At 41.8% G+C, this 576716-nt stretch overlaps 4 protein-coding genes and 2 long non-coding RNA genes across 25 annotated transcripts; 4 read left to right on the forward strand and 2 right to left on the reverse strand.

Annotated features, from left to right (window-relative positions):
* The first annotated feature begins 5344 nt into the window (after nt 1-5344).
* On the forward strand, nt 5345-47023 carry BPGM (bisphosphoglycerate mutase). 3 transcript variants are annotated; one of them, XR_012675210.1, is made up of 6 exons: nt 5841-5956; nt 6985-7077; nt 12089-12744; nt 22980-23194; nt 29685-33058; nt 38222-47023. XR_012675210.1 is itself a non-coding variant. In XM_075159938.1 (4 exons), the coding sequence occupies exons 3-4, from the start codon at nt 12144-12146 to the stop codon at nt 23171-23173; spliced, it is 795 nt and encodes a 264-aa protein (XP_075016039.1). In that variant the 5' UTR covers nt 5345-5421; nt 6985-7077; nt 12089-12143; the 3' UTR covers nt 23174-26283. The 3 variants fall into 3 exon arrangements, 2 of the variants coding, with proteins under 2 accessions (XP_075016039.1, XP_075016031.1); XM_075159938.1 differs by lacking the exons at nt 5841-5956; nt 29685-33058; nt 38222-47023 and adding an exon at nt 5345-5421 and having other exon boundaries at nt 22980-26283; XM_075159930.1 differs by lacking the exons at nt 29685-33058; nt 38222-47023 and having other exon boundaries at nt 5787-5956; nt 22980-26283.
* Nucleotides 47024-122848: 75825 nt separating this feature from the next.
* Nucleotides 122849-322333, forward strand: CALD1 (caldesmon 1). 11 transcript variants are annotated; one of them, XM_075159782.1, is made up of 16 exons: nt 122849-122988; nt 200703-200795; nt 225188-225299; nt 289542-289688; nt 291265-292285; nt 292915-292998; nt 298020-298168; nt 302981-303236; nt 304858-304998; nt 312205-312248; nt 312340-312418; nt 314692-314829; nt 315811-315906; nt 318530-318613; nt 318941-318974; nt 320648-322333. In XM_075159782.1, the coding sequence occupies exons 3-16, from the start codon at nt 225229-225231 to the stop codon at nt 320677-320679; spliced, it is 2376 nt and encodes a 791-aa protein (XP_075015883.1). In that variant the 5' UTR covers nt 122849-122988; nt 200703-200795; nt 225188-225228; the 3' UTR covers nt 320680-322333. The 11 variants fall into 11 exon arrangements, with proteins under 11 accessions (XP_075015883.1, XP_075015900.1, XP_075015917.1 ...); XM_075159799.1 differs by having other exon boundaries at nt 320651-322333; XM_075159816.1 differs by lacking the exon at nt 292915-292998.
* A 1572-nt stretch (nt 322334-323905) lies between these two features.
* Nucleotides 323906-334019, reverse strand: LOC142086634 (aldo-keto reductase family 1 member B10-like). Of its 5 annotated transcripts, none has more exons than XM_075159891.1 (10): nt 333711-334019; nt 332914-333081; nt 331727-331843; nt 330912-330989; nt 329897-330019; nt 327799-327905; nt 327516-327597; nt 325764-325847; nt 324776-324858; nt 323914-324427 (listed from the first exon to the last, which is right to left on the reverse strand). In XM_075159891.1, exons 1-10 carry the CDS (start codon nt 333813-333815, stop codon nt 324385-324387), a joined length of 990 nt encoding a protein of 329 aa, XP_075015992.1. In that variant the 5' UTR covers nt 333816-334019; the 3' UTR covers nt 323914-324384. The 5 variants fall into 5 exon arrangements, with proteins under 5 accessions (XP_075016017.1, XP_075015982.1, XP_075016000.1 ...); XM_075159908.1 differs by having other exon boundaries at nt 323917-324427; nt 333862-334018; XM_075159881.1 differs by lacking the exon at nt 324776-324858 and having other exon boundaries at nt 323911-324427.
* An 8686-nt stretch (nt 334020-342705) lies between these two features.
* Nucleotides 342706-369049, forward strand: LOC142086689 (uncharacterized). The gene is made up of 3 exons (XR_012675220.1): nt 342706-343047; nt 358455-358584; nt 367471-369049. It is a non-coding gene; the product is annotated as an uncharacterized LOC142086689 (long non-coding RNA).
* Nucleotides 369050-370847: 1798 nt separating this feature from the next.
* LOC142086682 (uncharacterized) lies at nt 370848-427062 on the forward strand. 3 transcript variants are annotated; one of them, XR_012675219.1, is made up of 8 exons: nt 370848-371091; nt 371805-371961; nt 385327-385494; nt 386150-386289; nt 388104-388415; nt 404051-404161; nt 426106-426152; nt 427000-427062. It is a non-coding gene; the product is annotated as an uncharacterized LOC142086682 (long non-coding RNA). The 3 variants fall into 3 exon arrangements; XR_012675213.1 differs by lacking the exon at nt 371805-371961 and having other exon boundaries at nt 427000-427058; XR_012675214.1 differs by lacking the exons at nt 371805-371961; nt 404051-404161; nt 426106-426152; nt 427000-427062 and adding an exon at nt 390684-391811.
* A 36772-nt stretch (nt 427063-463834) lies between these two features.
* On the reverse strand, nt 463835-572805 carry RERG (RAS like estrogen regulated growth inhibitor). Of its 2 annotated transcripts, XM_075159963.1 has the most exons (6): nt 572697-572805; nt 570833-571007; nt 482561-482617; nt 468476-468549; nt 467591-467779; nt 463835-465555 (listed from the first exon to the last, which is right to left on the reverse strand). In XM_075159963.1, exons 2-6 carry the CDS (start codon nt 570891-570893, stop codon nt 465508-465510), a joined length of 429 nt encoding a protein of 142 aa, XP_075016064.1. In that variant the 5' UTR covers nt 570894-571007; nt 572697-572805; the 3' UTR covers nt 463835-465507. The 2 variants fall into 2 exon arrangements, with proteins under 2 accessions (XP_075016064.1, XP_075016055.1); XM_075159954.1 differs by having other exon boundaries at nt 463835-467779; nt 572697-572779.
* Nucleotides 572806-576716: the final 3911 nt, after the last annotated feature.

A 576716-nucleotide genomic window follows, 5' to 3' on the forward strand; every position in this document is an offset into this window, starting at 1 on the left:
TGCTCCATTCAAAACCAAACTAAATATCTGTCAGACTTGTTTTGTAAACTGGTATGCTGCGAGAAAGCCACATACCATGGAAAGAAATGTAAGAAGCACAAGACAAATCTTTGTGATTCGTAGAGTGTTTGTGAGAAAACAAACATAATAAATGCAGACAGAGATAGCTCTGCACACACACATCACCAAGTTCTTTAGTTAACCCAGGGTTCATTGTAACATGGAAGTGAAAAACTTTAGAGCAGCTTTTTTGAGGTGAACCATTAATTTTTCATAGAAAGACATTAGTACAAGCGAACTTGAATATGTCTTGTGTGTTTGTTGTTCTCCTCATTCTCTGCAATGACATTGGAGTTCCCATTTTACCCTTTTGGTTATATTTGCCCAGATTCTTATGTGCGGTTACCACGCTCTAGTATCAGCACTATCCAGTCTGTTTTCTAACTAACTTATCATGCCTTGACTAGACACCACCCTGCTGTGTTCTTTTTTTCAGAGGCCCTTTTAAATTATCTCTTCCCAGACAGTTTCTTACTGACGTCTGATGTCTGCAGCACTTTGTTTATCATGGGGAAAAAAAAAGGCAGATTCATCACGGGATTTTCTTTGCTTTTGGTACTGCTACAACAAGTTAATTTGTACAGTATTGTGACTAGAAAACAGTGAAATGCCCCAAACCAAAACCTGCAATGTAAACCTTCTCCAAAAAAGTGAACCTGTAGATCTTCAAATTGCTCTAGAAATGGGAAAACTTTTGGTTGTGAGAAAGAATTTCATTTTCCCAGCTGTTGACACTCTGTACAGCTTCTTTTAGAGCTGTTTTTGGGGGCTAGAACTGTATCCGTGAGGGCTCCTTCAGAACATTGTGTTCCACACACTTTCCTGTAGCATCTAGGCACCTGTTGTGGTAAGATGTTTATTTGAAGATGTCCATGTAATGGTTTTGAGGGCATAGAGAATGTAAGGTTTTTCCCATGTGTATGTTTTCAGCTTGGGATATGCAGAAATAAAATAATTTTTTGAGTTAAGATTTCAGAGGAACAGACAGAAGTCACATGTTTTATTTCAGAATAACATTACCAGTACCTAGCCATAGGGATTACATAAGAAATTCAGTTCCCACTTTGGGTTTGGAATACGATGCCTCACATAGCAGCTTCCCTCTGCCTGTTTTGCATATAATGAAGGCTTTTATGTATTTTCTTCCTCTTTCTCAGTCATTTATTTGCTACTTAATGATTCAGAAAAACTTCTGCATTTACTTAAAGACTAAAGTTATGATTCTGGTGACAAAAGCAGGGTTAGTTTAAGTGCTTACACACTCACTCCTCTTTTTTTTTTAACAGATTTTCCCCCCAAGCAATGGAGTTAGAGTAAAAAAAAAGTAGAATACTTTATTTGCCCTCCATATGGACTTACGCTTCTGGTTTTGACATAAAGAGAATCCACTCAGGTGCGTGAAGTTATATATTGCCTCCATACCCAAACAGGATGAAAGCTCCACTGTATTTACATATGAAAGCAGCATTGTATTAGGCACTAGTAACACAAGAGGTGAAAAAGGCCTTTTGCTGAGGAGCTTAAATTGTAATTGGGTGACTAACTGGTGTGCAAGGTACGCCTCACTGCTCTGTCAGGTGCACCCCCAAGTTTTAGGTAATAATAGGCTTGGTTTAAGTGGTGGTGTGATATATTGGCAAATAGGGGTAGGTGTGTGATGAAAAATTACCCACGCATAGGTATGCTTGAGCCAAGAAAATGTTGAGAACCACTTGTCTGGTTAATGCAAGATGCAGTGAGTGGCTGTAACAAAAAGACAGAAGTAGGATTGGCGCGTCCTTGCCTGCTACGTGCTCTCTGAGGTCTGATGGAGAAGGCTTTATTTTCCTTGTATTATAGACCAAGGTCTGGTGTATAGAGATGTATGAAGGACTTCAGGCCAACAGGACTGTGCAGCACTTCACATGAGCTGTGGCTGTGGTCTCAGGAACAAGGAAAACAGCTTCCAGTCCATGAAGACACTTAAGTTTGCTTGGGATTCAGCTGAATAAGTGGTTTTAGAGACTAGGCTTGGGTGAAAACATGATATTGATAGCTTGTGGTCTTGCAGTCTTCCTGGGATGGAAAAAATGAAGCTGATTGAAAGAGTAGTGAATAAACTGGTCTTTTAAACTGGAAAAACTGAGTAAGCAGAGGTGTAAAAAGAATAGGTAAGGAGACCGAAGGCATGGATGGGTAAGATGGCTGTGGTGTTACAAGGAAAGGTATCCCTGCTGGGTAGCACTGTCCTGCTAACAGGAAGGGTAGTACACAGTGCGGGCTTCCCAGGCCCCTGTCCACATTGCAGTTGATTTCTTGCAAGAAATAAGGCTTGTGTTTAGTTTACAAGAGAAGAGATAACAAGTGTATTGGGGGGTGATGGGCGGGGAGATGGATGTAGCCAGAGTGATTTTACGATGTAACAGTTTTGAGTCCTCTTGGGGAAATAAGGATGTGTTTTTTTCTCTGCATAGTGTGTTGTACTCCCAGACCTTTCTTAATACAAATTTGGCCTCGAATGAAAGCAGACCGTCAGAAAAGTTGCAGAGGAATGTGAGACAACAATAGCATGGATAGCAGACAGAGAAAAGACAGGATCTAGGACTTTTGTAGAGGAAGACCTGTCAGGTATTGAAAATGGCCTGAATGAGCCTGCATCCAAGAAAAAGGTGAGGATTCTTTGGGCACACATCTGGGTGGCAGAGAGAATGGGCATGCTGCTGGCAGCAACCAAAGGTGGAAAGGAGCAGGGAGAGTCTAGGAGGGAAGGCACAAATTCATGCAGTAGAAAAACACCCGGGAGGAAGTTTTAGAGAGAAGGTTTCAGAGTTATTAAAGTGTGTGAGGATTTGATTGAGAAGTTGAGAAGATGAAATTATTAATGAAGACAGATCATATATCAAATAGTTCTAAACAGAGAGCTCAGGGTCTTCTAGAAATTACATGGGTATGTCTGCAGTGCTCTATGGCAAATACTTGATCTAGCCTTGAACAAAGTAACTATGCTAAGAAAAAGTACCAAGGGCATAATCAGTGAAGAACACTCCTGTTTGCCACAGTTTTCATCAATCATTAATAGGCCTTTCTTCTTCCCAGTTCTGTTTTCTTCTGTTTCTGCCTTGCTCAACTGCAGGCCTTTCTTCGGTGCGGTGCAGTTGCACTGGTGCCCCAGCGGAAGTTTATGTGTTGAAGAAAGGAGTTTCCTGAACTGCTTCTACCATAAACATTCCAGCTAAACGCTACAGCCTGGAAGGGCTCCAGAGCAGAGACCCTGAAAAACACAGCCCAGCTGGTCTGAGAGATAATAGCTGCCAAATGAGTGTAGCTGTCTGCAAGAAGTCATGCACAGGGATATGGCTTTGACCCTTCTGTGGGTGTGTAGTTTGAAATATGAATCAAAGTCATTAGGCTGTTTTTGCCATGCTAATGAAATGATCTTGTTCAAAGACTAATGGAGATAAGAAATCTGTATCTAATGGCCATGGAGGTCCTGGCTTGTGGCATGGGTTGCTGTCTATTCACTTGTAGTTATGACTGCATATTGGCATATAATGTTTCTTTCTGTTAATTGTATTCTTAATGATTGAAGTACAGCCGATACATAGTGCTGATACTCAAGAATAGATAATTTTCTTTCTATCTCTAGGACCTTTGGTTCTTTTCCTTGCAAAGTCAGTCAACCAGTTTGCCTATGATGCACCCATATTCAGAGCTGTACCACTAGTACGTTCGTACCAGAGGAGACAGGTTTGATCTGACTTGAGGCAGGGTGACTGCAGGTGTGTGATCATGCAGTGTGATGTGGGAGCGTTTCTCTTTACCAGTTTGAGCTGATGGGTGGCAAATCAAACTCTTCTGGTACAGTGAACTTAAGAGTACTACTTTGATTACGTAGGCTGGACTGGCTTTATACTGTAGGTTCTGGCTTAGACAAAGTTGATAGAAACAAAAGGTAATTGTTAATGTTAAAGTTAGTGGGTGAGATGAAAAGATGTGTGTAACTGTAAGTGCAATTCACATCCAGTGGAAATACTTTGCAGAAGCAGCAGATTTTATTTTGGTTCTGTATTGAGGTCAGGCATAACTCTTTTTATCAGAAAAAGGATCGAAAATGTTCTCCCTGAGATGCAGAATGCTTTCCAGAGCTTCCCAAATACATGAGGAACAGTGCAGTAACCACGAAAGAGACATGGGGTGCTGCTCACTGACAGCGTGGCCACTCTTACCACTTAGCAGACTTGGTGCTGTGCTGTGCTGAGAGCCTAGTGAAGCAGTGTTTCATCTGGACGGTCCTTCTTTCCCACTGACAGGTTAGGAAAACAAAACACCCTTTCTCCTCACAGCACTTTAGAGACATTATTTTAACACCTCTGCCCCAAATTTTCTTAAATTTCCTTCTGTTGCTTTTTCCTGTCAGAATCTGAATCCCCCATCTTTCATTTTCATACACTACCATTTTAACCTATTAAAAATGAAAGATCACCTCTGTCTCTCCCTTGTAGAGAGGGTGATAAAGCACATTCACTATACATTCAGTTTGTGGCCCTTTAAACTTTACATTGTGGCTGTTCTAGGGTAAGCATTTAGAGAAGAAAATGTGAATCTGATTGTGTGTAAAAGATGTGCTCTGCTATTTTTGTAAAATAAAAGCAGACCTATGGCAATAGAAGCAGTAAAGGACACCACCTTCCCACACCCCTTCGCTCCATTTCTAGCCGGAACTGCTCCGTCCACTTGGCTTTGATTGCTTTGAATGGGAACTACAGCCTGTGGGTATGAGGGTAGCTAGCATGATCGTTAGGAAGACTCAGGTCTATTTTTTTTCTGCTGATTTCATTATGACTAATGTCCAAAATGGACCTTTGGTTTTTACCAAAACCAAAAGGTCCTAAAGCCAGCAGAAAAAGTGAGCCCTGCCTGCGAAAAACCCCATCTGATGACGCTGTGCCCGTTTCCTCACCTCCTGGCAACGGGCGAGGGGGCTGGGTGGGCGCCCGGGGCCTTGGTGCTACGCTCCTTCCTTCGTGCGGGGGAGGCTCCGGGCAGGGCAACGGGAAGGATCCAGCGGCTGCGGGCAGCACAGCTCGGGCCTTCGCCTCTTCCCTGGGGCGGCAAAGGAGTGATCGGGCGCCCTCCCTCCCGAGTGCTGCCGCAGCGCCCGGCCCGGGCGGTGGGTGAGGAGGCGGAGGGGCTGGCGGGGCGGAGACGGAGAGGGGCCGGGGCAGCCGTGGCTCCGGCGGAGCAGAGCCCATCTGCTGCTGACGCGGAGTTACCCGCACCGGGGGTGGTTTCGGGAGAAGCCGGAGGCTTGGCTGCCCCCGGTCGTGTTCTGCACAGGCTGGCGTGACCCCGTGTCTCCGCTTGGGTGGCGCCGACAGAGCGGTAAGCGTCGCCCACGCCGATGCCGCCTGCGTTTGCGTGTCCAGAACCACGGGGGAAACCAACATCTCTGCTGTCATCCCTCGCGGAAAAACCTCCCCTCTCGGAGGAGGGGATTTTCGCGGCGGGGCGACGGCGCCAGCATCCCCGCAGGCTCCGCTGGACATCGAGCCCCGCGCAGAGCCGCGGGCCGCCAGCGCACGGGGGGAGCCCGGCCGGCTGGGCTCGGTCGGGCTCGGCTTGGCTCGGTTCCTGGCGCGCCGTAGGCACCACGCCGCTCTCTGGCGTCACCGCCCACAGGCTCGGCCTCATTGGCTGAGGGCGGTGCTCATCCTCTGGGACAGCCAATCAGGCTCCCCGAGCTTCACGGGCGCGGGGACGCCGAGGCCTCGTTAAGACGCGGGGTCCACCCCTCTCCCGGTGCGGCGGCCGGCAGCGACCGCGGAACGGCGGACGGCGTTCGCTCCGGCCTGGGGGGTGGGCTGCGGAGCACGGCTGTGGCGTTGCGGGCGGGCTGCAACCTGCTGCAGTGGTCCCTGTAAGGCAGCGCGGATTTAGTCTGTTAATTCTCTGAAGTCGAGGGACAAGCGTGGGGGGAGGGCGGTTAACGGTCGTGCGGGGGGGGGGGGGGGGGGGCGGAGGGGCCCTGGGCTTGGGAGGGGGGGAGGAGGGCGCCGGAGCCTGGGGCGGCTGGGGGTGCTCCTTCGGAGGGGTTGTGCTGGCGCTTCGGGCGGGCCCTACGGAGAGAGGTTGTGGGGGCCCGCAGGAGACTCCCTGAGGCGGGGGGGGTGCAGGCGGGCTCCCTTGGCGGGTGTCGGGATCCGCAGCCGGCCGGGTGTGTGTGCCTTCCTTGTGGGGAAGGGTGGTGGTGGTGGGGCCGGGGGCAGTAGCTGCGAGGCACCTCGCGTGTGTGTTTGTGTGTGTGTATGGGAGTTGTTGCCCCGCTCCTGGGCAGCCTTGTGTGTTTGGCATGGGAGTTGCTGCCCCGCTCGTGGGTAAGCCTCTCCGTTCTTAGGGAAGGCTAAGAGGCGTAGGTGCATCGCACAGGGACGTTTTATAAAAGGGCTGAGCAGGTGAGCTTGCGCTGGTTGGAGCGAGGAGTCCTGGAAATGACCACCTCTGGCAGTTAGACTTTAAAACTGTGCGTGGCTAAAAACTCTCCTGATGTAAGACGTTATCCTAACCACCTTGCTCTGTTCTACTGTTCTGAGCAGGAGCCTGTATTGTTTCTGTTTTATGCTGGGTCCAAGTCTGCTGTCTGTATTGTCCATGGTGTCCCAGAAGTTTTGGTAGATTTCTGTTAACTAGAGCTATGGTAATTGCAGTCTAAACAAATCTTGGGGAGCAAATGATATCCTGGGGCATCTGGGAGACAAGAAACTTTCCCTTGTTGGAAATGTGCATTTACATCTTTTTGGGATAAGGAAATTGGTAGCTTTCCCAGCTCATACAAGGGGTGTGTGCTCAATTTTCTTACAGCTCTGAGAGCAAATGATGGTTGGCATAAGCATTTGCACTTGTGGTTTCTTTCTGTGTGAGCACTTGGTGTTTATTCTCTTCCTGCAGGTAACTAGCCAAGAGTGTGTGGTGGCCTCTGTATAAAGCAGCTCTTGAGTCTGTGCTGGGATTTGTGTAGGTTGTTCCTTTGCCATAGGAAAGGTGAGTAGGATTATTTCCATGTGTTGCTCTAAGGTTTTCTAGCTTAAATGCTTCCATAAGTGGACTGATTTAAACAATGCTGTGACTGCCAGTCCTTTCTAAATTTATTTGAGAATGGTGATTCTGCCTAATCTTTTATATAACTGAACTGGAGTTGAGTTTTTAATTGGTTTTGGCCAAAAGTACCCAACTAAGAACATGTGTGAACAGGTGCATCTCCTCTATTGTTGGGTCTTGGTTTTTTTGTATTGGGTCTGTTGTGGTCATCAACATTATTCTCATACTAAATCCAAAACACAGCACTACACCAGCTACTAGGAAGAAATTTAACTCTATCCCAGCTGAAACCAGGACAGTGTCCACCTCTTATTCTATATGATCTATGTCATGCCCAGGTCCTACACTTTCCAATACATTCCAATTAATCACCACCACTTTTCCTGTCTTTTGGTATATATGCACAGATATCATTTCCTTAGGCTATGGGCCATCCCTCTAAAATGTCCATTGGGTTCGTTTAGTTGATGACTTTGGGCTCCATCTGTCATAACAGTCTTTCAGCGCAGGAGAGATGGTGTGTGGTATTGGATTGCTGCATGCTGAAGCCAGTTCTGGTTCCATCACCGCTGCACTTTGCTCGGTTTCATCAAAGTTCCTTCTTCATTAATCTGGGTGATTCTTTCTGTTAAACCATTGATATGGCATATAGCAACCGTAGAAGTGATGATACACAGTATTATATAGCAGTTAACATAATACAATTTAATTCACTGGCTATTCTCACCCAAAATCAAATCCCCTTCAGGTACATACCGGACTTCCCTATCCTTCTGCATCACCCACCAAGTGCACCCAGGTCCTTGAGCAAAAGCAATCCCACGACTGCGTTTGCCTCTGCCCAAGGCACGAATAACCCAGACTGTCTTTCCCAGCATATTCCTTATGTACACGGCAGGGACTTTATCCCCTTCTACAGTATGTGAAAGTTTTGACTGGGCAGGGCCAGCTTGATTGGCAGATCCCCTAGTGTTGACTAACCAGGTGGCTCTTGCTACGTGTGTATCCCAATGCTTGAATGTCCCATCACCCATTGCTCTCAGCGTAGTCTTTAGCAGCCCGTTGTATCTTCGATTTTCCCAGAGGCTGATGCATGACAGGAGATGTGATTTACCCACTCAATGCCATGCTCCTTGGCCCAGGTGTTTAGGAGGTTGTTTCAGAAATTAGTCCCCATGTCTGACTCAGTTCTTTCTGGGGTGCCATGTTGCCATAGCACTTGCTTTTCAAGGACCAGAATAGTGTTCCGGGCAGTGGCATGGGGCACAGGATATGTTTCCAGCCATCTGGTGGTTGCTTTCACCATGGTGAGCACATAGCGCTTGCCAAGGTGGGTTTGTGGGAGTGTGATATAATCAATCTGCCAGGCCTCCCCATATTTATACTTCAACCATTGTCCTCCATACCAGAGAGGCTTTACTCGCTTGGCTTGCTTGATTGCAGCGCATGTTTCATATTCATGAATGTTTCACATTCATGGATAACCTGTGCAATAGCATCCATGGTCAAGTCCACCCCTCGATCATGAGCCCATCTATATGTTGCATCTCTTCCTTGATGGCCTGAGGTGTCATGGGCCCACTGAGCTATAAATAATTCACCCTTATGTTCCCAGTCCAGATCCACCTGAGCCACTTCAATCTTAGCAGCCTGATCCACCTGCTCATTGTTTCAGTGTTCTTCAGTGGCATGACTCTTGGGTATGTGAGCATCTACGTGATGTACTTTGGCTCGATTCACCTTCTCCTTCAGCAGTTTCTGCGACTTGGAGTCGTGCCTCTTTGGAGTAACCATGGCATTTTTTTTTTCCAAGCATTCTATCACTTCATCAGGATCCTGTAGTTGTTTGGGAGTGAAGTTCCAGACCATTGGATGTGAGAAGTTCTTTAAGTACCTGCTTGTATTCTCCCACATGCCGTGCCACCCATGACCATCCAGCCTTGGGGCAGATCTCTGGATGATTTTTTTTCAATAGTTGTTTAACCCTAAACAAGACCTGAAACATGTTCAGGAGACAGCAATAGGAGCATGCTGGCTTGAACATCCCAAGGATATTAAAGATTTTCAAAAGCTGGTGTGACTAGCCTGAAGGAGAAAGGGAAGGTGAAAGAACAGGGGAAAGCATCCCCCTCTGTCTTCCCATAGATAGGTTCTCCGGGGAGAAAAGGTGAAGAGTGTCATTATTGATAATTTCCAAGAGATGGCACCCGAGGTACAGAGAGGACAGCAATGCCAAATACAGATACCAAATTAGTTTTTTTACCAATAATATTATCGTATCAGAAGCTGATGTTATACAGTACAGGAAAGTGATAATCCTGACCCATGTCCCAGAAGTGATAAACAGCACCACAGTGAATACATACTGTGAGTAAGAATTTACATAACACAACCATGTGAACAAATAAAACAACATTGTGACCCAGCGACTATTAAATGCTTATAACAAATTTATTTTAACACGCTCTGGTCATGTCTGTTATTATCTCAACCCTTCGAGCCCCATGTTGGGTGCCAAAAAGGACTGTTGCGGTTTAACTGCAGTTGGCAACTAAGCACCACGCAGCTGCTTGCTTACCCTCACTCCCAGTAGGATAGGGGAGTGAATTGGAAGGGCAAAAGTAAGAAAACTCATGGGTTGAGACAAGAACAGTTTAATACTTGAAATAAAATAATAACAGCAACAATAATAAATTGTAATGAAGAGAAAAACAATGAGAGAGAAGAACAAAATCCAGGAAAAACAAGTGATGCAACTGCTCACCACCCACTGACTGATGCCCAGCCAGTCCCCAAGCAGCAATCGCCTATCCCTGGCCAACTCCTCCCAGTTTATATTCTGAGCATGACATCATATGCTATGGAATATCCCTTTGGTCAGTTTGGGTCAGCTGTCATGGCTGTGCCCCCTCCCAGCTTCTCGTGCACCTGGCAGAGCATGGGAAGCTGAAAAGTCCTTGGCTAGCGGAAGCACCACTTAGCAACAACTAAAACATCAGTGTGTCATCAACATTGTTCTCACACTAAATCCAAAACACAGCACTATACCAGCTACTAGGAAGAAAATTAACTCTATCCCAGCTGAAACCAGGACAGGGTCTTAATTTAGTTTTGTAAATTGTATTATCCACAGGAACAGATTACATAATCAATTAAACTGAACAAGGAGGTATCTGCAGAGATAGAGCTTTTTATGGGACTATGCTTTGTGTAGTCGTTCATGCTGTGAACACACCGCAATTTTTAATTGTGTCTTTGGGATGTTGGAGAAAGATAACTTTGGCTTTAGATGGAAATGCTGTCTGATACTCCTTTTTGTTATATACCTGGTATCTTAAAGGGTGTAGTTTAGTATCATCTCTGATGTGACATGACACCTGAATCCTAACAATAGCTGATTTCTTTGATTAATGTGCAACTGATTATTGTGAGTGGAAAAAGTGGAACATGCAAGGGATTTTAACTGAGACGCTCCTTGTCATACACAAAATGCAGGCCTCCTTTGCGTGAAATCACAGAAGACTTTCCCTTGTAGTTACCAACTGTCTATTGTGTGTCAGACAATACCTCCTGATACTCTGTAAAAATCTGTCAGTCCTCAAAGGCTTTTTAATCCTGAGCTGTACCAGTAGTCAGAAGTTAGAGCTGGGGAGGTATTCCATAGTGTCCTTGTGTGATGTAGTGTGTATCTTCTGTGGGAGTAAAGGAGAACTAAGCTGCTGTGTGTGCAGAAATCAGACCTCAGTCTCCCACTGTCCATGGTTTTGAGAGCACTTAATGTTCATTTGAGTATACAGCAGTCCTCCCAGTGCAGAGTGTTGTATTTTTATATTTTTTCCCCTGCTGTGTCCATCGCTATCTAGTCTGTGACATCTCAGGTCAAAGTGATCAGGTGGGGCTTTCAGAGTTGCAGTACTGTGTTAGATGGATGTTTCGGGCATCACACAGTCTGCTAGAAGATCCTTGGCCACATAGCAAAAGTTTGGGTGAGTGCTCAAAATCCATCTCCCATTGAAGAGAATCCAGAGGTGGTGTTGCTTTGTCAACAGGAGCAGAGAAAGGTGCTGTTTGACCTTATGAATGTGTAGCTGTCTGTTATTTAATGAGGACAGAAAATATGCCATTTGTGCCCACTGCAAAAGTAAAAACATAATCCTGAAGCCTGACAACCTGGCATTGCAATTCATAGACATAAGAGGGAAAAATATACTTGAAAGTCAGGAAGGGGATGGAATAATCTGTGAAATCACTTCCGGATTCAATGAAATAAGGACTTACTAGTTGTGCATTGCATCCCAGAGAGGCTGTGTTGTGCCACTTGAGTGTGGAGGAATGATGGAGGAGGTGGCCTGGGGAAAAAATCAAGCAGAGACTGGCATAATTAGCAGGAAAAAATGGGGATGCGAGGAAACAAGTTATGCAGAGCATGATTATGGTGACATCTCCTTTGAGGAAAGCTAATAAGGTTCTGTGTATTGCTAGTTCCAATTCTGTGGTCCTCCTCTCCAATTGCTCTGGCCGAGGATCACAGTTGCTATCTGTGCCTGCATTCCCTTGGGTCTGGGCAGCCCTTACGAGCTTGGGCTCCATGTCTCACCTCTAAAAAGTTCACCAGTGAGAGTGAGATCTGCTTCCCTGGTTGGGAGCTTCTGATGTTGAGTGAGGCTCTGTGTAAGCACTTGAGGGAAATCTGTAGGCAGGAACAGCTTGTATAAATCTGCTACTAATCAATTGGTTAAGTGGGCTAGTTGCAACAAGCTGGGTGGAGGATCGTGCTTTTCCTCCCACATGAGGGTGGGAAGGAATTCAAAGCCAGGAGACCTCAAAGATAAAAACACACTCAGCAGACACTTGATTCTTTGGTTGTTTTGATTCTGATAGTTGCTGCCATATTACTATTTGTAATGCATTATCTGTGGGATGTTTGATGTATCTGTCTCGTATCTCTGTCCAGATGCATCATTATTAAATGCCAGACCAGTTGTCATCTGTGCTAAGCTGCAACCAAAATGGCTAAGTACAGGCTTGTTCTCTTAAGACATGGGGAAGGAGCCTGGAACAAGGAGAATCGCTTCTGCAGCTGGGTGGACCAGAAGCTGAGCAGTGATGGGATAAAGGAAGCTCAGAACTGTGGCAAACACCTTAAAGCACTGGGCTTTGAGTTTGACCTCGTCTTCACCTCTGTACTCAGTCGCTCCATTCAGACTGCGTGGCTTATCCTGGAAGAGATGGGCCAAGAGTGGGTTCCCATTCAGAGTTCCTGGCGACTGAATGAACGTCACTATGGGGCACTGATTGGTCTCAACAGAGCAGAAATGGCTCTGAATCATGGGGAGGAGCAAGTGAAAATATGGAGGAGAAGCTATGATGTTACCCCACCTCCCATAACTGAATCTCATCCTTACTATGAAGAGATATACAATGATCGCCGGTATAAATGCAGTGATGTCTCTCAGGATAATCTCCCAAAGGCTGAAAGTCTAAAAGATGTGCTTGATAGACTCCTTCCTTATTGGAATGAAAAGATAGTGCCAGAACTGAAAAGTGGCAAAATGATCCTTATATCTGCTCATGGTAACAGCAGCAGGGCATTGCTGAAGCATGTGGAAGGTAAGTGTCTTCTTTTAGCCTTCCTCTCTTCCCCTTACTCAACTGCTTAGAGCTTTACATCTTGTTCTGTAGTGTATATTACTTATCTGGGCAATGTAACACTTAATGTCTGTGGTCTCCAAGGAGAAAGTAAAAAGTTGGCCTATTGGAACAGGAATCAAACTGGGGGATGTGGAAGGGGGAGAGAATTAGTTAGGTTAATGTAGTTAAGAAAAGAGCCAGATGCTTTCCCCTTGTTTCTCACTGCTCATTTTAAACTACTGTATTCAAACTAACTTTGCGGTTGGTCTAGGTAGACACTCTTCAGGCTCTAACTATTTTTGGATTCATTCAGTTGCTTTGTCAGAAGGGTTTAAGTCATAATCTGTTCATTAAACAAGCATTGCTATAACACAGCAGAATAAAGTGCTTGTCTTGGGTTGTGGAAGACATTCTTGACTGTTCCTGTGGTGGGTCACTTTTGAGGCTTCATTCCTGATAATTCTTTACTTAAAAAAGCTGCGGTGACAGGGAGTTCTGCAGAGAGTAGGTACTTTCTAAAGCTTATGCAAATACTGTATTATTTCCCAATATAGAAAATGCCTACCAATAAACAAGTAAGTTGGTAGCTTAGCATAAGGTTGCTTATTTATTTGGGACTTGAAAAGGATATGATTTATCTTTAAGTCATTGCTAGATTCTTTCCCCCCCACACCTCTTCTTTAATGACATGGCTTCTAGTTTAGGTCATCCTAAACGGGAAGATGGACTGTATTAATTTCTTTGTCTGTGGGTAGAGTAGAATTTAGTGATTATACGTGTATGAATGCAGCCTACTAGAGGTGTAGTTGCAAGTATGCACAGACTGGATTGTGTCCACTCATTTTTTTAGGTATAAAAACCTCTGGTGTGTGCCTCTACAGCTCTGACTCTGCTGAGTACTCTTTGCATTGCTGGAACAGTCAGGACAGCTGATGCTTTAGCAGGAGTCAGAAGCCCAGGGAATAAGCATGTACAGGTGGCTTCTGGAACCACAGAATTCTGGGGTACAGATCACTGCTTGGATGAAGGAGGAAGGCTGGTTCAGCCAATTCCACTGATGTGGTCAGAGTGGTTGTCCACACTATGTGAAATAATAAAGAATTACAAAGGAAAAAGGGGCAGGGGGATCTGCAACCAGGTGTCTCCCCTGCCTGCTTCCCCCTCCTCCCCAAGAACTGAACGAGTTCCATGAAACCATGCTGGCCAAGCCCTTTAGGGGAGAAATGCTGCAAGCTGACCACAGGTTCAGCAGAAACCGTGGGCCACTTCCTCTGCAGGCATGCACTAGGGCTAGAGCTGACAGCATCAGTGACTGGTAAAGGTTACTTCAAAGTGAGTACGGCTGGATTCCTTGCTGCATTGAGATCAGAGAGAACAGTGTAAGTTGGAGCAGCTGTAAAGGTTTTCCTTGGGACAATCTGTTAGGTATAACTCTTCAAGGGCTGCCCACACTCAACCAAAGTAGAATAGAGCTCTGTCTCTTGTCTGTCCTACGCTATATCTTGTCCTTCCCAGCATGTGCTTACATAGGGAAATGTGAGGAATCCTTGGCAGAGGATCTAGTTCTGTTGACTGAGGACTTGTCCATCAGCTACCTCAGCTCCCACACGAGCAATTGCCAGATACATGCTGGCTCTTCTGCCCTTTATGCAGCGGAGATTTGGATTGCTGCAGAACTAGCGTGAAGGGTGGCATGAACTGAGCTTTAAGACCCCTGATACTGCAACCTGCTCCTTTTTTTTTTTTTTTCTTTTTTTTTCTTCAGAGCTCCAACCTATATCTAGCTGGATCTAAGAGGTTCCTTGTCTACATTGCTGACTGTCTCTCTCTTTCTCTTCTGAAAGGTTGTGAGTTGTGAGCTGCTCTGGAGCCTTGCTGGAGTTGGACCTGTTTAGGCAAACTTTAAGCACTGTTTAAAGTATACTGTATTTACAGCACCCACTGTGAGGTGGGCTTTGTTTTTGTGGACTTCTTTGGACAAGCTTAGTGTGTCCTGCACTTGAGTGGAAGTTTCTAGGCCCCTCTATCTTAGCTGGAGCCATGTTTTTTGGCATTTAGAAAATTGGGCTCCAAATGTGTCAAGCAGCAATCCTATATGACTGCTTGGATGTCTTAGTGGTAGTGATAACTTAGTCCTGGAAGCTGTAGCTCAGAAACTTTAAATGGCAGTAAATATGAATGTTTTAATTCAGTTTGATCTGATGAAACAATTCTAATTGTTTCAGTGTGAAATTTAATGTCTTTTCTGAAAGACTCCAAAGTATTCTTGAAGTTACTATTTCAAGGGGGTATTTTTTTGAAACAGGCCTGCAGTTCTCTGAATCTGAATTTTTTCCTTGTTAGGAGTAATTGGTAAAGAGCTTGAAATGTGGATCTGCTTTCCACTTGAACACAAAAATCATCAGAGCAACAGAATGTCAGGCTTTGATTGTGGGTTTGGATTTCTTGTTTTCTCAGTGCTCAGAGTGGACCTCATTAAGGTATATGAAATGTCTGTAGGATCTGTCATGGTTTGCATGTGGGGACTTAAAAAGTGAAATCCCAGTAGTCTTTCTGAAAACAGTATTTAACACGAACTGGACCATACTCTTGTATGCACTTGCAGATCAGAAACAGCAGCTTCTCAGAGAGCTTGCTTTTCTGTCCCGGTGGGCTAAGTGACATTTCTCCTAGAGGGTGCTGCTGAAGATCTCAGTGCTGTGAGCTGTTGGTGTCCAGTGGGGATGCTGGGCTGTGTTCTTTCTAGGTAATCCCAATGAATTTGATAAATGCCACCAAGGACAAGTGTGGCTGTTTTTTGCAATCCTGTCAAAGATACAATGTTGGCATCAAGTTTTTAAGTCTTTGTAACTGAGCTTGTCCAGTCCTTTCAGAGCACTTATTCTTTGCATCATCTTCAGGTGATGTATGTGATGCTGCTAGGAATCATTGGCACAACTAAAAGTTGTCAGAGCAAGAGGACAGTTTTTGGTATATGTTGTTAGCACTGGAAAGGCTCTCTAAAAGTAACATTTTCTTCTTCAGGCAGCAGTCTTGTGCTTGCTGATGGAAATGTCTTGTCATAACTTAGCAACTGTTTTGTTCTGACACACCTATTGGTATGGACCATGACCTGTAACTCAGGTCTTTAGGTCATATTTTTTCTTTCATGGTATACCATCTCTGATGCATTGAAAAAGCAACAGCAACAAGATGTTAATGAGGAGGGTATCTAAAGTAACTGTAGCAGACTTGTTCGGTAGATTTTACTTTGGATGCTGAAACATCATATTGATTATGAAAGCATCAGTTGCTAAAATTTGCTAAATAAGCATCCTAGATGCACAGGATCTATTTACAGGTGATTTCCTCAATTCTTTGAAGGAGGAATAGTTTGCTCTCTTGTCTAATAACTGATACTTAAGATTGAGACGCTCTTAGCAGTGTCCCATCGTAAAGACAACATTAGTGTAATAGTTGTGACCAGCTTGCCCTGTTTCTGTTGAAGTACTAATTGGAGACCAAGTCTAATGGACTAATTTTCCAGATGACTGGCAGAAGGACTGATGGACTGTCTCGACTTCTTTTTTGCCTCCTGACCATTTAACCTGAGGACTGGCGTTAAATACCTCAAGACAGGGTCTTGTGGAAGACCTGGTTCTAGAACTTCCTCCTTGTGGAAAGGTTGCAATCTCTTGGATATGGTGTGGTGGTCACTGAGCGTGATAAGCTCAGGGTAAAAAATGGAGGGGAGGAGTTACTTAGACTCTTGAAGAAAGATGCAGATGTTGCACCCATTGCACTTGTCTGGTTGTGGTCACAGAGCTGGGACAGAGCTCTGGAACTGGGCTCGCAGACAGAACATGGTGAGGGGGAAGGCCTGATGCTGATCTCACCAGTTGGTGAGCAGGGAGAGCAGTGCCCTCAAGGATTTTACTTTTTTGCACTGCTGTAACTTGTGCAGTTACAGTATTCTAGTAGTTTACATGCTGGAGCACAATCCACATTAGTGAGTCCTGGTGCGGATTGTGTGTTGAGGACTACCTAATAAGATTATTTTACTGATTTTGCTACTCGACCTTCTTAAGGAAATACTACTTATGTGACTGTGGTGTCTGAGGGCAGTTACAGAAACCAGCTTGAGATCTAACAACTCACTGCTGCTGAAATGAAATGGTCTTGCGCTCCCCATCATTCCTGGGACCTTGTTGGGCCTTTTTGCAAGTTAACTTTGCCTGTAAACTGGCAAGAAACAGCAAAGAGTGGGTAGTTTTCTGTCATGTTGGTGGTTTGAATCAGCTCAGGGAAGGGGGTGGTAAGTGCCTGATGATAGTGCAAAAGGGCTGGAACAGCCTGACCAGGACCTGCAGCTGAGACAGAAAGGTTTCAGACATGAGTTGTTAGCGACTGGTTTCTACAAACTTGGGCTTGAGGGACTCTCAATAGTGCTTCAGCCAGGGATGGAAACCTCTTGCCAGAGCTCTGTCCAAGGGCAATAGGTATCCTGGTAGGCTCCAGAGTTGTATGCTCAGAGAACTCTATTGTCACAGTGAGAGTTGAGTTCCTGGTGGTGGTAGTGCAGCCTGGGTCTCTACTCAAGACTTCTGGGACTTTCTCACCTAATGCCATAGTTGACAGCTAGTGCTGGTAGAAGCAAATCTCATGCCTCTTTCAGCCTATTTAATCTTGGACTGCTTGAGGAGTTTAAGGCAGGCTGGATTTCTCTATTGCATGGGAATATGATAGATTCATGGTTTGCTTTCCTATACTGTCATATTGGGATGGCCTCAGTAATGACTACAGTCAAAGTCAGGCCGTGATCAGGAGCTGTTTATGTAATGTCATTGTATTGGGTCTGGCTGAGATGGAGTTAATTTGGCATATTGGGTGCCAAAAAGGACTGTGGTGAGTTGACCTTGGCTGGATGCCAGGTGCCCACCAAGCTGCTCTATCACTCCCCTCCTCAGCAGGACAACGGGAAGAAAATAAGATGGAAAAAACTCATGGGTCAAGATAAAGGTAGTTTAATAAAGCACAAGCAAAGGCCGCGTGTGAAAGCAAAAGAAAACAAAAGATTTATTCTCTACTTTGCATCAGTAGGTGATGTCCAGCTACTTCCTGGGAAATAGGGCTTCAGTATGCATAGTGTTGACAAACGTCATAATAACGAATGCCCCCCCCCCCCCCTTTATTGCTGAGCAGATGTCGTCTGATATGGAATATCCCAATATCCCTTTGGTCAGTTTGGGTCAGCTGTCCTGGCTATGTCCCCTCACAAGATCTTGCCCACCCCTAGCCTGCTGGGTGAGGGGGGGGAAATGTTGGAGAGACAACTTTGATGCTGTGCAAGCACTGCTCAGCAGTAGCCAAAACACTGGTGTATTATCAACACCTTTCTAGCTACCACTACAAAGCACAGCACTATGAGGGCTGCTATGGGGAAAATTAACTCCCCTCTCAGCCAGACCCAATACAATGTCAGGACAGGGGGAGAAAAAATATGACAAAAGGCTTGTGGGTTCAGATAAGGACAGGGAAGAGATCACTCACCAATTACTGTCATGGGCAAAACATACTTGCCTCAGGGAAATTAATTTTAGTTTTTTGCCAATCAAATGAGCGTTCAGTAATGAGATATAAGCCCAAATCTTAAAAACACCTTCCCCCCACCCATCCCTTCTTTCTGGGCTCAACTTCACTCTTGATTTCTCTACCTCCTCCCTCCCCCCAAGTGGTGCAGGGGGAAGGGGAATGGGGGCTGTGGTCAGTTCATCACACGTTGTCTCTGCGGTTCCTTCCTCCTCACACTCTTCCCCTGCTCCAGCGTGGAGTCCCTCTCACGGGAGTCTTCCATGAACTTCTCCAACGTGGGTCCTTCCCAGGGGCTGCCATTCTTCACGAACTGCTCCAGCGTGGGTCTCTTCCACAGGGTGCATTCCTTCAGGAACAGACTGCTCCAGCATGGGTCCCCCATGGGGTCACAAGTCCTGCCAGTAAACCCGCTCCAGCGTGGACTCCTCTCTTTACAGGTCCACAGGTCCTGTCAGGAGCACGGGCTTCCCATGGGGTCACAGCCTCCTTTGGGTGCATCCACCTGCTCCGGCATGGGGTCCTCCACGGGCTGCAGGTGGATATCTGCTCCACCGTTAACCTCCATGGGCTGCAGGGGGACAGCCTGCCTCACCATGGTCTTCACCACAGGCTGCAGGGGAATCTTTGCTCCAGTGCCTGGAGCACCTCCTCCCCCTCCTTCTTCCCTGACCTTGGTGTCTGCAGGGCTGTTTCTCTCACATATTCTCACTCCTCTCTTTGGCTGCAATTGCGCAGGGGTTTTTTTGCCCCTTCTTAACTATGTTATCCCAGAGGCGCTACCACTGTTGTTGATGGGCTCGGCCTTGGCCAGTGGCAGGTCTGTCTTGGAGCTGGCTGGCATTGGCTCTGTTGCATATAGGGAAAGCTTCTAGCAGCTTCTCACAGAAGCCACCCCTGTAGCCCCTGCACTACCAAAGCCTTGCCAGGCAAACCCAATATGGGCATAGGAAATCTTGGCAGACATAAGGGTGAAACAGATGTAGATAATACGCTGCAGCCATGGTTGTAGACCACCCATCTTCTTCCTTTTTTTCTTAAAATCTGCACAGTGAGCTAACGTTCTGTAAAGATTAATAGCCAGATTCTAACACTGTGCCCACTTCCCTCCTCTACCCTACTGAAGCTAGGTTCTCTGCCAGCCTGCGGGGGGGGCAGAATCTGGCCCTGAATATTTAACTTATTAGGCTAAAGCTTCAGTATTTTCATTAGGCTTGTGGGAAGGATGCTATGACCTGATTTGGATCTCAATTACAAAGCACCAGTTCTAGAACAAGCCCATTGTGGCTGAATTTATGCATATGATCTTGTGTGTTTTGTTGGATGAATCATCTGGCCTCAGATGTAGTTGACATGCAGGGGAGGAGGGGTGTAGCTATTCTCAATAGCTGTTGTGGTTATTGTGTTGCTCTGACCATAAGAATAGAAGGAAGGAACTTGGTAAGAACCATGGTAAAGTGAGAGGGAGGGAGAAGCTGAGCCAGCCCTTGTAGAAGTTGGCTGTAGGTGCTCAAAATCGAGCCCAATGGGGTTTGCCTCTGTAGGACTCTTCAGGGTGCAAGTATTTCAAAGCACTTCATGGACTACCAGGTAAAGGTGAATTCTTAAGCTTGCACAGAGATATTGCTGGTCTCTGTGTGTTTGATCACTCAGTTCAGTTAAATGGAGCTGGGGAAGAATTCTGAATGTGATTTGGAAAGATCTTTTTTGTAATAAGTGCTGTACCAAATTCTTACAATGTTCACGTACCTAACTGCTTCCTGCTGTACAGCTGCTATTAAGGAACAATGTTTAACAGATGCTTATGAGAGAGAACATGGGAGATGTCCACTTGAGGAATGTAGTTGCCCATTTTTATCTGGGGTCCTGAGGAAGACATCCTGAGTACTTCAGTAATGTCTGTGGGTTCTCATGGCTCTAAGTAGGTAAGACCTTAGTTTTAAACGTTCTCGGGGAAAGACTGCTTCCAGTAACACAGTACCCTTCAGCAGCGCTGAGACCCAGGCTTTAGTACTATACTGGAGGGAGGAGTGTTGCTTCTTCAGTGGTCTAATTTCCCATTGCACCTTGTAGTCTGCGGTTGAGTCCTTGCCCTGATTTCACCCTTCTTCCCTGTGAGATAGGGTGGGGTTGTGACACAGGCCAGCTCAGATGAAGTGCAAGAAAAGGTCACTTGGCTATAGTTACAGCACATGAAGTAACTGGATAGCAGTTAGCTCGGCTTGTAATGGCCGGAGCGTAAGATGTGATCTCATTACTGTTCTCCTAGCCTGCAACTGAAGGGGGGAGTGCATTTTGCCTGCAACTGAAGAGCTTATGTGACAAACCTGATCAGCATCTTGCTTCCTGAAGAACAGAAATACTATACAAATACAGTAACAGTGCTGAAATAAAACAACGGGACACAATTGTTTCTTTAGGATTTTCATCTGACTTCAACTTGCAGTTCCAGCCTTCTGGCTGTGAGGCAACATTTCCGTATGAGGAAAAATCTCGAGGAGAAAGCCAACATGCTTGCTGCAGCTTGTTTATCCTAGACTGCACTGTTTTGCTTTGTAAATCAATAGTAGTTGACATTGGTGTGGTCACTTTGTGTTCTGTAAAAACAGTAAAATGCATTTCTGAATCCATGTAGCTACAGCTATTTTGTTTAGTCCATCTTTAGAGGAAACCTTTAAATATCCTGGCTGCTGACCACATTATGTGGTTTGCCTAAATTCTCCTGCATGACTTCATCTGCTCTGTGTATATCTGAATGGTTTAGTCTGGGAGACTGAATTTGAGAGGTGGGCAGAACAGTTCCTAGGGCCAGATTCTCTGTGGATACATGGTGACGTGAATGTTGTTAAAATTTAATAAGTTTAAGAATCCTTGAAATAAGAGCTCAGGCAGCTTGGCTGCTTGTTTTGCAAACCAAAGTCCTTGAGAATAGTGCTTCTGCCTGGTAAATAGACTCAGTATTTTTCCCATTGATTTCTGTGCAGTTTTAAAATTTTAGATGCTCCTTGAGTGGTATTTTGTAGGTCTCTGATTCTGCTGCCTGCAACAGGTGAATTATTTATCCCTTGTATACAGGGATTGCTTAAACTGGCAGAGTATGCCTTTTATTTTAATGGACTGATGGCTCGGGATGTGACAAGGTGTAAGCCTCTTGCAAGGGTTTGTCTGTTTCTCTTGCTCCATGCTCCATGCTCTTCTGAAACTTAGGGCTAATCTACAGCTGAACTACTTGGCCTAATCAAAACAAGAATAGGTCACTGCAAAAATTGCATGCTTGTGTCATCTCCGAGCAGGGGCATAAAATGATTCTCACCTCATGATTAGTTCTGTGTTTTCTGACCTGTTGTCATCCCACTGTTGCTGAATGGCTTGACTTTGTGGGTTTTCCTGTTAATATGTTGGCTCTGCTTTTCTACTTAATGTGAAAATCACTGGTAAATTTGCACTCATATGTTCTGAGAACCATCTGTTTTGTCAGCTGCTCAAGAGGATGTTTTCTTCATGCACCTTGGTCTAGTTTATATGGTGTCATCATTTTAGAAGCTTGATTGTGTGCATTTTCTAAGCACGAATGACTCGAAGCTGTTCTGCTTTACAACAGTAGGCTGTTGCTGTGACCTCAGTGCTTCTAAAAAGGGGAGAAGAAAGAAATATTGACATTCCCAATGACACTAGCTTTCTTTTGCCTGAAATTTCTGAGGAATCATGTCTTTGCAGTCACTGCTTCTTAATGCAACTACTTAGACCTTGTGTGGAAACTTTACTAGGAGGTTTGGTCTCAAAATTCACTTGGATGCTTTGGACGCTTGTGCATATGATGTAAAAATAACCGCAATTTCATTGAGATTAGAGCCCCAGAATATTTTAATTAAGCACAGCTAGGTAAAATAAATTTTCTTCCCAGGTACATGTTATTTTTCTGAAGTGGAAAAATACAGGAAAATGCTCCAAGTTGTATAAGTTGACTTTTTTCCTTCTTTTCTTCCCCTCTCCCTCATTTGAAAGTGGAAATGAATATTCTATATCTAGTAATTCTGAGAATAGCACTGTAGGGAAGACGCTATAAACTTGCTTTTGAGAAGTAGGATGTGGGCAAATATTCGTCCTTACACTGGACGAATTAAATACTGATTTTTAAGACAGCTTGTGTGAGAAGCTTTGCATAGAGAATTTAAGAGAAAAATTAACCTTGATATCCTGCCTTTTTAAAGAGGCTGTTTCTATTGGTTGCTTAGCAGAGGTTGTTTCATGTTGCACTTGTGGATTCTAATCCTCTTCTGTGATGCATGAGTTGGGAAGATACGGAGGAGAACCTATTGTCCTCAATGTCCTGTATTAAAGGAAAGGTATAGTCTCCAGGGTAATCTCTTCCTGTTTATTTCACATGTGTAGACTGAAAAACAAAGAAACTGTCTTCATCTTGATGGGAATTCCCTCCTCTAGCTGTTCCTAAAGTGCTAACCAAACTGTGTTCTAGCTGGGAATTGACCCTTGAGTAGCTGGTGTTGTTGACGGAGGCTGGAATATGTCTTTGACTGTTTTAAGACTAGATAATCTCAGAAATAAGGCTGAGCTAGACAGACAATTAGGAAGCTGTGCACTGGGTGTAAATCTGTGTGTTGTGTTTTTTTTTTTTCCTTTGGTAGGCATCTCCGATGAGGACATCATCAACGTTACTCTCCCCACTGGTGTGCCCATACTTCTTGAACTTGATGAGAATCTGCACCCTCTGGGCCCTCACCAGTTTCTGGGTGATCAAGAAGCTATCCAAGCTGCCATCAAAAAAGTGGAAGATCAAGGGAAAGTAAAATCTGCTGAGAAGTCAAATCCAACTGACTAACACAGCTGTTTTCAAAGTGTGGTAATAAGTGATGATTTATGTATGACTGCTAGGTTGCACTGTGTGAAAGTCTCAATTTCAAGCACTAAATAATTGGAAGGGACAGTTGTTGAGTCTTGGGTTGGTAGATTGACCCTCTGCCTTTCAAAAACTGGAATTTAAATCTCAGCATGAGGTTATGGATACTGAAAAAAAAAATCAGGAGATCATTCAGGTAATAGAAACTTGCAGGGCAGTCTGCCCCAGATCTAGGATTGAGGGTGGCCCAGTACAGAAATAAAGGGATATGTTATTGGTGTATACCAATAATTAGTCCTGATCTGTTAAGGGGAGAAGCACCAGCTTACTGGACTAATTAAGTCCAGGTTGTTACAGGCACTAAAACTTTCTCACTGATAAAATGGCACCAGATAACAGAGTTACCCAGTATCATTCTTCTGTGTCAATGGCCATGACAATTTGTTCTGGATGGAGTTCCTTCAGTCTTTCACAACACTTTCAGCTGTACAACTCTTCGCCTTTGTTATTTTGACTCTTCCAAGGCCAGTTCATGGTCCAGAGGAGAATTTAGTAGAGATGTTCACACTGTTACAGTTTCTGTGGTTGTCTTTTGTTACACTAGACTCCAGTTTTTAAGGAATCTAGAAGGAATCCCTTTTCCTCCACCATCTTTGCAAAGCCTAGCACGACTGCATTTTGCTGGCTTGCAATAATAGGATTTAACTCAGACTTTAGTCCACAAACTAAGTACAAAGGTTTCCTGCTCAATGTTTAAATTATCACTTAGCTCTTAGTGAGTGACCTGAATAGCTTTGGAACACTTAAGTAACATATACTAGAGGTTTGATCATCTCTTAGCCAAGTCGTTAGAATAATTCCTGTTTACCTCAGTAAAACTGGATATAGGAAAATCCCCCTCCAAGCTTTCCTGAGTTGCAAAGATCTCTTGATAAGTATGTTCCACAGTAATATTACTGTGGCATTCTCTGTATCAATTTCTCTAAAGGGGGCTGGAAGAGATGCGTAAGGCATGTAAGATGTGTTACTGGGTGCAGCTCATTCAGCCATCACGCTGGTAGGGAAGGATATTCTGCCATGCCTGGAAGCGTTCTCCTATAAAACTCTCCTCACAATCATAGCTTGATTCCTGCTGAGTGTGGCCTTGCTATTGTGTTTGGCACTAAATTCGAACAGTTCACACTGTGGTTGGGTGTCGTGTAGCATGTATGGCAGTTTGATGTTCTCTTTATGTACACAAGCATTAGGATAATTCCACTTTTGAAGACTTGCTCTAATCTTACTTGCAAATATGAAACTGTTACTTAAATTTAGATCTGACCCAGTGTCTCAACATCTGAGCATCTGGATTCTGACCTCAGTTACCAACATGGGTTGCACTTGTGTATGTACTGTTTGAGCTGAATGTGTTCTCAGCATGGCCCAGCTACTAATCTCAGAGAAGTTGATGAGAATTCCCTTGGTATGATGATAGTATAAACTTTTAAAATCCTGGAGTGGCTGCTGCTTTGCAGTGAGCAGCTCTGTAGCTCATTTCATAAGTGTGAGAGGATGTGTTTTTCCTTTGAGGAGAGCAGTGTGACAGCGTGGTGTGCCTCTAACAGTCTCCCTGTTATATGGAGGTAGACTTTCCAGGTCTGATGCTGGCTCGCATTAGTGTAGTACATACTCTATAAAAAGACCTCTTGCTAGATGGTAGTTTCTCTTGTGTGAATGATGCTTGGGCTTCTCTTTGGTTTTGTTTTTGTAGCCCTTGCAGTAGGAACAAAGTTATATGTTTCTCTTTTAAACATAAAGCTGGTAGGCTTCCTCTTGCTTTGTACAAGTAAGGATATTTCAGTGTTTTTTCTCTGAAATACTATTAGCAGCTTCCCTGCTACTCTATTTGACACTGACTTATTCCTTTCTGGGTTTTTAGTTTTCTATGCATAGAGTAACTCTGAATCTTAGTTGATACTTTACAAGTCCGTGTTATGGAATTAGGTTGTTGATCAGCAAATGTTCACTTGTCAATGCCCTGAGGAGGGTCACTGGCGCTCAAGTGATTAGATCCTTCCCTGAATATTCAATAATGTGTGAAGTTCAGGATCAAGTAAAAATTACCGTAGGCTTATTAACAAGGCAAGCAGAGCCACCTGTTGTCAGTGGGAACTGCATGCATCCAGATGTGTGGGCTTACAGGCCTTGGCTAACAGTGTCTGTATCCCTTTGGTATTGTGGTATTGTAATGTAGAACTTCTTCAGGACTTGAGATGCAGCTGGAATATACATGGAAACGAACCCAGTTGAGCTGGGAGATACGTTCTTTCCTCCCCTTCTCTTAAAGAATTCATGATCTCTTCTGGGGATGGAGTGGGGAATGGAAGGGTGGATGACTGAATGTAGAGAGCATTAATATTTCTTCTTGCAGCTGAATGGATGAAATTGCCTGAAAACACTCTTTCAAAGAGTCATGGACAGTAAGAAAAGAACAGCAGTGTGATGTTTGCAAGTGGCATTGTTTCTACAGTGCTGCTTGAGACATAAATAGTGACAGTGCCCTGGGAAGTTTGACTTTATTTGCTTTGGTTGTGACTCCAAAGTGATGACGGGATTTTACATGCATGTCTGGCAGCAATACTACCTCGTAAAAGTATCAGATGGAACCAACTGGGGATTTCATTGTGCTCTTTAAGATTATTTTAACACCTTGCAATGCTTGCTTCTGAAGAGCCTTCTAATTAAATTCCTGATTCATAAAACGTGTATATTGAAGATCAGAAACCAACTTCCATCAACAGTGGCATAAAGATGCCTGATCTTCAGGCATAGCCATATTAGAGGGAGAAATGAGAATCTTGCTGGTGGCTTTAGAAATTAGTGGTTGGAAAACATTTTCCCCATGTTTAATTGAGTACACCTCAAAGTCCTATAAGGTAACTGGTGTTTCTACAGTTGACATTATGGATGTGGTTGATTTGGTTTGTTTATGCATTTTTAACTTGTGGTTCAGTAGCAGTAATAGCTCTAGAATCCTCTTGAAAACCTTTGTAAATATGGTGGAGCTGGCAGGTTCTTTGTAACTCAATAAATTCACCTGAAATAGAGTTTAACTCGGCTTCAGTCTTTCTTCCTTCTACTCCCTTCCCCTTTGTCTCATTTCCAGGGCTGGTAGGTAAATAAAACTGTGACCTTCAGGGTCCCAGAACTCATCAAGCAGTTGTTGATCACATAACATGCAGTCAATTGGGTAAAAAATAATGTTAGAGTAAACACTGCGTCATGTTTACATGTAAAGAAGTTGGGCTGGAGGAGAATACATACCTGTTTGAAACTATGGGGGCATTTGCATAGGAACAACAAATTAAACAGTTCCAGAACTATGAAGCTAAACAAATGTTCACTGTTTCCCATGCTTGCTTTTCTTTTTAATCAGAGGCATTACTTCTTGATGGTGTTTTTAAAATTGTAGCGTCTGGAGACAAAGCCAACCCCTTCACTCTCCAAAGTACTCTGGTGTCAAGCAGAGTTGGGACTCGAATGACAAGAGCAAGGAACTGCAAGCCTGCTGAGGACTGTTTCTTGTTATTGACCTTCACACAAAAGGCCTTGGATACTGGGATAAAGGTCCTAAAAAAGTTGAACATTCAGGTAGAAATGGGGAAGACAAAACTGTAGGCTTAAAACAAAAGCATACTGAAGAAACTGACTTTTTTAAAGTTGGTCTTATGATTGTGTTGAGAGTGAGTGGGGAATGGAGCAGATCTGTCTGAGCCATTTGTGTACCAATTCAAAGTTGTATCGATGTTTTAAGGTGTATTCTGCCCCCTCCTTCCCCCAGTCACCTTTTGTACTTTGCTCTGCCTTGGCTAAATTCTGCCTTAGTTACACCTCAAGATTCCTCCTGAGTCATGTCCACTGTTTCCTGTGTTGGGAAAAGACCATCTAAAGACTGGCTTGGTTGAGTCCTCTGTACCTTTTTGTTTAGGAAAAGGTTAGGGTGCAAGGGAGTTTGCTATGGTCAATTTGGTCTGCACGGCCTGAGGAGAGACTGATTGTCTCTACCCAGTCACATTTTCAAAATTTACACTTTGTTTTTTTGTTTTCTTAGGAAACTTTTTAGTCTATGGTATTGATGGAAAGTGTCTAAGTGCCAGTTGAATACCAAACCAATCCAGCTCTGCCTCCGCAGGTTTGCAGTCACTCTGTTTCAGAGCTGCCAGTTCTCAAAGTTCATAATAAATGGCACTTCTCAATTGCCTTGTCTGTCTTCTGTGCTGGCCACAACCTCTCCTCAGCCTTAAATTCCCATGGGCAGGAAAGAAAGCAGATATAATGACAAGAAAGTTCGGAGCTATAGTAGGAACGGACTCTAGCGATTCAAATGGAGGCTGCAGAAGGGTTTGGAGAGAAGCAAACTCCCCTTTGAGAGCTGTGCCAAACAGGTGTTGCTGCCTCTTGTGTTATGGTGGCCAAAGGTTCTGGGGGTGGGTGAATACAAAAGAGAACTTGACTTTAGCATCACACAGAGGGCAGGCTGGCTATGACAGGGCACTCCTCCCTCCTACTACCTTGTTAGCCAGCTCCCAGGCCTCCTTGGGGCTACTCTAGCCGAATTTAGCAGCCATGTTGTATCCATACTCTACAGAAGGAAGGGGGAGAGAGGAGAGAGGCTCCCTGTTCTTGCTCTTCATGTTATGCTGACAGAGCAGGGGAGGGCAGCAGATACCAGACTATGGATGTTGCTATGCTGTGAAGTCAAGCTTAGTGCAATGAAGTGGCCTGAAGATAACTTTTGATTGCTGTTTTTGAAAGGAGGGGGCATTGACTCACAGCTCAGTCAGAGATGGCAACACAGATGCTGCAATTACTCTATCATGCTCCAGAAAGCAGTTGTGGCTCTAATGGGACCCCTGGCATTAGAAGTGCTGTGTCTGCAAGCATATGCTTCATTAATACGGTTGTGTTTTTCCTCAGGTCTCTTCCAGCTCCCCCTCAGCATGGCATGTAATCTTGAGCCATGTCCCCACCTTCCGTCTGGCACTTGCATGAAAGAAAAGTACTAGTACATATTAATTAGGTAAGAGAAATTCTCTTTTCTAGAAGAGCAGTGTGAGCCTAGTGACAGCAAATGCTCAAGTTTTGGTTGCTGTTGGCCTTGGAGGAGCCAAGCAGTACTTTGCTGCCAGGTTGGTCATTTCTAGCCATTAGGAACAAGCAGCACAACTAAGTATCATGGAGGACCCTGATGCTGCCAGAGCTGTTTAGTGGAAGTGTCTGTCTCTTTCAATTAAAGACATATTTCCTCCTTGTTCCTGGTGCTAACTTAGCAGAAGTGCTGGGAAGGAGGAATGTGCATTTGCTATTAATCCCATAATCTAAATTGGGGATGCTTTGCTGAGGAGTTAACTACCTAGTGAATCCTACTTTCCTGACAGATGCTTGTCAGGCTCTCAGTATCTCTAGTGTACTATGGTTGAAGCTGAACTAGTTCTCTGGTTCGGATCTGTGGCTCTCCAGCTGTTCCTAAACTCTGCTGATTGTGCTTTCCAGGATCTGTACAGAAGGCCAACCTGTACTGGCTAAGCTAGGAGTGAGCAAGCAGGCATAAAGATCCATAACTATCCCTAAAGACAAAGCAATTGCTTTTAGACAGATTGCAACTGTAGATGGACTTGCAGAAATGCAAGTGGACAACAGGTGGAGCAAGTGCATTGTGGTAAGTATGTGTGGGGAAAACGGGAACAATTTTACACTCCTGTGTGCAAATAGGCATAGCAAGGCCTAGTCAACCTCTCCTGAAAGGCAGCATGTTTTATCTCCGCCAGCTCTGCTCTATAGTTTAACAAATGGTGAAGGCGATTTAGTTCTGGTGTGGAATAAATTGCAATCATCATCTAGGTCACTTGTACAGACTGGTGATTAGTCCTATTTTTGACGGCTTCTCTAGGCTAGATAAATTCAATAGGACAAGATTGGCTATTTGCAGACAGATATTTAGTCTGCAAAAAAAACCCCAAAAAGCCCACAATCCTGGTCAGTACATTAATAACTCTGTGTGTCGGGAAAGGTGGGGGGGAAGTCAGTGTTGCATGGAAAAGGAGCTCACCAATGAGCAGATGCCAAATAAATTTTAAAAAATAATAAAAATTGGAGGGGGCCTTGGGTTTCAGGGATCTGATTTCAGTTACTCTTGTACTAATTTTTCCAAAAGTCTGTATATTCTTCTCCCTCCCCTGTCAGAAGTTGTGGAAATTTATAAGCCTTTTACATGCTTTCAAATCGAGCTTTAAGGTAGGCAGTCCAGATGCTCCCTTACACATATCTTGAAAAATGTTGACTGATGTGACTTATCCAAGCAGAGTGAGTCTGTAGGAGTAGCTGATAGAAAAAGACCCCAGCAAAGCAAATTCCCAGATGAAAGCCTTAGGAGACCTACTGAAATGAAAAGTACTTTCTTTCAATACTGGAAATCTTATGTTCTTTGTTTTCTCTTCCATGTGGTTGGCTCAAGTGATTTCTGCAGCCAGCAGCTAGGAATACCTTCCATGAAGCTGTAAATCCTTCACACGGGCTGCCGATAAGAGATTTCTGAGAAGATCTGTAAACTATTATTTCATGACCTCATCTCAGTATTGGGGATAACTGAGGTACCTACACAGTGATTATTAGTAATGTAACGTCAAATATTCCTTGTCATTTTAAATCTGCATGCCTTCTCTTATTTACAGGTAAACTTTATTTGTTTCTCAGAGTCCCTGCTACATTTCGTAATTTTAATTCTCCCTGATGCCAGACTGGGCTTGATCTGATCCCAATCATGTGCTGGCTTATATAGTAGATGAACTACGTTTTAATATTAAGTAACATACACTGGCAATATCGGATGCAGGCAGAAGCTATGCAAATAATGACTGCAAATACACATGGTTATTTTTATGCATATATAAATGGATAAATTGTTTTTTATTTTTCTTTTCTCTAACTTTTCTAAAAAAATTGTAACTATTTTATATTCTTATCAGTCCTATGCTCTGAATGTCCTTGTTCATGTTGCAGTGTTAAGTAGGTTTCATATTAGTATTTAAGTCTGAATTCCCTATTCTAAAGTGCAGTATGTAAAGTAGAAAGTGAGATTACCACATCAGCACTTCTGATTTATAAGCTTGGTTCATTTTGCTCAAGTTTGGAATTTGCCTATAAAACGCTAACATGTTTTGGTGGCAAAGTTTGTATTTTAGCTGAAGAAAAGTACAAATACATTTTGCACTTGAGGTTGGGCAGAGTTTCTGTTTAATAGATCTTAGAACTGGAATTTCAGGCACATCAAGTATCCTCTTAATTTTTTACCTTCCCAAAAGTATCAGAATGTATGATTGTGAGGGTTTGATTTGTTAAGAAAGATGATTGAAAAATAATTTTGAGGTTTCCCTCGGGAATTAACTAGAATATGTGATTTATCAATGCGATTTTTCTGCAGCACAGGAATTCTGCATTTTGATTTTTCTTAAACTATGGACTCAGTAAGCTATGGCTCTAAGTGTAACAAGTTAATTAAATTCTGTAAGCAAATGGTTATTCATTAGGAGGATAGACTAGGGATTTCGGTACTTCATTCAAAGTTAGGAGTTGTGGATTCAGTTTTGCCATAGGCACCTCATCACAGGCAGGTCACTTATTTTTCCCACCTGTGAAATGGGGACCTCAGAACTTCGTGGCCTCATATGGCTGTGCCACTTTCATTAGGAGCTGAGATGCTCCAATATGACAAGAGGACTTGTTCAATAGGATGTGGAAGTTCCAGCACAGGGTTTGCTTCAACAATGTGGCTCTTGTTTCAGTGCCTAAATGTGAGTGAAGATCCTTTTGAAAATCTTTGTGCACTTTTGAGAGCACTTGCCTACAAGTGTTTAGTAATGTCAGTGTTAAGATTAAAAAAAAAGCCTGAGAACTTAACAGTTTGGGGCAGAAGTCTTCTGTCATTTCCATGACTAAATAGATGGGCCTGCCAGCATCTCTCTTCTTTATGATGGTTCACAAAGGTGTTGGTAAAATCAAAACTTTGTTAACATTTAGTATAATAGAGGGGTTTTTAGGCATATGCTTGAACTGCCAATATGAACAGGGTTCTCCCTGATGGGAGGAGTATTGTTGCCCTTCTTTTGGCTTTCAGTTCTCCTGGCAATGCTCTTGCAGTGATTATTGATGTGGAAGAAATCTCAGTGATTCACTCCCACTTCTGCAAAGGGCAGCCTTGCAGTTGTGTTGTCAGCAGTCTTACTTGAGCAGACAGTGTACTAAGCAGTGATAGCTGTATTGCAAATACGTAGTAGGGCAGATTCCCCTAGCTGTGTACCATCTTTGTACTGTCTTCACACCTCAGGCTGGGCTATTAGTAAAGATGCTCATGAAAAAATAAGTATTTGTGGTGTATAAAGAAAATATATTACTCTGGGGAAAAATGTAAATACAGTTATTTCTGAAAATGAAGCGTATGGCCTTCAATATCAATGTTTTAATAAAATTGTTACAAGTATAACTATAACAATGTTTAAGATTTTTCTGGGTGTCCAAGTGTTTAATTTAGTGCCACTGTAACTTGCAGTATCTCTTATGGGCATGATTTTCATTTCTTGTACAAAGGACAGTAAGAAACTGGTGCCTGCAATTATTCTTTTCTCTCTTCCCAATTCCAATTTAACAGGAAAAAAAAAAAGTGTTCCGCTAAGCTTAATACTTAATTGTCTTCAGAAATACACATAATTCAATTTGACTTCAAGAGCCGTAAGATCATAGAATTGTAGAACAGCCCAGGTTGGAAGGGACCTCAAAAGATCATCTGGTCCAACTTTTCGTGGGAAAGGGAGCCTACATGAGACTATCTAGCACCCTGTGCAATTGCATCTTGAAAACCTCCCGCGATAGGGACTCCACATGTCCCTGGGAATATTGTTCCAGTGATTGAGATGAAACTACTCCTGGTGCAACTTGCACCCATTGCCCCTTGTCCTGTCGACGTGGCTCCTCGTGAAGTCGGAGCCTCAGTCGTCTTTGTAGCTGCCCTTTTAAGTACTGTGGAATACTGTGATGAAGTTCCCCCTGAGCCTTCCCTTCTTCAGGGAGAAAAGACCCAACTCCTTCAGTCTTTACTAATATGGGAGATTCTCCAGCCCTTTGATCACCTTCGTGGCCCCCCTTTTGGACCCTCTCCAGTCTGTCTGCATCTTTCTTGAATTGTGAGGACTAGACAGACACAGCACTCCAGATCAGGCCTGACAAGCGCTGAGTAGAGTGTGGTGATTGAATCTCTATCTCTGCTAGTAATGCCCTTGTGGATGCAGTCCAGAATCCGATTGGCCTTTCTTGCTGCAGCAGCACACTGCTGACTCATGTTCGGCTTATTGCCCACCAGTACCTTCAGGTCCCTTTCGACGAGGCTGCTGCCCAGCCGCAGAGATCCTAGCCTGTACTGGGCTCTTCGGTTATGTCGTACCAGGTGCAGGACTTTGCACTTGTCTTTGTTAAACTTCATACAGTTCTTGCTAGTCCACTCTTCCAGCCTGTCCAGGTCTCTCTGTGAGATGGCTCTCCCTTCTGACGTGTCTACCTGTTTGATGACATCAGCAAACTTGGTGAGGGTGCTTTCAGTTGCATTGTCCAGATCATTTATGAAGATGTTGAACAGCGTGGGGCCCAGTATCAATCCCTGGGGGACTCTACTTGTGACAGGCTGCCAGTCTGAGCAAAAACCATTGATCATCACCCTCTGAGTGTGGCCTGTGAGCCAATTTCCTACCTATCTTGCAGACCACCTATCCAAGCTGTATCTTGCCAGGTTGTCCAGGAGAAGGCGGTGGGAACCGTGTTGAATGCTTTGCTGAAGACCAGGTAAACCACGGCCACTGCTCAAGATCTAAGTCCAGATTCTAACCTGGCTTTAAGTATTCCAGAAAGCGCCACTGATTCTTTTAATAGATACATCAAGCTGCTTTGAAATGACAAAGTCTTATGCCTCAAGAAAGACTTAGAACAAAAAGAACAACTAATTATCCTGTAAAGCTATTTTATATACATCCTCAGTACCTCCTGTTACAGCTAGTCTTCTGCTATTGACTAATTTTAATCTGAAATTGTATGCGCTGGAATTAGGCCTACAACATGCAAGTTCTCCCTGTGGTGCAAATCTACAGGAGGGGGCAAGCCAGGTAGCAGTGGAAATTACTGTATAAGTTCCATCCCAGGTTTAAGTGGACCATTTTGCTTGTTAGCATAGTAGCAAAAGGTAAATACCACCATTTTATGCTTGATAATGCGTGTCATTTGCCATATTCAATAAATCGGCAGTGGAGTGAAGTTGTTAGGGTTTTCCAGATGAGGAGGTACCCCCGAAGTACTTTATCTCCTGTCTTCCTCTAGTTCCTTATTTAGCTTCTCCGCCCTTCCCTTCTGCCACCTTAGAACTTAAATTCCAGAGGAGCTTGGATTTTGACGTTGATTTCTCAGCTTGGAAAGCATTAATCAGATTTGGTCAGAATCACCTGAAATACTGACATCTTTGTTCAGAGCAGGACATAAATGAAAAAACAACACCAGCAAGTGCCAAAACCATTTCCACAGAAGCTGCTGTCTATGCAATAAAGAAACAAATACCAGTTTGCTGAAAACTCCCACGGTTCTCCACGTTTATTTGAGGAGAAGAGTTACCACCTGGCTCTCGGTGATCTCTTTGGCTACTGTGTTTCTCGCATCTTCGCAGGCTTGTGGTTCTGCCCCATCCCCTCATGTGGCCCTGCCCTGAACTTCTACATCCAGCCACACAGTACCTTCTCCATCAGGTCCCATGCAGCATACCTCCACGACACCTTCCTCAACAGTGTGCCCCACTAGTTTCAGAGCTGCTTATAAGAGGTGCTTAGATGGGAGGGGACAAGGTGGAGTGTGGAATGGGTCTGAGAGGGAGATGTATCCAAAAAAGCCTGAGAAATGCTGTGCTGAGGTATGGATTTCCAGCTGGATCACGTTTTATATTTTACAGTCCTGTCTGCATTCCTGTGATGCACAGGGGAAAATGAGGATTTTTATATTTTAACTAGAAAAAGCCACACACATGAAACATTAAGTGACCCATTTTCCTCATAATAATTTTTCTCTGCTTGTTTTGTTCTTCTGTTACTGCAGTGAAACTCTCCCCCCCACAAGCGGCCGCTCATGCACAGCAGTTTTTCGTAGCTGACGGTGGAACTACTTGCATAGCGAGACCAATTGGATGCAGTAGGAGGGTGCTATGACCTTGCAGTGCGTTTCTGTTGTGCGTGGGCTCAGCAGTGCTACATGACAAACGATTTTTTACTGCTATGCCTTGCCAAACACTTTGTGCCTCCACCACCGCTGGTGAGATTTGTGGTTGTTCATCACCTCATGGATCAGGTCTTTTGTTAATGATGTCCCTAAAAAAAGTGTCATACTTACTTACAGGCACCACTTGATGTTAATTCCTTCAGGGTCCAAGGGTAGTGTGCCAGGAATGAAGAAGAATTGGTTAACGAAGGGAAAAATCGATTACAGAAATATTAGTGGTGCTATATTAGATATGCCTGTACTCCCAAAAGGGTAAGCTAAGGGCTGTCAAAACACTGTGCAATCTATTTTCCAGTTTTGTGTAGCTTTGCATTTGGTTTTCATGGAGTTGAGAACAAAGGCTTCACAAACCCTGGTTGGTTGGTCTTGGTTCAAAAGGTGCTTAATAGGTTTGCCTCCAGTGTCCCTATTTTTAAGCGTTGCACACAACGATTTCCACTGTACTCAGCATTTCTGAAAAACCAGGTCACTTGAAGAGTTGTCTAACTGGATGCAGAGAGTGTGACTACGTGATCTTGTGCAGCTCTCCGAGACAGCGTGGGGGAGAAGGATGAGGCGAGGAGGCAGGTCCAGTTGCTAGACAAGTGCTTAGCCCTCATGTGTTGAATGTGTCCACTGATGACAACAGAACTCCTGATTGAAAACACAATAGTGGATTTAGCTCTTTGCACTCCCGTTCTGCTGTGTTCATCTCTGTTATTATAGCTTGGGATCCTGATCCTTGTTTTCCTTTGCAGTAAATGGTGGAAGTCCCGCTGACTGCAGAGGGACTGCCTCTCCACACTCTTTTTCCCCTGGATGCAGAAATAAAGCAGCAGACTTTGAAATGCAACCTTCATTATCTTGTCAGGATGTTTCTTTCTGGATTCCTGGGAGGGCTCTTAAAGACAGCAGGCCCCGATGGACAGACAGGAAGAGGGCTAGACATTGCAAAGCATGAATAATCCTAAATTCTAGCCTGCTAGTTCACCTAATGGAGCTCTGAGTAATAAAATGAGGTTTCTGAGAAAGCTTGAGATTTCTACTCCACCTTCTGTTTACAACAGTTTTGTGCATTTTGCTTTTGTGTGTGCTTCAAAGATTCATTTGTTTTTAAAATGGAGTTCCCTGTCCCTTCACCCACATGCATGTGGCCCCAGCACCCAAATTGCCACCGTAGCCTTTGCTTGCTTTGTGAGAGCTGCCCCATCATCATGTCAACAGCTATCCAGTCTGCAGTCGTACTGCTACTCAGAGTGAGCAAAAAGAGGTTTTGTATGGGCCCCTGTAAATGAGTGGATAGCACAAAGAATCATAGAATCATAGAATCATACAGGTTGGAAAAGACCTCTAAGATCATCGTGTCCAACCGTCAACCCAACACCACCATGCCCACTACACCATGTCCCTAAGGGCCTCATCTGCACGTCTTTTAAATACCTCCAGGGATGGTGACTCCACCACTTCCCTGGGCAGCCTGTTCCAAGGCCTGACCACTCTTTCAGTAAAGAAATTTTTCCTAATGTTCGATCTAAACCTCCCTTGGTGCAACTTGAGGCCATTTCCTCTTGTCCTATCACTAGTTACTTGGCAGAAGAGACCAACCCCCACCTCGCTACAACCTCCTTTCAGGTAGTTGTAGAGCGCGATGAGGTCTCCCCTCAGCCTCCTCTTCTCCAGGCTAAACAACCCCAGTTCCCTCAGCCGCTCCTCATAAGACTTGTGCTCCAGGCCCTTCACCAGCTTCGTTGCCCTCCTCTGGACACGCTCCAGCACCTCCATGTCCTTCTTGTAGTGAGGGGCCCAAAACTGAACACAGTATTCGAGGTGCGGCCTCACCAGTGCCGAGTACAGGGGCACGATCACCTCCCTGCTCCTGCTGGCCACACTATTTCTGATACAGGCCAGGACGCCATTGGCCTTCTTGGCCACCTGGGCACACTGACGGCTCGTGTTCAGCCGGCTGTCAATCAGCACCCCCAGGTCCTTTTCCTCTGGGCAGCTTTCCAGCCACTCTTCCCCAAGCCTGTAACGTTGCCTGGGGTTGTTGTGGCCGAAGTGCAGGACCTGGCACTTGGCCTTGTTGAACCTCATACAGTTGGCCTCGGCCCATGGATCCAGCCTGTCCAGGTCCCTCTGCAGAGCCTTCCTACCCTCGAGCAGATCAACACTCCCGCCCAACTTGGTGTCGTCTGCAAACTTACTGAGGGAGCACTCGATCCCCTCGTCCAGATCATTGATGAAGATATTGAACAGGACCGGCCCCAGTACTGAGCCCTGGGGAACACCGCTCGTGACCGGCCGCCAACTGGATTTAACTCCGTTCACCACAACTCTCTGGGCTCGGCCGTCCAGCCAGTTTTTTACCCAGCGAAGAGTGCACCTGTCTAGGCCGTGAGCCGCCAGCTTCTCTAGGAGAATGCTGTGGGAGACAGTGTCAAAGGCTTTACTGAAGTCCAAGTAGACCACATCCACTGCCTTTCCCTCATCCACTAGGCGGGTCAAGAAACAGCTTTGTGGTGTACTGAGCAGGATGGGAGAGTGGAGGGAGCCAATGTCCACCTTTCCCACCTCTGCTACCAAAATCACAGTCTCCCCGCTGCAGCAGCGTGGGCCCCAGTTCTGGCAGTAGAGATCCCTGTGGACAGACCCCTCCCATTGCTTGCAGCACTCTGGCGTGGAGCACTGTTTGTTTGTTTGCATAGTTATAATCTGTGGGCAGTGATCCTTTCCAGGAGGACTTCTTCTGAGGCAGGATTTGCAGGGGGCAACACAAACTGCCCCTAGGAAAAAACAGGAGCTGTGACGAAGAAATCCATATATATTTACTGTATTTGTGCCCCTTCTTGTTCTTACTACAAGAACTATTATAAGCATTTACAATGTAAAAATCGTAGAGAGAGTAAAGCTCAGAATTTGAGCAATTTATGTTGTATTTGGTAGAATCATGCCGTAGGTGCCAGCCAGTGTCTCTTCAAGAGTTCATTCGTACAAGTAAATGAATGTCCGAAAACAGCCTGCAATAGGCCAGTCTGACCACTTCCAGCTCTGCCACAGGCATTAAGATCATTCTCACAGGTCTTCGTAATGCTGTTGCAAATGGCCAGGGACTTTTTCAAGTTAGATTTAAACAACCATGATACAAAGTTAGATCTGGAGGAAGAATTCCTGCCTGTTGTGATGCAGCACTTCAGGAGCGTGTTCCTGATAACGCTGTTTTCTTTACCAAGGGGGACTGATGGGACAGGCTTTACCTCACCTCCTTGTACATGTCTGCAGTATAAATATCCCCACTTGAGCAAGGATTTCCCTTGGCTTCTTGGTTTGACAAGAGAGAGTAACAGCCTTTTTAGGATGTGAGTCATCGGACTTATTTTAGACATTTCATTTCGGTGAGATTAATGGTGGCTTCCCACTATTTGCTTCTCTCCAGTGACTCGGGGAGCTCCAGTGTGACTAGATCAGATTTAGCATGTGTTTTACAGAAGCCTGTATCTGCACAGAGGCATCACCCTGCCTGATTAGACCTAGTTTCTTAGCTGCAGAGTTGATTTTGATAGGTGATACACATAACTTGCAAATAAAACCATGGATGGGTACATTTACGCCCTATTTTGTCATCTGCGCCAAAGTTGGATTTTGCTGTCCATAAAGATGATGACCCAGCAAACTTGGTCCCATGTATGGCTAGAGCTTCTCGTCCACCCTATCCAGCGCCATGGGGCCGGCTTCCAGCAAGCCTTGCAGGTTCATACACTGCCCAAAAACACCCTGAGGAGATGTCTGCAGACTGCCGTTCTGCACTTGCTCCTCAGCTGCAGCGCAGGCAAACCCACGGTGTCAAAAGTCATCTTGAGGACGTGATACTCCTCGTGGTGTCAGGCCATGATTGCACAAGTCGGAAGAATTACATTAGGGTAAGTACAGTGTGACTCAGGAGAGAAACAGATCCACATTTTTTCTTAGAAAGTCAAATGCTTTACAGCAGGACTTCAGTTTTCATCTGCTGCAGTCTCCAGCAGGTCCTGCTGGGGAGACGGGTCAAGGCGGAGGGAAGTGGGCTCTTTTCTCTTATTATTGGAGTGTTAAATATTTTACAGAATCCTGGTGTTGAAAGCTGCAATCTGAATGGTTGAGAAAAAGTTCAGACCTGCATACTTAGCTTCCAGAAAATGCCCACATGAATTTCTCTGATTAAAGTGGAGCAACCACAAGGGAAATTCTCAGGACAGACAATTTCAAATTCTAAATAGAAATGTAACAGGAAATTAAAGTAAAAAGGAAAGACCTATGACCAATATCCATAAAGAATCATTTGACCAGTGTCTAGATTTCAGCTGCATAACAAATGTAGGCAAACCACCAAGAAATATGTATTTGTTATGCTTTTTCAGTTATGTTTCTCAAGCTCAAACCACTTGAAGTAAATAAAACTGACTCAGGAAATTAGTGCATTAAGGTTTTCATTGATGTAATTGTAACTGTAAAACATATTTTACAGTATCAACGTCAGCATCCAATCATTGTTTTGCAGTCAGTATAATTGGATGCATCTGATAATTAAAGGCTCAATCCTGATCCCATTGATCCTTTTAGAACTGCTTCCTTTACGCTGCTGAGCCTGTCAGCGGCTGTTTGTATTTGGTGCGTATGTACAGGTAAGAGAGATTTCAAATGATGAAAGCTCCAGTCTTTCTGACAGCAATGTCTCAGTTGTCTCTTCAGTGATTTTGTTTTTGGTAGACGGTGGATACCTACCTGACATTAACGAACAACTGTTCACAAACTGTCCTGTGTCAATCCGTGACATGATTTTATGAGTAACTTCTTACAAGTTGGAGGTGAGTCTTCAGCTTTGGGCCTCTAATACTCTGGATCTTTTGAGTTCACAAAACCTGTATGGCAATGCTGCCACATGCACAGCATCACTAAATGGGACATCCAGTGACCTAAAAATACGATGGAAGGAGAAAATTATACTTAGCTCTATTTGTAAGACGAGAGAACAAATAATACAATTGCAAGCCTACATTCTATTAGGCTTTCTTCTCAGATTAATATTTCCAGACATTCAGTGCTAGAAGATTTTTGAAATGAAAATTCTCGTCTATAGTGAGTGAACACATATATAAATATACACTCTGTCTTATATATGACAGTATAACAGTAATTGTAATGGAAAATCATACATCCTGAGTACACTATTGTTACTCCATTAAAATTGCCTGTTTTGGTGTGTTTGCACATAGTAGCTTGATGTTCTTTTAAGTAAAAAAGACTTAACTTTCTTTAAAAAAAAAAAGCAAAGCTTTTTAACACTTTCCATCTCCCTACCCCAACAACCAGAGATGAATTGGATTTCTTAAAACTCAAAGGATTCTTTTTTTTTTCCCTCTAGACTAAGAGCAAACATGAAAAATGTCAAAGGAGGTAACAGATAATTATCTATTTATATGCATATATGTAACAGCGTACACATTATTACATTTTATATATAAGAAACTTCCAGTTAGGTAGCGCCGGTTTTCTAAGGGGCTGTACCTTGCCAGCCGTAGCAGTAATACCAGTTGCTTCCCCTCCTTGAGCATTATTCCATCACTTTTGGGGTGGAGAAGCAGGGAGCAGAGCTGGAGCTCTGCTGTTGTGAGAAACAGCTGGCAGAAGCCCCTTGAGCATTAGCACTTGCTTGCTTTGCCCTTGAGCTCAAATAACTGTCTTACTGGTCTTCCACGCAAGCTGAGAGTCCCATTTGTTTCTCCAACGTGGAGGGAGAGAGAAGACCCTTAAAAATTCTTGCATGCATTTTTTGCTGCTGCTGGTTACGGAGCTGTTGCTGTGCGCTTGAAGGGGCTGGGATGCTTCCAGGAGTGGTGGGTCCTGCATGTACATGGGAACAAGCTGAAGAGCACCTGCAGCAAGGTGGGAGGATTTATTTCTCGGTAGTTTTTCAATATAGCTAGATAAATATAAATAAAAAGCCACTGAGCATGTTGTTCTCTAAGTACCTCCTGGCCAGGAGGAGTGAGCTACATAAACACTTCTTTGAGCAGCAGAACAGAAGACGGACCGTTCTATAGGGAGTCAGTCGAATCTTGCTTGCTTAACGTCTTTTGCTAAGATTTGCTAAGATTTTCTCTGCTTTCTAAATATGTTGTAAGAATTCCTCTCCTGACTTAGTCTCTTTTCCGTTCTCCTCCCATGGAGTATTTACACAGGGGCTTGGGGGCTGCTTCATTCAAAGTTAGAGATTAAGATCACAGGTAATTAGGCCCAAATTGTGAATCCTTCACCCTTGCAGAAACTTAAGGGGGTTCAAAATGTATCAGAGACACAGGCACGGTGCATGACTGACAATCCTGTTTTCCACATAAAACAAGGCAAAAAATGAGTATGTGGAGATAAAAAGCATTTCTTCAAAGACCTAAGATATTGAATATATGTACCTCTTCCCCATATATGACCCTAAAGGCGTTATAAAGTTTGCCAGTGAGAATCCAAGCAAACATGAGTCAGAAACCTTGTCTCATTATGTGTACAGATACTTATTGAGATAAAAGAGATTGTAAAGCAGTTTGAGGTCTGCAAGCTGCCTGCTGCTGAAGAAAGAGCAATCCTCCTACCCTCTCCTGTGTGACTTGGAAGTCTCCCATCTAACCCCGCAACAAGCCTAGCAGTGCTTAGCTCTATAAAAAGCAGGCAGCAGCAAGCATATTTCAAAAAACCAGCATGTGCTACTATTGTGAAGAGTTGGTTAAGTTTTTTCCCCTTAGAGCGTTTCAGAAGACAAAAGTGTTTTTTCATGGATAAAAAAAACCGAAATGAGAAACCACAGCTTTGGGGTACAAATATTTTGTTTATAAAAACTGGAAATGATTTTGGGAAGTGGTTTTTAAAAATTCTTTTTTAATAGAAAATGGTTTTAAGAAAACAGGAGAAAACTCAGTTTTAAGTCTGGGCTTCTTTGTCCAAAAGGAAAACATTTTGTGAGGGGAAAAAAAGCGGGGGAAAAAAGCTTTTGTCATCTCCTACAAAAATACTTGGCATTTTTTTAACATTTCTGTGTCTTTGTTTGCATCTCACTCTGCCTTTTAATTGTCATAATTTAGCCTTCCCAAGATGCAATATTATTTATCAAGGAATTTTGTTAAATACGTCATACTCTCAAAGGAAGGTGGCAAAGAGGAAGGTTCTTGTTGCAAGACAGCATTCCTGGGGGCAAGTCACTCTGCTAAAGCTCTCTGCAAGGCAGATAAATATGTTATAGGAAGAGTTTAATCCCACAAAGAATGTTTGCAGTGAGTTGTCTTTTCCTTTCTTAAAAGTAGACATATACGTCATCTTGCCAAATCATTGTTCTCACGTCAACCGCTTTCCATGTTGAGAAACTGCATATCTCTCTGTAAAATTGCAGCTCCCCAAAGACAGCTGAAAGTTCAGGATGGCTCTGGGTTATGGGGTGGAATAAGTTGCTGCTTCTACACATGGATATGGTTGGGGAGGAAGGTGACTTTTTCTCCTTATGTTTCACCAAAGAGTCACTCTAATTCTGGGTTGTCAAATACTGGGGAGAAACGATCCTCAGTGTATGATTTATTTTTAACATGAGACAGTCTCTGTAGGCATTTATAGCTTTCTGTGCTAGTAGATTTGATTACTCTTTGTCCTGTCATTTCTTTTAGTGGCAGACACAGGCAGCAGAAGTTGGCAACAGGGCCAATAATTAAGGTTGCCTAACATTTAAAAAAAATCATCAGGCTTCATCTAGATCCTATTTTCACTTGCTAATATTTTTGTTAAACTTCAGCCCTGCAGAATGATATTTTCCGCACCAGACTTTTTCCTCATCATGGAGTGTCAAAAGCCAAATCACAAAGGGTTTGCTGAGTCTCCAGTTAAGAAATAAACTATTTTTGCCGCTGTGAAGTCTCAGGAAGAAGGAGGAGAGGATGCAGTTTGCCCTGAAAGTGGGGGGACTGGGAGGGAGGTGGCAGCAGGGACAGCAGACCGGCGACAATTAATGGCGGAGAGGGAGGTGACAACTGAACTGCAACTGAGGCAGAGAAAGTGGGGCTAGAGGAGCTGGCACAGATCCTGAGGCTCGGCATTTCTTTTCTGTTGGCCAACAAATGCCTCCAAAGTGGGTTTTGTCCTTCCCTTGGATGTGATCCATGTTGCCTGCCTTCTGTTGGCGCAGAGCCTAGCAGTCCCAGGTGTGCCACAACACTGAGGGCTTTCGCAAGACATGGCCTATGGTGTCTGTGTTGGGTCTTATGGGCAGCTTGAATGGAGATGCCTGTAAATCCCATGCATCCCTGTGACAGGTGATATTGGGGCCTGCAGCAGTCATTTATCAGCTCTCCATGGGCACAGGAAGCTGATACGGGAGGTATGTGATCATGAGCGAGCTCTGAAGCCCGGTGTCTTCTTGTAGATATCCATGCATATAAAACACAGGGCACATGCCTCCCCTTGCAGAGCAGACAGGTTGCTTCAGAGCCAGCGCTCTGACGGTGTCTTTGACAGTAGGTGACATGGGCAAGCAATTTGTTCTTGGATGTAGCCTTGGGACTGCTCTCATGCAGCAGTGTAGATGCATCTTCAGAGGATAAGGGGCAGCTACTTTGTTAGCTTGTGTGGTGTGTGTCTTTGTGTGTTGGTTTTGGCTGGGATAGAGTTAATTTTCTTCACAGTAGCTGGTAAGGGGCTATGTTTTGGATTTGCGCTGGAAACAGTGTTGATAACACAGGGGTATTTTAGTTATTGTTGAGCAGGGCTTACACAGAGTCAAGGCCTTTTCTGCTCCTCACACAGCCCTGCCAGCAAGTAGGCTGGGGGTGCACAAGAGGTTGGGAGAGGACACAGCTGGGACAGCTGACCCCAACTGACCAAAGGGATATTCCATACCATATGACATCATGCTCAGCAATAAAGCTGAGGAGGAGGTTGGCAGGGGGGGCAGCTACTCAGGGACTGGCTGGGCATCGGTTGGTTGGTGGTGAGCAATTGTTTTCATTTGCATCACTTGTCTTTCTTGGGTTTTAGTTCTCTCTTTTTTTTTTTGTATTTTTCTTTTCATTACAATTTTTAAAAATTATTATTATTATTATTTTATTATATTTCAATTATTAAACTGTTTTTATCTCAACCCACGAGTTTTCTCACTTTTACCCTTCTGATTCTCTCCCCCCATCCCGCTGACGGGGCAGTAAGTGAGTGGCTGTGTGGTGTTTAGTTGCTGGCTGGGGTTAAACCACGACAGTCCTTTTTGGTGCCCAATGTGGGGCTCAAAGGGTAATAACAGATTGACCAGAGCATATTAGAGGGGATTTACATCTGTTAACAGTTGTGGGTCATGGTATTGATTCATCTGTTCTCGATATTAGTTTATCTGATCTGTGCCATGCTTTTTCTTTGCTATACATGTTAAAGACTGGTGTTGGCTTTTGCAGTTTGCTGTGCTCTGTAGTGATTAGTGATGTTTTGCCTGGGAGATCTGCTACTAAAACACTGACCTTGAGCTTAATCTGGTATTTGTGCTCTGTACTGAAACCAATGCAGTACTTCGTGTACCATCTCATGGAGACAATTAACAAATGTACTTCTTCCTCTGAGAGGTTTTTTGTGGAGGAAGTACAGAATGGCACCTTCACCACCTTCTTCTGTGATGTTTTCTCCCTCGTTACAATAACTTTTCAGTATCTTGAAGATCCTTGGGTAGTTAAAATACTTCCATTGGTATTTCTCAGGAATATCACTTTGGTTTTGTCTAAGGTTAACAAGCAATTTAGGAATATGACCCAGGCTCTGTGACAGTATGGTCATGGCAGGCAAGGCATGTGGAAGAATACAGGCAGGTATCTAGAGAACTTCTCACCTCCAACGGTCTGGCACTTCATTCCTGAACAACTGCAGGATCCCGATGAAGTGATAGAATGTTTGAAAAAAAATGCCGTGGCTATTCCAAAGAGGCACAATTTACTGTGCTGGGCCCTGGCCAGCACCTACCAAATCTGCTCGATATTATGCAGCACCCTCAAGGAGAAGAGTGGGTCTCTGGATCTGAACACATACCAACAGACACACTATGGCTAAACCAGACACCCTATCAGTTGCCCCTATAACTAAAAAGAAACAATGGAAGCAGAAGTATAAGGAAAAACATATAATGAAGAAATTCTTCACTATGAGGGTGGTGAGGCACTGGAACAGGTTGCCCAGAGAAGTTGTGGATGCCCCATCCCTAGAAGTGTTCAAGGCCAGGTTGGATGGGGCTTTGAGCAACCTGGTCTAGTGGAAGGTGTCCCTGCCCATAGCAGGGGGTTGGAACTACATGATCTTTAAGGTCCCTTCCAACCCAAACCATTCTACGATTCTATGATAAGTCAACTTGTTTAGTAAGAGATGAAGAAGCTTCTCCTAAGAGGAAGCAGGAGAAAGAATCAGAAGAGGCAGCCTGTTCTGCAGCAGAGCAGTCACAAGAACAGGAGGAGGAAGAGACTGAAATCATAAATGAGACAGAAACCACCCGATCCCTATCCCTAAGTGAGCTGCGAGATATGCAAGAAGATTTTAGCCATCAACCAGGTGAGCTAATTCTCAGCTGGTTACTGCGATGCTGGGATATTGGGGCCAGTAGTCAGGAATTAGAGGGTAAGGAAGACTGGCAGCTGGGATATCCTTGCTAAGGACAAGGCCATTGACAAAGGGATTGGAAAAAGGGTAGGAGTCCCTCAGTCTTTGGCGGCGACTCCTCTCAAGTGTGAAGGACAAATATCCCTTCAAGGAAGAACTTGCAAATTCCTGAAGCAAATGGACCACCATTGAGGAAGTTATCCATTATCTGAGGGAATTAGCCATGGTGGAGGTGATCTATAACAACTTGGATGATGACCATGTATCCAAAGACCCAGATGAAATCCGGTGCATGCGGTCCATGTGGCAAAAGTTTATACGAAATGGACTGACGTCATACGCCAACGCCCTGGCGATAATGAGCTGGACAGACACAGAGGCACCAACTATAGATGGACTGGCCAGACAACTCCAAGAATATGAAGATAGTCTTGCTTCCTCCATGCAGGCCTGTGTCTCGGCTGTGAAGGAACTGACCCAAAAATTGTCCGAGCAATCCAAGAAGGATAGGTCTTCCTCACACACTCCAACCAACGTCTCAGCTATTAAGAGTCAGCCTTCTTCTGTTCAAGGGAGAGGGTACCAGTGGCACACACCACATGCAACCTGTGATTCTTCCTGTGTGACCAGGGGGAGGACATGAGGAAGTGGGATGGTGAACCTACCTGGAGACTAGAAGCTTGGGTACAGGAACTGCAAGGAAAAACAACATCCAAAAAGCATCCATCCAGGAAAATTACTGCTCCAGTGTCTGTTGGGCAGAGTAGGAGGGCTGATTGTACCTTTGACCCTGATGAAGGGACTTCTGTTTTGCAGTTACAAAAATCAAGTAATGAAGACTCCGACCAGGAATAGAGGGGCTCTGCCTTCAGCCAGGCAGAGGAAAGGGACAACCAGCTTTACTGAACTATGTGGGTTCGATGGCCTGACCCATCAGCCCCACGGGAGTATAAAGCTCTAGTGGACACTGGTGCACAGTGTACTCTAATACCATCAGATTACAAAGGGGCAGAATCCATCTGTATTTCTGGAGTGATGGGAGGATCCCAAGAACTGTCTGTGTTGGAGACTGAGGTAAGCCTAACTGGGAATGAGTGGCAAAAGCATCCTATTACTGGTCCAGAGGCTCCATGTATCCTTGGCATAGACTACCTCAGGAGAGGGTACTTCAAAGACCCAAAAGAGTACCGGTGGGCTTTTGGTACAGCTGCCTTGAATATGGAGAAGACTAAACAGCTGTCTAGCTTACTGGTCTCTCAGAGGATCCACCTGCAGTGGGGTTGCTGCGGGTTAAAGAACAGCAGGTGCCAATTGCTACCATGACAGAGCACTGGCGACAATATCACACCAATCGAGATGCTCCCTGGTTCCCATCCATAAGCTGATCCGGTGACTGGAGAACCAAGGAGTGATCACTAAGACTCATTCACCCTTTAATAGTCCCATATGGCCAGTGCAAAAGTCTAACGGAGAGTGGAGGCTAACAGTGCACTATGGTGGCCTGAACGAAGTCACACCGCCGCTGAGTGCTGCCGTACCAGACATGCTAGAACTTCAATATGAACTGGAGTCAAAGGCTGCCAAGTGGCACGCCACAACTGATATCACTAATGCATTCTCCTCAATCCTTTTGGCAGCAGAATGCAAGCCACAGTTTGCTTTCACGTGGAGGGGTATCCAGTACCCTTGGAATCGACTGTCCCAGGGGTGGAAACACAGCCCTACCATTTGCCATGGACTGATCCAGACTGCACTGGAACAGGGTGAGGCTCTGGAACACCTGCAATACATTGATGACATCGTTGTATGGGACAGCACAGCAGAAGTTTTTGAGAAAGGGAAGAAAATAGTTCAAATCCTTCTGAAGGCCAGTTTTGCCATAAAACAAAGGTCAAGGGACCTGCACAGGAGATCCAGTTTTTAGGAATAAAATGGCAAGACTGGCGTCATATCCCAGTGGATGTGATCAGTAAAATAACAGCCATGTCTCCACCAACTAACAAAAAGGAAACACAAGCTTTCTTGGGTGTCGTGGGTTTTTGGAGAATGCATATTCCAGGTTATAGTCTGATTGTAAGCCCTCTCTATCGAGTGACCTGGAAGAAGAATGACTTTGAATGGGGCCCTGAGCAGCAGCAAGCCTTTGAACAAATTAAACGGGAGATAGTGCATGCAGTAGCCCTTGGGCCAGTCTGGACAGGACAAGATGTGAAAAACGTGCTTTACACCTCAGCCAGGGATAACGGCCCTACCTGGAGCCTCTGGCAGAAAGCGCCTGGAGAGACTCGAGGTCGACCCTAGGGTTTTGGAGCTGGAGATATATAGGATCTGAAGCCCGTTACACTCCAACTGAAAAAGAGATATTAGCAGTATATGAAGGATTTTCAGCCTATTTAGAAGTAGTTGGAACTGAAGCACCGCTGCTTTTGGCACCTTGATTGCCTGTGCTGGGCTGGATGTTCAAAGGGAGGGTCCCCTCTACGCATCATGCAACCGATGCTACATGGAGTAAGTGCGTTGGACTGCTAACGCAATGGGCTCAAATGGGAAACCCCGACCGCTCAGGAATTCTGGAAGTGATCATGGACTGGCCAGAGGGCTGAAATTTTGGAGTGCCACCAGAGGAGGCGACTCGTGCTGTATAATAAATTACCAGAAAATGAGAAGCAATATGCCCTGGTCACAGATGGATCCTGTCACATTGTGGGAAAAGATTGCAGGTGGAAAGCTGCTGTGTGGAGCCTTACATGACAAGTCGCAGAAACTGCTGAAGGAGAAGGTGAATCGAGTCAGTTTGCAGAGGTGAAAGCCATCCAGTTGGCTTTGGATATTGCTGAAAGAGGAAAATGGCCAGTACTTTATCTCTATGCTGACTCATGGATGGTGGCAAATGCCCTGTGGGGGTGGTTACAGCAATGGAAGCAGATCTGGCAGGGCAGAGGTAAACCCATCTGGGCTGCTGCAAGATACTGCTGCCCAGGTAGAGAACCTGGTTGTAAAAGTACGTCATGTAGATGCTTGCGTATCCAAGAGTTGGGCCACTGAAGAACATCGAAACAATGAGCAGGTGGACCAGGCTGCTAAGATTGAAGTGGCTCAGGTGGACCTGGACTGGGAACATAAGGGTGAGCTATTTATAGCTCGGTGGGCCCATGACATATCAGGCCATCAAGGAAGAGATGCAACATATAGATGGGCTCGTGATAGAGGGGTGGACTTAACTATTGATGTCATTGCACAGGTTATCCATGAATGTAAAAGATGTGCCATAATCAAACAAGCCAAGCAGCTAAAGCCTTTTTGGTATAGAGGACGATGGTTGAAATATCAATATGGGGAGGCCTGGCAGATTGATTATATCACACTACCACGAACCCGCCATGGCAAGCGCCATGTGCTTACAATGGTGGAAGCGACTACTGGATGGTTGGAAACATACCCTGTGACCCATGCCACCACCCAGAACACTATCCTGGGCCTTGGAAAGCAAATTTTATGGTGACACGGCACTCCAGAAAGAATTGAGTCAGACAACGGGACTCATTTCCGAAACAACTTCGTAAACATCTGGGCCAAGGAGCATGGCATTGAGTGGGTAAATCACATCTCCTGTCATGCACCAGCCTCTGGGAAAATTGAACGATACAACGGACTGTTAAAAACTACACTGAGAACAACGGGTGCTGGGACATTCAAGTATTGGGATACACACTTAGCAGAAGCCACCTGGCTAGTTAACACTAGAGGATCTGCCAGTTGACTTGGCCCTGCCCAATCAAAACCTCTGCGCACTGTGGAAGGAGGTAAGATCCCTGTAGCGCATATAAGGAGCTGGTTGGGAAAAAGAGTCTGGGTTATTCCTTGCTCAGGAAAGGGTAAACCTATTCATGGGATTGTTTTTGCTCAAGGGTCTGGGTTCACTTGGTGGGTAATGCAGAAGGATGGGGGAGTTCAGTGTGTACCTCAAGGTGATTTAATCCTGGGTGAAAATAATGCATTATTTGAGTTGTATGATGGCAGTATTACATGATGCTGTATGTCACCACTGCTGTGACTGCCGTATATCAAAGGTATTATAGCAGGAACCTCTTGCAGCTAGCCAAGCTAGAAGCAAGAGGAGAAATTCATTGCAATGTTAAAACTTAAAGCTTAGTCCAAAGGGATCAGGAGTGGGGAATGTAATGGCTATACCTTTAAATTGTTGTAACCCATGATTTGAGTTGCATGTTATAGGAATTACTATAGCAGGAACCACCTGAACTGATGGAGGACAAGCCTTACAAGAAGCAGTGCACGTGCAGCAGTGACCTGACCTGAGCTGGCTTTGCTGCCCAATAACTCCACACAACACACCACCTCTCCTGTCCCAAGTGACCACCATAACAGATGGAGCCCAAAGTCGTGGACGAAATGAACTCAGTGGACGTTTGTGGACATTTTACAGAGGTGGTCCATAGACCAGGGGAATGATATCTGTATTATATCAAAGGGTGGGAAGGGGGGTGGTGGTTAATGAGGATGTGTTGGATAGTGTGGGACCTGAGCATGACGTAAATGGTATGGAATAAGAGGTGGAGAACATGCTGATTTTGGCTGGGATAGAGTTAATTTTCTTCACAGTAGCTGGTAAGGGACTATGTTTTGCATTTGTGCTGGAAACAGGGTTGATAACACAGGGATGTTTTAGTTCCTGCTGAGCAGTGCTTACACAGGGTCAAGGCCTTTTCTGCTCTGCACACAGCCCTCCCACTGAGTAGGCTGGGGGTGCACAAGAAGCTGGGAGGGGACACAGCTGGGACAGCTGACCCCAACTGACCAGAGGGTTATTCCATATCATATGACGTCATGCTCAGCAAAAAAACTAGGGAGGAGGTTGGTGGGGGGGGCGCTGCTTGGGGACTGGCTGGGCATCAGCTGGTTGGTGGTGAGCAATTGTTTTCATTTGCATCACTTGTCTTTCTTGGGTTTTGTTTCTCTCTCTTTGCTATTTTTTAAAATTATTTTATTATTTTTATTATTTTTATTATTTTCCTTTTCAATTCATCATCATCATCATCATTATTATTATTATTATTATTATTATTATTATTATTATTATTATTATTATATTTCAATTATTAAACTGTTTTTATCTCAACCCACGAGTTTTCTCACTTTTACCCTTCCGATTCTCTCCCTGCATCCTGCTGAGGGAGGAGTGAGCGAGCGGCTGTGTGGTGTTTAGTTGCTGGCCGGGGTTAAACCACGACACTTTGCCATAGATCTAACACTGTGGAAAAACAGGAATAAACCCCAGCAGTGGCTTTAACTGCCTACGCTGACCTGCAGCTGCCAGACAGCCTGCAGAAAATTTCACTCCAGCATCAGTAGCTCCTATCCCAAGGGACACTGCGGTCCTCCAGCTTTCTTACCTAGCGCTCTCTGAACTGATGTTACTCCATGCTAGACCCTCTGTGCTGGTAATATCCAGGAGGACTTTTATTAATGACGGAAAATGGCAATTATTCCTGCAAGAGAAAACCCGCAATGGCTACACAGAGGTGCCTTTCATGCTTTCATGCCAAAAACCAAGGCAGCTCCCTGTCATGGGGTTGCAGTACGTGAGGTGTCCCTGTACCACCAATAACTTAAAGGCAGAAAGCCCTGCACAGCAGGGCTGCTCTGAAGAAAGGTGCTTTCATGACTGAAAATTACTGTTCCTCGGGAAACAAAGCCAGTAGGAGCGTGGTTTGTAAAGGTCACTTAAAACTCCCAATAAGAGCATCCTTGAGAGTGGCAACTAAAAAAGAAATGGGTGGCAGGAGCCCCTCTCAATCTGAAGAGCTTCACCATATCAGTATTACCCAGGGAGTTCCCCCTAATTTTCAAGCATTGCTCAGCTACTTAAGCATGACACTGACATTGCTGGAATAAGCCTAAAATACAAGAAGTCTGTCTGTGGTTTTCTGAGGCTTGCAAATGAAGTTGCGCTGTCCCAGTTCTGAGACTCACATTATAGTACTTTGGCATACCTTCTACTATCTAGATACTCTTGCTCCATCTAGTGAGTAAATTTATTGCTCATCCTGGCTTAGTTTTGGCTGTGGAGAGGGCCTGGGGAAAAGTAACATAATTTATGAATTTGACCTATGCAAAGATGGGAATTACTCAGGAAGATTCTAGGTTTGATTTTGTTGGAAGAGTAAGAATGGCAGTGATTTTAGCTTACAGCTGCTCATTGACGTGTCTTTTGAATTCTTTTTAAAAGTCTTGAGTTTTTTTTAATGAACTTTCCCATGAAAATCTATTTGTGTTTATATTCAGTGGGTGGATTTACTTGTTATGTGAATTAAATGGGGGGAAGAGATAAAATGAAAAAAGTTGATTTAAGTACTTTTAACTGTATCTGTTACAGCCCATCTTTACTGTTCTTGTTCAGCAGCCAAAACGCATTCCTCTTTTATAAGAGAAGGAACACGAGGGCACCAGCTCACAGATCTTTAGTGCAATAAAGCCGTCTCTGAAGCCTATGTGAGGGGCCGCATCCTGCTGGGCACTGATGAGAGAGGAGCAGAGGCAGGGCATGCCAGCATAGAGATGCTCAGGACCCTCTCTGGTGCCTGCTGAACCCCTGTTAAGCTCTGAGAGGTCAGGATTTGCCCCTTCCTTCTTCCATCCTGCCTTGTCTTTCTACTTCTGAGACCATCTTGCCCAACCCTTGCCAGACACATCTCGTGCCATATTCCCACTTTTCTTTTTCCCTTTCTCTTTCAAAAAGACATTCATTAAAACTGTGAGTGGAAAGCAGAAAGAAGCGGGGAAAAAAGAGACCATGGCATTTTTTCTGAGAGTTTGTTTTTGGGGTCCCGTTTGATAATCATGGAAGAAAACTGCTCTTTCCGACTGGTGCTGGATGAGACCCAGGGGTCCAACAGGCCCCCTTGGAGCACCCCACAGCCTGACCTGCACCGGGCATCATCCTCACCTTGCTGCTTTCTCTGCAGCCCGGCTTGTGCCTCACAGTCCTGCCAGGCGTCGCAGCCTTCTCTCTCTGTCCCTGTCGTCCTGGCTGTGGCTGGTGGCCATGGCCAGTGAGGTGACCCTGCTGGCAGGGTGCCCAAAACTGCTGCCGGGCTCACCCTCCACCACCTCTTGCCCGAGCCCCCTGGCCATGCATGACCAGGCTGGAAGCAGCACGACCGAGACGCGTTTGCTCTGTCTGAGCATGCATGTGGTTTATGGAGTGGTGACAATGTGATGTGCATATTTCAACCAGATGTGATGGCTATGTAGCATGGTAGCAGCAGGGACACTTGACTGCACAGTAAGTGCCATTTTCTTTGGGTAGAAGTTTCCTAATTTTATTTGAAAACTTCTGTTACTACTTCTGAGTTCGGTTAAGCTCATGTAATAGATATATATACACCATATATTAAAAAAAAAAAATTCTGAAAACATACAAGCTAAAGAATAGGGCTTCCATGGCTAACAGGATTTTCTGCTTTTAAATGAAAAGAGTTTTTTATTTCGAAAAAAGATTTAATAAGGAAAGTTCCCTTCCCCCACCAAAAACCCCATAAAAAGATGTCAGTACTATTTTGTGCCTGTTAAGGCCAAAGTTATACAGGACTTATACAGGACATCTCAATGCTTTTGCATGACCTTGGCTGCCTTGTTTATTGGTCCAGCATTAAATGCCAGAGTAACAGTGAGCAACTCATATAGCCGTCTTCAGAGGGCCTGGTCCAGTTGTTCCCTCTATACAGTGCTCTGGGCTATTAAATATCCTTGGTGTAATTCTTTTGCACAGTACCATTCTCATGTTTTCTTGAACAATTAGATTTTATTTTTATAAATTCTGGGGTGCAAGGGTTGGAAGCAATGGTAAAGGAAGTCTGTTCCCGTATATACCTTCCCCCTTCCCCAGCACACAGTGTGGCACTGGGAGCCTGCCTGGTATAAGTCTGATGGTCTTGTGGTCCACTGGTCCACTGACAGCCTGAAGGACTCTCAGGACCACGCTGAAGAAAATATATCGGTCCGGTACATTGTTCTGTGTGTCTATCCTGTCTATCAGTATCGACTGTAACTGAGTGCTAAAATCCTGCTTTTCCAGAGAGATAAAAAGCCAAGATCTTGACAGCGAATGCTGAGTAATGCCCAGGTGACATTTGCTGCAGTGTTTGTCCTGAAGTCCTATCTTAGCCAAATTTCAGGTCAGGCATCTGTTTTGTCTTACCAAGCAGCTTTAGACTGACAGTGCTTCTTGGCTTCTTCCATTTTAAATAGTTTTTTTTATTATTACTAGTGATTAGATAGCTTCACTGCTCTATCTGTGAGCTGGCTTAGTTCATTTGTGAGTGATACAGTCCCTATGGACATCACAGTGGAGGTAAAGGAGGTCATTACTTATTATTTCTAAGGATCATAGCTTTTTCACTTACTTCTGGGGTTTGGAGGCCTTGAGTGACCTCCACAACTCACAGTGAAAATGTCATGTTCTCATCCTACGTGTCCCCAGGTTATATGAGCCTGATGCAGGGATTTCCGCATTCTTACCTATGGACTGTCATGAGCCCTGTCGTCTGTAATGCTGTCATCAAAAATTTCAGATTTGCACGTCTGACCTAGTGAGCAGAATAACATTTGCAGGTGAAAAGGTAGCAAAAATCAGAAATCTGCTAAGGGAAATCAGAAAACCTGCTCAAGGTCTGCCTTCCTGAGCTAAGGAATCAATACAGAAAGGCAGAGGGAAGGAATGCAGATGGGGAAAACTTTTGGATTAATTAGAAATTGTAGAAATCTGACAATCAAGCATTACTTTTCCTATGAGGCAATGCTAAATGCATTCAGAGGGCAAAGGACAGGCAGCATAAACAAAGTGACTGACTGCTGATTTTTTGACCCCCTGGAAGAGAAATCGATAGACTTTGTGAAAAACAGCAAGGAGAAGCCTTCAAAGTATCTGACTGCCAGAGCCTTCTGCTGAAGTACAGGAGTTGGTGGGAACCATGTGAAGATCTGTGGCATTCTCAACTACTGCTGCACCCAGTAGGGTCTTTAATCGTTGCCATGGGGTTCAGACAAAGGTCAAAGATGCTCTGATTGTATTAAGGAAACGGGACAACAGGACTGGACTGAGAACTGCTTTTAAAAGACCGAAAACTGTCCTGGAAGCTTTTGGTATTTACTTCATCCGTTTACCGAGCAGATAACCAGGCGTTTCCTGTCTTGAACACAACCAAAGGCTTTTAGCTGTGCCTGGGAAAATGTGGGTGAATTAAAGAAACTCAAGTGGTTCCTTGACAGAAGTAATGAAAAAGATGGATTACAAGAAAAGGATAGTGAATTTACAGAGTTCCTGTAGAGGAGAAAGCAAGATGTTACAGTGGGGTGGCAGCTACTGAGCAGACGTTTGGGATGGCTAATGTACAAGAGAGCAAGTAATTTATCAAAGGCAAAAGAGACTGTCTGTTGAGCTTTTTAAAACATACCATAGTTTCCTGAGTAAAAACGAACCAGTCATCTGATCAGTTTTTTGAATCTCTTGTCCTTTGAAGGTTTTATCTTGGAGGACATTCACTTCCCTTGAACTGTTTTGTATGTGAATGTGATCGGATGAACCTGGAATCCAGCCTACCCTGTAAACCACTCGAGACCATTTTAGCTGGTATTTTGACCTGGAGATGGAAGTGCCAAGACAGCACCTGAGGAGACTGTTCATATGGTATCTTCAGTGTGGTCTAAGCTGGATGTATCATATATATAGGGCAAACACCAAAAAGAATTTAGGAAGAGAGAATAGGCCAGATGCTCTGAAATGCAAGTCCCACTGAAAATCAAGCAGCAGCTTGGGAGCTCTGCGTCTCTTGTGCTGACTGGAGTCCTGCCGTGGGGGAATGGGAATCGGGGCAAAGATTCCTCTTGTCACAAAATGTCTAAGGGGATCTTTTCATGGACCACAAGCTCCATCTTTAATCTCATGTGGAAGACCCAATCTCTTAGCCATAAGAAGCTCTTTGGATTTCTGATCCAGATTGTCTGGGGAATCACTGCCACCGGGTCTGCCAGTGCTCGGGTTTCCTCTGGGAGACCTCTCAGCAGGGCTCTGTCCTGCTCTCTCTGACCTTGGCTGATCTGATAGAGTCACAGCCTAAATTGTCTACAGCAAATCGGTAGTTGGCAGGACCCAGTTTAGTTCAGATTGTGCTTTAAAAAAGAAGAAGAAAAAATGCCGGGTACTTTGCTTTTCTTTTTTAGGATCCTTAACATCCATTTTAGAAAAAAAAAAAACACCTAAAGACATTTCCATACAAGTTCAAAGGCACGTTATGGAGTTCAATACACTCAGTAGCCGAAAGGCCAAAAGATGCATTAAATTAAGATGGTATATGAATTCGCACCTGAGACCCCTACCTTGTACCCTTTGCTTGTGGGCTCAGGGGCTCCATTTTAGATCCAGCCTGGGCACCAGGTCTAGTCTGAGCCTGAGCCGTGCCGTAGGCGTGCAGGTCTTCAGCCCTGCCTCTGCCCCGTTTCCTGGCTGGATCTTGGCCCGACGTTGCAGGTGGCCTCATCGCTAGCCTCGCGTCTGGCCCCTTTCCTCCTGACGGGACCAGGAGGAACCTGGGACCCCCTGCACGGACCCGGACTTGGTTGATCTCTCGCCCTGCCTGGGGCCGTCAGTGGACCTGGTTAGCAGCCCCCAGACCTGCCTGTTGTGGGCAGCCCCCTGGGACTGTTCCCGTGGGAGAGGGCACAGCCTGTGTTGGGGCTGCTCCCGGCTCCCGACTCGTCCCCACTTCTGGAGGAGCCCCAATCCTGCCACTCCCCAAGATCGAATACCATGGTGATAATTTAAAACATCAAGAGCTAGTACAGTTGGTACTTGGCTTTTAAGCTTAAGAACATACAGCGGACGGTTTTATTCCTGTGCACTATTTCTAAAGTCTTAAACTTGATTATGCATTTTTATTCAAATGTTCTACTCTTTCAAAGGACTAAGCAGTGCAATTCTGCCCAGGGTATTTGGAAGCAGGATAAAAGTACAAATAATATTGGCAACCCATTGCTGTTATTTTTGCAGTTTATTTTAATTAGTAACCAAACTTAAATATAATTTTTCAACTCTGTATTTTTTTATTCCAAATCTTTAATGTCTTCCAGATCCACTCCAGGTTCACTGGACTGGGTGGTAACTAAGTCTTAATTTTGATCCAGAGCAAACTGCCATGCCCATTTTGAGCATTCCTTATTTGCTTACTTTTGCTCTTTTATTTTTAGCTATATTTTGTATTGCATTTCTCTCTCTCTGTGTATTTTAAAATTATTTTTGACTTTTCATTTTTATATGGCATTGATTCTTGGCACTGAGGTTAAAGTCTGGAATTGAGCAAACTATGAAATTACTGCATCAGCACAACCACTTGAAAGTCTCTGTTATGTACTCGGCCCTGTGTTTGTCAAACCTCTGCTCAACCACTGTGCAGGATCCTACATAATATATTCCTCAGCTGGGGAAGAGAGAGAGGGAGAGAGGGCTGAGAATACCAGTCATTCATCATTTACCTGGTTAGCTGTGATCCACAATTTGCCTACTGAGCCCTGAAATGCAAAGCGGTCAAAGCTTTTCCTTGTAAGAAACATTAAAAGCAACCCCCCCCTTCTTTTTAGTATGTTCTACATCAAAGGTTCTGTCCGCAAGAAATCCGTTTTACCAAGCGGAGTGCAGCAGTAGTGATTGCTGCTGCTTCGTTCAGGTGTGGGTTTCCCTCGCCGATGCCCAGGCAAAGTTCTGGGCCGGTGGCTGATACTCTGTGCCTGGAAATGTCCTGACTTTGAAATCTGGCGCTTTGCATCTTCTTGGGAAGCTGGAAACATGAAAGGAAATTCTATATGCTTAGGAAAGAGAGGTTCTTCAATTTCCCAGTGAGACTCTGTGTCAAAAAGAAGGTCTAACTCTAGCTCTGACAAGCCCTGGATGACACAGGCACGGCATGGGACAGAGGCCTGAGATCGGTGGGTGGCTACCGCCTGGCTAGCAAAGCTGAGGAGCCCCTCAGCAGGCAGGCGCAGCCGTCTCGGGCTGTTTGCAGCTGGGGGTGCATGGGATGCAGCTTCACAGCCAACGCAGACCCCGGGGGAGGTCACTGCCGTGTCCTCCCTTCCCAAAGGCTGCATCCTCCTCGCCCTTCCCTTCTTCCTAACTCTCCCCCACATTTGGTGGCACCGCCACCTCTCCTCTTTCTCCTCTCTGCTAGCTCAAGCAGCAGAGACCTGCACTTCTGGCGGGGGAAATGCCAAGGTAATGATTTAGCGGGTAAAACTAGAAATCTTTATACCGCAAGCGCTATCTACACAAACCCCCTTTCTGAGTCATCGCAGACTGCCTCCAGCAGTCCCGGGGGTTAAAGCAAAGGAGCGTCTCTCTGGGCGCGAGGAGTCACCGGTTGCCGACTGGGCGATCGTCTCAACCGAATTGCCGAGCGCACACTGAAAACAGGTGCCACCTGGCACAAGACGGGTGCCGATGGCCCACCACTGCTCTCTGCTTTTGCTCTTTGCAGTCCTTCCCCTGCGTGCATCGTGCACGCGTGTGTGAAACGACCGGAGCACTGAACGTGTGAATGCGTGACGCGCCCGCCTTGCACTGCTGGATCCCGCGCTGTGCTGGCGGTGTGTTGCCCCCTGCGGCCACGGGGACCGTTTCGCAAACTGAAAACCTGCAACCGGTGTCATGGAGTTGTGACTCCAGCCCCTCGCTGGAGACGGGGTGTCCCGCCCCCAGCTGTCACGTTTCCTTCCCCCAGGGAAGAACGTTGGCTTCTCCCTTCTCAAAGGCCTCCTGGCGCAGCAAGCTCCAGCCCCCAGACCTCACTGACCCTCTTCTGAAAGCCCACTTGACCAGGAGGAGGGTGAGCAGCCATGCTGGCACAGCAGGCAGCTGGCAGCAAGGGGGCATCACGTTCCCAGAGTGCTACTTTTTTTTCTTGATGTTAAATTAATATACAATGGAGTATTATAGATGTCCTTCTACATCTTAGCCACAGTTAGAGGACTTGTGTTATTAATGCCAAGTATAATAAAAATGTTTTCTAATCTTGATTGAGTTTCTGGTTCTCCCTGCCATCTTTTGTTTCACTGCCTTTTCTTCCTTCCAGCACTTCTCTTTCTATCATGATTCTTGTGTGTCTCGGTTTCCATAGACCCTGTCCCTTTCTAGGGCTTTCTTTAGTGGTTGCAAAGTGCATTTTGAATTTTTGCTCTTCCTTTATTAACATGTTTGTTTATTTACAGTGGAGCAGTGAGGGAGTGCTTGGGAAGAATCTTTGCTTCTTCCTTTTGCTTTAATATTCTGTCCGTCATCTCATATCACCTCCTCCTTTCTGCATTGTGGAAACCTGTGAGAATCGCTGGACTGATGACAGCACCATCAGGCTCATGCCAGATTGTCCTGTCCTGTGTCCTTTGCCTTTGGTTCCTTGCAAAGCAGGAGAATAACCTGAACCTTGCAGGTTATTGGATGTGAAACACCCTCAAATGCAGCTGGTGAATCCATGCAAAATGGAGGTATTATCCTAAAATCCAAACCAGCGCTGTGCCTACACTTGCTTCTGCTAAGAGCACCAAAGAAGCAAAGTCAGAGAATTAGAAAGGGGACGTCTGTAAAGTGTGGGGTCTCCACATCTTTGTGGGGAGTGAAGGAGGTTTGAAAAAATACTGTGATGAAAAATGGCTTATAAAAATTCTGTGTCCTGTTACAGACCCAAATTGGTCCAAATCCTTGTCTTTTTTTACTGTTTTCTTCTCTAGTGCATAATTTGAGGGAGGGTTCAAATATTTCAAATATTTTCAAAAGATCGGAAAATCTGAAAACATTTTAACTGAAATTTTTATGGGAAATCTTTCTGGTAATTTTTTCTTTTCATTGCTACCAGCTACAGAAGCTTTACCCATGTAATAATAACGTGTGCCAGTGTAGGACCGTGCCCGTACTTCACGCAAGTTCCCAAGTCACTTGTCAGACCATATATAGGGATCATTCCCTTACCTCCTGGGCAGGAGGCAGGGTGCCGCTTTGCAGTGCCAGCTGCACTGCTCTGCAGGCCTGCAGAGGGGAAGTGAAGAGGCATTTTTCCTACCGGATGGCAATGGAAATTCTTACGCAGGCAGAAATGTGGTTACCTCAGCCATAATTTACAGGGACACCCAGGACTCGGTCTCGCAAAAGAAATGTGCTAGAGGGTGTTTAATAACCAGAAATGTTCAGGGCGTCTGTATAACTTGTTGACTATAGGACAACAGTCTCCCCCTTCCCTGAGAAGTCATCAGGGGATTGATTTAAAGTAGTGATAAGCATATTGGGAGGCAGCAGAAAGATCAAAGGACAGTAAGTATTACAGCTGTTTTCCAAAGTATTTTATTCACAGGGTGAGCATATCTGATCCTCTGCTTGATGGAGCTGATGGTCGCATAAAACGCTGCTTCATGGGTCACCAGGGCCAAGATGCTGGAGGTAACTTTGATATTAGTCTTTCTCTCTAACCATCTGTCTGTCATCATCAATAACCTTCCCAATGATTTACCATCCAGGTTCTTGCTTGATCTCTGTCCAAAATTGATTGTTTGAAATGTTAAAGTAATTCATCAGCCATTCCTGAAGCCTGGTTTGGGGGCAAAATAAATAATACCAAATAAAAAAAAAGCTTAATGGTTTTCTCCGTAAGAAAGAGGCTGATGAGACAGAAGGGACTGCCTGAGAGTGTCCAGAGCCAGCCAACACTGCTTTAATTTGTGTCTGATTAGAAAAATGGACCCTGAGGAAGAGACCTCATGTGAGCCCTAGGAGACATCAGCAGCCTGTGTGCAGTGACGAGCACCGGTGGGTGCCTGGGTCCTGGGCCTGGAGGGGGAAACTGAGGCAGCAGGCGAAAACAGAGGAGAAGGAAGGAGCATTTGCAGAAGCAAATAGGTATCTAAAGGGTTTGTTCAGCTCAACCTCTGCCTGTTTCTTTTTTCACTTCTTCTTCTTTTCTCATAGACAAGAAGCACTGCTCACTCCTTCCCCCTTCAGCTGTGATACTCTTCCATATCATGGCTTGTTCCCTGCCCAGCAAACCTCAGTAGGGCAAAACATTTTCAGGGAAGAGGGGGGCTACTTTTGTGCCTACTTTACCCGAGGGTCATTTATCAAAAGGGCTGCCCATTTGGACAAGAGGCTTCCTGAGGAGGCCGGTAATACTCCATCTGACATGGAGTGCCATAAATGAAGAGAGACGGTTCCCAGGTCAGAGTGGAAATAACTTGCACTGCAGTCAAATATTTGAATTACCTCTGCTAATCCTGAGCTACCGCAGTGCTTGGTTTAAACTAATTATAATTTCCCAGCATTATGTAGCAGCACAGAGCATGGGGCAGACCCTGAATAACTGGTGTTCAGACAGACTGCCTGAGTCTGGTGATGGCACAGCTGAGGAATGGCCAATGGTGCGGTGAGCTCACGTCTAAGCAAGCAACGGTGACCGTTTTGACTGCAGTCCAGAGGCACTCAGAGACTCAAAGGTGAGACAAATGTCCACTCAATGGGAGCATCACGCAAATGTAAGTGAAGAAGGGACAAGAGCCCAGGGACTGGAGGAAGGACTGGATTCAAAGACCAGGTGCCTGAAGGGGAATAAGGGAGGTGGGATGATAAAAATATCTGAATTTTGCTCCTGTTAACTTTCCACAGGAGGGAGGGCAGAGTACACGCAGGATGTGGATGAAATGCAGCCTTGGAGATAAAGCGGTAATTGAAACCCACGACAGGAGCAAGAACCTCTCTGCATCCAGCAGCAGCACGTGGTAGAGTGCTGCCCGAAACGTCTTGTCAAAATCTTGCGTATTGCCAGGCACTGGCCGGCGAAGATGAGAGGCTGAGGGCCCCTTGTGACCAGGGACACAGGCCATGTCCCCATGAAGAGAGGCTTGGGTACAGCCCCAGCTGCCCTGAGCACTGTGCAGCATCTCTGCCAGGTGTTGAGCGAGTGTCAGTACCTAATGATCTGGGTGGAAATGGGGCATTTCAGTCCTTTCTGTTGCCTTGCTGAATCCACCGCTGGGTGGGTGATCTTCCAAAAAGAGAAGTATAACTGATGATATGTTCCTTAGAGGTCCAAGGAGCTGCCAGTCCTGCTTCATCATCAAACCCAGCTGAGGTGCTACAGAGAGGAGATGTTTCCTAGAAAGGGCTGAGAGCGCCTCAGTGAGAAGGTGGTTTTTGTGGGGTAAGAGAGCGTTAAGCAGTGAAGTGAGGACAGGACAGGGAGAAGCAGCACGTAAAAGCTTTCTGTTGTCTGTTTGGGTCAGGAAAATAGTTTTGTGTTTGGAAGATAAACCAAGCCCTGAGGAGAAGGAGCTGATCCAGGCTCCGTGGGTGGTGTCAGCCCTTCCCCGGTTGCAGAGATGGGCCAACACTGTACAATGGAGTGCATTTTTGTGTGTGTTTGGACTGCTTCAAAATGCTTTTTCTTTTAAACCTTGACGTGTGCCTTACCCCAAGGGATTAATGTTGTTTGAACTGTTTTGGTCAGCTCAAAATAGAAAGCCGACCACAAGTGAGCTTGTGTGTAAAATTCACTGGTGTGCGTGGGCTGCGCGGCACTGGCTTTGCCATGCACGACGGGCAGAGTGGGGCGGTGAATCTGGTCCAGTTTGTTGCTGTAATTGCGGGTTTGGTGGAAGAGGAACATTTGGGGTTGTGTGCAGTCGCACACAGGCTGTGTAACTGTTTCCTCATGGGTAAATGATGTTGCAGGTAAGGGGAGTTTTAGGGGAGAGAAACACCCACTGAGTACCCACACAGCAACGCAGGTCCTCACGCGCTGTATTTATCTGCCAGCAGCCTAATTCCACAGAAATTATGTGTATTAGCAGCAGTCCGCCCATATGTGTGTTGCCTAAATGAACGGCCGAGAGAGGGCTCTGTAGCAGGTGGGGGCCTCAGGATGCTTTAGAGATAACCCCATCCTCTTGAACACCACAGCTGCTGTACAAAAGTTTGGTTGATTGAAAGGGGCCTTTAAATGGGGAAACCTGGTCCACGAGGCTTCGCATTTTCTCCCACGATGACTCAATTTTTCTGCTTATAGTATGATGAATAGCAGTTTGTGAATTTGCCAGCCCTGGTGTAATGCATCCTCGGGTGAATGTTATGGGGGTTCCTTTTTTTTTTGTGCGTTTGTTTTTTAACTGCTGTTGGCAGGGTGGTAACTGGTTACTTCAAGTCAGTAGACTCAATGGTACGCAGCCTGAATTTCTCCCTGTTTTCTTAAAGTGGTCTTGGATAGCTATGTGAAACCGCACTTTCAAAATGCCTACTGCCCTACGCTTCCCTGTGACAGCAACTTCTGCTATTAGAAACTTTGTTGTGTGTGTACTATAGCTACATAACTTAATTAAAAAGATGATGAGCAATTTCATTCATCCTCCATAACCAGGAGATGATGGTGATCAGCAGTTATATTAAAAAGATGGGTTGGACTCTGACTCCTTTTGCTGCAGGTTGTAGACTTGCCAACCCACTTACTTTCTGGAAATAGCTTATTGTTTTTCTTGGCAATTTAGTGACCTAGTCAGTTCTAGACATCTGGCTGCTGTATAATACCAGATCAATTTGTGCACCTATGATAGACTGGCATGCTTAGTTTCAAAAGTGGCTGCTCCACATTCATGAGGATCCCAGCACGGGCGCATTTGGCTTGCTGTGTGTGAACAGGCTGGTTCTGCATGCTGGTAGCTACCTCCTTGATGCTGACAGGCCTGAATTCTGCTACACTGTGTGGCAAGACTGTTTCTGCACCATGCACAGTGCTCCGGGTTCCAGCTGATGGAGCAGGAATTCAAGATACTGCTTTAGTACAGGTAATACTGGATGATGCTCAACCAACACTACGGGTCTTTGTCATTCAGCTGCAGCTTTGTGCATAGGTGAAAGGTGATCCAGAGCTTGCTTATCCTCCATACACACTAAACGAAAATTGAGCAAACGTTGTCTTTCATAAGGATGTCAGATGTGTTTCCTAATGAGATCTCGCAGGACAGGATAAACACACTTATTTTGCATGTACGTGACAAAGTCAAGTGATATGAATCTTTTTAGTGACTATGCTGCTCAAGTTCAAACGCAAACGCTAGTCCCCAGAGTGTGATGTGTTGCCATTTTAAAGCTGTGAGTTAGTATTTCCATCCATTGAGTCGAAAACCTGTTGCACTGTGGGGACAAAAAACACAACCCATTGTGCTCAGAAGAACAATACTTGAACAAAGACATGGCTTTTTTTTCTTCTGTCCTTAAGTAAGCCAAACCCACCATCTAGAACATATTTAAGAAATCCAGCTGAATAGAGAGCATAATGGGTGTTCACGTTGCGTTCTGTCACTTTAAGGTGCCTAATAGCCTTGGCAGTCTTATTTTAGGTCATGTCGCTAGGGAGAAGCTGACATACAAGTAAGGAGGACCCAGCGCGTAGTCTGACGTGGTGCGGGATGGATAAAGCAAACAATCACGAGTCCCCCTGTAGCAGTCCTGCTTTATGGAGTTGGCAAAGAAATACGCTCTCTACGAGTACCAGCGAAAAGAGCTCAGTGCTGCTGTGGGAATTTCTCTCTCGTTTTATATTCCCCAAATCCACTTTTGGCACCTCCAGCAACTATAGAGTTGAAGGGATAAAGGCAGCTCATTAGGGGCCTAATCCAAACCCCATGGATGTCGCTGAGAGTTTGTGCCAGCAATGGGACTTGAGTTGAGTTTAGTTATGAGCCTTTCTCTTTTCTCCACGTGTATGCATATCTGTGATTTAACTTCTAGTGAGTACCGGTGAGTCCCACTACCTGCCCCTTCTCTAAGGGCCGTCTGCAGGGTTCAAAGGAGTGAGTTTCACCTCCCCCTCTCTCATAAAGACTCATCCTTTGTTTTTCTCTGCATCTAATAGCCAAAAAGACATTATCTAAAGTGAAAACACATTCCATTATTGTAGTTTTGCTCCTTGGAATGTTATGACACATCCCACAGATATCGGCTTTGTTAACTGTCGACAAATTAGTGTCCTTTCACTCCCAGCAAGTGCGCTCATGGGTCCTCTTGGCCCCTGCCATTACAGCAGCAGCGCTGTGCATCCAGCCGGGGCTGCAGTCCAGGGGACACTCCCTTTCCCGACCTTCTGCCCCAACATCCACTTTCTCGGTGGCTGAACGGCAGGACAGCAAGTCAGCATCCCCGCAGCGAGGAAGGCTTCCTCTCCTTCTGTAGCATCAGGAGAAAATGGCTGGCACCAAATTTACTCACTGTTGCCAGCAGAAATTGAGGCAAAAAATATTGGGCCCAGTCCTGAACCGACTTGGTTATCCTTCCCATCCAGATTTATTTTATATGCTTTATGAAAGCAGATGAAGGTCTTGAACAATATCACTTGGATTGTGCTTGAAGCAAAAAGCCTGTCTGAAAGCCTGACCCAGCAGTGCTATACACCATGCTGAGAAACCGGTGCTCGTGGGGGAAACCACAGCCTACAAAGGCAGGAGAAGGAAAAAAAAACCCTGACTTATCTCTGTTTATCTCTTATCTCTAGCTCTGTCCAGTTAGAGAACTGGAGCAGAGGGAAAGTCTGAGTGAATTTTCTGCACAATCCTACAGCCTTAAGTTACGGCTTGACAAGGGTCTGAGCCTGTTTTGCTTCAGCAGATTAGCCACAGGACCATCCTTTCGCTCCTTCAGCCACCTGCGAGGTCCCCTTGGAAACCTGATGCCACCCCAGGCTGAGCAGTTGGGCTGGAAAAGGCCAAGGGCGGCTGTGCTCTGCCCTGTGGCTGGCAGCAAGAGCTGGTCTGCGGTGCGGGCAGTAAATCCTCATGGAAGTAGGCCTGCTCTCAGGATTTAAATCGCTGTGAGAGATACCAGGATCTGGGTCCTTGCGATTTGGGGATTATAAACCAGTTATTTTAATCACATGATTAAAATTTAGATAAACAGTCGGTGAGTAACCAAGGCATGTCCCCCAAGTACAGTGAGTCAGACACGCCATTTAAGGGAAACGAGAGGGGAATAGCTTCATTCCAGCTCAAGGCTTATCCCAGCCCTCGGCTCCAGGCACTGGCAGGAGGAAGCTCAGTCTTGCAAGCTTCTTCACTCACTTTTGGCTGCAAAATAATTATGCAACTTCACTGCTGTGCCATAGTCTGCCAGCAGTATGTTACCTTTACGATATGCTAACATAGTTTTCTTATGTATGCCCAAGGTCAATAAATGTTCGCATTAATTGTGCACGGAAGCCCTACCTTCCGCTTTCTGCTGAAGAGTGTAAGCAGCTGAATCAGACTTTGAAAGAAACCTTCTGACTTTTCCCGCTTAGAGATCTAAATTTTAGAAACAGATGTACCGTATCTGATTTTTTGTGGTCCCCAAGCAATCAGGCTGACCATGACAGTACAAAAGAGCAAGCGAAGGGGAACTTCGCATGCTTGTTAGTCAACTCTGCTTTCATGCTTCACCCTCACTCTGATTATGCATCCTGACTTTCCTTCTCTTGTTCTCGGTTTTGAGGGACAAAAGGTAAATTCAGGGTGAATTTAGGCATGGAGAGAATGGATTTTTGGTATTTTAATGCCAGCCTTGTCTTTTAATGCATGGAAATTGCTGCCTGGTCTCCTGTGAAGTCAGTTTACACTAAGGTCAAAGTCTTGCAAATATTCAATTAGGAGACCAGTCAAGTATGTGGGATTAAGTTGTTTATATAAATGTTTGCAGAACCAGAGTGTGAGTTCACAGGCAGGCATGGGAGCTTTGGTTTCCCAGCTGATCCGTAAAAAGGGTCAAACACAGTATACTGATAAACGTAGCATACTGACAAAAAGCCGGCTAGCCTCAATCCGGTCCTGACTGGAGCTTCCAGTACCGATTCCCTGTTGTTTATCAAGGTTAAGTTGGAGGCTGATGAGATTGCAGGATGTATCATTTAAAAACAAATTCAGTCTCTTTGCTGGGCACCACTGCACGGCTCTACACATATATGGGCAGTTGGGAGCGTGAAAGCAGATTCTGCTTTCAGTAAACCGGGAGCTCCCACTCACCACCAAGATGCAGCTCTGGTGTGAGCTGCGGGAGCAAGTGAGAGTGGAAGAGGCCCCGTGGAATAGGATCTGAAGATATGGGGTAGCATCACTCCCCGCCGTTTTCTGCAATTGGTCCTCTTTGTTTCTGCTTCTGGTGCCAAACTGCTGAGAGAAGCTAGAGAAAGCGCCTGGTTTGCAAACCAGGGGAAGATGGAGGAGAAAATGAACTCCTCTTATGGAGAGAAGCAAATGCTTTCTCAACTCCAGCTTACATTTTGGTGAGCCATGGCAGGACTGATGGAGATCCAGTGGAAGACAAAGCTAGGCAAGGGAATAAAAGGTGAAAAGAGGAGCATTTAATGCATTTATGTTTCTACAGTGTAATTTTGGGGTGGTGTCATTTTTATAATAAATTTTTACAGTCCCTCAGGAAAAGAGAAAAAGCAAGGACTCCAATGTGCTGAAAGCATTTGGTGCCTGATTCCCTGCTTTCTGTGCTGGTCAGGGCAGGGAGAGAAGAAGCCATCAGTGAACAAATGGGACTTTACCCAACCCCAGTGTGCCAGAAGGAGGATTATGCTTGTTTTTTCCTCTGTGGGTAGCTGGCATGAGACGATAGAGAAGTCCGTCATGCCCTTGTAATTTTTTAGGGTAGTTTCTTTGGACAGCTTGTGCTTATGCTGTTGAGAGTATGCAACTGGTATCTTTTGAGATGAAAAGTGCTGTGTCAATGCAATATGTTGCTTTTGTTGCTTGAATTTGCTTTTAAGCCCTGGTATCTATACTGGAGTTATTGGTAGACTGAATTGTCCAAGCAGGGATTCTTCACCCCTCCTGCTGCAAAATACATAACTGTATTCCTGTTGCTACAGCATATACAGCTATGTTACAGCTAGTACAGTCTGTTTTTCACTAAGTGCATCAGTGAACAATGTTTAAACAAAGTTTAAAAAAAAAAGAAAAGTACTGGCAACAAAGAGATGACTTATCATTTGCAACTTTAAAAAGGAGCCTGCAGCTATACGAATCTGGAAATAATATAAACTTAACCCACAGGACTGTTGCATTGGTTTTAGAAGAGCTTACTTTAAAGCTGGTATGTGGGCTCACTAAGAGACTGAGTGGTTGGCAAGGATGCTAACGATTTATGGAATGTGTCTTTGGAAAGGATTAAAGCAAAAAACATGTTGCTTCTTACCAGCTCTGAGCTAGGAATATAGCTCTAAGGGGCGAGCGTTAAATTTTAAGCATCCAGTATGTAAAGCTTTTAAAGAATAAACTTTTTTCTTTCCTTGCCCTGGTGCTTGGGATCAAATTCAGTCCAGACCGGATAGACTAAAAATCATTCCCATCTGACGTCCAGGGAAAGGTCAGGAGTTAAAGGAGTACTGGCAGCGGTGAAGCAGTTCCCAGCTTGCGTAAGTACTATTTGTGAACTGCCCAAGATAACAGTCAGCATTTTAGCTCTAAATGTCCCAAGCCTCATATAACTGTGCCTCTTCATTTTCTCCCTCTAAGCTGATTTTAAAAACTGCTTTGCACCAACTAAAAGCCCAATTAAAACTGAAGCTTGACAACTCGGTTAAAATGCAAAATCCCTATGATTTGCTTGGGAAATCTTTCATTTCCTATGTTCATTGACCCTGTAATGACTCTTTCTGCCTTAGGTACTCTTGGCCCAGCCCCTTGCTCTGTCGTCCTCTTCCCGTGGCATCCCCCGTCCTAGGCTCTGTTTGAAAAGACAGTGACAAATCTCTCTAATTGGCACCATCTTTCTCTAATGGAGATTCCTTATTACTAATGAAAACAACTCCATATTTTCCCTCTGTGCGTGTGAGTGGATGTGTTGTTGCATCTGTGTGTGTTTGCAGAAGGCACTAAGACAGGACTTGCTGCCAAACCCAAGTTTCTACCCAGTGTGGAGGAGAGGAGAGGAGAGGCATGGTGCTGTTCTCAGCTCTAACGTCGGTGCTAGCTGCCCCAGTGCTGCCTCCCCTTGGGGAGCCACCATTTCACTACTCTAGTGGGGTGTGTACAGGGAGAAGTTGCCCCCAGCAGCAGAGTTCATCCCATGAAAGGCTTCAGACATCAGATGGATGCTGTAGTTTGGGTTTGGTGCAAATGGCAGAGCTTTTCCCCAACAACGTGTGCTGCAAGGGGCTGTGCTCACCTATTGCGTCATTCTGAAGTGCAGGGTAGATCCAGAAAGTTGCAAGGCAGAAGTGCGCTCTGTGTCAGGGAGCATCATCAAGGCAGCTGCCACTAGCAATATGACAGCCATGGTTATTGGGTATCCCACAGTACCGGTAGTCCAAAATGTTTGCAAAACTACAGCCACTTGCACAATGTGAAGGTACATGCTGTTGGAAATGGGACATAGAGGTCTAAAGACAAAAGCTGTTAGAAATAACTTCCAAAAGGGACGGTGTCTCTTTTCCTGCAAGCATGTCTGCCATCCCCTAGACATCTGCTCTTTCTGCACATGCTCATTTGGTTATGCAAAAAGAGACCTGGTTCATGGTGGCAGTGCAGTGTGATGCGAAGGCATGTTATCTGCTACTTGTCATCTTTCCTGGAAGTCTTGGTGACTTAGGGGTGAAATCACAGGTAGGAGTCTGAGCCTGAGGTGCAGAGCTGGGGGCTCTGGATGTGGATCACAATCATTTTGGAGGGCTTCCACCGACTGTGGCAGTTTCTTAACAGGATCCATCCCCTAAGAGACTTGTTTCCGACCATTCATGAAATCCAGAATTCAGCCCCGTGGAGATAGTGCGAAGACACGAGACAGGATGGGCTCAGTTTAGAGGTGATCCACGTTAAAGCCTTCCTCCAGAATTTGCACTAAATGGCCAGACTGTCTTTGTGGTCTCACTTTGAAATCCTTGATGGCTTACTATAGAAACTGGCTGCGATAGGATTTGTGTGTGACTTAATTTTCAGCGTTTAGGAAATATTCTGACGTGCTTGCTTTGACAATGAATGTGTACATCAGTGCCATAAGAGCACGACATCTCGTACTTATTGTGAGGCTCTGAGAAGGAATAACTTGATTAAAATGTGGAGGTGAGCACCTCTTTCTTCTTTAAAGTGAAAATCCTAAAGCTGTGCCTTCATTCTTTAGAATAAGTGTATTTGCTTCCAGTCGAATGACATTGTATTGAAAGCTCACCTTTTTTTCTTACACTGATTAAGTCCCAGAAAAGGTGGTAACAGGTGCTCATTGAGTGGGCCCTGAGGGCACTAGCAGGCTGTAATGTCCCTGACCAGCTTCACCTGAGGCCTCCATCCACACCCGTGGGCCCAGGAGCCCCATTTCAGCTCAGCCCCAGACCACCAGTCCCTCCTTAGGCTATGTTGTAGGAGTGCTGGTCTCCAGCCTTGCCTTTGGCTCTGCCTCCTGAATGGGCATCAGCCCTGTGCTGTTGGTAGCTCTCTCCAGCATGCCTTGTTGTATGTCTCCAGTCCTCCGTCTGACTCTGTCCCCTGCTGCTCCTGAGGGGACTCCCGGGATGGACCCTGGGCTTGGTTTGCTGCTTGCTGTGCCTGGAGCTGTTGATGGACCCTGTTAGCAGCGCCCTGCGGGACCGCCTGAGCTGTGGGCTGCCTCTGGTGCATCGCCCTCCGCTCCTGGCTTGCCTGCGCTTGGGAAATTTTGTGCTTAAGCACTTCGTTTGGCTCCTCTGTGTTTTGCTAAGGTAAGATGAGAATGTGTGGCTATTAACAAAGTTAAAAAAATGAACTTGAAATTAATCTGGTAATGATAGAATTAGTAAAGCCTGAATTTTTTTTTTTTCTTCCCCTAGGTTTTATGATTATGGTGTTTTAAAGGTATTTCCCATTTCCTTCTCCCACACAGAATATCTGTGCAGCTGTCTCTGTGCATCCCCCAGTTACTGGCTGAGGGAAAGAAAATCGTGTAATATGGCTGGTTTTAAGTTGCAAGTGTGCTGCTCAGCTGCCTGAAAGGTCAAACAGCACAGATAACCTCCGAACAGCCTTGCTGTCAGTACAGGTGCCAATTTGTATCCCTGTCCTTAGAACAAGCTTATGATTTTTTTTTTCTTTTCACAAAACCTGAAAGAATTCAATAGCTTTTGAGCAATTCTTTCAAATTGATTTGAAATTGGCTATTTGTGAAATTTAAAATTCCCTGCAGGGAAGGGATGAAAGGAATTATGGATGGGCAGAAGCCAGGCAGCCTATTTCCACAGGTGACTATGATGAAAGGGCATCATGCTTTTAGTGAGAAAAGGGTTGGGATGAATTCATATGGAATTAGTAGAAAGTTTTCTTTTTAGATATGAGAAGTAAGGAGTGTGACTTGCTGAGTCTGGGCCAAGATGGCGTTATCAAATATAGAGAAAGAAGTAGAGTGAAGAAGCAGGGGACCTGGTGAGAGAAGGAAAAGACCTGCCTTGGCTCAAAACAGGGTGAAATGTGAGTGAAGAAAATACAATTTGAGAGAGGTTAATGTGGGCAAAGTTATTGCAAGGGGCATGGGCTGGGAACATGCCTGTGCTATCAACTCCACCCTTCCCTGAGGTGGTGAACCCCCTGCGTGTGTGTGATGCTGTGTGTGCATGCTGGGGGGCTGGGCTTTCCAGGCATGAGGTAGCCTTTGAAGGTTTGATGTTAAGCACATACCCAGTGTTATCAGGACTTCTCATGAAGGCGGCTGTCCTCTGGCTGGCAGTAATTCCCCAGTGTCTGCCCAGAAGAGATTTTCACAAAGCAAAAGAAACTCAGTTGAGTAGAGTGGAGATGACATTCCTGCTGAAAGTGGTATGATGTTCCTGCTAAAAAACCTCCTAATAAAGCCTGGAATGGTTTGGGAGTGAAGCATAGAAATAGCCCAGAAAAAGAAGTACTCATCTTCTGGTAGAAGTGTTTCCCTGGGGAAGCAGACTCTCTTCAAGGGCCTTGAATACTCTTGGTCTCTTTTGGTACTGAAGATCTTGCAAAGATGTGTTACACTGTGGCAGGAAGAGACTCAGGGATACCTTTGTGTTTGGAGGTGCTTTGTGTCTGCGGGGTGGTTGGCTGCAAAAGACCGACCTTGGGGACTCCATCAAGGAGGGTGATGAGCTGAGAGATCTGGTCAGAATCAGTAACACTGAAAGCGTATGGGTTTAGTGATGGATGTACAAGACCAAAGCAAGCAATGCTGCTGCCAGAGGCTGCAGACAGCTTGCTCTGAATTGTGGAGCTTCACTGGTTACTGTCAGCCACCTCACTTGGAGGTCCAGTGGAGAGGAAGGTTGGATAAACATTGGTGGATATTTGCACCGGTGAATGATGAACTGAGTAAATTGTTGGCTACTAAAGATACTAATGGATATTTCATGTTGTCTGGGACTGCTGGTGTGGGACTGCAAGGAGACTTGTGTTGGAAGAACTTTAACCAGCTGTGGTGGTCAAGAATTCAATGAGAGGAACAGTGTCGAGTGCCAGAAAAAAATATTGGATGTAGGATGGTGGCAAGGAAAGGTGCTCTTAAGGAGCAAACACCTTGCCTGCACCAAAAGGCAGATGGAGCAATGTATTCATGATACCTGGAGCGTTAATGTCCAGGTGCACCCTAACGCCTTTTGTGCTAGTGGTCCTGGACTCATTAGAGATGTGGACTATTGCAGAGGAGTTGCACAAGTCACCCTGGGTGTGCAGTCAACGCAAGTTTATCTTTGTGACCTTGTTCAGACCTTTTTGAAAAGGGCAATGTAGGAAGGCTGGGCTAGTTCATGTGAAGTTACGGGTTCAAGAACCGAGCTGTCCTTACACTTTTTCTTCTGTGGGCTTTACTGCTCTTATGACCCCTAGTAAACCCTCTGGAAAAGAACCTGAAGCTAATTAAGAGGGTCATTTTTGTGGCATTGGCTAAATGGGAAATGGAATCGCTTTGCATTTGCATAAACTGAGGTCTGGCAGCAGCCGCAGCTCACTGCGCCTCGTTAGAAAACAAAAGGGACAAGGTCTGAAATATGTTTCACAGGAAACCCGTTTGTTTAAAATGAAGGTTTACAGATCTGCTTGCCTAGATAAGAAATATGTGCCTTAATGCGATCCTGTTCTAACCCTTAGTTCTGAGGGAGGTCTTCAGACGTCCGATCCAGGACTGAATTTTCAAAGCTGTGTAAGGACATGTACATTTAATACCCTGATACCCTGCCTCTCCTATTGCTGCACAACTAATAATGTGAAATTAAATTGATTAGATGACATCATTACCTCAGGAAAGGGATACTTAGGTTGCCTTTTGTGTTATGATGTAATTATGTGTATTCTGGTTTATTTTGGCAACTGTTTGGGCTTGAAACAATTATGTTTAATTTTAAATGAAAACAGTTGGATCTTTTATACTATTTATAGCTGATTTTGCAGTAGATTGCTCACCTGTGAAGGGGTTTTCATTGTTCATTGAATATGGTTCATAACTGCATGGTAGACCTGAGTAAATGTCATCATTACTGGACTTCTGAGTTCAAAATCCAAATCTAGATCTGAGCTTAGTTCTGCTGTTCAGGGTGAAATGTAGAAAGGGTAGGTGTGACAGTGAGCTTATCCAATATTGACAACACTGAACATTCCAGTATCATGAGTCAGGCTCCTCCCAAATTCTGTACTTGGCTGAAGTTAATGAGACTTAGAAAAATATTGAGTTATCAATTTTTTTTCTGTTCACTTGCGAACGTTTAGGGCTATGCTTAGGTTATATTTACATTTCCACCCGCCACCCCACCCCTGCAATAGTAAGGCCATAGTGTCCAAGGAAGCCTGTAATTCTCACATGAGCTTTTGTCTCCAGGTGCTCTCAAAATATTGCCAATTATTGGAAAACTTGAAATAAAATGTTATTAGGCCTTCTGACTTTAAGTTAGAACAATGGACCTGTTAAAATATTTACAGTTGATGTTAGGGTAGCCTGTGGGAATTGGGTTTGAGGGTTTCATTCAGATACTTTTATTTCATACACGCATTTATGTTCTTACTGAGTAAGCAATGGTTGCTGCAAAACTGGGAGGGAGGCTTAGGTCTGATAACTCTGCATAGTATCGTCTTAATTTTAAGCTGTGGTTTTGGACAATAAAGAATACTTCATTTCTCTGTATAGTATAGTGTACATCTGATGGTCTGGTGAATGTTTCCCTGGCGGCTGGTCCTAGCAGTCTTTATGCCGTGGTGCTTTCTGCCCTCCTCAGTTTTGCACTCTTTGCCCCTGTCCCACGATATCTGAAAGCATTGACAAATCCCCATTGCTCAGTATCCTGTGAGGACAGGAGGTGCTGATTTCATTTAAAGTGGGAACGTAGGAGCCTCAGGTGGACAGGATGCTTGCCCAGATCATGCAGTAAAGTGTTTTCAATGGCAGGAGCAAATTGTGGGAATCCTGACTTCCAAGGCTCGTTTACACTGGGAACATTTTCCAACCAGTTGTAGAAGTACTATGGAACTCGGTGAAGGCTTCCCTAAACCGCTTGCATTTATAGCATGATTTTTACCCCAAGCACACACAGATGTAACTGGATCTTCTCCCAAGAATTAGCCAAAATTAAGCGAGGTCTAATCAGATAATAAATAGTTCTACCTGAACCAATTCTAACTTCTGTGAAACCACACTTACAAAACAAAGTGTTTCTGTTTCTCCTGCTCTAACCACAAGAGAATGTGTCCTCACAGGAGAGGACTCTGTTGTTTTCAGTTTATCACTAGAGCGTGTTCAGAGCCTGGTATTTTTTTAACACGTGTGTTTTATTGCAGAGTACTTTGTTAATTCTTCAGTCTCTCTTTCTTTTCGAACTAGACAAACCCATGTAATCAATCTCAGATCCAGTGTTCTGCTTACCTGCTGTTGCCCAAACCCATAGACTCTGTTTGCCCTCAAGCTTTTTCGTCTTTTGGCAGCTGCTCTCATTCCGATTACAAAATATCCTTGGAAATTCAATACCTCATTTTTCTATTATTTAAATTATGGCTCACATTGTAGTTCAATGAATTTAATTAAAGCATTTCCTCACACACATGGTGTCCATGTGGACAGGGAATAAGAACTTTTAATCTTAAAACTAGGCATATGTAATAATTACAACACAAAAGATTGTTCCTTCTTATTACATCCTTCAGGTAAGATGAATGTTCATATTGCCTGGAGGAAGACATAATCTGTATGAGCTGGCTTTAAATCCTTAGGTAGCAGAGGGAATAATCTGTTTTAAATAACGAACGACCATATTGTGAGGAAGTTGTGACCTAGATTGAAAGTCTAGGAGTAAAAAAACAACGGGGATAACCAAATGTTTAGGCTGTTGTGTAGAAACACTGCCAAACAGTGCTGAAACCTGGGATGTGGGCATCCTCTTCTAGAACCAGCGGTGATGGTTGGGTGGAGATCACCACCTCTGTGCCTGTTGGCTAGGATGCACGTGTGACCTCTTTCAGTCCAGTGAGCCAGGTTAGTTTTAACAGTGGAAACAGCTGTCCTTTGGTAATGTGAATCTGTTGAATGGTAGGGGCTAGGGAGTAGTGTTAGCAAAGGTGGAGAGAGCCATCCTGCGTGGATGGAGCTGGACCCAAAAGTTAATTCACAGCCTTGAACTACCCGCCCTTAGCCAGGCTATCTTACAAAGTAAAAACTGAACGCATGGATTGTAGCTATCAAGGACCTTCCACTGAAGTAGGACGCAGTGTGAACCGCAGCCAGGTGCGAGTCAGCTGTGAAGCCAGAGAGCCCCGTGCTGCTCCGTGCACCAGCAGTCCCTGAGCTGCTGTCACACCTTTCCTCGACTCGCGTTTGCTGCCCGTGGTTGTCTTGGTCACTGTGTTTCCAGGACTTGGCTGCTAACCCACTTGGTTAGGGAACTCGGACCTTCGTGGGATATTGGAGGGGTGGACCAGGACTGTGGCCTCCCCCTGCAGATCTGGGGGCTCCTCCAGTGGGGTTGGGGCATGCTTGCTCAGCCCCGGGGCCCTCACCAGAGTTACAGACTGCTGAAAGGGGGTTGCGATGAAAAGAAGTCTCACTAAGGTTAGCAGATCTTAGTGTTAATTTTGTGGTAGGAATTCATGAGTCTCTAGAAGATTCAAAGCTGATGTGTAAGCTTTCTTTTTGAAGAAGGCATGATTTTTTTTAACTTCACTTTCTAATGTGCTGAGGAGGATGCTCAGCTGATAGCAGTCCCTCTCTCCCTCTCTCCGTCTTCCTGCAAGCCTGTTGGTTAAATTTGATCGAAGCTGGCCAAAGATGGAAAGTTCAATAGCCCTTGTTTTAAAAAAAAAAAAAAAAGGAAACAAAACAAAAAAACCCTCAGCATCTGTATATAAGACAAATGAAGGCAACAGACGCAGCGTGAATTTGATGTGTATTTGCTTGGTTTGTCCCACCAGCTGTCTGGTCAGCCAAGGACTGAGGTGGTTCCTCAGCCCACGTGCTGTCCTGTGGCTGGGGACCACATCAGGAGATGAAGGAGATGTTTGTTCCCCAGGCAAGCGGAAGTGAATTTGCAAGTGGAGTAAGAAGTAAGGGCTGACATTATTATGGAGCTGGGGCTGAAAAAGCTGCAAATATTTTGGTGGTGCTGGGAAGGGAAGTTTAGGGATGCGGGCTATAACCCATAAATAGTTGGCCTTCAGTAGGCAAGCTCTTGCTTATGCGATGGCTTGTTTTGTTTCCATTGGAGTGTACAAGTTGTCATTATGGATCAGGCTAGTGGTCTGTCTAGTCTGCTCACATCTCTGTGAATGGACAGCATCAGATGCATCAAGAGAAAATTGTAGCTGACAGATGTGGAATAACTACTTAGGACTAAGCAATGGCTGCTGTAAGTCAGTCCTCCCTTCCCATCCTTGGATACAGCTTCTTGTTTATTGCTGCTGCCTTCAGGAATAGAAGATACTATGCTTTCAGGGGTATGTGAACATTTGGGATGGCTGAAGCTTCTCTTGTCCCAAACAGAAGTTGACCCTGTGACTCTACAGTAGAGTCTCTTTGCCCTCTTGTCAAGCCTGAAATGTTTAAGTTTTTTCCTTTGCTCCCCATTCCCTGTGCTTTCTTAGAAAAATTACAAAGTAAATGCAGAACCAGCTAGTACATATTTAAGATAACACAAGTAAACACTTGCAACAAATTCATTGGGAAAGTTGTAGTTACATTTGATATACAATCAAGCCTTCAAAAGACAGGAAACTAGAAAATTGTGAAATATGCAAATTCAATTCTGTTTATGCCCTTTCTGAGCCACGTAGTTGACTTTACTGGGTTTTGATGGTTTTGCAAAGCAGTTTTCTCAACCCCCTTCTTAATGTAAGTGATTCTATTTCACCATGATCATGCCACTGTATGGAGCTGACATAACAATTTAGCGTTCTAGCAAGATGATTCATCCCAAATGTCAACAACTGCTTGCATGAAAAAAAAATGTAGTTCACTAGGTTCTTCCTTTCCCTTGTTCATAGCTCCAGTTGTGGATATGGAGCTTGCCTCTTCTACTTTCAATACTGGAGATTGGTTTGCATAACTTTGAGTAGTCTAGAGCTTCCCTTGGGCAGGTACTGCTACATGAAAGAAAACACTTTCATATTTCAAGTTCTCGGTAATTGTGGGCAATTCTGATGTATTAATGTCACGTTGGTCACATGCCTTCCTGAATGCAGAGTAGTAAGAGGAATGTTCAGGGCACAAATTGAGTATGTTACTAGTGAAGCATTTTCTTGAACAAGAGGTGGAGTACGCTGTGCAGCAGATACTGTTTTAACACCTTAAAGGCAGGGTAGTCTAACTCAGTGGGATCATCTACGCTTTACAGCTTGTGATAACTTTGAGTTAAACCATGGCTGTAGTTGTATGTACTAAGGAAAAATAACTGTTAATAATAAATTAGTTATGTACACAACTACAGGACCTCTCAACTTTAAAAACACGAGTTAATTATAACATTCTTCTTTGCTGAAATATCCTAACAAGGAAGCTACGTTAAGCTAAATATAATCAGTAGCTAGCTTATAATCAATAGCTTGTTTTCCTAAAATGTGAGGTTTTGTAGCCCTTCCACCCACAATGATTTTAAAGTATATCTCAACATAGTAACTGCTTTCTCAGCTACCAAAATACTTTCATCTCTGCTTGAAGTGTGGTGCCAGTCTGACTTTGTTATTTTTTAATTTCTCCTTTGCCTTTCCATGATATCAGTGAAAACAAATGTGTTACCAGCTGCACTGGGCACCAACAGATCCCAGTTGCATCTGGCAAGAATTTTGGGGGAATCTACTGTGAAGCAAAATTTGGAAGAACTTGTTCTACTTTAATAGCGATAAACTTCCAAAACTCAGGTTTCCTGAACCCTTTGGACATAAAAAAAAAAAAATCACTAATGAATGCTTAAAAAGGGGCCTCTTCAGTCAGTCTGCCTTTCCTTAGAGGATGTTGTCCTAAGCAATGAAAGCATGTACAGCGTGCTCTATTTATAACTTGGAAAACATATGTAGTACCAATGTCTTTGGCCACATTACTTTTATTGTGTTTGCAGAGCAGTTACTAAGCTGTTGGAAGTGCAAAAAAAAGATTATATGGGCTGTGCAACCTCCTCCCAAGCTCCTATATGTCAACAAGTAAAGACTGAAAGGATGCATCACACGTGTCCAACCACGATGGCCTTTATTCAGAATCTGCTGTATGTTGTGGGAGTCTTCCTTTTGGCTTCAATATATGCTGGATGGGGGCCTTTGGCAGTATCACCATTAGCAGTGTCTCTTACTCAGCGCATGTAGTCAATTAAAGTGAAAATGTGTCAAAGAAATGCTCTGTTTGCATGTTGCTCTTGAAAACTGGTGGACGTTCCCCTTGTTCCTCAACAAGCTGGAAGAAAACTCTGGCTAAATAACTTACCACTCATCCTGAACAAGCATGTTCTGTTAAACAGATTTAGTTTGGATTTAGCAAGGGAACAACATATACGTCTAGAAAATTATATTCCAGCTCTATTAGAGGGCTCTCCTGATGACCAAGTAAAATTTTTAAAAACACTGTATAGGTGCTACCTCCTTTGCCCCATTTTCCTGTGTTTTTGTTTCAGGCTGTGTTTTGGGTGGTTATAGATTAAAACAGGTGAATTTTTCTTATTGACCTTCCTTTCCTGACAAATTATGGATGCTATTATGGTTGCTCTACAGTGGTAGAGCCCAAGGTCTTTAACAGGTCTGGCTTCAGAAATTGAGTAACACTAATGAAACACCATTCCCTTTTGCAGTTGTTAAAATACTTTTTGTACTTATTTGACAGATATGCCACTGAGGCAGCATGGTGAATTGCATCTCTGCTCCACAAACTAATGATAGAGCCAAAAAGGGAATCCTGGGTCTTTGGGACACCTATCAACTTATGTCACAATTTTCTGCCAGAGCATTAATTCTCATACAGAACCACAAAGAATTTTAAGGTTGTTTTCTGATAAGCAAATCCATTAAGCTACACCTTCCTATCACATGGATTAGTCTCCTGTATGTGTCTAGCATTTCTTCACTTTAAAACCAGTAAACATGGATTTTTTTTTCACCCTAGTAATCTCTGCTAACTCCGCAGAAGCCAGTGGATGGAGTGGGAAGGAACCTTTTTCTTGCTCATTAATGGTGATGGCATTGATGCACTTCCATATGGCTACCACCATGGCCCCACCATGGAAGTCATTGAGGCTGAAGGCCTTGCCTGGCTCGCAGAACCTGTGTGGATGCCTGAGATGGAGGGATCTTAACTTGACCATTGGCTCACAAGCTGGGTTTGCAGGCCTGATGGTTGGTGTTGTCTATGTTGCTCCTTCCTAGTGCAAACAGTCTGCAACTAATTTGGAAACCTATGAGCAGGACCTTCCTAGGATGCCATTTTGACAAAGTTATTTTAAGAGGAGAGCTTTCTATGTACAGTTAAAATCATAGCTCTGAATGGTTGTGGGGTTTAGAGTAATCTCTACAAGTTTGGGATAAAGATGGCACAGCTTTTTCCACTATTTCTCTGCTGAAGCTGTCAGGAGCCCGATCATTTTCCTGATGGATCATTAGGATTAATTGTCTAGGTCCTAGCCTGCTTCGGGTGAGTGAGCTTTGTCACCTTCCAGCTGAAGGGTGAAACTCTTCCTCTACTCCTCCCCAACACTTCTTATCTACATTTACAATGCAATTAGCTATGCCACACTACTAGTTCCCAGTACATATTGGCAGAGGGCAACATGCTTGTGTTGTATCTTCTGCCAACGCTGCCTTCTGTGCTTGGACTCTCATCTGACTACGTAGGCAATCTGTCAGCTTGTGGACTTGGAGTAAACTGTGTGTAAAAAATCACTCCTGCACAGCTGATTCATTTTAAGGGAAAACAGATCCTGGGAACAGCAATTTCCCAGTTCCCTTATATAGAAGAAATGGCTTGGGCCTGGCATCTCTTAATGAAGAAATGCACAGCAACTAGCCAAAAGAAAAAAAAAATCGTTTAAGTTGCTTATTAGTATACAGAATGCCAAAATTGCCATTTATTTCTTCATCTACACAGGGCTGGTAAACTCTAACTTATGGCTTCTCCAAGTCATAGACATATGGCAAGAAACTCTAAAATTTGCTTGGAAAAATTAATTTGATTTTTTAAAAAAAATCTGCCCTGTAGGACCACTTGCTATATGCAGTTTGAGATCCTCAGTGACAAGTATGTGCACAATGAGGGTTAAGAAAGATGCATGAATTAAACCTTTATGTAAATATAAATCAGAGGGAGACCACGTACGGTTTACATCACTGCATGTTTTAAAATTGGTCCAGTATCTCATATTTCTGATTTTAGTCAGAATGAAAGGCTTTTTTGAACCCCCAATTAAACCACTTAGTACAGGGATTACCTCATGCTACTTTCATGCCTAAATACCTAGACTGAGGCATGGCCCAACAGATACCTTTGCCCAAAAATGATGGAAACGGCTTCTGTCCAGTATTTTTATGTATGTGTTTTCCTCACAGTCAGATGCTTGGATTTTTGTTGGAGGATTGGAAGGCAAAAAACTTCTCGGAGTAGTCTGGACAAGAACGTAGGCGTGTGAATTAATGTTACTAAGTGCCTTGTTTAGTGCAAGGGCAAGTACCTGAGTTAACTGTTTTGATTTGGTGGAGCGTTGCATGGGCTTTGCACGTTCGCAAATTAGCACGCGAGGTGAAGAGCCACAGAAAGGTGAGACCCTTTGGAAAAGGTTGCGTTAGTCTTGGGGGAGATCTTCTGAAAGCATTTGTGATCATACTCAAGTTCCCTGTGGTAATCTGTGTAATCCCTGCAACACCGTACAACAGAATTGCCACTAACTCAGGTAAGGGAGGAAATGCTCCACGTACTAACCTGTTTCCTCTTCCTGGTCTTCCCTTCGAAGCTGCTTGCCCTTTACACAGAGAGATGCTCAGGCTCCCTTCGAGGATCTTGCCTGTGCCGTGCCACCTGCTCAGGCAGTGATTCCACTTTGAGGAGTGCCTCTGTGAAAACACTTCAGATCTTTTAAATGGCAACTCTTTTTACCAGTGGCTCTAACTATAGAAATAAAATGCTCTACTGAGCTTATACGCCAAACAAATTTAACCTGGAAACCAAACACTACATGATTTTTTGTTTGTTTGTTTTGTGGATCTGCAGCAGTAAAGATTTTGCAGTACTTCTTTTTCTTAAAATCACTCTTTTATGATCCCCAAATAGAATCCACCGCATGCTTTTTCCTTCCCCATGTCCCTGGTTGGTCCCAGCAGGCAGTGTGGGTATCACCCAAAGTCATCTGTTCTGGAAATCAGCCTATGTGTGACCCATTGCCTTTTTGTACATATGAGAGGGTTTTTTAGTTTCTCGATCTATTGCCTTTGAGTAACAATTCCTGCTATTCCAGATCATTTGCTTCCAGCTTTGCAATGACTATTTTTTTCCCATTATTTTACAAAAAGTAATTCAAATACTTTTTTAAGAGAAGCAATACATAAAATAGTCAAAGTCGGGACAAATCCCTGTATTACTGATTTTAGTCTTTATAGCAACTTGTATATTTTAAAGTGAACAGAGCTCTACTGAGATTTCTAGTCGCCAGTAGTTGCCACTTTTAGAGTTGAAACTAGTATATTATTACAGAGAAAATGATCACATTTATTAAATGTTTATTTTTAAAAATAAGTTTTTATATTTCAATAAACTTTGTTCAAAGCTGTTGCTACACAAATTTAATCTGATCCCTCTTTCATGCTGAGCCTTTTCATCTTTCTCTGCCATCCTACCTGAACACATTTTATTATGAAGAGATTAATAGAAAGATCTATTTTGTGGATTTTGCCTTGGCACCAGTTTGCTGCTGGACTGTAACCGTATGTACAGTCATTTAAATTGGCACGTGTTTGTGAAATACCGTACTTCAATAGTACATTTGCCGTCCAAATGGCCATTGCGTGATCAGTTATGTGTTTTGTAGGGTTAGTTCAGTTTGTGGAGGTGGTGGTGTCTGTCAGACATCAATGAGCTCTGAACAGAAGTCATGGTGATGGTGACTGGGTAATGGAAGTTGTTTGCTTAGAAAAGCACAGCCAAAGTCTGTTCTATATATATGGGTATTTTTTGATGGAGTTGCCTAGTAAGGCTGTGAGCATTGGTATCTTTAAGGTTGCTGACCCTGTGGAATTTACTTGATGTTCTGTGACTGCTGTATCCTTAGGAGACCAAACATAGTTGAAGCTATCTGGTACTTGCGATAGTATGAACCAAAAGTTCCCTTTTTATCCTGGAGCTGCTGTGTTGCAGCAAACTGCCAAGTCCCAAAGGGAGAATTCGACCTGTGTTTTCTGTGTATGTATTGAACCACGGTAACTGACCACGCTGGGGAGACCCAAGGAACTTCTCTGTATATCGTCCTGGTCTCTCTCAGGGGATGTGATGGTGGGGATTCCCAGGGAGGCTGGGATGGCTGAACTCTCATGGCCTTGCTAGCGATTTGCCCCAAGTAATCATTTCACCTTTTTGGAAGGGAACCTCTGAAAACTGATGATTTCTGAATACTTGCCATTATAACGAGCTTTTGAAAACTTATAGAGAGAAGATATTGGTGTTATTGCCAAACATTCCCACCTTGGGTGACAACTAAAACTGGTTCAGCTAGCCCAAACTTCATGAAAAGCAGAATAACAATTGCCAATATTTTCCAAAGTCAGTATTGAAAGTTGTCCTGATGTTCAGAGGTGTCGAGTGACCCCAGGTCCAGTATTTTCCACCTTTCAGACTCAGGTCTCACAGGTGTGTACCACATTTTCTAAGATAGTGGTGGCTGTACTTATATTTGGTTGGATCCTTCCTAGAGTGACTAGATTACTGGAGATGTATGTGATCCCCTGAGGGGCCATGGTTGCATAAAGTGCTCATATATCTTACGTAACCCAGTCTGGATTCCAGTCACCTTGATGGTACTAAATACCTTTTTTTTTTTTTTAACTTGGCACCACTGAAATGAATGTGATTTATTTGTGGACTGAGGTAAGCATGAAATCTGGTATCAGAGATCTGGCTTTTTCAGTAGTGGTGAGGAATGGAAAGAAATAAACATTGCCACTTTCTCATTAATGCAATTACCATACCCCATCAAACAAGTGCTGATAAATTTGAGAGGCTTATACTATTCATTAGGCATATGCATTCATTAGTGTAGCCATCATAAAATAAACAGGGGAGTGTCCAGCATGGGGAAAATTTCAGAGAACAAGAGCTCACATTATACAAAGCTATGATGATAAATGTCTCCTGTGGCATAATTTTAACTCTTACCATCTGTGATTCCCTGTTGCTATAGCAACTTAAAATAAATATTAAAAATAGTCTGAAACCAGGAAAAGCACAGCAGGGAATGTCTGTTCCGAAAGAAAACAAGCCCTCAATGTGACCAGGCAATGGCAGGAAAAAGGACTGATGAGAAGAACTTCAGGAGTTTTAGCTCGGAGAATTTTCAGTGTGCAGGGGTGGGTGAGACAAGGATCCCAAAACAGTTTATAAGCAGTTTTAGCTGTGCTACCAAAACATTATCAGATGCTCAGTGCTGTACTTGTCATCTGTTTTCAACTTTGAGCTTGAGAAGTAATTTTACTTTAACTGTTAGGAGATTTGTGTGTGTGTGTGTGTGTGTGTATATATATAAAAATAAATATGATTTTACATTTTTGACAGATGTGTTTTTGATTTTTGTTGAGCTAGGGAGGGATGAAGAATCCTTCTGATGCAGTTTTTAAAAGCTATGAGCACTGCAGTGGTGTTCATCAAATGATGCCGTTCAAATAGTATTACAACTGAGTGTTTAGGCCAAAGACAAGGCTTAAAAGGAGAGCTGCACTTTCATGCCAGGCCAGAACAGGAGCTGCTTCCAGTGGCTCCTTTCTGGAAAATACAGGAGCTGAGCCCCACGCAGCAGGAAAAACTGACCAGGGAAAGAAGGAAAGAAAGGGTGAAAGACTGCATTTAGTGGAAGGGGCATGAAGAATTGTTTAAATAATTGAAAGTGGTGTGAAATGGCAGAGTGCTTCAAGAACCTAGGAACTTCACTATTGGGGGGGGGGGGGGCGGGGGGAGTAAATTAACTGGGGATGCCCTATCTAAAGAAATCCTTGGCTGAAGAAAAAGCTTTCCATGGAAAGAAAAGCTCTGCTTGAGGGAATTGCTAACTGTTCTGGGTGTGTTCTTGCTTTAGTCTAATTGCAATGAAGATGGTTAGCTTCCTTGGTGAGTGTTCCTGGTTTTTAGTGTTCCCTTTCATTCATTTGGCAGTCACTTCAAGAGTGATTTATGGTAAGAGATGAGAAAACAAACTCAGATTTTATATTAGGCAGTAGCCAGGGAACTTAGATGTAATCGCTGCTGCATGACATCCTGCGCAGTTCTGTGTGCGATGCCTGCACCATGGTGGACTTAATGCATAAGATCTCATTTGAGCTTGCAAGCCAACACAGCCTGGATATACAAAACAGCCTGTGCCATCAGCACAAATTAAGGGTCTGTGGCTGGGCTCAAGGTGCATGAGACCAGAGGAACATAAATCAGAAATTTTGTTTGGCCCTATTATCGCTGACAACGTGATAGGCAGGCTTTTATCTGCAGCCTTGTGGTTTGCTCTTTGACAAAGATAATGAATGCAAATTCTGAAAGGCAGCCAAATGCAGATGCTTTGATTTGTATGAAAGCTCTGACCCACCAGAACTGTAACTTTCAGGGAGAAAAAAAGTCATGTGAATTCCAGTTACAGCTACTGTATGTCTGAGTTTTCCTAGATGTGTCTTTTCTTCTCCTCTTTCATTCTCTGCCTTCTCAGAAACCTCGGTGTAATCTGAGAGTTTTCTATATTTGGCCAGAGTTGCTGATCAGTGCTGCCCTTAGCCTGCTGTATATCTGGAAATTGTGGACGCTTCCATGGCACAAAACCAGACTGACTGCACAGCTTCTGTGCAATGAGTCAGCTGCTCTGGAAGTATTGAGAGCTATTGACTATGTTCAAAACAGCTGCTGTATGTATGCAATAAGCCTGATGCACCTCAAAAGCCTTAGGCTCACCCCCAAACCCACTTGAGGTAGGTACAAGGTTTCTCACAAGGCTGCATATTCTTTCTGCCAAGTTAATCAGGACAGAAATGGGGCATCTTGTGTGGTGGTGTGATCTGGAAAAATCTTGCTGTGATCTGGGAGAGGCCTATACCACTTTCTTCTCACTGATACAGCTTTTCCCTGGCTTGCTGTCCTAGTCCCAGGTGACCAGGGAGAGCCCCCAGAAGGCTTTCCCTGAGACATCTGTTTTGAGAGGTGATAAAGGGAGCCAATGCATTGACCTATTAGGATATGTCATAAGATACAGTTTCACTCTTTACGTTGGCACTCTTGTGTGTCCATGGTGGATTCCCACACCCATGAGAAACCAAAAATTCCCCCAACCCCATCTGATTCTACTTCAGCCAATCCAAAGCTTCACCCACTTCATCTGGGCTGCACGTATTCATTGTGCAAAAGGGAGCCTTTATAAGAATATTATGCAGTCCTGTAAGCCTCACTCTTAGCATTTTTTTTTTCTTATACTCCATTTCTGTCTGCTTAGTATGTGGGGAATCCATGCTCATATCAAAGTGCTTTCTGGCATGCTACAGGAAGGAAGGGTTTTCCAGGAGTTCTGGGAACAAGCCAATTGCTTGGAAGTCCTGCCGGAAACACTGCTTGGAAGTTGCATGGAAAATAATAAAACTTTCAAGTATCTGCTCAAAATAGGCCATTATTCAATAGTATATCTAGTTGGATGTGGTGGAGATGCATACATACGCGTGCTTTTTGTGACTGTGCTCAGTGTGTGTATTACTTAACACAGACCGTGTGCTTGGCGGTCTCTTCTTACTACTGAAGATAAAATGTTTCCTGCTTTGAGGAATTTACAGCCTAGATGGACACTTCAGGAAGACAGAAAATCCAACAGCAGCTCAAGATGGAAGAGTTCATTTGAGGAAGTTTATCTCTATTTCATGATGGTGATGACATAATTTTTACTTGGAGGAGTAGGATTTATGCTGATATACTTTCAGCTTTTATGCCAATCTCCTTATGTATTGCATTAGACGGTCCCTGCTGCAAAGGTTTGAAATCTCAACTAGATTAAGATATCTGATCTCAGTTTCCCAAAAATTCCACCGTGTTGTCAAAGGAAAGCAGAAGGCTGATGGAAGACACAGAAGTGGGCAAAAGGCCTGCCATGTTTCACCAGGATTTACTCTGACATCTGTATGTAGCTAGTTGATTTTTCTTTTTTTTCTTTTGACCCGAATAGCAACATAACTGAGATCACCAGTCAGCAGCGCACATTCTTTAATGCATCTAGAGAATTCCAATTATTGTTTTATGGGGGAAGTGATAGCCATGCAATTAGGATTTTCATCTGTGCGATCCTCTACATTGGTATGGTGGCAAACATGTAGCATTAAATAAGCTTATTGCAGCTGCGAGAGGAGAGCTAAGGGCAAACTTACTCTGTTTATGGTTTTGCTGTAAAATTTTACTTCTTTGGAAACTTTGCAGATGTTTACAAAACTTCCATATAGCTGCTTCCTGAAGCTATACCTTGTTTTTAATCTGAGCTGAATGTTTAGGTGATCCAGAAGTTACCTAACTCCCTATTTGCACAGAAAGCTTGCTCCAGTTAGCTCTGAACTTGTGCTGTCCCCTTAATGAAAAGCCCTTACTGTCTTGTAGACCAGGGTTTTACAGCATAGATCTGTGTATGTTTTCAAGCAAACCTGAGCCTTGTTTTGCATGAATTGAAGTTTAGTTTGGAGCCAATTTAAACCTTTATGTAGTTTTGCATTTGGACTGTAAGGAATATGTGGTTTCGTGTGTATTTGAGAAACTTGTACAAAATTTAGGTTTTTTTGACTGAATTTTGTTTTGCAGTCAGAAGCCATGCTATGCTGTCTGTCTTCTGTGCTGTAGATGTATTATTAAATTGTAAAAAAAACCTTCCAAGTTCCAAAAGGCATTTCCTTCCTTATTCCATCCCCATAACTTTCCATTTTGTACAGGCTGCAGTAGTTTCCATGCTCACTGTTCGAGATCCCATGGATCTGGAGAGCTCATGGCGACTATCATTTTATTCTGCTGAGTACTTTAAAAGTTGTAATGAGACTGTGTGGTAAAGTTAATAGAGCCTCCTGGTTATTCTCACAGTACTTGTAAAAAATTTCTTGGTGTCATGACTTCATATCCAGATGACTGTATAAAATTAGGAATACTCTTAACGCCTGTTCTGAGATATATTTTTTTAATTTATTGGTGCCATGAAAATGCAATCATTTTATCAGGGAGATAACCCAGAACTTTGCAAATGCTGGTGAATAGCATGCCAAGTCTTTTCTGTGTTCAATAATAAAGTTCAAGGCATAACGCACTGGACACATGGGAAAAGTTCCTTTTTGCTTGCAGATGATTGATGTGTCAATCTTTCATTCTGCTTCCAACATGCTTGTGCTTGGAGATGCAGATTTTTTTTTTTTTTAAGAAAAAGGTTACAGGCCTTTCAAAAATTTTGACTCACTTAAACTATTTAGATTCTCAATGTTTTATTAATTAAAGATCATGAAAATTAAGTTTCATATCCTCTCTTGCAGGATATACTTAAGGGCCTTGTGGAATAAACTTTTCTGCTCAGAAGATGCTGACCACCTAACTTCTTCTGGTCTGTAATAATTAGTGTTGTATGTAAGTAGCTTTCCTGTTGTATTGTATTTTTTTATTAATCAAGAGAGGGGAGGAAATGAAATGCTAGCATGGTTTTCATCAAGAATGGCTCTTTGTTTTTGCAGATGTTTACTGCTTGCAGAACTTAATACCATTATACTGTCTTACCAATCTGTTTCAGGTAACTTGTTATGATTAAAAAAAGTGATTGGAGAGGTATATTCCAATTATTAATGAATGACAGCACTGAGGCATGCACACATAGTAAACAGCCTCTTCCTAGCTTACGGTATTTCTTTCCTGTAAGGCCTCTCTAGCCCTCCTTTCACCATCAGCCTTCATCCCTTTTTTTGCCTGAGAAACAAAAAAGAAAAAACACAATGAATGTGACCTACTGCGCTGAAATAATCACGCTGCAAAGGTCAGCCTTGCCCTGGAGTTGGCTTAATATTCCCATGCTAAGGATAATATAGTCTGTCCTTATAGAACAGTAATAACTGCATGATCTTGGATACCCTTGTGTGCCGACAGGGGAAGGGATGCCTCTTGTGCCTAATCTCCACGACACGCGGCTGTAACCCTTTAGAAACCCAGATTCTCTGGACCCTGTCAATGATTTGTTGGGTAATACTAGGGAAACCAATTCCTCTTTTAACGTGTTGGTCATTAACTCCTTTGGCAAATGAGAAGGCTGATTCTTTCAAGTGCTTGAATGATACTGGTGAAGTATGTGGCACGAAAGCCAGGTACCACATTTTCTCAGTGTTAAAAAGCAGTTCTTCGTAGAGATGTCCATTGGTGATGATCTGGGGTTGGGCAGTTTGTGTAGGTAGGGTTCCAGGAAATTTAGGTGCTTTAACAAATAGACTTACTGGGCCTGATAATCCCTGATATTTCAAAGTCTATCTGTGGAACAAAGCAAGTATAATATACAAAATCATGCATATATGTATGATATGCAATCACATGTAATCAGAAGCAAGTGTAGTATATGGTCTACATTACTCTACTTGTAGAGTAATACGCTGCTCTAGTTTAGCTCAGTTGTAAGAGGTTACTGAAGTTGATAGGAATTTGTTGTAAATTTGGGGTTCTTCCCAGGGTGGCTGCCTGGCACTGTGGCATCATTAGAGGCCTCGTGATATGCGTTTGCCACCATTAGAATAACGTCTATGTGTTTATTCCTCATGAAAGATATGTGTTTACAAACAATAGGTCTGTACATGTACAATGTGGATTCCTCACAGGCTGGCAGATCCTTAGTAGATGCTTGGTGGGAATGTGGTTGCCAGCATTGTCAGACCCAGACGTAATGGGATTGAGTGTCCAGGAACAGACCTATCGGGGGTGGGCATTTTGACTTTACATCACACATGCCACTGAGTCACCCAGAGCATGCACAGCAATCTTTTGCCTAGACACACAATGCATCACTAATCAGTGTGAGGACAACCCATCATCTCTCACAAAGTCGAGAGATTCTAATAACTGATAACTGGGACTCGTTTTTACTGTGAACAGGAGAAACAGCTGGGTTTTTTTGGATGGTAATTCCTATCCCTTAAGGATGCTTTGTACCTCTTTGTGTTCCTCCATGGTTGGGTTGCCATACTGGCCCAGAGGAAACTGGTACTCTCTTGGCAGTCTCTGGGCAGCACTAGCTGCTTCAGGGGGAAGTGGTATGTGTTCTGGTCATAATAGCAGCTGCAGAGTTACTCAGCATCTTGACTGTCTAGAGACAGCCCGGGTGTTTGGTGTCTTTTTTTTTTTTTTTTCCCCAAGAGGAATAATTTTACAGTAAATGGGATAGGCTTAGCACTTCCACAATTAATAAATTGCCAAATGAATAAGCTCTTAAGAAAAAAACCCGAAGTTTTTAGATGTCAGCAACATACAATCATGTAACTGAGGCTAAGTACTTCTGCAAAAGGTCATAACAGCGCTCTGCTAAAAATTAGTAGTCATATTTCACTATAATCTTTGGCTGATGCTAATGGTACCAAAGAATTACTGAGCAAAAATAAATGCCTTGGAAAAAAAAATCCTTAACAAGGCAAAGAATACAAATGGCATCTATAAATGTCTGACGTTTCTTCTTTATCTGAAAACCCAGACAGGGTACTTAATAACAACGTTCTCTTCCAGAGGTACAAAACCGTGTAGCTTCTGGCCCATCTATTTAAAATACAGGCAAGGGAGAAAGCTATTTTGTAAGGTCAAGGTTTCTGCTAATTGATAATTTGGCAAGCTGGTGATGATTATCAACAATGTGAGAAAAGTGACAAGGTGACACCTTCCACCTACACCAACTGCCTAAGCTCTTAAGAATTTTGCAAGTATTCTGAAGCTACTCCCTCAAAATACCTCCATTATTATTTTGAATTTAAATTCAGCCCTCAAAGGTACGTGAGAGCTGCAGAGTATATTACTACTGATATGATGTGCCTGTAAGTTGTATTCTATGCCAAATTATGCAGCAATACTTCTGTATAGCATATACAGTAATTAGATATGGAACCCAAGTCTAACATTTGGCCTTAGGGAGTTTAATTCCATTGATCGTAGTGTTGGTGGGAAAACGAATTCCATAGTTGAGGCTGAGATCTGATGTCCCCCACAGTATTTGAGTATTCAAATACAAGGTTTTGGGAGAAGTCCATTTCTAATACTCACACTAATTTATCATTTTAACTGACATACTTGGAGCCCAGTACAATTGTAGGTTAAACAAAAGGAAAACAGGATATTAAAGGATCCGATGGGTCGCATCCAAGTTTTGTGTGAGTTTCTCTCTATACTGGCTTTCATGGAATGTGGCCCACTCTGTAGAAATACTTCTTGAATTCTTTTCATTGGAAACACTGACAAAAATTAATATGCCCCTAAAGTGAAACAGACCTGGGAAAGAAAACAAAACTCAGCCTCTTATAATTGTCCAAGCCAAAGGAAGTGCAGAAGCTAAACAAATACCATGAGAATGTAAGAGAAGATTTATGCTTTCAGTTTTAATACTTTAAAGTATGAATAACAAAGATAAGGTAATGGTGGTCTATCTGCTAATTACAATAGTGCTGGAGACATACTGGAAATGGAAATTTTAAATCTTCAGAGCCTTACTGGAATTTAGACAATGCGTATTTGAAAGGTGATTTTTAGAATGGTCCTGGAATGGTCCAGGTTGCATTTGGACCATGGTGCTGGAGTCTGTCTAGTTGCAGCAGTTCACCCCTAAAAGCTGGCTTCTTCAGAGCTGCAGAGGGTTAATGAGTAGCAGAAATAAGGCCTTTAGGGATTGAGTCCCTATAGAAAAATCTGGTGGGGTACACGTCTGGTGGGGTAAAGTCACCTTAAAATGGATGTAACTATTCTTAAGGCCCATTTATGGATCCATTAATACCCCTTTAAATACGTTTTCTAGCTGGTTTGGTAACTTGTCACACTTGAACAAGTGCGTCACATTCTACAGAGGGAGGAAAAGTAAATTGGGAGATTACTGAGGTGTATCTCTTGTTGAAGTAACAGCCCTAAATAAAACAGAAATGTGAAAAATTCACTGTGAAATGTTTTTTTGAAAGCTCAGCACATCCACCTTTTTCATTGGGAAGGAACTGCTCCTTAGTGAATGGCACCTTCCTTTGCTATTTTAATTTGTGTGGAATTGTTTCCACTGTGAAAGTATGGGGTGATGTGATTTTTGTAGTAATGTTGCTGGTTTTGCAGTGTCATGCAAATGGCAATTGTCAGGATACGAAAATGGGGTCCTCGAAGTCATCCTGAAGAGCATCGTGAAAAGTATTTTGTCTTTTTGTATGCATTAACTGCAGTGATTCAATTGATGCTGGATCCCTGCTTACAGGCTGATTTTTTTTTTTTTCTTCTTTTCTCCTCTTTCTTTAGAGTTGAAGTTATTCTGGGTACAAAGCTATTGCGGGAAAATCTCCATTCTTCAGTTTTGCTGCTGACTTAAATGGTGCCAGTCAATTTATCTTTAAATGTAATGGGCTTAATCCTGCAGGAAGGCAGCACTTTGCATGAAAGAGGACATCAAAAATCAGTTTTTTCTATGGAAGAAAGTACTGTTTTAGGGGGACCATGATAATAAGTATTGAAAGAATATATTTATCTATTTGGAGAGCAAAACAGCTTCTAGAAACCAGCTTTTCAGAATGCAACAATAGGCATTTACGTAGATTTTTTAATTTTTTGTTTTTTGAAGTGGAATTTTGGCCTCCGGTTTCCACTTCTTAGCAAAGAAGGCCTGAAAATGTTTGTTCTGAATTCCTCTCCAGCTGTGATTTGCAGCATAAGGTACGAAGTCCAGAACTTTTCCTTGAACAGGTGGAGGCCCTATGTGCATGCTTGCCCCTGGTAAGTAATGAGCACTCAGACTTCTGAGTACACGGTACTATTGAAATTCTGCTGAAAATAGTTTCTGGACAAACACCAAAAATCCTGAGGGTTTAAGTCAAGGAAAATCCCTCTTACCTTGCAAGTAACTTGCAGGAATAAATGTAAAATGAAGTCTGCATTAGATCACTCTAGCTACTTATTGCAGTACAGTGTGGTTAGGAAGAGGAACATATGATCTATTTCTCCACGGTATACATTCCAGAAAAATGTATTTGTTGAGTTTATTTATAGGCACTTCTGTGGTGCTCACCATCGCAGCATCATTTCATTGCTCTTCGGGCATTCATGCCTTTAATGGAAAAGGGCAGATGTTTTCCTCACTGGAGTTTTGCAAGTGAGGGCACAACACTGAAATTCAGCTCAGGCCTAAATTGTTACTCTAACTAAAATAATTCTTTTTTTTTCCCTAAAGAATACCACTGTTTTGCAGCAGTTTTTGGCAGGTTTCTTAACAGAAATGAAACAATGAATGTACTCTTCACATTTCTTTAAATGCATTGAGTATTAATTGTGAAATTAAATTGCCATAAAACTCTGCTATGCATAGTTTTCCTGACTTGTAGCAGTGTTTGTTTATCTACACATTTGCTTATTCTGGCTGAGGGCACATGTGATGGGGAGCTGCTTGCAAAATATTAATCCCTGTAGTGGCCTGCTCCTCTTCCAGTCCCCAAAATGCTGATGACAATGAAAAGAATTTCACTTTTAACAAGGAAATTCTTTTGAAAGTTCAATTCGGGGCAAAAAAAAAAGAATCTTAACCATAATTTTTCAAGTGAATTAATAAAAAAATTGTGCCAAGTAAAGTTCTCACTTAAAATTTGATCACTGCCATCACTGTCCCTGCAGTCCCTTGCGACCCTAGGATGTAGTACAGGCTTTTTGTTAGCTGGGCCACCGTGCAGCGCATCATGAGAAGGCCCAGGTCAGCTGAAAAACTTGGCCTCAAAACAGTGGTATTTTGGGGCATTTGTCTCAGAAACCTTGAGAGGCAATGTCTTAGCATTTCTGAAGGGAAGTTTTTCAGATGAAACAATAAGACTGTTTTGATTTTGTGATTGTTTTGGTCCAAAAAGTTAGCAGTTCTCAAAGGAAAATGTGTTTTTCATGGGAGGAAAAAAAAGTCTTGCTGAATGTCCTATTTTCTATATCGATTTTTCTAACCGGTATTTTTGGTTAGCGCAAGAAAAAAATTAAGCAGCTTGAAGTCCTAATCCCACTGCTGCTGTTGATTTTACTTAAAATCAATTTAATTTATTTTATTTTAGATAATACCATTGAACCACTGACTGGAGAGAAAAAGTGGTATAAAGATTTAACTCTTGATAGAACTTTGCATACTTGAAACTCTACACATAATTTTTAATGTTATTATCTCTGCTAATCCTTTGGACCAAAATTATCTCTGCAATATGATCCAAAATGAGAACAGGAAGATCACTTAAAAAAAAAGTTGTAACTGTCAAGTCTTTCATCTACATTATTAGTACACCATGTGTGGTCTCTCTGGAAATTTAAATGCAAGCTGAAAGCTTTGACTCTCATAACTCATATGTACAATGAGTACGTCTTCTCATATATGTTTTATAAAGTTCTTGCCAGTCTTGAAAATGTTGCAACTTGCAAAAGAGCCTGAAGCTAGAAAGAATGTGCTAAGTAAAGAATACAATGAAAATTCAGAGAAACTCGCAGGAAGAGAAGAAATCTGATCCTGGAGAGCTTTCTGGTACTCCAGTCTGAGGAGGTGGTGTATGACTTCTCAAAGCCATAGTTGATGGAAATCGACTATTCAAAGTGAAATTCCACTGAGCAAAAAGAACAGGAAGAGAACTGATATGAGGGGAGAAGGAACATTTTTGGATGAAGAGGTGAGGGAGAAAGCTTGTGCTGGCTCTGCTGAGCCATTGTGAGGACACTGTCTTTGACCAAGCAAGAGAAAAGCTGCAGGGGTAGGTGGCCCTCCAAGAGCAAGGGTTGGGAGAAGAACTGATTGCCGCGTTGAAAGGTAGCTGAGATGAAACTGCCAAGGAGGAGCTTTTTCCGTAAGTTTGCTCTAAAGTAGAATATTTTTTTTCTTATCCTTTTGTTGTAGTGTTTTGTAATAAGGATGCTAAATTTTACTCTTTTTTTTTTTTTAAAGTGAGAACCTCTCTAAAACTAAACTTGGCTTATTTTTGTCCCCCCTCTATTGCTGTAAGAGAGGTTTCAGGGGAACCTGGACTGTCTTGTTGTGGGCAGGCAGACTTTGGAGTCCTGAGAGCTCAAAGTGCCAAGTGTGGGGAAAGACTTCCTTGACACTGTAGGCCTGTGCCCTTTTGGCTAGCAGGACACAGTGGGAAGATTGCTTACGATTGTCAAGTAGACCTCACCAGTGTACCATGCACACTATGGGCTCACACCAGGAACAAACTTTGTTTATCCCTAATGAAAATATTCTGTCTCTAACCCTGGGCAACTAAAAGATAGCAACTATCATTTAGCCTAAGCTTTGGAATTTTGATGTATTTAAATACAAAATGGGTATCACAGATGTAATGAAAGTTATCTTCCCTTCCTCATGCTCCTTGTGATGCTATACTAGGAAGAAATCCCTTCTGAAGGCAGAAGGGTTTCTGTGTCTGGATGTTATGAGGAGTTTATGCGCATCGTTTAGTCATAGGAGGAAAAAAAATCTGCTCATTGATAGTATCTCATAAGCCGACTCTTTTGTGTAGCAGTGTTGTAAGCACAAGAAGACAAGTATGTTAGAATTACAAAGTATAGCCTCTGTAAAATTGGTGATGTTGCTTATAAAGCTTGGACTTAAGAGCCAGATGTTATTGATGCTCTGTCATTCCAGCTGGGAGGGGTGACTCTAGAAGTCTTGATTGAGTCTGATGCATTGGCCATTGAATTCAAGCTTCAGTGGAGCAGAAGTTTCTTACTTGCTGTATGAGAAACTTTTTTGGCATCCTAAGAATTACTTCATTTCTAGCATACTGGATGCCCCCCACAAAAAAGAAACCCGCTGCCTGACACTGACTGCATTCTTTCTCTATGGAAATAGAAGAGCAAGACAATGTTCATGGCTAGAGTGGTATGTCCTGATTATTGAAGGTTTTCATGCATTCATCTACCTATCTGCCATTACAATTCTCAGCCCATTTCTGGTGAGTTTCTGAAGACCTATCTGAAACTGCTTGGATGGGAGACAATCTTGGTCAGTGGATGATACTCTGGTTTTCAACTTGGAAATAAATGTCTCAGTACATTGTTGGGGGACAGACCAAATCAGACTGTTGTTAGGGGATATGGTGCTGGGGGAGAAACAGTCTGTTGGATGAGTTGTACAACTGAGCTTATAACATTTTTCTCTTGCATAGCAGCATAATGTCTCTACGAAGAAAATTCCAGTTCACTCACTTATGCTCTTCCTAGCTAAAACTATTCTTGTATCTTCCTCCTCCGTATGCCCTTTGTACCCAGTGGTTTGGTGCTGTCTTGCGAAGCAATTCCTTTCTTTTGCTCTGCATTGCATCTGTTTCAGTGGTAACTGAGGCTATTCCTATATGTGTCTGTGAAACTCACTACAATGAGAGGTACTGTGTAATATAAGATCTGATTAGAACAGGGGTTTATGCATGTTTTCAGTTCAACAGGTAACCTTTCCCTCCTTATTGCAAAAAATCCGTCAATTCAAGCTTCTATTCTGTTCAGCGGTTTTTATTTCTTGTCCTCCAAATTAATCCTCTCTGCTAAGAAACAGTAATGTGCCCCATTATGTACATTACAGTTACATTTCAGTGATTATTTCCTTTTGGAATATTTGCAGAGACCTCAAACAAGAAAGTCAACTGTAACATAGACACGTGCCTAGGAGGAGTTTTACTGAGACCACCAGCTCATTTCACATAGGTCATCAAATGGCTTTCAAAGCACCCGCTGCCTTGGACTGGTTTTGAACCATTGGCTTAGGGTGGAAATACTTCATATCCATTACTAATCCCCTGAGCCAGCTGGCCTCCCACCCACATGGTCATTATTTTTAAGGAAAATCAATTAAGTGCAGAAATTCAGCTTTGTGTTCTTTCACTTAGGTCTCCAGCGTTCTGTGCTATGTCAGGGAACCTTTATGAAGTCTGGGAAAAATGTAGAATAATCAGGAGACTGCAAAGGGGTGAAGCTTGCTTTTCTGTCTAAACTGCAGAAAAAAAACCCCCATATACTTAACTAGCAAAAATGACTCATAACGTTTCATGCTAATTACAACTTTCTCTCAGTGCTGCTTGAATTCTGTTGTTCCTCTCCAGACTTGCTGGGCTATTTGGTTTCAAGGGTTTTCCTGGTTTTGGTTTTTTCATTTTTGCTGAAGTTTAGAAAGAATTGTGCTCTGCAGCTGAGTGTGTATAAAGTGACATATTAGCTCCCTTTGAATCTCATAGGGAGCATTTTAATCTGATGAGTCAGAGGAGCAATAAAAACTTGTCAAAGGATGTGGATGTCTAATCATTGCAAAGTGTAGACTTCAGTAAGAGATTGACAGTCAGGGTATTTTTGATGAAAATAAAATTGGTGAAGAATGATTTAATGGTTAGGATAAGATTCCTAGTGCTGACAAGTTTTTGCTGTGTTCAGTAGTACTCAGCGTTGACATGACTCTTCTTCAGCCCGGAGTGTTACCATGTACTTGCAGAAATGCCAGTGGTGATTTCACTTCAGAGGATTATGTATTTGTGGCAGTTGCAATCTTTCCAGAGACGAGCAGACCTGACAAACAATGCGTAGATGTGCACCTTGAGTCTCCTTGCCACTACTTCCACATTTTCTTCCCAATAAAGGTCATGAAGCTGGCGCTTCAAGTTACCTCAGCATTTCAGGTAGCTACATCCTTGAATATGAAGGTATAAAAGGAACTGCAAAAGTGAGTAGAACAATATTATGGGAACTTGACATACTGTCTGGAAAATATGTCTGGAAAGCTGTGGGTTTCCTTTTTACTCATATGCCTCTAAATGGATTTGCTTTATTGCCATGCCAATAAATAATTTAAGCCATTTATATTAGACAGCTTGTGATCCCATCCATTAGGCTAGTTTTTTTCTGTTATGATGGTAGAAATTTGGGTTTTTTTCATCTGGCAATTCTGTCATGGATAGCATTATCTTAATTGGATGGATGTCTCATGCCTTACCGGTGCTCTTGTAACCTCTGCTGAGTAGAGCACCCATAAGAGTCTGTTACCATTTATAATGGAAGAGATGAGTAGTCTTATTGCCATGGTACACAAGTTAGGGAAGCAGTAGCTTGTTCCCAGTTCTGCTAAATACTTCAGGAATAGTCTTCAAGCTCTTTCTGTATCTGAAGCTCTTTATTTGCAAAATGGGCATAGGATCTTTACTTTCTAGAGACATTAGAAAACCTTTCCGGAGAGAGGTTAGGAAACTGCTGAAAAATGCTTGCTCTTGAGAATCTCTTCTGGAAATTGCTCTATTGTTGCAAAATAAAAGTTATTTTTCAGAATTGGTATTGCTATATATTGACCTTCCAGCGTTTTATGTTGACTGTATTTTTTTGCCTTTTTTCCCCCACTTGGTAACCTGTTAAAGATCAAGTGATAGCAGTATCATCCCCAGCATCCTTTTTTATTTTTTTTTTTGGTTGCTTGTTGTGTCTGTTTTGTAACAGTTCAAAATCAGTGTTTCTCCACCACCATCCTTCTTCAGCAGTGAATAAATGATTGGGTTGTTCTGATTGTTTCTTCACCTCACCTAAAGCATAAACTTCACTCACATCTAAAGCAGGATCTTTCACCATCTAACAAATGGTCTAATTTGTTATGACAGATTTTATATTTCTATCCAAACCACAAATTCACCATTTTCCCCTCCCTCTTCACACACCCAGAGCAATGCACGCGGTTCTCATTTGCCTGTCTATATATATCTGTCAGGTTCATTTCTACTATATTTGTCATAGTTGTCGTGTCTGGAAATGCTGGAATAATCTATTCTGGTTCTGGGATGGTGAGGAAAGAGGCGCTTTATTAGCTCTTTTGAGTGAGAGACAATGCATCAAAGTTGTGTTGTGACAACAAAAATGTGCTAGAATTCCCAGTGGCTCTAGCTATGTCTAAATATAGCTTAAAGCCTATGCAAGATTTGTGGTGAGCTAATTAAAGACAGGATGGTAGAAAGCGCTAAGAAGCTGCCAGTCCTAAGGGAAAGAAAGTTATCTCAGTGTTTGCAGTGTTCTTTGGTACTCTCATTTACCCTGTAACTCTTAATTACTGCAATTAGGGAATTGTTTGAATTCTGAAGACTTACTTTAGGGCCTGACCTCTCAGTGAGCTTTGTGTAAGTGGATGGATCCTGCTACTTCATATGGCTCCCCTGAAGTCCACAGGCTGATTGACAACTCAACATAGGTTCATTGCCAGTTCAACACTTCTGTTAGACCAGCAAGTTCTGAAAGGCTGTTGCTGTGCTATCCTGATTTAAAAGCTGTTTTGTATCTGTTACTGTCTTGGAGAATCTTTTGTCTATTTTACCTTCTAGAGGAGGCACAAATGTGTGCTCTTACCTCCAGTAAACTCCTGTCAGGAATATTTTCCTTGTTGTTTATGTTGATAAGTGTTGTTTAGATCTATTCTTTGACTTTTAGCTGAGAAGGAGAGAGTATCTAAAGTGTGATCAGATCTCTGACTTGATAAATTCAGTATGTTGCTGTGCATTTGGATTTGAAGGGAGGGATATGAACGCAGTTGTGATCCCACAGAGTCTGTTCCAAAGCTCAGTGAAGACAAAGATTTTGAATCTTTAGTTGGCTTCTGATGTGATAAGTGAGAAAAAATTAAATCTACTTCTTCTGTAAGAGCAAGACTATATTTCTAAGTGTTTGGTTTTTTTTTTTCCCTGACTTTCATGGCTAAATGCAGTAAGATACCCTTAAGGTACCTACAGTTTTTTTTAGATTTTGGATAGCTGCTGAAATAATAAAAAGCCAAAATACCTGAGGATAGCCATTCTCTACACAGGGCAATATGTGAATAAAAGAATAAACAAAGTAGGAAGGAAAGGTCGTATACCCATATAGAGCTGCTTTGGTCACCACAATGGATTTCAGCGTCTTCTCGCCCATTGCACAGTTTCAGGTTTGCCTCACATGTGACCAGAGTAAGTGTGAGCCACTTCCAGCTATCTCTGCTGCAAGGAGGCAGTGGGAAAAGCTCCAGCCTGGCTTTAAGAAAGCATGTTGTAGATATGTCAGTAGTCAGCAGCTTCCTTTCCTCTGATACCCTACCCCTCTCAGTCCTAGAAAGCCCTTTCCTGAATATGTAATAGTGTCTGTTCTCTCTCAAGCAAATGCAAATGTTGTCAGAAGCCCTGGAAGGGAGAGGATCCTGTCTGTTGCCCTGATGGGCTGTTGGGAGGGAGTTCTTCTGAAGACACTGTGGCTTTGCTGATTTACATGCAAATAATTTGTTGACATATTTTCATAGACTATTTCCATGTTGTGTCTGGAAATGAGAATGATTAATATGTGTCTCATATTTCCTGCTGATACTTGCTGACTTGACCTCTTCTGTTCTAGTTACGCTAATCTTCTCCCTGCAAGGCTAAGCTGTTGTAACAATTTCCCTTTCCTCTTGATTTTTCTGAGTTAAAATGATCACCCACAATAAGGGCATTTTTGTTAGGACTACAAGATGTTTCATCCCCAGTCTTTTCTCTCTTCCAGAAGCTGCTGATTTGTGTTGTTGCTTACCCTGTTCCTTTTCTCCTTTTGGTTTATGCCTGCTAAATCCCACTTTGCACTACGGTCATGAAACAGCAGAAGCCATGCCCGTTCTCAATCACCAGTGTCATCCTCTTTTATTGTATCTTCCAGAATACTGAAACAAATGATGCAAACTTTTTTGGTTGATGTTTCACTTCACTGGGTAGCATAGGGTCCATTACTTACTCTGATGTTCATCTTGCTGAACTTCAAGGCCCAAATAACTATCGAGACTGACTCTCCTGTTCCAGGATTCCTCTACAGTCAGTAGTACTTCCAGAGGAAGCCTTTATCCCAAAGGAGGATGAATAAACCTCAGGAGGTGCCCATCTTTCTCTTAAACTAAAACTAGGACAGCTCTCATCCTATGGGAGTGGGGAGAGAAGAAGGGCACATGTCTGGGATTTCACAGGATAGGAAAATCCTGTGAGAGCTGTTGCTATAAGAAGTGAGTGAAAGGCCACAGGATGCACAGAACCATTTCGGCCACTTTCCAGCATTGGAGTACCAAGGTGAGGCACTTCATTATTTTGGGGAAGGTGCTTATAAGGTTTCCCTGAATGTAAGAGTTTATATTGCTCTGCCTGTAGTCTTGCTTATAATAAAGATAAAAATACAGGGAAAGTCACTGATTGTATACTCCAGAGTTATGGCATACTATGAGTGCTGAGCACTTGGGTCGTCTTGGCCTGCTCCATGTGAGACAGAAGCATTGCTGGCTCTCATGGCCAAAGGGTGTTACTGTGTTTGAACAGAGCATGCAGTGTGAATAATAGCGGGAAATTAGGAACAAAGAGCATTTAAACTTCTGATAAGCAGTTCAGCTATGCACCAAAATGTAAACATTTGGCAAAACTGTCTGGTGCACGTTTCATATTTCCAAAGATGAGTTACAATTTCTAAAAGCTTAAGGGCTTTGATGTTCTCCAGTTCCTTCAAGATGAGTTCCTCCCAAATGAATCCGTGAGGAATGGATTCTCTTTTCTAAGAACTTGTAAAAATTCAAAAACATTTCATTTTTGTCTTTAGTAAAGCAAAGTATTGGGATGTATGAAATAAAAAAAAAAAAAGAGAAATATACAGAGAGTATCTAGGTCAAGGCTTACCAAAAGTTCCAGAGTTTTGGTTGAAGACAGTTTCCATACAAACAAAAGAAATAAAAATTAAAAAAGAGAATATTAACAGTACGGGATCACTGGTCCTTGTTCAAGTAAAACCACATGTACAACAATTTTGCTGAATAAGTTACGTATACATCAAGTCCTTGCTGTCCTTCATAGGAGGAATTGGAAAAAGGTCTACCCAATGTTCATGGAAAAACAACCACAAGAATATTTCATATCAGTTATTTTCTCCATGAGCAAGCACTTTAAGACTAAAACAAAAACACAACGCCTGACTCTAGTGCTAAGCAATTAGGAAAGACCTTATATCCAGTAAAGATGTGGCATGTAGAAGTGTAGGCAGCATCTGCTCTGCCAGCACAGGGATCTGCCATCTTCTGTGGGGCAGTCAAACTCACTAACTTTGGGCTGGGCTCCTTTCTCTGCCCATCAACTTGAACCTCAAGGAATAGCCCTGAGAAGGAAGTTTTCAGTACAGTCTGCTAGTACTGACTCTTCCCTTCAATGTATTTCCAAAGGATAAGGGAAATCAGTTTGACTTTGGGCCTGGGATACTGATAGTTTCCCTGAATCCCCAAAGTTGAATAGATATGGAGGGAAGTCTAGGTGGACAGCATCTTGCTGCATTTTTTTGGTGATAACTGTGCAGTGGAATTCAGGGTAAATCTATCGTTATCAATGTATTACAGTAAAGACAGTAAAAATATATTGCAACCTTATATTTTACCCCTGATCTGGAGACAACACGGTATGAGAGACACACTCTGAGGGCTGCGGTCCAAATCTTCAGTGCAGGTAAGCTGATAGACTGGGGTGTGGAAGAGTAGGCATGCCTGAAACTTCAACCCCAGCTAAGATGTGTATCTTCCTTTGGCAGAAACGACTAGGATCCTCTTGTGCCACAGATCATCTGCTACAGACTTACTTAACTATTCTAGTGCTTTTAATCATTACTTGAAAATAACTGATAAAAAATACTCTGCCTACCTCCGTAGCTTGGAAATGATACTAGTTCTGTGTTTAATGACAGTGAAAGGTTCAGGCTTTCCGTGGAGAGGAGCCACAAAGGATTGTCTGTGGTCACACAAAAAAAATGTGTCTGAGGTCACTCAAAGACCCCTGAGGACTCCCAGCCAGAAGAACCATCCTGCCTGGCATCATGTGGTAAAGTGAGAATTGTGGTTCAGGATCGAAATGGGTTTTTGACTTGTACTGGTGCTGAAGTCTATGGAGAATCTGCCCAGAGTAAAGGAGATATGGAAGGGGATATCCACAAATATGTCCAGGAAAAAATGCTTTTTCCCCTTTTTTTTCTAATAGGTATGTTTTTTTTGCCACAGAGTTTCAGTTTTATATGTAGGGGAAACTCAGAAGAATAGCATAGAGCTGCTTTTGTACAGCTCATTATGTACAATAAAAAAAAGTACCTCTTCTCCTCTAACTTAAATTGCTCTTTTGCTTGGGAAGTAAGTATTCGTAAGCAGAATCCCTAATATTTAGTCAGTCTCAACTCATCAGCGCAGCAGGAGTGTCCTCTGACCGCAGCCCAGGCTCGCTTTGCAGGCCTGGCGACAGAAGCAGATTCCAGAAAATTAGTTTAGCATGTCAGTCCAGCACGGACCTCCAGGCTTTGGGGGGAGGAATGAATGGAGGCACAGTTCTTGTGCAGACCATGTGGATTCAAGACTGCCCTCTGATTTACACACAGGCTGAGCTCAGGGGAGCTGCACAGGTGTATGTGAAGGCAGAAACAGGCATGTTTGTGTTTGTTTTAAAAGCAGTGCAGATCTGGACTACGCAGCCAGATCTGTACTGCTCAGACGCATGCTTTATGTCCAACCAGTAGCTAACTTCATACCTGAGGCTAGATTACAGAGTATGTTGTTAGTTCAGAGTGACTTTGTACTGTTGCCAAACAAGGAACAGGCTCATTGCTTATTCTCCAAATCAAAAATATATTGTAAAAAGCAACATAATGCAGAATTAAGGTTGCATGGTTTAAAGATTAAACAGTCAGCAGAAGCAAAAGGAAAGACTTCTGCAGCAGCGTTAGCCCTAAGCCAGGCTATTTCTATTACTGTTTTTCCAGCTAGACATGCAGCTTACTACCTGTACTTGCTCTTGATGAAATCAGCAGTGACATTTTTGTGTGATGGGAGGCAAATGGAGCCTTAAAATGGGCTGGTATGAAGCAGTGCCAACTCGTGACTGTAAACCTTACCAGTGCATCTGGTTTAAATTGCAGCTTGAACTGACCTAAAACCATTTCACAGAATGAGGGGTGTCTCTAGAGATGGAGTTTACTCTCTATGGCTGGACAGAGAGGCTGTGGCTTGGTTTCCTTAGGAAGATAATGCTTGTAATGTCTGAATGACTGAGCCCAAAGTACGTGTGCAGGTCTGTCTGGAAGCTACAGAAACTCTTTTTTTTTTCTGTTTAAGCAGAGAGATATAATTTGGAGGTATCGAAACACAGTAAGTATGGCTCCCTGGTAATGACAGCTGCATCTTGAGCCCATCCCTACTCTTGCTTTTCCAGCCAGATAGCTGAGCTGACTCTGGCAACAGGTTTGATTTGAGCCTAGCAAAAGCCAGGCTGGCTGGAAGAATTAAAAACTGACTGATCTTCTTGTTCACGCCCAAGAAAGGTCATAACTGAACTTCAGGGCCTTCAGCGAATTGAAATGCGCTTACATATGTTAACACAACTTGAGACACTGACAGTTCTTAAGTATTTCAGGTTTTTATCAGCGAATAGCTGGCCTTGCCATGAGTTATTTAACATGTTTCTGAGACATATGCTCTGTAAATTGGTTTAAGAAGTGTCAGCCCACAGATTGTAGATCTCTTTTCCCATTCACTGTAAACACTGGTTTAAGTGTGCAATCCTATAGATTTGCAGTCCTGGAGTTGCAGCTGAAATGGTCTTGACAGGTGGTCAAGAAGAGCAAGAGCAAATGCCTACATTTGGCAAACAGAGCCAAAGGCTCCACTTCACTGTTATTTGCAGATCTTATCCCAGGCTCTATGGGTTTGACAAACTCATAATTTAAGATTCCTGATTAACGGTCCAAGAAATAAAGTCTGTGTTTTTTCCTCTTCCTGTTCTGTTCCATGCTGCTTAATTTTCATTTGGAGCAGATCTTTGTCTTGTGGGAGAAAAGCGGGGGGGGGAAATCCCTAGAAGAGTGATGGCTGCTAAGCTTGCACAGTAGCTCATGGATAGGGGCTGGTGCTGCAAGACTCCAATGTGGGCAACGTAAATGCCTTCAGGAAGCCAGCAGGCATATGTTGGGCTGTACCGCTGCCCAGAGCAGCCTGTGGTAGGAGATCAGGAAGGGACAGAGATGGGAAAGTGGCAGCTTCAACACTTTGAAATCTCTGAAGATAGAATTTATTAAAACCCCTTTTGATTATCAGCCTGAAGAGATGGACCTTGAGGATGAGTATTGGGGTAGAGGATATTACTGTTAATCATAGCTTAAGCACATCAGTTTAGGAGCAGTAGGCTTTTTCTGAGACTGATTTGATGAGTTACCATTTATTTGCTTTTTCTGTGCTCGGTGAAGCTCAGGCCAGGTTGTCAGAAGCCATGCTTTGTGCCTCATGAAAGTGGTCATGAATGGTTTCTTTCTCTCATCTTTCACTGAGACAATTGGAAGGAACTGCTCTGTCTAGTCAGAATTCTTGTTAGCACCGTGGTCTGATAGTCAACCTCTCACTTGCAAGACTTTGAGTGAATTAAATTGGGGCAATTTCCCGTGTGATGGGAAAAGCCCTGATGCAGAGTCTGACTTTCTATCAACTGTGAAACTCTGAAGCCTGGAGCTTCTCCCTGAAACAGCTATAACATTTTTCATGTGGTCCAAACATTTGTTGTGGTCCAATGTTTTCCTCTAACTTTTGGAAATAACACAATTTTTTTTTTAATTAAAAAACCAAAAAAACCAACCAAACAAAAAAACCCCCAAAACTGTCATCAGATAGCATGACAAAAATGCATAGCATGGAAACTTCTACTCAAACAGTCAACACTGAGCAAAGTTATAACCTACTGAAAGGAGGGTGTCCTGTAATGGAAAATGTTATGCAGGATGAACTAGACGTGAAGCTGCAACTGGTATGTAGAACTGTAAAGCCATGGGTGGCTTGTTTTTCCTTTACCTTCCCATCTAAGTTGTACAAGCAGCATTTGCCACCAAGGTTATTTTTGCATGAAATTTCAAACTAAAAGCAGAATTTACAAGCTAGTTTTTGTTGTGTTTTTCTAAAAATTATAAATATATATACTTTCAAGAAGGACCTTCCAAATTTAATGCCAGGGGAAATAATTCATACCCAGATTCTGCAAAAGGATCTTTCTTTTTTTTTTTTTTTCTGAAGCCGTATGTAAAATGTCAGCTCTGATTCCCTGACTTTGCTCAATCACTGGAATTGCTCTCAAAGGGTGGTCTCATCCTTTCTACCTCCAGGAAGATGATGAGTGAGAGACAGACAGACTTTACATGGCCTATTGTTCTGGGCTACCAGACTGCAGTTTCGAACTCTTTAGCTTTTGCCTGTGAATCCTGAGAAAGAGAGGGGGAGAAAAAGAAACAGTCCAGTGCTTAGGAACCCCTCAGACCCTTTCTGCCTGCCCCTCAGCAGCTCCCCATGCCACCAGACAATATATGTGGGGAGATGGTGGCAGAGGAGCAGCCGTTAGAGAGGGAGAGGAGGTCCTGAGGTAGAGTGGAGGGGCTGAGTATTTTATTTGCCAGGGAATCCAAACAGGCTTTCAGCTGCCCTGCTTCTCCCCTCTTCTTTCTTTCCCCTCGCCACCACGGAAGATGACATAATTTCTCTGCAAAGTGCCACAGTGGCCATTTCTCCAGCACGGTTCCTTCTGGGAATTTTTAGACTTTGTTTGAAGACTCCTAAAGGTTCCATTACTCTTCTAATTAGGAAATAAAGAAGGCTTGTTATTTTGTAAGGGGCAAAAGACTTAAACCTTTTAAGCAATTATTTCCATGGTGCAATACTACCCATAATTGTGAAACGAAAATTGAAGCTAAAGAGATTAAGATGCCAACAATTGATTTGACATGAAAAAGAAGGGAAAAAGTCCACAAGATTTATAGTTGCCGCTTTTGTAGTAGTCCTTGCCAGAATACAAAACCTCCCAAACATCTGGGAGAATTAGGTTAGCAAGAGTGAATGAAGGAATTTAGACACACATGAAGGGTTACAACAACAAGCAGAAGATTATTCATAGAAACTGGATGTGCAAAATCCCCTGTGCATATGAACTGGGAAGGAGAGGAGTAAGAAAACAATGACCCAGTTTTGCCAAAATCTTCAAATTATAGGAATGAGGAGTATATGTATTGCTTAATATCAGAGCTTTCCTAGCTTTTTTCCTACCATTGCACTAGGTAAGTGTGGCTTTCTTCCTCTGCTGCTTCTGAGCATAGTGAGTTACTTGCGTAGGAATACAGTGACTCTCCCTTACTTTAGGGGCACAGGAGAACGTAGGAAGAGGTAAAAATCTGTAGGATGTCTTCAAGCCTAGATGAAAGCTTGTTTTTTGACTTTATCTTTTTTTTTTCTTTGTACAACTTCCAGTTTCAAAAGGAGCCGATTTAAAATTGGTCGTAATAAATTGATATATCACCAACAGACTGATTCAGGAACTAGCCTTCCCATTTTACTACATGATAAAGAAGAGTTTGGGGGTAAAAAAGGTCTTCCTGGCCAGCCGGTAAAAGCTGTGCCTCCACTTAAGAGAATATGGTGTAACCATGCAGAAACTGCTGCCCACCAAAATCTGTAGCTCTTTAAGCTTAGAAAGACTTCCATTTGTCTCTCTTGAGTACGGCTCGTCCCCCGAGTTCAGCAGAGCTCAAAATTCCTGTGGGGGTTTCACGTCCCTGTTAGTATGCCTCCTCTCTTTTAGACGGCTATACTTCTCAGCACTGTATGTCCAAGATAGTAAAATAAGTTGGTCCAGTAGTTGATTCTGTGATGCACTAAATTGGTGTGAAAGAGCTAACAATGTTGTTGGCATTGAGCAGAAGAAATAATATGCAGTTTTATTAATAGAATACATTTACAATAATTAAAATAATTGGTCCAGGCTCCGCAGACTCAGATGGAAGCTGCATTTGGTTTATCTTTTCTTTGCAATCTCAAAGTATAGACACTTGCTTTTTTTTCCTGTTTAAAGAGAGACTTGCTGAGTCTAGAGGATGGTGCTTAGTAAGGCCTGGAGAAATTTAAATTCATGGTGAAGTCCTACCTCTGTGGTATGTAACTCCAGTCCCCTCCATGCACTGTGGGGAGTCTTGTTGGGGCTTGCACTGAATATAAACAGGTCTGGATGTTACAGAGGAGGAAGAAGTGCAGTGAGGATGAAAAATGGTGGATGGGACATAATAAAATTGAAGGTGTTTAGAGACCTGATCTTTGCCTGGGCAGGATGCACCTTCTCCTAAAAGCCAAATGAGGTTTCAGTGTGGCTAATGTCTGGATGGGAGACCACCTGAAAAGTCCTATAAATCACAGATGCTTATGAAGGTGACTTTCGAAATTAGAGCCAGCTTGAAAATCTGCATTTGCTGTTGATTTAACAGCAGGAGGAGAAGGAGGATATTGTGTCTTGAGAATTAGAGTCTGTGTTCTCAGCAGTTGTCATGTTTGTGTGCATGTTTTATAAGGAAGGAGTTAAAGCTGAAAATAATCTCAGGAGACTCCATGCATGGGGAAGGCAAAAATCCAGCTTTCCCTTCACTTAGGAATATCCTACATCTTCAGAAGAGGGAATATAAATGTCTTGAAACAATAGGGAAAGAGTTCAGCCAGTTCCTCAGAGTTATAAAATCCTTCATCACTCACTACTGTCCCACTTGATTTACACTGCCTAAGGTGGGCCAGCCACACTTGAGCACTACGATAGCCAAATACATAACAATAAAAAGCTAAAATAGTCATAAAACTTTTACACAGAGGATGTGACCAGCATAAACAGCTCACAACATGTGTCTAACTCGCAGAATAGGTGTCTGGGGCTGAGCAATCAGCGTCTGTGGAGCAAGAAAATAGCCATTGTTTTAAAAAAATAAATCATATGCTACACTACACAATCTAAATGCATAATAATTCTGACCCTGGTGCCCCCCTCTGGTTATGTACTGGGCTCTAGCTCCACAAAACAATTTTGCACCAAAATTTTGGAGCATTTCCATTTTGGCAAAAAGTGCTGTTTGGGGGAGACAAGCTGGGTTGCTAAGGTACGGGGATGTGGGAGAGACTGGTTCAAGTCTTTGCTCCTCTCCTTCAGGTCACAGTTTTTCTTCCCAGATTTCTCCAAACTAATTAGAGCAGGGACTGGACTCTGCTCATCTACACTGCAGGTCAGGTTTAGAGGTTTACTTCTGTTGTAGCGGGGGAAACCCAACAACATTAAATGGAAATATAAGTTTAAACTTCACTGAGTGAAGTGATGATTCATCTGAGAATTGCCCTTTTGTGCACATTCCCACTGAAATATATTATACTAGCAACCCTTCACCCCTTCCCTTGGACACCCTTTGTTGTAGATGAACTTACTGTTAGTATGTCTGGGGAGCATAAAAGCCTTTATGGGGGGAATTAACCCCACTTTCCAATGTTATCTGTTTACTTGACTGAGCAAAGCTTGCCGGCTGTAGGATCTGCTGCTGTTCTCTAGGCAGAAAATATTCACTGGGTAGAATTGGTTTATGAGCAAGTGGGCTTTGGCTAGGCATCAGGTCTGAAGTACCTGACACCTCATTAAGGACTGTGGTGATCTGAGGCACAGTGCCTTCTACATGTCTTCATTTATAGTGCTGTATATAGAATATCCTTGGTCTGGTTTGGGCTGCAAGGATCTCTCAGGTGTTTGTTGTGTCCAGAGGAAGCCTGCAACAGAGAAGAAGCAGAGCTATGCGCTTCTAAAGGGTTTAGGTGAAGGCTTTGCACCTCCGAGGGAAGAGAAAGAGACATGGTGGCTTAGGAACGATGACAGCAGGAACAAAATACTGCATTTTTATGTACTTTAACAAGTAGAGTGCTACTGTGTTAAAAAGGAAAGGGTTTGGAAATTGCCTGACTTGATTGATTTATTCCTATCGTATATGAGGTCTAAGGCTATATTTGGAAACACTTTCTTATATCCACTGGAGACACTGTACAACACTACACTATATAGCTAGTTAGTTCTCAGTAATTGACCTACAGTCTTACTGGACCTCTTCCATTGAATGGGATGCACATTTAGCTGCTATGTTGGGCTTCAGCAGCCCATTGACCTTTAAACTTGTGGATCCTGGGTGATGTTCAGATTTGTTGGATCATAGGTATACATACGGCCCTTCAGCAAGTTTCTGGGGTTTGGGATCCGTCTCCAGTTCCCTTCTGGGGAGCTATGGCTCTGAAATGTAGTTTCCTCTGATTTTGTACAAACTCCTTTATCTTCTTTGCGCTATCTCCAGATTTCTACTCTTGTTCTTTTTTTTTTTTTTTGGATTATTGTTTTTTTCCTGTGGAGACTTCATGACGAATGGTGAAAGCAAGAAACATGGGTATTTTCCAAGGCACTTTCAAACCACATATATGCTGTATGCATGGGCACAGTTCATGGTAGATGCACAACTATAGAAAAAAGCAAATACTGCTTTGCAAACCTGGGTTCATTTTCCTCCTGCCACTTGACAGGCCCCCCTGTGGCTGCCTCTTTTCTCTTCCTTCTCTATCCTGATTTCTGTTAGTTTCTGGTCTTTCATGTAATGGTTTCTCTTAACAGCCATAATAAGACCTTTTTTTTTCTCATGGCCCCTGGGGATTGATCATGCTTAGCCGGCTCCTCTTCCTTGGAGCCTTGTCATTACTGAGCCAAGGGCTGCAGGCCAGCGATTCTTTGGGGCTGAGACAGGAGGACAACAGCTCTTGACAACTACTGTTGCTCTCTAGAGACTTAATGACTGGGCATCTGCACCTGTCATCTACCTTTCTACAAATCTTGGGGCCCAGATTAACCCCTGGGCCCATGCTGCGCATATCACGACAGTAATGTAATGGACAGGATGTCATTTAGTATCAGCAGTCTAGATGTCTTCTGCAGTCTTAGCAGGTGCTAAGGTTTTGTAAATGCCTTTTTCCATCCATGCATCCCTGGTCATATCATATGTAAACTTAATATCCCTGATTGCCATACAAGCTCAACAAAGATTAGGAATGATTTATGTCGGTGGGAACCCTGATGATCCTGTCTCCAGAGAGGGTGGTTGGTTGGGAATATTTACAAGCTATAAAGCCAGGAAAGGTAACAAAGATAGATGAATGAAAACACAGTTTAGAAAGTGTATCTGTGGACATGCGGATGGATACAACTGTAGTATACAGTTTGGGCAAGTTTTTTCCAGGAAAAAAAAGGAAACATCTGTAATGATGTTTGGAAAGCAGCATTGTGCATAAATTATCAGCACTGTTTAGAAATAATCAGGAATGGGTAAATCCGTGCTTCAGAACAGATAGCTATGGGTAAGGCATTGCTTATGGCATGTGGTCATGTACCAAAGTCATTACTCTGAGTCAAATGCCATCTCCTTCTAAGGCCACATTACAGGCCTTCCAGCCGTGTACATACATAAGGACTGCCCAGGGTTTGGATCTGAGCCTCTAGCAGTGTGGCAGAAAAAGATGCTTGTGAAGATATGTGACTTTAAACAGGGAGGATGCACAGAAGCTGAGTGGAAACCGAGGAAGCAAATGGCATTGGAAGTCAGAATGGTTATTATTAGGCAATATCGTGAAAAAGGGTAGACTCTTTTTCAGTACTTTTCTTGATGCTTATAGTTTTGCTTTACGAATGAATCGGAGGGAATAAAATATAGCTAAAATGAGCAGCCCTATAATAACAGGAAAATCAGTATAACAAGACAATAAAATTAACGATACCAGAAAATTCAGAAATGGGTTGATGATTGAACTATTCAAATACTTGGACTCAACAAATTATGTACTTTCTGCGTTTGCACATTCCTGCATCTGATATTTATATCTCAGAGAAAAACAGGAAAAAGAGGCTGGAGAGAGATCTTGTGAGGTTGGGATTGTTTGGGTTGGTTTTTTTTTGAGATTTTTCTATAGAATTCACATAATTTGCTTACAGAAAATGTGAGGAATACATAATTTTTGGTAAAAGTAGAATCAATGCAAGGACTTTTTGAAAGGTGGAGATTTAAAAAATATCTGACCTTTTGAAAATTAAAATGCTTCTATGTGAGCAAAGGCCTCTCTTATGGCATTGCCTTGTAACTGAGGGAAGCACAACCATCTGGGTTGTTTTTGTTTTGTTTGTCTGTTTTCACCAGTCTCTCATGTGATATATTCTAAAAGCTGCCAAATCCTCTCAAATCTTGGGTGGCCTGGGCCTGAAACAATAAGCAGTCCAATTTCCCATACTGTTGCAGTATGTAGCCACCAATATATTTTTTTCCTGATTGAATTTGGACAGAGAGATTATAAAAAAAAAAATGCTCTTCCTTTGAAAAAATGAATCAAAATGTCTTCTGCTAATCCTTCTGAGCATATGAAGTCCATGTTCATAAGCCAGAACTTGTACCGTATGATTTTTATAATCAATCACAACTAATCTGGAAGATAAGTTGAAAAAGCAATGGGGAAATCGGTCACTGTACCAGAAAGCCTAAGTTAAACACTTTTCTGGGTATTTCTCTGTTTGTGCTTCTTCACATATCTTCGGTGGCTTCAAATAGAGACTGTGGTAGTAAACAATGAATAATATTACTGCAGAAGCTAAAATTTCTTTCATTGCAGTCTTTTTTTTACAGATTCTCTGAATTTCATTGGAATGTATTTCACAGGAGTTAATTTTTGTCTCTTTTTGATTAAACATTATTGAAGAAATTTTGAAAGCAGTTGAAGCATGTTTTTCTAACATTCATCTCTATTTCTGATACTTTTACTTCGATAAAAAGTTCAGTGGGGAATTAGAAAGGATGTCCTTTGACATTGTCAAGAGAAGGTACATCTGAAATTTCATTTAATTAGAAATTTTTTCCTTCTTCCAATTAAATAATGAATTCAAGGATAGTCCTGAAATGTTGGAATTTCCCATAAAACAGATGCTTGGGACTTTGACCAGCCCAGAGAAGTGTTTGAATAGAATTTTGCCCAATCATAGCATTGTGTAAATATTATTTAAGGCTCAGTGTGCCTCTGGCGCAGGTAGGGGATGGAACAGTTCACATACACTGCAAGGGAGAGTATGGTTTCTTTGCATTACTTACATTTCACAACAGCTCTTTGTGGCTTCAGGCGGGCGCTGAGCACAACAAATGCTGGTGGGATTCTGCAGCTGAGTGCAGCGCAAACTGAGGAGTAAGCTCCGCTTATGTGGGCTGAGGAGAATGAGCAAATCCTCTCGCTGTGATTTTTATGAGTTCCTGACATATGCTGGAGGCAGGATGACAATAGTTTGAAATATAGGGCTATACATTCTGGTGTGTATAGTTATCCTACTGCCTAGTTATGCAATCAGCAGCTTAATTGTTTTATAGCCTGGTTCAGGGTCCGTCAGAAATGGGTCTGGTACCTTACTGAAGGCTGGTGAATTTATCTGAGATCTGCTTAGAAGTGGGAAGTGTTGCCAATCAGACTGTGCAGGGACTTGGGCAAGCTCTTTGTTTCTTTGATATTTTCATCTCAAGCATCTGTGTAAGGGAACCCCTTGCGATTCTGAGGAAGCATTCAATTGTATATAACTGCTCAGAAACCAAGTTAAATAAGCCAAGAGTCAGTTTTTTCAGTCAAATGTGGAGTATTTGAAACTTGGTTTGAATGCTAAAAGATGGCAACCAAATGCAGAAACATGTTTCTGACTCATAATCAATTTAAAATCTCTTTAAAAACTAAGGCCACTTATTAGAACACCTATCACTATCACCATCAACTATGATGATTTTTTTTTTTTTTTTGCTTGTGGTGTTATAGTGTGTTCTGGAAAAAGTCAAACTTGTGATATTTCTTTTAATGAATCCAAACAATAGCTATTAGTTAGGAATTCACGCATGCATTCTGACACTCAGAAGCAGCTCTGACTCGAGGCGTATGGATGTTTATCTTGATGGTTAGAATATCATATGTGGTAGATTCTGGCAAGGACATCCCTTTCCTTTACCCCAAAACATTTAACAGTGATGAAAAGACTTTTGTAAAGGCAAGCATAATTCTTCCCATATTTGTGCTTAGAAAAAGTTCATTGATTATTTTTTGTTTATGGAAGCTGTCTTTGTGGCTGCAAATAATAAAGTTATTAACCATAAGCCGCTGGTGACTGGTTTATGTCATCAGTATCTAAACTTGCAGCACTGGGAATTGCTCTTAATGGCTTGTGAGACTGAGTATTAGAAATGAGAAGAATGTGGTAATGGTACTGCCTTAATCAAGGGTAGCACATGATAACCTAGAGAGTTTCATGGAAGAATAAATTATTTTCTTTACAGAAAAATGTAATGAATGCTCAGCCAATGTTCTCAAAGATGTGTCTTTTCAGTCTCTAATATAAAAAAGTGCGACCTTTCAAAGACTGCTTTTTTTTTTTTAGAGCTTTTTATCCTGAGACCCTTATTTTATTAAGCCACCTGTGAAACCTACTTTGAAAGGGATACTCTGAACGTGTATTGCATAGGCATCCCCGTGCTAATTTTTTTGTGGTAAAACGTAAACTAGGAATACAGTGCTACAGAGCCTGCGTGATGGCAAAGAACATGCTTTATACCTGCAGAAATCTGTGACCTGCTTGGGTTACTAGGTTCCCATTGATCTTGCTAAAGAAGATAAGCAGTGCTTCCTTACAGCAGTTATTCAAGATGTCTGGAAGCAATTCTTGTGTCCACTGTTACCACTGCAAAAAGACACAGGAGCATTGCAGTCTTCCCTGACATTGTATGGCTTGTCTGAAGAAGTGGTATCTAAGGACATACCATGACTTACAAAAGAAGAATTCCAGAAACCCTGTAGGAACATTAGTATCACATTTCCATTCCTCCTGAATCAGAATTGGAGGAAGATCATTATAAGCACTTAAAGCACTTCAAATATAAATTCAAAGGACTGAATGGGGAAAAGATGGAGTTTTTAATTAGTACCAGTGCACTTCATACAGCTGGCACTCGGTACTCAATTGCTGTGAATTATTCTTGAAGGAACAAATGAGAGAAAATTTGACTTTCTGTGATTTTCATCTGTCTTAAAGAATAGGAAAAAAGATACGCTCTTGGTAACCTCAATATGCTGGAGGTTACACTAAAGTTGAGGAGTTCAGAGCTTGCCACAGAAGGTGAACATGGGTCATTCTGGAAAGGGAAGGGACAAAAAGAAATTGGAGCCACTCAGGAGATCAGATATTTTAGTGAGTATTTGATGAATGCTGATCATGGGAGAGCCAGAAGGTCACAAAGTAATTTTTTCAGTTAAGCATGACCCTTGCCTAGAGAATTAAACCTAGCACTTTTGATTTCACCTTCTGACCAAATAGCAAGCCAAAGCAGATTTGATAGAATGTACTCAAAGCAGAAAGCTACATTCTACATCAACCTCAATTTTGCCATAAACTGTGGCTACATCACTTGCATAGCAAAGCACAGGGATTTCAACTCTTGGAAGCAAAGTCATTCTGAAGTGCAGAGGAACTGGAGACTGGAACTGTGAGAAACATATGAGCTGTTACTCCTCTGTCCTGTATACTTTTGTAGTTACCTCATCATGTGTTATGCCAGTGATTTAGCTTATATAGACAAATAGCGTAGCTGTCTGCAGTTCAAAGCCCCAGCTGCCCCCTGATAGCTTCCCCTTGAGAAATTCTGTCATGCTACTTTGTCAATACAAATGATCGAGACATACTGGGAATACTAGAGGATAGGAAATATAGAATGAAATGTAATTTCAAAATACGTAGCATGGAGGCTTCCATACTGGTCCTATTTTAAAATTCATATTTAATTTCTTTTATTTAAATGAAGCTGCCACAGGAAATTGCCTGTCAGAGGACATTACCCAGAGCTCTTAAGAGGAAGCTGGGTGTGTCTAGATTTGGAGAGGAGCAAATGTCATGCTGGATGGTTAGCAAAAAGGCCGCTATCCCTCTCTTTCCATATGAGAGGGGGCAGGGAAAGACATTCCACTATGTCCGCTATTGCACTAAATGCTGTATCCTTCAGAGAAACTGGTGCGGGGGTTCATACTTTCCTAGGATTGTTGGTGTGGAGTCCTGCCTGTGCACGAATGATTGTTGGGTACGTGGAGATCCCACTGGCACGAGTGTCTCCTACAACCTGCTGCTGGGGTGTAAGGGACCACCTCACGGGAACTTGAATCCCCGCTAAGATTATTAGGCAACGTTGCGATAGGAATAGTCATAATTTCAGTGACGCCTCTCTCAGCTCTGGAACAAGGTGGTTTGGCAGTGCATGCTGCTAGATGAACATTAGGGACTCAGTGCACTCCTATATCTGGTTCTCAAATTTGGTCCACGGTATTACATAAGCCATATTGCTAATGTTTCTTCATTTGCTTCCTCTTCTCTTCTAACTCTTTCATTTCTTCTGAGGCAGATGTTGCAGTTACCCTTCCCTCCACTGGATAAACCCAAGGGCAGACAGAGGTTTTGGCTTAGCAAAATGTCTGGGACTGCTGATGAGGCTCTGTCTGCTGTGCCTGCTCCTCTTTCCTATAGATTCCTTGACCATGGCAATGACAGAAATTTGGCTTTTCCAAGGAAGTGGCAAAGGCTTGTTCTATCCAGAAGGATTGCATGGCTGGAAGATTGAGGGAGGGATGTACTCTGACTGATGCGTAGCTCCTTCCACAGAACCACCATGTTACTTTGGCACAGCCACAGTCTGCTCTAGTGGGCTTTTAGCTCTGGCTCTGCTATTGCACAAGCTGACAGGGTGTGATGCAGGGCACTAGAGATCTTATTTTAAATGACTTTGTTCACTAGCGCTAGTAGCACTTGCACAGCACCTGTGTGCTCAGAGCATGACACAAAGCCGCAAGTGGTTTATTTGTTCTGAGCTGGGACGGCGCAGCTCTGCCACTCTGCGTGTAATAGCAATAGGAAGGTGAAAATGGGGAATGGGTGCTCTTGTCCCCGCAGTCTTCACCCTCTCGTTCTGCTTAGTGCTGGGTTTGGTGAGGTGTCCAACAAGTCTTGTGTTCCAGTCTTTTGCTATGCACCCTGCAATAATTCTGGGTTCTCACATTGCTGTAACAATAGGATATGCCAGAGAATATTGATTTGATTAGGCTGACACTTGGTTTACCCTAGTCTGAGTGAGAGGAGAATTAAGGCCAAGGAATATGCCTCACCCTCAAAATGCCCATACCAGCAGCTGTGCAATTTGTAACTCGGTTGCAAAAGTAAATGATGGCACCATCTTTTCTGTCTGGAAAACAATACTCAGAATAAAGCCAAATTTACAAAGAAGGAGCGTGTACAGTGCAATTGTTTTGAGCAAATGCACTGATTTTTCTCAAACCAAGGCAAATCGAGAATGTACACAAATTTTCTGAGCACTGCTAATTTCATTGTGCGTAATTTTTCATGGCTGGCAATGGAAAACAGGGGTGTTTGGAAAAAGATACACATCTGCTGTTCATAGTTTGTACTCTGTGCAAGAGAAGTGGGCATGCCCTTCAGGAAAACGGGTGTCCCTGAGGGCAGAGTTCCCTTACCATATGTTAGCCTGCAGAAAAAGTATATAAAAGTCTTACTTTCCGAAGCAATCCAGAAGAGCTCTTTTTTTCCTTTTCTACTAATGAGTAGAGGTGCTGTGAAGTTTCTGTTCTTTGGGGGGCACTGTGTACTTGTAGCTAGGCTTAGTTTTGTAGTGGAAAAGTGCAGGTATTCTGTTTTCTTTGGAATATGGGCCACTATGTTGTTTGTTTTGCTTTCACTAAGGTAAAGTCACTGTGTCCATGATTGATTCTTTCTTATTGTGGGTAAAGTGTCTCTTTCCAGCAGGTTTTGGGATCCCTTTTTTGTTTTGATTATTCTTTTTAGTATATAAATGTGCTTTGCGTATATTTAGCTGGCTAAACCAAGAGAAATAAAATACCACACCTAGCAGAAATAGGCAGATACGCCACACCAAAATTAATGGTAACGATACATAATTATATGCCCACTTTTTCATTTCTTTAATCCAAGGTGAGGGAGTGCTGCTCCAGGAAACATTGGACTGCTCCCTACTCTCGGGGTGCTAGGTAAGTCTCTGTTCCCCACAGCAGGAGGGGTCTCTTCTTTCCCAATACCTTTATGCAAGCTGAAACTGGTACCATCTTCTGCCCTGCATTTCTTGGTTGGTTCTCGTGGTGTAGACTGATGCATGGCATGCTTCTTGATTCCTGCACCTTAAACAGGATCCATTGTTTTTTTCGTTTATTGCTTTTGTTAGCACCCAGAAGACTCATAATGCTTTTCAGGAGGGAAAGAGAACACAGTCCTAGCCACTCATGGGGGATTTGTGGCACTTTGAGTGGGAGGCTTGGTGCCTTGGGTTTCCTATTTGTCAGTGCAGCTCTTCTGGATGTGCTAAACATCCATGATGTGAACAGCCCGTTGGAGGGCTCTGTCTCTTCCACTGGATATATACGAGTCTTAGGGAGACTGAGGCTGGCATCTGAGTTAAGACAGACGTGCATCCCTCTTGGTATCTACATTCTAGTCCTTGTTACTGTGTCTAAGCAGCACTAGCTTTTTATTTCCAGCTGACTGACGTCGTACTGCACACAGCCCTGCATTTGAAGAGATGCTTGTATTCCTCTGCTCTCTTTTGTGGTAGCTTTTACGCCCTCTTTGAGTGCACTGGTGGCTTTGAAGTCCTATGGATTGTGCTGTTCCAGGCCAAAAGATATGGCCTGAAGCAGCATGTGTAAAATTTTCCTAAAAAGTTACCTCTGCCTCTCTAACATAGAAGAAGCTTGTCTGTGCCCAGGAGGTAATCATAAGGATGACCAAATCTGCTCACGGTGTGTGGGCTTCTCCCTCATGCACTTTGAAGCAATCCCCCAGACAGACCTGCCAGCTGGGTGGCTTGCTCACAAATCTAAGCTTACTCACCTTCATGTCAGATGTGCACAGCTGTGAGCACCGCCATCTGGGCTGTATCCTCTGTATATAAGATTAGGTTGATTTCAGATGAGCTGTGGAAATGGCATAGCCATAGCATCATTTAGAAATCGTCTGCTGGGGTGGGGGGAACCCACACTGTGCTCTCTTTATGTTATGAGGGGGCATGAGAAAATGTGCAGAGCCAAACCATGCTTTCCACTCTGGCCTGGAGCAAGAGAGGAGGTGTGAGCTACTCCAGGGTGCACGGCATATTTCCTGCCCGCTGCTCTATTGTACCAAGGGAGGAAGAAAGCAAAGTCTGCTGGAGTGGGTGCCCCTACCTATTGTCCTGTGTCTGACCGGGGTACAGAGGGCAGACTGCATAAGTGTAAGTTGGTGTCCTATCTCCTCAACTGCTCCTGGTGCTGACTTTTCTCTGGGTTTGCTTCTCATCCGACCCAGTTCCTAGGGCAGTTGTGTCCTTTAGGGGTCAATGGAGGCTTAGTCCTCCTTGTTCCTGTTCACGCAAGCAACACAGGTCTCGCCTACCCTGGTATATATAACAGGACTTCCTGCAAGATCTTGTTAGCCTGGGCATCTTGTGTAATCTCGCAACAGTCCCCTTCATCTTTGACCATGACGTTCCACTTAGAGAGCACTTAGGTTCTGGAGGGGCTGAAAGTGAAGAATGATGGAGTTGTGACTGGTATTTCAGGGTGCTTGGAGATACTCAACACTATGTTGAATGCTCCAATATACAGTGAGGAGCAGGAGAGGTTTGTTTAATGTTGCCGGGGCAGAGAGTCCTACCTCTCTTCTTGAGACATAGTCTTTTGATACCCCCTTTATCTCTCTAGAGGGTTGACAGGGTAGGACCAAGGCTCTGCCCCTGCCATATGCAGCCATGTGCCCCTCCAGAGATAAATTTTGTCATTGGAAGTAGTAAAACTCCCTTCCCTCCCTGTCCTGCTCAGAGACAAAGAATGGCAGACTTTTATTTACAATAAACAGTTGCCCTGCTTAGCTGTGAAGAGCGCTGTGAAGGGAACCCAAACGTGACAGTTAAAAGCGCTGCTGGTTGGGTCCGAGGGTGTTTGCTAGAGCAAGAGCCATGTTCAGCTGTAGCCGTGGTTGCCAGGACTCAATGGATGCTGACTCTTGCTGCTGACAGGATTATAACCTTTTGTATCTGTGACCCATGCCAGCACTCCAGCATGTCACACCTTTGTTACTGGTACCAGGATTGGAAATAAAGACCACTTTTTTGTCAGCAGGGCTGAGTGATACATCTTCATTATCCTGGTGCAGAAGGAAGCCTGCTTCTCTGTGTCCGTCTCTCCACTTGGGAGTAGAGTCGGTCACTCCTAGCACAGACCTCGCTACTGTGATTCTCCTAAGCAGAGCTTTGGCCTCCCCACCTAAACACAAAGCATCCGTGCTAGTTACAGGACGGAAGCTCCTTTCTAAAGATTTCTAACTTGATGTTGTGAGCCCTAGGACAGTTTGACCCACTGTTAGCTGCACAGACCACCAAAAAATTAGATGCCGGGGATGTGAGGCAGTGGCCAAATTGGTTGGGTACGGATGGGAAGAATGGCCTTCCCCATCGTGTATTTGATGCTCTGTATGCATCTTGCTGTACTGTGGGAATGTGTAGGGGTGGGGAACATACTTCCTCTTTGTTTCTGAAATGGCAGCTGAAGACATTGCAGTGACAGGGGTGGGAGACTCTGTGCTACTCAGTAATGGCCACGTGTACCATGTCAAATAAAGAGAAGAAAAATAATTTCGGAAAGCTCAATAATAAAAAGCGACTTCATTTTGAAAAGTAAAAGATTCCCTCCCCAAATACCCCAAAGACTTTTTCCAGGCAGGGAGCACAGCTCTGCTGTCACAGCTGCTTTGGGAAGAAGGCGTGGAGAAGGAGTGGAACAGGAATAATCCAAGTGGCCCCTTCGGCCACTGCTGCCTGCTGAGTCTTGGGGGCTTTGCGGTACCAAAATGCAAGTTCTTCAGAGCGGCGGTATGCAGCAACCAGACCTGCCTCCCAGGGGATGATTTATAGTGTACTTTCTAGACCACAGACTTACCTCAGCTTTAGATTGTAAATTTTGTAGGAAAAATTGATAAACCTGCGAGAGCCACAGTCTCGACAGAGATTTCCAGGTACTTCTAACATGATTCTTCTGAGGGAGTGACTGCAGGCTTAGGTCTTCAAGAATGCTCCAACAGCCCAGCACGTACAAGCGATTTGGCTCTTATCGCAAACAGTCCCACCCTTACCCTGAGTTATCGAGCTCAAGAGCTTAGCAATGAGCACTTGCAGGGCCCTTACCATGATAAGGTATCGATACTAAAATTGTGCTTGGTTTGGGGGTTTAATTTCTGCATATACTATTTTTTCTATGTCTTATATGTGCAGTCATAAACCAGGAGTTGGGTTATTCAGCCCCCAAAAATGTTTTTAGCTCTGTGCTATGACACAAAGAATCTCTGATTGTCAAAGCAGAGGGGGTAGGAAGCTGTGGCGAGAGTGGCAACCCTGGTGATGAGGGCAAGGACTATCATGATAGTTCCCCAAATTCCTACTATTCTGGATTTAGGCGTATTGTAACTATGTATTTGCAGCAGGCATTTACGGGTGGCTCCTAGTCATAGGATGCAGAGGGACACCCACTAGAAATTTAACTCTGCATTCTTCATAGCTCAAGTTTCCAGTAATATCTCCAGGAAAATTATGGTACCTGTGCCAGTTCATTGGCTTCAAAGCTTCAAGTCATGGAATTCAAAAGTTTCTCTAGGTGAAATTCAGCTCACCAAGAAGGATGCAAACTTTACTTTTCATGACATCATTTCCCCAAAGCAAAATTGGTCTTTTTGCAGAATGTTAATGGAAAAGTGACTTAGAATACAAAGAATTTGGGATGTTTTGACAAGGGAGCATCAAACTCATGGTAAGTCTCTTTCAAAAAAAACAAACCAAAACAAAAAAACCCCAACAAACCCTGAAATAAAAAACCACAAACAAACAAACAAAACCCCAGTTGCTTTCAACTTTAGGTAATGTATAGCTGCTAGTTCCCTGTTGCAGTGGACCCTGAGATTGCAGGGGTTGATGGCTATGCTGGAATGAGAACCTCAGGTTACTTCTAACATTCAGTTTTCTGCTCTCACCATTAGCATCCTTTAATCCTGTTTACTCCTCAGCCTGGATTCTTCAATGTTTTGTGTTCTCAAAATCTAGGGTATGGTAGGATCCAGTAGCAATTTGTCATTTCTTCCTAAATAATGTCACTGCCTCTTTATATTTGGTTGTTGATACGTAGGCTAATAATTTCTACAGTTAATGGAATGACTGAGAACAAGGATTTTGTTCTCTGTGGTTTAGTAAATCCTAAAAACCAAAGTTATATATATGCTGTATGTCTTAGTTTTAATATTTAAAACCAGCACAGCCACGTCATGGGAGGTGTCTACCATTAGATGAAATTTCCAAAAGGTTGTTAAAGTAAAGAAAAAAAAGGTGCCTTCCAAAAACAAATACCACTTTTTTACTTCGTCTAAGTAAGTTGTGAAATTTAAAATGACACTAGAATAATTATGATTGCTTGCTGGAAATCTGCATAGATTTGGCTCTCTGATTTTTTTTTTTTAAATGTTATAAAGATTAGTTTACTGTCTATGGATTGAATCCTTCTTGCATTACACATGTGACTAAATCCGTGGGGCCCTGTGACCAGAAAAAAAGACCCAGAAAGGCATTAAAATAGTTTAGCCCATTCAGCTGCAAAGTCATCTTACACATATTTTCCCCCTAACTGGTTTTGTGTATGTTATTGTCAAATATGAATCTGCAGAATATCTCCTGGTCTGGAATCCTGTCCCCTTAGAGCAGTCAGCAGTTCTCCTGCAGCTTTGCTTAGCGGCTGGTACATGCGTGTGTCAGGGTCTATGTACTGCGTTGTTTTCCTAAGCAATAATTTTCATATTTATTTTCACACCTTCTTAATTATTTTATGTAGCTCATTTGTTTCCAGCATCAGTCTGCATCTGTTCTTTCATTTTTTAAGCTGTCTGCATAATTTGGAAAGTTATCAATAGTGAACAATCACTAAAGCAAAACAAACAAAGATAAAAAGTTAATCTAAGCTTACTTTATCTATGGTATTGAAAGACAGTGAAAAGTATTGGTCATAATATGTAGATGTAGGGCTATCCTCATAGTAAATGAACCGGTTTTAATGTCTAGATAAATAGCTATATACCTATAAGCGAAACTTGTTTATCCAACTAGTCCAACTTGCTAAGGATCACCGTCAAAATTTTGAATGCCTTTAAAAGTTATTTTTCAGAACACGGATATTCTGTATATAACTTCTGTTGTGCTATTTGAAATGGAAACGGGCTGCGAAGCCTGCCAACTCATCTTTCATGTGCCTTTCCCACTGGTGTCTCTCTCTTTCTGCAGAATCAAGCTTGCACAGCAGAGCGTTTCTGTGTTCCCTTTTACATGTGGTCCTCGTTAAGAAAAATACAATGAAGTTTAGCTGTGGTGAAATTATTTATTTGATTTTTTTTTTAACTGGTGCAAAAAGTAAATATGTTTACTGTGTCCCTTTCCATTCAGTGTATTTCCTTTTTTAAGCTCCATTTGTGTTCAACAAGACAGCCTCTTTCTCCAAGATTAACATTTCTTATGATTGTTCCTGACAGAGGATTTACTTTCAGAGGCCCTGCTAAGGATAACCAAAAAAGGGCATGTAGCAAGACAGTTTTGGCAGCTTGCACGAATTTTCGGAGCTTTTTAGGTCTTGGTTTTCTGATGAGTGGCTTCCTGAGCATGCCTAGGGAATGACAGGCATCTCTGCAGGCAGGCTGAACCCACCTTGGCTTGTGCGTAGTCATTGGCTGCCTATTAGAATAAATTGAGGACAATGCATACCGCTGCCTGCCAATTGTAAACATAAGGGATATGTATTCACTTAGCATTGACTTTTGGGAGGGGCCAAGGAAAAGCTGTAGTTTTATTGAATAGGGCTGTGTGTGAGGCTGCTGGTGTGCCTTTCTTGCTGTGCTCCTGCCCGAGCAGCCAGTTATTCATTTCCTTCCTACTAGTTGAAAACTTTTCAGCCACAGAGGTAAGGGCTTAAGATATGTATTTGTTTGGGAGAGAGCTGGTCTGACTGCCTTTGCGTTATGATAGAGATTAAGCAGCATGCGAAATCTAACGAGCCGTGGAAATAGTGCGAAAGGGTCGGATACTATTTTTCCTCCCCTCCTCTCTCCGAGCCCCCCCTCTTTCCAGATGTTCGCGGTGAACTAAGGGAGATATCTGTGCTGGGCGGGTGGAGGGGGTGCACTCTCGCCCACCCCAGCAGACCCTAATGTTGAGGTGTGGGGGCAAGGTTCTGTACGCACGGCAGGATCTGTGCCGGTCCCACTCCGTGTGAGATCCTGCAGCGGGCTTTTTAGTGGAGAAATAACCTGTCTGTCCTTTCTTTAATTTTTTTTTTTTTTTTTTTTTTTTTTAAGAAAAAGGAATTGCAATGAAAACGTTTTTAGCATGGTAATGGCTGGTGAGTTGCTTTTAATTGTGCAACTTAAGACCTGGGCTTTCAGGGCTGCCTGACTGTAAAGGCAGTCTCCTGGCGTAACTGATACAGATACAGTAAAGCTCTGGTTAACGTAACTGATCTGATACTTGCTGAAGCAGATGTCCGTCATGGCAGCCTTTCACAGAAGTATTGTTGACAATAGATGGCATCCGTTTTTGTCTTCAGCCTTCAACATGCGCAGCAGAGTATTGCCAGGATGTTTCTTGTGAAGTTGTCTTTCCTGTTAAAAGGGGGAGAAAAAAGGCACTTGGGTGGGACCGGAGCTCTTAAAAGTCTGGGTCTGTGTTTGTGTCAGTCAGAGCGCTGCTGGGGAGAGCCGGCGAGCAGGCTCTCCTTCCCAGCTCCTTTGACACGCTCGGGCAGTTTGAAAGCGTTGTGCAAGGCTGGCTGCTGATAGCACGATATTCTGCATAGCGGGGAATTTCCTCAGAGAAAGAGCTGGGAAAATGAAGGGAGGGACGAAGTTAGCTGCAGATGGATACTTGGGAGCAGCAGACGTTGACCGAACTAGTAACCTCTGGCCAGACCTGCAGCGATAGAATTGATTTTTCTCATGTATTGTTTGGAAGAATGGGCAAGATAACTGTTTTAAAATGACTTTTTGTGGAGTATTTGTTTTCAGAGGAGTACTTATTTTCAGAGTATGCCGTTTTTATGCAATTTTGCCTAGCTGAGGAGGCTTCTCTTGCTAAAAGGCGTAAAGGAGAATAATTTGTGAAAATAACACATTCCTTCCTTGGCAGCAGCTCAAGGAAAATAAGGAGGCAGTGTGTTTCTTTTGTGAGAACTGTGTTTTTACTATAATTTGTCTATTTTAGGTACCATACTGTGAATGATTGTGCTTGTATGGTTTGCCATCAAAGAACCCTGGGACCCTGCATCCATTCTTTCTCTGTCTCATTAACTGTAGCAGTAGGTTCTGTGTGAGCGTGCGCATCTGCAAACAAGTTTCATACCTTTTTCTTCTGTCATGGAGAGACAGGATGGGGTCCTAAAATTACATACGCCCAAACCAATGAAATGGACTGTTTTAACATAAATTACAAATGGAGCGATGCCTCAAGGAAGTAAGTAGTCCATTTGGTTAATTAAATTGCCTTTAAGGTAAAGTGGGTCTGAACTATTCTCAACATATTTGAAAAAAGTACAGGTCTGCCTTTCTTTGGGAGGCTTTCTGATAGGCAGGTATCTCAGTCAATAAAACCTGCACACATTAATGTAATACCTAAATCACGATGGCAGGGGAGAAACACCAGATAAGACGCTTGTGAACAAGAGACTAAATTGAAATAACTTGTGTTTCCTGAAAACTCCTCTTTGTTGCAGCATGCAACGACAAGAGGATCAATTCCCCAGCCTTTATTCATAGGATTAGTCTTGGTGAAATCAATACCATCATTAACGGATGCAGGATCTGATGCAAGGGGAGTCCTGTGTACTCTGAATATGCTTTGACAGTGAGTGATGTAAGCACGTATTAGGAGAATAAGGGATTTTCCACAATTGCTACTTCATACGCTCGCAGCATTATCCTGACACGGAGCAGCCTGAGAAAGGGGTAACTTCCCTTGTGCTTTTATTTCTTGTCCACCACTGATACACAATGCAATAGTGACGCTGAAAGCTAGGTGATTTAAAGAAAAGAGGGGCTGTAAGTTCCTCTGGCTGACATTAGAGGGAAAATTACGGTGCATTAAGATGGGAGGATTTCTTATTCCTCGAAGTCTCTTTGGGGCCACACACAGCACGGAGGCATGCTGGTCGGCATCCACCCAGACCCGCACGGGGTTAGGGCGCAGTGCTACTGATTCCAGGTGGTGAGACTAGAAAGACAGAGCAAGGCTTTTTTTGCTGGCTGCCTGCTGGGAGGTAGCTTCTGTCATATGAAGAGAAAGATGACAAGGCAGGTCTATCAAGAAGTCCTCCTTGTTTCACCCTTCCCTGCGTGCAGCTGGAGTGGCCCTGCCTATGGGGGTGATCTTTTCATTGCAGAAAAGTGAGAGCCTGCAGGTCTTCCTTCCTGCAGGACAAATAGCATTTGAATGCCCTGGGACTGTTTAAAATACTCTGATTTCTCAGTTGCTGACATGAGACCTATTCTGTGGCTGTCCGAGTTATAATTTGTATTAAAGATCAGTGGAGTCTTTAACCCCTATCTGCCAAGGGTACAACTTGGTACATTTGATTGCTGCGTGTGAACAAAGCAGGACAAGAAACGATACGTGCATAAGAAAGAGAGGGCCAAGAGTGCAGCTGTCCATCTGCAGTGCTTGTCTGGACTCTCCTGGGTATCAGAGAAAGCACCAAAAAAGGTAACAGGGCAGAATGGGAAGTGCAATCCTGTGAACCTTTCGCTGCCTTTGAGAGAAGCTTTATGGGGAGTTTGCAGGATTGGGCTCCAGGTGTACAAAGCCTGAGGCAGACAGGCCTGTGACTGCAAAGAGTGGGAGTCTATCTTCAAAGCAAATTTTCATTCTTTAAAAATTGTCTCTTCTTAGTAACTACCCCCTGGCAGCTTGTAACAAGAAAGCTGCTTCCTTGCTAGAGCTCTCACCTTGAGAAATGTGCATGTGCAGAGGCCGGTTTGCTGGTTTTGTTCATAGCTCCTGGGTGGTTTAAAGCCCCATGACCCGGTGAGAATGGGTTTTGGGGGCATCTTTACTGGAAACAAGGCACCTACCTACATGCTGGCACTTACTTTTTTGGCGCTGGTGTTGGCTGGGAAGCTGTAGCTATTGCATGCCTCCAAATGGTTTGTCAAGGATTTGGCTAAGGCTGAAATTTGACTCAAAGGCATTTGAAGATCAGATTAGATCTGACCTTTCTGGATGAAACACTGAGGTCATAGGACAGTTGAACTATGTAACAATTTCTTTTTGCCTTTCCTGATGTTTTGGTACAGCTCAGCTAGCCCAGCGGGGAAGGACACTCAGTATGTTGTAATTTGGGATCCCTCCCACCCCCAGGCGAGCTTGCTCCTACTTTTCTTGAAACGGATTCGATTAACCGAAAAGGTTAGGGCATATAACACCGTTACTTAGCTGCTAGCCCTGGTATGTTAGCTGTATGATTTACATCTTGCGTAAGAAAGCGCTTCTTTTTATGTGTTTTTTCTTTGGAACTGTGCTTAGTGCTGATAAATGGTGCAGGGCTGGCAGCCTGGCTGCCAAGTAGATACCAGCATTAGCAGCGTGGTCTCTACCACATCCCTCTCCCCGAGCATCACCTCCTGGCCCTGTGGGGAGTGCAGCCTTCTGGACTTTCTCACTTGCAAACCTCCTGGCTTCTGCTTCCGTCTTGCAGCAACTGCTGTGTGGCCAGCTACAGCAGCGCCCAGGCTTGCTGGGCTCCCCGGCGGTGAGGCAGGTGGGCTCGGAGCTGGGGCACCCACCTCCTCCACCTATGGTCAGGAACCGCCACTGCTGACTGATGCCTCTTTCCCCCTCCCTGCCCCTCGCGTCCGCCCTTTGAGAGGGGAAAACTCTGTCCATGGAGCAGAGGGCACCTCCTGATCAGAAGATCCTGGCTATAGCAGTGTTTATGGGACTTTGGGTCGCAGCCAGGCAGAAGTGCTTGCGGGGACTGTCCTGCTGGCTTGCGGCGGGACAGGAGCAAATAACTGAGGAAGAAGAGGGAAGAGAGAAAGGAAAAAGGCGGCTATATCTGAAGCCACTGGAGTAATTTCTCCTTTGAATTTTTTCCTGTGGTCGTAAATACCTGGTGAGTCATTTAATGACTGTGTGTCTGTTTCAGTATCTTCAAGTAAAGGATAACCTATGCCTTTTTGTATTTAGCCCATAGGGCTGCTGGGGCTTAATTCGTTAGTGTTTATAAAGAATTTGTAATACCAGAATGCCAAGTTTAAGCACTGGCTAAAACCTTATTTTTGACTGATTTCCCAGCAAGAACATATGCTTTTTTTGTTTATTCACACAGATATGTATTCTACTAGAAAGTAACTTTTTCTAGATTGTGGGTGTAAAATCGCTGAAGCCCAGGGAATGAGGTGGAAGATGGGCCAGGCTCAGTAGTGACACTGAACTGACATGTCTGGAGGGAATTTCTTGGGTGCTTGCAGATTTGACTGTGCTTGCTGCATCTGAGATAGAGCCTTCCTGTGAAGTTGTCATGCACATACCAGAAACGTGGGATGACAGCTTTTACTTACAGTCCTGCCATAGTGTCAGAAGCTTGGAAGAGAAACGACTAAGCAAGCTGCTGAATCTTATCTGCTTGTCCAGTTTCATGTTGATGAGAGCATTTGAAATTGTAACTCCTGAAGCCAGGCCAGGCTGCAGTGGGGAAAATATTAGGGAAAGATTTCAGGCAATGGAAACAACATTACATGTTTCCACACCCTCTTGCGTACAGAATACAAATAAAGAGCATTTCCCTTGAGACTTGCTGTGGAGGGTGTGAAGCAAAGTGGAACCCACCCGTTTGCACATTTTCTGGTTTATGTCCTTAAATGGCAAAAAAAATCTTTGGAATTTAGCTCATAGAAGTGTTATAAATAGATTTGTGGAGATAAAGTTTTGCTGTAAATGCTCTGGTTTTGGATCTATTCAGAAGAGTAACTCTGTAGGCCAACAAATATCAAAAGGGTGGGTATTGCTAAATGCAGGAAGACTATTGCATCGCACACAGATGAGCGTGTACGTGCATGGGTGTGCGAGCACCCCCTCTCCACCTGCACTGACCCTCCCATTCTTCCTTCAAGTATGTGGAGATCTAAGGCGCACGGAAATCGCTGTGTGCACTTTTAGAAGTTAACTAACTTGGGGTGAGGGAGAACTAGCATTCATGATTCATCAGATTGCTAAGGGAGCCTGAACCTATGACAGCTCTGTAAACAACGGTCCTGAGATTTGTTGGCAGCTTGTTTTATGTCCTTCTCTGAAGCAGCTGGCTCTGGCTAGGAAGAAGCTGTGCGGGGCTGGATGAACCTTCGCCCAGCGAGCTCCGGAGCAGCGGTTCCTGTGCTCCTTCAGAAGTCAAGGTTCGGTCCTCCAGACTCATGCCAGTTGGATTCCAGTCATCTTCAAAGGGAGCTCTGCCCAAGTGAAGGAGTCTGAGATCAGGCCCTTGTTCGTTTCTTATTTGCAAGGCTTTGATGTTCCTGTTGTCTTTCTGTGACTGCCACAGGGCATGTTACTACCCTTTTCCCACTTCATTCTTTTCTTTGACAGTGAGCTCCCTAATGGTGAAATGGTCCTCCTCCCTTCCCCCCCCCCCTTTTTTTTTTTTTTAGCCACAGTGCTCACCCTGGTGAAATCTCTCTCTCATCCCAGAAGCAAAGGCAGGACCTTTTTTAATTCCTCACCTTTTCAGAGGACCTAGCAGTGCTTGTTTGATAGTCCAGATCGTTACCTTCTAATACCAGGATTTGTTCTGAGGAAATCTCTCTCTCATCCCAGAAGCAAAGGCAGGACCTTTTTTAATTCCTCACCTTTTCAGAGGACCTAGCAGTGCTTGTTTGATAGTCCAGATCGTTACCTTCTAATACCAGGATTTGTTCTGCGGACAATTTCTGCTCAGCCTTCTGGGATCAGCTGCAGATGGAGCAAAAGCTAAGGGCTTTCTGTCTGCATCGTCCTAATGACCTAGTGATAACCTGCTTTCTCTCAGCAATTTCAAAAGCCATTGAGCCAGGGGAGAATTTGGCTTTACTCTGGCCTAGTTAAAGCTCGTAGGTTTGGAAAAGAAATTCCTAGAGTTCAGCTGTAACGTGTAGAAACGGGGAGCGGGTTTGGTTAGCTCTGAGATCCAGGGAAGAGTTTGGTCGGCTCTCATTTACCTGCATAGCTAAACCTGCGGATGCCGCAGGATGTCTCTAGTCAGGATCCTTCATGGGAGGCTGGGGAGCGCTGCACCCCTGGGTCCTCAGAGAGGAGAGAGTTTGCTTTGGTTTATGGCTTTGGGAACAGCTTAGCCCCATACACAGAGCCACACCCCTGCTATGAAAATGAGGGGTTTCATTCAGATGTCTGATAAGCCACAGCTGTTGCTTTGCCACTTCAAACAAAACTTGGATTATAAAGACTGAAGTGCAGCATTTTAATTGCTGTAAATATGAATAAGAGTGTTTAGGCAATCCAGATGATACTGAGCCAAGCATTTCTGTGGCTAATGTATATTACACTGACAAAAGCAGGCCAGCTGAGAATTTCCCTACTGCTATCCCCATAACTTAAAACATCAATTGTTTTCTGCTGCACTGGTGAAAATGAGGGAGAATTTTTAACCTGGGCATCAGTTGGCCTGAATTTGATCTTGCTCTCAGCAGTGGTAGAGTGATGTAAACCGTATTGTTAGTTTAAAAAAAAAAAAAAAATTGGTCTGATCTCAGTTATCTTAGTGCAAATCTGTTTGATTTCCTTGAGTTACTCAGAATTCACAGTGGGCTGCTTGCTATCAGAAGCTGGCCCTTTTTGTTTGGCTTTCTACACATGCCCTAAAGGACGACAGCAGCAGGAAATTGGGTCAAAATCCCAGTAACAAGCATTCACTGGGAAATGATATTTCATACAAGAGAGGGCACTGCAAACCCAGAAAGCCAGTAAAATTCCACTGCTCGTTTGCTCCCTGGTGATTAAAAGGCCCTGCCATATATGGGAAAGGTCTGAGCTTCATTCACTCCAACCACAATAGTAAATGGCTTATTCACTGGACACAGTATGCGATCAAGGAGCAATGCCTTATGACAATAAAAAGGAAAAGCAGCAACTTTTGCTTGCAGTTTGTTTGCAGTTTTTTTCTGCTGTGTGTTATTAAAAGCTCTGTAACTATTTTTTTTTGTTCCTTTATTTAGATCCCTGTAAACTGCAGTCAGTTTGGTTTGCCACTTAACCCTCCCCCCATAAAACCAGACACACCAGCCTATTTCCTCTCCTTCCCCCTATACAACCCAAACAAGAAAGACATTTCCTCTACCAGTATATATAAATGTAGCTCCTCTGTTTTCAGTAAATCTATTGTAGATTTATAGGACTAAAGACTGGGATTAGTAGACAAAAATCTTATTCTCACCAGGTATAAAACATTAACAAAAGCAATGATTAAATGCCAGTGTTTCAGAGACAGTGATGGGACCACAGGAGTGAAGCAAATAGAAAATGTGTGTGTGTGTATGAATAGGGATGAGTTGTGGGGTAGGAAGGGAGCAATGTGCTTTGGATGGAAGTTGCAGAAGGGGTCCCCAGTGCTCCACACACCCTTCAGGGATTTTCCTTCCACCACAAAAGTTTCTGCAGTGAAACCCTACACAGATGACATTAAGATGCAAAGTCATTGGAGCACAGTTGTGTTTACATTCTTGCTTTTCAGCTTATTTTGTTTAGGGATCAGTCCTCTCTCTGCCCTCCAAATCACGGGGATAAAGTAGTTAATCTATTTGCATTTTGTTTCATAAGGAGAAAGACAGTTAAGCAACTGCAGCAATGGAGCTACATAGGGTTCTCTCCTTGCTGGAGATTTTCTGGAGTTTTTATTGGTTTTGTGTTATGTTAGAAATATGATGTTTGTGTCATATTGGTAGATTTAGAGATTATGTCTGGGATCCTACCCCTATGTAATTTTGATGAAAACCCACCTCTTTGTGGCCAGAAGGGCTGCTTGAGCAGTCCGATCTCCCAGACTACATGCCTCATTGCACACCACCCAGTTACTCATGTTTTGAGGCCACTTAAGCTGACACGGTTAAAATGGATGTTGTTGTCAGCCACAGGACAGGTTGGCTGGATTTGAAGCCAGTCTTCTGCTCCTCCAAAACGTTGTTGTGTCTCCCAGGAAGGTTCACAGCTCTGTGACAGAGGTGTGGTTCAGCTTCTATTTTCATATACATCTGGGCGCCTCTACGATTTTCAGCAAGTGTACTGTTGAATGTAACTGTAATATGAATTTTTGTCCATGTCAAGAAAGCAGAGTTTTTTGCAGGTGACCTGCCAAAGGGTGATAACAGATTTACCTGGCAGTTTAGGTTATCTAATGACTGGCAGCCTTCAGGTGGTTTGGCTTCTCAGTACCAGAAAATTGCTTTTTGACACATGGCACTGCTTCTGTTTCTTCTGTTAAGGAAAACTGGCATTTTGTTTGGTAGTCCTTTATTATCCTCTGATATCTCTCCTCCATGAGAAGAAGTGGGGTTTGGGTTTTTTAACTATTATTTTGCTAAAGGTGAAACCGGCCTCCTTAACTGTATCTGAAAGGTCAAGATCTTTTAAGTCAAAGAGAGGGAGGATGTAAATTAGGCCTGCATTGAGATGTTGCTGCTTTTCATCTCTGGATGGCAGTACTTCTGAGGAGATGTCATTTGACCATTATCATGGAGTCATGCTAAGACGTGCTCACTGAGGAACCCTAATGTGGCCAAAAGAAGCACTGTCAGGTTGTGACAGCTGGGTAATGCAAGAGTAACACATGTGAATACTTCTGTTTTCCAGCTTTTAGAAGGATCAGGGATAGCCAATTTGCAGGACCAAAATAACTAGCTATCTAATCTTCTTCATATTTCTTCATTCAGGATTTGGATTGTGAGAAACCTTGCATTATATCAGCTTCTTAAATGGCATCTGGACCCTCTGGGAAAAGTCCTTGAATAATAAGCACATTGAATGCAATAAGTATTATTGCATGGTTGAAAAAACTTTTTATTTCTTCTAATTTTATCATCTTTGGTCTTTCTGAGCCCAAATGGAAGATGTGAGACTGCTTTGTTTTTCTTTTTCCTCTTAAGAGGAAAGTGTAAATGATGCATGCTTTGGAGTAATTTTCCCCCCGCTTCCCCTCCTCTAAGTGATTTGTGGCCAAGCTCGGTGTTTGTGCAGTCTCGTTCTGGCTACCTGTAGAGAAGCTCTGCAGAAATTCGTGGTGTTCAACTCTGCTGCTCTGCACTGTCCATGACTGGGAGTTCCCCTTCCCTTGTTGAGGTCCTTCAGTAAAGGCTGTCAAAGTCATCATTTTACAAGACAAGTTTTTTGATTTGTGTTAATGTTTTCTAGAACAACACCCTTCCCTGTTGTGCTGCTTGTGAACTGCCTTAAAGCTTCAGTCCATTGTCTAACAAAGGACTTCCATGGTCAGTAAAGATGTTTATTGCTTCATCTGTCAAACCACAAAGTTAGTGTGTCATTCTTGGGCCACCTGCTCTAACAACCCAATTGTTTTTCCAAAATAGGCAGCATTTTTGTTTTTTTTTTTTCTGTTCACTACCTTCTGTAATAGATGTGAGCTCCTTTCTTGGAGTCGATATATAGCAAACTTAATATTAACAAGAGGGGAGGGAGTAATCGTGTATCTGCCTTTGTTATCAGAGCATCTGATAAAGACCAGTTCACCTTAGTAAAAAATGAAAGGAATTTACTATATATGTAGGAAATATCTTTTGTTATAAAAAACCAGATTGAAGTGGTGACAGACTATGAATTTGACTTATGACAAAATACAGTTATACAGTTCTGAAAGCCTGGAGACTGGTGTGATGAACTGGAAAAAACATTATAATCTGAGTACATTATTTCTGTCTCTCCTGTGACCCTTCAAGGCAATGGAAAGGTACTGATGGAAAGGCTGTTGGCATTAGCAGGCATAGAACTGGTTTCATTGATCTTGGTTCAGTGCTTACAGGTCACTGAGGCTGAATTTAAATATTTACATTCGAAGCTTTTCCCTGATTTAGAATTAAATACAAGAAGCTATAGACATTAAAACAGAACAAAACAAAAACCAAAAAACAAAACCCCAAAACAAAAACACAAACAAACAAAACCCCCAACCCCCCCCAACAACACCAACACAAAACAAAACAAACCCCCCCCCCCAACCACAAAAACCCAAAAACTCCTCCACAAAACCAAACACAAAACTAAAAATGAAAACTTGGAAAAGACATATTAGGTCATCTTGTCCCTTTCCTCTAGGCGGTGCAGGGTGATTCCCTGTAGTATATTCACACGTGTTTTGTCCATAAACACCTCTGTTTATTAACAAAATACAATAAGCTGTAGTTTTTCAGTAAGGATTGGGATAGTTTGCTGCACTTTCTAGTTTTTAGCAAGGGGAAATAGCTATCATTCTAAAATGTGTTTCTTGGCCCACGGATATTGCTCATGTGAATTCAAGCAAAAAAACCCTAATGAATGGAAACTTGTGGAAGAGTTAACGGCAGCTGGTTTTATTATGGACCATGGCTCTGACATGATCTCACACACGAGTTTAATACAAGTGTTACCTCACTGACTTCAATGGAACTGCTTTTCATTTGCAAGGGAGTAAATGAGGCCAAAATCAGACAGAGACCTAGGGAGACTCTCTGGGAGAGGGTTTTAGTTTGGGGAATGTGCTTCACATACATATAAAATATATGGGCATATCTGCACATTGCAGTAAATGTGTCAGGCCACCTGGGAGAAAGGGGCCAAATTCTGCTTTGAATAGCACCTGTGTAAATCCAAAATGAACCGTAGGGGTAGTGTGCCAGGGAGGGCCAAAGCAGTATCTAATTTTTCTGAGTACTGGGCTGAGTTTCTTTCTCATTGGATTTCTGATGTTTTCCTTGATGAGATGGTTAGGAAATACTGCAGGGTAAGACTGTTCTGCAGGGAGCTTCAGGTTTTTTGCTGCCTAATTTCAACCATCAAATTAAAAGAGAAATTGTGTTGACTATTATGAAGCCAGCTCAGACAAAAGCATCATACGTGCAGTTATTCCGCCTTGAAACTATCAAAGGAAGCAGTATATTTCTTGCTCTATTGAAAGTGTAGCTTTGGTCTCAAAAAGGGAGAAGAGCTTTGAAACTTCTTGAAGTCCAACAGATGTGTTATTTAAAAGCAGGATGCGTGGGTGCTACAGCAACAGTCTGCAACTGAGGTGGGCTTTGCTGTCTCTCTGGGTGTGAGGAAACGCAGTTGAAGATGTGATAGGTATTGATTAAGAGTGAAGAAAGGCCAGGGAGAGAGGTTTTGTCATCTTGGTTTCTTGCTTCGTGTGTTTTGGTGGTCCTGCTTGCTGCTCTCCTCTACAGCAGCACCTGAGGTACAGGCACACCTGGAACCAGAGTCTGCAGCCTCTTCAGTGTGAGCTTTGAAATGTTGTGTTTTAGGGCTAGTGTTTAACACAGTTCCCTTGATTTTAGCAGGATTTCCCACCAGTCTGAACGCTGTTTCAGATGCTTTTTGCTTTGCTCAGTCTTTGAAATGGTGATGTTTACAGGTGCGTGGTGTAAAGGTTCATTGTGATGTGCTTTGCAGTGTGATGCTGTGCACTCCCAGTGACAGAGGGAAAACATTTTAAGACTATGGAGTTATGTATTATTAACTTTCATTTTTACTTTACTTGAGGTCTTGAAGGAAAGCAGAATGATGGTACGCCAAAATTGAGGGGGAGAAGGCAGTAAAGTATGGGGAACGTTTTAAATAGCCCTATCTGCTTGTTTAAAAGGGAGCTTTTATGGAGTGGGGTTACAAGTCTCTTCCCAGTCTATTATAGGTTTCTTGCTGTTCACTGTCTGAGCCAAAGCTAATTACATTGTCCACAGAAAAAGTGCAGCAGAAGCTAGTGTCCCTGTGGTTCATACAACTGCTAATTATTCCCAGTGGTGATGCAGAAACGTATTCTTACAGAATTGGTCTGAGATCACCAACTTGTTTCACGTAGGATGCTGTTCTGCCATCAAACAGAAATGACTTCTGTTAGCTGCAATGCTTTGCCAGATTCACAGTGGTGAGCATGAAGTAGAGGCCCTATTGCTCAGAGGATTCGTGATGAGATTTTTAGTCTTCTCTGGATCTTCCTCCTAAGCAAATTAAGTGCTGCTGAGAGAGAGAAACGCCAGTGGGAGAGCTCTTGTTTGAATACAGCACAGAAAAGTTTTCTCCTGCTTGCTTCCAGCGTGCTTCTGTCCTAAAAAAACCCCCATATTCCTATTTGAATACTGTCTTTAGCTGAACAGAGCTTGCCAAATTCAACCTGACCTGTATATGCTAAATAATATTGTGCATGTTGTAGGTCCCTTCACTGAGACGAAAAAGGCTGAGGTCGTCTGGGATGTCAGTGAAAGAGGTAGGGGCAGAGACCATGACTTCTGTCTGCTACAGCAAGACGTACAGGTCTAAACTATGCTGGGCATAATATTCACAGGCCTACTATTTACTTACCTTTTTTCACATAGCTCCTGGGACTACCATATTGACCACAAAGGGAGAAATAAGCAAGCAGGGGAATTTTTGCTTGTGAAGAATGATTAAAATTTAAGAGCAGTTTAAACACATTTAGAGGTGTTAGAGGAGGGAGAAAAAAAAAAAGCCCAAGATATTGAATACAGGGTTATCTGCTGAACATTCTTCAATGTGAATAGGACCTGAATAGATGTTGTCTAGTGACTTGGATGTCATGAGATGTGATGCCTTTTAATATATGCTGAATTTCCCCTTTGCTATTTAGTTAAGTACAATGTTATTAGGGAGTGTTGTGGTATTATGTCCAAAGTAGCCTGGCCACCCTTGATCAGTTTTATTTTTGATCAGTAAAAGTGCAGGGTAAGAGATGCTGAACCAGATCTCTGCCGCTGGATACTTGTTGCTGCTGGGAATACTAAGCTGGCCTACATCCATGGAGTTGTATTAGTATCACACTTATTGTATTGGAATGCTTTTAAGAAACTCTTTTCTTCATAATTTCCTGGAGGTATTCTCAGCAAATGGGCAATAGACTCTGTAGGCAGTGCATCTGTCACGATGGTTTCAGAAAGCAGAGGTGGCGCAAAGTTCTCTGGCACTAGAACCAGACTTCAGTGCAGGAATGAAAACTGTGGGATGGAGAGATAGCAGAAGCTCAGACAGACGGTGTTGCATCCATTTTTGCCATGTCTAAAAGTGTCGCAGTAGTTGAAATGAGTGTGTCAGAAATGCACAACTGCTATTTTATGCTGAAACATGTCTATAACAGAGGACAGGAGGCTACATAGAAATAGCTGTGTTCCTCATGCAACTTTGGTGCTGCCTGCTGCACAAGGAGCATGAAAGTATCTCTCTGAAATACCAGAAAGAAAAGCTTTATGTACCACATGTGACTTTGCATTTATACAGGTGCAACTGGCTTCAACTGAAGGGCCATTTTGATGAGAGATGGAATGTCTCATTTATGTCATCGATATAAATTACATTTTGACAGTTACACGAGTGGTAGAAAACAAACACACTCCACTTGTGTTGGCGTTCTTGTTGTGTGCATAAAAGACGACCTGTCCTCCATACCCATATGCATTTTCTGTAAGGACATAATGCCTCTATTCAGTATTCATAAAGATGGTAGTGGCTACCCAACTTGGCTGCTTCATGAAGAGAGGCATTTGCAGAATTCCACCCAGCTGAAATCACTGATTTTTGCAAATGGAAATTGTTTATACATTTTTTCTTCATTAAAGAAGAAATGCAATTAGTGGTTTACAATGTTTATATGGATAGCATCAGCTGAATCTTGTTCCAGTCCATTGCATGCTGTTTTAATGTGACCTACAATACGCATTATGCAAAAAATCTGTCTGGGATGCCCAATGTTAAGTGCAAAATCCCAACACGAATATGAAGCTTTGTCAAGCTGAATTAAGCTCCTTAAGTGATATCAGGAAGGGTTTTGTTGGTTTGTTTATTTTTTTGCAAGGGATAGGGATGGAGGAGACTGAATAGAAGTAAGATGGTATGCTGTAACTCTGAAGGATTAGATCTTGAATTACTGCTGTATTAAATCTAAAAACTTAAGTCAAATCACGGCCGAATGTTCACCTTTTCAATTCAGTGATCCCTAGAAACTCTTTTGGGAAGCCAGCTGTGCTCTCAGCAAGTTTCTTGCTAACAAGGCAAGGGTGTCAATTCAAAACTTTTGGGTGTGCCAGCAGCGCTAAGAGGGCATCAAGTCTCAAACATGCTGGTTTGTACGAAACTGAGTCACAATGCTCCTCCAGATTGCTGCTTCTTTTACCTGATTGCTTTATTTTGTATATGTTTTTCTTCACTTCAGCTTTATTGATCAGATATTACTTCTGGTTTAATAATATCACAGCAATATAAAGCTTCCGGACAATTTATTTACGTACCTCTTGGGCAATTATACTGTAGTGTTTTACTGCTTATTGCATTTGAAACCCGAGCAACCTTCAACAGGTTTACCTCTGTTGAAGCTCATTTCACTTCTAACCACGTCATACTACAGAGTACATCTCTGGAAGTGATGCAAAAAAAGTAATTTTTTCCCCTCTCCCTCGAGATTAAAACAACGTATTGTGTTCACTAGAGTACTAAAAGAAAGAGTGTACTAGAGAAGAATGCCTGTTCTGAAAATCCCCACCACGATGATCCATACAGACAGTGAAATACCTTATTAGAGGTGTTGCACATCAGAAGTGGTAGGTAGTCTCCTATTTATACTCTGAGGCATGGTATTTCCAACAGCTTTTGGAAGCAATCATTCCAATTTTGGGGTGTCCCATGACACATGCATAATAAAATCTGAATTACCTAATTATCTGAATTAATCTGAATTACCCTAATACAGCGCTTTTAGAAACTTTTAATTGTTATAGTTTGGATTGGGAGTTACTCTCCTAAAAGAGCAGTTCTTTGGCTGTTGTGGGGGTTTTTGTCAATGCCTGTTCAATTCTGTTTCAGCATTTCTTCTACTAATAGCTGACGCAGACTGCGCAAAGAAACATGGGCCTGGCTTTGACTTTACAGTGTCTTTACAGTTCCTAGTTTGTGCTCACCACTGGTGACTGAGAGGAATGGGACCTGAAATTTCATTTTGAACGCTACTTTGCCATCAAGATGTTCAGTCACTGCTCTATTGCCAGAAGTACCAGATTTTGATAGGAACCTCAGGTGTTGACTCAGAATAATGTCATTGCTTGTGCATAAAATTATGTGGATTGAAAAAAGCTTTATTTAAAGGAGACCAAAGATTTAGACATTTAGGTAATTGCTGTCTAATTATCATAGCCTTATTAATGTGACGAGGAAAGAGAGAAAGGAATATAAGGTACTTTGAGCTAGCAGGTAAGAAATATAGATCCTGTAGTACATGCTAGCTCCAGTTTTTCATTTTTTAAAATGTGTGTATGGTTAGCAGCTTTAAGCACTGGATGCTGTCTTTGATTATAACAGTGCTGAACTTTATCTGCAAAATTGAAACCTCTGATTTTCTAGTACATCAGTAAGTGAAACCTAAGCACATGTAATCTGTAAAAATAAATGTAATTACTTTAGCAAATGTATTACAGCTGGCCAGGTTTAACATTAAGATACCTGTTTCTTATAGCTGACTAGTGTCAGAAGACAGAGGTGATGGCTTGAGCTGTGCTGTGCAGACAGAACGGAGGAGAAAAATTATTGCCTTGCATTCTTCTGTGTGTACATTAAAGTGAATTAAACTGAGTTGCAGTTCTGACCTTTGACATTTCTTCCCACTATTTTCTTCTGTTTAAAGCATCTTGGTGAAAGTAGCTTTTTTAATTTCAAAAGCTCTGGTAAAATTGTAGCTAAGTGGACTGCTTCAAAATTGAACACTTGATAAAATCTTCAAGAACACCTAAGGCATCTGAAAGCTGTCACTGATCTCTTTCAAAGTGGTGGTGTGCTAGAGCAGGAGATGGGACTCTGTTGCACTCCATGTCTGGTGCTGCTTTTGTTTTGCTTTAGCAGAGTTTTTGGCCTTGTCTTGTTTACTTGTCTATAAAACACATATTTCAGATTTCTGTAGTAGCACAGGGGTAAAGGGCTGACCTGCAGCAAAAGGGCTGACCAGTGTCGGTCCGTGATTGCTATGGTGATAACGATAAGCTCACGAAAGGCTGTGGAAGATCTCTGTCTGGTCAGACCACAGGCACAAAACACTGCTTGCATGGGTGTAGCTCTCTTCATTATTCTCCAGATTCTCCCCAATAAATGTTGGTGTCATTTCCTATTGGGGGTAGGACCTTATTAATCTGCTACAAAAGTATACTTATTTCCTCATCTTTTGGAAATTTCAACAGTTAGAAATCCTGTTTCTTACAGGAATGTTGTGACTTGAGACTTAATTAGTGTCTACAAAGTGCTTAGAGACCTTTTAATGAAAGGTGCCCTGAAAGTGATAAGTGCATTGTGATATTGTTAACTAAAGTGATGCCCACAACAACTAGTGGCTAGATAAGGCTATCATCAACTGCTAAGCTTTTTCTGTGCCTGCTCTTTGATCTTGCAGGTTTCTAATTCCTCCTTTTCAGCAGTTTTAAATTCCCCTTTGCAAAGAATGCGTGTTGCTGAAGTAATGTGGACCAACTGATTTTGGGTCACTAATCTAAACAATTGGTGCAAATTATTAGGTTTACAATCTCAGTCTTAACTTAGAGCACTGGGGTTTTTAGAACTGCGCTCTGGGAGGCGTAACAACATTTAGAAATTACTGCCTTGAGTAGCCAGTGTAGGGTACAGGACAAGACTACTAATAAAATAACTAAGTTACTCCATTGACCAATTAAAGTCCTCCCCCCCACTTAGAAAAACAATGTCAGATTTAAAACAGTCAAGGATCGTGGTATTACAGCCAGGTCCAGCTAAGGTGTGATGGCTGTAGGAAGAGAGGACTCAGAGGGACTTCCTATGCATTTCAGACCACTGCAAGAAGCAGCTGTAATCTTAGCTGTGGACAGATATGTAATCATCCCTCAGCATTACACCGGGAGGGGGACGCATCACTCCTAGTGTGTGGTCCATACTGAGGCACGGGTGCAAGGAGTTGCAGCCAGTTCATCTCCTACCCCTACAGTAATTCTGTTCCCTGAGAAGGCTTTTGTGGCAGTAAAATAAGCAGTAACAGTTCTTAGGGATCCTCTGTCTCCACCTCAGGGGTACATAAGTTGCTACCTTTCCTCCAGCTCTAAGACCAGGAGGAACTTGGCCTCTGGTGCATTAGAGTTGAGGCGTGTGTGGCTCATTCCTCTTGGGGCTACTCTGTGGGGAGTTAGCAGAGAGAGAGTACACATGGGACCTTGCTGAGAGGTGGCCTCATTCTTGTGCTCACATATTCTGGTCTTTCCAAGAGTCGTTTTCCTCCTGTGAGATGTTACTGGGAGTGTTTTGTGGCATTAGTAGAAACTCTGTATCTTGGTCTTAACCCCCCTGCCTCTCATGCAGCATCTGGAGAGAAAAGCTGCAGTGGAGGCCTAAACTTTGTGGGTGTATTTTTTTTATTTTGCTTTGGGTTGCCTTTTTTTTTAAGAAGGAAAATTGCAGTTTTTGAATGACCTGCAGACATTACGTGGGCAAAATTCCTGCTTCAAATAGTTCCCAGGGTACTCTGCATTGTATATGGCCCCTAACGCCAAGCAACTTGTAGCTGAGATTCGTTTTGTTTGCTTGCAAAAGAAAATTAATATATCATGATGGGCAATGCATGGCACATAAGTCAAACTACACAAACAACTGAGGATTTTTGTGTTCTTATATCTGTCCATGGATAATGTTTAGAAAACAAAGTCCTTTGAAAACCTTAAGGAATTTTGGCTGCTTTTCAGAAATGGTAGAGTTAAGTCAATAAAATGCTCAGTAGAGATTGTATGTCCCCAAACATATTTCATCTTGACAGGTTATATACTATTGAGAACTGCAACCATGACTTGAAGCCAAGCTAGGAAAAGAACACTTCTGTTACAGGGCTGCATTTGATGGGAATCTGAGGAGGAGAAGGGAGAGAATAGTGTGTGCTCTGAGAACGCCAAATGCAGAAAGCTTCTCCAAGCTGAAATCCTGGGTTGTATAAATCATTGTAACTCTGCTGGCATCAGTAGGTCTTTACTGATTTACATCTCTTGGGCATCTGGTTTGTTTTTTATTTTACACAAACCTAATTGCTCTGGATGCATGAAAGCATGGGTTTTAATAGAATTTATATTGATGGGTAGTAGCTTGGAGTCTAAGTGTTAAACTTTCTAATCGGTATCGTTTGCCTTAAAAAAAAAAAAAAAATGGGCAAATGGGGTAATGTCTAGCCTCCAAGACCTCTGCCTGAACCAAATCCATACACTTTGTTTCTCTGCACTGATGTGGCTTTATTGAAGTTTGCTCATCAAAGAGCTTGCTTTTATGCAAGAGTATGACTGGAAAGAATAGGCTTTCTGGGTAGCAGACAGGGAGTTACTAGTTATGTGACATTAGAACAGATACTTTATTGCTCTTTGGGTCCTCCCATCTGAAAGGAACATGAATAATTCATTCTAATAGCAGGAAGGATAAAATCTGGGTCTTGGTGATAGCTGTTGAATGAAGCTCAATACATCTAGTCGCACTATTGCATGATTATAACTCTTTGGGTGTATAGAGACAGAAAAGTGGTTTCTGTGTAGCAACAAATTGCCTGATCTCTGTTTTATTATATCTAGCCTGCAAATTAGTAATGTGAAGGTCTGCTCTTTTTTCCCAATGAGAGATTTAATATAAAGGTTGTAGTCTGACATTGGGTGTTGCATCTATTGGTAGGAAGGTGTTTACTCATCTATTTTTTAGGAAGATGGAATTAACTTTGCAGGTACTATAGGAAAATTATATGCAGGCAGCACAGAATGCGTATGGGCTACAACAGCTTACCGTCGAGGGTAGGGAAGAGTAACTCTGAAGTGAATTTGGATGGTACCTTTGACCCACTTAATTAGCAGAAAATGGAATGGTTTGGGGTTAAAGTAGTGAAAGAATTACAGAGGATTTAAGTCCACTTCTCAGTCATCCTATACGAGCATTGGCAAGACTTTTAAGAAGGGAGTTTAAAAAGTCTGATTTTAAGAGAGACTGTGCTCCTGAAACCCTTTGGTGCTTTGGGAAATCTTTAGTATTTTAGATCTTGTAAGAAGACATAGTGGACCACTGGTGGTTGGTGACTTCTCCTTTTGCCTGTCCCCTCAGAAGCCTGACTTCTAAAAGACCCCAGGCACTCTTAATGTGTAAGGAGGAGCTACGATGTGAACGTTTATCAGGCTGAGTGTCTTAAAAACAAGTATGACCATAAGTCACACAGCAGTATGTACTGCCTTATAGGGTTATGTGGAAAAGTTTGTATTAAAAAATTAATCAAATGATATTTACATGTGTAGGCTGAATTGATTTTCCTTCATAGAAATACCTTGAGACGATGTGTTTTTGTGTTGCTACTATTAAAATAAATATTTTTGACTGTTATACTTCATTTGATTTAAAAAAAAAAGTTGGAGGAATGTTTATTTTTTCCTCCTTAGATGTTCTGTCCTTGAGGCAATGAACAGTGGTTTGAAACTGATAAGAGATGCAGTTGAAAACGCAGCTGTTGGCTGCAGTGTAGAGGCAGCTGTTCAGAATTAAAAACCTTTGAGGGCCAGCACTACAGCTGGTATAAGATGGCAATAGATTTTGGTGGCTTTGCAATGGAAGTCCAGTGCTCGGTAGAAATCCCTGTATTTTCAGTTCTCTCACATTTTCATTTAAAGTTATCTTACGATTTATATAACTGGAGGAACTTGGTCTCTTTGGAAATCTGCTGGGCAGAAAGGCTGTAAGTTAGAAGTGCCTTTGTCTGCTGCAAGTTTCCCAGCAAGTGACCTGAACAATTGCTAAAGTGTGTGTCGTGGGTGGTTTTCCACCCCCTCACCCCCCGCACCCTTCCCCACCATGGCTATGCGTGTTGGGCTGATAGGTTTCATCTTTCCCTAGAAGTCTTCCTTTATCCACTTAGGTTCAGTTATATAAATTATATTGAGGGGGGAAGTTTGCACATAAAGTGAGATTGACCACTGTGAATTATTTCTCCCCTATGCAAGAGGAGAAAGCAACATATATGACTTGGAAATGTATCTGAATTAAATACAACACATACGCATTCATATTTTTTTTGGGTGGGGGGCATCCAAAGCTAGTGGTGACGTTACTTACAGGGAGGTTTTAACAGGATGCAAAGGGTAGCTTTCTCCACCTTCCCTAAACTCAGTTAGTGCTGCGTGGTGTGGTGCGTGCTCTCTGTGTCACGAGGTAAGTACCAGACAACCTTCTCCTCTTCTTCTCAATCTTTAGACAGTGGAGGCAAAACTGGGCTATGCTGAAGCCATTCCACAAGGGCTGGAGCGTTTGTCTTGCACTGTATTGTATTGACTTCGGCTAAGGCAGGATCAATTCCTTAAGGTCCAGGAGTAGCAATTATAAAGCATAGCATGTTCAATAAAGCGGAAGCTTTTTTTTTTTTGCTTCATGGAGAGGTCCTACGTTTGAATTAAGAACTCTCACTAGCCAAAGACTTTATTGAATCTTCACTGTTTTTTTTTTCTTCTGATGACTCTAAATCTTGAAAAATATTTAATTGAATTGGGTAACTGAAAGATATTAAAACATACCAGGAGCTTGTAATTAGATACTCCTTTTGAATTGTATTCTTGACCTCTACTTGGATGGCTCATTTTTAGAGAGATATCTGCTGAATGAGACTACATGATCTGAAGTTCTGGGGACTGAATGGCACAGTGTGATGCAGAATTGTAAGGTCAGATCCAGCTGATGTCAGCGAAATTACCAAAAGTTGTTGCTGTCTGACAGCTCCACAGTGATTTAAGGCATGCGAAGCAATATATTCCAGCAATGTTCAGGAAATGCTTTTCAATTGAGTTCTTAAGACATATTCTTCCACTAGACCCATTTATAGTCATTCTAATCATTAGTAGATTATAGCTCAGGATTTAGTTTTGTCTTTAGGGAAGCATAATGAAATCTGCATTGCTTAGCCTCTGCCATAACTTTTTCTAAATAGAGGACTTCACCTCCAGGTCCGTCTATCCAGCATCTTTCATCAGCACTGGATTCACTCAGTTTGTCATGCTGCAGTAACCTCTGAAGCATGCATGTTCAATGAGGTTGGTCAACATTGTGCTGGAAGAGTGAAATCTGTAGTGCTGTGAAATAGCGATATAAAGTCAGACAGGTTCCCCAGAGAGAAAAGAGTTTATTATAATGCATATACTTAAACAGACATGGCTATGGTTGCATAGGACATGACTGGCTGCTTTTCTTTTGAAGCAACTTACTGATTTTTTGTTTTCACAGTGCCAATTGGACTAATTCCTCTAAATGCAGAACCTTCCATTGTTGGGCTAATTTTGCACTCAGCTAAAAGTGTACGAATATTATCTGAGGCTTTCATTCCTTCACATTTTTTCTTCTCTCTAGTTGTTGAGAAATTGCACGATGGTGACTGGCAGGTAAAGAAAATCAAAAGCAAAAAGTGAATGATTGAGATATGATTGGTACAGATTTTTAAATGTGAAAATTGCCACTATGAGCCAGCTGAAGGTAATGATGTTATTCCTGAATGTATCACTAAAATCATGAACCAGTTTAAGTGAAGTGGCATTTTGGATGTGGAGTCAGGGTTTTTCAGAAGTCACACTTCACCAAAAGCAGGCATTCTTTTTTTGCTTTCACTGGCGGAAATCCAGATGCATGTTTTAAAACTCAGTTTACTCTGGATCTGTACTGAAATAAGCAAAGACAGAATATTGGTCCAGATGAGGATGCTTAAATCACAGCCCATATCTTCATTTCTCTTCTTTTCCTTCAGTTTATCCTCCCTTTGAAATCTTGGCCACCCAATAAAGTTTCTGAATGCTGTGATCTGGAACATTCTCTTAAAACAATACCTGCAAAGTTATTTTAGATTGCTGATTCATTGCCATCCTTCCTAGGGTTTTTAGCTTTTCAATTCTTTCTGCAATGATTCTTGATGTTGGCAAGCCCAAGGCAGTAATAAAAAGAAGCAGCTAGTCTTTTGCTCAGTACTTGGTTGTCCTATATCCTCTGATTTCCCTCATGGCAGAACAAGCTACTGGTAAGGTACTCTGGTGCTCAGCGTGATCATTCATATCATGTTTCTTTAAATACAATTTCATGGAAGCTTGCTTATAAGAAGTGCTGGATGCGCTGTGTTGAAATGAAATTAATTTTCTTTCTAGAAGAAGATCGCCTAAACAGAAGCTTTTATCAGACTTCCCTCCTGAAAGAGCCCAGCTGTTAGCAAGAAGGAAGGGATGTATGCAGACTTCATACTCATGCAATGCTTGGCCTTTTTTATGCAGACTGTTAGTAGGGCTGCTCATTTATAACAACTATAGTTGTTTTTCTGGTCAAGTAAAAAACTCAGGGTCATGTCTAAGGAAATCGTGTTCCACTGGCGCAAAGCATCATCAGGTGTCATGAGGTAGATTAGAAAAAATAAATTTGCAAATCTTTCCAGCCATTTAGCCCTTGACTGTTATTGTAAAAAGACTAAAGATACTCAAAATACACATTCCATTGGGTTCTCTTTCCAAATCTGAAAAAACAAATAGTCTATCTAAAGCCTCTTTAATGGAAAATGATTCCAAAGGGAATAGAGAGCTTCTGGTTCTTTTCCAGTAACTAAAAAGTTAGCATTGAAACAAGAAGTGCATATAAATATCTATTCAGCAAATACACTACACATTTATATAGTTAAGAGTGTAGAGGTTAAGAGTGTCCAGTTGGCACTGGGAATGCTCCAAGTTCTCCAGGCTTACAGTTTCATTATTGTGTTTGAAACCTTAGGGACAAATATAAGTGCTTATCAAATATTTGCATTTATCCACCCTCTTGCAAATCACTTGCAAGAATGATATTTTAAAGATTTCCTTGAGCTTACTTGGTGGTTGTGGAAATTCTGTGGTCTGCCCTGCCCCATACCTACAAGTTTGGGGGTTTGCTTAGTTGTTACTTTTTAAATTTTCAAAATAATGCATTAGAAAAAGAAAAATAGTTAACACACCGGAACTAGGAGAGAAGCAATCTCCTTACCACGTCCCCTACTGAGAAAGGTTTTTACAGGGTGGGGGTGGGGGGAGAAGTGGGCCTTGGAAGCTTTGTACATAAAATCAATGGTGGGATATATTCCAAGGTCAACAAAATATACTGTGGATCTACTTCTGTAACCCGTAACTCCCATAAACACTCCTTTCCGATATGAAAAGTACCACAGCTCCGGTGGGATTATTCGAATGAAATGGGTTAGCAGGGGAGGCTTGGCTCTTTCTGACAGTAGTTCTGTTCGGTAATCTTAAAGCAGATGGTCCCCCTGGAATTCAGACGTGATTTTGGGAAACATGTATCAGACACGCTAGTCTTTCTTGAACAGTTATTATGATAACACACCAGAACTGGAAACCTCAGGAAAAAGTGAAATGAGGAGCAAAAGTTAAGGAGAGCTACTACTGGGAGATACTACAGCTGCTACTACTTATAATTCAGATAAAAAGCACAGATGATACCAGGATCAGGATGGTGGGGGGATAGTGAGCAGTGATGAAGATAAGGCAGCTGTACAGTGCAATCTGTATCACTCAATAAAGTGAGTCTATTCAGATAAATTGTTGTAATGCAGCCAAAAGCAAAATCATATATCCAGGAACAAGAAAAACAGAATGAGGGATTGTATCTTCTGTGTATGAACAATATAGAAGACTCTAATAAAAATCAAATCTCGATACCTCCTTGGGGAGAGATATTGGCTACTAACAGGCTCTATGATTCTAGCAGAGAAAATCCTATCTAATAACTGGAATTTGAAGCCAGACAAGTAAATTAGACACACATTTTTACACTCAGGGTGATGAACCACTGGAAGAATAAGGTTTGGTTGATTCTTCATCTCTTGGTGCCATTAACAAAATGTGGCATCTGCTTTATGTTGCAGTGTCCCACAGATTTTTTTTCTTTCTTTCAGTTCAGTAGAACCCTTACGTGTGCTATGTAAAAACTGATTTTGGGGCTACATGTGCATTACGATCATAAGTCCTGCCAGACAAGTGAGAATCTTTCTGATCATGCCTGGAGCGTAAGTGTGCTGTAACAAGAGTGTTGAGCTTGTTTAATTAAAACCCCAATAGGAATACTTTCTTATAGTGGTTAATAAACTGCCATAGAGTCTGTCTGGAGGAGTTCTCACAGAAAAGTTGTCTAGAGACATCTGGAAAGACAAGAAACACACAAAATACAGTGCACGGAAGATAATGAGTTCTTACAGAAGAAACATGAGGGCTGATACTGGCCTACTGCAAAATGGGCTGGACGCCCTATGCATTAGGGAACCAGAGACTGGGAGCTATCAGCAAGGCACGCACTAGAGGCATCCACTGAATGGGTGCTTTCGTGGAAGTTTTTGGACTGGAATTTATCGTAGGTTTAACTATCACATTCATGACTCGCTAACGTAAATTAGAGAAAGATAACATGAAATAAGTGAGATGTGCTGCTCTGCTGCATCTCCAGAATGAAAGCAAACCATTTTAATAACTAATAATGATATAATCTCTAATTACAAAATGCTTCAGTAGACAGTACGTACCTCAGTGACATAATAGAACAAGAAAATGTTATTTAATGCTCACATTAATATCTACAGCTTATACAGAATTGAATGAATTCACTTTGAGCTATCTGTGCCTTTCATATTAATTTTGCTTTTCGAGTTTTAGGAATAAAGTATTACTATCTTGCACTGTGTATTTATTACTAGCCTCAATTAGTGACTGCTGATTAACAGCTCTATAGCACAATGTGGGCATGACTTAAAAACCAGAAAAACAAAACCCATTCCTTTTAGGATCTTTATATACAGCCTAACTTTTCTGCAGAAATCAGGGTGGATGCATTTTTTGTAGGTTTTTTCATGTATGATATGGTGAGGAGATGGGGGGTAGATGGAAGGAAGACTAATTCTTCTGTGGCATTTATAATCCCAAATAATTGGGAAGGTTGCAAAGAAAAGCAGCTATTAAGGAGAATGAGCAAAGTTTGTGGGGTTTTGTGGGTTTTTTAAAGTTTACATTCATACTCCTGAGGAGGACTAAGAGAAAAGAAAAGTAAGAAATGGCAGTGGAATTTAGCAAAAGACTGTTGAATTTGGGAGGAAAGGTGACGAAAAAATGAAGGTAGCATTGGAGCTGCAAGTTTGGGGAAAGAGGAAGGAAGGCAAAGCTGCCAGCAGTGATAGAGAAGACAGAAACAAGAAAGATGGGTGCAGTTTTTAACGAATCAGTCTGAAATAATGCTGTGTAAAAGAGGATAGAAAGGAACAAACAGAAGATGAACAGGTGATTGGAATGACAGAGTCATGGAGCTGAGATCAGTGCCAGCTCTGGGCACTACTGGAGGTGACAAACTGTAACACAGCTTTTGAAGGCTGTTGTATTTCCATTTAGGTGTGACTTTATTTAGTATGTTGTAGCTTATTAGTGGCAATTTTGTTAATTGCGGCACTGTTCCGTCTGGTGGAAAATATATTTTTTATGTTTAGCAACGGACATTTCACATATCTGATGGTAAAAAGTGATTCTAAGTGGAAAAAACCACATATTTTAATGGACCAAAAGCAAGTAATAACACTTTCTAATCCTGGAAAAAAAAATAGTGCAAGACACTTTTATGATGTAGATGTGTGTTTTTATATAAATTCCCTGCCCTCTACTCCAAAAGTTTTTGATGATTATACACGCTATCTTCCTATTCATCATCAGTCTTTCAGGTTTGTGTACTGTACTTTTCTGCAAACTCCAGTCGATTGCCATTGCATTATACCCGCATGCTTTGCAGGAGTGGAGGCAATCACTTTTTTTTTAAGTCCAGAACAGCCTTTGCCCAGTGGAGCGAGTCAATACTTGAATGTCAGAATTTCCTTTGGTATCAGCTATCTGGTTATAACTTGGGTGTGGCATAGTGGGCTTGCATTGCAATATCATCTCCAGTTCCTACTTGATGATAGCTTGCATGCACGAGAAGTTGGAACAGATAGGCTTTCAAATGAGAGGAGCTGGATATCATCAGTTTTGTCCTTATATGTCCTTAGCAAACAGAGCTGATCCTCTGTTCAGTGTTATCTGTTACTGCATGCTTGGTGGATGTAGGCGGCATTAAGACTTGCTGTTTTCTGTGACAGGTCTGGTTGTAGTTCCAGTGTTTTGTGCAAGCTCAGAAAAAATTTGTTGGTGATAACACTCTCTCTACAAAATGTTAGGGCTTCCAGTTTTTTCTTTCCTTGAAAAGCACTAAAAGGTGTACAGGCTAAAATACTTAATTGATCTCTGTGAATCTGGCCCAGGTCAGAAGGTGGATCTGCCATCACATGAGACTTCAGAAGTAAGTTTTCATCAAAGTGGTTTTTTGTTAGCTTGAGGCAGACGATCCCATGTGTAATGCAGAATTTGTCATCTTTGTATCTTTGGAATTTTTGCTTCCATTCTTTGCCCAAGAATTTGATGAGACTTGACTTCTCGATAGGACTCCGCAATCTATTTTTAAATTGTTCTCTTGTGACTTGAAGCTATATTTTTAAATGAGTGCTTGTGTAGGCTTCTCTGTTGCATCTTTCATCACCTTTTCTTGATGTCTCTCTGTAAATGTCAGGCACTTCATTAGTTCTATGACTTCATGTACCTTCACGCAGGGCTGGTGACCCGGGATGTTCTACGAGTCTGCATATATCTTGTCAACACCAGTTGTGCTTTGGACCGGGCCTGCTCCTATATAATGCAGACAGATGGCTGGGAGTGATTTCAACAGGGCCCTTGTTCCATGGCATCCCTCTGCCTAAACATGCCTTGTTTGTTTTGCCTGCTCTTGGATCTGACAGTGCCAGTGTCCCAGGAAGAAGGACAAGGGGAATACTAGCCCTCTGTGACCATTAGTTGGGGAACACATTTCCAGAGAAGTTTCTGGCTGCTTCAAGTATGGTATGGTCTTGACATCTTTGCAAGACCCGTCACGCTGTTGAAACTTGCAATGTGTTCAGGCTTCTGTTTGGCCATCTTGCTGTAAAATGGCTGTTTATGAGGATTTTTACCAAGATGATTCATCTTGAATTCATTGTGTTTGTCCTCCTCTGTGTGGTTTCAGTACGCCATTGCACAATGATTGGCAGGACTACCTGAGCAGTAACAGTGTGATAAGATCCATCTGATCAGCACTGCTTGGGTTTATGTGGTCACCCTCAGCATTTCACACAAAGCTTTGATGTCTCTGTGCTCTTTTTGAATCTTAGGTAGCTGCACGACTTTAACCAGTTATTACTCAGTGGTACTCTGTCAAATTCTCCTCGTTCTCTTCATGTACTGCCAAGCAATACGTATAATTTTGTTGCCATCTTCCAGTTTATGTAGTGTGTCTGGGTCTATGTATTATATTGCGTTGTAGCATATATTACAGATATATCATATTATATATCTTTCCAAGCTTTGTAGTCTGGAGGAAACAGTATCGCGATGTGGATTGGTTGGTAGTTTGTTAGGTTGGATGTAATGAGTGGAGATAGATCATGTGAGGCAGTGTTCTTCCCTATAGATTGTCAGTCAGGTTTGGCAGTGTTGCCTTCAAGTTGAAGTAGTGGGCAAATATTTGCTGAACCTGGAGTGAGTGAGTGACACTGTGATATCTCCCATTTTTAATGTACATTTAACTGTAAGGGGTGAAATGGAGAAAGTAGTACATGTAAAAGATATGATTTCCCTCTGCTGTGGTGGTTTTCCATTCACATAGAAACTGTACTTGATGCAGACTGGAATTAAGCCTGGATTAAAATTTGGACACTAACTGCAGTCCACATGCTTGGAAAAAAATAGAGAAATAAATTCCTTCTTGATAGCTGATTTTTGCAGAAATGCCTTTTGGTTGAAGTACTACATGCATTTTACAAAGTTCATGTACCTCTGCAGTTTATTTTAAGAGATCTGAATTTATTTGGTGTAGATTTATTTCAATTATCTAATCAGAAGCAGACACATAACTACTTAGGCTGTCAAAGGTATTCAGGAATGTATGACAAACTTCAAAGGAATGCATAAGATCTTGCTACACATCTTACCATACATTTTTATAGAAAAGAGTTAATTAAATTTTCTTTCTGCCCAGAAATTACTTTTAGGCTAAATTAAGTATGTGGGGTTATAAGGCTTTTGAGTGTTCTCTTTTTCTGCTTCAGCTTTGTGTCTGATTAAACAGCCAAATGCTTATCTGGATCAAAGAAATAATAAGCAAAGGGGCATCCTTAGGCCAGTTATCTGTTGAAAACAATCTTAACTGTCATGTATCCAAGTTTTAAAGCACATAATCAACTGAATGGATTAAGCAATGGGGACTATGTGTAATACTGTTTACTTGCAATGAAGAAACTTCCAGGGGGAAGAAGTGCTGTTTCCTAGTGCATGTTTCTGCAGGCATGGGTTTGCTGGGGAACAAAAGGACTGTACCCTCCTTGTGAGTCCTGCTTAGTGTGGCATGTGGTCCCAGTCAGATGAGAGATGAGTTTCCTTGTTACAGTACAGGCTTCTTCCCTGCCTCCAAATTGGGAATGCAGGTTATTCTTGGGTTAATTCCTGTGGAGACTTAATTTATGTTCACTTGCTGGGAGGGAAGAAAAAAAAGAGCTCTGGTTATCTGAATATACAGCATTCAAGTGTGTTTGCAGGGACAATATTTCAAGTTATTAGTCTCAGCAATTTAGATAAGAACATGTACTTTCCTATGAAAGACAAGGCATAGTGTCTTAATATTAATACCTGACACAAAGTAACCCTCTGTGATAAAGTACCTAGATAGCTCAACAAGGGGTGAATTAGAAATGCCTGGGAAAGATATATGATACCATTAGTAAAACATACAGATTTATGTGTGACATTAACATCTCTAAGGCGGCAGAAGCAGAATTGTACTACTAAAGCTGCATAAATGTTTTGCTTCCCCCAGATGCAACAACAAAGAGATCTCAGAGAAAGTGTTATCTAATGGGTAAAGTACTGCCTACGATTTGGCAGACCTACCATTCCCTTCAAGTTTTCCTGTGTATCCTCTGGCAAATGACTAGGATTCAATTTTTTGAAATCTATGGCTGATGGCCATAATGATAGCGGCATTTTGGGTGTGATTGAACACAAGAGTTGGGTTGCCCTTTCTTGATGTTTAGGTATCTCGGTACCTGATGGGAATGCCTATGTACATCATGGGGGAGAGTTAAGCAGAAAGGATGGTCCCAGAGGAACAGGGCTGGCCAACAGCAAGCACTAAGCATAGAGGTCTTCTGAAGTCCACTTCTTCCTCAGCTCTTCCACACCAGTGCCAGGAAACAGATGAATGTTAACTCTGCTAGTTGGCTTAGTGGCACACTTCATCTCCAATAGCTGCAGGATCAGGGGGATGAGAGAGTTTTGCATCCTCTCTGGCTGAGCCCTTTGTTGTTTTATGTTGACTACTGCTGCTGTGAGTTACTCATGTTCTTTTTGTCATGCCTGGTTAGGCTCTGTTTTGCATGCACATGGAGTGGGTCAGCAGTGACGCATCCTCATTCAGCCATGGGGCAATCCTGTACCTCCTGCCAAGAGGGAGGTTTCATTGTCTCATATTCGTTATAACACAAAGAGATGTAGCCACCATTATTATCCTCCCACAGCTCTGGAGTTTGAAAATGTTCTCTTTCCTGTTGGGAATTTCTTGCTGTACAAAGTGAATTCAGTTGAGCAACAACTTATTTTTGAAAAGATAGCCTTTCTACAATGCAGAGGAGGAGTTAGTGATGTAGGATTGTCGTTCTCACTTGTTGAGAGCCAGTGTGGAAGTTAGCAGACAATCTGTGTTGTCTTAAAAGCAGAGAAGTAAGAAAAACTGTTATGGTTCCTTGAGTATGGAAAATTTGAGGAATAGCTCAGTTTCCAAGTAGAGAAAGCAGGTTTTTCTTGAGCAGACCATCAGTGTGTAGTAAACTGAGGCATAATTATCTATCGAAATTGTTTTTTCCTCCTCTTTGAATCAACTGTTAGCATTTATATATAAATAGAAGCTCTGCTGTTTTTGAGGTAAGGCACTTTAGTTTCCATACAAGGTATTGGTCATTTGGGGAAAATAGGTGCTACGGTAGGTGTGCAGCATATTGAAGTGTTTTGTTCAAACAGTTGGTAAATGTCCCCAGAAATCTGGGGATCAGAAGTTAAAGCTGACCACACCCTTTCAAGCAGATGGTTAGTTTGCTGAAGGTAAAAAAAAAAAAAAAAAAAAAATTCTGCTTATAATATGTAAGAATAATCCTCTGGCATTAAAATAAGGAGTCCTTTTACATTTGGTGAAATATCATTAATAATACATTACATGTAAAAGCACTTTTCATCTAAAAGGTCTCAAACATCTTTACAAAAGTGAACTTTGTGCCAAACCTCATTGAAAGTATCATTCAGATCACACAGAAGAGGCTGAGGCATAGTGAGCCTGAGGATTTTGTCTTAATTTACACATGAAATGGAAAAGGGAAAACTAGAAACCTGATTGAGGACTATTAGGCTAGCTACATGACAATCTTCCGGGTTTTTTTTTTCTGTCAGCTGGAAAACAACCCTAATATATGTAATTGTTGCATACAGAAAGGGTACAGAGAAGTTGACAAATATTTGAAATGCTGACTTTGCACATTTCTGATGCATTTTTTATTTTTTTTATGAGGAAAGTTGACCAGAAACACCTCCATGGTGCATAACTCTCAATTGTTTGGGGGTTTGTAAGTTCCATTTTATTGTTCATGGCATAATTTTTTTTAATCTTGTAGTCTAAAATGGAACAAAACCTCACTTTTATGATGTGTAAGCATATATTTTACATTTATTTTCATAACTTTCCATGTAAAGAATCCCTCTAAGGAGCTGTAGTCGGGTTAATAGAGCTGGAGTCTGAGGCTCCATGGAGCAGGGAAGTCCTTTAGCTCCATTCCATAGCATGGATGATCCTGGCTGCTTTACAGAAACAAAGATGTAAGGGTGTAATTTGGCAGCACTTGTTCTCAGTAGTTGCAGGATGAAGGGCCTGATGGAAGGTCTTCAGTGAGTTTTGGATCAGATTGTGAAATAGTTTGCCTATGAAACATCACAGAATTTAGATTTAAAAATAGATTTTATTGGAGACCAAACTTTTTATATATATAAAAAAACCCCTTCAAAAATATGGTTGGAATAAGTGTTCATGATTCCTTTAAAATCAAGAAATGAAACTATTTTAGTGATTTCTAAGAAAAGTGAAAGTTAGCATGTAAGAAACAGATGCTGAGTTTTTGGCCCTGTTAAAATTGATGACGAAGCTTCTCTCCTATCCAGTTGTTAGTCCATTCTCAGATTTGGCAGTCTCACTGATTTTTGGCTGTTGACTGTTTTTAGCAATAATCTCTGGCTGTAATACACCAGCTTTCTGGATGTCTAGCACCTTAGGCTACTAGATGTCTGTAAATCCTGTATGAATGTTTAGTGCATAAATGCAGAGCATTTCCATTTCACATCCTAGTATGCCTGATGCTTCAGACTAATTCCAATTGAATGCAGTGTCAATCAGTGCAGTAGACTGTAGTTCTAATACAGAAACATTTCAGACTTACTTATTTTGACTCGTCATTGTTGACAGATTTGAGAACTCCGCACAGAAATTGCAATGGTTTAATCAAAAGTCACCATTCTTCTAGAGTAAAACGGACCAGTCGAACAAAAACCCCATAAAAATCTTGACCCCAGCAGAATGAGTGTGTGTGCAAAATTTAAAGATCCCAAACAGTCTTGTTAAATTCACATTTTATACTGTCACAGACAGTCATGGGATGTAAAACAATAGTCTGGCTCTTGCGATAGGTCAAAGGTCTGTTTGCTCTTTCATATTTCTCCTTACTTAATTTGGCAAGTGGACACTCTTTCTGTCAAAGAGAAGAGGCCAAAACAAAGGGCAGTTTTTTTCCAAGTTATTTTTGAAATGCCTTGATTCTTGGATGTCCGATTAAGATATTTTAGACCTGGCTGTCATTACCCTAGAAATCAAATGCCATTACAGCAGCTTAACACAGGCAGCCAAAATCATTAAAAGCTTTTGAAAAAATTCATCTAAACATATTCAGGTTTTGTTCAACTGCCTACAAAACAGCAAGGCACTAATTAGAAGTTTAACAGAGGATTCATATCTTCTCTTACATATCAGTTTTTAACCAAAATTAAAAAGTTTGTCCTTTAAAGAGCTAAAGATGGGGTCTACTGTGTTCTCCTTTCTATTGTCCTCACGCACATCCATACACCTTTTTCTATATCAGAAATCTGTTTCTGTGCTTGGGTTATTTCCTCTTTTATGTGTATATATAATAAGCCAAATAGTGAAGAGCTGTGTGCTATGCTTATCTGACATTCACACAAGACAGGAATTGAATTCTGGAGAGCTTGAGCTGGGCTGCGTGCTTCCCCCACCACCCAGTGACGAGGAATACTTCCGCTGGGTGGAAGCACCTTATTTGGTGTAAATCTCATTAGCATTGTCAGGACCCTATGGAAGAAGCTGCTGTGAGCTCAGGTCTGTCTGATGCTTGCAACATGGATCACTGGGTGACCCACGAGCAACATCGTAGTATTCAGAGGAGGAGACTTTCCACAGCTCATGCACTTCTTTTTTTTTATGCTGGTCCTCAAATATCAGCCTGGGATTATTCATGGTTTGTCACAGACCTGACAACATAGTCCCTTCCTGTGTTTTAAAGCAAAGGTTGTTCTTTGAATGCATTGTTCGACAGACTTTTTTTTCCCCTCGGTATTTCTACAATGTTTTGCTTTCTTTATCTGCACTTGGCATAAAAACATGAAACTAAACAACTCTAATCAGAATTATTTGTTGGGGAACTGGCAAAGCAACAATTTATTTGAGATATTATATCAAACTCTCTTTTAGTCTCAAAGCAAGTCTTGTTACAGTGAATGTCTTTGGGTTTAGAAAATTTCCTATACACTGATGCCAGTTTATCTCACTTCAGACTCTGGTAGGTCATCTTTCCCGGACTCAGGTTATCTACCTGCAGAGAATGGATGGTTATTCTCAATAACTTTCAACCCTATGTAGCCGTAAGATGTTAAATAGCTTTCTTATTATTTATTTTTAAAGAAATCTTTAAAAGGTACCTTCCTTCTATAGTGTAAAATGGCATTAAGTTCAAGCTATCAGGCATTGCTTTTTCTGTGTTGATCTCAAAGTTCTTTACAAAGGAGCTTGGCATCGTTTTCCTTTTTGTCAGTCTGAGGAATTGCAGCACAAAAAAGAAAAATGACTCCTGCGACAGCACCAGGCTGGAGTTGATGCCAGCCAAGTGCTTTGTGCACTATGTCACGCTGTGCTTTGAAGGGCACTAATCTCACAGTCCAACTAGTATCAAACATGCTACTAAAACCGTTGTAATATTATTAATCAAGGAGATAGACGGGATATGAAAACAGAAAAATACTTTTTACAACAGTCCATGGCGTCATAGAGCCATAGCAAATGACAAATCCTTTCGAAAAATTCCGCAAAGGGCAGAATTAGATTAACTTTTTAAAAGAGATTCAAGTAATAGCATAACTTGTGCTCTGTCACACGACATTTTAGCATGCAAAAGTGAGCCAGACACTCTGTTATTTTAACCCACATTCAACATTCCTATCAGTAAATCTGCACAAAGGGCCCCGTATCCATATCTTGTGCGGTACTATCATTAAATCTCTTTTTTTGCTACTGCCTGGAATTTCATTATGAACCATTAGTGATGTAATACTAAACCTACGGAATCTTAAACATGTCTTAAAATCTGTGGAATAAATTAGACTCCTACCAAATAACAAATGGAGTACCAACAAAAAATATTGCATCTTTTTCAAATGGCTCATTCCAATTTTTTCCCAAACATGTCTGAACTCAAATGTCTCAAAATAAACTTGCTTCAGTAGATCTGTTTTCCAATAAATGTTGTTTCTTTTTTCTTCTCTCCCTTGTTCCCAAGACACTATTTGCTCGTTCATTTAAATACAAAATGTCTGTTATATGCTGCCCTCTTTTGCATGAAGAGTGTTTGAGTTGCTTCTGGTTGCTGTAGGAGCCTGCCTTTGGATTTTTCCTGCAATTGTGGGATTCTGTGAGAGTCTTTCTCACTTTTATATTCTGAGATCTCCCAATGTTTCATGAATTAGTTATATGCACCATACCAGTCTGAAGCGAACAGAGTGAAATTTGTGTCTTTGAGAAGCTCCTCAGCTCATAAAGGAGGGTATGATTTACACTGTAGCCACTGGTAAAAAGAAAAAAAAGCTTTAAAAATGTTCCTTTAATTATATGGGGAGTGATTCAGGGATGTTCCGGATCCTCTGTAAAATGTTTAGCTGGCACAGAATCATGCTTCTATCAGAAACAGGAGTAAAAATGGAAGGGTGTGCTTTAAAAGCAGCAGAACTTCAGCAGCCAAACAAGGAAAGAACTGCCTGCTTCTGATTTTTAGTCTATAGAAAGGCATGTGCATGTGTTTTTTCTGGAAGTGCTACAGAAGCTGTTCTTCTGGAGCTGGTATTTAGCGTTGAACCAGTGCTGGCTAGAGGTTGGAAAGCGGGATGGGGGGTACTGGCAGGAGCGCAGCGTGCTCGGGGGTGTCACGGCCCTGCCGACTGTGGGGAGATGCTGCCCCATAGGCCTTGCTTGCACTGTGCAAGGATGTGACAAAGGACGGACCCGTGGGCAAGGGAGTGTGTCCTGCAAGCTCATGTATATGCTTGGCTGCTAGGATGGATCGGGAGCTATGCTTAGGAAAAATGACTCACTGCTGGCTCCCTTACTGCAAGGCGTGGGAATGAGCTGAGGTCCAGAGCGGTCTCGGCCAGAGTGTGAACATCCATTAATACTCCGTCTTCAGTGCGCTCGCTGCCATATTTGCTTGTCTAGCTGTCCTCCTCGCTCTGGAGCAACAAGTTGTAAGGCTTTGCCATCAGTTCGCTGCCTTATCTTGGGGTGTGCTTTTATCTCTAAATGCATGACTTTGACACCTTGGTGATAGTGTTATGCCTTCGTATTGCTGACACACAACCTTCAGACCCATCCAACTCTTGGCCTGTCCTGAAGCTATGCTGGGTGCCTGCTGCCAACACAGCATTTGTTAAAAGTGAGTATTTGATGCTCAGTGCATTCCCCACTTGTAGAACTATAATTGTCCTACTGATTTGTCCTCCTGATGCCTGTAAGATGACCTTTGCTTCAAAAGCCTTATGTTTTTATGAACAAAGGCTAAATTTCAGCACTGTAGCAAAGTCGCAGACTAGGCAAAATGTTGTTTGGCTTGTATTTTATTCCTTACGTTAGCACAGATTGAAACTCCAGAGAATTAAGTTAAGAAAATGAGGGGTGAAGTAAAAATTATGTGTTTTATAATATAGACTACCAATGGTCAGTTTAAATGTGCAGGTGGCACTCAACTAGGTCTGCCAGTGTGTACCAAAGTAGGAATAACCCCAGGGGCAGGAGCTGGAGCATTGGTTGAGGCGTTCAGCATGGTGTGACTGGGTGCTAGAGAACCTTCAGAGCAGATGATGCTTTAAATTGCACTCTTCCTTTGTGAGCCTGATGACAAACTTGTCAAAAACAGCTTTGCAGATTTAAACAACAAAACCAAACAACACTTCCCTCCCACAAACCCCTGTCTCTTCAGAGTTTTCTTTTCTTTGAGCTATAAATTCACTGCTGATATTGGCTTAGGAATTGGGTGGCTGCCCAATACAGTTGTCCCACAAAAATGTACAGAATCTCTATCTTTCAGTCTCCTATAAAGAAAAACATGGAACAAAAATGTCAGGGGAAAAATGTGTAAAATAGATCATGACCTTCTTCAGAGTAAATATATGCAAGACTTAAAGGATCCTCAAAAAAGCCATTCTTTTCTAAAATGCAATGTTTCTGTTGATGATTGATACCAGAATTGACAGAGGCAGTAGGATAGATGGGTGGGTGGTGGGAGTTTTAAACATCTGATCAGAGATTCTGCCCACACGCGTCGCATTCATGCATATGCTGTGTTTTTGTAGGCTGACACGGAAGCAACAGATAACCTGCATTGCTTTTTTTCCTGTTATATATTGGATATCACATGTTGAGTTGTCATCAAATTATTGTTAACACAAATTGTCAGAAATTCAGCTTCATGTTTGAATTATGAAAGGGACTACAAGCTGTACTTTGAGCAAGGTTATTGATAATTGTGCTTTTTCACATCAGTGGTGAAAAATACTGTGAAAAAGTAAGTGCTACTCTAGTTCAAGTAACAGGTCTCTTTTAAATGCTGCTAGAGGAGAAATTAAAGGACTTCTTTTAATAGGTAAGATAAAAGTGTAACACGTTACCTTGCTGTAGCAGGCAGAATTCTTGTTTTGCCATTTTTACTATGTCCCTTTAACCAGTCATATCTATACATATATGTGTGTGTATATATATATACAAATATACATATATTTGTATAAAGCTTGTGAAAAATGACATCTTAAGTGAGATTTCTGAAAGCACCTGAGAAGTCTATAAGCTGCAACCTATTACCCCCTTCTGTCACATTTCTGTCTTCAGCCTTGGTCGGCTGTAGGAGTTGGGAATTTGCATCGGAGGATAACTACCCTATCAAGCATTTCAGATGTGGTTGTGTATATGTGTGACTCTGCACTGTGGGTTGCTTGCTATTAGGACATCAAAGAGGAGCTGCTGTCTGTGATGGGTGGTGGTTTTCATGTTGTCTCTTCAGGTGATCGTAAGTGTTGCTGCTTGCACTGAAAGATATTTTTGCCATTTGTCTCTTTTAAAACGTCTGCAGCCCAGATCCACTTGGGTTGTGATGTCTTTTGATCTTGGGAGCTGAATAAAACCAGGCCAAGTAATCCCTGGGAACTTCTGCAGCCAGAATTGCTGGAAAGCAGGGTAATTCAGCACATATAATGCTTTCCTCTGAATCAGCACCACACCTGATATGGTTTCAATGAGTTGCTTGGCTGCTTTCATGAGTTCATGCCTCCTGCTTTAATAGCTCTGAGCCAGGGCTCCAAAGATGTTCAGAAATCAAAGTTTGATTTCTATAGGTATTTAAATGTTTGTGCCATAATGGGGGGGAACTGTCCTCAGCATTTTTGCCAAACAAAACTTCAAAGGGTATGGCATTTCATGGGTGTGGCATGAAGTAAGACATTGTGTTTCCTTATTTAGGTTATAGAAAAGAGGATCAAGCCCCTTCCAGGAGAATGGAAGTAGGTAGCCCTCGGTGCCATCACTTTTGTTTGCTAATGCAGGCTCTACCATCTAAGTGTTCCCACATTTAATACCACGGAACAGGCCCATCAGGATTGCCCTGCTGTGACAGACTACGGTGCCTCAATCCAATTTCCAATCGGCATGTAATATCCTGACACTATTACTTGATGATGTGGGAAAGGACCAGTCTGCAGGCATCCATCTTTGTGAAACGGGGTGTGTGTGAAGCCCTGCAGCTCATCTTCCTCAGAGCTCAGGCCTGATTCTACAGCTCCTGTGCTCACATCGCCTGGGTTGACCTGATATCAAATAAGCAGCAGTGTAAGAGTGAATGAGATCTCGTGTTCATTCATGTCGCCAAAATGGCCTAAACCATTAAGAAGTTGTGCTCTGAGCTGATCTGGACAACTTACAGGCACTCCAGGTTTTAAGGACTAGCTCAGAAAACTTACAAATATTTTTGTAGTGTACCATTAAGTTTTATTTTGAGGAAGGGGAGAGATAGACAATGTATACTTGGTTGTTTTGTTTGACCTACAAAGAATTATGATGCTATCTCATGTTTACATAAAGCTTGCTCCAGTATGCAAAAGTAACCCACAGAAGCCAGCTTGCTTATTGTAGTGGTCAAGTTAAATTGAAGGGAAGGAATTTCTCAAAAATATTAGACTAATGCCTTGTGATCTAAGCTATAATGACTTTATTTTCTGAAAATGATCATTTCCCCCTTCCTACAGAGAACAGAATTTCACCTTGAAAAAGAGCAATGGAAAAACATGCTTTAGTTTGCTTATAAAAATGTAAATGGTCTGAATCTCTGTTTAGAATTAGCTATCTCTAGCTATAAAATTATGAAAGAAAGATAGTACCGACAACTTGAAGAGGAAGTTTATATTTCCACAACTGTTTGGGTTTGGTACCCATACCTCCACTTCCCCAACCTGGTAATTAGTTGATCAATATGTAAGTAAATATAAGGATGAGAGGATCTACAGGAAAGATTAAAGAAATAATAAGGTAAATCCATTTGTATCACACTTTGGCCTCCTTTAGGAAAGAAGTGCAAGATAATTAAGTCTCAGCTTGTCTTTAGGTATGGCATCCAAAGACTGCTTGAGTATGAACCAAAAAGATCAGTTTTATACAATCTTTTTAGTTGTTGGTGTCCCTTGACTTTGATATTTTGCAGGCTATGTAGTATAAAACAGTGTAAAAGTGTATCAACAAGTGGATAAACACTCCTCTGGCTCAAATCCTGCCTAGTCATTAGTGTTCACTCATTCATAGTTTTTCATTTCATAGATGTTTCATTGTTGTTTCCTTTTAGGAGAGAATTGAGGTTTTGATAGCTTTGAGGGCACAAATACAGACTTTATGCATGGAAAATGTCATTGCAATTAGGAAATAAACGGTGTAAAATATATTCATTAATTTTGTTTCACTGAGGAATTCTTGAAGAGATGTGGCATAATGGATTTTTTTGGTGTGTTTTTTTTTTTTTTTGGTACTGTGCTTCAGACTACAAAATAAAATGAGCCCATGAAAGAAAAACATGTCCTTGGTCAGGTATATGTGTGTGCATGTATGTTTTGGCTCTGCCTCAACAAGTGTGTGCCTAACTTCAAGTAGGTGAGTAATCTTGTTTGGCTGGTGAGGAGCATGCTTAAGTACCTTGTGAATGTGAGCGCTTAAGAATGAGGTGATGTTAAGGTATCACAGGAAACAAGGCTAAGTGAAAGTCTTAGAACGGAAATGAGATGTTCTTCTGATTAAGACTAATGTCCACCTTTGATGGAACTTTCTCTGAAATATCTCAGCAGTCAGGAAGTTCCAGAATTTAATGCTGTTTAACTCTACTATATTGCACCTTTGAATTTTTGTTTTCCTCGTCATATGTAAATGGTAGTGTATTTCTTTTTTTCATGGCTACAGTAAGCTATGTAGGGTGAGCAGTGTGAAAGTTGAATTCCTACTTGAAAGAACTGGATCACGTCATGTAGCTACATGACTCCTGAATGGCATGTCAGTCATTGGATTTTATTAATGACTGGAGCAGTTTTGCATTTTATTGATGCAATGATGGATCTAGATTTTTCTCTGAATTAGAACATTCAACTACTATTGACTTTAATGGGAGTTTTATTGAGGCTGAGATGGTCCAGAAACCTGGACCTCTGCAATGCTCAGAGGGAATCTGTATTCCTTTCACCAGGTCTCCTGGATTTGGCAAACCTCAAAAAAAGTGAATCTCTTCAGCACTTACTGCGATGCAGTCTTAGGAAGGTCCAACTGCGATGCAGTCTGTAGGAACTGCCGCCTCAGCTGGACACAGCTGATTTTCCATCTGGTAATTCTTGGGCCAACAAAGGTGTTTCTTGTTTTTGTAAAACAACAGGGTACAAGTTGTGTTTAGCCATGGTGGAGCACAGTACTGTATGTGTTGTCAGACTTTGACTCCCCCCATCATCCCATCACGCACTGTCTTCATAAGACCTCATTTGGCGGGCAGTATAAAATTTAAAACAAACCCCTCAAAATTCCCTAAGATAAGCAACCGCCCCCGACACTACTGCTTAGGGATTTAGAAGAAATGGCAAAAAATGCAGTGTCACTTGCAAAAACATGATACATTTTTCCAGAGCTTTGTCAAATCTCCTGCTCGAGCCAGTTAGTCTAATGAATACTCTTAAACACATCTGCTGATGGTGTTGATTAGGTGGAGAGCAGGGAAGGTATACTGTGTATTTGTCTAATTAAAGGCTGATTGTGAAGTCAGCTCATTTTTGAGAGATCTTTCTGCACCTAGTTTAACAGATAAATGAAGTTAATCTGGACCTTGTGATACCAGCCTTTTGTCTTTTGAGTATATAGACTTTTGGAAGTTTTGTCTTTTCACTGCCTCTGTAGATGAAAGGGGATGGGAGCCATCAGGGCCCCTGAGCAGCTTCCCAGTTGGCTTATGTTACTCCAAGTGGGATATCTGAGTCTGTTCTCCCGGGAACTCCCTCCAGTTCTCCTGCTGAGGCATTGCTCAGAGGCAATTTCCAGTCTCACCACACACTGCCCAAGCTGCTATCATTTATCCTGGCTATTACTCGGAGGTGGCTGTTCTATCACTGTAACAATCACAAAGTGGCCAAGTACATGTAAAGGCAGACAAACAGTCTGTCACTGAAAACTGTGCAAATGCACTCCAGCAGCTATGCAGAAATAGCCAAATGTTTTTGCATCTTTGACTGGAGGCAGCCAGCAATCAAGGAATTGTCCTGGTCTACAGCCAAAACAAATAGGGAATTCCCTCAGATATTTTTTGTGAAGAGAATCATGGGGGCATAATCAGGTTTGGCTCCATATTAATCAGTGCAGTTTGGCTATTAAAATTCTCAGTTCTGCGGCTGATGCTTCCCAGACTGTTCTCAGGATTGCATTACACTGTGATTGGGTTACGGTCATGGCAGCAGGATCAGGTTAAATGGAGCAGTTTTCCCTGCAAGTGGAAGCAACTCTTTTCCCTTAATGGGACTTCGGATGCATAGTGCAGTCTGCCCTTTCTTGCTCGGCATTTTCTTCTTTCTCACGGAGGAGTCACTGGAAAAAGAAAAGCAGCTGCAAGTCAGCTTAGTCAGTGGTGCAATAGTATCTAGCAACTGCAGCAAGGATCGAGATCTGGTCTGCTTTCTAGATCATCCTTACTGTAAAGTTCTTCTGCCTCTTCATTCCCACCCACAAACACTTCTGTGTTTCAGTGGCTGTGATAACCATTTGGTTACTCAAAGAATCCCTTGGGAACTGAAGAGGCAGCATCTTCCAGGCTCAGGGGCATCATAACTGGTGAGATATGCTATTAATGCTTATATATATATATGTATAAAATTCCCTGGAGGTATTTTCTGTCCAGTTGAGACAATTGCTATCATGAGCAGCACTTTAGTGTTAGCTTAGTTTCCTTTGAAACTCAAGGTCTGGTGTGGAAAGAAGCCATTCTGGGTGGTTAGTATTAGCTTAATTTAACACATTGGGAAGATACTTTATGGAAGTCTTTAATTGAACTGACTGTCAGAAATTGCTTGGGTATTTGGAAGTCTTCCACCTTGATGTTTCCTTTTGTTAGTGTTTTGTGTGCTAAGGACTATGACTAAGTATGTGCACAGTAATCTAGCTCTCTGAAATGCTGGAGAAATTCTTCCCCGTTGTGGCTCCTGCGGTCCCTGGACATTACCTGAATGGGAAGGGAGCATTTCTTCCCTTGAGAAGGCCTAACTCTTATTTGTCTTTGTCATTAAACTTGCACGCGTCATCTTTGCACACACACGTCAGTTATACACGCAGGGTACAGACTGTGGTAGTTATTTCAGCTCAACAGCCATACTAGTCTTTCTCCTAGTGAATATGGAGACTATTATATGTCATTAAGATAATAATGTTGCTGAATATGTTAGCAAAGTCAATGACTCTATATTCCCTAGGTGTTCTGGTTTTAGTTTGATAGGGATGTGTAAAACAATTCTGCTTGCCAGGTGGGAGGAAATTTGCCTTTTAAAAGATTGTTGCTTCAGCACTTGATAGGATTCTTGTTAAGCAATGATAATAATAATAAATGTTCCCAGGCTATACTTGTTTTATAATTGCTGTTTAGCACAAATTGCTCCAAGTGAGGGAACTCCATCATTCTGACTACACAGGTGGGGTTATGGTGTCACGCGTAGCAAATTCACTGATCCAAAAGGATGGGACATTTATATAAAATAATAATACAATACAGAGTTACAGTCATGAAGACTAAGAAAAACAATTAAAAGGGATTTGAAACTTAAGCGAAGAAGTCAACCTTGATGAGGAGGTGAGGAAGGGACTTGCCTTGAATGGTTACCCTGTTTGTTGAACACCTCTCTGAAATGACTGGCTGCTATCAAGGGCTGTGTCTTGGATGAGGGATATCACAGATCTGATCTTGACTTTTCCCATGAAGGTAATGTTTTGTAAGTGTCCCAAGAAGTCACGATCATATACATGGCAGCACTGATGGCTATTGTGTCTGCATTAACTCTTAGGGAGTGAATAGCAGATAAAGGCTTGCCTTTGAGTTGTGTTGCCTGTCTCATACCATTTTTATAGTCCACCTTTTATGATGACTGGTGTTCATCAGGCAGATCCAAGAGTGCCAAGCAGGGCAGAGCCCTAAGCGCATACTGAGTTTGTGTGGTCAGCCGTAGCTTGCCTGCTCTTCTAGGCTCTGGTTATCACAGCTTATGTCAGGAGATGAGGGAAAGGAGAGCCAGGGTGAGCTGGACTAAAGCTAGGAGTAATAGGAACCTAAAAGTGATAGGTTGTTGGACAATATTGGCTCCCAAACCTTTTTTTTTTTATTTGCACATAGAAGTGTAAAGGCTCCAGTTTCAGTCCTTGGGAATAATTATTCCTTAAGCAGTGGAAAACAATGCAAATGCAATTGGTGAGCTGTCCTGACAAAGGCATGTCAGAGTAAAATTTTTTTTTGAGGCTGTTAACTATGCTGACTAACAGAGAGTTGGTTAATTCTGTAAGGATAATGTTTTGGGCAAATTCCCAGCCTCCAAATGCCTGCAGGCAGACTTGTCCATATTTGTGGTATATTTGAGGTCTAGTGTTCCTCCTTTGGGCCATATATTTTAAGAGGAAATTTTAATGGAAGGAAACATTGTTGCACAGTCACAGCCTTCTCTGAAGCACTTTCCAAAGAAATGTTAAGGCCAAAGGTCTTGTTTTTACAGGGCAAAAGATGTGAACCCTCTAATATTTACTCAGTTATAAATAGCGATGGGCAAGGCTCTAAGGATGGATTCCTGGGAGATTATATCAGGGGTGGTTATTCCCCAAACTGAGCAAAGGCAACGGTTGTCTTTAATTGTTGCATCCTCTTTGGCACAGAGAACGGCATTATCATTAAACAGATAGCAAATAACTGTAATAAATTTATGAGTTTTTCATTCCTCTGCTCAGATGCCTCTTTTCTCTCTTCAGTACAAACAAGAACAAAAATGTGTCTTATTTCTAATAAGAGATGGCAGTTTGACACTGGGGGAATCTTCATTCCAAATGTTTTTGTTCTCCAGCCATGGCAGCAGTGATGCAGATTGTATTAGTATTAGTATTAGGACTGTGCAGATGGTAGGAGAAAGTGCAACCCGGTGGGGGGAAGCACTTAACTGGGATGCAGGAGGCGCTGCTGTTGAACGACCAACGGGGCTTGGGAAGGTAACTGCGTTTATCCATGCCTCTCCTCCCCCATCTGTAAACAGAAAGGAAGATGATTACTTTTCTTTGAGAGCTGCTGTTTGAAAATGTTGTGTTACTGTCAGCTGAAAACAAAATCTGCTAATATCATTGCTGATAAATAGATGAATGTTAGCTAATTCAATTAACAGATTAGTTCGCCTCCCACAGTGAAATTCAGCCTCTTACAGTGCAGGTCTTATAAAGCTCAGCATGCAATTTGTGCATTGCCAAAAAGTTAACATGAAACCCAAGTGATGCATAAGCCTTGCTAAAAAGGCTGAAGGCCAGAGCCTTCATAATGCCTCGACACTTCCAAACAGAGTTATAGCATTTGAGGTGTGTTTGTAGACTCATGGGTCTGCCTGGAACCACAGGGCAGTCCTGGTGCATATGAGGCATCTGTCTTGTTCATATGCATCGCCAGGAAAATAATACCTAGATGTAAAATTTTAAAAAATAAGAAAATGCACAGCATTAATTCTTAGAAAAGGAGTGCAGTTGCTGGTTTGCTTTCTAATTTTCTATATCAAGAATGAATGTATGGTAACTAAACTGACTGGGAAATGTGTTTGGTAGTAAATGCATTAGCTAAGACCTCAAATAGCAAAAAGAAAAAAAAAATTTAGTATTTTTCAAGCACTGATGTGGTTTTGTGTAGATGTATGTTTTTCTGTTAGTACTTACTGGAGAAGAAAAATCAAAATTGGCTTCTAATAGTTATTAGGTATCATTGCAAAATCTTACAATGTAGCATTTTTTTTTCTACCTGAGTAAGACGGGTATTTAACTTTTTACAAAGTTGGAGCTAAACTCTGTAGGATACTTTAAAGTTTAGGGAACCTAACACATATCCCATTGTAACCTGTTGTGTGCTATCCACACCCAAAAAATTACAATTAATACCCAGTACTCAAAAAAAAAAAAAAAAAAAGTTACAGGGATGAAATGCCAGAATTGCTGCTTTTTTGGTGGTTGTTGGTACTATCATATATGCTAATGGCATTCCAACCAAGGGCATGTGACTGTAATGGAATTTGATGTACAATCAGTTTTAGGGAACAGCCTGTGCCTTGTTAATATAATCCATAAAAGGCTTCCAAACGTCCTGAAACCAGTCCCTTCTGTTTCCAAGTCTGCATATGATCTCACAGGAAATGATTTGGGAGAGGCTGGCTAAGCCTTTTGCATAATCAAGGTAGCATTGTTCTTTTAATGCCTAAAGTGACTTGTTTCACTGATATAAGCACAACGATCCACTTTTCCTCTGTAGCCAAATCCCTGTTATCAGACTTCACAATGATTTCAGTGGCATTAGATTGAAGGGTAAGTGAGAAGACTGAAGTGTGACTTAAAGACTGGCCTTGATAAGGTAATTCATTTGCTTTGTCACCCTTTTTTGTCTTAACAATTTTAAAAATTCTAAACCACTTGCTGCCCAGCGAAATTTGAAAGACGAAAATGCAAATACATAACACGAGTGGGCAAGGTTTATTTTGCAGTGGGCTCGGAGGCAGGTAAGCAATCTGTGCCTTGCCAAATTTCATAAATGGCAGTAGTAGCAAGACGGATAGTGAGGAAAACACCTGCCCTGCATTTAGATTTGATATTGTAAAACCTCTCGTATGTACATTAGCAGTAGATATAGAAAATGTGTTCTTGTATTGGAGCCCTTTAAAATCTCCACTTTCTGGGATGTTTACACAAACGCAGAGTGCCTCATACAGTGCATGTTCTTTTATATCCTCGGGATACCCAGGATTTCCTTAATATGTGTAGCCCAAGAAGGGAAACACTCCAATGAGCTTCTGTCTCTGAAAGCCTTGTACGGCAGCTAGTGTTAATCTTCATTGGCAGGGGAGAGAGAACAAAAGTATCTGGGTTTTGTAACTGTGCAGAAGTACAATTATGGTCTAGTCCATGTGAATAGGTAGTAACTGCACCAAACTGAAATTACAGTGAGCCTAAGCAGAGGGCTCTGTGGCACTCTGCTTACTGCAGAGTTGTTAAGTTTGGCACCCTGCTCTGGGCTCCAGTCGAACATTTTCTTAACCATATTAGGTTATATGGAAATTGGCCAACCAGCAATAGGCTTTTGATGTACTTATTGTTTGTGCTCATATTTCATGTAGTAGACAGACACTGCTTTTCTTAAGAACTAGCAGGTTTAATAAAATATGACAAATAGAACTCTTTAAACGTTGTCATTAAAGTTTGGTAGCAAAAAAAGAACATTTCCCAAGACAAAGGAACCCAAAGTTGACATTGTTATAACACAAGTTTATGGTTCCCTTGTGCTTTTCATCCATATATCTTGACCACTCTGTAAACCAGAACCCAGTAAAAGCCCAGTAGTTAAAGATTATGCTGTTATTCAGGTGAAAAACAGGAGTGCAGTGAACCTGACTGGCTAAGGCAGAAGCATACCCATTCCCTTTGGCAAACTCATCCAAGACATCGTAGCCCCAGCAGAGGGGCAGGGTGAACGAGTGGATCTGTGACACTCTAAACGGTTGCAACAAGGTTTGCTTGAGTTTGGCAGATGGAGCCTTTTGTGTCCTGATGTCAACAAGGTCGACGTATGTGCCTGTCCTGTTTCCTGGAGCAAAGAGGAGAAACAGAAAATACTAAATATTGAGTTGTTTAGTTCCCTCATCACTGCAAATTATCCCAAAGCCAAATAGAACAGGATCTGGCATTTATTTTCGTGATTGTTCTTCAGGATGGTTAGATGAGAGACAGGAGCCACTGGCGAATGTCCCATTTGGGACATTGTTCATCAACACATGCAGGCTGGTCTACTTGTGTCAGGGAGTTCCTAGTCAGAGCTGTAGCTTATACCTGGGGTAGGGCAAAAGCAATGGGCCTGACATGTCTGGGTTGCTTCAGGGTTAAGGATGTCTGAAATTTCCCCAATCAGGGACAGAATATTCCAGTGGGGAAATTTCAAAATTTGTTTTCAACCTAAAATTTCAAAATAGAGTGTTTTGAGGTTTTAGCTGACAATTTTTGTGTTCTTAAAGGACGCAAAGTTGAGAAGCAATAATGTTAGTTAAGCGTATTATCAGGTCTACCCCATACTCTAGTAGATTTTGCTAGTAAAATGACTTTTCTGATCAATACATGTTTTCATAATTTTTAATTTACTACTACTCCCTGTAGCTGTAAACTCTTGTTTCACTAAAATGATTCTTTGCCCTTGCTAATGCTTTTCTAATGCTTGCAGACAGTTGTCACGTCCCCTTCTTAGGATTTAGTCAGTCGATGCATCCTTAGCTCTTTTAATCTCTTTTTGTAAGTCAGTCCCTCTCTGCTTGCTTAACATTTTTATGGCTCTCTTGTGATCTTCCTCTGGGTTGTTATTGTCATTCAGGAAATGAGTTCTCCAGAGCTGAATGAAGTATTCCAGGTGTGATCACCACAGAGCTGTGTTAGTGATATTACCTTTCTGCCCTGTGAGATTGCCTTTGTATTTCATTTAATATTGCTTGGACTCTTTCTGCTACCACATCATGCATTGTTTGATGTGTACTCCTAAGAAACGGGATTAAACAAGGCCAACTTTAAACCCTTTGAGCCTTTTGATTGCGAATTTTGGTAACATCTTTCAAAGACGCAAAAATGGCTGAAGCCATGCCTGTGTTTTGTAGCTAAAGACAGCACGGTGCTGCCAGGAGGCTGGAATCATCTCGTGAGTTCTGACCCTGCTTTCTGCTGATGATGCGTATGATCTTATACAAGACATTTGACTTCTTGACCCCTGTGTCTGTATATGTTAGAGTATGATAACACTATAGTAGCTGCATTTGGTAAGGCTGCTGTGCGGGTCAGTTCAAGTTTGTACATGATCTGGAAAATATAAAGAAATGGAAATGTAAAATATTTGGGCAAAAGGCTGCAGCAAGCCACATTACAGGACCTGTAAGCTTATGTTGTCCAGGCTTGTGGAAATTGAGGAGGACCATCATTAAAAATTCTGCTTGTGCATAATCATTTGTCACCTTGTTTGCTAAAAGAAGAGGGGAGCTAAATCAAACGAAAAAGGTGAACTTTATATTGAGTGTAACCTCTGCAAAGTTCACTAGAGACCCATTGAGAATATGGTTTTAACATGTCCAAATTTGCTTTGTTGTTTTGCCCAGCTGTTGATTTTTATTTTGAGACCTGCACAAGCAAGTATACAATCAGCCAAAAATCTTGGAAAAGGAAGTGAGCTTGTCTTTTGTTTAGGTGTGTTTATATCAGCGCAAAATGAATGCAATATCATCAAAAAATGTAGCAGAGCTAGGAGTGGAGCATGGAGAGAATAAAATGTTATTTTTACATGTACTCTGAACTCATGTAAATGATGACATGTCACAAATGCTGCTTCTGAACCCAGGCTGATAATCCACTCACTGGCACAGCATATGGATTTACTGGATTAAAGAAAACTGCGTCATACCCTGCTGCATGAAGCAGATGCAGCTGAAGGCAGATTTGTCCAATTCTCCTCTGCCCATCATCTTTGCGAGATACAAAGCTGGTGAAGTTTTCACTGCAGAAACATCCAGTTGATGTTAATTTGTGAGGAAACGGTGTTTATTGGTGGTACATACCTAGTGAGGGGTTCTCTGAATATTCTAACATATCTGAGAGCCAGGCTGAGTCATGGGCAGTCTTTTTAATCAGCTCCAGCATTGCTTATATGAGTTGAGAAATTTGCAGTAATGGTCCCTGAGGTTTACAAATACATCCATGATTTATAGTTTTAGTAAGCTAAGTTTATATTTGGAATGCTCTGAGGTGGCTGAGGATAAACACAGTTGAAAAAAAGTTTTCTTAGTGTTAGTTGAATTTTTCACTGTATATAGCTGCTTATAGAGTTTGGTGATTGAAATATTACAAAACCGTATGTGTGAAGGCTTTTGCCATAGACTGGAGCCATGGATGTGGACTGAAAGGTGTGCGAAAGGTTTGAAAAGTGCGAGGAGGATGTGCAAAGGTGCATGAGCTCTTGGGGCAGGAGGGAGGAGGTTCTAAGTGACTATTTGTGTTCTGCATTCCCACAACACATCAGACTTAGACAAAATAGATGGAAATGCAGCCTCAGTGCTGAATTCACTCAAGGGAAATGGGGAGGGGGTAGAGAGAGAAACACTTCTGTTGGTTCCCATTTTAGGTCCAGTACAGAAAGGAGCTCTGCTGTAGGGCTGTATTCAGTTCTTGCAAGAAGCATTTCTATGGAATTTTGGCCTTAGGCGAACGCCCCAAGAACAGCTACTGTCCAGAAGATATTCCAGCTAAAATCTTCTGAGAGCAGTTTGAAAATGTTGGCACTGTTCCATCTGAACTCTGATCCAACTTTAACTATGAGAGGAACATGAGAGGTTCTGATTTGGATCTAAATGCCTCCTCTCTACACTGTCCAGCTTGCACATAAAATGTGCAAACAGAAGAACACCCCAACCAAGCAACCCCCCAAATGACCACTTATAAAGAATATGAAAGTAAAAAAGTTGTACAGAATTTATATTTGACTACACTAAGGCATAGTTTTAACCACAAATCATTACGAGCAGAGGACACCATCTCCTCAGCAGTGAGAGGGGAGATTGTGGCAGGGTAACATGGCACAGAAACCAAAGTGACCCACACTGCACTTGCTGAAAGCGTAGCCGGTGTTTTGGCTGGCTTTGAGCAGCCTTAGCAGAAATCTTTCCTGCCCTAGTATTGTTGTCAGCACCACAACTAATTCCGTTGTTACTGGCATCTGCATGTGGACCTTTACTTGGCTTGAACCATCAGGACTGGGCTAGTGGATTGAGCTGTGTGAGCAGAGACAGGAATTCAGCAAGATGCCTTGTTCTTCTGTACCTCAGTTTTCCTATTGGGAATAACCTGACATGGCAGAACCAGATTAGGCAACATATGCTTGATCAGGAGGAGTATTTGAATGTCAGTGATACCATACAGCTCTGTTCATGTGAATATTTAGTGAGACGCCATTCCTGCCTGAAGTGTTTCCAACTTAAAATACACAAAAATAGGCATGTGCAGAGAGGGAGCAGAGATGCGGACTGACTTGTCTAGGGGTCAGAGAGTCTGTTTAAAAGAGGACTGGGTTTGGAGCCTAGTCCCCAGAACTCGGTAAACCTAAATGTTAACTATCCTGATACAGGCAAAAGACAGTTTTGATTTGAGGTAAGGGGGTCTTGGACCCTCAGAGCTGTTCCCTTTTAGGGCGAGGTGACTTTGCTAAAGGATTCATCTGTATGAAATGTATATGCCCGTGACAGCAGGAAAGCTGGGGTGGCTGGGCTCACAGAGAATTCGGGTCTTTCCCAAGCCTGAGCATGAGTCTGGATGAGCTGGCTATAGCCTGGACCCAAAATTCAAAGTCTTCAAATAACTGAACTTCTGAACTTCTAAATAACCCCGTAGGAGATTTTTGGGTTTAATCTGTTTTCCTAGAGGTGAGCCAGCAGTATGAAGCTGACATCCCGATGTGTTCTGGATCCAGCCTCCTATTTTATGTGTATAAAAGGCAGCTATTTTGCAGCACTGATTATTATGGCCCACCTGTGTTCTTCTTGGGACAGGAAGATGGTGTTGCTTTTTTTTCTGTATGCCTCCTTCCATATGCCTGTGGCATGTAACAGAGTCCGTTAAAGAGTTACTACTACATTTACTTGTGTTTTGGGGAGAAAAGACTTCCTATTGCTGTTTTTCCTCCCGCCTATCTGTTCCAGAATTTTAGTTAATCATCTTGCCAAGAATTTGATTAAGTAGCTTGGATATAAAAGAAGATTTTGTTTTATAACTCTTAATAAAATATGTAGATGTGCCTGTGAAGTTAAAGGTAAGCAGATCTCATGCTCCAGAGTGTAAGCTGAATGCTGAGGGATTCAGAAAAAGAATTCACCTGTTTTATCCTGCTTGTTATTGCATGATTGGATAGGCAAATTGTGGATTTGCTTCATCTTCCTCTGAATATCTCAACCACTGTTGGAGGCAGAATGCTGATGTTGGTAGAGTAGCAGCTACAGCTGGTATCACTGATGTTATGCTTATGATCCAAACAAAAATAACAGATCAGAGCTCTATAATAATAGGGAAAGGAATTTTATAAACAAATTAAATATGTGGGGAAATTCAAGTGAAAATAGTAGTGGTTAGGGGGAGAGTTTCAAGGACAGGAAATAGGCACGCAGTGAAAGTCAAAGCCAGTAACTGTCCGTTGTATCTCTTTAAAATCTCTCTTTAAATTTTCAGGTTCAGATCTTTTTGCTTTAAGGAAAAGAAATTGAATTAATGGACTTTAAAACCGTGTGCTTGGCAAAAAAAATTCTGCATCTTGAGTTCATTATACTTATACAGCTATCCCAATCTGGCTTTAGATTGGGGTTTTGTATGTTGATTTGATTGTTATCTATGGTTAACAGAATGTCCATAGTCAAAGTATGTTGGGTTCTGGTTTTGTTACATCTGTCATCGATTTTTGATACCTTTTGGCTATGAGGATATGCTGACTTGCCAGTTGAATCCTTAGGAATCTTTCTCTGCAAGTGCTTCTGTGAAGAAGGTAATGACTGTGCACTTCCTCCTCCTTCGTGTGGTCTTTTGATGAGCTCCAGCTTACTGCTGTTCCCGTTGAAGACACACATATAGCACTCATGCTGAAACTGGCAGGTGGTATTACAAAATATAGAAGGAAGGCTAGAAAAAATGTTGGCAAGTAATCCAGTTCATTCTATTGGCCCAAACCAGGGTTTACTACTTAAATAATTTTTGAGTGGCGTATTCTGTTCTGGAAGTGTCCCATGCAGAGCTTTGTAGTTTGCCCCAGTTGACCTGTAACAGTGCTTAATTATCCTTCTCTTTACACAGTTTCCCCAAGTGTCTTAATTGGTAGGCAAATCGCTCGCATCAGGGAAGAAAATCAGTTTCCGTTGCTCCGTCTTAAGCACATGATGTCTTGTCCTGCCCTCAGTGGATATGAAGAGTTTGTCATTCTCTTCTTTAATATATGTGAGGAGAATTACCATGGCTTTTAGGCTTAGCAAACCTGACCCAACTTCTCCATGGAGACCATGTTTCCCAGATCTCTGAAAACTTTTGTTGCCCTCTTCTGGACCCTCTTCCAATTGGTCCACATCTTTCCCGAAGTGATGTATATCTGCAGATGGACTCAAGACTCCAGGCAGGAACTGACCAGTACTCAAGAGGAAGGAAGTGCTGTTTGTAATTGCTGTGTTTCCAACCATATGACATAGTGAATCGCACTGTAGGAACAATTAGCTCTGGGTGTTGGGTTTTTTTCCCTTTTTATGTTTAAGAACTGAGAATTACTGCTTCATTTAGTAAATCACTACCTAGTGTTTGTGAAAGCAATTACCAAACCACTGTCATCATTTTTGGAGAGATTTAGCCTGCAAGTTTAGAATGCTCAAAGCTGAAAATTGCCTCGTTTTGCATGTTCTGATACTAGTCAAAGGTGCCTTCACTTGAAATTCCCAGCTTTTATATTTTTTTAAGCTATTAATAGCAAAATACATGTCAATAAAGATTCTTGATCTTTTTGATCAATGTCTTGGGCTGCCTAATATATTCAGCCACATCATGACCAAGTGGCTTCACAGGATAGGTCAGGCTGAAAAACAAAATAGGCTGAAATAAGGAGGCAAACCCTAGAGCAATGAGGGAAATGGAAATGCATGCATGAAATGCTTCAATAAGTTTTTGCAAGTGATTAGAACAGCAATTAGAGAAACATTTTAGGAGAGCAGGATGGATCTGGAGCCAAGTTTCTTCAACACCTATGGGCGTGCTTCATATTAATTTTTAATATCTACTTTTAGAAATCTTGAGAAAGAAGAGGCAATGTTATGACAGAAGAGCAAACATATTTTGTTGAAAGTGGAGTGAGTCCTGTGGAAGATGTCATGTTATTAGAGTGGAAGCGACGCTCCTTCCATATAAGATGAACAGCTTAGGGCGGGGTGCTTCTTCCTCTAATCCTCCTTGCTACTCCATGACTGAAACACTTAGCAGTCTTTGAAGTGAATTTACTATAGCAGTGGGAGAATCATCCAGATCTCTTCAAGCTTGGCCTCCTGGAGGTTTCCTAGACACTCAGATGATCGTTAATGAAGAGGACAGCTCTTATCACATATACCCCCTAAAGAAGTAAATTGAGAACGTCTACATTGGTGGCAAAGAGATTGTCAGTTCCTAACATTCGTTTGCCATGGTTCGAATGAGTTGAATTCGGAATAGCAGCCTTGCAGGGAAAGGTCCATATAGATTCTTTAACGCTACTGAGCCGTTCATTCAATTCAAGCCAGCTTTTTCTCCTTTGTAAAATAGAGGGGGAATGAAAAAGAGTGTCCATTGGTATAACTATGCAGTAGAGAAAAAAGCTTTGGAAATACAAGGCTAAGGAAATATAAAATTGGACTTGTGATTGTAATGGAGCATAATGGTAAGAGTTCACAATGGGTCTGTCGCTATAATCAAGCAGAGAAAAGGCTCTAATCCTTTGAAGAATACAAGTTTTTTACATTATTTGCCCAGGTGTAAGTGTGATGGGGCCAGATGTCCATGGTGCAACTCTGTGGGCTCTGTGTGGGTCAAGCTGAATCTGGCCAATATTCTCAGAAGAGACTTACTAAAGGGATAAGCTTTCTTGCATTGGTGACTGCGTAGCTACAGTATTCACCTTTAGAAATACCAAAATTTACCTCTTAGGGATAAGTGGTACACTGTAGATATTCATTGTGCTAGGAATAGGAAATAACTGCTGTTTCAAACTTTCCCATGCACTGAATGTATAAGGACATATGTTTTTAAGCTTAGCGCCTTGTCTTTCTTTTTGAAACTGTGCTGAAAGTTTTCTGTCTGAACCTAGGAATATCTTGTGCACATTACTGTGGTACATACGTAGACCTTAACTAAGTGCTAGGTATTGTTAATAAAATTCCATTTGTGTATTATGCACGTTTACAAAATGTTAATTGAAATCCATGGAAACATGAAATAGGCTTTCAAGTAGGTTTCGAGCCAGGCTCTGAATTAGAATAAACATATTGGTAACAGTCAGTTGTGCAAAGGTAAATACTTGTTTTCCTCTTCACAGTGTAACAGAAGTATAAGCACATTGAACATTTACTTAGTAATGTAATATCTTATTTGTGTAGACTTATGAAGAAAAATCAAGTGTTTTCCTTTTCCCTCCCCACCCTTTCCTCTGGGGCATTGTTAGAGTGTGTGTGTATTTGATCTGATCCAAACCTCGGGAACTGAAACAATTTTTTTGACTTGATAGGTTTTGGTCATTTCCCCAAGGCTCAGGCATGTTAGTCGTGTCACTTTTATTTCCTCCGAGCTGCCTTTAAGAGTTCGTCTCTGTTACAAAGGCCATAATGGATATTCAAGAAACTTTTAAATAAAACTGTGGAAGCTGAGATCCCCATCTCACCAGTAGGTCATGGTTCAGTGATAATGTAAATTGTGCATTAGGGCTCCTAGTAATCGATAAGAAACATTGTAGCTGGATGTGTAATGCAACCGTGATACAAATTCTCTCTGCTAATTCCTGTTACTAGCAAGCAAACTGAAAGGTTAACTTCATACTGGCAGGGTTTTTGGTGGATGAGGTATTGCCTTTGCTTGCAAAGCGGTCACAGAACTGGTACAAAGGTGTAATGCTAGTGTAAACTCCATAAGCTAATAGGACAAAAATGTGACCACAGATGATCAGGTTTTCAGGCTTTGGTGGTACGTTTGTGCACAAACCTAGTGATTGTGAAACCTCAGTCTAACTGGTCAGCCAGTTATGAATTCAAACTACCTTAGTTATCCTTAGAATTACAGGTGAACTAGTGCACTTTCAAGAAAGTGTGTGAATGAAAGAAACTAACTGCTCGCAGTTCATTTTGTAGGAAGGCCACTTCCATCTCTGCCCTTCAAGCACCGTAAACACCCATTAAAGTCTAGCTGTATGGCATCAATAGTATATTTTTAATGTTTTTTTCATTATATAGCATATGTCTACTCTGGAGATCTGGTTCAGGTGAATAAAATACACATGTAAAAATGGAAAAAAGGAGAATAATTTTAGATATCTTGTGAATGATAACAATGAGACCTCAGATATTAGTGTCCCTGTTTTGTAACTTATGATCTTGACATTTCTAGGTGTATCTGTTAGATCAGGACCTTACAGTGTTAACATAAGTGATTGCTTTTGTCATACTGGAAGTGTTGTCTGTGCTCTGCAATAATAATGGTGCTAGGAAAAACAAGATGAGTTGTTTAATGATATTTAGGTAAGGTTGACATTAGACTTGAATGTCATGGCTCCTGTAGATGTGCCTTGGCCAAAGGATTTTCCTGTCTCTAAATACAAATAAAGTGAAGTCAGCTAAAACACATGGCTGGTTAAAAAACCTCCATGATGGAGTACAGCTTGGCAAATAGAGAGCTGGGTTGCATCTTAGAGGACCAAGGTTATCCTCTCACTGTTTCGAACCTTTTCTATCTCTCGTATGGGAGGGCTTGAATAGCTTGAGTTCATTCGCTGGGATTTGATCCCGTAATGTGTCTCGGTGAGAAGCAGCTTGAAGCAAGTTTCAGCATGTCATGTTACCAAGCTCTTCATTTCTAGGTGGATTATACAGTGCTGGAGTGATTAATCCTGAAGTTTTGTCACAGTCAGGCAACCTTTTGGTTAGTACGTTGGATGCTGCATATTTCATGGTTGATTTAGCTGGGTTCACAGGGCTTTCTGTAAACCATGCAGTTCTAGAAAGAAATTTATGGGTTTGAATCAGTAACCAGTTACATAGGGCAAATGGCACTGTCTCCGATTACCTTATGAAAGGAAGTTTGGGTTTACCACTAATTGCAGATAAAAATTAATATTTGCAAAGGAGACACGTATGATTTATTTATAAGTGTGTTCTGTTTCCATAATGAAATTTCCTTCGGGTTTAAGTACAGTCATTTGGAGAAAAAGTGGAGGTCTGTGGCTCATTAGTTTCTGGTGGTTGTCAGAAGCCATTAATCAATTGCCCCTTTTACCAACATAGGTTCTAATTCAGCAAAGCATTTAGGCACATGCTTAACTGTAAGCATGTGTTTCAAAGCACTTTGCTAAATCAGGGCTTTAATGTGGTTCAAGCTTGCCGCATTTCTTTCCAAGTCCTAAGGTTACACTGAAATGACAGGAGTAGCTAATACATCAGCTAAGGTGCCATATACCTTCCTCACCCGTCTTTCTAAAAAGTCATATGCAAGGGGAAAAAATGGGTCAATTTTTCCCTCTGCTCCCTTTTCCTCATCCTCTTCAAATCCTACCTCAAATGGAGGCTTCTGTACTGAATAGTAGGGCATGTGAAATGGTAGCAAGTCAGGAGAAGGAGAGTAAAATGAGGGAAAGCAGTTTCCACTTGATTGTTTTGAACTCTTCGATCTCTGTTTTTGCTAAAGCCCACTTGACTATGTGGAGGAAAGGGGAAGGCAGCAGAGCTATGTTCTGATACGGCCAGATGAATCCTGGTATGCAGGATCTCGTAAGTCTAGGTAGGGTACGCATACGTCTTAATCTACAGAGGAGATGTAGAGTGAGGGGAACTTGAGTTTAATTCTCCCAAGCACTTCTACTCTTGTGAAAATTACAGTGGGACTTTCAGTGGTGATGAAAGGTCAAGATTGAGGGTTATGTTCACAGTCCCAGTCTTGTCCACTTTGTCTGGTGCAAAAAGGATGCAATCCAACCACAGCTATCCTGCAGAGAAATTCCCTGGCAGAAGCAGCATCCCAACTGGCCCAATGCCAGCGTAACCGGCCCCTGCGTCCACCCTTCCCATTTTTACTGCAGTAAGAGAATCCAAGTGACTTGAGGTGGTTTTTTTTCCTTATGTTTATACATACATGATTCATAATCTAGTTGAGATGATTGAGAGCTGTCAGAAATTACAGCAGTTACTAGACCAATATGATTTTTATGTATCAGCAGGAAGTTGGATGCCTTGAGAGTAAAGGGAACCAGTCTTACAGTCCTTTCAGGATTTGTTTGGCATGGGAGAGAGTATAGCCTTTATGCACTTTTTCCCCTTTCTACGCAAGTCAAAACTCCCCAGCAGTGACGACCACATATCACACAGAGACCTCGATTCATTACGGACTTTGCAGTAGGGATGCTGCCTGTTGAATCATCAGCACCACTTTTTGATGAACATAGATTTCCTTTGGATTCCCTCCTCTCAAATGTTGCTGCCACTCAAACTTGTTTTGCTTGTGAAATCTGACATCATCTCAGCCTGAGGTTGTATGTGGGAAGGAAAATGACTTCATTGATTCATGTTTCCATTTTCTTCCCTTTCCGATTTTGACAGCAACAAGAACACATGATGGAACATTGCACGTAAACCTTGCTATGTACATTACACAGATGGAAATGACAAGTGAGCTTTGCCTTCCAGACTGAAGCAAAGCCTCCATTGCTCATAATGGACCTTGACTCTGCAACATGCAGTCAATAGATTAGTGTGGAAAATTTTGCGTGCTTCCTTTGACTTTCTATTGGTACTTTCTCTGTCCCAGAGAAAAGAAACCAAAACACTTTCTATTATCTGTATTAATAGTTTTATACCACACTTGTGAGGAGCTCAAGCACTGTTCATGTTGAAAAGCATTCCAAGACCTCAAAGACTTAAAATCTGACCAGATGAGAATCAAAGGGCAGCAGGGGAAGAAAAAGCACTGAGGCAAACCCCTGCCCCCAATCTCACCCCAAACCCTTTTCCCAAATCACGTGGCAGAGTTGGGCGGGTAAGTCTCATCTTGAGCCTCAGGTCACAGTTTTCTCTTTTGCTAGTGAAAGGTGTCTTTCAAAGGCTCAAACTGTTTTCTGTAGCTTGACTGATAATGGTGGCAGTGGCTGTCTCCTTAGCATGCTTTTCCTCTGGGACCCTAAATAGAATTGTCACCCATGCCAGTGGTGGAATCTTTTTGATAAAGATTATTTTGCCACTCTAGCATGAGTTACTGAGGCAGGTAAAAGCAGAGACTCTTTCTGTGGTGTTTTTTTTTCGATTTGGAACATGTTCCTTTAAATGATTTTGGTTTTGGAAAGTCAAAGCAACACTTATGGAAGTTTTAAGATAGTTTTCCTTCATGCTTTGATCCTGTGGTTGCTTAGAATTCTTAGTTACCTTGTGCTTTTTTAATGTGCAAGAGATTTAGGGGGCTTCACATCTGATACCTCTGCTCTATGGTTTGCTGAGCACTGTTTGGGTATTGTAGATCCATCAGGAGCAGAAGCTGTGGGCTCTGTGCAAAACTGCACAAGGCAAGTCAGTCCTTCAGCCTATATATAGACAACTTTGAAGCAGTCACTTGTTGCTACTCGAGAATCCTTGCTCTAGAGGAAGCGGCACATCTGAGGAAAGGGATCATTAATAGTAAATTGATTAATTATTTGTCAAGATAAACCATCCAGTCCTGACAGATGCTGAGCAACTATAGCTGGCCCTGGAAAGTGTGAATCCTGAGCCATCCATAGAAGACACTCAGCAACAGTAGAGATGTCATCTTGAATAATTAAATAAAATGCCTGTATTTGTTTCTAGGCCATGAAGCCTAACAAAAAAAAGAAAAGTGAAAGTATGGACAGGGAACAAAAGGAGAAATGGTGGCATATGTGTGATTAATACAGATTTAACTTTACTGTCTGTGATGACGATATGCAGTGATGAAGTGGATGTGTTCTGTGATTTATTTTCTTCTACTTTAAAGTAGAGGAGCTCTAAAAATGACTAATGAACCTCCTTTCAAGGTTCATATCTATGACCTAATTCATATGTGTAGGAATCTTGTCTTCCCCTTAACTGCAGCAGAAAGTTGAGGGTTGCTCATCCAAAGAGCGTTAGAGGCCAAAGCAGAGACCCTGGACAAGATCCAGCACAAATAGCTGCATTCCAGTGAAAACAGGAATCAGATGTACAGTGCACATGATAGTCTAATTGACGGATGCTATTTACCATATGTTAATTGCAAGTTCTATTGTAAGTTATGATGTTGATTAAGGCAATAATTAGAGCAGTTCCATGTAAGATGCTGAGTTGTTAAAAGTAATTGTTCTGATAGAAGCATTTTTATCTGGGTGCCATTGGAACTTATTCTTTAGAACAAGACCTTGTTCATGTGCATTGTTCATAACCTCAACAGATGCAAATTGGAATACATAGGACTAGTTTCCACAGAGCAGTTATTACCTAAGGAACTGTTGTACTTTTATACTGTGGAAGGTAGTATGGTTGGTGTGTTTGCACACTGTATTTTTGTGCTATATATATTGCAGAATGTGTCAGTGTATAGTCATCACAACTCTATTGTAATTGCAGAATCACAGAACAGCTGAGGTTGCAAGGGACCTCTGGAGATTTTGTAGTCCACCTCCGCCATGCTCAAAGCAGGGTCAGGTAGAGTAGGCTGCCCATGCTTGTGTCCAGTTGGGTTTTGAATACCTCTAAGGATGGAGACCCCCTGACCTCTCTTTGTTGAACTTCGTAAGGTTCCCCTTGGACCATTTCTTCAGCTTGTCAAGGTCCTTCTGAATAGCAGCACAACCATCTGGTGTATCAACCACTCCTTCCAATTTCATATTGTCTGCAAACTTGCTGAGGGTGGACTCTTCCATCATCCAGGTAATGAAGATGTTACAAAGTATTGGTCCCAGCGTTGACTCTGGGGTACACCACTAGTGACTGGCCTCCCACTGGGTTTCATAACACTGATCGCGACCCTCTGGCCCTGACAGTTCTTCTAGTTTTCAATCCATCTCTTTGTCTATGCAGATGTTATGCTATGAGACAAGTGTCAAAAGCCTTACTAAAGTTGCGATAAACAACATTCACTGCTCTCCTGATCTCAGAATAATCTAAAAAAAAAAAGACTACTTTGTCCATGCTTGGAGTGTTATGTCGTCTTTAAATGTAAATGAGTGTAACTAGGTTATCTAAATCTGATTTTTTTCAGTCTTTATTGAAGGCGATAGGCTTTTTTCAAAGAAATTTTCAAAGGTACAAGGTGCATAAATCCTATTAAAACTTATGAGGCTTGGGGACTTAACTCTTATTTATGCCTTCAGAAATCTATATTTTGCATCTCCCTAGAAATGTGCATGCTGGCCAAGCCAAGTACTTGTCTGTCAGAACTCATTTTGGAGCTTGAGAGCAGGGCAAGTGTGGGCTGCAATCTTGAAGAACCTCTTCCAGGGTTCTGTGATCAAAGCTTCTCCATTAAGACCACTTTAGTACTTTATTTCCAAGTTTGTTTTATAAAGGACTGGTGAGTGATCACAGGAAGTTACAGTGAAGTTACTGATATGAACGCTGTATCTTATAGATATCAGTGGAAAATAACGTTGCTTGTTAGTCATGGGAACTAACAACCCATTAACATGTTGATTTCTGTTTAAGAATATATTCTATCCCATTGTAACCTGTTTATGACTAGAACCCTGATAATTCTTAGTAGCTTTATTATTAATGTTTAATATTAGTGTTATCTGTGTTTTACTTTCTATTACATTCCCCTCCACCCAGAACGAAACTCTTGACATTGAGAGTTTGTATTTACTCTGGTGAATTAGGTTGGACTCAATGATCTTAAAGGTCTTTTCCAACCTAAATGATTCTATGAATGGTTACCCTGGTTTTGGTCTCCTTTAAAATGTCGATGACTTGATGCAGCCATCTGTAGGCATAAACAGGGATTGTTCTCTTAGTTACTAGGAGTGAATATTATAATATATAGAGCACCATACCCCCAGTGGGGATGCTAGTATAGAAATGGAGCTCAGGTTATGTCTTGTAGACAAATTTCACTTATAATCTGGAGGCTGAAAATCAGTCTTTGAACTGTGCAAAGCGTGCGACAAGCCTCTTATGTTGTATTGTCTGTGTGGTGTTGGGTATTTCATAGTAGAGGAAAGAAGAGGGGAAAACTGTTGCAAGAAAAGGATCAAAATGGTGTTCTCATCCTTCAGACCAGCCCAGCAAGCACAATGCTGTAGTTCCTTTATAGTGCAGAGTGGTCCCAAGATTTCTTCTTCTGGGAGACCAGCTGCAGCTATGGCCATGGTAGTTTGTATCGTTAAGGCTGAGCGGGTGCTTCAGCTGTATCTCACTGCTCACATTCTTGAAAATGTTCTACTTCTGTTCAAGTAGCTGGGCTGGCCACCTTCACATGGGACCTATAAAGATATCCCAAAGGGAACAGAGCTAATCATCTGATTGCACTAATGAGCATGGTGGGGTGGTAGCAGAAAGTGCAGAGGCAGAAATCTCACAAGACTTTTCTTTTAGTGTATAGTCTTATTCTCAAAAACCTACTGAAAACCCCCCGCTGGCACATGTTTGTGGGTACAAGAGTACTTGTCATTGTCACCACACTTCCCTTATACCACAGTGCTGAGGTTTCCCTTTGCATTTAAATAGGAAAGAAGCTGACTTTCTGTTTATGTCCTACAGTCAAGTGGTCACCCAGCACTATGTCATTATAACAAGTTTTTAAGCTTTACCAGCAGACATGAGGAAAAAAACTCCTGAGCTCCTTTTTTTCTCCTTAAAAAAACCAACCAAACAAAAAAACCACCCCACCCCCCCCAAAAAAAAACAGTAATTCACACAATATCTAGTGAATAGTGTGTATTGCTTTGAGAGATTGATTTATAGCCATTCTCTCAAAGTGGAAGGAACTCCAAGTAGGGGAAATCGCCATGTTGAAGGAGAGGCTACTTTGAGAGAGGCTACTTTACGTCATCTTCAAAGTGTCTGGACTTCCAGTCACACTGTAAGCTCTCAAACTGAAATAACTATGTCTGCCCAGGGATTTGTAAGGGCTTAGCTGCATCTGTTCAGAATTGTACCTCTCATTGAAGTAGTGCAGCTTTCTCTTCCTAGAAGAAGCTTTTGCATATCAGCCAAAGGCTGTAGTTATAAAGGCAAGATTGGACTGGTGAAATTTTATGTGGGTGTTTTTTTGCTTTTCAGCTCTAGCAAGAAAGTTTATTTAGATGGTGTGGTCCATAATTACTTGGCTGTGTACATGTTACCAGGGAGGTGATGCGCGGGGCACCAAGAGAGAGCAAACAATGCTATGACCGCTATGTATGACCAAACAGTCTTTGTTTTGAGGCAGGTATTTGAAAATGGTGACAAATCAATCCACAGAGAAATCTGCACCTCTGACAGTGGAGTCATTTTTATGAGTGTTTGTCCTAAAACTGGGAGAGCTTGGTTTGCAATTGGTTGGTCTGCTTGTGAGTCTTAGGCCACGGACACCTCATGGAAGAAGTACAAATAATTCAAGAAGTCTTGAGATTTCATGTCAGAGTGTAGTTGTACATAACACTTCCGAATGCACTCAGGGAATATCTTCCTCTTTAAAAGAATGAGGAAAGTAGATAAGTGGATACTTTTTAAGCTTTGTGTCCTGATTTCAAGAATCCCAGTGACGGAAGAACCCTTAAGACTGTGGCACATAAGTAGAAATTTTTGTTTATAGATAATCTTTCAGCTTTCTCATGAATGTCTGTCTGAAAATTTATTAGATCTATCTTGAAGTAAGAGTGCTGCACAGTTTGGGGGCTGATAAATCATAGTCTCTACATCAACTATATAGAGATTTTTAACTATGTATGATCTTCAGAGATGTTTGGTCAATTACCAAGCACAGGTGACCCTACTTGCAGTTCCAATAAGCTACTGAAGATACCGCTGCTGCTTTGTACGCTTAGAACAAGACAGTACTTGGGGCTTGTCTTGAAGCTTCCTCTCTTTTCTCCTTCCTCCTCCTCCTCCCATTATTTGTAATGGTTTGAATGTAATTTATGGATGAATAAAGAGGCCCTTCAATCTGTGTAAAGTGTGTGCTTTGGTTCTGGCTCAAACAAGGAAGTAGAATACCAATGGAATTGCTATTTCTAAGAGAGGAGTTTATCATCTTCTGCCACATTTGTCACTGCCCTCACTCCCTTTTCAGAGCATATCACTGAAAGAATTTGACAGAAACCAGTTTTGTGTTTCTAGGAAATGAAGCATTTGTTTCTTTCAGAGAAAGTTGCTTCCCCCTCTACCCTGTAAAAAAAAAAAAAGAAAAAAAAAAAGCTGGTCCACTGTTTGACACACTTGGAGGCCCCCATGTAAGGTCTTCATTCACAGAACATGTCTGTGACTGTACAAGTTATTTATTTTCCCTTTGTTACAATCGGCCTATTGTAAAATGAAAACAGAAATTACTCCTTTCTTCATAGGTTTGTTGTGAGATTGAAAACTGTGAATCACTCAGTATTGCAGTGGAAATCAGATGCATACCATAGACAGAAACAAAAACTTTACTGTGGTTGAATGTTGATTAAAAGTGATTAGAGATAGATTTGTGCTTATGTATTGCAAGAAACCATACAAACTTAGCCAGGGGAAGAGATAATGTATTACCTGGAGCCTTCCCTATGTGGAGTTTCAACCATGTTCCTTTCATGCTGGGATGCAGCTCTTTCGATTTCCCATAGATATGCAGAGGGCAATGCCATGTACGGAATCACTGATTTGCTACTAGAAGGATCCCTAAAGCTACTGTCTCACTCTGGCGCCCTGGATGGAAAATGCAAAGTAGCCAAACATTAACTGGGTGTCAGTCTGTGCCTACCTGGGCTGACATAGTTGCTGCTGCCATCATCAGTACTATGTCAGCTTTGTAGATCAGTGAAAGACTTTGTTCTATGAGACTGTTAATCCAACATCACTTAAAAAACATTGTAATTACTTATTTGGTTACCCCCCTCCCCTTCAAATTCATCCTAGAAACAAGTTATTGCTCAAATACAGAAGTGGGAGCATACTATTAGCTTTCACAGTCTTGCTGCCAAGTGATTGAATTTGACATTGTCACACAGAAGGCTAATTTCTGCAGTGTGGAGCTGGCATTCCAGGCGTTGCGCTGCAATAGCAAGGTCTATGGGAAAAAGTCGAGGAGCACTGTCCAGAGGAATTATGTAGGCCAGTCCAAATTCCAGCTGAGGAATCCCTAGATGATAATTATTTAGAAGGTTTCTGCTCTCTAGTGGGTAGAAGTCAAAATTAGAAAAATATCTGAGATGATGAATGACTTGGAGAACAATCCGATTGTTTTGACAAAAGCTGTTTTGTAGATCAAACTTGGAGCTACAACACTAGCCATCTAACTTCTCAAACCCTTATTCTTCTCTCTTTTTTTTTTTTTTCTTCCCTCCTTCTTCTTTGATTATCTATTTTTAATCTCCTGTTTCTGGAAAGATAGGTTGAATGAGCCCTGCTGCATGAAGTATTTGTTATCATAAGGCTTTTTGTGCAGTCCTATCTGACAGTAAATCAACACAGATTCCTTCTCCGTTGGTGTGTGGGCCTCTTTTCTAGATGCAAAATCAAGCCGTGCAGATCATCTGTCTTTTTGGTGTCTGTAGAGGGGACAAGCACCACTGAGGATACTACAAATATAAAAGAATAATGTGATAATGTCTTGAATGTGACGCCATGCAGCTGCAACAAGCTTCAGCCTTAAACTGGAGGAGCTGTAGGAGTTGCTTTGTAATGGACCTAGCTCAAGCCAATTGCTCAACTTATACCTGCTAACCAGTTCTCAGGTTGGTCTTATTCCCTCTGTGCAACTGTTCTCCCCATCTTTTTCATCTTCTTTGATGCTTCCGTATCACTGCTGCTCTTCCTCTGTTTTTAACATCCTCTTTCCCATCGCTTTAATTTTCCATGTCTCCTTTTCTTCCCTGTGTTGTGTGTTTTGGCCGTGTTTTTTATCTAAAGCATAGGGCAGATTTCTTTCTATAGCTACTCCTTCTGTCAGCTTCTTTCACTCAACCACTAGTGGGTAATGTTATTTTTGGTCTGCATAAAGTAGATGCAAGTTGTGATAGGTAGGATGGTCTAGTAGGTTTAAAAGCATTGGGACTGTAGAGACCAGAGTTCCTCTCTCTGACTTACATCAAAACAAATTAAACTAAACCGGTGCTAACTTGATGTCATTGTCATGATGTGACATTTATTCTGACGGTATAGGGCTCTGCTATTTCAGCAAAAATAGTTGCTCTCTGAACTGGGAGAAGTCATAACTTGGCACCCATTGAATGGATGAAGCTAGGCATCATTTCACGTATGAACGACTTCATTCCCAGGTTTTCAACAGGACCAGGAATGGAAGATGGAGCATATTCAAATGGGAACGTTCTTTGAACTGTGGTTTTGTATATTACGTGATAGGAGAAATTAGTGGGAGACTATTGTTTAGTTTTTGTATATTTCTACTACTTAAAGATCAAGGAAATCCTGAGGCTGACAAGAGGGTTCTGTTTTAAAATAAGAAATACATAAAATTTAAGCATCGGTCTTCTTGAATTCCACTTAGTGAATGAATCCTGATGTCTATATGATACTTCGCTGCTTATTAGTCTAATGTGACCCTTATAGAAAGGTTGCTTTGGACAAACGGCATCAAGACATAAAATTAATAAACTCTGCATGAGTGTTGTTAACAATGAGAGCTGACAATAGACAACATCAACTAGTTTCCCATGAGAAACAAAGAAATATCAAAGGGCTGTAAATAGCATTCCATTTTCTGTTTGCCAGATGAAGATGAGACATGTGGATGGTCTTAAAAGTTCTGCCCATTTTGGCACATGCTTGCATTTTCAGTGGCCTAGCTTCTTGGTCTGAGACTTAAAAGACAAAATAGTGCTATTATTATATGACAGGAAGAGGCTCCCAGCCTTTTAAAACATGGCAGAATCATTGAGTTATTCTTCACTGATATGATTGCTCTTCTGAATAAAAAGATGATGGCATTTCTAAGTGACTTTATTACAAGCCTTTCCTGGTAGACAGGATCTCTTATCTTCCATTTGTATTTCTGAGTTTCACTTTGGTTTCTCTGTCCTCCTCAGTATTTGTGTGATTGTACATACCTCTCTGCTGTTGTACAGGCAATGGAACAAACCTCCCAAAGCTTTTGCTTCGTTTTGTTTTTTAGATTGCAGGTCTTGAAGAAAAGCAAAAATATTGTGGGAAGGATAGTAGAATCCTCTTCAGTAGTCAGAATTAGGAAGTTCCTATTCTGATAATCAAATAGTCACCCTATCTGGAAAAGGAAGAGTTTAACCAAGGAGCCTCTCTGACTTCTCTATTTTCATGTAACCCTTAGACTGAAGCAGCAAGTGACCATCTGAAAGATAAAACCATCCCTCCAATCATGTTTAATTCAACTAAATTCTATTCTTACATGGAAATCGGTGTAAAACTCAAGGAGGCTGAAGTGTAGCATGTTTAGGTTCTGGCAGTGCCAAGCTATTTTCCCCCCCTCCCCCTTCTCTTATTTTCTAATGCTGAATCCAATTTTGTGTTGCCACAAAAGAGAATTAATGTTCCTAGAATTAGTTTCAGCTCTGCTTCAATGCTTAATTACCCAGAAAAGTAATTCTCTGTTGTGTACTGTTGGTCACTAAGCTGTTGAATTATTTACATTTGGTTGGGATGAGGAATAACATTTGAGTTCCAAAGGCTTTTAAATGTTTTTTTTTTATATGGTTTGGGCAACAATGACTTGAACTCTCACTAGCTGCAGCAACATTTCTTTATGAGCCAATGTGCTTGAGACAAAACAAATACATTGCTTTGCCTAATGTGGTTTTCTTCCCTCTTCCAAAAAATATGCAAAGCATAAAGAAAAACGTTTTGCAACCCGGTATCCTCTTTCTCCTGCGCTTACTGTTGCATCGCAAATATGCATTATGCTATTTAGTTAGCTAACCTTACGTTCTGTGGTCAACCACAAATTTTCTCTGGAGTCAATGGAAGATTCAGCTGCTAGAGGAATCTGGATGTGAGTCAGCAGATACTGACCAGAGCTGGGTGAAAAATTATTTGTCTTTATGTTTTCACAAAATCAGAATCTTTCTGGAAATGCAATGGGATGCATAGAAAAACCTCATAAGGTAGAAAAGCAGACAGAGAGACACTTTTGGTCTAATCCATTGGCTAGGTCTCCTTGAAAGACTGAAGGTTTAAATACCACTCTGTGCAGCTGGGATGAGGATTGGGTCTTTCTCTTGTGAGAATATGGGTGCATTGACCATCCTATACTGCATTGTTCCTGTTCAGGACACTTTTTAGAGCTGCTTTGCACTGAATAAATAATTCTATTTATTCTATATTCTATTCCCTTTGTCAACGGACTTTTTAAATGCAAACTGGAATGACTCCACATAGATGCAAGCAAGTTCTACTCCAGAACAGCTGGTTAGGCTGGAGAGTTGCTGTGCATGACCTAGGTACTTAGTTGAGATGCAGGAGGTATATGCAATATTTTTGCTTCGCCTGAATTCTTTTTTCTCACCAGTTAGTTCAATGACTAATCATTAGATAGACCTTTCTTTGATTCAACCAGGACTGATATCTTTACTCAGTTGAAGACGGATATTTCTATAGAAAATTTCAATTTCATTGATCTGTTTTGGGGGAGGTTTGCCCTATCAGCTCCTACATGTTTTATCAGAACAATTGCAACTCCTTCTGGATATGTATTTCATATGAATTATGGTCTAAATCATCTTAAACAAAATGTAAATAACTAGTAAAGCAGATGGGGAGAAAGTAAAAGCTGATTAAGCAAGATAAGATTTTGAAATGTGATGTGGAAGCAGGGTGGGGAAATAAATGCGATAAGGCTGGTCTGTGGCTAAGACCTCGGTAGTAGAAAGCTTCTCTGAGGTCAGGCATAATAAAAGCACACAAGAAATGTATAAGTTAGATGACTGAAAAACATAGGGGAGAGAGGCTAATGACGTAGTCAGCCTTTAAAAGTAGTTAACCTTTGAGTCCTTAGAATGTATGAAAAGCCTGAACCAAGTCTTTGGATTCTTTGGTTTTTCTCTGCTAGTGACTTCACACACCTGTTTGTGAAGTGAGGACTGCAAAGAAACAGTGTAAGACCTTTAGTGGTGTTGGACACAAGCAAATTCCATAAAAAATAGGACAAACACTTACCCAGGCATTAATAAAAGCTGCTTTAACATTTGATTGAAGAGAAGCAAGGCTGAACTTGGAAGGATTAATGTGGGTTTGCTGACACCTTCATTAAAAGGGCTGTCCAAAGAGGGCCTTTATCATTGACACACATGCAGTCTCAGGCAGTGCAGTCATGCATACTTGTATAGCTAGCAAGGAGGTCAGCAGTGAAGACGAAATAATTAACAAAATTAAAATGATAGTGTCTGATTATTTTTAATCAAGGGAGGTGTTCATGTGAGAGAAGGAGAATGCCTTAAAAATAGGTGGCTCTGTGTGGTACTGCATACTGACCTAAATTTTATGACCATGTTTTTTTCTGCAAAATCTATAAATACTTTTTTTGGGGGAAGAAAGGGAGAGAAGAGGGGAGGGAGGTTAGGAGGGGAATGAGAATGAAATAAAACAAAATTCCTCTTTTTTTTTTTTTTTTCTTCTCTCTCTTTAAATGGAATGCTAACCAATCCCTTGGCAACAAAGCCCATGTTTATTTTTAATTAAAAAATAACATAGCTGGGTTGACTTCAGTTTTCCCAGCTGCTATTCTTCCATCACAACAGCTCTCTGGCCTCTTTTCCCTTGCTGATTTCTTTCATCATTTGCACTTAGCTTGTATGTGTTACATGGATTTTATGTAATATTTCCTACCATTGAAAGCAAGTCTAACAGTCTAAACAAGTAGCTGGGGCTCAGTCATCTAGATCTCATCTACAGTACCTGAGCATGCCCTTCCTTTTGCAAAAGTAATAGGTGTGACCAGGATACCTTTTTTTTTATGTGCACATTCCTTGCTGTTTATATGTCTGCCAAGCGAGGAGAGATTTAAACTGCATATTGAATTTATGAGTTGTAGTTCATTAAAATAAATGGAGTGGGTTTGGCAAAGCTCAGGTATCACTGAGCACACAGGTAGTGTTTGAAGGCTGACAAGCAGCCTTGGTGGTTTTTCTTTAGATGATCGATTGCAAACTGCCAGTTTTTCTGTTTGCACATTAGGTGAAAAGTTAGAAAATAGACATGCTTGCCATGCCTTCTCCAGCAACTTCATTTCCTCTGTCCGTGGGGCAGACAGGAGGAAGTCTGGGTGATGATCCATTTCTCAGCATGTTGTGACAGAGCTGATTACTTACATAGTGGAGAAGATGGTGTCCATCTGTAACAATCAATCTGAGCGGACTAAAATTTAAGTTTTTGTGTGGACATTTAGAGGCCCTTGAGTATTCAGGAGTATCTGGTACTTTCTGCAGTCATTTTTATCCTAAATAAAGTTGAGATAGTAATGCTGTAGCCTTAAAGGTTCACGTACCAGTCATCCCTACTAAACATTGCAAGCAGCAGTGGGAGCTGACAGCGTCAAAGCTGCAGCTATTCCCAGACAGAAATGTAGTAGCTGGAATAAAAGTAGTGGTTTGTCGGGTCACTGTAACCAGACCATGGAAGAAGATATAACTGTATGTATTAATCACCAATAATGTTACTACTGGGACAGTCTTTGCGATGTGTGATTTGCAAGCTTTCCATGTATAACATAGCCACTTTAAAAAACAGTTATTTGAACTGGTTATTCCTGAATAAGTGGCAGCCTTCTGGTATACTATATTTTTCCTCTGTGGAAGTTTAGCTCTGCTAATCTTGCCTCAGTTAGAAGCCAGAAAGGCAAGGACAAATGCATAAGAACAATTATAATCTGAAGAAATAATGTTATCCAAGCATTTTTAAGGCCCAGAAAGGATTTGAGAAAGATTGGAGATTTTTGGAAAAACTTCTGTGACGACTCTTATTTTATCTGGACCAGTTTGCTCTTCCCTTGTTGTATACTGCTTGAGAAATGCATAAACAGGTGAAATATAAATAAGATGGTATGTGCCAGTCTGGGCTACGGTGGATCTATCATAATACATGGAACAGTTGACATCTCTTGTGATGTTACTGCGAGCCTTAAGACGTTTGTTCTGAGAGTTCTTAAGAAATGATTCAAGACTTCTATTAATTTCTGATTTCTGCCTCATAGTATTTGCAAATATTTTCCCTGATCCAAAAGGACCGTGGTGGGATTGAACACATACATTACTTAAGAGAAGGTGCTTGCCATGTTAAACTTTCATAGGTGATAAAGTTTGCTGTTCTGATGAACTATGGGATGAGGACAAGAAACTGAGAGGTAGCAGATATCAGGAGGCTAGCAACAAGGAGTAGGAGGAAGCAGGGCAATAGGATCTGGGGCAAGAAATTGGTTCAGGTCTGGAGTAGAAAGAATGTGAGCAGGAGCGCGAGCAACAAAGAAGCTGGAAAACAGTACAGTGGGGGAAGCATGATGGATATGAAAGCTGGAGAAGCGCAGGGAAAATATGGGGCAAGAAAGTGAAGATATGATGCAAATGAGGTGCCTGAAAATTGCTGGGAAGAAATCGCTGTGTCTGAATTACTTTGTTATCCTGTCTGCGGAAGGTGATTGAGAGGGATGGAGTAAACGGGAAGAATCATCTTTTTTTCCTTTTTTTCTTTTTCCATTTCACAGTTTCTGGGAGATGGTTCCGCAAACTGGTGGGTGCTTCCTGTATGAACTGGGATGCTGTGGTCCTTCCCTTGCTTTTGCACTGCAGCAGCATTTGCTTATTTCCAGTTTCTTGTTTTGGCATGTAATGCTCTACCCTTTCTACCCCTTACTTGGGTTAGTACTTAAAGATTTGACAACGATCAAATAAAATGCAATGCTTATGGTTAATTTAATCATTTGACCCAAGTCCTTATATGAGATTAGAGTGAAATTGTATTTTGGGCTGAGTGTTACTAGGAGAATACTATAGATTATCTTAGTAGGAAGGTGGTATGAATTGGAAAACTGAAAGAAAAACGTATTCAGTACAAACCTGAAATAAATCCTGAAGCAAAGAAAGTGGAACCAAGTGTTCCCCTCCACAAAGTTTGGGAACATTCATTTTTAGAGTTTCATTTTGGTTCATTATAGAAATGTTCCCCAAGGACTAACCTAGAAAACTTGAATCAAACTTTCTGCACCCAGGGGAGGGTGTTCTCCAGGGACTTTCTGCTATCCCATCTCCACAGAAAAACCCATGTGAAGGGAAGCCACAGGAGAAGTTCACATGAACCTTCCCCGCTGAGGGAATGCCTTCATTTGCACAAAGCTCTTTTCTAAACTGCTTTAGTTTTATGGGAGCTGTGAGCTCCAGGATCCACAAATAGTAACTTTTAGTGCTGGCACTAATCCTGTCAATCAGAATTCTTCTCAGAAACACCATTAATTAAACTTCCCTGAAAAGGATACAGCTCTCAGAATTTTCCCTGTGGCTCCCTCTCTCCTGACATCCGTCCCACCAGTGTGTTTATGTTCAATAACTGAAGAAGACACAGGAGAGGAGAAAATCGGAGCTTTCACAAGAGACAACCTTTTTGTTATTACAGACTTATTTTAGCTGCCTTACTCTGCTTGTTTTGAGCAAATTCTTTCATTTGTTGACTTGAATGATGCTAACAGCTGTCAAAATATGCTTTAAAGTAGCCAGTTTCCATTTGCTGTCTGTTGCAAGTGACGGTTTTCTGAATTATTATGCAGTATTCTTTGTGGATTATTAATAATTTGGATTAGAGCTCTAAGCTTTCTGTAACCCTTTTCTGAAAGGGACAATGAATTTGCAAGAAATTTGGGACGACTTATTAGCGGTTAATGGTTTCCCTCAGTAGCATGTTCTGTAGCAGACATGCCTGTATCCACTGCTGGTGATGTAGGGGATCTTATGTTCAATCTCCAGATGATCAAAAAGGGATATGGCAAGCTTTGGTTTTTAAACTTTAAAATGTTTGTTCTTCCAGATCACAATTTGAAAGGGGAAAACCCTCCTTGAATTGTCTTTTCCTTGCTGTGCATGTGGCTGCTCTGTTGGGGAGACAGGTTTACATGAGGACAAATGGCTATTCTGGAACAGCCTGTTTTTCTGGCCTGTTTTTGCTGCCACTGATGTCCATATGAGAACAGAAGACCCTGCATGGAGCAAGCGAAGAACACAACCCTCTGTTTATTCCTGTGGGCAGTAACTGCTGATCAAAGCAGGAACAGACGAGGAGTCTGGTTTTCTGCTAATGTGAATGCCACTGCTGTGTGGTTAGCAAATGGTTTCTGCTTAGTAGCATGAACGTGGCCAAAGAAGGAAGCAAGTGCTATATTTGCATGGCCGAGGATGATGTTCCAGCCCACATCTGCTCAGATGCACACATACTTTGCTTATTTGTTAGCCTCTACTTTCAAGAATAACCACGCAAATATCTTGCAATCTACTTCCACTCGGTATGAGCTGTATCAAGTCCTCCTTTTGGTTGTGTTTAACCTCAGGAAGCAGTTCTCTTTCTTTCCTGTCTCATGCCAAGACGTGCAAAATGAAAGTCTGTATGTAGGGCAGTCATTGTATCCAAAAGATGTCCACTTCTATTGAGGGAGTATCACTGTGCATGTGAGAGGAGTGACTATTCTCTAAGTATTAGGGTGCTCTACTGCTGAGGTCAGTGTAAGAATAACTGGCATTTTAAGATGGTGGAGAAGAAATATGCCATTTTCTGAAACTTTGTAGGTCAGATGAGTTGATCTTTAAAAGGATATTAGCAGCTTGGCTGAAGGGAAGATACGAATCTTTCTCCTTTACTGACTTTCTCCCCTAATGTGTATGGCTGTCTGGCATTATTTTAAAGACCAATCATGATTATAAGCTCTGATTCAAATTTGTAATTAAGAACATTCATTGAGCAGCTTAGTACATGGAATGGGGTGTGCTCAGGGTGCCCCTGAGTCCTGCTCTGGAGAACCATTCTGTGTACTGCTACACCCATGGCATTGGGAGTGGTTTGAAATTGAGGTCCAGTGGGCCCCCAAGAAGTTGAACTGCAAAGGGCGTGTGGATGTTGGAGAAGGATTTCTTTGCTCCCTGCTCTTCAGATCTGCAGCTGGACTAGAAAAGGCACTGCTGATGGCATGCTTTTCCTCTCCCTGACTCTTTACCTCCAGACCCTGAACACATCTGGGCAATCAGGTCTATCAGCCCTGTATGTAATGCAGCCTGTGTGGTTCAACCAGAAAATATGATGGGGTGGGAAACTTCTTCCTACAGCCCACATTCTCCCTATGAATCTGTACATATTGATACTTTTCTGCATCATTGAAATCCTCTTCAGGTGAGGCCACAGAAAGATGAAGCTGTAATGATCTGAGTGTTCCATAACATTTGAAAACTAACAATGGTATATACACATAGCTACGTGTTTGAAAGATGAAGGTATTTCCTTGAAGACCGGTGGGCTGTGCCTTAATGGTCATTCTTCAGCTGAGATTAAGATGGCACTTGAACTCTAAACCCCTTCTTTAATAATATATTAGCATATATAACAGAATGTTATATTAAGTTCATTGAGAGTAGCTATTAGATCAGAAATTTCTAATGTGTAGCTTCATCCCTCTTGTACCTGGATAATAAACTCTTCGGGAGTAAGAACTACCTTTTTGTCCTACTGTTTGTATAGCACCCAGAAAGCTGGGGCTTGGTGATACTACTGCACTCCTAACACTGATAGTCCTAACACTGACAGAAAAATGGGTAACTAGGAGATGGCTGCAGCCCTCTGGGAAGTAGAGCTCAGGTATGGCAAACTGTCCGTGTTCAGCAGAGCATGTACATGTGTGCTTAGCCTGAAGTCAATGGGCTTTGACTGTGGTTTTAAAATTAAACTCTAACTTAAGTGTATGGCTGCATGAGAGGTGTTTTTATTTACTTTGAATGCTGATGTTTTGTACTGATAAGCTGCTTGTAAGTGGTTAGGCGAGCAGTTCACAGGAGACGACACATTTCCTCTTTTTAGGTCGTCCTAGAAAACAAATTCCTGGGGTACCTGTTTAGATAGTAATGGATGAATTCGAGGCTTCCTGTTCCCCTCTTCTGTTGGCAACACGTGTTTGCCAAACACTGTAATGAAAAGCTTTCTTTGTGCACACAGCACATCTGAGGAAAAGTTGAGAAGTTTTATTTAAGTTCTCCCTCTGTAATGTCTTCGTAAGTAAATAAACTACATGGCAACCCTGATGACACAAAAATCAAAAGGAGAAAAGGAGATCTGGAAGAAATGGGTAAACAAAGAAATACTTCACCTAGACCATTTTTTAAAAAGGTGCTTTCCTGCTCTCATTTTCATGACTCAAGGGGAAAAAAATAATTTGCACAAGAGCCAATACTGAAATCTATGGGTAAAAATTCCTAACTAACTGGAATGAGATTAAAGTTTAACAGCCACTCTATGGCTGTCACACACTGTGACTCTGTGACTATGGGAAGAGGGAAGGGATGACAACAAAAAAGATGGAACCAGACTCTTCGCAATGGTACCCAGTGAAAGGACATGAGGAAAGGGACGCGAATTGAAATACAGAAAATTCTATTTAAATGTAGGGAAAAACTTTATTAATGTAAGTAATCAACACTGGAACGGATTTCCCAGGGAGGCTGTGGAGTCTCCATCCTTGGAGATGTTCCAACCCCAACTGGACATGATCCTGGGCAGCCTGCTTTGAGCAGGGATTTGGACTAGATGATCTCCAGAGGTGCCTTCCAACCTGAATTGTTCTGCGATTCTGTGAAATTTGCTATTTTTAAAGATTGGAGGAGGAATCCTTCTTTTATCTAATAGATTAGTAACTCAGAACCCAGTAGGTAGACTGGGTTACCTCCTTTGTCCAAAAGAACTGTAAAGTACATGCTCCAACTATTCTTCATGGTGGTTCCACTCTCTCCTACCGATATTTTTTCACTTTCCTAAATTAAGTATGTAACTGGGACTGAAACCCAGGTGTGCTATTTCCAAAACAGCTTCTTAACCACTTCGCTGTTGGATAATTTGGGATTGCTCCATTATATGTGATGCAATGAGGAGTGCTTCCTATGTGCATACCACACCTAACTGTGCATTAGGTGAGTGAGCCTTCAGCTGGGAAGTGGCATAGCTGAATCCTAGTGTCAGTCTGAAGATTTAATTACTTGTCCAAAGTGAACTATATCTTTACATAGAACATAATTAAGTTGTGGGACTCTCTGTTATGGAATTTTGCTGAGTGTTGGCAGCTACTGGAAATAATAATGGAAAAAAGCTGCCATGGAGATCAGTAAATACACAGATTCTGCCTTTGACTCTGGCATTCTAGAAGTCACAAGCTGTTGTATTGGATTGGAGGATTTAGATTTATGGAGTCCGGTTTTCAACCTGGACCTGAACTTCCTTCGTGCTTAAGTTGTATGGAAATTTCCTGTTTCTTAAATTGTTCTTAGCCCTTCATAGTCAGCTCACAGTGGAATTGTGGTGTGATAGAGGTTCTTTTGGCTAGCAAATAGTGAGAGAGCGTATTTCAGTCATTTTGTTGATATTACAAATTACGTTGAGCTCAATTCAGAAAAACGTTGCTTTAGGACAGAGCAAATACAAGGAGAATAGCAGAAGAACGCTTTGTGACTTTGGGAAAGAAAAGGAAAACCTTTTGGGGTTTGTCTCCATTTTAAAAAAAATCTTGAAGAGACTGAAAGAGAGCAGACGGTCTGAAGCAGAAAAAGACTTTTAGACCCAGGATCCTCCTAATGCATGGTCTGAATGTCATGAAGTTATGCCTGCTGGGAGTCAAGTGGGGCACACTAAACAATAGAAATGGGCAAAGTCAGCTTTTCAAGTTAATGAAAAAGTTTGAATGAATCCAGTGACCTGGAAAGACTTTCATGCTATTCATGAGTTCTGTGGACTGGTAAAGCCCAGTCTGCTCTCGCTGTAAGCAGGAGTAATCAGTGAGAGGAAGATGACTTGGAGCTCTTGGTTGCTCTTTTCAGACCTTGATGATTAGGGATGTCCTCTTACATTGCTCTTTTCTGCTATGTGATATATGCATAGGAACACTAAGCATCAAAAGGGGATTGAGATGACTTTTGAATCTAATACTGAAACTTCTAAAGGAATGAATCAAAATTTTGGCTTTGGCCACCCCAAAGTTTTAAAAAATATAAATCATTGACAGGTGTCTATAAAATCTAGAGACCAGACAGTAAAATTGTTTTTGAAATTGCTGAATAGTCATTTACATCAAGAATCCTCCAAAGTCCATGAGTTTCCAATGAATAACCAGAAATTAATACAAGTAACGGCCCCACACTATGATCTTAAATTACTGAAAATAGGCTTCAGTGGTTTTTAAATAATCCATTTTCTCTGTTGGCACCAGGATCTTCTGTATGAAGGTCCTTGGGACTAAAAAGAACGGACCATGTGAGGCTCCCTGAAGAAAGCTGATGGTTTTTATTTTTACTCTGGTGGGTTTGTATACTACCAAGAGGTAGCTGAATGAAGAGCGAGTCTTCGGGGAAAAAATACCCCATTTCAATGAAGCTCGTTCTTACTGTATTTCCTGGTATTACGAGTTTCTATTAGGTCACTCACAAATTGTTGTACTATAAGGGTGGCAGCTCATTTGTTCTGCTCTCTGAATTTACATTTATAGAATTGTTGTCATGCCAGGTCAGAGCAGAGGTCCATCTAGGTTAGTATGCTATCTCTGACTGAGACACTGAGACAGTCACTTACAGTAAAGCAAGCAAAAGCAGATGAGTGTCAAATGGCTCTTCCTTTTATGTGCTCTCCCAGAGTCTGGCAGTCTTTGCTTTGGGACTTTCTAAGCTATAGGTCACATCCAGACTATCATATCTCATAGCTAATGAAACTATCCTCCATGTTTTTTTTTTATTCCCTCTTGAATCACTTGTACAACAATAAACAATATTTACTGTTTAAAAACCATTCAGGACCTTTCTCATATCCTGCCTCAATCATCTCTCTTTTTCAAATGGAAGAGTAATACTCTAGATAGCCTCCTAGATGGGAACTGTGCCATAGCTCTGATCGTTATTGTCGTCCCTTCTTGGCGACATGAGAAAGAGTAACCAGAACTTCATGAAAAACTGAAAACATAGATATACCATATATTTATATGTGTGACCTAGATAGAACCTAGATTTTTCCCTAATGATTCTTAACTTGCCTTTTGACAGCCACTGGCTACTCAGCTAATATTTTCAGAGAGCTCTTCCTCAGACTCCAAGATGTCTTTGCTGAATGTTATTGGCTCATTTAGAGTTGATCACTGTGTATATACAGATACAAGGTTTTTTTCCGCTGTGCCTTTACTTAGGAACACTGAATTCAGTCTGCCCATAGAAATTCATTACTATGAACTCTTTCCCCAGTTCTTTGTATTGACTTTAGATTTTATTAAAACGAATAGTTTTGTATCATCTACAGGCTTTGTCTTCTCACTGTTCATTTGCTTTTGCAAATGCTTTTATGAATATGTTGAATACTACAGGTCTCAGTGTAGATCCCTAGGGAAGTATGCTGGAAACCTTGCTCTGTTATGAAAACTCACCACTGGTCTGATGCTTTGCTTCCTCTCTTACCAATCACAAGAGAATGTTCAGCTTAGCCTGTATCAGCTTCACTTCTTAAAGAGGTTTTAGTGAGTGACTTTGTTGAGAGATTTTGGGAAATCAAAATCTGCTTTGTCAAATTCTAATTTATAGAGCTGTTGATGGTGGGTTTTGTCAGTCTCTTGCAAAATTTTTCTGGTTTATTCCATACTTTAAAAAATCTTTGTCGGGGTGTGGTTAAAGAAGACTTTACCAAAGAACAATGAAGAGTATGCAATAGTTATGCCATTGCTAAACAATATTCTTTATTTTCTATTTCTGTACAGTGATCACCTCTATTTTCTGGAGTCATCATTTTGAATTCATCAGCAGCTGGTTTGTTACTGAAAAGCTCAGAATATTCCTCTGATTGCCTTCGTGTGAGTATGATCAAAGTAGTTACCTCAGATTTCCTTGCCTGTGATATTCAGAAGGTTTTTCTGTATCGGGGTTTTTTTGTATTGAGGCTTTTATATTGGATTCTTTTTCCCCTGTGTGCTTGCTTACTTCTTTGGGGGCTGATACAAATCCCTCTGAAAATCAGCGGACAGCCCCTTGACTCCTATTCCTCTGGTACCACTGTCACCAGAGATTACTTTCTTCAGAACTGATAGTAGATTTAAAGGATTTTATCTTGAATTTTATCTTCAAATAAAAATCATTGAGTTTTACAGTAATCATTTTGTGGATGTGTGGCCATTCTTTGAATAGCTATATTTATTTCTCCGCTGGATTTCAGCAAGCTTTTTGCTTGCAGTGGGAGTCTTAAATCACATTTACTTGTGTTAAGATCATGTGCTGGTGTGTTACTGTCCTGTTGTGTCTTCTGTTCTTTTTAGAGCACGCAGGCTCTGAGGAGTCTGTGAGAGTCCAAGTAACCGTGTTTACTGACTATTTACAACGTGTAAGACTTAGACATTTTTTACAAACATTGTTCTTTCACTGCCAGAACAAGTGAGGGCTCATAAACCATTTAGAGGAAGTGTTTATAATGTGTGTAAACTTCAGCCCCTCAATATACGGAAATTCCAGACTAGAGACAAACCGAGGACTGGCTCTAAGTTTAAGCAGTGCGTATGACAGCAGACTGATGGGGTCAGAAATATTGTAGCAGGGTCAAGGCAACTCCCTTAGATGCCATCATCTTCAGTTAATTCAGGGTACAGCGAGCTGCTTATTCTCACTGATGAGCGACCATGTTCTCTGTGTGCCTGGACCTCCTCTGTACCTCTGCTCCATTCCCTCTCTTTTTGGCAAGAGCGGTGTGGAGGAGGAGAGAGACATGGCGGCAGACTGAACACTGGTTGCATTGCCTTTCATCTCCAGCAGCCTTCCCCCCCATCAGGAATGCTGGGTCTGTTTCAGCTGTTTTTGTCATTGTCCTTGGGGAAGCGAATTTAACTTTGCCTACACTTCTGAGAAGGTTTGTGCAAGTGCTGAATGGGCTGATAATTGTTGCAGGCTGTTCTCTGTCCTGGTTGCCGTTTCGGAGTTCTGCGTTACTTTCGAGCCTTTGTGGGGGAAGTATTTAAGACTGAAGCCAGATACAATCCGGGATTTCCAGTTTGTAGGAAATGTTGATTTCCAAAATTAGGATTTCTTTCTGATTCAGAACCAGCCTAAATGTTCTAAAATTTCCCATGAAACACTTCTTCCAGTGAGATCACTGAATTTAAGTTCCCAGGTGCTTCCTTAGGTGGTGCAGTTACGAGGTACCTCAATTCCTTAAAAATTTGACCCAAGGAGAGGGAGGCCATACTGTCCAAAAGCAAATGGGATCAGAAATGCAAGTGCTCTCTCCCTGTGCTTAGGATAGGATATTCAAAGAGAGCAGTGACTGCCCTCCAGAGTTTTTCTGACAGCTCAGCAACTGGAGTAGTATTTGTAGACATGCGTGCAGACTGGTGTTGAAAGCAGGCATTTCAGTCCCTCAAAACTGAGACTGTGCTTCAGTGTATCTCTGAGCTGGTGCTGGTGCCTTATTTTCATGTATAAATTGCATCTGAAAATCTGTCCTTCAGGGACTTATTCATCTACTCCAAGTGCAGGATGCAGGGCGAGTGTCATCTGTCTCATGCTGAAGTCCCCATGGTGCTTGCACAGCACTCGTCAAAGTGGTGGAAGAATTCTGTCCCGAAGAAGGAAAGGCAAAATCTGATAATACTTACCACACTTAACCTCCTCTTTCACGTTGTAAAGCTGGCCGAATAGGAGGATGGTCTTTAGCGAACATGAATGAAAATACCATGAAAAAGGCCCATGATTAGTTGCCCTTAGAAAATAATTAAAGCAAATGGTGTGGACAAATACACTCATTTGGAAAGGAAAAAACAAGCTTTATCTCCGTAAAGTACTGGAAATAAGGCACATCTCTTTATCTGAGTATAAAAAGCAGTAATATAGTTTAGTATTATCATGACAGTCCTGTAACTCTTCTGTTCTTGAATACAGCCAAATCTGATTTTGGAAGATAATCTGAGACATGCTTATATGAATTACTTTCAAAAATAAGTGATACCCTATAAGGTTAAGGTTGAAAGTCACTGGCTAGTGATGATTGTTTTTTATCTTCCTTGGAAACGTACATTTTGTTAAAAGTCAAGATGTTTGCTATTAGGAAACATTGTATAAGAAAAGTTTTGGTCAGCTTTTCTCTTAAATATTCAAGACTGAAAGCATTTCTGTAGAGACTCTGAAGACATTTTTCTATGGCTTTATTGTGATGAATTAAACTGAGATGAGCGTAGGGTCTTTCTTCTCTCATCTGTCCTCTCTGCTGCTTGGAAGAGGAGGTGCAGCACCCAATCTTGCCCGAGTTTCCCTGTAGCTTCAGGTGACCTCTACTTGCAGCCGGGGCACTTTTTGGTAAAAGCTCTTTTGCGAGAGATGAGAACCTGCTGGTTTTTGTGTTGCATTGCATTCCTGAAGAGGTGTTAAAGACAACTGTTTGGAGATTTGTTTAGTTTAATACCAGGGGATCAAGGTTGGGAAGTAGTAGTGTCATTCTTCCTGATGCAATTTGCAGTCCCATGAAGGGGGGAGCCCAATTGGTGGCCATCATTTGCTAGAAAAGTCTTATTGCTTGTAAGAAATTTGGAGCTAACAGGCAGCTGAAACAAAGAAAACCAGAGCATCATTTAGATATAGAAAGTTATGCTTTATTTAAGAGTGAACCAAAACAAGTAAACCTGCTGTGACTCATCCAAAATTTTGGATGAAGAACATTTCTTATTTTCCAGGAATTACACCACCTAGGAATTGTAAAACTGACACACTGAGTAGTTGAAGAGAAATCTGCTTCTAATAAACCATGCCTTGCCAGACTGAGGTTTAAGAACATTAAAAAAAAAAAAAAAAAAATCTGAACAAGCACAAGGATCATATGTAGGGGCAGAGTCACTGCTGTGCTCGGAGTGAGGAGAGTGGAGTTGATTATCTGCATCTTCCCAGTAGGTAGAGAGCAGATATAGCTCGCTGGAGAGGATGTGGCAGGAGCATGCTGCGCTTTGGCTCTGTTCGCTGGCAAGGAGTCCATCAGAGAGCAGTGCCAAGCACAGCTTAGGCACAGCAGAAGCTGTATCTTACTGTCTTCTGCGCAATATTAACCTTCTAAGGCAGGAAATGCGTGCGTTGAGGGAGAGATAGACTGGGATTCTTCAGTCTTCATTGACAACTGCTCTTTCTCAGCGCCGTCACAATAAGCTCTCCTGTCACTTTAAAACTGCATTACTGATACTGCTTCTTTGAACTTCACAGGGACGTTGTTCACTTGGTGTACGTAAGTTTACGGAGCAGACTGATCGCTTTCTGATAAATGGGCCCAATTGTTCAAAACGCTGATAATCATTATACTGTGCAGCATTAAAAAAAAAAATTCCCTACTTCCCAGGATGTTGTGAGATTTTTTCCTTGCCTATGTTTTGGTGATGCTTGCAGATCGTGGGATGAAAAAGCCTTGGTCAAATACTTCTAGATCATCTGGAAGTGGGAAGTAGCTGAAATCTCAAAAGAATATCTTGTCTCCAGCTAATGTTGTAGACTCAGGTGCTGTGGAGGGTAGCCTCAGAAGCGTACCAGCACTGTTAGATGTTTATCTGAACTGAGCTTGAACTCCCAATCTCTGGAAGTTCCCCCGTGCCTGTTTTCCAAGAAGAGCCTGATCTTTGCAGCTCTTTCTCACACGAACGCTGTGGGTTTGGAGCTGTTAAGTCTTTGGCCTGACTCTCACTTTCACTAAAGTCCCTTTACACAGTTCAGGCATTCTGCTTCAGGGATCTTAAAATGAGAGTAGATGACATTTAATAGCATAAATGAGAAACAGGTCCCTTTAAAAAAAAAAAAAGTGAAATTGGCCTTCCCTAAATTGAGTGCTGACCTTGAAAAAACCCTTAAAGTCTCTGCAGGCAGACTGAAATTTTTTTTGGAGAACAGATACCCCAAACTGCAAGAGATTACCTGAGGCAAGTAAGGTGTGGGTTTTTTTTCTTTTCTTTTTAAGAGAAAATTCTTTTCCATTACACTTGGTACCCACATGTCTGTCTTAAAGCACTATTTATTTGTCACAGAACTTCAGAACTGCTGATGTAATTTTCTCACCCTTCTTTAGGATTTTTTTTTTAATTTACTAATTTTAAACATTTTCATATATTCTGCTTATGTGAAACGTTAAAGATTCCATTTGTATTTTGAAAATTGGGGTTTTTTTTTTTAATGTGGGAGGCAATGTTTGAATATGTTTTGAGAAGCGGGTGAGGCAAGAAAAGCTGTCATCCATCAACTGGTATTAAGTCCAACTTTGAAAGTTTGATACAAACTGAATCTGACTGTTAGTGCAGACATGATACAAATTAGCTGTGACTTTATGATACCAGCTGTTTCTCTGACAGGGTAAAAGGGCACATAACTAGAATAGCATCTTTTGTTGAAAGCAGTGTTTCCCTTTGTTAAATGTGGGAGCCTCAGGCAAAAAATTGTAGTCGTTAGTTATGTGACATGTGCAGTCTGCAACATGTTCGTGGAGCTCGGGGGGCTTTTTACTGATGTTTTTCAAAGACAGGGTTATCATAAGGGTTCTATTTTCACTAGTTTTATCACTGAAAGACAAATCTCTGTCATGTTTTTGCCTTGTGTTAAAACCGAGGATAATCTAAGTGCTGTTTTCCTTACATGTACAAAGAAAATACTGAACAGCAACACCTTAGAAAACTCTGCGAAAAAGAAATTACAAATCTCAAAGTAAAATTTAACTTCATTAATTATTTTTATTAATTGATTCCCTTCAGTTATTTTTTTCTTAACAGAATTTTCAGGGTTTTTATTCCATACAAACTAAGTCTACACAGTCTTTAACAAACTAACAATCAGCGTTAACTGAGTATTGTTTATTGAGGCAGCGGATTAGTCCTGACACAGATGCAGGTACACAGAGCCAGCTCTCTGCAGTCACGTCTTGGGTCTTGACTCACCTTGGGTGCTAGGTGGCTGTGCGCAGCTTCCCTACTGCATCCAGCACCTGAGCGAGGAGGGTGCCCAGAGCCTAGGGGATGGAAACGCAGAGTTGACGCACCTGAGGAGCATTGTGTGGAAGCAGCTGGGGTGCTCCCTTGTTACCAGAGCTCATAAAGCCTACTCGTAAACTGAAATGGCTCTGAGCAAAGCCATTTGAGTGACTTTACATCACTGTACATCTGCGTCCCCGCTGTTCATCTGTATGACCTTAACATATCCCCTGACCACCTCAGGCAACATAAAGTTGGCTGTAGCATGTAACTAAACTGAAACAATGTGATTTATTAAGCAATTCAATTAATCTTACTTCTGCCACTTGACTAAGAGCCAGTAAGATTTCAAAATTTATTGCTACAGATAACAGACATAGTCCATTTGAATCAATCAGGAAAGGGGCAATATTAAGAATGGAGTTATGTTATTAGTATAATAGCATCTAACTAGGAGTACTACGAGGAACAACACTTGGGCTAGAACTACTAAAAGAAGCAAAATTTAGGCTGAATATCTTCTAAGCTTTTTCAGATTAATGGTTATCAGTGTTGATGCTAAACTGAAAAAGAAAGCATCTCAAAAGAGATGCCTTTCAGAACTGGATTTTTTTTTTAAGGGGCCATGCAGTAACTTTAGGACTATGAGCATTGCTCCTTCCAAATTTTAAGTGGTGCTCCACAAAGGAAGGATGCCACTGCTAAGGTGAAAATGGGAAACTTCTCTGCAGAGCATAACTTCTATTTCAGACAGATGGAAGTTAGGACGACTTGATGATATTTTGGCCATGGCAGAAATTATCACGAGTCCTACATGTCTTTCTACCTCTAGAGAAGCCTCTATATAAGCTACTATGTGAGATGGTAGAGCAGACACACCCAAATCCCACTGAAGATGCAGAAAAGAAAAAAATATGTGGACATAAAATTGTAGCAGGCATATGAGTGAAAGGGCAGAGTTGAGAGTGTTGAAAAATACTAACTTCTACTCATAAATTTGTTGGAGTAAATTTTAAAAAATAAATACATTTCAAAAGGAAAGTTTAGGATGTAATAGCTGTTGTGTTTTTCATGCATTGCTGGTGATAATGTGAAGTACAGAATAGAAAATTCCAAGCATTAATAAATAGGTCTTGGCCATTTCTGTTGCAAACATGCAATTTTACTATCTAGCATCTGTTTCTGAAATTATGTGAAGTATTTATTTAAAATGTTTTACCATGATAGTTTAAGTGACTAGAGAACATCTTGTTTTCATGAGTGTGTAGAGTGGTATGTCAACAAACAAAGGTCCATACATGACATTTGAAGAACAAAACCCAACCACAAGAAGTTCTACATTCTGAATTGATTTTTTGATGATGTAAAAATCCCCTTGGCCAGCTTTCTGGTTATGGTTATATCCCTGCAAACCTGGAGTATCTCCAAAGAGAGCTTAATGTATCCCTTCCATTCATGCAACCAGGCTGAATATGGGAGCACAGGGCTGGTTATAGATGCAATCAAAGTAAAAATGTGCGGGAGATGCTGGAGAATGTGTTTATCGCTAATGTGCAGTAACCATCAAGAGGAAAAAGATCACATGGAAAACTTAAACCGGTAGCATTTTAGCAAGCAAATGATGTGCTATCAAATGTATGATGGCTGCAGAAGCCATCATCACAGTTGAATTTTACGGCCATAATGTCAGAACCATCAGAGCCTCTTGCAATATCATATTCAGAACATCTCATAATAACTTCAGTAAGAGAAGGCATGCTAGCCCTCAAATCCCAGAATTTAAATTAATCTTTTTATTCTCTGAAAGTACATTACTTATAATGAAAATGATATTTTTCCTCATTTTGTATTCTAAACTGTTGAGTTGTGTTGTTCTGAATTTCAATCAAGTTGCCATATTTCTCTCCAAGATGGTTCCATTCAGTGGTAAAATGATGTTGGCTCTTTTGGGTATTTGGGAGAGATCAGACAATATATTGTCCTCAGCTGGGTCAGCTGCCTCACATCCTCTGAGGGGAGAAGAATTTGTGCAGTGACTGTGTTATGGTCAAATACTTGGGTACCGTTTCCAGAACTCAAGGAGGCCTGGGACTGCTGGAGAACTCTCTTCGTCCGCACGGCACATAGGAGGGTATTCCTCATATTGAGTTGCTCCAGGATTTATGGTTTATGATAAGGAAAGTCCCTTTACTTTATGTACCTGCCAATCATGCAAAATGACTCACTGTGTGTTTCATGCTGTTACCTCTCTGGCTGGCTCACTGCTACCCTCATATTCCTTTGTGTCTCAACTTGATTAACTCATAAGGGCCAGCAACCATTTACTTTTTATGGTTATTTAGTATCACACTCTGTGACTTTTCTCTTTGGAAGACTCTGCAAGCAAAAACTCTATTCTGTGTGAGTAAAAGGGGCAAAATTTGACCTTGAAAGTGAATAAACATTAAGGACTTGCTTCTGCCAGACAGCGGCACACTGAACATTAGGTTAGTCCTCATGTAGTTGTGTTGATGATATGGGTTCTTTTCTTTTTCCCTCTTTTCCTTTCTTTTTGTCTCTTCCTTTCAATTTCCTTTTTTCTTTTACCTCCTTCCACTCAGCCCAAAGCAAAGATCTATAAGCAATGGTCTTGTTCAAAGTATGGAAGCCGGCTCCAAAACCAACCAGATCTAACCTTGCTTCAGTTTTAAAACATTGCTTGAGGGAGCCAGAATCCCTTTACTTAAATGACTTAATTTTCAAGCAGTATGAATCATGCAGCGACTGCACAAGCTCTGGCTAGAATATATTGTACATATGTTTGTTCTTTAGGCAGTAAGAAGAGAATACAGAACTGGAGGTCATTTGAGTTACAACTACTTTGGGGGATTTTTTTTTTTTTTTAAAAAACATTCCTTCTAACAAATGCAGTTTAAATGGGTTTGTTTATATGGCGTGGAATTGGAAAGGCCCAAACTAACCAGGCTTTACACAATGTGGCCTTCTTCCAAATTAATCTAAAATATTTTAATCCCTCTGGAGTTTCTTTATCCTCTGCATCTGTGCTATAGTGGAGACACATTTTTAACATTTCTTTGAGGAAAATTACCTTTCTTTCCCTCCAACTGTACTCAGCAAGGTCAATGGAGCACTGTTATATGCTATTTAAACATCTGAGATTCATCATATATCTGCACACCAGAAAGAATCATCATAAAAGGTCTAATGAATCCCGACTGCTAGCCAAGCAAGGGAGTCCCCTTACGGATACTGAGTATTAGAAACAAAGAATACAGGCAAAATACAGTTTTTACACTTTAGCTTTATACAATTAAGAATTAAACTACCCCTTAAGAAGAAGGGGGCAGGGAATGTTTGTGACCCCCAGAACGATATTGGCAAATCAAACTCCGTTTGAGCCAAATTCTGAAGTCGTTGCATGAGCCAAGTTGGTTGCTGGGTCTGCCTGGGTGTAAGGGGCCCGCTCGCCCTGTGGGACCAGACGGGACCCGAGCGGGAGCTTCTCGCTCCTGGGAAAGGAGACGCTCCGAGTCACCGTCAAGCTCCAGAGCTGGCTACCTCAGCCCCTGGCTCTGTGCCTGCACTCGGTTTTAAGGCCTTTTTGTTTTCTAGTTCAGTAGCAAGTTTATGGGACTGAACTCATTTTACTACCCAGGAACTGAAATACTGAGGGAGGCCTCGGCGATGCTTTTTTTTTTCTTTCAATTTTTATAAAATTATTTTCCAGGCATTTCAAAAGCCAGTGCTCTTCCTTCAGCTGCCAGTAGTTCCAGTCAGTCTGAAATGGCCACAGGGAGCAGATACAACTCTGATCTTTTGGAGATTTTATCTGGAAAACTGTTATAGGGGGCATTTTTATCTGAAGCGCTATTATACAACTGTTGTACTGTTATAGGGGACACCAGGGCTAGTTTAATACCAGAGTTTATTCTAGACTCGTTCTTCCTTTGAATACTGCTAGGTCATGAAGTTCAGACAGCTTGAACAAAGTTCAGATAAGCCTTTGAACCTCTGAAGGAAAAATGACATGCTGAAGGCCCCTGTTCTGTGAAGGCACAGGGTTTTACCACAGTGTTTTCTTCTCATCACTGAAGTCCTGCAGGGGCTGCAGAGAAACGAGCTTCTCTGCCAACCTGCTCCAGGCTGGTGTTGGCCTTGTCCTTAATCCCAGTCTGCTCCGCTTTTCCCAACCATAACGTGCAGGTGACAGTGCTGGTCTCCTGCACAAGGGGCTGCAGGGCATGGGTTGTGGGGTGGCGTGACGGGATAACGATGGTCTGAATGAAACCATCCACTAAGATCAATCACCCCAGGCTGTCTCTGCTTTTGAATGAAGAACCATACCTACCCCAAACACACTTTCCCTGTCTTTTCATATAGTCAGAGGTATTTTGGGACCATTGCAAGCCATACAGTAATGGAATAAATTCCAAGTGCAGCAGGAGACCACATCGGAGGAAAAACTCATTAAGTGCCAAGGGCATTTCTTTTACTTTTCTTACTGGGACTGGAAAATATTCCCTAAATAATACATCTGGATGTAGAGGAGTGGAGAGGGAAAAGATGAAAAACAATCCTTTAAATTCAGTAGGAGCCTACTTTAATGGCTTGTTTAATCTGCCAGCTGGCACAGCGTTGACTTCTTGCTACACATACTTTAAGGAGACCTATGTAGTTCTTGGAACCAAGTTCATATTAAGCTGTAGAAACTTAAATATTAATAAATTGGCAGGACTGCTTTTTGGTACTTAATAGAAATCAAGAAACTGCTTAGTCATCTCCAAAGATATTTCTGTCTCTTTTTTAATGTAAATACTAAAATAATATGGACTTAAAGCAGTAGCAAAGATAATAAAAATTCAGATCTGTTCCCAATATGTGCCCTCTCTGAAGTATGTGCACATCCTTCAGACTTCGCAATCATACGTATTCCCTATACAACACTTTGCTTTGGGCAGACTTTTTCTAATGTCATTTGTGACACCATTTTATTTGAAAGAATTACATTATGAGTTTGTGTCTTCTCCGACGCTCCTTGGCCAGGAGAAGAACTGGTGCCATCTTTATGTGGATTTTTATTTGGGGTGTCTTGCAAGTGATATCACTTAATAGGTGCTCTAAGGAATATTGCACATGTATTTCTTATGACTGTAAGCGTTCATGCTTTTGTTTTTTACTTGGTTTTGTGTGAAGGTATATGGGTGCAACCAAGTGCAAACTTGAAGTGCGGTGTCAGCTATATAAATAACGTTTATACTTTCTGTTCCTAAAAAGTTAGGCTACATCAAGAAGCATGTCTTCTGTTTTCAATTACTTTCAGCATTGGAAAAGCAAAAGAGAAAAGATTTAACTGCAGACCAACCTGTCTTTTATATTTAGGCAATCCTTTAATAATATCTGAAGTGACACCTGTCGGTATTTACAAGTTGTAAAGGTTTGATTTGGTCCAGGTAAGCACTGAAAAATCTGGCTAGTTTACTCATGTTTATTTATGAATTTCAGATCTGGCTTTTATTTTCTTTGTTCACCTTAAGGGTGCAAGCTATTTTCAGGATTTTTATCTGGGGTGTGAGTTGTAAAAATCCTCCAAGTTTGCAAGCATTATGATTTGGGATTTTAGTTTGATCCTTCTCTGTGCATCTTTTCCAGAGGCCATTTCTTTTTTCAGACCTCTTTTCCCATTTTTGCCTCTGTTCCCTTGCCTTCCTAACGTTTTTTTTTCCCCACATATTTAATAGAGTATCCTTGCAGAGATTGTCTCTCTAGTTGTACTCCACTCCTGTAGAGCCATCAAATCTGGTGAGTTGTGAAGCATCCACCATCAGGAGGCCTCAGTGCACACATGCCAGTCACAAGTGCAATTATTTCTGCTTTTGTCATTTTGAAGAAGGCATAAGATTTGAAGGCTGAGTTCAACAATTTTTTTTCCAGCTAGCCCATAACTAAAGATGAGGTGACTGAGTTATGAAAAACAGTTGCTTAGTAAACATAGGCTACTTTCCTATTTGTAGAGCATTTACAAACAGATTGGAAGTTGTCCTCCCTTCCCTCCCCTTCCACTTCTGTATTTCTGGTTTTGGCCAACACTTTGTACACATACAACCCCGCTCTGTGGGTTGACTGTGAAAAATGCGCTTTATGTGCCTTTGGTGCCCAGAACTTGGGCTGTGACCAGCCGTGTGTCCTCTGTGTCTCATTCTGAGCTGGGTGGACCTAACATGGCAACAAGGGAGGCTGGAGGAGACCCTATATGGAGTTAAATCCAGTTGGCGGCCGGTCACGAGCGGTGTTCCCCAGGGCTCAGTACTGGGGCCGGTCCTGTTCAATGTCTTTATCAACGATCTGGACGAGGGGATCAAGTGCGCCCTCAGTGATTTTGCAGACGATACCAAGCTGGGCGGGAGTGTTGATCTGCTCGAGGGTAGGAAGGCTCTGCAGAGGGACCTGGACAGGCTGGATCGATGGGCTGAGGCCAACTGTATGAGGTTTAACAAGGCCAAGTGCCAGGTCCTGCACTTCAGCCACAACAACCCCAGGCAACGCTACAGGCTTGGGGAAGAGTGGCTGGAAAGCTGCCCAGAGGAAAAGGACCTGGGGGTGCTGGTTGACAGCCGGCTGAACATGAGCCGGCAGTGTGCCCAGGTGGCCAAGAAGGCCAACGGTATCCTGGCCTGTATCAGAAATAGTGTGGCCAGCAGGAGTAGGGAGGTGATCGTGCCCCTGTACTCGGCGCTGGTGAGGCTGAATACTGTGTTCAGTTTTGGGCCCCTCACTACAAGAAGGACATGGAGGTGCTGGAGCGCGTCCAGAGGAGGGCAACGAAGCTGGTGAAGGGCCTGGAGCACAAGCCTTATGAGGAGCGGCTGAGGGAACTGGGGTTGTTTAGCCTGGAAAGAGGAGGCTGAGGGGAGACCTCATCGCGCTCTACAACTCCCTGAAAGGAGGTTGTAGCGAGGTGGGTGTTGGTCTCTTCTCCCAAGTAACTAGCGATAGGATGAGAGGAAATGGCCTCAAGTTGCGCCAAGGGAGGTTTAGACTGGACATTAGGAGAAATTTCTTTACTGAAAGAGTGGTCAGGCCTTGGAACAGGCTGCCCAGGGAAGTGGTGGAGTCACCATCCCTGGAGGTATTTAAAAGACGTGTAGATGAGGCGCTTAGGGACATGGTTTATTGGGCATGGTGGTGTTGGGTTGAAGGTTGGACTTGATGATCTTAGAGGTCTTTTCCAACCTTTATGATTCTATGATTCTACAGGGGTTTTGGGTCCTTAGGAAAGGAGGACTTAGGGAAAGGAAGCAGATAATGCATGGTACAGAGATTTTTTTTTTTCCCCATTTATTTTTTGAAGGAAAATTAAACATTTTCTTTTCTGGACCACACAGACATTGTCTGAGGCACTGTTCCTAAAAAAATTAAACAACTGTAAAATTTATTGGCTTGATACAGTGCTCAAGTGTAACTTTCCTTTGTCACGTTAATACAAAGTAAGTATGTATGTCTGTGTGCTCTCAGTATTAAGTGCACAGGATACTGTCAGGCCTCACCTGTCTTGTTTAATTCAACAGAGCCAGGCTCTGTTGAAAATTTTGGCAATGCTGTGCCCCTGCAGGGCGAAGCAGTGCACAGTCGCATACAACATTACTGATGTACCAATGCATTGCTGTCGCGGTATTTGCTCCAATAAGTGTTTGTGCGTGAAGGTCTAGATAGCAGTCAGATTATTGTCAAGATTATTTAACAGCTTCTCTGTGTAAGTCTCACGAGGGGAGCTGGTAATATCGTAATCTTGCTCTGTCAGGTTTTATGCTGGCTCATGCTCGGCGTGCAAGTGTGTCATCTTGCCTATCGTGTTTTTGTTGTAACAAAGCCTCACTGCTTTGTGAGTTGGGTCTTCTGGTTTGGCGACATTGTTGTGTTAGCATTTCCTTGCTTTCAGCTAAACTCAGCATAAAGCGGGGTCTGTGATGTAAACTTCAAATATGGCAAATGGTTTGAGGGTACCTTGTTTGAGTTGTCCTGTTGAAAGGCTTTGCATTTTTGCTGCCCTGCTTTACGCCTTTAAAGCTGGCACTGACCTCATGCTTCAATTTTCAACCAAAATGACACAGAATTGCTGCTCTTTAGCGATAAATTGATATGGCTACTTGGCAGAAAACAACCTGGGTTTCATTTGTAAAGATGACTTTAAAAGTGTGAGCTGGAAAAGCCCAGTAGAAATTTCTGCAGCTGGATCCATTCCTACTGGATTCCACAGATTTCCATGATGCTCTGCCATTGAGTAACTGGACTTTCAGCTGCAATGTATCTATCACAGTGACATGCATTGTGTCTGTGCAAAGTAAGTGTACAGGTACTGGGAGGGAAGATGACTTAATTAAAGTTCAAGAGCAACAGGCAAGACCTTGAAAATTTATCACTCATTTCTTCTGAGGAACTGGTTGGATTCAAAATACTTAGTGTCTCTTAGGGCACAACTAGTAAGATCAGCAAACCAAAGAACTTTAGGGGTGTTTTTTTGTAGTATTCCTTTTTTCTTTAAAAATGCAGGGATGATGACTAAAACTTCGTATTGTTGCTTATTGCTGGTTCAATAGAGTAAGCAACAGAGACCTCTCAACTCTCGTTAGGGTTTATGATGCTCAGCACTAGGCAGAGCTGGATCCTAGGGCTGCATGTTTTAACAGGAAAAGAAAAAGGGTTGAAAATACAGAAACGAAGCCGCAGTAAGCTGGCTGCATTGTATCTTCATATTATTTTCTATTACTTTTTTATGACTGACTATGTAGCTTAATATATCATGATTTTATATTTTGAAATGCGTTCCAGAAAACATGTGGAGTTTGAAGTCTGGCTGAGTGAATGTTGCTGTTGGAACCCTACCTTAGACTTGCTTGAACATTTTATTATTTTTAACGGCATTACCTTAGCTTTTTAATTCAAGACCTGAGAGATGCAGAGAAAGAGTGTGAATAGAGTGCTAAAACTTTCATAAAACCTACTTGGACACAAACAAGTCCAGACAACGAATTGTTGAAATATTGCATGCGAGCATGAAGGTCAACAAGGGTGGTGCAAGGGTAAGACAAGAGGGAAGCACCACATGAGAGGGACAGGAGCAGAGTAGCGGAAGCCAGGGAGGCAGAGAGGCAGATACTTCCCATCTTTGATCAGTTCCTTGCCTAGAGGGGGAAGCCCGTCTCTGTGGTGGAGAGGCAAGTATGGAGAGCTGCACTGCTACTGCTGGCTTCCTTGCCAGTTCTGGTGCAGAAGAAATGCTCCTGCACTTGGACAGAGCAACATATTCCCTGGCTGATGCCCGCCCTGCTCCTAGCCCAGACCCTCTGCATATTGCCAGAGCTGTGAGTGCCGCTCCCAGTGTGAGCCTCTGCTTGTCGTGATGGACACCAGACTGCCCTGTCTTGTGTCACTCCTGCCTGCATCATTGGGTGACGAACTCCACTAGGCAAGAGCCCCCAGCATGCTTTCTGCTCCCGTAGCTTGTCCTGCTTCACAACACTGTGGTGGTACCTCGCCATGTGGGCTCATTGTGGCTTTGCACATCGAGAAGGGACCAACAACATCATGGTGATTATCACTCAGTGCATGGTCATCAGCTCCTGCAGGCATTTCTGTCCCCAGCTGCACCTCCACTGCATCTAGCTCCAGTTCGGGGTCAGGCTCTGCCCCTCTCCCAGGCAGTTGCTGTCCCAGCCAACACTTGCGTCACTACATGTCTGTGCCGATGCACACTCCACTGGGCACACTTGCAGCTACGCCGTTTCCCTCGGAGAGGAGGCAGCTGGCAGGATCAGGGCACGTGGTGCGTCTGTGACCTCTGCCAGCTGAGCTAGTGGGAGGCTCCCTCGCCAGAGGATGTGAAGTCAGATGACAGAGCGTTGACAAGAATAAGTAATTTTTCCTTTTCCCTATGCCTTTAAAGGCAGGAATTGAATGGATACAATGTGGCAGTTTTATTTGTGTAGGCCAGAAACTGAAGACTGGCTTTTCCATAGTTGTGGCAGCTGCATCTGCCTGTGTGATATTCTTTCCCATGCTCTGATTTTTTTCTAATAGAAACCAATGGGAGAATTGGCATTGCTATTTATATGGCAAGAGGAAATGCATTCTCCTCTTAAATATGGCTTGGTCATCTGAGCTGGACCTAACCTGTTTCTTAGTGATGTTTGTTCTTTCCTATTATTAAGAAACAAATATGTCCTCACTGGAAGGCATTGGCATGGGCACTGGTTTTCTGCTCTTAGAGATTTCAGTGGGAGATGAAGCTGGCCAACAGCCGGGCATTGCCACAAGTTTCAACAGTCAGGCCCCAGATTTTTGACAAAGCATGGAGGAGGACTAAATGCATGATGTGGGCATTCTTATGATTAGATTAACATGATGAAGCTGAAGATCTTCACTGGTAGAAGCAGATAAAAGACAAGGGTAACTAGTGAATGATATCCCATGAGCCTGCTTCCCAGTGTTTGAATGCAGAGAAAAAGGGATTGCAAGTCAGAGCTCATTTTGGGACTAAGCACTTTTACAAACTGTTTTGTGGATTATAAAATCCCTTCAATTTCAGTGTGTTTTGTCCTTTGAGATGGGGGCTTCATTGTCATTACCTGCGACATCTTCACTATGATTAAACAGTAGTAAAGGGCAATGCAATTTTCAGCTGCTGTTTGTATCTGCAGCAAAGGCTAAGTATTTCCTCAGTGATAATGATACGAATAAAAAGAATTCGTTTCCCACAAGTAAGCATTGCAGGAGTTAAAAAAAATTCTGCCTTTACATGTGTGCGCACAAAGTTATGAGAGGACGAAGTAGCCTATATTGGCATAATCTGAGATCACACCAGTTTCTGACATGCAGGGTAAGCTCACTCATCTTTCGTAGTGTATATTAGATGAATTTGGCCTGCGAGGGTGGAATCCAGTCCTGATTGAAGTCTCTGGGAAGCCTGCCAGGAATTCCAACAGAACCAGGATTTCAGCTCTAGTCATTTATTCAATGAATAATATTTCAGTATCTTCTGATCTGTGGGGACAACATATTTGAAATACTTCAGAGGACATTTGAAGGGGAGAGGCAAGGATCAATCCTTCTAACATGAGAACCAGTGGCTGTGCCAGCAGCTTCCAGCTATGTCTTGTTTCTTCCTTTGTCTCCTAATGGGAAATGATAGACAAATGTCACCGAGATCAGGGATGGGACCAGTACATGCAAATCCAAATGTCAAGAGAAAGCTCTGCCTGGCCCTTATGTCAATGTGCAGTAGGAGAAAGATGAGGAAGGAACTGGGAGGAGTGGAAATGGCATACCCGCACTCAGCCTGCCCAAGGGAACAAAGACAAACGGGGACTTTCCATGGCAGCTGACTGGCTCTGAGATGATAGGTCATACTGCTGCATGCTTAGAAGTATATTGCAGTGTTAGCAGCAGCACGCTAGATGTTTGCTAACACCTCTGGGGTGGTGCAGCTCTGTAATGCTCCTTCCGCAGTGCTGAATTAGATCATGGATACGAGAGATGGACCTGAGCAGGTAGTTAAAGCTGTGGATCTTTTAGTTGCAGACCCAAGGAGTGAACTCTCTGGCAGGGACAATGTCCTTTAAAAAGCTCCCTGTCAACACTTTAATGTGGTTCACGCTGCAGCAGCAGGAGCTGATACAGGGCCTGGCACCTTGCAAGGACATGTGTGGCAGTCACTGTGGTAACCTATGCTGTAGCCAGGGTGGGAAAAACCTGTTCAGCACTTATTTGAATCAAGGGTTTGGAGCATGGTGTGGTCCTACGGGCCATCAGTCGTCTGCAGAGCACCAACTGGGAATCTCTATTATAATCACTACATAGTGATACAGAGATGTTAACTAATAAGTTAATCAGGTTTAAAAATGCCCCACTAATGTACATAAGCTTTTTTACTCCTGTGAAAGACGAGATGGAAAATATACCTTATGCCACAAGCAGAGATTTTAACAGATGGTTTTTTTTTACTTCCTTGTGGAAATTCTAGGTAATTCTCTGCCTCCTTCTCATAGTCAGTGGTTTGGACATATACATGTAGATGGAAGTGAAATGTTCTGAGAATAGAAATTGGGACTTTGAGAAACCTCCAAAGTTTGATTTTCTGATGCTAAGTATGAACTGCACTTGGTTGGTTTGCCATTGATGAATTTTCCTTGGAAGTCCTAAGAATCACGGTCAGATGAAACAAGGCACAGTCTAGATTGAGTAAAACTGTGTGTTCACATGACCCAATACGTTTATTTTGCCTTGAGGCCCAAATGAGCTATTCTGTTTGGGAAGGAATAAAGCTGCTCAATACGAGTATGTGTGTGTGTGTGCATATATATATGTACAAGAGTTTATTATCTGCAGTCAACAGGAATACTTGGCCAAGTTTACAATAACAATTTCAGATGTGGTTTTACATAAAAGGAACATTAAAAATGAATTTATGGAGGAAAGAAGCACCTCTTTAAATGTAAACTTTACTGTTGGTAATATATGATTGCCAGCAATATCCAACATATCAGATTAAAGAAAGAGCATGCATGAGGTATGACAAAGGACAAATCAATCCATTGAACTCCACCTTTTGACTTCAATGAAGTTGTGCCTGTTTCTGAAAGATCTGAGTGACACTGAATGCTTGTAATGCAGAATTAAAAGGAAAGCAGCGAAAATAATTTCCAAATGTTTTCTGACAGATTTTCATAGAAAACAGATTTATTTGTTTTGACTGAAGACAGATTAAGGAACTTTAGTTCTCCCAGATATTGCAGTAGAATGCTTGTCATACCTGCATTTCATGGGTGCTAAATTAAACAAGTCACACTTAGACAATGAGTGTTGCTTGCTGAGTTGCTCTGAGATGCAAAAGGGGCAATGAAGTGGTTCTGTTTTCACTTCTGAGGTGGAGGAGGTAGAAAGAAAGGGCAATGGTAGTCCTAGAGATACAGTGGATGTCATGGTATGTAGCCAGCTGGAGTAAAATATTCTTCGTGCTTCTCACCGACCAGACCTTTGAAAGGTCCACACATTTACACCAGGGCTTTGGGAAAATGGGACATTTGGATTAATGGGGTACAACTCACAAAGCTGCTTGCAGTCTCAGTTTATGTCAAGCTTTAATGAGGCATTTGATCCTTTTTGTGGGAGTATTAAAAAAAAAAAAAAAAGAGGGCAATGACAGAATAACTTAGGGCTTTTTTTACCACCTGATCCTGCAGTGAGGACAAGTCAGAAATCAGAGGTCCAGCTGCATGCATGTAGAAAACCTTTGTGTAGTTGGACTTGGAAGCCTTCCCTTTACTACCCCTCTGTAGGAAAGGTTCAGAAAGAATTTCCTTTGTTCAGCCCTTCTCTGCAGCAGACATTTCCATTTGTAGGATATGGCTTTTTTAGTAGTGATGTTACAGTTACATCTAGTGGCCGGGCCCGAACTGGGGGCCTAGTTGTGCTTTAGCCTTCTGCAAATACACAGTGAGAAGAATTTGCAATGGGTGGGGATAACATAAGGACTAAGAGGCACAAAATTGACTAAGGCTCAGTCCCTAAGGCCACAAAGTAAATCAGAGCTAGAAGCAAGCAGGAGTATCCCCAGTTGCTGGGGACTGCTAGGCACTGGGCCTTGATATCTCATTGGCCTCCTTTTCTGCACTGTGTTACTTGAGTTCTCCTGGAAATCCTGAAGCTGTTTCTCTTTGCACTGTTCCTGCCTCTTGCTGTTCTGGATGAGGGAGGGAGAGGCTAGGAACTGGTCATGGTTTCTTTCATGAAGAAACCCGGTATTGTCCTTTTTACTACTCTAGCCCTTTTCTGTGCTTCCTGTGGGTCCTAAAATTTCTACCAGCTCCTACAGAACTGGGGTCCTACAACAGTGCAGGATGGGTCTGTGCTGGTACCCCACTTCAGTCACCAGCGTGGGAGGCTTGTTGGGCTAAGGAAGGAAGGGGAGGTACCTGGTGCATGGTGCATGCAGATGTCTTTAGTTAGATAAGAAAGGAAATTTAGCTGAAAATCTCTCATTACAAAGAAACTGAAGGCCAAATCCCCTTGCTCCCCTTCCCTTGCTCCCCTTCAGGTGAATGAAGCTATGTGCTGCCCTCACTCTTTAATGAAGAATAGGCCAAACTGCTGAGAGGGGGTCTGGCAAGAGCTCTGATCCATGCTCTCTTGCATGGGCAGTCATCGCAGCTTGCAATCTGCCTAGCAGTTGTCTGTGTGAAGCTTGCCCTGGGCATTCACAACACTGGAGCAGTGAGCGATCCCATGTTAAGGAAACAGGCATGACTTTTGGGCTCCTTGGGCCTTAAGGTCACCAAGAGGAAATCTGCAATTGTTTCATTGTGCTGGGAGGGAAGCAAGATGATGGCATGTGCTTGCGCAATGCTGTCACCAGATGTGGCCGGTGTAGAGCCCTGTGTAATATATTGGAGCCATGCTATATTAGGGAATATGCTCTGGCTTGAAGTTTCTTGGCTCAACTAGGTTGAAGCTGGTGCAGAGGCTCAGCATAAACATCGCAGTCTGGGAGCTCATTCTGTGTAATGGAAAGGTGACTGGCAGGTCTTGAAAGAAAGACATTTCTGTTTGTTAAAGACCTGAGTAGCAGTTTGTGTTTCCACTTGTTTGTTACCAGTCTAGCTCATCATGTTTTTAAGGCCCCCTGGGTGCTGGGTTGTCTCTGAAATGGGTGCTGGGTTTTCTCTGAAATAAGTGCTGGGAATAGCGTGAAGACAGTATTAAATCTGAGCCAGAGCAAGAGGTTATTTCGCTCTCCATGCTGGAGTTATACAGATATGTGGTTGTGCGTATTTCTACCTAGCCAATTTATTGTTTGCTTTCAAAGAGCATATTCCCATTAATTGCTATTAAAATACTTTGTCGTATATTTACAATTATTGTGCGTACCTCTGATTTTCCACCTTGATGAAAGCTGAAAGAAGACAAAATTTTAAACTCTCTCATGGAATGAGACATAAAGGGGAGTGGGATTTGCAAGCGTGTGTTTTGTACCAGGAGGGATTAAGTGTGGCTGTCCTTGAAGGAATCACTTTTTAGCAAGACAATGCAAAACTCAACAAATTTTAGCAATAAACCATAGTCAACTGAAGATCAAAGGCATTATGTGAAGTGCAGAGATGAAAAGGAGAGAGACTGGTACTGCTTTTGAAATGAAGAGTGTTTTTGTGGGGAGATGGTATTTGGAGGGCATATACTTTGCTATGATTCTGATTCAGGTAATGCTGGTAAATGTCGTAGGTAAGTTACTTTGCTTATCTGTCTTCTCTTAGTCTTCCTTAGCATGTCTTCAGGAAGACCACAGGGCTCGTCAGGCATCCCAGGATCTAAAGGTTCAGTCTCAGAATCAAAAGAGATAGGGACCCTGAGAAGACCCTTGTATGTGAGGCTGTGGAAAATCTGAGGTCCTGAGCAAGAATTATCTTCAGTAGTTTCTGAGAGGCATTAAAAAAAAAAAAAAAAGCAAGTTCAAAGATCTTTGTAATATTCTTCCAAAGGTTCCTCTTCTGACTTGGGTGTTGGAAGACTCCCGAGAGTTCAGTTCAGATTCTTTTAGTATTATTTCAGTTGTGTAAAGGTTGAAAAGATGCTGAGGGTCTTGTTTTGAGGTACAAGCAACAAAATGATAATTTTTGTGGTGTACCCTTTCACAGTGTAAGAGTAGCCCATATTCCAGTAATTTGCATAGGTGTCTGGATGTCAGGGGAATGGAACTGGTCAAATAGTTTCAGACATCTACTTCTCTTTGCTAAAAAAAACCCTATATATTTCTGCTTCTTTAAAATTTATTGATGACTTCTGATTGAGTTAGGTGAAAAACATACCTGGAAATAATTCAGAGAAAAAAATTGAGATATCAAAACATTTTCCATCATACTTTGAAAACTAAAATTTTTATATTTAAAATAAAACCAAAGAACTTTTTCTTTTTTTTTTTGAGGTTGAATGCAACATTACTTTTGATTTGAAACAGTTTTGTTAGGGACGATTTTCCTCTTTTCAGAACAATGAAACTTTTTTGGTCTGACACCAAATTATTACAAATGTGTAACAGGAAAAAAAAAAAGGATGAAATCAAAGAGTAAAAAAAAAAATTCTTTGCACACCTGGGAAGGTCACAGAGAGAGACATTTTCACATTTGGCTCTGAGGGCAGGTCCTGGAGTGGAGCTGGGTGGAGTGTTACATTTCTGGCTCAGGATGTTTTCACTCATGAACAATTTTGATTTTAAAAAAAGCAGCTTTTCATTTTAAAAAACAAAGTATCAAAATGTGCATGCTCCCAAAAATGGTTTGTAGAAAATACTTCCAATAATTGGTACTTTCATCTATAAGCACAGCAATTTTCGAATCTTCTGAGAGGCAAGAACACTCCGACAAACTCTGATTTTGTACTCTTTTTTTTGTGGAAATAGGAGACATTTTTAGAGAGATTGATGAAGTTACTGTCTAGTAGTTTTCAGAGGCTAAAAGATAACAAATCATTTTGGGGAAGACAGTAAACAGCACTGAATAGTTGACTTCTTCCAGTGGACCTTCTAGCTGATGACTTATTTTCTTGCACTGATGTGGCTTTGCTAACTAAAGATTGTACTGTTGACCTGACCTCCATTTCCCAAGTGCCTTCCTCATTTTTGAAAAAGGGATTTGGCTTGCAAGTCATCTGAATGCCATGAAGTGGCCGGACCTCAGTTCTTTGAGAGGAGACGCTATACTCTAATAAACTCTATACATCCTCCCAAGTTGTCCACCTATCTGATCTTCATCGAACAACAGAAAAGCACCCTGTAGATGGAGAAAGGTTGCTGCAGCAGGGAACTTCTCACGACTGCTGTGCAATATCCCCTACGCTCCTGGGAAGGAAAGAAGGGAGGAAGAACAGAAATAGTTCTGGGTTGTTATTATTCTCCTCCTCCGCTTTCCTCATGAGGAAGAGAGCTGGAGCTTTTGGAGATAAGAGATGGTGCTGAGGACCATGTAGGAAGGCAAAGGGTGGAGGTATTGGCTGTGACATTTTGAGAGGGGATGGGGGAAATGGGGGTGCACAGAGTCTGGAGCTGGGGGGAGGGAAGGAGTGTACCTTAGTCAGGAAAGGTGGAGAGAAGGATGTACCTGGCTGGGTAAGAAGTGATGAAGGTGCAAATAAATCAGATGTCAAAGCATGTCTGCTTTGGGGAGGTGGGGTGGGAAAAAAACTTTGGGATTCTCAGTTCTAGCACACGAGGTGTCAGCCTAACCGTCAGCTCTTTATATTTCAAATCCCTGATGGTGACTGTACTCCACAGACTCAATGCTGCTGCCTGGTGCAGTCTTAGTTCCTGCGGACACCGTCATCTGTCCTCTGCGCACAGAAACCCAGCACACTGCTTCCAACTTGCTCTCTGTAGTGTACCATTCCTCCCTTGATCCTCGTCGCCCAGCAGGGGGGAACCACATCAGTCCTGCAACTCACGGGCCCTCTAGCAAAGGAACTGAGGCAGAATTTAGCTGCACACGTAGGCTGAGATGAAAACACTTCTCGGGAGAAAACGGCAGATTTGCTGTTCTGTGTTCTTCAAGGGGTACACGGTGGTAAGAATAAACAAACACAAGATTTGAGAAAATGTCTTGTTACAACTTGCTTTTTATATATGTATCGTCTATTTGTGCATTAAAAAAAAAAAGCAGCAGCAATTGTAAAGTCACTATTAGCTTTGCAAAATTAACTTTCCTTTTGAACCTCCACAAAACATCCCCAGCCAGCCAAACACGAAGAAAGTCACAACAACAACAACAAATTTTAAAACCCCCAATCCAGGAACAAATCAGAAAGAAAAACACCCCCAGGAAAAGTAAACTAATAAAATAACCTTCACAAAACCCCTGCCCTCAGCAGTGTTTTAATCCAAAAAGGGGGCAGAAAAAGCCACGGATTCCCTTAAGTCATGAGAGGTTTTGCTATTGCCAGTGATTTTATGGGGAGGGCGCTTGGACGCTGCACCGGCGGGCAGGAATATAAAGCCGCAAGACAGATCTACATCTGTTACAGAGCACTTCAAATAATTTACAAATGCACCTTGGCTTTGTTTCCCTTAAACTGCGAGCAGTTCATAAGCCACCTTTGAAAATTTTAGTCTGCATCTGCACGCTGGCTTTCTCTGCGGCGTAAGTGGCCGGCCTTGTAGTAAGGGGCTGGAAAACGTTTTCTGGGGGAGACGTGGGGGGGTGGAAATCCTCTGAGTGCAGCGCCTAGGCTAGGATTGCAGAGGAAGCTGAGGCCTCCAGCCCTGCACAGGAAGCAATCTTAGAGCAGGCCTTAAATGCCAGATTCCAGGCAGAGTTTAACTAACCACTGACAGCTCTGTAAACAAAGCAGGGACAAAAAGAGAACAGCTTTCCCTTTTCTGGTAGTCATTTTTGGTTTGGGGGCTGCAGGGGAATTCTGTAATACTCGGCTTGATGGGATATAAACCAAGGCTGGAAAGGCTTTGTATATGAAGAACTGTAAAGGGGAAAATATTTCATGGACTAAATCATAAAGAAGAAGGTAGGGCACGGGGAAAACGCGTGGATTAAACTACAAAAAAAATATTGCTACTTTTGGTTCTTTGAGCAGGATTTATACATAGTTTGGCTCCTCCTGGGTGGTATTTAAAAGCTGCGGTTTATTTTTCTTCTCTCCTCTTTTCCTTCCCTCTTCTTTTCTCTTTTCTTTTCCTCCTCTTTTCTCTTTTCCTTTTCTCTTCTTTTTCTTTATTTTCTCATTTTCTCTTCCATTTTTTTCCCTTTCTTTTCCCTTTTTTTTGAAGGGGGAGTGGGAACGGACAGACAAGGACTAACTTTTGCAAAACTTTTAATTATCTGTGCAACTAAAGAAAACCTCTTGTGCAGCGTTTTTACTGCTTCCAGTAAAAATTGGAAGCGTAAAGTTAAAATCCTGCTGAATTGTGTTGCTTTTGTTTGTAGAAAAGACCTGTGACGTTACAAATAGCTAGTCTGCGGCTAGCAGATGTATACAGTCCTTACTTAAAGCATGTTGATTTAATTTTAACTAGGAAACTAAACGCAGGCATGGGCTATGTTTATCCTACAAGGCATTTCATTAATCTTGTTTATCTCAACAATACTGAGGAAGTTAAATTTTTTGATGGAAAAAGAAAATAGTTACAGCGAAGTTAAGAAAGCAAAACAAAACTAAATGGACTCAGTTGGTTAAACGCACCCATTGTGTTTTCTCTCTCATCTAAGTGGTCATCTCTCTTTTAGATTTGGATCTTTCCAGAGCTCTGAACGCTTGAACACCCACCATGGATGACTTTGAACGCCGCAGAGAGCTCAGGAGGCAAAAGCGTGAGGAAATGCGCCTTGAAGCAGAGAGGTGAGGTATTACGTATGGAAAATGGTGCCGGTGGCTTGCCTTTGATTAGCAGTGGCTTTGAGGATTTCTGTCTTTAATTCCAAAGTATGCTATAGCTAACCAAAGAGTCCTTGCTAACGATATGTGCTATAAAACAGCTTTATTTAATATTGTGGGAGAGGCTGGAAGTCAGGGGTGTCTAGTGTCTAATTCCCTTAGGCTGTTGTAAATGCCCTGGCTTCTAGTTGTTTTGTTATATGGATAAATGTAAACAGTGAAGGTGCACTATGGCCATGTGAAATTATTGATAGGAAAATTCGTGCTCAGATGCCATGTGAGTGAGTGCTGTGCAGAAGAGATTGTCTTTTCAGACATAGAGCTAAAATTCTAAGATATCAATTGAAAGCTGAGATACACTTGATATATGTAGTATAGCATATCTGTGAATTGTCTGCCATTACTGTGCAATTGCTGTTGTATTTCTACTGCCTGTCACTTTTTATTCATTTACAGCCACTTTATGTGGACAACAAGGGCAGCATTTGCTATCGGTTATTACAGATTTACTTTGGTGCACGTGAGAACAAATGATGGGTACGACGATGTAAATTTATAAAAGAAGCAGCATGAAAATACTGGGAATGACATTTCATTAACTAACCCCATTTTACACCTGTGCAGTTCCGTTTGTTTTAATGGAATTTCCCATGATTTACACTGGAGTAAGCAGGGAGAAAGTCAGGCTCCATTTATTTTTGTAATGTCTTTTCTGATACAAAGATTTGATTTAGTTTATTAGCACTGCAGTGATTTAAAAAAATGGAACTTAGGTTTAAGCACATTTTGTTCTCAGTTTTGTATTTAATTTTGAATATGGACTTCATTTTCATTTCTGGTCTTTCCCATGCGCTTACAAAATCAGGGTGTTTCAGGTTCTGAATGCTGTAGGAGAAAATACATTTTCAGTACAGTTTTAAATGGAAGTCAGCAGAATGCAATACCAAATATTTTGTATGCCCGCTTTGAGCTTTTTAATAAGGCACTGCTACATAAGCAGGGCTCTCTGATGCAAGTTGATGATACCTGGGGGGGGAATCCCAGGTAGACGAGATGCAATAGCTGCCTTTCTTTCCGAAAGAAGTGTTGCCATGGGTATGTGAGCTCTTGTCGGCTATAAGCTGAACCCATGAGCTCTGGAAAGCAGCAGCGTTGCCTGCAGATAAATAAACTCACATGAAGCACGGTGGCCAAAGGGAAATGAGGCGGCAGCCTCCCTTTGCAAAACGCAGCCGTCACCTGGTTGGTGACCTCCCCAAAAGGCAGATGAGCAAAAATGCCATGGCACTAAACTGCCTTCTCGTTCCAGAAGGGTTTCCCCCAGGCCTGGGGCAATACGTTTTTGTTGGGCAGCGTGGGAGGGATGGCAGGGCCTGTGCTAGTGCGCGGTATAGCACATGGTACTTCTATACTTTTGCTTTAAGAAAATCTTTTTAAGTAAAGGCCGAGGCTTTAGGGTTTGTTGCTAATGTTGCTGGGTGGCCTGTGGAGGATGCTGGGGGGTGTAGTTCGGGAGGCGTTTTCTACTATGGAAAAATGTCACTTGAACTTCCCTGTGAAGGCATCTAAGCTCTTACGTGGGTGCGCAGAGGCTGTGGGGTGGTCTGGGCATCAGCGATGCGGCGTGGCAGTGACAGCCCCAGGGGGCTGGAGATAAGGGGCTCTGCCCTCGCCACCATAGAAGCTGAAATCCAGGACTTCAGGTGTATCTGTAAGTCATCGTGTGGCCTGCAATTTTACGCGTGGGCCCAACTCCGGTCCCTGATCAGGCACAGGGAAACTGGAGCCCTGGGGAGACAAAAGCTGCAGCCAGCAGCTCACCGGTGTCCCTCGAAGGAGCCCTCCCTGGGGAGCCCTGCAGGCCGATGGCGATACCTGCCCCTGCCCCTGCGTGATGGGCAGGCCAAGCGGTTGGGCCAGAGCGTGATGGCCGCCGACACGGGAAACAGCCTCCTCCCCACCCACCCACGCCTGCTTTTGGGAACTGTTTTTGCCACGTCTGAGGCGGCCTTGCTGGGATTTTGTGTGGTAACCTTTGTGGAGGAGGTGAGCTCGGTGGCAGCCCGGCCAGAGGAGAAGGGCTTGGGCCCGTGTCCCTGTTTTCTGCCGAATCACTGCAGAAGCGCTCCGTGCCCTTTCCCACACATTTGAAGGCTTTTCGCAATAAACTGCTGTACGCTAAAGCTTGCTGTACTCCCTCCGCTGTTGCCAACTTCAAGCATCCAAGTATCATGAGTCAGACTCCTTAAAAGTCACAAGACTGTGTTAAAAATCTTGAGATCTTAAAAATAATTTAGTCTGGCCTTTTTATTTTTGGTTTGCCTTAACAATAACAGAGCCTGATTCTCAAGTTCAGATGTGACTCTGGGAGCTGGGACCTCCCGAAACTTGCCCCAGGAGGGGCAATGCCAGGGAGGAGCTGAGCATACGCCCCCGTTGCATTGCACCGCTCACATCGAGCTAAGGGCAGCAGCATTTGGGCAGTTATTAACAAACGGATATGTCTCGCTGGATTGTTTTTGGTGAATTCAGATTTTTAGGGATTTGGGGATCATCTTCAGCCTTAAAAATACTGCTACAGCATGTTTCTGTACATGTCTTAAGCCACAGCAACCTGCTTGCCAGACCTTCCTCTGTCTGAACGTTTTCAGGTGTTTTATCAAGTGAATTGTGTGGTCCCAAAGAGTGGCACGGAGGCTGAAAATGCTCCATCAGCTCTGAGCACTGGCACCTGCTGCTTGGGCACAGGGCATTTCCCTGCACCCTCCCATCAGTGGGCTGTAGCCTTACTATGGGGAAACCACTGCTGGTTGTAAGCGTTTCAGCTGGGAAATGGACAGACGGATGATTATGTGTAGGCTGTAACATGTTTGCTAGGTCTCCCAGATGCTGTTTAGGCTTCTTTGAGTTGAATAGTAAACCTAGAAGTGCAAGCAGCCCTATCAAACAGCAGTATTTGTAACTCAGCCAGCCGCAGTGACGCATTTTGCCATTTCCTGGGATAAAGGCACATGGAAAGCCTCTCTTCCCAGCCTGACGCCTATGCCCAAGAGAGATCGGGGGGTGAAGGTGCCTTGTAGCAGCACGGATTCATGCACCACATGCCCAAGAGGGAGTGACTTGACCTTAATACGTCTTCCCCAGGGGCCAGAGGCTGTGTGAGGACTGGTCAGGATACATGTGCCGCAGCTTCCCAAATGTCTGTCATGCTGGAGCCACTGATGTCCAGCCACTTATGTGGAGATGCTTAGTGCAAGTTCAATCTTTGACGGCTGATGTAAGGCTTTGTGTTTTGTTTTTTTTTTTCCATTAGAAAGCTGTTGGAAATGATGCTTTGTTGTGTTGTAGCCCTGGTATTCTGGGTTGATATGCTTAGGATTGATACTGAGGAGAGGCTGGCTTTGTCTTTTAAAGGCCAACAGTGTGGTTCACCCCTGGCATGTGCTTTGGCTAGTAGTTCATGCTGTGGCAACTCAGATATAGATTGCCACCAACTCAGAAAGCTGGTGTTTTTTTGGCATTTTAAGCTCTTATCATTTCAAGGTATCCTACACGTCCTGGATTCCCCACACAGGCTCGCTGCACCCACTCAGAAATTTTGTCCAGCTAGAATTTTTTGATTATTTGTATTTGTCTGGGATCTCTGGAGGCCTATGAGCATGCTTGGAGTAGCAGTGCAGACCTAGGGGGCATCTGGCCAACAGCACGCATACAGGGCTTTGTCCAGCTTTCTCCTAGGCTGTCAGATTTATTGCACACGCTCAGGCTGGCGGGGACCCAGCAGCTCTTATACCTCATGGGGGACAAGGCTTTCCAGGCATAGGCTGGGAAACCCAGGACAAAGTATGGCAGTGTTAACTGTGCCTGTGTGCTAGCATTTTGCTTGTACTGATCAGGTGTAAGGTCAGGGAAAATAGAACTCTACCAGCCATTTGGGTGATGGGATGTGCTACGTCTCTAACTGCTCTGTGGCAAAATCAAGGCTTTATCCTGCTCCTCCGAGGCAGAGGGAGTCCTGCGCCTGGGATGGTGGTTGTATAAAGCCCTGAGGTCCCAGTCCAGAGCTGGCTGAAGTCAGTGGGAAGCTTTCCACTGATTTCAATGGGCTTTGGATTAAGCCCTACCTGAGTTATTCCAGCCAGATGATTTATGAGACAGTCTCAGTGGCAGCCTTGAAGGAGCTGGACGAATGCTTTGCCTTCCCAGCCACAGGGTACATACTGTGCTGGAGTATCGGGGCTGTCACGGAAATGGGTTGCACTTAACTGACAGGAAAAATCCCATATGTAATTAAAGCACAGGGGACTGACTTCTTTCAACAAGGGAAAAAACAAATGCCACCTGCTGCTTTGTGCCTCTTCCTAGGCAGTAAAAGATGTTCTCTTGCACAAAACCATCGGGTTTTGTCATTTTGATGTTGTAACTGACACTGGAAGAATTTAGCTTGGGGCTGGGTAGAGTTTGTGTGTGTGTCTGGAGGGGTGTTGCTTTGTGAACATCTTGCTGATGCACTTTGGTCTGTCACAGCTGCATGCAGCTGCAGTGAAAAATTGAGGTGACATACTTCTTGAAATGACAATAGACCTACTTCCTTGACTTCAGCATAATTGAGAACAAAAATTGGCCCCTTGAACTCCCTTAAGAATAGCTCTCAGGTTTATCTATATTTAGCACAATTTTATGACTGGCTGACTTGCCATTGCCCCAGCAATGTATTTTCACCTCTCCCTGGTGTTGGGGCTCTTTTAAAAATTATACTAGGAAGCTGATCCAGTTTGCTTCCTTGCTATACCATCACTGCTGGAGATTTCAAGGAAGGTCTTAGGGTCATCGTCAGACTGGTCTCCATTTAGCTGAAGCTTAACTTTGAATCTGAACCACAGCTTCGCCCTGTGTAATGCTGTTCCGTAAGGGATTGCAGGTCATTTCACAGAGAAGGACAGGTATTGGTCATCCTGTTGTAATAATACAGCAAAGAGAAATGGCTATCTAGCATCAAATCACAAGTCACTAAAAAGACTCTCTAAAACCACCATACTACTTTGTAAGCTGTGTAGGATCTCCTGACAGGAGCCACAATTGTCCTGACTAAAGGACTCATCTTCTTGCAGGCGAATCAGATATTACTAAACATAGCCTAAAAAGGGTATGTGGGTAGACTGTACAGAAAAACACTGCCATTAAGCTTTATGGTTCCTGATAGCATTAATTACTAAAAGCAGTAGGTAGAGATCTTTTTTTTTAAAAAAGCATCCAACAGTTCAGTGACAAACTCTCTCCAACCTCTCTTTTAAACAGTTTTATAAGGCAGTGTGGTTCATGTTCATGGATGTAGGTTGGGGAATGCTCATAGAAATAACCCAGCTTGCAAGTGTAGGATGGCAGCAGCCTGCAGCAGGCTGAAAGTCTCCTGGGGTGGTAACTTGCTCAATGCAACGTCAGTTAAAAGAGGACATGTGATTAATCCCAAAACTTATCTTGGTACAACTGAAAAAGAGGTAAAGTGAATTTCAGTCCAGACCTGTGAAGGTAAGTACAGAACCAGCAAGGCGTTTAACAGCCCTTTACTGTTCTAGTGCTCCCATTGAGGTTGGTGTAGCTCAGGTAAACATGCAAAGGGCTGATTCACCAAGTTAAGAAGCACCAGCCGGATCAGACAGGCTGATTTGCAGGACCAAATGCGAAGCAGGACCAAATGAGAAGCACGTTGCTTATCTTCTGGATGGGTAAGACAGGACACATTTGTTGCCACAGCGTCTTAATGCTTCTGGAGAGCAAGGAAAGGTCATCCTTGTCAGCCACAGAAAGTGGACAATGTCCATTCTTCTGTCCAGGACAGTGAGGGTAAGTGAGCGTTCATGTTAAATCAACATTGAATGACCACAAATAGCTTTTGAAACTGCTTCTCATTCCTGCAATGGAGTTATCTCTGGTATAGAGTGTACATTCGTGACAAATGTTAAACAGTGTTGAGAGTTCAGGAATGAACATAGATGGTTCCTTTTTAATTATCCCCTACTTCATGAAACACTAGGACTTGCCCATGTCTTGTTCCCAAATGTCTGGTTACGTTTTTATTAAGAGTTTTCAGAGACCATGCTTCGATTCAGGCTTGTGTAATGGAATGAAGAGTATGATCTTAATGCAAGTTTTCAAGGAGTGTGTGTTTAAACATAAGAGAAGCTGGCTGCATATGTCTAACTTGTCATTTCCCAATGTCCATGATGTATTTCAGAACAGTACCTCCAAAAATGTTTGGCCTCTGTCTTCTTGAGGGCGGTGCCCTTGTCTGGTCCATGCCTTTTCTTCTACTAAAACAAGAGCTACAGTGATTTTATCTCTCCATGAACTTCATATATCCTGAAATTCCAAATACTTCAAGAGTTTTGGCTTGTCTTTCTGTAAAATACTCACCTTCTGGTAGAGCTGAGACATGACATCTTCTGCCCAGGAGTTAAATATTAAGACAATGAATAAATAAGATTAGAAGTGCGTGAGGACTGAGAACAAATTGAGGCAAAGTGCTCCAGCTGTTAACCTGTCTTCACAGGTGCCTTGAATTCCAAGGCTGACAGGACATATTTGGATTGTCGAGGAGAGTTTGGCCCTTCACATTGCATCCATTGCTGTTCCTGCAGTACTTAGAGCTCATTCTTAACACAGACAAAAAAGCATGACCCAGTAGCTCATTAAAGCACACCCTGCTGCTGTCACTCTCAAGTGAGGGTGGATACTAGACAAATCTTTGCTATTGTAGCATTACAGTTGTCCTGGAGGAAATAACCAAGCCTATGCAAAGCTGAGTAGAACCTACCACTTAGTTTTACAGCCATTGTGTGTTTTGCAGATTATATTTTCTTTAAAGTCCTAGTGGAGAAATGTTTTATAAAAGAAGCTTTGTTCTTCCAAATAGCTAGACATACAGAATATAAACTTTACTGAGCTAACCCCACTGCAATTCCTATGCAGACAACAAAATCAGCTCCTTAGTATTTGAGACATTAATCCCACATGTATGTTAAGATTGTTCTGTAATCTCTGTATTACATTTACTATACCAGCCAAGCTTTTAGGAGGACAGCCCAAATCCAGCACCCAGATAACTGGCAAAATGCCCCGTCTTTCACCTCTTCCAACAGAGTGGCAGGTTTGCTTTGGAAGCACCAAGGAGTTTGGGAAGTTCTTGGATGAAAAGCACCCCCTCCAAACCTATAACCAGGTAACCCCCCTACTGCCAAAGGGAAGTCTGCCCTTCTGTTTCCTACTGTATTTTTATTAGCTTTAACTAGACCAAAGTCCTTGATGAACTGGATCTTATTTAAATACCTAATAAATATGGGCGTCGAGGCACAGCTTTTGGTGCTTGTTATTGACAATTTTAGCATGCATATTTAAAAGGGCACCATATGAAGAGTAATACAATGTGATATTTTATGATTTTCAGAATTAGACTGAAGCATAGGCGCTGCACAAAGAAAATCATGAGGCTCAAGGAATGTAGCCGGTATAGTATAAATAAGTGTCAATGGCTGTCCTGTCACGTTTATGTTGAAAAATAACATCTCTTTAATATCTTATGTGCAAATTGGCAGTACGCAGTCAATTAAGGTAGGGTAGCCTGCAGCGCTCTTGCAGCTCTGTGTATCTGTCATTGTACCTTCAATCGGTGTAAATCATATCTGTCATCAGAATTTTCTCATACAAAAGACTTCAGAAACTTGAAATGCAAAAAGCTGCATTAACTGAACATTGGCCTAAGGTTTGTGAAGGCACAGAGCCTTCAAACTTCCTGTACCAGCCACAGTGGAGCAGCGTGGTGCCTGTGACTATAGGTATGTATGTCCCTTGGAGGCAGACACGGCACCTCGGTTTCCCCAGCAGCATTTTCTGTCCCTTGGCAAGGACTGTATCAGCCCTTCACGTAGGTTACCTTCAGTTAACTCAGTATGGCAGAGACCAAAGACACTGTCCTAAACCCACCCAGAATAAAGAAGGTTCAGTTCTTGGTCTACTTTTGTCAGACTCTTTCTTAGGCAGGGCAATCCCCCATCTTCATTGATCTGGACAGCCAGTGTCAGTTGTCAGAAAAACCTGCATGATTATTAGATTCCTCGCCCAGTCTTTCTTCATAAATAAAAACAGTTGATCTGTATTTCTTTCTAGACAGTAAGTATATGATTGAGCTCTCAGTTGCGTAGTCACTTCCCACGTGCCTGATATCCACAACTAGCACAAGAGGCAGGGTTGACTTAGTTCATTTTATAAAGCCTTCTCAGGCCATAGGATTGTGCATACCTCATCACACAAATGTATATGCTTACAAATGAGTTGACTGAAAATTCTACATTGACCCTTCTTCTCTTCATTAAAGAAAGGCCTTATTATTAATAGGAATGCTCTGCAACAAATTTCATTTAGCTTAAAGAAATGCAAAAGGAATAGTGCATTGTTCCCACACAAAACAAGCTGATGGTTCGATATCCCTGTATCTTAAAAAATGTTCAAAAAAGTATTTTCAGGCAAATACATTTTGCATTGATATATACACCTGCAATAATATATTCTATAGCCTGCATGTGCTTGTTGCAAGTGGCTGATGGCATACATCCTGGTGGTCCAGCCTGCCCACTGAGATGGGGGTCTTGATGCATTTTTGGGCAGAGGGTCATGAAGTGCTGCTCAGACAGCTGGTTACTTCTTGCAACCCCTGCCATGCAGGTTGATTGCTAGTGCAGCCCTCTTTGCTGCTGCCTAAGAGGAAAGATGGGAGCAAAGTGAGCAGGGCTGCCCTGCGCTGCCTCCCTGCCACAGCACCCGCACCCTGGCCCCAGCAGCTGAGCGGCTCCTTATGGGCAGTGCATCTGGGGCTGGACTTGGGCTGGGGGTCCTGAGCCCAGCTGCTGAGGTGTGAACTGCCCTGCGCACGTGGTGACACAACATTGTGTCTGGAGGAGGTGTTGAGTGGAGGCATTGGTGGTGTTTAATTTGCTCTTTTGCTCTAAACAGAAGGGAGTAACTAAAAGCAGCCTCTAAAACTGCAAATTTCCAGACTTGGATGGGTATGATCTCTTAGCTGTTACGCTGCAATGCCTTCTTTTTAGTAAATAAGATCATTGTTGAACTTGTTGCTTAATTGTGTCAGTATTCTTCAGGGCATTCTGGCCTCAGAATGGTAAAAGTTATTAGGAATGATAGAAACTGCAGTTATTACCCTACTGTGAGACTCTTTAAGGAGTGACATGAAAATGAGTTTAGCCGGTAGATTTCCAGGAGCATCTGCTTCTCAGTGTCAGTTTGCATTTTATTAACATCTTTATGATCTAATATCTGAAATTAAACCAGATAATCAGAAGATTAGATTTCCCTTTAAAAAGCTGAGGCCAGTTTGTTTGCGGGGATAATAGATTAAATGAAGTCAAATGCTAACAAGTTTTACACACAAATCATAATATGTAAACACTATCAAATTGCTGGCAGCCTGGGCAAAGTTACCCTTTCACAGCTCAGTTCAAAGAACTATAGAGGAAAAATGTGATTTGCAAATGAAACTCGAAACTGATTTCAACTTGCAGAAGCATCTCATTTGGTCAATTAGCTCCTGCATTTTTGGCTTTGTGCCTTTAAACAAAGCTTTAATTACTGAAAATAAATGTTTATAAGCAGTTTTATTTCTCTCATCATAACCTACTTATTAGCTTACGCTCAACAAAGAAAATCCTCCTTGCCAGCAGATTGTCCTTGTGTGATCAAGGTCTTTCATAGAATGGAGACATCGGGTGGCTGTGTTTCTTGGGCAACTTAATTCATCAGCGCACAGCTCAAGAAATATTCCTGCCCAGAAATAAGATCAGTGGGCAACTGTTCCTTAGAAAAGAAGTCTGGTGACAGCCCAGTCCCCAGGGATGCTGGCATGCAGTGTGACCAGAGGGTCAGGTTAACAGAAGTGATACAGCTACAGATTAGAAGGAGCATTTGTTGTGTCAGCCTTGCAGCTGAGCCCTTCTCTTCCTGGGGAGCGGTGAGGGTGATGGGAAGTGGAAAAGTAAGCAGGATGCTTTTCTTTTCGTTTGTTGGAAAGTATAAACCAGTGGGTAGTGTATTTGACAGTTAATTGGTTGACATTAAGAAAATGTAAATAGATGATGTTTTTTTCCCCTTTATGTCAAAACCTGTTGGTTGGACTAAATAAACTTGCTTATTAATAGTCTTTGCTGGATAGTCTGTTGAGAAAAGGCCAGCAAGTTTGTCATGCTGACATAGAAAATCAAGGGAAGGCTGTAACTCAACAGCTAGTTGTGACTGTCCTTTTTTTTTTTTTTTTTAAAAAGGTATTTATTCAGTTTTTTTTTCCTCTGACATTTGCTGAAAACAAGCCGTGGTTTCCTTTAAGGTAGCTCGTGACTCATATTCAATGTGGACATTATTTAAACCAACAACAAGGACCACTCTAGCAAGAGATTATCTTCTAGACAGACTGTGCTCTTCTTCTGCTGAGGCCATAAGAGAAAATTGGTACTCAAAAGCAGGGCTTCTTCAAAGGTTTTGTTAAGTTACTTGTCCATACTAGTACTTCCCTCTTCCACCAGCACGAGACAACATCTTGTCTACTGGTGTTTAAACTGATTCATTTGAACAAGCGCTTCCTTCTTTGTGAGTCCTCTTTGTAGGATTTAAACCTGATGTATGTCATGGTAAATTTTTAAGTCAATTAAGTGCACATGGTGGAAAGTAACCACATTACTATGACTCGATTTCCTGCTTGTCAGATGAGCCTCTTGTAAGGGAGGTATCTTATTGTTAAACAGTGTGGGAGGGTAAGCCCATTTACGTTTGGACTGGGAGGTTTGCACAGATTTAATGCACTTGGTTTCAAACCAGGTTTGAGGTGAATTTCTGTGTACAGACAAGGTCTTTGTGACTGTGGTGAGGTGCATTGGTGCTGGACTCCCGGATGAGGAATCTGTGTTGATCTTCATTTTCCATGCAAATCCTGCCTCTCCTTACAGTTACTTGTTTCTGCTCTTAACGTGGCTCTATGGAGAGTTGGGTGGCACAGGTGATGATAGATAGGGATGCTCAGACACTGATCCATCCCTTCATGTTACCATGTTGTATGAGGCCAGGTACAGATCAGGGGAAGGCTGATATTAGATGGGTGAATCAGATGTTACGCTACTGACCACATGGCAAGAAATGGAAAGCTCAGGGACTTGCTGCAAGCCACTGTGGAGTCAGCAAATGGCTACAGCTATTCCTGGTCCTGGCAGCTGGACTCCTGCAATAGCTTGGACTATTATAGCTAGCTGTTTCAAAGGAGTATCCCATAAAGATGAATAGAGAGATAGACTAGAAAGAAAAATCTGAGCAACATCACTTTTAAAGTGAGAAAAGCACTGCAGGAGTAACTGAGAATGTACACACTTCTTCACAAGACGTACAGCTTCTTACCACAAGAGGGGTTCCTATGGGTAATAGCTTAATTCTCAGAAATACATCTTTTTGGGTTGTGTGTGTGTTTGTTGAGCAAATTTCTGACTTCAGCAAGCAGACAGTGCTTACGGGAGCAAGCTGGTTTTGTTTATAAAATTGACAGCCCTCTAGTGATAAGGAGAAAATCAGATACTCTGGGTATCAATCCTGGGCATTTCTGAAAGGCATTGTTACAATACAAAGGTGAGAAAGATACAGGGGTGAAGTTGGCCGCAGAGCAGAATGCCTCCGTAATATAAAGAATAAAACTTTTTCCATATGTATTTTTGAACAGAGAAAAGGAAGGAGGTGGTATAAATGGCTTTTAGTGAAATGGACCTTTTGGTGAAAAAAAAGATACCTCATAAATTTGTTTGTGGCCTTCATGTGAATTCAAAAATTTTTCAGCAAAAACTAGCTATCAGATTTTCACAAAAATGCTTACAGTTAGAAAGTCTATGACCACAAAAGACTCTCTCCACTCCTCCCACTTAGTGCTTATCATCTTGTGAGAGGACCGGAGCACAGTGGAGACTGGAGAGGAAAGCCCTTCTGGTTATCCAGATACAGATGATTTTTGTCCTTAATGCCCCTCATGAGATGATTATACCGTTGCATTCGTGTGGCACATCATGCCATCCCTCAAAATGAAGTTCTCAATGTCCAGTCTGGTTTTCTATCTTTTCCCCATGCAGAAAACTTTTATGACTGGATTGAAAGGAAAAAAAAAAATCATATGTATTTCCATAGGAATAGCATGACTGTAGTTTCTTTAGAATAGGTTTCTTTTACTAGCCTGTAACTGCTAAGATGAACAGTCCTCACAGCTTTTTCAAGTTCATCTTCAGCCCATACAAAATGACGAGCTTTTTCTGGGCGCTGTTGTTCAGAACATTCCTGAGATTCTCCAGCGGCTATTACTTCAGTGTCTTAATAAGGCAGCGCCATAGCTGGGAAAGACAAGGAGATGGCTTTTCTAAACACTGGCTACACATGGATTCCTTTTATGGTCCAGCTTGCACAGTGGGGTATTCCTCTGAAGGTCAGCGACACGGATAACAAAGTGCTTCCCACTGCAGCTTACTTTTTGAGCGCAGGCAATCATGTGTCTGGTGCCACATGTTCAGCCTGCTCTGAGAGGGAGGAGAAAGAAATAGTTGGGTAGGGAAATGTAGGAAAGGGGGGGGGGGGAAAGTTGAGCGTTAAGTGCTGTGTATTTTGTATTGATGATATTGCTGTGCTCCCTGTGGCTGCAGGATGTAGTTGTGAATACCACGAACAGAATATGCGTGCATGTGCTGGGCTGATATTTTGTAAAGAATGCCCCTCATAAACTCCTCACTAGGGCTTCAGGGTTCAGGTCATCCCACAGCAATACCAAGGGCAAATTTTCATGTCATGCCCATGAATTTGGCTTTTCATTCTCCCAACAAAATGGGATAGAGTACTAATGACCTTTTCAAACCAGTGAGTTATGATGGCTGGAGGGGTTGTCTCTATACTGGAATGCCACAAGATGAATTTGTTTAAGCAAAAGGTTTAATTTCCCCCCCCCTTTCTCTCTTGTACAAGCTAGTGAGTCTTTTCTCTCATTAGCATGTAATTATCTTCTTTTACTGGAGGGTTGCATAAGTTCCTTCAGGGCTATTGTATTACTTCTCACAAGATTTTTTGTGGAATGGATGAGTCATTTCAATATTCTAAAGACAAGGAATATATTGGTGATTAATTTAATATGAGAAAACCCCCTACTAAGTAATGAAAATCTCATAAAGTTTTGTCAGTCCTGCATATATATACAGGATATACACAAATTGAATGAAGAAAATATGTCTTCAAGGCAAACCAGAAATGTTTAGGCATATTCAATGGGTCTGTAATCTAATTTTTCATTTACTGATTATTGTCAGATGGACTAATACAGTACCTAATTAACCATGAAGACAATGAAAGACTTTAACTGTGTCACCAGCTCTGACACTGTTTGAGAAAAGAGAAGCGCTTGAAGGTGTTGTTTTGGTGACTCACATCTTAAAAGTCTAACTTTCTTCATCTGTTTCCCTGTTGCTTCACTGTCTCCATCCTGATTTCACCTATTGTGCTCACATCATACTTACAATGAGATCCTGCTGTACCAACTTTGATATCATTACAGGTCTTGCATGCTTGTCGTTATGCTGGTTTTGGAGGAAATGTGACTTCTCAGTCTGTTGGCTGTATGGTTTTGCTGGATACAATATCTTGCTTTGAGGAGATAAAGGCATAAATGCACAGAAGTGGAGCAAAGATCACAAACCATGCAGTTTGGTTGATGAAAGCTTTTAAACTCTTGTCAATGCTTGCTGATAACAGAAGAATTCTGAAACAGAAACAATTATTAATGAATATGTTTTAAAGCAGGATACATCTAGGAGGAAAGGGTTGGCCCCCGGTTAAACTCAGACAACCCATTTAACAGGCTGTGTCATACCTTCATAGCTGTTCCATGTTATGTTGCATTTAGTGTTTTAAGGCTTGCTTTCACTCATTTCAGTCTGAATCCTGTTTTCAGTGGTTGTGCACGTTTAGCAATTACTCTGGATTTAAGGGATTGGTATAACTGAGAGCAGAGATCATCTGTCCTGTCCTCATTATACAGCTGGAAGAAAATATTGGTAAGACGTCTTTGTGACTAGGAATGACTTTTCCGTCACCAGCCCGTCTTCCTTTATTTATTGGTTGTTCTTCCCTCAACTTGGGCTGTACCCTGTCATCAATTTTTAAGCCAAATTCTTTATGGAAGTCAATAGGGAGTCCTGCGCAAAGGGAAATGACATAATGTTGCCCTTTAGTCCTACCTACAGAGAAGCAGACTTGGGAAACATGCACATTTTCCTAATTACCAAGCACTGAATTTACAGCATGTGTTCATTTTCTATCGACATCCGGCAGCTACCCAACATATTGTAAATTGGGCCATTTGTATTCAAGACAATTGTTTTTAATAAAAATATTCTGAATGTTGTCTTTATTTGGATTACATATGGCAAATGTTGGGGTCTTCACTGCTCTGAGGTAAAGAATGTGCCATTTTTATGGGTGACATTGAGTGTTCTTAGCTAAAATGTCTCCTTGTCCCACTGGAGTGCGTGATTTTATAGGCTGCCACCTTTTACTCAAGCAGTAACTGCATTTTGCTAAGATGTGTGTCTCTATAGTTTGTAAAGCACTTTTGATGTGAAAGATGCTTCTGTAAATGTAAGCTATTATCTGAACTTTTACAGGGGATGGGTTGCAGGTTCATGGCCCACTTCCATAGTGCCTTCAAGTTGTTCTTCTGCAGGGCAGGATAAACAGAGTTGCAGAAGGGATTTAAAATGAAGATTTTTCAAATAGGATAATCTCTTTGCTCGTTAGAATTCAGACTCTTTAAACCTTAAGTACTTAATTAGACAAAGTAAGGATGTAAGCATAAGGGCATAAATGCAAAGAAATTTGGCCAGAGGAGATTGCTTGAAAGGTAGCTGAAAGTGATTCCTTCTGTTGGGAATAGTAATGCCATTGTAACTATTTTTACTCCTTCCTTTAGCACTCTAGTGCCTCTCTCATAATACAAGCTGCTTTGTACATCCCCATAACCAGAGCATCCGAGATCTTGTCAATTATTTACTAAATGTATATATCCCTGCATCAACCTTGTAACGTGGTAGCGCTATTCCTTCAGCTTTGCTAATAGGGAGTGAAGAGGCACCCAGTGGCACAGCCAAAAACCTATCAGAGGGGATGTATGCTTGCCTATTTGTTTATTAGATCTTCTCCAAGCTGGAGCTGCAGAATTTGGAGAATGATGTAGAAGTCACCCAGGCCCGCAGTTTTTAGCACCATCATTTTGGTATGGGCCATTTTTAGGAGAAGCCATGAAAAGCAGCTTTGGCGATAGGATTCAAGAATCCTCCTCCGCAAATTTTAAGGTCTTTACATTGGAGGTTAGCCCATCTCTGTCGATTACATCTAAAAAGATATGTATATTTTATTGCATGGAAAATTGGATGCAGAGCCTTTGTTTATCTCTGCCACTTGCTTACTGTTGACTCTTGGATGTTGATACGGAGATATTGCAGTGTGTGTGCTGATGATTTCCCCCGGCAAGGGAGGATGATTAGGGTGACAGCCTGATAATACTGGACTTGTTAGCTGTTGGGTGGCTGGCACTGAGATGGCATGAGCTGATTTGCACAATTAAGCTCTGTTCTTAATTCAGTAAACACTTCCAGAAGCTGGAGAGGAATAACAGCACCTCCTCGTAGCCTTTTTCCACTGGATTTTGTTGGATTTCACCTGGTATAGCTTTTGTTTAAGGGTAGACTGAAGAGTCTTTCAAATACCTGTGCAAGCTTTAGAGTCACATCTTCAATGGTCAGTGGATAGGGCACTTCAATGCGTTGCTGAGCGTCTGTGTGAGAGAAGGATGTGGAAGACATTTGGAGACTTCTTCTGGCCAAAACTAACAAACATGATGCTGATTTTTTGGGAAAGCAATCAGAAAATAGGACAGGAGCAATACCAGACCCTTTGACTGAAGGTACTTTTCTGCCATTTGTGAATTGGATTCACCATCTGGGATAGCAGCTATGGCCATATCGGATTATTATTTTTTCCCTGTTTTTGTCTTCCTCTTTTTTTTTCCCCCTTAAACCAGAACCACGTCCCTGTTTCTTGTAAATGTGCCTTTGTCATCATGGGTTTAGGCTGTCATAACACATTTTACCTCAAGCTCCATCTTTAATCACTTAGTGGCAGACCTGGGAATAGAAGCCATATCTCAGCCACGGGACTGCATCGTCTCTCTAAGGCAGAGAACAGCTGTGAGCTTTCTTACAGAGGAGCCTGCTCTGCAGTTTGCTTGCAAGCTGTATTTTGGGCATCTCATAAACTAGGGCAAACGCAACTTCACCTTTTAATAAAGAGTGGTATGAGTCTCAGAAGACACAGAACTGCCTGCAACCTTGTTTATGCAGAGGAAGGGAATGTGGCAGTTGAGCCTGTACATTTAGTGAACGTTGTGAACAGATAATAAATTAAGACTTGTAGGAAAAAAAAAAGTCGCTTATGTAACTCAACTCCATTTGCTAGACTTCCTCCTCCCTAGCCCCACTCCCCATTATTTATCAATTAAATATGCTAGGAGTAGTGAGCTGCTGACCACAGAATTGGGAAGGGGGGTGCGATAATAGTTATTATCCTGTTCCAAAAGCCATAATACTGGATACCAGAAAGAATGAGAGTCAGATGTAGATGATGCTGTTGAGTTGCCATTGGTAGAACAGAATGTACTGTACTATCCAGCTATGGTCGTTGCTGTGTCTAAAACCATATACTATGACTGAAATGTGGATGTCAGTCTGTAGCACTTGTGTGGTTTATAGGCCCCTCATTACGTCGCTAAACTGTGTGCAATAGATTAAACTACCATTAAAATTCCACGTCTCAAAATGGCTTATTTTGCTGTGCTAACTTTCCTCTGCTTCCACGGAGAGCTGCATGCAAGTGAAGAGAGCCTTATCATTCAGGCAGCCAAAGGTTCCTGTTTGTTATTCCTTCTGTGGGCAAAATTCTTACTGATTTCATCCTTGCAAAAAATGCATTAAATGCTTGCATGCTTGTTTTTCATGAAAACCTGTATTGGAAGAAGCTTTCGGTGACAGGGAGCTGGAAAAGAGTGCTGAAAACTGGGAAAGTTTATTCCAAACCCTTTTTACAAATGAAACTGGGGAGGAGGGAAGGTTCTACATTTCCTGCAAGGCGACAATGAGCAGCTCTGGTTTTCTCCAGATGGTAATTTGTTCCATTAAGAAATAAGGTAATTAAGAAATAGGATGCCTTGCATCCTAGTACCAAGCTGTGAATGGTGTGTCCTGAGAGGGCTGGGGAGCACGGCAAAATGCTCTCTGTTTCTGGTGGAAGGGACAGGGCTCGATGTTATCACTATGAAATGTGTGCTGCTGCTGCTGCAATGTGAATTGCTTTGCTGCTTAGCTTCTCTCCTCTGCTTTCGCTAAATTGTGCTTAGCAACTCCTCTTTTGCTGCTAGGTGTACTTAACTTCAAATCAGTGGTGTTTCAGTACTACCTGGAGCCACAAATTCGAAACCAGCACCAAAGATTTAAACTGAATGTGAACTCGAAACCAGTTTAAGCTGTTACTCTTGAACTGCAACTCAGTCTAAATCATTATTTTAAAAAGTCTCTTTTTAATTCAAATCTTAACTTGAATTGAAGGAGCCAAACCGAAACCAAACCAAAGCTGAGCTGAAAAATATACGTTAGTTGAACTTTATGATCGGAACAGTACTGCGAAGTCCCTTACACATATGCAGTGAAGAGGAAGGCCTCTGCTCCGAAATTCTTGCCGTCTTAATTAACATAGGGTGTGCACGGCTGATTGACAGAGAAGTGGCAAAACACACAGTCAGGCAATTACAGATAACACAAACTGCGGTCACGACTCAGCTAATTAACTATGGAGTCATTAGCAAATGTTACCCAGGCACAGTGATTGCACTGAAAGACAGGCTTTATAGGGAGATCTGAAAAGGGACAAATCAGGATCTCTCTCACCTACCCTTGCACCCCAAGATGCAGCTGCTTACCTGAGACCAGGAGGTAAAAAGACAGTGTATAGTTCATGGGGGGGTTTGAAATGGACTTTGGTCACCCTGTTAGACCCATCTGATGGGACACATGCACTTTGTCATGTACAGGTGGTGGGGGTACAGGCCGCTTCCCCCAGTTGTATCACAGGTGTATCCTGCGCTAAAAAAAACGTACCAGCAGTACCTGCAATTTGATATCATGGGGTATCTCAGCGAAGCCTCCCATGGATTTCAAATGTATATTCACAAACAAATTGCTTTTAATTTCTTTTTTGCCTAGTTCAAAGCCGAAGGCAACCAAAACATTAAAAATATATGCTGGCTAGTACCGGGAGTGATCAGCCCCCTCTTTCAAGCTCTACATGTGAACCCTATCCTTCCCTTCCTCTCCGTTTCCATTCTGTTTTGAACGTCAAAAACACTCAGGACTCCCAGGAGTGGGGTCAAAGTCTTCCATGTGAGCCATCTTCACCTTTCCGAAGATGTGTGGTGCTTTGGGTTCTGTTTTCTTCTAAATTAAACATGTTCCACATATTTCTCAGTCCCTCCACTCCCAAAGACCAGCACTAATGAAAAGATTTAAAAGTGGAAGAACAGACTAGGAAGAAGAATAAATTTTTAAAGCATCTCCTGTGTAATGAGTTGCTAGCAAACCGTGCCACATGACTTTGCCCCGGGTGGTTTCCCAGTGGCGCAGGATCATACCCACGGCGCCTGGCTGGCTTGGGGGCCCCGGCACGGTCCACCCCTGGGTTGTCCCACACAGTCCTGGCTCCAGGCTCTTGCTGCGCAGGAGACCCTGGGCACCCATGGAAGTGCTGAGCAACTTGCATGCTCTTTATTTCAGCCCAGCACCTCGCCCTGCAGACGCTTGGGTGTTGGCCTTTATGACAATGGGTATTGGGCTTGTGATAAATATACCAAGGGTTTTTTCTTTTCCCTCCCTTTAGTATTTAATGCTCAATTGTCAGCTTCCAGGAAAGCAGTGTTTAGACTGCATTGGAAACAGGTACCAATATGGCTAGCTGACGCAAGAGTGGTTTATTTTCCATTTTAATAGTTCTTTAAACTGGTCCTGCATTCGTATACAGCTCCTTTGTTGGAATAAAAATCTTTGTCGTAGGCTACCAGACAGCTATAAATAGCCATCGTGAGTATTTATGCTGAGGATAATCTCAGGAGAAGGTATTTTTAACTTTGCACATTGTTTAGAATAGGAAATTCTTTTAATGCCCACATTTTCCATTCCCGGTGCCATTAGCTTTTCCCCACCCCCTCTTATGATGTGTGCCTCGCTCTTTCTTTCTCCCTCTTATTTCCTTTAAGGTTCAAGGTTACAGCCGATCTGCTCCAGAGGCAGACTTGAGTTTATTATTTTTTTTTAAAGAAAATGCTAACTTTGGCCTTTTGTGACTGTGTGGGAATTCAGTTCATTTCATGGGGCTATCAGAATGTAAACGAGATATCTCACTAGGCTGTCACCGCAAATTGGGTAATGAATGAGCACTTTATTTCTCTTGCACATGGAACTAATGCGCTTGTTAGAATAACAGTGGCCAATCTATTTTATACTCCCACAGAAAGTATTCCACTTTTTTTGGCAAGTTTGTGGGAGCTGCTACTTGTACCAATACACAAGTTAATGCTGGACAAAAAAAAAAAAGTAAAAAAAAAAGTATCATGCTGAACCATACTTCTAACTTAAAAATATGATCCCCAGCAAAGCTCGTTCCCACACAAGTCAATAAATAATTACAACCTACAAAACAGTCAAATATTGTGTGAACTTGAGAGAAAGTGTTGTGTAGTCTGTGGGCCAAATTCAAAGCAGGTATAAGCTGACACATTTTAAAGTGCAGCCTTTGAGAGTTCACTGTTGACTGGTGAACAGTTGTATAGTCTAGTCAGGCCTTCTTCTCTCTCTCTTTTTTTTTTTTTTTTTTTTTTAAGATTGGTTTTAATCTTAAAAGAGACTGAAGCATGCAGAGCCTCAGAGTTAATGGAAATCAAGTAGCTTCGAGGCAGGGGAAGCCTAGATGATCAGTATGAAGGTTTAGCTAATTATTTGACAGCTAAAATTAGGTGAGATATGTCCTATCCAGAGAGTCAGATTTTAAAAGGTATTTCAATACCTTGTGAGATTGTCTTTGAAATCTCTGTCTATCTCTAATGGGGCTCCACAGAAGACAATCTCTGCGTGTTCTTGAAAATGTCACCCAAGCTCCCTGCTACTGCCAGCAGCCCCGGAGCATCCTTTTAGCCCCTGTGAGGGGGGATGGTGTTTTTGAAGGTGAAAGATGAATGTTTCAAGCTTCAATTTCTCTGCAGAGGTGAAAAGAAAAGTATTTGTGGCCTGTAACCCACCTGCTCTGTTTGTAAAACAGTGCTGTCGACTTCGTGGGAATTGTGTTTGTATTTTTGGCAGCTCGTGTTACTGTTAATTTGGCTATTATATTTGTGTTTGCCACATAAATATGTAGGCAGATGTGTACATATACCCTGCAGTTTTGAAACGCTAGTCTGTCTGAAGCAAGGGCTGGCGGCCACACAGCCCACTTGCTGTGCTAATGATAAGAGAGAAGAAATTGGGAGGACAGGAGAACTCACGCAAACCCTTTTCGGGGCAGACTGCAGCTTGATTTGACCTGCCGAGTGAGCAATGTAATGTTCACAAAGATCAGGGTTTAATTTCCCATCTGTAATATTGTTTGGCCGAAGATCACAGGTTATTAAACGTTACTACTAAATAGAAAATTTGACCTTCAAGACTATGTAAATGTTAGGGAAACACGCTTGCTGCTTGGTGACTGGAGAGAGGCTGAGTGCTTAGGTATGCCGTGCTGGAGAAACTGGAATACATCAAGTAGACAGGCAAAAGGGCTGGGGTCTTCTGCCCAAAGGCAGCTGATGACCTACCCTAGGCAGATTTTTGTGGTCTTGGAAGCTCTTTGCTGAAAACCGTCAACGAACCACCTGGGGAAGGAGCCCTGGGGAGTACAATAATGAGTATGCAGTAAGCTCAGCTGCCCCGGGGGGCACGCCAGCCCTGGGCGGGCAAAACCCAGGGGGAGCAGCAGCAACCAGATGGATGCAGGACTCGGTTTCATGCCTTGCCCAAGGGTCAGTACCAGCCTTGCTATTCCAGCTGGGAGGCCAGAAACCATCGGAGGTCAGCAAGAAGAAAGGTGATGGATTGCAGCCACATTGATGTCTTGACTCCCAAGTCAAAGACAGCAGGCAGCGTCATGAATGTAAGTTTTCTGCATGTGCGATAGCCTTGACTGAGGCGGCTTTGCTGAGTTAGCTTGCAAGGGTGCCCGGTGTAATGTGTCCACTAAAACCTGGCTGGAGACCACCAAGTTTCTCACATTCTCAGTTTATGGGATTTAGTCAAATGATTTCTTTCGCAGTTACCTTGCCTTTCTTATCTGATGAAACCACGGTTTTATTCAATCTTAATATTTTTCTCCTCTCTCTGTTGTCTAGAATGTGACTAGATCAAATTTCCTCCTGCTGTCATGAACATTAGTAGCTTAATCTTTTTTTTACATGAAGTTTTTTTCAACAATAAAATCTCTTCCAGACTGCAGTTACATAATATTCAAGGTCACAGTAATCATAACAGAATCCGTTATGGATTCTGTTGAGGACTGCCCTCACGGAAATGAAAATGCCCCAGCAGGATTTTTTGCAGGATTTTGCTACTGCTCACGTAATTTCTGAGACTTGATCTGTGAAAGATTACGCCATTTTTAGGCCCATTGCATTGAGCTGTTCGTATCTTAAATTTTTTAGTTGTGAGGTAGAAGTAAAAGGCATTTGGGTTGTTCTCTGAGAGCATAAGGCAAGGGACGACATTGTAACTGCAGAATTTCTTTGATACTGCTGTTCTGCACATATTCTTAGGGGCTTTGAATGCAAAGTGCTGTGAAATTAAAAATAAAAAATTAAAAAAAATCTATAGGGGTTACAGGGTCTTCTCAGAGATGTTTTGTGCTTTCATTCCTTGTGTTCCCTCTGTTTCCTCCCCACTGTCTTCTCAGCACTACAGTCCTCCATCTCTAGTTCACAATCATCCTCCCAGGAATTATTCATGTCAGAGGAAAAGCTTTAATATGCCTTTGGTGGCTTCATTGTGGGTGAAAGAATGGCAATCTAGGGGAAAGCTGACCAGCTGTAAAACTCATGGCATTTTTTTCATTCATATTTTGGTATATCTGATATTCTTTGTCCTCTATCCAGGAAGGCTGGGAATGTATTTTGTCTTTGAAAATTGTGAGGCCATACATGACTATTTTCAGAGAATGTCAGGACGACAAATTTGGTGCAGTTGCACTGGAAGAAGAACCTGTTGCTAAAGGGACCTCCTGTTCCAAGTGAGACATGGTCCTCTGGACATGAAAATACAACTAACTCCTCAGTATTGAAAAGTACATCGTAAACAAAGAGCTGTGTCCACTCTCTGCTTATGGGCTCCCCTCCATGAAGTAAACACAGGATGTGATTGCCTGGGGATGCTGTCATCGATGAAGATGCACAAATACTGAATTTGGCTTGATCTTTGTCAGGGACAATCTCGCATAGCTCCTTGCTAAAGGTGACTTCAGCAGACACATAGAAGCTCACAAAATATAGCTATTGCTTGGTCAAACCTTTTGTTTAGTCTTCAAGAGCAACTAGGGCTGGTAATGCTTGATATAACGCTTGTGGGGTAAGAATTTGTGCTACAGGTATTCTTCTGTGCCCAGTCTGTATGGGGAAGGGGAAGAAGTCTGTTACTTTGTTAGTGTTATCTCTTTAGGATGAGCTGTAATAGCTTGTGTGGTTATCCCTGCAATCCTTTGTGTTCCCACTGCTAACATGGCAGTGGTCCCTTCAGGACAGTCTAGAAGTCTGTTAGAAGTCTTACACTGCTGTTGCTAATCCAGACTGAACCTTTTACTGTTGTAAAAATACCAGCGCTTTAATAGCAGATGTAGACGTATGCATCTTTGGATTGCAGTGTGCCGTGAAATGTCAATATTATTACCACGTTTTCCCTGGGTAAAGGATGCCTTCAAAATTTATGTAGTGGCTTCTAATCCATCTATCTGGGCTACAACACTTGGACATGTACACACTCATTGCTGTCAGCAGGATTTAAGGAAGTTTTGAAGAGCTTTGCTGTGTTGGGGCCTGAATGGTTTTGAAGTGCCCCCTTGCATTTCTGCAGGAAATCTGCACAAGATTAGAGTTAAGTTTTAGTCTGTTTAGCCTGTTTTGATCAAAAGTATGGGGGGCATATGATTTCTGGCATTGCATAGGTATGCTAGAAGAGGTGTAAGGCATGGGGACTCTTCTTGGTGACTACATTTGTTTATAATGTTCTGTGTAATTTGATGGTAATTTAAAAATTACTTTAAAAATGTGTTTGACATCTGTAAAAATGCTTGGTTTTATTCTCCCTTTGATACTTATTGGTAGCTTAACTTCAAAATTAAGTGCAGGATCTTGTAAATATGGACAAAGGTAAAGGCACTGTAGAGTACCACAGTAACAGACTCAAGACCGTGCCAACAGTTGTTAATTTCGAAGGAAGCATTAATTTCCTTTTCCTGTTTTTCAAGAATTTTTATGTGTAGGAGAAATGCCTCTGCTGCATAAACATTTTTTAAAATAGTGGTTTTAAAGGGCACAAACAAAAGCCTGAATCCAAATGCTTTGCTAGTATTTAAAGAATCTTTGTTTAACTCTTGCTTCCTATTTTTTTTTTCATGCTATAGAATGGCTGGAGCCAACATCAGTAGAGGGCATATGTGGGCAAAACCAGATGATGAAATAATAATATCTGCCTGTCTATCATAACCTGTTCTGTTTGTCTGGCTAGTACTTTAACCAAAAAAAGAGCCAAAGCAGCAAGAGGAAGGATGATTTTCTCTATCTGCTGCAGATACAAAAAAGCGAATGAACATAACCAGATTTGAGATCCCAGGTTTGGGTGCACTTCTCAGAATATTTACTCTGGGTACATTTGTCATCCAGCTTCAAGGGGAATAGAGACACCAGGTGATGTTTGTTTCTGAGAATACCATTTGGAGGTAGCAATCATGTGTGCTGGGTGTGTGGGCTGCATCTGGTTGCCTGGATAAAGTTAGAGGAGCACAGCTGGTCTAAACTGGCGCTAAAATAGACCCATAGACAAGAGCTGGAGCACCCAATTACTGCAAGGTGATTTGACACCACCAGGTGTGGAATATAGACCAAACTGGAGTAAGTTTCTTCACTGTTGCTCTTCATCATCAATAATACCTTCTTAAAACAGACCGAGACACACTGCTGCATTTGGTGGAATAAAGGGAAGTTACAGAATTAATAAAATCCTTTGTGTGCTCTTTCAAGGTAGCTGTTAGGAAGGCGATAAAATCTATCACCCCAAACAGAAGAACTTGATCCACCTGGGACTGCTCTCAGCCTAACCATTGCTGGCGGCATTTGAGCTGATGTGCATATTTGTGGGTGTCGAGGCCATCCCTCTGCTTTCTTCTGCTGCAGCTGGCAGCATTGTTCTTCCTGCCACGAGTGCAAAGAGCTGGAGAAACCCAGTTGCTATTCTTAGGTCTTCATCTGAGTCTGCAGTGGGTAGTGGATTCTAAACATGAGCTCTGGGACTGACTGGGACAAAATGTGGGTATGTGTACGTATCCTAACCTTTCAGTGTCATAAATTTATTCAGCTGGTAAATAGCCCAAACAAATATTATGTGCTAAGTTGTGAGATGTATCAGTTGTTTTCTTTTTGCCTGCACTGGTATGTTGTTCTTGAAGGGGGCTGTTGTCAGATACAGTAGTGCACACATAGAAATAAGGCATGGCATCTGACTGATTACCATCACTTTGTGGAGAGGTGCATTGGAAATGCCATTACCCAGCCTACCTTTTAGGGAAGAGCCACACCACATGGAAGGGGATAGCTGGTAATTTTTTTTTATTTACTCAAGCAGTCTCTCTTTTCCAACCTGTATTTGTGAGTAAACTGTTCACAAATGAAGAAAGGTAAAGCAGAATATAGAGAAATGAAAGGTTTAACCCAATTTTAAATAATAGACCTTTTCTGAATTTATATGACATGTCTCAGCCTCTTATGAGAAAGCAGGTTGAGTGACTCTTAACATAAGGTAGCAAAGATTATGCTTATTGTTTAGATCTTGGTCCTGTCTCCTTTAATCCTGCTTCAGTGGCACAATTCCCACAACTGAGGACACTTAAATAAGTAATGATTAAGTGACCTCTTCACTGCAGGCAGTTCACTTAGAGACCTCTGCTTGGCTGTGACCATATGCAGCCAAGATCTTGGGGTTTAGATGCATTCAAAAGATGGGAACAAATCAGGTTTTTTTCCATGTAGAGTTCCTAGTTTCCTTATCAGAAGTTTAATTATATTGTTAAAGAACACGATAGGCTTTCCCAATTTGGTTTGAAGATCTCTGTCTGCCACTGAGTGCATTATTTTCTGATCCCAGTGTTGTCTTAAAGTCTATAGGAAAAAAGCTGTTTCTTTGGGTTAACTTCTGTGAAAGAACTGCCCTAAATGACACTGCCATAGAAAGGCAATAGATAGAGGAACTATGTCTGCGGCTGGGACCTTCCCTTATTACCGATTCTTCCAATCCATCATGTTGCATACATCTGGGTTCATCAGGTAGCAAAGGACTGTAATGCATAGTCCCAAGATTGCAGAATTAAGGATGCTCTGGGAATATGATTTTGGCACGTTGGAGGTATATTCTTACCCTAACAAGTTTTTCTCCTTTGCTCAGTGCTTGATATTTGTAGACAGGCACATACAATGACATATTCCAGATTGACTCAGAATAATATGGATTGTATGTGCGGGGCCTACTATTGTAAGCATGGATCGTGTATATGTACATGAAAAGAGCTTGTTATATCTCTAGCCAGCCACACTGTACAATTATTTCTGATCTGTCTGGTAGTTGCACATGCAAATTGCACTTGAGCTTTGTGTGTGAAGCTACCTTTCTTTATTCAGTACTAGCAGGCTCAAAATTACCAGCCTGTGCTTGTTTTGGTTTTGGGTGTTTGGTTGGGCAGGGACTGAATATTTTTTATAACTTTCAGAATTTTTGCCTGTAGAAATTTTTGGCCAGAAAACCTTTTTATACGGTTCTAACTCCTACTTTTGAAACAGTCTTCCACTTCTAAGTGAGGTAAGTCCTTTTGGAGAATTTCACGTAAGTAATTATCCTATTATATATTAAAGATAATAGGAGAGAAAACTGGAAGTAACTTGTTGGAAGTGGTGTAGGTAGTGCATGCTGTAGGTTGAAGTAAACCACAGTGCTCTCTCTAGGCCCTTCAGCTGCTGTTTACTTTTTTAATAATGTTTGCTCTTTCTTTCATTGTGATATTTTGGCACATCAGACGGATGGGGACCACAATAATTACTACTTAATTTAGCAGGTTTAGGTTATAAACTGTAGCTTATAAGGTGATGGAGTAGAAAAAGTAGTCCTTTGGCCCTCTCTTCACTGGGGCAGGGAACTCCTGAGAATAAAGGAAGAGACCACTGCCTGTTTGATGCCGAGCATATGGCTATGATGCCGCCTGGTCTTTACATAGACTATGCAAGATCGGGCAAGGCTCTGTACGCCCACTCCTTTAACTGTGCTTTTAAGGAAGGATCGTGAAGCATCTGGCCCTCAGCTAGAAAGTCAGAACGCAGGAAATGCCTTTGCGAGTAGCATTTGCCAACTGTGGTTTCTGGTATGTTGGTGGGTGGGTTCTGAACGTGGCCATCTTGATAAGAAAATGCCTAAAGCCAGACCCCGTTCATCAAAGGATCATTTTCGTTATCTCTCGTTTCAATTAAAAGTAGGGTTTCTAAAAACAAAAACTGCACCGTACTCCTCTCAGAACCACATTTAACCTCTTAAGCCTTGTCATGTGCATCAGGAGTAGCCAGGTCACAGTTAAGGATCAGGCTTATCTTCCCAGCTGAATCAATTTCCCTTTACTTTCTCCAAAGAATTTTGTATCTCCTGAAATTTTGCATGTCATGTCTTATCATAGATGAGAGTTTTTTCTGGGAAGATTTTAGAGGAAAAAATAACAAAAAAGGTTGTTATGTTTCAAAAAGTGTCCCTATTTTGATTTTGTAAATTAAAAAAATGTAAATATAAACTTATTCTCCTGTCTAGGGATTATTATGATTCATATTTTTCCTCCTAAGAAAGAATGGAGAAAGAAAACATCCCATAATGTGATTGGGTTATTTGAGAGGTATATTGTCTAGGTTTTGTTTTTTCGAGAAGTACACTTTTAAAAAATGTATTTGGGATTCAAATGGAAGGGTGTGAACAAAGTTGGATTTTGGAAAGGGATTGAGTTTAAGAGGAATGCATGTTCAATAATACTGATAGGATTATATAATACCAGTGAAGGATCACACTATGCTTGTTTCTTTTCTGTACAGTTTCTTACACTCCCAAAATGTCTGCTCTCTACTACTCTTTGGGTTCAGAACCGGTCTAGGCCAGCTGTTTTTGTATGAGATCCCAAGTGTTGTGGATGTTCATTTAAATCCCATCAAGTGATGCAGAAGGAATCTTTGTCCATGATGGTGTTTGGAGAGGCAGGACCTGCTGTTGGTCCCTTCCCTATTGCCCAAGGGTGACATCTCCACTGGAGCTTGCTCGAAGCCCGTGGAACCACAGTGCAGGAGCCCACGCAACCAGAAGTGTTTCTCCCAGCTGTGTATTTCCCATCTGGCTTACTTGCATAAACACCCAAGCTCCCGCCGTGTGGGGTCAGGGTGCTGTTTTCCTGCCCCACGGGCTGCACACACCGCTGCCAAGTCCTCCTCGTACGTGAAGATGGGTGGCTGGGACACATGGGCGAGGAAGGGAGCAGGGTGCCCTGTGGGCAGCATCCCCCTGGGATCACCACCTCGGTCACACCGTTGCCCTCAGGCAGGCTGCCCAACCTGGCCGTGAGGAAGGAGCCTGCTCGCCTGTTACGAATCCCGTGCTGTCACAAGGCTAGACACGAACCCATTAAGCACCCACCCAAGATCTGTTTGGCTTTGATTACACAGTGTACTTTGCAGAAGTATCAGTGTCCTTGGTGGTTTTAATGAGCATATCAGAAGTATGTATCTTGGCTCCCCTTCCCCTTTCTAAACACATTGGGAAAGCCCAAAGATCCTTGATTGATTTCAGAGCTCTTTGCAGGCTTTAGAAGCCCTCGCTGAGATAGCATCTGGCTTATCAGAGCCTGAAACAGTCTTTTCAAGAGCTTCAACATTAAAAAAAGAGCTAAGTTTTATCGCAGAACATCTCATCAATGGCTGGTTAGCTTACTTATTGGCAGACTGCGACGAATTCAGTTTAATGCTTCCATTCTGCTTTTAGGCTCTACCTTGGCATTTGGAGCTGATGGGATTTTTCTGCTTTCTACAGGGCCAAATCCTGAAGTCCCTGCTTAGTTTTAAGCTCAGAATTTCACAGCAGTTTCAGTGTAAATGAATGAATGCTGATGAAAAAGCTGCAAACCTTTTTTGAAAGAGAAAAATAAAAAGATTGTTCTCAAGTATTAGAAGTGTTTGAAACTCTGCCAAGTTTCTGAAAATGCTTCCGATGTCTCTCTTTCATACTTTTCTGAAATGTTTATTAGAAACATGATTTTAATAGTTTTGAAGAGTTTTAGTGAATTAAAATTTCTAGTGGCCATTTTAGTGATATGTTGCTAATTATTACTATGAAAACTTTGAAATGTTGGTCGGAAGCTCTGTAAGTGCAAAGATGGTTTGTCTCCAGTTGCCTGCGCTTCGGAGCGATAGAAAATACTCACTTTCCGAACGTAAGTTGTTTAGACTGGAAGGGTAAGTTCCTGTTATAATGACTTATTTTAGGAGGAAGATTGTAATACTGCATATGCATTAAATCGTCTAAATCCCGTAAGAGCCCGTGGAGGAGGAGTTCCTGGAATCCTTCCCATCCCATGAAGTTTATTCATAAAACGTGACGCTCTGAAGCCTTCTCTCAGGGCACAAAACATCATTATGAAACTATAGCCACAGCTCTAGAGCTCAGGCTGCAGCTTTTGGCAGATCTGGAGGGGAGGTTTGCCATTTGAAAATGAAAAAGATCTTTCTTTGTAGCCAGTGGTCCATATTTCTCTGTGCAAGTTGGACTGCTACTGACTCTTTTGATAGCTACATTATCTAAATCTCCTTGAAGACAAGTCTGTCAGCTGTTTTTGAGAAAAGGTTACATTTCTCTTAAGCCCCTTATTGACAGTTTTTCCATCTTCATATGAGGAATTGAATGGAAAAGGGAGACTATTGGTTAGTGGCAGATTGCAGAGGATGCAAGACCATCCCAGCCCGTGAGAGCTGGTAAGGGCCTCTTTTATGTTCATTAGTGGCAAAGGGGATTTCCCTGTTCTTTGCCTAGCGAAAGAACAGCTGAGGTTCCGGCCCTTTCTTCACCATCTTGTAGCATGCCAAAAAACTAGTGCAAGTTTGAGGAAGGTGTATTTTTGTACACAAATCAAGTCCCAAAGAACACTGTGCAGTGACATGGGAGATCCAGGAGAATTGTATAGGGATGCTGGTCCTTGTGAGAGTGGTCCAGTAATTGGGTTTTAAAGATTGTGGGAAGGGAATAATTCCGTATTTATCCATTTCCCTTAAACACAGACGAACACTTACATTTGCTTTTCCTGCTCTCAGATCTATGAGGCTTTTCTCACTCTGTTACGCAGCTGGCTGACGAACTGCTTGGATGCTTAACCTAGGCACATGGTTAAAGTCCTCATGCAAGCTCCTGTGTTAGGCCCACAGAAAAGAAGAGGTGGGGAATGCATGTCACCCCATACCTGCTTAGGTGTCTCTGAGGTTACCCTCATCATATGACCCATCTCTCCAATCAATGTTAAGAAATCTTTAGGGTGTTGTGATGATGGGTGGGTTTTGAAGGAGAGACGTGACCCTGCTGTGACAGGGAAGCACACCCAGCTTGCAGTCTTGCAGCTTGGGGACTTCACCTGTTGTCACCCACATGGTGCTGCTTTATCCCTCAGTCGCTGGCTGCTGGGCTGACGGGGATGCTTTCCTAAGTCCATGAACAATGGTGAAGAGTTGAGACAGACTGTCTTCAAACGGAGAGCACTGCATAGATGTTTGTTTACAAATGCATTTCTTCATAGATACCTTAATGTATAAGATGTTTAAAAATGAAACCCAAAACAGACCTAGAAAAATAACGAAACAACCCATGTACAGTGTAAAGGGTTGCAGCTGCCCCTCTTCTTCCTTCCCACAGGTCTGCCTCCCAAGCAGCTCACGGTTTTGTGCTGACGGGGCGGACCAAGGCTATGCACAGGTGCTGGAGGCTCGAGCGTGCTCAGCAGATCAGAGCTGAGAGGCTTTCCTCACACGCTGTTACCTGGCTCGCAAACAGTTCAGATGCTAAAGCATTTAGACCTGTGGTCCAAGGCTTCCCATCCATGGCGCCTGCTGCTGGCCATGCGGGGCTGTGCTCAGGAGGCGCTGAGCTGGGGTGGTTTTTTGTAACGGTGCTTGCACTTGTCTCCACCCAGGGCATCTGGGTAGTGTTGATGAGGTCTGGAGCCTCGCGCACATTGGACTGTCCTTTTGCAGCCAGGTCAAGCCCCTTAACATGGGTTTGAGGGTATGCAGTGTAGATGGGAAGAAATCATGGTCTTAAAGAGTTTGCTCAGAGCTGGCCTATCCTGATGGTGTACGTTGTGACCCCAGAGTCATTTTCCGGGAGAAGCTAGGAAGCAGATATGCAATGCCTTAAAGGTTGTTTGCATGCTGTTGTTACTAAATTACTAGATTTCAGGTACTTCAGTGCAGAAATAAGTATTAGCACTTCGGTATACAGAGAAAAAATATACTTGGATCTTTTATTACACTGGAATAATTTAAGTCCCCAGATCGTTATGCCGTGATGCACATGCTGTGATGTGAATATTGAACATTTACGGTGATTTCATTTTAACTCCTTGATACCCTTTTATGTGTATCACCCTGCAATAAATCACTTTTTTTTTTTTTAAAGACCCTGCAGTGCAGACAGCGATGCCAGTACGTGGCAGAGCCCCAGCTGCCTGCCTGCCTGCAGGGGGCAGAGAGGAATTTTGCTGTGCAGGGAGAGCTTTGCTCAATGGACCAGGTGCAGTGGGGTTTGCTTTTTTTCTTTTCCCATTACTTTCCTCTAAAACATTAGGTGTGAGCCATGGCTGGAAGCAAGAATCCAGCCTTGATGGAGTGCCGTCCTGATCTGATCTGACAGGCCTTGTGCAAGTGTTCAGCCTTGACCCTTTGTTGCTTTCAAGAGGGAAATCCCATTAGATAACAACTGTACCGATGAGATTGGAAGATTTTGTATTTAGATTTCCCTAAGACCTGAAGAAAGTGAAAAAAGAAACCTTTTCTGTTTGGGTGTTTTTGTTTTGGTCTCCTTCAAAAAACGAGAACTGTTGGAAAAATAGATGTTGGATGTATCCTGTTTCTTGAATAGTCCACAAAGTGTTACACTTCTAACACTGTTTAATTTCCTATTTGGTTCCTCCCTGGAAGAAGTTGGAAAGGCTTGCTGCACAGGGAGAATAAGTTTCATGGGTTGCTAGGTCATCTTGGAAAGTGAAAATGGATTGGGACAGGAGTGCTAAGGAGATTTATCAAACAGCAGGAGTTGTGAGTGAGTCTAAAAGTTAGGGTAGAGATTAGCATGCTGAAGAAACCTCTGTTGTGAATCACAGAAGTGAAGGGATAACAGGGACTGTTCAGATCCACTCTTTGCCAGTTTGCTAAAGTGGATTTGAATGAAATTGAATGTATAACTAGCCCCTAATTTCCAAAGCATTTTTGTGTGGGTTTAGCAATCTGATTCCTGTCAAACCCAATGACTGTCACATTGACGCAAATACCAGGCAATATTTAGAAAATTTGGGAAAGGTATTTTGCCAAGCAAGAAAAAAAAAACCCTCTCTTTTAACATGCATTCCTATAGGAATCAGAAATAAAGAAGAAGGGGAAAAAACATACCGACATGTTGACCATTCTAACAAAAATCATACTGTACTGGTCTTTTTTTGGAATGTTTTTTGAAGTTTTTCACTGGCTGGAGGCTTTTGAAGGGAAGAAAAGAAAAGACTCATCTTCTGTCTTCAATTAACTTTGTTAACGATTAACAGAGCAGTGCAGTATGTGTGGTGTGTTTTAATTAAATCAGAGGAGACATGATTTGGACAAGATTTTAGTTTCACTTTGAAAGTTATTAAATAAACTGACACTGTTTGCTCTCCGAAAGTTCCTGGGAGCATCCGGTTAGTCGGTAATCCCTGTGCAGCTAGTGAAATAAAGCCCTTTCCAAAACACCTGAGGGCCGTTACCAGATACTAAAAATGAGCGGTCCAGTCAGGCAGGGGTATAACCGATCATTAACCTGCATGAGGCAGGGTCCTGGTCTGTGGCTCCTATTTCATATTTTTAAGCTAAGTGCAGGGATAAGAAAGGCCCAAACTGAGTATTTCCAGTTGAGGGTTGCGTTTTGAATACCTCCGAGCTGTTCAAGTGGCATAAGCTGTTGAACAGTCGCTGCCTTTGGTGGAATTTGGATGGCTTTTGCTAGCTGACTTTATTGGGTTGTTTGTGAAGTCAGGATCCTGACCGGGGCTTGGATGTTGTTCACCAGTAAAATTCAGAGTATCATAAGATAGGAGCTTTTGGTAGAGGAACGCCTCCATAAATTGGCCCAGCAGGAAATGCTCTTCTCTTTCCAGAGCTGCGTGCACGTGTGCCTGTGCATGTTTGTATAAACTCTTCCAGCAGAGAAGGATCAAGCCTGAAGCCTGGACTCGGACCATGGCTTCAGACTGAAGCGAGACAGTGGATGCTCTCGCTGGTATGTGGTGGCACACAAGGGTGAATGTTTCCCACACTTCACACTTCATGAGTTTACTGTTGTTTACTGGGGTGTATGTTAAGGAGCTTTGGCTTAGGCTTCCACCCATGCCCGCTCAGGAGTAAAATCAAGGCATAACCTGTTTTGGCTAGAGATGCATCTATCCTCTATGTTTGTTTCACACCTACCACATCGTGGTTCTTTCTGGCTTTTGTGGCTAAGTTTGACGTGAATAGTTATCTTTGGAGCATGCCTGTTAATATACTAAAAATAACATTAATAATTTTATATAAAACCTGTTGTTGAAAGTGTTGTTGAAATTAACTATTGCCAGAAACAGTTGGGGAAGAGAGAACTTCCATTTACATTATTGGCAGCTTATTCAGCTTTCAGTTTTGTGGACTCTGCAAGTATTATCCTACATGGCTGTAAGCAGAAGTCCTACAAGTCCAATCACAGGTTTCTGAGCTTTGAATACTATCCTTCTCACTGCTAAGGCTGGAATTTATTAATAGCAGTTATTGCTCCAAGCAAGCTACAGTTCAGGTATAAATGAGAGACAGCAAATTTTAAAATTTGCCAGCCAAAAGAATAGATTGCTTTTTATTGCTGTGAGAATTGGCATGTGTCCCTGAGATGCGTAAAGCACAAAAGAATGGGTGTGGAAGTGAACGGGGAAACGGTGGCCCTTCCCTCTGCTGCTGCTGGGGGCTGGAGAGAAATGGGCTCCTGCTCAGAGCAGGAGGGGACCCGAGTCTGTCCCTTGCTAGTGACAGTGCCAGGGCATAAGGAGAGGAGGTAAAGGTAGCCTTTGTGAATGCTTCCCTCATATGGTTTCCTGCATTTCAGTTGTTCAAATGACCAGAAGGTAGCTATATCCTGGCTGTTATATGGAGGCTGTTGTTTGGATCTTAGTGTTTATTTGAAAGCAGTGAAAACATGACATAAAACAAAAGCTATGTTTTGGTGGAAATAGTCTATCACACCCATGAAATATTATGCTTCTTTATTTCTGGATTGTCATTGCCCCAGAAGTAACTGATAGAGAATGCAAACACCAGCAAATATGTTTTTCTAATCAAGTTTAAATTTACAGTGGAAGTTCTCCTTGGAATATCATTTTAACGCTTGTCTTGGAGTTTGTTTTGTTTACTGCTACAGCCATACATGCAGTCAGTATCTTTTCCACGTGAGAAGCAGGGTAATATTAATACCTCAAGAACTGATGACAGTTAGAGAAAATTAAATTCTCTTCCCTGCAGAGGACCAAACTGTGCTGTCCAAGGCCAGCCTGACCCAGCAAAGCAGGCATCAGACAGGTTTGAGTGCTGCATGGGCTCTATCCATATAGATAGGGTCTTCAGTATCTGGAAGTACATTATTGCAAGCGTTTACAATTTCAGGCTTTAGGCTCTTGGATTTTGATGTACAGGGTTGTGTTCCAGTCTTGCAGAACTTGTCTATGCAAATAGTTCTATTGTCTGTTAAGGCATTAGCTACATGATAATGTGTCCATGTGTGCATGCAAACTCTGTTTGCATGTGCCTCCATGATTTGCACATGCATATGTCCAAACCCCAAACTACATATTCCAATCTGAGCATGTATTTCAATACATATATCCACTTACATGGCTGGGTAAGTATTACTCACAGGTTTCACTGAACACGTTAAAATTTTTGGCACTACTGCTGTTTATAGGCATCCAGGTAGATGTAATTGTGGGTTACAGTTAAAAAATAAGGGGAGGAATAGATGTCGTAGCCGTAGGATGGCTTCTTAGTACTGAACCCTGTAAGAATGCGGAAGACTTACCACTGGGAAATGGCAGAATCTCCAGTACTTGAGATATTTAAAACTGGATGGAGAAAAAATATATAGTAAGAGACAGTTAAGCGTTATTTGATGATGAAGCACATAGCCTTGTTTTTATGAGTATGCAAGAGATTTACTCCAAGATCTTATGTATGGGTTGCCAGTCTTTACCTACTGCATATTATTTAATATGCCAAGTGTTGTTTATCTGTGAAATGAAGTCCCTGCTCACATGCCTAGAGTGTTCTAGAGTGAAACCTCATAGGAGGGGGAATGTAGATCCTTTTTGCCCGGAGAGATGCATGCACAGAGTTGCCTGCAGTGAACTGTATTGGGGCATTTCAGAACAGATCTTAAAAAAACAAAGAGAGTTTGTCTACTCCGTGAGAACATGAAAGAGACCGTGGCATCTTTCATTTTCCCAGGGAGGGAACAGTTAAAAATATTCTTCAAACAAGGAGCAGATGTTAATGTCATTAGAATAGATTTTCATAAAAAACAGAGTTCTGTTTCTCTTGCAAAATGCCAGTAGCTTTGCAAAGTTCTCTACAAGTCTGCCCACTTATTTCAAACTAGTGGCACAGAGGAGAGGCAGTGCAGTGTGAGTCATTTACTGTCTCAGAAACAAATCAGATACATTTCTGTAAGTTATTTGCCTGCCCATTTTAAACTGCCTGAACTTGGAAAAGGGCTAAACAAAGAGCTAAAGAAACATGAAGGTATTTGAATAACAGGACAAGAACAGTGAACAGCACAGCAAGTCCGCTGTTGACAAACAGGTACAGAAGGGAATAGGCTACATCTGGAAAGGCATGGTCTGGATGGTGTGTGTGTCTCTGTCAGGTTCTAAATTCACTATTATCTCAAAAGAAAAAGGATTCACAGGCTATTGTGATCAGTTCATTGAAAACTCTGCCTCGCATGCAGGAATGGTTAAAGTAAAAATAACAAACAAAATACTAAGTGGCTCTCTGGATGACCTCTGGCCATTCCTATTGTTAGTATGAGTAGACGTTGGAACCTCCCAGTAATAATTTTCTTTTGGAAAGCTCTCATGTCTCCTTCCTCCTCCTCATTTTGCTGCTTTGAATGTTGAGAGCTAGGAAAGGCCCTGTAGTTCCTCTCATTGTTGTAATAGATGAGCCTACACTCTCTTAGAGCCATTTGATTTGAGTTCATTGGCGTGAATGATACCTCTCAAGTGCCCCAGTTTAGTTAGTGTTTGTTTACTTAGTTTTTTCTCTTTCTAGTGTCTTCCTTAGGGGTCTTGGTGTCCTAGAGCCAAGTAATAATCTCTGAAGCATCAAAACATACAAGGAAAGCAGGTTGAGACATGCATCTCCTGCCCCCATAATTTTTCATGCTTTAGATGCCCATGTGAATTTTTGAAATGATCTAGGGGGAAGGTGATTTGCCTCTTGCTGCTCCATATGCAAGATGTTCACCTCAGGGCCACAGTGTACTGAGAGTATCCCTCTCAGTTAAGTTACTGAAGAAAGCAAACAACAAACATTTGGCTTCGAAATAATAAAGGGATTATTAAGTGCAAGGATCTATAACTGACTCAGATCCTCCTCCCACTTCTTTTTAAAGGGGTTGCAAGCATGGCAAAATCTTGGCTGTGTCAGCCTCTTTCAAGGGAACCAGTTCTGCATTGCTGTAAACTTATGGAGCTGCTGGGTCCGAATGTGAATCTTGGCATTGCACACGTTGGCCTTGGCAGAGCCCTCCTTTGTGTTGCAAACTGAACCACAAAATATCCCTGTAGCTCTTGTTACAACAGTGATGTTGCTCAGCTGAATGGGCCATATGACTTAAATGATGGGCACAGCTCCTAGGACAGCTGCAGGTGAAGCCTCCTGGGCACTCACCAGTGCAACAGTATGCTGCTCACATGGGTTAGCCCAGGTTCGCTTGGCAGTATGCTCGTTGTCTGTAAGCAGTGGATTAACATGCCTGTGTCCAGAATTGCACATTTGATCTTGCAGCTTGGCTTTGCAAGTGTGACAAATCATGGTTGTAGCAATTTCTGGATGGAAAAAAAAAAATAATCAACACTAGTGCTGTCAAATTAAAAATTAATATGTGGGACACCAACCTGCAGAGCGTTTCAAGCAGTTGTTGACAAGGATACCTCTCACAGATTAACTCCACAGACAGTTGGGCAGAGAGACTAATACTGTTTGGAAGTGGGATTTGCTCACCTTATTTACCTTCAGTTCTTCATTTGCAGGCAAAGATGGCACATGAGTTGAAGAGAGACTTGCGTGGCCAGCGTTGCTTATTGCTCAACCAGTAGGCAAATGACATCTATTCTCAGTAGTGCTGTAGAGGTATGGGCAAGAAAATGCAGTTTGATGTTAGAAGTCTTGCTCCAAATAAAAAGTAGGCTGACCATGTTGTTGAGGTTTAACTCCAGCCAGCAACTAAGCACCACACAGCTGCTCGCTCACTCCCCCCCGGTGGGATGGGGGAGAGAATCAGAAGAGTAAAAGTGAGAAAACTCATCCATTGAGATAAAGACAGTTTAATAGGTAAAGCAAAAGCCACGCACGCAAACAAAGCAAAACAGGGAATTCATTCACTACTTCCCATTGGCAGGCAGGTGTTCAGCCATCTCCAGAAAAGCAAGGCTCCATCACGTGTAACCGTTACTTGGGAAGACAAACGCCATCACTCCGAACGTCTCCCCCCTTCCTTCTTCTTCCCCCAGCTTTATATAGTGAGCATGATGTCATACGGTATGGAATATCCCTTTGGCCAGTTGGGTCAGCTGTCCTGGCTATGGTCCCTCCCAGCTTCTTGTGCACCTGGCAGAGCATGGGAAGCTGAAAAGTCCTTGGCTACATAAGAACCACTTAGCAACAACTGAAACATCAGTGTGTTACCAACATTATTCTCATACTAAATCCAAAACACAGCACTATACCAACTACTAGGAAGAAAACTAACTATCCCAGCCAAAACCAGGACACATGTGAATCATTGTGTTTCATCTAGAGTGAAGTTCTCTTCCAGACTTCTATAATTCAAAACATTATTTGGAAAGCAAAGAAAAAGAAATTGGGATTCTTCTGACTGCCCTAGTCTAAGGGGGACATTTTAAAAAGGTTCTGGGGTCTACTACAAGTGCAAGAGGCTTCCCCTGTTCCTAATGACCCAACAAATAGGTCAGATTTGCCATCTAGAGCCAGAATCTGCATGACAGTAGGGGTAGATTTTTGAAAAATCTGGAACTATTCTTTGAAGATGTAGAGTGTAATGTTTCAGAGGATAGTCAATTTGCTTTTATTTTTATCCTGTGTGGAAACAGTTTTGTTTGTGAGCACTGCAATAACCTAACTATTCCAGGATGGATTGAAAAGAGTGTAGAACTCATTCAACTGGAAAAAAATGTTTCTGTGACACGGTAGTAAATACAGACCTGTATTAGAAATCTGTAGGGCTGCCTTGGAACCCAGTTTATAGTTTCATAAACATCAACTCTTACATCTGGCATCTGATTAAAATGTATATTTTGGCAGAACAGCGATACAATCTCTGTTTAACTAATGCTCTTCCAGAGGGAAGAATTCTGCTTCTGTAATTCCCCAGTAGTAGAAATGCCTTTTCCAGGAAGAGTAAAGATGACTCCCTTCTTACCAGCATTTTTTAAGGACTCTATGCATTCACACTGTGTTACATGCCTTCCTTCCCTTGAGGACAGAGTGAAAGAAATGGAGATGGCCTGCCTGCTGCACCCTTCTCTCATTTGCAGATCTCTCTGCCATCACAGAAATGGAAACCATGTTTTTCTCCCTTTGCAATCAGCACTGTTGGCATTTCCTTGCTCTAGACCGGAATTCCAGTCTGTTTCATACACTAAAAGATGGTGTTTTTACACGTATTTTAGAACAAGGGACTGAGTCTGCAGAAGGTGTATGTGACGAAATAGCAACTTCTTGGGGTATGGCAGACCTGTTTCTGAGTGTGCAAAAAACCCTGAGCCTGTACATTCTTGCATGGGGATCCTTGAGCTATCTATAAAGCACAAAATCGTTACCTTCTCACAAAAATCTATCTCCTTGAAACTGTAGAGGGAGGTTTTGGGAGGAAGAAAAACCCAATTATTTAGTGCAGGATTTGAGCAGAATGTAAGTGAATATCAGTGCCCCATGCAAAGTGCAGCCGTTGGTTTCTTGCAAGCGCTGAGAAAAAAACTGTCAAGGTTGATGCCTCCCTGGACATCCAGCATCCTCCATGCCTTCAAGCAGAGAGGATTGCCTTGGTGCTCGCTCCAAGGTAAGAGTGCCACCTACTGAACCCACGCATTCCTTCCCACAGAAGGGCGAGCTTGCAGTAGAGATTTCCCTTCGGAGTAGTAATCCATCCACACCCACCCTTGTAATTTATGAGGTTTAACAAGATCAGAGCCTGGGGTGGAATGGCTGCAGGACTGCTCAGTAAGCTGTTTCAGTTTGCTCACATATGCGGGCTTAAAGGGGTATGAGAGTCAAGCATGTGAAATCACGGTAACTGATGGTGCCTCCATTTAAATCACTTTGTTTGCATTTCTATTTCCTGCCTCATTCACTGGATTAGATGGAAGAACATTGAGGAGAGTCTGTTAGGTTGGATTTAGCTCCAGCCCTGTTTTTAATCCCTTTGCTAAACACAAGATGGTCTTACGCTGACTGCAGTTGAGCTTGCAGCAACTTCCCACCTCCCTGGATTTGTTCCTGTTTGGCAATCACCCTCCAGTCTTTTGAGCTATCTGATCCAGCTTGACCTTTCACAAGTTAGACTGGATGCAAGTGCCTGCAAAATGCTTAGGCATTTTGATTTATGATCAAAAGGGAGGACTGTTTCCTGGACCATTGTTTTATATTTGGGTCCTCTCCCCTCATCATCTCTCGGCAGGCTGGAATGTGACTTTGCCACAAGCAAATACTTGTGAAGGCACCTCTGTGCAGTGCTCAGGCTGCTCGGTGCTCAGACAAGCTTGCTAAACAGAAGCACTTCTTGTGAAAGCTGAATGGGAAGCAGGCGTTTGTCGGTCAAGTTGAGTAGCTGAGAAATCTGCAGGAATTTCTGTAACTAGGGGCCCAGACATAGCAAAGAGGATCTATTAGAGAGAATACAGTAAAAAAAATAATAATCATATGATCACAGAGCAGAGGGGGGCGAAGGGAGGGGAGGAGGATACAAGACAGATAATGAGCTTGACAATAGGCAAATAGAGAGTGTCATTACGGGAGCTACAGGACCGACCAAATGGTTAACCTGTGGGGTGGAAAGAGCATCCAATGAGTCTCGCATGCCTGAAAGGATAATGGCATTTTTATTATCTCATTCCACGCCCTGATCATCCGTCCATTTGCTCCCTGGAGCTGGCAGCAGTTCGCACTGATTCATACGCTGCAGACATGATCAGCAGATCATACTGCAGGCAGAACTTGTCAAGCCTTTCCAAGTGAGTTGCCGATTTATTATGATATCTGTATGGATTTAGCCTTTTGGTGTTGTGTAGGAAGTGCTGGATGGTGGTGATGGGAAAGGGGAACAGAACGGTGTAACAAGTTGTGAAGCTGGTTGAACTGGGGAATAAGCATTGGATGCAGACCGGGTTCTTTTGCTCCTCTTTTTGCTATACTGTGCTCTATTGTCTAAAGGAAAAGTCTTTGCATTTATGCATTTCTCTTACCTGAGTTGCAGAATTTAAATTGCTTTGTTCAGTGGAAGAAGAGTATGTCGGAAGGACTGGTTGCTAATCGGAGTTCTGTTAATGGGAAGTTTGCAGAAGTTTCATAGTTTGGGTGAAAGCTTTCACATAACTCAGATTGCTTAATTCATTGAGTAAATAAAGTCCTCATGGCACATTCATCCCTGACTGTGAAAGGGAAGCGAGAGAAGAAAATCAATTAGCCTGTGTAATATCACCAAAGAAATGATCTGCCTTATTTGTGTTGTTGTTTCGTTTGTCTGCTTTATATGTTGAGGGGTGGGAAACAGGACACTACTACGTTTCTAAAATACTGTGATTTATATCAGGGTTTGTTTAAAATTTGGGAGAGGTTTTGAAAAGCAACTGGGATTTCTGGGTGCCTGTTTTTGGAGTTTCCAGCATGAAATCCTGTGCTCTTGGAGGGAGAGGGAGCTTAGGGATTTCTGAAACTCAGCCCCTCCAAGAAGTCCCTTCCAGGAATCTGAAATCCTTCATCGTGATTTCAGAAATTGGGCAATAAACAATAATTTAACTAAGAGCCTGTCAAATGGGTTTGTTTTGTGTTGGTCCGTGGTGGAATACAGCCACAAGCCGCGGCAGCCAGCCCTCCCGTACTGCTGTACGGGAATGGGGAGCAGCCGTGGCAGAGCACCAGTTTCTCAGCAACCAGCGTGAGGGGAAAGGGCAAAGTGGGCAAGATTTGGGCACCTTAGTGTTGGTATAACTGGTGGAAACCTTGACTCTTGATACCTACTGTGGGGAGCTGGCCCTGAGTGCAGTGACCCAGGCTGAAGCCTCTGAGGTGACCTTCGGACCTTTTCACTGGTCTGAATTGGGACTGGTTGAGCTAGGTGTCAGGGTCTGGATGTTTTGCTTAAAAAAATAGAAATCATTGGATATCCTTGCTCAGAGAGATTCCTGTCCACTCCCCTTTGGGCAAGAGAGTGAACCAGCAGTGTGCTAACTTTATGCCTGGCGTATCTCTGAAGCGTTGGGCGAGTGCTGGGAGGAATGCCCTAGCTTGCGTACGCTGTAGCTCCCACAATTATGTTTTGTGAAAGGAGTCCACTGAAGTCGATGAAATTATACCTGAGTGAAAACAACTCAGTCCCTTTCTCTTGAAACATGATTAGCTACTACATGTTGGTTTCCTGTATCTTGGGAGATTTGTATCCTGTAGCAGCTTCTAAACAAGAGCAGACACACCTTGACAACCAGACATGGGTTTTCTTTTGTCAAGACTCACAGTAGCATATTTGGGGAAGAAAAGCAAAGCTCTCTTTGGCGAGGACTCTTAAGAGAAATCAAATGTGTGGCCAAAATTTGGAAACTGATTTATTCCCTTTTAACAAACATCTCTGTGACCTCAGGCCAAAAGCGGGGAAGACACCTTTAGCATTACCCACAAAGGCTTCTTCAAAGCATTGCTCAGTGAAGTACATGATGAAATACTGCCCTTCCCAGGCTGAGGCATAACGTAATCATTCCAAGTGCTCATGTCTTCTCAGGAGATTGCAATGGAAAAGAAAAGGAGTATTAAAATCCTTATAAGTTAACTCTCTGGAGACTCTCCAGGGAAAAGGAGGCGGCTGTTATTGCACTGTTTTGAATGAGGTACAATGTGATTTTTAACTTCTTGCAAATGTCCTCTAATGGCCCCTTTATATGATCGTTTCAGCTGCATCGTTTAAAGATACTCTCTACGCTCTCAGTGTACTTGTAATATTTGTAGAAAATTTTGTAATTGCTAAATAGCTGAATATAATCCTGTTAGCATTTGATACACTAGAAATTAAAAGCAGAAGCTCTCATCGTAGCCAAGAAATCATTCCGGTTGGCCTGAAAATATAAAGACTGCTTAGTAAATGTATAGGGATTGAATTGGCTTACTTTGCTGGACATTAAAATAAGTGTTTACTGTGCAAGTTTCTAAGGAAAGCAGAAGTCTTCCTTGCCAACAGGTAGAATGTTTTCTTCCAGCAAATTAAAACTTTTGTTCAAACTTCACAGATCATTCATGGGCAATTTGGTTGTTGGAAGTTCACTCTTTCACAGCATTTTCTGGTTGGTTCTTCATATTGTAAGTTAGCTTTTCTGTTTCCCGGCTGGATGTTCAAGACAGATAATTGGCTAGTTTTGTTAAGAGAAGAGAAGGGTGGAAGAGGACACTTTTCCACAGGCAGCAGCAGTGTTGGTGGCACTATGTTATCAGGTTAATTCTGCTCCAAAAATCGATGCTGTTCATTTTCACTTGAAGCCATCTCTTTCCTTCCTTCCTTTCCTTTCCTTTCCTCCTTCTCTGTTGGCCATGCTTTTCATTCCTGTTCTCCAGTGGGCAATGACCTGAATCCTTAATTTGTAAAAGGCTTTTTACATTACTGAGGTAAAATAAGATGGACATAATGTAACTAAAGAGCAGATGCACAAAGATGTTAGCCTGTAACGAGCCTATTTGTCTACATTTTGAAAGCCAAGAATGCCAGTCAGCCTCTGAACGTGGCTGTTGCCCATCAGTGACAAGTGTATCATGGGCCAAGAAAGAGGCAGTTTTCTTAAAATGTCCTGTCCATTTATGAGCTGCACTGTTTAGGTCCAAGGGGCACTTCAGTGCCTGATGTCTGGGAATGAAGTCCAAAACACTTGGGATGGTAGGTGAGTGCTTTTGATGCAAATATATTTATCTGTGGGTGGACCCACATATTTATGTTAAACAGTCTGGTAACAATACTCCATGTATACAGAACATTCTTGACTTATTAGTTGTCGCCACCTGAATGAAATACATGTGCTTTGGTGTCTGGTTTACACATCAACAGGGACAGTGGCTATTGAAGACTGAATGTCCAGTTCAAGATTTTGTAGCTGGATTTAGGAACTTTCCTCAGAGTGGGTCAGAACAAATTTACTGGAAGAGCTGAAAAATTTTTGAGTGAGATTACTCTTAGTGGAAGAAACGTTATGGCAGAGAAAGGACAGGTCTATAAGGAAACATCTCTGAGATTTCACAGCCTTCTTGCCTCAGTGAAAGACGTTTTTCTTCCTCCAGCACAAGCAAGGCATTGGGTGTCAGGAACACAAAGCTGGATTAATTTGTGTGGAGTTTTGGGCACCCACCTGAGTCTGAAGTCAAGTAACTCTGTGAGAATCAAATTTCTAAGATTTTGTCAGAGAACAAGTGACTGTGGAGAGTTTCATGAAAACCCTGAGCTGAATTGTCCACCCTGTCCAAGCCTTGGTTCAACCCAGGACAGGAGTGAGAGATTCCAGACTCAGCCTGGTACTGCTCTCTGGGAATCCAAATGCCTGAAATGAGCTGTGAGAATTGTTTCTGATGAAAGGTAAATTTAGCAAAATCAAGAAAAACTGGGAGAGTTCTGGGAGGAGCAGAACTGGTTGGGAATTCATGTCAGGTTTCTGAAATTAGCTTTGTCTAAATGAAAACAAGAGGAAATACTTTTTAAAATTAAAATGCTTTTTTTTGACACTTTCTACATAAGAAAATACTGAGCTGCATCTTTGCAATATTTTTTTTAAATAAAACATTCTGATCTTTTTTTGAATATTTTGATTCAAATTGACCTACATTTTAAAGAAAAAAGTTAAAAGAAAAAACTTAGATGAAGGATTTGCCTTCTTGTTTCAGGCTGAATTAAAATAAAACAGCCCTGAACATTTTCCGTATCACTTCACTCTGACAAGGATGTTTTCTTCTGCTTCAGCAAAACTAGAAAAATCATTGTTAGTGCAGATCTTAAATCCAGATAGTTCCTCCACAGCCACACTGTTGGCATAGGTGTTCAATCCGTGTGGAATGGGGGTGGCAGAACTTCATCCTGCTCCTTCATACCCATGCCTTTCCCTTTCCTGCCAAACCTGCAGTCCCAGGCCTCCCCATCCACCCTGTTCCCAATTCAGAGTAAAACAAGAAGGTTCAAAAGAACCAGGGAAATTCTCTGGTGATTATTTTAGGCCCACTGTGTTCTTCTGTCCATAAATATGCATATATATGCATATAATGCAGATGCAGTAGACTAGATAATCAAAAACCATACGTTGAAAAATCCAACCAAGCAAAACACTTCCATCAATCGTTGAAATAATTGAAACGTGGAGACCTAATGACTTTGTAACTTTTCACTCCTTTTGCATTTTATAAATATTGTTTAAATAAATATTGTAATATTTATTTATTTGTAAATATTATTTTACAAAGAAAACATTAAAAAAAACTTTCTTTGCACTATTTTAGTGTACTGACATTTGATTTATGTTTTGAGCCGTGTAAGCACTTAAGTGTAGTAAAAAAGTCTCCTTGACTTCAGTAAGACCGCTTACATGTATAAATAGCTGCAGGGCCAAGTTTATAATTATATATCTGTATAATGTTAGCCTTCATACATTTATCCATTCCAATTTTAATTCTCCATTTCATAAAATCTATGATCAAATTTTGGAGCCCGAACTAAGCTGATGTCGTCCCTTTTAATTTAGGACTCAGCCCTTTTATTCTCCTCCTGTGTTTTATTTTTATTAGTTGCTTTCTTTTTGTGCTGATGTGCAGCACATATTGTTAAAGCCACTTATTAGAGCCAGAATTTTACAGCATGGAGACTGTCCTAATAAGGGAAAAAAACCCTAGCCCTTTATTGGTGAGGTAAGAGAAATCAGGCAGCGGATAATTTTTTTGCTGATTGAGAAGGATAAGGTGCGGTTTGGCAGGTATCGCATTGGTTTGGCATTTGCTGACATGGTTCCTCTTTTCTGCAGTTCAAATCCTCTGCAGAGTAGACAGTCAGGGAGGGCTTCCCCTGTGCCCCCCTTTGCCTTTCCCTCCCCTCTTCCTTCTCTTTTTCACAAGTGTTCAGCGTTGCTGTGAAATCTCACTCTGTCACACAAGCTGGATGTGGTAATGAGAAGTTTTTGCAAGTCTAACAGTGCCATACTGTAATCAACTTTTTAGGGAACAGCGGGCACGTTGGAACACGGTTTTCCATGTGGGTTGTTCTACATCTAAAGCATTTAAACAGTTTGTGAAATTGTCAGAAAAATCACACTTTAGTCCAAGGTATTACAGTCCCATTTCTCTCTTCTCAAAAATCCGTCATTGAAGAAGAGTACTAACTACAAGGTTTAGTTGATGCTTTAAATTGCTCAGCTGTTTTTCTTTCAAATTGCTTTGAAGGCTCTTATTGAATTCCAGAGATGAGTAACGCATCCCAGGCTTAAATACAGGCTTCAGATCTTAAGTCAATGTAGTTCCTCGGGTTTTAAACTGAGTTACGATGAGCAAAGTTTCAAGCGAGGGCACAGCTGGTATTTAAATTCTTTCCTTCCTCAGTCTGTGTTTGTCTCTTGGTAACTGAAATATCAAGCCGAGTATCGGCTCCGCTTAAATTCACTCTGTGCTGCACCAGGAGACCAAAAGTGACGTAAAGTGGCGGCTCCCTTACCACCCAGTGCTCCGGTGCGGTGCTTTGACTGTAGGGGGAATAATGGTTAACCTAGTCACTAAATGCCCAGTTTTCTCCATCACTTGCTTATTTATTTTCTTCTCAGTATTATAAGTTTGATTGTGTCACTTATGAAGCAATTTTTTCCTCTTTTTTTCCCCCCATCACAGTAATTCTAGAGTACATATCCTGTTATTGTTGAGGTTAGCTTACTGTAGGCAAAGGATGTGAAAGATAAAATTGGATGATAGTAAAGCAGAAAGGAAAAATAAACAGCATTAATAGCAGGGATTGAGTGTACCAGTTTGCATTAAACAAAACATACAGATGCACCGTTAGGAGCAGGCTACTCCCAAAAGCTTGCTGCACAACCACTTTTTTTGGGTTTGGTAGGGTTTTCTTGTCTGATGCCTATTTGTATTCAGACCCTTCTTCCTCAAAGTCAGAATCTCTCTTGAAGATCAGGGACTTGGCTAACTTAGTTGTTTTTTTTTTTAATTTCCATCCACCACTTTTTCATATACCTTGACTAAGCAACAGTGAAAAATATTCAGATTCTCATGAGCGAGAGTCGCTCCAGCAGAACCTGGCGTGCCAACCAGGGACGATTGTGCAAGCAGTTTTGATTCTGAACTCTGAATCTTTTTCAGATCACTTTCAATCTGCTTTATACTTCTGCTTAGGAGGATCTGGTCCTGCTGTGGGTCCTCCAGGTAAAGGTTGCTGAATTACAGAACAAAAAAAAGAACATTCTTGTTCCAGACAGCTTAAAACCTTATTCAGAAAGTATCTCCTAACTGGTGTGCTGGGCATTTCAAAAATTTGAGAAAGCAGCGCCTGCGGAAGCTGTCTATGTGCACTTGTTTTCCTTCCCCTGAAACTCTAAGAAATGTGGAGGCCTGTCCTAGAGGTGTGTCCTTGAGACCAATGCACTTGTCACTACAGGGTGTGAGATTCTGGCTTCTGTGCAGTTTGCCCCAGCCAAATTGCCTGCAGATTTTTTAACCATAAAAATATATTACATGTTTTTGAACAGGAGATTTTTGGCTTGTCAAATTCCATCTGTAATACGTTCAGCACTGGAGTTGCTTCAATGTAATTACAGAAGTACCTTCTAGCATCACAGCTGTTGCTGTCCTGGCACGATCCTTACTACAGATTTTTGTTCTTTAGGGTTTTTTTGTGTTTTTGTTTGTTTGGTTTTTTTGGTGGAGTTTGTAACTCAGCAGTAAGATCATGGGATGGGTGAGCCTCACAAAGCTCAATACATTGTAGGTTTCAGCATCCACAAATGATGTGGACCATCATCACACACTGACATGGACATGGTGGAGCCTTTATAGTCTTTTTGTTTGTTTTCAGGTTGTTCCTGGCTTTCCAGGTCCCGTGAGCTACAGTGGCCTCTCCTTTGCTATGTGCTTCCTTTCCCTCTTTCTTTCGTTCTTCCCTTTCAGCGCTCTCTTGCTACTGTGTTACATGGTATTTTCCAAAGCCCGAATGAAATGTGTTCCAACCATACCGAATTCTCTTGCGTACTAATTTCTTCAAAAGTAGCCTCCCCTTTTTAAACTAGTGTTGAATAGTAGCCTCACGTATTTTGCGTAACACCCATCTTTCCTCTGTGAAGCAGGAGATTTTTAGGATTGCGCTTCTCCCGCAGGGGGGAAATCACTGGCATGGATTCAGGGTGTGTACGATGGTTTGTGCATCTTGGCCTTAATCACCTGCCTCCTCCTGGAACAGGAGTGGTCAGACACATCTTGTCAGCAGTTTTCTTTCTCAGGATTTGAAAAAGCCCCAAAGCCTACTTAGCAGAGGTCACATCTGCTTCCAAAGCTAGATAAACTTTTACTTTAGTTAGAAAGATTAAGGCTGAGGACTAACTTTCTTCTAGTTCCTATGTTACATTTGCCATAAAGGCTGTAGCAAAGCAGTTTTGAAGTTCTCTGCAAATGCAGCTTTTCCTCAAGACTTACCAACATGCGAAAAAGCTCTCTTAACACTGTAGCAGTGCTATCTTGGTATTCCCGTCAGTCCTTATCTATATGGCTGTGAAAGCTTCCCACTGACAGCATGTGCATTAGTGATAATTTGCAGCCCATCCAGTTGAGGACAAATATTCCTGTCTTGTGCATATCTGAGAGCTGCATTTGGCCCTTTGTCATTTTGGGATAGCCATGGGGTTAATTCCTTACTTGATTTCCTGAATTCTTCTCTTTCTTTCAAACTCACCCAACACCCTGCCGAGTGATGAGGTAGGAGACAAAGTCTGGCTTGGTACCTCCCACCCAGTCCTATGCTTATAGCCCCTGCACTTAGAAAGGTGAATGCTCTGAACCTATGAAATGGTATTTGTTTCTCTTACATTCTCTGTGTGCTAGTTGTTTCTTGTGCTGTTCTGCCCTGGCAATCATACCAATGTGTTTTCTTTCCCCAAAAAGGATATAATTATGGTTTTCACAAGATTATAGCAAGCAGAGATTTTGCTGTTTGGTGCCTAGTGCCTGGCTTTCGGTCCCTTCCAGCACTTCTCAAGATGCATGACATCATTTCAGTGAGAGCCTGAGTCCTGAAAAGGCTGATAGTGTTGCAAGGGTAGGCAGTAGGGAGGTTCAGGCTTGGGAGAATTTAAGGCGCAGGACTCACAGGTGTGGAGGAAGAAGATGGAGACACCCATTAAAATGCCATTAGGTGAGGAGTGACAGGGGCTGCCTGGAATGTGAGAAGAAATTGGAGAAGGAACTGGAAAAGCTTCTGGAGAGCTGAAATAGAGGAGAAAACCATTTGGAAGTTTTCTCTGTAATATAGGTAGGTAGTGGGGCCTTCCCTGGAGCTTCCCAAATCTTTGGTAATTTTGTGGGAGTATTTTGAACAAACTTTGGGCAAGGGTCCAGAAAGACTGTATATGCTCATAGCTGTGCACTAACACTGACAGTTACTCTGTCTCATACTCATCTTGAGCTGGCAGAAGCACCCATAAGTACATCCAAGATCACCTCATTGGCAGAGGATTGCTAGTGTTTGAGTTAAGTGTTATGCCTGTGTTTTCATTAGACCAATTGGCCTTATAGTACCTTATTGATGTAGGTAACGCCCATCGTGCTAGCCTCTGGATCCCCCAAATGGATGATTTTTTCACTGAACATTCCTGTGCGTTAGTTAGATGGGAACTGAAGTACAAGGGAGTTTAAGCATCTCATGCAGGAACTTGTAGCAGAGAGGGTCCAAATGAAGCCTTCTAAATCCCATATTTAGCATCTTAACTACCAGTATGTTAGCTTCAGTTAAAAGCAGGCTTAAGTTATTTTTCCAGTTTGGAGGATTGCTGATCCCCAGACCCTTTTGTTACCTCATAGCTGCTAAAGTTTATCTTCTTCAGACAGATGATTACCATATTCTTATTTACTCAGTAATCTCAGTCAATTGAGTTGTGGTAACAGGTTGGACCGCACTCTTTGTGAGCAGGAATTCAAATTCTTTTATGCTTGTCCTAATTCTTTATTGTGCCAAATATTCTGCAATTTACATTGCCAAATCCTTGCTTGCAAATGTTATATTCTCACAAAAATATACTAAGCGTAGATTTGCTATCCAGTGCTTGGTTTTTGGGCCGGCCCAGTGCCTTTCAGGATGCATGACTTAAATTCAGTGAGAACTTTCATAGAAGGGTAAATTGAATTGCATCTCCCTTGCAATGGGCTGTGGATTGCTGGGAAGAGGATACTTGGATCAACCATGGCATGTTGGGATCAAGTCTAAGGTCTGTTCTCTGGTGGTGTTATTTCTAAGCATCCGTCTGCTGTGCAAATGCCTTGTTACAGAAGTCTCAGTGGCTTCCTAAAACACTCTTCTCTCTTGCAGTGCAGGTGAGACAGGAAACGTTTTGACTTTGAATCTAGACGAAGTCCTGCAAGAGCCAGTGTTGGAAGGCTGGCACTCAGGCTGACACCTGACATTCAGGTCAGTCCCATCTACACTGTGGGACTGAAGAAGGTGCAGTGAGAGCTGTGGTGCACAGAAACCTTCCCATGTGATGTCTTCTGCAGTTTCTGTAGGACTAAAATCTCTCTGGTGTAGAGCTGGCATTTTCTCACTCAATCACCTTTTGGGGGTCCTACCTCACCAAGTTGGCTTTCTGCACCTGTTGAAGCTTGAGAAGCAGAAGGGTTTGGCAGCAAGCTAACTCCTTGTTTCCCAATGGTAGGGTGAGGACCCTGCACCCCATTTGCCATACTTTCAGGCACTTAAGTGTATCTCAGTTCACAAACCAGTGCTTCAAAAAGGTGCCAGGCTGTGTTGAGGCATGCTGACCCCTGCGCAAAGCCTGAGGTGCTTTTGCAGTGACACGGCCGCAAGATTCCCTGGGCTAAACTAGCTTTTCACCCTTCCTTTCCCATTTGCCAGCAGGCACAACTCTTTTTAAAATGTAAACTACTGATTTGGAAGTACCTAGCAACAGATGGCATTACGCAGAGGAGAGGCAGGCTATCACTTGCTCAGAGAGAGCTCAGGGGAGGATGTCTCTTTGTTCAGTATGCCAGCAAAAAACGTCCCAGGATAATCAATTCTGCCAGTGGCTTTCACACGCTTTCAGGCACAGCGGTGGAAGAAGTCGGCACAGTGCAGATGTTGGAGACGGGCCTGGGAGGAAGAAGTCCACGTACCTGCAACAACTCCCTTTGGAAGTTGCTGGAAAATCTCCTAGTAGCTTCAACAGGTTTTGGAGCAGGGGTGAAGTAGTGCAGCCAAAGCGAGAATCTTATCTGCTGTGTGGTTTAGGCTAAAGCAAGTACGTTCGTCTATGTCTCTGTTTTTTCCATTCCATAAACTGGCATTATAGTAGTAATAATACCCACCAAGCGGAAGTCAGAAGGACTTGCAAGGATTAATTAACATTTGTAAAGCATGTTGAGATCTTTTGATGGAAAGAGGTTAGGAAGTGCCAAGTACCAATATAACAACGAGGGGAAAATAGCCATCAGTCTGCATTCACTCCTGGAATTTAATGGATTATACCAGAAGCCTTGGCTTAAACATTTGTGTGTGTGTGTTTAATGATGAATTTTTCAATTACCTTTTCTTTAAAAATGTCAGTTGAGTCTGTAAAAAGGCTTTGCTTCTTGATGATGGAAACTTATCATTTCTTGTCTCCTCTCACATTTGGAATTAGACTCTCTCTTGCTTGCACTTGCAGTCTGTTCCCGTTAGCCGAATCGCTTTCTCACCACGGCAGCCCTTCGCTATCCTCCCCACCTTGTTGCCCACCTTCTCTCACTTTCCTTCGACTGTTGGTCACATTCCTCTCTTCTGTAGTCCCATCTGCTTTGCTCCTTCACCTTTGCTGCCCTGGACTCACCTGCCATTTCTGTATGATGAAATGCAGATAAAAGAAAGTGTATGTTGTGTGGCATCAAAACGATGCTTTGTGGACCAGTGCACAGAGTTTCTCTGTGTTAGGTGCCTTATGCCTCTAACAGCTGCATATGTCCCATTGGAAGTCCACAGACTGTGGGCACTTCTAGGGCAAGCGATGTGTTCTATTTCCTAGTTTTTATCTGAGTGTTTTCTGCGACTAACTCATGACTTGTAGATAGTTTGTTAGTGAATATTTGAAATGGGAGAGGTTTTTGTTGAACTTTAGAGTTCCGTGAAAAGGTTTTTTTACCCTTCTTAAAGGACTGTGGCTTTTAGATTTGTATTTCCAGTGTGATTGATCAGCTCTCATGAACTCAAAGTCAGCTTTCCACAGACTTTCTCCAGTAGTTTACACTGAGTTGTTTGGTAGTTTCTTAGAGTAACTTATCCTGGAATAAAGATCACAACGGAGCAATGTAAGGGGAACAGGCACATCTAAGGAAAAGCTAACTGAAAGGATAAAGCCAGAATATTTTATTATGTTTATGCGGGTGTAGTTGCAATGGCTGCATTTCAAACTTCCAGCTGTTTAAATTGTGCAGTGCTGTTATACGACGTCTGCAAATCATTGTAATGTTAGCGTGCTGTTCAAAGTGCTGTACGTGATCTTGCATATCTGTAAAGGCCTGTTTTATGGAAGGGTTTTTTACCTTTCATGAAGGTGAAAGACACATTGGGATTAGCTTTCGGAGAGATGCATGGAATGTATCTGCCCCTAATCCTGTTAGCAAATGACAGGATCTGCACTCGTAATTCCTCCTCTGTCTCACTGAAAATGTCTCCTAATCACCTTGGCTGTTGACAGTAGATTTCTTAAACGCCTGAGAAAGAGACAGATGCTTGTCCATGTTAAAAGCGAATAGCCATGAATTTCCCTTGAAACCAAATCCGCACCTGCACAGCATCCGTGAGTTGTGTGCATAGGGAATCGGTACTAGAAAACTTGGAGACATCTGATTTTCATTAATTTTTTTTCCCATTCACCATATGTTGTAATGCCGTATCCCCCCTAAAGTGGTTTATTTCAGTTAGCATAAGGCTTCACAGTCCACTCTGTTTTGGTGCTTGTTCCGCTCTTACATTTCAGATGCTTTCCTGTGTGCAGCGTTTATTTCAATATTTAGTCTGTTGCGGTATGTTAAGGCTGTGTCCTCTTCTTGTGTCGGGAAGAGTGGATGAAAAAAAGATTATTCTATGATTATCTGAATGATTATCTAGTAAAATTATTTTTCCAGCCTCCCTGTGTGCAAATACATGCCTTGTACTTTGTTCCTGCAACACAGATTTTGCTGTATTTCTGAAAGCTCCAGCAGACATCTTCAGGGACCTGTCTGGCTCTGAGCAATAGTCATTTGGTTACAAACTCTAATCCCCTGGGAAATATAGAGGGGTTTTGACACTTCACAGAGCTCAGCTAATGCTAACACCCATACTTTTTATGAATCATATAGCGGGTTCTGACCGTTTGTAGGCATTTCAGATCACATAATATTTCAGGCAAGGCCGAAGGAGTTACCAAGCGATGTGTAGTCTGATAATCATGTCCCGCTATCTCACAGTTTCCATTCCATCAGTCATGGTGAATTTTGGCTTTCCAGGCCCTGGACAGCCGTGTGAACCTAGCCCACTGCTGGATGTTATCGGCAGAACCTCACACCCAGTCCTGGTACCTTGGCACCCGGACAGATCTCTTTCCTTCTTCCCTGTCCTCCAGGTATTTCTCCATCAACTTTTCTCCATTCGCCATCTCGTGCCCTGCTCCTCATCCATTGCTGCTGCCTGTCTCTCCCCTCTCCCAGCCCAGGGAGACGTCTTGTTCCAGGCCCCTTCCTACAGCCCAGTCCCTGTTTGATCCCTGCTTCCACCTTCCTCCTTCCTGCCCCACTGGTTCTCTGTCCCGGTCTTGCTCAAATCCGTAATCAATTTCAGTCTTAAATCAGCGACTGATGTTACAGTTTTGGAGCCACAGCTGTAGCCTACGTGCTGATCCTCTCTAGGTGTGGCTGCATTTCAGCGATAGATGAAATAACTCCTTTCAAGATGGGTCCAGCACTATAGGTGGGTGTTGTCCCTGATATCAGTCAACGTGATGCCATGAACTTCCTTCCCTTCAGGATTCAACCACGGTAGAGTCCTGGCCCCTGGTCCCTCATTACACCCTGTAAAACCTGACAGGCAAGTGAAGAAAAAGCATGAGTGCAAAAGGGGATTCTGCTCATAGAGAAGATTTGTCATCTTAGAAAACCAAAGCCATGTGCCATCTCAAATTTTACATCTTGTTTTGTCAGGGTGGATGGTGAGTGGGTATATGCTGGAAGTTGATTGTGAGTAAGGTTGGGCACAGTGATGGAGGAATAGAGAGTGTGTGACTGAGATTGGTTTGGATGTTAATGAACCCAGTGATTTTCTGCGTTAACTTTTTTAGCGTTTGTCCTTACATGATATTCAATGGAGGAAGTACATTGAAACTAAAGAAGCTTCCCGTATATGAGACCTGCACGTCCTTTTAAAATACAGTCCTGTTAAAATGCAGTAATCCTATTAATCTTTGTGGAGGGAATGAAATGCCAGCATCAGTTTGTTAAGAGGCTCTCTATTTCCTAGTGCGCTGCATTAAACAAGCCTTCAAAGCAGGTAACCAGGGTGAAAGTAGAGAAGCAGATGAAATTGAAAGGCCAGAGGCTGGGTTTCCAAGTCAGCGATACATACATAATTTATAATAATTCAGTTTGTGCTTTCCTGAAATTGTAGCTTTGTTCTTGTTTGCTAATTTGGGAGGATGCAGCATACTATTTTGGAATAAAAAAATAACACCAGAAATAATCTGTTTTTTAAAAAAGTTTAAATTTTTTTTTCTTCAGAAAACATTACTGCTGCAGTTAACAGGGCTAAACCAGACAATGAGCAGAGAAGAATGAAAGCCAATTCTCCTTCCATCCAATCTCCTCGCCTTTGTCTCTATAGCGAAATCTTGCTAAAATACCCCTTGTTTCTGTCACTGCTGTAGCGTACGAGGATGGAGGCAGCCTGTACTCTGAGCACCATCTTTTGTAAATCTGATTTTAGCTCACCTAGCCGAGGTGAGCTTACAATTGCAGGACTTGGCTGGAAGTTCTGCTTTATGCCATTGCTGCCCCCAGAATTGAACTGTTAGGAAGAAACACTGGGATGCTGGCATAAAAAATGTTGAAGTTGCTGTTGCATCTAATCCCAAGTGTAAGAAGCCCAAAAGTGCAATTCAGCTGGAAAGTACTTATATCAGTCTAATAAATAAGCTGAACCTATTGTATTTTACCCCCTCTTTATTCATTAGTTTACCCCTCTCAAAGTATATCCTCCAGGTACAGGACTAAGACAGATCCTGTTCTGCTTAATCTGCATCTTTGATTGAGTTGCATTTTGGGAGTCCAAGCTGGAGGAGCTACAGCTTTGTTCAATAATAGCACTCTCTTGCATTTGAAGGAAGATGGTTACATCAGAAAACTTGGCACAAACAGACCATTGCTATAGGTATAGGGAAACTGAACAATAGTAATTTGGAATCCTCTTGAAATGGATTATGACTATTGTGCTTGAATAAAAGAAAAAACTCCACTTCTTAATGACAACACAATTCCCACTCCAGCCTCTCGTGGAAAAAATATATTGCATGTGATGTGAGTTTTTTGTTTTTATTTAGAAAGAAGAACTGTTTCTCATATTCCTTTCTGAGAAAAAAAAAAAATATTATATATAGAATCATGGAATCGTAGAATAGTTTGGGTTGGAAGGGACCTTTAAAGGTCATCTAGTCCAACCCCCCTGCCATGGGCAGGGACATCTGCAACTAGATCAGGTTGCTCAGAGCCCCGTCCAACCTGACCTTGAATGTTTCCAGGGATGGGGCATCTACCGCCTCTCTGGGCAACCTGTGCCAGTGTTTCAGCACCCCCATTGTAAAAAGTTTCTTCCTTATATCTAGTCTAAATCTACCCTCTTTTTGTTTAAAACCATTCCCCCTCATCCTCTCGCAACAGGCCTTGCCAAAAAGTCTGTCCCCATCTTTCTTATAAGCCCCCTTTAAGTACTGAAAGGCCGCAATAAGGTCTCTCCGAAGCCTTCTCTTCTCCAGAGAATAACCCCAACTCTCTCAGCCTTTCCTCATAGGAGAGGTGTTCCATCCCCCTGATCATTTTCGTGGCCCTCCTCTGGACCTGCTCCAACAGGTTCATGTCTTTCTTGTGCTGAGGGTTCCAGAGCTGGACACAGTACTCCAGGTGGGGTCTCACCAGAGCAGAGGGACAGAATCACCTCCCTCGACCTGCTGGCGACACTTCTTTTGATGCAGCCCAGGATACGGTTGGCCTTATCTGTATGCATATAAAATATATATATATAGAAAAATTGCTGTAGGGCCATGAAAAATGGTCCTGTGCTCTTGTTGGGTTCCTCCCCATAAGGCTGCAGAGTTCCTCGTGTGCTTTTGCTCCAGATTCCCCACAGTCAGTCTGATGGGGCATCCATCCCTGCCTATATCTACCTGAGGGTCATAGTTTAATGACATGACTATGTAGGATAAGAAATGGCCCAATAACAAAAATCCTCCTTGTGCCTTCCTTCCCTCCCTTGCCTTCATTTAGTGATCTCTGATAGATATCATAGATGATGACATGAATTTTGTATGAATTAAAAAGATGTTTGGAGGAAATGCAGAACTTTCTAGCTTGAGCATGACACATTGGAGACATCAGTTTGCCTAGGGGTGCCCGTAAGGTAGGTTTCATTCCTCAAATCTTTTGCATATTTTCTAGAAAGACCACAATTCTCAATATGCAGGGGAACTTTTTAAACTTACAAATACTCATGTCTCTCTTCATTTTTAATTCCTTCTGTCTTGAGTAAATCCCTCAATCATGTCAATTGGAGTTTTATTTGCAATGAAATATAAAAAAGGAGGAGTTAGATCTTAACTTTGTATACATTCAGTAAGCTAGCAATTTTGAGGTATGAATGTGCCTTGAAAACCATATTGAATACTGGGGCCCAAAACCACAAGAAAGAAAATTTATGATTTGGCTTTGTAGCAATCGTGGATTGTATATTCTGGGGGGAATCCTGTAAGTCCTTACTTATGCCTTAGCTAGGCAAAATGCCCATTATTCTCAAGTCATATGCCTGAAATATTACTGGGTAAGGCTATGGCATAAATTATTTTGGATTTTATATGCAATAAAGCACTAGAAACTGGAGGTGGTGGCAGCAAGCAGAAAGCAATTTGCTGCAGAGTCAACAAATACCACATCAGCCACAGTGGTATGCACAGCAGTTGGGTTTTGCTCCCATTTTTTTTAAGTTTGAAAAAGTAAGCTTGTTTTGTACACTTTTTTGCATGCCTTGTCATCTGCCAGGGAAACAGATTTCTGGGTGAATTCCACTAAGCTTCAGTGAAAGCAGTAAAAAAGTAATAGTTATCAGCTAGAAGGCACTTGGCCAATCATTGTTTTCTGCCCAGTTACTTTTTTTTTTTTCTTTTTCATGTGAAACTTCTAAATTAGAACATGTTAAATATACTGCACTGCTCACTGACAGGTCAATGTCAAGTCTATTGTGGATGAAGTAAAACTGCAGAGCATTACAGACTTCACATATTGAGAGAATTACATGCTTTTCCCTGGGACATTTCCAACAAGCGCTTTTATCTAAATATAATATATGTTGGAGGCAAATTTGACATTGTTTCAGTAGCTGAAGGTTTTTACCCTTCATGTTAGCGGTCCTGTGCGCGATTTATGCTGAGGTATTCGGAGGCGATTTACCAGAGTTATTTGAATGTGGTTGGAGAATCTGCTTGCATTTCATATTATGAAACAGATCATCAGTTTTCAGCCGTGAGGGGAAAAAAAAATAGGCGCGTGCATGAGTCATCCTGCCTTTGTGCAGAATGATGCAGTGATGTTACAGACTGGCTCTAACTACGAGGCCCAGGTTTTAGGGCTTGAATCTAAAACCAAAGCAACAGTATTGTTACGAGCAGAAAACTGCAAGAAATGAGACAAGGCATTGGAAATCCTGGGCGTCTATGCAACTGAAACTTACATTTTTAACAGAAACCAGTAATTTGGGAAGCCAGGATCTGTCCTGGAGGCCTCAGTGCCATCTTCAGCAATGAAGTAAAATCTCTGGCTACTTTTGGCATGAATTACTTGGTAGTCACCAAGTATTTTTGTTGTCAATGTGGAGTCATTTTCCCTTGTGGTTATTGGCTTGCATATCACTTTTTATGCTTCATTCTTCCATGTGGATTGCTTGCACCGTAGTTTTTTAGAATCAAACTGTTAAAGGGATGAGTGTAGCTACTCTTTCCTTACCTGTGAAAAAAACTAAATGTCAAAAACATCAAAAGGAAAGAAACCATAAAGAGGAATGTACACAAGCTGGACCTCTCAGAAGATTTTTTCTTTTCTATACCTAACTGTTTTGTCATGCAAACAAAATAACAATCTCGCAGCCAGATCCTTAACCAATGTAAATAATCTAAAGATTTTGCTCAGCTGAAACAAAAAATTAGTTGTTAAAATGCACATTGTTTTATCTTTTAGGTATTTTAGATTGAGGTTTAAAGTAGGAGAAAGGCTTCTAAAGATATGGTAGGAAATTAAGGATGCAAGATCTGACAGAAAGAACGTTCTTCTGCTAACCCATTGAATAAGTGGTTACCCAGCAGAAAAATAATAATCCTTGAACTCTTTGGAGCTATGAAAAATAAGAAAGGATATTAGAAACACACAGTATGAAAATGATGTAAATGAGAAGGGAATGCATTGAAAGTGTCAGTCTCTCTAGTTTTCCCAGAGAACTATGTGGATATCTGGGTAATTTGCCCGCTCAGGAGTATAGGCTGTGTAGCTCCGGAGAATGTGTGGGTGAAAAGAGTAAAAATATTTATGAGACAGAGATAAATTATGAGCAGAATGAGAAGGCATGTACCTTCTGTAAATAGAAGACTGTAGTGTTTAAGTCCAGTAGGTGCCACTGTATAATCTAGTCTAACTTTCCATACCTACCTGAGAAATAATGGAATTTCACCAAGTTCTGTCTATAATGAGCCCAAAAATTGGTATTTTACTGTAGTATAATTTCCAAAAAGGCATCCATCTTAATGTGGAGATGCAAGAGATGGATGTTCCATCATTTCTTCTATATTTAATCACCCTCACTGTTAAAAACATGTGCTTCATTTCCAGTTTTAATTTATCTGGGTTTAATTTCCAGCCATTGGTTAATTTTATCCACTTGTCTCTCCTACGTTCAATGTGAAAAAAATGGTGCGTGTCAAATTGAGAAATATGTGAAAAATATGGGTGTTAATAACAGCATTCATGCACAACATTGGACTGAGAACTGTGGTGGCATGTCTGCATGTCTCCAGCATAATCCCCTGTTTTCACTCTCTACATCTTTTTGAAACATGAGCATTTTGGACTGAAATTCTGCTCGTTCCTTTATAAAAATGAATCTTCTTGAGCAGGTCTGAGCAGAATGCTGGCGGCTCTCGTTGAATTATGGAGGAATGATTAGAAGAAACAGTTTTCCCCACAACTGCCCCCCACCATTCACCACATTTTTAGATATGACTTGAATGAAATACAGCTGACATTTGACATGCAAAGCTTGACAGAGGCATAATCCTCTGGAAGCATGTGCATTTGTTGTTTTTCTGAGGTGAAGATTGATCAGTTGTTTATATCCACGTTTCGAAGCGTGCCTATCATAACACAAATTAAATGAACAATAAAAAAATTAAAAACATACGCAATCATAAATAAAAGGGGACTGAATATCAACAGTGACACAAAGAGCACTCCCCAGTGGGTATTATAACAGAGTCCATCCTCACCCCACCCATCCTTTCAGGAAGAGCCTGGGTAAATAGAAAGGCGTTCTAAGAGCACAGAAGGCCAACAAATGCAGCTTCTATAGACTGAGTCTGGCAGTGAAATTTGTCATCAAGGACGTTTTACTGACGTCCTCCATCTGTCATCAATTTGGAGATATAGGAGTCAACAGATGTCACTTCAGCTGCTGTGGTGTTAGGCAATGAAGGGTGAAGGTCTTAGAAGCAGGTTAGATTGCAAATGGAGGTGCAGCAGTTTGATACAGGATGAATGATCTCATTTCTTGGGGTGGACCACAGAGAAAATCAATCTGTAATAGATGTAAAGACTTCTAGATAACAAAGTTATGTGGGAAAGAGCTTGCTGAATAGGTACAGTTGCGTCTAATTGAGGTACGTGTTGGGAGGGCAGTGCTATGAATCCAAGATGTTTTTGCAGGCAGGAGAAAGGGAAGACAGACTGGCATTTGAGTGAATCATGGGGGAAAAAAGAGGCAGATCTGGGTTGCCTGTTTAAGTTAAAAATCTAGTCTTAAAGGCTTTTGTTCTGTTTGGAAATTTTTCATGTATTTCTGACACCCTTCAGGTGGAATCAAAGCTCAGATCCACAGCTCTTCTTTCTCCCTGCCTCCTCTAGAATGGAGTAGTGTGATCCAGCTTAAATTAGGTGTTGCTTTTTTCCACCCCTGTGAAGAATGAAAAAGAATTTAGATTCATCAGGTTTAGCTTACGACTCACTGAGGGCAGGAAGTGCTAGAAATTGTTAAGTTTCTTTTTAATCAGAATACACACCGTTTAGAACAGGGACCAGATCTTCCCCTCTCTTTTATAAAATGCCTACTGTAGCAAGTCCCTGAGCTTGATCAGGAAATTTCAGTGCTGTCATAATTCAGACAATAAATAATAACGTAGTAGTACTGGGCAAGAAACTCTAAAACCAAAGTGCCTCAGATAATGTTTGAACTGGTTTGCGGTTTCAAGTGGAAACCAGTTGAAGCTGAATTGTACGAAATGGTTTTAGCCCCATAATCATCCTAGCTATTACCAAGTTTCTTACTGGGTTATAACTTTATTTAAATTCAGTGCTCGACATAAAATAGAGAGGATGGTGAATCTCTCTGAAGAAGTTCTGAGGCAGATGGCCTCATCGCCTATATTCCCAATCCAGCAGAATTATTTTCCACTCTAGGCTGTAGAGTCCCCCCATTCAGTCTGAGAGTAACGTTTCAGACTTACTCAAATAATCAGGAGATTTGTTGTTGACTTCAGCAGGTTTGGGATTTCAGTCCTGGAGATATAAATCTGTCCTACCCGCTCAACAGGGCAGAACGTCTGTTGTTACTTGTTATCCCTACCTAGTGTGGTGGGAAATGTCCTCTCACGTAGAGGAGATGCTCAGTCTCCTGTACTTGAGTTGTGCTGCGTGGGAGGTATGATAGACTCAGCACTAATGCTTTACTAGAACAACTTATCAATAACGCACAGAGGTTACACTGCTTTTTCTCGTGTCAGAAACATAGAGAAGGTAACAGGAGAAGCAGCCAACACTCTGCTATTTTTTTTTCTTTTAGTTGACATTTAGACCAAAGGCGTGTTATCTTTGGTAACAAGGTATAGGATGGTTTCCAAGTCATCATCTTTTCATCTGAATATTTAATAAGAGGTGTCGCGTATCAGAAGGTTTGGCATACCTCTTTGAGATCACACTGTGCCTCGTGGTCTCATTGCCTGAGATAGCCTGGAACAGCTAACTGTAGAGCGAGACTTGCCTGCAAAGACTTTGAACTGTTACACAGAAGGTGACAAATGGATATAAGGTTAGTTTAATTTAACTGTGGGGTGTATATGCATGCTGGACAGCAAAGCTGTTCTCCAAGGGTGGAGAAAAAAACACAGGCCAGTGTGGATCATCAGATTCCCATCTGTCTGAATGGGAAACAGAGCTGAAATCTTGGAGTCATACTTTTTATTATTTATTATGTTTACTCTTGGTCTAAAGAATGTCAAAAGATGTAGGCAAGTGGAAGAGAAACTCTGAAGAGCTCCCAAATTGATTTTGCTTGTGATGGGTAGCTAGGGAGAACTCTAACAGTGGGAGACTGAGGGTCGGTCTTCCCGCTCCCAGTGGAGGGTGCACAAATTCATGTGTTTGCCTGTGGTTTACTTTCTATGTGAGATTTGTTTGACACCATAGGCAGCAGAGGAGGAGGAGACTACTTAGATAACTAAGGAAAAGAGAGTGATGTGCCAGCTGAGTTAGGGTGAATGAACTCAGTGCGTGGGGATTGAGAGAATGGTGAGAAGAACGATGTAGTCAGAAAAGCTTATTTTTCATGGGCAGAAATGGCATTTGTCTAACTTGCACCATCTTTCGTATGACTGAATTTCTCATGGAAAGTCAGTGGCAGTTAGGATGACTATGTTGAATCGTTTCATAAATGATCCTGCTGTCAGTTTGCTCACAGCGTGGTCATTAGCCCATTAATTAACATAGCCAACCTGAACCTCCATTTTCAGCCTACTCTACTGTCAGTCTGTGGTGGCTACTCAGGTCCACTCCAGCAAGCCTTGTATTTCCTAGGCAAGCAAAACAGCCTGTAGAAGTACAATGTGGGAAGTAGTGTAAAGAAAATATGATATAGATCTATAAAATACTGCTATTAGTTGTTGAGATGACCATTTTGAGATTACTGGGGATGTTTCACGCATCCAAGCTGGTGAACAGAATTGAATACTTAAGGTGATCCTTATGGGTGGAGCCCATATCTGGTGTACTTGCTCACGGTAGGAAACCGCTGTGATATGCAGTGAGGCCGTGGATATACTTAAAAGGATATATAGAGAGATTGTCAGCTTTCTTAACAGATGATCTATGTGATAAGTGTCCAAGGGCAGGAAATACATATCTGTTTTCATTTGACTTATTTAATGGGTACAATTTGGTGGGAGTTTTTTGCTTTGGGTATTTTTTTCTTTCTTTTTTTAGTTTTCTGAGCAACTAGTGGTTTTTAAGCAGGTGTTTTGAAGAGACTTTTAAAAGTGCTTGTTCTCCTTGCTGTGTAAGAGTGTTCTGTGTGGGTACAGAGAGTAGGATAAACTACTTCATCTTCTTGTGGTCTCACTGCAAAGACAAATCCTGAGCCATAGGCACTGGGAATCAATTCAGTCATGGCCATTATGCAGCTGCCACAGGCTAAGAGCAGCATGCCCTCTCTTGTGCCCTTACCTTTGGAGTTCAGAGCTAAAAAGATCATAGGCTTCTTGCAGCCAGAACATCTTACTAACAAGTGGGCTTTCTGTGGTCACTTTGCTAATGCAGTTTTATTCCAGAGAGAGTCTCTTTCTTCTGCAAATTAAAGACCCCATTGGTTTATGATTGTATTTATATGCTTTCTGTTCTAGCCCTAAATGAAATGTTGATCCCCCTTTAAATTGCTTACAAATGACAGTGTTTTTCCTTGCCTTCCCTGCGTCACCTCTAGTGCTTTTATTTCGTCTCCTTCCTTTCTTCCTCTTTCCGCTACTCTGATCCTTCACAGCCGTGCTGCTCATGGTTTTCACCCTCTGAGAGGAGCTGTTTCTACAAAGAAAAGGTTGCAAGCTCTTAAGTGGAGCATGAAAGTAGCAAATCAAATCCTTCATACGCTGAGGCTGAGAAAAGTTGCATGGGATGAAAACGTTGTTCCAGGTCTGGCAAGTGGCTGAGCCATGTTGGGTTTTTAACTTCGATTTTTAATTTTTAAAGGAAAATTGGGATAATTCAATCTCTGCTGAACTTATACTTTCACCCTTCTTTCAGAAAAGGAGAAAAGCCGTACCAGAACAAGGCGATGGGAGAGGCTGAGACCCAAAGAGTCCAATTCATGACTAAATCAAAATGTTTTAGTTGCTTTCAATGTTAAAATAGTCCTTGAAACACAGATTTAACTGTGCTTGTTTCTACTCAGTGTAGAGCTCTTTTTTCTCTATGTGCATTGCTGTACAGCTAACTTAGATGGGTGACTACATAAGGAAAGGTGACTTCTTAACCATCGTGTATCAGACCATTGCTGGAAGCAAAGTAAATGAATGTCCTGACTGGGTCTGGCACATGTTAGCTTCCTATTTCACTTTCCCTGCACAAAAAGATAAGAGGAATGCAGGCCTTCCCCTTTATCTCACACAGTAATAATGCACCTCAGCAAAGATTTGAATGGGCTGCAGGATTATTAGGATTGTAATGTCTTGCTTTCCTTTTCAAGTAGGATGAAACTAAATGTAATCATCTGTTGGGTTAGATGAACACAATGGGTTCTCAGCTGTAGGCTTTCATCACAGCAGCGATCTTGTATGATTTGGCCTGGCAGGGCTTCGGGCTCACAAAAATTTTGTAGGTGTCAGATGTTTGGCACTCAGAACCGAGCACTGAGAGCTGTTGTCATACTTGTGTCTCCCTGCTTTCTAGTCTTTCAATTTTAGAATACTGTCACCATTTTAAGCATGTTATATTTAGAGGGACGCTAATAAAAAGCTGCTTGGTTAAGTTCAGTTTCAGTTACATGGGCTGGAGCGATAGTCTGCTCAAACGCTGTTGTGCGCATTCTGGCAGGATCATGGTGCAGTCTAGCAGGATGTTTGCTCAGCTATGGAGCTGGGCTTTTATGGTCTTGGTGTTTTCTAGGAGCAAAGTGACAGTATGGTGTGGCTGCTGCCTTCACTATGACTATTTTGTCAAGTTCATTTCCGAAAAAAAAACCCCAAAACCAAGCTTTGAAACTATGCATCTCAACTTGACAGTTTATTTTCTAAACAGCATATGGCACAGCCACTGCAGCCATGCTTACTGTGCTCTGATCAGCTGCTTTTTGTAATTTTTCGGTCACAGTGTCCTATATGCTACAGCCCCTTTTTTTCCATATCCCTGATGCTCTGTTGCAGGCTGTCCTACCAGAGAAACGATGACGATGAGGAAGAAGCCGCCAGAGAACGTCGTCGACGGGCTCGACAGGAGAGACTGCGGCAAAAGGAAGAAGGAGATCCATCAGGAGAAGTAATGGAGAAATCAGAAGTTAATGCCCAAAACAGGTAAACATCTGATGTTGTTTACTGACAAGTCAACAGTAAGTTTTGTTCAGAGTAGAGAAGTATCTTGAAGAGGTCTGTTTTGCTACATAAATTTTAAGCACCAGATTTGGCCATCCTTGCTCTGAAGAGGACCTAACACTGTGAGGAGCGCCACTGGCGGTGTCTACACAGTGGGGTGGGAGCATCACTGAAGCTGTGCTTGAGGCCATACTTATAACTCATTCCCAGGGTGTTCTCAGGGCTGTCTGTGGGGTAACTCAGCTGGGGCTCATGGAAGGAAATAGCTCTGATGCATCCCGCTGTCACATTCCCTCAGGCATGACTGCCTCTGGCCTCACAAACCTCCACATCTTTTGTCCTCCTTATAGGTGTCATGGTGGGCACCGAGGCCTCAAGTTGCAGCTGAAACATGCCTGCAAGGCACTGGGTGTGAGCGCTAGACCTCAGCCCTCATCTGGCATTGTCAGGGTCATACAGCTATAAACAGCAGAAAAGCTTATGGAGTGAGGCGCCACTTGTCACAAGCTCAGTGGGCAGAGCTGGCCTTCCAGTCTGTCCATCATTTATTCAGTTTCACATAGTCACAAATAATATATCCAGATTTCCAGTAGCCATAACACAATTGATAGAGCAGACCAGAAATAAACATTGTGATATCAAGCTAATAGATACTGAGCACAAGTAGCATTCCATTAAAGACAAGGAGAATGGATATAGATAGATAGGAAAACAGCAACATTTCTGATTGTAGATTATGATCTTTTTCCGCAATAGAGGGAAAAAAAAAGCTAGAAAGAGGGAAGAAACCTGCACACAGGAGAATTAAACAGGTGAATTTTGAAAGAGTCAAAAAACCTCTAGGGACTGAAAGCGAGATCCAGTCCTGATACCTACAGGTGTTGAATGCATGTCTTAAATTAGGTGCTCTGCTCACTCCATTTTCTAACAGATTATTGTCCCTGTACAGACAATCACAACCTCACTGCACCCTTAATTGCCAAGCTATCCCATTATGGACTGTATCTGTGGATGTTGTTGCTGAACAGGAGTAGCTTCTTGTTGCTAAAGAAGTTCACTGAAGTCAGAAAGTATCTTACTTGTGTAGCATCTTCAAAAATTTTGCCTGGTGGGAAGACTGTGCATAAGACATGTACGCCTCAGGCCAAGCTGAAGGGGACCTCAAAGCAAGCTAAGGTCTTCCAAGTATTCTGCTGCAGGGTGCAGAGGGGGAGGTGAATTTTTCAGGGCTGTTCATGTTTCAGCTGCTCCAAGCAGCAGGGACTATTCCAGTGCCTACTGAGGTCAGTAAGACTCCTGGGGACTTCAGTGGCTGTTGGAGCTCGCCTAGAAGGGAAGCTTTCCAGGTTCTGACATTGTGAAACACAGCATTCCTATACATGTAGAAATGTTAAAATTAATCCTCGCAACTATTTTGCTAAATTTTGAAGTATGCAACCTGTTCTGTTTTCAGACCATGGAATGATGTTACAGCAAGCTTTTTTTTTCTAGAAACAGCTAAGCGCATACATTGTTAGAAAGATTTTTTTTTTAATGCAAAATTGTCACTTTTATGTAGTGTGGCAGAAGAGGAAACCAAGCGTACTACAACCACAGGGGGAACAGATGACGAAGCTGCATTGTTGGAGAGACTGGCAAGACGGGAGGAGAGACGCCAAAAACGTCTACAGGAAGCCCTGGAACGTCAAAAGGAATTTGACCCCACGATCACAGATGGGAGCTTGTCACTGCCCAGCAGGAGAGAAGTAAACAATGTGGAAGAAAACGAGACCGTGGGGAAAGAGGAAAAGGCTGAAACACGCCGAGGACGCTATGAGATTGAGGAAACAGAAACGGTTACCAAATCATACCAAAGGAACAACTGGAGGCAAGATGGGGAAGAAGAGGAAAAAAAAGAAGAAAAAGACAAGGAGGAGGTACAGGAGGAGAAACCAAAGGAGGTCCCCATAGAGGAAAATCAGGTAGATGTGACAGCAGAAAAATCCACAGATAAAGAAGAGGTAGCAGAAACAAAAAATCTAGCTATAAATGCAGAGGAACACAAAGCAGAGGATGATACAAATGCTGTGCCAGAAGGGGAGCAAAGTATAACTGATGGTGTAGATAAGGAGAAGCTGAGGGATGAGGAAAAGGCTGAGGAAGAAAGGAAGAAAGCAGAAGAAAGGGAGAAACTTGAGGCAGAAGAAAGGGAGAGGTTAAAAGCAGAGGAAGAAAAGAAGGCAGCTGAGGAAAAACAGAAAGCAGAGGAGGAGAAGAGGGCAGCTGAGGAAAGAGAAAGGGCTAAAGCAGAAGAGGAGAAGAGGGCAGCTGAGGAAAGAGAGAGGGCTAAGGCAGAAGAGGAGAAGAGGGCAGCTGAGGAAAGAGCGAGGGCTAAGGCAGAAGAGGAGAAGAGGGTAGCTGAGGAAAGAGCAAAAGCTAAGGCAGAAGAGGAAAAGAGGGCAGCTGAAGAAAAGGCTAAGCTAGAAGCAGAGAAATTAAAGGAAAAACAAAAGATGGAAGAAAAGAAAATAGAAGATAAACAGGTAAAAGAGAAGAAAGTACAAGAGGAAAAATCTCAAGCAGCTTTCCTAAGAAAACAGGTACAGTAAACATTTTGCACCAAAATAAGAACACCTGTGGTTTGTGAGAAATGTAATGCAAGGAAAAAAAAAAAGATTGAATTGGAATTTCCTCACAGATCTATTCCTGCATTGAAATGACTAATACTCGTGCTCTCTCTTTTTTAAAATAAAGCACCTAACTTCTGCTTATCAATAATGCAGTGCACAACATGCCTGACCTCACTCCATCGTTCAAAGAAAACCTTGCATGTTCAGACTCCTGCATGTTTTTTTGCTGTCTTTTTTTCTCAGCTGCTATAAACTGGCCTAATGCAGTAACACATGAGGTGGAGGCAGACACATCTTGGCACAAAATATTATGAGCACCTGGTAAACTGTGTGAGGAACGTGTGTGTTAAATGCAACCACAAGAGAGGGCTCTCTGCTGGGACATGTGAGCATGATGCCACGCAAGGGAGAAAGGCCCAGATGGGGGAATGGGAGCATTTGGAGAGGGTGGAGGGAGCACAACTGCACACGGAGATGTGGGCACAGCAGCATATGATGGAGATGTGGCTGCACATGAACACAGTGTGGAGAAACAAAAGTTGCGAACAGATGCGATGTTTTCGTATTAAAAAAAAATTATTAAAACCCCAAAAACAAAGGGGGAAGAAAAAGAGGTTACAGTGGAAGCTAAAAAGGAAAAGTTACCAGATGAGAAGCTCCGACCTACCTCCAAAAAAGATCAGGTAACTTGTAAACCATTGATTTAGATGTTGTAGGGAAACTCGAGATAAGAAAATTAGGGACCTGTAACTGAATGTTGCTTGTTAGCAAAGTACTTAAGCATGTGCTTCACTTCAAGAACGTGGGTATCCTGCTGAAATAAATAGGGATGAAGCTACTTATGTGCTTAAAATGAAGTAAATGCTTAAGTATTTTGTTCTTTTGGGGGTTTAGAACCAAGTCCTGTTTGTCTTAGAAAAAATATTTCAGGAAACTCAGTTCGGTCAATGATACAAGGATGGTTTGCACCCTAGGGATGAATTTTTCAGGACTGTATCAACTAATCATCCTTCCCTGGTTTCCTCCCACTTTACTGTGAACTTTTTCCCTATGACTGAGACCTACTCTTACAATAATAATAATAATAATAATAATAATAATCTAGGCCCTTTGGCCACCTGACTGCCTTAACTAATTATTTTCCCCCAAACTGCAATGCCCCATGATATAAACCATGCACACACAAGATTCTTCTTTTGTTTTAAAGAGAAAATCTACAAAATTTACTGCATTGCATTTCCACTGTAAACACAGGACCTGGTGCCATGGTGTTTTACTGTATGGTAAGTAAATAAGATTTGGGGTCCATTTACTCTTCAGGTTACAGCTGGATACAGGTAGCCACGTTCAATGTTGTGTAGCAACTATGCTTTTGGTTCAATGCAGCAGGTATCAAAATATCCCCTGATTCTAATCAGACATCGAGACTGGTCAGGACCTTGGAGATTTGGACCCATTTGGGTTCAGCCAGGCCTGTGTGGCTTAAAGGAGGAGCCGCAGCACAGAGATGTAGTAACAGGCAGCTTGCTGCCTGTCCAGCTGCTTGGGAGCATTCAGGGTTGTAGAGGGTCCGGTCCAGTGTCCTTAGTTGTTGGATTAATGTGGAACATGCTGTAGATGCTTAGCTCATCCTCAGAAGGTGAGCAAATCATGTCTCAAGGTTTTATGTCCAGTTGCCTGGCTGGCAAGGTGTCATATCCAAGGTATCATATTTTGAGTAAGGTACACGTGAGATTGAAAAGGCAAATGAAGTGATGAAGATGGTTAGAAGAAAGGTTCCTAATGAACAGGGAGAGAGATTGGCAATACTAGAGTAAGTTACTCTAGAAAGGGAAAGAGTTAAATGAGGCCTGATGGAGATTCTTCAGAATAGTGCACTAGAAAAACTAAACAATCACTCTACTCTAAATTAACCCGATTGCGAAAGCAGAGGAAAGAGCTGCGCAAAAAATAAGGGATGGATTATATTGAGTTCTTACAAGACAGAATCGGCTTGTAATATTCACTGTTGTGCACTATCTTTGAATATTACAAGTAAATGTAAAAAGGAGGCTGTAACTGACAACAAATATTGATTTGGGGGGGACTTGAGACACAATCGTCCTGCTTGTGTTTATGTGGAGCTCAGTCAACTCTCACTGGAGCTCTCATCATGCTTTTAAACTATACCCACAGGGCTAGATTATTCCAGGAAGTTGGTAAGACTTTTAAATGTGACTTGTGATTTTAGTGCTTCCATTTTTGGATACTCAAGCTAAGACAATTTAAGAGAGTCCCACTTTTAGTGCAGTGCTGAATACCCATCCACTGAAAGGTAAATCTTTTGCATGTGTAACAAGCTGAGCATTCAAAGTGTTTTGCTCAGTTCTGAAAAATCTCAGTTGTTGCTTCTTGGCTTGTGAAGAAAAATTGACAATCTCAGACTCCAAACCAAGTCAAGGTCAGGCTCCCATCTCCACTCCTTCCCCCCTTCAAGGACACACAAATTCAATGAGGCCTATTTCTGAACCATATATGCAGTTAAGAGGATGGCAGTATATCATGAACAAGATCCTGAAGGAATGCAGTGTATCTACATAATCAGATTTTGCTTTTGCAGTTGTGCAACACAACCACATGCCCTTTCCTAATGTGACCAAAATCTTCGAAGTTCAGGTTTTGATCAAATTAGCAAGCAAAATCTGTCTCCTTTTCTGAACTGCCCCACAATTTTTGGTTCTCAAAAGTGGCCTGGAAAGTTCGTAAGAACAAGCTTTCTCATGATGTGAGACTCCTGGTATTTCCTGCTTCCAGTTTGGCTAGACATGCTGCAAGAGTTGCTTTTCTCATGGTATTTGGGTATGGTAGCTGGCTCTAAATGGAAGCCCTAGACCCAGATGCCTATAGCTTTTAAGTCACCAAGTAATTGAGCCCAAATAAGGAATCAAATTTGCCAAGTGGCCCCAACCTCAGTAACTGGTTCACTGCGATCTGAAGGTGTTCTAACTCTAGATTTAGAAATCTCAACTCTCAAATATTAGCATAACACCCTAACAGGAAAGAAGCAGTGTAGAGAAAGATTAAAATATAAATGAATGAAGCTGGAAATTAGCTAAACATGCTTTTGGTCATGTTCTATCTTGACTTGATGGTCAAGATTTGTGAGAGCATGTGAACTGTTTTCAGTTTAGGTAATACCACCTGTCAACTCCCACTGGAGTCAGTCTAGTCCCTTTTACTGAATTCAACAGAAGCTGAATTAGCCTGTAATTTAGGGAAGCACTGAGACAAGGGAAAGTGCTTTTTCTGTTGCTTGCCTTTGGAATGGGACATAATGGTTTCTGCTTCTGTGCTAATCCATCTCTGTTTTGGCATTAAAATTAGTAGGAGAAGGATTGGGCCCAAAAGCTGTGAGATGTTTCTGTACTATCTTGTTTTATCGTCTTTTTGAATAAAGAGGCCAAGTTGTATTAATGGTTTTCTCAAGTGCAGGCACATTACCATAAATCCTACTGGCTTCTGACATGCTATTTCCTAACCTATTAATTTTTAAACTATATTGTTTTAATATTAGTTTTCTCAGCAATTTCAATTAATATGTAAGAGATATGAACCTCCCCAGTGGACTTCAATATATCAGGCAGCTGGAAGTATTGGCTTTTTAATGAGACTTAGAAAGGTCTTGATGAAAATCTCAGCAAAGGAAATCCTATGCTCTCAAAATCCCAACGCAGACATCCTGGCATGTGAAATCTTGCAACAATCAACATCGCCGGTGTCAGTATCACCCTGACTGGGACTGAAGGGGTAGGAGATTGCTAACAGGCAGCAGAGATTTTTGCTGTGAACATGATCACTAGCTACAATCTTGCCCAGATTTGGGAGCACCCAAAAGATGTTACTGTATGATGGCATTCATTAGGCTCAATGAATAGCCCTGGTTGTCTCAGCCCTGCTCCTAGAAAACAGAAAACCATTCCCTGAGGCTGCTAGCAATAATGGCCTTGTTTGCTAGCGGTCATAGCATCATGGCCAAAAAATGCACGGTCATGGAAACTGAACTCCCCTCTTGTCTGTCAGGGCTCTTCTGCCAGGTCGTGGCTAAAGCCCGTTGGCAGGAGAGGGTGGGGAAAGCCTGCGCTGCTGCAGCCTGCTCTCAGGACAGAGCGAATGTCTCTGTGGGTTGTGTCCAACATCCCTCACCAGTGGCAAATTTGCTCAAGTAGTTTAACGACCCAGTACTCACTTGTAGTGTGTGCCACCTTGGCATTGTCCATCATATGAGTTTCTGTGAGCGAGCAAACTGACCTCAGGTGAAGTCAGAGGCCGACTTTGGGACTTCACTCAGCGGCTTAATACAACGCCTTAGGAGGATCTTGACTTTGAAAACCCTCAACTCATCCTTTATTGGTAATACTGCATCTCCAGAAGTTCTTCTTTGATGAGGAAGGATAGAATTTTGATTTGATTTGGGCGGGGGAGGTGTGGTGTGTATTAGTTTTTTATTTCAAGGTGCAGCTCGGAACTCCATAAAAGCAATTGTGTTGCAGACAGGACTGTTAGGAAGTTCTTTCTCTTTCTATTTAGCAAATGGGATGGCAACAGGCTTCCAAGGGACAAAAGTATTTTTTTTCTAAAGGTCTTCATATGAATTTTTCACAGAAGGTATTTCTTGCTTGCCAGCTAGAATCTTCCTCCAACATGGTAGAGCTGGGAAAAAAAAATTTTTTTGGAGGTAAATGTTTCATCTGCTGTTGTTGAAAGTTTATTTAGGCTGGTAGTCTAACTAACTGAGTGGGAATAATTCTACCTGAGGATAAAGAACTTAAATCAATCCATATCCTCCTCCTCTTATCAGCATCTAGCCATGACTCAGCATGCTGGGATCAGGCCATCTGCGGTATTGAGAAATACTTCAAGCTCATAGCTCTGAAGGAATACTGGAAAGTGAAATCCATGCACTAAATATACTTGATTACTATTAAGAATTATAGGACAATGCTTTGTAAGGATAGAAGGAACTTTTGCTCTAGTGTTTCCAGAGAGAACATTTGCTTCTTCATAGGATTAAATATTCATGTCTGATAACACTATCCATGACTAGCCTGGATAGGACTGTGCTTTTTGTCAGAGTAAGTTTTACTCTGATATAAGGATAATTTTCTTGCAATACTGAAGTACCCATCTGCTACGATACTGAAAAGAGCATGAACTTTGTCGAGCAAACTTGACAATCGGTGAAGGTTATTTGTTATTTTTATTGCTCCGATGCCCTAAAACTTGTACCAAGAATGTATCAACAAGCCTAGTCCCAAAGAATTTGCAACCCAGAATCTTAATAGGCAACAGGTGAATGATGCTGCAGTGGGAGGGAAGAGGGTTGGGGTGCCTCAGTGGGGTGCAGCTGCAGAATGAATCAATGTGGTAGTATAGTCCCATGGCCGCACTAAACTTTCACAGAAGACTGATAATGTTATTCAAGATGTTTTGATCTTGAATTCAGAGCAGGACAGCAGAGTGGTGGTTGGTCACAGTTTAGAGCTTTACAGACTACTACTGCCATAAAGCACATAAACATTTTGAAGACAGTTGCTTAGTTAATCATTAATACCAAGAAATCTGTGTTCCTCTGCTGTCATTTAGAATACCTCATTGTGACTTCTTTTGTTTGTTTGTTTGTTTGTTTTTTGTTTTTGTCCTGTGATTTATGGTATCTCCTGAGCAGGTAAAAGATGACAAGGATAAAGGAAAAGCACCCAAAGAGGAAATGAAAAGTATCTGGGATCGTAAGAAGGGAGTTCCTGAACAAAAGGCACAGAACGGAGAACGTGAACTCACTGTCCCAAAACTTAAGTCTACTGAGAATGCTTTTGGGTAAGTTCCAAGTGAGCGTTGGGCTTGCTTATATTATAGCAGAGCAGAGAGGGAGGCCATCTCTGGGTCTGTCTTTAATAGCCTTGTAGCAGCTGAGTAGAAGACTTCGGTTGGCAGCATCAGCAGAGGCTCTAGTGTTCATTGGGTTGTAGGTATGAATTAAGGCTGTTGGCCTATTTTCTAATGAACTGCCCCCACACTGTTGCAGTAGCAAAATGAAGTACAGAAAGCAGATGTAAATAATAGTCTTGCTCCCTCAGTAGAGACGAGTGGCTTATTTTTGCTCTGCTGGGGTTTTCCTTCCTTGGAGGACATTTATCTTTAATGTCTGCACAGAGGCCAGTAATGACCACAGCCCAGATTTTGTGTTCTCTAATTTTTTAAGTCAGATCTCAACCTTTACTGACGTAACCTATTTCCGGTTACCCAACTGCTTTTAATCAGACTCTGCATATCAGTATGGAGCACAATCCAGTTGGTAACTCTTGAAAGAGCTTCTCTCTTGATTTCAAGGCAAAGCTTGAAATTAATGGCTTCTCTAAAAAAGTGATTTTTCAGGTAGGCGGAAACCTCTCCTAGCCAAAATGTTCTATTTTTTGTCTTTCTATAAGCTGTATCACAGTTTGATTTTATTTTTCTTTTCAAGGAAATATTGGCCTTATGGCTATATTGGGAAATTCAATGAAAGTAACAAATTTCTAGTAAAAAGATTATTAAAAAAGGATTCTGCCTGCTAAAAGGAGGGGATACATGAAGCAGAGCAGTTCTTCCTTTTAGCAGAAAAACAGAATGAATAGGTTAGAAATCTAAATTTTTTTCCTTCTGCACCTCTCCTCCTCTTTTACATTGACACAGGCAAAGAAAAGGTTAAGCTCTCCATGCAGTTTTAGAAATATGTGCATGGCAGATGGGATTTACTGTTGTATCTCAGCATTCCGCTTGTGATTCTTCCGGGAAAAACAAACTTTCTCAAAATAAAATGCAGTTCAAAAGTCTCTAGAGACACCCTGACCTAAGGCCAAAAGACAGACAGAGATGGAGATGGAATAGCAGGAAATCAGCCTTGCTCAGAACTGTCCTGCTTCATGACTTGGGTCACATCATCAATAACATGAGAATGGTTTTCTAAAAATATTTTTGTTGTGTTTTCATTTGCTTTACTTCCTGTGGGAGACAGGCCTTAGTGGCAACATGTAGATTTGAGTTTCCACTCCTTTTTCTTCTTTTTCTGTTTTTCTTCTACTATTTCCCAAATGTGGGAAGAAGCCTGTTTAATAGCCCTTTACCAGCTTGAGTAGACGACTTGAGTTGGCAACATCAGCAGAGGCTCTAGTGTTCCTTGGGTTGTTAGGTATGAATTAAGGCTGTTGGCCTATTTTCTAACGAACTGCCCCCACATTGTTGGGCTTTGTTTGGAACTGTCTGTCTTCTTGTTTTTACATGAACATATCAGATACTAGTTAGGAAGCATGTAACTTGGCTAACTCTCAGTGGTGAGGACTGAGAATAAAACAGGGTGGTGGAGGCTAAAGAAAAATCTTATCTGTGTCTTGTTTGTCTACATCAGTCAGTAAGAGAAATACAGAATAAAAACCCATTTTATGGCTTCCCCTTCCCATCTTCCCTCCCACCTGCCTTCCTCCCTATTCTCATGCAGGACTGCAAAAGTCCTAAATATGATGTAACATGTTTTTTCACATTGTTCTGACATTTTTGGCTCCACAAACCACTTCTTTCCTTTTCCTTCTTTGCTGAAAGCTGGCAACCAACTTCATTTCTTAGCACCAAAGAGGTGCTTACGAAACTCTTCCTCCACCCAGCATCTCAATGCTAATTTGCCAATGTCGACAGTAGGGAACAGAGATTCCCAGAATCTGTTGAAAACAGAGGGGTTTGGGAGGTGGAGGAAAATAAGGAGAATTACTGCCAGTTTATTGTTTGCTATTTTGGATCATGCGGAACCAGTAGGGGAAGTACTGTAAGCTGCGTGAGAATAAAATAAGCTAGAAACTTTAAATGCTCTTGTTTATAAGGAGGACAAAATAGTCACCTGAGGTCTCCAAACAAAAAGACTAGATTCTACCTTTGGCTTTTATCAGTTGAAAGCTGACAGTAGCTGTTAATTTCATTGAGGCTATCTGCACTGAAGTCACTGAGGACTAACCTTTCTTCTGTGCTGATAAAATACAGAGTGGCTATTTATTAAAAGAATCTTGGCAAATGTTATCTTCTTTGTTCTTTTAATTCTGAGGGCTGAGTATTTGCCATTGCCAGGGATATCATTATGTCTATCAGAAGTGACCTCTTGCATCTTCTCTGGTCCTGAAGCTTGCAGGTCTGGGTGGGCTGGCAACACAGACTTCAGAGACCAAGAGGGGAAAAAAAAAAAAAAATAGTGAGGTTCCTAGGATGTTTGCTACAAAGGCTACAACCTTGCTATGAAGCAGGAAAGTCTTAAAATAGCCAGGGATTTCTCATGGCCTGTGCAGGATAGATGCACTGGATCCTTTAAAATACTTAGTGCCTTATAGAGGCTTGTGGAACATTTTGGGTTCAGTACTTCTGCAAACTGAATCAGAGGTATTTCAGGCTGGACACCCAAAATCATACCTTGCACCTCACTTTGGTTCTCACTTTGTTTTTGAATGGGCTAAATGAAATTTCAAATAAAGTTTCCAATGTTTTCTCACAATGCTTTAGTTAATTGTATATGTATTTTTCATTAAAAAAGCATGAGTTCCTTTCTTTATTTAGATGTCACTACCTGATGCAAGCCCTTATTCGTGACCACTTACGTTAACTTGATGCTTATGGTGGAGGGTGATCTTGTGGTTCTACTTTCATGGTTTAAGTGATTCCACTGCAAAAACACATTCAGGAATAGCGCCTGGAGCAGAAAAGGATTGTGATAAGGTGATATGAGGGAAATATATATTACGTACTTGTAACTCTAGGTTGGAAAATCAGGCATGACAATGTACCGGGGGTACATACATTCACAGATCTCTGGGACATTTTGTTTTCTTTAGCTTTGCTTTGTGATGTTACACTCTTGCATAGAAAATACTTTCTAAAACCAAGTAAACACATTGCAAAATAAGTGCCAGGTCCTACTACTTTAGTGTTGACCTTGCACAGATGAAGCACGGCAGCTGAATTCACATCATGGCGTCAGTTTGGTTATGCTATTTTGCCGTATGTTTTTTAATGATACAATTCCTAAATCATGCATGCCCCTATAGAACCAAATTTAATCCAATTTGGTAAGGTCATATTGGGGCAGAGGACTCTGTGTTAGTAGATTCTATTGTGATATTGAAACCACAGATAATTCAGCCTATTTCATATGGTTAACTTCATCTAGATGAGGCATCTATCTGAATGAAGAGCACCTTTGCAGGATTGGGTGTGATTCACCGGATTGCAAATTTATATGATTTTTTTTCTTCATGTTGTCATCTCTAATCTGATCATCTCTAACAGTTAGTGCTATTGTTGGAACACTTGATTTGTACCGTCTTGTGGTATCATACTCTGCAACACTCTGGTCGCATTAATGAAGTCATTAACATCCAGCTTTTTTAAATGCTGACAGAAGAGAGTAGAAAGTTTTAAAAAAAAAAATCCGTAAGTACATTCCCTTTCTGACTCTTGTGAATAGCACACTGATACCTCTTAGGTACCTATCTCCTTGTCAGCAGTAATATTAAATGCACTCAGGGAGTAGACATTTGTCTAAAGACTGGTGTGGTAATTGTTTAACTAGGCGATGCTATCTGACTCTGTTGGAAATATGCACTTCACCTATGCAAAATCTTTGTGGTTTTTTTGTTTGTTGGTTTGGTTTGGGTTTTTTTTTAATATTCTTTCTTTCTGTCTCATATATTGCAGCTGGTTGGAAAACTTCTGGTTTTCTCCTGTGGAAAGTTGCCATTAATAAATAATTTCCAGTTCCTTAATAAAAAGTCATACTTTCCCTGGAAAATATCAGCAAAAGATCTGATGAATCTTTCTGTTCATACAGGCTGGGAGAGTTCAAGTGATAGGTGTTATAGATGAGATAGGAACCTTTTTAGGTTTTTAAAACACTGTTGTAGCTGTAAGATTCTCTCCCCTCTCCTGTCTCCTTCTGTTTTCCCTAAGTCAAGTAATTTATTCTGTCCCCAAAGATGCTTGTCTTTTTCCAGAGGGTTTATAAAAAATACTTGCCTTTGAAAGCAAAGGATTAGTGCATCTTTTATTACACAGAACATAGCATAATATTTTTGCTAAGAGTTTTTTAATACGTAAATTTGTCTCATTTAAAATCAACAGAGAGGAATTAGTTATGGCTTTCCATTGCTTTGTTTTCTGTATGAAGTATAACATGCTTTTGGAAATGTTTCCTCTGTACACAAGCTGCAGAGCAGAGGTGTGAAACTGTAACAGTTTACTGTGTACCATAGAGATGGTGATGAGATGTGATACCTCTTGATGAAGTTACGTGAGATGCTCAGTTACTGAATTATCTTAAAAATGGAGGTGGCCTGAGTTCTCAGGCAGGGTGGTGCAGCTCCTGTGCACAGAAGCACACGAGAGAGTCCTTCGTTCCTGGCAGCGGATGGGAGAGGTGCTCCTTGTAGTATCCCAGCCTACTAACTCCTGATGAAAATGTTTTGGGCCTGTTGTAGTTTGCAAGGAGCAAAAGGTCTTATAAGGCAATATCTCTGAGTGCCAGGCTCTCGTATTGGTGGTGAATGCATGGCAGTGGGTGACTCTGGCCAGGAAGGGAAAACCCGTGGTGCATCACTTTCCCTTTGATTTCTTTGCCAGCCGCTCCAATTTGAAAGGGACCGCAAATGCCGAGGAAGTGAAGCTGGGGTCTCAGGTTGAGGCTGGAAAGCGGCTAGAAGATCAGCGCCGTCGCCGAGGCGAGAACGAGGAGTTTGAGAAGCTGAAGGAGAAGCAACAGGAGGCGGCGGCAGAGCTGGACGAACTGAAGAAAAGGCGGGAGGAGCGCCGGAAAATCCTGGAGGAAGAGGAGCAGAAGAAAAAGCAGGAGGAGGCTGAGCGAAAAGCTAGAGAGGAGGTAAGTGAAAAATATGAAGTATTGGACTCTGTTTTTATTCCCTTGTTGTTATTACTTTACTTCCACTGGCCTTGCGTTAGTTGATAACTCTTTACAGCAGTGTCTGCACAGACACTTTTAGGCAAAGAAGCTGGTGGGGCTGGAGGTCAATGGGTCTGTATTTAACAAAAGGGCAGAATGAGGCCACGGGAGACTGGCTCACAGGTGAGGAAGGAGCGTGCAACAAGGAAGGCAAGACCAAACCCGAGCATACAGGCCAAAGTGTGCTTCTCCTTCTTGGATCTAATGTTGCTGCTGTGACTTTGCTTCAAATTGCGCCCTTCACCTGGGCCCTCTGGGTTGTGTGCTCTTCTGGGCGTCGTTGGTTTTTAGTGCCTGTCAGGAGATGGTCTGTCGCAACAGACCTTGATTTCAAATATACTGCCCAGCATTAAAATCACCCCATTTTCTAACCTTCAGATTTAACTGCAACTATGCCGTATTTGATATCAAGTGACCACATCACACACATGCTCTAGTGAGGACCCGAGGTAAAACATGGAGTCATCCAGGGTAGAAAGAAACGTTACAGTTCTAGCCTCAGGAAAGATAGGGCTCTAATAAATGTCTTTATTAGTCAGGATTTCATCTGCGATACTTGCGAATTTCTTGTCTTCTTGGGCATGCAAAATATTGGGGGCAGTGTTATTGCCACAGAGTTCTTAATTTATTCAGGGTGTCTTTCTAACATGACACAAATCGAATTACAAAGCACATGTCAAAATTCGTCTGCTGCAGATGAGCTGGAATGCTAATTTTATATATAGTTACGATGGGCTAGATGTCATTAGGAAGATATTCTTGTCTATTTAAATATTGAGTGCCCAAGCACATCTGTTTGCTTATACTTTCTCTGCCAAAGGACTCTATAAATAGGATTTCCAAATCTCTGGTGCATCATTTAGGAATCTTAGTTGTTTGGAAAACAAATGGTAGATGAATAGTAATAATGTTTGGCAGCTGAATGCCAATTGCTTTAATATACTAAGCTCTTTACAGTAGAACTCAATAGATGCTGAGATTGCACAATACCTTGCTGGTCAGACCCTGCTGACCAGTGCTCACATTGGTTGTGCTTTGAGGGCTTCTGGTTTGACTTGTAGCTTGTGAAGTAAAAATTCATGTTATCTTTTTGGAGGGAAAACTGTAAGCATTTAATCTTCACTTTTTTGGGCACCTATTGATTTTTCCTTGTGAAGTACTAACCTTGGCACAACAAGTGCCAGAGTAGATGGACAGAAGAACAGTATGAAGATGATACATGAGGATACAAAGAAACTGAATTTGAGTATTTTTATAAATGTGCTTTTTTCTCTTTTTACGTGGCACTATGTGGCAATAAATTTGGTGACCTCACTGTGAGGAGACACTAAAGTAGCACAGACTAGCTGTCTTCCCTGCTCCCTTAACACTGTGATGGATTAGCAGCAATACGTTGCTAGATTTCAGATAGGTCACTGAACTTTTTTGACTGGCATAAAAATCTGTTCTTAGAAAATTTGGTAAATGTTTGCAGGACTGCAAAGCCCTGTAATGGTCATGTAGTTTCTGAAAGAATAAGTGACCATTCGTATTTTTTAAGGAGGAGAAGAGGAGGATGAAGGAAGAAATTGAAAGGAGAAGGGCTGAAGCTGCTGAGAAACGTCAAAAGATGCCAGAAGATGGCGTATCTGAAGACAAGAAGCCATTTAAATGTTTCAGTCCTAAAGGTTCATCTCTCAAGGTAACCTCTCCACTAACATCTATATAGTACATAAAAAGTAATGGGGGTTGCAGTCCAAACCAACAGCCAAACACCAAAGCAGTGTGGAAATACTTGAAATCAGATGTGGGACAATGCTCTGAAATAGACCCTAGCCTGAAACCTTCAGCTGAAAGTCTTCATTCATTGGGATGATTGAAAATTAGCGATCCTTTCTAAAAATAGAGCCTAGACTGGGAGTTACCTGTTCTTGTTGATGAAAAATGTCCAAAAAGGATCTTCACCTTCAAGAGAAAATTATTTTGGAAATTTAGAGCTGTATTACTGTGTTGATTTTCAACGTGAATTTATTATAGGAGTGAACCGGAGTAGATAAAGATCACAAATGTTCTCTCTCTCCTTCCACATCCACAATTACTTTCTTCCTTGCCAGATTACTTTGTCTTTAGGCATATTAAACCTAATCATCATTAATTGAAATTGCCCCATATGGGAGTTCTAGCTTATGTCTAATCCCCCTAAAAATAACATCTAGAAGTACTGGGCTGGATTTCATTTTCTTACATAACAGGAAAAAAACCCATTCTGTTGCTGCAGGAATTTCTAAGTGGTCTTCTGTGGCCTATATTATATTGGAAGTCAGATAAATCAATTAAATGGCCTTTCAGCATGGAAGAGGAATCCTGGCCCCACTGAAATTATTGGGAACTGTTTTAGCGTGCAGGCCAGTTGCTTTCCCAGCTCAAGCACAAACTACAGATCTATTAATCATTTTCAACTATCTTTTCCATTTCTCATTTTGTGTCATTAGTCATTTAAGAATCCAAAATATTTGTCAAAAAAGGCCCCTTACTGGGCACCAGGAGAGAAAAGAACCAAGGCAGGGGGCTATCAGATAGGAGCTCATTGGACCATGAAGTGGATCTCCATGGGATTAAGAACTGTATTTGTGGAGTGACAAAATGCATTAAAATTACATTTCCGCTCACAGAGCGCTACACTCGGAATCGATCTGGAGCTTCAGCCCTGTACTGTTTTGGGTCCAGTTCTGGCAAATACCGTGTCCAAATGCTTTTGACTGGACTTGCCTTTGACTTCTCAGACATATCTGAACCTGAAATACAAGGACAGAATACATACAGCTGTAAATGAAGATTGCCAAGCTTCACAACTTGCTCCTAGTAGATAAACCTGGTCTTGCCATTTCGGTTGCAAAAGACCATGTCAATAACAGACACTATAAATGTACATCTTCTTCTCAGCCCTCCTGGGAGGGCTGCTTCTTCTTCTTTCTGTTTACTGAGATGCCTTTTATGACATACATTTGGAGTTTTAATTCACAGATGACTCAGAAGAGAGGAAATTATACTTGAAAACACATAATAGAAAGATATACATCATAATTTTGGGGAGAGTGGGGAAAAAACACTGGATTTGGCAGGAGGTTAATAGCTTTCAGAGAACTTTTGGACTGACGCTACGCTATTCTACTAAGTGTATTTTTAGAGGAAAGCTGGAATTTTCCAAATGTCACTAAGCATCCAAGGTCCAATTTTTTTATGATTATAATTGCTGCTGGTTTTTATGGCTTGTTAGGTAGAAGTTGTTTGTTACAAAAACTGATATATGCAACTCTGTACACATTTTTTCTCTTTCTCTGTTTCTCTCTCTGAGAAACTGGTGATACTGTACATATTCCAGTCCGGTGCCTGTGCATGGCCAGAGTAGATATGTAATGCCGTTGAACTCACACCCTAAACTGTTTCTTGGCCTTCTGTGGTCAATAGCTGAGGAGAGACTAATCTCATTTTAATAACCTGGTGTCAAATTTGATGTCAAACTCCAGTTTTTAGAAGACAATATATTTTGTTACCTTTCATTTAGACAGACTTCTCAGGCTGGTCTAACCTTGTTGGTACACAACTTTCTCATTGCTTGTTATGCACTGCCCAAGTTTTCTTTTGACTTGTAAAGCATCTGGCACATATTTCTCCCTTGATTAATGTATCATCTGGTTAGATGTGTCATGAGTCATGTGAGAACCCTAAATGCACAATTGTGGGTGGGCGGTTGGAATTAATAATGAAAAAAGGGAGGTTCAGTATTAATACATGTGCACATTCTGACTTCTGCTAGATTACAATCTGGCAAACCATCTTTTTCTCCTTCCTTGTCCTTCCTGATGTGATAAGGTTTTGGGAAGAAAAAGAAGTTCCTGGGAGTGACTTATATGAGGAAAGTAGGGCATGCTGTTTACCAAGTGAACTAGAAGAACAAAAGAAAGAAGGGAGATAAACTGAAAAGGAGTGTGGCATATTACCATCTTATGGACACTGCATTTATCCATCAGGCAGGGCATGGACTAACATGACGTGCAGACTCAGAATTGAGAGACCGAGATGTGCAACTCATCTCCATGTATTACATGGCTCACGGATGCACATGTGTAAATGTATGTATACAAACACAGACATGATATACATACATGCTTATATTTGGAAAGACCTAATGTGATTATCTAGTCTGGCCTCTAATATATCACAGCCTACACAGTGTTGACAACTTCTGTTGTTTTAACTGTTAAATATAGTATTTCCCTGAAACCTGAGAACTTCAGCAGAACTACTACTGCAGCATGGAGTCCTCCCAGTGACAGCACCAGGGCTGGTCCTTTCTGAGGGGACAGTGAAGAGGAAGCATGGAAAGTAAATACAGGCCAAATTCATCACTAGCTCAGGGACAGAAGCAGCTTGGATTTCTCAGGGCTGCTGGAGTCCCTGTGGGCCGTAGCAGCAGTACCAAATCTCTGTTCAGCCTCTGCCCTCTCTCTTGTGTTTTTTTTTTTTTTTTTTTAATAAGGACAAAGACTGGAACAACCTCTACTGCTCTCCCATCCTGCTCTAGCTCATGCTTTCCCTAATTTAGTTCACACAAATGGTGCTGCAGTAGAAGAATGAGATTTCCTGCATAATCTTTGTTCCTTTTCCTTTTTAGACAAGTTGATTCCTCATGTTTTCTTTGGGAAGGAGTCTTATTGACTTCTTGTATAACTATTCTCTAGATTAATCAGGAGAGAACAGGATATTTCAATACTAAGTCTCCTCTTGGGGGTGAGCTCCACCACTACAGAAATGCAAAAGCTGTTAGACATTGAGGGGAGGAAGTAATGGCAGGAGGCTGGGAGCCTGGGATGTCTCCTGTCTTTGCAGAAAATGTCTCCTGGGAAACACGGGCTGATGTGGCAGCCTGCACCCTCTGCAAGGCGATGCTGACAGCTAAGCCAGAAGATAGGACTTTTCAGGGCTTGAGATTTTTTTTTTCCTCTTCTTAAAGACCTGTCTTGTCCTATCTCATTATTTCTCTCAATACCTGACAGCTGGAGCGGTGACTGGAAAGAATTAGATCCACACAATCAGTTCTTCCTAGATGAGCTACTCATACAGCAGAGGGAAGATAGAGTGGTAAGAGCAGGATTTGTGATATTTGTTTTTCCCCCATCTTTGATGCTGATGGCAGCACTCGAGTCTGGCAGGTAAACTGGAATAAATTGATGCATTCTGCACAGATGCTGCTGACAGCAGGAAAAAGCCTAACTGTGCTTAATGAAGCAAAAGAGCGCATGGGCCACTCAGGGAGGATAAGGAGAAGCCACTTTACTCCCCGGGACTACCACTCAAAATGGATTTCCACTAGGTTCTTCCATCTGTTGGATATGAGGCAAAATTATAATACAGGGGATTTCTGTTTTCTGCATGCATTTCTTATTCCCCTTCCTCCTTGACCCGTTTTTTGAGAAGAGTTTTTCTATACATCAGTTTACAACACTTTCTGTCGCATAATATCTAATACACAGTTTAAAATTCCTAAGAATCATTTAATACCTTTGTATGAAAAAAGTTTTACTGGGAATATCTAGATGTTTTATGTTTCCCACGTCATTGGCTCCAATTGTGTGTTAACTCATTCCTCTTCCATTCTGTTTGTGTTCTTGGAGAATGTACAGGTGGAAGACAGTGCACTTTGACACCCACGCTTGAACTGCATTTTTAATAGGCAAGACATTTCTTGCCCAATCAGCGAACAAAACGTCTATATAATGTTGAATGTGGATAAATGCATACATATATCTCTTTATAATATCTTGCTTAATTTATTCCTTGCCATTTGTATGTGCTGACCGCGTTGAGTAAGGCCTTAATCAGGTGTGAGACTCCACATGGTTTTGATTTATGTCCATTGCTTTCATTTCATCCGACTTTACCAGCAGAAGCGTAGGTGTCCATCTAAGCATTTTGTTATCTAATCTAAGCTTCTTTGGTAGTTCATAGAGAGAGCGAGAGCCACCCTCAGTGGACAAGCAATCCCACCTTTCCTAGGGTGAGGTGAGGTCCTCTGCCTCTCCACTGACTATAGAGGGAACCAAAATGAGTAGTTTTGACTAAATGCTTAACTTTCAAGCAACGGAGGTTAGGTGAGGGAGATGCAACCTGAGATCCTGTGTTCCTTCTCTCCGGTCATAATTTAATTAGGGGCTAGCAGGTTGACTTTTCGAAGTATGTGTGTGTTCTGTGTCAGAGGCTTTGGAAAGTATTCCATGGTGACAAACCGTAGTCCAAGCTATTTAACAAGATCCTGTTTAAATGAATGCAGCAAAAAGATTATTCTCATTTCCTGGTCTCAAATTGAGGAAATATCTTGCATTTTGTGCTAACCACCTTGCTTTGCCTATTTCTCTTACAGATCTATTTTGTAATACTGTTTACTGTATGTGCCAAACATTTTAAATTCTTTGCATGGAGTTTGTGTGGTGTGCAGTGGATAAATGACCTTTAGGTGTTGCTGTGCAGTCTAAATGTATTTGACCTATATGTTGAACACACGTGTGTATAGAGCTGTGTTTGTTCTAAGTGTATTCAATGTATGCTTCTGTTCCATGCATGCTATGTTTTGAGGAAGATGCTCTAGAGCAAATTCTCCTATAAACGTGCAGAAAATGTGTTTCTCACCCACACAAGACACCTGCTTCCTTGGGAAGAGGACCATGTTCAGCTCTGAGGGTCGCTTCCTAACTCTGCTTTCCTGTTTAATTGATTTTGTCGTTTGCTTCCTCACCCTCCTTTTCTGAACAATCCAGGACTTATTCCTGATAGCACAGCAAGTGCTCTGAGAACCGCTGTTTCCAGCGAGTAAAGAATGACCCCATGACTTTTTACTACAGCCCCAGGAATACATGTCCATCTTCCCCCCAACCTATCCCCCTCTTACACCAGTGACTACCACTGCCAGGTTTTCCTGCTGTGTAGAAATATCTCTCCTTCCTGAACACAGGAAGACTATAGAGAGTCTACTGTTAGCATGTTTTAAGCATCTTTTAAGATCTGTACCTTTTGTAAGATTTCAAGTGGAATCTCAGTTGATCTGCAGTAGAAAATGCTGTAAATGAACTATTAGATGGTTACCTTGAGTCCTGGTTCTTTGAGATAGTCCATATTGTTCGTCCTTGCTGCCAGTCAGGGTTTCGCTTATTGGTGCAGTTGGGGAATTACCTGTTCATGCAGAGCATGGGAGAAAACCAGCGTCTCCTGTTGGTATAACTCATCGTTCTGATGCATTGCTGGTTATGACCCAGAAATCAGCGTTGTGGGAAACTTTTCCTACTGTATCATAATTGAGGAGAGGTGACATATTTTAAGTTACCATCGTAGATCTGCGTAGTCACTTTAAATCAAATAATTTACTTGCTCGTTTTATGGCAATGCCCGGCTGTATTTCCTCTGGGTGAAACGAAGCTGTAAACTGCTGGGGCTGGCAGAGGGAGCGCGGCAGCTGCGGACCCGTGCGGGTGTGCAGGGCTCTGCAGCTCCTGCCTGGTGCGTGGCTGCCACCTTGTGACAACAGTGCGTTGGAACAGTTGGTACATATCCGAGCAAAGCCCATCCTTCCACTCAGGACTGTATTTAGATCATATCTTGGCAACTAAACTGTTAATGTAAATTACTCTCTAAATTGTGTATGTTTTTTTAGAGGTGCCTTTGAGCTGGACTGATGCTAGCTGGAGTTCCTCCAGTGAGCTTGGTTGGCAAATTCTGAAGTGAACTGCCTGAGTTTTTGCTTGTATGGGCTTGAGAAATAAAATATGCATGTCCTTTGATGGGACTGCTGTGGGATTTAGTATTCTGGTACAGCCTGGATGCTAAGGGCACCGAGGAGAACCATTTAAAGGGATGGCTGTCATTGCCTTATTTTGAAGGCATGAATGCCACAGCACTCACTGTTAAAGTAACTTGAAAATGGACAACCCATACGGAGACGGGGGAATCCACAGGAATCCAGACAGGCTGATTAATAGTCATTTCTATGCTCTGGAGCTGCCTGTGTATATTTTACTCTTAAGTAAAACTGTAGAGCCTGGGACAAGAAGTGGAACAATGCAATATGGAAGAGACATGCGGAAGCTGATGAAAGTATTTCTTGACCCAGAATGCAAATATCGTTAAATGTTTTAAAATTTTATTCAGGGATGGAGTCTTTTTGCTTTCAAATTATCGAGAGATTTGGCATAAGTCTTATGAGACCTTCATGATTCTTTTTCCCTGAAAACATTGCAATATTTTCCTACACATAGAGTAGAAAATAATGATGAAATGTAAGATACGAGTTTGTATAATAACAGCTGGTAGATATTGACTCAGTAATGACCCTGCTGAACATGAGCAGAGTACAGTCTGATTGGTTTCTTGGAGCTCAAATTAAATTGTCAGTGTCCTGCAAAAACATGCATGAGATAGGGTACGTGGCTGAGCTCCAAACCTGGCCTAGTCTGATGTCTCAACTCAGAAAAACTTTATTAAATTTGCTGTCTGTCTCAAGAGATACATACTTGCTCTTATGTGGGAAATATGAGGAAATTTGACATAGGTTTTGTGAATATCAACCCCTTTCATAAGATAAATGTCTTCCCTTTTCTCCTTTCTGTATTGGTGGTTTATTCTCTTGTTACAAATGAGGCAGGGAAGAAATATGCAGGATGCAAACATTAATGCAGAAAATATATCCACCCTTATGAATCTGTAGCATAATAGGCTCCTAAGTATAAAAGCTATGTGTGTGTCTGTGGTGATTTCTGTTGGAATGCATCTCTTTCAGATTGACCTTTTGACATTTTAGCCTGGCCTTGTACAGGCTGCCTTTTTATTAACTTATAGCTCTTGTTTCTCTCTTTTCTAGATAGAGGAGCGAGCAGAATTTTTGAACAAATCCGCTCAGAAGAGGTAAAGCTTAAAACAGTAGGTTCAGTCAAAACAGCAATGTTTAATTGGAGGGAATAATAATTTCTTTCTCTCTTTTTTCTACTTCCTGCAGTGGTATGAAACCCACCCACACGACAGCAGTTGTCTCAAAGATTGACAGTAGACTTGAGCAATACACTAGTGCAATTGAGGTAAGTTAATTCCAGGACATGATGGCTCTAGTTACTAATGGCTTTTGGGACTCTAATCAGTCTATGTTTTACTGTTCAAGAATTGCAGGGATTTTTGGTCACAAACTCTTTTTTAATGTGACTTCAAGAACAAAATGCTTGAGGCACACCTATAACCGGCATCTAGATATATATCTAAACAAAACCTCAGATTCGTGTCTTCCCTTTCATGCTACAATTTAGTCTGTCTGCTTTCTAAGCTTGGAGTAGTTCCTGAAGGACTCGGTCAGCATCTCTTGAGTGACAGTCGCATCCACTTCTTGGCTGATGAGAGTACTATCAGCAGAGAGCCGATAGTCATCCTGAGCAAAGCTGACTTAGCAGCTTATTTAGGAGAGAAAGGAACTGGGCCTGTGTTGCTGGCTGCCACTTCAGAATGAAATTCCTTGGCAAAGACAGACATTTTAGTGAACTAGGGAGTTAAGTAGTGACAAAGGAAAAGCAATCAAAATAAAATGCAGAATTTGACCTCAGGTGATTTTGACAACTAGTGGTTAATAATGTGCCTTGAGGCCAGAATTGAGGGCTTTTTCTTTTAATAGTCCAAGGAAAAATATGTGTTCAGTGTTTTTTTGGTTTTGTTTTTTTTGTTTTTCCTGTTTTTATAAATCAGTGAGTACATGCAATGTGAAAGCTACTGGTTAATATAGCAGGCCAGCTGGACTGGGTTGGCAAGTGTCATGGCAATAGAATAGTATAAAAAGGGAGATTATCTTGATAGCTGTGATTAAGGTGCAACACTTCTTCATTACCTGCTGGATTTTTTTTCTCCTCTCGTTCACATATAGAGTCTAAGCATGGTATTCTGTTAAGGTATTAATTGGTTAGGCTTTATTATCCTTTAACTTAAAGGAAACTTTAGTAATTAAAGATCAATTAACAAAGGCTTTTTCTGTGACTGCTGCCCATTTAACCTTTCTGCTAGGAAGCCTATCAGTGCTGAAGAGTTTTATACTGTCTGTCAGTTCCTGACAAAAAAACCTCATGCATGACAGTGCTGAAGGCTCAGGCTTGCCTCCAGCACGTATGTCAAGCTGAAGGTAGCTCAAACCCCTCCATTAGAGATGAATGTCAGCATGGCACCCAGTAGTCCCTATGTCATCGAAATAGGAGGGTACAGCTTCTGTCCTCCCGCTTCACTCTGTGCTCTTTCTGGATGAGACATAACCACCCTAGAGTGACCAAGGGCTTTAATTTGGGACTGGGGTTTGATGTTAGACTCCTTAAAGAGAGTGGATGGGTTGGAGCTACAGCTCCATCTGTTATAAGAAATTTATGTAATAGTGAAGTCAGGGTTTACCAACCCATAAAGACTGGACCAGCCCACCTACCAGCTTATATTAGGTTCTCCAGTATTTTCAGTAGGGCTGTGCTCAGGTCCTGAGTCTTTATACTCCATTTAGATATTAAAAAGCATAACTCTACAGCAAGGGGCAGGCAGTGCAGCTTCACAGATATATACAGCTCCCATCTGATCTGAAATTATTCCTTTGCTGAGTTTCCGATTTTTCCAAAAGTTGTCAAATATGACTTGCTTTGCAACTAGAAAGGCAAAGCCTCAGCTCATACAGGTTCTTATTCTCCTCAAATCTGTGTTATGTAAAAAGTACAAGAATTTTGAAAAGAAGGAACAGGAGGAATTTGGTCTAGCGTTTTTGGTAACCATGCAAAAGACACACTGCCAAAAAACCCTCCAATCCCCCAACCCACCACTCTTTAAAAAAACACCTCATTCCAAATATACTGTAATTGCTGAAATTTACCCCTGGAATCCCAAGTTGTGAGGTTAAGTTGTCTGGGACAGATGGAGCAGAGTCTGATGCTGAACGACAGAGCAGCCTTTCTCCCCTGCCTCCACATAAGGATTTCCTTAGCTGTGTCCCTGAAAGAGCCATGCTTACAGGATGCAGGTGCTGAGACTTTGAGGAGGACAGATGAAAGCCTTAGAGGAGTTATGTGCAGAGCTGTGGTTTTCCATGAGCTTCAGAATGTAACAAATGGAAAAATCTAAGTGATTGCAGTTTTCATAGCCAGTCGTGTCAAGGGTGCAACTGCAAATCAAAAGGGGGAGATTCTCAGGGGCATCTCTTGAGCTGGGTACTCCTTTCCATCTTTGCATGATCATCGCTAGAACCACTTACAGCTGCTGCATTCCCAGCACTGCCCCAGAGTCAAACCACCCTGCAATTCCAGCTCTTAATGCCAAACACCAACTGGCTTCAATTCTTCTGCAGGGCACAAAGGCTGCAAGACCAGCTAAGCCAGCAGCCTCTGACCTTCCTGTTCCAGCCGAGGGTGTCCGTAATATCAAGAGCATGTGGGAGAAAGGGAATGTTTTTTCATCACCCTCTGGGACAGGAACACCAAATAAGGTATGTGTTTAATTTTACATTAAAAAATGATTATCAAGAATTATGTTATGGACCTGACCTTGCCATTCTTGTTCCTATGAGTAAGCCTGGCTGCTCCTGTTGACATCACTGATAAAGAACATCCCAAAGGATCCTGAGGTCCTCAGAAACCCACAAAATTGTGTGGCTGCAATATTGAGTATAACGGAAGAATTTAGTGACATACTTAGCTAAGTTATGAGGCATTCCAGAGCCACATCAGATATCTTAGACTAATATATCTGGGTAGTTCAAGTGGAGTACAAAGAAATTTTTTGTGTTGGGAAAGATTCTTTCGAGGGGCAGAGGAGGATTAAATAGGCAAGGTAATGATGATGTTTTATAGATAATGCATAGAAGCATTTGTGAGACCTTTATCTTTTCTACGTAAATCCTTAAGGCAACATTTCCTTTTTTTAAATTCGTGTGAGTTGATGAGCATTCATCATAGCCAAAAAACTGAGCTATGGATTGAAGGGGGTTATTAATAGCCAGGAAATTTCAAGAATTTGTTTTAACCTTTTAAAGATTTCTTTTAATGATTGAAATTTTAGGCCACTTAACTCCTCTATTATGTGCTTTTTGAAAAATTTTAGTTTAACAATAAAAAATATAGACAGACTTGTGTCTCTTCTTCTTTCAGGCTAAATACTTTTTCTCCTTGGAGTTTGGGGTTATGACAGAAACAGCAGATGTATGTCTAACGTTTATTCCTGGGTTAGCACTAAAGTGGAAATGATTTTGTCAGCCCACATTTATCATTATTGAAAACTAGAGGGTAGTAGTACTGTGTAGTTCATAGGGACAATATCTTCAAAGCACACAGGATGACTCTTAGCTAGCCATAGTCTCAGTGAGGACCTTTGTTTTGAACCCAGGCGTGGCTTTGTTTTTAAATCTAAACCGTGGAAAACAGCAAAAGCTATTCTGAAAGTCTTCTGATTAGATTTTATTATTTTGCAGGAAACTGCTGGACTGAAGGTTGGTGTCTCCAGTCGTATCAATGAGTGGTTAACCAAGACCCCAGAGAGCAACAAATCACCTGCTCCAAAACCTTCTGTGAGTAAACCTGCAACAACCATCTCCTCAGTAGATGGGTTCTTTCCTGGGGCAGAGGTGGTGATGGTGCTTCCTCAACCAGCTGATGGTCTTTGGAGAAACCTTGCTGCATGTCCTCTCTTGCAAGCTCACAGAGGCCCTCTGGCTGCTGACTCCTGGGCAATCAGAAAAGGTGGGGATGAAACAGGGCAGTTCTGACCTTAAAGCTTAGGAGTGCTCTAAAAAGGCGGTGCTCAGAGAAGCACTTCTCTGATAGAGAAGGACATTAATTTACCACCTGTGAAAGGCCTACCATTAATTTAGAAATTACCAGCCATAGGCCTTGCATGAAACATTTGTGCTTTGGCCCTTGCCCTGTAAAAATCTTCCAAGTATATTTTTAAACACAACTGAAATACTTTAATCCTTTAAGAGCCTAAATGTCATTTCTAATGAAGGCCCTTTAGCATGCCCATTTCTTCAGCAAGAATCAGAGCAGAAAATGCTATCAAAGTAATAAGCTGGGAGTGTGGGAAGCGCAGTGTGGATGTGAGAAGGAGCAGAAACAGGTAATTTGGGGTGGGGAAGGGTAGGGATGAGGAACTGGAGCTGTAGGTGTCCCTATTGGAGAATGGTAGGGCATCACTCGTGGTGTTAATGATTCAACTTCAGGATTTTATGAAAGAACTGGTTTCTTCCCATATCCTCGTGTAGCGTTTTTCTGCCAGTCCGCTTGCCCTTTATGAAAGGTGCAGCCTGACAAACGCTTTCTCAAGTCACACTCCTATCTTTCCCAAAGAGGAGCTTGAAATTTGCAGCGTTGCCCCTAATGTCAGTATTTACTGGTAGCCACACGGAGATTGTGTCCTTATGGACATGAATATAAAAACAAAAGAAGTCATTGTGGTCACTGTATTTAATCACAACCACTGAAAACCGGCACAGAATCTGCCTCCAGATTTTCCTCTCTTTCTTTTAAGTTGCATCTTTTAGATAATGTAAAACTAACCTCTTGTTTTCCCCTCAGCCAACTGTTTCTATCTATGTCTTCATTTCCCTCTTTCTCAATAGATTGTTCTTTCTTCTTTCAATATCTCTGCTTGAAGGAACCTGCCCTCCTCCTATTCTTCTTTGGGGGTCTGTTTGCTAAGGTGGTCAGGTAAACCCGTTTATAATTGACTATGAAGAATGATATACATCTGTAATGTGTGATTTTTACTTTTTTTACCAGGATAAATCAAAGGGAAACCTAGAATTTCTTAGTTAGCAAATAACTTCCTGCCTCCATCACATTCCACCAAAATAAAGAATTCTTTGAAGCTTTTGTGACCATCAAGACTCTTGTGGTTTTTGGAACAACATTCAATTAAAAGTAGAGGGAGCAAAGATCTCAGTTAGTTTCATGGTGAACCTAAATCACAGATCCCAAATGATTTCAGGATTATGGAAGTGGTTTTGTGATAATGTCCACTGCAAGTAATTTTGTGATAAAGTCCACTGCAATTTTGCTGTTTTCTTCCTTCCTCTGTTACTGTTGAACTCGCTTTTTGAAGTACAGAATTGGCTTAAAGTCTTAACCATCCACAGTCCTCTTTGGCTGTAAATTATGATCAGTTCTAGAGCATCTCTGTTGGGTGCAAATACCTCTTGCAGAAATCATATTTCCATTCATCACTGGGCATTTTTCTATCCCAAGTTAGAAATTCTCATGTGCAGAAAACTACCTATCTATGGATGGCAAGAACAAGATTCTGGAAACCTGTGCAGGACTTGAACACTTTTTGAAAGGGAGTACTTATGTCGTTGTTTCAAGAGTCTTTTGTTTGCCAACCACAGAGGTAGATACCAATCCATCTGTCCTTAAGCTAGCATTACTAGCATTGCTACAGCCTAACATACGTCGTGCTGATTTGTAGCCCTGCTTTTCCCCAAGAAGCAGCTTGACATTTTTACTGAGTTTGACATAGTGTCTCCATATACACTCATTTTCAGAGAATATTATTATTTTTTAATGACTTTACCTCACTTGTTTTTTTTCTGCCAGGCTACTGATTGGTACATGCTAAGGTTTTAAAGGAAGCAATGGAAATTCAAATAGATATGAAGGGCTACAGTGTTAAATCCTGAAGCCTGTATTTAAGAATGCAGAGGAGGATCTGCTTTTCTGTTGTATTAGAAGTCCTACTCTATTATTTTTTACAGTTTTTTTAAATGAAATATTTTGATTCTGATCTAAAATACCTGAGACAAGCTACTTTTGATTTCCTCCCTAGTAGAAATACTATTTCTGAAAAAATCTTTTTTTCTGCAAAAATTGGAATTGTCTTTCTTAAAAACCTGGTGATGCAGTAACTTTTCACTGTACTCCCTAGGATGAACGTAATAAGTTATGGCCAGTCTGTGCAATACTAAATAGATGCAGCAGGATTGTTTTTTGTCACAAAGTGTGTATATGTGTGGAGTGATTATGTGAAGTGTCATTCTGAATAGCTTTATAATTGATAGACAATGTAATATTTACCACTGGTGGATGCTCCTCAACTTTTCTTATGAGGAAGACGCATTTTAACTTTTTCTCTACTAAATTAAAATAAACCTGAACTAATGTTGGTTTCTGTTCTCTGACATTAATTTAAAAATACAGGATTTAAAACCAGGGGATGTATCCGGCAAACGTAATCTCTGGGAGAAGCAGTCAGTTGAAAAATCTTCTTCTTCTTCTTCTAAGGTAACACTTCAGTGCATTGTTAAAAGGATAATATCTCTGTGGGAGGCTTTCTAGGGGGAAGGTGCTGTTTGCCTTCACACGGTCAGTTAGTTGGAACTAGGCCTCTACATGCCTTTTGTTACTAACCTGCCTTTTCATCTGTAAGAGAAAGTACAATGAGGCACAGAAAGCCATGGGCAGCGTGTAACTTTTATATTCCTATTTGGCAGAGTTGTGTTGTGCGTGGAACTCTGTCCTTTGCATGGAGTTGATTTTTTTTTCCCTGTTATAAATAGCTATGTTTTCCCATATTCAACTTTAATAATGGGTCATTACTTCTTCAAACAGGTATCGGCTATGGGGAAAAAATCAGAGACTAATGGTAAGTAATTCTAATAATACACCTGCATATTAAATAGAAACTTTTCCACGTTTTCCTACAGGCATATCTGAGTTTTAAAATTCTACAGCTGTTAATGAAAAAAACCCCCTCTTTTTGCCTTTACCTTTCACAAGCTCCATTGCAATATCATCAAAACGTGAATGTTTGAGAAATAAGCCTGAATCATCTTTCTAGGAGGACTGAGGACTAGCAGTGCTCTGGCCATGTTTGCAAAGCCTTGTTTGAGTGACACGTGTAGCATGTTTGCTGTAGCTGGAGAGCGTCATTAAACTGTGTGAGGTCTGAGGAATGGTCATTTAACTAATTACAGCAAATGCAAGGCATCTGGGAAAGGCTTTTTGAAAGGCTGCAGCAGGAATGGATATGCCTTCCACGAGTGAAGAGGGGAAACCCAAGAAGTGAGGCTGTTGCAGCAGCATTATTTGAGCAGAAATGGAAGATTTCAGTGCTACTGAGAATGAGCCCTGCGTCTGATTTTAAACACTGCCACTGGGTAATGGGGAAGCCCGATGAAAATTCAGCAGTGTTGATTTTAAAAAATAACTCCTCTGGCTGGTTGTGAGTCTCATGTGCTGCTGCATACCCAGACTGGAATGGAGTTCAAATGCACTCAACAGCAGCACTGCTTTTTCTGGAGCTGTGCATTGGTGTCTTCTCAAGGCAAAGAGAGTCCTGCTACTGTCATTTTGAAACTACTAGTTTGGGAAACACAATCTAGTTGTATGGAAAGAAATCAGCAAAATTCCCCTCCTAGCTTTTGTGCACTTTTAAAATTTTTATTTTAATCTGAAACTCTCCAAATAAAACCAATTAAAGGAAATATGGGCCTAAGGACCAGTGGGGAAGAATGGAAATTCACTGATCAATTTAATAGCTTTAAGATGACTTGCAACATCCCTTGACTCTTCACTAGGAATGAAATGATCAAATATAGAAAAACTTTTGGCTTTTTACACATTAATATGTGCACACATTTTTCTTCACTTTCGTATGTATGCCTGTGAACATTTCTTATCAGTTTAGAGTCATGCAAACTGGAATTGTCTTCCTCCTCCTCCTATCTTTTTTCAAACCGAGCTGTTAGGAGAGTGGTTTTCAGGCTCGCTCAGCGGTAGCGCTGCTCTGCTCCCACGGAAGGCGTTAGCGCTGTGCATCATTGCCTATGCCTATGCCCGTCTGCTCCAGACCCCGCTGAGTGGTTCGGACACCGCCGAGCCCCTCCTCTAAGGCCGAGTGAGATGAGGTCTCCAGCAGAGGGGTTGCAGGAGGAGGCTGCAGTCTCGCCATGGACTTTCAGTCTTGCCGTGGGCTCGGAGTGCGTGCACCAAGCACTGCAGCACAGCCTGCCTTAGCACGGCAGCCACCCATGCGCGGCTGGGGAGAGCGCTGGGTGCAGCACGCCCCGCATTTCTGGGTGGGAAGCTCCTTTGCTCTCCCTGAGCTGCTTCCCGGGGCTGTCAGAGGCAAGAGAGGCAAAATCCTGCTTGTCCTCTTGGAGACCACCTCTGAGCAATCCCAGTACAGGAGCACAGCAGCATCCAGCTTGCGTCCTGCCTTCTTACATGCTGTGTGTTAATCTAGAGCCACACCTTCTCTATTTTAGAGATACGTTTGGGTTATTTCAAGCCATCTTTAATCTTTCTCTTTCTCAGCAGGTTTGAGACAATTTGAGAAAGAACCGTAGAAGGCCACTAAAGACGCTGGACCAATCAGTTGGGGGGAAAAAAAAAGGAAAAAGTGCTAAATTGTTCTTTTTATATTTATGTTTATTTACCAAAATGTCTTTTTGCATTATCCCAGTTAAAACCATGTATATTAGCACTGTATTTAATAATCAGTCTAGACATTCATCATAATAGTACTGCCTTTGCACAAGAGCCTTTATTCCTAAAGAAACCCATGCTGTGAAATATATAGACTCTCCTACTGATAGTCATAAATAACTATGTATCTGAACAGTGATTTCAACTGGCATAAGAGGTCAACCCAAAATGCACGTAAACTGAAATTGCTTAAGAAAGGTGTGCAGTAAACCTATAAAAACAATGGTTACTTTTGTAATACAGAAGTCTTTCTTTCTGCACTTTAGACTAAGGCATGGAAGAAATATCTTTAGTTGACAATGTAATATTTTCTGTAAGTTGCCCATGTCATGAGAAATACTGCATCAATAACGTGTTTTAATTTTTTTGTTTTGTACTTTTTTTAAGTATCAATTTTTCCATTCTAGTTTAAGTTAATACCTAAATTTGGATGATTATGTTAGCTGACAGCGGTACTGATATTTCTTTTTGTTGTTAGTGACTAGTAATTGAATGCAATTTAGAATATATACACACATAGCTTTAAAAAGTTTAGCCTAAAGGCACTACTAATGGTAGAATGCTTTAATACGTGCTAGAGTATTATATTTAGTAATAAACATACATAATTAGCCAATATCACAGCTTAAAAAAATAAAGACAAAATCACACACTTTTCTATAGTAAAATTTCATAATTGCCATTAGAGGTATGGTAAGATAAGTATTAAAAAATTTTAAATGTCAGTTGCCCAGTAATGGGTAATTAAAAAGAAAGTATAGTTTTTAAAAGAGGAAAAGGTAAGGTTATAGAGGGTCAAAAATAGGTCACTTGTATAAAACATTGTAGTTTAATTTATATAAAACTACCATAATTAAAAAGAAAAAAAAACTAAACACCGTTGGAGCTTGTTTCAAATGACTGTACACTAAATCTTGCCATCCATCAGTGCCGTACACTAAGTCCACCTAAAATGAAGTAAACCTCTATCTTTATAGTGCTTCTTCTTAACTCTCTCTCCCGAATATCTTATTTACATTACAGATGTTTTCATTTGTATATAGTAAACACATGGCTATAAGACGTCAGCTTGGTTTGAATTTACATGCCATACAGTTTAGCATTTACATCCTACAGTGTATGGGTGGCATAAACTGAGCAACTGAAGTAGCCCCTGAGCACGTTGTTAAGAGCTTTGTTTTGCATCGGAACTACCAGGATCTCCCTTTTCACCACTTCCATCTCTTACAGCATCTGACTTCTTCCTAAAGAAGAATAATGTTATATTTCAACCCAAAGATGAGCTGCCTCGCTTGGCTGAAACATCTTGTTTACATATAGAGATGCACGTAGTTATCTGTAGGGGGGTGAAACTGTGCCTGACATTGTCTATGAGTTGTCATGTTTTTTGTTTGGGGGTTTTGTAAACACTCCTCTGAGTCTTTCAAATACATCCGATAGCTGCAATAAAAATTATTTGTTCAAACAATGTATTCTGAAACTGCATCCACAATAAATGGAATATTTCCATCAGCAGCCCCGTGTTTGTTAATGAGTAGGTACAAGCCAGTTGTTACAACTGGGATAGGAATCACGCTAAGGCTGTGTAAAATAAGGCATCATTGCAAAGAACCTCAAAGAATGTCTCTCCTGGTGTACTATCTTACACCAGACAGCCAAGTCATAAAATCAGCAGCTTTAACCTACGTATTCTTAAGGAAAAAAAAAAAATCTTAATTGTCATGCCTATCAGTACAAGACAGGAGCTGTGCATCATCCAGAAGTCAGCGAGCTCAATGAAGTAGGTTCTGACCTAGCAGCATAGCTGTCTGCTTTCCCGCTTTGAAAAACGTTCTCGGTGTGAGAGCCGCCGTATTTCTTCTGTCTGCCTCGGTGGGATGTGCTTCCAGGCTTGGATGATCAGGGGGAGCTGCTGGCTTTCCCGTTGTCCTCCTATCCCTTTCATTTTTTCTCTAACGGCAGCACAGCACGTTAACGCCCTGCTTTAACTGGGTCATGGTCATCTGAAAGAGGCCCCCCGGGCTGCTGCCAGCTCCATGGGGAAGCACTGGGAAGGCTGCAGCAAGCGCAGCTTTCTGAACCGCTGGGGGAGAAATAATCCGATGCTGCCTAATTTAACCTGAAAAGGGTTTGTATGCTTGCAAGCGCGCCTGTTCTCCTGCCTTGTGCTGACCAACTACGTTGCTACATTCCTCTGCAATCTTTGCTGAAGTGAGGCTTTTCCTTCTTGATGTAGGTAAGTTTCTTTTGCTCCTGGTTATTGCCTTTTCTGAGAGCGTGGAAGCGAGCTGGGCACAACTGGTTTTACTTGTAGGAAATACTGTAAAGTGGTGCAGTCATGGTTTGTTCCCACCAGCTGGCATTACCTCCTGGCAGAATTTGCCAAAGACAAATCCTGGTGGCTGAGTCAGCAGCACTGCAAGTTTTTTTGGTGTTTCAATACCATGGTGAGGTGATGATTTTTCTGATGATACCAGATTGTCACCTTAGCTTCTGATCATGCTTTCCTGCAGCTCACTCAGCATCCGAGCCAGACTTTCTCTTGTCAGTGTGCAGAATGCCACAAAACAGCCTTTTTCAAGCCTGCCTTTGCATTACCCATCTGAAAATACCTTAAAGCAATTGTGAGTCTACCTCAGGTTTGCTTTGGTGTTCTTAAAGAAAAGTTTTTCTATGTTTTCCTTAGATAAAGCCAACCCTTGTCTGGATATATTGTTCTGAATGCTGCCAGCAGAGGTGCAAAAATCTAATTTTGTGTTTGAAACTTCAGGTAGCCCTTATGTTTGGCTGGGTGTATTTTGATGTGTATTATCACTGCATATGATGCTGTCTTCAACTTTTCACCTCTTATCACACAAGAGTTCAATTTCTAGTTGTCCGGAGGGAGGGCTACGTGGAGTAATACAACTTTGTTCTTTAGGTTCTAGCTAAAGCACGATCCTCTTTGATGCATAAGCCACAAAGTAGTCTCTGTGTATTGTCCTTGTACAGGAATTATAAAGGCTCATTTCTATCTGTATTAAAATTTAAAAAAACAGACTTCAGGCATGTTTTATAACTTATTGTATGAAACAATTTAAGCACTACACTGCTTAAGTTTTGTTGTTATTCAAACTTTATTCATATAAAATATTAAAGCATTAGAGATTCACAGTATAAAAATCACAACTATGTAAAAAGCAAAGTAATTAAAGACAGCATTCCTTGACAGCAATTCATGAGCCAGTATGACTGACCGCACTGGAAATAACATATAAAAAATCTTGTAACCAACCAAAGTTTTTTGTTAAACATGTCTTTAATTAAGGAAGACAAGGAAAAAAGGAAATGAAGAGACGTTGTCTTTTTACTACTAATCAAAACCAGATTTCTGTTAACCATCGTAACAAAAGACCCATCCCTATTGATGCATTTTTATACCAGCTAGTGGTCTCCTCCTAAAAAAGGAGGACAAGTAACTACTCTTAATGATTGTCAAGTACAGAAGAACTCATCAAGACTAAGCTTCAGCGTACGTCTTCTAATCTGGAAGGAGTTACTTGGAGGTCTCGCAGAAACCACTGGTATTAATATTCTGCTTTGAATGGGTAGTCCTTGTGATTGACAGCTCTGAGAAGAGAAAGAACTGGTTATTTAAGTATTGTAGAAAGTATCTTCAGCAGCATTTTCCCTACTGCAGTCTCCCTCCCTCACCGCCAATGTACTGAAGTTTTGCTGCTGTCATTAATTTGAACACAGGCTTGTGAACAAGCACGTGCAACACCAAGATGCTGAAGGGAATGCCCTGAATGAATCTCCCTCCTGACATGTCAGTTCCAGGACATGTCTTGTTGCCTGGGGTCCAGGCTTTAAGATACGAGCTCTCCCTGGTTGTGGTCATGTCAGTTTTCAAGATATGGGGATGAAAATACATATAGAGATAGGCCTAGTGGATAATAAGGATAATAAGGAACATACGGGAGCACTGGAACTGCCCTCCAGTTCCTGTTAAAGCTGAGGATGACATCCATCTCCTCTTCAGACAGTTCAAAGTCAAACACCTAGCAGGGGAAAAAAAAAAAAGTAAGCCCCTTTTTACATAGGTTCATGAGTAGTTAGCTACTAAGCGTGCTTCATGCATTTATGACTTGAGGTAGGAACATACTGCATCCACACTAAGCATGCTCAGGAAATCCTCTTATTTCTCAAATACCAATTTGCCCTTGAAGTAATCAAGATAGTCCTTTTCTCTCTAAGGCGCTGTTCATAGCAGTGACTTATAGTTCCGGGTGGTTGAGTGCAAACACCACTGCAGTTTGTGTTGTAATGCACAGACAGAAAACTTAAGGTGCTAGGGATGGATTACTTGATGCATCACAAATACTGGAACCAGCAATAAATATTTCTGCTACAACAGAGGACTACTGGGTACCAACTGCAAATAGCTGTCTCACAGTTAATCAATCATCTAAGAATTCTTGCTAGTGGTTCACAGGAGAAATAAGTCCAAAACGTAGCAGCATGAATTGAAAGTAACACAGAGATATCATCTAAGATGCCAGGCCTTACGAGCAAACATCCAGCTGAACCTCCCTGCCAAGGGGCACCACGGCCTCAAAGTGAGACATAAACCATAATGGGTCTGGTGTTTACAATTTGTTCCATTACACCCTAAAGAGGGGCTCATTAAGCATCTCCCAGAGGGCAAGTTCAAAGCTGGGACTCCCAGGGCAGCAGAGCTTGGACCACCCTGGTGTAACCCATTTCTCTCTTGGCAGGAACGAAATGGGACAAATGTTCCCCAGAGAACAAGTGCGGATGGTTAGATAGTGCTGAGCCCCAATCTTTACATCTCTGCGCTCCCCTTCCAATGCCTCTTAGGTGCTGCTTGGAAACATGGAGGAGATACGGGTGTGGGTGCCTATCCTGTGTAAAAAGGTGGCAGCAGTCCCAATGGAAACTTCACCTTGATGTTTTCCTCAATACGCTGTGGTTTGTCAGACTTGGGAATGACAATCACGTCTCTTTGGATAAGAAACCGGATCAGAACCTAGGAAAGGAGGGCAAGAAGGAGGTGAACACAGGGGTACCAAGAAATCTGTTCAAATGCATTTTGTGTTCTCTCTTACCTTTTTTTTTTTTCCATGCACAAACCAATTTCTCTTTCTACAACCATGTTTACTATTTGGAAGATTCTACCGGTTTGCATACAGGAGTTTGATGTGTGTCGTGGTTTAACCCCAGCCAGCAACTAAGCACCACACAGCCGCTTGCTCACCCTCCCCCCCAGTGGGACGGGGGAGAGAATTGGAAGGGCAGAAGTAAGAAAACTCGTGGATTGAGAGAAGAACAGTTTAATACTTGAAATAAAATAACAGCAGCAACAATAATAATAAATTGTAATGAAGAGGAAAACAACGAGAGAGAGAGGAACAAAACCCAGGAAAAACAAGTGATGCAGCTGCTCTCCAGCTGCTGACCGACACCCAGCCAGTCCCCAAGCAGCAATCGCTGCTCCCTGGCCAACTCCTCCCAGTTTATATTCTGAGCATGACGTCATATGCTATGGAATATCCCTTTAATCAGTTTGGGTCAGCTGTCCTGGCTGTGCCCTCTCCCAGCTTCTCGTGCACCTGGCAGAGCATGGGAAGCTGAAAAGTCCTTGGCTAGCGGAAGCACCACTTAGCAACAACTAACACATCAGTGTGTCATCAACATTCTTCTCATACTAAATCCAAAACACAGCACTATACCAGCTACTAGAAAGAAAGTTAACTCTATCCCAGCAGAAACCAGGACAATGTGCCAGCATTTGCTTGCAGTCTACTGACAACTATAATGGTTTCTGGCCTATGTTGTTTCTACATCCTGGCTTCTCCAGGATTTGTATTGTTTTCATTTAGGGTAGGAGGGGGGGAGAAAAATGATGATGGTTCTGGCTTGTGTTCTATGGGTGCTCAGACCAAATGAGCATAATGATACTGCAGATTATTTTGGGCTCACAGGTAAGTATCTCACCTGGGTTAAGCTTTTTGAAGTCCTTAAAAGGAAAAACATATTTACAGATTTAAAAAGTTTTCCCATCTCAAAAGAGGACTGTTGCATACAATTTTTTGTCCTGCTCTGCCTGTCTTAAAATATGACTATGGTTGATTGCCTGTGAACATGTGGATTGTTTGAAGTGCAGATTCTGCACACCCTGCGCAAGAACTCATTTGTCCGACTAGCAACTAAGAGAGAAAAATTTTCATCTTGAATAATCAAGCAGCTTTCAATGATTCTTTGTGAACATGAGCAAACAGGGAGCAATCAAATACGTCTGCAAATTACAGGGCTTCTCTGAAGAATAACTTGGCTAACTTAGCTGGAGAAAGGAGTAACAAGTTGGCTTGATGATTTGTGTAAACCTCAGAGGAAAGGGGTTCTCAGGGAGCAAGCGCTTCTCTCTGGGAGCAGAAGAAATCTGTCTAGGAAGGGGGACACCTGAAGTCAGCATGTACCGCTGCTGATCAGCTCCCCCAAAGCTCAGCACTCAAGATCTCTTAGAAAATACCTGATAATTCGTATGAATGCTGGTAAGAACCGGGGCAGTATGAAGAGTCAAGTGCAGTTCAACACCATTATACTGTATCTTTAGAGAAGGCAGCATCTGCTAAGACTGGCCATCAGCCTGTAAAACGTCTGAGGAGGAACAGTTTGCCCTGACAACCCCACTTACCTGGGCAGGGGTTTTATGATGTCTAACTGCAATCTCCTTAATCTTGGGATCATCCAGCAGCACAGGGTCCCCTGGCTTGGCCCTATTAAAAACAAAAGCCAGGATATTGATAGTCGAAAGGTATCAGCTTCCCTGCGGGAAGCCTGGCATTTTGTGTGAAATAATCTGCAACAAAGCAACAGCACTTTTCTCGTTATAGCTGCATTATTTACATCATTTGCCTCAAAGATTCAAGTTGCAAATGTATTGTTCTGTACACAGAAAGGCTGCAATGCTTTCTTACCATGGGCGGTTAGGAGACCCAAGGGGGCTGTACGCAGTCACGGCAATCCCTTTGGATTTACAATACTTGATCAACTTTTCCTGGGTTAGGTACGGATGACATTCGATCTGCAAGCACAGAAACACGGTGGTTGACACAGAGGCAGATTGCACTGAGCTTCAGGGCATAACTAACACTTTAATTCTTCTTGGGTGTGAAGATGTGAAAATGTGAAGAAAAGACTCCCAATATCATGATTAAAATCTATCTTATAAAAAAGTTATTCATGTCACAGCAATATCTAGCCTGACACAGAAACAGGGCTTCCTCATGCTACATATTACACAAAGATAGTGAGAAATAGATGAGAAGAGTGAAAGTGCTATCTGTATCAGGAATCGGGGAAATCAGTCTTCCTGATCTTCCGGGGAGCAGGACTGCATCTTCAGAGGGGCAGCTCAGAATACCTGAGGTTTAGTTTCTGCTCCGCGTCACCCAACCTCTCCTCAAGGAGTCTCCCCAACTCCTGAAGACACCTGGGGAGATGAACCTCCATAGGTTAGCTCAGATCATAGAATCATAGAATCACAGAATCATTAAGGTTGGAAAAGACCGCTAAGATCATCGAGTCCAACCATCAACCCAACACCACCATACCCACTACACCATGTCCCTAAGCACCTCATCTACACGTCTTTTAAATACTTCCAGGGATGGTGACTCAACCACTTCCTTGGGCAGCCTGTTCCAGTGCTTGATAACCCTTTCGGTGAAGGTAATGGCTATTTTCACTTTTTTCTAATGTCTCCATGTTGAGACCAGCCACTTGGGCAAGACGTCCTTTAACTGGAAACAACAGGAGCCTACATGGGGATGCAGCTCAACTTGCCACAAGCCATAGTATGACCACAGGGCTATATCTACACTGCATAACGTAGCACCATGCATATACCCAGCCATTTCTAAATGCTATAGCTTTGCTACCAGGCATGGTGACATGAAATCCATGTACAGTAGTTTATTTAGACCTGAGCTAGACTAGGCAACTACTGTAATGACAGCGTGTGGCACAGGCACACCGATGGAGAAGCAAACCGGAGTCAAAGCCTGCAATTCTTTAAAGTGTCGAAGTTGGTGCAGCTTTTAACATGGGGGTAGTTGGGTCCATCCCCACCAGAACTTTATAACCCTCGGTAAAATTTTTCCAAGTCCTATGTCCCCCTTGTGCTAAGCCTGGCCGGTGCACACGCTAGCCCCAAGCCCAGCACCGCAGCGCAGCAGCACAGGCAGCACCGTGCCTGCACGGGACCCGGTGTGGGGATTTCCCCGGATATTCCCAAGCCAGCAGAGATGGGCATTCAGCACCCTCAGCCAAGTGCAAAGAAGCTGCACATGGAAGGAAGTCAGAAGGTCCTGATGCCCCTCCTGTTCTGTGATTTCATTCATGAGGTATGTGGTGAAAATTTGTTATATAATTGTAGACTTCAACCCTCCTTTTTATAATGAAGTTTAGTGAAATGATTTATTTTATGTTGAAAGATAAGTAAGTCCAGTGAATGAGTTGGAGCATTCCTGTACATTCCCATGCCTGTGCAGTAGCTCGCAGTGGGGATTTTGCTGGTTATCCCAGGGCTGGCAGAAATGGCCTGTGGCAGCTTGGGCTGTGACACTGGGAGCGTGAAAGAGGACGTGTGGCAGAAAGTTGCAAGGTCTTATACAAGGTAATGGATATTTTCACTTTTTTCCAATGTCTAAAAATGAAATATTCTCATCTGTTTCATATTACTGTGATATGAATAATCCATACTGTTTTGTATGGTATTGCTCTCAAATCTCCACTGCATTATATACACACAAGTCTACAAAACAGTTTTCTGTTGAGATCCCTGTCAGCTAAAAACCATCAACCACACCATACCAAAGCCTTGCATATTGCAGGCACTACTGATCTGAAGGGACTTTCAGACAACAGAGATACCTAGTGCTTTGCAAGATCTTTCCATGACACCAAAACTACTTAAAGGTTGTGGCGGAAGTCAGTTTTAGAGCTGAAGCGTAGCAAGAATATATTTAGGAATATTCCAAGGTTAGTTGACATCAATGGAAATAAAAATCTCACCTGGTTATTTACCGGCTTGTATTTTAGACCCGGCTTGTTCAAGATTCTTTCAATCTGCTCATGGTTAAAGTTGGAGATACCAATGGCTTTTACCAGACCATCATCCACCAGCTCTTCCATGGCCTAATGAGTAAGGACAACCAATGTGTATTTATGAGGTGGTATTACTGTCAACTACACTATTCTATTTCCCTAAAGCTAGTGACAAACCAACAAACAACCCACGCTAGATTAAATAATAGTATCTCAAATTAAAAAAAACAAAAATCTTTGCACCTTGTACTATCTGTATGCTTTATGTCCCATTGCAGATGGGAAAGTAATATAAGAAGAATGGCTTGGCCAACTGTTTTGTAATGGGAAGCAAAATCTTTTGCTTTGGCTTCTTTTGAGGTCATTTCACCAGAGCTAAAAAGGCAAGGGAGACCCCTCCACCTCCTGCTATGCCAGCACACTACCTCTGAGTTGGCAGAACACAGCAGGGAGGATGTTAGCTTAAACCCAGTTGCCTCAGAATAATTCCTTGCAACTGTAATCTGCTATTGTGGAGAAAACTATTAATTCCCAGAGTTGTAGCATCACAGAGGTGCAGGTAGCAGGAGCAGATCCTGAATCCTCTCAGTCCACAAGGAAAGTAGATGGAAGGCCAGCCTGAGATGTTGATGCCCAATGCTGAAAAGTGTAAGAATTCCCTATCTGTATGAAACACCCAGTAAATTAACAGCCACGCCTAGATTAATCTACGCTTCAGTTCTACCATTGTGCATATTCAAATATTATTTTAGTGACAGCACCTACAGTGATGATAGTTTCCCACTCTTTAGTCTTATTAAAGACATCCCCTCTTGCTCCTCAAAACAAGGGGTAGCAGCAGCTCTGCTCGTTCTGGTCATGAAGTACAATTTTGTGTATCTATCCTCTGGGCCCAAACCTATCCCTTAATTTCATCGTGCACGCAGATCTCTGCTCCATCTTTAGTGCTGACACCTGCTCAAAAGAGACAACATTAACTTACCTCCCATGTGTCCAGAAAATCGGTATCACTGGGGATACTCATACCGTTGTCATCCACAGGATGCAGTTTTTCACCAGCCTGTTATTTCAAGGCAGATAATACATAGACTTTTAAAAAGTGTTTAATTTCCTACTGTTTACTAGCACTTCTGACTGAAATTATAGGCAGAAACTTAGCAGGTTATTTAAACATATCGCATAACTAAAAATTATGCATGTTCATCAGTATTCTCTTTTGGATGAGGGCCATATTTCTACAAATCAATCCCTGCATACAAAGACGGGGGATTAGTAGCAATTATGTGAGTAATTTAGGCAGATCTAGAGAAAAGGGAACAGACATCCCCCCGCCTTTATTCTAGAGGTTTTATTTATTTTACACAGGTGTAGACTGGGGAAAAAAAGAAGCACGTTCGTTCTGCGCTGTGCTTAATTTTTTGCTGTTGGTTACTCCAGATCAAGCCAACACCTCCAAAACCTGAGATGTTGACACTGTCCCGAGGCCCAGCAGAAGGCCACGATCCCAAACTGCACCATCATGTGTGGGATACAGTTTCCCTGAAGTCCCAGGGGTCTCATTAGCAGTGGTCATACCTACAACTATCTCGCTCCAACAGGTGTGGAAAGCTAGACCCATGTGCTAAAACGTACCACTACCTAGTTAGTGACTGAATGCTTGCTACCACCAGGTTCAGCTAAGAGCCAAATGAACCACAGCATGTCTCAGCTGCATAATGAAGATGGTCACAGCATAGATAAGACAATATGCCGTGTTTCTAGCCGGGTAAGGAGAAGAGGAACGTAGAGCAGGACTACCTTAAATCCCATAGGGAAGTGTATCAGGTAGAGGTCAAGGTAGTCCAGTTGCAGTGCAGCGAGGCTCTTCTTGCACGCTACCTTAACCAAGGACCTCTCGTGAAACGTGTTCCACAACTGTGGGAAGAAACCAAGCCCGACCATGACTACAGCTTCCACAGTCCAGACCAGCAGACAGAAGCTTCTCCCTTAGTGGTCTGGGAGGACAACTCCCTCCCCACCTACCCAGTGCACACTGAATGGATGCCAATATTTTAATACTCAGGTAGGACAAACGTACCACAAATAAGGGAGTCAGTAGTGAAGGTGGACAATCAGTGTTCCTACTTATGAAGAGAGATTCTCAGAACTAAATATAACACTCTGCCAGGTGTATCTGACACAGAAAAGCTGTTAGTGTTAGAATTTTACTTGTTTTCAGCCTAAATCTTGAGTCTTGAGCAGCTCATAGCTACCCTCCTTCTGTCACTTTTAACTGGCCACAGTGAGAACTGTTGTAAATTTTACTCCATTTTTGAAATGAAAATTCAAGTCATTTAAACAGAAGAACTTGCAAGTATTATTCAAGTTAAAACCTGTTCTTTAACAAAAACGAAGAGTATGTGGAAAAGTTTAGTTATGTTTAATGTTTTCTGGTTTTGTTGGTGAAAACCCCAAGTCGTAAGATCTTTAGTTGAAGTGTTCTCACGTTTTGGTAAAGGGCATTGCTGAGACAAGTAGATGAGATGAAGAAATGGGAGTAAATACACAGAAAATACTTCAGACTGAAGTCCCATACTTTAATTTCTATTCTCTTTCAGGCTTACATTTTGTACATGACACCATTTTCAAATGTCTTGCAAACCACTAAGTGGCACAGCACCTCGGAATTCAGACATCTGTCTTGTCTTTTTTTTCTGATTTTTCTAGGGTGCATGCAAATGAATCTTCAGTATAATTAAGTGACTTAATAGATGCAAGAAAATTATTAGATCAGCAACAGCCAGCTATCTTTCCAAAGTTGTCAATGGTTCCATAGGTAAAGCTCAGTCCAAATTGCAAATAAAGGATGGAATTTATAGCGCACAACAAGACAATGATGAAACTTATATCGTAGAAGGGAATAAGTCCTTAGGTTACTATACAGATGGAACAAGAGTTTCTCTTTGAGAAAAGCTAAATGCCCCAGTAATCCTGCATCCTTGTACCTTAGTGACAATGAAGAGGTCTTCCCGTTTCACAGCCCCCTCTTTGATCTTCTGCTGGACTGCATTCCCTATTTCATTTTCATTCTGGTAGAAATAGGCACAGTCGAAGAGGCGGTAGCCTGCATCAATAGCAAACTTCACCACCTCTTCCACCTTTCTTGGAGGAGCCTGAAAACAAACATAACCAAACCATGAGCTCTTCCACGGTCTTCTCACTGCTGCGACAGCTCCGCAAAGTTTCCCTTTCCCGCCGCTGCTGGAGTTTCCTTGTCACCTGCATTTAAACTGAGTTTCAACTTCGCAGGCAAACAGCGTGTTTGTAGGGAAAGGGAATAGAGCAGAAAGGAGATTTCTGGGAGACATTTGGACTCTGCTATTTCCAGCAGTGTAATGCCCAGCATCATTTCCCCTTATTTTGCCCCCAGTGTTGCCCAAGCGGGCAACAGTTTACTTCCCCAAACCCGTCCCCACGCAGGCAGTTGCGTGGTGCAGGGCTCCCATCAGCCAGTGACCTCATCCCGGGGCTGCGAGCTGCAAGCGCCGGGCCGGGCAGCCTTTCGCAATCTACTTCTCGTTCTTTTTTTGTGGGTTCTTCTTTTGCTTCCCCTCCTCTTTATTTTGCCCCCCTCCACCTTCTTCAGTCCCCCCCCCCCCTTTTTTTTTTTTGCCTTTTTTTCTCTGCTTTTTGCTCCCCGAGCCCTCTTTCCCCCCTCTTCTCCCCCCCCGCTCCGCCTGGCAGCCCGCCCGGTTACACAAGCGGCCGCGATCGCGGCTAGCGGGCGGCGAGACCGACCCACCCGGCCCCCACGCAGGGACCCGGCCTCCGCGGCAGCCTGCGCCGCACCGCGGGAGCCCTGGTTTCGGCCGCGGTTCTTCTTTTTTTTTTTCCTTTTTCTTTTCATCTTCGCAGCGCCCGCCGGACTAGCGTCCTCCTGCCCGCCCCGCTACCTGCCAAGTGCCCAGCCCCAGGATAGGCATCTTCATCTTGTTGCTCAGCTCCAGGCAGGGGCTCGCCATGGTGTCTCCGGGTGCCCGTCTGTCTGTGCGTGCCCACTGCGGCCCGAAGGCGCTTTAAGGCCGCCCCGCCTCGGCCCACGCCCGCCGGGGCCTGGGCCGGGGCCGCGCCCCCCTGCCCCCGCCCCTCCCCGCCCTCCCCGGGGTTTCCTTAGATGTGAGACACGGGATTTTGGTTGGCTACAGAATCCTGATGCTACGAGGATTTGTTTGTTTGGTTGGTTGGTTTTGCATTGAACAAACTAAAAGCAAATGCCTTAGCGATGAGCTTGGCACTTTGCGCATGTTCTTCTGCAGTGGAGACAGCCTGACGGGTGCCAGGAGAATTGCTGTGTGAGGCAGTGGGTGTCCGGGCCGTTGAAGGATTTTCTCAGTTATTCTCAAGTGGTGACAAATGGACTGAAATTTCCATCTTTTACCCTAGAAAATATTAGGCTTACCCACTGTTCACGAGAAATTCATTAAAAGGGAACGTGGTCTTACCTTGACGTAGATTCTGAATTCCCTATCTTTGCAGAGGGGTGGGCTCCCATCGTGCTTCCCGCAGGACCGTTGCATCAGTCCGTGTGAAGGTGTCGGTTCCCTGTGCTCAATTAAGATGTCAGCCAGCACCAACAGGGTGTCGGAGGCTGCAAAAGGGATTTGTGATCACAGCTTGTCTACAGGTAGTTCTTTAGTTCGAATAACCCCCTGCTTTTTATGTAGGGTCCAAATGCATTCAGAGGGCTGATATTTAAAGGCTGCAAGAAACTTTATATGAACGGAGTGCCTCAGAAATCAAGAGCCAGGGGCCTGGGAGGGCTGGGCTACTTAGTTGACAGCTGTTTTGAGAAAAAGTTGCTTTGCGTTAGGAAGCTGAGGTGAAATCCAGGCCATCAAACTCAACGGGAGGGTTACTACAAGAGTAAGTAACAGGAGGGGTTCACCCTGAATGTCACTTTTATGACTCCAGCTAATTAGGTTTTCAGTACTGTGCTTGTCACTGTGGTGTCTGAAGGCCTTTCAACAGGCACTCTGAGTGCTGAGTTCTTCCAAGAGTGATGTCATTTATTTATGTACGTTTATATGGGTTCAGAGACCTTATCTTAAGCATCAAAGCTGTGGTCCCATTTTGAAGTGGGTGTTAGCTCCCTGTGTGTACAGGAGGCCTTCTGCCTCTTGCACTCTAGGGGCTTTCAGTGCCCAATTTAACTGTAACTTTATCTCATTTCTCAAAGAAGTTTTTCTGATCACCTTTAAAATTGCATGCATGTTTGCTGTAGCTTCTAAACAGTACCAGCCATACTTCTACATTATATATTAAGTTCCTCCCACTTTCTCACATTTCTATTCTGCATATGTTGGCACAATTACAGAGACCAGTGTCTCATCAATGTAAGTTATTTCAACCTTTTTTCTCTTTTCTTTTTTTAAATAATCCCTGTTCAAACAAAAAGCAGACATGGGTGCAGACACCAGACAAACATTGTATCTGGAAAAGGTTCAGGGAAGTCTCCTGGGGCGATTAAAAAGGCAACTCAGGTCTCAGGCATGGAGCAGGAGTCTTGCATGGATGACTGTATGTTCTCAGGCACTGCCCCTCACCCAGCTCTTTCCTTACTCTGTGACCCCCCAGGAGAGTGCCCATGGTACTCTGCATCGGCTCCCCGGCCAGCATGACACACAGCTGCTGGAGAGGCTGGGTAATCATGGCAATAAGGTCCCTTCTCCTCTCCAACCCCATTCCCTCCTAACCTTTTCTAGAGCCTGTCTCTTTAGATCTTGACAGCTTTATCCAGCTATCTAGTTCAAACGGCTGATCTTAGTGTCCTGTGCCTTTTCACAATATTGTTTTTGTTGTTATGTTTACAGGAAACACGTGGATCCCTATGGAAAGTACTAAAACTATGATGTAATTTCAACACCCTATCTTAGGTATCTCACACCTCACAGAGCCTAGGCTTTGTGTTTATCAGAGTAGGGATTCTCTGCTTCTTGAGTCTTCTTTTTTCTTTTGCTTATATTGCTATAAACTCCTTCTTGCTCTTTGTTGACCCCTGACTACCACTTTACATGTTGTGCAAGTTCCACTGGTGTCTTCTTGTGAGTTGTACAGTGTGAGTAAGAATCAAGTGTTTTATGCTTCAACTGATAATGTTTGCTTTTCAAAATATAGAGGCATCTGTGAATTATTGTGCCACGAGTGCATTCTAACCATGATGTTTGATGTGATTTGTTAAAATTTTTGTGCACTTGCATTATTTAAGCTGCTTTTACAGGACAGTGTTTTCAGTTGATTGGCAGATTCATGTTTTGCGTTTATGTTTGAACAAAATCTCTTCCTTCTCTCCTTGGTCTGGTTTCCAAGCCATTGGCTTAACCAAGATTCATTGTCATCTTTCTGCTGCTTTGGATGTCATCACACTTTGCAGAATGAAAAGGATACCAAATTGATATGAAGCAGGGAGAGAGAAGCAAAATGTAGGCAGGGAAACAAAATTTTCAAACTGACATGACAACTCCAGTATGCTCAAACTAGAGCAGTGGGAGGAGGTCTCTTCTATTGAAAACAAATATGAAAAAAAAAAAACTAAACCAACCCCCCAAAAAAACCCCCAAAGCTACTGCAAGAGATGTGAGGAATTTGACAGAAAAGAGAGCAAGATCTACAGAAAAAAGACAGAAACAAATCTGTAGAGATTTTATAAAATCAATAATGGTACATTGATTTTAAGGCGAGAAAGGACCACACTACTCTTCTGCACTGACCTCTGATTACACTGACAAACTTTTACACCAAGCCTATGACGTATACCTATTGCTTAATTTATTCTTGAAGACACTGGGGTGCTACAGCAGTAGGAGCTGACTAAAATCATGTAAAGAACAGACTAGAAAATATTGAGATTGAGCTACAACTTACCTTTAATTACATCAAATCTTGATCTGAAAGGTATAAGAACCAACCATAATTGGCCCTTTCTTTTTTTTTTTTCGATTGGGTGTCTACACAGTCTTCAACACTTTTCTTCCCTCTAAACCTGTCTTCTAAGGCCTGAGGTTTCCAAACCGACACTTTATTAACAATTTACTTCTGTAAAACCACTAACTGGTGGGAGAAGGTAAGTGATCACTGGTTTTGATCAATTCAAAATTATTTATAATTTGGATGCTTCACTTTATATTCAAGCCAGCCCTCTCTGTGCAAACGTGCTCCAAGCCTTTACGCACTTAGCCAGTCTGGCATTTTAGGTGGGGTGAAAGAGATGATGTCCAGATTTGCCTTAAGTATTACCTGTCAGACTAAACTGTGCTTGCTCTTTGATCAAACTTTTAGCTATATGATATATGCGTGTGTATTTTCCTCTGACACTGTGCTGATTGGAATTATACTGTAGCAAATCACAAACCTTCAGTTTGTGTGAGTATCATCTCTTTCCAAGGACCCCTTTTTGCATTCTAATCCACCTTGGAGGTTGACCTCTGTGTTACGTACCCACCTCAGCACTGTATGAGGGGGGTCCCTTTTCTGCTGGGAGCTTGTTGCCCAGCCAAATATTCTTATACTGGACTGACCGACTTCAAAGGGCTCTGTCCATCTGTCACTAGCCCGACCATAGCAATAGCCAGCTCTCCTCAGAAAAGCTGGACTGGAGAGGGAAGCCATGGAAATTCCCACTCTTCGCTAAAGAATCACATTCCCAAGAGCATCAAAGACAGTTTGCAGTGGAGGGAGGGACTTAAAATTGCTTAATAATGTGACTACTAAACTACCAAAGAAAGGAGGAGAAACTGCCTGGATCCCAGGCCTTCAAAACAGAAAGGATCCAGCAGATGGATGTGCTTGCCACAAGCTTGTGTTCATTGAGAGGGGCTGAGTGGGTGAAGCTGCCGTCAACTTCTCATGGCTGTGAACCTTTCACCCCATCAGACACCCACAGTAAGTGGGACAAAGTTCAATTTGCTGCTTTCCTTAACTAATGCATTTCATCATACCTGTTTGTACACTTTCTTCTTAAGATAAGTCTGTGCCCACACATATGGACGCTATAAGATATGAGTACATGAGTCATTCTCTCTCTGCCTCCTGCTTGTTTAACACTGGGGACAGTTGTGTCCCAGCCAAGAGCGGCCTTGTTGGTACTAATACAACGAGCGTGGGGGGGAGCACCCATGGACATGGGTGTCATGACTCCTGCTGCTGCTGCCCAGCCACGCTTCCTGTGCGGGAGGTGCAATAGGTGCTGAGCCCTTCCCCGTGCTTGTTGGGGGCTTCCCGTGAGCAGCTTCAGGGCGCAACCTGGGAGGTGTCTGGGGGCATCCAGAAGATAACTAGAGAGCAGGGAGTGCCTGACATTGCCTCCAGAGAAAAGCAAGGTATGGCCAGCGGCTGGCCAGGCCTTAACGATTTTGGAGTGAACTTCCTGGGGGCCAGGGAGGAGCAGGGAGACATTTTGGCAACTCAGCCACAGCATGGGCTGGCAGGGGAGATCTGCTGTAAGAACACAGTTATGTGTACAGGCTTTTCTGTTTAGGCATTTCTATTCTGTTTTACCTGATTGCTTTATCTGCATGGAGAAAGATAACTATCACCATTTATAGCTGTATAAAACCTGACTTTATAGGAGTTTAAAAGCCTTCCCCTTTTTTTTTTTTTTTTTTTTCTGGACGCAGTATGGGTGATGACTGAGGCCTATCCACCGCAAAGTTTTAGCTGAGTCATGGTGTTTTTACTCCCTGGAAAGCCTGGCAGTTCCCTGGAGCACCCTGCCGTGCTGTTTCATAAATCAAAGGTGTCCTGGTTTTGGCTGGGATAGAGTTAATTTTCTTCCTAGTAGCTGGTGTAGTGCTGTGTCTTGGATTTAGTGTGAGAAGAATGTTGATGACACACTGATGTTTTAGTTGTTGCTAGGTGGTGCTTATGTTAGTCAAGGACTTTTCAGCTTCCCATGCTCTGCCAGGTGCACAAGAAGCTGGGAGGGGGCACAGCCAGGACAGCTGACCCAACTGGCCAATGGGGTATTCCATACCATATGATGTCATGCTCAGTATATAAGCTGGGGGGAATTGGCTGGGGGTCAGTGACCGCTGCTCGGGAACTGGCTGGGCATCAGTGGCGGGTGGTGAGCAATTGCATTGTGCATCACTTGTTTTGTGTATTCTGTCATCATTATTATTATTACTATTTTCCCTTCCTTTCCTGTCCTATTAAACTGTCTTTATCTCAACCCATGAATTTTACTTTTTTTTTTTTATTCTCTCCCCTATCCCACTGTGGACGGGGGAGTGAGCGAACGGCTGTGTGGTGGTTAGCTGCCTGCTGGGTTAAACCACAACAGTCCTTTTTGGTGCCCAATGTGGGGCACAAGGTGTTGAGCTAACGACAGATCTGACCAGAGCGTGTTAAAACAAATTTGTTATAAGCATTCATTATATCAGTTTAGTAGTCACTGGCCACAATTGATATCACTAATGCATTTTTCTCAATCCATTTGTCAGCAGAGTGCAGGCCACAGTTTGCTTTCACTTGGAGGGGCACCCAGTACACCTGGAACCGACTGCCCCAGGGGTGGAAACACAGCCCTACCATTTGCCATGGACTGATCCAGACTGCACTGGAACAGGGTGAGGCTCTGGAACACCTGCAATACATTGATGACATCATTGTATGGGGCAACACAGCAGAAGAAGTTTTTGAGAAAGGGAAGAAAATAGTCCAAATGCTTTTGAAGGCCGGTTTTGCCATAAAACAAAGTAAGGTCAAGGCACCTGTACATGAGATTCCGTTTTTAGGAATAAAATGGCAAGATGGACATCGTCAGATCCCCATGGATGTGATCAGCAAAATAACAGCCATGTCTCCACCAACTAGTGGAGGAAGAAGGAAACACAAGCTTTCTTAGGTGTTGTGGGTTTTTGGAGAATGCATATTCCAAATTACAACCTGATTGTAAGCCCTCTCTATCAAGTGACCCAGAAAAAGAACGATTTCAAATGGGGCCCTGAGCAACGACAAGCCTTTGAACAAATTAGACGGGAGATAGTTCATGCAGTAGCCCTTGGGCCAGTCCGGGCAGGACAAGATGTAAAAAATGTGCTCTACACCGCAGCCGGGGAGAATGGCCCTACCTGGAGTCTCTGGCAGAAAGCACCAGGGGATACTCAAGGTCAACCCCTCAGGTTTTGGAATTGGGGATACAGAGGATCTAAGGCCCGCTATTGTCCAACTGAGAAAGAGATATTTGCAGCATATGAAGGGATTCGAGCTGCTTCAGAAGTGGTTGGTACCGAAGCACAGCTCCTCCTGGCACCCCAACTGCCGGTGCTGGGCTGGATCAAAGCTGGTTCAAAGGGAGGGTCCCCTCTACACATCAAGCAACCGATGCTTCATGGAGTAAGTGGGTTGTACTGATCACACAACGGGCCCGAATAGGAAACCCCAGTTACCCAGAAGTCTTGGAAGTGATCATGGACTGGTGCTGTGGTTTAACCCAGCAGGCAGCCAAACACCACACAGCCACTCACTCACTCTCCCCTCACGGTGGGATGGGGGGAGAAAAAAAAAAAAGTAAAATTCATGGATGGAGATAAAGACAGTTTAATAGAACAGAAAAGGAAGGGAAAAAAATAATGGTAGAATATACAAAATGAGTGATGTACAATGCAATTGCTCAGCACCTGCCAACTGATACCCAAGCAGCGATTGCTACTTCCTGGACCACGCCTTCTATTTATATACACTGAACATGACATCATATGGTGTGGAATACCCCGTTGGCCAGTTGGGTCAGCTGTCCTGGCTATGCTCCCTCCCAGCTTCTTGTGCACCCGGCAGAGCATGGGAAGCTGAAAAGTCCTTGGCTAGCGGAAGCACCACTTAGCAACAACTAAAACATCAGTGTGTCATCAACATTCTTCTCATACTAAATCCAAAACACAGCACTAGGAAGAAATTTAACTCTATTCCAGCCGAAACCAGGACAACTGGCCAGAAGGTCAAGTTTTCAGAATATCGCCAGAGGAGGAGGTGACACGTGCTGCAGGGGCCCCACTGTATAATAAACTACCAGAAAATGAGAAGCAATATGCCCTGTTCACTGATGGGTCCTGTTGTCTTGTGGGAAAACATCAGAGGTGGAAAGCTGCTGTATGGAGTCCTATACGACAAGTCGCAGAAACTGCTGAAGGGGAAGGTGAATCGAGTCAGTTTGCAGAGGTGAAAGCCATCCAGCTGGCCTTGGACATTGCCGAACGAGGGAAATGGCCAGTACTTTATCTCTATACTGACTCACGGATGGTGGCAAATGCCCTGTGGGGGTGGTTGCAGCAATGGAAGCAGAACTGGCAGGGCAGAGGTAAACCCATCTGGGCTGCTACATTGTGGCAAGATATTGCTGCCCGGGTAGAGAACCTGGTTGTAAAAGTACGTCATGTACCCAAGAGTCGTGCCACTGAAGAACATTGAAACAATGAGCAGGCAGATCAGGCTGCTAAGGTTGAAGTGACTCAGGTGGATCTGGATTGGCAGCATAAGGATGAATTATTTATAGCTCAGTGGGCCCATGACACTTCAGGCCATCAAGGAAGAGTTGCAACATACAGATGGGTTCATGATCTAGGGGTGGACTTGGCCATGGACGCTATTGCACATTCATTATCCATGAATGTGAAACATGCGCTGCAATCAAGCAAGCCAAGCGAGTAAAGCCTCTCTGGTATGGAGGACGATAGCTGAAATATAAATATGGGGAGGCCTGGCAGATTGATTATATCACACTCCCACAAACCCAACAAGGCAAGCACCATGTGCTCACCATGGTGGAAACAACCACCGAATGGCTGGAAACATATCCTGTGCCCCATGCCCCTGCCCGGAACGCTATCCTGGTCCTTGAAAAGCAAGTCCTATGGCGACACGGCACCCCAGAAAGAATTGAGTCAGACAACAGGACTCATTTCCAAAACACCCTCATGGACACCTGGGCCAAGGAGCATGGCATTGAGTGGGTAAATCACATCCCCTACCATGCACCAGCCTCCGGGAAAATCGAAGATACAACGGGCTGCTAAAGACTACGCTGAGAGCAATGGGTGGTGGGACATTCAAGCATTGGGATACACATGTAGCAAAGGCCACCTGGTTAGTCAACATTAGGGGATCTGCCAATCAAGCTGGCCCTACCCAATCAAAACTTTTACATACTGTAGAAGGAGATAAAGTCCCTGCCATGTACATAACCCCTGGGGAAGACAGTCTGGGTTATTCGTGCCTTGGGCAGAGGCAAATGCAGTTGTGGGATTGCTTTTGCTCAAGGACCTGGGTGCACTTGGTGAGTGATGAGGGAGGATGGGGAATTCCAATGTGTACCTCAAGAGGATTTGATTTTGGGTGACAATAGCCAATGAATTAAATTGTATGATATTAATTGCTATATAATACTGTGTATCATCACTTCTGTGGTTGCTATATGCCATATCAATGGTATTACAGTAAGAATCACTCAGATTAATGAAGAATGAACTTTGATGAAACCGAGCAAAGTGCAGCGGTGATGGAACCAGAACTGGTTCAGCATGCAGCAATCCAATACCACACACCATCTCTCCTGCGCTGAAAGACTGTTATGACAGATGGAGCCCAAAGTCATGGACTAAATGAACTCGGTGGACATTTTAGAGGAATGGCCTATACACTAAGAGAATGATATCTGTGTGTGTATATCAAAAGACAGGAAAAGTGGTGGTGATTGGTTGGAATGTATTGGAAAGCGTAGGACCTGGGCATGACGTAGAGGGTATAGGATAAAGGGTGGATACTGTCCTGGTTTCTGCTGGGATAGAGTTAACTTTCTTCCTAGTAGCTGGTATAGTGCTGTGTTTTGGATTTAGTATGAGAATAATGTTGATGACACACTGAAGTTTTAGTTGTTGCTGAGAGGTGCTTATGTTAGTCAAGGACTTTTCAGCTTCCCATGCTCTGCCAGGTGCACGAGAAGCTGGGAGGGGGCACAGCCAGGACAGCTGACCCAAACTGACCAAAGGGATACCATATGACATCATGCTCAGAGTATAAACTGCAAAGAGTTGGCCAGGGAGCAGTGATTGCTGCTTGGGAACTGGCTGGGCATCGGTCGGTGGGCCGTGAGCAATTGCATTGTGCATCACTTATTTTGTATATTCTTTTATCATTATTTTTATTATTATTTTCCCTTCCTTTCCTGTCCTATTAAACTGTCTTTATCTCAACCCACGAATTTTACTTTTTTTTTTTAATTCTCTCCCCCATCCCACTTTGGTGGGGGGGAGTAGAGCAAGCGGCTGTGTGGTGTTTAGCTGCCTGTCAGGTTAAACTACAAGAAGAGTGTGCATATGCAAGAGGTGACTTGTGCATAACCTTGTTAAACATGGCCATGGTTTTCAAGGCATTGCTATCACCTAACTGGATGTTTACTAGTGTCTGATTTTGAGTTGTCCTCCTTTACAGTGACTCTTCAGAAAGTAATGGTGCTCCTTGGTGGTCAGCCTTTGCTAAAATACTGAAATGCAAAAAGCAAAACTCTTCTGTGGCTAGTCCAGTGTTATTGGGAATGGTTTTATTCAGATGAAAGTACTTAGAAAGCCCCAACATGAGGCAGCCTTGCTGTTAGTGTTCCTTGGGGAAGCAATGTGCAATTTTCCTGAACTAACACTAAGGAGCCTGTCACAAATGTCTCCTCCTGCGCAGCTGACAAGTGAGTAGCCACATACAGTAAGGGAAAGGGATAGGAAATGTTTTCAGGATGTGGATTTTGATTTTTTTTTTGAAGAAAGATGTGGAGAGTCAGTTGTGTCAGAGAGAAATGTAAAAGGTAGTGCAACACTCTCCATTCCAATGTATTGATTGCAACAATAATGAAATGACAAATATGAAATAATGAACAGTAGGAAGGTAAGTATTGCCATTTATATTTTAATAAAAACTTTTTTTTTTTTTCTGTAACTCTAAAAGCCTACTGGGCATCTTTGCAGAATTCAATATGAGACATATTCACAGAATCACAGAAGGGTGAGGTTGGAAGGGACGTCTAGAAGTCATCTTGTCCAACTCCCCTGCTCAAGCAGGGCCACATAGAGCAGGTTGCCCAGAACCCTGTCCAGATGGCTTTTGAATATCTCCAAGGAAGGAGACACCACAACCTCTCTGGGCAACCAGAGCTCAGTCACCCTCACAGTAGAAAAGTGTTTCCTAATGTTCAGGGGGACCTTCCTCTGTTTCAGTTTGTGCCTATTGCCTCATCTGCTGTCAGTGGGCATCACTGAAAAGAGCCTGGCTCTGTCCTCTTTGCACCTTCCCTTGAGGTATTTATATACATTGATAAGATCCCCCTGAACCTTCTCTTCTCCAGGCTAAAGAGCCTCAGCTCTCTCAGCCTCTCCTAATACGAGAGATGCTCGAGTCCCTAAATGCTTGCCTCAATCTGCCTCTGTGCTTTAGCTGAGTCACGTCCCTGTCACACCCTGGGCAGCCTGGCAGCCCCCCCGGGGCACCCAGCCCCGCTCACCCACAGGCTGCAGCGTGTGGATGCAGGTGGGGACTTCCCTGCAGGAACTGTGAACATGGCAGCAGTGTTCAAAGCGTGGCTGTCGCTTCATGGGGTGCTCACCAGCAACTGGTTTTGAGCTTGTTCTCCTGGAGAATGGCTGTTGTAGTCCCTCACGGCTGGCGTCAGCTGTGAATTCGGCAGGCGAGTGCTTTGTGCTCATTTGGAAATAATGTGTATGTTTTGTTAAACTGACAAGCAGCAGCCTGTTGCAAATCCCTTCTCCTGCAGCAAGCCATGGACCTTGGGAGCACGTTTCCTTCTGCTGTTCTCTGGCCGTGCTGCCTGCATAGGAGCTGTAACAGTGCTGAGCCCTTCTCTGTGCTTGTTGGGGGCTTCCTTTGGGCAGCTTCATGATGCAACCTGTGAGGTGTTTTGGAGTGTCTGGAGGATATCTAGAAAGCAGTAAGTAGTGAGCAGATCTTTCTATCCTCTCCCCATGTAAGATACATCTCTTTCTGGTGTGTATTTAGAGAGACCTGGAGGAGGTCAGCCTTTGGTAGAGATGGTAATGTAGTTCGTGTGGTTTAGGGTATCTTTTGCATTGCTTTAAGAAGAGCCTGAGCTGTGTGGAGGCAGGTGGAGCTGGTCTGTCCCTGATGGTGGTTTGGTGGCTGCTCAGCTGGAGCAAGCTAAAGGGGCTGCAGGGTTGTGCTGGGCACCATTGCTGGGGATGTTGCAAGACAGGTCTGTGGGGAGAAGCAGGGTCTGGCCAGCAGCTGGCCAGGCCTTGGGGGTGGTGAAAGTGCTTCCTAGGGATGAAGGCGCAAAGTCTAATGTAACTCAGAAAGCTACCGAGCTGGCAGGGAATGGCACAAACTTGTTTATAAAGCCTTTACACTTCTGTTCTACCTAATTTTCTTATCTCTATAGAAGAAGATAAATATTGCTGTAAATACCCTAATAAAACCTGTTTTTATGGGAGTCTAAAAATCTTCCAGGCTTTTTTTCAATGCTCGGTACGGGTGAAGATCAAACCACCTCTGCCTCCATGCTTTAGCTGAGTCACGGTCCCGTCATGCCCTGGGCAGCCTGGCAGCCCTCCTGGGACACCCGGCCCTGCGCATCCCCAAACTTCAGCGTGCGGGTGCAGGCACGGTAGATGTGGCTGTGGTGCTCAAAGCGTGGCTGCCACCTTGCTGGAGGTGACTGTTTTGCAGGTGGCCTTGCTGTAGGATGCCTGTGGCAGTCAGTGAAGCCAAATTATTGCCCTTTTATGTCATACTCTGACACTCCCAGTCTTCAGCGTGTTTTTGAATTGTTGTATACTCTCAGCCTTTCTTTAAAAACAAAAGTAAGTAAACGCCAATAACTTGTAGCAGGAAATGTCTGCTCCAACTGAGACAGAACTACTTCCATCGGACTTATTTGCACTATGTCACGTTTATGGATCTGGCAATGTCAGCATGAAGCAGTACATCAGCGGCGATAAAAGTTGTGCATGTGAGACAGACATACCTAAAATGCTTTGATTGATTCTTGCCTCCTTGAGTGCAATGGACAGTACACAAATTTAGCAGCATGTCATGGATTTTCAGTACTTACCGAAATCATCTACCTGCAGCAGCTGCCTGGGGTAGTTGCAAGACACCAATTTTACCAACACTGAAGTGAAACTTTTCACCAAAACTCTAAGACCAGGGTTAGAAATTCATTGGACCTGAATCACCAGCGCTCCACTGAATCCTGAGCCAAGTATGTCGTGTTTTACCAAAAGCATGTCCTTGAACTGTGCACAGAAGGGCCTTGAGTTAAATCCTGTGAAGGCTCTCTTCAGTTCCACAGTTGTGCAGTCTGATTGCTGTGTATTCCTTGCTTTCAGGGCCCTTCCTCGCTTCCTTTCCTCCTTTAAATTTTGGAGCTCTTCCATTGCAGTTCACTTTAGAAAAGAGCTGAGACAGCATCTTTGATCCGGATAAATACCTTGACAGCTCTGGTTGCCCGAGCTAAGCAGTATGAAGGGAACAGCGGTGGCTGGTCATGGGGGAGAGTGTAGGAAAGTTGCGGTCTGTGGGGAAATGTACTGGTGTGGCAGCGATCCAGCTCTTTGCACTCTGAAACGTTGATTGTGATTGTCAGATACCTGTCAGCTCAACCTCATGCAGTTATTTCTGAATATGAACAACCAGATATGCCTGGGTGGCATCCGACAAATTACCTGAGAAGATATTTACATTTAGTAAATGGAAATAATTGATTTTTAGATGGCTTAGATTATGGCTCATTGCTGTCATTACTGCTACAAAAGAATTGACAGTCTTTTATTTAAAGGCCTTATTAAAAAAGATGCATTTGTGTCAAGAAGGGGCTATACTTAGAAATAACGAGTTAACCACGTTTATGTAAATAGAGTTGTTTGCTTTTATTACTCTTAATTTAAATTTTTTTTCTTGTTCATCTACAGACTTTTTTTTACATCAGTCTTTTCTAGAATTTTAAACATGGTTGGGGTTTATGGGTAAAGAGGAAGGGTCCTGTGACTCTCCGCAGATCAGCTTCCAACTGCAATTTTACAACCTTGTTTGGCAAGAGAAGACAACCATGTGCTGGAGTCAGTTCAGGATAGGTATTATGACAATTTTATTTTCTTTTATTCAAGAAATCGAATTATTAACAAAGCTGGACTATGCTAACAATCCCATTACACAGAATCCTCCTTTTAAATAGCTTTAGGAAGAACAGCCAGCTTCACCATGTTTTAAGTAAACAGAGAAAAATTGTTTCGTTTTTTTTTTAAGGAAATTATTTTACTTGGTCACTTTGAGTGGCTTTATGGTTCTTTTCTACATTAGAAGTATAAGAAAGCTTGAAAAACACTCTGGTGTTATGAAGGAATGAAGATCACAGGCCCTACCTTTCCCTAGATCATTGGCAGGAGATTCTCCCATTCTTCCCTCAATTTTGGCATAGTTTATTCTTGATGTGAAAGCTATTTCTTTAGCTGGAGTTATGTTCAAACCTTCCTAATGTATTTTTGTGGCCCCTATAGCATTACCTGGATGTCAACTGTGAACTTTTAAAAAGAAAATATTATACTTCTAGGTTTTTTGGTTGTGAAAATTAAATTGCAATATTTACACCTAGTCCATATTATCTTCTAGGTTTTCTGTACCTGAAAGGCATAAATATTGAATTCTTCCTTAGCCTGATAATCTATAAAGCCTGATAACAACACTTTAAGAGAATGACTTTATTGCTGATCTTTAGTAAATTGGGAAGAAAGTGGAAGCGTAACTGGTGGGAAAACCAGGGGAAGACTTAGGAATGGCTTCTGTGTAGGAGGTGCAGGGCATGAGGTTAGACATGCGAAATGAGAGACGCAGAGAGAAAGGAGAGAGGTAGGGAAAATAGGGTGGTCATACTCTTAAATGTAAATACGTTTTTCATCTGAGTCCCACTGAAATCAACAAAGTACTTCAAAAATGAATAACCAAAAGCCCAGTTGCTCCTAAAGCTCATCATATTTTATCGTAGATCTTTTGCTGACATTGTTTTCTTATTGACGTCAATGGAGGTTTCAAAATCAATTGAAAGCAGCTGTCTGTTTTAAATACACATTGAAGTCATCAGGAGAAGTGGTGTACAGTCTTTCCCTGAAATACACTTGGTACTAGTCCAACATGTCTTTTCATCACAAATTTTTATCATCAATCACTGACTTTGTTTATATTTGCTGCAGTGTAACATGTAGTAGGGCAGATGTATCAGATAAGGGTGCACTGTAATATATAACTGGTTTTACCAAATCCATCAAACTCACTTTCATCTTAAATAAAATATTTATTTTGCTCTTTTGTCAGCCACTGTCAAGATTTTTCTTTTTTAATATTTTAGAGAACAACTCTCTTTTGAGGAAATAAAGTTCAAACTCCATTGATTTAATTTCTTACATCTATTTATATCATTTTTTGTGCTAGTGTATTAGGCTGAATGATTTTTAGACAGTGAATTTTCATTGTATGATTACATTGATATATTTGTTTAGCTTCCAATATTGACCCCTTTTTTTTAGAATACAGAATATCTTTTTGTTGAATCCTTCCAAAGTGACACTGGGAAAAGGTGTGCTTTATCTGAAATCATCTTATCTCTACAAGAAATTGTATAATTGCTTCTGTTTTTTCAGTCTTATCTTGTATGGTCAAAAGTGTCTCATGCAGAGAAGTACAAAGAATGTTAACTAGCACATGAGGAAGAAAGATTGTCTAGCTTAATATCTTAATATAGTCTAGCTTAATATAGTGAAGTACAAGGTGATTATGTTTAGGTGAGTCGAAATACGTTGTAGGTTTTGGTCATTTAAAATGACCCTTTCTTCTAATATTTCCAAGGAGTGAACAAAAGAACTTTGTCTAAAGAAGGTTTGTGGTCACTGCAAGTGCCCTGAACCCAGCTAGCAGGATTCAGCTCTGTACTCAGTCGGAGCGTAAAGGGAAAAATAAATATCATATATGGCTTGATTCTTGAAGGAGAGCACTCAGGAAGGTCTGAATGGGGGAAAACAGCCATTCCTCCATAAATACAACATCCATAAATACTGCATTCAGAAACCCCACAAAATCCGCTGTTGCTGGAACTGGAAATTGTGCCTATAGCTATTGTATTTTATTATAGGATGGGTATATTTGTGGTTTCTTTATATCTTCCTGGACCTGCAGAGGGTGCAAAATCTCCATGTAACACGGCTTAGAAGAAGCTGAATTACTCCTTCATTCTCCTTGTACGTTTTGCTTCTCTGGTAACTTGTAGGAACACTTCACCAGCAGCAAGATCCTTGCTAGAAACTTAATGGTAGAAAAAATGGAGATAAAAGCATTTATTGTTGCAAGCAGGGCTGTTGCAATTTCATTTGCAGAAGTCTTTTATTCTTCGCTGTGTAAGCCTAGTGCCTGAGATGTTCTCTCTAGCCTAGTGCTATTTGGTTCCTTGTCATCTTATTTCTTTCCCTAATAATATAATTTCCTCTGTATTGTCTCTATTTTTCTTCTTTCCCTCCAACCTTTTATTTTAATCTCTGTATTTCTTCTGGCTAACTGCTTCTGTTTGAATGCTTGCTTCTAGCTCTAAGCTGTTTCATTCACACCGTGTACACAGTGGGGGTAAATGGCCAACTACATGGCATTTGGCTACACATTTTATTTTCACATGATCTCAACAGTACATAGAATAGCGGACTAAAAGTTCTGAGACATTATTATGATTTCACTTCATTGATTTTCACTGATTTAGCAGAGGTCTTCAGTGTGAGAAAGTGTGAAGCCAATTATTAGGGGAAAGAAAGTATTGGGGTTTCTGGAATAAAGCTTATCTGTTATCAAAAAAAGCCATTCTCTTCTGCAAACCAAAACACATGTTTAGCTACCATTCAATTAGAGCAGTATTATTAGGAAAAAACCCTCAAACTTAAAATACCTGGCAAGGGAGGTGCAGGAAAGTTTTTAGAGTGTGGTGCTAAAACTTGTCTAACTTGTCTAACTTTCCATTTTCATAACATTTTTTTTTTTACTGTTTGTTTTTGGTTTTTACTTTATAGTTGGCTCTATTCCAGCTTTGAAAGGGTTGAGTTACAATATGGTTGGGTATACAGCAGCCTTTCAGATTGGTAAGATGTACGTGATGAGCCTTTGTGTAGGAATGAATGGACACTTAAATTTGGGCCTCTGTATTTGGTGAAGGAGACACTTCGTGTTTTTTTTTTAAGCAAGTCGCATTATTTTTCTGGCTGTAACAAAAACTTCTTTTGCAACGGCCTGCTTATATGTCATCTTTGGGTTGATGGAAAAAAATAAACAAGGATGTCAAGAGGCAAAATGGGTTTCCTTATGCTAAGGCCCAGCGCAGTTCTTCATGTGCAGCGTGGCTGGGGATGATGGTGATACCAGGGAGAATAGAAAGAGCTCCTTGAGGCTAGTCCTGATCCCACTGAAAAACAGTAGAAGCTGAGCCATTGCATTTAAGGGATGGAGCTGCACAAACTGATTTTAATAGCAAAATGTTGGGAGAAGGGGATAGACTTTTTTGTGTCTTTTATACAATATATTCAGTTAACAGTTGTTTGATGTCTCCGTTTGGTTTGTGACCTGTGGAGAACAGTTAAGAGGTGTTTTAGATCTTTACTGAATAAGGGTGAACACGTACTTGATGGTGTGTTTCAGCTCCTGTTTTAAGGACTGAGAAATAATTGGTTACATGCAAGGGATTATTTACCTGTCTGAGACCTAACGAAATTGTTTCTTGTGAACTATGAACTTACCAACTATGAGTTGGTGTGAGAATAGCAAACTAGTGGGAAAATTTCATCTTGCCTCTGATACTTATTCAGTGCAAGTCATTTTAGTCAGAAGTTTCAAAAGTAGTTGCTTAGCATAGTATAATTTCTATTTGAAGATTTTTAATAACTTTGACTAAGTGCGTACATACTGTTTTTTAAGATGAAAATGATTAATTGTAAATAAGATGTTTGATTTAAAGATATTATTAGGATAACATCGTAATAGCTGTGTTAACATCATAATGACAATCTTCTTGTGTTCTTTGTATCCAAGAACCAAAAGATTTAGATCTGCTAGAAAGAACACAGCTTCAGTGATATAATTTGGTAGGGAAGAGTAGTACTACTCTTCACAAATGAAAGATTAAGGGCTTGGGGCCTATTATGGGCATATTAGGGCAAGGGACATTATATCAGTGATTTAACCTTTTATCAAAGAAGCTGTGATGTGTTTTGAAGATTTGTTGGTGCACGCACAGTTTCCTCATTAGAGAGCGGAACAGGGGATCATAATTTCCAGGCTCTGACCACATGCTCCGGAGGGCAGGCACACACAGTGATCTTTGTCTTGTGAGGCAGAAAGGCCTATGGAGACCTGATAGAAGTGGGTCAGCTTCTCCCCATCCATAGCTCAGAGGTTTGATATAGCCCAAGTGTAACTGAAGAGGCAGAAGGCAGAGGTGCGTTTAGGGATCTCCAGTTTCCTACTATGGATCTGCAGCTTCCTTCCTTCTGCCTGTCTGTCATTAAACAGTCCTGTTTTGCCACTTTGCTATATCCTCATGGTTTCACAAAGAAAAAGGAGATCAACTGATGTATTTTAGAGACGAAAGAGTCCAATTCAAAGCAGGATTGCCTCTTCTCTTTGGTGTAGCTGCTGTGATTAGCTTCTGGCTTACAAATGGTACTAAGAAGTCACCATGTTTCCAGGAGCCTTCACTTTCATTATCTTTTAATATCAAACAGAAGTCTGCTACATTCCCCCCCCTTTTTTTAACAGCTTTTATTGTTTGTGAAAGAAATTATGTTGAAAGCTCTAGAAACCTGAAATCCTTTCATCAACTTCAGATTAGTTACATCAAGTCATCCTCAGTGTGAGCTTCCAGTTCAATCTGGGATAAGATTCCCACAGTGACCTGACTAAGCAGAGGTAAATGTATTCCCCAGCCTGTTGTTTGGGAACTCAACACACATGGCATAAAATAAAGCACTTTTGGGGAAAGTTTTATGCTGGTTTTGTGATAATCATTCAGTCATTATCTTTTTGCAGTTCTTTGCAAATACAGATGAGAGCTTTAGTCAAACTCTCATTCAAGAAGGCATCGTCTTAAATTGAAATATATTGGTTCTTTCTGCAGAAAAGAACTGAGTGTAGAGAAGGACCAAACTCCTGATTTATCTCTAGAGACAGATAGGGAGAGAAAGAAAGGAAGAGTCTGTCTTCTCTAATGCAGAACGCTTCTCTGGCTGTGTTTTTAAGTGAACTAATAACTCCTTGTAAAGAGAAGTTGAAATCCTTGTAAGGTGTTTCTTACACACAACAAGCTTGTGAATTTTAATAATATCAGGATATATAAATCTTCACCAAATAAAAAAAGGACTTAAGTGGGGTTTCTCATCAGAGCTACAATAATATTTTTCAAAACTTTCATTTTTGTTTAACTTTAGAATCCAGATGTTCTCTGAAATACTTCTTGAAAACAGATTCACAGGTATCTGAAGCTGAAGGACAACAGCTCCTAAACACCTGCATTGCATTTGTTATAAGGCTCCTCCGAGGTTGAGTTATACTTCTCCCTGGGCCTGATCGAAACCCAATGAAAATCAGGGCAAATTTTTCCACTGTATTGAGTGTGCTTTAGATCAAGCCCAGAAATTTCACTTGCTTGTTGACTGTAGCATCAAAGATGGCTCAAACCAGCCCAATTCTGTGGTAAACCAGTCCTTTAAACTTTTCTCTCCACTTGCACTTCTTAATGCACGAAAACGTAGCACCGGTGAGTTACATCATGGTGCCTGTACTGATGCCCATAACATGACAAACCCCTCTGGTGCAATTTGACCTTTTCCTAGGAAAACTTTGGAGGGAATAGTCTCAAAAATAAGGATTGGATTATGCTCGGTACCTTTTCTCTAAATGTAAAAGTGCTTCAAAGAATTTTAATCTTCACTATCTCAAGTCTCTGCTAATTTGGAGACCTTGCTGGCCTTCTGCTGTATGGTCTATGCTCATTGATACATTTTGGCTTTAAATAAATGCTGTGATATATTGGGTGAGGTATTTTCATTAAAATTTGAGGGAGTATTAATGCCATTAAAAAGCACATCAAGCCCTTATCTGAAACACTATGTATACATTTAGTGACCCGTGTTTAGAAAAGTGGAGTCCAAGTGGAATCAAGTTGGAGTAGATATGGGGAAGCATGGCTTGTATTGCTAGAGGAGATTACAAGAGCCTGCCTTTGAAACAATCCAAAGAGAGACAAATAAAATTGAGGGACATGCCAGAGAGGGAGTAAGAGCTATTAATTCAAAGTTGATTTGAGGACAGCTTTCGAACAAAGTGAATTTTTTGGTCTTTTTTCAACAGATAATTCAAAAAGGGAGTAGCCCAAAAGTGAGTAGGTGTCAGTTCAGTTGCAATGATCAGCTGAACTAAAACATAGACTCAAATGTACCAGCCATTAGCTGTTTGACAGACTTGGCATAGAGGAAGTAAACTGGATTAGAGCAGAGAGAGAGAAAAACCCTTTGGCAGTGGATTTGCTAATGAAAAAAAAACCTTCAGAATGACTGGGTGGTAAAATCCTAATGCAGATCAGATGGTAGTTTTCATTTCAGTCAAGGAGTCAATACAAACTCTCATGTCCTTTATAGATTTTATCCTAACTGAATAGCTCACATAAAAACAACACAGGTTTTAATTTTCACTGAATTTTTACACAGAATTAGCTAGTTAGAATGAAGCATATTTTATCTTTTTGTGAAGATAAACTCTTTGAGGTGCCCTCAAATAAGGACAAGAGATTTGGCATGTTTATTTCCAACCATCACACACGGTACCTTTTTTTTCCAGCAGAAGTAACTACCAGTATCAACTGAGAATTTTTCTAAAAAAACAATGAGAAAACTTTAGCTATTGTAGGAAATTCCCATTACCCATGCTGGTACTTTATGTCCTCTCTGAATTACAGAAAAGTTCATGGCTGTCAAGTTTTGAACATTGTATAGGAATCAATTTCACTACATTCTAAAAATAGATTTCTGTTATTAAAAGGGTAATCATCTTTCTCCCTTTCACTCTAGGAATTCCAAAGGAAAAGACTGTTGTGTGAAAGAGAGGCCATTTGCTTTGTCACTTCATGTACAGCTCAAGGGGAAAAAACCAAAGGAATAAGCAGAGTATATCTACTGCAAATGATCTGAATATTTAGACCTGCTCAGTGTCTTGCTGATCTCCGTGACACCCAGCAGACCCACCTGAATGGGAGACCTCAGTTGTGTGTTCTGGCAGGGCTGGGAAGAACTTGTCTCTACTGAGCTGCTGCCATAGGATGGCACTAGGGAGCTCTGTGATGGCTTTTCTTATGTGATGTTGCCTTGGTAGTGGAGACAGTAACTTCATCAACACTAGCATCCTCATCAAACTTCTATTTTGCTATTAACATCTTATACCAATTAAAAAAAAAACCCACTTACAATCCTCCTTCCTATCAACTGCTGAAATTCTAATGACTTTTAAAAACGTTGCTGATTTACACTCCAGCAAGCTGAAGGACGATTATACTGTTCTTCATGTTTTATCAGAGCGTTACAAATGCTATTTTGCTGAATTCTTGTGAAGAAGCTTGTCTGTCTTTTCCATAAATAATTAGTTTCCCCAAACGCTGGGATGCAATTTCATTAAAGCTTTGTTATACTGTCTCTTTTATTTCACACTGGTTGAGTTTATGTGTGGAATTAATTTCTTCTATGCTGCTGATTTGCAAACAAAACGGATTGCTAATTTGACATGTACAAGAAAATGGGAAACTGAGCTGACTTAAAATACTTGACTGCTCAAGTGTTTTGTTGTACATGCTCCAAAACATCCATACAGTAAGGTGTGTTAATCAGAGACCGGTGTGTCGTTTTGGAAACGGACCCCCTTCTAATGTGATTCTGAAGTATTGACCACATCACCACAATGGTGCTTGTTATTCTGCTCTTACCTGTAGTATACATTATTACATTTTCCTTTTCACTGACTTTCATAGCCTGGTTAGCTGACTCATAGTCACATGAAAACATACACACAAAGGAAGATTTTTGATTTCTAATTTATGGAAACTTTTGAAATTGCCTTTTTCTTTTCTTCCTTTCCTATCATTCTGGTGAACTTACTGTTTTTAAATTCTTGTCATGTCACTACAAATCACAAATCTTCTCTCTTGGCTAATCCACATGTTCTTTGATCTGATGGCATGAAGTAGAGTTTCATAATATTTATATAGTCTGTCTTACAATGGTCAACTTCAGAATGATTCCTCTAATGCTAACATCTCTCCCTTGAAAATCATGCCAGTTTTCTCCAGCACTCCTGTAAGAACTCATAACATGTGCCAGCATGTGATTTTTTTTTTTTTTTTTAGTCTGGTCCAAATCTTTTCAGGCTGCAGTCAGACCCACAGAGAATAGAAAAAATCTCTGTATTTTCATTTCTGATGATGGCAACTTCGATCGTGCTGCCCAACACAGCTATCAGCCATTTTCAGAGGTGACGACTATCGGTGTGGTAGATGGGTAAGGAAGATGAAGGAGAAAATGATTCTTAACTAGCTGAAGTCAGTAAGAGGCTTTCTTGACCTCTAGATCCATGATACTACAGCTCAGTTTGTAGCTTCCATTCAAAGCATTTCCCTTTTACACAGGACAGTTCCCCCAAACTATTCAAATTTCATTTCAGGGTAGGGTTGACTCTAAACGATTTTTGTGATCAGGGTCCTTCCTTGGTGTTCTGCTAGGAATACAAACCTTTTTCCTGCCACTTAAAATAGGCTGCTTTCACCCTGGTTTTTAGCATAGTTTTTTCCTGCCGGTTCTTTCTTTTGCTTAATGCTCTTAATTACTGACTGTTGTGAAGATTACACAGAAAAGTAACACAGAATGATCTGTTATCTGCGCTTTCTATTAAGTAGCAGCAATCTGTGGGAGGTGCAGTCTGTAATCGTCATAAGGGAACGGTACCAAGCACTGAATGAAGTATTAGTCTAGTTTGTTAATGATTAGGTGCAGAATATTTCTCTGTCTTGTCTTCATCATTTCGTATAAGCACCACACTAAAATCTGAAGAGGGTATTGCCTGCGGGCGGTGCCTGGCCCCACAGAGGTGCATGGCTCTTTTTGTTGTCTTATGTTGCACGAGATGCGTGGCTTCGGTGCTGGGAGAAGCCTTTTTGAAAGCTGCCACAGTTACAACTGAAAAAGAGGGCTTCCAGCCAAAGGACCTTCCTATGCAGAGCATTTCACAAAGGGGCATCCGAACCAGCCGTGAAGAGCTTGTCAGTCGGCTGGATTAGATACTCACTTTGGAATTAGACTCTCTTCTGCCTGCACTTGCAGTCTGTTCCCATTAGCCGAATCGCTTTCTTACCATGGCAGCCCTTTGCTATCCTCCCCACCTTGCTGTCCACCTCCTCTCACTTTCCTTCTCCTGTTAGTTGCACTCATCTCCTCTACAGTCCCATCCACCTTTGGTTCCCTTCACCTTTGCTGCCCTGGACTCGCTCACTGCTTCTTTTAGCTTTATAAGGAAACAGTTAAAAGAAAGTATATGTTGTGTGGCATCAAACCGATGCTTTGATCATGGAGTCAGTCTTCTGTTCCTACCCACAATGGAAATCTGTCTGTGTCATACGCTTTTCCACTGATTTAATTAAAAGCAGCAGTGCCAGAACTGGATAGCCCAGTTTTGTTTTGTTGGTTTTTTTTTTTTCTCTTTTGCCTGTTGCTATTGTTTTCTCCTTTCCAGTTAAAAGCTCTTAAGGGCAGGGACTCTGGCATACATAAATTTGAAAAATAGCAGCAGGGAGATGGCCATGTTACGAGACTGGCTGTGACAGAGTAGGTTCACGCTTAGAGGATTCAAGTCATGGGGAGGTCAGGCCCTCTCCTGTCTTCCTGCTCAAAGCAGCCAGCGACTTCTCTTTTCTGGCACGTTCTTGTTCTCCTTCTGTCCCTGCACTTCTGCAAACATCTTAGAAATCAGTCACTTTCTAGATCAAATGTACTTGAAATGCTGAATGTTTTCTAAAGATTAATTACTGGCCTGGGTCTCCAGTGGGCATCATTTTCCCTTCATTTGGCTGCTGTGGCTCTGAAGATCCAAATTGCCTCAGCATATGCGTCATTTGCAGTCCTTGTTGCTGTGAGTCACCAGAGCTGAAAAACGTGTGTCTTGGGTGTTTCTTCACGAAGCACAAGTACAAATGTGTTCTTTTCTAACTGTGGCACTCAAGTAAACTCCTACATCAGAAGAACGCAGGGATTTCTCTGCTGTAATATAGAATGTATTTTGTATTTCAGAAATATGAGGGAATACACTACTTGTTCCTTTGCAATTATCTTAGGATAAGCCAAATGGTAGGAGGGCTGGTCATTTGAGATATTCAGGCCAGGGCCCTGCAGGCACAAATAGGTCTTAATGACTCTGACCATCCTCACCTAGGGCCTTTCTTACACCCCTGCCCATTTAAGCATGGGGCTCCTGGGGGCTAAGGTTGGTCAGGGAGAGCAAGGTCTGCTAGCACCATCAGGACCCTGACAACTCAGTTAAGTAACTTTTTTTTTTCTTTTTCCCTCTCCAATAACAGTTTCTAAAATAGCTGTACCTTTCCTATACTCTATGCTGACTTACCGTGTTTAAAATAAACCACACAACACAAACATCCTCCCATGCATGAACTAGGTGGTGAGCTTTTGCGATTATTGCTGCAGAAATCCTGTAATTAGAAAGTAGACAAGCCTTTTCAGCTTATGTCGAACAGTAGATAAGTCTTTTAATTGGTGCATATCTCAGGGAGGATAGAATAGATAGGCAGCTATTTTTCTAGTTAATGCTGGTTTTTTTCCCTATTCCGAAGGCCTATAGCTAAATGTACCTTGTGTTTTGTTATGTATAATCTGTTGCAAAAGGCTTATGAAAACATAGGTTAGCATTAAGAGGACATTTAACATTAACCCTTAAGAGTTAGCAGCAGCAAATGTAATACTCTGATTTCTTTGCATCCAATCTGCGTTTTAAAAAGGTGAGTGAGTTATAGTTTTTTCTATACTTTTCTAGTCTACAGCTTTTATTACAAATACTTGTTGGGGAAAACTGTTTCCATTGTTAATGGAGGTGGATAGGAGGCAAAGCAGTTGTCACAGTTCAACAGGCAGAGAAAATTGTTTGTCTGTTTTTCTTATTCGTTGCTTTCATTAAAACAATGTTCTCACTGGAATATCTAATTAGTTGTAATACTTGCCAAAGGAATTATATTTCTTTATTACAATGTAAATCAACTCTGAGTACATTTTTGAGTACAAACACAAATAAGATGCTTCAAAAAAACCCCTAATGTAAGTTGAATCTTCTAGTGTTACATTTTGAGCAGAGCGTGTGTGGAAGTCATAAACAGGGGACCAAATTTTATTCCAAATTTTCCTCTGGCCTGAAGCCAGAATTACTCCTTGTGCTGGGGATACCTGTGCCCAGGCTGCTTGGGCTGGTGGTCGGACACCAAGGAGGTCTGAGAATGCACTTCAAGAGGCTGGATCATGAAGGATGGTTTGGGCAATGGGAGGAGGGTAAGTCTGCTGGAATCGCATAGCAGCTCACTTTCTTGCTCTCGCAGGCACCATGTTTTATAAAGCCTTTTATGAACTTGCTGTGAATTTATGAGTTTATGTGCCTTTTATGAACCTGCAGAAATTGCAAGCAGGCATTCAGATCCCAAGGTTTTTCTGTCTAGTTGACTAGCCTTGTTCATTGTATTAACCGGTACTTCCAATTTGTCAAATCTCCCCTTTTGAAACAGAAAACTCTTGTTACCTTTAATCCATTTCATTTACCTTTCACTTTGAAAAATTTTGAATTACTGGCTCCAAAATTTTTTTTACGATGCTCTTCCTAAAATGTCCTGATTGCTTACTGCAAGTAAAGGTGTCAAACACTGTCTCCTCCTGCTGCAATTTTTGATGAAAAAACTTGCCAGCTGTCATGGTGTTGGACTTGGTGGTGTCTGGAGAAAAGGAGGCTGAGGCGAGACCATATCGCTCTACAACGACCTAAAAGGAGGTTGTAGTGAGGTGGGTGTTGGTCTCTTCTCCCAAGTAACAAGCAATAGGAGAAGAGGAAATGGCCTCAAGTTGCACCAGGGGAGGTTTAGATTGGATATTGGGAAAAATTTCTTCACCGAAAGGGTTATCAAGCACTGGAACAGGCTGCCCAGGGAAGTGGTTGAGTCACCATCCCTGGAGGTATTTAAAAGACGTGTAGATGTGGCGCTTAGGGACATGGGTTAGTGGTGGACTTGGCAGTGCTGGGTTAACGGTTGGACTCGATAGTCTTAAAGGTCTTTTCCAACCTAAATGATTCAATGATTCTATGACTTCTGGGTCCTAGCACTATTGGTAGCAGTCAGACCTGTTGGCCATCAAGGCCTTGTCTGCCATATTCCTATAATGGAGCCAGCAATTGAAGTGTTGCTGCAGCGCATGGGCTTGGGCTGGCTCTGGGGCCGTGGTGGGTCAGAGCACAGAGCAGCTGGGGAGCCTGGGAGCTTTCTCTCCTTTCAGTACTTGCTATGCAAGGCTGGGAGGGAGCATGTACCCTCTCCTGCACCAGGAGAGCAAATAGCTGGGATCTGCGAATCTGTTCTCCTGTGTTCATAGGTATTCTCCAACTGATGTAATTAAAAACCTAATCACGGAGGTTCAAGATAGAAAAGATATATTAGATAATATTGTTCACTGCCTTGGGGCCCGCACAATATTGTTTCCTGTAAAATAGTTCAGTGACTTCAAGGGAAGTAGAGCTCTATGAGCAACATGCAGTCTTGGGCTCTTATTGAAGGGCTGCATGGCTTGTATGTACATCTTTATTAAAACTTTTATTAAAAAAAAAAGAAAGGCATTTCCATGCCCACTTGGTCTTGCAGATAAAAACACATTTATTAGTTTTGTGTGCTCAAAGGAAAGTAGAAAAAAAATAATTAAAAAAAAATTGGAAATGAGGAAATACTTGGCCTTATGTCAGTGGAAGCCTTCATGTGGCTTGGAGTTTCACCCAAAGCCTCATCCTTTTTTCAGCTTATTTCACTTGGACGTAAAATGGATTTACTTTGTCCATCTTATTTATAATTTTAAAGAGGTGGCATATGATCCATAAATATCTCAATTTTCAGGGTAAATGAGTCTTTTCAGTCATGACCAACATGAAGTCCTAAGCTGTTTTAATAGTCATAGCCATGGCAAGAAGCAATAGACAGTGGCTGCTCTCTGAAAAAATCCTTCAGCTAAGTTCATTAAAGGAGTTTTTTATTTTCCTCTCTAACCTTAAGTTACAAATCTTCAGGAAATATACTTTGACTCCCTTTTTGTTAACCACAATATAAGCTGTGATCCTATATTGTTCTATCTTTACAGTAAATACTGCTGTGCAGGCTATCCTAGATCTTGCTGATGTGGAGTTGTGCTGAGGCTATGGTATTGTGTCACACCAGATTGAAAAATATATTCAAATCCCTATTGAGTTCTGGCAGTCCCAGGTGCTCTTTCTACATCTTGCTTCCACATCTACCCACTCTTGAGTACTAGAGTTATTAGAAACTGCTACACCACCTTCGTATGCAGTGATGGTGCTAAGATTTCTGTATAGCCATAGTCACCAATTAATCTCTGGCCTAAAATAGTGAGGTACTTTACTTTTCTCCAGATGGAAAAAGATCTCACAAGGCGCATGTAATCACCCAATGCAGCCCGTAAGTCACATACTGAGAAGCTCTCCCTCATGCCTGCCAAAATTTGATTGTTACTAAAGTTTAAAAAAGAAACAAAAACCAATAAAACACCTCTCCTGTGAGCAACACCAAGGCACCTTGCTGTGAAGACTGGATTAAACGGGTGCAGCCACAAAACCCTTTAGGTAACCTGGTGTTGTCAAAGTCCCTGGCTCTGTGGTTCTGCTGAGATGCTCTGAACAGCAGTGCTGTGTAGTGCTGTGTGGGTATGTGAGGGCAAGAAGCCTGAGGGCTTGAGGAGTGGATGCATGAAAGACATAGCATGTGTGAAAATGAAAAAATTAGCAACTTAAAGTATCAATCTTTCTATGTGGGGTGATGCAGGAGAATAATATTTTTAAAACTTTGCATACTCTTAGCCTCACTGAAGCTTAAGAATGATAAATGATTTGCAGCAAATTACCTCCATCCCACTACTAGGTGAAGCCAGCAAACTGAAAATTTGTCCCTTCTAAAGTGTTGTTGTGGCTGGGATGCTAAATGCAAGGCCAGAGGTTTCAGTAGTACTGTGGTCAAATATTGTGCTGCCTCTAAGTGCTTGCAGTGAGACTGACTTTGAAGCTAGCAGTAGGCAGACCCCGTACTTTCCAACTATGTATGATGCAATTTGGTGTATGAGCTCTCTGAAGCTCCATCATACAGCAGGACCAAAGGAGAGCTGTGGCTCCCCTATGTAGTACAAGTTGGACTTGATTTCTTTTCATATTGAGGTAGAGGGCTTGACTGCTGGTGGAGAGAGTTCAGCTGGATCATCAGCCTGTAATTCATATACTAAGAAGCTTTCCTCCATAATCATCAAAGTCTGATTATTATGAAAGTTAAAATAGGCACCTCTGCTGTGAGCAACAGCAAAACATGACACCAGGGAATGGCTTGGCACTTGCTAACAATCTGCTATCTGTCAAAGGCGAGTTAAGGCTTGGAAATCAAGCCTATTAACTAAGCAAACTTATCTTATTATCAGGATCAGTTCCTGCAACCTGACGGACCAAAATACCACAATGAAGCAGGGATTCACGACCTTTATAATTTGTTGTCATTGTGTGAAAATAATAACCCTGGTATACATACAGCACTGGAATTACAGAGAGAGTTTTGCTCCCTATTCTTTTCAATATCTTGAATCTCTAAACTAATTAGAGTAATTTGATGATCCAAACTCATTTTCAGGTTGTGTACAAAAGTAGGGATTAGAAATTGCTGCTGTTTAGAGTAACTTTAGCCTAAGTAAAGTCTCTTTGTGGCAGTCTAAATAATGGCCATGCAAGTGTGTTACAAAGTCACTCAAAACTTTTTGAAAACACTGCCAGTATCCATTGGGAATTTTCAGCTTGCTTTAGTACTCTTGTAAAAAGTAGCCTGAAAAAGTTATTTCTCTGTTCTCAACTGGAAACTCATAGAATAGTTAATATTGTACTTTGCTTGTAAGGTTTTTGTTTGTAAATATGTTGAAGAAAAGTCTCCTCTCTGATGAGACAGTGGTATGTTGAGTTGTATCAGCTAGAAATCAAGGCCAAAAGGCTCCTGGCTACTTGCATAAGATGCCTTTACAGATGATGGTGATGAAAAAACAGAACTTTGAGATGCTACAATACCAACAGAACCAAGTTAGAAACATTGAGCCATGTCTTAGTGACTTTGAAAACAACAGAGCCAACATCTGTGTTTGTTCCAAGACAGAAAAACTCAAAAACTTTCTAATGAGCCTTACTGGCTTCAAAATTTCTGCTGTTCAGATGGGCACACTGAGAGAATAAAAACTGGCATTCACCTGGCATGCGTTATAGTAAGTTTATATATTGAGGCTGGCTTAAGACAGACACTAACTGAAGCTGTGAAGGAACATTTTACTGTACTATTAAACTTCACATTTTTACTAGCTTTAGTAAAAGGATAAAATGGGCATAATCTGGGCCAAAAAAGGACTGAAAACACATAATTGCAGGCTCTGAGAAGCAAGATGTTTTCCAGTGAATTCAACAGCGGTGCCTAGGATTAGACAGATGTATGAGTGAAGTCTTCAGTTCTGTTGTGAACCTTTTCTTCTCTGTGAAATATCATAGCGCTGCTAGGAACACCACTATAATGGCTACGTCAACCAAGAAAGGATTGGATTGAGTCTGCTGTGGTGATGGGGAGCTACAATGCTCTGGAAGTCCTTGAGGTTTCAGGCCTTCAAGTGCAATGAAGTTTCAACTCGGTGTATTTGCTAGTTGTTCAGGTTACGCTTTTGTCAGGTGGCAATTCTTGACTGTAAACCCTGTCCGTGCCAGCTAGAACTTCAGACTGTGCATCCCAAAGCAGGTACAAGTCTGGCATTACCACTTAGGGTTTAACTATGCTCTTAAAGTTTAATGTGAAAGCAGAAGGACCAAAAATCAATTCAGACTAAGTTTTATTCCTGAAGTACTGTCTTTTGGATTGCCCCAGCAATTATGTTTTCTGTGCCTGCCTCTATTTCCTTTTCTCATCTTTGCAAAAGACTCCCTGGCCTGTTTTGGAGACATGACCTGACATGTCCACTAGGGTGAGAAGGAGGTGAGTACACAGGAGAAAATACAATTCCGGGTGATATGTTGGGGGGAGTGGGGAGAGAGAGGCAGGCTTTGAAACCAGGTGGCTGCATCGTATAGCACTGAACAAATTGCCATTTGTTTTGGTTTGGGAACTTTTGAACTTTTGAAATATGAGCATGTGGTCTCCATAGTACGTGTTTGAGTCTAATGTGAGAGATTGTGTAGGTTCCTGTATAAACTGTGCAGCAAACCCAGCATGTGTGTGTCTTGGCCACCCAGACACAGCATGCGCAAGAGGTGATAAGCAGTGTCGTGTTTCCTCTGTGCATGCTCTACATAGAAGAATGCATACGTAAGGAGCTTCTGGTTGTCTAACACCCCATCAAAGAGTGGCCCGACACTGAGGGAGTGGAGGAAAAAGCTTAGTCCCATCAAGGTGCTGGCTATGCTACCTTTGAGTTTCCTGTTAAATCTGTGCTCACTATATTGTTCCAGCCTGAGGAAAGGGCCCTCACACTTCCATGCAGAAATCAAGTATCTTATACCAGGTTAGACCTTGTAAATCAAATCTTGTGCTTTCAAAGTGTTTCATCATTGGAAACTTACCATGAAAAATTCTTCTGCTTCAGCCACTTTAGTGTTATATTGTTTAACTAAAGGACTAGCTATGATTTTTTTCAAGACTAAAAAAAAAGTATGACGAAAATTAATTTTAGAAGGTCTAAGCAAGCTTAAATGACTGAAGAAGTTGTAGTTGGAAGAAATCAGAGTAGAATAATTTGGGAAATTGCCTTAAAAATAATCTGTGAACTCTGCAGTAGCATGTATATTCTAGGTACTATAAACTGCCAAAATTCTGCCAACACCTCAGCATGCTTCTGTCCCTTGCATGGTCCACACAGTCAGTAGGAAGGGTTGTCTGGGGCTTTGCTGAACCCACGTGGCTCAGTCAGACTGTGGGTCATGTCAAGAGCTAAGAGATACCTTCGAAACTAATCACAGAACATTTATGTCTATTACATACAATACCGAAAAGGCTTGAGTCTATAAGTGCTACTATAATATCAATCAGTAACAATAATAATAAAAGCAAGTCTTCTAGAAGTAATGAGTATGTAAGAGCAAGGAGTTAAAATGAAAATCAGTAGGCAATCCCACCTACAACTGACTCTGCCAGATGCATGCTCTACTTTACACTCTCCAGGATTTGTTTACATATTTATCAGCTTATGTTGACACTTAGGTAAATATGTATACACACAGAAACATGCAAATATACATATATTCATTTAGAACTACAAGGGGGACTTTCATTATTAGAATAGCCAAGAGAGTCACATGCTGGCAATTAAATTTTACTACCCTGGATACTGCAAAACTATACAGGAAAATGAAATCTGTAGAATCGTGAGGAGTTGAGACATTTTTTCTGAGTTATCTCTGTAAGACAAAAGCTGCAGACATGGTAAGACTGGTGTTGCATAGGATCTAGGATTTTCACATCTGGGTTTTGTTGCTGTTGTTCTGAACTTAAATTAAATTCAGAAATAAAAACATCTTTCTGGAAATTAAAAAATAAAAATGATTTTGGGAAGGCCAAGGATATCTTCTGCACTTCCAGGTTCTCAAAGGAGACAGTGAGCTTATTGCATGCCTAGCTTGCTGGTTTATTAATGGTTTTTCACGTTCACTAATGTGTTACACTGAAGATCTGCTGAAGTGGAGACTTAAGCAGGCCAAGGATGTGGGATGCTCGCAGCCCATGAGATGTGCAGCCAGGAAGCCAAGGTTCTAGAAATAAGTATGGTTTTGCCTTAAGCTATAAGCCGGTTTCTGTTATGCAGATCTGGCAGGGTTAAGATAAAGCTTGAATACTTTCATTCCTCTGTGCCCTCTGAAAATGAAGAAATAACTAGATGGAAGTAGATTTTAATCTATTACCCTTTGAAGAGTACCAGGATTTGTGCATGTGTTTGTTTTACAGTGAGTTCATACCACTAGTCAGCTTTCTTCCTGACTATAAATCCTTTTTAGAAGAAAGTATATTGCAGGATTTGTTCTGAGCCTCAAGATGCTGGCTGTGAATAGGCCATAACAATTCAGATCTGGCACTGAGGCATCCTGCTTCTGCCGCCTTCTATTTTTGGATCTTCAGATTTTCCATAATATCAGTGGTAAATATTTTACTGCACAATATTCCAGTGAAGCATCATCATCAGTTCCTCCAAAGGAAGAACATATCTTATGCCATGTATTACCTCTATCTAGAGCTCTATGAAATCTGCTGCTTTATTCAGGAAAATAGTTATCTATTTCTCAATGGGTTGCATATGCCATTTTACTTTTTTGAGGGTTGACTATGTGGGTCTTTGGACTTTGGCTTTTGAAATGTTGAGGGGAGAAAAAGTTAAAAAAACAGAATTCACATGCAGACCAGATAATGTTGATGCGCCGTAGAAACAATCCATTTGCACTTAAGAGTACAGGTGGTAAAAGGTATGAATGGTAGCTTGTTTTTTAGTTGGTACTCAAGGAAGAGATGCTATGCAGCTCCTAATGCACTGAAATTTTAATTTTGGTTAAAGCCACTAGGTAGTGCTATGTTATAACTACTTTCATGCACTCACCCTCACACTCGCTAGAGCCTGACTTTGGGAAATATACCTACCCGTGTCACTTAACTGTCAGGGGTAGTCACTTGCAAGACCTCAAGCAGGCAGAATGACTAAGAACAAATTGTAGGAAGTAAGGCAGGAAGAAAAATATCCATTTCTTCCCATCTCTGCCTCCCCACAAGAATAAAGAAGCTTGGAGGAGAAACTTCACTTCTGAAATACTTGAGATTAAATAAGTCAAGGCACTCCTCCCCACTGGTAGCTGCAAGATGACCATTCGTTAACCTATAGGCTCATGAGAAAACCTTATGTTTCAATAAGCAAAAGGACAATTATGATCACCTACTTTACACCTTACAGAGTGCTGGCCATAGTGTTTCACAGGACAGTTTTTGCACTGACTCACTGTTTCAGAGTGAGGTAACTGATATTTGGAAGACATGCAATCTTCATCTCGCAGATGAGCTTGTAGCATCAGTGACTCCCAGCTACTCTTGGTGAGCCCATGGTGCCAATATCCTTCTATAGTCTAATGTTATACCTACAGTGGCCTCTGTAGGTATTCCCAAATTAGCTCTAGATTAGGTATTGTGGTTACCAGGCGTGGACAGTCTATAATAGAATGGAGCTTGGTGTGAAGTCTTTACACCCTGTCAGGAAGCAGGGTACAGACTGCAGGAGAGCTTTGCAATTGCTATCAATTGCCGCAAGCACCTGGACCTTGATGACCTGTGGAAGTTGATGTCACTGATCATTGGCCTCTTATTAGTAGACTTGGCAGCTACAATTTAAAGACACATTAAGGCACATATCCCATATCACTACTGTAATTAGCTCAGCAGAAAAATTGGCTGAGCGAGAGGAGATAACAATGTCACATTTGTGATCAAATTTCTATGCTAACAGGCACAAAATGTAAATAAAAATAATTATAAAGAACTCTCTTTGTTAAAGGGTGGCCAAAGATTAGCTTTCCAGCTCACATAATTTGGTCTAAAGTTACAGACGTGGAAATAATAGGCAGCTGGTTTCATTTGGGAGTTACACGATACAGTTCTTCTGCAGTCTTTTCCCTGTCACAAATTTAGGCAAGCTTTGCATGAAACAGAAATAATACTTGCACTGTGCTTTTGAAGAGATTGTGGGCCAAGCCAAGAGAGCTGGAGTGGAGCAGGAGAGCCAAAGGATAGCACAAACCAATAATGAAAGCAACATGTGATATCATCTGGCCAGAGAAAGATGAGAACGGTGGTGGGATTTAATGGTTCATTTTAAAATACCCCTTGCAAGGAAAGGAATGCGTTCAGGGATTAGGATGGGGTCCTAGGAATTAGGAAAATTGAGTTTTATTTCTGACCTTGTCACGTTCTATCTGTATGATCTTCTGTCTGTGCCTCAGTTTCCCAGCCCCCGTAAGCACTCACTTCAAAGCTGTTCTGTGGGCTCCTCCATTGAGGCTTACAGCCTCTTTTGGGAACCCAGCTGAAAAGCTGAATGAGAAGATGTCATTCTTTTAATTGACTATTAAATATTTTGTTTCAGATGGAACTAAAAGCTAAATAGAAGAGAGTTCTGTACAAGCCCTTGAAGAAATGAGAAGGAGAAAAAAAATCCTCTTCGTGTTTTAAATAGATTAATCTTTCATTTGGCCCTTCCTGAGAACATCTAGTTCAAACATCTCTGACAAGCACTCTGTAAAGCTTGATTTCTGCTAGCGAGTGTGTTGGGAATGGATCCTCTCAGATCCATTAAACACAGATAATGTGGTGTCTAAAGTGAGCGCTGCCATTACTGCTACACCGTCATGTCAGTGTTTTGCTGGTTTTGGAGCCTCTCACGGTTCTGAGGCCTGGTCTTTGGGTCTGAAGTGGGGAGGAGGAGGAGGAAGAAAGAGGGAAACCATTAAAAGATTTTTGCAGCAAAGAGACTCCTGTTTTGGATGATGAAGTCTTTTTATGAGAATGATTTCAAGGTAGGTAAGAGAAATGGTGAATGGCATCTGGCAAAGAAGCCATTAGGGCCTGACAGGATATGCAGAAGTTTTTCCTTCCGAGTCAGGACAAATGTGTATACTTCCCTCACCAGAGGATAGTGTCATGCTTTTGAAATGAACCTGAAGAATATTTAGAAGACAGCTGAAGCAATGGAGTTCAAAAACATTTCTTCTGTGAGAAAACCAGACCCTAAAACCATCTTTAAGGCTGCTTATTATTCCAGCATAGTTGGACTGTGTTCCAAGAGTATTGAAAGTTAATCTGTGTTTCTCCATTAGGAAAGACCATTCTCGGATTTCTTTTCTGCTGGACAGAGAGTGAGGTTGGGCACACCTTAAAAACCATAGACCCTGAAGACTTTGAGGGAGACTTTAGGAAAGAGGAGCTATTTTTGGTCACCAGGATGAAACATTAAGAAATATTAGGTAGGGATTTAGATTAGCTTGTTGCAAAGAGTTGGAGAGCAAATGAAGTTACCTCTTCACACTCGAAGAGTCTATATTTGTCATCCCAAAGTGTCAGCTATACAAGAGCTTTGCTGCTTAGCTCTTTCCCACCTTTCCTGTGTGAGGGAGTGGGAGCCACAACTCACAACACGAATTTTTTGTTCATAGCCATCATTTAGTTCGCCCGACAGCCGGGAAAAGGGAAATGTCCCATTCACACAGCCACCACTAGAGGCCACCACAAACCTCAGTAAAGAATTAAAAAGCAGCTAATTTCTAGAGTGCACGTTTACAGAGAGAAACCAGAAGTAAGGCCATAACCTGTGTCCCATATAGCATATGTTTCATGTCTTCTGTAATGAAAGCAAATGTTGCTGAGCCTACATCAAGCTCGTGTATCCATCAGGTTTTTAATCTTTTTCTAACGGGAAATATTCACTGGGAAGAGGGATTTGGTATAAGTAATATTTTTCATCACCATAGTGATTTTTGTGAGGGTAATGCACATTATCTCTCTTTCATGGAGGAGAGATATTAAGTCTGGAGAGGTTAAGAGACTCACACAGATTATTAGGTATTGTTAATTCTTGCTTTAAAAGCATAACCTGCTCTGGACCAGAGATTCTTTATAGCATTTTTATTCACCAGGCCCAGATATCACATGTTATAATGAAGAAAATGGACCACAACTCTCTTAAAATTCAGTCTTTATTTAATACAGTGAACAGGCTTGCGCTGAAGTGCTGTCTTTCCTAGAGCTGGCTGCTGACACCAGTTTCCCAATACTCCTTGAACAACTTATAAACCACATTCACCTGTAACACTGCAGCTGTAGGGTCAGGAAGCCTCCTATAATATTTTCCATGGTTGCATGCAGGAATTTGGCTCAGCCAGAATAAAAAGCATAATTAAATAAAACCTAACTGGAAGGAGATATCCGTTCCACCTTGTGCCCCATTTAGGATTGTGCCCAATGCAACATATTTTGCTGCGTCCTGCATGAGAGGAAATGGATTATACTCAACTTTGTGACAAATTATTTCATAAAAAGTTGGCTTTTCTCCATAGAAAGCCTCTATCTATCACTTTCTCCAATAAATATTGGCAGCGGCTATCTGAGGTTGTCAAGTCAGCCTTTAATGTTGCCTTGCATATTGCTTTGCAGTGTATCCTGGGACACATTACTCAGTAGGGTCCCGTATTCGTACTACATACAGGAGACACGTCTGGCTGAGGTGTGATCAATGGATCAACACCTTGTTAGGTGGGCATAGATTTTTATTTGAAAGTGAGTAATAGTGCTGATCTGAGTCAGTAATGCATGTTTTAGATGTTAACAGTGATCATTTGTTTTTCTCTTTCTCACTCCCTCTCATTCTCCATGATGTTTGACATTTCTGATGGGACCTTTTGAATGTATAAATCCCTGGCCTGCAACTAAGATGACAAAGCCAGGTTGAAGAGTTAATTTGGGAGGTACTTGTGCAATCACAGAAGGCACTATGTGGCAGGAAATACCAAAAGGAGGCAATGACAGGAGTACCAATGGTAAAATAATTGTCCCTGATAGGAAGATGGTTAACTAGTGGACAGAGAAAGAAACTGTTGACTTTCAGTGTATTTAGATTATGTTGTCCATCCCCATCGCTGCTATTAGTCTTCCACCTACTCATCCGAGGTGGAAAGACCCTTCTTTAAGCAGAACAATGTTGTCTTACTACAGGAAGAGGAACTGCTTTAACTTTGCCATGTCACTAGCTGCACAAAAATCCACAAAGTGGATGACATAGCATAGGGAAGGCCTATGGTTTGCATCAGGTAATATTACGTGCAAGAGGATTGTACTAATGCAAAACCTTCCATTCTGTCAGCTGTGTCTGAGATGAAGAGTCTGGCATTTGGAAACTGGGTATTTTAGAGCTAAGGGACAGATTACGTGAAGATGTTTTGGAAATTCATACCAATGGGGTAATATCTTTTTTCTCAGTAATGAGAAAGAACCAGGCTTGGTGCTGCAGATGTTTTCTTCTTTTCATGATGGAAGCAGTGGGAAGTGTGGAGCTGGATGTTCCTTACTAATTTTGTCTACCTGTATTTCTCAGGTTTTTTATTATGCCTCTTATTATTGTGAAAATATATATTAAAACCCAACTGACGTATCTCAGGTTTAAATGGTCCGTCTCAGGAGAGAGAAAAGAATTGTACTTTTTCCTGTAGCATACAGCAATGTAGATCTGCTAGATACATTATGATGTATTTATTTTCTTTTCTCTAATTACATATGGCTTATTATCAGATCTGCTCTGGTAAATCCTCAACTCTCTTTGGATTTTTTGCATGCTAAATAAAACCAACCAATTTCATTTGTGCGTGCTGCTTTTCTCCTTTGAGCCTCTGTTTGTTTACATTTAACAAAGGTTTTCTTTGGACTGTAACAGATTCTTTTTGCCAAAATAAGGATATTTTTGTCTTGCAAATAAATACACAAGCCCTTACCAAATGTGCTTTTATAAAGGGTTAAAGTGGTGCATATCAGAGAGAGAGACTCTGCATGCTGTCACTGCCTCCTGCCCCTCTGTTTTCCCACTGAAGAGGAGTGCTGTCAGCTGTGGCATCTACCTAGGGCTGCTGCTCATGGCTCCTTGACCTTCATAAATCACGTCAATCACATAAAGCCAGCAGGATTCTCCAGTGGCCTCTGAAGTGATGGAAATACCAACAAGGTAATGCAATTTTCTTTCTTCCCCAACCGCACCTCCTCCCACAACTTGCTAGCCGTTCTCCCTAGGCGTTCAGTTGCTCTGATGCTGCGCACAGCCACCCAAAACAGGTGAAAACCAGAGGTAATATTTTCAAATGTGCTTTGGGGAAAGGTCTTTTTAAAGTAGTTATTCACCAACTCCCAGTGAATTCAGTGGGAATTAGGTACCTAAAAATGTTACATGGGGCTTTAAAAGCCTTTTAAAAGAATGACCTGTCCACAGAAGCACCTTAGGTGCACTGATTCTCTGTAAGTGTTAGGCTCTGTAGGTCTGCATTCATCTTGCCTAACTTTAGGTACGTAATTGATGCACTTCAGTTGGGAACATAATTGCCCTAAGTCTCCCCTGTAGCCAGCAGAGAAAAATAAGCTCTTTGTACCACTAAGATCTCAATTGCTATCAGTAGGTACCTCGTTATCTTCTAGGATACTCAGGGTAACTCTAGTTAAGTGCCTAAAATTAGTTAATAGGGAGCTGAGGACTACCAGTCTGTCAATCACTTTTAAGATTGCAATGTAGATGTTTTTGGAAGGTAACTTGTTAACTTGAAAAACATTTCTTTCTGACAGAGTTTTTTTAAATTAAGGAAAAGGCAGCTGAGACTCTTAGTACAGCAGATACTAAGCCCTGCACTACAAAACGAAAACAATAAAAAAGGGTGGTTTTTGTTGTAGGCACTCACTGATGCAGAATTATGACTACGGTGCTTTGGAAAGAATGGACTCCACACCAAGGAGCTGTGGCACTATAAGGTGTTCTTTCCATGGTTGTTCACGCTGCCTGCCTTTGCTTCCCCATCAGGTGTTACACACCTGTGGAAAGGGTGCTGCTGTGAGTGTATATTTTTAACCATTTATTTCTGGCAAATCATTTCAAGAGGCTGCAGAATTTGTACCTTTAAAGAGGAGATTTCTGAACAGCAGTCTGTGACACATGAGGCTGCGTCAAAAAATAGAGTCCCAGGTGGGTTGCTGAATGGATTTACCAATCATGTGGGGAAAAAGAAAAATAGTTAGGATCTTCCATGAACTGTATAAAAATACTTTCCTATGGAATCCAAAGGGTACAAAGTAAGATGACCTTTTGGGTCAGAGGTTCTTTTATTTCCCTTTCTGGTTCTCAGTGTGCACCAAAATGTCTCTACTATTATTAGACCCCTTTGCAGACAGAAACACAGAAACTCATTGGCAGTCACTACTGGATTAAAAGATTTTTCTTGAGAAACAGTCTGGCTGATGTTGGAGAACGGACGGTAGATGGCAGAAATAAAAACAGTCAGATATTAATAACGTGGTTTCTTTCTTGATTTTTTTTTTCTGCGTATGATCAGCTTTCACACCAAGTCATTAGTATTGGAGACTCAAGAAATGGTTGTACAATAATTTGCATAATAAATCCTGGCACTTAGTCTGCGGTACTGACAAACATATGTTCTAGTGGGCTGAGGCTCATTAGGCGTAGCTCTTTCTCACCCGCTGCTGTTAGATTTTAAAGACTGCACTTAGTTAGATTGGAACTATTCTTGCTCTGAGTTAATGGTATGGAAATGTAAAGGCATTTAAAATGGTCCCTCAAAGGCTTGTTTTCAGTTAATAAGAACAGTGTGAACAAATTAGTGGTAAGATCATGAGGAACTGTAAACCCAAAGGTTAAATTAACAGGGGTATCGTACTGCCCTACCATGAGGAGAAGAACGTGCACCTCCAAACTGCTTCCTACCAGAGCTTTTGCATGACCACAAATTAGAGATCTGTTGGACCCTGCTTGTTCTGTCAGTGGTGTTTTTAGCCAAGTGAAGGCACCACATTTATTCCTACTCCTTAAGGATTTAATGCAGTAGCAGCAGATTTATCCCTGGGATGATCCCAGTGACATCTGCAGAGTTACAATGGGTGCAACGTCTGTCTTGGAGAGCAAGTAGAAAAGAAGCAAATAAAGCTTTCTTCCACTGGCTAGGGACCTTTGCAGGCCATTAAAATTCTTACTTAAGTTAAAATATGGCTTCAGGCTCAAAGAGATTGCCTTACATAGGACCCAATTATGTGGTAGGTTCAGTTGTTCTTATATGAGATTCTGCTCCGTTACATGGAGCAGTACATGGGCACAAGAATTTGCAGCTAATGTCCTGCCGCACTGTGCAGTTGGGCTTTTAATAAAGGACTTTATGAATATGTATTCCTTACCATGGTTAAAAAATTATACTGTTATGAGACAAGGTAGGCTGAATACCTTATCTGTATAACATTTCTAGAAACCACAAGCATTATTCCAGTGTAACCCTCCAGAAGAAAAAACCCTGCAACTCTCCCACATAGCAAGACTTACATTATCAGTTTTGAAAACAGCCTGCACTTGTGAATAGTGATGCACAAAATACTCTGCAGGATCCAGTTAGCTTTGAGCAGAGCGGGATTAGAATTGTGTATGCTGCACATTGCTGACTGCAAGATGTTGATGAGCTAATTAAAGGTTAAGTTGTGAGTTCCTTAATCAGTGGTTAATCAGTGTATTAAAGTTGTCAGGAGTGTTGCCTGACAACAACAGGAAACCTATGGGAGGGTTGGGGGGTGTATTCTTTCCCCCTCGCTGCCAGCAGCAGGGTCTTGAGCTGTGAGTGAGGAAAAAGGGGGCTTTGGTGTTCTCTGCCTGGGTTCTCATCCGATATTCTTGACCTAAATTTATTATTTTCTCCATACTTATCATTCAACCCTTGTATTTTAGTTTGCTTTTTTTATGTAAAGAAGAAAAAATAAAAGTAACTTCCCTATTCCAGGGTTTATGACCCCCTCTCAGGTGAGATGAGGGGAGCTTGAATTTCAGATGGGCCTCTGATGATACAAACAGAAGAGTGCTTCTCCCTTTGATACCTGTGACCCTGTGTGATTTCTTTGACCCCTATTTCTCAGAGTAGCAGAGGCTTTAGCATCCTGATTACCTGCTTACTTCCAGTCCCAGGTATCTATTTCCTTATTTGTCTCCTGTATCACATGGATTTCTGGCTCTTTGGCCTCTTGCCATTTGAGGGAGGAGACTTGTTTTGGTGGACCCCGTTCGCCCATTCAAGGTAGGATTTCTCTGGACAAGGTGTGCCAGCTACTGTTAGTATTTGTAAAGTAGGAACTGCTCAAGGTTGTCTCCTTGCTATCCTTTATCTCATCCTTCTGGCCTTTGGCTGCTTTCAGTGTTTGACTCATATCTTGTCTTTGTGGATAATAGAGTTCTGGACTACATTGACTCACAAGTGTGACCTATTCTTCTGGCTTTTTGCCCAACTTTTACAGGATGTCGCTTTCACTTATAATGTTGATTTCCTCAAAGCATTTTAAACAGCAAAACATTAAAAAAGGATTTGCTCTCCTACCAAAAACAAATGTAAGAAGTTAATTAAACTAAAATTCACATTTTTCTAAGTCATGATGGTTTGCTTTGGTCCTTTAGTCAGACTCTCTTGTTGTTTTTTTTCTTCCCTACTCAAGAAGAGGTAGAGCAAAAGTTTCTTAAAAAATGTTGAAAGTTGCCAATACGTTCAGACTCTCAAAACTTTTATCAGCCATGCTAATGGAAATATTACAATGTCATGCAAATGTGAATTAGTTGGCAGAACATCTTGTTGCAGACAGGGAAAAAAGAAACCCTGCATACTGAGTGGCATATTTATACTTTTCAGGGGCCTAGTTATTGGTTAAAATGGAACACATGTAGCTGTACTTTGTAAAAATAATGAAGTCAAGGATATAAAATAACTAGGCTCCTCCAGTTTTCAAACACTCTTTCAGATCAACAAATTGAAAAGGTTTTTCAGGATTCTCTTGTGGCTTTATGCACGAAAGATGAAATCATTCAAAGAACAGGGCATACAGATACCATCTGATATGTGGATCACAATAACGCGCTCTATGCTAAGAAAATAAGACCAGTACAGAAACAGTCTTGAATGAGGTTTAGCATCCATTGTTCCCTATAAAATTGATTGACAATTCTTTTCCAACTGTGTAATTTTTAAAAGAGCTACAGGAATTGTTCAGCCCAACCTCATTTATATTTTGAAATAAAGCTTTGTGTGCTTTTATTCATCATGGCAAGCATAGAAAAAATACCAGCACTTATCTGATCCTGGCTTTACATAATGCAGCATTAGTCAACAAAGTTTTACCTGCATTCCTCCTGCAGGTTACTGGGTCAAGTACTGAAAGTCATTACCATTTCATGGCTGCTTGGTATCTTGTGTTAGAAGAAGTTGGAGAGCTCGCTTAGCTCCTGACAGGCCAGCAGAGCTGTACCAGAGATGCGTAGGCTGTTTTGGACAAAATGAGAACAAACTCAAAAAACTGAGCTAACCCCCAGCTTTAGGCTACGGTCCAGCAATGAGTTCCATTGATGTTTCCATGGAGCTCAATGCAGGATAAGGCACAGTTGTTTTTTTAAAAAATATTCTCGTGAGGCCACAGTGTTTCCTGTCTAGCTGGGAGCATGGGAGGAAGAACAGACATTTTGTGTTATTTTGGCACATTTTCCATGCCTTTCAGTGGAGCACAGAATGGAGGCAGGAACAGAAGGCAGATATATTGAAATATATTGATTCTTTCTTTTATTCTTTTTTCTTTTTTTTTTTCTTTTTTAAACCCAAAAGAGGTTCAGACTTGCAGTAAGTTGTGAAGAAAGGATTGAAGCAATGGTTGAGATGTTTCTTTGGGGGAAGACTGCCTTGTCTCTTTTTGTTTCTTTTTTCCCTTGAGAATTATAGATTAAAGGTATTCCCAGACAGAAGTCTGGATCAGAATAACCCTAAGTGACGGATGCTGCTGCACAAACCTAGTTCCTGATTTTGTAGGTGTACTTTAGCTCTACAACTGTCAATCAACATCTCAGATCTGAACATCCCCAGCTGTGGGAGCTATATCATACATTCCTAATTTGATTTCAGCTGATATGGTTATCATGGCAGAAAGGAAGGAGAGGCATCTTGAAAGAGGAGCTTTTTCTTTTGCTTACCCCCAACCTGAAACATATGGCAAAACACTTCCAGAATTCTGCTGCACTTTCTCTCAAAAAGGCTGGCAAAGCATTAAATAAATTAAACCGCATTCTGAAAGTTCATACAAGTAGTCTTTGCTCTTTTCACAAATGTAGTGAACAGCTTTTGAGTGGGGAATGATGCTGCACCAGTTCTTGAGAGGAGGGGTGTTATTTTAAGCCAGCTATAATTCATGTTTCTGCAAGTGACAGCTATACTTATTGGCTGGGGTGGGAGCTGGCTCCTGGCCCTGAAAAAGAAAACAAAAGGTCCTGCATACGCTGGCTTCTAACGCTGCTGATGCCACTCAATTACTGCACAGATTAATGGGACACAACGGCGCAACTCCTCCTGCCTGCTTTGAGACGTGTACGTGGTGCATCTCACCCGCTCATACAGACTCCTCCAGCAGGCAGTGGAGCCAGTTGTACTCCCCCACAGTGATTCATCTCACCTTAGCGTAGATGGCCAAGCCCTGCCCTGCAGATAAAACCCCGTGCAAGCTGGTTCCTTTCTAGTCTTCAAGCGGGGTCTAGTCAACTAAGGTCTACACAGCTGTAGTTTGGTGAGCGGAATTCCCTTCCTGCATCTGTGTACATCTCACTCAGCAAAGGGATAAATCCTTCAAAAAGCGTAGTGGGATACTGCATTTTCATCAGAAAGTTACCTGCAGTAAATAGTTTGCAGTACTTATGTTATTTGTTTGGTTCAAAATGATTTCTCAGCTTTCCAGGAGCCTGTTTTTCAGTTTCTCCATGTTCTGATCACACCAGGGGTTGTCCACACAGCTCTTTGGTATACTTCTTTCCCCATGTCCCTGACATTGTGCAGCATTTCAGGCATATGTAATTCAGACTAGCACTCCATCGTGATGCTAGTGTTTAAGATTGCTTTCTTGGTCTCCCCAACTTAGATCTTTAATTCAGCATTCAATGTGCTCTGATTTCTTCTCTTTCAAGAAACAATATTTCCCATCTTACCTTCCCTGCAAAAGAGTTAAACTTAATCCACAGCCTGAGCATCCTTGAGTGCTTGCCTGTAACTTGAAATCTGAATCTAGAGCTGCTTTTTATTTCTAGGGCACTGAGCAAACTAAATAAGCTGCTTAAGGTTCACGTTCGGTTAGTGCCATGTATACACAGAGAAGCATCTCCATCTGTGCCCTTCTGTGTTTTGGTCTGCACTGTGTATCCTCCGCGCAGAGTTGCAGGTGTTACTAGATTCTTCTTTCAGTTCTGGAGAAATATGTGAGACAATGCCCAGCTGTGGAAAGTAAAAATGCAGATCTCACCTGAAGCATGAAGATTTACGTGCATTAGGTTTGACAAAACAGTAAAAAGCATAACAAGGGATACTTTAATAATGTATAACTGCCTTGTATAAATAACTCAGAGCTGTTCATGTTTGAAATAGACCCATCGAATCAGGTAAAATTAAAAAGTCAACAGTTAAAGAAGATATTTTTTACTGTATATTTTAGATTTGCCATTTTAAGATATGTTCAGGCATTTCTGTGACACATGCTATTTATCCCACTATGTTCACTAACTAGAATAAACATCTAAGAAAATTTAGCTTGCTTTCTTGTCTTTTTAGCTTGTTGTACAAATTTCCTGTGAACCTCAAAGGGCAAATAAAGTACCTTTGTAATTTTTTTAGTACTTTTTTTAAAATTTATTTTTTTCCCTTCCCTTCCCCCCCCCAGATTCAAAGGACAGCCAGTGTTTGCCTGGGTCTCTCTGTTTCAGCCAGAGAAAGGTAAAGAGTATAGAGAAAATAACTAGTTATCCCAATACCAGAGGCAGGAAAGATGCAGAGATGTCACAACTTCTTGTGATGACTTGGTGAGTTTTGTTTGTGTGTGTTTTACTGAGGAGCGTGATTTTCATCGTAGCTCCTCTTGTGATGGGAATTTTGCGAAGCAGCCTGTTAGATACATTGAGAGTGGCTGAATAGCAGATGTGGGAGGTTTTGCAGTCCTGAGGCAGCCAGAGCATCTCTGGATCAACTCTGGAACAGCTCTTACGCTACAAGTCAAGGGAGAGAAGTCTTTATCTCCAGAAATCCTTAGACTGTCCCTGTTTACTCAGCTTGTCTGTGGCATTTGGCACCGCAATATGCATAAGAGCCTGCCTGTCTTTCTCTTCCGACATGTCATGGTGCTAGGAAATAAATCCTGCGTACTGCTGAGCTTCACCTCTATTCATCAGCTTCCCTCACATTGGCGGGAGGAATAGGACCAGTTATAAGTCCTCCAGCGTGAATTATGTATCTTCGTGTCAGAGGAAGCTCCTTTGTTCCTTCTGGGTCTCTCTGAGCAGTTTGAAACATGCAGAAGCTGCCGTGTCGGCTAATGTTGCTCTCCCTTTTCTTTACACCTGAGACCCTGCCACAAACTCTTCAGTTTAATTTCTCCCCTGGTAAAATATTACTAATAAAACATTGTCACAGCAGCCAGAGGAAAAGAGAATAAAATAGACAATTCTTGTCACTTTCTTTCAGTCTTCTGATATCTGATGTTTTTCTTCAGTTTGTAGCGTCTAGTTGCAACTAATAAAGGGAAAGAAAGCCAAATCCTCATAGTAATGGAGACCGAGAACATGAATAAAGTTAACATTAAGGCTGAATATCTCACTAAAAATTCCAAGGTATACTTTTTCTTTAAATTCTGTAATTTCAAGTCTCTCAGCCTTTTTTTTTTTGTTTGAGCATCACTTAAGATCTTAAGATATTTTATGGTTGGTATCAGACATGCTGATGAGGTGAATTGGCTGAAGATTTCTTTCACCTCTTTGCCTCATGATTCAAGTCTCCCTAAGCTATCTTTTGTAGGTGTTCTGATTTTCAAAACGCTCAAAAGATTACTCCTGTTGGGGCTGGCAGGAGTCAGGGTTTGGTTGTGGTTTACAGAATATTTGATGAAGGGTGGAGAAAACAGTGAAAACGAAGGGGAGGACATCAGTCCCTGTCTGGCAGTACTGTCTGCTGTGTATTAAGAAAGGAAGCAGGTGAGTTCTAGAACAGAGGTTTCACATGATCAAGAGTGTGGAAAAGCATCTTGCAAGATTTTAAGCTTCCTCCATCATTAACAATTACAGTTCTATGTCATATTTCCAGCCATGGTACGAAATCAAAGGTTCTTTAAGCAACTGTTAGGACAATTTCCTCTTTTTCTAAAGTATTTGTTCATCCACCAACTCCAAATATAGTTGCTGATATTTTAAGTTGTTCAGTTTTCTAACAAGCTTAAGTTTTAAAAAAGTGACTAAAAGTATAATTACCGAGAATATTCTAAATTCAGATGGTTTGGCTTCTGGAACAAAATCAGCTTGTTTCAAACCATATTTAGAAGCTGAGGAAGCAGTTGTCTGAGACCCTCTTATCTCACAGTCCAGTTGCTACAGAACTCTGGAAACAGCTCCATGGTGAGGTGATGTCCTCTTGGAAAACTTTGGTGCACTTGGAGCGAATGCCTAGAGTTCAGGCCACTTGGCAAGGACACTGTAGTCTCCGCCCAAGTAGTGCAGGCTGTGGGAAAAGACAACTTCTGCTTGGCCAGAACAAACCCTTTGTATCCGAAAGGGCAGCAGATGAAAAGCAGAAGTGGAGAATCACAGACGGGAATAACATCTAAGACTTTACATCATTTATCTCACCTTGACTTATGGTCTGTAACAGGACATATTATTCTTGATGGCACTCCAGATCAGTTAAAATGAAGATATTGCAACAGCTTCAGCTAAACATAAAACTGGAGCATTTTCACATAGCTAACATAAAAAATGTACTGTGTGATTCACATTATTATTCTTTTGTATTATGCTATTTATTTTATGTTGTTCCCACATTTCCTGGTACTTAAAATGCTTTGGAATAACTGCCAGCACATAATTACACAGTTGTGTTTGTCAAGAAGTGTAGTTGTGAGTATGACATTTAGGATTTTGGAAGCTGGGATACTACCAGAGAAAGTTTGGATTGCAAAAATGCTGAATAATAAAAAAATGTATATTCATCTATAAATAATTTCGGTAGACTTCAGAATTCTACAGTGGTGAGGTAAATAAGGCAACAGCCTTCTTTGGTTTGGTATGCTCTGCGTTTAGAAAGATATTCTGGTAAATATAGACACTAGAAACTTGACTTTTCAATGAAATCTTAGGACCTGAAGCAACTTTGTGGCAATGGGCATATGCCAGTGCTGTGCCCTTCCGACGGTGGGCATTGCCAATTAAAAGAAGTGTGAACAGAGATTGAATGTCATTATTTGATAAAGCTGTGAGCTCCACATATGCCTGTCAATTGCTGTAGCTCTGTAGCTGACCCTGCTTATGGATGGTCACACCAAATTCTACTCAAAACCATGCATTTTCACTAAGCTTTCAAAGTGGCATGCTCGTTCCCAAATGGGATTTTGTTTTGTCTTTTCCATTGTTCACACAAGCACCTTGCGAGACTGAAAGTCGGCTGTTTCCCCAGTGGAACCCAGCCGGCCGCTGTGTTGCGGTGCCTCAGCTTGCCTCCCCGTCCTGCCCAGCGCTAAAGAGGGAAGCGGTTGTGTGAATTAGGCTGAACAGACATTCCTGAGTGAAATGATCTGGCTCGCTTTGCTGGTCAGGGTAACAGGCCAGTGCCGTACAGAACGGAGATTCATGTGTTTATATATCTGCTGGTCCTGCTGTTGTACATCGCTGGGAACAACTGTTGTTAAATAGCAGCAGCTACAGGGACCCTATGGGGCGTGCATTCTTTTGAAGTACTAGAAATCCTCTGAGAACGTTAAAAAAAGAAGCATTCAGACAGGGCCAGCGTGGAGGAACTGAGAGAATAACAAATGAACTGACAGTAATGACATCTGGAAAATGCATCACTGGATGCAAGATGCGCTTACCAGAATTGAAGTACCAGGCGTGGTATGTAGCTTTGTGATACCTACAAGCAGTATAACCTGCTTTTGCCGTAAACTCTCCGTAATCACTATTCCAATGCTTTATCTCACAGCTAGACTTCAGAACAAAGCAGATGTGAAAATTAGATTTCAAATGCAGTAAACTTGTTTATAAATCTACCCAGTGTATTGCAACATATCTCATGTATTGCTAAGGATTCTAATTTAATAATGTATCTCCTCTGAAAAAAGCCAAGCAACTTCCTCTCCAAACCGCCACCACTACCACCAACACACCATATATTTTCCAGCTATGGATTACTGTTTACCTCTGCTTTGGAGGCATGAGACGTTAGCTGTGTAATGAAATCAATCTGTGAAATATTCCTATACCTCTGTCTGTCCAGGCATTTATTAATTACTTTGTACTATGCATATTTTCATGACAAATTTTGAACATTTCCTCTTAAGGGGAATAATCTTGTAAGGGCTGCCTAGTGTATGGACGGATTATATTCTACTTGTTTTTTATAATTGCAAACTCCTGAAATGTCATGATCTGAAAAAAAAAACCCATGCAGCTACAATAATAAAAATTACGCTTATGCCATCAGTGTAATGTGGCATACATTGTATTAGCTGTTATAAAGTATTTTATATGAGTATTGATATTTTATGTAACATAGATCCTATGGTATATAATTAGTAATGTATTGGTTTATACCAGTGTTACAAAAATACATAGTATTTTGCATGCGCAATCTTGTATGAGGAGTGTCAATGTGTGCAGCATGTCCTGCTGGTGGCTGGGCAAATGGCTCAGGATAGACCTAGTGGTGGCAGATATGTATAAGTTTCTGCTGAACGTAAAACTGATGCTTAGCATCCTCAGCGTGCAAAACAAAGTCAGGTTCTATCTTTGTAGTTAGGCTGACCCTATTAACATTCCTAATCACATCAACCCTGAGGCTGGGACTGTGGTTTCCCGTCTTATGACTGAGAAAAATGAAGAAGAAAAATAGAAACGAGGCAGCCAAACTAGCAGAAGATGGAGGTCTTGGAGTTCTCATCTCCAACCTAGTGCTCAGTATCCCGACCCTTCACACTACTACATGTCACAGGAAAGCATCTTTGGTGCTCTGAAATATGTTCTGTTTTGGGGAATATGTTTATAACCCCAAGAAAGACATCTGGACTTTTTTGACTCTTCTAAGCAAAAGGAGGTATTAGATGTACAGACACAAAAAAATTAAAAAATTGCTTGGTAACTGTCGTGGTTTAACCTGGCAGGCAGCCAAATACCACGCAGCCGCTCACTCACTCCCCCCACCCCCAGCGGGACGGGGAGAGAATCGGAAGGGTAAGAGTGAGAAAAACTGGTGGGTTGACATAAAGACAGTTTAATAGAACAGGGAAAAAAAGGGAAAATAATAATGATAATGATAAAATATACAAAATGAGTGATGCACAATGCAATTGCTCACCACCCGCGCTGACCGATAACCAAGTAGCGATCGGTACTTCCTGGATCACACCTACCGTTCATATACTGAGCATGACGTCACATGGTATGGAATACCCCATTGGCCAGCTGGGCTGGCTGTCCTGATTATGTTCCTTCCCATCTTGTGTACCTAGCTCAGTCAGTAGGCACGGGAGCTGTCCTTGGACTAGGAGGGCACTTAGCAACAACTGAAAACATCAGTGTGTTATCAACATTCTCCTCGTACTAAATCCAAAACACAGCACTAGGAAGAAATTTAACCCTATCCCCGCCGAAACCAGGACAGTAATCCAATGGCAAAGCTCTTCTTTTGTCCCAGTTGGTGGATATTCTTGATGCCAGGACTGAGTCCTTTCCTGATTACAACCTGTGGCTGCTCACGATCTCAGTGGGATGTGGGAGATGAGGAAAAGCACAGTATCAGTGTCTTAACCTGCAGCATGATACTGAGAGAAGACTTGTAGACTTTGAAATAGTCTGGTTTCTGGGAATGCCACTCCAAGGAAAGGAGATAAGAGTAGATATTTCTGGAAGATTCCCAGGCAGTTAGCACAATTTTAACTCAATCATCTCATATGTTTTTTGGAAGGTGCTTATTTCTGATGGATTTTGATGGTTAACTTACTCCTAAACAATGAATTCCACAACTAAATGCCACTGACTAGAGCCAGATTTATAAAAGCATTTCAGATGCTTTACTCAAGCCCCAGAGGAAACACAGGGGAAAAAAAGTGTGTGCATGATGATGATACATACTAAAGGAGAAAAAATAATACTACGGTAGTTACAGTTTGGGTTGGTTTTTTTTTTTTCCCCTTGGAAAATGTAGTAGACAAACAAGGTGAGATTTCAATTTGATACTCCCACAAATATCTTTCTCTGGTGTTCAGGAGTCTTTATGACTTTTAGCTAAGCTGTTCCATATATGCACCTGTTGATCATGTAAATATCATTATATTTCCTTTCCACAATGCACTGCATTAGCTTCTGGTCCAACCACCACATCGCTTTTATGCACATTTTTTCTGAAATCCTGAAATTAACACCAGAGACCTTTCCAATTGTAAAGAGTTTTGTTGGCATCAACCAGTTCCAGTGGGATGTTTCCTGTAATTCAAACTCTCAGCTGCCTGTGGCTGGTTAAAGTAGTTGTTTCTAGCTATTGCACAGTTGTCTTCATTATTTTACATGGGGATTCAACGTATGGTAAAGTAGTTACTTAAGTGCCTGATGTTTAGGTGAGCGAGAATAAAACATAACGATGGGCCAGCACCTAACCTCAGAACTGCCTTTGCTCAGATTCTGGGCAAGTTTGGGCTCGGATGTGCACTGAGCAGTTTGGCACGTCTCTAAATGAAAGTTATCACATTGCTCTTCAATCTAGCCTGGACACTTCCTGAAAAGGCACTGCGGCACAGAAAGACTTTCGCAGATGTTTTTATCTTCGCTCATTTTATGGTTTGTACTCTGTGTTAGTAGCTCTGTTATGACTTGTTTAAAGACAATGCAAATTTATTATTGCATTTTGCAGGAATGACAACACTCTGCTCAAAAGTGTCTCAGTTTACCCCTGTTTTAAACATTTTGCCATTGGTGCACAAGCGGTGAGGGAGGGGAAATATTGGTTGAAGAGAAGCATAACTCAGTACATGTCTACTATGCTCAAGTCTGTAAAGCCATTAAACATGCTTTCTTTTTTTCACAGGATGATTGCATCCGTTTTATTTTTCAGGAATCTATTCATGCCAATTCCTTGTATTTAACCTTATCTAAATTTTATTTGCTTACTTCCCTTTGGCCATTAAAGTGATTTTTTTTTTTCTTTAAAACTACTAACAGCTCCTTCCACTCATTAGAGACCATGCTGTGTAACTAGTCCTCCTGTCTAGTGGCTCTTTTGTTGTGACCATGAGGAAGATTGTTCTGTGACTTTCTCTTTTCATACCTGTCACAGAACAACTTTATTTCCCAAATCCAGAGGGATTCTGAGAGGTTAAGAGAAATTACAAAGAAGGGACCTTATTTTTCATCCAGTCTGTGGTACTGGGCTTGTGAGGTTATTCTTCATCCACTCTAATTTTAAACGTCTAGATTTGACCTTTAACACCCATTTCCAGGGTCACATTGTTGTTCATCACATTCTCCCCTTTTTTAATTTCAAACTTTTCTTCAGTTTTGAACCTTTCTTTTATTTTTCAGCTCTTTCTGTACCTACCCTGTATTTTGCCAGATCTGCTTTGAATTACTTTACTATTCTATCAGGAGAGAGATTTATCTTGCATGACTTCTCTTAGCTCTCTTGCTTCTGCGAAGATGTGGCAATGTATACCTCTGACAATCCCCTCCTAGATTTTACTTATTTTTATTTTTGCCGTTACATACTTTATAAATATACAGTTAGTGTTATTTTCTCTGAAATCCCTTCAGTTGGGTTATTTCTGCCTGGGAATTGAGGTTCTTGGAATTAAACACTTTGCACCAAGGGTGGCTATAACAAAATTGTCTCTCCAAGGCCTCTTTCTTACAATAAGATCTATGGGGGTAGAAGTTTGCATGTGCCTATAGTCCTACTGATTCAGTAAGATTCCCCACAGAGCAGCCCATTTTTCTGGAGCTCACTGGAGAACGGGAACCCCTGTGAGAAATGACCCCTGCTGCTCCCTCGCTCTATACCTTGTTGCCTAAGCACCAAACACTCTGAAACTGCATTGAAATTTTTGCTGTGTCACATTGCAAATTCACATAATGTATGTGCTAGTTTCCATGTTTCATCATCTGTTTGTATTTTAGGTGAATTTCCTCCGATTGATCACTATCTAATCTCCTCCTGGTGTTCTGTTTCCTCTGGGTTCATCTTGCGTGCTGGAGATGCCTGAGCTGCATCAGTTCTTGATCCTGGTGACCCCCTGGAAGAGGTGATGCACCTATCAGCAGAAGTGGCAACTCCTCTTTAAGAAGGTAAGGTCCAGCATGTGGGTTGAAGAGTCCTGGAAGCATGAACTCTTGGAGGAATTAGCTGCAGGAAGCTTTTACCTGATTTTTTAAAAATTTGTCTTTCCGCATGACAGGCTTTGCTCAGGCCTGCCAATCGAGACTTGAGGAAAGTACAAGTGGGTGACCCATAGCCATTCTGTAAAGATGTTATTTCTTCAGGTCTTTTAAATAAAGCTATATTTTTGTTGCCCTGCTTTAACACATATTATTTTGAGGGTTATCCAGCACCTAGGAATTTTTGTAGTTTCTGGTTTTCCAGCTGATGCCCGCATGAGCTTCATGACTTTAAAGAAACATAATATCACAAGCCGTATCTGGTCACTACTGCAATGGATTGAGCCAGTGCTCTGTGTGACAGAGGCTAAGATAAAGAGGCGTGAGGAGTTAACACCAAAAAGATCTTATATAATCCATCTTGCCTCATTCTGCAAGTCTAACTATAACGTACAAGCAAAATGCAGAAAAGAAACACCCGGCATCTATAGGGGACACACTGAAAAGGTTATTTTTTGTGTTCACCTGTCCTGCTGTTTTGAAAAAGTACTCAAGCATGTTTACCTCACCTATATTTGGAAACCTTTTACTTCTATATTCAGCTTTCCTTTATGTCTTGCTACAGCTTAGAAAAAGTTGTCAGAGAGATCTCCTAGAAGGTGGCATCTCTGAGTCATGGAATTGAAACTAATGGAAGCCTCTTACTCAAGTCAGGAAACTGCTTCTGTTCCTCCGTGATCAGCCTGGGAGTATTGAAGATTTATGGTTTGTATACCGTCTGAAGTACCAAAAAAGTACTTCACAGGAGAGCAAATGCAGCTTTATAGCAGCAGCTTGAACTGAAGGGAAAACTACAGAAGATTAATTTTACCTGTAAGTTTTCACATTGTCATTTATTTGAAATTCACCTATCAAAGGGACACTAAACACTGGTGATAGATTATTTATTAAGGAATCTGTTGTTTAAATTGTTTAAATATTTGTGATGTATGAAGAAAAGCGTGTTTTAAATCAGTTGAGGAACTCTGTAGGGGGAAATACATAGTAAATATCATCACAAAAAGATGGAAGCAGGTGAGGGAGCCAAAAATCAAAATGAGTATAACTAAGGATTTATAAGCCTCGTTTACTCTGCCTTTCGACTAAGGGCTCTAAGCTGTTGCAAAATTGTAGTGGCCATTGGGTCATTAGGTCCCAGGCTGCCCCTGGACTGGAAACCCCGCACTGATGCACGTCTCCACTGTGGAGACTTTGTGTTGGGTTTTGGTGCGGTGGGGGCCAAGGGGGGCGATGGACTCTCGTGGGCATTGCCTGTGCAGGAATTACTGAAGACGCAGAGATAAACTGTGCGGCCTTCTGAGTTACCAAAAACAAAGACTTCATAAAATTTAAGATAATAACTGATCTTGTGAAAACATGTTGCTCTGCCGGTGCAGACAAGTGTGTGTCAGACCTGAAATGTTATTACAGGAGGCCTTCAAAGAATGAATGTGTATACTTTGCTATGTACAGCTTTCAACTGGTTTTTTTTGCGAGATGTGCTTTACAGTCAAGTCCTCATCCTGTTGCCATTAAACTCAGTCTAGCCTTGAAATGGAGCAGATTTCTGGAAATTACAATATTACAACTCCTTTTTTATTTAAATGTATCAATTCGTTAACATAGACAGAAGTCAAATATCACAATACTTGAAAGTCATAATAATTCACTTGGAATGCAGCACCATGCCTTGGTGAGAGCACTTTATATAAACCACCCAAAGTGGTTTATATATATATATATATATATATACACACACGCACTGATAGCTTAAATTTTCCAACAGGCAGAAAAAAATTCAATTTTTCTTTTTTTTTGTTTTTTCATTTTAAACTTAACCAAAACATTGAGATACTTCAGAAGACAAGATTCTACAATAACTTCAGGTAAATTAATGATATTGAGATGTTTCCTTTCATCCTGTCAATGTTGTTATGTAAAATAAGTTTTAAAATGGAAAAAAAAAAAAAATCATACTCCAACTAGTAAGACTAAAACATTTGCTTCAGAAAACTTCATAACCAGATCATTTGCTTCCCTTTTAAGGATGCTGAAAAAGATATTCCTCTCCCCACCCCTGAGGAAAAAAATAATGTGGAAATATATTTTTGTGAAATGTTTCACTCTGAACAAATGTGTGTTCCTGAAGGGAAAATTCTGACCAACAACGTTTATTTACAGCTAACTTCCTCCCAGTAAAGGAAAAAAACAAAGTGTAAGCTTGATGCATTTATTCTCATACTCACTGAGAGGCTTGGCTCACAGTTTCTTAGGATCTTCATCTACCTGCAGGCTTCAACCACTGGTTAAGCCAGGTAAGTATTACCAGTAATGTAAAACCAGTCTAAAATATGGAATAGCATGCACAGTATAAAGGAAGTGGAGAAAATGTGTTCCTCTGTGCTTTCTTACATAGGTCCAAGTGTTTTGCTTAGTTTTTCTTCCTTAGCTAATTGTTGACTGCTAGTATTGAACTTCTGTGGGATTAACATTTGTTTCACCACTTCCTCAGCCTATTTCCCTTTCAAAATACATTATAGGTGACTCAGAGCCAGCTATGCAGATTGAACCACAAAACGTTATGATGCCTTGGATGGATCACACTGATGCAGACATGGATGCCATTTAATTCCTCGGGCCTTATGGAACGTGCCTGCTCTGTGGATATCAAAACTAGGAGAGATGACCTTGCTTTGGGGCTGTGCTTCCACAGAGTTCTAAAATACTTATTAAAACTGCTTTGAAAATAAAACAGTAGAGCTTTTGACATTTAAAGGCTTCAAGACATGCCATACACCTTACTGCAGAGCGTTTACGTGAGTCATCTGCTGTCCCCGCTGCTCCTTCTTAAGGTATAAACTTTTTGTAAAAGAAAACAAAAAGAACATGGTAATGGGTGGTAATTAGACCCAGCAATAGGTAGCAGATGCTGCTGTTTCATGCTGTTCTCATGCTTATAAAAATACACCTCCTTAACACAATACCATTTCATTTGTACAAAGGGGTGAAACGTAACCTTTTCTATAACATGAATGAGACTTAAAACTGGTACTTGTCCCAGAAAACGCATATGAGTCCTGATTTGTACCCTAAGCCCTTGCTGGCTGCGAGAGAAAAGAGCAGTTAATTGTTTCAAACAGAAGAACCTCTCCTCTCTCCCTTTACCTTCAGCATTACAGTCAGGACTCCATTACCTCTGGGAGAAACAAACAACTCCAAAACTTAGGATAGTAAGAAGGAGATGAAATAGAAATCAATTCCCATTAAATCATTTAGTGCATTTACTTGTTTTTATCTCCCATCTATTGTGAACTGTTTATTTTTACGCCCTCCTAGGGGGATGTTGCAGCCATTAGTACCCCATTCTCTTTATTGATTCTTGCTCCCACTACTTTAATGGCACCTGCCTGCTTTGCAGCTGGCTTCAGCCTTATGGGTATCTGTATTTCCAGTCTTGTCATCTGTAAAACCAATCGCACATGAATCATACCAAGAAAACACATGCTGGTGCTTACTGCGGATTGAGGCTCAGGACTGGGTTAATTAAGAAAAATCCCTGGAAACACTAGAAGAGACTTATGAAGAGCTACAAATAACAGGAAGCCTCACAGCTTGAATATTGACCGGGACTGTTTGGAAGTACTATTTTCTTAAACACAGGGGATGGAGAATGTCAGAGGAGGAAAGAGTTCTTTGTAAACTGGAATTTGCCATATGCATAAACAACAGAGCAGACGGGATAACAGAAGTTCTGCTTTTGCTTTAGCCCAAAAAAGCCAAAACTTAAAAGAATTACTAGCCTATCTCCAAGAATTAATGCCGCCAGGTATGTTTCAAATAATCCAGCGGCAAACGATTCGATTATCATTAATTTCAGATCTGATGGCAAACTTTGTCCCTTTTTACATTTCTAGTTGGATGGTTCTACCTTGTAACAGCTGTGTCATCTCAGTCTTTGCCTAATCATATAACAATTGTACACAGTACACGTATTGCTGACATTTATTAAGATTTGTGTTAAAAAGGCCAGTTATCTGTCTGTCACAAAGGTCATGACTGAATGAGTTTATCACCATCATTTTTCAGGAGGTTAGGCATCCCAATCATTTCCAAACATTTCAGCAAAAAACTTTTGTTGTATAACATATGTGCCAGTTTTGTGATCTGGTGTAGAAGCACAAATATTTGCCATTTAAAACCACGCTTTTTGTTTCATAAAACAAAGCCCATAATTTAATGGAATCTTGAGATGCCTTTGGGTAGAAGCCTACTTTCTTCAGAACGTATTTTCCTGGAGCACGAGGAGAGATTCATTAGTTTACCATCACTATCAAATTGTTCAAACCCATCAGTTTTTAACTCAATATCTATGTGATCTCATGATAACACAGACCTCAGCGGATCCAAGGTTAATGCTGGATTTAGGTGAGAGCTGGCCAGAACTGCAGTGCTTGGAGTTCAGGTTTTCCCAAAGCTCCAGAAGACTCAGATCCAAGGGCTTTTTTGCCTGGGGGAAGCTCAGATACAACAGGGTTTTTTTTTTGCTTCACATCTATAGCTAACTGAATCCTCCAGAAAAAATGACAAGACACAGCAGTACAATCATCAAGCAGTTGCACGTTCAGTACTTTGCTGAAACATTGAACCAAACCCTGGTCTTTTCGTTATACAAGTATCAAAATCTGTATCTCTAGGAAGCCTCTAGGTCCTCCTTTCTTCTCCTCCACCTGTCTGCCCTTCACACAGATACTGGATTTTCAGAAACTTTTTAAAGTAGCTGGGGAAGTATCCACATGGTACTTTGGTCTGGGAGATAAAGGACTTAATGCCTCTTTTCCGTAGGATGTTAGAAGCACTGTGGTTTGACAGATCAGCATTGACTGATGGAAACTGCATGAGACATGCTGGATATTCAGCAGTAAATCAGTCGTCAGGCCCGGGGAAACTCAGGGGTAGTTTTGTCTATTATAGTAATAGTTTTGCAGTAGTATGAACAGGCTTCAGTCTCATGGCAGGGGACATAGTATTTGGTTCCCTAAAGAGAATGTTCCTTTCCCAAAGCATTACATGCTAAAAAATCCCACTATTTTCTTTTTCTTTTTTTGCTTTTAAACACACAGAGAACTAGAAAGCCTGTGATGCTGAAATCCACTGTTAAGCTCATGGAAGGAGATTCAAACCTCAGCAAACAATACAGCTTTTTTACTTCCTTGATGTTTCTCATATTCTCACTTTTTGTGAGTAAAAGAAATTCTGCCATCATTTAAATCATTGAAATATTTAAGAGTCAAACCCCACCCTCTCATTTTCTCAGCTAGGGACATCCCTATCTGAGCTGATATTCTGCCTTAAGACCCAAGTTCATCTTGGACAGATGTTGCATCTTCCAGAGTCTCTTGCTGGAAGGGTTCCAGTCAATACATCTTCACAGGGGCTATTGCTGAAGGTACCCAGCCCTGCTTCCCAGGAAAGGGCTATCCATGCTAAATTTCCATTGTAAGCAGAGCTAACGTGAATCACAGAAGAGTTGAGGTTGGAAGGGACCTCTGGAAGTCATCTTGTCCAACCTCCCTGCTTAAGCAGTGTCACCTAGAGCAGATGGGCTGGAGTACGGCTTGGCTGATTGTTAAGGTGAGAAGATCTGAGAATGAAAACAACAGGAATCTGGAAAGAATAGTGTTCTGTGCCTGCTTCATTCTGTCTCCTGCTTAGGGTCAAGGGAAATGCAAGAGCACCTGAAGGCTAAAAGTAGCTCAAGCAGTAATAAGGGAGCCTTTAGGCTAGAGAGGACAGCTGTGTGTACGGGAATGCAAGTGGATGTGTTATGGAAGGCTGGCTGATTTATTGGAGGTGAGGGAAGACTTGCAGGGGCAGAGTGGCCTGTCATGGGGCTTGAATCACTTGCTGGAAGAAGGTACAGGAGCCCTTGAAGGGGTACGGAGTGAGCCCTATGACTCTTGGGAGTTTTGTTGTGTGCTGCTGTTGCTTAAGGTACAGGGAAAAGATGTTTCAAAGGATTTTTATTTAGCTGCTCTACATGAGCTTTTTCTCAGACTACATTTTAATGCTTGACAGCTGAGCTTTTACAAGTTTTCAGAGCCATTAATCAGAGCAGTGTTTTGGGAAGCTTTTGCAATGTATATTTGAGAATTTGTATGGCACTGGTTTAAATTAAAGGCTAAGGCTTACTTTTGAGACTGCTTTTGGCCTCTTTCTGTAAAGCATGGAGCTGTATATTATTGTTCTAAGAACCCACAATTAGTAGCAAATGTTTGCAAAATGCTAAAAGTTGTTGCTAGGGTGCTCCTTCAGGCTGGGATGTGTGAGGGATGGTTAAACCTAATTTAGATCTATTTCAAAAAATGTTTTCTTAGCTGCAAGTATAGATCATTTTTATGCAGTGCAGTACATTCTGACTTTTCAAGCGGGCAACAGGAATAAAGGCATTTCTTCAGGAATAGGTATGACTTTGTGTGAGCAGAAATTAAGCTCCTATTCTCTGAAATAATTTGCTAGTGAATCAGACATGAGATAGGAAACAGGACTTCAGACTTCTGAGGCTGTTTTTTTTTCATAGATGTGTTGATTCATTTGCCAAGATCCACTCAAATGCCAAGGTATATTGTTAACCTTCAATTCAAATAAGGAACAGAAGAACATATTTATTTGTTTTGAAGGTAAATTATAACTTTTCTAAAGTGATAGTAAAAAAATGATGGAGAAACATTAAAGTATCCCCCCCCCAAAATCTCACTATATGTATTATATGTCTCTTCAACGTATAAGTAAGGCTCCATGTAACAACATGACGATTGCTTTTTGTTATTTTTGATGTCAAGTTTTGACAGACCTACGTAAAAGGTGCTCTGTTTGTGCCAAAATGTCTCCGTTGCTGTACAGTACACTAATCATTAACACACAGTGGCTCTGCAGGTCAAGACGATTGCCAACAGAGTAAGTTGATGACCTGCAGGGCAGAAAGGCTGCCATTGTTCTTCTTCAGGTGATGGTCCTGTACCTGCCAGTGTGGGCGCTGGTTGCTCCCGCCGAAAGATGCAGGGCTGTGGGATTCAGGTGTTGCCTCCAGTTCTGTTGCAGGTACCTACGTGATTTTAGTTAAAAGTCAGTTAATCTCTTTACATTCCATTTCCCAGCCTTCTCCCTGGGTGTTTGACACCCCTCCCTCCCCATGCTCCCCTTTTTGCACAATGCCCTTGCTTCTGATGCAGCGCTTGTGCTGCCCGTGTCAGGGTCTGGAGGCCACCAGCAGGTCAGTCCCCTGCCCTGAGCCCCCTCAACAGGACCCCCACCTGCTGCCCATGCCCACTGGCGGTGGTGTCAGAGGACCCATGGTGGAGCTTTGGGGCTACAGGAGGTGGGAACAGGGAGGGCAGGAACTGTTGCAGGAGCTGGACTGGGTACCTCGTGCCGCATGAAGAGCCTGGGGGCAAGGAGAGCCGCCAAAACCCAGCCCCGGGCTGTGGGTGGCTGTGGGCATATGGGCAACACCTTTCTTGTGAATGTCTTGCTGAATTAACATCTCTGACCAAAAGCACCGGCTGGGGGATCAGCGGAGGGGGCAGGATTTGTGTATTCAGGTGAGTGAGTCAAGCATTGACCCAGCCCAAGCGGGAAGGCTGCCACAAATTATGGTCCTTTTCATAAATAGGGGTGCTGGCGGTGTAACTGAGCATTGGGTTTGGCTCGGAGGGGCAGGTTTCTGTGCTCCGGCTCAAATAGTATCAGAGTGGAGACAGGTAGAGGTGCCCGTTAAAATTTTCATGGGTCTGTTTCTTTTCCGTTAGAGAGATGTGGGAAAAACGTGGAAAATAATAGTGTCTCAGAGGCCAGGGACATGAGTGAGATTCAGCATGCAAATTGGGTACTTACTTAAATATTCCTCTCCGGCCTTTCACCTCCGTTTTGGTGGGAGTAAATTGCTGGGCATGCAACAGTGACATTGCAGCAGATCAGCTTCCCTGGCGATCCCTCTGTATCCAAGCTCCTTAGCTTGGGTTTGCATGCACAGCACTCGCTGTCTGCGCTGGACCGCATCCAGCTGCTAGTGTGCCCTTGCAGGATGGCAGGCTCTGGATTATGAAACGGCGGAGACCCTTTTGTGCTCATTTAATTTGTACTTTAATCTTGGGCAGCCAGATGCACGTGGAAGTGTCTGTGCGCAGCAGGTGCGGGGCCATCATGCTTTTCAGGAGACTAAAAACTGGGCTGATTGATTGATTTATTCATAATTGTTCTCCAGCTACCTGGATTGTTGAATTGGAAAAAAACCCATCTGCTGGTGTACAGTCCCTTCCCGAACTCTGCTTTCTTCTGTGCCCTTTCATCATACATAATCATTTGAATCAATAGGGACAATGGGAGGATGTGACTTACAAAGAGTATTAAGAATGCTCTCAGTGTCAGAGGTGAGACCTCTCTCCTGTCTGCTCATCTCCTCCTCATCTTTGCTTTTTTCTAAAAAAAAAAAAAAAAAAACACCACCAAAAATTTCTCTCACTTTCAGAGAGAGAGAAGGAGATTGTCAGATGTCTAGTTACTCTATTTTTGCTATTGAAAGTAAGATGAGGATCTGGTTCCATAGAAGCCACTTTATTTTGTAATTCACTGTAAAATGTATATTCTTTCTTCTACCTAACCTCATTAAAAGGCTCATCTAAATCTGCCCTGTATTTCCCTTTGTACTTTTAATTATGAATGACTGCTCCCTGTCTTCTAAGAAGACAGACCCAAATGTGGTTTCCACAGAGTATGAGGGGAGAGGAGAAGCAAACGGGCCCATCCAGGAGGGGATGAGGCTCAGCCCCACCACTTTGGTTTGCACCGGTATGTCCGGTGGGACATTAACATTCAAGTTAGAAGCAGAAAATCTGAGATGCTGCTTCTGAAATGAGTCCCAAATGAAAGAAAGATGAGTACTTTACTCCCCACCCAGCGGGAAACAGGCATCAGCTAATATATAGCTCACTTAGCTGTGAGGGCCTGACAATTCGCACTAGCAGACAATCTAAGCCATGTCTGTAGTGTCAGGAGTAGCATCTTTCAGTCCTGGTCTTTTCATGACTCTTGTCAAGCACATAATGGGCTTGTGGATACCTGTGTTTGGCCATTGCACTGGAAATGCCACGTTGTCTTCTAAAGGCCTAGGATAATGTCGCTCTGAGCCGTCTTTTCCTTTTCCCGGGTGCAACAGTCTAATGTGAGTTTCTTTGCTTACGTGGACATCTCGTAGGGAGTGAATGATTTGCCCTCCATCAGCTGACTGTCGCTTGGTTTCCCGTAAATATACTGCCAGCAAAAGGAAGTGCTCAGACATCAAATCTATGTTTGTTTGGGTAAAGGAAGGAGCAAAGGCCATGACTGATATGCCTGTCAGCGGTAGTTAGCCATTTCTGACTGCAAATGAATTTACGTGTGAGAAAACTGGGGTAAAGAAGCTGCTATCTATGGGAAGTATTGTGCAACTCAAATTACAAACAAATTTCCCCTTCAACTCCTGATGAAACTCTGAGCTTTCACTGAAGATTTTGCACTTCTGAAAAATTTATAACAGATTTCCCTCACTGAAAGTTATTTGATTGCTGGACAATCTGGGTAATAAATATGTTGAATAAAATCACCTTGGAATGGCAGAGTAGCCCATGCCAACACAGTGTTGCATTTTTTCCTCTATGGTGGCCAGGCCACCTTAAACATTTCCAAGTTTCTTTTAACCTTTGTGAAAAGGAACATGGTTTTTCTCTCACTTTGTAGGGTGGCCAGCCCACAGGCAGCTGGTGGTGGGCTGGACATGCTGTGTCCTGGGGTTGCAGGACACCTTGCTTCTGCTGAGGGTTGCCCCTCATTGCAGGCCGTGGGCAAAGAGGCAGATGGGACTGTTGCAGCTATGCTCCATGCAGGTTTATTTTTCCCACTTGCATTTTTTTCTAAATGTGTTTTTAAATTCGCTCTAACGTTGACATCATCGCATGCCTAGAATTCAGATATGTTTATTGTGAGCCTGTCATAATCTGCCTCTGCTCACTGGTGGTTCTGAATCATTATGAGAGGGAACCAAGCCCAAGGAGATTATCTGTGCAGTCGGCTATACAGAAGGCCTGTTGTTAGCCATTTGAGATGCCAGAGTTTAAGTTTTGTGTTGTGGTGCTTTTTTTTTTACCACCCTGCTTCTAATTCTCTTGGCTCCAAACAAAGCTTTAGCATTTTGTCTTAAAGTCTGTGACCAAAGCTTCAGAGCCTGACCACATTTAGAAGTAGATTTATCTTTACCCTAAGCTCATAAGTCAGGGCAGTTCTATCATACCCATTTTGTCAGTGGAGCACAGAAAAATAGGGCAGCAGGATTTCCCCAGGGTGCATAAAGTTGTGATATGGCCAGTTTGTAAGTAAACAGGACAGACTTATCACTGATTACCTTGTTTTTTCCTGGAAAAGTACTCAAGTTAGACCTAAAATTTGTTCCAGAGTTTTTGTGGTTTGTTGACGTTTTTTGGTTTTGTTGGTTTGTTTTGTTTGTTTTTTTTCATGTCTTCCCCATCCCTCTTTTAACTCCACCACCTTTTACCTTAATGAAGGATCAAGGATAACCACTTGGATTTAGAAGGCCTTCTTACAAAGTGTTAACTACCAAAATGTTGATTTTCAAATGAAGTCACCTGAATGACATGCTGCTGCTAATCAAAGAATCAGAGGTATTAATTAGAATCGGTCACAGTGAAGTGCTTATCTCTAAGCCATGAAGTCTATAAAGAGACCCCAATTACTTCCTCTTATTTCTTAGGACCGGAGATGCCTTATTTTTATTGCCTCACTGAATTCTCAATCTAATGTCAGTCATCAGCAAGGCTATGTAAACTCTGAGCCAGTAGCTAGAAACAAAACAAAATCATCAGACTGATGCATGGAGAGTTTGGACTTAGTTTCATTTAAGCTGTAGGAGTAGTTTGTATTTTTAAGTTGTGTTTTCATAAAGTTTCGGTTCAGTGGTCTATGTAATATTTAGGTATGTGAATATCTGATGTAGCTGTGATGCTGAAAAGCTGCAGCTAGGACAAAGCTTGGTGGTTTTTGGAAGCTGTTTTTTTCTAAGTTTGTTTCCCTTTGGTTGGGGAAAGAGCTTGGCTTTTAGCTGAGTGTAGGTGCGTGTGGGTGTTTTTTGAAAAATGTTGTCTTCTGTATGTGACTTGGCTTTTTTATTTATCTTGAACTTGTGAAAAGATGTTTTAATGACAATAGTGGAAATAAAAGGCGGGTGGAAGAGCCACCACCTGGAGGTCAGTACTGCAGGCTAAAAATTATGATGGTGATTTTGCTTCCTTAAAAATAACTTCTCTAGATGTGCATATGCTGAAAAGAGGTTGTGTGGCTTGGTCCCTGACTGGGTGGTCCCACACTCCTACAGGCAAGGCTGCAGTGTGTAATTTCAGCTTCTTTTCTTGCCTCTGTTTCACCTATACTGTAAGATGAACTCTTTGGAAAAGAAATGCACAGGGCTTCATCTGAGAATGGGGGACAGATGCATCAGGTAAGTGCTGCTTCTTGCATATCTCTTACATGTGTACAGACTGGCCAGTACTCGTCTTGTTGACTTCATGTCCTGCGTTACACAGGAAAACACTGCTATATTTTGCTTTTTCTAGGTAGTTAAATTAATATCTCAAATCTGCCTTACAATAATTCTGCAAGGAGCTGTTGAGTTTGTAGTCTCACTATTCTTACAAGGCATGGAGTATGTAAAATATCCCAAGAAATAACTGTCCATAAAAACAATAATTTTCACCCAAGTCGGCACTATTATTTTGCTAGTTGTTGGCTGTCCTTGTTTTTGTTAAACTGACTGGAGTATAGAACATGTTACCTTTAGTAAACGAAGTTTACAATATGGCTGCTGCTACCTATGCGTCTCTGGAGAGTTTGTTCGTAAAGTCCTCCTGTGATGCAGTGGAGAAAGGCTCTTCACTACCAGTTCCAAATAGGTTTGATCTGCAGGGTGAGCATACTGTGCAGAGGCTCTTCTAAAGGCGCATGCAGTTTCCGTTCACCAGCTTCAATGCTTATTCTGGCACCTTATTGATCTGCAGAATGAGGAAATATCCATAACAATTATTGCTGCAAGTAGCATTGCTTTGTGTAATGGTTTTGTGGACTGCTGTCAATGTCTTTGAGAGAATTGTTAAAGGATCTCCATACACCTTGCTGGCTACTGTGTGTTGTCTGACTTGCCCTGGCCAGCTGGTAGGGCTTAAGATGCCACTTCTTTCAGATAAGAAGCAATGTGACTTGAAAGGTGATATCCCTAGAAGCACTTTAGGATGTCATTAGGAATCTCTCAGCGAGGAGTGTAAGTTCAGACATGGTCTCTGTCTGCTATTTGATGACAGAAGGCTTACCTGCTGCTAGCACACAAAAAGAGTGTGCTGGTACTTGTAGATAAGGTATTAAGAAGATTTCTGGAGAACCTCTCGGTACCACTTAGTAGGAGATGTGATGGGAACCTTCTCAGAGCGGGGAGAGGAGGGCGGGGAGGCAGCAGCCTGTCCCTGGTAAGACAACTGTTTAGGCAGACATGGCTGATACTTTTCATAGTGAGCAGTGTAGCTGGAGGAGAATGGCTAGGGCTTGATTATGGCTTTAATTAGGTAGCTTACTTGGAAGCCAGGTGAAAATGTCCAGCTGAGATGCAGAGATATGTTCTAATGTTTCGTGGAAGCTCTCCTGAACAGATTTTAAGCTCTGAGAAGATGGAGAGTTGAGAGGAAGGCAGTGTACAATGCAAGGATATATTTATAGCTGCTATCGTCCAGCTGTGACTTGGTTAGCATTAAAATGTGTCTACAATGTAGATATAAACTGAACCTGATTCCTGTGTTAGTAGATTGTCCATTCCTTTCTGAGCATATTTAGTTGCTATTGTTACTATGGAGATCGAGTACAGTTTAGCTTTCATTAAGCAAACAGGAGAAGCTGCCAATTCTTCAGCAAAGGCCTGATAAGGTAATTTCCTTCATCTCTTGTTGACAGCAATGATGCAAGTCAAATACTGTAAATGGAAAAGTTGTCTCTTAAACTGTGCTTTCTGGTAGTGACTATGATTCAGCTTGTATACTGGCCTGGCTCTTAGTGGTTGTGGTCTGACATCTGAGGACAGAACTGCTATCCTTCTGAGGGAGAAAAACCATTCCCTCTGCGTTGCGAGGTGAGATACTATTTAAAAGTGCAACGAAGCTCCTTGTTTGGGGAATGTAACCGGTGCTCTAAGTCACTGTGCTGGGACCTCACTGCTGGTTGCTTTTTCCATGCCATAAAATGACAGATTCCAGGGAAGATGATGTTAGATACAAGGGAAAAGGCTGTCCGAGTTAGTGTGAAGATCACCAAATTGATCACTGACAGCATGAGTGTGATTGTAGAGTCAAGAACAGGACAAGTAGCCATAGGTGGAAAGGGAGCGGTACTAGATAAATGCAAAAAGTTGGTAGATTGTTGTTTTCTGATTAAAAAAGATGAAGATTTAGGCAAGTATGTAATATGGAGGCTTTTGGCTTACCTGTCTACCATCGTAGATAACGTTGACACTCCTTAAGGTCAAACTGTTTGTTCCTTCGGCTTCCATCAACCTATATGCATCCATAAGGTAGGCTGGTTCTGCAGCATTTTCAGTTTGATACAGGGACGTCTCGATGGAGGGAAGTATAGTATTATCATCTCATTTGTTGGAGTAACGATAGGTAGTACAAAGGGGTGGTTATGTGTGATTTCAGGTAGTCACATCGGTACAAATGAGTGTGTGAGAAGGAAACTGGCTTGACTATGAAAGGCAATTACTGTCATAAGGCTGAGGTGAAATGATACTAGATATATGCTGTAAATCTGTCTTCAGTAAAATATTTGGATAATGACAGACAGATAATGCTGTACAAGTAACTTTTCTCTTCATGTTTTCTTCATGTTTGACCTCCCTCTCTCTGATCTAAAGAATGACAACTTTTATTCTGTTCCCTCAGCTAAGCTTCTGCAATCTGAGATGAAGCATCTTGTACACAAACACAAAAGCAGAAGGGTTAGTTCATGCACCTTGCTTCCCTTTCACTTTTTAGTGCACTTATGAGTATTTTCTAGTCCAGGTGAGCGAGGCTGAGCAGTAGATTCAAGAGTGTATTTTATTCATCAGATGTGCCAGCTGGAGCATCAAGCTCCCTTTCACGGGAACCTTTTTTACCTTGGTTCTGAGTTCCTAGTTCCTTCCACAGTGCAGAGTTTGGTGGTCAAAATTAAAAATGAGCTTGCACCTAGCAGTAAGACAATGCTCCCCTCTCACCTACAACTTATTTTTCAGGAAAAAGATTGTTACTCTTCTATGAAGTGCAATAGGACCTTGATCAAAATAGTAAGACCTCTCAACTTACTATATTGAGCATCATTTTGGGAGCCCTGAGATATGGGGAGAAGTGGAAAGCAGCTTAATGATAAAATCAAGCGGTAGAGACTAATTTAGCTCTTGCATATTGACAACTTGCCTCATAGCTTCAAAGTAGCAATTAGAAAATGGAAGAAGCTCAAGATGAGTTGAGTCAAAGATGGCAGAAATGTCACAGAGGTCTCCCAAAAGGCAAGAGGAACATAGGTCTCTCATTGCAGCCATGAAAATGTAATGTTTCTGTAGTGCTTAGAAGCGTGGGGGGAAGAGCTCTACAAGAATTGAAACTAATAGCTTTGACAAGTATCAACAATATAATTGTGGACGTTGCTGCTGTGTAGTTTGCTGGAGTGTCAGTGTCCTGGTTTCGGCTGGGATGGAGTTAATTTTCTTCCTAGTAGGTGATATAGTGCTGTGTTTTGGATTTAGTAGGAGAAGAATGTTGATGACACACTGATGTTTTAGTTGTTGCTAGGTGGTGCTTATGTTAGTCAAGAACTTTTCAGCTTCCCATGCTCTGCCAGGTGCACAAGAAGCTGGGAAGGAGCATAGCCAGGACAGCTGACCCAACTGGCCAACGGGGTATTCCATACCATATGACATCATGCTCAGTATAAACTGTTGTTATCTCAGCCCGCGAGTTTTCTCACTTTTACTCTGCTGATTCTCTCCCCCATCCCACTGGAGGCAGGGGAGTGAGCGAGCGGCTGTGTGGTGGTTAGCTGCTGGCTAGGGTTAAACCACGACAGTCAGATAAGCTCTGCTGCCTCCAAGTTCTAGCTTAGACTCTTAATATCTGCATCAGAGCAATTCCTTTCCTCTGAAGCATAGTTCCCACATTTGCAAACACAGATTCTTTGCTAATAGGGCCCACATCTTCATTAAGCCATGTTCAACCTCTGCTTGAAGAGTCATCTTGGTCTTGTCAGCTGATCCAATTTCTGTGTACCTGTTGCTAACTGAGAGATGGCATGCAGTTGTAGGAGGCCAACTTTGACATAAAGTAATGAGTTAGAAGCAGAATGACTTCCCATCTCTCGGCAGATACTGTTTCAACTGTTTGTGGTGTCTTGGTCTAGTATCCAGGACTCAAGACCGTCTTGATCAGGAATGCATGGAGAAGATCTCCTTGGCCTCTCCATTGCCTACTTCTTTTAAGACTTCTCTGGCACTATCCTAATGCAAAGTCAGGAGAAGGTGATCAGGTCCTGAGAAGACACTGAGCTGTTGGCATATGTGACACATGGTGCTTGTAACTTGAATTATAGACTAACTCACTCCTTCTGGTATCTGTGTGCAAATTACGCAGCTGCACAGAGCAAGGAAAAGAAGAGTGAAGCTAATTCCTAACAGATCAGGCTCAAGCCTTGCTTTGTCCTCTCAGGATAACTCTATTAAACTCCAATTCAGGCTGGTTCTGATGCAAAATAGTGCACTTAGACAGAGATATTGCTGTTGTAAGTGAAGCTGCAGTCACAGACAGCTCCTAAAGGGGCACATATAACGTAAGTAGTAACGTTAGCCAAATGTTCCTCTTGATTTGCAATTTGAATTTAAAATACAGAGAAGTGATTGTTGGAGTAGTTGCACAGACAGTCAAGTCTAGCTCTGGCATGGCTTCCATATGAAGCCGTTAGATATAACACTTCATGCACTTTAACAATGAAAAAAAACCTACTCCTAGCTCAGATGTTAATAATATGTTTTGAGATTGAATGCTGCTATTGACAATGATGTTCCTATACTAAACAAAGGATTCAAATCTGTCTTCTGGTAACTATTTCCACTTAGACACCAAGGCTTGGAGCTCAGCATGATGTCTATGGCAGTGAGTCTATGAGATGAGAAACCTAAAGTATTAAGCCCCTAAACCATATCTTCTTGAAAATACTTAGGCTATTTTCCTCTGGAACTCTGCAGGAGTGAATGCAATACTTCTTAGACTTGCATGTTACTGAACTAAGCAGTGCTCTACCGTTTAGCAGGTTCTATTTAAGTCCCCTCTCTCTGCCTTCATATGGTAGTGTCTCTCATTGGCATCTGGATTTAAGACGCCTTCTGCTGGGAGAATTGGAGGGACAACTGCAGGACTAACGTGCCACGATGCCTTGGAACCTTTTCTTCAGTCTAAAAAAGAAGAGCATCCCTCCAATCTTACCTCTCTGCTGAAGAATGACTGTGGATTTTGACACGAGTAAGAAAAGTCACCGTATTTAGGCTGGACCTAATGCACGCTTGTCTTGACAGTTTTATTCTTGTATATGCCTAGTTCCATAAATGCTCATGCTAATGCCTTGGACCATGCTGACAGAAATTGTCTGCATATTTACAAGAGAGACAACGTGCAGATTACTGGGTTAAAGCTATTGTCGATTTTATCCACTTCATCTCCACTTGTGGCAACTTTTAAAAAAGGAAAAAAAAGAGAAAAAGAAAATATCAATCTTCCTTCCTACACTGTAGTAACTAGTTGTCTCCACTGGCACCACACTATCAATTTTGTCATGGGCTAGCTTGGAAGAACATTTCTTAACTGTATCACCAAGCCCACACTGCATCTAACATCGTATGAAGATAGTGTTATTGTAGGAACAGACACTGGAGCTTCCTTACTGCTGGATTTAGGATAGAAAGTTGATTCTATGTCCACGTGACTTTCCTTGACACAGTCAACCACATAAAAGTATAGATAACCACCTATAAAGAAGACTGACAGATAACACAGCCGCTGCTATTAAATTTGACAACCATAATGATAGGTACAAAGTTATAGTTGAGGCTCAGATACCCCTGCCTCTGCTCTAAGGAAAGCCATCAAGATGTAATCTGAAGGGGATTTTTACCCGTAAGAAAGCTCCCCTAGAGGAAGATCCATGCTTTTGAGAGAGCTGCTTGCACTTTATAAGGAACTACTTCAGTATAAAATAAGTTCTTGTCTTATACCTCTGGTTGTCATATACCATCCTTCTCTGGCACTTGCATGGAAACTCATTAAGCATTCACAACAGTACTAGAGAAGCCCATGTCTTGAAAGAAACCTTCCCAGAACCACCTGTGTTGGACTTCACACAAATCCCTATCTGCATTAACCTCGGCACAGGCAAAGCCCTCTGTACCTCATAACACACCTAAAACATGCCTGAGAAAAAACATATAGAACTTGCCTGTTCATCTCTGCTGTTCTACAACAGCAAGTACTCCTTACAGAAACACTATTGGCATCCCCGGATTCTGCATCTGCCCTTCCAGGAATGTACCCAAAGTGCTCTAACAGTAGGTGTGAAGTTAAGCAACCATTCTGCAGCAGAACAAACTCTCACTGGCAATCTGTAAAGGGCAAACCCACCTACTGACAGTGAGTAAATGTTCTGTACAAAGCAATTGCTCTCTCTGGTCCTCATCCTCAGACCTGTAGGTCTCTTACTACAAAAACAGCCGAAGATGAGCCTAAAAGCTAAAATTCATGATGTTACTAGATTCCAGAAATATGGACTCTATTGAGTGGTTTATGGCACATTAAAATCCGTGGTCCACAGGAGATACATTACTTGTCTTTACGACCAGCCTCCATTCTCCTGAGGGTGAAATTACTGTATCAGTTTTCTTTCTCCCTCACCATCTCACTTTATTCCACAGGGATGCTAACTACCTTTGCTCTTAAAAAAATGATCTTGCAGTTATCCTTCTAGCTAAGCTCCGAGCAATGCATTTCTCAACTTGCATTAGCTTTGAAAGCTGCTGCTTCTATTTCAGGCTTGCATATCTGAAAACTTGTCTAGTTTTTCCAATCATATGGTTTGTTTGATAGAAGTTATTACTTTAACCTACAAATATCATCCTGCCTCTGATCTTGTTACTTAAACTCAGCCTTTTTCCTTAGCTAGCACAAGTAGCTATCCCTATGGTGTTTCAGTTATAAGTTTGAGACCAAACAAAACAACTTAGTTATGAAATAGTCTCTCTTTGCTCCAGGTACAACTCCACAGTCTCTTCAAGCAACCTCCGATTTTTCCCATGAAACTTCATAGATAATTTTTTTTCTGTTGAACACAGGCAAAGACTTCTGCCCATGGTTAGACGCACACCCACGGAGCCCTTTGGATGACAAATATCTGCAGGTTTGGAGCCATTGATGGGAGTGAGGAGACAGGGGATCAAAAGCAGGTAAATTGTGTAGTGCTAGTTTTAAGGTTAAGTAGGATTAGACTAATACTCTGTATTCCTGCCCTGCTACAGCTACTTCATATTATTCAAAGTCATTATTCAAATGTGTCTGAGTTGTGACAGATTACCGTTACCTGTAAGTCATGCAAAGCTATTTATCTGGGAAATTACTCAGCACCACTCCTTCAGTGTCTGCTCTTTGTGAGACAGCAGGATAAACTTCAAATTAGTGAGTATTACTCTATATATAGGCCATACAGTGCACTTCAGCAGACTCCAGATGAATGAGGGACTGCGCAAATCAGTTTATCAGATGGACAAGTGAAATGTTACGCGAGGAGTTTTGTGAGGAAAAAAAAATTATTTATTTTTCCAGTCTTTAGGATTTCTGCCTGCTAATCCATCCACTCATCTTGATAGCTTGCAGTTTTATCAGTACTTCCATGTTTTTTTCTTTTTTTTAAATTGCCGTTTTCTTGCATTTTTTACATTCCTGGTAGATTACTGATATAAGACAGGGAAAGAGCTGTTTCTAAGTGGCATTTTCTACAAAATATTGTGAGACTCTCATTGTTGTCTCAATGGTTTATAATGCATTTTAGCTCATCTAGCTACAGAGGTTTTCAGCATTTTAAATTTATAATTAAAGGGGTTGTTACATTTGGCTTTCATAACAAGAACCACTTGAACAGTTTCCGTATTTAGTACATGTCATTGACAATGTGTACAGAGATGTTTGTCTTTGTATTTTTCAAAAAAAAAAAAAAGAAAATTGTTCTCTCTTGTGAAAAGGGTGTGAAATATTTATTCGCCTCGTCTCTGCAGCTGCAAAGAAAGCTCTAAACTTACAGAGAAAAAGTTGCTATTATGCTCTGGGGACTGGGGGGTGGATGTGAGAAAAAAATTACACTGCTAGACAAGCTATTCCCTGGGTCACTTTGCTCTGTTATGCTCACAATATATCAGGCATCATATGTGCCATAAATAGAGAAATTCTGAATAAAAATTGGTATTTGTTCTTTGTCTTATCCAAATCATCACCGTAATCATTTATATTTCGGTTCTGCTAGATCCCCATGTTAAACCTCTCTGGCAGCCTGATTTAGACCAGGCTGGGATTTGCTTTTTGCAGATGCTATGATAATAAGCACAGAATGCTGCTTTAGTATTCTTGTGCTGCTGTTTAGTTTGTAGGGTGCAGGTTGCTGTTCTTTATTCTGCTGTTCGACCTTCTGCTGCTTAATCTTGTTTTCCAGCAGTATCTGCTCAGAATCTATCTTTGCAGCAGAATATAAAATTGAAGCAGGTTGTTACCTTCAGATGAAACTTAGGCTTTGGTAAGAGAGATAATGATCTGAACTTCTGGACGTCAGCCAACAATGGTGGTGCTGCACTTCGTATTAACACTTTAGTAGAAGTCATTCCAGTTACCCACTGTTTATTGGTGGTGTTGTGGCCTCAGAACTGAGGTACTTGGGGACTGGAAGTTTTGCAGGAATTTGAATGGCTTCAACATGTTTATTTTGCATTAGAACCAAACCAAACCTGTGATGTAGTTTTACAAAACAGAACTGCATTGAAACATCCAGTAGAGGAGCTTGTACGACAGTTGTGTGACACAAGAGCTTTTGACTTTGGAAACCTTCCACAGAAAACTTGCTGAAGCAGACTTCTCAATGAAATGCTTGGATTTGAGGGACTGTTCAAAATAAATGGCACTTTGTCACCAAAACACAGAGCAAATGTTGAGAGACGGATACTTGTTGATGTTGAATGAAGTACAGTGAGTACTAAGAAAATGTGACACGGAGTCAAATTTAAGCAAAAATATTGGGTTAAGTCTCAATAACGTGGTGCAGAGTAATTGGAAACTGCAGTTAGCTTGACTCCTCACTTGAATACCTCAGCCTAGATCAATGCTATGGTCTGCTTTTACATCTTGACCTACCACTGCTTTGCAATCTGTAGGCAGGTGCACGCTTTGTTGAAGGGCTGTTTCTGGAAGTCTTGTCATCAAGCCTAATCCCAATGATCTTCTGGCATTCATGTGTAGTGTCCCAACTTCTAAGGGCAGAGTCAGCTTTCCATGTGGGAGTGGGAATGCGCTTATGTTCACTTTGTCTCTTCCTCTTCCCTCATTCCCTCCCTCCTTCCCTCCCTCCAAGAGTTTTATCTGCATTTCAATAGAAAAATAATTAGTGTTTCTGATCCTTTAAAAAAAAAAAAAAAGAATGATATAGTTTGAACTTCTTGAAATCCTTGCTTGGTCTTGATTTAGTTTTGGACTATAAGCTGAGGAGTTGAGAATGAAAGAGATTTTTCAAGCGCAGAATTGTCAATGTAAGCCTCGAATTGGGATAAGAGGGAGGAAACAAAAAAAATTTTTTTTTTACTCCTCTCACCAGCTATGAAGTACATGGTGCCTGTCTTCAATTCCCTGTCTTCTCACTAGATTTCCCAGTATAACGAGGAAGCTAAATGTTGACATTCTGATACTTTTAAGACTTTAAAAACAAATAATCTTTTATCTATGGATTTTTTCCCGTTATACACTCCCTCAGATCTGTGAAGGTGCTTTGCGTCTTAGCAAACATAAGAGCTTTGCCAGTAATGCAGACAGAAAATGAGTCATGGAAGGTGCTTCCCTGTTTGCCTGCTGTTAACACCTGTGTGTCTATCCAGACTTAGGATTTCTATCATCTTTGTTTATAACACGTCAATCACCTGACACAGCCCTTTGCATTACCTCCCTTGTCTATGCCTGCAGCTGACCTTGGTTATACTTCTAGATCTTGTTGCTTACATAGAGAAAAAAGGAAGAAATTTCTTTGCTTTTAAAATTTATTTGATCAGAGGCCAATTTTCAATAATCAAAGCAAGCAGATTTAAATTTAAAATATTGAAGGTAAGAATACCTTTTATGAAATGATGATGACCTGAATTATTAAAAGCTATCTGGTAATATCCAGTTCTTCAGTGCAGTGTTCTCTTGTGCTCTCCTATTGAATTTAAGTGAGTTCATCTATATAAAAACCTCTTCATAAGTAACACAGTTTATATGTAGTGACAAGAAAAAGAATCTGCAAAAGGATGTTAGAAGGAAGCAGTCAACAAACACTACTCTTATCCATTTACTTATTCATTTATTTTGCCAAACTCCTTTGGATTAGCTTGCATCAGTATCTATACTAATACATGGTTACGCTCTAGGGGACAAAATGCTAAGAAGGAATGTTAAGCCATGCTCTTAGCATTAAAGCAAGATTTGTTGCCATACATTGTCTGTAAATTCCCTTGAGTCTCTTCAAATGAATTACTACGGTTTATTAAGATCCGTGTTTTCTATGCTCAAGCTCACTTCCTCTGAGAGGGCTGAACTTCAGTGAATTCCTCAGAGTGGTGCTTTGTCCTGATTTCCCTGCTGTGTGTTTATAGGGCAGTCTGGCCCTCACCTGCGCTTGCAGGCTGTGGGAGTTGGCTCCTTCCTTGGCCAGCCGGGAGCGGGGCCGCTGGCAGCCTCCGCTGCCCACCCGCTCTGCTGTCAGAGCTTCCCATCAGCCTCCTCCCCGCGTGGACCACAGTGAGCGGTGCTGAGCCCCTGTGTGGGTGGCGGGTCACCCTCAGCAAGGAGGGCTTTGCAAAGAATGAAGGTAAATACATCAGGATGACGACTTTTGTGGGTGAAATAAATCCACAGAAGAGTGACAGTGGGTCAGTGTGGTGGAGCAGGGATAAGTGTGGGACAGATTGCCACCTCCGTGGCACTGCTGGGCGTTATGGAGTGTCCTATTAGCATGGTGTGTGCACCCGTGTCTCAGCTGAACATGCTGCTGGTGGGGCAGCGGGGGCTAGTGTTGCTTGAGGTGACCTTGCCTCTGCCCCTGTTGCATGCCAGGAGGGTGGCTGGCTTGGCAGGTCCACCCTTGCACACCCTTGGGAGCATCCTGTGAGGAAATGGCTGAGGAAGCAGGCTCACTGGCAGCTCCCGGCAGGGGTCCAAACCACTCCTCAGCCATGGTGGGAAGAAAAAAAGTGGAGAAGTTTCTTGCCACCCAAGACAGCAATTAAAAGGGGCTGCTGCTGTGTGTGGTTTGAACTTCAGCATGGGGGCAGGTGGGGAAGTGAGAGTGTGTTGAAAGTGCAGCGGAAGACGGTAAAGTGAGTGACATGGGGAGAAACATCTGGGGAACTGTGATGATACAAATATCAGTCTGAGCGGTGCAGCTTCCCAAGACTGCATCTGGAAGGGGAGGTACTGAAGTGCACTCAGGGGTATAATGCTCAGGCAGTTAGCTAGAAAGAGGGAGCCAATTTCCCCTGGTTCTAGGCATTCAGTCTTTCCATATAATCTCTGAAGGAGATAGAATTACTGAAGATGTCCCCATCCTCTTGCCATTTAATACTTCTTTCTCCCCCACTCCCTAACACGAATGTATTCCAGATTTTTATTAGCAAGGAAGTGCTACCTGGATCTCCCTCCCCTTCATCTTCTCCTCTGTCAAGCATGTGGGTGTTTTGAGAAATTACCACCTAGTCATCAGCTGGAAAAATCAATTCCTTCCACACTATTCTTCACTACAAAGATTAACAGCTGGTAAAACATGGATAAAATTGCTGAGGTAAGTGGGAAGCAAGTCTCTAAAACCCCTTAATCTCGGTAACATCTCCACCGAATGTGAGTAAAGACCCTTATTTCATTGTACATTCAGCATTCCTTTGAAACAACTTAAGGGTGATGGAACTTCTAAGAAGTTAGGGCTAGGTAATGACTTGCTGCTCCAGCTGAGTAGAGTGATAGTAGGAGTCCCTAGGAGGATGTGTGAAGAAATGTTAAGTTCTTCTTCTCCAGAATAAGCAGGCCAAAATAAATTACCTCTTCTTTCTGAGAGAAAATAAAGCTTAAACCAAAGACATTGAAGTGGATCTTTCTTTTTCTTCATTGGCCCAAAAGCGTCTTAATTCTAGGTCTTTTAGGCTAACCAGGAAGAGGTTAGTCCCTACTTAACTGGGAGTGTTTAGTCTCTACCTGATTTAAATAACTCTTTTTGTCATCAAATACAGAGGAATTTTTGTAGAATAAATAATTCTTTTTGTCATCAAATATAAAGTGAGTTTCTGTGGGATTCCTCAGATCTGTGATCAGATTTTTGCCCAGTGCTGATGCCTTCTTATTTCCTTATTTTCTTCTTGGCAGTTTATTAAGTATTTCCAAATGTACAGGGAATCCATGGAATCTATTTTGTATGCCCTAAAAGGCTAATTTTTTAGTCTAATAAAGCCTCTTATTAGACTAGAAGTCCTACTAACTTTTCAGATATGTTTTTACTCATATTGATATAGTGGGGTTCTCCAATGCATATACTGAGGATTCTGCTTTCAGGCACTCTTTTTTATTATTATTATTGTTAGTAGTAGTAGTATTTTTTTTTTTTTTTTTTTTTTTTACAGAAAGGGCAAGAAATAGAACAGGAGCAAAATCAGGAACAGAAATGAGATCTGCTTATGTTTGTAAGGCCTTAGATAGGTGACAGTGGCTGAGTGGTGTGTTGTGGTCTCTGTGTGAGACAGACAAAAAGTCTGAATGGCGCTTCCTAGACTGATCCGTGAAGGGGCTTGTATCCAAGAAAACAAAGGTTTAGAGCGTAATTATCCTTTGAACTACATGTACAGTACGGTTCAGAGACCACACTGGAGCTACTCTGAAGCAAAGCTTCTGAGATGCATATAGTGCACATGTATGCACAGTTCTTGACACTGGCTGCTTTGATCTTCTAATCCACTCCTAATGCACTAATGTAAATGTAACCTAGGATCATGTTATGTAACTCAGCTCTATGGACCTGAACTTCACAGTATTTTCTGAAGTTTACTGTGGGGAAAACACATGTGGATATGTTTGATTTAACATCAAGGAGACAGATTCTGTTGACAGGTAAAGAAGATTGAAAGTAATTATCTCTGTGGTACCTTACATGTCAACCTCCAGTCGTCTGATCTGCTTAATTGTGGGAAAGGATGAATGTCAAAGGAAACCCAATTAAAAACATTTTATATAAACTATGACTTTTTTATCTAGTTATCTCCCTATTTTATTTGGAAGTTCACTTTGTCACTGTGAGTAGCAACGAAAAGTGTTGATGGTGTTGCTCTACTGAATTCTGTGGGTCTTAGAGTTCAGCCAAATAGTTTTTAAAAGGTGACGTGAGACAGTTCTTAGACTTATGAATCAGTTTTGCCCTTTGTCAATGGGGCACAACCATACTTGAAGCTACTGGATATTATATTTGTGTAAGTGTATCTCCGCTTGGGAATGTGAACTTAGCAAAGCCCATCAGTGCTGGTACCTGTCACTTAACTCCTCTCTTTCTTTCTGAATCTGTGGATGCAATTTCCTGTTTGAGATAGTGCTTCAACAAAATAATGATTATATTTCCTGACAACATTTTTCGAAAAATACAAAAGTGGCTACACCTCCACAGATATATAATCAGATTTCTTCATCCCTTGTCTGAAGACTCTTTGCAATTCGAAATCCATAGTGTTTCCCTAGAGATACTTAAGCATTTGCATTTGTGCAGATGCTTTCATCCAAAAGGATCCCAGAGTACTTCTCAAACTGCTGGCCAAATCCAAAGCCTGTTGATGTAAATAGAAAGACTCCCACTGACTTCAGTGATCTTTGGATAAGCTCATTAAATTGTAACAATAATGACAAAAAAAATTATTAAATGTGGATCGTAAGCTCTGTCAAAAAGTTAATTTAATGTTAATTTCTTTAAAATGTTTTGACCTTAGCTAGCTAGACCCCCTGCTTTTATAACTTTTATCTGACTTCTGTTGAACTGTTCTTTTTTTCAAATTATTCCATAGAAATATTTGAATTATACAAGAGTCTGGGAGTAATACAATTGAGCAATCGGGATATGTATGTAGTCAAGTACCTCAGTGACCAACTCTGGAAGCTGGGAAGGGGCACAGACATCAGCGAAGGTGCCCACCTGCAGTGTATTCCTGCCTGCCCGAGGCTGTGATGGCTAGGCTACGGCATTTTCAGTTGGTGACACAAGGATTCACCAACTTCAAATGCCAATTGAATGCATGGTTGTCTGCAATTCCAGGCATGGTACCAAGCATCCAAGTACCTGGGTGTCACAATGTTGTTTGCATAATGTTAACAAAGCTGTTTTGTAGTCGAGACATGGCTGGTGATTAATGCTTCACTTCAGGGCTATCTTGGAAACACACTTGGTTTTGAACAGAGTTTGAAGTAGTAAGATTTATGCATTGAAATCCTAATTCAGGTCAAGTTACAGTTTATGATTCAAGTCTAGGTTTGAATCAAAATTTCCCCCCTTTCTAGCTAGCTTGATTCTGGCTTATCCTGGACTTGAATTACTTTGAACCTGTGCTGATGGGGACATCTAACATGGTTCTTTTTGTTGTTGTTATTCAGGTGTTTTTTGTATTTCTTTTACCAGTTGAAACAAAACTGTCGCTAAACCTACAGAACAGGATTTCTTAATATCACACTGAAATAATGAAAACCAGACTATAGAAATATGCAGGACAGTTTTATGCACACAGTAAATTTCTATCTAAATATTTGTAAGCATTCACAAGCTGCTGCCATACCTACCACTTTGTGTCATTCCAGAAAGGCAACAGATCTTGCCTAAATCTCTTTGTAGTCATCAATGAAATCAAGATAGGTAGCCTTGGGAGTCTGGCAAAATTCACAGCCAGAGTTTCTGACTTGGAGTCCCCTGCCCTAATCATTGAGTCACATTCTTCATGAAGAAAGAACAGCTAGAATCTGACCCTGCTTGTGTGAAACAAATGGCAAAATAATTACTATGCAAGATCAACCAATTACAAAAATTTTATGTCTAGAAAAAAAGCAGATTTGTATTTGAAGCTGTATCAAAATGTTGTTACCTGCAGCTACAGTTTTAATTTCTTTCTGCCTTTAGTAAAATAAGGAGCCTTTCCATTTACCTTTGTAAGTCTGTGCTGAACAATAAGCAATGCAGATTTCTTCTCCGGAAGACCAATCTCATTAGTGTCTCAAGCCACTATATGCTGTATGTCAATGTGAGAAATCTCCCTGAACAGTTAAAACTTCTGCCAGTCTTAAACTGCCAAGTGGAATTATAGTTATGTGAAAATGGCAGTGGGATGCTCTATTTGTTCTCCTTCACTCTTATTTGTATGAAACAGTCTCTTAATTTGCAAACAGGGATATGTAGCGCACTATCTAGCAGCCTAAAATCTCATTCCAGTGTTTGAAAGGCCAAAGATATTCCTTCTGCTTCTTGTATCACTCTGTAATAAGGATTATTCAGCCTGACTTTTGCTAACAGCCTTAATAATGATTCCTAGTGTCAGCTACCTTCTGTTCCAGCCAAGGCCCAGCAACGCAAACAGAAATAAATGCTTGTTTCACCCTGTGCAACTCAGAATCGAAGCTCCCCCCAAACCAGATATGGAATCAAGAAGATGGTATTTCTACAATGTCAATCTTCTGACCATAACAAAACTTCTTAAAATGGATATTTTCCAACTTGCTATTGGAAACGTATTTCCAACAGGAAAAAATTACAAGAACCGCAAACTGCTAACTGCATGTAAAGACCCAGCTTAAAAAGCATGCGTTTTGGAGCCAATTTTCTTTAAGATACAAAGACAGGTCTGTCTACTGAAGTCAAAGCCATAAGCTGAAATTTGAACAATTAGAAAATTAATTTCCATTGACTTCAGTGGGTTATCCAGTGATTACTTGCTATAGGGGGAGTTTAGGATAGTGTGGATTGATGATAATTTGGTAGTTTCTAAAACAGAATGCTCTTAGGTGCTAAGATGAAGAATGTGTAAGAAGTATAAAGAGGCATTGCTTGTATCCTTGCTACATTTAACTCTGTGAGGGGTCTGCAGGCTTGGGTCTTCACATATGCATTAGAGTGTTTTCAAATAAAAAACCAACCATGCACGAACGCTTTTTTTTTTTAAGACTAGCTCTAGATACCCTGAACTTCCAACTTCTATTTTTTCAATTGCAAGAAAATTAAATTAATTTAATGAAATTCAGCACAGCAGACAAGTGTTTCTGTTGGCTGTCCAGTAATATTTTCATAATTTTATATCCAAAGTACATATCTGATCCTGCTACTGGCAATGCTGTTTTTTGGCTCGGTGATCTAGTTGCTGAAGTGAATTTCATATCCAAAATCACAAGCTTTGTACTTGATTTACTTCAGTTTGCCTGTACTTGGAAAAAATTACTCCTTTTAAAGGATGCAGCAGTGAGTTGGATTTTTTTCTTTTTTTGATTTCACTGTGGCTGCGCCTTGGCTTCTCTCTCTCTGTTTTCTATGACTTCTTTTCCTTTCTATTTTCCAACTCCTGTAAAACTTCCTGACACTTTCATTTCCTTCCCAGTTATCAAGGCATGTTGCAAACAGGTCAAGGGATGAAACGCCGCCTTTGCCCCAGCCGATACCGAAGGGGAAGGGCAGTGCTTCCTTTGAATCTGAAAGGCCACACAGAGCGGTGTGGGATGACTTTTCTCATGCCTGGTGCTTACTAATGTAAGCCTGAAGGAAATCTAACAGTAGAAAATTTACAAACTTGAGCTAGAAAAATAATGGGGAAAAAAGAGGGAAAACACCAGAGTGCCTGGAGGGTTGTGGAGAGCCTGCTGCTGAGGACTGTAAGTTGTGCCATTTGTGTAAGGGGTAGTGCAAGTCTGTCAGTCTTCATCTGCTAGCATTTACTCTTCTGGGGAAAGACTGCACATTACTAAGGAGTTGGAAGGATTAGGTTTTCCTGCTGGTCATGTCGGAGACTCTAGTGATGGTACATCCCAAAACATGTATTCTTGGTTGTGGGCAACCAAGAATTTTTGTGGTTTTTGTTGGTGTTGGTTGGTTGGTTTGTTGGGGATTTTTGTTTGGTTTTTTTTGTTTGTTTCTTTTTAACACAGTGATTTTATTTTAATCTTTCTATGTGGATATGGCTGTTTTGAAGCTTGTGCCCATGAAAGTAAATTGCATTTCCAACAGTAAATAAGTACCAAACCTTAGTAGAGCATGTGTCCAGAATCCCTAATAAGTAAGCAAAACAAACAAAACAAAAAGATACTAGTCTCTTTATCACTGTTGGTTTGTGTTATTCCTTGAACAGAAACAGGCTCAATATTTGGGTATAGTTTCTAAATTTCAGGTCACTGAAGTTTCACCATGATTAGCTTTGGGGTTAGGGGTTAGAGCCTCTTCCTTGCCTTGGAAGAAGATCCAAAAGTAGGAAAAATGAGTATTTTTTTTATTATTATTTCATACTTTATTTCCTCTTTATTAAAAATCCTATAAAATTTACCACATTCCCTCTTTTTTAACATTGTGTTTCTCTACAGATATGTAGATGGAGAAGTAAGATGACATTTTTTCCTTACAGTCATAATTCTTTATCAAGGATTATTTGTCACGAGATAACTGTAGTGATTACATTTGGAATGATGACTGCAGCAGAGGGAACAGATAGCATCTTGTCTAGACAGTCCTGTTGTTACTATCTTTATTTCAGTAAGGTTGTCTTTGTTTTCTGGGAGAGCCTTACGAAAGGCATATACCTTTATATCCAGTCATAAATCACATACTTTTGTGTTTAGAAAATATTTTGTATTGACTTTTTGGTATTCAAAGATTGAGGACAATGCTAACTTTTTTGAGCTGAACTGTAAAAGGAAATAATTTTGAAGAGAGGGTTTTTTCTCTTTCTAGAAACTCTCGTGATTTGAAGAGTTGTGTGGTAAATCTCATTGCACACATTTTGTATGCTGTTTAGTACCACAGTTAATAAGCTTAGCATTTGGAGCGAAAGTGATTCCAAGCTTGGCAGGGTTTTCTGTAATTTGGAGAAGTGAGTTTTGGAATAGATATAAAAGTTCCTGGCTACTCGTAGAAAACATGTTATAGGCTTGGCTGCCGTATGTCCCTGAAGCCTCACCAGTATCAAAGGAGTGTGTGAATTTTGTGTAGTTTTTCTGACGATGTAAATAAAACCCCAATAAGCTGTGTTATTCTTCTTTTAGAAGTCAGCATCTTCAGGGCTTTGATCTTTTCATTTATGGAAGACGTGCTGAAGTGTGCGTTTCTAAATCCTTTCCTAAAAGCTGTTAAAGCCCTGATGTGGGAAACAGGGCAAAAAGTCCATGCTCTTTCTTAACCAAGAGATCAGGAGAGATTACTGCAGTGATTCTTTCTTTTGCCAAATATGTATTGGAGGAAATGACACTGACTTTCAAGATCTGATAGATGGGGAAGGAGAAGGAAACTGGGACCTGATTAGCCTTTATCTTGGGGTAACTGCTGTCTTACTCCACTGTGAGGAGGTAGTGGTGCCCTACCTGGTGACTCATCCAGTCCTCTCTCAATGGGCCTCTGATTAAACCTGGGCATGGGTTCACTAGTTACTAGGTCTGAAATGCCTCAGTGGATGATGATGATGGCATTTTAGTGCTCTAAAAGGAGTGAATCAGGGAATTATGATGGTACTTTGCAAAACTGGTGCCATTCTCCCCTCCGCGATTTCTCTGGTTAATTCGAAGATTTGTGACACTAGTGAAAAACACCTAAGAGCAGAGATGCAGGGGAGTGAGGCTTTAAAAGTGCAAAGATTTTGGTGCCCTGAAAAAAGAGACCCAGCTTGCAGCTAAAGTAATACAGAAATACCATTTTCTCTGGAATTCACAGCTCCTGCATTTTAGTTCCTTCTAACCTGGAGCAAGACTGTGTATTTTTAATTTCTCTGCAGAGGAGTTTCTACCTCTTATCCCTCCCAGTTTTTATTTCAATAAACAAAATTTTTTCTCAAGTTGTTATTTAGCTCTCCTGTAGCTCCCTTTTCCACTCTAATTTTCATTCCCCTGATGCTGGATTGCAACAGGGTCTCAATTTGCAGGGTCACTGCTACAGCTAATCCTCTCTCTCTTTTCTTTTCCTCCTCAGCTGATTGTTCATGTTTTCAAACTTCATAATCTCACCACCAAAACCTAGGCATTCTTTGGAGCATAACTTGAGAAGGAACACAGACCTCAAAAATGTCACTGAGCTCTGAACTCTCAAAACAAAACCCTTTCTGTGCTTAAACAGGATGCTACCAAGGGGTCTCGGCCAAAATTAAAAGGGAAAAATACTCTTTGTATAAGGCATTTCATGAAGTATTTTAAGTGATGATTTGCACAGCTGAAAAAAATCAACAGTAAATATTAATTCTTTCCTTTTTTGAAGCCCATAAAAGAAACGAACAACCATCTCCAAACAATTGCTTTTTTTCCTGCTTTCACTTTCATCTGCTCCGCTTCCATTGCTTCCCAAGTGAGTGCTGAACCCAGCACCCAGTGCTGTATAACAAGGGACTGTGTTTTCTGGGTGATGTCTATAGCTGAAATGTCAAATTTGACTTGGAGATGACAGGCTGATTCAAATATTCTCCTTGCTTTCTGTTCAATACTACTGATCAATTTGCATCTGTTGTATCACTCCACTAGAATATTCACACTACTTTACAGTGATTAAGCATCTGCACTCAAAAGTTTCTCTTACGTTTCCAACAGACCCTCCAAATGAAATGGGCTTGCTTGCATTTTAAGTCAGGGCAGAAGCTTCTCTAAAAGTGCAAAGCTTTTAAAAAGGCATTAGAGCAAAATAAGGCTGTTCTTCAATGAATGGCTTCCAAAATGAAAACCCATAGTGCTTTGTTGTTATAGGGCTATTCCCTGCAGTAAAAGCAAGTGGAGTACTAGAACTGTTTCTAGCATAGGCAGAAGCAGAAATAAACAGGGGAAAATGCTGAAGGTCTCACTTTGAGGAAAGTGAAGAGAAACAAAACGTTAGCAAAGCCTGTGCCCGCAGGCAGAAGCATGGCAGGGCCCTAGGCAGAGCCCAGGAGACAGGCTGTGCTAACATAAAGCTTTCACACGTCTGTAAACAAGGAAGGCTGGCACACCGACGCAGAAAACGCCGTGCCGCCAGTAACGTCATGTTATTGTGGTCTTGGTCATTGGCAAAAGAGCACCTCCTTCCAGAGAAAGCTAATCTCTTACAGCCTGATCAGGGGAGTGCTGCTGTAAATCTCCGTCCCACAGAATTTTTTCTAGAAATAGTGATTGCAATGTGATTGCACAACAAGTACCTCCGCTGTTTCCCAGCCAGAGGTGCATCTTCCAGGTTCACTGCTCAGCCAGTGTTATTTTAGATGGGAATTATGTTACTCTGCATGTTGCTGAGCTTGGGAAGGTTTTTTGTCATCGTTATTATTTTGAAGACAGGAAATATTCATAGTTTTTTAAGAGTGGGAGATGGGAAAATACAGGATCAGTTTTAACATCAGTTTTTTTACAAAGGAGTTGTACCTCTTGTGAGGCTGGTGTGATTCAATCAGCCAGAACCTGAGTGTCATTGAATCCTTGTGGTTCAGTATTTTCAATCTGTTTTTAGAGATACAAATAATGAGATTTTGCTAATACAGGCTTAATACTATTCCTGTTGTCCCGGCTTCCCTGATGGCTACAAAGTTCTTTCCTTCCTTTTCATTTTCCTCTGTAGCCTTTCCTCTTATCCACGGTGACTTTCAGTGTTCTTGTAGTTGGAGCAGATATCCTTTCTGGCGTTGCAAATGAAATGGAAAAATCTTACATGCAAATGCTTAATGTTTAATAAAAGTTAAAAATCATGTGTATCAAAGTTAAGTCTAAGTGGATTGAAAGAATGCAAAACCTATGGAAGTAAGGCCTCGAAACAGACCTATTACCTTCAGTTGGCTTCTGGTTTTGTAATGAGCCAAAACCAAATTCTGCAGATTCAGAATGTGTTTTTAGAAAATCTTTCTGAAAGCTGAGAACTGGGGCTTCTCTTTGGCCCAGGCTTTCAGTAGTGGGCTAGATCAGCAAATTTCCATAACCTTAGGTAGGGTTATGCACCATTTATAACAGATGGGTGTGTGAAACATCAGTGTTTGAGTTGCTTTTACAATAAAATACACAAGAAGTTGCAAACCAATTGCATTTTTTTTTTATTTTTGGTGGCCAATATCCTAAAGTATTCACAATCACTCTTTTATTTAAAATACATTTCTAAACCAGACTTCAGATTGCCTAGCATGATCCTCTATAAATTCTTTAGTCTGCAATGTCTCACCTGCCAATGGAGATAATGCTACTTTAAAGCCTGTGCATCCTGAGAGAGAATTGCTTGTCTTTTGCCTTTAATTCATGAACTCTCAGGGACAGTTTTCTAATTGATTGCACCTTACAGGGGTACAAAACTTACTACTTTTCAGAAGGTGGGAAAACAAGGAAGGAAAATGATTCTACAATGCTGTATAGCATCTGAAATAATAAAATGCTAATATAGCATGATTGTCCTCTATCTTCTCTTTAACGGAACAACAAATTATTACCATATGCTATAGGAACAAAAGCCATGCTGGATATACTCATGTTTGAAATCAACATCACTTGTTCCACTCCTTCTATCTCCCATGAAATGAGGCCATCTGAATGTTGAGTGAGTGAGGAATTAGGGATTTGGCCAAAAATATATACCTTCATATATTTTCATTTTGTCGAAACGCAAACTGTAAATCTGCAGAGAAAAAAGGTGAATTGGGCTGCCTCCTATGCAGCATCCAAATCCATTGAAGCTCAGAGAATGACTTGAAGAATAAGCAACCGAAACAAATTAATGTTGGACTCTGCTCTTTTAGACTCCTCCTTATCTTGACTGCAGTGCAGCGGGGCCACGTCTGTGTGACTCCGTTGGCTGTTACTGGTTACCCAGCTCTGTTGCACCTTGCACTTCATCTTGTACCCCTGTTTTGCATTGCTTACAGCACTGTCAGTCTCCAAATCACCTCTGCTACTGCATGTTCCGAAAGCCAGGAAAGGGGGGAAAATAGCAGCGCCTGGGTGGGCTTAATTTATTTGTGTGCCAGCAGACCTGTTGTGCGTATAAGGGCATCCTTATATACAGGCCAGTGCCTGGCCTCAGCAACTGTCCCAGCTGGGCTCACCAGAAACCCAGAGGTCAGTAGGGGAAGGTGGGGACCTCTCCACTTCTAGATGAGTAGGGGAAGGTGAGGACCTCTCCACCAAGACACTGGAGCACTCTCTGAATCTGACCTGTCTCCCTTAATAGCTAAAGCTAAGAATGTCACTGCATTCCCTTGCATTTAGGGTCCTTGCAACACTTCTGTGAGTTGCCAGCGTGCGCAGGGAGGCTTACTACAGACCTCGGGCAAATCACTGTTGCAGCACATAATTTCATGCTTGTAGTTATCAGAACCTTTTAACCTCATGCTGAGCATGCAGTACTAATTCACCTCTGCTGCTATTTAAGATATGCATCATGCGGCTTTGTGGGGTTGTTCATCAGCGTATGGCTGAGGCCCATCAGGGACTGTCTGACAGCGCGGCACAGGAGAAAGCCAGTGGCTTTTGCGACCCTACACACTTTCTGCAGGCCAGCCCAACATCTGTTTGTCTCAGGGCTTCAGCTGTGGACAAACAGCCTCTTCCAGGGTTGTTTGGTGGAAGAAGTCACAACCCCAGCTGCCCATCGCCTGCTGCCAGTGAAGTGGCTCATATGACTCACCCCTAACGTGTTTCAGTTCAAATAAGCTATTGCAGCCAAGACCTACTTCTAAGTCAATCCACTTAAACTTTAGATACAACGTGCCAGGGAACAAATACTGCAGCCCTCTAGGCACTTACGAGGAGGACGTGCCAAGCATTTGGGTGCAGGGAGAGATGACAGGGTCTTACATCAGCGTACCTTGGTTTGCATCCAGATATATGTGACCGGCTCTTTCGTTATCCTTCAACTCTTTCTTAAATGGGGAAGGATGATTGTTCTCATTTTATCTGTTGTAAAATGAAGTTGCTCTGCATTTAGGCAGAAAGTTGACACCAGAAAGAGCATCTCCCAGTTTTTTAACCACATGGTAATAAATTATGTGAAGGAATCCCGACACATAAGATCTTAAATTATTTTGAAAACTTGTGACTGTTTCTAGTGTGAAAAGGAGGAGCAGGGCTGGAAAGTGTGGGGAAAAAAGTCCTTGCCATTTTTCTTGAAAGTATCTAGCAGAGTGGGCCTACTTGGAAGTGTTCATAAATATATCTTGCTGGATTTCTATTTCTCCCTGCTAATTTTTTTTTTTAAGAGGTGCTGGTGTTCATTCCAACTTAAACCTGGTGATATCTAATGAAAACATTGCTCGTCTTTGCAATTCTCATTTCTTTGTTTAAAAACCAAGATAAGAAAAACCTGCAAAGAAGATTCACCTCTTTTTTTTTTTGCTAAAATTGTGACAAGATGTGAATTTTCTACAGTTTTACATGGTTTTTTGGAAGACTAAATTGTTGATATGGATAAACAAGCCTATTTTCTGCTTCTGAAAAAAAAAGTATTTTTTTTTTCCTCAATTGTTTTTCATTTTCTAGTGAAATCTTGTCAGAAATAGCCTGTTTTAAATGTACTGAATCAAATTGTTAATAGGACTGATGTAGACTGCCATTTGTTTGTATTGGATTTACTCTAAAATTTTCAGTAATGTCAAAGCGATAACTTAAGTCTTCTAAAAATAATGTATTAAAAGGAGAAAGCTACAGAGTGCCTAGATGGTTATGTTTTCCTACCTTTTACCTTTCATATCTTAATCCCATTCGCATTGGCTGTAAAGAGGAACCTTGTGCAGGCATATTTAAATTCAGTCTTTCTTGCAGACACACATTTTGTGGAGCCCATTATTTTATCCATAACTTCTTGCTGCTGTGCGTGAGACAGTTATTCTATTTAACTTTATTATCAAGCACTCCCATTTAACATCATGTCAGCGTGGTGCTAATCCTTTGCTAAGGAGCTTTGTGCCAGGAAGGAGTTTCTCATGAGTAGTTACCATGAGAATTACTTTGCATATTAAGTGTCAACTGCTGGAGCTCTGTGATCAGCAACCTGAACATATGCTGCCCCTCGCCTGAGGAAATTACTTTGGTTTTTCTTTGAAAGTGGGAGGAGAGAAAATTGGCTATGTCTGAAGGTAAAAAATGCCAGAGATGCTTCATACAGACCTGTAACCAAATACTCCAGATCAAGATCAAAATCAGGAATCAGGATCCTAAACTTAGCGTTTGGTACATGGGCAAAGGTGCCCTCTATGCTTACTGGCTGGGATATATGGTCCGTGCTCCCCACCTTTCTGTAAACCATTTATCTGTGGTCTTGCTGTTGCTCACAAGGAAAGTGGGCTCTGGGATTTGGGCTGTCTTCTGCCTCTAAAGGCTTAGACCTTCACCATCTGGGTGCCCCCTCCTCTTCTGGAGCCATCTTACGTTGCCTTCTGTGCAACACCCCCTTCGCACTTGCTGAGGCAACGAGAAAGCCAAGATGGTTTTGGATAAATTTGTTCCTCTCAAAAAATCCCAAAAACCCTTCCCAGAGCTACAAGCACTAGTCCTGAGCACCTCCTGCAGCAGAAGCCCCTGCTGATGTCTCCTCTGCCCTCCCTCCTTGCGGAGATGGGGAAGGGCCCCATCTTCCTGCAGAAGATAGGTGATTCCCAGCGGAGCCTGGACATGCAGGCCCTTTTCCTTCTTCCTCATGGCTAGGCATCTTTTTTTTCCCCGTGAGCCCCCTGTCCACAGGGCAGGAGGGAGCATAAGTGGTGCAGCAGAGATGTCCCTGATCCGTCGACTGCTTGGAAGAGTCAAAGCCTCCACCTACTTGTCAGATGATGGCCTGAGCCCTCCGAGTACATTGTGGGACCTTGGTTTCAGAAAAGCACATATACATGTGAGGAATCACACTTACTGCTCTGCAGCTTTGGATAACCATATCTTCTGCTTAGTGTGACAAGGTAGATAGCCCTGAGCATAGCACAGGATTCTTTCATGAAGTAGTAAGGACCCCTGCATATGTTATAAGAAAGCCTGATGAAAAAGCATGGACAAATGCGTTTTTTTCCATCCAGTTAGCTAATCACTTCTAAGAAATACTGCACTCTTCTGACATTTAAAATTGTGCGTGGTGTGCAAGCACTGTGCAGCTTTTGGAACAGGTAGCAGCACATACTGGAAATACCTACACACAGGTCATGTCTGCGACTTGGGAAACTAGCATTTAAATATCTCATTTATTTCACTATCTCATTTCTTTGAAAAATCCATACCTGTTTTGGTATACCAGGGAGAAAAGCTTCTGAACGGGGAATAATTCTTGAGACTACATATTTGTTTTAAAAAAAAAAATTGAAGCACATAATGGGAAATTTCTCAAATGAAAACATTAGGGAATATAGACAGAAAACATTATTTCCGATAGGGATTAGTTAACCAAAACATTCTTAAAGGAACACGGCAGTAGGTTGTACATTGTAATTGTTTTTTTTCTTAAATGAAATGGGGGAAAAAGTCCTTTCACTTGGTCAAAACCACTAGGCAAATGATTTTTCTCCCTAAGAGTTTTGGAAGGGAGGGAGTTTGACTTACTGTTAGTATGATGAACATCAGCTTGGAAGCTTTTATGCAGTTTGCAAAATGGGCCTTAGCTGCAAAAAGTTAGTTCCATGTCCCAGATTCTCCTGAGCTTAATGTTTGACACAAGCCGATCTGTACCAGGATTTGCTCCAAGGCATACTGAGGTGAATGGCATGGTTGTAATTTTTTTAAAGAGGCAGAATTAAAAAATATCCAGAAGGCCTAAAAAATGTTAAAGCAGTATTTGATTAAAAAAAAAAAAAATCCCTCAAAAATACTTGTACATTGTAAATTACCTGGTTAATATTTAGACATATTCTGTGGGGGTTTTTCCCTACATCATGTGGCATTTTAACATTCCTCAGAAAAATATAAAACCAGAAAGTCGTGCTTTGAATGTCTACTATGAGAACTTTGGTGTCATTGGAGAAGGGATTTTTCTCTTAGATGGTGGCACCAAGATATGGCCTGTCTCTACACTTGTTTCTGCATTTCCATTTTTAAAGCTTTGAAGGCAGTCCTCTGATGATGACAAACAGCAGCGGAAAGAGAGGATGAATTAGGACTTCTGATGGAATATTATCAAGTGCTGAAAATAAATCTGAGTTGAAAATACAACATAGGCTTGGAAAAGGAAACACCTGACCATAAAATTAATATGGAAAAGAGAAGCTGAGCAGAAGCCAAACTCATAGGCCTTCTGTGATGAAAACCACGCTTCCAAACCAAGTTTAGACAGTAAGGATGTCAGGGATATGGGAAGGCCTTTGGCAAACTGGAACTATTCTTAAACTTGCCTGACTTTTCCTGTTTTGTTCAGACTGTAGAGAGGTAGACGTTTCTTTTTAAACCTCTGCAAAATGTTGTTTGCAAAATATACCAAATAACCATGTCGTTTTCTAATTTAAATAGTTTGTATTATGCAGCAGTAGGGAGTGCTCGGAAACTTGCTAGAAGCCAACATGAACACCCAAGATTCATATTTAAAAACCAAAACCAAACCCCACCTATTTCTTTGGAATTAGTCATAGCAGCTGGCGGAAGATCTGTAGAGATGTCTACAGATCTGTTAGAGATTGTTTCTCTATAACGGGAGACTCAGATGAGCCTCCACAGGCACAGATGAAGAATGGACTAGTTTTTTATCCCTGTATAGATGCATGGTTCCCTTTAGTATCCAGCTGTAAGAATCTGGATCTTCTTCCAAGTCTGTAGGGGAAGGGAAAATTCCACAGAGCTGAAAAGTGAGTTGAAGCTGTGGTGAGGGCTGCGAGACACTGTAATCGGTTTTCTTGTATTTATGGTGTTGCTGCTGGGTTGTATGAGTCAAACTTAAGCTACTTAATAGCTCTGTTTGTTTATACATGTAGTTTTAAAATTGTCAACGCTGCCTAGAGTGCGAGATGAGTGTTCTTTTGTTATAAACCGGTAAGAATTCAAATAAATTTTGCATAGCTTTGTCTTTGCCCTCTTGTTACAAGTAAAGAGAATTTAAACATTATTTATATTTTACTGCTCGGCAAGCTGTTTTTGGCCACCCTCAATAGTTCTGACATACATACAGTGAAGCATCACAAATCGTGGTTACTTTATCCAACTCCGCTGTTGTGTGAGGTTTTGCGTGCTTAAGACTATCAAACTTGCGTGATGAGTTGAACTTAAGATGCCAGAAATGTCAGGGCCTTCATAGATGAACATAAATCTAGGGACTGTGTAATGTTTTATGTTCAAGGTAACTAAATATAAAATTGGCAGAGCAGGGCACACAAATGTATTTTCACTTGCTTAAGAAGAAATGCTTCTGCTAAGAGAAACAGTTCTATTTAGGTGAATTGTTGAGTGGTATTCTCTCTTACATCCAAAAAATCAAATGCTGAGTGCTTTTTTTTTTTTGTTTGATTCCCCTTGAGATTTTGTAGGAATTAAGGAAGGGGTGGTCTGGTATTTTTCTGGTAATGGTACCAAAAGCAGTTGGCATTTAATTCTGTGGGAAGCTGCTGCAGACATTGAAGGATAAGTTGTATATAAGGGACAAAGTAGCCCCAAAAGCAGCATGAGTATCACATTTGAATTTTGAACTCTGTTATGCATATTTGTAAAGCTGAGTAATAAACCAATACTAAGCACAGTGCCTTGAAAACTACATGCCTTAAATCTAAGTGGTTTTGTCTGGAAAAACTACGCTTTTAGTTTCTGGCTCTCCGTGAGAGAGAACAGGTAGCTGGCTACTTGTTTGTCAGGCTGGAGCAGAAATAGTTTGCATTGATGAGTTGCAGTAAGTTTCCTTGATGTGGAGTTAGGTTTTTAGTAGAATTGTTCTACTTCCAGCAACTGTAGTGTCAGGCCTGCAGTTCTTATTTTACTTTATTTTAAGGGTGTTTTAATCACAGGCATGAATATCTCTCTCCCTCCAGACACAGATGGCTAACATTTATTCAAAGAATTATGACAAAGGAAGAGTTAGATGATTTTTTTTCTTAAGAACCTATTAAACTATTTCAGTCTGTCTAATCAATAATAGTTTTATTTCTTGTAACTACAGAAATCATAATGACGAAATGAGTATTTATCCTAGAATGTATTTAATATTAAATCTCATTGTTGTAGTTTGATTCTACCAAGGAAGGCCTCCCAAAGGCCAAACTTTAATAATTTTTCTGTCATTTTATTTCAGACAAGCACTAAAGCATTTCTCTCATAAACTTTTTTCTCCAAAGATCATTCCTAATAAAATCTAAGTTTGATTTCATACACTGCAGAGTGACTTGCATTTAAACAGTGTCTTTCATTGAAGTCTTCAAAGCCTATTTATTGATAGACGAAGACATGAGTTTCGTTATACGCCGATGTGGTTAGAGAATATTACTAGGTCATTTCTATAGCTGGGGAGTTGGCAAAGGTCACAAAAATGGTGAAGCATTGAGATGATCACTGCTTAGTCATCTGGCTGTGTAGCAGAATGTAGTCCAGAATTAGGTGTGAAGGTTTCCCACAAGTCAGATGTTTTAGCTTCCTACAAAAATAAGAACAAATTATAACAGTAGAACACTAGTTATTTAGTAAAAGAAATTAAAGTAGGGATTGTTATGTTATATTACTAGTTATTTGGGAAGGTTAGGCCCTTTTTTTCCCTACTGGTGGTTTTTTTTAGTTTTGGGCACTCTGGTGGATTTGGATAGCTTTCTTTGAAGATAAATTGGTTCTACGTGAGAGCTAGAGAAATTAATTTCTCTTTTGCATCTTGAATTAGATCTGAGAAAAATGATTGAACTCCTGCCTTGTGTGAGTGGTTCTCTTAGACTTCTGGTGTCACTATTTTGGGTTAATTATTTAGTGAAACTACAGCACAATCCTCCTATGTACCAAGTAAGTTCTCTAAACACTGGGTAAAAGTCATGTTCACTCTCTCCTTTAGGTCAGCAAATAACAAAGAAATTGTGCTAAGAAGAGTTTAAACAGAAGGTAATGAATTCTCCCTATGTGCATGGGGCAAGAGAGACAACATTAACTTCTGACTCTTCCTCAAAACTATTTGGAGCAGAGCTCACTCTGTTTTGTGTGCTCTGCAAAGACCAGCCGGATCCTGGAATATGAGTAGAAGAAAACCTATTTTATAGATACTGATGTGTCTTGGACATGCGATGGATACAGAGCAGGCAGTTGAAGTGCTTTTGGAAGAGCACAGAAGCTCTGAGGTTGGAGAACTCGGTTTCTACAGGATTAGGCAACAGCTGAGGAAAGTTTCTGTAGGGATGTATATTGCAGTAGTTACCTTTTTGGGAGACAGACACAGTCAAAATGGTTCATTTTGCAAATTAATAATAGCTAATAGCAATATCAGAAAGAGGAGCCAGGATAACTCTGCATGCCCTTCTGTAACTACTGGCACCTTTTAAAGATGATACTGCACTGAGAAATGGAGCCTTTCCTTGCAGTGCTTTAAGACCTGTCTCATCAAAATATGCAAACAAGTGTTTAATCTGAGGTGTTCGCAGTGAATATCTCTATCACAATTGCCACCGTGATGGATTTGAGCTCGCAAAGCCAGACTCCTGCTGAGCACTTCTTTGTGTCACGAGATGGCAGTGCAGAGCAGTTTTGCAAATACAGCCCTTTGTAATGGTTGAAGGGCAAATTTTTCCCAGAGAAGTTTGTGATTTCTGTGTGACTCTTCAGATGCTAGGTTTTCCTCAGAATCAGTCTTGAGTACTGGAAAACTTGAAAACTGCCTACAGTTACAGCATGAAGTTACATTTTCTTGAAATAATTCTTATTTTTTTTTAGAATTGTAATAGGCAGTATTTTACAGGTATGTTGAAGACAGAAAAAACCAGCAGAAATTCAGCAGTAATGGCAGTGGAAAATCTGGCCGCTATCACCACAGAGTAAGCAATAATTCCCTATATCAATTTACTCGATTAGAGTTGTCAGCTGAATGCATCTTTACTTATACGTTTCTGTGGGGCTGATATATCATCTTGAACTGGCATTAAAATGCTGGGATTTAACATCGGTGGATTCAGGCGGCTTAAGACCAAGAGGTACAAAGAGAAGTTGGAGAAACTGTTGTAGCTTAATTTCCCTGAGGGAATGGAGACCAGATTGTCTCCAGAAGGTGGGGAACTGGAATTGCCGCAACAAAGTGTGTAACATAAATCGCAAAATCTTTGGTAGGTTCCAGTGTACAAGGTTACCGAATCCTGTTAGGAAAGTCCCTACTCTTCCTCAGGGGAGGGAGGGACTGACAGAGAAGGCTTTTCTCTTTGCAACAGACCCACTCAAAACAACAGGACCAAAGAATTAATTCAAGCCCACTAAAAGTAAGATCAGTGGCTATAGTTAGGGAGCACTATGTGAGACCTTTCATGCTAGGCAATCTCACCGGCTGATTTCCCTGAGCTCAAAGGTGACATCCTCCAACAGCATACTGGTGTTCAAATTTTTGGCTCCCCTCTCTGCATGCAGCAGGTGGCAACACAAAAGACTGATAGGGAATAACAGGGGAGAAACGAGCGTACGTTCCTGCAGGAACAGGTTCCCCTAGCTGCTGCCTCTCCGCTGGTGGATCCTACCACCTGCTTTCTCTCCCCACCCTGCCTTCTCTCTTCTCCTCTCTCCCCGCCCCGTTGTGTCACGGGAGATGCATGGCAGAATTTGCTTGTGATCTGGAGCAATATAGTTGTAAATGATTCTGCCTATTTGCTAGTTTGTGACATTTACAATGTTGAAGAGCTACACTCTTGGGCACATACTGACATTTAATTAGCAAAATTAATGTGTGTTGGCTAGATCTAAATATCAGTTTACTAAGGTAATACATGGGTAATTTATCATGTAATGTATGTTCCATACTAGATTTAAAAATTTAAAAAATTAAAAATAATAATAATTTTAGAAACACTCCAAAAATGGGTGAGCTACCATATGGCTAGCTACTGTAGTGTAACAGTATAACAAGTATAGTTAATTATGTCAAGCAAGAATGTGTTAGAGAATCCATTTAAATAATCACAGATCACACTGTAGTCACCAGTATCTGTTTACAGATACTTTATATGGATTTCCCCTTCACACATTCCTCTACTTGAAGCTGATGTGCACACAGGGTCCCAAGTCGAAAGGCTTTAGAATGGCTCAGCTTTAACAAAATAAACTTATTTAAGAGTGTTAAATAAAGCTTGGCAAAAGACTGTGGCTATTTGCTATACACCCAGTTGAGCTCACCAGTTCAACATGTGTCCAAGCTCTTTTCACTAAATAAGGGCAAAATTCTCCACTCCGTTCGACGCTGTGTTTAGTGGATGTCCTGACATCAGTGGAAGCTCTCTGTACGATGCAGCTATAGACTGTGCAATTGATATTGAGCTGCTCGAGCTGGAGACTTCTACAAAGGGGGAAGCATCTTGTCTCCCAGAGACAGCCAGTATGTTGGCCTATATTGTACAACGCAGCCAGGCAATGAGCGACTCAAGCTGACAGTAGTAAAAGGGTCAGGAAAATGGGAAGCTGTAGCAAAGCACAAGCTGGATGGCATAGGCTAAACGCCTGTTGAACAGCTTTTCTGTGATTGCAAATGAAAGGGCAATTTCTCTCAGTGGTGGGACTATTTAAGCAAAACAAACTTACTTGAGTGCTGCTTCCTAGGGGTCAGATCATTTAGAAAACAAGTGATGCTGGTGAGAGTTGAGGGCGTCAGTGTGTTGAATACTAGCACCTAATAAAACTGAGCTGAAAATACAGATTGTAGGTAGCAACAGATTCCATTAATCCACACCAACAACCTTATCCTGTGTATGCTTTAATTAGTGTTGCAGAGCAACCAAAGAATTCCATTCAAGTAAGCACCCAGAAGTCTTGTTGATTATCTGAACTACAGCTGCATCTGCAAAACTGGGCTGGAAATCTCCAGGGGGACATGCTTTTCATTAGATTTCTAATATTTCCCTTTTCTAGTCAGGCTAGAAAGATGAGAGCATCCTGCCCTTGCTCCTGGTCCCAGCCAGAGCCAAGAAATAAGAGAAGCATGTGAAAAAGAAAGGGGTATGTGGAAGAATAACAAAGTCCCTCTTACCAAACCTCAAAAACATTTAATCTCGGATTTCATGAGAGGGATGAGAAAAAGGATCGATCAGTCCTGAATATATCTGCTTAGATTCAGCCATTCCTAGGACTTTGCTAACATCAACAGGCTCAGCACCAGAGAGGTATGTTCATTTCTCACCAATGACCTTGCTAAATGTTAAACTTTTTATACTCTCTTCAGCAGCAGATGGCTTCTCTTTCTAGTTACAATGTTGTCAACTGCAGCAGTAAACATAATACAGATTATAAACAGATACTTGGGATTAGGATAGTCTGAGTATATTAACACTATTTGGAAGGGATCTGGTCAAGTAAACAAATTATCAACATATTTCATAGAGGCCATCCAACCAACAGAGAGATCTGTAACTGACAAGATGATCTGCATGCAGAGACTTAATCTAATATATGTACTTTACTTAAAATTAACTAGGAAACTCCTGGTGAAAAAGGGCGTAACGATTCCATCTTCTGACATACAACTAATACTATATGTCAGAGCTGAGCAAACCAGCTCTGCCTGATGTAAATTGCCAGCTTGATCTGCTACTTCTAATATGTAAACACCTTGAAGGTCATTATATCTAAGTTACAATTTTTCCTTTTTTGAATCTGACTGGCTAACACAATGAATGCTGTTAACATTTCCCTTTTTTATTCCATTTTCTCATTTTACAAAGCTCACCTGCTGTCCACTTAATTTTACCGTTGGTCTGGATACTCTACATGGGCAAGACTGTCATCTTCTCTGAGAGAAAGGAAAGTCCCTTGGTCTCTCTCACTATGTTTCAAAGAACAAAGTCTTCATTCCCCTCCCTAAGATTGTGGGTTGATCATCTTTGGTTTCACCAGGCATAGCGTCCACCAGCACCTTTGCGTGTAAACGGCATGCATATACTCCCTCAGTCTCTAATAAATTTTGCTTGACTTGAGAAATCTAGTGAGCAGGAAAGGGCTGGCATAGAAAACTGAGGGAAGAATGGCAAGAAGAGCTTTTCCTTTATAAACATTTGTAAGGTAAATCTATTCTCCTGACTAAATAAACCTGACAGCTTATGCAAAGCTTATTTTTTCTCAGCGTCAGGGACCAAAGTGAACTAAGAATTGCTGTGTTTGTTAGTCAAATGATTGTGCTAGATCCCAAGGTGCTACAAAAAGTAACATTTCCACTCCTAACATTCCCCTGCACCTCCTTCAGTCAGCAGCCCAGTTTAAAGAAGGAAATTCACGCTGTGGTATAACTTTTAGTAATAAATTTGCTTTTGAGGGGTGGTTTTGATCATAAGATTTAGCGAAAGCAAAATCAGATGCAAGATATAGAAAACATATTGCTATGCACATTTACTTTTGGCAAGAAGTGTTTTATTATGCACATGACAAAAGAAATTATAATAAATGGCCACCTATGCCTTTATCCTATACTCTTATTAATCTTATGCCTCTGTATGCATGCTAGAGATTTGTAACGAGAGTCTGCAGCAACTGAAATCATGAAGATTAACTGGGATATTAGTGTGAAATCAAACTGACATTGATTAGTAACTGCAGTGCCTGGAGTAAGTATGGAGCTGGCCTAGGAGAGAGCAGAAGGTTTGTTTGGTATTCTCCCAGCGTTACAATTGCTGGGATGCATTTTTCAGACCTATCAAGAAGCAAATGACTTCATGAGATTTTGTCTTTAGGAAGCTTTGGGCCAGAAAATGGAGTTAATTGATTTCTGCCCACTTGAAATCTGGCCATTTGAATCAAGAAATCCAGTTGCGCTACACCAGGGCTAAATTTTGACTTGCTCTGTAAAAGTTGGCTTGCTGCTTTTAACAGCATTTTACAATATTTGGTTCTCTCTCCAGTTTCTCAAAATGCTTCTATCTGGGACTGTGGTGGTGCATTCATACCCCCCCTTTCTTCCCTGGGCCACTTGTTGTTGATCTCAGAAATTTCCATGAAACCTCGGCCTCGGTGTATTGAAGTCTGGCAGTTGAGCACTCCTTGACTGTATCAGAAACTCTGCATAGCTGAGGCTGGGAACATACTCCTACTGCCTGGCCCAGGTGTCCAGTAGAACAACACCGAAACCTTGAGAATTTTTAGTAATTACCACCTGGGACTGTGGCCAGGATGGAAATTTATGGATGACTAAAGCCAACCATCTTGCGAACCTATAAACGGTGGTCCTAAGTGAGGCCCTTTGAGCTCTCCTGGTGTCGTGGTTTAACCCCAGCCAGCAAAAATAAACTCCACGCAGCCGCTCAATCACCCCCCACCCCCAGTGGGATGGGGGAGAGAATCGGGAGGGCACAAGTAGGAAAGCTCCCGGGTTGAGATAAAAACAGTTTAATAATTGAAATAAAACTAAGTAGAACAGTAATAATAACAATGAGAACAACAACAATAACAGAATACACAAAACACGCAATGCACAACGCAACCGACCGCTGACCGCGTGTCACGAACGGGGGGCGAGCCCCCCCCCCCCCCCTGGTTTTTATACTGAGCATGATGTCACATGGTATAGAACACCCCATTGGCCAGCTGGGTCTACCACCCCGGCTGTGCTCCCCCCTCCCAGTGCAAGCATCACCCAGCAACAGCCAAAGCATCAATGGGCCATCAAGTCTCCTTTCACACCGAACCCAAAACACAGCACACCCCCCAAGCTACTGGGAAGAAAGTTAACCCTGTCCCAGCTGGAACCAGGACACCTGGACCACAGTGGGCTGCACCCAGCATCTGCCTCTGAGTGGGACGCCTCTCAGAGCTTGCGATCTTTCAGGCCTGAGATATTCGGAGGACCGCTGGGTCCTGGGTGAGTCCCTTTCGAAGCTCAACCCTTCGCCCGTTGAGAGGGAATGCCTAGACATTCGATGTGAATATTTCTTCACTGATATCGAGGGGAATTTCTAACAGGTACCTTCTGTATATTTTTATATATATATATATATATGCTTCCCTGTGTGTGTAAATTAATAGTAAGCATAATCTGTAAGTAAGTTGTGATTGTAGTAGATTTACTAACTCACTTTGCAAATATTGAATTAGTTAATGATTAGGCGTTACTAAAGTTTGTTAATGATTAGTTGATAATTAAGTATTGCTAAATTGTGAATGAAACCTAGACTGTCCCTGAAATGTAAACCCTTAGATGATTTTCCTTTATATGTTTCACCCATGTAATAAGTAATAGAGTGAACGTTGCCATCGAATTCTATTAGGTCGCACCTTTATAAATCTCTATTAAAATCACTTTCTGCTAATATCTTTGACGGTGATTCTTTAAGCGGCCTCTAAACCACTCATTCGCGACAGGGACGCAATGTGCACATAGTGTGCAGTAAGGCACCATATTCTATTTTAATCCCTAGATAGCACAACTGCCACATGAATGATACTGTTGATGCTAAATAATGCCAGGCAGAGTGACTTTCTGAATCTATGAATAGACTTAATGAAACCTAAACCACTGGGGAGGAAACCAGGTGAAGCTGGCAGCCTTTTATACTTTATCTCAGGTGGGCTGTCAGAGAAAATAGGTGCCCATCTCCCAACAAGTGTCCCCTTCCAAAGTTTTAGACTCAGTATGCTTGGGCTACTCCCAAAATACCCCGCTGTGTCACGCTTGACAGACTCTGTAAGGGGCGCAGCTACTAACAGTAAAGATTAGTATTAGCTCTTGCAAGTTACAGTTTAAATCTGGATAGCACCCTGTTTCTATCACTTTTTCTGAGATACAGAGAATCCTGAAAAAGCTCTTAGTACCTTCCAGAGTCTAGTTTTTCATGGAGTTAGAAACCAAAAGCCATCTCCAGTGTTGGAGTTAGACCTGAAAGCAGCCCAAACTGGCTCATTTCCTCCCGTAGAAGGGAAGGTGCAGGTACAGCAGGTAAACCAGTCCGCAAGCATCAAGTCCTGCACACTCCAAGCACAGAATCACAGAACGGTTTGGGTTGGAAGGGACCGTTAAAGATCGTCTAGTCCAACCCCCCTGCCATGGGCAGGGGCATCTTTCACTAGATCAGGTTGCTTAAAGCCCCATCCAACCTGACCTTGAACACTTCCAATGATGGGGCATCCCCAACTTCTCTGGGCAACCTGTGCCAGTCCCTCACCACCCTCATCGTAAACAATTTCTTCCTTATGTCCACATGTGGCACAGAGCTTCATGTAACAGTAAGAATAACATTTGTGGGTCCTGATTTGTAAGCCAAGAGCTCTGCTTCCCAGAAACACCATGCCATCACTATGGGGGTGAAACAAATAAGATTACTTCACTGGCATGGGTTGGTGTACCCACAGCATATACTGTTAGGTTTCTTTCTGTGGAAGAAAGTTAGTTCCAAGCTATTTGTGGTCTTTGGAAAGGGAAAAGGGGAATTAGATGTTATATGTTGTGTTGTTTTATATTGTTTTTGTTTTAAGGCCAAAAGTGGCCATTATAATAATTTAATCAGATCTTCTGCATAACTCAAGCCAAAGAATCCAGCCACTAATAGCTGCATCAAACTTGTAGCTTCTGGTTGGGTTATATTTTAGAAAGACATCCAGAAAGAATGATATGTTTTTGGAAATGGCTTACCATCTGGAAGTTGGGAGGACAGCACAGACAGCATGTGTTAGGGGGGAATAGATTAAAGGAATAGAGTAAACTACTATTTTTTTTTTTTTTAACTTCCAAAGTTTTGAAATATACTTAGATATAGATAGGTGACTGATTGTTTTATAAATAAGCCGAGTGCTGCATTTATAAATCAAACAAGATTTCTGAGAGCCTGGATCTAGGGAGGTCTGTTTTACAGAGGTAACTTTCAGGGGGAGTGTGCCTATGTGATACTCTGATGTCTGATGGGGAATGAACACATGCTATAAGCCATAGCAGAAGTGCTGTTCCTCTGCTCAGCTTCTTATCTATCTATCTATCTATGTCTGTTGATACTTAAAGATATGAAGCATGTGTACCTCCTACCTGCTTGGCTCTCTCCCAAAAATGACTATATACCCTAAACTTTTGGGGGGCAAGTAGTACTAAAGGCATAGGTATTTGCATGCAACTGCTCCTGCACATTCTCTCACACACAGAGTGTGATAAATGGTAGCTAGTGCGGTAACAAATGCTATAGCCTTGGTAAGATTAGCTCCAAGTATTCAGTGATTGGTGAAGCATGTGACCACCAGGAACTAGGTTAAAACTCAGGATTTTATTTTTATTTTAATTAGGAGATGAATATAATTTCCTAGCTAGTTTTTGAGCTTAAATAGGTGGTATATTTTCTACTTCTTTCCAGAACAACAAATGATAAATTACTCTTACTTAGTTAAAAATGAAGAAAATTTAAAAGCTGAGATCCTCCTAACTCAAACTGTTGTAGCTTTAAGGAAAACACTAAAATAATGAATGAGCTGGCAACAGTCCCATTTAGGACAGAAAGTGAGAAAGCATTTAGTGTCCAATATGTTGCAGATAGTTGTCTCAAAAGCATCTATTTTCACCTTCGGAAAAAGACTAAAGCTTTCGTGTTTCATCAAGTATTGAAAAAAGTCAGAGGAGAGAGACATCAAAGAGCATTAGTGCCACAGTTCAGGTAAATCAGCATATTTGTTGATCTCTTGTTCAGAGATTCTGCCTGTAAACAGCTCACAGGAGCTGTTTTCTACACCTTTCCAGCAGGTGAATCCCTTTCTTGTTTAATGGATTCTAGGTTTATTGCAGTTGAACAGCCCTGCATTTCCATAGGTGCTTTAATTTGTGATGACCTCAGAGGAACTCCACGTAACAGGAACACAGTATTTATGTCACCTGTAATATGTATCTTTTTAATGGTTTGGTCGTTCCCCAGAGAGGTAGTGGCATTCTTGCCATTGACTGTATTTGGAGCTTGAGTGAACCCTAACTTTTTCGGCTGCTGAGTTAAAGAAATCACTGCTGATGGTGAGGGGAATTGGTAAGCATCTCCCATATCTGCAGGTGGACAGAACAATATTATTATCACCCTGAAGGTGCAAAGCTAGCAGCTTTGAAGTGGCTGCTTTTCACAAAAACTCCTTTCTTTCTTCCTTGTCTCATGTAAAACTACAAATAAGTGCATGGACCATAAAATGGAATTATGCACAGGATTAGTAGTTTGTCACGGTTCGGTTATTGGAAAGGAAAAATTGGAATGAACTTACCTTTTTGTTGGGGTTTTTTTTGTTGTTGTTGCTGTTGGGTTTTGGTTTTAAGTCTCCAGTTAGAGGTTTTAAGATTTTCTTGTAAAATGACTCAAATATCGTTTTATAACATTTAACTCCTGATGTGAAAGATTCTTAAACCAGCAGGATGGCTGCTGTAGCTGTACTCCCATTCCCTGCTATGGTGAAGGGGTTAAAGTCCTAGTGCCAATTCTCTTATTTGCCACAGTGGTCAAATTGCAACTTGTCACTTGAAGGCATTCTGCAAAATTGGTTATTCTGTTAATATGCTCAGCCCACATGATGTAAATGCCCTGGACAGCTTAATATATTGATTCATCATTCTGCTGAGCAGCAGCTATTGTCTTCCGGAAACCTTTGATAGTACAACGTGGGCATGTATTGAAATAAATTTTTATTGACATTATTTATGCTATTGCTAGCACAGGAATGGTCAGTGAAATACAGGCAAGCAACCTTTTTTCAGCACTCTCTGCCTAAGCATCAGCATAAGAGTCCTAGGATATGGGTATGTGTATACTGTTAAATAAAAGATTTAGAGAGAGTTCTTGTCCCAGCCCTCTGGTTCCCAGCACTCCTTGATTACTCACTCTCTTCCTCACTCTGGTTTGGACTGGTCCAGTTATCTCTGTTGCAGACAACTATGTGATGCAGTGGGTTCATCCTGCACAGGGTGGGTGGAAATCAGAAACTGCCTCTTTGCCTTGGGTCAGTCCATGATCACACTATATTTAGCAGTTTATTTATAGCCAGTGTCCCAAGAATTGACTCTGCATTCTCCAAAATTGACTCTAGGTAAATATTAAGATGGAGTTAAATTCCCTGCTGATTGCTACAACCTCCCTAAAGAAACTGGCACACAAAACAATAGTAGTACAATTAAAAAAAAAAAAAAAAGACAGTTCTGTCTCCATTTTTGAAAAAAAAAAAAAGAATGTCTGTAAAAGTGAGTGCTGGTTGGTGACACCTTCTGTAAAATAATTAATTAATTGTGATATCCATATCAAAAATATTTCCTGCATTATTAAGAAACTCATCTGACCCAATAACTTTTTTGCTTTTTGGCTGAGGACTTAAATAACTAATTATGACACCCAAATTTAGTTTACAAGTGGCCAGAGTTGTAGAACAGTGCTAAATTTATCTTTCAATAATAATAATATATTATAATAATAATATCTTTCAATAATCTTTCAATATTCAAATGCTGTTTTCTTTAAATAGGTTTATAGGAAAGTAAGTACCTGGCAGTCACAAAGAAATTTGCTTTGAAGTAGGTTTTTTGCTGATCTGCTTCCCAGCAAGGTGCATCCTTTTCTGTTACTCAACTTTGTTGTTGTCACCATGTTAATTTATGCAAAGCAAATATAGTGTGTACGCAAAGGCTAAGGTTCATTAGAAGGTCAGGCACTGTAATATGCTTATATTTTTAGTATAAAATATTTTTTCAGGTTGAAAAGCAAGTTTAGGTAGGCTCAGATGCTAGCCAAATTGTGGATCAAGAGCCTTGGATGCTAGCCAAACTGTGGATTGCGGGCTATGGTCAAGGGCCAACCTACAGTAGATGGACACTGTATGAAGTTTGAGACACTGAGATTAGGAAAGTGGGCAGTGATTTTTTTGATCCAGCAAACAGGATCTTCTCACTCACTCACTGCCTAATGCAATTCGTCATGGGGCAAGGGATTTTGGAAGCTCCTTCCTTGAGATATAGGGGATCCCACAAGCTCCTTGCGCTGGTGCACTGGATGTTGGTATGCCCTACTCTAGTAGTCTCCATGCGTGCATAGCTGCAGCCTGGCTTGTGCACCCTAACCAGTGAACTGAAGCATAGCCCTGCAAGCTTTCTCCCTGCAGGGTTTCTGGGGAAGTCGGAAGGCTTTGCTCATTGTAAGTTTGCTGGCTTGGAACATCAGAGAACAAAAAGCAATTTATGAATACCATGCAAATGATGTCGTACAAAAGTGACTACTAACCAGATGACTCACTGCAAATGGATCGGTAGTTTTGGTGTTTGTCTATTTTTTTTCCCAGCTGAGCTGAGAGATGGTTTATTGTAGGAGTCTGAGAATTGCTCATATATGAGAGATTTTGGATCATGTCTGCTCTTCCCAAGTACATGGCTTAGCACTGGAGCAGGAGATCAGGCATTCCACCTCCGGAGAGCTGTTCACGTTTCTGTTACTGTCCCCGGCTAGTTGTAGCACACTCATTTGACATGTCATCTTTCCCTATGATTACAAGTGACTATGATCATTACTGGCTACAGTTTCACTAGGGAAAGGGAGGGAAGCATAAAAAGGAGTTACATTTTCTGTTTAACGTTCCTCTGCCATACTGCTGGCAGCATACACGATTCCAGTTAGAGATCTGCTTTCTCCTGCCCCCCACCCCAGAGAAGATGGGGTTATGCGTAGGATTTTGGATTCTGACCCCCCTGGCAAACTCCCTCTGTAGCTCCACCTCTCCCCTACTCATATGTGGTCCTGGAAATCTCTAGGGCCAGGGGAAGGAACAGCAATCTCACCTCATACCTTGCTGCAGTTTCCTGCCCTCCCCTTCCTCAGTGCCACTTCAGGGGGTGACATGTCACTTGATCAGCGGACATGAGAGGAAAGCTTTTGGAAACCAGAGATTTCTGGAAAGGGGCAGAGCAGCCTTGGGGAAGGAAAATGAGGTTAAGGTCTCTCTAGTGCTGTGGGTGCTGATGACGTTACGTCCAGCAGCCCTGTGGTACGACCTGTGTGTCCAGCATGAACCATTGCGATGGATGAATCTCTTCTACAATCCAGTGAACATTGAACATCACTGGGTGGCAGAGAGTTAACGAGAGCCCATAGTGGATCTGAACACTGGGGTTTTTTTAAGAATTGTTGAGGTTTTAAATAAACTTTTACCTTTTAAGACCTTTTAAAAAAAACCCAAACCAAAATCTTTTTTTAGACAAGCTTTTACCCTCCTTGATTATCTCTCTCACTCACATGCTCCTCCCATCAGTGTTACATTCACTGGGTCTCAACTTCCCTTCCCCATGGGAGGTCGCTGTTGACCTGGGAAGGCTGGACAGAAAGCCATGGTGCTTCATCCTGTGCCACTGCTTCCAGGTGCTACTGGCCAATTCCCCTGGGTCTTCCACAGCATTCATCTCCACACAACTTATTGATCTCCCAGATCTTCCACTGCTTCTAGGATCTTCCTCCACCCGGGATCTTCACCTTCTTCTTTCCAGGCCTCCTTCTCTCCAAGACTACAGTTTCTCTACAGGAACTCTTCTTTTTGGACTCCTCTTCTTTCTGAAACCATAAACCTCTGATTGTCCCAGTCTAAATAGTGTGTGAGAAGAAGCACAACATATGGTCAGCCTCCTAATTGGTGGTTCTGTCTCATGCTTCTTTCTTAATTGAAGGATTTGGGATGTGCCACTTTTGTTTAGTCTATGTGTTTTCAAAATCTACAACCAGCCTGCACTTGTTGCAGCTAGCAAGTATCAGGCTTCTGCTGGAGAGTTCAAAAGTTCAGTTTTGGACATTCACCCACCTACCCAGCCCACCCAAACTCAACTAACTGCCTGTTAGCTTCCACAATTTAAGCTTCTTTTTTTTACCTATGACAATTATTCTCTTAGTCTTGTATCTAATCTTACTGCCTTGCAACTGAAATAATTGTAGGTGCAAAGTTAGTGAAGATGAGCAGAGAAAAGGATGGAGAGATCACACATTCTTCATTAATGTCATCCAGTTTGACACATGTAGACGACACCAAGCTGGGCGGGAGTGTTGATCTGCTGGAGGGTAGGAAGGCTCTGCAGAGGGACCTGGACAGGCTGGATAGATGGGCTGAGGCCAACTGTATGAGGTTCAACAAGGCCAAGTGCCGGGTCCTGCACTTCGGCCACAACAACCCCAGGCAACGCTACAGGCTTGGGGAAGAGTGGCTGGAAAGCTGCCTGGAGAAAAATGAATTGGGGGTGCTGATTGACAGCCAGCTGAACATGAGCCAGCAGTGTGCCCAGGTGGCCAAGAAGGCCAACGGCATCCTGGCCTGTATCAGAAATAGTGTGGCCAGCAGGAGCAGGGAGGTGATCGTGCCCCTGTACTCGGCACTGGTGAGGCCGCACCTCGAATCCTGTGTTCAGTTTTGGGCCCCTCACTACAAGAAGGACATGGAGGTGCTGGAGCGTGTCCAGAGGAGGGCAACGAAGCTGGTGAAGGGCCTGGAGCACAAGTCTTATGAGGAGCGGCTGAGGGAACTGGGACTGTTTAGTCTGGAGAAGAGGAGGCTGAGGGGAGACCTCATCGCGCTCTACAACTACCTGGAAGGAGGTTGTAGCGAGGTGGGTGTTGGTCTCTTTTCCCAAGTAACTTGCGATAGGACGAGAGGAAATGGCCTCAAGTTGTGCCAAGGGAGGTTTAGATTGGACATTAGGAGAAATTTCTTTACTGAAAGAGTGGTCAGGCCTTGGAACAGGCTGCCCAGGGAAGTGGTGGAGTCACCATCCCTGGAAGTATTTAAAAGACGTGTAGATGAGGCCCTTAGGGACATGGTGTAGTGGGCATGGTGTGTTGGGTTGACGGTTGGACTTGATGATCTTAGAGGTCTTTTCCAACCTTAATGATTCTATGATTCTATGATTCTATGTGCACTGCATCAAACCATGCAATGCCGGGCAAGAACCGCAGAGACATGCCCTTCCTCCAGGTCATGACTGATGTGTTCTTGCTAGGGCCTGTACATTTTAGAAAGATACTAGTAAAAGTAAAGAAACCAAATAGGTAAATGTTTCATTTAGTGTCTACTATCCAGAGCCAGTTTTCTTTTTTCACTTTGGATTTCTCCTGTTGTCTCAATGACAGAAACCTCTAATACTAAAAACCACTTTCCTCTGTCACTTTGGTCTGGCAGCTCCAGCCTGCTTGGTAGTCTGTATTGTCAGACTGCTCAGGTGTATTTCTGCCGTGGAGAAAAGGGTGGCATGAGTGAGAAATGTGAGAATTTGAATTGGAAAATTAATTTATTTCTTCTGTATTCTTGGTGGGGCGGTGGTTGTTTGGGTCTTTTTTAATTCTGTTGGTGGAAAATGAGCTGGTTCCAGAAGTGATATTGTTGGTTGCAGGGCTTAGGATGGGTCCTGGCAGCAGCTGCAGTGGAGGAAGCAATGCTTCTGAAGGAAAAGGACAAACCCACAGAATGAACCATATATAAAACCTTAGTTACTAACTGTTGTAAGCCACTGACGTATTTAGCTGCTGAATCTGAAATTAAATGTGAGTGGCATATCACATGAAGAACAAAGAAGCACACCATTATCTCTTAACCATAATGGAAATACACAGACAAACTATAGGCTTTTACGTGGTGGTGTGGTAAAGTACAACTTCATTTTTGGATTAGCCTGGGGACAGCCGATGCTGACTTACATGTCACCGAGGTGGCTCAGCAACGACCACTTATTCTAAATGCCAATTAAATTTCTTAGGCCAGAGACTGTTCATTCTGCATAGAGAGCTATTTTACAGTTTTTCCACCTCTGGTTATGTAATTGGTCAGTATTACAAAGGCTGGCAATGATCTTACCATCTCTTATTAACCCCACTTTTTCTTTCTCCTCAGTAAGGGCTCCATCCAGAACCCTATTGCTTTGGCTGCTTGCTCTGACTTTATGCATTGCTTCAGTTAGACAAGCTACGAAAATTTACGCCTTATTTCCAGCACTTCTGTATGAAATGCATTAAAAATTCTTTCTGTGGTTTCAATGTCAGTGTAGTAGTAAAAATCCTACAGGGAAATTAATGGAAATGTTCCACTGTGCTCTGGGCAGATGGTATGGTGTATATAGCAAAAACAAATTCCTGTCCCTGGTTAGCACCTGCTGTACCCAAAGGGTAATCATTTCTTTGCAAGTAATTGGAAGGCATGACTTTCTCTCTTTATCAACCAGCTTTTAGAATTACATTTTTCTCCTCATAAACTCCCTTCAGAAAGCATGCAGAGTAAATAATTAGAATTGCAGCTTTGTGGCGTGTTCCTCGAAGATGTTCTTAGAATTAATATGACACATTATGATTTGTGGTGATTAGTGTTTAGATGACGCAATAGATATTCCACTGGCCTTCAAAATGTAAATCAAAGCAAATTCTGACATTTTCTCTGTTCCGTCAAAGTCAGGACCAGCCATTAGAACTATGGATGCACTATTTTTAATGCAGGGTGACAAAAATGGCCTGATCCTTAACGGCAATGTGTTTTTGAGAGCTCCTGTTTCCAAAGCATTTTGAATACATGTGCTCCGTAGGTGCTTGAGAAATTAAGAATAGCTGAAATTCAGAGCATGAGGTTCCTCCACCTTGAACGGGACCAGATATGTTTCTCAGACTCTCTTAATTGATTTCAGTGAACTTTGGATCAATCTTTTCCAGACTGTTTTGACTCAGATGTTAATTCTATTCAGTAGCTTCATACATCCTCGTCTACCTAGAGGTGGCTCCTTCTGTGACAAACCGTATGCACAGGTGACTTAGAAAATAATCAGAGATTCCCTGATGCTAGCGCAGTATGTTAGAATGCTCTCTACCTCATGCTACAGAGGTGGTAGAAATGCAAATTTCTTAACCAGTTTTGAAGTCAGAAAACTTTTGGACTGGGAGCTTTATTCCAGAGATGCACTTACTGCCAGGTATTTTGATCCTCATCCCTTTCTTATCTGGAGGATCTGGGGGCCGCTACCCTGAAGGCTGCAGTGATAATACAATAGATATGATCTCTTATATTTCTGACTGTGCAGCTTGTTTTGGGTAGACTGAAACAGTAATCTTGGCTATATTGTACATTTAATTTCATTAAAGGACAGAAGCCAAATTTTGGTTTGAAATTCTAAGGAAGAATGATAGATCTTAGCCTTTTTTTAAAAATGGTAGCAATAACTCTCATCCAAAGAACAATTGTATGGTAGTTATGCTGATAGTATTGAAAATTGTGGCAAGTCTCAGAATAAACTCTTGGAAGCCCCTGACCATGAATGCACTTGTTTTTCTGAACAAGATCCAGTATTTTAGCTCTTCAGCCTGACATTGCTAATAAGTATTTTTGAGTGTGAGAAGACTTGCGTTATATATTATGTAGAAAATGCTGGAGAAATTCAAATGGTTCAGCAGGTTTGGCTATAGTGCGTCTAGTAATATGAGTAAATGGAAATCAGAATTAAATGCTAATAAATGGGATAGCACAAGGGTTTTTTTTGTTTTAGGATGTTCTATACTTATTGAAAAGTTTGGGTAAATGATCCGCATAAAACCCACAGTGAAATACTGAGCCTGCGTTGCAACAGCAGCTGCTGTATTTGAATGGATTCCCAGGATCCACACCAGGCAGCCTATTTTTTGTCCAGTTTACATGGGTTATCTCCTGGCAGAAGCAAATTTTATGGGATTCAAACCTCATTTCCAAGCACATCTTTGGCTGAATAGCTGCTTGTTTTGTGGGGAAACTAGTGCTTCATCAACGACTCTGTTAAAGCTGCTCTGGACATTTCTTACTCTTTGTTCAGAGCTCTTGCTGCTAAGTGTCAACAAGCAGCAGCAAAGAGAGCTTGAAAGTGTTTTGCGTCCTTGAATGCTTTATTGATTCTGCAGCGACAGAAGCCACCAACAACTGCCCTCTGTTGTGGTACTTTTCAGTTCATCCTTAGTTTTTGCACAAATGTTCAAATTAGAGAGGATGCTCCTTTCTTTCCATTGCTTTTACTAACAAGAAGCTGTGGACACAACGTCTAAGGACAGTTGAGTCTGGAGCTTTAACTCAAACTTGATGTGAAATAAATTCTAAACTCCCCCACACAATCTTTTTCTGAAAGTGCTGCTACTGTGAGCCAGGAGTAAAGATGGCTTATTATTTAGGATGCTATCAGGTCTGTCAGTTTACAGATTTATCAACTTCTGTTGAATATATGCCTGAATGCTACTGTATAAGAAAAAGTATTCTCAAAGAACTCCTATTTAATTTCGCTTGGATGATTTCTGCCCTTGATGGTGTCACAGAGCTGCTTCTGTTGAGGAGGGTAACGTAGGATTCCTATTGAGAGTTTTATGGAAATCAAAATTTGGAGGCATTTCCCCTGGTGAGATAAACATACCAGTTATACTGCTTTTGCAAAAACAAGCTTTGGTCTAACAGACCACTTTCTGTCCACTGGAGAAAGAGAGTCCCAAGAGGAAGTGATAAACTGAGAAGGCAAGCTGGCCAGCAAAATAAACTGCTGTCTTGAACGGTGCTTTGGTACCTGAGAAGGAGGTCAGGGTGTGGGGAGGCCAGGAGGCAGGAAGAGGGTGGGAGGGAGAAGAACGCCAGAGGGTAAGGGTTGTAAAGGGAAAGGCAACATCTTGAAGAAGTACAGGCTGAGGCCTGATCTTGCTGAAACTGATAGCTCTGTGTACAAAGGACCCTATGTGCCGTTGGGTCTCCTGCTGAGTGGAGAGGTCTATCTATCAGCAGTTTCTGAGCAATGAAAGCCTGGCATCAGTAATAAGATATGAAGCACTTGCTCCACCCGTGCTTGACAACCAGGTTAGTGTATAGTCATTTCTGAACAAAATGAACTGCTGCTTGACCAGACAGCAATGAATTATGACCAATCATATACACTTACTAGTCTTAATGTCTTTGACAGAGCTGGGTTATTTGTTCCTGCTGCCAGTTCTGCAGACTTCTTCTCAACAGCCGAATGTCCCCAATAACTTTGTTCAGATCCCCAGCCATTTTGTAGAAGAAACGTGGTTTACTTTAAGTTTGCAGTGCTGTCATTTTAAATGAGGATGTAACTTAAAAACACACTCAATGATTTTCCAGTCATGCCAGCTGTAAACACCAGACTGGTAGTGGGTTGATTTAGTGTTCTTGGTACCAGTGCCCAGCTCCAGTTTTTGAAATCAAGGGTTATATAAAGAACCGAAAAATTATTTTAGAAGGTATGGGAGGATATAACATTTCAGGACTGATTAAATTGAAAATATACTGCGAAAGCTGAAGGGGTGGGAGATGGGAAAGTTTCTAAACAAAAGAGAATATAGAAAATATAGAATGCCCATACTTCAGGCAATCTATATGTATTGTTACTCACTTATTAATTTGCTTTTTAACAATCTCTTGTTATGGGTTTAGACTTAATATTTGGATTTCCTTTTGAGACCCTATTCCCAGTTTGAACTGGTTCAAGTCTGCACTCAAATCAAAGAAGAGCACAATATGTACTTTGCTTTACACACAAGCGTTCTTTTCTTTGGTTAATCATTTCAGTGGGGGGGGAGAGGGGAGTGGCTGGTTTGTTTTATTTTTATGAATGCAGTACCCATGAAAACACAAGAGTTAACTATTTAGGACTCTGGTTCCAGTGCAGTGGTGGAAGCACTTGGACTTTAACTCTAGTTATGGCTCATTAAGAGTAAAGAAATCAACATTTAGTTTCATGGAGAGATCTTGCTCTTTCTATGCCTTGGTTGCTTATTTCCAAAAGAGGGATATTAGTAGTTCCTATCTCACAGGGAAGCACCAAAGTAATGCACAATAGTTTAGGGTACCCAGGTAGCAAAAGCATGGGAGCGCCAAAAGCACCATTGACTCTAGGCCAGAGTTAACACCGAGAGCAGTCAGAGGTTTCTATTTCAGTGCTTTTTGGCTCTGACCCTACTTTATGTTAGAATATAGTGTATGGTGCTGCACCCAGCCTAATCCTTTTCTAGGACAAAAATACCTGTGAAGATGCTACAGACCATGCCTGGACTGTATGTAATTACATGCTGACTTGGAAAGAAAAGATTGCATTTCTCCTCCCAGGGAGTCCTCAGTTGTAGGAGCAGAGAAGTACATCTGCTCATATTCAGGCTGAAATTATAGAAGACTTTTGTTAGAAAAGGTAACTTGTCTTCTCCACAGTGATTGGGAAAGGCAGTAGGAGCTCTCTATGATCAAGGTTGTTCTTCTCAACCATCTGACAGAGGTGTTGACTAAGACAAAGAAATCTGAGAACAACAATGAAGAAGAGACTGAGGTGACCTGAAAGGTGGACCTTCACATGATGGGATGAAGCAGAGAAAAAGGACAATTGAGGCTAACTGTCAAGAAACAGATTCCAAACAGAAATTGTGGAAATGCTTCTTGCTTGAGTGATTTAACGACAGAGCGTGCTGCTGCCTGTTTTGTGGAGGCAGGAAATTGGTGTCTGTCTATGGAGGTGAGTCAGGGATGGCTGATTTGCTCAACAATATTTCATTAGGGTGTGCTTAAAAAGAAATAATTGTAGGTTTTATACAGCTTCTATCTCTTCCTCTGAAAGATGTTATTTCAGAAATGCCCAGAGTCTAGGGTGCATGGAGAATAAAGATGACTTTAAGTGTCTATTGCACATTAATATTTGTATAGGTATTCTGAAGGTCATGGAAGCCATCTGGTGCCAGAGGCAGGATCTCTAATTGGGCACTTGCCCATCTCTCCTCCCCCATATCCCTTAACCTGCCTTACATGAACAGTGGAGCAGATTTGAGGGGAGGAGTTCTGCTCTTTCCTGCCTAGCATGACTTCTGCCTGTGTGCAGAGTCTTTCTCCTTCTGCACAGTGGCTACAGGTTCTCTCTCATCCCTGCTCAGATGGATCCTTTAGCATCACCGTGGGGACGCTGTGAGGTGTACTTACCACACAAGCATAAAACCACAGAGAATTTTCCTTCTTTAGCTTGACTTGAGCTGTTGAGGATGAGAGAATTGCTGGAGAACATTCAGCTCTGTGTTTTCCTCATAGTGTTTCTTTAACAACTTGAGAATGACCCAGTGTCAGGACACAGAGGGACAGAAGTTAGTCTATACCCTCTGGGCTGCAAGGCTAGTATTGAATTAACAAAGTTTGGCTTTGTGCATAGCTACATATAGCAATTATGTGCTTCTAGCTCTGCATGATTCCTCCATCTGTTTTAACAGCCACAGGTTATAAATAAATAAATAAAGGGCTTAAATTGCTATGAAAGTCGTCTTTGATACAGTTATAGACACAGCATTGGAGTGCTTGTGTAAAATGCTGCTGGTTTGTTTTTTTTTTTTTCAAACTAGACCATACCTGACTCCCCAGCATTTCCTTTTTCCAAAACTATTCAAAGATACCACAAGCACAATGGTACTTTATTCTTCATGAAAATGACATATATGAAAAATCTGCCTGAATTAGACTAGCCTTTCCTTTGTTGGGGAGGAGTGGAAACTCTTCCCGATATTCTTTCTCTCTAACCATTTATGTGTGTTGTGTCTGTGTGTATAAATTTATAATTGTATATATTTCTGTATTCATATACATGAATGTATTAAAATTATATGTATGTAAAACCACTATGTAAAGCACTTAAATGTCACTATTATTCGGCAATGCTCTCTTGTTTCGCTGTCTTTCAGCTATTTTGTTGTGTAACATTTTATCCCCACAGTCTGCCTTCTGATTGAGAGTGCATTGAGATCACTTAGTTGACTTACCTGTAGTTATCTCTTTAGACATTTGTAATTCAGTCCCCAAACACTGGAGGAGTGCAATTAAATTGTAGAACTGCAGATCATTACTGGTGAGAAGCCAGATTGTATTTCAGAGGAATTCATCAGAGCTTAAAAGGTAAAGGTGGGCTGGTCCGATGCACAGCTGGATGGTAAAATCTCCAAGGAACAGCCAGGTGCTGAGGAAAGTGGTGTTGATGGTTTAACGTGTGTCTTTCTACACTCAGAGTTCTTGCAGCTCAGTGTGCTAGAGATGCTGTTTCTTTGTAAACGTTAAACTGAGTTTTTTCTGACATTGACAGCTGACTGTGTGCTTCCAGCTGAAAGAGTTTTTGGTTAGCTGAAGACAAGCCACAGCCAAAGCAAAACAAAACCAAGTATGTCTTTTGTAAGACGCTGTATCCATACTGCCTATACAATGGTAAGGCGTTCAGGCCCTGCCTTAATATTAAGGAGGCAGAATGGGAAAAACAAAGCTACAGCAGTTATATAGCTACATCCACGATATTAATCTCTCAGTGTAGTTATTTGCAGCCTGTACTCCAGTCAAACTCTGATCAGATACTTCCATTTGGTCTCTGTGAATTATATATGTACCATCTGAATTCACCACCTAGTCCCTGCTGTTATCCTCATCTACTCTCTAGCATTTATCATGCTTCACTGAAACAGCTTCACAAAAGCAAGTGAAGAGATTTGTTTGCATGAGAGAGTGTTTTGATAGCAAAAGATTGATGAGCCTGACTTCTTATTTTGTAGATGTGTGGCAACTCATCATTTCACTGGGTTTGTCACTGTTTCTCAGCTCTCCAGAGAACTTTGCTGACTGTCTCATTAGATCATCTTCTTAGCAGAACTACTTTCTGGGCTCTTCATCCTGTAGAAACCGTGGAGTAAAATGTGACTGTTGAAAGAGTGAGATAGAGTAGATTGCAGAGGTGCAGCATGAATTGTGTATGTGAAAAGCAAAAGCCTGGCAAGGCAGCTACTCTTTTTGAGGATGCCAAGAGAAAAAGGCAGGCCGCAGTTCGACCAGTCATCTACACCCCTCATCTCAATTACTAGCCCTTTGCTTTTGGAATCAGACCAGGAAACAGCCTCTACAACTCCCCCACAACGAGGTGAGTGCGGCCTCAAGCAGCAGAGCACCAGTGACAGAAGCTTCATCCATTTTTTTAACTGGCTTTTCTTATTTACACATTGACTGGACATGACCTCAGTTGCCATTTGGAAACTGGTGAGATGACAACTCACAGTGGCCTTTTGCTGTCATTAAATCCTTCCCATTCCTCTCACAAAGTCTGTCTGATGTAAAGCAAGTCTGATATGGACCCTTTTCTTATTTCTCTGTTTCTGCCTCTGTGGCCAGAGCAAACGTTTCTCCTTCTGATGCCTTCTAAGTACATAAAGTCCAGCTCAGTCTTCAATGCAGAGTTAAACCAGCTCAGTTGTTCAGAGTTGTATTTTGTACCTTGATTTGATGTGCTTTATCTTCTGTTTGCATATTCTTCTTTTAAATAGCAAGGGGCCATGACAAGCTTAGGTTATGGCCTACTGCTCAGCTGGAATTATCTCAGCTTATTTTTTCTGCTGCCCTTACTTAATCTGATTTGTGGAGTTCAAACCTTGTTGGTTGCAACTTGAGATAACTGGCTCTTGTTCTCAGCTGTGGAACAAATTATCTTTGTAATCCCGATATCCTCTAGATTTCTCTTTGAAATGTGCATGGGGGTAATGCTCTTATCTGTCTCATCATACAGTGACTGGGTCTGTGACATTTGCTGTATTCCTAGAAAAATGGGTGCCTCGCTCTTATTATCAATATGTATTATAATGCAGATTGTCAACCTTCTATGAGTTGATTAAATCCAACCAAATAACTTTGTTGAACTTGTCTATAGTGCCTTTGAAAACAACTAATCTGGCATGCCCTAAAACTTAGACTGACTATATGTCATCTCACTGAAGACCTCTAGCTTGCAGAAATTCTCCACTGCTAGGAGAATTGCTGTGTGGGGAGCGGTGTTACAAACAAGAAAACCTATCCAGGGGAAAGTGTTTACAGTCATAAAGTTGGGTCTTAGGAAAGGTAGTAGGAATGGCAACAAAAGATAAATGGAATTAAATACTAAACATTTCTTTGCTCCACATGTAAGTACTCCCGGCAGTAGATTATCCAGTTTCTTTACCATCTGTTGGGGAAGATGTCCCACTGGTAACAGTCCCTTGCAGTGTGTTGCCTCACTCCTGCATCCAGCCTTACTTGTGGTGTGGATCAGTAAGGTGCTATTTATCTCTGATTTTGTTTGCAGTTTGGGCTCCATTCCCTGTGGATCCTTGTGTGGCTTGGCCTGTGAATTCCCCATCTAAGTCCTTCCTGCTGAAGTTGTATATCTATTTAGAAAGGAGTGCAAGTTTCATGGAAAGTTACAGAGGGCTCTGAAACTGTATTTCTCTTGGTACGGCGTAAGAGGATCAAAATTCACATTAACATTGCTGATGTCTGTTAATAGACTCGGAAATAGTTATGTGTTCTTGTGCTGTGAAGAGTGTGTGGATCTCAGACATGTACCTGTATTCAGCGTTGCCTCTGGACTACCACACATGGACTTCCTCACTTGGCTAGAGGGGTTTTTGGATTGCAAAAAGCCTAATTTCCAGTTTGGATTTTGTCCTCAGGCTTCCACCCCCCCAGCTTTAACATAGTAGTGTTTAGGTGTTTAAGGCACCCTTGCAGGACCTTGTTTGGTTTACTTTTAATTCAATTATTTCTTTCATGTCTTGTCAATTTTTTTTTTCTTTTGGGATGTCATCCCATTTCCTCCCCTGCTTAACTTTCAGACATTCTGAGTTCTTTGGTGCTGAGTGCTTTGAGTGTAGAGGCTTGTGGTTCCCTACTGTGCTGGTTTTGGGACACTTAGCCCCATACTACTGCTATGAAGAAAACTATGTTTTAGATTTGTGCTGGAAACAGTGTTGGTAACACAGAGATGTTTTAGTTACTGCTGAGCAGTGCTTACACAGAGTCAAGGGGTGCTTCTCACCCCACCCCACCAGCGAGGAGGCTGGGAGGCACAAGAAGTTGGGAGGGGGCACAGCTGGGACAGCTGATCCCAACTGACCAAGGGGCTATCCCATACTAAAAGACGTTATGCTCAGCATATAAAGCTGGGAGAAGAAGAAGGAAGGGGGGGATGTTCGGAGTGATGGCGTTTGTCTTCCCAAGCAACTGTTACACGTGATGGAGCCCTGCTGTCCTGGCAATGGCTGAACACCTGCCTGCCAATGGGAAGTAGTGAATGAATTCCTTGTTTTGCTTTGCTTGTGTGAGTAGCTTTTGCTTTACCTGTTAAACTGTCTTTATCTCAACGGATGAGTTTTCTCACTTCTACCCTTCTGATTCTCTCCCCCATCCCACTGGGGGGGAGTGAGCGAGCGGCTGCGTGGTGCTTAGTTTTTGGCTGGGGTAAAACCGTGACACCTACATAAGATGTCGAGAAGTCTTCTAGCCTGTTACAAGACCGTCTGCTGTATAGAGGTCATATATTACCATTTTGGCTACTAATAAAAATATCATCTTCACTTCCTTCTTGGAAGATAACCACCTTCCTTATTCCTAGCAGGGGATGTGTGAATCTATTCTGCAGCATTTTGTGGTGACAAATTGATGTTACTGGGCTATGGACCAGTTCATAACAGAATGAATTGTCTGCTGGGCACCTCAGAGTTTGCCGACATCGGTAAGAGGAGCACTGGTCTTGAGGAGCAGGGTTTTGATGGTTGGCCACCTCCTCGTCAGGAATGCCGCGCCACTAGGTGGTAGTGCTGCTCAGACCTACCGATTGGTGGGGACAGTTATTGGCAGGGGGTTCCCAGGAGAGAAGTGGCAATTTTAAATTCATGAACATTTTTTCAGCTGTAAACTGATTTGACAAGGTCAAGTAATGTAATCTTGTTCAACTGTGGAAATGAGTCCATGTAAAAACCACTTAAAGGCATGCTTGGGGGTCCATAAATTTTGCACCACAATTTTAAATTTGTATCTTATACTTTTTTCAAACTGATTGTACTCTTTTTAACACACCACCAATATGCTGTGCCTCAGAAAGATGGGGATATATTTTTTTCGCTTTACATTTTGAAAACCCTATGAAATTTGGAAGTGATATTCTGAATCTTCAAAATGCATAACTAGTCAAATGTAGGTGGATATATCTGTAAGTTTGTTTTCTCAAGTAACATAATTTAAGAAACAAATTATACAGAATATTATTGTGTCTCTCAATTTTATTTTATGACTTGTTCTAAGTTATTAATATATCCAGGAGCTACACTGGCAAGTATTCAAATATTTGTCCAGGGAATCTAAATGAATTATCTAAAGTAAAGGGTGATCTTTCCTCTCTTTCCATTTTCTCCAATAGGCTATTTCACATATTTCAGATTACATAAAATGGAAAAATTCTCTTCTTTCGGGTTGCTTTATTGACTTCTTTGGGTGCATACCAGAGATGATAGATTGCTCCAATGTATTCTTTGCTGAGAACCAGCTCTGAAAGCAATCAGCAAAAGGGGATGTGGGAATGTGTATGTTTTTTTCTGCATTTTTAAAAAATTAATCTTGCAGGGGGAAAAGACCACTCTGCTTTGTTTAACATTTTTTGGCAGAAAAAAAGAGGCATCTTCAGGCCTGAGACTGTTTATCAAGAAGTGTCAGTTTTCCCCTTTCTAGGCACTGCCAAGAACGCTTGACTGTTCCCTTCTCCATCCCCTCTGCATTTAGTCCACCCATGCAGTGCTCCATTATCTCTTTTTACTAATAATACATACAGTAAAACTTGTTTTCTTAATCTACTCTGATATCCTATTCTCTGAAGGTAGCAAGATTTGAATTTATGTGCTCTGCTGAGCTCCTCTGCATTGTCTTCCTCTGCAAAGGTTGCAAGCAGGCTGTTTAGCCACCTTCTTCCTCCCTGGGGTTCATTCTCCCCTCTGGTTCTAGCAGTTGTTTCCCAGAAGGCATCTCCATGACCCAAAGACAGTAAGGGAGTCCTCTGGCCACCAGTGCCACTGCAACTGAGGTCCCAAAGGGAAAGCCATTTTAGGTTGTTCCCACAATCCAGCAAAAATGCTTTTTCTTGACCAATTATTTTCTTCAGGGCTTGCCTTTTCTGCTCTCCTTCGAAAGCCTTTTTCTTAAAATTGGGAACTGACCTGTTGACCCTAGTCTCTCCATCATGATCGTTTTATCTCTCTGAGCTATTTTGTGCTACTTCAGTGGTGCAAAATAATCTTCAGAGTTGCTCAAACAGCTAGCGGAGAAAGGGGTTGGTTAAGTTAGGAGTATGGAAATTTTCTGACCTGGACTTCGAACTCTGCTTAGTTTACATGTTTGCTAGCATGTGAATCCAGATATCAGTATTGCTCGACCTGGATCTTGCTACAGAATTTAGATCTGAAAAGGATCCAAATTTGAGGGATGTTCAAACCTAATGTTTCGAATCAGCTCATGGGAGATACACGTTCCAGCTGTAACATTTAAAACTTTGTTTATATTCCAATTACTTTCCACAGTTTTGAACCCTTCTCTGACAATAATAAAATTCCAGCAAAGGGACACTGGAACAGAAACATCATCAACATTTCTTTAGCCACCTTGCTACCAGATAGACATGAGAACGTTTGGTACATAATCCTTGCATTGGTAGAAAGCTGAAACTTGTACCAACCCACCAAAGCATGCATTGACATGTTTCTGGCCAAATCCTGTGTGTTCAGCACTCTGGGCCTCACTGGAGTTACACCAAGGAGAATGCTGGCCCCAGAGACTCTGTTCATTGTTGTTTTGAAATTCAAAAGAGAGAGAAAATCGATTATGTCAGCATCTTCGTCAAGCCATAATTCTTCTTGCTGCTTCCATTAGAAAATATTCAAGATGACAGTAAATTCTATTTCATCATACATCAAAGCATTGGCCATGCCATTCTACTATTTTAAAAGATGCAACTGTAGTAAAACTCTCTATGAGAAAAGTTCTGGAAAAAAACTTCCAAGTTCATAAAGATCCTTTTGGGTGAGTATCTTAAGTTCAGAATTTTCTACTTTTTTGTTGTTGTTATTGTTCTAATGGTATTATAAAAATAAAATTATCTGGAAATATATCTGGCAAACAAGACTTCTTATAGATAAGAGCAAACATTTGAAATTCTAAATATTTTTCACTCTTCCAGTTACAATCCACCATTTCTCTTTGTCCTAGTTCTTATCTTTGCTGAGTGGCTCTGATCAATACCTCTAACCTGTCATCAAAGATATTTCACATATGTATCTCAAATAAAGGCATATGTCATTTGCCCCATTTACAAATAAAAACCAGGCTCAGAGAGCTGAAGTGATTTTACCAAAGTCACGCAGAAGAAAAAGACTCCAAAAGTCCTGGAGAGCGTCCAGAATCTGTACACCACAATGTGTTGGGTTTTGTCTTATTTTTTTCCCAAAGGTTAGTTACCTTTTTTTAGCAATATAAACATTTCACTATATTTTCACATTTATAATAGATTAAATACACGGGGGTTGTGGAAACAATGTCCATGATGCAGTTTCATGTGGGATTAAAGGGGTTACGAAAGCAATAGTTGACCTTGAGGAGTAAGAGGAGGGGACTGTTTATCTTTCTTTTATTGTCCAGTAAAATTTTCAAGGCCTTGTGTACAAAAAAGAGCTGCCAAGGTAACTACAACACAGACACATTTACCATTTACCTTCACCTCTGGTGACCTGGCTCTGTGGTTGAGAAGCACAGCAGCAGACTATAAAGTCTCCTATTATGGTCTCCTCATCCCGATAATATGGACCTACACGAGCAGTCTCTTTTCAGTGTGTGATAACCATGCAGTCTCAGCCTTCTAGGGTAAAGTTCCCTGGATTTTATCACAATGTAGAGAGTACATTTCTAATAAATAGTAGAAGATGTCAGAGGATGTGACTGAGGTGTACTTGAACCAAGCAAGTCAACTCCAATAATAAATTAAGGTTCAGGAATCCTGATGGGGTCGATAAGCATTACTGTCTTTTCTCTTCAAATGAGCAATCAGAGCCTGATGCCAATGTAGACAGAAGTTTTGTAGCAGAGCCCAAAGCAGACTCCTGATGTTTCAATTCCTAGACACATTTCTTACTATTTCTTAGTTGGTTTAGATGAACTTGAAAAGAGATCCATTCCCTTCTGCTGAGAAATTGTCCCAGTAAACCATCACTGGAGTAGTTCATGTACTAGATCATTTTAAGTATGTAAATTGAAAAAAGAAACATTAGTCATTCCTTAGGGCGGGGGGAAGCCACCACTATTCTCGCTATTATGATGTATTTTCAGATTAATGAACCTGTGGATCCAATTCAATATGACTTCCAGCGCTGCCAACTAGGACAGAGAAATGACAGCAGCTCTTGGGTGTATTTTCTGTTCTCTATGTGCAGTGTCGTGTCTGGGAGAAGATTTTTTTTAGGGCAAACATCCACCGAGGACAGGGAAAGAACATTGGAGCAACTGTGATCTCAATGAGAAAGCCACAAAGCTTAGTTTCAATATGCTGTATTTAAAAATTCACTTGATTTGCCCTCCTCCCATCACCAGTTAAGTATTTTTTTCCAAAATATGAAAGAATTTTGTTTGAATATGAAATTGTGTTAAGTATTATACAAGGTCATCTTTTCAGGATGGTTAACTGACTTCCTATGGACAAGGAACAATTGTCAGAGGAGAAGCAAAGCTATTGACTGGAGACAATAGGGTTTATGTGCTTTTGGCTTTCCTATTTACCAGAAACTGCTGACATTAGAAGTAAGAATATAATTTGTTTTCTCTGTCTACTCAATTCTTTTCCTTTCAACGTACAGTGCTAAGAAGATGCTAATTATGGAGCTATCCTTTTCTGCAGCCCTTTCTAAAATAAATTCTCATTATTGTGAGTGAGAATAAAGAAATACCTTTCCCTAATGCAGTGATGCAAATTTGTGCATGCTGCCATCATAGGAAAATTCTCCAGATGAAAAGGGAAGTAACAAACAACAGAGAGGTTTTCTTTTAGGCTTTTTTTCTGCAGAGAGGCCAAAATTTGAGGTGTGCCAAGTGCTCTAATCCTGCCTGGTGTTAGCTATTTGCTCAACACTGGATGGAATATATGGAAGAGAAAGTAAATCTCTCAGTTCCAAAGAACTTGATTTAAGTAACATACTTTGAACTCTTCTGGAAAGTATCTTGGAAAGAATGGTTGTTGACTTGGCGAGAAGGTGTTTTGTTGACTGAATTGGAAGAGGGAAGATGCCTACACAGAAGGGTAGAGAAAGAAAATACACAGGCCTGAAATGGTGTTATTAGTTTAGTTAGAAGAGTGCAAGACAGGTTAATGGACCCAAGATGGTGGCAGACTTTGGGGAAAAGCATCTCGGCATGAGTTGCCAAAGCCTTTGAAGACAATACTGGCAATTTTTGTTGTTATCCCTTGGAAAGGTTATAAATGAATTTTTAAAAGGGATGTGATTGGTCTGAAGGAATGACTGAGCATGCAATTTTTTAGTTCATGCTTTACTGAGTATGGAAGTAAGCAGAAAGAGTATACCACTAAAGGGTTTAGAGTGAAAAAAGGAGATGACTACAGTGTGGATCTGTCTTCATACGTTTCAACAGACAGGAACAACTAGGAGGAGATTTGTAAAAAAAAGGTTTTGATGACTTAATGAATCCAAAAACAGTCAAAAAAAGATCCCAATGTCTAACTGTAATATTGTCAATGTTAATGAAATTTTTTAATAAACAAAATTAGAGAAAAATAGTAGTTGGTTTTGAATAAGCATCTTGATGTAGGTTAATCATTCTGGTAGGAAAAATACCCTCATCTCTTTCAACTTATTAGTCCAGAGGAAGGGAACATTGTTTTTGATAGGAGCTTTTTCTTGATTTTTATTTTCTTTTTTAATCCCAGGTGTCATTAGAGGGTCTTCAGATGGCTACCACCCTTTTTTCCATGGCAGGATCTCTGGGTGAGAGGGGTTATACAGGCAAATATTTAAACTTCTTCATAGAATTACAAGATAACCTAGGTTGGCAGGGACTCTATGGATGTTATTTAGTCTATTCCCCACTCAGAGGAGGGCGAGCTAACATCACGTTCCAGAAAAGGGTGTTTCTTTTCCTATCTTGTGCTATAACAAGCTACACTTTCTTTAAAGAATACATTAGCCATGTAAAAGAAAGAAACCAGTTAAAAATATTTTTATCAGCTAGTACTTGTGTGTCTGTGTGTTTAAGTTATGCAATACCACCACTTTGCTTGGTAAGTAGTGATGAAATACAGAAGTAAGATTTATTTTCAAGATGTGAAACAGAATCTCTTCCTGAACTGAATCTCCACATTTTAGTGTGTCCTGTAAACGTTAGTCATTGCCATATCCACACAGTAGGAGGTAGTCTCAATTGAGGTAGTCTCAATAATCACCTTGGCAATTTTATTGTGTGATTTCATGCACACTTATGTCATCTTTTTCTCTCTCTGCGGTCACAAGAGTTAAAACCTGTGACAACGAAAAGATCATCTTTAAGTATTTTTTTGATCTAGGACACAAGACCTCAAGAAAATGCCTCTGTCAGGAGACTGATAGAAAGCTGGTCACACAAGAACTGTAGTGACAGCTTTTACAAATCACTGCCTATCCACTAATAGAATAAAGTCAGCAATTCTTTTAAGACAGTTGGACAATTAGATGGGCTTGGTCATGTCTGGTCTGCTATGGATTCACTGTGGCTTTTAGATGAGATGATCGACGTTCATTTTTAATCTTACTGCCTACTGTCTCCAAGATGTAGAGTTTGGGCTCCCAGTATGCCAAGAGTTGTATAGATATTTAACATGATATACTATAGAAATATGAAAAGGTATTGGGGGTCAATAAATTGTTATCCCTTGCATCCAGTTAAGGGAACAGAAGTGTAAGGGTAAAGATTCAGATCCCAAAGTTCCTGAAAACATACCAGGAATGATTTTTATTAAGTTCAGTAAACTATGAAACAGGTCTTAACTAATTTGCTCAGGATCAAAAGGGGGAAGTCTGAGGCAGTCTGAAAACTGAACTTAGGCTTGGTGCAGGTCTTTAAGCAGTGAATTGCTATGTATTCCAGTCCTGTCGTGCTGTATATTTTTGTATTTGAAAAGAAAAATCAATTCAGAAAAGTGCCTCTCAATGGTCTTACTGATACATTCACCAGTCTTTGGGAGTTTCTGAAAACTTTCCCTGACTACTACCGAAGTCTGCCATTGGTACATATTCACGTCATGTAATCAGAAGCAGCCTATTTCCTTCCTGGAACTTGATAGCCACAATAATTGCATGTTGAAAACAGCATGCTTTTTTTGCTTTTTGTGTTCAAAGTTCAGACTGGGTCACGGAAGCAACTGGATCAAATCCATGAAGAACCATGTGTGAAAAGTGCAGAGCCTTTCTGCCCCCAAGTTGAAAAGCATGCTGTGGCTGTAAATCAAGCCCAGATGATAGATTAAGAGACATCATCTGCAGCTGGAGTTGTTGGTCAGCTGAGTGGCGTGGCCAAGAGCATATCTCGTCAAGCCACATGAAAGGCCCGTGATGATGCAAATCTGAGGCTTGCAAACCCTGCTGAGGTGGTGGTGTTGCTTCTCAGAAAGCGTTTGTGTTAGAGACTTTTCTTTGAGATACAGTGAGTAGTTGTCTGAAATCTCCTTCTGGAGTCTCAGGAAGCCTCAGGGAGCTGTTCCACCCCTTCCTCAGTGACTAGTGACATGGGGTGCCCAGCCTCAGCCACAGCCATATTGACAGAAGGCAGCATCAGGTAATCTGAGGAGGGTAATGGAGAGGTCAGCAACTAACTTTCCCTGCTGGATTCCCAAGTAAGCACAGAGCGGGACAGCGCCCCAAGTATCTCTGTGCCATCTAAATGGGAAACAGACAGTCAAACATATGTATGGATGTAAATGAGCTCTGGATAATATAGACATTATTTTCTGACTTGAGACCTGGGCTAGACAGGCAGGTGGAACCCAAAGCACGTGGCAAGTTTCCACCTGAAATATACTGACTGCTTTGGGTACTGAACTACACACTGTTGTTTTCCTCCTGGTCACTGCAAGAATACTATGAGCTGTCAGTGGATTATGTTAGCTCTGACCTCTGTATTTCATTTAGCCTTCCTACAAGTTAAGTTGAATCTCGTTCAACAAACCTCCACAGCCTCCTTTACCTTAAAGGGGTCGTTTCTATATATTAAGAAAAAAACAAACAAACAACAACAAATATTTATAATTTTATAATTATTTTAAAAATTTATATTTTTAAAAATATTTAAAATTAATTTTTTTCCTTGACGTGATAATTATTGTTCCCTTTACTCATCCCTGAATATGGAAAATTGACTGTACCAGTAGTTACTAACCTCAGACTACTCACATGATCTGTGCAATTATCTTAATAAAGCAACTTGTTTTAATAAAGGTTTATGGGAGTCCACAAGAACGTCAGAGAATAGGAGGCCTACTGATCAAAAGTTAACACAAGAGAACTACAGAGTATACCAAATTGTGTATGAGCTCACAAAAAAAGTTGGAATGGCTCTCCCAGAGATATTTTCTTTTTAACATATTTGTGAGAAATAGCTGTCTTAAGCAGCTATCTAAGTATTTTCACTGAGCTCATCACAGCAATATCTAAATTAAAGTGTGGTGGGCATTGTTTTTTGTAAATGTTTTCTAAATATTTCAATTAAAAAAAAAAACCCAACCACAAACCCAAAACCAAACCCCCCCCCAAATCACTAACTTTTTGCATCAAAAATTTTCAGGTTTTTTCCCTGAAGAGGACAAAGACATTAAAATAGCCCAGAATTTGGTGGTGAAAACTTGGGGCCAACACATGGGCCAAGCATGGCAGAACATCCTGCCTATCGTGTTACGGATGTGCTTTCTGTCTGCAGCCACCTCTAAAATCCCAAGAAATGCTCAAGGGCTATGAAGGTAAATTAAACACCTTGATCTCTCAGTCTCCAGCTCTTTTTTCTACTGACATCTACTTGCAAAAACTGGAGTGGAGATAGGTGTTATTGGGAAAATCATCTGCAATCAGGCTGGTAACTAAATTTTTGCTTCAGAATAATGACAAACCTAGTCTGGAAGTGAAGACCTGATGGCCTGCTACCAAAACCATCTCATACATCTCTTCTTTCCTCCCTGCAGTAATAATTATTTCAAAAGAATCTGAGATTAAACCTCAGATAACAGCTCATCACTATGCATAGATGTCAGAGTCCTTTGGAGAGCTTTAATTAGCTTCTTTTCTAAGAAGTCTGAAGATCTCTCCCTACCTTTCTCCCTCTCTAAAATAACTTTTTGTCATTTTTGATGTCATTCTTGATATGTTTCCTATTGAGTTAGAAACTTTGAATGTTTTAACTCCACACCAGAGAAATACTGTCCTCCAGAGAAAGTCCCTAAGGGAAGTTGCAGGCTTTTCACATTTAATGCAGTTATTTCAAATACTGAAAAGTAGAGGAAAAATGCAAAAGGCAGCTCATGGGTCTATTAAAAGAAATTTAGTATTTATAGAACTTTTATCCAACATTCTTTTGCTCTTTTCAGTTCACACAGACATATTCTTTTGTTTAAGGATTTCTGTTAAATACCTTTTGGCATAATAAAACTATGTGTACTTAATGTTGTTGATAACACTCACTGCTTTGGCATTGAATTCTATTCTAAAGAGGGGAAGTACACCCCGCTTTCAGAGTGCAAAAATGAAATAATTTGGATTGGAGTGGATATAAACTTCTATCCCAGATTTGCACTGAATTTAGTTTGAACCTTTACATGAATGTTGTTGATATTATATCTGTACTTGTGAGATGCAAGATTTTTGGATACCGAGTGTCAATGTTCAGTGCTCTAGCACAGGATTTTGTGTGGAGCTGCAGAACTACAGAAAGCTCTGCACAGAGAAACTTGTTTGGATGTTTTTAAACTAGTTTTTTTGTTCTCTTCTTCTTTTCTTTTCTTTTCTTTTTTTTCTTTTCTTTTCTTTTCTTTTCTTTTTTTCTTCTTTTCTTTTCTTTTTCTTTTCTTTTCTTTTCTTTTCTTTTCTTTTCTTTTCTTTTTTTCTTTTCTTTTCTTTTCTTTTCTTTTCTTTTCTTTTCTTTTCTTTTCTTTTCTTTTCTTTTCTTTTCTTTTCTTTTCTTTTCTTTTCTTTTCTTTTTTCTTTTCTTGTCTTTTCTCTTCTTTTCTCTTCTTTTCTCTTTTATTTTCTCTTCTTTTCTCCTCTTTTCTTTTCTCTTCTTTTCTCTTCTTTTCTCTTCTTTTCTTTTCTTTTTTCTTTTCTGTTCTCTTCTTTTCTTTTCTCTTCTTTTCTTTTCTTTTCTTTTCTCTTCTTTTCTTTTCTTCGAGAAGCTGAATAGAACTGAAAGCTTCAAATGAACTTCCTGGATTTTTGAAAGCAGAAATCAGTGACTCAGAGGATATATTCTGTTGCTGGCATTTCACAAGCCACTGTGATGACTTTAGACAACTGATTTATCTTTTCTATGCCCAGTCTCTTTCTTTATTGAAAAGAAAAAAAGGATTGGGGCAGATGATTTTAATGCTTTCTCTGGTTCTTACGAGACCTTGCTCATTGCTCTACTGTTGCTCTTTGGAGTTGAGGAATGGCTACTGTGAGAGATTTCTAAGTAGACAACTGATTTTCTTGGACTTCAGATTTGGTTCAAAATTATGCAGTTCTCACTTGCAAAAGTGATGAGCATCTCAAACCCAAGAGAATGACATGAAATGTGCCGGCAAATGTTGATATAGCCATGCCAGATCTGTGTGTATGAGAGACATCATGTCTCCCTACAGCGATGAACCCTCTCCATGACATGAGTTTCTTACTGCCATCAGAAAACATTACTTGTTTAGTTCAGGTTTTAAAGGTACATGCTTTTGGAGATGACAATCCTGAGATCTTATACTCACTTGAAAGTTTTGGGGGAAATATTGTAGTGGCATTGGTCTGTGAAGGCTTGCACACAACCTGGGAGCTTTTTGCTCCAATATGTCACTGGCGTTACTTGATATACTCTTTTATCATGTTTCAGTTGTTAAGATTTCAGGGAAAATTATGCTTTTGAATTCCTGAGAAAAATGACATATTCCTCTATTTGCAGCTAATTCTGTTTAAAATGAATCATGAATAGTATAACTGGGGTAACACCAAGTGAAGTTATTGAGAGATATTTGTTTTCCATAACTTAAAAACTAAGCCTGGAATACTGAACAATCCGGAAACTTTATTAAAGGCTAGATATCAGAACCTGGCATTAATTACAAATTCCAGCCCTAAAGTCTGTTGCACAACAATAATTTTATTTCTTTTCAGTTAGATTTGCAAAAAGAAACAAACCCATGTCAAAACCTCAAAATATTCAACTTTCTCCGATTACTTATTTTGGTCAGATTACCTGTCTACCAGTGTTAATGTATTGAATCTTGCAATTGCTTTCAAGGAAAATGGGAATTCCGCCTTTATTTAGGTTACGTCCCTTTGGGGTTATTTATTGTTTCTTTTATTTGAATTTTTTCCTGTCAAAATTTCCTTCTATGTCTCCTTGGTATTCCTTGTAGCAATGACAGCTTTGACTAGGCTAGAGGAAGCAGGATGGAGTTAAACTGTGTGTACTGACAAAGTAGTTTGATAATAAACCATTGATTTTTACTTTACTGATGTATTCTTAGTAACTAGAACTTGCTGGATTTTGAAATGAGGTTCTGTAAATTCCTGATACTACTTAAATAAAATAAAAAATGAAAAAAAAGGTGTAAGTTTGGTCTGCGAGGTATAATTTGAGGTCTGTCTACAAATTGTTTTCATTTTCTTATTTTTCTGCATGTTAATATTTCATGGTAGGACGTAGCTGCTCCTAGTGATACAGAATGTTTCAGTCTGGTTTAGGACTGTGGTACTGGACAAAGGGGTCTATACTATAATTATGAGATGATCCCTTATCAAAAAAATTGATTTCCAACTCTTCAGAGCAGCAGTGTTCAGCTTTAAGAATTTACATCCAGAGGCATTTGTAAATACTGCATTCCTGTGAGAGGGACCTCCGAGAAGCAATACAGCCTCTTGACCCATACAACATCCCTGGATATCAGAGTATATTGACACCTGCCATTTAAAAAACCCCTTACTTTAAATCAATAGCAGTGAGAAAAGAAAAATGCTGCTTTGGGGAATCTAGCAGAGGTGAGAGACCAGTCCAAAAAGGCAGAAGACCAAACTCCCATCATATTCTCCAATTTAATAGCGTAGACTTACCTCCCAGTTTCCTACTGGTCTACTTCAGATCAAAAATGGAGGAGAGATTCTTCAAGAGATGGATGAGAGAGGTTGGCTATTGCAGTGTTTTCTCCACATGTGGCTACCAAGGCTGTGAACCAGGGGCTTGACCTCTCTCGTCCATAAGCCCTCCGGAGCCAGTGGAGTCCTGCCCCGGGAACTTAGGCTGTCTCTTTCTGCTGCGAGCTGCAGCAATAGCTTTCCTCATGTGGAACTGTGTTAACAGAAACCAGACTGAACTGGCCTCGCACAAGCCATCATTATCGCCTCCTAGTAACCTTGCAAAGCATAGGACCACAAGCCACTGCTCTGTATTTTCATAACCCTGCAGTAATTAGTGCCTGGCATCTGTAATGGAAATGAAGTGCGTAACATCAGAGTTTCTAAGATGACACTGTTTTCATTATCTGTTTAATTTTTCAAAGAACATAAAGGCAGATATATTAAAAAGGCCAAGGAGCCTTTTTTAATTAAAGCCTCTGTCTTTTTTCTTTTCTTCTCAAGATATGCAAATGGATTGAGCCATTAAAGAGAAAGATAAAAGGAACCCCAAACACGGTTTATACATAGCCTTTATGACTGCAGCTACTTATTTTGCACGAGACATGATTTTGACTGGAGCAAGTTATAGTGCAGCTTGACATAACTCAAGGATGCTTTGCAGTGCTAGAGGCAGACAGTGACTGGAAGGATACCTTACCTAGTTTCGGGAGGTTTCACCTCACAGCATAGATCCTGCATCCAGGTTTCATGCAGTGTTTTGCCAGAGGTGGCATTCTTATACCCCCACTGCCATTCAGCTGTTTATGATCATGCTTTGGGTTACTTGGTTGGCCCAGGTTTGGAGGAAAACAAGAGAGTGGATTACAGCTGGTTCTCCTCTTCTGCGATGAAGCTTCCTCTGCTATAGCTTAATACCCACACTATGTGTGATTGTATACTATTGATATAATGTACCGTACATAAGGTACATGTGATGTACCTTCTCTTCAGAACAACAGCGCCGTTATCCTTGGAAAATGGGCATAGCTGGCAGCAGGTGAAAAGTTGTCTCTGTCCAAATTGCTGGCATAAATCTCCCAGACCTCTTAGCCCAAAATTTTACTTGAGAAGCTTGGGATCAAGATCCATGTTATTTAGTTGGCAGGGCAGAGTCTAGGTGGTGGGTTTCACTGAGGTCATTTAATAACCCTGGCACTGTAGTTTTTTTGATCCACCTTGAAATAGTTAACAAGGACATTCGGTTCTGTGCTTCACAGTAGATTCTGCCCGATCTCTTGATTCCAGGCCTAGCAGCCAAATAAATTCAATAAACTGATCCAAATGCTGAAGTGCTTACTCAGGCAAAAATCACTGTTTGTTTTCCTTAGGTAAAGATTAAATAACAAATGAATCAGGACTTCTGGAACCGGCCACTTAAAAGCTGGAAGACAAGACTTCGGAGACAACTAACAGAAGATCAATGCGTAAGACTTTAGTACAGAGAGCACTATTTTTTTATTTTTATTTTTATTTTTTTCTTATATATTATCTACAAGCACAAGCTTTCATATTTTTAATGTAAAAATGCATACAGATCATTATATATATAAAAATCAACTAGCCTTGTAGCAAACTGCCAGATGCAACTATCCCCAGGTTTGGGGACAACTTGTCTGGATCCAGGTGTAAACCCAGTGGCTGATCCTCACTTCCATCCATGGTTGCACCGAACCCCCAGATATGAAGATTCTCAAAGTTCTAGGGAAGTCTTGGTTCCTGATCCAGGTCTTGCAGCATGGGCATGACTAACTCTTCATCAATTGAAGATAAATATTTAAAAACTTCATAAATGATAATCAACTTGTTGTAGGTAACAAGTATCCATTTCACCTTTCCTCCCCCTTTTTGTTTATCATCCTTCCCATCCTCTCTCCGCAGAGGTGATAATGGGCAGAGGAGAGGAATTTAATGTTAGTGTCATATATGTACCTTTAAATAGCAGCAGTAGAAAGAATTTAAACTGTTGATGTCTGCTGCGGAAAGGCTATCAAATGTGGGTTCATGTTGCATTTGGCCTTTTCAATGCTTGGGCACTTTTTGGCTCAATTTGCACATTGTAGAAATATGACACACTTACAGCATAGCCAATAACACGTTGCAACATTGTGAGCAACAGTAAATCAGATTGCATTTAATACTATGTAATATGTATCAACAGATTATAATATACTATATTATAACTGACTTGACAAGCAGCCCATTACACCAAGGAAAAAAATTTATGAGCAATTAAGTAAAGAAATTTGTGTTTGCGTGGGAGGAAAGGTCACAAAATAGCAGCCTCCTTTTTGACTGTTTATCATGTTCGGCAGTTTCCAAACTCAGTCTTTGCAAAGGAATGTTACTATTTTTATTAGAGGTTCTTTATGTAACAAGTCATGTTTGCACAGTGGAACATTTTCTTTCACCAGGATTTTATAATTTCTCCATACAGACATTACAAAAGAAGATATAATTTGCTGGGATTCTTTTGGAAAGTGTTAGGGCCATAACTTAGCCCCTCCTTCCTTTCAGCTCTTCTAATATGAATATGATTAAACTATTTTCTCCTGTCATTCATATATTATCTTTTTGTATTTTAAATGCAGGTCAACTCTGAAGCCCAAGAAAGGTTTCTGGAGAAAAGAACTGCTGAAGTTACTTTAGAGAGGGATAAATCAATTGCTTAGCATACAGACATAAAGACTTTCCTCTCGGCTATGTTGCCATAGGATTGCAGGTAAGGATTTTGTTTACTTCAGCTTCGTGCAACAGCACTGATTTGAAAGACAACAGAATGACTTAGTGAAATGCTCACTCTGGCTCCTAAGGTAACATAGACTTTGCAAGTTTGCACCTTCAGCTAATGACTACTGATGAGTGAACGGGCACTAGCTCTTTCTTTTATACTCATATTAATTCTGCATTACTAATAGGACTAAAAATGGCAAAACTTCTCTTCTTTTTTTTAACAAAAGTTAGAGATATGACTGATAGTTTGGGCACAGGTGTGTCATGGGATAGTGACGTCACCTGTTGCAAGAACCCCCTGCCCAGAAGCACATGGTGAAGTTTCCATTGCAGTGTGTGTAGCTGGTGTACGGCAACATACCTGAACACGAGGATCAAGATATAGATATTGATTCCAGAAGAGTGGAATGAATTTTCACTATCTAGAATGGGGGAAACAGAGAAAATAAACAACAGTACAGCTAAATACACACCTGAATGTGATGTTCTTTGATGTTGGTTGGGTAAAAGATATGGTGAGAGAATATTTTAAAAAAATTACTTTGTTTAAGTATCTTTAAGCGAACCCTTTTGGAAAGTCCTGACTTCGGACTTTTCTCTGTCCACAGGGATACACATGCTTGATTCTCCAGCCATTTCCACTTCTTATATGGCTACCTATAACTGTATAAAGTGCTATCCAACCAGATATCCTCACTCTTCTACATCTGTGGCAACTTGTGTTTGGTAGTCTTTTGGTGCTACTTCCTCAGAGAGTCAAATAACCATATGAAGTACAAAGCAGGGGAGAATAAAGTTGTAAGTAGTTGGTACAAGAGGGCTGTTCCTCAAAGGAGAATATTGCTAGTATTTCCATTTGTCATCCCAACCTTTGGCTGTGGTTCTACGTGATGCCAGTCTAAGCTGCACACCACGCTGCCTAAAGGGATGCAACACAACTGCTGGGAGATGAGCACAATCTGAATGAAAGTCTTTCAGTCTTGGTTCTTGCATCTCTTAGCATACAGTTAACAAGCCAAGTAACAAAGCAAAACTGGCTTAAATGAGACGCATGAGGGAGGAGAAGGGAGGAGAAAAACTGGACACCTTTTATCCCAGGCACGAAAATCTGATAAAATGCACTTTCAATTGAATGTGCCAGACAGAGTCACAAAAAACCTGTGCTGGTTTAAACCACAGGGTGCTTCAAGCAACATCTGGAAGTTTAAACAGCTGGAAATTATGGCCTTTTGATATGGTAGAGGCCATTCACATCTGATTTACATTTGGGTTTAGACTTTAAATATTTGCCTTCCCATGGATTCAGCTCTTCTTCAGTATAAGATAGAATAACAGGAACTACTTGAATGGAAATAAGAGCAAAACAAAAAAGTAAACAAAAGCTAAAAACTACCCATAACTAAATCAATAGTAGTATGGTTATTTTTTTAATTTAATTTCCCAACACATACACTCCCATTTCCCCAAGTGCAGTACTGCACTTCGAGGGGGAAATGCTGAAATGCCACTGAACTAGCTGATTATTTCTTGATGAATTCTGCAGTTTCAGAGGATCTGGAAAAGCAGCTGAACTTCTGCTCTCTTGAAATGTGTGTCTTGCTGGCTAAATGCTCCATGAAAAAGACCTTTCCTATATTTTTTGCATACCTCGCCAAGAACATCAGCATTCATAGATTTGACAAAAATAACAACAAGGAAGGACAGTTTGGAGTAAAAGCACACAATGTGCCAACTTAGAGCTGGTGAAAGGTGCCTGATGAACTTTGTGGTAAAACACAGCAGCCTCTACATGTATTCAGTCCTTGAGAACACCAGTTGTGATGGTTGTTGATGGACTGAGGACTGAATCTTACTCTCCAGTGGCTACTGAGCAGCTGGCTGGCTGGAAATGATATTTAGGCACTACTGACTTGCAGGGGATTGGAGCCAGCCTTGTAGAAGCAGAAGACGCTCTGTCAGTGCCAATCCCCACAATCATCTAGTCCTTTGGAGTTTGCTTTTTTATTTCTTTTTTTTTTTTCCACGTTAGCCAGAAGCAGTGTGGCTAAATAGGCTAAATACATCTCGAAACAGGAAAAAAGTCTGACCCCGTGTTACTCAAAAAAGTGGTGTGGTTTGTCTTTTCTATTTTTTTAATTGCAAAGCTTTGACCATTTTTAATTAAATGTGCTCTGCTGCCTCGTCCCTACTCCAAGCTAATATGCTCTAAAATGCTTCTCTGGCTTAGTACAGCTCTTTTTAGCTGCTGATTTTGGTAAGCATCTTATTAATTGCCTGCTTGACGTGAGTGGTGGAGCTTCGTCTCCGAGTCTTGCCCTGGACCATCTTTCGACGCCGTACCTCACGACAGAGCTCATAGAAGGCCTCCATAATGTTGCCCTCTCCTGTGCAAGCAGAGCATTCATAAAAAGCACATGCTAGTTCTGTGGCCAGCTTTTCACCTTCCTCTGTGCTGACCTGCCTGGAGTGATCCAAGTCTGCTTTGTTCCCCACCAGGATCAGGGTGACATTTTTGGGTTTTTTAACTTCATCCAACAAGTTCTTAAGTGGAAGCACTTCCTCAAAGCTGCCTCTGTCCGTGATGTCGTAAACCAGCACGAAGCCTTCACCCCATCGCACATGTCCTTCTTTCTGAATAGCGTCCTCCTGTTTTGAAAAGACAGACACCAGTCTTAGGAATTTGATTTATGAAGAAGACACCAGGCCTTCAGATAGACGTTGGTCCTCCAAAGCCTGCAAAGCCATGTACAACTCCTTTACTGTATGCTTTATGCACGTCACTTTTTTTATCATGTAGCATAGATCTACTCTACCAAGGTGTCATGGGCTGCCTGTGGGCAGGCTGGTAGCAGGCAATTGGAATGATACCCAGCACACGAACTGCATAGGACTGTGCAACATAAGCATCTGCCGTGTTTTGAAAGGAATGGGGACCTGGCTACGACAAAAGTGCTCTTCACTTTGGTGGGAATCATTGACTGAGGCTGTCAAGCCTCATCACTTGACTGTAGAAATAGACTGTGACTTCATGCATAGTAATAACGTGTTGTTGGGTTGGCCCTGAATCAAGGAATGAGAACAAAATCATTTTAATCCCAGAGTAAACCCTGACTTTGTCTGTTCTTCCAGTGTTCGATAACTCTAAGCAGGGTCCCTTGCAGAAGGGTCTGGATCCAGCAAGCTGATGGTGGTGGAGGAGGGTGAGCTCTGCTCAGAAGCAAATCTCTGTCCCCGGAATCGGAGCACACCTGCCACCCACCGCACTGCTGCCACCACCGCGCTCCCGCTCCCTGCTGCCTATCTGAGCCAAGGCATTGGATAATAGTACATGTACCCACGCACCTGACCAGCTGTATCTAGTATCTCCATGGAAACCACTTCATCATCAATGGTAGCCTGGTGACGATATGTAGACTCTAAAATAAGAACACATTTTGTGAAATGTATTAAAAGAAGGTAACTATTTTTTTATCTTCCTTACAGCTACCCCAGCACAAGACCTGAGATATGACATACAGCTTCACTAAATCTTATTTGTTGGTGCTCTTCCAGGCATTCTGGAGCACACTCAAGTCCTCCTCTCTACAATGGTGACTATTTTACCTCTCCCCATATGGCACAACTCTTTTTTTCCCATGTCTTATACCTGCAAAGGGCTATACCTGCACTCTGTGCCCAACAAAAGGACAGAGTTTCCTGCGGCAAAGAGCTCTGCAAGGCTGCAGCCCGTTTTTCATGTTTGCTCATAGGGAAGGCTGCCACCCGTGAACACAAATACCGCTGCTCTCAAAGCATCCAGCTCAAAAGCCTGTCACGGCGTAGCTTGAAGTCTGACAAGACCAAAACCAGTATGGTTGCAAATCAGGGAACCTAACCACTAAGCTCAGGCCTTGTACTGTGATAAAATTACAGAACAGTTAGCTATCTTAGGAATGGCTCTTTCAAACATGCTGAAATCATCACATTCCCCTCTTCTAGCAAGGGCTCAAGCAGTGATTTCCCTGTGTATGATTTATAAGGATAACCAGTGGGCATTAAGCATTCACACTATGCTACAAGAAAAAAAAGGAACCTATTTACTGTGTCCCGGGTTCTGGAACCAGGCAACTAATCAGAAAGCTAATGACAAAAGGGCTTGTTTTATCCTAATGAGCTGATAAGCTAAATTTGATAGCATTTGACCTAAAACTTGGAAAATGATCTGTGCTAACATTGAGATTTATTACGGTTGCTAGCTCACAGATGTCCTATATCAAAAGGCAAATACGTATGCTTTAAACTGTGGCCAGTGACTATGAATGCTTTGCATTGTCAGAGACACAATTCTTTTATCTGGTGCAAATCTCCTCAATAGGAGCAAAGGATATCTTTAAGGAAACACATTTCTTGAATTTGAACTTCTGAAAGGGCTCATGTTTGGTGAATACCTTTTCTCGTTACATACTTAAGAATGTCACCTCTTCATAGTGATGAATGTTTCAGTGCTGTCAGTGCTGCAAACACTCTTTTCCCAAACCAAAAATGTCACTTCCCTCCTGTGCCACCTTAATTGCTTTAAGTAGCCCAGCTGCCTCTAATAGGGACAAATGGTCAATTTAATTAGGCAGGTGGCAAGCAATCTTGCTGTAGGGTTTCAGGCAATGAAGACTAGGTTTTTTAAAGGCTGTAAATACCCCTTCTGTTTAGTGTTTCAGGGCTGTTGAAGGAGTTGGGAGCTCCACCTCTGTGATCCGGAGGCTATACCTACACAGCAGAGTAAGACATAGCTAAGTCTCTCAGTGGTATGTCTTATCTGTCCCTTCTGTACACCCTCCTAGCTGCCGCAAGTCCCTCAGGGGAATGCAGAAAAGCAGGACCTCTAGTTTGGCATGGAAGCTGCAATGATGCACCTTCAGCAAATTATTTCAGCAGCTAAAATGCTCAGTGCTAGGTTGGGACTCCCTGGGCAGCACTCCATGTCCAAGGTCATTGAAGAACTTATGCTTTGTTTCTTTGGGGGAGAGTGCTGTGAAGAAGAGATGTCCCTCTAAGTGAATAATGTGATATTAGCTCCTTCCTTGTTTAGGCTTTGCAATGCTTAAATGCCTTCAACCATCTGGCCCTGCCTGACAAGTAGCTATTGAGAATTGGTCCACACAACTTGAGGAAGTGCTCATCCAACCATGCTTGCAGAATATCTGAGAAATGTCCTTCTTAGAAGGCAGAATGTGGTAGGCCATACGGCTCTTCCCTGTGAAATGTGAGAAAAAATCTCAAGGACTAGACTTGTGCTCGCTGTGGAAAAGCAGCATGATTCTTAAATGATACTTGAGTTCTCAAAATAGGACTCTGCCGGCACTTTATGTTGCAAGTTTAACTCACTTTGGCTGCTCACGTTGGGATGGAATTTGATCCTGGACGAGTAGCGCTGATTTGGGTCAGATTAGTGTAAATATATCTTAGTAAATGTGTCTCTGTTCCTGTGCTTTGGAATGTGCGGTAGCTGGGTGAATTTTAATGAGGAGTGTAAAACAGCTGGATGCTTAAAGCAGTTTTTGGTGTAATCACAGACATGGCTTCTCCTTCAAGGGAACGGAAACATCTGAAGAATCTGGTCGTTTTGTAAGTTACGAGCCATGGTTGCCTGGCTTTGGGATTTATTAATATACTTTTCCCTGTGGCACTTTGTCTTTTGAGACATGCAGCTAGAGAGAAATTAGATGACTTGAGATACCTGCTGGATCCCTAACTGAAACCATCAACAGTGCAGGTGGCTCTCTCAGCTAAGCACCCTTGACTCCTATTAGGATTGATGAAGTAAAATAGGTGCTGGATATAGCTTCTCTGCTCTCTCTCCTGGGATGAATCACACCTCAAAAGCACTTAGAAGTCTAAAATTGGTCAGATAAATCCAGGCTGTAAATGTCTTACCCTTGCATCATCATGGTCAAGAAGAAAGAGCAAAGTGTAACACTGTGTGCCAGCAGCCTTTCTGATATAGGCTCCCAAGGCTACAGGCAACTTTCTGAGCTTCAGAATATCATTTGCACCAGGTGAGACCTACATATTATATCTATAGCTATATGGCTAAAACCTCATAGATAGAAAAGAAACCTCAGAGCTGTGTTTTACTCTCCATAGCCTCAGTCTCAAAACTGCTAGCCTCAAAGCAGAGCTAGGGAGCTGCTGCTGCTGACCAAGCTGTGGTGTGCCTGATGCTGTTAGTGCTGTGGAAATAGAATAGTCACGCTTGATGGTTTGCTCTGTTTCAATGTAAGTAAATCTGACCTGTTCCTGTTGGTTTGGGGGTGTGCTATGCTTCTATTCGTGTTCCCAGTAACGAGATCAAAGGTGCTGGTGAGTGGCTTTGGAAGCTGATGTCAGATTTCGGGCTCCCACTTGGTTATAAAGCTGCAATCCCCCAGCACTCTTGCTGTGCAAAGCACTCTTGGTTCTCACAGTCCTATCGTTTGAAAAACTTAAATTTATTCCAGAAACTGTCAAAAAGCCTGAGAAACATATTGGAAAGTAGTAGCAGTTGGTTTGTTTTTAAGTCTATAATGTATTGCCACAATAATTCATTAATAGGAACTGGATAAAATTTTCAAATTACCACAGCTGCTGAATAGTTATGGAAATAATGACTTTTTTTTTTTGGGGGGGTGTGTGGGGGGGAATAATTAAAAAAACTCCCCTGGCGCTTTCTGTGGTGATAAGCATCTTACAGATCTCCCTATTCTTCTGAACAATATGATTTAAAAAAATGCAGGAAAAAACTGCTAAACTTACATAGGGAAAACTTTGAAGCCCATGATCCACAGACTGTCCATGGATATGATGTTCAGGCACAGCTTGACCACATCACATCCTGGCACTATGCTTATTGTGACATATTTAGTAGAGTTTTGGCCTGTAAGGCTTAGCTGGTCATTTATCAAACCTATTTGTCCAGGACTCTCCTGATCAATTGAATATATCTGTTCCAGAAGATTTTATTTCCAAGAGAAAAACATTATCTGAGAAATAATTGCTAGATCTTGGTTTATATTTGTAGTGATGTAAAAAGCTGTAGCGATGTAAAAACCTGTTTTCAGTACTTGTTTATTTTGAACAGGCAATATATATCAGGGAGATGTCACAGCTCTGGAAGGAAGTATTTGCATCGGAAGGGTTTATTGCTTTAAGGAAAACACTTGCAGTAGGACTAGGTAAATCAGCTGAGATGGAGCAATGACATATACCATTTTACATGTTTGCTTTTAAGTACAGAGGGACACAAACTCTGTTTCCATTCAGAATTTTAGTTCATTTCTGTCAAGAAAGGTTAATAAAACAAGGACATTAAAAAATACTCGAAGAAACTTCAGTCTCATGGTGGCTTTCAGCCAATTGGATCCAAGAACTGCAAGAGACCTAGAGAAAGAGTTTCTGTGTAATATTTATAGCTGAGTTTCCAGACCAAAAAGCTACAGCTAATAGGCATGAACTTCTAAGTTACGGCTAAAGTCTTGTTTGAGGGCAATGCAGCAGTATGTTTAAAAACCTAAAATTTCCCATAATTATTTCTGATTACATAATAAAGGTTACTGGGTGTTGGGTTTTTTCTTTTTTTTTTTTTTTAAATAAAGTCCCTGCTCATTTAGACTCCTGCAATCTTTGACATCCATCAGGATGGCACCTGTCTCTATCACATTCGAGAACAGTGAGTTTGACAGACCATTGGGGAAAAAAATTTACCTGCGTTATTAACCCTGGTGCTGTTTGATATATTCTCCAGAGCCTTCCTTCAGCCTGCCTTTGTGAAATCTGTCCCCCTCTGCATTTCCTTGCTGCTTCAGGAACTTTTCACCTTTTAGAAAGCCCCTGTAAGTTGAACGTACCTTCCTGACTCAGAAAGTCTCTCCTGCTTTCTTCTTTCCCCCACCCCAGCTCTTCTCAAAACTCAGCTGAATGTATTTTTTTCTTGCTTGCATCTGGCTGTTACTTACTCCATCCATTATTTACCTTACAGGAAGGTTTTTATTGTGCAATCATCAGTGGTTTTACAGGAACCACAGCTCTGCCCTTGTGTATTTAGAACATATTTCTAATGCTAATGCAATGTATCCTCACATATGTCTTTATTAACCGATACTACAGACCCCAAAATAAGCATAGTTGGGTTATTTATTATTTATCAATAATACCCTCAAATGATAGGCCATGCATTGTTATTGCTATCATTATTATCATGTGTAAAAGAACAAAAAGTATTAAAAAAAAAGTTACGGAAAGGAAACTCTGACAGCTCTGATAATTGGACTTGGATTCTTCCAATATTGTAAGTGTTTCCACATGTGCAACCCAAGAGTCAGGAAATACAGAAGGAAAAGTTCTAGGAGGTTGTACAATACCTGTGATGTGCCTTATATGTACAACTACCACACTACACAAACATTCATGTCAAGCCACAAACTTAAACCAAAATATGTATGAAAAAAGAAGGTATTTGTTTGCAGTGATATTTAATTCAGTTCTAGGGATTCTAGCCTGCTTCACATGCTTCTACCATTGTGAATGCTGCTTTTGGAATTGATATAGTGATGTGCAACGGAGTTTCCTTTCTTACTTCATTTTTGGCTTTTTTGGCTGCCTTCTACAAGGCTACATTTGCTGTAATCGGAGTTGCGACTGCTGTACAGCAGGTATTCCCAAACTACTCAGATTAAAGCTGAGCACAAAGAAGTGATGTGGGAGGCACTGCAGGCAGCGAGTGTGCCCTAGCTTGCCGAGCTGCTTTTAATTGCTGTTTTCAGTCAAAGGTGAAGCTCTCAAATACTTCCATCCTGAAAGTTTTGCTAAAATCAGGGGTGGGTGGAGGGTAGGGACCCTATTAATGCCCCTGGAGAGGCAGAGGGAGGAAGGCCCAGTGTCTGCTCTGGGCAGTCAGCAGGCACGTGCCTCTGCACAAGCCAGGCTGCAGGGCTGTCCCTGGCCCTTGCAGATGGGCAAAGACTGTTAGTAGGTGACATTAGAAGAAGCTTCAGGTGCTGTGGGGACTCACAGGGGAAAAAGGATGCTCTGTGGAGCACAGGGACACATGCAAAGGAAAAAAAAAGCTACTGCAGTATGAAATCTGGAGAACAAATTCAGAAGAAATGAGGTTTCATTAGGTCTGCTGCTCAGTAAGCAGCTTGGTTTTTATCATATTTTCCTCTTTATAAAAAAGTGGGAAGGAAAATAAATGGCTATTGCATGCATAGCCCCACTAGACTATAAAGTTCTCATCTTGGTATGAAAGGATTTGTTGTATCCCCAAAAATTGCTCTTTAGGTAGAACAGGTGGGAGATATAAAATTAGTCTACAGAAAAACATTTTTTCTTGTTGATATTTTCAATAAACAATATATTTTTGGCCTCCAAACAGAAATCCTAGAACACAGTTTTCTTGAAGACAACTCTAAACTTAATGGGAAGGATGTCTATTTGTTGGCTTCTGCTGCATATGATTTCTCTCCTGCGAGAGAAGACTGGGTTTCTTTTGAGGAGAAGGGGAGTGGTGTTACATTTCCTTTCCTACAGGTTCTGTTCTTATCCAGCTTTTGCTGAGATAGGCAGAGAAAACGTGTACAGATACTTGGGAACTGCATTCATTAAGGCATGCTAAAACAAAACCAACAAAGCCAGAGCAGTTCTAACTAGTAGAGAGTAAGCTTCAAGGCTTTAACTGTTTTTTTAATTTTCTGATTTAATTTTCCCACCAACACTAAGCAGAGGCATTAGTTCCTGGTGGGAATTATGCCCATGACAAGTTTAAGTCTAAATAAACCATATTTTGCTACACTTTTCTGTTTGATTGTGGCAAGAAGTCTTTTGTTAGTAAAGCTGTGAGTTTCACCTTATTTCTGCCAATATAAATGAAAACTAACCAGTGAGACTTTTCTCACACCTAAAACAAGCAAAAAAAAATTCCTACTTTCCTGAAGGTGCAAAAGAAAGCACTGGAAAGTTCTGCTCATCTGGAGAACATTTCAGAATATGATGAGCATGAAAAGTAGGGGCAAAATATTTTGCAGCTGTAGCTACAGCAAGAGCAGCCACTGCCATTCCTGATTTTTGCTGTCTGTCGAGCTACCGTAAAAAGGCAATATTTTTATTACTGGCATCAGAAATATCTTCATCTTGAGACTTATATGAAAGAAAACAAACCACATTTTCAGATAACTGCTTCCCATGTTATTTTAAGCATCTTCCTCTGCTGCTCTCAATCACAATTTAATCATTTCAAGTCTTTGTCGAGCATTTTAGAAGCCAGTGTCGGGGGGTTTAAGGTGCTCTAGGCCATACCAGTCCATTTCCTTACAAACACCTCAGAGAAATCGGGAATGCTTTCACAGCTCATTGCCATAATACATTCAGTATAAATTCCTACTGCTGGGGAGTATAGTAAAAATGATATAACATATTAAATGTATATCAAGTTAAGTAATGTTTCTACTGTTTTGAAAAATAAAAGCCCAGGAAGATACCTAGGAAGGCACAATCTCGACTATTGAGGACTGAGTCAGTTAAGCACTGAGGCAGAAGGAATGAGTAATTTTGTTAATAAAAATTGAGGATGCTAATAGCTAGAGTCTGGCTTGAAAATAAGGCTGTTTTCCAGCAATTTATTAAGCACCTACACATTTGTCGTGGTACTCCCTGAAACACAGGTTGGCAGCCATTCCTCCTAGCCCCAAATGGTTGGTTACCATTACATCTCACTTTGGCTGAAAGCCCATACTGGACCACATATGTTATTTCTAGCTCGTGCTTGGATAAGCTGTAGTTGTCAACATGGGTGTTCAGATGAAATACGCAGAAGGCAAAGTTCTGCAAAATGATGGCAGAACTCTCTCCTCTTTTGCTCGCTATGGAAAATGGTTATTTTTAATCATGAACATGTTGATGATCTGGTCTATAGCACTGCATAGACTGCAGTATCCTGTTGTGCAGCAGGAGGAAGAGAGGGCTGGGAGGGGAGGCTTCCCCAGGCTGCCTTCCTCCTGGGGCTGCTGGTCTGTCAACCTTTACACCCTAGGACTGAAGGGACCACCAGTTAATGATTTATTAACACTTATTTTAGTATGGGCCCCTTTGTTAAAAGTTCTGTTTGCCGTCTGGGCAGTTTCTCTCCCAGCTGTGCTGCTGGGAGTTAGTATTTTTATGGTAGAGGCAGGCAGTAAACCTTCAGGAGTGTTAAGACAAACTTGCTGAGTGAACCACAAGTCGAGAAAACTAGAAATCTACAATATACAAAGACCTGTGTTTCTTCAACTTGTGATCTGCAGCAGTGAAAGCAATCCTGGGGATGAAGAGTTTGTATTCAGACAGTATTCCAGCTGTCCAGGCAATGTGTTAACTGAATAAACCAGAAAGCAAAGACAGTCCTTGAGAACCGTATTTGGACCTGAGGATCTGCACTCTTTTTCATGGCTGCATTGGCACAAAATTAGTCCAGAAAGATAGTTCTTGCATCTTCTCTTGCTACAGTAAATTATTCTTAATGAGGTCTTGACTCCCACTGCTAAGCTGTTTCTGGTTATCAACCATTTCGATGGAAGCTAGTTTGATATATTCCCACTCTGCTCTGTTTATTTTGTTTGTACAGATCTGTACGTATCAGGTGCAGAAAAGAAACTCAGGCTAGCAATATTTGCACTCAGGCTAGCAATATTTGCTAGGGTTGTAATGTTAATTACATTATGTATGGTATCTGCAAACTTCCCTTGTGGTCCCTGAATGATACCATTTTGCTAACAGAACCCCCAGGTAAATATGTGGTTATATAGGCAAAACTACCCTTCTCATGTAAAAATAATCTTCCTTGCAACAAGCTTTCCAATGGGAAAAGCTTTCTTGCCAATGTAAACAATATCTTCACAAAGTGATTTCTGCTGTTCTTGCCAAGTGGTGAAATTTATAATTCTTGAGCTGGTCTATAGGAGATGAAGTTCTCTGCTGTGAGATAATTCAGGGCATTAACAGAGGTGTCTGTCTCCCTCCCTCAAGCTCTTTTTTACCTAGTGTACCTTTCTGCAGTCCTTTGGCTGTTTCATGTTATGCTGGAGAAGAACAGTGCTATCATGGGCCTTTCGTAATCAAGCTAGTGGGACAGCAATTTGGACCACCTTATCTCCCGTTTTTGCTGCTGTACTCATACCTACACATTTTACCCATGTTTGATGCTGTCTTATGGGCTGCCTGTATGTTGCATTAGACAGGATTTTATAGAAACACCAACTCAGTTTTCTTCCCCTCCCAGTTGAAAAAGAGTGAACAAAAATCTGAGTGACTTAAAGAAATTGTGACATAGTTGGAAGAAATACTCTTTAAAAATGTCACTATTAATCTAGTAGTCCCAGCAAAATTATAATTTTTCTTAAGACTCGTGTTTCTTTACGGTTACCTCTATTCCTTCAAAGTAATGAATAGTCTTTTCTCTATCCCATTCAAATTAAATAAACTCCCATGCTTTCTGTCTCTCTTTGCCTTCATAGATGGGCCCGTTTGTTATGCATTGTTCTGCTGATTATCTGCTCAGAGACAGTTTTCCTTTCAGAGGATTAGCAAAGTTGTACGAAATATGTGAACAGCTAGAGAAAGACATCTAGGGATAGTGTGAGAAAGCCAAGTGACTTTTAGAAAGGCCAACAAAAATATTAACTCCTTGGTTGCCATTATTTTACAAGTAGACTTTTGTTTAAAGTACCTTTGATATGTGAGTCTTAACTCTATGAGGACCAGTTACAACCCTTCTATGAGATGAAGGAGTTTATACGTGAGAATCAGAGGCAGAGAGACTGCGGGCAACAAATCAGTGAGAGAATCAAGAAAAGAACTGAGGAACCTCTCTCCTGCACTTCCTTGGGGTTTTATTTGTTTGGGTTTTTTCCCTATATGGCAAAAATGTCCCTGTGCCTCAGAAAGCACCTCAGATTCTCCCAACTGTACATAAAAATGCTAATTCAGAACAAATTACACAACCCAGTCCATAATCCCCTCTTTTTCTAAGTCTTGGACATCCTAGCTCTGTTTCTAGTTAAGCAAATTGTCCTGATTATGTTAGAACAATGAATGTGTTCTCAGAGAAATACTGCAAAACTTATTTTAAAAAGCACCCATTAGCCATAGCTATGATGAATTTTCTTCTTTCATCATTTGATCCAGGAGATTCTCCCTGCGTGTCATGGCTTACGGAGGCAGGTAATTTGCTGTTGCCCATGAAGTATTCTGCAGGCCATCAGTGCTGTCTGTTTACTGCTGTGATGACTCTTTGGGCTTCCTCCTCCTTTTCTGCCCCCCAGGAAAAAATAAATTTACCAGTTCCCTTGATGACTTACTCTGATTCAGCACCTCCAATTTTAAAATCAATTAAATATCACTTGTTTGATGGCAAACCACAATATCCCTCCATCTTTGAGGTCAGGTGAAGGCACCCTAAATTCTGGGCACTGCCACTAGCTCGTCGGGGAAATTTCTGAGATCCGGACTGTTACTCTTGTTTACTGGCACTGAGGAGAGCACCTATTCACAGCAGCCTTGAAAACCGTGGTGTGAAGTCCTGGGTCACCGAGTCCTGCATTCAGGCCAAGAGTTTACCCACAGAGGGTAGGTGGCCAAATAAAGGTCTTTGCACCTCCACCTCGAAACTCATCCCCATAGAGTATGTCCATCCTCGAGACGATGCTGGCTGGCAGGTGTTCTGCATTTATACACTTCTGGTTTTGTGGCAGCGGTGAGGTGGCCAAGCCCCGAGAGGACCACCTGCCCCGGTGCTGCTGCGAGGGCGGCTGCTTGCAGGCTGCAAACTCTCCCTGAGCCGAGCCGAGCCGAGCCCCCTCGGTGGCAGGCACATTGTCAGCCTGCTGCCGCCCCGTTCCTGGCAAGCGCTGCTGAAATGGTACACAGGAATGCTTGTTTTCATGCTTCTTCTATGAATCTCTTAATAGAGCCAAACTGAAATATAGCACGGATTTCCAGTTCTGTATTAAGTCCACCGCAGATGTGCTGCTCATGTTTGTGAAGCGCTTTTAGGCTGTGGCTTAAGTGGTGCCCTAACCAGGCCAAGTGTTTTTAGGCCTTCTAACACCACACTGAATTTGCTTATTAATTTGCGAGTCGTGTTCTATTTAAAAACATATAAACAATAATGAATTTTGGTGAAATCCATGTGGTAACCCAATCCCCTTTCTCAGTACATATTTAACAAGCTAAAGAAGACTTTAAGTTTAATGCTGAATTCATATATTTAATATTTTAGAAGACAACTGTATGTATTTTTTTAAATGTGCAGTTCCAGCCTATTTCTACATAGAGCTCTTTCCTTGGACCTTCTAATTCTGTTGCACATGTGGGATAGCTGAGGGATTTATTCAAAATACAGACTGAAAGTGGAAACTCATTCGCCTTGGTAATGCCAGGTAACCACTTAGCCTCAGTGATTAGGCACCTTTACAAAAAAAAAATCGAAAAATAAAAACATCCCAAGATGATGACAGTGACTTGCCAGTTAAGCAGAAATGATGGAGACGTCAAGGCTGACGGTTAATACTCGCCTGAAAAATGACCTTTGCTGCAGTTGTTACCCCTTGGCTGAGAATAGTAAAGTAAAAAGCACGGTGATATGTACTTTTTTGTGCAGATGCAGCTGTCCTATCAATGCTTGCACAGATCCAACATCATGCACAAAAGTGGCAGAGCTGCAAAGCCCTGACTTCAGCAGCAGCCCCATGTGCCAAAGCTTGCAAGATTCAGTGATGCTCCTCCCGCCAGAAAATGTTATTTTGTGGTTTGTAATTTGGCTCTTGGAGATACAGCACTCGACCCAGATGCTGCTAAAAATATGGTCCTTCATTTTCTTCTGGCAGGTTAGAGTAGTAAAGAATATTTATAAGGTGTGTTTCTTCCTTTCCAGTTAAAATGTGCCACCCTTGAATTAAAAGAAGACAAGGTTTTTTACCCTGATGCTTAGTTTAGGATAATGTTGAATTTCCATCAGGCTTTGTACAGCTTGGTGAAAGCTTTCCTTAAAATAGGAATTATCTGGGGATTCCTTGCATCAGAGGGCTAACGGGTGGTTGAAAACTTGACATAAGAAATAAACTATAAATATGACATTTTTGTCACAGCCCCAGTGATTTTTGGCAAAACCTCCTGTTGCTTAGTAGCTAGACAGTTTGCATCTGTTTTACTCCTGCCCTTTCAAAATTACTTTACTAAGCTGCTTATTCTCCCTGTAGGGCAAATGGGTCTCACTGACACAACTTAAACTTTTTATATTGGCAGAATATGTAGATATCCCTCTCTCCACCCAACGGCCAGTCCATGACTGCTAAGAAGAAATGAATCTGTTCTGCTAAAACTTCTCAGTAAATTCAGCTCAGGTATTTACAGGTAATTGGACATTAAATCACCGCAGGATGATCATGGTAAAGACAGAAATGCATTCTTTCAAGCACTGTTTCTCAAAGCTTTTGGAGGTACAGTCCCTTTCTGATTGATCTCCGAAGGCCTGAAGTGGTTAGAATTTCAGAAGAGGTTTTTCCCCCCCCCCAACACTTCAGAGCCTCCTTTGAATCCCATTGTGATCCATAGCTTGAAAAAAGAATACTTTAAAAAACAGTCTCTGGTGCGCAGCTTTCACCAGGGATTACTGTGATTAAGAAATAACTTACTGACAAGAGTTTATTAGTTTTTGAATTTCTCAAACCTTTTCCTCTGAGCAACTTAAAGCACTTAGCTTCACAATAACTGTAATACATAATTTAAGCTGTTATCCTCTAAACTGAATGAAAACGTAGAATTCAGAAAGTCAGAAGAGATTTAATTTTTTTTTTATTGAGATAGGACTGTTGTCTGCATGAAAGGTTTCCAGTGTCGCAAACAGAAGACGATTAGATTCCTGAGGGGCATGGTTAATTTGCATTTGTAAAAGAGAAACAAATGTCAAGTCTCGTACACCAAAAAGTGCAGGGGGCCTTCATAATGGGGCAAAAAATAATAAACTTTGCAGCTTGCTAATAACTTTGTGTGCTTAAACAAGGCAACAAGGATACTTTTGCATGCAGTGTCACTGTAAGAAATTAATGAACTTGGACTATACTGATACAAAACACTTTATATACTTCTGTTGTCAAGTTCTTAAAATGATGTATTAGTGATAGAGATGTGAAGTACTAATACTAATAATACTAATAGAACATTATACTGAACATCCCACTGTGCAGTACAAGGCAGGCGACATATAATTCACTGATTAATATATTGATATTAGCAGATAAAAGAATGTATTTGAGTTCAGGTTGTTCTGAGAATTATTTTCCCAGTATGAGATTTCTAATATCTGTCATTTCTTCATCTTAACAGATGAAAATACTTAGTACGATACTGGATACTTTGCTTTGTTGAAAGGGCTGCCTGGGTTTTGCAATAAAGTATATTAAACTTTCATCTTTCTTTCTGCTGTGCAAGTTTATGGCGTTCTCTATTTCTTTAGTGAGACCTCTTAGAGAAAGAACCTTAACAAAGAAATAGGTATTTAACTGTACGATCTCTATTTGAGCCTCCAAAGAAAGGTTAGGAAGGAGGTGGCAACAGATTGTAGGAGAAAAGGAAATTTCCCCGGCCCCTTAATTCACGTGCGAATCACATAGTCCTGAGGCATTGAAGATGCCTTCTAAGATGTTAATGCCTCATCTCAGACTTCTTGGCCTGGATTTTCTCTCGTGCAGAGCATTCAAATATATGCTAACTTAGGAAATACTAAGAAATAGGAGCTTGGCCCAAATTTTCAAGTGAGGCCTCTAATTCAGAGCAACTGTTTTGACAGGTTTTTTTGAGATATCTGTGCCAGCTTCTCAAAAGTGCCAGACCCAACACAGCTAAGTGGGAGCAGTGGAGGAGACGTGTCCCTTTTGATGACTGGTGTCCCCATCTGGTCACCCAAAAAGTGAGGTGCAATGTATGTTTGAAAGTGAGGGAAAAAACTTACTTAAGGGTAGGTAGACTGACTGTAAGTACCTACAATTTTTTTTTTCCCTTGAATTTTTGAGATCTGTATCCCAGCCATCTTATTCCCTAGCAGCTGATGTTTGGGTTATCCAAAAGCAGAAAACTGATCACACACTAAATAATTTTCAGAGTGAAATACTAATGCAATTGCTTTCAATGGCAAAATTCCCACTGACTTCTGTGTGGGCAGAAATGTCCCTCATATATTAATTCTGCTGTCGTTTGAGTGCATTATTGTTTCTCTATTCTGCCATCTTAGGTAATAATTTGTTCCAGCTTTAAATGACCATAGAGAAGCTTTTTACAGTAAATTTAAAGGTTGACTGAGGCTTGGAATTTTAACTCTATGACTTTCCATTACTTCAGCTGTGCTATTATATACAGCATACCATGTGTACAGAATAAAATGCAACCTACCTAGCGTCGGGTCATATTCCCAGATGAACCGTTTGGTCAGGAAGCGTACAACAAGAGCTGGAGGAACAAAAAGATTCCAGGTAAGATGCACAAACCATCAACTCATCTGTTTTTTAAAGCTTTCCCAGCAAACTCTTCTGTGTGAATGAGCATGTAGCAGCTCCCCTAAACTGTGAGCAGAATTCAGCGTTGCTTATTGCGGCAGTTGAGACCTTTTCTCTGTTTGCGGCTCACTTTACACTTTTGGAGGGGGGAAACAAAATGAAAAAAAATAAACCAACTCTTTACAGCATTAATCATTTACCAATGTAACAATGCAGGACAAAGAATACCAGGAGATTTCTGATGGTAGTTTCTAACTTTTTTCCACTTTTTTTTTTTTGTCACAATAGCTTCTACCAAGCCAAAACAACGCCATTTACAGTGCTATGAGCAGACGACCTTTGAAAAAAACACTATTTTGGGTGCTTTAGATTTCCAATAACCAGTGGAAAAAGGGTTGGCAGTTTTTGAACCAGGATGCTCTGAAGCTTCAAAACTAGGGGTGTTAAAAATAATTTCATTCTTGAAAACTTTCCCTTCAGATTTTAAACCTTGTAAGGTAAACATAATTGGCTAAATAGCTTCCTTCTGTATTTTGGCATGCCTTCCTTGCAACAATTTATCTTCCATGTTTTGCCTACTTGTCACTTGAAGCAATCAGCTATACTATTTTAAACCAATGGTCAACAAATGCTATTAATGAATTTGCAGAAGTAGAAATAAAGCTTTAGATTTTGGAGCACTGGTTCTCAGTTTCAGTTTATGGGCTAAGATCTTGCCACTTATGTTCTTATATTTAGTTTTTTCTATCCCTCCACCCTCTTTTAAAAACAAACTATGAAGGCTTTGTCAGGATATTGATTATGTTCTAATTTAAAACTAAGCAGTGCCTTGAATTTCTAGTGGTATAAATGAAGTGTTCACCACTGCCAACTATTTCCAAAATACAGCTAGAGATATCACTGCACTAGCTATGATTGCAGTGACTTCAGCTATAGGAAAAGTTTTCCTTGACCTACAGGATTGTTCCGTTCTTCTTTCAGTTGCAGACGGACAGTAAAAGGTGATAGCTAAACCCAGTTCTGATCCTTTTCAAAATTAAAGCCATGACAATGCCCCACATGCCAGATTTCTGTGCCCAAGAGTAGGACAAGGCAACAGTCTGCAGAATAAATATAACTAATTAAGCTTTGCTTAATCGGAACCTATTTTTTAAATAAAATCAGAACATTAGTTTTCAGGAAGATTTAACTATGCATCACACTTGGAGCGGTAATAAGAAGCTGATCCTAAGGAAATGAGATCACTACATAAGAAGTAATTTTAAATTGGTGTTAAGTTTCTATTTTCCTTAGGAAATCCTGTGTTGTTTGTTTTTTGTGGTTTTTTTTTTTAGCCTTTGCAGAAATGCTCTCCTTGGCCCTCAGAGCAAATGTGGCAAAAGTAACTTTTCAAGCTGTAGTCCTAACGTGGATGTCATTATAGTACAAGAAGATCTGTGTAGCTTATTTTCCATCTATGATGATGTCTGCATCAGGACTCTCTTACCCACATTTTACCTCAGCTGAAAGAGTTCAAACATCTTGATGTTTCAAAAGTTTGGCCATGACCCTTCTCTAATTGCTAGTAATTGGTTTTCTCATTGCTGGTCAAATACACAGCGTGTTCTTTTTGTTCTTTTTTTCTTTTTTTTCTTTTTCTATTTTGACTGGGGAAGTGATGCAGGGTAAAAGTTTTCCTGACGTGCTTTCAGAAGACTCCTTACCACCTTCCTTTTCAAGAACAGATTTTAGAAATGCTTTCTTCTTTCACGGCTGTACTCTGAAGGAGCAGCAGTGATGTGCTACCCATGTTGCAGTGCCTTACCCTGAGCCTGTACCTGGACCTGGAGTAGCTAATGGAGAGAGAGAAAAGGTGGAAGAGAGTGGGGGAACCTGTCCAACTATTTTCATATTTAAACATGGTCCGCTTATAGTTATGATAACCTTGTACTTGTAGATGGAAATTGCTGGAGAGGAGGGTTGAAGTGATGAAGGGGACTGGAAGAAAGTCTATCAAGCACTAATGTCTGAGACAGGTGACAGAGAGCAGCAGCTCTGAAGGAAAAGAGGGGGAAGAGCTGATTTTGGAGGTAGCCCAAATGAAGGAGGTGAGAAGGTGGCAGGTGATAAGAAGAAAAAGTAGAACTGGACTGGAGCTGCTGAGATGAGCCTGGGAGAAGAGAGGTACAGCCATGTACACGGGATGAAATGGTACAGGCGTTGAGTGCTACAGAGGTGAAGAATTAGAGATCACAGATGTAAGCTCTGGTGAGGAGGAAAAAAGTAGGTTGTATTCGTCTCCAACAGGGAGGCCTGTATGCAGAAATAACAAATAATCACACACGCAGGAGAGAGCTGAAGAAAAGAAAGGAAGGGTGGGAGGCGGCTAGCACGCAGAGGGCCAGATGGCAATTAGTCTCCCTCGCTGGCAGGTCTCAGCGGGGAGCACAGCAAGCCCAGCGAGTCGCTCACCAGGCACTGCCGGTAATAAAGTACTTGCATGAGGCTTGCTTGGGCCTGGTGAAGGGAAGAAAATGCCACCTCAGCACAACCCCAGGGAAGTGGGGAAGTGTCAGCTTCAGAGCCATGTGCTCTGTGCCAGTTTTGGGGGCACGCATGCTCGGGGCCGTGCAGAGCTGCTGTTCCTGCGGGGCTGGCTCTGCTCAGCCTCCTTGCTTCTGGCCTGGCCGATTCCCTCAAAATCCCCGTGCTGTCCTTCATGGCAACGGCCACAGCCCATCCTATGGAGCTTTTCACTTCCACACATTTTTACAAGGCTGAAGATTAGCAGCTGCATTTCACAGATGGGGAATGTGAGATGCTCTTGATTCAGCGTCTGTCCTGTTTATAACTACTGCAAACGATGTTGGATGGGAGGTGTCTTCACTTTTGCCTCATTAGGGGTGCTTAGCAGATGGGCTCCTGACATCCAGTTGAGTATCAAAACAACGTATGTGACTTCGCTACCTGATTTGACTGAAAATAGTCAAAGAGAGGAGAGGCAGGAAGGGCATCCAAGTGCTTGGGCTGTCAGTCTGGAGACCGGCGTGCTGGCTCACACCGCCTGCCCTAGCAATGATCCCCCCAGAGCAGGGGTATTCCTGTGGAGCCATTTTGTTTATGTTGAGCTCACGTACTGCCAGATTACATCACTTCTGTTTCAGTAAAATAACTTCTGCCCGCAGAAGAATCAGAAGTGAGGACATTAGGAATTCACTACACTTAGAGCCGTAGCACTCAGATTTCTGCCGCTGGCATGAATGACGCTTCGGGCAAAACAATGCAACTTCCCCGTGTCCTTAGCAATGCTGCATAGAAAGATTCGAGATGGGCATTACTTCCTTCTCACCTTAGCAAAAGTGTGTGCACCCTGTTTGACCTGTCAGCCTTATTTAGACATGCTTAACTCTAATATTAATAATGAGCCAAAAATAACCCAACAGACTAAAAAAAAAAATCCAAATGCTGGGTTTTGATTCAAAATAACATTGTTCAAAATAACAATGTCTGAAACACATTATTTTCTGATCAAATAATCTAATTAATTAAATCTAATCTAATAATCTAATTAATTAAGATAATTCCAATGTTCATATTAAAATGACCATTTCCAGTGCTTATTCTCAAAGAAGATGAAATGCATTTTGAAGCAGGCAAGATTCGGATCGATGCAGTATCTAATAGGAGTGAATTTCATGGTCCTCCACTGAGACTAGTCCAGGCTCTTCCCCAAACACTTACTGCTTGTGAAATACAAGAACTTGCAAGCTTAGAAGGAAAGAATCTCCAACAAACTGTAATTTGGATTCCCGCTGTGTTTTTCGGAGACATGATCATTACCTAAGGGAATTGATGTAATGTCCCAGCAAAGGAAGAATAGACTCATGTCTCTTCATGCCTTTCCTTACTCCCTCACTTCCAAGTCAGCTGTTTTGAACAGGGTTTAAATTAGGGGAGAACTTGGCCCAGGGCTTTCATTCACTCATGTTTAAACCTTCTGCCTTAGAAGTTATTCTTGGAGAAGAAACATGACTATCTGTCAAATACATTTGCAGTGTAACTCCACTGAAGACAATGAAGTTATATCAGGACTTAACTTGGCATATAAACTGAGATTATCAACCACATAATTAATCAATTTCTTTGGGACTTGTGTGGCCGAGTCCCTTACTCAGCTTTAAAAATCTCAGTCCCTATCTTTTGGAACATTTTTTTTTGTGGTGTTTTGCATCTTGCCTTAGATCTTTGTTTGGATTTAGTAACATATAAACGCTCTGGCTAAATTTATAATCTGCCTGAATACATATCTTTATGAACTTGTTATCGTTCCAGCTAATACAAGCTGGGCTTTTGGGGGAAGAATGGAAGCAGGGTTTTATTTGAAAAACATTCCCCCTCCCCAAAAGCTACAGAGTTCAAAGTTATTCTAAGAAAAATAACAGTTCTCCACAGTGAAATAACTGTACGATGACTCTCTTATGCCATGAGAATTTTCAGCTATAAAAATGGTCTGAAAGTAGTACCATTATTTAACTTATCAACAAGTCCATTCCTGGTGCCATGATGATGTGTCATCAGTAAACCATACTTGGCGGGAGACACCAAAGTGGTTAAAACCAGAGGTTATAATGATCAAAAGGCACTTTCACAAATGAAGTATTTCATTTTTTTAAAACATCTATTTTTGTTGGAGAGTTCATCCCCCATTCACCCTCTGAGAGGCCCCTCGTGTTGGAATTTCAGTCCCCTCGGAGCACGTGGCGAGCTCCAGCCTGCAGGATGGCGGTGCCACGGGATTCTGGCATGCAATGTGCTGCCTCCTTAAACAGCTCTGCATCCAGCCTTGGGAAGTAATGGTTTGTTTTAAAGGCACTACCTTGAGAATTTAATTTGCTCCTGAAAGTGCAGGTCGTTTGGGGGTGTCTGTGTGTGCGTGGGAAAGTATGAACTTATAATGCAGAGTCATTTTCTGATCCTGGTACGTCATGGATGTAAATATGCAGTCACTACTTCTGGCTCTGCATCCGTGGGCCTGGGTTTGACTCAGTTTTGACAGTATCTCTGGCAACTCAGTGATGCGGGGATATGAGTGGTGAGCGAAACATCAACAGGGGGATTTCTCTGCCTTCCCTCCTCTCTTAGTTTGTTCACTGTGGTCACTTCTGACGTTGACACCTAACGTGCTTGTAGTAAACTAGAAGGTAAATTTAATGAAGCAAAACGAGATTAGTGGGGGAAAGGAAAGGAAGAACTGTACCAAGTATAAAAATGGTCTGTTTTACACTGCCTTGCTGTCTCAAACACTGCATATTTTATGCATATTTTAATCACTGTCTTAAGCAGCAAACTGTTCAGAGAAATTACTGTGTATGCTTGTATGTTTTTTCTGTAACAACGCAGTGAGGTCCTCCACTGATTGACGATATAAATATAAAAAGTAGATATACTTTTGATATTTATATTTAATTGATATTTATGTATAAAAGTATATATACTTTTTAATACACCTATATATATTGTATAGCAGTGTATATATATAACAGTGTGTGTGTGTATATATATACATACTATGTAATAGTAAATACAGATAGGATTGAACACCTATGTGATGAAATGTGTTGCTCTTGCCTTTCAGGAGGTTATGTTGCTTAGCATAATGTAAACCTTTTTTCTTCAGTGGTAATGAAGGACTGTGCTACTGTGGAAGAGACAGAGACCGTAGTCCTACTAATCTGTGTTTTTTAGCAGTCTGCATCAGGATATTCATCCTTTGGCCTGACCAAATGTCAGTGTAATTAGTGTCATTTTTAAAATGGCTGTCACTTTTCAGTTTCTACTGCAAAGTTTTGGGGAGTATTTCTTTTGTTAGTGGCAATTTCAGTTTATCTCAGAGGTAACTGCATTTTACTGCTGTGGGAAGGACCTGATTGTAGGAACTTTTGAGTCAGAAGGGTCCGGAGAAAAGTAACTTGTTTCAAGGAGTCATCTGAAACTCTGGCAGTCCATAGTATGGTGTATTTACTAATTTCATCTCAACTGTCTTAATAGCAGACTGGAAGGAAGCAGATTATTTTGCAAGCACTTTTTAATTGCAAGGAATAAAGTCAACAATAACTTGTGCTTTTATCAGGGCATGCACATTAGTTTACTTCTGCCGCCACTGAAAAGGAACATAAAAATCATTGACTTCAGCGCAATGAAGCTAATGCTTGCAGGTGCTCATGAAACGGAAAGGTGAGCCGTCCGTTTCCTGACTTGCACAAGGGTCGTTGCTCGACCTGTGTTCACACTTATTTCCAGGGTGACTGTTTACCCCGTGCTCTGCTCCCCGCCTGTTTCTGCTCTCTGGCTCACCAAGCAGACCACGTGCGGGCTGCCCGGGGCGTAGGGGTGCTGCCTGCCTGCCTGTGCCCAGGCACGGGCGCTGGTGGGTGCTCCAGCTCTCCTGCAGCATCTAGGCCCAGTCCTGCTTTCGTAGGCTTGCAGCTTTCACACAAATTGAGTCCAATGTTAGGGAATTCTCAGTATCTCCCTTCCTGACAGAGATGTCTGGCCCCCAGGTTAGAGGCAAAATTTGCCACTACTCAGAGAGCGGGGAGAAAGCAATCTCGGCATAGGCGTGTTAGCGGAATGAAGGCCACTTTCCGTATTCAGTACTGAACACAGAAAACACAGGAGTCATTTGTCAAAATCTTTGACTATAACCACATCCTAATGTTAATAGCAGGAAGTGTTTCTTGTCTTGCTTCTGGCGTGGTAATTTCACAATAAAAGAACCTCTCCGTATATTCATCTGGAATAGTCTCTGTGAATTTCACAAAATACACAGTATAGTAGTCATTCATCCCATCGCCACTGAACTGGAGGATTTTTGTAGTAATGTTCTGCCCATTGCCTTCTGTGCTGGAGGCATTTTTTTACAACAGTTGCTGCATGTGGAATACAAGCAGAAGGCTTAATTTATATTACGTTATCCCATTCCATAATATATTATTCCTACGGATGGTTGTTTATTTCACAGGTCTCCTCTCATATAAAAGATAAATGATCAGACTGGTGTGTCTAATGGTTTTGATCATTTTAGGAACGCGGTGTGTAATATCCATACTCCTACCATTTCTCCTCTCTTGACTTCATTGTATAACTTGTTATGTGGCCCCTTTGTGAAGACTAAACTTTCTGCTGTGCTATTACTAACACATATGGCTTTCCAAAACATAGTCAATGGTAACACCTCCAGATGTTTGTGTATCTGAGACACAGTATATTTGTGATCGGGCTGTGGAGCAAGTCTTACAGATGAAATCACACAAATAACTGTTGCTTTTCTAGATGACTGACACAGGTAAGGTTTGAATTTGCATGCTGTTTTGAAAGAAACTGGGCAAAGCAAAGTAGAATAGGATTCTCAGTAAAAAGCTTTGACATAAACCCTGCCCCCCCATCTCAAAGTGATAAATAAAACAAGTTTGATTCATTTGAGAAAGAATTGAAAAAAGAAAGAAAATATTTCAGAAGAAAGAAGGGGTGGAAAGTTTTTTTCTTTAAAAATCCAGTACTTCATTAAGACAATGGCAAGATGACAAAATTTTGAGGGGGCTGTAGCTTTTTTGTTTTTTTTTTTCCTTGCATTTCTCCCAGTGTTGACTTCAGAAAACATCCCACTCTCTTCTTTTGGTCAAATTAGTTTGTCATCTTTAAAAAGGAAAAAGAAAAAATGGAAATAAAGGAGGGAAATCTATAATACTTTAGATGGCAGGATGATCTTCTGGTTATTGTCAAAGCATTTTTGTATGAATAAATTTTTGTTGGAAAATGCACTTCAAACTGAAAAGCCATTTTTTGGAAGGAAGCCAGTTTTTTAGATTTCTCTTTCAAAGGAAATGCCTGAACACCTCACCATTTGTTTTCAAAGAACCTGCAATTTAGGAAATGCAGATTTAAAACAAACAAACAAACAAACAAATCCAACCTCACCAGCCTCCATTTTGTTCTTTTATTCACTGTAGTGTTATTTTGTATTGCACTGGAGAAATGTGTGGGACTAAATTGTGGGGTTTTTTAACCAGATACCGTTACAGGGAGATGGCAAAGATGCACTTTCTTGGCTGTAGCATCCACCAGCTACTCAGCTTCAGCTGATCTGTATGTACTGAAAGGGCTCAAAGTTGATTTTGCTCTGCTGGTGCTGAGCCTGGCTAAGGGTGCAGGCAATGTGAGTTACTTGAGTGGTGCTCCTGAAAGGAAGGGCTGGACGGCCATTCTCAAGGGAGATGCCTTGAGCTGCTCCTAGGACAGTGTGGAGCTGCTGCCTCATCCCCTGCCAGTGCAGAGGGAGGAACATGCACGAGCACAGAAGGAAGCAGTGGCCAGTGCAGGAGTGGGGATTTTTGTTGGTGTTCTGTTTTTTTTATTTTTCATTTGTTTTGTTTTGGTTGTTGGTTTTGGTTGTGTTTTTTTTTTTTTTTAAGGCTCTCCTTCAGCTCTGGCTCTGGTCCCTGCTCTCTCTCACTTCCCATGCTCAGAAGGCAAGAGATGAATAGGAGGAACTGGAAGAAAGGGGAGAGAAGTGAAGTTGCCTTATTAGAGAAGGTCCGCATGTCGTGGGAGAGCCGTGGACCCCTTTCCCAGGGAGTAGGGGAGGGAGCATGGTATCATGCCCGAAGGAGATGAAGAAATTTTTCCAACAAAGTGAAAAGCCAGTTCTGTGTGAATCCTTGGTCGGGGTAGGGACTGGTCTACGAGGCCCAGCTGTTCTGTGAGAGCATCCTGGCTGCCAGCAGCAACCTGGCCATAAATCCTTACCCCTGCCTAAGGGGAAGGCTGCTGGTAAGGAGCTCAGCGAACCAATTTGCTTCATGCTGGGGTTAGTGCTTGATAGTTTTAGGGGCTGGCTGGTGTTTCACCATCCTACTAACTGCTGTTCTTGCCAGGAGCAAAAGACATTTTGTTTCACACGGTATGTCCTGGTCTGACAAACCCATTCTGGAAAGGTGCAACATACTCTCTTGCTGCTAGGCTGAAGACTTAGTGTAACTCTAAATGGTTAAAAATAGGGTTTTATCAGGCCCTGGTGAGTAAGCCTGAATGGGAGGGCAGTTAGCTTACTGTGAGCAAGGCCACTGGCATTATTAGTGGATTGCTGCCTGTATTTGTAACCTTCATGACGGCAAAAAGTACTTTTGCAAAGTGCCTTGCTGTGCTACTGTTTCACTAAGTCTGTAAAGATCAGCACAAATGGTAACTAGAAATGGCATGAAGTGTATCATCTTCTTCTCTCATTTGCCTCAGAAACCCAGTGACGTAAAGGGATGCGGAGCTCCCTATTTCATTTTGGTAGACAGCACTGGCTGTTTCTGCACGGTCAGAGTCTGAGCAGACTATCTATCACTCTCTTCTCCTCAGCCTGACTAATGATTTTCTCATCTTATTTTAAGTCCATGTATACTTTATCAGATGAGACTACAGCTCGCATCAAATGAAAAACAAGCTGTTCCCTGGCTTTTTCTATGATATGCTTCATTTCTTTTACATGCATACCCTGGCTTTCTGGGTTTGGCTCCATGGAAACGTCAGATAACCTGGAAAAACTTTACATTGCAATTACAATCCAGCTGGAGTAGGATATATGGGAAAATCTTGAATGATCATATGTCCTGTGCAATTTCCAGCTTTCTTTGAGAAAGGAGCTTAGGTGAACACTAGAAGTTCGTATCAGCCCTATTGAGTGATTTGTGGCTCATCGATCAATCAATGCATGCCTGTAAGGTGCTTGTGTCACAGGGAAATGAAGAATTAGGCAACAAAATAGACTGAAAACTGACTCATGGATTTTTCATGATCCTCTTTTTTATAAGCCTGATGACATAAGCTTTGATAAATGTTACATCTTTTTAATACAGTGCACCATATAATATTTATGGGAACCCATTCTTTTCAAATTGTGCTATTAGTTGATTTTGCATTGCAGCTCCTTGGCTACCTGGAATTTTAAAGACAGAAGATAAGGAATTGTTTTCTTTCTGACAGGCTCATTGCCAAGTACCTGAACAAGACACCTGGAGAAGTTCCCAGAAGCATGAATGGAGAAAGGCATGTGAGAACAGATATATCAGACAGTGACATAAACCACAATGGTTTTCAGGCTTGTGTCACCAGTTACTAGCAACATAGTGTATAATCTTCCAACTGCCTCTAGCATCTCATGGAAAGTGGTGGCAAATGTCCTGACGGCTGTTCTCATGCCTTTTTTTTTTTTTTCTTTCCCCTCCCTCCTTTTCTCCGTGTTGTTAAGACATCTGCTCCTGTTACTTGCTTGCCACCTGGAATCTTGAACTTTTGTTTGTATCAGCAATTTTTTTTTTTAGAGCAAACAGCTTTGCCATTACACATGAAGAACTAAGAGACAGAGCAGCAGGAGCAGAGAGGCAAAGGTATCATTTCCACAGTAGGGTTTGCAATACTAAAGAACGAGAAAAGTGAATGATAGAAAGGCTGTGATCAACAATTGAAGTAAAACATAAGTTAAATGCTATGGATCACATGCTTCTTTCCACGGTACAAAGAAGTATGTTGCAAAGTGGGGAAATGATTAGCTGAAAAAGAAAGCTCAGTCTGAATAAAGGTTTTCTAACATGCTGTAGAGATGCTCATTTCTAGAGGCAAAAATACGACCCTAAGAGAGATGGGACTGGTAGCCATCTAATGGTATCTAACAGCATCACCTGCAGCATCACCTCTTTTCTTTTGTGGAGCAGGCTGTAAGAGCAGGTGTGGGTGGAGAGCAACTTTTCATAAATCACTAGTGACCAAAGCCTGTTTAAATCTGAAGCCTAACTGGTGATCTGCCTGACCTCGCATCACTGCTCATCCCATACAACCCCTGTCAGTAGGAAGATTAATTCATCCCAGAACCTGGAAGTAATGATTTCCTATCAGAGCTATGACATGTTAGGATGGGCAAAGATAACCACTGCCAAGTGGTCCAGTCAGTATACTAGTGTGGTGTGCTTGGTTCCCAGTACTAGTGACAGCATTAAATGAATTTAAACTAATTCATTGTTTTGATAAACAACTATCATCTCCTATCTCTGGCTGCAACTACAGTTTTATGAGCACTCATTTGGTGCCTATAATAATGTAGGGGTTATTATTAGCCTCCTGCTTGGAATCTGGACACACAATCCTGGGAACTGTTCAGAGTAAACTTTAAAATTATGTGTGTGTGTGTGGCAGGGAGAAAGCATGATCTAAATTTAAATGGTAAACTTCTGCTTTCATTTTCAATGCTTAAGGGCATTCAGCTAATAAACATCACATGTCTTCAAACAAAATAAAAAACACAGTAGTAGTTAATGGATGCTGAAAACCTCTGACTTATCTCAAGCCTGAAACTTGGAGGATTAACATAACTTAGTTTATGATGTTCATCACAGCTGCCAGGAGACCTGGCCCTGCCTCCCCAGCGTGCAATAGCTACAGGGAGTGTTCTTCTGGTCTCAGCTAGCTATACTTAGTTAAAAGTCTATATTAAGAGGAAGCTCTGCTACATTTATTCATGCTGAATAATGAGTTCTATCCCAAAAATCTGAGGTGCTATCTGTGTGAGATTCTCTTGTCCACAGAAATTACACAGATAGCAAAGATAACAAGTCATATATTCAGGACTCTTCCAGTCATTATCTCATTCAGTGGTTTATCCAGTTCAAAGTGACCTTAGTGATGGGATTTTCTTCATTCCTTTTACATGAGGCTACAAACACCAAGTTCCTGTTTGTTCTAGGGGGACGTTAAAGTTTTACAAGTGTTTTGTGTCATTTTTCCCTGCTAGGATCCTCTGTTCCATCCTGAGGTATGGTAGGTACATGCCACTGCAGTGGATAACAGTGTGTCAGGTGCTCAGAGATCCTTCAGGACTAAGGAAGTTTGCAATTATGATGATATTAACTTCTGTTATTTTCTCAGGCCAGTGTGATAAACCTCTCATTGCTGAGTTTTTCTTTTAATGCTTTTTTTTTAAAGAATACTTCCTCTTTTTCACCCCATGATCTTTTTAGAGTGAGCAGAGAGAATATAAACAATTCCACTTTCTCTGCCAGCATTTGAATAAAGCAATACACATTTATTTTTCCTGTTACTGCCCTGCAGAGTGCCGTATACTGATTGCAGCAATCTGCGTTTGCTTAGCCATTCACAATGACATCATATGAGCTGTGAGGAAACGCAGCCCTGGGAATCTACAATTTGACAAGTAAGAAAACCTCCAATTGCTCATAATGAAGGCTGATGCAGTGGCTAGGGAGCCAGTCCGAGACGTGGTTTACATTCCTTGCTTCACCACGCTTTTTGTTTGGCTTTGCCCAGAATAATGGGTGATTACATTTTCAAAGCTATTAGCGTGCCTGGCAGGGCAGAGAGGTAGCCAGCCTGATGCCCAATAGCATTTAAATGGTGTGGGTCTCTAAGGATGCCTTTCTCCAGCGTTCTCCCATCTGTCTCTCCCCACCAAGTCTCTTCTTGTCACTCCCTAGCCCGTAGCTCTCCAAGTCCACCCACCCAGTCATGCTGATTCACATGTCTGTGGGGATGAGCTCTACGTGGAATTAATGGAATTGTCCTGATTCAAAAGATGCTCTTTCCCCAAGACTGTTTTTTTTTTTTTTGGTTAACCCTGATCATTCCACTGATCCTGAGAAAGGCACAGTGCCTCCGACAGCCAAAGTGGCCAAACTGAGAGCAGAAGGTGGTCTTGTGGGAAAGGTGGGGAATGCTTAAATAGGCTTTGCTGCTCGAGAAAACACACCCTACACTTGGTGATTGCACTTACACTAAGGCATTTCTAGAAACTTCTTTTGTGACTTCTTCTTTCAGCCCCCGAGCAGCTTTTGAAAAATTTGGTCTTTAGTTTCTCTGCACATTCCTCAGTTTCATCTGGAATCTGGGTGTAATGGTACTGCTGCCGGGATAAATGGATCATCACTGCAGATAGGCTGATGCTGACAAAGCAGAAGTGTTTCGGAAATATAAATGGTACTTTTTACTTGGATGCTGAAAGAATGCTTTCACAGATGTACCTTTAAGGAAAGCAATCATTTTATTTTATTGTTTGTTAGAAGCTGCATTTTCAATGAGCTGTGTACAGACAGCAAGAACATTCTATAACCGTCGGTTCCTTACTGCTTTTAAAAAAGGAGGCAAATTTAACTGGCATTTTTAACTTTCCTGATGCAGCCTGACATAGCCTCCCCAGGAGATGAAGATGAGTCTTGCGGTCTCACAAATGACTCTGCTGCAGGGTGGGATGAACTCTTCAGCTCCAGCTGAGTTCAGCCAAAGCTGAGAGTTTTGCTCACCTTTCCTACAGGAGCAAGTGATCTGATCCCCTCTTTATTGTTTTGGTTTCATATAGAAGAAAAGATATGGTCTTTAAGCTCCACTTACAGGTATTGTCCTGCCCTGGGGGCTTGCTGTTAAGATGGCAGAGCACCTGGGAGGGCTGTGGCACCTCCTGCTCATCCACCTGGGGCAGATGTGATGGAGCCCCGGTGACATGGAGCCCCAGGGGGGCAATAAAAGCCGCAGTGATCCTGCTGCTGGCCCCCAGAAGCATTACTCTGCCACGCTGCTGCTCCAGGCAGGCTTAGCTACTCCATCTGCTCTACCTGTTGCCCTGGAGGATGAGCAGTCAAGGCAGCAATTCCTGCTCTCCCCACTGCTATCGAGATCAGAGCTGGAGGAGGAATTTTGTTATTCCTCCCCATTCTCTGAATTCCTTCCCCTTCCATTCTTCAGGGTTTAGCCCCCCAAAAAAGCATGAGAAGTGGCAAGAAGAAATGAATAATTCACTACTCTAAAGGAATGAGCATGGCCTGGTTAGAAAAGGGGCATACGTTATACTCTCATTTTAATTAGATAAAAGTACAACATTTAAAGGTATGTCACTCATTGATACAGGAGATAAGAAGGCCAGGACTTCAGAGAAGCAGTAGGCTTATACCAACCTATTGTCAGATAAGCCACTGTGACAGAAAGCATTGGCTGGAAAAAAGAAAAACATTCCTGGAAATAAAGCTGACAATGAAAGGGCAGAAAATCACATGCCACTGAAATTATTCCTAGAGGAACACACATCAGGAGGCTATTTTCGATTGGGTTGTTAAACTGTTCAACAGCTGGGAAGCACCCTGCCGTTGCTCAATGTAGCTATATATTTCTGGGATGACTTTTGTACTGAATTCTTCCTTCCTTGAATGGAGCCTGAGGCACAACCCACTGAAGTCATCAACAGCTGTGCCTTTCCTTCCGTAGGTTGAAGCTCATGCCCCCCGGGGAATTGTTTAGGTGAGATAAGTAATGTTCTCAAATTGATACCAGCAGCAGCCCCACCCTTCCAAGAAAGAAGTTAAGACTGAAATCCCTCTGCCTGCAATAGCTGGAAACAAGGAGGCTTAGGCTAAATTCCTTAGGCAGAGTGGAGCGGTCTCCTAAAGAGAGAGCTTCTCATCTCTACAATGTCTTCTGGGTTCTTGTAAACATTTCACTAGTTCTTCAAGTGTTTCCTTTGCTATTCATGGCTCTGAAAAGCTTGCCTGCACCTGGAAAATCATCTTGCATGTAAATTAAAGTACAATTGCTGTGTCTCAACAGCTCTTATACGGATAGGCTTACTCCTGGTCTTTCTCTTACGAAACTTGGTTAAACTAAACCAACTTCAAAAATCATTGGGAAAATGATTGTTAGGCCAAATTCTGACTGTTTGGGCAGGGAACTCCCCAAAAACCGGCTGGCTACTTTTTCTCCCTATTCTTTAATTGCTTGCCTGGGCCTTCCACAACTGTCTAGATGGTGCTGGCAGGGAGCACTGCAGCCTCTCACCAGTTACTGCTGGGGGGATTAGGCACTTGCTGTGGAGTGTGTTGGCAGGGTTAGTCCCTTGGAAGTGTGTATTTGACAAGTGTCCAATTTTGGTCAAAGGCATCACTCCAAGTGCTTACCTGTCTTTTCATGCCATTCTCACTAAGCCAAAGGCCTCATCTATTTATTCCAGCAGATCTTTCTTCAAGCTACACTAATTACTAAAGAAAGCATGTAGCCTAACAGAGGAGGAAAACAACATCCATAAACACACAGCTAATGAAACATGGACAATAACTGCTAGGTAGGATTAGACTCAGCTGTTGCTTCATTACAGTCTTGCTCCACCAGACTTGAGCTAGCTTCCCGCTAGCCGCGACCAGAGTGCCTAACGAATGGCAGATGGACGCGCTGTAAACCACAACAGGCCACTAATGAATCCAAAGAGGTATCGCAGGGTTGTGTGCCAAAGGGGTCATGGTAAAAACGCTGGTTTAGTACAATCATAGGCAGGGGAGATAGGGTAGTTAAATTTATATAAGGGAAGTAGAGGAAGTATGCAGAGAAAAATGAGTATCATTACGACTATCATTGCCCTTGTCAGTAGAGATTTGACTGGAACTTGATGAAGATGTTGCCATTTTAGGCTATTGCCCCTCCAATGTTCTCCTCCCATTTTCTGAAAGAAAACCTGAAATACTTCAAATTTAGGTAAAATTTCATGGCAGGTTTCCTCATCCTTCTGCTTGATCACTCTACCTTTCTTTTCTCTCACTAGAAGGACCTCTTTCTTTTCTACCTTTTTTTTCCTCTCACTAGAAGGACCTTAAGACAAAAAAAATGTGATAACTTTTCTGCTAAGTATGGTTTGAACTAGTTCTTAGTAATAACATTCCCATATCCTGTCTTTCCCCTTGCTCATCCAAATACCATCGGCCACATTTCCCACCAGTCTTTAGATTCCAGCATCTGTGCGAGTCTTGATTCTCAAATATAGGCAAGTAAGTTGTGATCCACTCACACAGAGGACAAGTCTATGATTTAAGCCAAATTAAATTCACTTTAATTTCATTTGAAAAGATTATGTAGTAGATAGATAAACTTTCTTACGCTTCTCTCTAATAGGACTTGAATTGCAGCAAGTATGCAGTTTTTCCTCCTTTGATCAGGAAAAAAGCAAGTATCATAAAAAGGGCGTTAATGAGTAACTAGTCACTCCATAAGCTTGGTGCATGGCTGCACAGCTGATGGCCCATGGGTCTTTTCCACCTGGCAAAATGGTTTTTCCACTGCTCTATAAGATCATAAAGTATATTTGTCTCCAAAAGCCCAAGCTGAGCAAATTCCTATAATATCATTTGGTCTACGGTTGTCAAAATTTTGGATGACCCCAACTTAAAAGATTGGGAAATCTTTAAAAGGCATTTGAAAGATTTCCCAATCACTTCAGTGAGGTTAGATTTTTTTCAAAGGCCCAGATCCAACATCAGCCTCTGTTGAAAGTTCTCATTTACCATAAGCATAAATATATTTAAGCTCTTAAGATGCAAATAGGGACCTAATCAGATTTTCCAGAAGCACCAAGTTTCCTGGCACTTATTTGCAGCTCTAGGGACATACTTATGTTAAAAATTTTGGCCCTCAGTCCCTGTTTATAACTTGTAATTTCTGTCATTTCCATTATTTCCAAGAAGTACAACCCCTACTAGCTTTGCAAGTACTAATGCACCTATGCCAGTTTAGACTTTCATTATAGATTATATCAGCAATATATCTAATTATTCCTATAGCTTCTATTTTAAAATAATTGGAAGTCTTGTGCATTAATATGGAACTGGATGAACAATACTATGGTATATGGGACAGCACAGTAGAGATGAAAAACGACAGACATAAATCAGAAACAAGTACAAAAGTGTTAAGAGATTTTTGTTTCCTCAGCGGTAATCATGCTAACAATGTTTTTCTGCAAGTCAAAGAAGTATATTTTTCAGCTGCAAATTCTACCAGCAGTACTCAAATAGAGAAAGACAAGTAAGAGGGGCAATTCATATGCTTAACTGAGAAATCATTAGGAAGCTTCAAATGATTTTGGATTAGGTTCTTAAGCCTAAACAAACCAGTGCCCAAGCTCTTGCACCCATCTTAACAGACATGAAATGTATAGTTGCTCACTTGCACAATCAGCTAAACACAAGAAAACTTGGAGACTTAGGCTAAGATCTAAGATGTATCAGGGATCTATTTGCAACAGCTGGCTTTAGCCTCACAAGACTAATTTCTCCAAGATTTTTTTCTAGTTGATAGATTAGGCTCCTGCATTGGATTACAATCTGGAGGAGCCTGTCTCTGTCCCATGGTAAAGAGTTGCAGGGAGCTAATGCCTACGTTTAAGAATATGCTCCCTGCTTTTTCCCATTACATACATTCAGCTTTCAATAATGTTAAGGATATTTGGGTTCCTTGAGTATGCAGGGTCATTTTGGCATACTCTAGGAAGGTTAGGGACAGCCCAAGTCTCTCTGTGAGTAAACGGAGAGCCTGTGGTTCTTCCACAGTGAACTGCTAAGAAAACTCGGCTGCTTCTTGAGTAAGAGATGAGAGAAACAAGGGGTTAAAACAATCAGCACCAACCGACCAGGTTTGACTTATGTTTGTACTGCAGAGTGGGTAGGTTACCAGCCTAAATAAAAGCCGAATTCAGGCTTGACCCATTTGATCCAAGTAAAAAGTAATTTATCTTAAGTCTGAGGTTTTCTGTGTGTTAACAGAAAAGGGCTGCATGGAACCAGAGGCAATTCACTGTGAGCAGGATGAAGGGAGAGAAAGAAGCAAGAAATGTCAATAGATCCCCAGTGGAAAGGACAGCAAACACTGACACAGACAAATGCAGTCCACAATTCAAGCCAACTGACATACCAGAAAAAGCAAAAAAAGCCCAACAGAGTCGCAAGATTCACCTTTCTGCAGAATTTCTATTTGCCATTTAAGCCCATAACTAAAGTAGATGGGACAGGGCGAGAGTGACCATTTAGCACTGGCCTGAGGCTCTAGTGCCTGAGTCTTCACCTACACCAAAGAAACCCTGAGTGAGACTTGAGCAAATGACGACTCTGATGTTCAAGCGCACTCTTACATGCAGGGCTATTTCTGATATACAAGTGAAAGCAGAGCAGGGAGTCACTCGCACAGATAATGAAGGCAATCTCCTGGCCACACTGCCTTTCCTTCCACTCTAGCCATGCTTTATGCACTAGTTTTGATAAAGTGAGTTAGTATAGAGGTGTTCGGACCAGAGCATTGGCAGTGGAGGATCCCCATTTCTCTGGATACCTTCCCTTTCTTTTGCCAGCTGGATGACAGACTACTGCCACCAAATCAACACCAAAATGGCTATGCCACATAATTAGATGAAGCCCAGGGATTCTAGCACGCTTCACACGGTATCTCTGCTTTGCACTCAATCATAACAGCCTACTGAGCAGACCTGCTGCAGTTTAATTAGAGCGTCTGGATCCACCTCCTGTTCCTCTGTAATAACATTAGTCAGAAGTGAACTGTCTGGTTCCTGCCTCTCCTAGGCTAGCGTGAGCTGCTGATGTGGAGCTGGCCAGATTGGTTAATTGCACCCCTGACTTTTAAAGGTCAAGTCTTACAGAATCTAATAACATTCAGAAGATTTCCAAAACAAGGTAGATTGGAAAGAAGAGCCTGGATTCCTCCCATGAGATGCTGCCTATTGAGCTGTGGGACAAACCAACCACTGCTGCAGCATCCCCCAGCAGAGCAGCTGTCTGGCCCAGCCAGCAAGACCACAGCCAGACGGTAAAGGGCACCTTCAAGGGCAGCTTCCCCTCGGGTTTTGAGCAGCTGGCGTGGTGCAGGGTTGCACTAGCTCCTGGGGGTGTGCCCTTCAGGAGAGAGGACAGAGTAAGGGAAAAGTGTATCTGAAAGGAAGCTGTAAAAACAAGTCACTACTCAGCTGATTTGCCCTTATGTAAGGCACTGCATCATATCGTAGAAATTCTTCATCTTCGGCTTATCCTAATAGGAAAGCTGAATGGTTGCTCAAGCAATACCAGTTGAGGTAGAAAAACTCAGAAACCTGAAAACTGGCTTGAGAAGAATAAGATGTTTCAGTAAAGGATGCATGTCCCCAGTTTCATGCACGATCTAACTGTCCCAGTGAGGAAGGGAGTGGATCTGCTGAGGGGGACACCTAACCAAGATCTACAGTTTGTGTGGTTTATTCATCAAAGCTAATAACCTCTGTGTTTGAACAGCAAATTCTCTTCTGTTTTAACCTCCTTCATAGGAGAGAGCCCAGCAACTGCACTGTAAGCACCTCTCTCTTGGCAGAGGAGGGGAGGCGACTGAGAGCAATTGCTGCCCTTTTCCCCTCCCTGCCTTCCCTGGCAGGCTGGAAGCTCCCCTGGCAGGACGGAAGGGAGATCCTCAGCTGGCGCACTCCTCCTTTCCCCAAACAGATCCTTTTTCTCCTCCTGCAAACACCTGAATGAAAAGGCTCTAAGTCCTGAAAATCTCCAGTCCCACTCCCACCTGTTCCTAATTCAGCCTGCCTTGAGCCAGGTGGTCTTCACTGCAATAGCCACAGGAAGGGGGAAGTCTTGAGAGACACCAGAGGAGCTCTTGCTCTGCTGCTTCCAGAGGAAGAGGAGTCAATCTATTTAATTACAGCTGGGACTTCCACTTCTCCTCTTCTTGGCAGACAGCCTCCTTTAAAATTTTCCATTTACCAATCCACAACTGAGTTTATACAAGATGAGCAGATTTTTATTTGTCTTTCTATGGTTGACAATTTTCCAATGTTGTTTATCAAGTAAAAAGTTTGAACAATTCCTTTTATTTCTTCCTTGCGTTTCTTTATCCTTTTCCACCCCTTCTTATTGTGCTTTTAAGGGCTTTTTCCTTTGAATTCTAGCCTGATTTTTGTATGTGCTTATTTTCAACTGACTTCATGTGGATGATGTTCAACTGAACATGCAGTTTGGGTAAGGAGATGTTTACAAACTGGTATTAAAACACTCTGCTTGTTTGTACAAAACAGTAATTGAATAAACACTAGTTATTAGTTTACTTGCATATTTGCTGTACATTCTTTTACTTGGTTTCCTTGTTTGTTCTATAATTAATAGCATTTAGAATATTCTAAAAAAAAAAAAATTCTTGATGTGTCCTCTTTATAAAAATACATTTTTGCAAGAATAAGACTTAGGGAGTAGCTTTAGGTTTTCACAGTATTGCCTTCCTGATTATTCATATCCTTTAATTTTTCTGGTTACCTATTCACCCACTGAGCTCCTGTCCTTTTTTGTTGCTTATTCTCCTGTCTCCTCCACTATACCCATTTTGCCTAAAGCATGCCATAAAATTAATAAAAGAAAGCCTAGTATAGATGTATTTACGTTTCAGGTACGGAAACAGCTTTTATACTTAAGATTTTTGTTACATTCTTTCTACATTGATACGAACTTTCATTCACAAAACCCAAGCACATTGCTGTTCTTTACAATGATATAATGTTACAACTTTTGATTTGTTTGTAATTCAGTGCAGCTTCCAGATCACTTTTGGCATTACTTTTATTCAAATTTCTCACCTAGTGCGTGTATTACCTTCCTCCAGGTATTACCTTGACTTTATATGAGCTAAATTTTGGGTTCCTAAATCCTGTGTATGTATTTAATAGCCTTCAAAATATTTTGCCAGTCCTGCCAATTTATCGCTGATAAGCAACTGATGTTTCCTGTTTTCCAGTTAATGCTTCACAATTACACACTTGCATGTAGTTTCCATCCACGTGATGTTTTCAGCTATATAAGCAAGTTAATATAAATATTTGGTATTAGCTCTTACATAATTCTGTTTTCACCCACAGTTCTGCAAGATGACTTATTCACTAGAAGAACATATTTTACTGCTTTATGATAAACACAAGGTACACGGATATGGCATAACCTGCTGAGAAGCCACCGTGCAGTGTTGACGTAGAAAGAAACCTCCAGTTCTGGATTCCATCAGGTAACGCTACTATGTGACGTTTTCCTGTGTAGGCTGAAATTTTTCTGTAAAGTTAAGACTTTATTGCCTATATTTTTTTCATAAAATATAAAGTATATTACATTCACTAAGTATTATTCTATGAGGAAAAACAGCGCTCAGATTTACTTTGAATACCATCTTGATTTCATACAAATTAATCTGTTTGTTTGTTTTTTACTTGAAGCTTCTCTGTAAACTGAAATTGCTCAGTGCTTCTTTTGAAGTTTGAAATAGTTCAGTTAACTTACTTTTTCCATTACTTTTTCATGTGCTTCTGTTCTTGTTGGTTTTGAATGAGACCAAGAGAAAAATACTGAACTTTCCTCACAGAAGGTTCTCTTAAGATTCTGATATTACTTGTTGAACCAGAGATAGGTTGCAACAAAGCATCAATACGTTTCTGCACATGCAACCACAGTCCTGAGCTCTGCTGGCACCTACATGCCAGCACTAAATAATGTACAACGTGCGGGCTCCTGAAAAGCAGCTGCACTATGTAAACACAGTAATTTGACAAGCTTTCATAGCATTTGCAGAAGTTCAAAGCAAGCATTGACTAGATTAAATGTTCCTTCCATTTGCCATCAAATTACTCTCTTTTAGTATTAGCATTCACTTAAAGCAACAAACAATGCAAGGTGTATGACAGCAAGGGTACGCCAAAAATTCAGAGGGCAGGTAGGGGAAAAATAGTAGGTTCATAATTCTGTGCCTGCAATGATCTATCTAGAAGTTGCAAGTATTTTTTTCTATATTTTTACCTTACCTTAAAATTTACTTACATATCTCTTTCTGATATACATTTAGCAAAATTGGAGTCACATGCACTGTTTGTGCATATGGATAACATAGAATAGGAAGCACGTACAATTAAATGGACACTAAGTCCCAAACTGACTCTTGGTTCTTTAAGCTGTAAGTTGCAAAAGACACCACTCTAAGATGCCAGAGGAATTATGGATTTAATATGATTGCGGTCCAGGTGGCTGGACTACACGGGAAGGCTGAAGATCTTGCTAGAGCTTTATGCAACAGAGCTGAAAGAGCTCAGACAACAAGAGGGTTCCCATGTTGGGAAGCCGGGTTCCCTGGTTCATTCCTCATTGCTGACAATCCTAGTCTCATGAGCATCTTAATAATGTGTAGGATCTGAAAGACTCAAGTATAGAATCATACCAGATATTCAGAGGTAACTGGAGTAGTTTTCTTCCAAACTCTCTCTCAGTTACGAGTCCCAGAAGCGCACTGACACAATTTGGGAGCGCTCTGGGCGCCGCTCCATGCTCCAGTTGTCTACAAAGAGGTGACAAGGAGGGCGTGACCATTCTGGGTGCTTCCTTCCTGGGTTGTGAAAGCCCTGAAGAGAGCAGGTCAGAGGTCTCACTGGCTCTAAGCAGAGGGAAAATGGTCAGTGAACTGTGACCTGCCTGAACTACAATAAGCATTAGGGCAAACCCTCTGTGCAGACCAGAACAGCGTGGCTGAAGCTAAGAGACAAGTTTGAGCTTCATTTGAGGTTCAGTGAAATCAACAGAATTATGCTGATTTACACCAGCTGAAGATTTGGTCCAGTAGCACTGGCTTGACTTGAATGTAAAAAGAAAGGGTTGCCAAAAATAAAGATCTCCTACTGTTAATATTTTTTAACCAAACAAGAATTTGGGGGGGAGTGGGGGTGGACATGTAAGAACTGGTGAGGTTCAAGGTGGCTGTCATCTCAACTCTGAGAAAGACAGTTACTATTCCATGCAAGTGTGCTGCCATAAGATGCCCACTTTTATTTCTAGATGAAATATGTTCAAAGACCTTTCCAGATTAGGATGTGTGTGCTATCCAATCTTTTTAGGGGTCAGGTTAGGAGTAAATCTTGTCTTGATCTTGTAAATCTTACTTGATCTAGTAAATTCTGGCATGCTTGATTACTGCCTTCTAGTGCTTAACATTCCTGGACTACGCACCAATGTAGACCTCAGGGTTATTTTTTATGCTGTGGACTCAGATCCTTCTGGTTAGTCATGGATTAGACATTCCTGGTAGTGTGAGCCCAGCATTTATATCCATGGTAAAACAGACCTCAGGCCTGGCAGTGCTCCTCTAAAGGTCTAAATCATGACTCTTTCTCAAAGCCCTCCAATATCCTACCACCTATAATTAGAAATATTTATTGAAGACCATAAACTATTTCAACATCCTGACAATGAAAATGATGCGATGATCTTCTCTGGATGTGCAATGCACAAGTTAAACTGCTGCTGTTTGGAGTATTATTTCCTCTTATTTTGCTCTAACCTATATGTACCAGCTATTAATTTTTCCAGAGAGTGATGTTTTCACATTGTAACATTAGAGAAATGGGAAGAACTGATTAGATTTCACCTTTCCCTTCATAATTACATGTTCTCTCCTACTTCTCATCTGTACTTAATTTTTACCCCACACTGTGTAGATTCTGGTATGAACTCTAATTTTCTGTAGTACCTTCCTCTGAATTTTTTAAAGCTCAATTTTTTGTTAAGGTATAGCTAAAGCAGCCTAGAGTTCAGTAGTTGGGAATTATGATAAGTTATTGTGCAGTATAATTTTATTATGGTAGTTTTTATATTAGACCCTAGACCTGTCTAATGTACCCATTGAACAGCATTTACTCTGGAACCAAAGTACTAAGGCACAAGTGGCTATTTCTCTTCAAATGTAGGAAGGTTTGAAGGGGATGAACTCTCTGCCCATCTTGCTTGTTGTGGCTTCTCCTGCTATAGGCTTCAGCTCTCGTTAAACTGTATACTCTAGTTAGAAACTGAAGCTTGAAAAGTTGTTGTACTGCAGGAAATTCATCACTGGGAGAAGCTACCTTGCTGCTACTAGTGGGAGTGGAGGACTGGCAGCTCCTACAGTAGAGAACTGTATTTTCTTGAGCAGTAGAGCTTGAGCGTTTGCTGGAAAGTTACTCCTATTTCTATTGCACCCTCTGGATGTCACCAGGGATCACATGCAACTAATAAAGTCTTTCAGTCTGAGATTTCTGCTTCTGAAGATTGGTCCTGGGATCTGAATAGGGCGAGGAAAGAGCAGAGCCTGTAGGGAGACATCCCAGTCAAGACTGTAGCCAAGTGTGAGGCCGCTCTGGAAAATCAATGCAACTGATGAAGCTTGACATTTTAATTGTCTTGTTTGCAGAAATAAATTAGGTTATGAAGAACAATGATCAGTGGCTGTGATTAAAAGTTTGAAATGTGCCATGTATCCTGAGACTTGTACTAGAGTGTGAGTGTACTCTGCAACTGCTAGGTTTGAAGTGGCTCTTAGCAAAAAAGGGGCCAAGAAAACAAGTGAGATTGTCAAAGCCAAATGAAAATGCTTTTCCTCCTCCAGATTGTCCCCTGAAGAGCTATTATGTTAGAATTTGGTTTCCAAAGTTACCGTTAATTCGTGAACTAGCAGGATTTTAACGTTGCTTTAAGTGCAGTTTGTCAACGTACCTGTAATGCTGGAGTCCCTAGTGATACTTCTGTAATGGTATCTCTATGCTGTATTTGACTTGCACCACAGCAACAAATAGTTTAAGTGGAAATTACATGAATGCAAAGGAGCATGTTATGTGTCCTTGAGGTCTTTCTAGCTCTGCTAGGGCTAAGCCCACTGAATTTGTTTTGCTAAAAAATCTCTAGGATGACGCAGCCCCCTACCCGAAAGATGCTCGGTATTTTCCTTCTTAAATTCATTCTCCTCCACCAGGAAAGAATATGTAACACCCAAGTAACCTTGAGCCCAGATAAACAGCCAAGTGTTATTATAGTGCAAAACTTCCCTGTGGTTTTATTGCCCCCTTGAAACACAATTACTACAGAAGTGTCTGTGGGAAACTGTACTAAAACTGTCCCTTTGAATGTATTAATTAGAATCTGTCAAGCATATTTTGACTGGAAACAGTTCATGACACAATGAATATATTTTTGGCCTTAAAAGGATACTAAGACAGGAACAACAACAAAACTTAGTTAATACTTGTTATATATTTTTGTTATTAAAGTTAGATAGCATAATTCTCAGCAGGGACTACTCTTGATCTACTGACTACAAGGTCTATCTTGTAACATGAAATTCTACAAAACAGCAAAGCTTTTTATTCTTGGTTGCAGGCTTGGGTTGCTTTGGGCCTGAGTGTTTACTGTCCAGAGACTTGCATTCATCAACCACACATGAACATGACCTCCTGTCGAGCAATTAAATGTCTGATATTTATGGTTCCAGAGTGTTTTAGGATCAATGACTCACATATTTACTTGGGAGATTAGACACCAGGGACCTGTTGCACAGCAAACAACCATGCCTGTAGGTTCTGAAGCACTTGTGGGCTATAAAGCACTAGAATAACGATGCTGTTCCTCCTGAGTAATGTCAAAAACGTCTTTGCTACTTAAATACAGCCTCTGATGATATCTAAAAGAATATCTGAGAAAGGCAAAGAGAACCAAGGACAGGAATTGAGAGGCAAGTAGGTTGGCTAGTTGTCACACTTCAACATCCCAGGATATCAAATTGTTTTCTAGACCTTGAGCTGGACTCACAGTTCTCCCCGCAGAGAACTTCAAATGTTACTCGTCTGTGTCGGAGAAGATCTAGAAGTGTAAGAAGACAGGAAAAGAGAAGGGCACAGAGATGCACTGTTTCTGCTCCTCTTTGGGGCAATCGCAGGGGGCAATTGGGGCAATTAATTTCTGTCAGAGAAATTTCTGCCTTGGAAAATCTTTTGATTAAGAGAACCAGTGCTGGTTGCTCAGTTCTTGGGTGACCAGTGCCATTGACTTTCTGGGCTGTGCTTGCTGCTTGCCTGTCTACATAAGGAGCAGTAGAAACACTTAGGTCTCAATTCAGTTGGCTGAATGCAGGTATGAAGTGGCATTAGAAATTCCCTGTAGTACCTTAAGTGGCTCTAGCAGCCATTTAGAAAAGCATGGGTCTTTGACAGGCCCTGCCTCGCACCAGCCAGCCTCCTGTGCTCTCTCAGGTGGCACGAGGTGACTCTGTTTAAGTAACTTTTTAGAGCCCTGGCTGGACACGAAGAGTGTAGACCCATCATTCCCACGTAAACACGAACACACAGGCATGTTGAACTTTGGTTTCTGAAATTGAACCCTACCCTTAGTCTCTCTCAACATCTCCTCCACAGAAGACTTTCTATGGGACTTCACACCTAAATTCACATCCACAGGGTGCTGAACAGCCTGGGAGTAACTATAGCCCAATAATAACGCTCAACTGATCCTATGCGGGAGATGATGTAACGCAAGACCATTGGGATTTTTACTTTTTTCCTGCTTCCTGCAGAGGAATATGAGTTGCTTCCTACCAATACCTTTGATTTATACCTCTAAGGATTTTCCTCCTTAAAAAAATGCAAATGACAAGTGAGTCAGCGCCCACTTAGGAGAATACCCACCTGTAACACTAGTGGTAGTATTACAGATTCATAATCCTACTACATGAGCCAAAATTAAACCATTTCTGTGGATACTGCTATGGGAGAGCTCATACCACCAGCTCAGATGTATCAACTGAACAAGGTTATAACGTCAGCTTGGGATGATCTCTGAGAGGCTAATACCCGCAGTTTATCTCAGCTTAAATTGCTCCCACAGACAAAACATTAATTTTGCTTTTTAAGTAACCACTGGGATAGTAACTCTGTTGTGAAAAATGAAGATGTACTATTTTGTCAAGGACATTTGTTATCTCTGACTGGGAGAGGAAGGACATTTACACTCAGAACAAGATTACCATGCCACAGAATTAGTGGAGAAGTTAAGAGGGAGAAGGTAAAAGATAGGTTTGTTTTACAAACAGTGGATGGGAAAGTTAGATGCCATTGCTCTCTGCTGGGGAGATACTTTTTTTTTTAAAGGAAGATCAAACGTAACAAGCCAACCTCAAAATAGCCTCTGTCTTACAGGAAATACAGGAATTGCTAAATCTTATTCTGCACATACAAATTCCCCCTCCTCACTGCCCAGTTACAATCCTGCTTTGTGCAAAACTAATGAATCGAGTGACTGGAAAGGCCCTGATGAAAATAACATACATGCTCTTACACTGGTGAGATCAAACAGAAACCTTTGCTGCAAGAGATCAGTATCAACGTTTGTGACACCACATAAACCACAGTACAGAAAGACAATTCCTACCCCTTAAAGTAGACACTGACATAAAGCAGAGCAGGTCAGACAGGGAACAGGAACAACTGTACAAATACTTTGGGGTTATCCCTACCATTAGTTGATTCTAGTACTATCCATTCATGCTTGCTCACTAACATCAGTTTGGTGGAAGAGGGGGAAAAGCTAATAGTATAAAAGCTTCAGAGTATTGTAATTGATTTAGAATTGAATTCCGTTGTGGATTATGTGTTGTGCAAGAATGGGAGATGCTCACCTCTACTGCTGCACAAATCAGGGGATTAGACAATTTTTGTGACACCCTAAGTAGGACTGTGTTCTTGCTTACCTTACAGCTCTTTATCTTGGAAAACCAGACTTAAAAGTTTCCACTCTAATTCAGTGCATATTCCTTGTTCGTGTTTGGAAAAAAAAAGAAAGAAAAAAAAAAAAAGACTGTTTTGGATTCTGAGAAATTCCTGCACACTGCGGACAAATGTGATCGATTTCCATAATTCTCATAAATTTTCCTTCTCACCCTGGAGTATAAGCTTGTTTTCATTGCCTAAGGTAGGAGTGATTGAGGAAGTCAAGTATTCAGTCATTTCATGCTTGATGCTATGAGATTACATCTCTTTTGCCTTAATTTTCTTCAGAGCTTCTTTCCAAGGATGCTACTGTGTTCTGGATTAGGTCACACTTCATGTTTTTAGTCTCTACATGCTCACACAGTAAGTGTGTGCGGCTTCAAAACGCCATCTGTAATTACCAAACCAGTGCTTGCTACTTCAAATAACGCCAGTGCCGCTGCCTGTACTTACACCTGCATTTTACACAGCCTGCTGTTCGGGTCAGTGTTTTTGGTTTGAGCCATCCTTCACGTCTCAGATTTCCTCTTATCTTGCAACAGTAGTCCTCGCCTTTCCAGTGTGTACCCAGGCTTAGAGACTGAAAGGGAGGTCTCTTTTTAACCCGAGGTTCCCAAACGCAGACCTTAAATCACAGGAAGACAGACCTTTGAAAAGATTAGGAAAATGTGGTTGATAAATACAATTAAAGGGACTGCAAAATGAAGCTCCAAAGAGGTGAAATATTTCATTTGTATCTCTTTCAGTCACTTGTGACCTTTTTATTAATGAATGACATTTTTGCAACCGGTCTATCAGTGACATTTGCCTTCCTTTCAGAAATATGCTGAGATCTTTATCACGTTGCTGCTGTTTGTGATTGCAAAATGGCCTGGAGCAAATATCCAGCTCAGGTAATTTGACATAACTCCATGGAAATCACTGAAGCTATGAATGCTTCTCCAGGGAGAGGATCAAACTCAGAGTATATGTGTATCTGGTTTTCTAGGAACAAATTTTCAGTTTTAAACATTTCAAAAAACACAGGTGTGACTCAAAAATTATTTTGACTTCCCCCATCTCCTCAAGTGCTCTGAAGGCACTTCCCATTTGGTTGGAAAAAACCTCCTGAGCAATTCCAGTCTCAAAGATTATTTTATTTATAAGCTATGAAGAACCAAAAATAGCTGTGTAGATAAATGAGAATGGCTCTTTCATCCAGGCTCTGCGTTTGATAGTTGTGATTTCACGAGCTGTGGCCAAAACCAGGAAACGGGCAGATCAAATTGCTCATGCTGTTAGTGCAGTTGATATTACCTCAGGGAAGTAATTATTGCCTCAGAGTTTGTTATAATACAGTGAACACAAACAATTTAAAACCACTGTGTACTGCATCCCCTTCTGACTCTCACAAACCAGCAAGGGACGTTTTCCTGCTTGAAGGTGCTGGTAGATCTGTTTTCCCACAGACCTGGTGCGCCAGGACAGCAGTGCCACACACGACCCAACTTGCAGCGTGCCGCTGCTACACTGCGGAGCCACCACCTTATCTTCACAACAGGCTTAAGCACGATAGAGTGGCGGCCTGATCGCCATCCACATATGCTTTTCAAGAACTCAAGTGAGGCTTCAGGCTGGAAGGAAATGGCTTGCCACCGGGCTAAAGCTTTATCCTGCTGATGACGGACCTAGGGCTGGAACCAGGACGCAGAGACAGCTCTGCGGGGCACGGTCTCACTGCTAGTCCCGTTGCTCTGTATGGCTGCTCTCAGTTGAGGTACATTTGCTTAAATGTCCTGATTGCATCAAGCAAACCGGAGAGGACATATCACTCTACGCTCAGATCAACAGCACAAATTCCAATTAGATCAAGTTAGGCGGCAACCCATCTCTGCAAGCTGTAGTGAGTCTCCAGTATCCTGGCTTATCTCCAGATGCATTTGGATGGGAAAAGACTTTTGACCAACAGCCATGTGGAATAGATCTGAACCAAGGATGAAAAAGGAACATAATCTTGTTGCTGCTTTCCCACATACCAGTCATTAGCTCCTAGCACAAACTTTTCACTTCACTTTTAGCTGAAAGTCTGACAAGGTAGAAAATAGAGCTAGTCATGCCTGCTGCCACCAGAAACGCTTCCCCCCGGGAATCAGAAATGCACTTAGTAGCTCCTCTTTATGAACATTTTGTTGATTTCCCAGCTAGCAGCAAAATACTCCAAAGATGAATTTCACTGCTGTATGCAGATGATATACATAAGCAACTCCCAAGGGCATAATGAAATACACAGCGGAGATGCATTTCTATGAAAAAGTATTTTCTGTATTTTCAGATTTCATGGAGCTATTTTATCATGAGGTTCCTCCAGTTTTACACTAGTGTATCCCCACTTTGATAATGTGTTTTCCCTCCTTCTGGTTTCCCATTAAAGTACTTTTTTTTTTTTTCCTTCAGTGGACCTCCTTCTTACTTACAATCCTGCAAGCACGAAAATACGTTTCACTTTTTTTGTGCTCCATTGCCAAATATTTATTATAAAGAATGAGGACAGAATTTGGCCCACAGTGTTCACTAGTGTTCAGCAAACTTCCATCACAATTTTTAATTCATTTCAGGCAAGTCAATTCATTCTTCAGCTCTATTTTGTGTCAGATTATGATATAATTTGTATCTGAGGAATGTTTTCTGTACAGAGGAATTAATCCCAGTGTAGAAGGGAGCACTCAAACAGCATGTACAAGTTAAAACATACTCTACCCTTGCAGACATACACAGGTCTTAGTTTCTCCGTGTTAGGGTGATCATTACTCTTGAAGATGCTTCTACAGTGCAAAAGTATGTGTAGTACCAATTTTTTCTGTTAAGTTGCTTGGACTCCATCAGATAGGAGAGGTCATCCATCAAATTGAAGACAGAGCATTTCCCTAGTTTCCCTGTTTTGCCATCACTAGTGTGTAGTAAAACGCAAATGAAAAACATGTTTATATTAATATTACTACTGCCTTCACTATCACCCATATTTAGAATACGAAATGAATAAACATTTATGAATAGCAGTAACACAGTCTAAAGATGGAAGAGTGGCCTCTGACCTAAGGTACGTTTTATCTTTGCCTCTGCCATACTACGGGTGGGGACCACAAGTGTCTCTGTCTATGTCTCCATTTCCTCATTTGCACAGTGCATGATGTTGCGAGATCTTTATTACTTAGTGGTAAAGCACTTGCAGACCGTTAGGTCTTTTGAGATGCATGCAGGTCTCCATATGGTCGTTAAACAGCTGCTGGGAATGTGTCAAGGAGCAGAATTTGGCTTAATAAGGTTTCCCAGATAACTGAGTGGGAGTGGGTTCTTCTGCCCCAGCTAAATGTCATGGCAGGGGTGATACATCTTGAAACTTCTAAAATGTTCAGTGAAAAGGTGATTCTCTGTTTCCGACAATATTTATCATTATACAATAATTCTCCCTTTCAGCCAGTGGCTCATCTATCTTCCCTGGCTTCATTTCTTAAGGAAAATAATCCAAATTCAGGGAAGTTGGACTTTGCATTTTTTTTTTAAGCAATGACAGACTCTGACCTACAGAATTGGTTTCTCCCCTATCTTTTAATGCCATATTATTACAAGTCTTTCATCTAAGAATAATAATGGACTTGGAAGTTGTGTGGAACATTTACAAGAGTGAGAGCTAATTCAGAAAGAAATGAGACGTGCTGCTTTTACTACCAACATAGCGGAATGAGGATGAGTTTCTCAGCCAGTCCAACGCTCTATTTAAGCTAACAACTGATTTATGCTTGCTCTGGATTTGGCCCTGCTTTCTTATGGTGTCCTGCATGGGCTATAAATCAGACATGCCATACAACTATGAATAACTTTTCAGTTTAAAAAAGTTTTTTTTAAAATAAAACTTCATTTTCCACAGAATTGTTTTACTTTTTTTGCAAAATGTTAGGGAATGCTTTTGTTTTGTTTCTGCACCAGAAGAGATGAAAAATGTAGGCCTGTTGATTTTCAGATGCTTTTCTTTCACTGGCAATTTTAATTACTTTGCAGAATAGTCCAAACTTTTATCTAATAGGAGCATATTCATTTTGCATTATGAAGTAAAATATTTTAATTTTCCAATACTAACTGCCATAGAATAAAAACAAACCAGCAAAGAATTAAAAATATAAACAGTCGTGTTATTTTCTGAGACTTCTCCCAAGTCCCAATTATTATTTTCTTAAACATGCTCCATTAATGGTACCCTCTAAGATGTCTTGGAAGCTTCCTAATTTCAACAGGATAAACTACTGCTTTTGGCAATGTTATTCTCAATTCTTTTCATACTAGCACTCACACAAAGCATATCAGCATGTTCTAAAATCCCATTGATTTATTCTCATAAATTCAGCCAAATGAGGATAAAATTGCAGTTAAGAGTCTTTTCTTCCCCTGATGTGAGATCATTGCACGTTTTACTGTTGTTAATAAACACTGTCATTAAACATTAATTGTCTTATCTTTGAGACTCCTGTGTGGTCTTTGTTCTATGTGCAGCCACAAGGTGCAGCTTGTCTCTCCAACGTCTGTACCAGTGACTGAGACAGGCGGCTTCCGAGATGACACCTAGTGAGCTGTAACCACCGAATCAATTGTTTATCCCTGGATGTGAATATATTCACACCTGGTCTCCCAAAAGGTTCATTTTATTATATTTGGCACAGTGTTGAGACCGAAATGAATGGGCAGCAAAATATAGTTAAACCTGTTTAAAGAAAAACTGCAGACATTCATACTACAGCTGCTTTAATTACTGATCAGCATAAATTTATGCATGATGAGAAATAGCTTATTAAAATAGCTAAACGTAATTCTCTAATCTAGACAGGTCTGACTGTCCGTGTCCAAAAGCCAGCATGTCACCTCTTCTTTGGTATCTGTAATCATAAGCTTTTTCCAATCTGCTCAACAAGCCTTTGAATATGTAGAAACTAAGTCCACATATTTCTTGCAGTTTATCAGTAGAAATAATTGATTCAATAAAATTCTGTTGTAAACTCCTTGTTTGAGCACTCTCAGACTGATACTTTCTGGGCTTCTCAGTCCACGATATCAATTAGTCCTGTATAAAGAGTTGCCTATTTTTAACAGTAGTTTCACATAACCCAGTTTGGGTGCATCTCTCTGAGAGAGAGGGTACCACATACCCTGCTAACGGCATCTGCCCAAGGAACTGCCCAGACCAGTGCTTTTAAGTGGGTCCCATTCCCACTGATCAGGCTTAACCCCACTTGAAGGCAACCAGTTGCCTTCACGCTGCCCAGCGCTTGGCCCTGACCCCCTACAGCTCCCGTGGCTCTAAGAGACAGTTGTTCTTTCTTGCAGTTTTTCACTTAGAGGTGCCTGAGATCTCGTGTAGGCTATATGACAGCTTGAAAGAGAGTGGTGTTTCTATAGCCCAAGAGTTCTTACTGCATGGCTTGGGAGAGTAACAGGAGAGTGCTTAGGGGTCTTTGAGAGTGCAGGGCTGGTGGGGAGGTGTTGGAGAGCAATGCTTTGCTCTTCGTCCCCACTGCTATAGGAAGAGTCCACAGAGCAAACTACTCCCAGAATCACACTTAGAGGGGAGCAAAGGAAGCCAGGTTTACTCCATCCCATGTGGATGACCAAAGGACCAGATCTGGGAGCAAAGCATGCAGATAAGCTACTTGACAGCGTGGATGTACTCTGAAGAGATTTCTTTGCAGCTTTAGTCTGACCTTGCATATAAAAATATGAGCAGGCAGTGTGTATTCTCTCCTGGTTGGCTCCCATTCCTTTTCCATTTATATTACGTAAATACTTAGTTTTGTTCATTTTATTTGTGCACAATTCAACAGCTTTGTAGCTTCAGAACCAAACACACAAAGTTTAAGAGGGCTTTTTATTGACTTTTTCCCTTACTTATCCCAACACTAGCAGCTCCTAAGGCGCCCCTAATATTCAATCTTTTTTCAGTGCTGTCTTCACCACCTTACCCCGTTGGCTGAAAGGTGACTCAGATTATTACAGTGTAAGTTGTTATACATTCCTTTCAGGGATATTTAGAGAGATGCTTCAGCTATAAAGATTGTAACCAGATCTCAGTCTGTCTGAAATGCTGGTTATGTTTGGATCCAATTGTTCTGGTTTATATCCATCTCCAGCAATGTTTAGTTATCCTTTAACTGTAAATTACGTTATTCATATGCGTATTTGCTGTAATTTCTTCTGTTATAAGTGACATTTAAAGTTTTGCTCTCAAGGAATTAGGGTAGCAATCCCTGAAGCACTTAAATCACTTGAGCATACTGGAACATTTCAGCTATTATAAGCTGCAAATGTTAGCCTCTGCCATCAAGCTAACAAAGTTACTCAGAAAAGCCTGCTGGCAAATATCTAAACCCACCAAAATTTAATAAAAAACAAACAAAACCACTACCACCACCTCCAAACCCAAAACTTTAGCAGACTACAAACTTAGATCACATGGGCAGGAAATGTAAGACCACTAATTGTAATTTCTTTGAAAAAGGCCATTCTTAGTTTTAATACTTTAGCCTCCTTTTGAGCATACTTCTGATCTGAATTCTGTTCTTCTCACCAAGTGATGGCAAGCTTGCTGCAGAGGACTCCAGTCTGAATAGGAACCCTGGGAACACAGTGGGAATCCTGAAGCAGGCACCCCGGCTGCACTGGGAGATCCCTGCCTATGCTTTCTTCTCCCCTTCTTTTCCCTCTTCCCCTCCGGCCACTGCTCTAAGCTGGGGCTGGCGCAGGGCTGCAGCCATAGCTGCTCCATGCAGCCAGCCCGTTTCAGTGCCAGGATTCTGGCGATGTTCTCCAACTCTGCTACTTACACAAGTAAAGGCTTTAGATACGTTCAATGAAACTATAAACGCAGAGATCCCGGGATGTAAGTGTGCTGATCGCTTTCTCTTCTAACTTACTATAAGTATTTCGTCAAGCTGCTTCCATTCAAAAGGAGCCAAGAGCGGTTCCATCAAAGGGACTGCTTCCCAAGAGAGGCTCCAGCCTGGCTTAGAAAGGATCTGTTAAACAGGATGGAGCAATTAAAAAATCAAATGGAAAATATTTACACTTAACTATAACTACTCTCTAAACCTACATTTATACCTTTAACATTTATACCTTCTCAGCTTCCACGGAAGTATTACTTGGGTTTGCTGATACAGCATACACAAAAAACCCTTTTGACAACAGCTTCAGGTGCACTGTAAATAATACCTATTTAAAACTACAATAAGCAAATGTCAGCAGTAGCCTCCGAAGCATCGATGTTAAAAAAAAAAAAGGCAGTTTAAAAAATAATCTCTACAACTGCCTCTTCAGTGAAGGATGGTGAATTAACCTATTAATTACTGCAAGGTTTAAAGCAATAGTTTTATTATTCAGAAAAATGGGCATGTTCAACCACTCTACATATTTGAGAGGAGATCAAATGTAGATGAAAGCTCCCGCTTCCACCTTTATTGATGCATAATGAGACAATCTACACAGCTGCTGCATCTTCTCTTACCAGCAGCCTCCTAAATCTCCTGAATTGCTAATGGCTTCTGTGAAGCAATTCAGATCAGCATCTGGTGTCTTGTAAAAACCAGTGCAGCAACGTGTGCCGATGCATGAACAAAATCTGATTTTGAGATCTGAATCAAACAATTTTTCCATTCAACCAGCTGCAAATATTTTGTTTCTCTCTTTTTCTTTTCTACCCTCATCAGTTTAGTTGGAACCCACGGATTCAGAAAATCGAGTTTTCTAATACGTTGCTATTACCCTTTCACAGTGCTCACGTGTTGCCTCACAGAGGGGCCTGGGGGGAGGAATGTCCTGGGACGTGGCTGCTGCCCTTAGGAGCAGGGCTGTTCGCCTTTATCGCTCCCTTCGCCCGCCTCTTCTCCTTCCACGAGGTAAGCAGCCAGGCCCCGCGGGGATGAGACCGTGATGGATGTGCCCTCAGCACAGCCAGAAGTGTCTGGAGATCCACCCTAACATTCCTCTCAAATCATCTGACTACCTGGCTCGGAGGAACCCGAGAAGTCAGCATGCATCTTCATGCTCTGAGCAGGCCTACAGTTGAAAACCATTGCGTTGTTAGTGTATTTTTCCCGTCAGCCGGGACACAGTAATCAACCGTGTGTGTGTCTCCAGACCATTGCAGGTGTGAAGACAAGCTGGTTAGCTGCTGCCTTTGGTGCTGTAAGCCAGCCACGTTTGCAACGTACTGGGAGTACCATGCGCTGAGCCTCTTGCAGCTCCGCTGAAGAGAAGCGGCTTCTAGCTGAGGGGCCGTTCCTACGGGCTGCATCGATGTGCTATCTGACTGCCTGTCCTCCTGGCAGCCCAGCAGCTATTGAAAAAAACCTCCCTTAATCAAAGGGGAAATATATATTCCTACTTAGGATTTACATGCCTACAGGTTGGAGGGGGAAAGATAGGAAGCCTCTTCTCACCTCTGGTAACAACCCTGCTAGTTTTTGTTTTCAGCAAAATATGGGGAATAAATGGAGCTCAGCAGCTCCCCACAGCTGGATGGGGATGGAGGGGATGGAAGCAGTATGCTACTGTATCAGTCCAGGGACAGGAGAGGAGAAAGCAAAGAACAGAGGTTTGTAAACAAAATAATAATAAAAGGAAAATGCAGCTTTAGGGACATCGAAACCATTTGTCAAATTGGCAAGCAGTCTGGTCCAAAGAAAGGAGAAAATTGTTTCAGAAAAACCAAAGTGATTTTGCTTTGGAAACAGCTTTTCTGTTGCTGATTTGATGTCATTCTGTAAAATGGGTAAACATAAGGCTTTACTAACCTGAAGAAAAGAAATGCGATGTTTCATTTTGAATTGAACAAAATGTCCCAGCTGCACTCTTTCTTTCAACTTGGCCACCCAACCTCCATTTCTGGTGGCAGGAGGGTACTGTGACCCACGTCTGAGGTCTCGAGCCCCTAAAGGCATTCAGACTCTTTTCCTGCTACGTCCTGTTCCCACTGCAGCAGCATGCCCTCCTGTCACTCCTAACTGAAGGGATCTGCAAAGTGCCATGGTCATCTCTTGAAGCGCTTATGTTACAAATAAAAGTACACAGCAATGAAACACGAGACAACCGCAATCACTGGGGCAAAGCGCTGCATTTTCATAACCATCTTACTGAGCTGCATACGTATGTTTACATCTTTACTTGCATGAAATGAAACAGATATAGCCCATTATGTAGTATCAGCTTGGTAAAGGAATAGGAACATTGTTATTGAATTACCTAAAACACTTTTCTTCTGTGCAGTTTGTCATGAACTGCCAAGAATATCTCATTTTTACATATGCTTTTCTTTTTAAACCCATGCTTTCTACTAGGATTTAGCATACTGAACTGGAAATGGGAATCTAAAAGTTTGATATATCAAGGTCAGGGATGGCAATTTTATCTGGGAGAAAAAAAAAAGGTGCAATTGCGAATCCCCCCCCAACCTACTGCATTTTGGATGGAGAGTGTTTTGCAGCTATAACTAAATTGGCCTACCTGAATCTGGGCTGTGGGTGCTGTATGTAAATAGATATGTGCAGAGCTGACAGCATGCATGAAGCAGATACTTAGGTGCATTAATGACTGCATACATGATGTGAAGTCTGAATAATTATCATGGTGGACAATTAACCTCCAAAAGCATGCTTTAGAGCTATTTACTGTGCAGCTGCAAAAGCTACATGACTAAGTGGCAGTCTAGGAACAGAACTGTCTGCTTCCTCTGACAGCATTAATTGCAGTTCACATCATCCAGCACCACCATGAAATAGCAGGTTCATGACTTTGCCTCTCAGGTCATCAGAAGAGCAGCTTAGACAATCTAAAAATCAGGTGCATGGATATCATTGTCCTGGTTTTCAGTTGTCATTTCTGAAAGAAGTGCCATTTTCTTGAATTATAGATAGAAGAGCTAATCAATTAGAGTAAATTGAGCTTAGAGTGGGCATTTTAGTCATTCAGTTACGAATGAACGTCACAGCACATTTAGATGATCTACTTGTCAAACTCGTGAAGATAAATGTGTTAACTTCACTTTGTGAATACCTGACATATGCATGATGGCTATATCCTCACATGCTTTTCTCAATTCTTTTCCAAGCAAAGCACCCCTTAAAATCCACAAGCACATTGCTGCGTATTCAATAATTCAGTAAGACTGAGTCAAAGAGAGAATATTTACCAAGGAATGCAAAGGCAGCTTGATTCAGTGTTCATCAGACAACACACAGGTATCCCGGGGATGACAATACTCCTAAAAAACCTTAGGCTTGATTTAATTAACACTATTACACCTTAAAAGCATTATGGCAAACACATAGGAAGAGTTGAGGCAATCTTCTTCCTCTTTTTTAACTTAAACCAGGGAATAATCTTTGACTGAAGAAGCATCTCTGACACGTCCTGATGTCTTTCATGTTCCTAATCTCTTTTATCATCACTCTATCAAAGCAATCTGCTATTGATTTCTACAGTGTAATGTCTTCTTCAAATACCGTACTTATTCGTTAAGCTATAAAATAGAAAACAACTTATGAGTGAGGCAATTTTTTTAATACGTTATTCATGTAGAAAGCAAATACCTGATAGGGGACTCATGACATGAAGGATTAGACTCAGTCTCTTCCTGTTCTATATGCCTGTATCTCCACTCCATCATCTACATATAACAGTTTTATTTGCATAAAATGTAATCTAAATTTTTGAGTATTTTATGTGCATAAGATTAATGAGACGTCAATTTTTTAATTCTAGCTGTCACAGACACCTAGGTTTTTTTAATGTTATCAATATGCTTGTTAAGTTTGTAAAATCAAGCTTCAAGTATTTAGCATTCAGGTTTTCCTCAATATCTTAATTTAATTACGTTGTGTCTATTATAAAACCTTTAGGTACATGATCATGTATTATTTTTTCAAGACCTCTGGCACATTTGATGTACTGGATGGAGGGTGGAAGGCAGAGCCTTGGTAATGAATGAAGTTTCTGCATACTGGAGATCTGCCTCATTGATTGGAGAAGGTGGAAACTGTGCAATTAAGTTTTGGATCTGATTCTGTAAAGCTCCGCCTGAGAAAAATGGCCTTAACACATTTGATGCTACAGTAGTGAATATGCTTAGTAAAAGAAAGGTCTTTACTTCCCACCTAGGAATTCCTTATGGTTATGGACTACAGTTGGTCATAAATTTGTCATCAAAACCATTCTTCGCCTATAAATTTACTTTTGATTAACCATATTTTTAATGAAATATTCCTCTGTATAACCAAGTTCATATAATGAAAGAAAATTATATAATAAAACTTCAGGTTTTCAGCATGCTGTGTTTCGTCTAAGAGAATTAGCTATCAACTCCCACTGCAGTCAAGACTAGGACATGAACAAGTATGAACATGTGGTTTTTTAATTTTGACTCTATTCCACTTAATCTAATGTCCTTCCAAATGAAACACTTCAATATACAGATCCCTAGTTTCTTTAAGAAAACAAAATAAAATACAGCCCCCAAGAAGAGAATATAATTATAAAACTCATCCAAGTATCCCGTTATTTGCATCTTCATTTTTACTATTACTATTATTACAAAGGCTTTTGGTGACTGTTAATAATGTAGCAGCTTTGTTGAGCTGATTAACATTGTGATCTGTGCTTTCAAGCTGTCCAGGCTAAATTGTGCTAATAGATGCTTTACTCTGTGGGCTTTTTTAGGCTCATGAGCAGAGAATTATAATTCCCAGCATTACTGGAATAGCAAAATGTCTTTCAGTTTACCCCTTCAAAGTGCAAAAGATGACATTTTCAGAAGTCCTACCAAGTCAGATAAAGCCCCCAACTAAGATTCTATTGAGTACTTTTTTTGTCTCACATAAATAATTTTTTCCCATAACATTGTGATTTATCATCTTTAACAGATATTAAAGCTTAAATTTAGTTTCCTGAAATAGGATGAACCTAAACATATTAGTATTTTCCTTGCAAGCTTTTTAGGGATGGGATTGTGGTTTCTTTCATATTTTTATACAGCAAAGAACCAGTTCTGCGTGTTTTATAACATAAACATAAAATAATGGTAACAATGTATAATGACTAGAAAGGGAGATTTAATAGAAACATTCATTCTAGATTTCAAGAATAAGACACACAAAATGCCCGAAGCAAACAGAAAAAGGAATTTGCATTAAAAACCAAAAACTTTATTACTGATGAACAAAAGAAAATATATAGGAAAGAGAGACACTGTACTCCTCACCGACTGAGCAATTCCTTTCCACGCCTGTTTTTTCATTTTGCTGGGATGCTTCAAGAGGTAAAATCTAATTTGAACTGATGATACATGTGCCTACAATCTGTTACTTCCTATTTTAAGAGTGCTCATTTAACACTTACTGGATCAAATTCTGCTTTCAGTTACATAGATAGATGCAGATGAATTTTATTGATTTCTTTGAAATTACTTTGACCTTGCCTCAAATAGAAGTTGCCTTATTGTCATTATACTAAATACATGGAAAAGTGAAAAGGCGATAAAAATGTGTAATTTTTTCTTAACTGCGTTGTTCTGTGGCATGTTTCAATTTTGATATCTGTGTAGCAGGGATGGAATGTATTCATAAACTAAACACTAAGCTGACTCCTTTATAAAAAAATAGCAAATTATTGATATTATTAAAGCAGATTAGGTTTTGGGTTGTTTTTCTTTGTTTCTGATGACACAGGCAGCATCGTATTTGTGTGTGAGCCTTTGAAAAGTAGGAAAATAGTTGTCCTCCTTCAAGTTGTATACCCACTTGGAGCTCAATTTCCTTCTGGTGGGGTATTCCAGGACAAGGCAAAGGTACCATTTTATTCTGCAATACATTGTGCAATTAATGCCTAGAATGTAAACAAAAACCTTCACAGCAGATTAATGACTGTTATAGCAAGGCTTCCCCAACTCAAAAGTGGAGGTCTAAGGTCTTTGTCATGCTTAGACCCACACTCCTACATGGATTTAAATAACCCTATGTATACCAAAAGGATCTAGATTCTTAGAAAAAGGAATTCAGAAGAGGCAATCATGTTATTTTGAGCAGTTAGTCACTACTCTGTCAATGCCAGCAGAGTTCAGTGGGAGTTTCATGTGTACAAAAATGGTCTTCATCTTATTTAAGCACTAAGGATTGCTAACGGTAGTATGAACTACAGCTCTACTCTAATACTTTAATTTCAAACTTGTCCAGTTTTTCTAAACCCAGATTTAATCTCTGCTCTACTACATCAGATTACAGTGAGATAAGCTAGTAAAATCTTAGTAGCATAAAACTGCTGAGGCAGAGTAGGGAATCTGGTCAGAGACCACCTCTTTTCGTCTCTTCATCATTTACTACGTCACAGTAACATGTAAAGCCTGCCTCCATGCTCTGAAAGTAATGAAATTACATGCAGGAAGGGCTGCAGGATGGTTGTCCACTTTCAAGGTCTCCCAGTCACATATTTAACCAGGGCACATCAGGAACTCAGTGCTAATTCAAACCCAACTATTCCCTAAACCCACACCATTCCAGATTTTTAAAGTTTGTGCTGCAGTTGAGATATAAATCTCTGCATGCATTCCCTAGCATTCAATTTCCATGGAAATCATTGAGACTAGAAAATAGGAGGGATCAGACTTTCTCACAAGATTTCACATGCTCCTTGGTTCCTCTCAGCTCTGAATTGCCAAGGGAACAGTCTCTCCTGTGGAATGCTGCTGCCTCTGTTTCTGCTTGACATCAAGAAGTGTTGAGGTATGTGTAAAAAGTTAACTTCCCCCTCCCACTCCCCCCCCGAATCTCAAATAGCATGCAAAGTTCAAATGCAGTCACAATTAGAAGTTGGTTGTAAGTTCTCAATGTCCTCGCTACAGATATTTCATTTCTAAAAGCAGCCTGTTAATGTCAAACATTTCCATTCTAGCATTCAGAGATTATGAGTTTATTGCAGCAGCTGTAATCTTCATGTATTTCAAGGGAAATATATTAGGAGACATTTTAAATACATTTTCCTCTATTAACATAAATCTTGGCATCTTGTGTAATAAGGTCAAATAACAGGGCATAAATTACCCCAAAAGTCCTGAAACAATAAAGAAGTCATAAAGGAAAAATAAAATTAAATTAAGAATTCAGGTTTAAAATTTTGTGTGAGTTGGGAATGCAATTCCTTGACACCAGATAGTCCTTCTGTCATCAGTGTACAAAAGCTGAGGCACTGGTAATAGGACACAAAACTTTTCACCAGAAGGTCAAATCTCTGTAGCTCCAAGTGTGTGGAAAACATGAGTCTCCACTGTCTGGTGCTTCTTGGTGGCTTGTGCAGAGCAAGTTCCAGAGAGACATTAGAAACAGGCTGGAATCTCCTTGTATCTGCATTTCAAGTTTTCCCCCCTTTTAGGCTAGCTATAGTCTAGGCTGCTCAGGCCCAAGTTCAACCTCAACAGCTCCAGAAAGTTCCCCAGCAAATGGTCTACCATGTAGAAGGAAAAGGGCATGGACAAGGCACCTCTATGCACCGTGGGTCTGTATCTGCCAAAACAGCCCACAGGGACCCTTGGCAACTTTTACGCTTCGCCAGCGTGAGCCGGCTACAAAACCAACAGCAATCAGCGTGCAAGCTGAAATCCCACTCCAACCCTTGAGATGAGTTTAGCTGCCGACCTCCGTAGCAATCTCTAGGAGCCCCGAGCTCTGACTCAGCATGTCACCCTTGCCGCCTCTCCAGCACACTGCTTCCACCCAGGCCGCTGACGAAAACCCCCTGTGGTGAGCACGAAACACCAGGCATGGGAGGGAGGCCAGGGTTTCCAGGGCAGGGAATAAGCCGTCAAGAGGGACCTCCCTTCACTGACACGAGTTAGCTGTGGCTACACACGGCAGCTGGCTGCAAAAGCTCTCGCGCTGGATAAACGCTCTGGGTAGCACATCGCAGGCTCAGCAGCTGTCACCAGTGCTAAATGCATCTTGGAGAGAAAAATCTGTTTCCTCTTCTTGACGCATACATGAAAGCTCATGCTGTTGATGGCAACTCAACGTGTTGGATACCTACTGAGGATTGTGGCTGTGAGTCAGCAACGTCTTTGAGCACATATACAACACCAAGGTTGAAGTTGTGGATCTACCAAGAGATTTGAAGGTAAGCATGTGTTCAAGTACCCTTAATGGCATATTATTTAAACTCTGCACAGATGATAGTGCAGCTGATAGGAGAAAACAGAGATGGTAATTGATGATGATTCAGCCAAACATTTTGGGTAATCCCTTCAATTAAAGTCCCCAAATTTGCACTTAATTTATATTTAGTTAGATTGTTGTCATGCCTTAATAAAATAATACAGGCTTGTTAGGGACTTATTTATGGAAACTTAATTTCATTGCTGTGAGATTACAAATAATCTGTTGCATACTCGATTATTTCAAATGCTCTGGTTTACATGACCTTTTTTCTAGTTGCTTAGCTAAACTGAATGGAGGCTATCTGCGGGGAGCTGCGATGGAGGGGATATGCATTGGAAATATGATTATTGTATGTGGTGACAAACTTGAGTACCCACAGTGTAGCTGGTTGGGAGTCCATGTTGTGGTATCCTGACACCAGCTTTGGGTAAATGAAAACCGGCTCTGGCCTGTCTTCACAGGAGGGTTTCACCTCCCCGTCCAACAGAGCAGCCCTTCACTGAACATCTCTTCCCAGACTGGCCACTTGGCTCTCCAGAAAGCAGCCTTACTGCTTACATTAATGTGACTTCAGAGACACGGTTCATGTATGCCCAGTTTGCTGTGTACTGAAACGTGGCCGTGGCCTGGACTAGCAAACTCAGCCCACAGCTGGACTGAGGCCGCAATGCCAGGAAGAACCAACCTTTCTCCATGGCAGAGCTCTATGGAGGGCTCCTTCTAAATAGCATCCTAAAGACAGGCATATAGAAACACTCTCTTCCTCCGTGCCTTGTGCAAATGCTTTGTGCTTCTTTTGTCTTCTGCTTGCTAGACCTGTGTCTCTGCTAGCTGAATAAACAGATTTTATCCCAGGAAAAGAAGCCCATAGGATGGCAATAAAAACAGAAGAGGCAGTACAGGCAACTAAACAACCTGTCTGTCCTGGGTTTCTTAGCTTGATGCTGAGAAAATGCTTTGAACATTATTTCAAACAGAAGATGTTTCCGTGCATCCTTAATCCCAATCTTCCCTTATTTGACACTACTTTCTTCACCCATTCCTCTTCTTTGATTTGATGCCTATTTCTGTTTAGCAGCCTATCTAATGTTTTATTTATTGACTACATAGTTTCAAAATGGAAATAAGTGATGGGAAAATTTCAGAAGAAAGACATGACTTTGGGAAACACTGTGTATGTGCCGAAGTCAATGTAGAAAAACTCTTGATATAGTAGCAAACCCAGTAATATTTTTTCTGCCAGCAAACAAGTCTTTGTGTGCATGTCAAAGCACTCACTCTCCCACTCTCCCAGAACTTTCTTGCTCTCTTAGACAGAAAGCTGAAAACTAAAATGAAAATAGAGTTTCAGGGGTTGTACACCCTCCGCGCCTGAAAGCGATCTATTTTTGACTCTTATTATCTCTTTCTCTTGGCTTGCTAAAGTAATTTCAAAGTATTTTCTTCCATGCATGACATTTTATAAGGAGCCAAGTTAGAATAAGGTCTGCAGTATGTAAGAACTGAAGCTCTAGGTAGCCATTTTAGCTTCTACAACAGGCTCCAGCAGGAAGTGAGGCAGGTAGGACATTAGATTTCTCTCACAGATGTCAAATAAGAATGCTGCTAGAAGCCCAAACATGCACAAGGTACTTTACTGTAGCAGCCCTCTATGCCATTCAGGGACAAATAAGGAGAAGGTGAGACATGAAGGGGCTTTCATAAATTCTCTGGGCCAGACAGCTGCATCCTCATGTGTGCTGTAAAGCCCGAAGGAGTTGAGCTCTGAATGACGAGCTGTACCGTCATCCATGCTGGAAGCAAATGAGTGGTGAGCAGTGACGCTACCATTACCTCTTTACCGAGCATCCTGTGACGGCAAGTGGCTCTGAAGCTGCAACGCATCATACAGCCTGGGCCAACAGCCTCATCTCGCTTCTCCACTCGCCCTCGTCCTGCTGCTGCTGCAAACTGCCTTATGCACTGAACAGCTGCTGTTGCCAGCGTCGGAATCAGTAAGTACCAAAAGGGAGGCACTGTCTCTGGTTACTCATTTTTGCTCAGAGTGTTAAAGAAATGGTGACAGTATTGTATTGAGTCCTTTTATATAGGCTTTATCAACAAATCATTGAAAATAAGGACCCTGAGGTCACCAAATCCGCCCTGTGAAAGTTCAACTATATCTGTTCTCGACAGATGTTTATCTTGTGGCTAAAAGCCTTCTGTGATTCTTCAGCCTTCCCACAGCAATCTCTTCCAGGGGTCCGTCACCCTTGCTGTTAGATGTTTGTCCTTAAAGTCTAACTGAACCTTCCTTACTGCAAATTTAAGACCATTGCTTTTGTTGTACCCACAACTACATTTTAAATATTGGAGAATGCTACTCGTCGTTCTCTTGGTCGTAAGCAGCTCCAGCTAGAGTGGAGTGATTATTTCACCAGTCTTACAGATGATACTCCGGTTTATACCGGTATAATATGTTCCCTATTTGCCTCAGGCTGATTGACTCATGGTCATAGCTTCTGATTTGTTATAAGTCTCAAATCCTTGCTGGATAAAGCGATACCCAGCCAGACATCCCCCAGGCTGTGTTCACGTCATTAATTTCCACAACCTCTGTGCCATACTTTTCTAATTCTCTATGTTGTACCACAACCTTTTTCTAAATAGAAGTGGTCTTTTTCTTAGAAGAATGGTTGTCTTACACCACTTCTCCAACTCACCAGGATGATTTTGAATTCTTATTCTGTTCTCTGACACACTTCTTGTCCATCCCAGCTTAGTATCATAAGCATATTCTCCATCCCATCATCAAAATTATCAATTAATAAACGGCAGTGTGCCTGTCAGAGGTCAGGGGCTAACAAAGAATATTCGCAAATTAACCCATTGTCTCTCTGCCACTGCCTCTCTCCTCTGTCAGTTCTTTTCCTGAATCATTTTCCAGGCAGGTCCTCTTTGAAACTTCCCTGTGCGTGCAGTTTTCTTATAACGAGTTTCTGACTGGACTGGGAACAGCTGCTCTTTATGACTTACTCAAGGCTAAGTGTCTCAATCGTTGAAAAACAGTCCTTGATCTCACTGCAAAGCACCAAAGCTCATTTGTTTCAGAAAAAAATAGCAAGCTGTTAGAAACTTCTTTGCTACTTCAGATTAAAATCCAACTGTGATTTGAGGTTTAAAGTTCAAATAACTTCTGCTTTTTCATTCTTCTGAGCACCTTGGCGAGTGATGCACTCAGTCTTGTCCAGCACCCAGCTTAGCTATGTCTTATTTTTATTTCTGTCTGCTTCTTCTGATGACAAACATAAGCCTGGCCAACGCAAAGGAAGCCATCACCACTAGCAAAGAATAATTATAGTAAGCAAATCTAAGGAAGTTAATGCAAATAAGACTTGGAGAGACTATTACACTTGAGTACCTTAGTGAGTGATTCAAGCTGAGATGCAACTTTCTCAGAATTTGCACTGGGATAAACCAGAATGGGTTGTCCTTGGAAACCTCTTGCGCCTGAAGAGTTAATTTCGAACTTCTGCCATTTTGTCATTTCTAGTGAAAATCAGCATTTTTCTTGGAGCTTTGGCTCCTGGAGTCACACAATGGTCTCCGTTTTTATTACTAAGCAAGAAATTTATGACTCTTGGTTATAAAGATGAGATAAAAATGTAGCCAAACACATTACAAAGACTCAGAAATATAAATATGAAATACAAGCGACCTTTTTAAAATTTTTTTTATTTACAAACCCAGTTCCACTGACTTCTGAAGAAATTCAATTATTTGGGGTGAAATCTAGGTCATGATTTTTGAGTCTTTGGGCTTGGCAGTATGATTGTGGCCTGTAGCTCAAAATGTAGCCTGCCATCTGCACTTTGGGAATCCATTACCATTGTCAGAATCACAGAGTGTAATACAGCAACTGCCCAAAGCAAAACAAAACCAACCCAAAACACCTCAAGATACGATAGTCATTATATCCATCTGTCTAGCTATTTATAAACTAGGTAGCCAAGGTGTTCCATGTATTCTGGAGGCAATAACTTGCCATTCCTGTTTATTTTTGCAGGTGCCCTTGAACCAAGTAAAAAAAGCAAAGTGGCACAGAGTTGAGAAGGGGAGAATTTGTTTGCTGTACACAGTGAAACAGTAGGTCCTTTTCTCAAAGCCTGAGAAATGATACATGAACTGCAGTGAAGAATTTCTGGAGGTTGGTTCAATTCGTTTTGACATTCTGGGGAATATTAATTGAGCGTTCAATAGCTTCAACACTGTGGGAGTGGGGTAACCCAATCCAGGAAAACCATCAGCCGTGGGGAAACCAATTTCCTCTCCCAAACTTATTGTTCCTGTATGTCAAAGGCGATCCCAAGAGATTCTACTTGTTGCTGACACATTCCAGAAATTTGCATGTTCTTGCAAACTGGCCTGCAGTATGACTGGCTCATAATAGCGTATGTGTTCAGCTCCAGTAAGAACTGCATGTCAGCAGTGTGAGAGGTGGGCACTGGCTAAAATGCAAGCTGAAAAGCATCCTTCATGATGACAGAGCTGCTGCATGCGACATAGGGAATGAGACAGAATTAAGCAAGGTCCTGGAAAGCTGCAATATAATAGCTGCAATTTCTGCCCTCTTCCTACTCAAGGGAGCTGAGAAAAACCAAGACTTACTGGCTATCTGTGCTTGCATCTCAGAATCAAAGCAATCCTAGGAAAAAAAAAATTGTTTTTCTCTGCACTGATTACAACCTTTTACTGACTCTCGTTTACAGCTTGAATACCATGTACCATGATGTAGATTCATCCACTTCAACTCCACGAGCCAGTAAGGTACATGCCAGCCACCAAGAGCTCCTGCTCAGGACATCCCCAGAATGGAAGAAGCCCACAGGACTGAGTGAACTGGTAAGTCTACACGGCATAAGTATATAATGCTGAATTACACAGGGGCAGAAAGCGAGACTGGGCAATAGCTCTTGGTCATTCTCACTGTTCACTCATTGGGTTGCCCTGGCTTTGTTTCGGACTGCGCTAACGAGCTCCCTCCAAGACAAATCTGCCTCAAATGGAGTTAGCCCTGAGGTCTTTGGTGCCACCAGGTCTCAGGGCTAAGAACCGGTCTTCAAATCTATATTGTATAGCAGTACAGGCATAGCCACAGAGCCCAAAACAACCAGCCTTGCTAGCAGGTAAGGTTAATTACTCCGAGCATGCATACATCCCAGCTGGCTGTTTCGCTTCTCTTTCCTCAGCAATCCCATTCAGTGCTCACTTGGTAAGATCTGAACTTGCTGTTTCGCGCGGAGTTGCCCAAGGTTGAAATCCCAGCACAGCCATGACCAAAGCAATGGCAAAACTCAGTGATTTTGGTGGGGCAGGAGATCGGCTCAAAGGAAAGACTGTATAAATTGTTAATTGTTATGAATATTCGGTAAGACATCAGAGACAATACTTATTGTTAAGTTATCTTATAATCCTTCCCCTCTTTGAAAACGTAGGCAGAGATAATTTTCAAGCATTCCTACTCAAACTCTGGCGATTGTAAGGCACCGTATTTTTCACTTCTATTAAAGCCAGCTCAATTTATACGGGACTGGAGCAAGATGGCAAGGGCCAAACGCGCAGTTGTGCTAAGCACCGATGGTGCAGGCAGAGTGTGGTGGTTGCTTGTCATGTGTAAAGGGTGTTGAAGGATGTTTCAAGGTGGGTCCAGATTCTCAAGCCCGAAGTGGCGATACTTCACAGTCTCCCATTAACTCTGTTTCTCCCGGTCATGTATGTAGTTCCTTATTCATTCGCTCCCTCCATAGGATATCTTACATTTTTAAAAATACTTCCAATCTGGCTGTGTTAATGTGACAGATGGGAATGCTCTGGCAGCAACCTTCTGGTGAAACATTTATAAGGTGTTGTATGGCTTCAGAAAGGAACATATTAGGAAAGGGGAGAAGGGGGTAGAGGGAGGAGCTCTCCTATTTTAATTTCAAGCAGCAGGAGCCCGAATAGGGTGAGTCATAGCTCTTCAAACACGAATCCCAAAGCAAAGAACAAAATGGAAAGCAGCGAAATATAGATGTAATGCTTTTAATCACTGTGGACCTAGATGGCAATTTGCAAAATGCCCAGGGAATGGGATGGGATGCTACACACTCGCCACACACGGGTGTTTTAGCCACAGAGAGAGGTAAATCATTGCTTAACATCATTACCGGGGCCTAATTCAGCAAGTGACTTGGGACGTGCTGAATACTGAGCGTGTGAGGAGCTGTACTGACGGGCTCCAGAACAGCCAAGGGACCATGGCTCGCGTTCGTGGTCCTGCAGGGAGGGAGGGCGTGCGGCTATTGCAGGAAAGCTGCCCTCTTCACAGCCAGCTGGGATGTTTACAAAGTTTAGAAAGCGGGAACAGTAATTACCATCGCACTGAATAAGAAGGGTGGGTGGGGAAGATATTTCTGGTTTTCCTCACACCCCCTCCTAGCAATATCACTAACATGAGTACTCCCATAATGCGCAACGTAATGGTATCCTGGCAACCGTGCTGAAATAATACGATTTTGTACTTTATGTACAGAGCGGTACCTGCGCAAAATTCAAAGCCCTTTACAAAGACGACAACCATAATTATCCTAAGGGCTAATTTTGTAAATTAGGGAGGCACTGGAACACCAGTGATGTTTCTGCCAATGAAACAGAGGTAACAGATATGTATTTTCCTGAAGTCATTATTTATTTATCTTGGCCAAGAGCAGATTCCAGTATGCTCTTCTGGGTGGCTTCATCACAAAATCAGCCTGATTACCTGCATGACAAAATAGAGTTAAGTTCATAAAGAGGCACTGTCTTTCTGTGTTTCGCCTTCTGATGTTATTTAGACATCCAGAACTCTCTTGGTTGCGGTGGTCCAACATACCTTTAGTCTTTATTTTGCCACTGCCAGATTGCACAGTTAGGCAGTGGGGTATGCTTGGGTATGCTTTCCTGTTTGCTTAGCTGGAGCCGTTGCACTTCAATGTTTACTAGCACTGCTGAGAAAAATTCCAGCAGGGTTGGGTTGTTTTTTTTTTTCTCTTTTTCCACTAGCATTTGCTTATTTGTCAAAATTGAAACATTTTGAAGAGATGGTTTGCTTTTGACAGTTTTCCTTCACAACCCAGGAAGCTTTGGGATCAGTCAGCACAAAGGCTGGGTTCCTTAGGGCTCTTGGCATTGCACTGCCTGTGGGGAAGAGAGCCAAGATGTCTGCTCCAGAGTCCTAGTCCCATGGCTTTTTCTTTTTATAGAGAATTTTAAAATATGTCTCTTGTCGGAATAATACCAAATTTCGAACCATCCAAATTCTCTATTAAGCAGACTCACCTTTCAACGCAGAATAGTAATATTTATGCACTTAACACCATTGCCAGAGGCACCAAAGTACAAAGGAGTCCTATTTGGAGTATTATCCAACACTTGTATTACAAACGATAACGCAGTGTCTTTCTAGAGCACATGTGAAATAGAAGGTCTCCTCTCACTGAATCATTGCCACCCAGATGACAAAGTCTAACTGGAAATGAATGCGCCTTGTTAGATTCTGGATACATCCCAGATGCTTCCCACTGGCTTTTCCGATCCAAATACTCTCCAAATTTTAACAGCCATGGTATTTTTAGACCTCTCTGGCATCTTCCATCTTAGAGCTTCGTAGCAGGCCTTGGAGGTGGAGGAAACATTGCAAGTCTCCATTTTGCAAATGAGAAGGCTGAAGCGGGAGTTTGCCAAAGATCACAGTGTGGTTCCAAGGCAGCTTGGGGAGAGCAGGACAGATGGCCACCCTCGCAGGAGAGAGGAGCCATGTTATTTCTGGCACACTCAGGCACCTCCATTCTGCCAGCCTCCGCTCTGGAAGCTGGGATGGCTATAAGAGCCCTTCATTTTCTGTCCAGAAAAGTCATGTAATGCTACTTTGTGCTATGAAACAGAATCTGCACTTTTCCCCTAAGGCGGCTGCATTTCAGGAGTAAGCGAAACGACTTGCTCTGAGTGGCAAACGTGCCAAAAGGGAAACATTTTCCTGGCAAAATACTAACATCCCTAACGGTGCTAATAGTGAGCAAACAATCTCCTATCCCTCTCCCCCCGGCTTCAATGTCCTTAATGGAGGGGGCATGTTAAAAAACGGTGGCTTGTCTGGCTAGTGCGAGCCACAAAAAGTAGTTTCTACCTGGTCTGTTGGCTCTTGGGGATGTGAGCAGCACCGACGCTAGGAGCAAAAGCAGAACCACACTGAGAGCAGAGCTCCACAACCCTGTTGTGCTCCAGCTGTGCCCCACAGGGATTTAGAGACTAAATGTTTCATTTATCCTGCAGAAAGAACTATAGTGTTTTCTCAGGAGCTTGATATTGCACAATGGCATTCATTTTGCAGGATACAGAGAACTTCAGCATCCTAGGCGTTTTGGGAATCAGTGAAACATGCTGTCTGTATATCATCTGTTACCATGGCCTGGAAGCATTCATTTCCAGATAGAAGAACAGCTGTAGTAAAGTAAAAGTTGTAGTAAATACACGGCATATAGCTGCACACTACATTAGAACTGCTATGAAAAGCAAATCAACCACATCCATTTCTTCCAAAACCTCCTGCCATCTGCACACTAAACAACAATCTAATTCAGCTGGTGGCCTGGCAGAACTTCTTTCTCTTGAATTAGTGGGGCTGCACCTGCTTACTCAGTGCTGGTGGATTTGACTTACAAGCATAAAATGACTTTTGCATCTCCGGCTCTGTTTTCATCGCAGTTCGTGGAGTATGAATAATTAACTATGGTATCTGCAATAGAGGCATCTGCTTTGGCACATGAATTCAGTTTTTGAGCTGCAGCTGAATTCAGCACTTGAAAATTATTTCAAATGAAGTCTTCTAATTCTTGCTTTGATTCATTTTGGGAATATAAGAAGTGATAAAGAACTGCACTTAGACTCCTCCTTTACGGCAGGACTCTAAGTGCACTTAGAGTGCTCTGTCACTTCTTCTATCACCAAAATGAATCAATGTGGGAATAGCAAGCAATATCTCCTCTTGCCCTATTAATTCTTGTGGATGACAAGTTTGTTTAGCTCAGAAACATTCTTATTTATAAGTATTTCCTTCTGCCTTCCCATTTATAGCTTTCTAGTTCTCTTTGATGTGGTCTGTAATGCCCACTGAATGGCACGACGGTTAAGGAGAAACTGGCTGGTTTTGAGCTGTTTGGTTGTATGCTAGGGAAAACTGAAACCCTCTGCCTCTCCACCTGCAGCTATGCTGTGTAAAGCCAGTAGAACAGCTACACCATGTGAATCCACAGTAACGTGACATCAAAACCCTAGAGTATATGCGATCATCATGAACCTCAAATGAAAATGGAGAGTGAGTGCAGAGCCAGGTTGGAGCGCTAGGAAGGGGTATGCCAAAACAGTGGGGGACCTGACAGGGATGGGACAAAATAGGTCCATGAGACCGTGGGTAAAGATCTTCAATGTGCCATTTCTCCCACAGTCAACAGACTGAGCTGTGTGGAAGAAGGAACAAGACAACTCAGATTTACAGTAGATTAACCACACATGGACCCAATGAATGTCATGGGACCCAAGTACAAAAGGCTCGTGGGTGTCCAGTCCAGGATGCTGTCAGAGCTACCTTTTTCCCAGGCCAGTCCTTTGTTTTGCATGTTTGTGTGTCTAGATGCACGTATTTTATTCTGGAACTATTTTCTAGGCGTTGTTCTGCTCTGCGAGTCCTCTCATGATCATCTTTTCTCTTGTGCTCTTCTTGTTCTGTGTTTGCATAGCACCTAACACAATCCAGTCCAGTGTGCTGAGAACTGAACCACTACAATTACAGAAGCGACTAAGTCTGGGAGGAAGGACACGAATGGAGTCCAGGGTTTTTTTCAGATGTGGGTCCCAAGATCAAGCTCAGATGTCTAAAGAGGTAAGTTTACAATGCAACCATTTCCTCAGCTGGGACTTTACATGCATTATTGGAACATAATATTCTTCAGATAACTATTTGTCAAATTTGGATGGAGTTTGGTCAGCAAATGATTAAAATAAGAGACAGATGGCAAGATGGAGCAAGACAGCATGACGGAAAAAAAATGTGGTTTCCTTAGGAAACCAGCATCACAAAGACAACAGTAAAATAGGACATTTGGATTCACGTGATATTTTCTCATTCCACATCTTTTCTTCTGACAGTTCACACTTTTTCAGAAGTATCTCCCCTTATTGTTTTTCCCATCCCAATTAGACTTGTGTTTCTTATGCAATTAAAGTCATATCTCCCAAATTCTTAGAGATGGAATTACAGTGTATAAAATAATGGACCACAGTAAGTTAAGCTGAGATTAGAAACATAAACACAAAGCACATTTAAGATACCGTCTCAATAATAATCATTATATTGCAATGCCCTTGCACATCCAGAAAAATCTTCTACACTATAATTCTACTAGATAAATTCTATGGTTTTTTAATTGTGTACCATTCTCTTTCACTTTTTTTTGAACAGTAGCAATTCCAAATTCCACATAAATCCATGAATTACCATTCTAAGCAACCCAAGTGCAGTTGTATAGCACCATCTCTAGTACTAACGCATCCCTGCTTAGGAAAGATTCATTCAACAACCTGCGGAATTCAAATCACTATCTAAAATTACGCATTTCTGTGGTCCCTTCCTACTCGCAAAATGCAGCAAGTTGGCTAGGATCAGAGACTTCTGCTGTATCTTTGTTCCCAAAGGACTATGCTTTTTGCCCAGGACTACTCCATGCACAGATTCTCTTCAGACTTGCTAGTTACTTCCAAGTGTCATTCTTTACTGTGTAGTCTCCTGCTGCTAGTAAAGGAATTTGAGCATGTAACTGAGGTTTCATTCCTTCACTAAACTTAGAATTTTTAAAAACCAGAATCCTCTCATCTCTTTAGCACACATTTTCTGAGCCAAATCCATCAGCTGTCCAAAACCCACTTTGTTTTTTTTTTTTAAAGCTGGGAAATTATAAAAGTTCTTGATCACTCTTTTAACAAGGTCACATAATATTACTTGTTCTGCATGAGAAAAGAGTTGTTAGCCGTGTTGTTCTGACCAAATTTAGTTTTACTATTATTTTCTATTCTTCCTGCAGCTTCAGATGGATTTGTTTTTACTCAATTACAGGTGTGGAACTGCTGAAATGGGGTTTGTATGTTCAGTTTAGATTTCTATGAATCAAAGCTTCGATACCAGTCTCAGTCATTATTTACTTTCCAACTTCAGACGGCAATCAGCAAGAGAGATTTGAACTCTTCTCAAATACAATGTATTTTGCTTTGACATTTCCAGAGTTTTAAATCACATTTACACTTATAAGCTAGCTCAGTGGTTTCAGTCCCCAGCCCTGCTGAAACAAGCTTTAAAGGATAATAGTGTTTGTTTAAACAGATATTCAATAGATAATGGAGAAGCAATGACCTCTTTATACTAAGATATGACATTTATGTAAAAAACATCTCTAAGTTATTCTAAGTGGCTAGATGACAAGTTTCTAGGCTCTTTTCCTAGCTCACTTCTGAATACTGGTAGCAGGAAAAGTATTGTGGTACACTGTGATTTATTCTTAAAGGAATATACATCTGACTGCACCACCTGCTTTGCTAAACGTTGTTTATTTCTTCCTCTGTAATAAAGGAATCCTGTAAAGCTATGTCAAATGTGCTAACATTTACAAAATACCCTCCAATAAAATACAGTAACAAAATACACAGGGAGATGTACCCATGATACACCTAACTGGTATTCTGTGCAATGGACATATAGCAGGGACAAATGTTGTTCATAAAATGTCTAAATTAACATGACAATACAGATGAAACAAAACTATATTCCCATCTCAAGCCAAACCTATTTCAGGCTCAGCAAACTCTGCTTAAACTTTGTTGTGCCTCTTTTTTCCCCTTTATGCTCCAGTTCAAGCAGAAGCAAAGAGCCCCACAAATCTCATTAGAAAGTGTGTTCTTGCAAGACTTCCAAACTATTTTAGCATGTTCTGAAACTTTTGATAAACACAATTGAAATAGATTTTTTTGTGTTCTCTTCTGACCAAGTTATATGAAACAGTTTGAGATACTTTTTTAAGAGCAAAATCTCTTACACAAGAGAATAGTTTTATATTAAGATTAGTTAGAAAACAGTTCCCTTTTATTTCTTTAGTTTTGAAGAAACAGTCTCTCTCTGAGGTTTATAAGCCACCTCCTTTCTTGGCATTTCAAAAGGTGAAATTTGCTTATATGCAGTGGAGCACCACAATTCCTAGTGTAACGATATAGGATATAAACATTGCACAGGCCGTTTGTTGACCCTTTGTACAAGGCTGTATGCCCAAATATCAAATCTAATAAAACAAAGGCAAAGTAGTGATGGGAAGACTACTTCATCTCCATCTTGGAAATGTTACACCATTTCTCTTTTTCTTTCTCTTTCCTCTCTCTTTTTTTTTTTTTTAAAACCCATGGCCCATATGGTATATGACATCTCTGCATAGACTCTCTCAAGCAGATGTTTTCCTGTGTGCTGCAGCAGTATCTAACCTATATGCTGCAAGCCAATTAAGTCTATCTGCAAAAATGAAAAATAGGACAGATGAAACCATGAAGATCTATGAAAAACTGAAGCAGAATACTGGCAAGTTTTCAATATATAACCTGCTTCTCCAATCTGCAGCCCATTGGAAATACTGTGTCATAGGCTGGTAGTGCCCACGTCCTGAGATAACTTGCATGGAGTTTCTGCACAAGCAGAAAGGATTCCTCTCTACTCTGTTGAAGGGCACCATTTGATAAACTTTCCCTGATAAACTCTCCTTCAGCTATTAGCAGCTGAAAGATTGTGTTTTTGCTGGATAACTCATAGGTTACACTGATAAAAACATCACGTCATTAGCAAGGCCAGTATCAAATGTAGCTGTAAATCATCAAAATTCAGCTTTTACTCATAGATCATCGCTTGTAATTTTGAAAATATATGTTTAGATAAATGATGTTCCTCATCAAGAGTAAGAAATTAAATCCCAGCTTTAAAACTGTATTTCAGCACCATAGTAACTATTTGGCATGCTGTTTTTCACAGGATGTAGGAACGTACTCGGGGCTCTGGTTGACCATTCAGGTATATTATTCTCAATTTCAGTAGCTGGAACCGGACAGCCCATGGTTGCACATGGCAAAAGTATCAGTACTGCTAACAGTCTCTCCCAAATTGTTCCATACTCAGATATGCTGGTATTTACTTCCTATCTGTTTCAATGGGCTTGGATCATGAAGTATGATGTGTGCTTATAGCATGGTCTTCCCTCTCCATCAGCTTCACTCCAGAGTAACCTGTCAAGTAAAAAGAGTTGCCAAGGAGCTTGCAGAGCCCCTGCTGAAAGCTCTGCCACTGTATCTGCCCTCTCACTTGCACTAGCTGGCCCCAGGGCAGCTGTTTCTCCATCACCCTCTCCACCAGGGATGGTTGACAGCAGCCCGGGACAAAGCCCTGATGGGAAATGCAGTCAGTGGCTGAGGGGAAACAGGGGACCAGGTGATGGAGATCAGCTGATTGCAGCACTCCCTGTAAACTACAAGCCCTGGGCTGCTTACGTTAGTCTAACCTTGGAAAGCGTGTTCTCTGGCAAGTGGAAAAACTGCTCAGAAATTAGTGTGGTGCAAGTCCTAGGAGGAAACTTAAAGTAATTCAGTATCTGGAGATGAAACAGGAAGCATGATGAAAGAACCTAGAGGACTACAAGGCTGTTAGGGAGCTGCGGCCCCTGTCTAGCACTTCCACTTCTTGTAACTTCTTCTGGGAGAGCTAAATAAATCCCACTGCCACTTTGCCCTCTTAACAAGGGACAAAACTTTTGGTTTTTATGGACAAGGAATGAAGCATCTGGTTGTGCGCCTGAAGTGGAAGCAACTACCTGCCCGAGGCAGGGTAAGGACCGTGGAGCTCTGCTAAAGCAGTAGAAGACCTGCCTTGTAGCACTTGGCTGGGGCCTGGTTCACCCCTAAAAGGGTGGACTTCTGCTTTACTTCTGCTTTGGCTGGAAATGGATGTACATCGCAACTACCACCACGGGGATGCAGGGTCAGAAAGCTGGGAAGGAGTCATGCTACAAAGGTAAGAGCCCTGCACAGAAATCGGTAACTGTCTGGGGATGTGGTACTACGAAAAATGCCAAATCCAAGAGTCAGAGTTTTTGCACTAGAGGGATGTGGCTAGTAAATACAACAATGTTTTGTGGGAACTCAAACTCCTTGCTGTCTGGGTATTCATCTATCATACGCTCAAATACTGTGCTTGCTGTAGCCACCTGATTTATTTGCCATTTCCTTTTTAAATGTGTTAGTATGACTTTTATATATAAATATATTCATTTATATGTGTACATGTATAAAATAAATATAATCTTGCTATGTGCAGTGCCTGTTGCTGTAGCAACAGAAATTATTTTACAGTGTGTCTCTTGAAGCAGATAATGATTTTGTGTCTGGATATGCAATAGGCATTTTCATATCTTCCCCTCATTTACACCAGTTCCATTAATGTAATACATATATACAATTATGATAGTGTAAAGCAACCAGAGAAGCAGTAAGAAGCAGTATTTCCCATTACATAATCCTGCAGGAGAGAATTCAGGGAAGGCTCTATCTTCTGGCCAGCGTTAAAGGAGCAAAGAAGCAGCCTTTGGGGATTTCAGACTGGACTGGCTGGGGCAGTTTTTCTGCTTTGCATTTCTTGTGTAAAATGCTGCTTGAAAAACTTCCAGCTAACATTTCTTTTTCTCCTGGAAAATGCCAATTCATGGAAATCAACAAGTTTCATGGGAATATGCTGAATTTTTAAAAAATATTTTCATAGCACAAAAAAGTAAAAAGCTAATGGCGATGACGAGGTCAAGGAATGTTCTGATATTTTATTTCAAGCTTGTCAGTTTTAACATTTCATCTTGCATAAGATCTTAAACAGAGGCAAAAATGAAGAATGACTTCTTTAAATAAGAAAATCACTTTATGGTCAACTTTTGTAACTGCGTGGAGTTGGAAACAGGGTGCGCTGAAAATACCAGATCTTTTGTGGAGCTCCAAAATCTGCTGCTGGTGGTTTCTGCCAGGGAGTTGTTTCCTGGGTGCAGGAGCTTGAAATGGGAACGGGCAGGGCTGTGAATGCCCACTGGTTGCCCACTTGAGGAACCAAGTACTGCTGTTATTGATGGGTTTAAAAGAGGGTTTTAGATCACTTAGGTACTTCTAAGCCTGGAACTGTAGTTTCTTGCTAATGCTTTTCATAAAGCTGTGGTATACAAACCTTGGGATAAGATGCTTCATGTATGGAAAATCTAGTCTAAAGCTTTAATTCACTCCTATCCCTTTCAAATACTCAATCCGGATTATTTGCATCCCTTATCTTATCTTGTAGGAGTGTGACTTTAATAAATCCTGAACTGTGGCCAGTGAGGTTCCAAGCCCATTTCTGTGAACGGTTGTGTATGCATCTATCCTTCTGATGTGATAAGATATAAAAGTATCATATCATCAATTTTGTTTTTAATTAGTGGTCTCTGCTCAAGAACATGACTAAGCAAGTTCAGGTGCTTTAGCTGCTGTGGTTTTCCTTTTATTAGTACAATGATTTTGATTTCTTGGAGGGTTTTTTTTTTGGTGTGGAGCTGGAGTGGGTGGTATTGCAGGGGTTGAATGTTTTGGTTTTTAAACTTGCAATAAATGTTAAAAGATTTGCTTGTCCTTGAGGAAAAAAAAGTATGTGAACATGAAACACTTCTAGAGAACAAAGTGCTCTTTGTTAATTTAGACACTCATGATCAACTCCTGGGCTAGAAGTGTTTCTTCTTCTGGAGTTAGTCTAACTGAAGCAAAGGAATCCATTTCAACTCAATTTAATGAAAACCTGCTCTTGAAAAATGGCTTTTACGAAGAAAGTGTATTTTTTTGTAATAGGACTATACATGGACTACTTCCCATATGCAATCTCTACCTATATTCAGGCCAGAAATGTTAGATTCAGCAGATGCCTCTTGTCTGCTGATGGAGGAAGAGCAACTCAGAGGTATAAGCACCCTATAAAGCCATGTATTGAGGCTGGCAGCCAGACCCCCCGCCCAGTCTGATCCCTGATGGGAAGCACTCATACCCACCCTTCTATATTAAGGTAGACAAGCCCGATGTGAATGCCCGTTTGAACGGCGTGGGGTCAGACCTTTAGAGACTTCTTGCAATCCCACTTCAAAGGCTCCTCCCACCACCTAAGCCAGACATTTTCTCTTATTTATCTAGCTTTGCTCCTAACTTATTTTATACTTTACCCAAGGCTCCAAGTATCCTCCTTTATCAGTTGTTTCCCAATGCCCTTCTGTTGTGGTTTAACCGTAGCCAGCAGCTAAACACCACACAGCTACTTGTTCACTCCCCCCACCTCCGGTGGGATGGGGGAGAGAATCAGGAAGGTAAAAGTGAGGAAACTTGTGGGTTGAAATAAAGACACTTTAATAATTGAAATAAAATAAAGTAAAATAGTAGTAATAATAATAGAATATACAAAGCAAGTTATGCACAATGCAATTGCTCACCACCTGCCAACCAATGCCCAGCCAGTCCCCAAGCAGCAATCGCTGCTCCCCAGCCCCCTCCCCCAGTTTATATACTGAACATGACATCATATGGTATGGAATACCCCATTGGCCAGTTGGGTCAGCTGTCCTGGCTATGGTCCCTCCCAGCTTCTTGAAAAGTTCTTGACCAGTGTAAGCACCACTTAGCAACAACTAGAACATCAGTGAGTTATCAACATTATTCTCATACTAAATCCAAAACACAGCACTACACCAGCTACTAGGAAGAAAATTAACTCTATCCCAGCCAAAACCAGGACGCTTTCCTACATGCTTTGGAGCACAAGCTGAGAATCCAATCTATGTCAAGGTGCACCCTCACCACTTAATGGGAAAACTCTGATGTGATCTAACTTAAGAGTTATATTCAGCTCCAGCCATACAACTTAGGTTAATGCAAATAAGAGCTTATGTCTGCATATTGTAGTCAAATAACCCTTGGGATGATCTAGGAGATTTTCCTAAATGATCCTGATTCATTGTGGTGTGTGTTTATGAGCACATGTGCCCTCAGCAGCTTCTCTTTTTTTGCATTGCCTTGATTTTTATTTTTTTTTTTTTAAACTTAGTTTGTCCCAGCTGATAGGCCTGATCCTGCCTACACGTGGGTCCTATAAGGTCCATCAAGGGCTGAGGGAAGGACTACCCCCTGCTTGCAGGGAGAGCACAGCACACTACCATGATGGGAGCTACAGTGGTAGGAAGATCAGGGAGGGGTTGTCTTTTGTCCTGCAGCGTCCTCCTTCCCCTTCTCAGTCCTACCCTTGGCAGCCTGTGAGCCGTGTGGGTCTCATGCTGCTGCCATGGGCAGCGCTGAATGATGAATGTAGGAACAAAAATGTACACTGAATGCCATCAAGCCTGTCAAACGGGCACTTCTAGAGCAGGAAAGCTTGAACGCTTCTTTGCTGGACACCCCAGCCTGAAAAAGTTCTCACAACTTTCATCCGGTCCCCAGCCCTGAAAAGATTGGAGTTCGGCTAAGCTCCTGCCCCACGAGTCAGGATCATTGCCCATGATTTCAGGTGCTCTGCTGCTCCATCCATGCTGTGTCTGCACTACTGATGGAGCATTGTGGCCTGGCAGGCTTGCTGCCTGCCCATGCTGTTTAGATGCCAGTCTGCTCTTGGGTGCAAACTCTGGACATCCCCAGAGCACAGTGGACAGACTACTTGAGTCCGCTTTATTTCCTAGCCTGGAGATCAGGTGTGCCTCCATGTGCTATGGATCCACTGCAGATTCAAAGTGCTTTGTGACAGCGTTTCCCCCATAGGGTTCCTTGCTTGGAGAAAGGACTTGTCCAGAGATCATCATGTGGCCAAAGCTGTGTGGCAAAACACACTTAAATAAGAGCTTCATCCTAGGACCCACAATGCAAAGAACTAGGTTTTTGGCCTACACTTCACCCGGCATCAGAGCTGCAGCCCTAACATGCCAAGGCAAGGCTTTTCTGTCCCCCTCCCTGGGGCTAACCCGGCCGGGCCATCTGCTCCCCTGCGTGCCAGGCACAGCGCAGACTGAGAGGGTGGGAGGACAGGGGTTTCCAACCAGGGCAGAGAAAAGGGAGACCAGAAAATGATGAGCAGAAAGTGAAATATGCAGGAGTGGGTAAACAGTTGCGTCCTACTTGACTTTGCATTGCTTGTGCCCAGCTTGATGTGACTTTCCTTATGGTGTCAGTGGTAACTCCAATAACAGGGGAGCTGGGGAAAGGACTGGACATAGGAGCTGACGAGGAGGCTGAGGAGAGCAACGACAGTGAGGGAAAGCATGCAAGGGGGCTCTCAGGTGAAGAGATGCAGCCCTTCCTTACCACAGACCGGCCTTTTTTGCTTGTCTGACCCAAGCAACACACAGATCTGAGGAAAAACTGCTTTTTAAAGGGATGTGAATGATTTGATGCCATGAAAACAGAGGTGGTGTCTGGCTGCAGTCAATGGAAAGCACTGAGAAACCTTCCTAGGTAGAAAACGTTCTGTACTGAGGGTTTAGCACTTGGGCCTGAACTAGTCAGTAGGATTTTTTGTTGTTTTTTCTAGACTTTTGGCTTGACTCATTTGTGAGTGGCCCTTCTCCAAGAAAAATGTTATGCTGTTCCTATGGGATACACAACAAATCAGAAAGCTTTTTTTCAGGATCTGATAATCCTACTTCCCTTGAATGCCAGATCCTACTATGTGATCTAGTAACTAGCTGTTAGCTGCTGGTACTATATTTTCATCCAGCAGCCACCAAAAGCCCATGCATGTAAACATCATGTGCTGTCTAGAAAATATGGACAACCTTTTGAATTTAGCAGCATGTGAATTCCCTAAAGACACAAAGCCTGTCTCAATAAGACACTTGGTATGCTGTATATAGGTTCAATCAGACCTATGCTAGAGAAGGGAAGACCTGAAGAATAGTACAAGATGCAAGTTGGTGTCAGAAAGTCTGAACTATTAATGTCACTTTGCCGTGCTTCTGATACAGCACTCTCTCTCACCAGGTTCAGCTAAGAAACTGCCTCTTTTACTGAGTTCAGTCTCTACACATTTCAGTGCTGGTCTTGACAGTCCTGGTGACGTTATCTGAAGTGATAATGAAGTGTAATTCCATAGTCCTGAGCTCTAGCTAAAGAAAACTCTGTCTCATTATCTTGAACCACCCCTACAAATCTTGATGCAGAAATTGTAAGAAAACTTGCATAAGGCATCGAAGCCCCTCCAAACAGGGAGTATGATCATGGTGGCTTATAAATCAGGATGCAAAACTTCACTTTGACAGTTCCACATGTAGACAAGTCATTTGATCCCACACAGGCAATACTGTAAGCTTGTGTTTTATATCTGGATCCCTGATGTGCGAAATGGAAGATACACAGCTCGAGCTCTTGGAGCTGTATTTTGAGCAAGGGCAAATACCTGGAAAGGAATTCAACTAAATCATAAAAGAGTAGGTTTAAAATCAGGACAGATGTACAGAGACGTATTCTATAATAGTCCTTATGCTACAAGTTAACACTATCCCTTCTTCTTCCAGAGTAATTTCCTTGTCTTCTGGGAATGCCAGCACAGTTCTTTGCAGGACGTGCTCATCTCGGAGCTGGCTGTCGTTGCAATGTGCTGAAGATGAATTAGGTTTAATGTACGTCTAAGGTTGTGCTTGCTCATCTTTGTCCATTAGGAGAAAATATTCTGCACATCTTCCCTGACATACCTATAGCTACAAAGCCACTGTGTATGCAGGCAGTAATACTGGGGGAAGGTCCTTTGGCCTGCACGGCAGATATAATGATGTCACCTGGCTTAAGCTGTCCTGGCTAAACAACTATGCGGAGCAGGGTGTGTACATAGTATTCGTTACTAGTAAATCTTCACACTTACGGTAAAAGTAGGGACGCTTTTTACCTAGCTCCTTGCTTTGTAGTGACTTCCGACTAGTTTTCTGTCTATAACCTTGGTTCTTGAAAGGAGGCATTCTTAATTCTCATGCACCCTGATGCTCACAGGCAGGCTTAATGTCTCCACCCACTTTGTTGCCATAGGAATAGGGCATCAGGTATGCATCTAAGGGCTAATAAGTACCACTGGGATATTGCATAAAAATGTTCTCTCAACCACATCATTCTCTGGGACAGAAGTTTCTACAGGGGAGAGCTATTTCAGATGAGTGCTTCAGTGCCAATGGGAAAAACATAGGGAGAGAGTTTAAAATGGATTGAGAGGAAAAACATTTTCTTTAAACCAACTTGCTGAGCCTCCTACATTCCATTATGAAACATTTTCTAACCTCCAGACTTTTTAAAGCAAGTGTGTGAGCCTGCCCCTCGCCACATAAAGAGCAGAATGTTCTACTTTTATCAGAAGCCAACGTGCGTCGCACTTTTCAGAAGGGTCCTGGTGTATTCCTGGGTTGGGTACCAAACGTGTCAACCCTCTGCTCTGAGGCAGTACCAACTGGCGTTACTGCCATTACTGGTGTTTTGCTTGCTAAACCCCAGTGCAAATTACTGATTTAGTAGTGACAAAAACTTGTACTATAGCAGGCTCTATAGTATCCAGACTGTTTGCGCAGGGATCCAGGGATGCTGATCTGCTCTTTAACACAAACATGCTTAAATTGGAAACACAGATATGCCATATCCAGCTGAGGCTACAGAAATACTTTCTGTGGGAATTATTCATCCAGGGCCCCAGTGACAGCACTTTTTCTTCTAGAAACAGTTGTCTTTGAAAGCATCAAGGTCCCATCCTCTGAACTGCACAGACTTCCTAGCAGCATAAGTCCCAGTAATTTTTTCTGGTTGTGTTTGTGGTGTTTCACTAGATTGTTCTTTGAACATGCTGCACTGAAGGTATTTCAGGCCACAATGTCCTAGCCATGTATAGGCTTGTGTGCCTAATGAGTTTTTTTTGGGGAAAAAAAATGCCTCAACAGTGAGGTGGGAGGAAATGCAGGAGCACTGGGGTATGTTTTGTAGGACATAGTGAAGGCGCCTGAGTAGTGGACTCCTTGAAGCCTACTGTCTTCAAGATTCATTGCAGAGAACATGCTCTGTTTGGTGCCTGTGAGGTGCCTGGTGAATGGACAGGAAACTTGACTTTGAGACTTTGATACTGCCAGAGATGTTTGGACAAGATGGTGAAGGTAGAGGTGAAGAAACAACCTCCTTAGCTAAAAATACTCTGATTGTTGGCTTTGTCTCCCATGGGAAACAGGAGCTTTTCCCATATTCTCCCCTCCAAACATTTCTCCGATATTGCAGTAGCTCTAGAATGATGTTTCTCAGCCTGTGGTTTCTGAATTGCTGGTGGTTTGTGTGATATCTGGAAGTGGTCAACAAAACAATTGGGAAAAAAAATGGAAGGAAAAAAAGTTAAAGCGGAAACAAAGGTTCCCTGTGTGCATGGCAAATAGAATGGGGGCAGGGGGGAGGCATTTAAAGCTAAGCCTAACTCTTTGGGGAGCACTGCAGAAAGATTCTTTTTTAATGCAAGAAAATTATTTTGACATTAAAATATATTGAGAAAAACTAATCTGGAGGCCAAGGAGGTAGATAGCAGTAAATGAAATCTCATCTACTTTTTTTTCCCAGTAAATGAATTTCCTCAGCAACCCTAAATACACTTTGTTCTATATGGTATATGCTGGTATATCTTTTATTTCCTCCAAACCATTTTTACACAATTATAACCCAAGCTGACATGCTCACCTGTGGAGCCTCCCACTGCAGTGATATTCAACTACTTAAAGGTCGGAAAGCATTTATCCTTCCCAGGCTTTGTTGAAATAAAAATATATTCTAATAATCATGTTAGAGGTGAAGTGACTGATCTAAGGTTCTACAAGAAATATGTGACAGATGGGAAACTTGAATTCAAGTCACTAGCTTTCAGAGTAAGACATCTATTCCTTAATGACAACTACATCGTAAGACATGAGGAGCCCAAACAAATTAGGGCCAGGCAAATTTGGATAGGCACTACATCATCCCATTTTCTTTGCACTAGCTGCTGTGTGCATAGTCTTTCCCAAATAAAGAAGGAAGTCCACCTCCCATCAAGGCTACCTTGCATCTTCCGCAGGGTAAGAACATGCAAACATATGGCTGTTGCCACACAGCAGTTAATAAACTATAGTGTGAAATTAATATTTGACCCACAATTAGTTATTCGTGTAACCTTCACTGAGCATTGTGTTGCCCTCGCAAAAGCAAAGTTCCTTGCAGATACAAAGTGGGAGAACCAAACCATTCAGTTAGGCTGATATTTAAGCCTTGATTTGGTCTTGAAGCCAACCAAGATGGCAAACCTGTCTCTAGAATCAGTGGCCCATAACAGTAGCACAAGCAAATGGCTTTCTGCTGACATATAAAATATAAACTATAGAAGCATGCAAACTATACAAATGATTTGTAAGAAAGGCGACAAAGAAAACTCCTCACAGAAAGTGCATTCAGAGAAAGCTCTTCAATTTTAAGGACAAACATTCCCCTGAGTCATAACTACATTTAATTTCCATATGTTAGAGAAGGAGGAGAAAGAGGAGGAGGTTGTGGCGTAAACAAAATGGGAGGTTCCTCTAGTAAAAACTTCAGATGAGCAGTTGCTCCTTCAGGCATCTGCTTGTAGGAATATGCCAGACGAAAACTTTGCATCCATATGGTGCACTGCAAACAAGGCACTCGTCAGTATACAAACATCAGCTGATTTTTGCACATCTTTTTTGTTTGCCTTATAGCAAACGGTAGAGAGACTCCTCTAATCTCTGCTGGGGCTTGCTGGTTCTTACCATAAAGAAAGAAGAAGCAGGAAATAAAAAGGTACTGTCTTCTTCAGGGGCTGGGAGAAGTTGAGGTAGCAAACGAACGACTTGCTGAGACCACACAAGGAGCAAACTATCATCGATAGCCCTCAGGCTCCTATTTCCTAGTGTGCAGCTCTCATTAGTAGATATGGGACTTCTCGCATTAAAACTAGGATTGCTCTACATAGAGCATCATAAAACTTGGAAACTGCATCAACGCACCCACTGGATGTCCAGATAACCTCCTGGCTACCTGTGCTCCTTATGTCACCTGGGGACATAGGCAAAGAACCTATCTTATAGCTCAACTCCTTAAAATAAGCCACTCTGTGCTTGGGCACAAGTAGGCTGCACATCACCTTGCTTTAGTGACTTAACGTGTAGCCCTCTTAACCGAGGGACTTATGATATCAAGGCTGCATGTTCAGGTCGGTAGAGCTCTTCTGAAGAACACTCTGGTCCTACAGGGGTTTTGATAAGGATGTTTTAAAGTGCAGCAGTATAGCTAAAGTATTTGTTTACAGTGAGACGGGTCTAACTTTTCCTCTGCTTGGCTACCGTCAGATTAGGTTTTTTATGCTTTAGAAATTACTCCTAGGAGTCTGGGTGACTCTTTAAAAAAAAATGAAACAAACCCACAAAAAAAACCCCTAACCAACCAAAAAAAAAAACCCCAACACTTTGAATGGCTCTAGCTTGAAATTTTGATAGACTTCTGAACAAGCAGGTGTGTGTTTGTTATCACCTTTCTTATGAGAGCTGTCTATCCCTGCTGCCAAGTGACACGGACACCCTATGATGGCTACCTATCATATGGCCCAGCAAGCACAGAACTGTGCCTTCCAGGCAAAGTGCTCTTGCAAAAGACATGAGCCAGGCAGAAGCAGAATAAAACATAAGCCAACAACTTAAGAATCACATTAAACTTAAACGTACCTGACCAGATTTTGCTCTCTGGTTCACCAACATCAGTCTGGGTGGTCAACCCCTGTTGCAGAATTTTCTAACTGATAGACGTTAAGACACAATTCATCTGTTCAGCCTCAAGAAAAACCACCCCATACTGCCGTGACTGTGGTGAAAGGGGTCCTCTGCCAGGAAAACAGACTTTTAGTGCCATTATTCATTTCTTTTAATACCTGTGCTGGGACTTCAAGTGCCACTTGTAATGGTTGTTTTTCTTTGATGCAGACTTTTGAAATAGATCAATTCCAGAAGTCTTTTTGTTTTGTGGAAGCTGAATGCATATAAAATCATTTAGATGGCTGAGAGCCAGCTGCAGTCTTGTTTAGTCACAAAAGTATTGCCATCTCTCATGACTTTACTGCAATTTTTTTGACATTTGCTACCTTTACTGCAGTCTTGACTGAGAGCAGCAGACACTCCGAGAATCGCAGCTTTGCTTGAAAGCCCATGGAAGTGTGTGTTCAGCCACCCTGATTATGCAGAAAAGTCTGAAAATGTTAAGCAGGTGTGTTCTGAAACCTCACACCAGAAAGCAAATAAAAAGAATCTTGGTAGCAGTTAATTGAAAATGTGAATTTAAAAAAATGAAACCTCCTTTCTTGAGGGGGCAGTAGTAGCATATGTTCAGGATAGTGGTTAGTCCTGATCTCATGATATTTGGAAGCCTGCAGCTAATAAGGAAAGGGCGTCTTATAGGAAAAACATCAGCACGTAAAATTTTACGGCAGTGACTGTGTGATTTGTTCCCTGTAGCACAGGAGCATACAAAATGCCCTCCTGGGTCACACCAGCAGTCCATCTTAGCCAAGTGCTTAGTCTCCGACAGTGGCAACAGGAGATACTGTTTTGGGAGAGCGTGCCAGCCCAGCTGCTCTCTGTGGTCCGCTCCTCCTTGAGAATTGTTGTATTAAGGATGTCACAGGGCACATCCCTGCCTTCTGCTTTCAAAATCCATTTGTAGATCTGTTATCCATAAACCTGTGTAAATACTTTTTGAACTTGCTGATGCTGCCTGTGTTTTAAAACTCTAGCAGCTGGTTTCAGGATTTCACTACCTATTCTGTAAAGAAATACTTGCTTGTATCTGTTTTAAGCCAGTCTTATACTAGTTTCATCAAGTGGCCTCATACTGTAGCATTCAATGATCTCTGTGTTTATTTTGCCCACCATCTTAATGATGTGTAAACCTTGATCATATCTTCCCTCTACCTTTTGCTTTCTAACTGGGGAGCCCCATTTCTTCCAGTGTCTCGTTGTACAGCTGCTGTTACATCCCCTTAAATTCTTATTCTCTCTTATCCACCTTGACTGCAAAGCTTACTTCAGTCACAAATGAGCATCTTTTTGACTCTAGCCAGACTTCTGAGAGCTACCTATCCTGCAGAAGCACTTGCAGAACTACGCATTGCAGGAGTGCAGGAACTCCTCTCCACCTGCCCCTTCTCTTACTCTCTCCCCAGAGAATTTTCTTTTTGTCATCCACACTTTGCACTTGTATAGCTTCTTCTATTCAAGGACTTTAAGAATTTCTCTGAGATTAATAAAGCCTTCTCCTTGTATCTCAGCATAGGAGGGTGGGCAAGGAACCCCAGAATGACGGAAATTTTCTCAGGTTATATAATAAATTGCAGCAGAATTAAGAACAGATGCAGAACAAACTAGGACCAAAGTCTCCCGCTGTCAACCACAGCTCACTGTGGTCCATTTCAAGACAGAATTTCTGGATAACATTTTAATCTGACATTACTTCAGAGCTTTACACCAACCTGACTTCAAGGTTAAATATTGAAATGTATGTATTTTTTCTGGCTGCTAATTAACTATTTGTGTAGATACGCTTGGACTTCAGAACGGTCATTCATTTGTTACGAGCATGTAAACACAATCCTTGTGCTTGTATTCATATTAAAACTGTTCTCTTTAACAGTTAAAATTCACTGAGAGTACCCTTGAACATTCATGCAAACTTGTGTGAATGACACTGCAAGTCAGATTATGATTTTCTGGAGGTGCAAAAAGGCAAGGAGATGCTCTCTTCCCGTATCATAGGAAGAAAATTACTAAATACTCTATATCAAACTAGTAAAGCAATTAACCTTTTTCCTTTCTAAACAGATTTTTAAGCCCACTGCTCAAAAAGGTTCAAGCTCTTTTCAAAATCACCTGTATCTTTTCTTATATAAAAACATAGAAATATGTTGAGGGAAAATTTCCATAAAGAAATATTTTTTTCAAGGTATTTTTGTAACTCTTTTGGTAATGGCATGCCATAAAATGTTTAAAAAGCCTAGGATTTGGAAATTCTCACCTGGATATGAAGGCATCCTGACTATCAGTGAAGGACATAATACTGACAATTCGGGATTCAAGCTCTCATGTGCTTAATTCCTGGGCCTGTGCAACTGATCGTCCAAACGTCACAAAATAATGTGACGTTCTGGATCTGCAGACAGCTCCTGTATCTTTGCTAAAGATCAGACTTTTACCACTCATTATAGATGCAAAATTAATATGCCTCAGGTTAATATAAATACTGGTTTCATGCCTCTGCAAGCCACCGTGGAAACACTGAATCAATACAGCTTTCAGAAAGCTTTGAGCAAAGCAAAGCTTTGAGCAGGAAAAAGCTGACGCAAAGGTGTCCAGTGTGGAAGGATGCGTCCCCAAGAAAGGCAGCAGAGCTGTAAGACCCCCTTTCTACTGTCCTTCAGCAAGGGACATCTCGGAGGGAGTGGGAAAAAAAAGAGGTGGTAAGGGGGAGGCAGCGGAAATCCAGCAAAAACCTCCTTTGTAACAATGAGTAGAAAGCCTAGGCAAGAGACAGGGTATTTCATATATTGGTCATTGAAGGCTTCCTGCTTTATAATTACAAACCACTGATAGACCTATTTGACATACGCTACTACTTGGCAGTTCCATACAATGAATGCAAAAGGAAGAGAAGTACACGTAACTACACTGTTCCTGACCCATTGGGTCTCTTTGATGGACACGTCTGGCCCATGTACTTAAAACACAGGAAAGAAATGGAGGACAGCGGCGTTGATGTTGTTTATTTAGACTCCTATGTACAGGGACAAATGCTGGAGGGGAGTTTTGCTTCACATAGCCGATAGACTAGGCAACAGTCAGAATGATTAACTTAACACTTGCATAGACCAGTGACGCTACCCTATAAATAGGTCTCAGCTAAGTTTTCAGTCCCACATACTTCAGGGCTTAAGCAAACAAAGGTACAGTTTAATTAAGATATCATGGCATACGGGATCAAGAACTGCATACCAACCCATGCCTTTTTTCTGGTTTTCCCCAAGTAATGCACAAACAAAAGTCCAAACCTGGAAAAACTCCCAGAAGTTTAGGGCTTTGTCCAAAAATTATTTGATTTTCCAAGAGTCTGCAAAATTGGCCTTATTCTCACTGGGACAACAGATTTTCCTCACGGCAATTTCAGACAAGGCAAAAAATACCATTCAAACAGCTTCCTTTGGTATTGCAGCACCAAAGCGGAAAGTAGAGAGTGGGGGGAACTGGGGGAAGGAGGGAGGAAGTTGCTTTAAAAAGAAATTGGGTTAAACTCATCTTCTGAGTGAGCATGAAACTAAAGTTACCCTTAAATGAAGTATTTTCCCCACAGCTTGTTTCAGCAGCAGATGAACCCCAGAACACTCATTTCATTCAATTGTTGCATTTGAGTGAAACCACACAGAGCAGAAGAGACGACCTATCTAGTTGTTGTGTAGTAGGGCTCCGACTTAAGCTAGTTAATACTAAATGTAAGCTCATTTCAGTGTTGAGTTGTTCAATGCATGCATTTAATGCTCATCTGTGATGTGTCCCCACACAGTGTATGTGTTTTTTTACATAAATTTCTTAGTCAAAACTGCGCTAATGGCATTAAATGGTGCCTATGTTGGTGGTAAATGTGTTGAGCTTTGAGGGTGGGATACTTTTCACCCCTAGTCTAAATAAGGTGCCAGCAAATCCCTCACATGAGATTTATTTAAAAGAATCCACATAGCTGCTCTTGCTGCAGTAAAGCAGGCTCTAAAATTCACCGAAGGGAAGTAACTGTGCTGCTGAGCTGATGTAAATGCCAATGCACGAGGTGCCCTGCACTCATCGCTGGAGGCAGCCTAAACTGGAATCTCAGGCTAAACAAAAGCTTCCTTGCTGCTGTGCGAGTACTGAATTTTGGGGAAGGCATTTGGACTATCTGTCACTTTTTAGAGTCTTACAGGCATCTAGCTAAGATGAAGACCTAGAATTAAGATGAACACCTAGAATTAATTTAATGCACCGACAATGGTGTCTGGGACTGCTGCTGCTGCATGGTATGTACTCGGGGTATTAAAACTGCCTTCCGAGCTGCTCGCAGGCCTCACTTGAACATTGCATTCCAGCCCTGCACTAAAAAAGCCACTTCCAATAAAAAAAAGAAAAAAAAAAAAAAAAAGGAAAAAAAAATCACTCAGAGGCCACAAGAAACTGATCTCTCCTTTGAAATGGGTGGAAAAATAACTCTTCTGGAATGGCTTCTACCTAGGACATCAGACAAAATAGAAAAACAAATGATACCCTGATATCCCCTTAGTGGCCTATGTTTGAGAAGAGGTCTTATAAAGGTAGGCTTTTCTCTTTTAGCAGCGCTTCAGTTTCTTAGATTCATAAATAGCCCATATAACCCTTGTGCTGTTTGAAAACTGGAGCTTGTTTTGCAGGCTTGCAGGCTCTGCCTGGGCTATTCAAGACCGTGAATATGAGGCCACAAACCCCAGCTGCTAAAAGATACTTGGAGAGATATATATTTGTGTGTGTGCATGTATATCCATCTCCTTATGTGTTTATTTATATTTATGGTGTTTAACTAAAACTTTCTCCTGAACCAGTGAGGTAAACCTCAGCCCTGTGCTTTGGATCACTTTTTGTGCTGGTGAGAGGTGCTGGCTGGCCTGACGGCCCTTGAGACCGGAGACCTCCGCTTATCCTTAGTCTAACTCACACCCAGGCAGTAGCGGGAGGAAGATCTCCCTTTGCTGACATCTTGCGACCCTGCCCAGTAGGGAAGCATCTTTAAGTGGGTGAGACTGATTCATTCTTTATTTCTAGTTGCACTGGATGTGAAAAAGATAGGGTGTAAAAAGCTCCATCGAAGCCCAAGCATGGAAGAGACAAAGGCTCACGCTGATGTGTGGAGACTTAGATGCCAGATGAGGTAAAGCAACAAAAATTTTGCCACTGATTTCTGAGGTTGGGAGCTACGTTTTAGCTTCCAAAACTGCTTCCTGAGACAAATCTGTTTCAGATAAACTAATGGAAAGGCAATCTCAATCCTAAATTGCTGTTTGCTTTTCATTTCTTGGGACTTTTATCTCCCATGCACTTCACTACTTCTTCATAGTGCCTCTGTGTCAGGAAAAAGGAAAAGGCCATAATGCCAGCATACCCACTTTCTTCCTTACATGGCTGCTTGAGAAGAAAGATGATCCTGTATCCAGAGTTGGAATATTTTTCCATAAGGATAAACTCATGAGGAAAACTTAACTCCCAGCTCCAACAGGTGAAACACAACTCGAGACTTCCAGAGGCATTGGCTTGCTACCAAACATAAGTATACTTTCAGGAGCATAGCAAAAAGCATGCCTTGCTGACTTGCTAATCCCCTCTGTCATATTTTGAGTTCCTGCTCTGGGGAATGATGATACTAGAATACCTATGTAAAGTGGCTGCAAGAATATTTTTTAACACCAACACAACCCATTTTTTTTCCTAATCTTGTTCTTAGAAATGACTGTATTACTGCTGCAGACATCTTCAGGGAAAAAAAGCAGCCCAAAGCAGACACCCAGCATGGAAATATCCAGCTGGAATAGCTAAATATAAGCAACGTCCTGAGACACTTAGAGGGGATCTGGTACTACCTTATTACTATTTAAGGCTACCCTAAATAGTGTTGCTTCTAGCTCCACCTGTCAGTCTGAAAACTGATGAGTCTCATCCTTGTCAGAGAAAGAAACGCAGGAGCTGCATTGATTTCACTTGCAGAACTCAGCGTTTTGAGGCAGCACAGCTGAATAGTTCCTCTTACCGAAATTGTGAGCCTGATGCTTTGTATGCTAATAACTAGCATTGTCTTCTCAATATTTTAATTGCCAAAGCTCTCAAACCACCTCTTTTTTTCACCACTGTCTAAGCCAGGCTCATCTAGAAGTATCGCATCGCTGTTGAACAGAAAACCACTGTAACTGTGGGCATGTCCTTGCTGTCCCGTGATAATAAGCACTCCGCTAGATGCTTGTATCTAGGAGATGAAGCCAGTAGGTTGCGGTAAGTCTGCATTTGTGCGACTGAAAAAAAATCTAACATGCCAATAGCGGCAGTTTAAACCACGCAAACAGCAGGAAGAGAGTCCTTGGTCCAAGGAGTCAGGGTCTAGATTGAACTGGAGAGGTCCGGGCTGGGCTCCTGGGAGAGCTACCAGCTTGGTGTCAGTTAATTCATGTCTTTGACCAGTGCCTGTCCCCAGTATGTGAAATATGTGCTACTGCAAGGGTCTGTCAGTGCTGCACTATTTGCAGCCTGTTACAAGGCAGGGGTGGAAAAGGATTCTGAACTATAACTTTTTCAGTTGATGAGCTTTTAGAGAATTTGTGCTCCAAGTGAAGTGCTCCAAATTCTGAATGCAAAACAACGCAGCACTTATGATTGAGGAAATAGCATGCCACACTTCTCCAGGGGTCTACAGTTTTGCCCTTTGCAATGCTTGCTTTTAAATGGTATTTTCTCTTCCAATTCATTATACTACTTTCTGAGACAGTCTGCTAGCACTGGGTGTGGGGACACCCCAGACTTCTTTCCTCCCTGGGAAGTGCCATAGTGGGACACAATTCATGGAACAACTGACCCTGCTCTCCACGGACATGCTGCAAAGGCCACAGAAATAAGCACATGCTTTTTCATTGATTTCCACAGACTTTGGATTGATCTCCAGATGTCTGTCAATATTTTTTAATTGTGGAAATATTGCTATGAAAACTAAGAAATTATGGCAATTCAGAAGAGACCCAAAAAAGTATTTTTCTGGAGGGGGGGGGAAGAAAAATCTCACTGTAAATCACTGCAGATTCTCCTGGATCAGTTCTGTTCAAGTCCCTGGAGTGGCTAAGGCTGAGGAAAATTGCTCTTAATCAAGAGGTTTTTTAAAAAAAAAAAGAAATCCCAAAACATCTACCTTCTCACCCTTCCCCCAGTAAGTGTTTTGAAACCTCTGCTTTTCAAATCTCCTAGAGCTGTCTCTGAATCAGAAGGACATCCTTTAAACTGGGACCTCCCTAGCAGATTCTCACCTCTAAGGGTGAGAAAACAGTGCAGAAGTAGTGGCACCAACAAGCTGCAATTCAGATTGTTTGAAATCAAATCCTACCTATATATCAACCTCCTTCTGTCTGTGAGGGACACAGCATTTGTTCAGGGCACTGTACAAGGTTATTTAGTCTAGTATTTTGTGGAATCTTGAATTAATTTAACTAATAATCTTTAATTTCCCATAACTAATGTTCTTCAGCTTTGCAAATAATCCAGTGAAATTTCCATTTAGTTTCAGAGAGTTGTAACTAAAGCTCACCTTTCTGTGACTTTGCTTTTTCATCTTCCAAGAGTGTTAACTTAGATTTTCTTTCTAAAACTGTCTGCGTCTAGATTCCCCCCTCCCAATACGTGCAGGATCTCCTCTATGCAAGCTCTTAGTTTCTTTGCCAGTGTGTTTTCAAATCTTACACCCCGGTCAGAGGCAAAAACATTCACATTAGCAAGAGTCAGCAGAAAGCTCTGCATCTTTGTTCTGATCTCAATGTGAATTTACAGAAGAAATTGCATCTGTATTCTGCTATTCCACATGCTCCTGTTAATCCCTAGCCTTGCAAATAAGCCACTGCTGCACAAATTGTGCTGTTCAGTTTAATGAGTTCAAGTGCATAAAATTTGCAAGTTAGTTCTCATTAACACCCCTGTAACATAGTCCAAACATTGACTCAGCTAATGCTTTCAACTTTGTGCCATAAAGTTACATGTACTTGTTTTATTTAACAGAAAGTTACATTTTTTTTCCTTAAATACTGTAAAGACATTCCACAACTGTATTATGAAAATAATTTCTCTTATAAAATGAAGATAGGGCTCCATGTGGTTAGATGGCATGTTTGAATAATCAGATATATAGAATGCAACCTCTACTAATAGAAAGGAAAGTTCAAGTGGCTCAGAAGAGAAGATTGTGACTGTAGAAGTGATTTAGCTCGGGGGGGGGGAAGGCAACTAAGCACCACGGAAGAACTCTTAATTTAACATAATCATAGTCAACAAGATCGTATTTTTCAAGTCAGAAAGGGTCACTGCAGTCATCTACTCTGACTCCTTTGCAATGAAGGACATAAAATGCTTGTCATTGGGGAAATATTTTACTGGGGAATAAAATCCTAGGAGGTTCATGAGGTACCTAAAATTGGACAAGTTCTGCACTACAGACACTACTGCTAGAGAACCCTGTACTGACTCCCTAAGAGTAGAAAGAGTCCATACATATGTCTCATGTTACTGCCATTCAAAGTTTCTCCAGGATCATTTAATATTGAAGCATGAGAGCAAGTGCACTACCTGCGTGACAATATTTAGCCAACAATATTCTCTTTCAAATGCATGAGGGAGCTGCTATGACTTGGCTTCTGGAGATACAGATGGCATAAGTCCTCCTACAGTAAGGCGGTAAATAACACTTATTTTACTTCATTGGTGCACCAGAAAGCTTCAGAATGGTATGATTTTTGTTGTTGTTTAGAAGTAATGGCTATGACGTTGTGCTGAGGTAACAAAATTCCTTGATCATGTTCCACTACTTCACTAAAGTCCTTGAGCGATATGAGGAGTTACCACGTTAGTATCACTGCTGTCACTGCACACTCCTGTGCTGTGCTAAAAGATGTCCCAACCCATAAAGCTTTTCCAGTACTGGCTATCCCTCATGTGAGAGGTACAGGGATATACTGAAGGCAGAACAATCATTAGGCATTATACAAGAGACAGTCTTCACTGCCACAGTGACCTAGCAGTTCCATGCATTCATGAACTTCTCTTCTTCCAGCCTGTTTGTGGGGTTTTTTGAGCATGGGGTTTGGGTTTTTGGTTTGTTTTGGTTTTTTTAGAATAGCTGAAAGCCAGCAGCCAAGGCACTTTGCTTACAGGAATCAAATTTGGATCTTTTGGGTCATGTACCACCACTTTTACTGGGACACTGGCCTTGCTCCTCAGAAAGCCTGCAATCCAACAGGGAACTAGAGAACATCACTCTGTGCTCTAAGCTTCAGGCAGATAAGTTTTTCTAGAGGTCAATATTCAGACTGAAAAAAAAAAAAACACACCATGTTCATCTTGTTCTCCAAATACAAGAGTGACATCATTAAGACCATCCCTAAGACTCTTCAGAAACCGTAGAGGTGCAACGGGATTATGCCTTACAAAAGAGACCCATGTGCAAAACTGCTCTCACTGGGTTGGTATTCTGGGAGGCACACTGAGCATCCTATGTTTGTGACTGCCTTGGAAACTTTTTTCCTGAGCAGAACAGTTTAGGATCTGAAAGCACTTTTGCAACCAGCAGATTTAAAGTGTTCTGAAATGTCATATGAAATACGCCTTTAGAATGTCACAGGAGTGTAGAGCTCCGACTTCTTAAGAGTCACCTATTAAAGTGAACAGAGAAGTCCTGGAATTGCACAATGATTTAGTACTTTTAACACATGATGGTGTCAATCTGCCCACGCTTGAAACTAAAGACTTTTTTCCATCTGCTACGTCTTGCTATCCACAAAACACAAAAGCATTTTAATCTTCACCAAGGGCAATGGTATTAATGGGAATGAACAGAAAATGACAGTGTACAATCAAGCTTCAAGGTGTTTTAATCATGAACATGCTTCCCTAAGCCCTGTTCCAACTCCTGCTGTTGGTCATTGTATTTTCCCTGCCTTTTTAAACAACATGAATGTCACCATAACAGCTACCTCCTGTGCAGAAACTAGAGGTAGGATCTAAGGTGGCACCATAGGCTGTGAAGGTCATTCTTTTCTGTCAAGTCCCCTGCTTCTATGTGAGCCAGTCCTTGTCCATGCTGCAGCACTGGGAACAAAAAGTAATACTTGCAGCCCTCTGATGTGCAACAAAGTTCCTCAAACTTGATGGTATTAAAATTTTCACAGCTTACTAGAAAGTATCATTCAGTAAAAGTTTGGCAATTGAAGAAATACTCTAAAATGAGCCAGGCAAAATTATTTTAGGTGATTAAAAAGTCTTTTAGATACAGACCTAATGTGAGGCAAGATGTATGATATTGAACATGAAATGAGTCCTAACGATACTGAAGCTTTGTTCAGCTGGGTGTAGAGACCTCCTTGCAGGCAAATTATGATACTTTTTATACCTGTAAGGTGCAAAAACTTAAGAAATTGCTCTAGGGTCATTCTGCATTTTCCATGGTCTCTTGCCTCATCTTCAAAGGCATGCCAAGCTAGCTTGCTCCAGAGCTGATGCTTATTGTACCATGCAGATCAGTAATTGCCCATGATTTACAGATCAATATATATCATAGGTGCTATAACTGCTTAGGAAGTAGGCAACTTTACCGAGGTTTCAGCATGAAAATAAAATAGGAGAATGAAATTCCTATATAATTTGGTGGTTTATTCTGTAGAGGGGGACTAGAAAGACAGAACAGGCAAAGCTCCTTTCTTAGCTCAGAATCTAATGTGTCTGCCTTTTCAAGCAGGAAAGAGTGGAAATGGTGCATGATCTTTTCCTTGGAGCCCTAGAAGTCTGCAGAGCTATACATAAGACCTGTCCAAACCATACAAGTACTTCTTACAGTACAGGCTCCCAAACTCCTCCCAACATTCACTGAGCACTACGTGAATTTTTACTGGTTTCCACCATAGTGGTGCCCGAGTCAAAGCTCAGGTGCCTCTTTCACACTAGATCCTAAATAGAAAATTAACTAAGAAAACAGTCATACTGAGTATGTTTAAAACAGAGGTAGTTTGTTTGCTTGGGAGAGGCTTAGTTGTTTCAGATGCCAGGTCAGAAACTGCAAACAAAAATCCCCAAGAAATTACCAAAGTGATATTGAGGATGCATGGTGGGGGGTGGTGAGAAATAGACTGGTTTAATTACACTAACGAAAGAGTATTCTTGCGTCATATGTACTTACTTGAGATTATCATGGGGCACTGAAGATTAATTAAAGGCAAGATCTTGATTTCTTGCCTCAGCCAGTGCTTGCTTTTATTTCACTGAGACAGTATCAGTTACATGTCCTGGTGCTTCCAGGACAGGTCTGGCTCTCCCTCTGAATGGGTCTGAACCATCCAGTCGGGTTAGTCACGTCCTTTCAAGCAAAAAAATGAGCTTGGATTGCTTTTTGCATCCTTTACTTTTCATATCTTACCAGTACAGCTCATTAATGAATCCTTCATCCATTGACACTTAATGGGGAGAATTTTGTTTTACATTTTTCACTTACCAGATCTCAAAGACAAGGGTTTCTTTCTGTTCAGTTTTGATTGTTTTCCGTCCATGGCCAACCTATGTTCACTAGCCTCTAGCTGGATTATTCACAGCTCTATGACCAAACATGTTTCTTTAGTCACAAAGTCATCAATAGGACACAGTATATGAATATTTGATAATTAAAATACAGTAAGCTGTGTCCTGGATAAAGTTGTCTCTTGTTGCCGTCAACCTTTCTGCCTGAAGCTCTTCAGCAGCAGGTGTTGTGCGTCTTTATGGGAAAATTGCTGCGCTCCCAGTTTTTGTAATTTGATCAGCAAGGTAAACATAAATAAACAGGAGCAGTGGATATAAGGGCCACATCTGCAGTTGCACTTGGATATGAATTACAAGAGCTCTCGATCCTCCTGCTTTAGTGAATTTGTTGGCTGTGGTCAGGAAACAAGGCAATTTCCTCGGCTCCCTCTTGCAGCAAGGGGAAAGGTGGTTGTGTGGGCACAGCACAGCAGCGGGAGGTGGGCAGCCCACTTCACGCTCCAGGCTTTGTAAAGAAGCTTGTTTGACCAGATCCTCCGCTGGGGTAAGCAGGCACTCACTGCCAGAATGGGTAAAAGATCACACGTCACTGAAGGACACCTTTCTAAATAAATACATAAATAGGGAAGCTGATATTCCTCTCCACTCCTCTTCGATAATCTCCTGTGACCTACCACGCTCCCTGTAGATAAAGGCCAAGTTTTCTTAATTGGAAATAAACTTCCTGAAACTTTGCCTGGCAATAGATCTAGCAGACATGGACTCGTGGGACAAACTCTTGCTGTGGATCACTATTAAATTATTTCATGTTGGAATTTGGCCTGGAGCAGAACCAGCTCCGGCGTATGTAACCACAAGCATCCAGTTGGGTTAAGCAGTAGTGCTTGGCGTCACAGATTCTGCCACCGAGATTGGTTAACACAAGGTGTTTGTTTTGGCACTCATATTCCCATACACCCCGTTTTGCAGAGTGTGGGGCTTTGGGGGTTTTTTGTTTGTTTTTTTTTTCTGCTCCCCATGGGTATAATACTGCATTCTTCTGTGGTGACTCTCCAATATATTTCTATTTATTCTGCAGCCCTATTTCAGTGAAGAAATAAATAGCCCACTCCGATTTTTTGGCTTCTACATTCTTTCTTGCACTTTCCTGCTCCGAACGTCAGACTTGAAGTTCTCACTTGTAAAGCTCCTCAAGGGCACAGGTCAACTGCTGGGTGGGTCAGGAAAAAATCATGGTCAACAGCTTTGCATAACTGGCTTCCGCCGTTGTGAGGAGTGGGATTTTTGTCTCCCATGGCAGGCACAGAGATAAGCCACTGACAAAAGCAGCCCTCTAGAGTAGGGTTGTGCAAATCTATGATAGATTATATTACAGTTATACGCAGAGTTGGATGGCAAATATAGCCGCATGAAGGGGAGAAAGAAGGTAAAGACAAGCTCCCTTTATGCTTGTGGTCCTGTGGGTCAAAATGAAATTAAGTCCTACTGAGTAAGTAGTGAAAGACAGGATTGCCAAATATGTTTTTAATGAAAATAAATGTTATTTCAATGCTTTATTTTGCTGTCAATAATTAATGGCAGTGGATAAACCATAAAGGGTCATAAGGATCCCGCAGGGCCTATAGGGGTTGGGGCTCAGATGCTGGGTAACTACTGCCTGCCTGGGACCCATCTGCAGGCTGGATCTCAGCAGCCCTGGCCCGGAGGAGAAATCACGGAAAGAAGCTTTCGCAATGCCTGAGCCATGATTCCCTTGGTGATTTGAGACTATCAGGCTCCTCCTTCCTTCGCCTCAGTTTCCATATTGGCCACTTGAGGATAGTCGTAGTGGCATGTCTTGCAGGAGGGTCATGGTGGCGGCCCTTGTTCCCACAGCCCTTTGGAAAGCTAGAGTGCTGCTCAAGTGCTAAAGAAATTCCCTCCCTGGGAGAGTATATTCCATGCGCTCTCCAGTTGCATCCTTCCAGCTTGAAAACTTTTCAAGCCCCTTATCTAAACAGTTCCCACATGGTAACGCATCGCTGCCCCAGGCCTCTGCTCGCGCTTGTCTGCAGCTTCCTCTCTGCCGACCCCTGAGCAGCAGCAGCAAAACAACCTGTGAACGTCAGGAGCTTCATGTGCTTTCAAAACCAGGCTTGATGTTTTCAACATTTTCCTGTGCGCAGACTACTGTCTAACATTTCTGGAAAGGCAGCTGGAGACTCCAGCCAATTTCTACGGCATTTTAAAGCTGCACATATGTTTAATGTATCTACTACTTCCTTCCCCAGGGCTTTCTGCTTCTCTTGCCATTCATCTTTTCATACTGTATGCACAGAATATGAGTTCTCTACAGCGTCACTACCATAATATATGGCATCTCCCAACACCTACATGGCAAATCCATTAGAAACTGTAACAGCTGCAGACTGACTCCAGCAGTGTGAATGCTCTACCTGGTGGGAAACAATCATAAAAAGTACTTTTCCCATTCAGAATTATGAAAAGGCGATAGAAACGGATGCACCTCCCTTCTCAGTTATTTTTCTGACTCCGGGAAAAGGTAGGAGTCAATGAAATCGGGGGAGCTGGTTTAATCTGAGGTGCATGGAAAGAAATGCTAGTTCAAACAGCAGGCCAGGTTCAGAGCTGGTGAGGTGGGAGTCCCATAACCAGTAGAGTGGCAACAGGGACCGCTCACGGCAGCGCTCCGCAAACTGCGTGAGGAAAGGCAAGGAAAGCAGAGGGGTGCTTTCTCCCAAAGCTGTAACTCCGCAGCAGCGGATATAATAGAAGTCTGTCAGTAATGCTGGGCAAACACAGACTTGGAATAAAAGCAGCAAATGGATGAGGATGCTGTAGCTTCCTTGCCCACTGCTATCTTACAGCAATTCTTCTGCAATCCTGCTCGCCACAGTGTTGGGAGTGCCTGCCAGGCGCGCGGTGAGAGGGTACACCTTCAGTCAACAGCAGCTAATGACAGCCCTGTAACCACAGCTCAGCTGAAGCCTAAAGCGTTTTGTACTTTAAGGCGGTGTTAGTTTTTCATATATTTACATTTTTATTTTTGGGTGCTGTAAATGTAAAAGGCGCAACAGTGATGCAAAGATAAATGCAGAAAAAGAAAGTTTCCTTGGAAAGTAGAGACATAACTTGTTTCTCCTGCTCTGCTACGAAGGCAAAATAGCTGAATTTACCCACTTCTACGACCGAGGCTAGCTATGTAAAGATCCTTTTTTAACCAGCGTGAAGCTGGCTTTACACAACTGTCTGGAGCAGTCAAAGCTTGGAGCATCCTCAAAGTCCAAGCCAGGGAATGGTTTCCAGGACAGTAGGAACCACTTCAGAGTGGCTGTTCTTTGCCACATCACATCACTGCTGCCAGGTCAGCTCATCTGGATCTCATGCACTAAGCCTTTAATGATGCACTGACAGTGTGGGCAAAGAGTAACGAAGGAGCTGGAGATGAGAAACAGAGATGGGAGGAAGCAGCAAGTGAGGAGGCTGAAAAGGCAACTGTAAATACAAAGTTTCCATGTAAAGTACAAAGCAGAAGTGATTCTACAATACGCAGGCTTTAGGGAACATGTACTAAACTGGCAAGGTGAGAGGGAAGGGTGAGAAGAAACGAAGCAAAAAAGTATATGCGAGGCAAGGGGTAGGCAGGGACTCCAGATACCAGGGAGGTAAAGAACAAGTTTATGAAAGAATAAAAATCTTAGCATTTTTGAAAGGAACCATCAGGGTCAGCAGCCTGGGAGATATAAGTGCGTTCAGTGACCCTGTGGGGAACTGCAGACTGACCAAAACACTGCAAGGCTTCACAGTAAGCAGGCGAAGGATCCCTGGGACTCCACCAGGAAGCTTTTCAGTTGTCTTTCGCAATGACTACAGGAGACAGAAGTGGACAGGATGGCTATCTTATCGAGGCAAGCGCTGCAGGGGGTGGCTGAGCACAGGCCTAGAGAAAAAGCTGTGCTGCACATATAAAACTTGAATCCTGGCATTCCTTCCCCGGTAACCAAACAGCAGGCTATATTTAGCCCACCTAAACAGAAACAAAGAACAGCAGGACTAGTCTTAGCTCTAACAGCTGCCACCAGCTGCTCAGAGGGGACGCAGGTAGAGCCAATGTCAGATGTAGTTAAATGAGATGGAACAGGGAAGGCAGCTATGCTTGAATCAACAATGTTGGCGTTTGGTTAGAGAAATTCTGCGTTTTATTATTTCACGGTTAGCCAGAAGGAAGATCAAATGTCGAGTGGAGCATGAATGCGTTCTACACCAAGGGCAAGGCTATAGTGAACCATGGGCAGGCAAATAAGCAGAGGAAAGGGAGGAGGTAACAGATACAAGCAGACCGTCCCAGCACTCAGGGCAAGCGCTTCTGTGTCTAGCCCAGGTTCTTAGTGCTCCCTCTCTTCAATTTTAGCATAATGAGAATTAACAAATGCAGTTTTGAGAAAGTCCAAGAAAGACTGGTTGTCACGCAGCTGCTGACTAAAAGCTTGTACCTGTGTGGTGACACCAGTGGGGCTTTTCCAAGCAGCACGCTGGGGGTGCCCACAGGTACTGCTGATCCCAGTAGGGCCCTGCACTTGGTTAATGCACACCCTGCCCGTCCCCAAAATCGCACGTGTTGAGGCCACTACAACAGCAGCCCCTCTCCTTGTCAGCATGGCAAGGACTCTCAGGGCCACACATTCATGGGTGACAGTGACTTATTTCACTGATCCATTAACCCTTCTGTATAAGCACCAGTGTCATCCACGGGACAGAAGTGTGGAAAGGTCACATTAATGCAACTGGTTGCTTGCAATATTACCTGTTCCAGGGGGATATATTTGCGTGCTTGCTGGGGCAGAAATCACAAAACCTCACCAAGAGTGACCTAATTACTGTCATATTTCTACTAGTATGTATGCACATACATGCACAGTACCTTTAGGGAACCTGTACCTGGTTGAAAAGTGTAAAACCAGAGGATGCAAAAAGTGGGATTGTTGAATGAGTACTTTACCAGTGAAATATTAGGGGACAATTAATATAGTGGGTGTTAAACTTGATCACTGAATAATCACTTAAGCGTCTGGTTGTCATTGGCATTTTTAAAAACAAAGAAAAAAACCAACTGATTTACTCCACCAGTGTAGGAAAAAAAAAAGACAAAACCCAACAGAAAATCTACAGTCTCCTTCCACCCACATTTCTGGATTTCAGAGGCACCTTATTACAGTAATCCTCCCTAGATACATCAGTTGGTATAGCATGGACTTTGGAGCTTTTGTGGTAGCTTTCCCTGCCTTACTAGCAGACCTGTGAGCTTGATGACTAATCACTCCTTAATAACTCATGTTTTCTCTCCAAAAGTCCCTGAAATGAAACTAGTGGGGGAAAACATATGAGCAGGGATTTGTGAAGTAGAAAATGACTTTGAAATGGGCTTCTTTCCCAGTAGCCTGTCCGTTTTTTTGAAGGGGGGGCGGCAATGGCGCTGCTGAACTCAGTTCTATTCCCCACATGCCCAGACCTTGCAACTGGGACGTGAGCCCTGGTAGTGTATTTCAGATATATCCCCAAATAATGAAAACAAAACACAGATTTGTTGTAGGCCTCTCTGGTTTGGCTGCTGCTTGAATTTGTTCTGTAGGAACTTTCAAATCCAGATATCTTTCTCCCAAGTATGTCCCCCCATCCTGGGTTAGACGGTGAAAATAGCGTAAGCCAACAGATACAAATCTACATCTACTCAGGGCTTTCCCAACTATGACACTAAAATGACTGAAGTTGGCGAGATCTTCGTTTCTGAGATGGGACAGGCTCTTTGCAGGATGATATTTTACTGATGCCACTTTATCGATCACCCTCGTGCCCAAACACAAGCATCTGAGCTGTTGCTGGATCAAAAGGTGACAACAGCCCCGTGTCTCATGTACCTGATCACCTAAGAAAATTATTTGGATAGCTGCCTAGAAGCAGACACATATTTACTGGGGGGAGCCTGTGGGAGCTTTAGTATCTTCCCTGTCGCTTAAGCATCAGTAGAAACCACGCACACTTCCGTGTCACATTCCACGGCTGCAGCTGCACGGCCCATCCAGACAGATGAGAACTGCATCTGCCCGTGGCTGGGCGCACCACACACACTAATGCAGAAACTTGGAGTATTCAGCCTGGCACACATGCAGCAAAAAGGCAAGTTGGATAGCACGTTCTCTCTTTTTTTGGCCAAAATATAAAGGCAGAGGTTGAGCATTCATAGTCAACTGAATTATGAGTGGGAAAAGCATCAGCCATGCAGTGCTATCCAGTACATGCCCTTCTTTTCTCCTCTTGGTTCATACATTTTCACTCCTCTTTATCTTTCTGGGCACGTACTGTACCTTGTGATGACATGGAAGAACAAGGCCTTTAAGTCTTTATTAATTGTTACTACTGTATTTTTAAAAGGAGCTATTTAGGAAATCCTAACTTTTGTTACCATAGGAATGAAGCTGTAGGATTCAGCAGAAGAACAATTTAAACAGCAATGTTTAAGTAATTCACTTCAACTTTAATTCTCCGCTCATTCCAAGCTCCTCTTGGACATAAAGAAAAAGCTCGCTCTCCCCCTCAGTGCCACTTGACTCTAGCCCAAATTAGGAGGTGCAGCCCTGTTTATCTATAGCAGGGCTTAGCAATGTCCCTTCCCACCCACAGAGCGTCTCCTCTTCTTCCCGAGTGAAACAGCAGCAAAGCGCTCCTTGGCTCAGGCAGACCTCCTCATCTCTTTTTTTTCAGCTAGTTTAAAGCAATGTTTATGCAACTGCTATACAATAAGAACTGGGTGAATAGAGGAGCATCCAGTCCACTGTACAAGAGCAGGTTGGGGTGCTCGTACATGCTGAGCTTGCCCAGATGAGCTGACCAGTGATTTACTATTCAGTGTAATTCTGAACTAAGTGCCTTACTAGAGCACTCTTTCTGAGTTGGTTTGCTCCTCCTTTTCTATTTGAAAGGTTTAGGTCTACACTAAGTAAAAAAAAAAACAGGGCAGGTGGGTTGATTAGCAATTCTGCTGGCCTTCTTCAGCAGGCAGGAGGAGACAAGGCAAGGAAGGAGAACAGTAAAAAGCTGACACTCAGACTTGCTGTTCCCCCTTGTTTGTTTTTTAAACCTTTGAACCATGGAAACTTGATAAGCAGGAAGAAAGTGGGGAAAAGTTTTGTTTTCCCTGGCTTTAACTTTCTTTTGAGATACTATCACTATTCTGACTTGTGAACAGCGTTCTGGTTTCCCACCTCATGTTTGGGAGAGTCCTGGATTAATTGGAGGGGACTACTTAGTAGAACAAGGAATCTTACACCCCATTAAACAGATGTCTAGCATTAACAACAAGATGAGGATGTTCCTCAGCTCTCAGTAATGGTAACAATTCTATTGACTTTCATGGTGCATGAGGGACAGCTTTAATCCTCCACGTCCCAAAGCAAACCACTTCTTTCTTCATAGCTGCTTTGACTCACTGATCCAAAGGTCCCGGTCAGGAACTGGAAGAGGAGCCTCTCCAGGATATTACAAGATGTGTCTGTAACTTCACAGATGCTGTCAGGTGGTGAAGCCACTTACAGATTAAGAACCTAATGCCTGGCTTTTCCTCAGCAAATGAAGATGAGCCAAGAAAGCAAGCCAGTGACCACATTTTGGCATGACTTTCTGGCAATTACAGTGGCCTTATTTATCACCCAACGTCTCCTTTTCATCACACGTATCTAGCATGCTCCAGCATTCCGCCTTGCATTCTTGCTTCTAGAGTCTGGCTTATCTTTCAGCTGTCTGGCCAAGCCTACTCTAGCAACCCATGGCCACAGGATCCTGTCTCAACAACGTATTACAAGCTGGTCACAGGGATAGGGAATTACATTACCAAAAAAAGACGCTATCAACATTAATTTAGCAGGGTACTTATCTGCCAAACCCAGCTATCTGAAGACTAGTTTGTGCCCAGCTCTGCTTTTAGCAAAGGTGTAACAGCACTTCCACAGCTCCTACTGCTGGCTACAGGCAAATAGGTATTTTCAGACACACACACACACACACACTTATTTCTCTGGAGTTGGCTGAGCTGTTGAAACTGGATCCTTTTATGGGAACGTACAAGAGGGGTTTTCATAAGCAAGCTGGAGGTTCTGGGAGGCACAGTTGCTGCTCTGTCGAGGCAGCTGATAGCACTCTGCAGGCTCTCCACCCACTTAAATTCACCCTGTTTTGCTGCCCACTTATTTGCACCTTCATTTCCACACAGATTCACATGCGTGGTCACAATCAAAAAGAGGGGACCTTAGTCATATTTTATGTAATATTTCCTTGCATCTCAAAGGGAAAAAAAGAAAAGAGAGAGAGGAGGAGGAAGACTCTGAAAGACTAGGATGTTTTTATTGGCTTTTCATTAAAAATGATGTCCCACCCAGTTCCAGGACTACAGGAAAACATTTTTACTATAAAATCCTAGTATAGTGAAGTCTACAAAAAGGATACAACAGGTTAAAAAGGCACTTGTTGATCCTATACTGGTGAGGCATTTTAACTGAGCCACTCAACTGGTAGTTTTGCTATTTTTTAAATATAAGCTCTCAAATGGCTGAGAATATCAGGGAGAGGGGAGTCTTCTAGTGTTACAGTTCTCCTGCAAATACTTCAACATCCTCTTGCATTATTTTTAATCCAGCCAAAAGACTGGACAACCACAGAAACCCTCGACCGAACATAAAACAACCAAAAGGAGAACCACTGAAGTTACTTGCAAAACTTGGAGGGGATAGCAAAATACAAGAGAGGGGTGGGGGTGAGCACAACAGGAGAAAAGGAACAGTTTAAACTTATCCCAGTATATTATCAGCATTCCCTCAGGTATTTTATTCAAAAAGGTAGAATTTAATCTGCATTGTCTTTGTATAAGCGGTATAATCTCTAACAACCTCTGCCTCGCATACGCCTTTTTTCCTGAAGGCTGACAGAGGTACTTCACTGATAGCATTCTGGTAAAATACCTTCTGGGTAAACATGCTTTTATAAACAACCCATTTCAAAGTTAACAAAACTATAATAGCAGTTTATGGGCCAAAACCTTGGCACTTCTAAAATAAAAGTTACTTTGGGGAACCGGAGCTGGTTGACAGCAGCTGGGAGTCTTGCCTAATGCTCTTACAGGTACGTCCTACCTCCTGGCTTCTCTTGTGCAGATTTCTCTAAAATAAACAGTATCTTACAATTCCCAAACTGGCACAGGAGCATGATCAGACTCAGACTCCTTATTTCCTCATCCCTGTGGTGCAAGGACACGTTAAGAGTGGTCCTGGAGCTGTCAAGTTAATATAAGACCACCGAACTACCCGAGAGAGCTTGCAACCCTCACGTTATGCTCCTTGTCTCACTAAAGCAAAGGCTGTCTGTAGAAATGGGTTTCTAACATTTATGCTTCCCCCTTGTGTTTCTACCATATGAACTCACCAGACGATGTTTATTTCTTAAAAGATCTCTCCAAACGCAAACTTCGCACATCATATTTTCCTGGTTTCCTGGTAAATATGTACATCCAAGAGAGCACTGAGAATAAAAATTCTTTGAGTTGCGGAGTCTAAAATTTCCCACTGAAATCAACCAGAATTACAGCTATTACAGAAGTCATCCAATAGTTAACAGAAGATCTGATCTTAGGGGATAGGGAGCATAATATAAATACCTTCATCTAGCACAAGCTATGAAGAGATAAATTAAATACTAATTCTGTTCCAGTCGAAAAGAGCAATCTTGCCACTCACTTCATGAGAAGAGGGATTGAGTTGGGGTGGGAAATCTGGTTTTTTGTTGTTGTTGGGTTTTTTTAAAGCTATAAAAGTACTTTTATTCTGAAGAATCTGGAGAAAATAGTGTGGAAAGTAAGAAAGAGAGAACTCCTGGCCTAATCCTGACCTCCCTGACAAGAATAAGCTCACAGCTGCCTTTGTACAAAGAGTTTGTCTGCACAGAGGGAGCAAAAAGTTACCTGACGACAAGCAGAAATAAAAAACAGACAGCAAACATACCTGACTTGCCCACGCCAGCTCGACCAAAGATCGCCAGCTTCACTTCTGCGCTCTTAGCCATGCTGGAAGGAACGGAGTGGTGACAAATTCACTCGATTGTCAAAAGTGAAGCAAAAGAACTGTTCCCAGCTCCTGTCTTCGGCTTCACCGTGTCATTGTGACGTCAATGCAGAGCCTGGGGAAGAACACCACGAGGATGGAGCTGGAAGGAGCCAGGCTCTCCCTCAACCTCCCCCTTTTTGTTTTTTTTAAATAGTGATGATAATTGATGCTACGTTCCCGCTTTAAACATTGCAGTAACACCACTGACACATTTGGCACTGTTCGTGCAAAACCTACCTTCAGCTTTCTAGCTCTCCCCGTTTGTTTCACACTGGCACTGTAATATTGCAAAAGGGTACTTAACAACCCAAAGTACCTGCCTCACAAGGTTCCTTATTCTTTCTCTTTCAGCTGCAATTTTTATATTTACTGTATTTGCCTCAACTCCAATGAATTAGTTTTTGTAGAATGTATTTAAAAGCCACGAGCACTCACTAATAGTGCCTGCAGATAGCTGATCTTTCCTCAAGCCCTCCAGTTCCAGAAAGGTTTCAATTACTCAGCTGCAGTTGCTTAAAAACCTCTAAGCTCTTGTACCTTGCCCATTCTGCTAAACAAATCCGTACCCAGAAGTTCTCTAATGCTCCTTGTTTAAGCTGCCTCAGCTCATACATAAACATTTGGCAAAGCATGGGGTTAGAAAAAGCATGCTAGAATTTCTAGTAATACACTTTTAACAGGCCACATGGGAATTATCTGTATTCACAGCTTTGCTGTATGACCTTGAGCGAGTCACCTGACACTTTATCTCCTTGATTTCTCTAACCTGGACAGTAAAAAACATAAGAGTACCTGTCATTGTAGAATGCTTTAAGATCTTGGGCGAAAAAATGGCAACTGTGATGATGATGATGATCCTCCGTCCTGACTAAAACATGAAAAATTCAGTCTTGCTTTAAAATAGGGTAGGACTTTACTTGTGAATGCAACCTATGCATTCACATAGGTTATGAAGATTTGCTGTTGTGCTAAAGTGTCCTCTCTAGCCATAAATTCTAACAGTGACGTAGGAAGGTCTCTATGTTAACATTACCCGCTCTACAGCAAAATGCATTTCAAACATGTTTCTTGAAATAAAAGCCTGAGGCTTTTGCCTATAAAAAAAAGCTTGTAAAAAGAAAGAGTAAAGACACCTTACGTAGAGAAGGGTCCCAATTAATCTCTGACGTCTTTATGCTCCCGATTCATTTCACCTAAGAGTAAGTATCAGACCACGCTCACTTTGCATGAGCAGTTAGAAACGCAAAGTGTTTCAGCAGCAGCATGACCTAGCGGGGCGGGTGGAAGGGGGACACCGGTATTTCCCTCCCACGAACGCTCCCGCTCGCCCGCCGGTACTCAACCCACCGCCGTGGGGCTGCGTGCCCGGCCAGAGGCGAGCCCCGGCCGCCGCCTGCGGCACGACCCGCAGCTCCGCACCCCCGCCCGCCCCTCGCCGGGTCTAGTTTATACTTCTATGTAGATATTGATTCATCTCCGCCCGCCCCGTAACTTCGGGTGGGCTCTGCTCCCCGGCCGGGTCCCGGCAGGTGCCGCCCGCCCGGCGCAGGGCAGCTCCCGCGGCTGCGGGCACCGCCGCTCCCCGGCACGCCCGGCTCCGCGCCCGCGGCCCCGTGCGCAGCGGGCACCGTGACCCCCACGCCGCATCTTCCCACTCACGCTCCTCCCCACTCCCTCCACTCTCCGCTCCTCCCTTCTTCCCCGCACCCGCAGAGAAGCCCCGCGGGCGCCCACAGCTCCGCGCCGCCCGCCCGGCGCTCACCTCCTTGGGCGCGGCGAGCAGCGCGGAGGGGCCGCGCCCGGCGGTGCCCGGGCTGCGACCGCGGCGCTCAGCGAGGGAGGCGCGGCCCGGCCCGGCCCCGGCCCCGGGCGCGCCCGCGCTCCCGCCGGCGGCAGCAGCGCGGCCGCACAATGCGGGGAGGCCGCCCGCCCCTCCGCCCGCCCGGCGGCGGCTCCCGCAGCCCCCGCCGCCGCCGCGCGGCACTGCGGCGCCCCCTGCGGGCCGCCGGGCGCAGCACGCCCGCCTCGGCGCGTCGCGGAGGGTGGCGGTGGCGGGCCCGCTGCGCTCCGCCGCGCCCGGCGGGCGGGGAGCGGCGGGGGGCGCCAGGCGGGACACGGACGGCGGGCGAGGTGGCGCCGGGCCCTCGCTGTAGATTCTTGCAAGCGTTACCCGGTGCCCGGCGTGGTCTCCGAGAGGAACGAGTGCAACCCTGTAATTTGGCGTGTCTAACGGTAACGCAGCCTTTAATTATGTGGGACGATGGCTGTTGTTTTGACTAAGTGCTTGCTAGCGGGGCCGGCCAAGTCTGCTCCACAGTTAATTTAACACCTCGAGTACTCTCTTTCCCTCCCTCTTATTTGCTTAGTGATGCTCGCCAGTACCCCCCTGTATAACCCTATGCAGAGGCAGATAATCTCCCTGTCCTGACAAGCGTAACAGCAAAGTGACAGTAAGGTTCCTGCCTCATCAGACCGCTTTCCAGTAGCACCAACCTTTTACACAGCGCTCTTCCTCCCTACAACCCAACATGGCTTATGACAAAGGAAAGCATTGTTACTTCAATTTGCAAATGGGGAAAACGAACCATGTAATTACATCAGTCCCTCCAAGAGGCTAGTGTCAGACCCAGGGATCAAGTTCTGAAATGATAGGACCAAATTCACCGGCCAACCCTTACTTCCTTGTTTATTAAACTATCCAGTAATGTAAAGATACATTAGTAACAGATGTGAATCAGAGCTGGAAAGCACTTAGAGTTCAGTGGATGTTCTTCCTCTGTTTCTGTTCCAGCCCAGATCTGAATGAGATACAAGATGAGTAAAAGGAAAAGCTCTCCCCTCACTGTCTGTCTTGATGCAAAATTAAATAAAAGTTGGATTGGAGAAGATCTTTCATGATCCAAGTCTCTCTACAAGAGCACGATCAACGTTTAGGCGGCAGGGTGGCAGTCCTGGGGAGAAACGAGCACCTACTACTCCCTCCAAGCTGTGCCAGCTGCAGGCACTCAGAAGCAGATCTTAAAATAGTTGTACTGCACATCATTCAAAGGCAAAAAAAATTAGAAGGCAGATGTGAAAGCAGTAGTGTGGTTTATGCTTTACTTCTTAAAAAATAAATGCTGAGGCTTTAAGCCTTCACTCTCTGGTTTACATAATTTAGAGGGATTAGCTTTTTCCGTCCTCCTAAGAGAGCAACTGGTGAGTGTCTATTTTGCATCGGGGGAAATGTGTGTTAGTCTCGAGGCCTGACATTTGTTTTGTGTCTATGGAATTCACCCTGCATGGGGCTGTCAAATTAAATACGATAACTGGCTTTTCCAAAGCAGCAGATAATTTATTGGTCATTAAAAATCCTAGTGGCTGTGCAGTCTGCTTGTGCTGAAGTCTCTTATTGGTGCCAGGGCATAAGAATTTAGTAAATACTAATCATGGACACAGGCAAAGGTTTCAGATGGTTGAGACCCACAGGGCTGGTCCAGGACCACTTCACTTGCTGTTTGTTTTCTCTATACTCACTGTCCTTCTCATACATAATGGTGATGGGTTTTTTTACCCAAAATGGGTTTTGAAAGCCTTAGGTTTAGTCCTATAGACCAAGGACCACCTTGCTTTGTCATAAGCAATGGTTTGTTGGTGGTTGTGGCTGACACGGTGTATTTTCTCAGTGGCTTTGCCACTTGTGCTGATCCTAAAATGTGCTCGTGGCTATTACCCTGGCATGGGTAATGAGATCAAGGTCTTCCCCTGTGAAGACCATCATGTGACTGACTGCCCAAACGATGGGGCAGGTTCCTTTTCTGCCCTTCTGTCTTACGAAAATTTGGGAGAAGGAAAGCAAAGCTGAAGGTACGCAGGGTCTGATCCCAGATGGTCTGTGGGCTGTCACTCCGAATTCAGCCTGACCCCTTTCCCAACCCCACCAGAGCCATGTGTCTTAGATTTCTCCCTCTTGTCCCTTGCATCTTTGGTGAGTCATAGCGTTTCACAGCCTTAATTCATTTTTGCAAATAGCACTTTGGTATATTTAAAAATGTTACTCTTGTTTTACCAGGAGAAGGAGCAGTCCCAGCACAAGAGGATAGCTGGCTTATGGGAATTATTGGCTGGAGTGGAGCTGAGGGAAACTCACTCCTTTTTGTAGGCTCCTTTTCTACAGTGTCAAAGCAGTGAAGTGTATCTACCTACAGTCATTTGGCGCATGGGAGTTATCAGCCAGTGTCTGCAGTCAGAGCTTCAGACTACCCCTGATCACCAGAAACCCTAATGGCTGAGGAGCAGATAATGAAATAGGAATGGGAACAACTTGAAATACAGATGAAGCCACAGGCTCATAAGTCAAAGCAAAATGCTGTTTCAGGATTGATTAACAGAAGTGCATCCAAGCAGTTTCAGTTGACAGAAGTATTTTGGAAAGGCTCACAATTTTAAGTACCACTAAATAATACTTTACTGGCTTAATAAGATATCTAAGTGTTGCCAAAGTCCAGAGTGTACTTCCTGTCTGGTCTGGAGGTGCTACCTGTTTATAGTCAAACACTTCTACTGGCTTATCATTTTCATTCTGGATGCTTATGGTGTATTTTCTGGAGGTGTTTCTGTTGTGAAAGCCAATGGCATTTGCTTCCTGAAAGGTGGGAGAGGGGACTGGTGTGACACTGCAGGCCTGACAGCTAACACGTGAAGAGGACGCATGAACAGGAAAAGAATGCTGAAGGTGTGGTATTTTTTTTTTCCGAAGCTGGAAATCCCATTATAGATGACAATTTTGCAGGTTTCAACAACTTCCAAAACAAGATTTGGGAATGGGGTTCGATAAGACTCGTGAGAGAGGAAAAGATGACAGAGACCTGATTTCAGAAGGTCATTTAGGCGTCTCTGAATCCTATGGAAACGAGCAGCATTTCATCTTCTGAGCACCTTTGTGCAACTGAGTCCAAGTGTCTACAAACTGTAGAGCAGATCATGCCATTGGTGACATGGACGAGGAAACAGGCTCCTCTGGTATGATTCCTGCAGTAAGGAAGGGGTTATTGAGCTCATGACTACTGTCTCTGCTGCTGCTGTAGAAGAGCAGCCCAGACCTGCAGTGAGGATTGCTCTAGAGCAGAGCACACCTGGGCAGAGCTGGATCCTGGTCTCAAACAGCAACCCATCAGTGACTTGGTTTACTTTTCCACCCTTCCTTCCAGCACTCTCCTGAGAGCTGAGATGATACTTGATAGCTAGTAGAAAAACTACCAAATAAATAGCATGTTAACACAAATATTTGTAGCTATTACTAAAGGTTCACGGGGAAACATTCGGATTGTTTTCTTCATTTTCACAGAATATCTTCCAAATGTTTTTGTGTTGGCTCTTGGCAATGTACATAAATCTGTTCAGTTATGCTAATCTAGTGCCGTGAAAAAAATTGCAACTTTGTCATTAAATTATGGATGAACTTTGCTGTTAGTTTGGTTTGTAGTCAATATGAAGTATTGCTGTTTTAAATTAATACTGCATTTTCTCATATTTTCCCTCATGGCTCATGAAACACTGAGTTTATAATGATGGGTTTTCTTGAGTGTACACTAAGGATTTATAACTTCTCTTTCTCTCAACTTTTTCCTCGCTATATAGAAGAAAAATAAAATACATATTTTTAAGATGCAGGCTTTATTACTTAATAAGTGTTTATTTCTAGTGTAGTAAATAAGACCACAATCCTGTGAACATTTGTTTGTGTTTAACCTTCCATGGATAGGCTTAATGGAGAGGCCAAGGAAGCTACAGCTTCCCCATT

The sequence above is a fragment of the Calonectris borealis genome, chromosome 1 (assembly GCF_964195595.1).
Source record: "Calonectris borealis chromosome 1, bCalBor7.hap1.2, whole genome shotgun sequence".
NCBI lineage: Eukaryota > Metazoa > Chordata > Aves > Procellariiformes > Procellariidae > Calonectris > Calonectris borealis.

Excerpts from the sequence above, each read along its gene's own strand:
- BPGM (XM_075159938.1), top strand. The coding sequence starts at position 12,144 with ATGGCTAAGTACAGGCTTGTTCTCTTAAGACATGGGGAAGGAGCCTGG. Across the intron at positions 12,745-22,979 it reads ATTGCTGAAGCATGTGGAAG|GCATCTCCGATGAGGACATC; the intron begins GTAAGTGTCTTC and ends TTCCTTTGGTAG.
- CALD1 (XM_075159782.1), top strand. The coding sequence starts at position 225,229 with ATGGATGACTTTGAACGCCGCAGAGAGCTCAGGAGGCAAAAGCGTGAG. Across the intron at positions 292,999-298,019 it reads CTACCTCCAAAAAAGATCAG|GTAAAAGATGACAAGGATAA; the intron begins GTAACTTGTAAA and ends TCTCCTGAGCAG. Across the intron at positions 304,999-312,204 it reads CTAAAGGTTCATCTCTCAAG|ATAGAGGAGCGAGCAGAATT; the intron begins GTAACCTCTCCA and ends TCTCTTTTCTAG.
- LOC142086634 (XM_075159881.1), bottom strand. The coding sequence starts at position 333,815 with ATGAAAAGAAAAAGGAAAAAAAAAAAGAAGAACCGCGGCCGAAACCAG. Across the intron at positions 333,082-333,710 it reads GGTCCCTGCGTGGGGGCCGG|GCTCCTCCAAGAAAGGTGGA; the intron begins GTGGGTCGGTCT and ends GTTTGTTTTCAG. Across the intron at positions 324,428-325,763 it reads GTATTGAGGAAAACATCAAG|AGCTGTCAATCACAAGGACT; the intron begins GTGAAGTTTCCA and ends TTCTCTTCTCAG.
- RERG (XM_075159954.1), bottom strand. The coding sequence starts at position 570,893 with ATGGCTAAGAGCGCAGAAGTGAAGCTGGCGATCTTTGGTCGAGCTGGC. Across the intron at positions 468,550-482,560 it reads GGAATATGACCCGACGCTAG|AGTCTACATATCGTCACCAG; the intron begins GTAGGTTGCATT and ends TTCTTATTTTAG. Across the intron at positions 467,780-468,475 it reads TACTAGATACAGCTGGTCAG|GAGGACGCTATTCAGAAAGA; the intron begins GTGCGTGGGTAC and ends TTTTCAAAACAG.